This window comes from Dendrobates tinctorius, unplaced genomic scaffold (genome assembly GCF_039654945.1).
Source record: "Dendrobates tinctorius isolate UK_male_01 unplaced genomic scaffold, ASM3965494v1 ptg000117l, whole genome shotgun sequence".
Classification (NCBI taxonomy): domain Eukaryota; kingdom Metazoa; phylum Chordata; class Amphibia; order Anura; family Dendrobatidae; genus Dendrobates; species Dendrobates tinctorius.
The window spans coordinates 11,202,295-11,670,658 of record NW_027361785.1 but is presented as its reverse complement, the minus strand read 5'-3'; the positions used below and the strand labels follow the sequence as shown (position 1 = coordinate 11,670,658).

At 45.0% G+C, this 468,364-nt stretch overlaps 4 protein-coding genes and 2 long non-coding RNA genes across 13 annotated transcripts; 2 read left to right on the top strand and 4 right to left on the bottom strand.

Moving 5' to 3' along the window:
• Positions 1–56,067: 56,067 nt before the first annotated feature.
• Positions 56,068–84,175, bottom strand: MRPL30 (mitochondrial ribosomal protein L30). Of its 4 annotated transcripts, none has more exons than XM_073590540.1 (6): positions 84,004–84,175; positions 82,159–82,231; positions 81,247–81,330; positions 67,284–67,430; positions 65,036–65,109; positions 56,068–56,256 (listed from the first exon to the last, which is right to left on the bottom strand). In XM_073590540.1, the coding sequence occupies exons 2-6, from the start codon at positions 82,207–82,209 to the stop codon at positions 56,127–56,129; spliced, it is 486 nt and encodes a 161-aa protein (XP_073446641.1). In that variant the 5' UTR covers positions 82,210–82,231; positions 84,004–84,175; the 3' UTR covers positions 56,068–56,126. The 4 variants fall into 4 exon arrangements, with proteins under 4 accessions (XP_073446641.1, XP_073446640.1, XP_073446642.1 ...); XM_073590539.1 differs by lacking the exon at positions 84,004–84,175 and adding an exon at positions 83,858–83,997; XM_073590541.1 differs by lacking the exon at positions 84,004–84,175 and adding an exon at positions 83,795–83,991.
• Positions 84,093–106,795, top strand: LOC141101441 (uncharacterized). Of its 2 annotated transcripts, XR_012234976.1 has the most exons (6): positions 84,093–84,229; positions 101,807–102,034; positions 102,122–102,258; positions 102,783–102,924; positions 103,301–103,609; positions 104,435–106,795. It is a non-coding gene; the product is annotated as an uncharacterized lncRNA (long non-coding RNA). The 2 variants fall into 2 exon arrangements; XR_012234975.1 differs by lacking the exon at positions 84,093–84,229 and having other exon boundaries at positions 100,891–102,034.
• LOC141101442 (uncharacterized) lies at positions 93,658–254,975 on the bottom strand. The gene is made up of 3 exons (XR_012234977.1): positions 254,881–254,975; positions 132,838–133,005; positions 93,658–93,842 (listed from the first exon to the last, which is right to left on the bottom strand). It is a non-coding gene; the product is annotated as an uncharacterized lncRNA (long non-coding RNA).
• On the top strand, positions 212,258–244,366 carry MITD1 (microtubule interacting and trafficking domain containing 1). 3 transcript variants are annotated; one of them, XM_073590534.1, is made up of 7 exons: positions 212,258–212,466; positions 217,225–217,326; positions 230,550–230,686; positions 234,650–234,736; positions 236,670–236,785; positions 238,385–238,445; positions 243,497–244,366. In XM_073590534.1, exons 1-7 carry the CDS (start codon positions 212,328–212,330, stop codon positions 243,590–243,592), a joined length of 738 nt encoding a protein of 245 aa, XP_073446635.1. In that variant the 5' UTR covers positions 212,258–212,327; the 3' UTR covers positions 243,593–244,366. The 3 variants fall into 3 exon arrangements, with proteins under 3 accessions (XP_073446635.1, XP_073446637.1, XP_073446638.1); XM_073590537.1 differs by lacking the exon at positions 212,258–212,466 and adding an exon at positions 212,507–212,907; XM_073590536.1 differs by lacking the exon at positions 234,650–234,736.
• Positions 254,976–266,233: 11,258 nt separating the features above from the next.
• On the bottom strand, positions 266,234–383,642 carry LOC141101438 (lysozyme g-like). 2 transcript variants are annotated; one of them, XM_073590533.1, is made up of 6 exons: positions 383,561–383,642; positions 302,720–302,745; positions 299,885–299,965; positions 283,446–283,645; positions 278,744–278,906; positions 266,234–266,461 (listed from the first exon to the last, which is right to left on the bottom strand). In XM_073590533.1, exons 2-6 carry the CDS (start codon positions 302,724–302,726, stop codon positions 266,328–266,330), a joined length of 585 nt encoding a protein of 194 aa, XP_073446634.1. In that variant the 5' UTR covers positions 302,727–302,745; positions 383,561–383,642; the 3' UTR covers positions 266,234–266,327. The 2 variants fall into 2 exon arrangements, with proteins under 2 accessions (XP_073446634.1, XP_073446633.1); XM_073590532.1 differs by lacking the exon at positions 383,561–383,642 and adding an exon at positions 319,352–319,521.
• Positions 383,643–413,426: 29,784 nt separating this feature from the next.
• Positions 413,427–460,311, bottom strand: TXNDC9 (thioredoxin domain containing 9). Its single transcript, XM_073590531.1, has 5 exons — positions 460,173–460,311; positions 426,054–426,252; positions 417,941–418,059; positions 416,126–416,380; positions 413,427–415,296 (listed from the first exon to the last, which is right to left on the bottom strand). The coding sequence occupies exons 2-5, from the start codon at positions 426,228–426,230 to the stop codon at positions 415,176–415,178; spliced, it is 672 nt and encodes a 223-aa protein (XP_073446632.1). The 5' UTR covers positions 426,231–426,252; positions 460,173–460,311; the 3' UTR covers positions 413,427–415,175.
• Positions 460,312–468,364: the final 8,053 nt, after the last annotated feature.

The following is a 468,364-nucleotide window of genomic DNA, read 5'->3' as shown; positions in this document are numbered from 1 at the left end:
ACCATTGGTTTTACCATGTCGTGCACTCAAAAATGGGAAAAGAATTCCAAATGAGGTGAAATTACGAAAAAAGTACAATCCCACACTTGTTTTTTGTATTGCTTTTTTACTAGGTTCACTATATGCTAAAACTGACCTGACATTATGATTCCCCAGGTCATTATGAGTTCATAGACACCAAACATGTCTAGATTCTTTTTTATCTAAGTGGTGAAAAAAAACCGAAACTTTGTTAAAAAAAAAAATTGCGTCACTTTTCGATACCTGTAGCGTCTCCATTTTTCATGCTCTCGGGTTGGGTGAGAGCTTATTTTTTGCTCGCCGAGCTGACATTTTTAATGATACCATTTTGGTGCAGATACAATCTTTTGATTGCCCATTATTGCATTTTCATGCAATGTCATGGTGACCAAAAAAACATAATTCTGACGTTTTGACTTTTTTCTTGCTACTCCACTTAACGATCAGGTTAATCCTTTTTTTTATTGATAGATCGGGCGATTCTGAACGCGCCAATTCCAAATATATGTGTATGTTTGATTTTTTTTTTTTTTTTTTTTTATGCTTCAATAGTCTCCATGTGAGACTAGAAGCTACCATAACTCGATCGGCTCTGCTACATACAGGCAATGATCAGATCACCTGTATGTAGCAGAATTACTCACTTGCAATGAGAGCCGACCACTAGGAGACCTCTGGTTGTCAAGCCGACCCATCGGTGACCCTCGATCACGTGACGGAGTCACCCGTGGGTGGGATTTCCGGCACGATTGTTGGAAGCGCATGTTAAATGCCTCTGTCAGCATTTGACAGCGGCATTTAAAGGGTTAATACCCGCGGGTGGATCACGATTCCACCCACGGCTCTTCTGGGCACATGTCAGCTGTTCAAAACAGCTGACATGTGCCGGGAAAGATGTGGGTTCACTGCCAGAGCCCACATAAAAGGGAGTGAGTCGAACATCGGAATAAATTTATGCCCATTGTTGGAAAGGGGTTAATTATGTGAAGAGACATAGATGTTCGGACAGCATCAGTGAATATTCTAATCAGAGATCTGAAATAATAGTCTAGGCAAAAATTATGTAATTACTTACTGGTGATGGGATTTTTTTAGACCACGGAGGAAAGGAAACCTACAGGATAAAAAGCTCTCCCTCGCATCAGTTGGATTACACAGCATGAGAGGACCTCCAATGGTCATTACAACAGTTGAAATATCAACACCATAATGCCTTAAACATACTGTGACTTACACAAAAAAACAAAATGTGCTAACCCACATGTGATGGGAGAGAATATAAGGGTGCTGTCATGGGCCCTGGAACATCACATCACCCGTAAGTAATTATGTTTTTTTCTCTCACCTGTGACAGTACCTCAGAGTGAATTACAGAGAATTAGAATTGAGGAAGGGAACACAGTCTGCAGAATCCTTCTTCCAAAGGTGAGATCAGAGGAAGAGGCCAGATCCAAACTATAGTGCTTATAGAAAATTGACGGAGAAGACCATGTTGCTGCCTTTTAAATTTACTACATGGAAACATCCGACTTTTCCGCCAGGAGGTTGAAACTGCTCTTGTGGTGTACCTAAAACTGGGTTTAGACCTAGAAAAAACCCTAGGAAACCAGTAGACCCAGTGATTACCTGCCAGGTTATAATAATACAGGGATCCCAGCGTAGAAGCCTGGACTGTAAGAGTATTCGTAGTAAGGCCTTGTTACTTGTTTCTAGCCCTCTGTAGGAACTTTAGGATGGAAGTATTTGGTACCTCTTCTTGCACCTTTGCCCCTGAGGTGGAAAGAAATTTTTCCAGGTCTTAACGTAAGCCTTAGGGTTTGACAGCCCTCCTACTCTGAAGTAAGGTAGAAATTAAATTAGGAGAACATCCTTTACCCTTCAATAACACCCACTCAAATTCCAAGCTGTCAAATGCAGATTTGCTACGAGGGAGTGCACCAGCCCCTGGGAGAGATGGTCCAGAATCTCCGGAAACACCCCCCCCAAGAGTTGATGACCGACATTATCTTTAACCAGGAGAACCACGTCCTTTTTGGCAAAAATGGGGCAATTAGTATAACCCTCACTCTGTCCTCTCTGTTCTTCATCAAGACAGCTAGTATCAAAATCATTGGGGGAAATGCACTGGCCAGACTGTGATTCCAAGGAATCAAGAAGGTGTCCAGAACTCGAGGACTCCCACTAGGATCTAAGGAACAAAGCTCTTTCACCCTTCTGTTCTGACTGTTTGCAGAAAGGTCTTTGTCTGGGAAGCTCCACATACTAACAATCTGGATGAAGGCTGACTGTTTCAACACCCACTCTCCTTGCCTTAACTGGTTTTGGCTCTGAAAATCTCTATAATTTTTTTTTCCTTTTATGTAGTGCGCTGTCAGTGAAAGGAGATTGTCCTCCGCTACCTAAAAAATGTGGCCTGCTACTTCCAGGGTCTAGATCGGGTTCCCCTCTCATTATTTAGATAAGCCACCACTACTTGATTGTCTGAAAAATTCTCTCACATGGTGGCCCTGAAGGGAGAATAAGAGCTCTCCTACAGCCTGTTCTACTGCTAATAGCTCTTTCATGTTCGATGAAACTACTATCTGATCTCCTGTTCAAACCGCTTGAACTATGAAATCTTTTAGATGAGCCCCCCAACCCCTGGGGCTTGCATCCGTAGTCACCACATAAGTAATCCTGTTTACCCAACGTACTCCCCTGACTAATTTCTCTACATTTAACTATCAACCAAGGGAATGTGTAGTCTCTGAAGGTAGTGTCATCTGCCCTTCTGGATGCCCTTCCAGGGAAATCTCGTTCCTCAAGAAGTCCCATTGTAGTCCCCTTGTGTGAAGCTTCACACACACAGTACTGCTGGGATGCGAGAGGTAAAGGAACCCAGAAGGGACATGGCTTTTCTGAGGGACATGGAGGTGGGTTTTAATGCCTGTGATGTTTGACCGATAATCCTTTTTATTTTGTCTCTTGGAAGATGACACTCCCGTTTTCTGAAGTACAATATGGGTCCAAGAAATTCCTGTATGTGTTTTTGCTGTAATTTTTACTTTTTCAGATTCAAGAGCCATCTTAAGTCTTTTAAGCAAGTAATGACCTCTTACAACTGAACTCTGCAGTGCTGGGCTGAGTTGCCTGCAATCAAAAATTTGTCTAGTTGTCTAGAAAAGGAATAATCAGTACGTTTTTTTACTGCAGGTGTGCCGCTACTTATACAATGAGTTTGATAAATACCCCGGGAGCAACTGATAGGCCAAATGGAAGAACTCTGTACTGAAAGTATCTGAGGAACCTTTGGTGTTCCTTGTGTATGGGTGTAACAAATGGAAGAGGAGGCAGAGATGGTGAAGTTCACATTCGTTTTTATTTTTTAAGTGGAACCTCGGGACCATGGTCCGGGGGGCTCCGAAGGGGGCGTGACTAGTGAGCCCCGGGTACCCGTAGTAAAGCCCCTCAGACAGGGCCAGAATGGAATACCTGGAGGACACAGGTGCTATCTCCAATTAGACCCCGAACACGTGGCAGATGTCCCAGCGGCACCAAAAGGAATAACAGTAGTTACAGCAGAGTCCTGGATCCGGGTAGATGGTAAGGAGTCGGTTCCAGTGACCTTCACACAGTCCTCAGATACGGATAGCTGTTAGCGGAATGGGATGGCTTAGGCCCAGATGGTTGCAGATATAACCAGGAAGCACAGGATACTGATATGCTGTGGAGACAGAGAGCATTAGACAATGCACAGAGACTGCAGACGCAGCGCAGACAGGTTAGCATGAGAACCAGATGTAGCAACGATAGATACTCATTGCTCCAACGCTCTCCCTATGGAGGAGAGGCCAGAAATAGCAGCCAGTGCGCTGTCATTGGTTAATTGCACTTTTTGAATAATGCACGCCACCCCTTTAAGAAGGCAAGAGAGCGGGCGGGCGTGCCCTAATAGCCTTAGCTACAGATCTCCTCACAGGACGCCAGGAGGTGGAGGCAGGAGGGAGGCCAGAATGCTGAGCACCAGCATGAGATCCAGAGGAGGCCGGCTGCTGCCTGTGGGCAGCATGTGAGGCTCGAGGTGAGTGCCCAGAACAGAGAGCAGTGGCAGGCCTGGACGTAGCGCCAGGATGGGGACCAGGTGTAACAATGGGAACATGATAATAAGCATCCTTCAGGTCAAAGACTGCCATAAAAATTTGGGCAAAGTATTTACACAGTCATCTTTATTGACCTTTATTGACTCAATTTTGAAGGGCAGTATTCTCAGAAATTTGTTCAACTTTTTCAGGTTGATAATAGTCCTAAAAGTTCCATCTGGCTTTCTCAACAGAAACAAATGGGAATAAAATCCTTTCCCTTTTTCCTGAAATGGGACCTCCAGGAGGACTGCTTGTCTTACTAAGTCCAGAAATTTGGACTCTACTGGTTGTTACTCTTCCAGTGAGGACCACAGGGAAGTCGGGGTGAAATTTATTCTGGGAACTGCTTGGAATTCCAGTTTCAGGCCTGTCTTTATTAGGATGAGGATCCAGTTGTACAGCGCTGGCATCACTGCATGCTTCCCATCTTCCCCTCCCTTGGCAGTGACACCAACTTACTCAACCACCATAGCACTCATCCCACACTTTCTCCCACTTCTGATGCTTCCTGGGGTCTGTGCATGCCAGGCAGATCTCTAGGCACTGCGCTTAGGTCTTGAAGAGACAGCGAGCACCACTCTAAAGTGTCCACAGCCTGTGGCTGGGAGACACTTATAATTTAAGGCACCTTCACCTGTTGGAAGGTGCCTGAGCAACGTATATACTATGCTTGTTTGCATGCTTGCTAGTTCTCAGGTTTCCGGTCCTAGTTTATCTTCTATTGCCTGCCTGTACCTGCCTGCACCTGCCATGCCCACCTGTATACCAGCTGCACCTGTCTGCACTTGCCATGCCAGTCTGTTCACTAGACATACCTGACTAAACTTGCCATGCCAGTCAATATACCGGCTGTACCTGTCTACATCTGCCTTGCATTCCAGGATTCCTGCCGTGCCTGCCTGCACTAGCCAAGTCTACCCATTCCTTGCCATTCTAACTACCTGCCTCTTTGGGGGTCAGCTGCTGTGAGCTCAAGGTCTGTCTTGAAGTAGCACCTGGCATCTATCTGGAGCCAAGTCTATCCCCACCATCAGCGGCTGTAGTGAAGAGTCAGGTATTTGCCTAGTCACGCCCCTCCAGGCTCTCCTCGGTCCATGGCACAAAGTTTCCACGACTATTCCTGTTACAGTTGCTCAGGCCATGGGTGTTATGATTAGGTCACCGAGGAGGATAGCCAGGAATAAGCTAGGCAACCAGAAAACCAGAAAGGTTAAGCAGATTGCAGACCCCTAAAACTAACAACACAACTAGAATTAGCCGTGGGACGTACCTACGATGCCCTAGACGCCTCGGCACAGCCAAAGAGTTAACTAAGCCTAAAGCAAGAAAGGGAGAAGCTAAACTGCCCCGGAGTAGAACCCCAAAGGAATAGATAGCCCCCAAACATATATTGCCGGTGAGACAAGATGAGGCACAAACACAGGCAGACAACAGAGTAAGCAAATGATGGGGCCCAAACTGTCTACATAGAACAGGACAGCAAAGATACTGTCTGCAAAAAACACTAAGAAAAATCCAACACGTCTGATATGCAAAAATACTGAGGCCACACAACCTCTCCCCCACTAGATCAGAATTCTGGTGTGAACTGGAAGCAAAACAAAAGATACTGATATAACAGGGGACTAGCAATACTGAACAGACTGACATAAGCTGTGGCATATGGAACGGGGTCCAGCACTGGTCCCAGCAGGGAACAATGCTGAACCCACACAGCAAAGCAGAAAGCAGAGAAAGGCAAAAACTGGATCAAATGCAAAAAGATTCCAGCACACAAATAACTTATCTGAACGATGCAGGACCAAGCAAGGGGCAAGCGGACTTCAAAATGCAGAGGAAGAAAACCAAATCACCACCAACAACTGAGGGAAGCTTGCTGACTTAAATCTTCCTAGTCTGTAACACCTGACCTACAATCATCCTCTTCAGGTGTTTACTTCTGTCAACTCGACCAGCTCCATTACCAGCAGCAACCACCAGAGGGAGCCCAAACTCAGAAGTCAGGTCCCAAGTGTTCACAACATATGGGATTCACTACCTCTCAATCCTCTATCTCCAACCTGTATCAGGAGGTCTCCTGCCAGAAAGGCCAGCAGAACAAAATCTTTTCCTTTCTGAGGACAGTGACCACCCCCTTGGACACACTGACTCCTGTGGCCGCATCCATTCCTGTCCCAGCTGTGGCAACCTCACCCGTGACTCACCAGCCTACAGCTATGTTCCTGGTTCTAGACCCAGTCTGTCGGCTCCACCACGTTTTGATAGTGATCCTATTCTATGCCACCAATTCATTAATCAATGCACATTGCACTTTGAGCCCTTGGCACATCAGTTCACTTCAGATTGGGCCAATGTGACATTCATCATGTACCATCTTAATGGCGAAGCTCTGGTGTGACTCAATCCCCTATGGGGAAGAAATAATCCTTTAGTTTCCAATCTTCAGATGTTTCTTGAGCCTGGTCGCATTTCCTCTGCAGCATCCTCCCTCCTTGGATTGCGCCAGGGAAACCTCACAGTGGGCCAGTACGTCATCCAATTTCGTACCCTGTCCTCCAAACTCTCCTGGAACAAAGAGACGCTAGTGACCTTAGAATTAAGGATGAGCTGGCCAATTGTGACATTCCCACCTCTCTGGATTACCAGGTTTCCCTGGCTATTCGGATCAACATCAAGTTTCAGGAGTGCTCCAAGGAGGTGACCCGCGAGAGAAAATATTTGTGCTTGGCTCCTACCTTTTAAAGACCGATCATGCTGCATACCTCAGCTTTGACACCCTCCTCTGAATCCATGCAAATTGACCAGGTGAAGCTGGCCAAGCATTGTCAGGAGGTCCGTTATGCCGAAGGGAGGTGCTTCTATTGCGGCAGTCCCAAATATTTAATCTGTTCCTATCCTTAAAAAACGGGAATCTCCAAAGACTAGGGTCAGTAGGAGAGGCTACCCTGGGTGAGGACTACTTCTCTCCTTATCTGACTCTGTTAGTATCTGTTTCCTGTGGCAACATCAGTTTCTTTGAATCGACCTATCTGCACTCTGGTTCCGCAGGAAATTTCTTTCAACAGGTTGTGAAACCTGTATGCAAGGCAATTATTTTCGTATTCGAGTAAGCAGAACTTCTGGTAGGAATGCTGCACTTGGAGAAGATCCCTCTTTATGTGCTGTCAGGTCTGTCCCATCCTCTCCTCTTGGATCGGATATCCAGAGAAGTACTTCGCTGGGGTCAGATCTGTCACAAGAGATGTCTTGTCCCCAGTCATCCTGCTAGACCTACGGCTACTCCAACAAATTTACCTGGCTTTCTTCTTGCTTATAGAACTTGCATGGATAAGAAGGAGGTGGAGATGCTACCACCACACAGTTGGTACAACTGCCCTATTGTCCTTCTTCCTGGCTCTTCTCCTCCATGAGGCCTTATCTACCCTCTGTCCCAGGCTGAGACCCAAGCCATGTTTGAAAATATAGAAAAGAACCTATGACGATTGTAGGAAGGGGGGGAGGAAAAGGTGGGATTTTGGCTTAATATCATAAATATACTGTAACTGTCTGTACCTTTTCCTTGTTGATAAAATTGTTAAATTAATAAAAATAGTTTAAAAAAAAATAAATAAATAAAAAAGAACCTAGTCAGGGGGCTTATCAGGAAGTCATCTTCCCCAGCTGGAGCAGGATTCTTCTTTGTAAAGAAAAAGGACAGCTCACTTTGTCCTTCAGTTGACTATAGGGCTCTCAACCAAATAACGATCAAGAATAAATATCCTGATCTCTTCCGGGAGGCAGAGACAAGGAATGGTTGCTTTTTAGCAGAGCTCCCCGCTGGCCTTTTCTCATCCGTGGCCATCTCCGCGATTGTGAGTGGAGAAACAGTGTCAATTAGCGGGAGGAATACCTCGACAGGCGGCTCGTCTGTCGGGTCTGTCTCTCCAGGCTCCCCGGGAGGCTCCAGGCGCAGGAGACGCCGTGCAGCGTGATACAGGCCGTGTGTGAGCGGTGAAGATAGAGGGACGCTCTGGCACTTAACACCCTTGCTCCTAGATTAGAAGACAGGAAAGTGGAGATAACAAGCGACCACAAGCCGGGAAATAAACAAACACACACAGTGAGGTCCCGAAGATCTGGACGTTATCGCATCTGGGGCCCGGAGGAGGTGAGTGCAGTGGCAATAGGGGGAGGGTTAACTTAACCCCCATGCTCCTAGATTAGAAGACAGGAAAGCGGAGATAATAAGCGATCACCCGTGGAGAATAAACAAACACACACAGTGAGGTCCCTAAGATCGAAGATCTGGACGTTATCGCATGTGGGGCCCAGAGGCGGTTAGTGCAGTGGCAATAGGGGGATGGTTAATTGCAATAGACGCCATCTCGCTGCCACTTTCAACCTTCAGCAGCATCTCTGCGCTACACTCTGGCTGTGAGCTGCATTATTTTCAGTTGCTGACCATCCCCTCAGAGGTGACCGAGACAATAAAGTACTCAAGGTTTATCTGATAGAGGATTAACCCCTGAAGACTCTTCACAAAGCTCAAATAAATCAGCCTAAAGGCCCCGTCACACTAAGTGTGATACTTACCTCCGACCAGCTCCTCCGCTGGTTATCGCTGATCACACGAGAGCGTCCTGAGCCGTTTCTCATCGAGCACTTCCTGCTGGGTTTCCTGCTGGCGCCGACGAGCGACGTGTGGACGCGGGTGGGAGGACGTCTTCATCGCCGCGTCTGACAGGTAAGTAACGACCGCCGACTGCTGCTGCATCACTGGTGAGAGCTGCCTGTTTGGCAGCTCACTAGCGACCATTTACCGATGCACCAGTGGTTGTATCGTTGTCAGGATCGCTGGTGCATGGCTAAATTGACGGTACCCTAAGAAGTCACAAGGGAAGTACCTCAGAGACCAAACACAACACAGGACCTAGAGGACAGTTGATATTGATTTTATTAACCCCTTGGCAGCGGTTTAACCTGGTGAAGTTTTTACTCAGTGATACATTAACTTGTTTACAGCAAGAGATTAATATCCTACACGCTTCATATAGGAGCTACACGCTACAAAGCAGATTCTAAAGTAACATTTCTTAACTGAGACATTACCGCCTTCTATCTTATCACCATTGTCGCTGGGTATGGATAAATTTGTGGGCAAACAAACTAAAGGAGGCCGTGCCTCTTCTCGAAACGAACAAAGCTCATCTGTTAGGAATGAGTCACCATAGGAGGCAAAAACAGAAATACTAGCTAAGTCTAGAAAACCAGAGAAGTTGGCAGCTATCGGATTGCAGACCCCTGAACCTATCAACAACTACGGTGCCCTAGACCCCTCAATCACAGCCGGAGAACTAAATAGCCTAAAGACAGAAAGGGAAATCTAAACTGCCCCAGAACAGACCCCAAAGCAATAGGCAGCCCCAACATATAATGACAGTGAAGCAAGATGAAAAAACACTCACACAGATAGAAAGATAGGCTGAGCAAATGATGGGGCCCAAGCTAACTAAATAGGACAGGATAGAAAAGCTGCTGTCTGTAATCCGCCAAAACCCTATCAAAACAAGAGCCAACAGACTGATAGGGCAAAAAGCCCTGAAGACGCTAGGCTTCAAAAAGACTATATCAGTACTCAGGTATTTTCTGAAGACAGAGCAAAAAGGAATTCAGCTCACCCCAGCAGGGAATGGCAGAAATCCAGAAAAACAAGGCAAAACAAAACCAAAACACAAATGCAAAAAGCAGAGCAGAAAACTTAGCTTTTGAGGAGCAGGAATCAGACTGGTCTCCTAGAATCCCTCTGAGAAATCACCAGCAAGGCAGAAGGGTGTCGGCTGCCTTATATCAAGTCAGCAATTCCAGTCACCCAGTCATCATCATCCTGCTCAGGTGCTTGGTAATCAGCCTCACTACCTTCCTTCACCAGAAGAGGGAGTTCATCAGACCTCAATGGTGAAGGGGAAAATGAACTCACAACAGTACCTCCCCCTTGAGGAGGGGTCACTGAACCCTCATCCACGCCACCAGGGCGATCAGGGTGTGCCCGATGAAAGGCACGCATCAATCTTTTGGCATGAATATCAGAGGCAGAGACCCAGGAATTATCCTCCTGACCATAACCCTTCCACTTAACCAAATACTGGAGTCTCCGTCTAGCCAGACGGGAATCCAGTATCTTCTCTACCTCATATTCCATGTTACCTTCAACCAATACAGGGTCCGGAGGTGCCACCCCAGGAACAACTGGTTCAACAAACCTCTTCAACAAGGACTTATGAAACACATTATGGATTTTAAATGTGACAGGAAGAGCCAAACGAAAAGAGACCGGATTAATAATCTCCAAAATCTTGTAAGGTCCAATAAATCTAGGCTTAAACTTAGGAGAAGCCACCTTCATAGCGATATTTTTTGATGATAATCAAACCATATCACCAACCTTAAACTGGGGTGTTATGAATGAGTCACCGTAGGAGGCAAAAACAGAAATGCTAGCTAAGTCCAGAAAACCAGAGAAGTTGGCAGCTATCGGATTGCAGACCCCTGAACCTATCAACAACAACTAGCAGTAGCCGTGGGGAGGTTCCCACGATGCCCTAGACCCCTCGATCACAGCCGGAGAACTGCCTAGCCTAAAGACAGAAAGGGAAATCTAAACTGCCCCAGAGCAGACCCCAAAGCAATAGGCAGCCCCCAACATATAATGACAGTGAAGCAAGAAGAAAAAACGCTAACGCAGATAGAAAGATAGACTGAGCAAATGATGGAGCCCAAGCTAACTAGATAGGACAGGATAGGAAAGCCGCTGTCTGCAATCCGCGAAAAACCCCATCAAAATAAGAGCCAACAGACTGACCAGGAAAAAGGCCCTGAAGACGCTAGGCTTCAAAAAGACTATGTCAGTACTCAGGTATTTTCTGAAGACAGAGCAAACCGACAAAAAAGGAATTCAGCTCACCCCAGCAGGGAATGGCAGAATCCAGAAAAGCAAGGCAAACTAAAACCAAAACACAAATGCAAAAAGGCAAGGCAGAAAACTTAGCTTTTGAGGAGCAGGAATCAGACTGGTCTCCTAGAATTCCACAGAGAAATCACCAGCAAGGCAGAAGGGCGTTGGCTCCCTTATATCCAGTCAGAGATCCCCGTCGACCAGTCATCCTCTCTCAGCTCAGGTGCTTGATAATCAGCCTCACTACCTTCCTTCACCAGAAGAGGGAGTTCATCAGACCTCAATGGTGAAGGGGAAAATGAACTCATAACAGTACCTCCCCCTTGAGGAGGGGTCACCGAACCCTCATCCACGCCACCAGGGCGATCAGGGTGAGCCCGATGAAAGGCATGCACCAATCTTTTGGCATGAATATCAGAGGCAGAGACCCAGGAATTATCCTCCTGACCATAACCCTTCCACTTAACCAAATACTGGAGTCTCCGTCTAGCCAGACGGGAATCCAGTATCTTCTCTACCTCATATTCCATGTTACCTTCAACTAATACAGGGTCCGGAGGTGCCACCCAGGAACTACTGGTTCAACAAACCTCTTCAACAAGGACTTAAGAAACTCAATATGGATTTTAAATGTGACAGGAAGAGCCAACCGAAAAGAGACCGGATTAATGATCTCCAAAATCTTGTAAGGCCCAATAAATCTAGGCTTAAACTTAGGAGAAGCTACCTTCATAGCGATATTTTTTAATGATAACCAAACCATATCACCCACCTTAAACTGGGGACCAACGGTCCTATGTCGGTTGGAAAACCGCTGGGCCTTTTCCTGGGAGAGAGATAACTTGTCCACCACTTGGTCCCAGATCTGGTGCATTCTCTCCACCACAGTGTCAACACCTGGGCAGGCAGAAGGCTCCACCTGCCCTGAAGAAAATCGAGGATGAAACCCAAAGTTACAAAAAAAAGGTGACAACAAAGTGGCAGAACTAGCTCTATTATTTAAAGCAAATTCGGCCAAGGGCAAAAATGAAACCCAATCATCCTGATCAGCGGAAATAAAACATCTCAAATACGACTCTAAGGTCTGGTTTGTTCTCTCCGTCTGCCCATTGGTCTGAGGGTGAAAAGCAGAGGAGAAGGACAACTGAATTCCCAGCTTGGAACAGAACGTCCTCCAAAATCTAGACACAAACTGAACTCCTCTGTCAGATACAATGTTCTCAGGAATCCCGTGCAAGCGAACCACCTGTTGCAAAAACAGGGGCACCAACTCAGAAGAAGATGGCAATTTAGGGAGTGGTACAAGATGAACCATCTTAGAGAATGACTGTTATTTGGGTGATTTGTGATAGGTTCTCTGAGAGACAGGCATATCAGAGATGAAATCCATTGAAATATGGGTCCATGGCCTCCTGGGGACCGGCAAAGGCATCAACAACCCACTAGAGCGAGAACAAGGTTTAGACCGGGAGCAAGTCCCACAGGACTGCACAAAATTCCTGACATCACGAGACAAGGCGGGCCACCAAAAAGACCGACTCACCAGATCTCTAGTACCAAAAATACCTGGATGACCAGCCAAAGCAGAGCAATGAACTTCAGACATCACTCTTTTCTTCCACTGGTCAGGAACATACAACTTTCCACTGGGACAATGCTCAGGTTTGTCCTCCTGGAACTCTTCCAGAGCATGTCTAAAATCGGGCGAGATGGCAGAAAGAACTACCCCTTCGCCTAAGATGGTAGCAGGCTTGGTCACTACAGGAGAATCAGCAAAGAAGCTCCTAGAAAGAGCGTCAGCCTTGACATTCTTAGTGCCAGGAAGAAAAGAGACCACAAAATCAAAACGTGTAAAAAACAAGGCCCATCTAGCCTGTCTAGGGTTCAAGCGTTTGGCCGACTCCAGGTAAATCAAATTCTTGTGGTCAGTGAGGACCACGACTTGATGTTTAGCTCCCTCCAACCAATGTCTCCACTCCTCAAATGCCCATTTCATGGCTAACAGTTCCCGATTCCCCACATCATACTTACGTTCAGATGGAGAGAACTTTCGGGAAAAGAAAGCACAGGGATTCATTTTAGATGTTACAGGATCCTTTTGGGACAAAACAGCTCCTGCACCAATCTCAGAAGCGTCCACCTCTAACTGGAACGGGAGTGAGACATCAGGTTGCCGCAAAACCGGGGCAGAAGTGAATCTTCGCTTCAGCTCCTGAACGGAAGAAACAGCCTCCGGAGACCAATTCAACACATCAGCACCCTTCTTAGTCAGATCAGGCAATGGCTTGGCAATACTAGAAAATTTTGCTATAAATTTCCGATAAAAATTAGCAAAACCCAAAAACTTCTGAAGGGCCTTCAAAGAAGTGGGCTGAACCCAATCATAAATGGCCTGTACCTTGTCCGGATCCATTTCAATAGTTGACGGAGACAAAATAAATCCCAAAAATGAAATCTTCTGTACCCCAAAAAGGCATTTCGATCCTTTGACATACAGGGAATTCTCCCTCAAGATCCGGAACACCGTCCGAACATGTTCCACATGAGAATCCCAATCCTTGGAGAAGATCAAAATATCATCCAGATAGATAATCAAAAATTTATCCACAAAGTCCCGGAAAATGTCGTTCATGAAGCACTGGAAGACAGAAGGGGCATTAGTGAGCCCAAAAGGCATCACCAGGTACTCAAAATGTCCCTCCGGAGTATTAAACGCCGTCTTCCATTCATCCCCATGCTTAATGCGGATAAGATTATACGCCCCCCTGAGGTCAAGCTTGGTAAACCAGCAAGCACCTTTAACTCTGGAGAATAGATCTGAAATCAGGGGTAACGGATACTGATATTTAATAGTAATTTTGTTGAGGGCACGATAATCAATACAAGGCCTTAATGAACTATCATTTTTGGCCACGAAAAAAAACCCGGCACCTAATAATGAAGAGGATGGTCTAATATGACCCTTCTCCAACTCCTCCTTAATATAGGATCGCATAGCCTCGTGCTTGGGTACAGATAAATTGAAGAGCCGACCCTTGAGAAATTTACACCCTGGGCTCAGTTCAATTGCACAGTCATAACTCCTATGAGGAGGCAAAGACGCAGACTCATTCTCACTAAATACATCATAAAAGTCCACCAAATAGTCAGGAACATCATGCGACTGAGGAGAGGTGGAAAAAAACGGAGCCTCACTAAGGGCACACCGACAACCCCAACTCACCACAGACACAGATTTCCAGTCCAAAACTGGATTATGAATTTGCAACCAGGGAAACCCCAGAACAATGGTATCATGCAAATTATGCAACACCAAAAATCTGCAATTTTCTTGATGGTTTGGGGCGACCCGCATTACCACCTGGGTCCAAAACTGAGGTTTATTTTTTGCCAAAGGAGTAGCATCAATCCCCCTCAAAGGGATAGGCGTCCGCAGAGGTGTCATAGGAAATCCACAACGTTTAGCAAAATCCAAGTCCATTAGGTTCAGGTCTGCTCCCGAATCCACAAAAGCCTTGGCGGAAAATGTGGACAGGGAGCAGATCAGAGTAATTGCCAGAAGAAACTTAGGTTGAACACCACCCACAGAAAACGTGTGTGCAAAACGTTTCTCTCGTTTAGGACAGACAGAAATAATATGCGAGGCATCTCCACAAAAAAAACACAGCTTATTATGCTTTCTGAACTCCTGACGTTGCTCCCTGGACAAAACTCTATCACATTGCATAGGTTCAGACACTTGTTCAACAGGTGGCAACACCTCTCTTGCAGTCCTGCGTTCACGTAAACGCCGATCAACCTGAATGGCTAATGACATAGAATCGTCCAGACCAGAGGGAACAGGAAATCCCGCCATAGTATCTTTTACGGCTTCTGACAAACCCTTTCAAATGAGAGCTGCCAAGGCATTATCATTCCAGGTAGTAAGGACCGCCAACTTTCGGAATTTTTGACAGTACAATTCTGCAGAATCTCGACCCTGGCTCAATGCCAACAGGGTCTTTTCAGCCTGATCAATAGCATTAGGTTCGTCATACAACAACCCCACGGCTTGAAAAAATGCATTCACATTAGTCAGACTAGGATCATCAGGTTTCAAAGAAAACGCCCAATCCTGGGGATCGCCACGCAGCAAAGAGATGACAATTTTAACCTGCTGCGCGGAGCTCCCTGAAGAGTTAGGCTTCAAGGCAAAAAATAATTTACAATTATTTTTGAAATTCAAAAATTTAGACCGGTCCCCAAAAAACACATCAGGAGTAGGGATCTTTGGTTCAGCAGCATGTGAATGAGCAAGGTAGGCGGAAATTCCCCGCACTTCCGCAGCGAGCTGCTCCACACGATCAGACAATTGCTTTATCTCCATTGAGAGAAAAAAAAAATTCCCCTACGGCCTCAGAGATATAGAGGAAAAAATATACACACTTTTTTTTTTTTAAATTCTTTCCTGCTATTGAGTACCCTAGGATCTGCGGTATGGCTGGTGATTCTGTTATGAATGAGTCACCGTAGGAGGCAAAAACAGAAATGCTAGCTAAGTCCAGAAAACCAGAGAAGTTGGCAGCTATCGGATTGCAGACCCCTGAACCTATCAACAACAACTAGCAGTAGCCGTGGGGGGTTCCTACGATGCCCTAGACCCCTCGATCACAGCTGAGAACTGCCTAGCCTAAAGACAGAAAGGGAAATCTAAACTGCCCCAGAGCAGACCCCAAAGCAATAGGCAGCCCCCAACATATAATGACGGTGAAGCAAGAAGAAAAAACACTAACACAGATAGAAAGATAGACTGAGCAAATGATGGGGCCCATGCTAACTAGATAGGACAGGATAGGAAAGCCGCTGTCTGCAATCCGCGAAAAACCCTATCAAAATAAGAGCCAACAGACTGACCGGGAAAAAGGCCCTGAAGACGCTAGGCTTCAAAAAGACTATGTCAGTACTCAGGTATTTTCTGAAGACAGAGCAAACCGACAAAAAAGGAATTCAGCTCACCCCAGCAGGGAATGGCAGAATCCAGAAAAGCAAGGCAAACTAAAACCAAAACACAAATGCAAAAAGGCAAAGCAGAAAACTTAGCTTTTGAGGAGCAGGAATCAGACTGGTCTCCTAGAATTCCACAGAGAAATCACCAGCGAGGCAGAAGGGCGTCGGCTGCCTTATATCCAGTCAGAGATCCCCGTCGACCAGTCATCCTCTCCCAGCTCAGGTGCTTGGTAATCAGCCTCACTACCTTCCTTCACCAGAAGAGGGAGTTCATCAGACCTCAATGGTGAAGGGGAAAATGAACTCATAACACTGGGGACCAATGTTCCTATGTCGGTTGGAAAACCGCTGGGCCTTTTCCTGGGAGAGAGATAACTTATCCACCACTTGGTCCCAGATCTGGTGCATTCTCTCCACCACAGTGTCAACACCTGGGCAGGCAGAAGGCTCCACCTGCCCTGAAGAAAATCGAGGATGAAACCCAAAGTTACAAAAAAAAGGTGACATCAAAGTGGCAGAACTAGCTCTATTGTTTAAAGCAAATTTGGCCAAGGGCAAAAATGAAACCCAATCATCCTGATCAGCGGAAATAAAACATCTCAAATACGACTCCAAGGTCTGGTTTGTTCTCTCCGTCTGCCTATTGGTCTGAGGGTGAAAAGCAGAGGAGAAGGACAACTGAATTCCCAGCTTGGAACAGAAAGTCCTCCAAAATCTAGACACAAACTGAACTCCTCTGTCAGATACAATGTTCTCAGGAATCCCGTGCAAGCGAACCACCTGTTGCAAAAACAGGGGCACCAACTCAGAGGAAGATGGCAACTTAAGGAGTGGTACAAGATGAACCATCTTAGAGAACCTATCACAAATCACCCAAATAACAGTCATTCTCTGAGAGACAGGCATATCAGAGATGAAATCCATTGAAATATGGGTCCATGGCCTCCTGGGGACCGGCAAAGGCATCAACAACCCACTAGAGCGAGAACAAGGTTTAGACCGGGAGCAAGTCCCACAGGACTGCACAAAATTCCTGACATCACGAGACAAGGCGGGCCACCAAAAAGACCGACTCACCAGATCTCTAGTACCAAAAATACCTGGATGACCAGCCAATGCAGAGCAATGAACTTCAGACATCACTCTCTTCTTCCACTGGTCAGGAACATACAACTTTCCACTGGGACAATGCTCAGGTTTGTCCTCCTGGAACTCTTCCAGAGCACGTCTCAAATCGGGTGAGATGGCAGAAAGAACTACCCCTTCGCCTAAGATGGTAGCAGGCTTGGTCACCACAGGAGATTCAGCAAAGAAGCTCCAAGAGAGAGCGTCAGCCTTGACATTCTTAGTGCCAGGAAGAAAAGAGACCACAAAATCAAAACGTGTAAAAAACAAGGCGCACCTAGCCTGTCTAGGGTTCAAGCGTTTGGCCGACTCCAGGTAAATCAAATTCTTGTGGTCAGTGAGGACCACGACTTGATGTTTAGCTCCCTCCAACCAATGTCTCCACTCCTCAAATGCCCATTTCATGGCTAACAGTTCCCGATTCCCCACATCATACTTACGTTCAGATGGAGAGAACTTTCGGGAAAAGAAAGCACAGGGATTCATTTTAGATGTTACAGGATCCTTTTGGGACAAAACAGCTCCTGCATCAATCTCAGAAGCGTCCACCTCTAACTGGAACGGGAGTGAGACATCAGGTTGCCGCAAAACCGGGGCAGAAGTGTATCTTCGCTTCAGCTCCTGAAAGGAAGAAACAGCCTCCGGAGACCAATTCAACACATGAGCACCCTTCTTAGTCAGATCAGTCAATGGCTTGGCAATACTAGAAAATTTTGCTATAAATTTCCGATAAAAATTAGCAAAACCCAAAAACTTCTGGAGGGCCTTCAAAGAAGTGGGCTGAACCCAATCATAAATGGCCTGTACCTTGGCCGGGTCCATTTCAATAGTTGACGGAGACAAAATAAATCCCAAAAATGAAATCTTCTGTACCCCAAAAAGGCATTTCGATCCTTTGACATACAGGGAATTCTCCCTCAAGATCTGGAACACAGTCCGAACATGTTCCACATGAGAATCCCAATCCTTGGAGAAGATCAAAATATCATCCAGATAAATAATCAAAAATTTATCCACAAAGTCCCGGAAAATGTCGTTCATGAAGCACTGGAAGACAGAAGGGGCATTAGTGAGCCCAAAAGGCATCACCAGGTACTCAAAATGTCCCTCCGGAGTATTAAACGCCGTCTTCCATTCATCCCCATGCTTAATGCGGATAAGATTATACGCCCCCCTGAGGTCAAGCTTGGTAAACCAGCAAGCACCTTTGACTCTGGAGAATAGATCCGAAATCAGGGGTAACGGATACTGATATTTAATAGTAATTTTGTTGAGGGCACGATAATCAATACAAGGCCTTAATGAACCATCCTTTTTGGCCACGAAAAATAAAAGGCACCTAAGGGTGAAGAGGATGGTCTAATATGACCCTTCTCCAACGCCTCCTTAATATAGGATTGCATAGCCTCGTGCTCGGGTACAGATAAATTGAAGAGCCGACCCTTGGGAAATTTACACCCCGGGCTCAGTTCAATTGCACAGTCATAACTCCTATGAGGAGGCAAAGACGCAGACTCATCCTCACTAAATACATCATAAAAGTCCGCCAAATAGTCAGGAACATCATGCGACTGAGGAGAGGTGGAAAAAAACGGAGCCTCACTAAGGGCACACCGACAACCCCAACTCACCACAGACACAGATTTCCAGTCCAAAACTGGATTATGAATTTGCAACCAGGGAAACCCCAGAACAATGGTATCATGCACATTATGCAACACCAAAAATCTGCAATTTTCTTGATGGTCTGGGGCGATCCGCTGTAACAACCCTGCTGGCATCACTGCATGGCCTCCCATCTCCCGCACACCAACTTACTTTCTGCTTCAAGCCATGCTGTGAATTCTGTCTGTTGCCAGCTCTGTGCCTCTGCTCTCCATGTTTCCAGACTGTGTGTATAGGGGGGCGGCGCCTGAACTCTCTGGTTCTTATGCAGTCAGGGTGCACCTGTGTAATCTGTCCCTGACCAATCACCTGGAGCCCTTGACTATTTAGTTTCGCCACTCCCACTGAAACATTGCCTGTGCAATGTCTATACTCAGTATCTTGCTGCTGAGGAAGCCAGGCCCTGTTCTGTGTATCTCCTTCTCTGTAGGAATACTCTTTGTCTCGCTTTGTATCTTGTTCGCCTGCCAGGAGGCAGAATATCCTGGCCCTTAAGTCTTGTTCCCAGTACCTTGTCTGTACTCTGTCCGCCTGCCAGGAGGCAGAATATCCTAGTCCTTGTGTCTTTGTCCCTGTGTATCTGTCTGAACTCAGTCTTACCTCTGTCTGTCAGTCTCCTTGTTTGTGGTTCCTTCTCTGCTGTGTCTTTCCTTGTGTCCTCCCTGTCTGTGCATCTGCACCCTCGCAGCTTTGTCTGTGCGTCTGCACCCTCGCCGCTTTATCTGTGCATCTGCACCCTCGCAGCTTTATCTGTGCATCTGCACCCTCGCAGCTTTATCTGTGCATCTGCACCCTAGCTGCTTTATCTGTGCATCTGCACCCTATCCGCTCTGTCTGCACGGCTCCCTAGCTGCTCTGTCTGCACGGCTCACTAGCCGCTCTGCCTGCTCCGCACTCCTGTGGCTCTGCCTTCTCCGCACTCCTGCGGCTCTGCCTGCTCCGCACTCCTCCGGCTCTGCCTACCTGCACCTCCTGTGTGAACAGGTCCAAACCTGTTCCTTCATATTCCACTCCTTCCTGCCTATATCCATACCTGCACCTCCTGTGTGAACAGGTCCAGATCCTGTTCCAGCAAACGCCACTCTCTCCTGCCTACACCTGCTGTGTGAACAGGTCCCTACCTGCTCCTTCTCATACCACGCCAATCTGTCCTGTGTCTCCAAGCCGTGCCCACCTGTCCTGTGTCTCCAAGCCGTGCCCGCCTGTCCTGTGTCTCCAAGCCGTGCCCGCCTGTCCTGTGTCTCCAAGCCGTGCCCGCCTGTCCTGTGACTCCAAGCCGTGCCCGCCTGTACTGTGTCTCCAAGCCGTGCCCGCCTGCCCTGTGTCTCAGCCGTGCCTGTCGTGTCTACCTGCCTGTCTATAGCCTCTGTCAAAGTGACTTGTCCCCGAGTGGGACCAGCAGCCACAGCCAGACACCACCCTGGAGTGGCACCCGACAGCTATCTGCCGCACAAGCCTGACCTCACCATCAGAGGCTCCAGTGAAGACCGAGGTAGCTGTCGTAGTCACGCCCCTTCCAGGGTAGTCTGGTTTGTGGCACAGTGGGGCCACAACCCCCCGGTTCGCGCCATTCAGCCAAGGCGCGAGCGTGACACCCGCATTACCACCTGGGTCCAAAACTGAGGTTTATTTTTCGCCAAAGGAGTAGCATCAATCCCCCTCAAAGGGATAGGCGTCCGCAGAGGTGTAAAATCCAAGTCCATTAGGTTCAGGGCTGCTCCTGAATCCACAAAAGCCTTGGCGGAAAATGTGGACAGGGAGCAGATCAGAGTAATTGCCAGAAGAAACTTAGGTTGAACACCACCCACAGAAAACGTGTGTGCAAAACGTTTCTCTCATTTAGGACAGACAGAAATAATATGCGAGGCATCTCCACAAAAAAAACACAGCTTATTACGCTTTCTGAACTCCTGACATTGCTCCCTGGACAAAACTCTATCACATTGCATAGGTTCAGACACTTGTTCAACAGGTGGCAACACCTCTCGTGCAGTCCTGCGTTCACGTAAACGCCGATCAACCTGAATGGCTAATGACATAGAATCGTCCAGACCAGAGGGAACAGGAAATCCCACCATAGTATCTTTTACGGCTTCTGACAAACCCTTTCAAATGAGAGCTGCCAAGGCATTATCATTCCAGGTAGTAAGGACCGCCAACTTTCGGAATTTTTGACAGTACAATTCTGCAGAATCTCGACCCTGGCTCAATGCCAACAGGGTCTTTTCAGCCTGATCAATAGCATTAGGTTCATCATACAACAACCCCAAGGCTTGAAAAAATGCGTTCACATTAGTCAGAATAGGATCATCTGGTTTCAAAGAAAACGCCCAATCCTGGGGATTGCCACGCAGCAAAGAGATGACAATTTTAACCCGCTGCAGCGAGCTGCTCCACACGTTCAGACAATTGCTTTATCGCCATTGAGAGAAAAAAAAAATTTCCCCTACGGCCTTAGAGATATAGAGGAAAAAATGTACACACTTTTTTTTTTTTTTTTTTTTTTTTTTTTTTTACAATTCTTTCCTGCTATTGAGTACCCTAGGATCTGCGGTATGGCTGGTGATTCTGTTAGGAATGAGTCACCGTAGGAGGCAAAAACAGAAATACTAGCTAAGTCCAGAAAACCAGAGAAGTTGGCAGCTATCGTATTGCAGACCCCTGAACCTATCAACAACAACTAGCAGTAGCTGTGGGGGCTTCCTACGGTGCCCTAGACCCCTCGATCACAGCCGGAGAACTAAATAGCCTAAAGACAGAAAGGGAAATCTAAACTGCCCCAGAACAGACCCCAAAGCAATAGGCAGCCCCCAACATATAATGACGGTGAAGCAAGATGAAAAAACACTCACACAGATAGAAAGATAGGCTGAGCAAATGATGGGGCCCAAGCTAACTAAATAGGACAGGATAGAAAAGCTGCTGTCTGCAATCCGCCAAAACCCTATCAAAACAAGAGCCAACAGACTGATTGGGCAAAAAGCCCTGAAGACGCTAGGCTTCAAAAAGACTATATCAGTACTCAGGTATTTTCTGAAGACAGAGCAAAAAGGAATTCAGCTCACCCCAGCAGGGAATGGCAGAAATCCAGAAAAACAAGGCAAAACAAAACCAAAACACAAATAGCAGAGCAGAAAACTTAGCTTTTGAGGAGCAGGAATCAGACTGGTCTCCTAGAATCCTTCTGAGAAATCACCAGCAAGGCAGAAGGGCGTCGGCTGCCTTATATACAGTCAGCAATTCCAGTCACCCAGTCATCATCATCCTGCTCAGGTGCTTGGTAATCAACCTCACTACCTTCCTTCACCAGAAGAGGGAGTTCATCAGACCTCAATGGTGAAGGGGAAAATGAACTCACAACACTCATCCTCGCCTAAATCTACCTCTGACACCAGTAGCAAGACTTCTCACTCAATAGTGGATGCCATCATCGAACGCCTTATGCCCAAAATGGACTCTAGATTTACCACTCTTCAAACCTCAATAGACTCTATAATATCACAAGTTACTAGCCAGGGCACTCGCCTGGACGAGGCCGAACAACATATCTCTGATTTGGAGGATATTACCAGGGAAATAGCAGAACGTCTAGAGGGAAAAGAGAAAGTCATCACAGAGCTCCATTCCAAGGTGAATGATTTAGAAAACCGATCTAGATGTAATAACTTGCAACTGATAGGACTACCGGAGTCCATACATCCCTCTGAATTGCTAAAATTTATATCTGAGTGGTTGCCGATAGCCTTGGACATTCATCTAACATCTGGTTCAATGGCGGTTGAGAGAGTACATAGACTAGGCTCGCAGAGGGGAAAAGACAGCGACAGACCCAGGCCGGTGATATTCAAGGTCCTTGACTTTCAAGGCAAAATTCATCTACTCACTGCTTACAGGAAGAAAGCGCACCTATCCTACGAAGGGCACAAAGTTCTGATGTTTCAGGACTACTTGACCATGGTGATGACCAGACGTAGGGCCTTCAACCCGGTGTGTAAGATGCTTGCGAACAAAAACATCAGGTTCGGTCTACAATACCCAGCAATACTGCGCTTTAACCTATCGTGGAAAAGCTGGACTTTTGATGACCCGCTCTGGAGGCTGTCCGGGAAACTTCCCAGCCACCGTGAGCATGATTTAGAGTGGCTTACTCAGTGACAATACCATGAATCATACAAGGTGATGTCAACAGACATTTGTTAGTTATGTTGTTGTTTTTTGCTGTATGTTTACTTCTGCATCTAATGATAGGATGCGGGTTTAAGGGAATGGTTGAAAGTGGCACACAGCTACAAATTTTGTGGGAGGGGGAGGTTTTTTGGGGAGGGGGTCTCTGCATTCAACTTCAGGTAATCAACAATCCAGGGATTCTAATGCCTACTCGCTGGGATGGGCAGGGATTCCATTATCATGTAACGGTTACATCTAATCATATTTACCGCACTGGAGTGGGTTAGTGGTAGATATCAACAAGCAAAAAATGTCCGTGGTGACATCTCTCCTTTGGTGTTCCTGGAATGTTAATGGCCTAAATTCTCCAGTCAAATGGAAAAAAAATTTAAATTATTTGCATCGATAAAATTTTCATATTGCACTTTTGCAGGAGACACATTGGGTAAAGGGCAACCATCCGGTGTTTTCCAGCAAAAAATTTATGTTATGCGCAGAAGCTTCTTTTACTAAAAAACAGGTGTCGCTATTACGATAAACAGGAATGTTGGCCATAAGATAGTGGATGTGTTAGAAGATCCTTCAGGGAGGTTTGTCTGCGTTAAGCTGGTTATAGAGGGGACGACCTACAGTGTAATTAATATTTATGCGCCAAATTCGTTCGGATCCGCTCTTTCGGGCTAATGTGCTAAAACAAGTTGCGGGTTGGGACACCTCCCATATGATTGTGGGTGCCGATTTTAATGAGGTGCATGACCACGAGATGGATAGATCTAATTCTCAATCCCCTCATATACCTACGCAAGGGAGACTAATACAATCTTTTTTGGATCACCTGGGATTGTTGGATATTTGAAAAGTGCAACACCCTGCTGAGAGAGATTACTCTCACTATTCACACGTTCACAATTCCCATGCTAGAATTGATTACTGGTTGATGGGCCCCTCACTCTTGCCAAGAATCGCAGAAACCAAAATTCTGGACGTGCATATCTCAGATCATGCACTGATAACGTTCAGCCTATAACTTATTAACCCAATCTATTTTCATAAGAAATGGAGGTTTCCTTAATACTTATATCATTCACATGATTTAAAAAAATTCATACAATTCTCATGGGATACATACAAATCTGATAACCAAATACACTGTGAAACACCAATTCTTTTCTGGGATACTGCTAAAGCAGTGTTGAGAGGGCAAATAATTGCGCATATATGTCATAAAAAAACAGTTGCAGGAGCGGACCCTGGCAGCGCAAAGGGTTTTAACTTCAGCATATAAAAATTTTAAACGTAATAATTCACCCCTCACGACAAAACAATATATCGAGGCGAAAGAATTGCCGGATGCACTAGCTCATGAATGGGCAACTTATAGTATTGATCTTCAAAAGCAAAAATTTTTTAAATGGGGCAACAAACCTAGCAAATTACTTGCGTCTCTTACCAGATCATACAGAAAGGTCACAAGGATTCACAAAATTCGGATCAAAGAGGGCAGGGTGTTGACAGAGAATGAGGAGATTGTGGAGGAATTTAGATCATTCTTTGGCCCTCTGTACAAAGCGGAGAAGAGAGAAGGGGACGATATTCTAAACTTTATGCAAGCAAAGCTGGCACCTTTACTAACAGAGGAACATAGAGAAATCCTTAACGCTCCTATATCCCCTTCAGAAGTCATCCAAACTATCAGCTCCTTGAAGCTCTCTAAATCTCTTCGCCCTGATGGGTATAGCAACGAATATTACAAAATATTGGGGGGCAGTATAGGGACCCATCTTAGTGAAGTCTTTAATCAGCTGGTCCGCTCAGGGCAGCTCCCGGATCGTTTCAATGAAGCAGACATAATAGTGCTCCCCAAACCAGGCAAAGATCCTTTACTAGTGGAAAGATATAGACCAATATCGCTGTTAAACTCTGACTTTAAAATTTTCACTAAAATACTAGCAAATAGAGTGCAAAAAATAATCCCCAACCTGATATTGCCCCAACAAATTGCGTTTGTCCACGGTAAATCCATAATATACAACATACGGACAGCTCTGGGAGCTATCTCTTATGGAAAATGTCATGGCTGTTTGGAGTCTATTGTGGTCAGCCTGGATGCTGACAAAGCGTTTGACAGGGTTGCATGGGATTATCTCATCGATATCCTGGAGTTTAGAAACTTTGGTTCATGGTTCTGTGAGGCGATTAAATTGCTGTACAAAGGTCCGGTGTCCAGGCTGGCCATAAATGGTATACTCTCTTCCACATTTGAAATCCAGAGAGGAACGTGTCAGGGCTGCCCCCTGTCGCCCTTACTTTTTAACCTCGCTTTAGATCCTTTGCTTAGAACCTTCCAAAATTCCGCAATATATAGGGTTCCACCTCATTTACAATTGCGGCATTTGCCGACGATCTACTTCTGTTCATCTCCATTCCCAGTGTGGCAATACTAGTTATCATGGAGGCTCTAAATCATTTTGGCAAATGCTCAGGCATTCAAATAAACTATAATAAATCAGAAGCCCTGGCTCTGTTTGAGCAAGGGAAATTAAACAACTCCACACTTCCTTTCCAATGAAGCACATCATCTATAAAATTTGGGTGTCCATCTCCAGGCAGATTTCAAGTCCCTATACCACATTAATATTATACCCCTAATTACATCCATATTAAATCTTCTAAACTCCTGAAAACATTTTACATTGTCCTTTTCCGAACGATGTCATTTAATTAAGATGATAATAATATTTCCAAAACTATTGTGTATTTTTCAAACACTACCTACTTTGCTGTCACGAGAGGATGTTAAAACTCTAAACACTGCTTTTAGGAACTTTATTTGGGGAGACAAAAAGCGTACATGTATAGGTCTAATCAAACTTCAAGCCCCAAAGGAGGAGGGTGGCATTAATTTCCCAGACATAGGAAAGTACAATCTAGCAGCAAACCTCAGATACACCATTGATTGGTTAAGAGGTAGCTCACACTTCGCAAATGTACTTCTAGACCAACAATTAAGCCCTCATGTTTCCTTACCAGCAATACTACACACGGCCAATGATGACCTTATTGCAGACATACGAAATCACCCCACCTTATGGCACACTAAACAGACGTGGAGGAAATGCAGGAGACTATGTCATCTGAGAAGCGATGTCTCTCCTTTTGTGCGACTTCTAGGTAACCCGGGCTTCATGGGAGGTAAACCACCCCTATCTTATATTAAGTTGGCTGGACAGGGCTGTATCTTGGCAGCTGACCTATTAGATGATAGATTTTCCACGCTTGCATTTGACATAGCGGCACAACGTTTCCCAACATTTGTAAACAAGCCCTTCCTCTTTCTTCAAGCAAGGAGCTTAACTTGAAGAGTATAGCTACTGGGGGAGGAGATAGAGGGAAGAACATTTTTGATGGATTCCTTAGGACCGCCAGGTCGCAGACAGCCTCAACAAGCAGTATCTACACATTGTTGCATAAGCAATGGTCATGAGAGGGCAAGAAGACAGGCCCAGCATGATGGGTTGATGACATACAGAACATCACAGTCGGGGAAATATTAGATGCCACGCTGATGCAATGAAAGGTAATCCCCTCCAGCAGTTATGCAGTCATGTCTTTATTACGCCTTCATAGAGCTTACATTACTCCGTGCATTAAGTCTAACATGTCTCCAGTTGGCACATTCACATGCTCCAAATTGCGGGAGAGGAAACACAGACATATTTCATCACATGTGGGGATGTCCCGAAGTGCAAAAACTATGGCAGTCTATCCACACTGAACTGCAGAATCTTGGTGGGATATTGTTTCCTTTGACGCCGCAATGGGCAATATTTAATATCTTAGACAGTTCTCAACAAAAATTCCCAAAACACCTTAAGGCCATGTTGATAATATGGGCCTCAGCTCTCAGGAAAAGTACTTTGCAGCACTGGCCAAGTCCTTTGCCACCACCCAAATCTCTCATACACTCCAAAACAATGTATATTTTTCGAATGGACTGGTTAGATACCCTGACAAATAAAGAAAAATTGACTGGGAGGTTTTTAAGTACATGGTCATTGTTCATCCCATCACTGTCTCAAGATGCCAGGGACAAACTAAGGACACATTTTGATAACACTCAGTGGTACCTTCTTCAGAAAATTAGCGGACATAATCCTATTCCTTGAACTTGTTGTTCGTTAACCAAATGCAGAGCCATTTAAGGGGTTTATATGTTCGGGGGGGAGGGTTGAGGGTGGTGGGGGTTGTTTATGAGCATTATGCCTGTCGAATAAGCACTAAATAAGCTGACTTCTTCAAACCTGTATGACTTACTTTCTGGTAATGCTATTTACACCAATATTGTGAGTTTTACACCTGTCAAATAGCTTGTTACTTCAAAACTTGTATGATTATTTTTTTATTGTAATGCTCTTTAAATCAATAAAATATGTTGGAAAAAAAAAGAATAAATATCCTCTGCCCCTTGTATCAGAGTTGTTTGATCATCTCAAATGTTCCAGAGTCATTACTAAACTTGACCTGCGGGGGGCATATAACCTGATCCGAATAAGCCAGGGGAATGACTGGAAGGCTGCATATAACACTCGGGATGGTCATTATGTGTATCGCATAATGTTGTTTAGGCTTAATAATTCCCCTGCAGTCTTCCAAGAATTGGTGAACAATATCTTCCGGGATCTACTTTACTCATCTTTGGTGGTCTACCTGTATGACATATTGGTGTTCTCTTCCAATATGCCCTCACACAGGAGGGATGTCCGCCAATTCTGAAGAGATTAAGGAAGAACCATTTGTATGCCAAGTTTGAGAAGTGCATATTCAAGCAAACCTCTTTTCCTTTTCTTGAGTACATCATCTTTGTGACCGGGTTGAGGATGGATCCTGAGAAGGTATCCACAGTTCTGAAGTGGCCCTTTCCAGATGGCCTGAAAGCAATCCAGCAGTTTCTCGGATTTCCTAATTACTACAGCCAGTTCATTCCATATTTACCCCAGGGTGTATACTCCAGGCACTGAAAACACATTTATCTTCATGAAACAGGCCTTTTCTTCCACTCCAATGCTGCACCAACTTGACCATAATAAGCAGTTCTTTTTGAAGGTGGATGCTTCTTTTATCTGGGGCGGGAGCTGTTCTCACCCAGAAGTATCTTTCTGGTTGTTTGGAAACTTGGGGTTTCTTTTCCAAAGTCTTCTTGGCTCCAGAACGCAACTACTCGATAGGTGATCGAGAACTTTTGGTAATTAAACTGGCTCTGGAGGAGTGGAGCTTTATCCTTGAAAGAGCGATGCATCCCGTAATTATTTACACTGATCACAAGAATTTAGCCTATCTGCATTCCACACAGTGGCTAAATCCGCATCAAGCCAGGTGGTCTCTATTCTTCGCCCACTTTGACTTCATTCTTCATTTCTGGACGGAGGACAACGTTAAGATGGATGCGCTTTCTATGACCTTTCTGTCTTATGACCAGGAGGAGGAGCCTCAAGACATCATTGAGTCCACCAAAATAGTTACTATCGCTCCGGTGGATTTGTCCTGAGTTCAATCAGGAAAGACCTTTGTCGCTGAATCAGACAGGAAGTGGGTCTAAAGTCATGCTGGACATAAGAAGACGGCTCACGGCATTACTGGTGGCTATCCCTGCGCAAAGATATTGTGGATTTCAACTCGGCCTGTCACTCTTGTGCCCAGAACAAGATTCCGAAACAGCTTCTGACTGGTTGGTTACCGTACTTCTCAACCCCTTAACAAATGCCGATACGCCTTTTAATGGCGGAAGTTAAGGAGCCTTTTTCCTCACCCTTACTTTTTAACAGTGCTGAAAAATAAGGGTATAGTGCCCCCCAGCATCAGAAAATCTCTGGGGTAGCCGAGACCCTGGAGAACTTGATTCGCCTCGGTTTTTACCGTACCCAGTCTTGTGATCGCTGTTATTCACTGAACAACGACGATAGCAAAAACAAGTCCGATTTCCCATTGATTTCACTCTTCTCTGATATGATCAGGCATACCAGGCGAGAGAGAAATGGGGTTTCCCAAGCCGCCCCGGTACCTCCTCCATTCCCGGACCCTCCTGCTTCATCTCTTGGCCCTCTGTTTTTTCTTCCTGGAAGAAAAAGGCGGGAGCATGCGCAGTACGTCTGCCGAGATCTGCAGGCCAGAGATTTTTCCTATTGGTTCATTTTGATCACTGTGATAGACCCTATCACAGTGATCAAAATAAAAAAAAGTAAATCAAATCCCCCTTTATCACCCCCCTAGTTAGGTAAAAATAATGAAATAAAAAAATTTATTTCTTCCTTTCTTTGCTGTTAGGGTTGGGGTTAGGATTGGGTCTAGGGTTAGGATTGGGTCTAGGGTTAGGATTGGGCTTAGAGCTAGGGTTGGACTAGGGTTAGGGTTGGGGTTAGGGTTAAGGTTGTTTAGGGGTTAGGGTTGTGTTGGGGTTACGGCTGTGGTGTTAGGTTTATGGTGGTGTTGGGTTTAGGGTGGTGTTGGGGTTAGGGCTGTGTTAGGGTTGGAGTCAGAATTGGAGGTTTTTAACTGTTTAGGCTCATCATGGGGCTTCCAAACATGACATGGCATCCGCCATTGATTCCAGCCAACTTTGCATTCAAAAAGTAAAATGGTGCTACCTTCTTTCTGAGCCCTGCCATGCGCCCAAACAGTGGCTTTCCCCCACACACGGAGTATCAGCATACTCAGGAGAAATTGCACAACAAATTATGAGGTCAATTTTCTACTGATTCCCCTTGTGAAGATAAAAAACTTTGGGTCTAAAGTAAATTTTTTGGCAAAAAAGTAAAATGTTCATTTTTTCCTTCCACATTGCTTTAGTTCTTGTGACGCACCTGAAGGGTTAATAAACTTCTTGAATGTCGTTTTGAGTACCTTGAGGGGTGCAGTCATTAGAAAGGTGTCACTTTTTGGTGTTTTCTGTCATATGGACGCCCCAAACTCACTTCAAATGTGAGCTGGTCCCTAAATAAAATGGTTTTGTCAATTTTGTTGGAAAAATGAGAAATCGCTGGTCAAATTTTAACCCTTACAACGTCCTAACAAAAAAATTATGTTTCTAAAATTGTGCTGATGTAAAGTTGGCATATGGGAAATGTTATTTATTAATTATTTTGTGTGACACGACTCTCTGAATTAAGGGCAGAAATATTAAAAGTTTGAAAATTGCAAAGTTTTCAAAATTTTTGCCAAATTTCCATTTTTTTCAACAGCTCAGAAACCGGACAGTATAGTCCTCAATACAGAATAATGGGCCCCACATATTGCTCCATACAGTATGAGTCCCATATATTGTTCCATACAGTGTTATCAGCACTACATAGCGCTCCATGAGGAATAATGAGCCACATATATTGTTCCGTACCGTATAAGCACCACATAGTGCTCCATACAGAATAATGAGTCCCATATACAGCTCCATACAGTATTATGGGAACCACATAGTGCGTCATACAGTATAATGAGCCCCATGCATTGCTCCGTACAGAATAATGTACCCCATATAATGCTCCATACAGAATAATGAACCCCATATATTGCTCCATACAGCATAATGAGCCCCATATAATGCTTCATACAGTATAATGATAACCATATATTGCTCTATACAGAATAATGGACCCCATATAATGCTCCATACAGAATAATGAGCCCCATATATTGCTCCATACAGTATAATGAGCCCCATATAATGCTCCATACAGTATAATGAGCCCCATATGATGCTCCATACAGTATGAGCCCCATATAATGCTGCATACAGTATATGATGGACCCCATATATTGCTCCATACAGAATGGGCCCCATATAATGCTCCATACAGACTAGGCCTCATATAATTCTCCATACAGTATATGATGGGCACTATATAATATTCCAGTATATGATGGTCCCCATATATTGCTCCATATATAATTGGCCCCATATGATGCTCCATATGTAATTGGCCCCATAAGATGCTTCATATGTAATTGATTCCATAAGATGCTCCATATGTAATTGGCCCCATAACATGCTCCATAATTAATTGGCCCCATATACTGCTCCATATGTAATTGGCCCCATAAGATTCTCCATATGTAATTGACCCCATAAGATGCTCTAAACATTAAAAAATAATAATTAGATACTCACCGCTGGCCGCTGCCTTGCTCCTGACTCCTCAGCATCACCGTCTTCTGGCTCTCTGCACTGTGATTGCTCAGGCAGAGGGTACACAGTAATGACATCATTGCGCCCTCTGACCTGAACATCAGTCACATGCCACGCAGGATGCCGCAGTGGAACTGGGAGAGGTAAGTATCGCAAGTGCTGGGGCCCAGAGCACCCCCACACTTGGGTGCCAGCATCGGTTCCCCCATAGCGTGCCAGTGTCCCTGACAGCAAGTGGGCCCCCGCCTGCTCAGGGCCCCGGGCCCGTCCTCCCCAAGATGATCTTAACTTTGATCATCTGTACAAAATTCAGCCAGTATTTGACCACTTCAGCAGAAAATTTGCTGAGGCATACACACCCCAAAGAGACATCCTTACTGGCTCCATCCATTCCCCCATTGATGCGGTGACATAGTCCTGTACCCTTAGCAGAGAGACATCCCCAAATCATAATGTTTCCACCTCCATGCCTTGATAGTGGGGACGGTGTTATTTGGATCTTAGGCATTTCTCTTCCTTCAAACATGGCGAGTTAATGCCAAAGACCTCAATTTTTGTCTCATCTGACCACAGCACCTTCTCCCAATCACTCACAGAATCATCCAGATGTTCACTAGCAAACTTCAGACGGCCTACACATGTGCCTTCTTAAGCAGGTGGACCTTACGCACACTGCAGGATTTTAAACCTTTACGTCGTAATGTGTTAACAATGATTTTCTTGGTGACTGTGGTCCCAACTGCCTTGAGATCATTAACAAGTTCCCCCGTGTAATTTTAGGCTGCTCTCTCACCTTCCTCATGATCATGGATACCCCACAAGATAAGATTTTGCATGGTGCCCCACATCGATGTCGATTGACAGTCATTTTATATTTCTTCCATTTATCTTACTATTGCACCAACAGTTACAGTATCTCTTTCTCACTCAGTGTTATACTTATGGTTTGGTAGCCCATTCCAGCTTTGTGCAGGTCTGTGATCTTGTCCCTGACATCCTTAGAAATCTCTTTGGTCTTGCCATGTTGTAGAGGTTAGAGTCTGACTGATTAAATGTGTCTGTGGACAGGAGTCTTTATAAAGGTGACTATGTAAGACAGCGGTCTTTATTGCAGGTAACGAGTTGATTAGGAGCGTCTAACTGGGTTGTAGGAGCCAGAAGTCTTAATGGTTGGTAGGGGATAATATTTTTCGGATGAAAAGACGCACTTTTCCCCCCAAAATTTTTGGGGAAAATGGGGGTGCGTCTAATAATGCGGATGTACCTTACCTTTCGCGATGGAGCAGGGTCCCAGGGTCACTGCTGGAGGAGGCAAGAGTGGCGCTTTGCTGCAGGTCGCACAGTGGGATAAGGGGGTGTTCTGATGTGCACCTCTGCGAGTGAAAATGGCTGCAATGTGGGGGGCTCCGCATATCCATTATTGCGATGCGGTGGCCTCCGGGAAAATGGCCGCCAGAGTGGCGCATGCTCAGATTGAGATCTCAGCAAAGAGATCTCGCCCCGAGATCTCTGGAGACGAGATCCCATTGCCGAGATCTTAATCTGAGCATGAGCTGCTCCCAGTGGCCATTTTCCCAGAGCCCCCTGCACATCCATTACTGCGATGCGGTGGCCTCCGGGAAAATGACCGCCGGATGGGGGTGCATGCTCAGATTGAGATGAGATCTCAATCTGAGCGTGCGACGCCCCGGCGGCCATTTACCCGGAGGTCACCTCATCGCAGTAATGGATGTGCGGGGGGGGGGGGGCGCTCTGGGCTTTCACAAAATTATGGCGGAGCCCCCAGCACCACAGAGCACTGCAGCGGAACACCCCCTCATCCCAGCGTGTGGCCTGCAGCAACCCACTCTTGCTTCCTCCAGCAGCGAACCTGGGACCCCGCTTCACCGCAAAGCTGGGACATTGATCGTCTGTACAAAATTCAGGAAGTATTTGACCGCTTCAGCAGAAAATTTGCTGATGCATACAAAGCCCAAAGAGACATCCTTACAGATGAATCTATGGTTCATTTCAAAGGGAGGCTAAAATTCCTGTCCAGTAAGAGGGCCAGGTATGGAATTCAACTGTACAAGCTATGCCAGAGTACCTCAGAGTACACCCATAGATTTAGGGTCTACGAAGGGAAGGACACTCAGATTAACCCTCCCCTGAATGCCCCCCTGTCCTGGGGGTGAGTGGGAAAATTGTGTGAGAATTTATGCACCTGTTGCTGGATAAATTATATCACCTCTACACTGATAACTTTTACACCAGCATCCAACTCTTCAAGACCCTCTCTGTCAGAAATACATTTGCATGCAGCACCTTGCAAAAAAGTCAGAGAGGCTTCCCTAATATGCTAATTAGGCAACTGCTGAATAAGGGCAAAATCAGAGCCCCATGCAGCGACAACATACTGGGGTCAAGTATAAGGAGAAGAGGAATGTCCTTATCTTGACCCCCATTATTATTATTACTATTATTAGTATTTATTTATATAGCACCATTCCATGGTGCTGTACATGAGAGGGGGGGTTATATACAAAGTTATAGATATCGTTAAAAGTAAACAAATTTACAATGACAGTGTCATGTCCGTCATGTCTGTCATGTTTGCCTTGTCTGTTTTGCCTCAAGAACCCCTGGAGCGGTGTGCACGCGCATCTCGTGTCTGCTATCTTGCATGTTCCCTAGAGCAGTGTGCACACTCACCTCATGTCTGTTGAGCTGCAGGATGCCTGCGTTTCTGCTCTGCCTTCTGTGATCATCTCGTCATGTCTAGAACCCCTGATCATGTGTCCTTCCTATGCTCCAGCATAGACTGGTTCTGCAATCATCTCTGCATGTCTGGAACTCTGATCATGTGACCTGCCTAGGTTTCAGCATTGGTTCTGCAATCATCCCTGCATGTCTGGAATCCTGATCATGTGACTGCTCCCTGTGATCCTGGAGGACTGAACTGGAAGTTCTTCCCTGGTCCTGACCCGGAAGTGGAGGTGCTATGCCCTATATCAGACCACCCCTTCCTATGCTCAGGGCCTGAGTATTGTGTTGCTTCCCTGCATGGCTGCTTGGTCTGCTGGGTTGCACCCTCTATTCAGTGCCCTTGCACTTTGCTATGTCGTGCGTCTCTGCACACGCTCCGTGCTCGTATTCCGTCTCTTGTCTCGTGCTTTGTCTCGTGTTGTCCTTCATGCTTTGCTTGTCCTCGCTATGCTTCCTTGTTATGCTATGTTCTGTTCCCTGTCTCTGACGTGTCTCTCTACACGTGCAGGCCTCTGCTCTGTACCCTGTCCCTGACGTGTCTCTCTACACATGCAGGTCACCATTCTGTACCCTGTCCCTGACGCGTCTCTCTACACGTGCAGGCCTCCGCTCTGTACCCTGTCCCTGACGTGTCTCTCTACACGTGCAGGCCTCCGTTCTGTACCCTGTCCCTGGCGTGCCTCTCTACACATGCAGGCCTCCGCTCTGTACTCTGTCTAGTCCCAAGGCTCTCCCTTGGCCCGGCTCTGGGCTTCAGCCTACGCTCCGCTGCTATACTTTGTCCCTGGCGTGTCTCCCCACACACGCAGGCTTCGTCTTGTACTTTGCCCCTGGCATGCCCTCTGCATGCACAGGACTCTGCCTCTTACCCTATGCCTTGACTCTGATGTTTTGTGCGCCCTTGCACTTTTCGTACTAGGCTTTGCCGTGCTGTTTCACACGCGTCTCTGTCCTGTACCTTTGCCTAGCCCTGCCTTGTGGCTTCGTGCCCTCGTGCACGTGCCTGGTCGCCCTGTGCCTGCCTGTTGTGCCTCAGCTGTGCTGCCTCTAGTCGTGCTTGCCTGTGTGCCTCAGCCGTGCCCGCCGTCCAGTGCTATAGTGGTTACCGGCTGTGTGAGCCGCAGCTGTGCCGCCTCTAAGTCGTGCCCGCCTGCTTATGCCACCATCGGTACCACCTGCCGGTGCCCCAGCCGTGGTTTCCGTGCTCCCTTGCACGCACGCTGGTTTTCGCACTGTGCCTTTTCGTGCTACTCTTGCACAAAGTCTTTTGCTTACTTTGCTCTGCTCTGAACCCTGTCTTGCCTGCCGGATTCCGTAACCTGCCGACCGCTGCCAGAGGTCCGGACCTAGATTACTGCGGCCTGATGTCTGGAGCCGATTTCCGCAGTCTGATTCCTGGACCCTGTCGGTCGATGCCAGCACCCCGGATTTCGATGCCACCGTACCCTATCTTGGTCCCTGGTGTGTCCTTTGCACATGCAGGCCTCCGTCCTGTATCTCTCCCTGGCGTGTCTCTTCGCACACGCAGGCCACCGTCCCTGTACCTGTCCCTGGCATGCCCCTTGGCGTGTGCAGGCCTCCGTCCTGTGAACCTGACCCGGGTGTGTTCGTTGACACGCATCCTGTTTCTAACTTTGTCTTGTCTCCTTGCATGGAACCCTGGTTTGCTTACCGGATGTACGGAACCTGCCGATCACCTTCAGAGCTACAGAACCTGATGTCCCGGTTGATCGTTGCCTGCTATCCGGAGTCCGATGTCCTCGTGCCTCTGTCTACCATCTGCACGTACCATGCTTTGGACCTCGGTGTGCTCTTGCACGCACCTTGCTCTATGTACTCTGTGTGTTCACGTTTTGCACCTGTTATACCCTGAAGTGTTCCTCATGCCTTGGCCGTCAGCGTGCCCTTGCACGCATCTTGCTTTATGCACTTTGTGTGTTCACGTTTTGCACCTGTTGTACCCAGAAGTGTTCCTTAATGAAGTTTCCTTGAACTAACATCTTGTCTCACCTTGTGTTGTTTCCCTGAGCCGGCCGTCTGGTCCAGCTGCTGTGGTGGCTCACCCCCTTGGTCTTGCCCCTAACACTCCCTGTATATGGGGTGGATTCTCACTAGGTCAGCTCGCCCTAGGTGGGTGGGTGCCACGGCCCAGAGGGTCCACTCATTCAAAAGGAAAATGACTCAGCGTAAGCTGACACTCGTCACAGACAGACTGGTGCAGAGGGGAGAAGACCCTGTCCTTGCAGACTTGCATCCTACGGGATAGTGGCCAAGATACAGAAGGTCTGGGGTGCAGCAGCTCTGGTGGTGATGAGGCGACAGCTCGGACGGTGGTGAGGCGGCAGAATGGTTATGAAGCAGCTCTGGTGGTGATGAGGCGGCAGCTTGGGTGGTGGTGAGGTGGCAGAATGGTTATTGCAGGCTGTAGACCTACCTGAAAAGATGGGCTTTCAGGTTCCGTTTGACGGATCCGAGGGTGGTGGATAATCGGACATGTTGAGGCATGGAATTCCAGAGGATAGGGTTCATGCAGCAACAGGAACACCCGATTCTTACACTAGGGAAGGTCCAAACCATAAAAGCAATTGTTACCATCCACCTTTCATGTCTCCCCTTTTCCCTTATAGATTGTAAGCTTGCGAGCAGGGCCTACATTCCTCTTGGTATCTGTTTTGATCTATGTGTTTATTGCTATGCTATGCTGTAATGTTTATTGTCTGTACAATTCCCCTCTATAATGTAAAGTGCTGCGGAATATGTTGACACTATACTGTAGAAATAAAATTATTATTATTAATTATTATATTCGGGAGCAATCTTGGAGGCGGTTGTGTGAGGAACAAATAAGTGTGGATGAGAGTAGGAGGTCTTGGGAGGATCAAAGATTATGCGAGGGAAGATATTGGGAGATTAGTTCAGAGATATAGGGAGGGGACAGGTTATGGATGGCTTTGAAGGTCAGTGTTAGTAGTTTGAACTGGATTCGTTGGGGAATTGGGAGTCAGTGGAGGGAATTTCAGAGGGGAGAGACAGGGGAGTAGCGAAGAGAGAGGTGGATTAGTCGGGCAGCAGAGTTGAGGACAGATTGAAGTGGTGTAAGAGAGTTAGCAGGGAGGCCACAGAGGAGAGTGTTGCAGTAGTCAAGGCAGGAGATGATGAGGGCACGTACAAGAGTCTTAGTAGATTGAGGGCTGAGGAAGGGACAGATTTTGGAAATATTTTTGAGTTGGAAGCGACAGGCGGTGGCAAGAGTTTGAACATGTGGTTTGAAGGACAGGACAGAGTCGAGAGTTACTCCTGTTGTGAGTTCATTTTCTGGTCCACCAGTTATGAGTTCTCCTGCCAGGCTCCCTCTGGTGGTAACAGGAGGTAGTGACGCTGATTTAATCAGTAGAGATCTGCCACCTGATAATGAGGATGACGATTGGACCTCAGGAATCTCAGACTGGATTTAAGACAGCCGACTCCCTATTCTGGTGCTGGTGATTCCTTCTGGCTTGTCAGGTATTGGTTTTCAGCTCTGTTCCAGTCATCTAAAGCTAAGTTTTTCTGCTAATGTTCACACTTGATTTTGTTGGTCTATTCAGTTTTTTGTGTGGTCAGCCTCTGTGCTGAATTTCCACTCTTATTTACCTGTATTTGCCAATTTGCTTTTTGTCCCTTATTAGATTGGCCTCTTTTTGCTCTGTCTCAGAATATTTCAGAGTGCTGATATAGTGGGAGAAGTCTAGTGACTTCAGGGTTAATTTTGCTATCAGAAGTGTTGGACATTATTTTTGTAGGGTTTTTTACAGATTGCAGTGTCTTTCCTTTCCTATCCTTTCTAGTTAGTTTGGGCCCCATCGTTTGCTCAGCCTATTTTCCTGCCTGTGTTTGTGCTTTCATCTTGTTTCACCGTCAATACATGTGTGGGGGCTGTCTTTCCTTTGGGGTCTGCTCTGAGGCAGTTAGTGTTCCCCTTTTCTTGCTTCAGGCTTATGTAGTTCTCCGGCTGTGACGAAGCATCTAGGATCATCGTAGGTACGCTCCACGGCTGCTGCTTGTTGTGTGGTTAGGATCAGGGATCTGCAATCTGCATAGTTACCAACCTCTCTGGTTTTCTGTGACTTAGCTTGTTTTGTTTTTTTCTCCTCAGTGACCCATTCAAAACAGAATCACCAGCCATACTGCAGATTCTAGGGTACTCAAAAGCAGGAAAAAGTTGTTTAAAAAAAAATGTCAATTTTTTTTTTTATATTTTTTCCTCTTTTTCTCTGGGGCCGTAGGAGGATTTTTTTTCCTAATGGAGATTAAGAAATTGTCTGATCGTGTGGAGCAACTTGCTGCTGAAGTACAGGGAATTTCCACCTACCTCATTCAGTCACATGCTGCTGAACCTAAGGTCCCTACTCCTGATGTGTTTTCTGGGGATCGGTCTAAATTTCTGAATTTTAAGAATAATTGTAAATTATTTCTTGCCTTGAAACCTAACTCATCGGGGAGCTCTGTGCAGCAGGTTAAAATTGTCATCTCCTTGCTGCGCGGCGATCCCCAGGATTTGGGCTTTTTCTCTGACACCTGAAAATCCTATTCTGACTAATGTGGATGCATTTTTTCAAGCCTTGGGGTTGTTGTATGATGAACCTAATGCTGTTGATCAAGCTGAGAGAACCCTGTTGACATTAAACCAGGGTCAGGATTCTGCAGAGTTATACTGTCAAAAATTCCGAAAGTGGGCGGTCCTTACTACATGGAATGATAGTGCATTGGCAGCTCTCTTTCGGAAGGGTTTATCAGAGACCGTAAAAGATGTTATGGTGGGATTTCCTGTTCCCTCTGGTCTGGATGATTCTATGTCATTAGTCATTCAAGTTGATCGGCGTTTACGTGAACGTAAAACTACACAGGAGGCGCTGCCACCTTTTGAACAAAAGTCTGAACCTATGCAATGTGATGGGGTTTTGTCTAGGGTGCAACATCAGGAGTTTAGAAGGCGTAATAAGCTGTGTTTTTTCTGTGGAGACGTCTCTCATACTATTTCTGTCTGCCCTAAACGAGAGAAACGTTTTGCACACACATTTGCTGTGGGCAGTTTACAACCTAAGTTTCTTTTGGCAATTACACTGATCTGCTCCTTATCCACGTTTTCCACGAAGGCTTTTGTGGATTCAGGAGCAGCGTTGAATCTGACGGATTTGGACTTTGCTAAACATTGTGGTTTTTCCATGACGCCTCTGTGGATGCCTATTCCTTTGAGTTATATTGATGCTACTCCTTTGGCGAAGAATAAACCTCAGTTTTGGACCCAGGTGACAATGCGATTTGCCCCAGACCACCAAGAAAATTGTAAATTTTTGGTGCTGCATAATTTGCAAGATACTATTGTTCTGGGTTTTCCTTGGTTGCAAACTCATAATCCAGTTTTGGATTGGAAATCTGGGTCTGTGGTGAGTTGGGGTTGTCAGTGTGTTCTTAGGGACGCTCCTGTTTTCTCCACCTGTCCTCAGTCTCATGATATTCCTGATTATCTAGCCGATTTTTCTGATGTATTTAGTGAGAGCAAGTCTGCGTCTTTGCCTCCTCATAGGAGTTATGACTGTGCAATTGAGTTGATGCCTGGGTGTAAATTTCCCAAGGGTCGGCTTTTCAACTTATCAGTATCCGAACATGATGCTATGCGATCCTATATTAAGGAGTCATTGGAGAAGGGTCATATTAGACCATCCTCGTCACCTTTAGGTGCTGTTTTTTTTGTGGCCAAGAAAGATGGTTCATTAAGACCGTGTATTGATTATCGTTCCCTTAACAAGATGACGGTTAAATATCAGTACCCGTTACCTCTGATGTCTGATTTATTCTCCAGAGTTAAGAGTGCCTGCTGGTTTATAAGCTTGACCTCAGGGGGCGTATAATCTTATTCGCATCAAGCACGGGGATGAATGGAAGACGGCGTTTAATACTCCGGAGGGACATTTTGAGTTCCTGGTGATGCCTTTTGGGCTCACTAATGCCCCTTCTGTCTCTCAGTCCTTTATGAATGATATTTTCCGTGACTTTGTGGATAAGTTTTTGATCATCTATCTGGATGATATTTTGATCTTTTCTAGTGATTGTAATTATAGAAGGATAGGGAAAATGAAGGGAGGTCAGCTCACCAGTCTCGGTTACGATCCATAATCCTCCTGCGCACGGAGTCACCTTGATCAGGGGTGTTGACTGAAGCAAAATAAAGGATGGAATCTCCAGCGCTGGAGATTCCATCCTTTATTTTTCTAGTGATTGGGATTCTCATGTGGAACACGTCCGGACTGTGTTCCGGATTTTGAGGGAGAATTCCCTGTTTGCTAAGGGATCGAAATGCCTCTTTGGTGTACAGAGGATTTCATTTTTGGGATTTATCTTGTCTCCATCAACTATTGAAATGGACCCAGCCAAGGTACAGGCCATTTATGATTGGGTTCAGCCTACTTCTTTGAAGGCCCTCCAGAAGTTTTGGGTTTTGCTAATTTCTATCGTAAATTTATAGGTAATTTTTCTGGTATTGTCAAACCACTGACTAATCTGACCAAAAAGGGAGCTGATGTGCTGAATTGGTCTCCTGAGGCTATCTCAGCATTTCAGGAGCTTAAGCGGAGATTTACTTCAGCTCCAGTTTTACGGCAACCTGATGTCTCACTTCCATTTCAGGTGGCGGTAGATGCTTCTGAGATTGGTGCAGGAGCTGTTTTGTCCCAAAAAGACCCTGTGACTTCTAAGATGAATCCCTGTGCCTTCTTTTCTCGAAAGTTCTCCCCATCTGAGCGCAACTATGATGTGGGGAATCGGGAATTGTTGGCCATGAAATGGGCATTTGAGGAGTGGAGACATTGGTTGGAGGGAGCTAGACATCAAGTTGTGGTATTCACCGATCACAAGAATTTGATTTATCTGGAGTCGGCCAAACGCTTGAATCCTAGACAGGCTAGATGGGCCTTGTTTTTCACGCGTTTTAATTTTGTGGTCTCTTTTCTTTCGGGCACTAAGAATGTTAAGGCAGTCGCCCTTTCTAGGAGTTTCTTTGCCGATTCCCTTAGTGTGACCGAGCCTACTACCATCCTAGGTGAGGGGGTAGTTCTTTCTGCCATTTCGCCCGATTTGAGACGCTCCCTGGAGGAATTTCAGGAGGATAAACTTGAGCGTTGCCCTATGGGAAAATTGTATGTTCCTGACCAGTGGAGAAAGAGAGTGATGTCTGAAATTCATTGCTCCGCATTGGCTGGTCATCCAGGTATTTTTGGTACCAGAGATTTGGTGAGTCGGTCTTTTTGGTGGCCTGCCTTATCTCGTGACGTCAGGAATTTTGTATAGTCCTGTTGGACTTGTTCTCGGTCTAAACCCTGTTCTCGTTCTAAACCCTGTTCTCGTTCTAGTGGGTTGCTGATGCCCCTGCCGGTGTCCATGAGGCCATGGACCCATATCTCAATGGATTTTATTTCTGATCTTCCTGTCTCTCAGAGGATGACTGTTATCTGGGTGATTTGTGATAGATTTTCGAAGATGGTCCATCTTGTACCACTCCCAAAGTTGCCATCTTCCGCTGAGTTGGTGCCCTTGTTTTTACAACAGGTGGTTCGGTTACATGGGATTCCTGAGAACATTGTGTCCAACAGAGGAGCCCAGTTTGTTTCCAGATTCTGGAAAGCCTTTTGTTCCAATCTGGGAATTCAGTTATCCTTCTCCTCCGCGTTTCATCCCCAGACCAATGGACAGACTGAGAGAACAAACCAGACCTTGGAGTCTCATTTGACATGTTTTATATCTGCTGATCAGGATGATTGGGTCTCATTTTTGCCCTTGGCCGAATTCGCACTGAACAATCAAGCTAGTTCTGCCACTTTGATGTCATCCTTTTTCTGTAATTTTGGGTTTCATCCTCGATTCTCTTCAGGGCAAGTGGAATCTTCGTCCTGCCCAGGTGTGGACACTGTGGTTGAGAGAATGCAGCAGATATGGGACCAAGTGGTGGATAAGTTGTCACTCTCTCAGAAAAAGGCCCAGCGATTTTCCAACCAGCATAGGACCATTGGTCCCCGGTTTAAAGTGGGTGATATGGTTTGGTTGTCGTCTAAGAATATTCCTATGAAGGTTGCATCTCCAAAATTTAAGCCAAGATTTATTGGACCTTATAAGATTTTGGAGATTCTTAATCCTGTTTCTTTTTGATTGGCTCTTCCAGTTACGTTCAAGATCCATAACGTATTTCACAAATCTCTGTTGAAGAGGTTTGTTGAGCCAGTGGTGCCTATGGTGGCACCTCCTGACCCTGTGTTGGTTGAGGGCGGTGTGGAATATGAGGTAGAGAGAATATTGGATTCTCGTTTGGTTGGACGGAGACTCCAGTATTTGGTCAAATGGAGCGTTATGGCCAGGACGATAATTCTTGGGTCTCTGCCTCTGATATTCATGCCAATAGATTGGTTCGTGCTTTTCACCGGGCCCATCCTGATCGGCCTGGTGTCGTGGATAAGGGTTCGGTGACCCCTCCTCAAGGGGGGGTACTGTTGTGAGTTAATTTTCTGGTCCACTAGTTGTGAATTCTCCTGCCAGGCTCCCTCTGGTGGTAACAGGAGGTAGTGAGGCTGATTTAATCAGTAGAGATCTGCCACCTGATAATGAGGATGACGATTGGACCTCAGGAGTCTCAGACTGGATTTAAGACAGCCAACTCCCTATTCTGGTGCTGGTGATTTCTTCTGGCTTGTCAGATCTTGGTTTTCAGCTCTGTTCCAGTCATCTAAAGCTAAGTTTTTCTGCTAATGTTCACACTTGATTTTGTTGGTCTATTCAGTTTTTTGTGTGGTCATCCAGCCCCGGCTGTTGTGAGTTCATTTTCCCCTTCACTGTTGATGTCTGATGAACTCCCTCTGCTGGTGAAGAGAGGTAGTGAAATTGATTGGGTTGGGAAGAACCTGTCATCTGAACAGGTGGAGCCTGATTGGACACCCGGAATCACTGAGTGGATATGAGGCAGTCGACGCCCTACAGGGGTGCTGGTGATCCTTTCTGCTCTGAGCTCTTGCAAACCAGTTCAGTACCTGTCTTCTGAAAGCTAAGTATTTGCTCTCTTATTTTTCCAAGAGATATTGTCTGTTTACTTAGTTTTGTGTTCTGCCTGCCCTTGTTGGTACAGGCTGAGCTCCATTTTTGTCTCTGGTCAAGTTGATCTTTTGCTCAGTCTTCAGAATATACCTGAGTGCTGATATAGTGATTTTGAAGTCTAGTGACTTCAGGGCCTTTTTTCTATCAGACGTGTTGGACATTATTTTGGCAGAATTTTTGCGGATTGCAGCCAGCATCTTTTCAGTCCTTTCCTATTTAGTTAGTTGGGCCCCATCGTTTGCTCAGCCTGTCTTTCTGTCTGTGTTTGTGTTTTCATCTGCTTTTCACCGACAATACATGTTGGGGACTGTCTTTTGCTTTGGGGTCTGCTCTGGGGCAGTTTAGATTTCCCCTTTCTTTCTTTAGGCTTATTTAGTTCTCCGGCTGTGAACGAGGGGTCTAGGGCACCGTAGGAACCCCCCCACGGCTACTGTTAGTTGTGTGAATAGGATCAGGGGTCTGCAATCCGATAGCTACCAACCTCTCTGGTTTTCTGGACTTAGCTTGTATTTTTGTTTTCTCCTCCTTTGGTGACTCATTCATAACACCCGGCTGGGCCTGTGCTGAATTTCCACTCTTATTTACCTGTATTTGCCAATTTGCTTTTTGCCCCTTATTAGATTGGCCTCTTTTTGCTCTGTCTCAGAATATTTCAGAGTGCTGATATAGTGGGAGAAGTCTAGTGACTTCAGGGTTAATTTTGCTATCAGAAGTGTTGGACATTATTTTTGTAGGGTTTTTTGCAGATTGCAGTGTCTTTCCTTTCCTATCCTTTCTAGTTAGTTTGGGCCCCATCGTTTGCTCAGCCTATTTTCCTGCCTGTTTGTGCTTTCATCTTGTTTCACCGTCAATACATGTGTGGGGGCTGTCTGTCCTTTGGGGTCTGCTCTGGGGCAGTTAGTTTTCCCCTTTTCTTGCTTCAGGCTTATGTAGTTCTCCGGCTGTGACGAAGCATCTAGGATCATTGTAGGTACGCTCCACGGCTGCTGCTAGTTGTGTGGTTAGGATCAGGGATCTGCAATCTGCATAGTTACCAACCTCTTTGGTTTTCTGTGACTTAGCTTGCTTTATTTTTTTTCTCCTCGGTGATCCATTCATAACATACTCCGATTTCAGGTGCAGGAGAGAGCGTGATGCCATTTACCATAATAGATAGATTGTGTAGGGAAGATATGTGAGATGGAGGAATGATAATGAGTGCAGTTTTGTCTACATGGAGTTTTAGGAAGCGAGAGGTGAAGAAGGAGGATATGGCTGATAGACACTCCAGGATTCTGGACAGCAGAGAGGTGACATCTGGGCCAGAGAGATAGATCTGAGTGTCATCTGCATACAGGTGGTACTGGAAGCCATGGGTCTTTATGAGTTTTCCTAGGTCAAGAGTATAGATGGAAAAAAGTAGGGGCCCCAGGACAGAGCCTTGGGGGACTCTAACAGAGAGAGGGCGGGATGAGGAGGTAGTGTGGGAGTGGGCAACGCTGAATGTGCAGTCAGAAAGGTATGAGGCAATCCAGGACAGGGCAAGGTCTTTGATGCCAAGGGAAAAAAGAATCTGTAGCAGTAGGCAGTGGTCGACTGTGTTGAAGGAAGAGGACAGGTCGAGAAAGAGGAGGATGGAGAACTGTCTGTTAGCTTTGGCTGTAAGTCATTAGTAATTTTGGTCAGGGCAGTTTCGGTGGAGTGGTGTGACAACAGTTCCCATGTCATTGTCCGAGGTACCACAGCACAAGTCCCAAAGCCAGATTGCATCTTAGATTATAGTCAACACAAAAAAAAATCAGCAAAAGTAATATGTCTGATATATAGAGTTTGATGTGCCGATTCCAAAAATATGCTTAGTTTTGCTATATCACAAAGTTTCTGAGATAGAAGTATTTGTTATTATGTTATTTCTGCATTTTGAATGTATGTTGTTTTTCCTATGTCATTCCCATTTCTTTGCTTGTCTTACTTAATTGTGAATTTTCTTACAGGAAAAACATCGGTAAAGGTTTTATGGAAAGGAGTACTGACAGTGCAGTCAACTAATGACTGCTTCTTGGAAAGTCACATGTTATGGGGAGGAGCTAACTGTTATGAGGCGGTAAGATTTGAGTCAGTCAGAAAAGGATGGTGATGTCAGCAAGGACGGGTATGTGAGACAAGCCTCTACAGGAATCTGAGCCCGGCCACAGGGAAATAAAAGGGAAGGCAGCGGACAGCCACCATTGTGAGAGGATTTTCACTGCATTTCTGGGTGGGCAAGTCACCTCAGAGGGAAGAAAACAGTTCAGCCACTGAGGTGTAACTGAGAGAGGGTCTCCACAGATAGAGAACCTGCAAACAGCCAATATCACACTGAGAAACTGCCTGTCTACAAATGTTCATCTGTCAAAAATTGTGGAAACCACAGTAAAAAATTGCGACCATAGATCCGTATTGATAAAATTACTTCTCTTTATTAAATAATGGACAAGACAAGACAAAAATGGGGAACAAGTGTAAAGGACAATCAAAAGAGTGCAATAGTACAAATGCTAATACAAGCAGAACCTGCCCCAGTACACCTGAACTATCATATGCCGAGATTAATGTATATATTTCCTGTATTTATATTCCATATAACGAGCATTATATCTTGCATAGAAAAGGGAACAGTGCCCATCATCTATCAAACAGAATAAGTCTATACACTATCCCAAAAAAGGTAATTAGAGGGTTTAACAATGAGTTAACCACAATTTTTGGTGTATATATTAGCGATTGATCCTAGTCTGTTCAAACAGAGCTAATATAAAGTAGATATGACAGGCTCAAACCCCAACTTAGGTGCTCTGGGAAAAAACAAGACTAAAGTATAGGAGTAACCCCGGCACACTAATAACATGAAAGTAAAGTCTTCTCAACGACAGTCTTTAATTGTTGTGATTTTATTGATTGTGAAAAAAAGGGTGGTGTTACAATCCAAAAAAGGGTGGTGTTACAATCCAACGTTTCAGCTCTACATCTCGAGCTTTCATCAGGGATATGACTAGATCCTTGGTTTTGAGGTGTGTGTATAAGTGGTATAGGTTTGCCTTTGTAATCCAGCTGCTGGAACGGTACCTATAGTAACCACGATGTGTAGGGTCAGCACGTGACTCCCGTCCTTGTGTCCTAAATCTAGTCAGGTGTGGAGGAGGCCAGAAGTGAAAATGTGATTGCAATTTAGTATATAAAACACACTGATTACCTTCTTGGAAAGTCTTGAAATAATTATAAAAAGGTTGCATGTGTAGAAGAGCAGTATTGGCTTGGCTGTCTTCAGTCAGGGGAAGAGGTCATCCATATATATTGTAAAACGAAGTGGCTGTGGGATGTATCCTCTTCCAGGGCTCCAGGACCGTGGTCATGGCTCGGGTGAACATAGAGAGGCTATACTGTGCCCCTTGAGGCATCATAGTCCAAATATATTGCTGGCCCTCATGTGAAAACAAACAGGTACTGGCTTGCAGCATGTAGAAATAAACTGAATAAACTGAAGAAAGCATTGGCCAGGTCAATCACCGTGAACCATAGAAAAATAAATAGAATTGATAAAAACAAAACATAGTGTGTGGGTTTGGTACCATAGATGTGTTCAGTACTATAACTTCATTGACAGCACATAAGTCATGTATTATCCATAACTTCATAGAAATAATTGCAAATTATGAAATGGAGGGTAAATATTGCAATTTCCTTGGCAGCTGGGCTACTGGCTTCTGCCCCACCTTTACAAACTGGATTTTCAGCCTGCCAATATTGAGTCTGGGATCAGTACCATTAGTTCAACGCCCACATGATCTACAGATGTGTCCTGTAAAAAAAAGAAAAGACCACATACTTCTTCAGCAAGTAGATCAATGTCCCTGATCAATCTTCTGATTGCATCGGGACCCACCAGGAATTTGAGAGGAGTATCCTCAACCTCTGTCTGGGTGAGAGATGTTGTTTCTCTATTGTATTTTTGTGGGGGGGGGCTGCAAGAGTATACGTACTTTCATGGGTTGTGGAATCAGTATGCCAATACCCTATTAAAATCTGGAGCTCGATGTTGGTGGGTGTCAAGCTTCTTCCAACTTGGAACTAATTTGCATTTCAAATCTGAGATCCAGAAACTTTTTGTTACATCGGTGGAAGAAACTATCCACAGGTTCTCCTTTTCCCTGCATGACATCCTGGAGAATGGGGGGTCTGGCAAGCTGCTTACTAGGGTATCTGTCTCCTGGTATTTCCAGGAGTCCTTGCATGTAGTAGATTGTGTACAAAAGTATGAGCTTTGAGGCTTAAAAGATGATGATGATAATTATGTCCCCTCACCATATAACGATAAATACTGTAGATTATCAGTCTGAGCTATTTATTTCCTGTCTCCTCCGGTTCTGTTTACTTATATACCTCCATGTCATATTCATCTTTTTCTTCATTATTCTTTTCATAAACTACATTAATTAATAAAACTATAATGGATGCTGGACAGGATGTAGCATAAGACGTGCCGTCTATATAAATAGTTGGAAAGAAGGTACGGCTCTTTGGGTTGCTCATCTAACAGTCAGAACAAGTCTCACTATATTCTGCATTCTGCGTTTGACAGCTGGCACACGTCCAGTCATCGGGAATGTATATAGAAGTATAAATGAATGTAATGCAGATATTGCAACTGACATCTTCCTGTGTAAATATTTGTTTTGCACAAAATTCAGCAATCTTGTTATATTCCTCTCCTCATGCCCTTTTTTTTTATTTCCTAACTTCCTCTGCCATCTTATAAAATGCTTCAGGGTCCTGTAACACCTCATAACACCTGAGGCTGGGACGCTGCTCTCTACTCATTAACACATTCTTCTATCCCTTCTTATCTAATGCTCCTCCCCTCGTGATCAGAGGGTTTCTTAACGTACATTTTCTTTCTCACTCCACTATGGGTCATATCTGTCTTATAGATATTGACTGACTGCTCCCACCCATTCTATCATCTGAATTCTGAGTATATCTGAAAAACATATGTATGTGTGCGTCTTGAAACAAATTCTCACGGGGTTATAAACAGTTGGATATGTGACTGTAAAAGCTGTATGTACTCCTTATGTCCGAGTAAAGGGGTCTTCAGTGAACATAGTGATGTCTAGCTATCTTGAACACAGTAATATAGGAAATTAACCAACAACTAACACCAGAGTATTTCACAAATTTTGTGTATCCAGAAACTGCGGAGTATAAAAATACCTGATAAATTGTTAAAATTTCTGTTTCCTCAAAACTTTCGCTTTAAAACATTTCAAAGAAAACATCTCACAGAGAAATGTAGTGACATTAGTAAAACAATAACTAAAAAGTAACAATAGACCTCGGATCTCACAGAGATATCTGTACAAATCAAGCAATTACCATTCAAGTAATTCTCTTTCTACCTGAACAAATTTTTTTAACAACGAACCTTATAATTATAGTATGCAGAACAAAACTAGTTTATCCAATTCTCTAATTTCACATTTCTTTGGATTCAGGAAATGCAGCTGAAATAGCAGTCTAACCAGTATGGCAGTATATTCAATATGAGAGCTGCGGACAGGCGTGTCTCAACAATGCATCAATACTTCAAAACATAAAAACTATTATGAATGTATTCCTTATCCCTTTCACTGTTCTTTTGTTACCAAGGCAACTAGGGCTGGGCTTTTGGTGCTAGGACTTGTAGTAAATAGTGGTAATCACCTCTAGATAGGTGGTTGATATTTCAGCAGAGGGGGAAGAATAGTAATCACCTCTTTCCTTAAAAATATATATATACCGTGTCATTCACGTCACCGGGCCCAGTTTATACCGTGGGCGTATGGCCGGACGTGAGCACCTATATGTATATATCTGATATATATACCTATATATAACTTCTTCGACCGTCTAAGGTCGGAACCAGGGTGATAACCCGGGTGAACACCCCCTTTGTACTCTGCTCTGTTTTGTTTCTAGTAGCCCTAGTGCAGTATGAAATAGTTTTTTATCAGATACTAGATGGATTCTAGATACACCCTCCGAATTGGTTAGACCGGATAATACACACAGACAATTAAGGAATTATATACCTGACCGGGTCCGTAGGCTCAGGACTTTCAAACGTGGTCAGTTTAAGGGTTCAGAGAAGACAGCCAACTATCTCCTCCCAGCCGGACGTGAATACAGAAGGGTAGGTAAGATGATATATTTTCTCACCAGGTCTCGAGCTGCAGCCTCGTCCTGCTGGAAAGACATCCGTCCTGGGGGAGATTTTGTTGCGGCTGTGATCATCTGGTATCGTCCTGAGCCCCACTGTTTGAGCGCCAACTGTTGATTCTGCCGCTCTAGGGTGTGGCCCGTCTTAATTGTCTGTGGCCAAATTGGATCTTTGGTAGAGATTGTACGTGCACGGAGAAAAGAATACACAAGACAAGGTGTATCGTGTCAGTATGATTCTTCTCTGTCTTTAATCCAAAAATGAACAGCTTTTATACAGAGTTTGTGTTATTACATCATGGGTACATTTCTAAGTTATTATTTACCGTTCCCATGCCGCTACATATCACTATGTACGTTTCTGAGTTACTGTTTACTGATCTCATATGCTACATAATCACCGTGTACATAAGTATTGTTCTTTAGCCCGATCCACCCAGTATTGCGGTATTATATGAAGCCTAGGTGGGTCATGCACAGAAATAATTCAGCAGAAAGCCAGAAGTATCTTAAAGCAACATGATCCTAATATTCTACAAAGCCACTATATAGTGGTACAGTTTTGATTCTTGTATATATTCATGTGCCGTATATTCTCCCCTTAACAGTCCCTCCTTTGGAGATATGCAAAATCAAAATCCTAATCTCGTCGAACCTATCGATCTGTCCTCCCGGCCTACCTATCTCAACAATGCTGGAACCTAGCTAACTAATCTTCACCGTATATACGAGACGACCCATCTCTAGTAGATGGACCCCCTCCTAACGGACTTTGCACAGGAGGAAGTCATATCCTGGACTTTCCCTCGTTGGTTTGCTTCAAGCAGGCATATTCCGGAGGTGGTGCTTGCATGTTTTCATTGGGACATCATTGCTTCAAGTGGATCTGTGAAAACTTCAAAGGAAAACAAAAATCTCCAGAATATGTTGAAGAACTGCTAAAAGCATTCACAAAAAATTCACAAGGGTTCCAGTACTATTCACAGAAATTCTCCAGCATTTCAACATCATGATCTCTTTTGATTGTCCTTTACACTTGTTCCCCATTTTTGTCTTGTCTTGTCCATTATTTAATAAAGAGAAGTAATTTTATCAATACGGATCTATGGTCGCAATTTTTTACTGTGGTTTCCACAATTTTTGGTGTATATATTAGCGATTGATCCTAGTCTGTTCAAACAGAGCGACACCTATAAGGAGTATATATAATATATTTAGGATGCGGCTCTGTACCGTTGCTGTCATAAAATGTTCATCTGTAAAGAATAGGCTGACCCGTTTACCTCACAACTGTATATAGTTATCTCCGAAATTACCTCCAGTAACATCAGTTCTAAATACAAGCTGCCTCTGTCATCTCTGGGGAAATATCTACATATAGTCGGTTAGCTCATCACATTTTTTTTAGTTTGTCACCACCATTGAACTGAATTTACTCTTGTTTGATCTGATTTAAAAGATAAAAATGCCCTGACAGTGTATCAATCATCCAAACAGATTCTGCTGTGTGTGGTTCTTGACACCAAAAGACCAAGTACGTTCAATCACTCATGATATTAAAAATATGTACCAGATGTACTTTAAGTGTCCACTTGGTGATCAAGACAAAAGCTGGACCCCTCATGTGATATGCTCAAGTTGTTCAAATGGTCTTCATAACTGGTTGAAGCTACTTTCGAAGACATGGAGACCTCAAGTCAAGATGAGTATGTACCTGATGGAGCAGCCAAAACGCTTTACTTAGCATGAATTAAATGATCTCAGAGATCTTTCACTGTCAAAAGATAAACCTGAATTTCTTGCATCTAGGTTGAAACAGAAGAATTTTCTTCATGATGATGTCAAAGTGTGTTATTACCGAAACAGAAGTAAAACTTTAACACAATTTTTAACAGTTGATGGACCAATGGTGTACTATAACAATGTGAATGGCCTCTTTGAAGAACTGAATCAAAAGTATTTTGTTGCAGATTGGTGATTGATTATTGACTCATTCCAGAGAAGTTTGAAAGCAGTGTTGCTTCACAATGGAAATATGAAACCATTAATCTCTATTGCTCACTCATGTCATCTAAATGAAAGTTATGAAAATCTGTCAGTTGTTTTGGATGCTGTACAATATAAGCATCATCAATGGAATATCTGTGGAGATTTGAAAGTGATTGGTCTGCTAATGGGAATGCAAGGAGGTTTCACTAAATATTGTTGCTTCTTGTGTTTATGAGACAGTAGAAATACAGTAGAGCATTATGTCCATCGTGATTGGAAACAGAGAAACCTCTATGTTCAAGGTAGAGACAATGTTAAGCATAATCCTTTAGTTGCTCCAACAAAAATCTTTCTTCCTCCACTACAAATAAAGTTGAGATTGATTAAAAACTTTGTGAAAGCCATGGCAAAGAAAAATTCACAAGGGTTCCAGTACTATTCACAGAAATTCTCCAGCATTTCAACAGCAAAGCTAAAGGGGTATTTGTTGGTCCTCAGATCAGAGAGCTTATGAAAGATGATGTGTTTGAAGGAATTCTAAATGATAAGTAATTGAGATCTTGGAAAAGCTTCAAGTGGATCTGTGAAAACTTCAAAGGAAAACAAAAATCTCCAGAATATGTTGAAGAACTGCTAAATGCATTCCAATGTCTTGGATGTTTAAGGTCTCTGAAAATGCATTTTTTGCATTCAGATTTAGATTTCGTCCCTCAAAATCTTGGGGATGTAAGCGATGAACAAGGCGAGCGGTTTTTACCAGGACTTTAAAGTAATGGAGCACTGCTACCAGCGTTTTTGGAATGACTCGATGATGGCAGATTACTGTTGGATGTTATATAGGGACAACCCTGAAAAATCGCATCAACGACAGTCTAATGTCAAGCATTTTTAATTTCTGCTCATATTTTGGTTTCTATTTTGCATGTGAAATTATTTTGTTTCAATAAAAATGGTTTTGTAAGGTGAAGCATTTTTTCTGATATGTAGATTACTGTTTTCTTAATGTCGCCAGTATATTTCCTATACCTTATAATAATCATGCTGCTCCATGGAAACTATACGTACTGCAGAAAAACTATATATATTTTTGAAATCAGGACAAAAAGATGATTCAGAACAGTACAAAGTCACGTGCGATGATTAAAAAAATATTTTTTTGTAGACCTGTGAAAAAGTACATGGGGCGCGTAGATCTCTCAGATCAGGTCCTCAAACCATACAGTGCCATGCGAAAAGCTAAAGCAAGGTAGAAACAATTGGCCATGCACATTGTACAGATAGCACTGTAAAATGCTTGTGTGCTGTTTCAATCTGCAGGCAATATATGGACCTTCCTTCATTTTCAGGAGGTAGTCATGAAGCTCCTAATGTTTGGCAATCTCGAAGGTGAATGTCTCAGTACTTCTCAAACTGATAGTGCCCGTATTGTTCTAGGTCAACATTTTCCAGCAGAGGTTCCCCAAACTGCGAAGAAGGGAAGATCACAAAAACGGTGCATAGTATGCTCCAGGAGGGGAAGCCGAAAGAACACAATTAACCATTGTGAAACCTGCCCTGAGAAACCTGGCCTTTGCATTAAGGATTACTTCAAAGTGTACCACAAATCACAAATTAATAATTTGTTTGTTTTTTTTACACCGGTTGACACAACACACTTTTATAATCTGATGTACTCCACAAAACTTACACATAACACTTGATAAATTCATACACCAGTAAAACCAAAACTAATATAATCATTACTATAAAACTATGCCTCTAAATTCCTGGAGGGGTAGTTTCCAAAATAGGGTCAATTGTGGGGGATTTCCACTATTTAGGCACATCAGGGGCTCTCCAAACGTGACAGGACGCTCGCATATCATTAGGTCAAAGTCTTCGCTCCATACCATCACTCCTTCCCTGACAATCTCCCAAACCGTAGTTTTCCACCACATATGTGGTATCGGCACATTCAGAAGAAATTGCACAACAATTTAAGGGATCCCTTGTCTCCCGTGACCCTTGTGAAACTAAAAAAAAAATGGGGCTAAAAAACATTTTTGTGGAAAAAATTTGTTTTTTATTTTCACGGCACATTATAAATTTCTGTGAAGCACCTGGGGTTTCAAGGTGCTCACCACACATCTAGATAATTTACTTGAGGGGTCTATTCTAGTTTCCAAAATGGGGTCACTTGTGCGGGGTTTCCACTGTTTAGGCACATCACAGGCTCTCAATTCCAGCTGATTTTTGTGCTCCTTCCTTTCCGAGCCCTGCCTTGCACACAAATAGTGGTTTTCCCCCACATATGGGGTATTGGCGAACGCAGGAGAAATTGCACAACAATTCTAGGTGTCCATATTCTGTGGTAAACCTTGTGAAAATTAAAAAATTAGGGCTAAAAGATCATTTTTGTGGAAAAAATTAGGTTTTTTTTACTTTCACAGCTCAATGTTATAAATTTCTGTGAAGCACCTTGGGGTTCAAGGTGCTCACCACACATCTAGATAAGTTCCTTGAGGGGTCTAGTTTCAAAAATAGGGTCACTTGTGGGGGGTTTCCACTGTTTAGATACGTAAGGGGTTCTCCAAAAGCGACATGGCGTCCGCTCTCAATTCAAGCCAACTTGGTGTTCAAATAGTCAAGTCCTTTCCTTTCAAGCCCTGCCGTGTGCCCAAACAGTAGCTTTTCCCCCACATATGAGGTATTGGCGTACTCAGGAAAAATTGCAAAACAATTTTAGGTGTCCAATTTATCCTGTTACCCTGGTGAAAATAAAAACATTGAAGCAAAAAAAAATTTGTGTGGAAAAAATTAGATTATTTTCATGGCTCAAAGTTATACATTTCTGTTAAGCTCCTGGGGGTTCAAGGTGCTTACCACACATCTAGACAAGTTCTTTGAGAGATCCAGTTTCCAAAACGGGTTTACTTGGTGGTTTCTACTGTTTAAACACATCAGGGACTCTCCAAACGTGACACAGCATCCGCTCTCGTTTACAGCCAATTTTACGTTCAAAAAGTCAAACGGTGATCCTTCTCTTCTGAGCCCCGTGTCTGCCCAAACAGAGGTTTTCCCCCATATATGGGGTATCTGCATTCTCAGTTGAAATTGCACAAAAAATTTTGGGGTCCATTTTCTCCAGTTATCCTTGTGAAAATAAAAACTTTGGGGCTAAAAGATAATTTTTGTGAAAAAATTGGATATTTTATTTTCACGGCTCTATGTTATAAACTTATGTGAAGTACCTGGAGGTTCAAGGTGCTCATTACACATCTAGATAAGTTCCTTGAGGGGGTCTAATTTCCAAAATTGAGTCACTTGTGGGGGGTTTCCACTGTTTAGGCACATTAGGGACTCTCCAAAAGCGATATGGCTTCCGCTAATTAGTGCAGCCAATTTTGCGTTCAAAAAGTCCGAGCTCTGCCTTGTACCCAAATAGTGGTTTCCTCCAACATATGGGGTATCGGTGAACTCAGAAAATTTTGGGGTCCATTTTCTCCTGTTATCCTTGTGAAAATAAAAAAAAGTTGGGTCTAAAGTAAAACTTTTGTGAAAAAAATGTAAATGTTAATTTTTCCTTCCACGCTCTACTAATTCCTGTAAAGCACCTGAAGGGTTAATAAACTTCTTGAATGTGGTTTTAAGCACCTCCAGGGGTGCAATTTTTAGAATAGTGTCAATTTTGGGTATTTTCAGTCCTATAGACACTCAAAGTCACATCAAATGTGATGGGTCTTTAAAAAAACATGGTAATGTAACTTTTATTGTAAAAATTAGAAATCGCTCGTTAAATTTTAATCCTTTCAATTTCCTAACAAAAAAATGATTCAAAATTTGTTCTGATGTAAAGTATACATGTGGTAAATGTTATTTATTAACTATTTTGTGTAACAACTGTTGTTTGAAAGTTATGAAATTGTCAATATTTTGCAAAGTTTTTGATATTTTCACAAATAAATGCAAGTTGTATCAAACAAATTTTACTAGTATCATGAAGTCAATAAACATATACTCAAAGGTATAGGGTGTGTGGGTAGAACACTGACCGGAGGTTTAAGAATCCCACACATTAAAAGAATTCACTCCATACAGATTAGAAATAAACTGGAGGAGTTCATGAATGCATATAAAAAGGTTCTATTAATTGTACAAAACAACTGTAGTCATAGGGATATATTATCAAAAAGGTATCAAAGATAGACAGATTGGTTACCACAGCTACAGTCACCAACATACTCGGAGGACATTCTGGTTCAATACAGGTGATCGAGAAGTGACTGCATCTTCAGTCACCACCGTCACAGTCACTGCTTCTAACACCACGGCCACTTTCCCTGAAAAGAACTGTCATTAGGGGTAGTGAGAGAATCTGTGTGAATGACACCAGCACCACCCCCTGATGATGATTCGTTTGAGGTCAGTGATAGAAGCAGGGCAAGTGACAGCAGCACTGTCCTACAACTTGTATCACCACCACACACATACTTTTTGATAGGTATGGCTACTCAACATTTCATTCATGGAGTTCCTGGGAAGGGTCTTTGTCAGGGGGTCCTCAGCTCCCCACTACTGCAACGCCACGCATGCAGAGGAAAAGGCAGGGTTAGATAGCACAATGTGGCAGTCACGTCAATTCCCAGTCATCGTTGTAGTATGTTCCAGCTGATACCCACCATAGGGAGGCACGGGCATGACACCTAAGCCTGCACTATCACTTTGTATATTGCCAGTGCCATGTGGGAACTCGCCAGAGCCTTGAATGAATGCCGCTGTGCAGGACTTAAAAGGTCTGTTGCAAATAATAATTGTAAATCTCAAAATACAAACACTATACAAAAAAGCTTTATTTTACAAAGGACAATAGCAGCACACCTTATAATAATTACTATTCAGTTGATTTTATGTCAATCGGCTGCAGCTTCTTCCGTATCACCAGCTCGCCTAAGCTGTTCAGGTAGCTGTCAGACAAGTCATCCTCTGTTGGAAGTCCATAGGGTAGTTTTAATGGCTGGACTCTAAAGAAAAGTTTTTAAAGAACACATTAATTTTGCATACAGTTTTTTATTTCTATGCATTACACTAAAGATTATTTCCCTACTAGTGATGCGTGAATGTGCTTGGATAAGGTGTTATCTGAGCATGCTCATGAGCTAACCGAATGTCTGCGGTGTGCTCGAAAAATATGTTCGACTCCCCACGGCTGCATGTCTCGCAACTGTTAGACAGCCGCAACACATGCCGGGAAAGCCTAATAAAAATATTAAATGTATTTTATCGATTCCAATATATTTTTTATTTTAGAGTCAATAAAATACATATTTTATGCACTATGAATGTAACCAACTTAAAGGGAATCAGTCAGCATGGTTTACGCATAGATGTAGTGTGATTTGATCCGCAATAAAAATTATTCTTTTTTATTTTTGTAGCAATCCAATGAGCCAGTCATGAGAAATTAAATGTAGAAGTCATATGCAAATCAGGATGGAAGAGCACTGGTCGGATCTCTGCTTATTCAGATGCAGGATGCAGAGGCAGCTTTGCCCATGCAACATCAAAGGAGCACACGGGCTCTGAAGGCTGCCAGATCAAGCCATCAGGCCAACTTCAACTCAGTTCTCAAAAAGCTTGTGTGAGCTTGGCCAAAAAAAAAAAAAAAAAAAAACAGCCACCACTGATACGCTGCAGAGATGGTCAGTAACCTATGCAACAACCAGTAAACTGTAGAATTAAGAAAATCTCTTCGTTCTTGAGAACAGAAGTAAAAATAGTAGAGCGAGACAATCCCTGTCTACATGTTAGAAAATATGCATATCTTATAAGGAGAAGGGGATGTCTTTGGCTCAAGACCCCAATCCACAAGTTATGCAAAAGAAGCTTCCATTCTAACGGCAGATCCCAATTATATGGATTAGGATTCATCTGAAGGGCTGCAATGTAATACTACATTTTGCTTGCAGGAGACTTTGCCAAGGGTACAAGAAGCAGGACCTGGAGCAATCAGGCGATGATGAACTTGGGAGTCGGGGGGCTTACAATTTGAAAGAAGATATGCTTGATGATAACCTCTTTAATGTTTTCCACGCTATCAGTTGTTTACATCAACATAACGGGTCTTTCAGCTATTTCAGCTGTTCCAAGGAAGGAAGAAATGGATTTGAATAGTTTATGTTATATTCATTTGTGTTTTATTTATTAGAGTGATGCCAGAAGAAAAGATATGGAAGACGTCTGCTTTACAGGGATCCATTCTTGGTAGATGTTGAGTTAACAAACATTACCTATATTGATTTAAGTAAGCGGTAAAGAGTTTGATAGAAATATAAGAAAAAAAAAAGAGGGATTTTTGGGTTCTTACCATAAAATCTCTTTCTTGGAGCCTTCATTGGGGGACACAGATTACATGGGTGTATGCTGCTGCTAGGAGGCTGACACTATGCAAAAAAAGAAAATTAGCTCCTCCCCGGCAGTATACACCCACCGACAGGCACCAAGTACCTCAGTTGGTGAGAAAGCAGTAGGAGAAGCAACAAAAAAACTCTCAAAATATGTACCAACCCAACAAGGGACTCGAAGACCCAACACGGCACAACTTAAACAGGGAGGGTGCCGTGTCCCCCAATGAAGGCTCCAAGAAAGAGATTTTACGGTAAGAACCCAAAAATCCCTCTTTATCGCTTCATTGGGGGACACAGATTACCATGGGATGTTCCAAAGCAGTCCCGAGGGTGGGAACAGCAATAAAGGAACGAGAAGGAAGGGCTTATGTCGGCCGGTGTGCTACCGCCGCCTGCAGAACCTTCCTACCGAAACCTGCATCAGACGAGGCCTGGGTATGAACCTTGTAGAACCTCGCAATCGTGTGCAAAGACGACCAGGTCGCGGCCCTGCAAAGTTGCAATGCCGAAACCTGGTGTCGAACAGCCCAAGAAGCCCCTACAGCCCGGGTGGAGTGGGCTCTCACTCCCGAAGGGGGCCGTTTCTCCTGAAGGCGGTAAGCTTCTAGAATGGTAGAACGAATCCAGCGAGCGATTGTGGATTTGGATGCCGGAAGCCCTTTCCGGCGACCTTCAGAGATGACAAGCAGGGAATTGGATTGACGAAGAGAAGCGGTCCTGGCAAGATAGACACGCAAGGCTCTCTGTTATGAATAAGTCACCGGAGGAGGAAAAAACAAAAATACAAGCTGAGTCCAGAAAACCAGAGAGGTTGGTAGCTAGCAGATTGCAGACCCCTGATCCTATTCACAACAACTAACAGTAGCCGTGGGGTGTTCCTACGGTGGTCATAGACACCTCGTTCACAGCCGGAGAACTAAATAATCCTAAAGAAAGAAAGAAAGGCGATATCTAAACTGCCCCTTAGCAGACCCCAAAGCAATAGACAGCCCCCAACATGTATTGACGGTGAAAACAGATGAAAACACAAACACAGACAGAAAGACAGGCTGAGAAAACGATGGGGCCCTCACTAACTAGATAGGACAGGAAAGAAAAGCAACTGTCTGCAATCACGCAAAAACCCTGCCAAAAATAATGTCCAACAAGTCTGATAGAAAAGGCCCTGAAGTCACTAGACTTCAAAATCACTATATCAGCACTCAGGTATATTCTGAAAACAGAGCAAAGAGATCAACTGATCAGAGACAAAAAATGGAGTTCAGCCAGTCCCAACCAGGGCTGGCTGAACACACAAAGTAAACCAGACAAAATCTCATGGAACAATAGCAGAGTAAAAACTTATCTTTAGTAGACAGGACTAAACTGGAGGCCAGAGCTCAGAGCAGAGAGGATCACCAGCAACCCAGCAGGGCGTCGGCGGCCTTATATCCACTCAGAGACTCCGGACGTCCAATCACACTCCACCTGTTCAGATGACAGGTTTTTCCCATCCAAATCGATTTCACTACCTCCTTTCACCAGTAGAGGGAGTTCATCGGACATCAAAGGTGAAGGAGAAAATGAGCTCATAACAGCTCTCACTACATCCAGTTTGTGGAGCGACTTTTCCAGAGGGTGAACAGGCGCAGGGCAAAAAGAGGGAAGGACGATCTCCTCATTAATGTGGAAAGAGGAAACCACTTTGGGAAGAAAGGAGGGAACGGGCCTGAGAACGACCTTATCCTAATGGAGGATTAGGTCCGGGGAACGACAGGATAAAGCCGCCAGCTCAGAAACTCTCCTAATGGATGTAATGGCGATCAGGAAAGTTACCTTCAATGACAGAAGGGAAAGAGGAATGTCCTGGTTAGGCTCGAACGGCGCATTTTGGAGAGCGCTGAGAACGAGATTGAGGTCCCACGGATCTATCGGAGAATGATGAGGAGGAGCCACGTGGGCAACTCCCTGGAGAAAGGTCTTAACTTGCGGTAAGGGGGCCAGATCCCTCTGGAAAAGAATCGACAGAGCCGAGACCTGGCCTTTGAGGGTACTGAGGGACAGGCCCGCATCTAGGCCGGACTGGAGGAAGCCAAGTATGGATGGAATGGAGAACGACAAAGGAAAAACATTGTTATCGTCACAACAACTGAAAAAAAGCCTTCCAGTACCTATGGTAAATGAGGGAGGAGGCTGGTTTTCTAGCTCTGATCATGGTCTGAATGACCTGGTTGTAAAAACAGGATTCTCTCAGAATCGCGGCTTAAACGGCCATGCCGTTAAACTCAGAGACTGAGAATTCTGGTGGTAAAGGGGGCCTTGTGAGAGAAGATCTGGACGGTCTGGAAGCCTCCAGGGGACGTCCACGAGCATGTTCACCAGCTCCGCATACCAAGGTCGTCTTGGCCAGTCTGGAGCCACAAGAATTACTGGGATGCCTTCTGATTTTATTTTCTTGACCACCCTTGGGATCAAGGCAAGGGGAGGAAACAGGTAAGGAAGTTGGAACTGGGACCACGGCTAGAGGGTCCCTGGACCTGGATATGAAGCGAGGAACTTTGTGGTTCATCCGAGATGCCATGAGATCGACGTCCAGGGTGCCCCAACGCTGGCATATCTGACTGAAGATTGATGGGTGAAGGGACCATTCGCCAGACGCTAGGCCTGGCGACTTAGGAAGTCGGCTGCCCAATTTTCCACCCCTGGAATGTGAACGGCGGAGATCGCTGGAACGTAACGCTCTGCCCAACGCAGTATCTTTGCCACTTCTGCCATTACTTGCCTGCTGTGAGTACCGCGCTGGTGGTTTATGTACGCCACAGCCGTGGCGTCTGATTGAATGCGGACTGGTTTGCCTACGAGGAGAGGCTGCCAGCTGAGGAGGGCAAGGAAGATCGCTCTGATTTCCAGAAGGTTGATGGGGAGAAGAGTCTCTTGGGCGCTCCAGCGCCCTTGGGCCGTTTTCCGGAGGAAAACCGCCCCCCATCCTAGGAGACTGGCATCGGTGGTGATGACTTGCCACTGAAGCGGGAGAAAGGACCTCCCCTGCAGGACTGATGCAGGCATTGTCCACCAAGTCAGGGATTGCCTTACTCTGAGAGGAAGGAGTATGGGGCAATCCAGAGATACAGAGGTCTTGTCCCAGGCTGAAAGGAGGGACAGCTGGAGAGGACGAGTGTGAAATTGTGCGAAAGGCACAGCTTCCATAGAAGCTATCATCTTCCCCAGGACCCTCATGCAGGACCGGAGGGGAATGGGCCTTGACCGTTTTAGGAATCGGATTCCCTTGCAAAGGGCTGAAAATTTGTCCCTCGGAAGAAACACCCAGGCTAAATTCGTGTCGAATTCCATGCCCAAGAAAGTCAGACGCTGAGTAGGGTGCAGGACGGACTTCTCTTTGTTGACTATCCAACTGAGTCGGGCGAGAGTATCCAGAGTTATCTGAAGGCTTTGAAGACATTCTTGGCGGGACGAGCCCTGGATCAACAGATCGTCCAGATAAGGGATAATGAGAATCCCCCTGGAGCGAAGAATGGCCATGACTGTTGCCATCACCTTCGTAAAGACACGGGGAGCAGGGGATAGGCCGAAGGGCAGGGCCGTGAATTGATAGTGATTTCCCTGAATCGCAAAACGAAGATATCTCTGATGATGCAAACAAACAGGGATGTGAAGATAGGCATCCTGTATGTCCACAGAGCAGAGGAACTCTCCGGGTTCCATCGAGGCTATCACGGAGCGCAGAGACTCCATCTTGAAGTGGAGGATCCTCACGTGGCGACTGAGCAACTTGAGGTCCAAGATTAGGCGAAGGGAAACGTCTTTTTTCGGAACTACGAAGAGATTCGAGTAAAACCCTGAAAACCGTTCGTTTGAAGGAACAGTAATGATAACTCCGACGGAAAGAAGGGAGGAGACGGCCTGAAGGAACCCTGGAGTCTGGGACTGCTGTCTTGGGGGTCGAGACAGGAAGAAGCGTCTGTTTGGGGGGGAAGAAAATTCGATTTTGTATCCGGATATGATGATTTCCCTGACCCAAGCGTCGTTGACAACAGACAGCCACGCGTCCATGAAAGAAGAAAGTCTGCCTCCCACCCTGGAAGAATTTCCAGGTGGGGGTGACCCATCACTTGGAGGAAAATCTACCGGAACAGGGAGCCCGACGACCTGTAGGGTTGGCCTATTGATTTCCAGTGGGAAGCGGGTCTATACAATGGTTTTCTCCGTTCCCTGGAGGTAGAGGGCCGATCCTGCTGGGATGATCCTTCCGCGGAAGAGAAGGGGCGAAAGGACCTAAACGGCCGAGAAGCTTTTCTGTTGAAAAACCATCTAGGCAGAGACTGGGGAAGGGAGGTACTTTTACCTCCAGTGGCATCAGAAATTATCTGATCCAGCTTGGCGCCAAAGAGCCTAGGACCGTGAAATGCCAGGTTGGTGAGCGACTTCTTAGAGGTGGTGTCCGCACTCCATGACTTCAACCAAAGGATACGGCGTATGGCTACTATGTTGCTGTTAGCTCTTGCCGCGCATCCAGCCGCATCCAAGGAGGCGGCTAAAAGGTATTTACCCGTATGATTAATTTGGTCTGCTAGATCGGCCAGTTCGTCGAGAGGAGCCGCCGCTAAGATGCCTTTGCGAAGACTTTTTGCCCAAGCTGAAATTACTTTCGCCACCAAGGCAGAGGCGAAAATAGGGCAGAGGCGCCGGATGCCTCAAAAATTGATTTAGCCATCGATTCTGCCTGCCTGTCTGTTGGATCTTTAAGAGATGCCCCGTCCAGAAGGGATAAAACCGTCTTAGAGGACAGACAGGAAACTGGTGGGTCCACTTCGGGAGCTTTAGTCCATTTTGTGAGAAGATCCGCATCAAATGGATACAGGACGTCTAAGTGCCTGCGGCTTGAGAAACGTTTCTCAGGATGCTCCCAGTGTTTGGTTAAAGTAGTCTCGAACTCTTTGTGATTAGGAAAGGTTCGGGAGGGGGGTTTCGCTCGTTTACAGGGGACAGAGCAGTCCTGAAGGGGTGCCTTATCTTCCATTAAGCGTTTGGAAAGTAGCCGATATGAGACTATGTACCATGTCCTGTGCTTTAGACATGTTGTCCGCCTCTGAGTCCGATGCCGATTGGGAATCGTCTGACGTAAGGTCGTCTTCTGAAGAGGGAGACGAAGAAAGTAGCCTGGGTGGAGCGGACGGGCCTTGCGAGCTGGAAGAAGAGCCAGAAAGAACCCGCTTTCTAGAAATCCTACCCGATCTGTCCCTCTGGAGGTCGCGGTCAGGTGCAGGCGATTCACCGTGAGAGGCTGTCGGAGCACAGGTGGCTGTAGATAGCTGAGGTAATCGTTCTAAGACCTTGACAAGAGACTAAGAAACTTTAGTCAGGTCAGAGACCGACAGACATTGCAACGGCCCACTCTGGGGGAGGGGGGAGTGCTCTCATCCCGGGACCCAGGGTGTTCCAGTGGAGCAGACATAGAGGAAGGACTGCAGGACGGGCAGAAGGGAGACGACTGACCTGACGCCCACTTCTTTTTACAGCGCGCGCAGGCATAGTGGGTAGCGGTGAGTCTAGGATAAGGAGCCCTTGCAGGGTTGGGCATATGTGAAGTCTGCAGTATTATTGCGGCAAGTATCTGCAAGGAGTGAGGGAGTACTGCCGAGGGAGCTAAATTAGGGGCTCAGAAATATAAGAGCCTACCGTGTCCAGCTCCGTTAATCTGATGCGCAGCCGACAACAGATGTGTCCCCCAAGCTTAGATCCGTGGTGTGCCGCACACGAGGTCCCAGAGAGCCGCAGGACCTTAGCGATGGAAGGTGCTGAGCGGGTGTGCTGTGCGATTGGCTGTAGACTGCGGGGGGCGCGGATAAGGAGGAGAACTGAGGAGCTATGAAAAGAAAGTAGCTCTGTGATGGGCTAAGAAAAGGCACCAACAAAGCGCGCGCAATGCAGGGGGCGTGAACAGGCGAAGAAAGCCTAAGTGAAAGTAAGAAGCGCTGTGCCGGTTTCCACCCCCGGAGTCTCTGATCCAGAAGAAATGCACCCGGTGCCCGTGACGCCGCAGAAATGGGGGAGGTATGAGGATGGGGACCCGCTGTCTGCGGCTTCAATGCCGAACACCTGGCTGTGTGTGAGGTGCGCGCCTGCAAAAAACGGGCGGGAAATTCAAAGGGAGAGTGGCATTGTCGGCTATCAGCGGCGCCGACCCCGATGACTTCCATGTGGGGCGAGCACGGGACTGGTGGTAGCGTTTAGGCTGCTTAGCTGACGTCCACATGCTTCCCTGAAGAGGATGACCGCAGGGGCCCGCGATGAGGGGAGGCCGCTGGGAATGAGGATCCTCTGTGCCTGCACCATGTCCGAATAGTGCAGAAGACGGCGTCAACCTTTTGCCATAAGGGGAAAGTCACCACCAGTGACCGCCGTCTTCCTCTCAGCCCTGTCCCGGGAGAGGGGTGAGGAGGGGAATCGGGTAGGACCAGCCACCTGTCGTCAGCCCGTAGCACCCGAAGGTGATAGGGAAAAGGTCCTGCCTGCGGTCCTGAGAGTTGCAATGTGGGTAACACCACATTGCTCGCTCAGCCGCGTGATATGGGAAAGCAGGGTGAACATTTACCCCCCGTTTCCCGAAGCTGAATCTGAAAAATAAATGGGAAAAAGTTAATACACACAACCAAAAACCTAAAAAGGAAAAAAAGGAAATCGTTAAATGCGGATCTGGGGAGATCCCGGTCCGCCTCCTACAGACAATAAGCACAAACTGAGGTACTTGGTGCCTGTCGGTGGGTGTATGCCGGGGAGGAGCTAATTTTCTTTTTTTGCATAGTGTCAGCCTCCTAGCAGCAGCATACACCCATGGTAATCTGTGTCCCCCAATGAAGTGATAAAGAAAATGGGCTAACTGGAGTAAATGACAGTGATGAGGTCATCTGTGTGACCACTGCAGCCAATCACTGGCATCATAAGTTTTGTAACATACATGCCAGCATCCCAACTGAGGTCAGTGATTGGCTACAGAGTTCAGGTAACTTGAGCAGCGCATCATTGCCTGTTTTTCTGATGACCTACTGTTCAGTCACCAGACGTCTAATCACAGGCCACAGCGGTCCAGCAGCTGATGGAACAAAGGCATCCCCACATCCTGTGCTAACAAAGAGCACAGAGCTCCCAGAGATCCAGGGGGCTGTTATATTATAATACGGAGAGGTTGAGGATCCAAGATTAGTGTACTCTAAAGGACCAAAATATGATCAGATTGGCTTATCAAAAAATAAAATTAAAAGTCAGTCTCATCATGATATAATTTGCAACTGTTGAACATAATGGGCTCTGAAGAAAAGGAAGCCTGCCATATCTTTTACAAAAGGGGTACAAACAAGACACTAGAATCTCATAAGCCAGAGACCTATAATGTACAAACCTTATTAAGTGCTTGATGACTTTCAGCTGGTTGTTGACTGTTGGGATGTTCTTAAGCACAACTGGATTCTGAGCCTAAAAAACATTGGACAAAAAAAACCTACCATAGTCAATGACAATTGCTAATACAAATTCATTAATAATCTGTTAGCCAGCAAAGCCTAATATTACTCCGTGCTCCTCTGTCATCGATAGTCAGTCAGTCATCTTCTGGGGTGGACTTCTCATTTCAGACCTCTTTATCTGACATGGTCATTTCCTAGGTAATCTCATACCCCACCAATTGAAACTTTAGGCCCTGATTCATAAAAACGTTTGCACCAAACTCACCAATGACTGTTTGAAATGTAGCAAAATTGTTTGTGCAACTTGTAGTTATGCAAAAATTTAGAAGCTTTTGGGGGGGGGTTTACCCTACATGCGTCAAATTTTTGAGAAGTCTAGAGGGGAAGTGACATGAGCTTCTCTATTAATTTACAGACACCGCCTCAAACAAACAATCTGTTACCTTCTCTCCTCTTTCTTGCCCCTTACATCATATTCAATGATACCTGTCCCTTTTATCTCCCATACTTCCTACCTGTCCCATTTATCTCCCATACGTCCTAACCAAACACAGACCCTCACCATAGAAGCCTTCAAAACCAACCTGAAAACCCGCTTCCAAAAAGCTTACAACCTACAGTAACCTTGCTACCACCACACTGTCATGTGGACAGTTTCTGCCCCCTACCCTCTATACAGTCTCCCATTACAGCTGTGAAAAAATAATGGGAAGGTCCACTTTGTCAGACTAACGACAGGATCTTTGAGTAATGATCAACCCATGGATGATCAGAGTGAAGCAGTCAGGAACTTAGAAATACTATTGAACAATATTCTTTGGCTTCCATAACATTGAATATCTTATTCTATGCAATGATTTTCCAATAAGATGCTATACTGAGCACAAAGAAAGGACCATGGACCTTTGATCACAAACCCCAATTATAGCATGACTCCATGACATCAAAAATTACTTTTGGTGTATTTATTAACTTTTCTCTATGGACAAGTCAAAAAATCCTCACCACAATATGCTACATTTTAAAACATTATAAAATGGGTAAGCAAAACTCATTAAAGCAGGTCAGAAGTATATAACGGTTGTGTACACATATGTATACTACTGTTATGTGTCAGTTTATTCACAGCTACAAGTAGTGCTCCAAACAATTCCAATTGTCACAGCTCTATGTGACTGCAGACTCCTGAATCCTTAGGCCAGGATCACATAGCATTAACACAGCCAGCTCAACGCATAGCGTTGACGGGCTGCGTTAACGCTATAGCATAACGCGATATGCGTTATGCTGTACCGCAAGCGCTAATGATTCATCAGCGCTAGTGGTGACGGAGCCTCAGACACTACAGCCCGCGTCCAACACTGGCAGTGAATGACGGCACATCGCGAATGCGTGCCGCTTTACGGCATACGTCGCGATGCGCCACATAATGGGGGTCTATGGCAGCGTTAACGGATTGCGTTATACCGCGGTGTAATGCAGTCCATTAAACGGACTGCCTAAATGCAGTGTGACCCCAGCCTTAAAGCGCGCGCACTGCAAGCTGTCAGAAATGTTCAATATTGCCAAAGTGAGCGGGTGGTAGTGTGACAAGTAGGTGATTTGCATACATGCGGTCCCGAACTGACTAGACGTGCTCGACCTCGCTCAGTACAAGTGAATTGAGAAAGGCTAAGCATGTCTAGTTGGAATGTGGCCAGAAGTATGCAAATGTCATGCTTGTGGTCACGTGACCTCCTGCGCTTTCTGGCAATAACGAAAAATCCTGACAGTACGGTGTACGATGTAAGGACTCAGAAGTCTGCAGTCATAAAGTGATTTTTAGCAGAACAGACAACTTAGAGGTCATACAAGGTAAATCTTACATCGCTTTCCCGCACCACATTCCACTAGATAACACTGAGGCCCCATTCATCATTGCCTTTACGCCTATTTTTAGTCTAGCTTTGAGCCTTTTTTTTTGTTTGTTTGCACCCAATTCATTATTCTATTTGAGACTTTTTTAAGTCTATTTTATATGTGCTCCCCTGTGCTTTTCTGTTTCACAATTTGCAGACAGTCTCGCAATTCTAATTGTTTTAGCCGGATTCATTAACTGTGAACCTAAAACGAAAAAACACAAAACAAAAAACAAACAAACAGTGAGTCAGGGCCTTTGTCGTTCCCATAACATAAACTGTATACCTTTTTAAGTCCCAGTTTTTCTACCACTTCCTTCTCCCAGTACGGTCTTCTAATAAAAGATCGTACTCTCGTAACAAGATGTAATTTATGTGGTTGCTGTGGATCTCCTCCATACTTTTCATGATCTTCTGGCTTTGGTTGAAACGTCTGCACAGAAAATAAGTAAATACAACAAAATCACTGAAAAGCTACCAATACAAAAGATGGCATACATTCTGCCATTTATACATTATGTCAAATGTTTAACTAGAGGTACTGATTAAATCAGATTTAAGCAGATTATGCGTCATAATCCTAGAACAGCTATTTTACAACAAAAACAGGATAAGATTTTGGAAAATAAAGGCCCCAATACATGTGAACTGATCCTTTTGCTCTGTGGGCAGATAAATCTCTGCCAGATGTTTCTGGCAGCAGCTTACTCTGCTTTCTTAACAGAGTTCACAGGAATGCTGGACTGAGCCAAGTGCCTTTAGAAAACGTTTTTTTTGGAAGCTGAACAATTCTTTTATTACCACAATGTCAGCACAGGATTTGATATTGTTTTTGCATTCTGAGACCTGTGTTAGAATGTTCTCACTACGTTACAGAAGTTCAGAAAAAGGGAAGTAGTGGTGTAGATGTATAGGCGCTTGTCACCCGGTAAAAAAAAGACATTAGTTACTTTCCGGTAACGTGATTTCTCACAACCCATGACAGCACCACGGAGAGGGAATCCGCCCTTCAGGGACAGGAAACCTACCGATAAAAGGGCAGTACCTCTCCCCCGCATGAGTTGGTTTACAGAGCATAGGAGGACCTCCAGGTTATTGACAACAATTAAATATCTTTATCATACTACTAATTAGAAACACACCTTGTTATACATAAATCACACCACAAACCGTGACATGCTGTCATGGGCTATGGGAAATCCCGTTACCAGTAAGTAACTGTCTTTCTCCTTCCCCCAAGACAGCACCACGGAGAGAATTACAGAGAACTGTAACTTAGGGAGGGCCAACAGCATCTAGATCCCTACTCGCAAAGGTTAGGTCAAAAGAAGTTGCTAGTTCCAGCCGATAGTGCTTGAAAAAGGTAGGTGATGACCATGTGGCAAGCCTTACAGATCTGTTCTATTGATACCTCCGACCTTTCTGTCCAGGAGGTTGCCACTGCTCTTATAGAATGAGCTCTCAGATTCTCCGGGGCAACATTCCCACTAGACGATATCACATCTCTTATCCATCTCGCCAGGGTACTTTGAGTCCTGAGGCCTTTTCTAGGCCCCTAAAAACATACAAACAGAGATCCTTCCTTCCTACACCCCTGGGTGGACTCTAGGTACTGAACCAAACACCTTTTTACATCTAAGGTGTGGAATTTTTCTTTCTCCCTAATCTTGGGATTAGAACAAAAGGAAGGAAGGACTACCACTTGGGACCTGTAGAACCGAGTTGCTACTTTGGGCAAGTAAGCGGGGTCAGGTTTTAAAATAATCCTATACTCTAAGATCCTAGTAAAGGGAGGGCCTGCAGATAATACCTGCATGTCGCTTACTCTCCGGGCTGATGTTAGAGCCACTAGAAGGACCATTTTAAAAGGGACAGGACCTTGAGAAGGACCGAATCCAGTGGTTCAAATGGAGGACCTGTTAGGGCTGATAGGACTAAATTTAGATCCCATGGCACTAATTTCTGGTTGAAAATAGGCCTACATCTTGCCAAGGCTCTACTAAATCGTGCTACCCAGGGGTTGCCTACAATGTCCTGATTATATAAGGCCCCCAGAGCTGCTACCTGAACTTTTAAGGTGCTGGTCACTAGACTTTGTTTCAACCCTTCTGCAGAAATTCAAGGATTGCCGAAATAGGTACTCCATCCTAGATTCTCACTCCTGAGGAGGATAACAATTTTCTCCAGGCTTTACCGTAAGCTCTAGTGGTGACAGTTTTCCTACTCTTGAGCAGGGTGGAGAACAAATATGGTGAAAACCCTCTATCCCTCAACAGCACCCCTTCAAATTCCATGCTGTCAAATGCAGGTTCGCTGCCTGAGGGTGAAATACCGATCCCTGAGAAAGAAGGTCCGGTATTTCAGCTAGAGCCCAAGGATCAGTGATAGAGATCATCTTCAGCCAGGACAAACAAGTTCTTTGTGGCCAAAAGGGGGCTATCTATATTATTCTTGCCCTGTCCTCCCTGATCTTCCTTAGAACCGCTGGGATGAGAATGACCGGGGGGAAAAGCATATGCCAGACTCTGATTCCATGGGATCATAAAAAGCATCTAGAGCCTGAGGGTTCCCTCTGGGATCTAGGGAGCAAAAAGATTCTACCTTCATGTTATCAATATTGGTGAAGAGATCTATGACTGGGAGACCCGACATTTCTACAATCTGATTGAAAACAGACTCCTTCAATGCCAACTCATCTTGTCTTAACCGAGTGCGGTGCAAAAAGTCTGCCTTGTGATTTTCTATCCCCGAATGTGTAGTGCCGAAAGGGATAGGAGATTGTTTGCCGCCAACCTGAAAAACAGGATTTTTGGTTGCTTACCATAAAATCTGTTTCTTGGAGCCTTCACTGGGGGACACAGGAACCATGGGGTATATGCTGCAGCCACTATGAGGCGGACACTATGCACAAAAAAAAAGTTAGCTCCTCCTCCGCAGCATACACCCCGACTGGCACTAGGTTAGGCTGGTTTCAGATTTGCGTTCAGGAGGGCTGCGGATGGCTGCCTACTTCCTCCTTTCTTCCTCCCTGAAGCTCCGCCTTCTTCTGCATACGTCTTGCATTTCCCTGCGTACCTATCTTTAACATTTTGATTAGTCCAAAGAAGAAAGCTGGACGGAACCGCTACCCAGCTCACACCTCTGGCTGAAAAGCTTCACAGAAGCCGCAGCCGGCTATAACTCCCAAGATTACCCACAGGTGCTCATTCACATGAAAACCGCAAAGTTCATCATATAGCCAAAAAGAGTTGAATGGCACTCACCGGGTAAAAGTTTTCAAGACTTTATTAGGGAATCCTTGACAGGAGAACGGGAGCAAAAATCAGGAGTAACGACAATCGTTTCGAGCACACACTGCATTTCCACAGGTCACATGGCGCGACACGTTGTTAAATTGAGCGAACGAAAATTCTGGTGGCAGTTCGGTCCTTGGGACTAAAGATCTGGTCTGTCTGGGAGCCTGCAGGGAGAGTCCGCGAGAAGATTGATGATCTCTGCGAACCAGGCCCTTCTGGGCCAATTCGGAGCAACCAGAATGACCAGCACCCCTTCTGCCTTATCTTCAATGGCTTGGGAAGAAGGGGGAGGGAAGGAAGCAAATAGTGAAGAACAGTGACCAGGGGATCGCCAGAGCGTCCGTGCCCACTGCGAGAGGATCGCGGGACCTGGAAATGAACCATAGAACCTTCCTGTTCAGCCGGGACGCCATGAGATCCACATCCGGAGTTCCCCATCGAACACAAATCTGATGGAAGACTTCCTGATGCAGGGACCACTCTCTCGCCATGAGACCCTCGTGGCTGAGAAAGTCGGTGGCCGGATTGTCCACGCCGGGGATATGCACTGCAGATACTGCCGGAACTGATGCCTTTGCCCAGAGAAGAATCTTGGATACTTCGGCCGTTGCCAAGGGGCTCCAAGTCCCCCCCCCCCCGATGATTGACATATGGCACCACAGTGTCATGGTCCATCTGAATTTGGACTGGTAGACCCCTGAGAAGCCTTTCCCAGTGACGGAGGAACAGAAGAATGGCCCTTATCTCGAGGATGATGTTTGGCAGAGAGGATTTCTCTGCCGACTACTGTTCCTAGACAGTCAGATGACGAAAGACTGCACTCCATCCGAGAAGGCTGGCGTCTGTCGTCAGCACCTGCCAGTGAACAGAAAGAAAGGACTGACCCTGGGAGATGAGCGGGGATGACAGCCACCAATTCAGAGACCGTTTGAACAGACTTCTTCCACTGAGATAGGATGGCCTGCTGAAGTGGTTTTGAATGGAATTGTGCAAAAGGAATTGCTTCTGACGCTGCCACCATCCTTTATAGGACGGCCATGGCTGAACGAAAAGTTGGAAGCCAAGGGCCCTGCAGAGGGTAAACCCCCTGCTGGAGAATTGCTCTCTTCTCTTCGGGAAGAAAAACCCTTGTCTGGCAAGTGTTGAACAGCATGCCGAGAAAAATGAGGCGCCGAGTCGGAACAAGGCAAGACTTTGCCGTGTAGACTAGCCATCCGAAACGGGACAGGGTGTGGAGGACGATGGCCAGACTTTCCTGAGCCTGAGAAAAAGGCGGAGCCTTGATGAGGATGTCGTTGAGGTACGGGGATGAGCAATAGGCTTCTGATCCGCAGAATGGCCATTAACGCTGCCATGATTTTCGTGAGAACCCTGGGAGCAGTGGCGAGCTCAAACGGCAGGGTGACAAATTGAATATGGTCTTGATGCACCACAAAATGCAGGAATCTCTGATGCCCTGGGAAGATAAGGACATGGAGATAGGTGTCCTGAATGTCTATGGAGCAAAGGAACTCCTGCGCCTCCATGGAAGCAATTACTGAACGAAGGGACTCCATCCTGAAATGGCGCAGTCGGACCCTCTTGTTCGGTAACTTTAAATCCAGGACGGGTCAAACCCTTTTTGGTACCACAAATAGGTTTGGATAAAAACCTGTGAAACAATCCTGGTCTGGGACGGAAACAATGACCCCTGAACAAAGAGAGGCAATAGACACAAAGAAACCCGGAACCAGAGAAACATCCCTTAGAGGACGAGTTTCGGAAAATAGATCCTGAGGCCACAAAACGTAGTTTATTTTGTATACAGAGGCTACCACCTCCTTGACCCATGAGTCCTCCACCGAGAAAAGCCAGACGTCTCTGAAAAACCTGGAGACAGCCCTCCCAGCCTGGGAGCTTCCCTGGGATCTTGAGAGGAGTCATGCAGAGGAAGATCTGCCAGGTAGGCCTGGCAGATCTACCCTGTGCGTTACGGGGACGCCAGGATGGAGTCGGTTTAAAGGAAGCCCTTTTCCTATCCTGGCAAGCCTGTGGCCTCTGTTGGCAGCAAAAATCCTCTGTCGAAGAGAAATGTCGAAAGGGCTGAAAGGACCGTAACTGATGCTTCGGAGTAGGCTGGAGAGGTTTGGCCTGAGGGAGAAGAGAGCTCGTCCCTTCAGTGACCTCGTTAATAATTTGGTCCAACTTTGAACTAAACAGTCAGGAACCCTGGAAAGGCAAGTTGGTAAGGGACTTTTTTGAAGATAAGTCCGCCTGCCAGGCTTTAAGCCAAATAGTCCGTCGGATGGCCACAATATTGCTGGACGCCTGAGCCGCTCATGAGGCAGATACAATATACTTTCCTACATGAGAAATCTGGTCTGCCAGGTCTGCCAATTCCTCTGGCCGAGCTCCAGCAAGAATGCCCAGACGGAGTTGTTTAGCTCATGCAACTATGGACTTTGAGACCCAGGTAGTGACGAAGGCCGGGCACAACGCAGAAGCGGCCGCTTCAAAGGCTGACTTTGCAAAAGATTCTATGATCCTATCATTGGAGTCCTTAAGGGATGCCCCGTTTGTAAACGGGAGGACCGTGTTGGTGGATAACATGGAAACTGGAGGGTCCACAGTTGGAGAAGCGGCCCAGTTCGCGGTGAGCTTAGGGGTGAAGGGATATAGGATAGCGAGGCTCTTCCCTCTTTGGAAGAGTCTGGACGGGTTCTCCCTTTTCCTTGCAAGTACCTCCTCAAATTTTCTACGTGGGGCAAAAGCCTTGGGAGCTGGTTTCAACCATCTAAATGAAACCACCTGTTCTGCAGCTTCCGGAGAGGTATCTTTAATTTTAAAGGTCTGGTTGACCGCCACAATGAGACTGTGAACCATGTCTCTCATATTAGAGGCCTGGTCAGAATCCAGGTCTGAGTCGTCCTTTGGTAGTAAGTTCGAAACCGACTCACCTGACTTGGAACAGGAGGATCGGGAAGAGGCCGGGGGGAGAGATAAAGCAGGAAGAGGACCTAGAACGAATCTCGTGCCTGGATCTCTTACGGCTCACATTGGTAGGCACTGCCGGTGAGCTCTGTGAATTGCTAACGACTGCGGAGACGAGAAGAGACAACCTTTCCAGAGCGGACACCAGGGTCTGCGAAAACTTGGTGAGGTCCACCACCACAGATTGTGACAGAGAGTTAGTCTATACAAGGATAGGGTCACCACTCTCTCTTGGGGCGGTAGGGGACTCCTGGGTAGCAGGCGCGGGGGGGCTGCCACAGTCCTGACAGAGGGGAGAGGACTGGCCTGAAGGGAGTTTGCCATTAAAAGAAGAGCAGACAAAGTGCCTGACAAGACCAGAGAAAAAAGAAGAAGAGGCAGGAGGGCGAGAGTGCTTTCCTTTAGGGTTAGGTATGACAAAGAGCAGACCCACTAACTGATGCCAGGTTAGGCGACAGAAAGATTATGCAGAGGAGAGTGTCAGTCTGCAGAGCAGAGATACTCACAGGAAGATGCTGATCCTGAAGGGAAATGCTCACTGGCTGCAGTCCAGGAGGCAAGCAGGTCTGTAGGGCATTGTGCAGGTCCAGTAGAAATGAGCCACCTTCTGGGTCCTGAAGTCGGAAAATGGCGACCGCAGGGAGGAGGAGGGCCGGTAGTGTCAAACCACGTGCAGCTCCCGTGCTGCAGAGGAGGAGGAGGGGGCGAAAGGCTAAAAAAGCCCGCTCGCTAAGGCTGGAAGGAGGGTCAGAGCTTACCGCCGATGTTGAGAGGCAGGAGAAATGAAGTGATAGAGAAATCTGAGATGTTGTATTCATCAGGGACCATGACCTGGTTCCCCCCAATGGTTACATAAGCCACCACCACCTGGTTGTCTGAAAATATTCGTACATTATGACCTCGCAGGATATCCAGGAATTCTATAAGGGCATAATTCACCGCCAGTAACTCTTTTTGGTTCGAGGACCCCTTGAGCTCCTGCCCCCTCCAGATCCATTGAGTAACTTTGTCGCCCAGGTGAGCACCCCCCAACCTAGCAACCTAGGGATGCTTGCATCCATGTTCACTACTCTGTACACTTTTGTCACCCAAGGGACCCCTTTGATAAGATTGCTCATATTTTCCCACCAACTCAGGGAACGAATAGTAGCTGAAGACAGAGTCATGCACCCCTCCAATTGATCGTTTAGTGAGATTTGCTTTTTTAAATCTCCCACTGGAGGTCTCTGGTGTGTATCTGGGCCCACTGGACTGCTGGCAAACAAGCGGTCAGGGACCCCAGCAGGGACATAGCCTTTCTCAAAGTCATAGATGGGTTTTGTGAGGCTCTTGATACTTTATCTATAATCTTCCCAATTTTCTCTACTGGGAGGCGGCATTCTTGCTTCCATGAGTCCAATATCAGTCCTAGGAACTCTTGTACAGTCTCTGGCTTGAGCCTTGATTTTTTTAAGCTGAAAAGTCAACCCAGATCTACTAAGTTAGTCATTACTCTCAGGGTTGTGGAGTCAGAGTCGTGGAGTCGGTGCTCATTTTGGTGGAGTCGGTATAAAATGGACTGACTCCGAAAATATATAATAAATTGGGTACAGTAGTTCAATGCAGAATGTGCTGAATATTTTTTCATAGGAATTTGGGAAAGTTATGAAACGTCCTATAAATGGCTGTTCTATTCTTGAGCTAAGGCTACATTCACACACGGCGTTTTGGCTGCGTTTTTTGAGGATACGTTTTTCAGCTGCAAAAGCAGAGCTCAGCTTTTTAAAAAACCGCATCATCTGAAATGTTTTTGAGCTCATAGATGTTTTCAATAGCAAAAGCAGATTAGAAAAACGCCACACAAACCGACATGCTCATTCAGCCTCACAAAACAATGTATCTGAATGTCATATCTTGAAACCCACTGACTTGGGTCACTGCATTTTACTGCACAAAACGGATCCACAAAAACGCTGTGTGTGAATCATGGCCGTAGCCAGCGAGGGGCAGCTCCCCCCCTAGAAGCAGAGGCACGCACCTATCAAAACTCACTTGTATGCTGCAGTGCTCCCGTCCTGTAATGACTACAGACTGCAGGGGCAATCTCCCCTCCTCTGTCCTGTCTTCTGCCGTCTTCACCAGAGAGAGGAGGGGTGCCTGCCCTGCACAGGATCCGACTCCTGGGCCCCAAGCTGGAGAAAGTTGTGCACACGCTGCAGCTGGCAATAAGAGATAGTCTTCAAGAGGGGCATGCTGGAAATCTGATTGGAAAAGTGAGGAAATTGGTTATTGCCGCCAGAACCCCTAAAATTGATTCCATCTTGAAGAGACGTGCTGGGAAAGGGGCAATTGTCGATCAAGCCACTCGGTCGGGCAGCACTTATTTAATGACTGAGCGATTGCTTGAATTAAAACCGTTTCTTATAGATATGGCGAACCCTCAGGTAACCCTAAATGAAGGTCAATGTACACAGGTGTATGAATTGAAGGAATTGCTTAATCACCCATTTACCATGACTAAAAAATTACAAGCTGAGGATTTAACTCCTGGCATTTTCAAAAGGGAGTGGAAGAACTTGCTATTTTGCCTGTCCCAAAGAGGAGGTTTAATCGCAGATGGCATTTCTGCTTCAATGAAACGAAGAGAGACACAGCTAATGGAAAATAAAATTTTTCTGGCAGCTGTTTACGTGGACCAAAGTCATCGTATACTGCTTGATGATCAACAGCTTACTAAAGCAAAAGCAGCTCTGACTGAGGAAGCAGTTAGGATGAGTGGCCTACAGGAGGACTGCCAGGCGCAAGAGGACTTGGGTCCTGACAATACTACTGCTACCATATCTTCATCCTCATCAGATGAGGAGTTTGACTTTGACAAATATTTGGATGACAAGGAGCAGGTAAAGCGTTATCGCAAGGAAAATCTTTTGACCATATTTCAGCAAAATGTTTCACTTGCTCTCAAAGAAAGAAAAATTCAACCGTTCATCAAAACTAACTGTGCATGAGACAATTCCTTTATACCCAGAAATTGTTAGAGATGTTGCCCATGTGGTTACGGCTTTGCCTCCAGCCCAAGCTAGTGCAGAGAGGTTGTTCTCTGGCCTTAAAATTATTAGGTCAGATTTGAGGTCATCTATGATGGAGGATCTGATGGAGGCAAATCTATTTCTTAGAACAAATTCATAGACTGCACAAATGTTATTTAGTATGTTTTTGTTGAAAACTTTTTTGCCACTTACATAGTTTATTACATATACATACACAATACTTTATATATATATATATATATACACATACACACACACACACACACACACACATATACACCCACACTATATTGTTCATGTTATACTACAATAAATTTTTCACTTAAATATAAGCAATATATGTGGGAGTCGGAGTCGTGGAGTCGGTGCAAAGGAAATTGAGGAGTCGGAGTCGCAGGTTTGGATTACCGACTCCACAGCCCTGATTACTCTGACCATTTGTTCCCTGCAATTTCGATCCGAGTCGCTTATTACCAGAAAGTCGTCCAAATAGGGGATGGTTAAAATGTCCTGTTCCCTCAGGTGCGCCATAGCCTCCGCCACTATCTTGGTGAATACCCGAGGGGCGATTCATAACTCCTTTTATGGAGACTACCACCCTGAGGAACCGCTGAGAGTCCTTGTGTATAGGGATATGGTAATACGCATCGTGAGATCCAGAACCATCACAAAGCAATTGGGAACCAGAATTTTGATGGCCGACTTTATAGACTTCATTTTGAATTTCTGTGTTTTTACATACCTGTTCAATTTCTTAAGTTTATAATTGTCATGTATGACCTGTCTGGTTTGTTTACCAGAAATAGTTGGAAGTAGGATTTCAAAGCCTCGCACTCCAGGGCCTCTTGTTCCTCCGAAGAGGACCGAAGGGGAGTCATGACAAAATTCTGGGGAGAAAGCGAGTGAAAGTCTATCCGCAGGTCCGCCCTGACAAGATTTAATATCCAGGGACAATTTGAAATCTTCTCCCAGGCCGGAAGGAAACGGGACAGTTTGCCCCCCCACACACCTGGGAAGGACCATCAATTCGAGGGTTTCCTATCTCGAGAGGAACTTCTGAATAGGAAACCTTTGTCCTCCTTCCTCCTTTCATCCCATCTGCTCTGCTCTTTTGGGGCCTCCTCCGGAAGAATTTTCTACTCCGAAAGGATCATTTGAGTGTGGGAGCAGCCAGATGAGGGAAACCTTTTTTCTTATCCCCGCCTTCTGGAGGATGTCATCCAATGTTTCCCCGAACAAGAAGTGTCCTTCACAGGCAACTAGGCATAATTTCAATTTGATCTGCAGATCTTCCGGCCACCACGTGAGCCAAAGTGTCCTACTGACAGCAATCGAGAGGGCTGCAGACTTAGATGCTAATCTAACGGAGTCGGCAGAGGAATCTGCTAAAAAGGATGCTGCCCCTCATATTAAAAGGGATGGACTCTTGCACTTCATTCCTGGGCACCCCCCCTCCCAAAGTTGTTTCTCTAGCTGATCTACCCAGATCATAAGGGATCTAGACGTGCAGGTAGCTGCTATGATGAGCCTAAGATTACTCCCGATATTTCCCATGCCCCTTTAAGGAATAAGGAAGGAATATACCTTCTTGTCTAATGGATCTTTTAAGGTCCCCATGTCCTAAAAGGGGATGGCAAATTTTTTAGAGGCCTTTGCTACCCCAACATCTAATTTCGGGGCCTTATCCCAGGATGCCGATGCTGAATCCTCAAAGGGGTATTTTCCTTTTAAAGGATGGAACGGAAGAATTTTTTCTGTCGGGTTTCTCCCATTCCTTTTTGATCAGGGCCTGTATATTTTCATTCAAGGGAAATAATCTCCGCCTTTTTTTGTGGGCCTATCCCCCAAACATAATATCCTGCACTGTTTTTTGGGCTGATGGGCTATCACCCCCATAGTGGATCTTACAGCCTTAGCCAGGCTTTCTACCTCCTCTAGAGGAAAATAGTGCCCCCCTCCCCTTTATTGTCCGAGGATGAGGAAGAGTTTGATATATCCGAGTCTTTTCCCTCAAAGCTAGAAGACTCAGACTGGGGGTGCTTGGTGGCTTTCAGTTCTCTAACCTTATCCCCCTGCGTGAGGGATCTAAAGGTACTTTCGACCGCCGATTTAATCACCGATCTTAGCTCAGAGACGAAGTTTGGGGTCTCTTCACACAACACGTGCTCTGTGCAGGAATGGCATAGTCTGTTATCCCACGTGACTGGTAACTCTCGGTTACACATGGGGCAACTCCTGTGTTTGAATTTTCACACTTTTCCTTCCCTGAATAACGAGAGAGAAGAAAAGGGAACCCCATTTACAAGGTGAACTTTCACAAAGATCACTTACCAATCAGACGCTGCCGCGGGTACTCATTCTGGAGGAGGAACAGGGTCCATTAAGGGGTTTTTTGAGGATGGAGGCTTGTCCATTGCGCCGGATCTTCTTCTTGTGTTGCTGAGTGGAATGGCTGCTAGATGGCAGCTCCGCTTGCTTGCAGAATCATGCCTCTTAGGTTGCTGCTTCTGTCTCTGGTGCTGCTGTGGTGGCTGCTGTTGCTGCTTCTGCTGTTCGCTGCATCATGCCGGGGGCGCGCTAGATGCTTGAAGCGTCTCCATACGTTTTCTCGCTTTCAAATAAGCCGCCCAGCTGGTTTACCCCAGAAGTACCTCTTCCCTGCGTGACTTCCTCAGCCGTGTCATCAGGGGGCGCTTTCGCACGTGCGCCGTCCGGGAAACCAGGAAGCCCTGGACCTGCAATCTGGTGTTGCGGATGTGCTCCCACCTCTCACCCAGCAAGACCCATCAGTCCCTGCTGCCTAAACAGGACTGGCCCATCTTCATTCGGAATCTTCATCCAGGTGCCGCCAAACTGAAGGTTCCCCGTCAGGACAGGAAACCAACTGATGCGAGGGAGAGGTACCGCCCTTTTATCAGTAGGTTTTCTGTCCCTGAAGGGCGGGGATCCCCTCTCTGTGGTACTGTCATGGGCTATGAGAAATCACGTTACCGAAAAGTAACCATGTCTTTTTTTTTTACCAGGTGACAAGCGCCTATACATCTACACCACTACTTCCACATGCAAAAACATGCTGACAGGTTCCTTTTTTCTGAACTTCTGTATCGTAGTGAGAACGATCTAACACACTTCTCAGAATGCAAAAACAACATCAAATCCTGTGCTGACATTGTGGTCATTGGGGGAGGGAGGAGAAACAGTCACTTTTTTGTAGAGATCCAATGTGCCAGTCATGACAAATCTAGTGTAGAAGCCATACACTAATCAGGCCAAAAGAGCCCTGGGGGCAAGTCAGTGTACCAAAAAGCATCAGTGTGAACCTGATTCGGTCCTAGCACTTCTTGTCTGATTTGTATATGACTTCTACAATAGATTTCTTATGACTGCCACATTGGATCATTACAAAGAGATCATTTTTATTGGGTCACAAGTGCCTAAACAGCCACAGTTCTGGGTTGTATCCTGGTCACAACGGAGCGCAAGGAAGGGAGAGGGTGAATTAAAATCTTCTTTTTATTAGTGCATGATCCACAACGCGTTTCAACAGAAATCTCTGTCTTCCTCAGGTGGCAGTACACAGAACACGAGGGGGCAGGTATTTAAGGGGTGGTGACCAATGGGGGGAGACACAGGTGATTAGGTCAAGACAATTAAAACATGTATCAAGAAAAACAAGGTATGTCATCTATGTCATCTACTTAATTGAATGTGACTGTGGGCTGCAATACGTGGGCAGGACTATTCAGTCTATGCATAATAGACTGAATAAACACCGTCAAAATATTAAAAATGGGTATCTGCTTCACAGTTTATCTAAACACTTTCTGCTGGCACACAATAAGAATCCAGGTTCGCTAAAGCTCACAGTTATAGAGCATATCAGAGATGACGTACCCAATTGCTATGAGAGCTTAATAAGGAGGGAACGTTTTAGGATCTTCAAACTAGGTACGCTAGCACCAGAAGGGTTAAACCTAACGATTGAGAAACCCATTTGATAGTCAGTGTATTTTATTTTAGTATGTTTTTACCTTTACTTTTAATGATTGCAGTAATATTGTTTATTGTATCTGATATAATTTTTTAACTTTTTTTCTTGATACATGTTTTAATTGTCTTGACCAACTAATCACCTGTGTCTCCCCCCATTCGTCACCACCCCTTTAAATACCTGCCCCCTCGTGATCTGTGTACTGCCACCTGAGGAAGACAGATATTTCTGTTGAAACGCGTTGTGGATCATGCACTAATAAAAAGATTTTAATTCACCCTCTCCCTTCCTTGCACTCCGTTGTGACCAGGATACAAGCCAGAACTGTCACGGCTTCCTCTCATGAGGTACCTGGCTGGAGCTGCATTTTTAAATAACGCACGGCTGGCGCTCCTATTTCTGACCGTCTCCACGCTATCCGAATTATACAGCCACAGTAACACTTTCATATGTAAAAAAAAAGTGCCAACAGGTTCCTTGTAAAAGGATTGTCTGCTTTACAAAAAAAATGCTTTCCCTTAGGTTCAACTACTTGTAAAAAAAACAAACAAACTGAGCTTTAGTCAGCCTCTCAGAAATCCAGCGCTGTGTTACTGCTGCTGTCCTGGTCTTTTGATTGGCTGCAGTGGTGTCAACAATACAGCCAATCAGTGAACTTGGCAGCTCAAGCCACCTATATCGGTAGAACTGCTGAACTCAATAATTCTCTGCAGAGCTATTAACATTACATCACCCTGCAACCAAACAGACTGGGACAGCGGCGGTGACAGTGCTAGACCCAGGGTGCATAAAACTCCGTTTTTTATTTGACTGGGAAAAATTTTTTTGAAAGGGGATAACCCCTTTAAAGATTATGTACAGTGTTCTAGACTTAGTTTTATACGTATGGTATATTTATACATAAAAATGCATCTAAAATCATAATAAATTTAGATCTTAAACTAAAACAGAGCAAAACCTTACTTCTTCAGGAATGCGAGACCTTGTAAACTTATGGCGGATCCAGTCAGTCCACACCAGTGATTTAGAAGGGTGCTCTGTCAAAAGCTGAATAAAGCAATGTTAGTTTAAAGAGGTGGTATCACCAACATGATATTACATCATTTAACAATATAATTTTACACCCCACTAAACTAAGAGGTGACAAATACCTACAAAAAGCTATCATTTCCATCTGCTGGGACCATCACCAATACATAGCATAGTGTTTCCCTAGATAGAATAGTAAGTACCAGGAAATCAAACTGTCATGGGAGTTTCAGTCTTCCAATTAGAAATCGTCCAGACCTGAATAAGTAAGATGCTTCTTTATTGGACATGCCGGCATGGAGAGAGAATGACGACCACACAAGATGTGAGGAGTCCTCTGTCTAACTCAATACATATTCTTAAGAGTTTAAATAGCAAAGCCAAAAGGGTGTTGGAACATTGCGTTTGCAAAAAAGAGTACATACAATATGCTGAGCTTGTTAGAAATCCTTATCTACAGTTACCAGAGAAGTCATGTAAGACAAGGAAACCTGCTAACGTTCACAAAAAGTAACACCCAAAAGTAACACCCATGTATTACATCAGCTGAAAAGAGTTTCAAAGTCTTAAGCAAAAATAAATGGCATATATGCAGTCATGTGCATAGATACATATATATATACACATATATATATATATATATATATATATATATACACACACACACATATACACACACACCCATACATACATACACGCATGGGTATATATATATACACATATATATATACACACATACACCCATGCACACAAAAGAAAGGACTTTATTACAATTATTATAACACAAACCCATAAAACAAAGAGAATGGTTTGGTACTCAATGGGGACTTCAAAATAGAACAATACCTTCAGTCCCAATGTTCTTGTTTGCAGAACATGACAACATCCCAGGTTCATTTTTATCTACCAATCTTCTGTCCTACATAAAAAAAAGTAAAACGTAGTTTAGTCGAGTATAAGATGGCTGTGACACAATGAAACAAGTGACTTCATTAAACCCCCATAACTCAGGTTGTCAGGAGGGCTCCTGTTGCATCGTCTGCTCCTGAGTGAGGATGGGACTGCTACAATGAGATTAACAGCCCTGCGCTGGGAAACACAAAGCGCTAGTAGTGGCATTGTGACATTTCAGCTCTCATATTCCCATGCTCTTTAGTGAAATATAGATTGCTCTGAAGTTGCTTCTTCTGGTACACACCGTTCTTAAACCTCCTGAATATTGACAGATCGGAGCAGGTTGTGCCGCTGTCCCGAACTGTCCACTCCCCAATCTTCACAGGAGTGAATGGGCACTAAAGCTTTTCAGATCATGTGGTCCAGCAGTCCGGACAGTTTTAGATCAATGGTTACAAGTTCTATTGACAAAAGCTTATAAGCATTGTGTATGCTAGACTGCAGCAGCGGACGGTAACTTAGACAATTATCATTAAACAATAGATTTTAAAAAAACCTCAGTTTTTGTTTTTTTCCATTATTAAATTTCTGAAGTTTACCAGGTTACTGAGGTTGGAAATAACAAAATGACATCTTATGCTACCAAAGTATGGGAGATAAACACAAGTGCATTATGTTTTTAAATAATACTATTTCTGTGTGCATTAGAACTACAAAAATTGTTCAGGAAGTACAGGCCAATGTCTTGATCTCTGAAATACTTGTAATAAAAATATATCTATCCATCATGATACACCTTCACTGCTGCAGCAGCGCCTCTTCCTGATGCTCCCGGTCTTCGTTCACCGGCTGCAGCGGTGATAACACAACTACCGCACGTGTGAAAGCTGCAGCTGATCACTGGGCTGAAGAATGACACGTCATCTACATTGGTATGACTGCGGAGCCAGGAGACTGACTGCAGTGGTCACATGTGCTGAATTAGTGATGTGACCACTGCAGTCTGTCAGCAAAGACTGGGGGGGCCGAGAGGCATTGCTGCAGCTGTGAGGCAAAATAAAAGGTTTATTATATTTAACCTCCATAAAATATAGAAACGTAATAGTGAAAATCACCTACAATGTAACTTTTTTGAGCAGCACTCACTACACACATATATAAATGGTAGAAAAACGTTAACGGTCCCAGAACTGAACACATTTTGGTGCCACAGCTGATAGAATAGCCAAGGTACAGCAGTGACTTTGGGAGCAGGCTTGGCCAGGATTTCCCATTCGGTATGACATGGCGTCTCGCACTCCTGCTCGATTTTGTACAGCGCTATGTTATGTATAGCGCTCCATGCGCGCTGCGAGCTCATCATATAACACATACAGATGTGCACCAGAGCGCCTGTGTGTTACATGGACTATCAAAGGGGAGCACGAGACCTTGGGGTCCGGGCTACTCTGTCCCTGTCCTCACCTGTGCACTACAGTGGGTAGTGTATGTCTACTGCCCCTGGACTACACGCCGTGACACGCACACCGGGTCTGTGGTAGAACGGCACCCACAATGCACCACGGCTGAAGGTTATTACACAGCTTACAGAAGTGAAAGACTGCGCGCAGTTATGACGTCATCACAAGAGGCCCATGGGAGACCTCCGTACCTTCCCTGTATTGTATGTGACCTTCTAGCCCTGCAGTGGGCACCGGGCAGTCATCACCAGAGCCCGCGGCTCTAAAACACCGCACGGCCAGACTGTCGTGTGCAGCACGGGAAGTAAAGCGCGCCGGCAATAGGCGGCTGACGTACGTGTTTCCGGTCGGTGGAACGCGGAAGTGTAGCTAGTGAAACTCGGGCTGCGATAGATCGTGAACGGTGGGCAGTGTCCTCCGTATCATGTCAGCCCTGGCCGGTGTGGAGAACTCCGCCGGCGCCGTGCTCAGGAGGGCGGTGGAGCTGGACGGAAGAGGGCGCTACACGGAGAGTCTGGTCTGCTATCAGGAAGGCATAGAGCTGCTCCTGCAGGTTCTCAAGGGTCAGTAGGTGGGACCACGTGATGACGAGCACAGGGCAGAGCAGGGGGCTGGCTGCCGGCACCGAGGAGTGTGACATTCTGCCTCCTCCGCTGCATAGGCCGCACTCGGAGTAGCAGGGTCTCTCCACAGGGCACCGTCCCCCCCAGCACACAGGGGGCAGCATGTGTTCTCAATCTATCCCCCCAATATTATCCAAGTCTGTAAAGTGCAAAAAAATGTAAAACAAATCTATTTCCCTCCCAGCTGGGACACAGGACAGGTCTACAGCCGGACCGACTGCTCCAAACCCACTGTGTCTTGGTGCTTTCTCAAGGAAAGTGTCACCCATGGCCATAGTTATTTCTGGGGTAAACTAATGACACGTCGCTAAGGCTAGTATACTTTGTTTTGTATTTTATATAATCGGGAATTGAATTTGGATTTCTTTCTAATGTGTTTTGGTGAGTTTCAGTTACAGCTTAGGCCTGTTTCACACTTCAGTTTTTTTGTGTCAGTTAAAATCCGCCAAAATGGCGGAAAGCGGATCTGTTCCTAACTGATGTGAACAGATGCCACCAGACCGTTTTTTTGACGGATCCACCGAATGAAGAATTTTAAAGGAACCGCTGCCCAGGAAAAAGAGACGAGTTTTTTTCTGTCCGCCAGAAATGATTTCAGGGTTAAATTTCTGCCTGACTTCATTCCTCCGGGCATGCTCTCTATAAGAATGCGGATCCTGCAGCACAAAAAACGTTACATGGTCCGTCCAGGCATCTCGGCGGACGCAAAAAAATTGACGGATCCACAAAAAAACGGATCCAATGGATGGCCATCCGTCAAGATCCGCCAGTAATGCGAATCAATGGGGAAACAAAACGGATCCGCAAAAAAATGGCGGATCCGTTTTTGTGCAAAAACGGCAGATTTTGACTGATGGTCAAAAACGGAAGTGTGAAACAGGCCTTAGGAGAAGGTGACCCACGTATGTGATCCGCATGGATAAGGGGGAATGCTCATATACTAGTGTTCCCTGGAAATAAGACCGCTGTCTGCTGTGTTCTTTATTCTTGAACATTAAAGGTTAAAAAGAAACCACCTCTCACTCTTATATACAGTACAGACCAAAAGTTTGGACACACCTCATTCATAGAGTTTTCTTTCTTTTCATGACTATGAAAATTGTAGATTCACTCTGAAGGCATCAAAACTGTGAATTAACACGTGGAATTATCTAATTAACAAAAAAGTGTGAAACAACTGAAAATATGTCTTATGTTCTAGGTTCTTCAAAGTAGCGACTGGATAAGGATTAAAATATAACTTTTATTTCTCAACATAAAAATCTCAAAACAAGGTGCTCAAAACAAACTACACACAAATGAAGCTGGTGTGCTATATCGCACTCATAACCAACCGAGATATCCGTTCGATAAAAGTTTCTATACACGAACTCTCTGCTTCTTTATAGACACCTGTTGATTGGTTGGCACAATACTATTAACACCCCAACACCAATTATTGCATCTTGCCAGCCAAATTTATTATTGCTGCAACAGAAAGATGCCTACCAGATTCTGCATCCAGATATATTACTTAATGGTGCTAGACTGTATATTGCAGAATGCCCACAAAAAATATTGGATTTTATTGCAACTATCCACACAGGCCTATAGGTCCCGATACTGCAAACTAAATAGTATATAATCAGGTATTACAGTAACACCATAATCATTGCACATTGCCACACAAATCAAAACATAGTGACATACTGGTATTGCATACAACGCCTACGTATTTTCTAAATGCAATATTCACCAGCAATACATGGGTCTACCCGTTCATCTAGCATAACCTTGAATAATATGCACATAGTGTACTGCCTACAAAAAGCACAAACAGCTTCAACCCTAAAACGACAGCAGTCATTTACTGCGAGTTCCTAGGGATTTTGATTAATGCACAATAACATGCGAGTCATAGTTTTATAGTCCTAAACAAGGCATATCATTGTCATGCATTCCCTTCTTTAAACCACATCCTTCTGATGAAAGGTTCTTTAGCATGACATAGGACAGGACTCTCTGGCATAAAAAAAGAACGGTCTCGCCAAATTGCAGGTTCTGGTCAAGTGTGCCTTCATCCCCATAGTAGTGAATACAGTACCCCTTCTCCCGACGCGTTTGGTGTACACATTATGACGATTTGGACATGAAACGGCCACCTATAACGCTTGGCTACTGTGGCCCCATTTGACTCCCCTGATGAGTAAACGAAACGCGTCGGGTGAAGGGGTAGTGTATTCACCACTATTTGGATGAAGGCACATCTAATCTGAGCTGCTGGTGACTCGGATGAACTTATCCTCCGCAGCAGAGGTGACTCTTGGTCTTCCTTTCCTGGGGTGGTCCTCATGTGAGCCAGTTTCTTTGTAGCGCTTGATGGTATTTGCCTCTGCGTTTGGGGACGCTTTCAAAGTTTTCCCAATTTTTCGGACTGACTGACCTTCACAGCCACATGCGGAAAGTAAGCAGAGCAATGCATTCCTATGGGTGCGGGATCGCCGCCGCTATTCCGCAAAATTAATGAGCATCCTGCGTTTTTTACCGCGAAGCGATTCCGCTGCGGTAAAAACCACAGCATTGTGGAATCCCATAGGAATGCATGGGATGCTTAGTTTTCGCGGCAAAATTGCGACACGTGAAAAAACTGCAACGTGTGAACTCAGCCTTATTCTTCCCTGCAGCCTCAGCCTTTCAGTGATAGATTCGTGGCCTCAGTATATAGTGATCAGCGGCTGAAACAGTGCCCCGGCACTGGCTGATATTCGGCCCAGCAGTGCATCAATGCAGAGATGCTATCACTCAGTGCGGGTACGGGGTTACAGCCACCGATCGCTATGTGCTGAGCGGTTACTGAGGCCACACCCCATGACTGAAACCCGGGGCTGCCAGGAATTCATTTCCTCCCACCAGTAGCCTGGCTTTCAGTGCGGTGGCATCGCAGCTTCAGAACGCTAGTGACCTTATATCAGCAGGTTAGAGCGTTTTTTTGTTTTTTTTTTACATGACAGGTTTTGTAAAAATTATCTGACATGATTCTTCAAGTGAATGCAATTATGGCAATAACGATTTAATTTTTTTAATAATTCGGTTTGTGACCCATAGCATTTTTCCACCAATGTAGTTGTGTGGAGACCTGTGTTTTTCAGACCAAGCTGTACTTTTTACTAGTACCATTTGGTGATGCATAAGACTTTTTGATTTCAGTATATTTTCTACCATTTTGTGAGTGAGAGGAGGTGACTTGACATTAACAATAATGCCATTCTAAAATATCTCTAGGGGTTTAGTTTATTAGGGTAACTCATTTTAGAATTTTAAACATTGGACTGAACACAACATTACCAAATAACTTGATAGATATTTATAATCTGCTTTTCAAGTCTCCACAATTTTCAACCTATTCATCTGTGGTCAGTAAATGAGACCATTCTTGTTTACATTGAGGGGCTGCAAACCTTTCCATACCTCGGATAGGTGCCCACGATCTGGAAGAGCAGCATTTTGGACGTAGCTCATCTGCGCTGCGTGTAAAACGCTGCATTGTACATTAGAAGCACAGTGGAGTGGATTTATAGAAATCCCATGCCGCTGTATTTCTATTTTTTTGACCACTTAAATAAAAAAGAACCTAGACATTTTGGTGTTTATGAACTCGCAATGACCTGGAGAATCAGAATCATACTGGCAGGTGAATTTTAGCATTGGCGTTGTCATTCCACATCATTTTACTATATGGTTATTTGCAGCCATTTTTTGACTAATAGAATTTACAGTGGGTATGGAAGGTATTCAGACCCCTTTAAATTTTTCATTCTTTGTTTCATTGCAGACATTTGGTAAATTCAAAAAAGTTCATTTTTTTCTCATTAATATACACTCTGCACCCCATCTTAACTGAAAAAAAAAAAACAAATGTAGAAATTTTTGTAAATTTATTAAAAATGAAATATCGAAATGTCACATGGTCATAAGTATTCAAACCCTTTGCTCAGACACTCATATTTAACCCCTTCCCGATGAAAGTCGGTGCCAATCCGACCTGTGATGCCTATGTGGCGTCATGGGGAGATCATGTTCCTGCCGGTCGGGTGACCGGGGTCATTGAAAGGTCACCTGATCCGCAGGTACAGGAGGTCTTGTACTTCACCCCAGGGGGTGCTGGCTTGCCCCCCCCGTGACTAGGATTGCTCTGATTGGCTGTTGAAATGCATGGTACATTTTGATCACTGTGATAAACCCTATCACAGTGATATAAAAAAAAGGAAATAAACCTCCCCTTTATCACCCCCATAGGTAGGCAAAAATGATGAAATAAAGAAAATATATTAATTTTTATTTTTCCGTTAGGGTTACAGTTAGGGTTGGAATTAGGGCTGGGGTGTCACGCGGGGCTTAGGTCAACTAAGGCAGAAATACCCGGGGCCCCTGTGGTGTCCCTTTCACTAGGGGAAACCCTGTCTGACCCTCAACTCAGGGTTTTTGCTGATGGTGCAATTGCCTGAGCCTCCACCCTTTCCTTATCTCCTGCTCAGCCCTAAGCTTAACCCTCCACCCAGTGAGGAGACAAACCACCAAAGCCCCAAACAATAAAGACAGACAGGGAGAACTTAAACTGCACCGCGCCGCATACACACAGGACTATACAGTAATGTGAACAGGGCACAACAAAACACAAATATGGGAAGGCGAGAAGGTAACAATGGATCATACGACACCAGATATGAATCTCTCTCTCTCTCTCTCTCTCTCTCTCTCCAACACCTCCACTCCAGACCGGAACCACTTGGTATGACACACAAGCTATAATCGGCGACGCCCATAGGCCAGCACGACTATTTAAAGACCGTGGGCGTGACCAAACATCCAACCTGATCTCCAGCTAGATTAACCCCCGATAGCCTGAGAAACTCAAGCCGGCGCCACTGAGGCTATAGTGGACGGAGGTGGAACTACCTCTGCCTGCCGGACGCTGTGGTGTGAATAGCGTCCGACATGACATGGGGTTGGAATTAGGGTTAAGATAAGGGTTAGGGGTGTGTTGAGGTTGGGATTAGGGTTAGGCTTGTGTTTATGGTTAGGGGTATGTTGGGGTGTTAGGGTTGAGTTAGAATTGAGAGGTTTCCACTATTTCGGCACATCAGGGGGTCTCCAGCCAATTTTGCGTTCAAAAAGTCAAACAGTGCTCCCTCCCTTCTGAGCCCCGACGTGTGCCCAAACAGTGGTTTACCCCAACATATGGGCTATCAGCGTACTCAGGAAAAATTGCACAACAACTTTGGGGGTCTAATTTCTCCTGCTACCCTTGGGGAAATAAAAAATTGGGGGCTAAAAAATTATTTTTGTGGAAAAAAAAGTTTTTTTATTTTCACGGCTCTGCATTATAAACTTCTGTGAACCACTTGGGGATTCAAAGTGCTCACCACACATCTAGATGAGTTCCTTGGGGGGGTCTAGTTTCCAAAATGGAGTTACTTATGGGGGGTTTCTACTGTTTAGGCACATCAGGGGCTCTGCAAACGTAACATGACGCCCGCAAACCATTCCATCAAGTCGGCATTTCAAAACGTCACTACTTCCCTTCTGAGCCCCGACGTGTGCCCAAACAGTGGTTTCCCCCCACATATGGGGTACCAGCGTACTCAGGACAAACTGGACAACTTTTGAGGTCCAATTTCTCCTGTTACCCTTGTGAAAATAAAAAATTGCAGGCTAAAAAATCATGTTTTGAGGAAAAAAATGATTTTTTTATTTTCACAGCTCTGCGTTATAAACTTCTGTGAAGCACTTGGGGGTTCAGAGTGCTCACCACACATCTGGATAAGTTCCTTGGGGGGGGGGGTCTAGTTTCCAAAATGGGGTCACTTGTGGGGGAGCTCCAATGTTTAGGCACACAGGGGCTCCCCATACGCGGCATGGTGTCCGTTAACGATTGGAGCTAATTTTCCATTCAAAAAGTCAAGTTAAATGGCGCTCCTTCCCTTCCGAGCCCTGCCGTGATCCCAAACAGTGGTTTATGACTAGATATGAGGTATTGGTGTACTCAGGAGAAATTGCCCAAAATATTTTAGGATCCGTTTTATCCTGTTGCCCATGTGAAAATAAAAAATTGAGGCTAAAAGAAAATTTTTGTGAAAAAAAAAAAAAGTACTTTTTCATTTTTATGGATCAATTTGTGAAGCACCTGGAGGTTCAAAGTGCTCACTCTGTGTCTAGATAAGTTCCTTAGGGGGTCTAGTTTCCAAAATGGGGTCATTTGTGGGGGCGCTTCAAAGTTTAGGCACACAGGGGCTCTCCAAACACAACATGTCACATTTTCACAATCAATAAAATCACAACAATTAAAGACTGTCGTTGAGAAGACTTTACTTTCATGTTATTAGTGTGCCGGGGTTACTCCTATACTTCAAACACAACATGGTGACCGCTAACGATTGGAGCTAATTTTCCATTCAAAAAGTCAAATGACGCTCCTTCCCTTCTGAGCCCTGCTGTGCGCCTAAACAGTGGTTCCCTCCCACATATGGGGTTTCAGCGTACTCGGGACAAATTGGACAACAACTTTTGGAGTCCACTTTCTCCTTTTACTCTTGGGAAAATAAAAAAATAGTTGCTAAAAGATCATTTTTGTGGCTAAAAAGTTAAATGTTCATTTTTTCCTTCCGTGCTGCTGTGAAACACCTGAAAGGTTAATAAACTTCTTGTATGTGGTTTTGATCAGCATGAAGGGTGCTGTTTTTAGAATGAGAAATTGCTGGTCAACTTTTAACCCTTATAACTTACTAACAAAAAATAATTTGTTTCCAAGATTGTTCTGATGTAAAGTAGATAGATATGTGGAAAATGTTATTTATTAAATATTTTGTCACATAACTCTCTGGTTTAACAGAATAAAAATTCAAAATTTGAAAATTGCGAAATTTTCAACATTTTTGCCAAATTTCCAGATTTTTCACAAATAAGCGTAAAAATTATTTGACCTAAATTTACCACTAACATGAAGCCCAATATGTCACGAAAAAACATTCTCAGATTCGCTAGGATCCGTTGAAGCATTCCTGAGTTATTACCTCATAAAGGGACACTGATCAGAATTGCAAAAAATGGCCAGGTCATTAAGGTCAAAATAGGCTGGGTCATGAAGGGGTTAAGTCACATGCTGTCCATTTTTTTGTGATCCTCCTTGAGGTGGGTCTACTCATTCATTGGAGTCCAGCTGTGTTTAATTAAACTGATAGGACTTGATTTGTAAAGGCACACACTTGTCTATATAAGACCTCACAGCTCACAATGCATGTCATACCAAATGAGAATCATAGGTCAAAGGAACTGGCCAAGGAGCTCAGAGACAGAATTGTGGCAAGGCACACATTTGGCCAAGGTTACAAAAGAATTTCTGTAGTACTCAGGGTTCCTAAGAGCACAGTAGCCTCCATAATCTTTAAATGGAAGAAGTTTGGGACCATGAGAAGTCTTCCTAGACCTGGCCGTCCAGCCAAACTGAGCAATCGTGAGAGAAGAGTCTTGGTGAGAAAGGTAAAGAAGAACCCCAAGATCACTGTGGCTGAGCTCCACAGATGCAGGAGGGAGATGGGAGAAAGTTCCACAAAGTCATCTATCACTGCAGCCCTCCACCAGTCGGGCCTTTATGGCAGAGTGGCCCGACGGAAGCCTCTCCTCATTGCAAGACATATGAAAGCCCGCATAGAGTTTGCTATAAAACACGTGAAGGACTCCAAGACTATGAACCAAGATTCTCTGGTCTGATGAGATGAAGATAGAACTCTTTGGTTATAATTCTAAGCGGTATGTGTGGAGAAAACCAGGCACTGCTCATCACCTGCGCAATACAATCCCAACAGTGAAACGTGGTGGTAGCATCATGCTATGGGGTTTTTTTTCAGCTGCAGGGACAGGACAATTGTTTGCAATTGAAGGAATCATGAATGCGGCCAAGTACAGAGATATTCTGGATGAAAACCTCTTCCAGAGTGCTCTGGACCTCACACTTAGCCGAAGGTTCACCTTTCAAGAAGACAATGGCTCTAAGCATACAGCTAAAATAACAAAGGAGTAGCTTCAGAACAACTCTGTGACCATTCTTGACTGGCCCAGCCAAAGCCCTGACCTTAACCTAATTGAGCATCTCTGGAGCGACCTGAAAACGACTGTCCACCAACGTTCACCATCCAATCTGATGGAACTGGAGAGGATCTGCAAAGAAGAATGGCAGAGGATCCCCAAATCCAGGTGTGAAAAACTTGTTGCATCATTCCCAAGAAGACTCATGGCTGTACTAGCTCAATGGTGTGCTTCTACTCAACATTGAGCAAAGGGTCTGAATACTTAGGACCATGTGATATTTCAGTTTTTCTTTTTTAATAAATTTGCAAAAATTTCTACATTTCTGTTTTTTTTCAGTCAAGATGGGGTGCAGAGTGTTCATTAATGAGAAAAAAATACTTTCTGTACCCACTGTACTTTAATTAAAGATGACCTGCTGGCAGGATATTCATTCCCTAACCAGATACGATACGATACCATATACTTTATTGATCCCAAGGGAAATTATGGGTGAGAAATGTATGAGTTTAAAATCCTGTTAATGCTTATTATAGTCATACCTAGTAGAATTTCATTGGGACATTAGTGAAACATTTTTGAAGCTTTATTCTTAAATAGGACGTCACAGGAGGCTGGGGCTGCAGTCACTTTCCCGCAGCTTCTATCACCCCACCTGGAACAGGACATCATCATGGAGTGGCGCTGTGGTTACCACAGCTACTGTCACCAATTTACTCTGAGGACATTCTGGTTCAGTACAGGTGATTGAGAAGTGACTACATCTTCAGTCACTACAGTCACTGCTTCTAACACCACGGTCTCTTTCCCTGAAATGAACTGTCATCAGGGATAGTGATAAAATCTGTGTGAAATGTGTGAATGACACCAGCACCACCCCCTGATGATGATTCGTTTGAGGTCAGTGATAGAAGCAGGGCAAGTGACAGCAGTACTGTCCCACAGGTTGTATCACCACCACACACATACTTTTTGATAGGTATGGCTACTCAACTTTTCATTCATGGAGTTCCTACGTGGTCACTGTCGGGGTTCTCAGCTCCCCACTACTGCAACGCAACGCATGCAGAGAAAGCTCCGGGGTTAAATGAAACAATTTGGCAGTCACGTCAATTCCCAGTCATCGTTGTAGTATGTTCCAGCTGATACCCACCATAGGGAGGCACGGGCATGACACCTAAGCCTGCACTATCACTTTGTATATTGCCAGTGCCATGTGGGAACTCGCCAGATTCTTGAATGAATGCCGCTGTGCAGGAACTTAAAAGGTCTGTTGCAAATAATAAATGTAATTCTCAAAATACAAACACTATACAAAAAAGCTTTATTTTACAAAGGACAATAGCAGCACACCTTATAATACTTTTCAGTTGATCTTATGTCAATCGACTGCAGCTTCTTCCGTATCACCAGCTCGCCTAAGCTGTTCAGGTAGCTGTCAGACAAGTCATCCTCTGTTGGAAGTCCATAGGGTAGTTTCAATGGCTGGACTCTAAAGAAAAGTTTTTAAAGAACACTTTAATTTTGCATACAGTTTTTATTTCTATGCATTACACTAAAGATTGTTTATTTCCCGACTAGTGATGAGTGAACATACTTGGATAAGGTATTAACTGAGCATGCTGTGGTGGTAACCGAGTGTCTTCGGCGTGCTCAAAAAATATGTTCAACTCCCCATGGCTGCATATCTCGCAACTGTTAGGTAATCCCTGCATGGGATGTGGCTGTCTAACAAAAATATTACATATATTTTATTGATTTCAATATATTTTTATATTAGAGTCAATAAAATACATATATTCTGCACTATGAATGTAACCAGGGAAATCCGCATCCTCATAGTAGTGTGGCTTGATCCCCAATTAAAATTATACTTTTTATTTTTGTAGCAATCCAATGAGACAGTCCTGAGAAATTAAATGTAGAACTCATATGCAGATCAGGATGGAAGAGCACTAGGGGCGTGTCAGTGCACTTTGCAACAACCAGTAAACTGTTGAATTAAAAAAATCCCATCGTTCTTGAAAACAGAAATAATTTTCAATAAGACGTAAATAGTGGAGCGAGACAACCCCTGTCTACATGTTCGCAAATACGGATATCTTATGAGAAGGGGATGTCTTTGGCTCAGGACCCCAATCCATAAGTTACAGTGGAGAGAAGATGTGCAAAAGAAGCTTCCATTCTAATGGCAGAACCCAATTATATGGATTAGTATTCATCTGAAGGGCTGCAATGTTATACTACATTTTGCCTGCAGGAGACTTTGCCAAGGGTACGAGAAGCAGGACTTGGAGCAACCAGGCTATGATGAACTTGGGGGGCTCACAATTTGAAAGAAGATATGCTTGATGATAACCTCTTTAATGTTTTCCACGCTATCAGTTGTTTACATCAACATAACGGGTCTTTCAGCTATTTCAGCTGTTCCAAGGAAGGAAGAAGTGGATTTGAATAGTTTATGTTATATTCAATTGTGTTTTGTTTATTAGAGTGATGCCAGCAGAAAAGATATGGAATACGTCTGCTTTACTGCGTTCCATTCTTGGGGGTTGAGTAAGCAAACATGCCCCATATTGATTTAAATAAGCGTTAAAGAGGTTGATGGAAATTTAAGAAAAAAAAAAATGGGCTAACTGGAGTAAATGACAGTGATGATGTCATCCATATGACCATTGCAGCCAATAACTGGCATCATAAGTTTTGTAAATGGACTCCTTGATTAATGAAGTCAGCAGCATAAATTCATTAAGAGGTGCAAGCTTCTTAAAGAATTGGTGCATGTCATTCTAGAGCAGCTACAGGTGCCTCTCACAAAATTTATAATATCAAACAAAATATTGGCCTGCGCTATAGAACACCCCAGTGAAAACTGGTTGATTACCAACAAGCCTGGATGGTGGGAGCCCCACTGGGGTGTATGATACCAGCAGTCCCCAGCAGATATAGTGATTAAGGGAGCACAGTAGGGACAAAAAGCAAATACTGCGAGGTCCTACTGGTAAGTAGAGAACATATCAACTAGTGAGATTAGAACAATCAGAGAGCCCACAGACTCTTATAATATAGGACATGGGATCAGACCAAACAATATGATAATAATAGCAGTAAGGAATCAGTTTGACTCCTTACTGCTATTATTATTATCATATTGTTTGGTCTGATCCCATGTCCTATATTATGAGAGTCTGTGGGATCTCTTATTGTTCTAATCTCACTAGTTGATATGTTCTCTACTTACCAGTAGGACCTCGCAGTATTTGCATTTTGTCCCTACTGTGCTCCCTTAATCACTATATCTGCTGGGGACTACTGGTATCATACACCCGAGTGGGGCTCCCACCATCCAGGCTTGTTGGTAATCAACCAGTTTTCATTGGGGTGTTCTATAGCGCAGGCCAATATTTTGTTTGTTATTTATTCTATTTTTGGGCTGACGCCGATCCCTATTTTGGCACTAGCTGCTGAGGACATAACCCCATCTAGCTTTGAGTAAGCGCTCGTGTGTTTTATTGTTAAATTTATAATATCATCAAAAAGTTAATTTATTTCCGTTCTTCAATACAAAAAGTGAAACTCATATATTATATAGAGTCATTACAAACAGAGTGATCTATTTCAAGTGTTTATTTCTGTTGATGTTGATGATTATGGCTTACAGCCAATGAAAACCCAAAAGTCATTATCTCAGTAAATTAGAATACTTTATAACACCAGCTTGAAAAAATGATTTTAAAATCCGAAAAGTTGGCCTACTGAAATGTATGTTCAGTAAATGCACTCAATACTTGGTCTGGGCTCCTTTCGCATCAATTACTGCATCAATGTGGCTTGGCATGGAGGCGATCAGCCTGTGGCACTGCTGAGGTGTTATGGAAGCCCAGGTTACTTTAATAGCAGCCTTCAGCTTGTCTGCATTGTTGAGTCTGGTGTCTCCTCTTCCTCTTGACAATACCCCATAGATTCTCTATGGGGTTAAGGTCAGGTGAGTTTGACAGCCAATCAAGCACAGTGATACTGTTGTTGGTAAACCAGGTATTGGTACTTTTGTCAGAGTGGACAGGTGCCAAGTCCTGCTGGAGATTGACATTTCCATCTCCAAAAATCTTGTCGACAGAGGGAAGCATGAAGTGCTCTAAAATTTCCTGGTAGACGGCTGCACTGACTTTGGTCTTGATAAAACACAGTGGACCTACACCAGCAGATGACATGACTCCCCAAACCATCACTGATTGTGGAATCTTCACACTAGACCTCAAGCAGCTTGGATTGTGTGCCTCCTCTCCACTCTTCCTCCAGACTCTGTGACCTTGATTTCCAAATGAAATGCAAAATTTACTTTCATCTGAAAATAACACCTTGGACCACTTAGCAACAGTCCAGTTCTTTTTCTCCTTGGCCAAGGTAAGACGGTTCTGGCGTTGTCTATTTGTCATGAGTAGCTTGAAACAAGGAATGCGACACTTGTAGCCCATGTCCTGGATACATCTATTTAGCTCTTGAAGCAATGACTCCAGCAGTAGTCCACTCCTTGTGAATCTCCCCCAAATTTTTGAATGGCCTTTTCAAGGCTGTGGCTATCCAGGTTGCTTATGCACCGTTTTCTAGAGAGGCTCACAGTTTCTCTTGTAACTCTGCTAAAAATTCAACTTTATTTAAAAAATCACAAACACTTAATTGCCAAAGTTAACATTGCATCATACCAAACAGAAATGAACACTACTGGGAGGTGCCTTTCCCTGCACTGGCTAATCGCTCCCTACCTATCAGCGGAGGTTGGAGCCCTAGGACCTGCACAATTGCCCCCCCCCCCACTCAACGACGGCTCACCCTGCTACACCTATATAGGGCCCTATAGTTGCAGGGATGTGATAAAGAAATGAAATATGGAGGTGAGAAAGAAAAGAGGTATAAATTCTAATTCTTCTTGGCTTGAGTTATAGATGGTCAATGCTCTTCTTTCTTCTTCAGATGGCCTAAGTTTAGCTAGATAGCTTTTTTCTTCAAAGAGATATATAATAGACTCTGATCGCTTATTGATCTAATTTTCTCCTACAGAACTAATGTATAAAAATTCCCCTTTGTTACACGGAGCTTAATAGATAGTAGAGAGCATATGCATAATATACAAAATTACCAAGGAGTCAATTTTCAATATATCAATACCTAGAATTATTCCAGCCAGACTAAAAAAAAACAAGAAACAAAAAACCATGTCACAAGCCAGCAAGTCCATATGTAATTATGGACCTGAAACAAAAAAACAGTGCATAGATTTCATAAAACACCGCAAGCCACTCAGTATATATACAAATCGCTGCATCCAGTTATTTTTGGCAATTAAGTGCTTGTGATTTTTGAAATAAAGTTGAATTTTTAGCAGAGTTACAAGAGAAACTGAGCCTCTCATGAATTAGCCTCTTGTTATTTATTTTTTGAGACTGTGCACTGTTTTCTACCACACTTTTTACTTCCACTCAATTTTCCATTAATATGCTTGGATACAGCATTCTGTGAACAGCCAGCTTCTTTAGCAACTCCTGTTCCCAGCGATGCCTTGCGACAATGACCTTTGATGATGTAGCGGTCTCTGGAAGGTGAGAAATACGATTTTTTAAATATTTTTAACATTAGATCATTTTACTACTGATGCTGCATAGGCAGCCTCAATAGTAAAAAGTTGGTCACACTTGTCAAACACTATGTTTGATGAGTGTGACCAACCTGTCAATCAGTTTTCAAAGTGATGCTACAGATCGCTTGGAAAACGCTAGTATTCTGCAAGCTCATTACGCTTGCAAAACGCTTTTTCGCTGGAAATACGCGGAAATTAAAAATGTGGATTTCTCGCGTATTTCCGGCAGCATGGAATTCCGGTATTTCTGCGGAAATTTCCATGGGAATTCAGGACGTGTGCACATAGCCTATGAGTCAGCTTATTCACAGCTACAAGTAGTGCTCATGACAATTCCAGTTGTCACAGCTCAATGTGACTGCAGACTCCTAAATCCTTACAGTGCGCACACCACAAGCTGTCAGGATTGTTCAATATAACCAGAGTGAGCGGGTCTTAATGTGACAACAAGTAGGCGATTTGCATACATGCAGTCCCAAGTTGACTAGATGTGCTTGACCTCGCTCAATACAAGTGAACTAAGAAAGGCTAAGCATGTCTAGTTGGAATGTGGCCAGAACTATGCAAATGTCATGCTTGTGGTCATGTGACCTCCTGCGCTCTCTGGCAATAAGGAACAATCCTGACAGTACGGTGCGTACGTGCATACGCTGTAAGGACTCAGAAGTCTGCAGTCATAAAGTGAGTTTTAGCAGAATGGACAACATAAATTAGAGGTCATACAAGGTAAATCTTACATCACTTTCCTGCACCACATTCCACTAGATAACATTGAGGCCTCATCATGGCCTTTACGCCTATTTTTAGTCTAGCTTTCAGCTTTTTTTTTGTTTGCACCCTATTCATTATTCTATTTGAGCCTTTTTTAAGTCTATTTTATATGTGCTCCCCTGTGCTTTTCTGTTTTACAGTTTGTAGACAGTCTCACAATTCCAATTTTTTTAGCCGATTCATTAATTGTGAAACTTAAAAAAAAAAAAAATCAGTGAGTCAGGGCCTTTGTCATTCCCATAACATGAACTATATACCTTTTTTAAGTCCCAGTTTTTCAACCACTTCCTTCTCTCGGTACGGTCTTCTAATAAGAGATCGGACTCTCGTAACAAGATGTAATTTATGTCGTTGCTGTGGATCTCCTCCATACTTTTCATGATCTTCTGGCTTTGGTTACTAATACAAGATATGGCATAGAATCTGCCATTTATACATTATGCCAAAAAAAGTATTAATAGTGGTACTGCTTAGATCAGATTTAAGCAGATTAGGAGTCATGTCAGGACAGCTATTTTTTTGTAGTCTGGAAAGAACTTATGACTATATTTAAACAAGAAAATGTTACGTGGGCAAAACTAACACTTGTTTTCATTCTGAAAAGATTACCCCAAAAGTTTGGTTATAAAAGTTCACTTTTCTGTGAATGACCACAGAAAGAAGCAAACACAAATAACAAATATGTACAAAAATTTGTGAAAACAAAAACAAAACAGGATAAGATTCTGAATAAGTAAAGGACCCAATACATGTGAACTGATCCTTTTGCCAGATGTTCCTGGCAGCAGCTTACTCCGCCCTCCCCACAGAGTTCACAGGAATGCTGGACTGAGCCAAGTGCCTTTAGAAAACATTTTTTTGGAAGTTGAACAATTATTTTATTACCACAATGTCAGCACAGGATTTGATGTTGTTTTTGCATTCTGAGAAGTGTGTTAGAACGGAACGTCCTCAATACATTACAGAAGTTCAAATAAGGGGAACCTTGTCAGTGTGTTTTTGCATGTGGAATTAGTGGTATAGATGAATAGATGCTTGTCACCCAGTAAAAAAAATAGTCCCTTTTTTGTAGAGATCCAATGTGCCAGTCATGACAAATCTGGTGCATGGCTTCTACACTAATCAGGCCAAAAGAGCCCTGGGGGCAGGTCAATGTACCAAAAAGCATTAGTGCGTTCCCGATTTGGTCCTAGCACTTCTAGTCTGATTTGTATATGACTTCTACAATAGATTTCTTATGACTGCCACATTGGATCATTACAAAGAGGAGATCATTTTTATTGGGGGGACAAGTGCCTACACAGCCATACTAACACTTTCATATGTTAAAAAAATATATTATCAACAGGTTCCTTGTAAAAGGATCACTGGGCTGAAGAATGACAAGTCATCTATATTGGTATGACTGCTGAGCAAGGAGATTAACTGCAGTGGTCACGTGCTGAATTAGTGATGTGAGCACTGCAGCCTGTGAACAAAGATCGGAGGGCAGTGACCGAGAGGCATTGCTGCAGCTATGAAAAGGGAAAAGTATATGCACACAAATAGGGATCACCACAAAGATATGAAAAAAGTATCAATTTTATTAATGGACACAACAAACAGACACTTTGTGGTTAAAAACAATTAAAAAGTCTGAACAACCAGACATTGATAACAAAACAAAGACAATGGGTCATTTTAATAAATAGTTAAATGCTATGGGTCCCAAGACCAACCATACAGTATAATGCCAGGTATCTGCTAGTTACCATAACCTAGGGTCTATCAAATCAATTGTTATGACAATCATGACCTCAAATCAAAAAAATACCATATTATCAATAACTACTATGGTTACATAGAAATTCTACATATACCATGGACAGAAAATTGAATGCTTATCATGTTGCCAACACAAATAAACATACATTAATAAGTCCCTTTCCCTAGCGTGATATCACCTGGTTTCTGAGGATGAACAAGCTACCGGGTAGGTTACATGGGACCCCCAAACCCACGCGTATCGACACAGTGATGTGTCTTTCTCAAGGTCAGTGTGATGTTCTGTTGAAGTCCTTTATATACCTATCCAATTAGTAATCACTCTTACCAGCTGAGTTTCAGAGTGGTATCAATGTCTGGTTGTTCAGACTTTTTAATTGTTTTTAACCACAAAGTGTCTGTTTGTTGTGTCCATTAATAAAATTGATACTTTTTTCATATCTTTGTGGTGATCCCTATTTGTGTGCATATACTTTTCCCTTTTTTAATGTGCTCTAATCCATTTATATGCACCAGGTGATCCCACCTAAACTGATATTGTGGTTGGTGCCCGTTTACTCTATATCTTGTCAGACATTGGTTTTTGTGGCTTTCTGCAGTGGTTAGTCTTTCTTAAACGGAGGCACATTTTGGATTATTATTGATTATGGATTTAAATACCAGAGAGTTAGCTTGGGGGAAGCAAGTGACGGATATATTTGATTCAGTGGATACTGTTTCTGGGATTGGTGCAAATAATGATGACGGTTTTTTGGGTTTAACTTCGGACATTACCAATTTGCATAAAAATCTTACTAAGACATTTTGGAATGCCAAAACGCTAGAGGAGTACAAGAAATTAAATTTATTACCTCGAGGATTGAGGGTGCAGATCTTCCCTGCTTGGGAAGTAGCCCCAGACTTCAGGACAACATGGGAGCAGGGCCTTCAAAAATGCTCTTTTTTAATAATGGACATGTTAATAGAGCATGACAGGGTTCTCCTTTCTCAGTTAAAGGATGAAATTAGGACTAAAGAAAATACTCTTGCTACCTATGATAAAAGAGAGAAGGTTGATCCATTTAAGGAGCGATTAAAAGTGAACATAGATAAATTTGAAAAAGACATCATACGAGGTAAAAAGTCCAAATTCCATAGGGATAAAATGGACTATGAGGATCAGAAGGCGTATAGATGGACACATCATGGAAATAAACGCAATAGAAGTGGCTATAAACAACAGACCAAGAGAAGGGAGGAACTGGTAGACAAGTCCAACTACTCCTCTAGTGATTTTTTATCCTCAGACACGAGCGACCGCGAAAGCGGCACAGACGGGGCAGAAGGAAACACACCAAGACGCAAGAAGAATATGGGACGATACAGAGAGTGGTCACCGAGCTTCAAGCGAGTGACTCGACACAACAACCGACGGTGATGGGAGAGCATAATCAGCAGGGGCCAGAACAAGACATGGCACTGGGAGAGTTGAGGATCATTAATCTTACTTCATATGTGTTGTCAACCATGGAGAGGTCAGTACTGTTAAAGGGTCTTTCATTTTCACCTATGAACATGCTGGATAAGTTTGAACTGACTAAAGATCTTTTCCTCTTTTGTAGGCACCTGACTTTTAAAATGCTATATCAAAATCCGTCAAAAATTAATGATGTATCTGATAATGATAGACAAGTACTTCGGGACCTCCTTGATCTCTTGGAAGAAAATGAACATAATGATGGGAGGCGAAAATTTACAGGTAGGTTGCCTTCTCAGGCAACTCCCTCATTTGCACTCTTCCCAGCCATACAAATCTTCTTTGAGAAGACTAGTAGAGACATTCAAAAATTAAAACTAAATAAACATGGTCATAATAACTTTTCAAAGGGAGAGAGGAGGGCGCTATCTGCTTTAAGGAATAATGATACATTTGAGATCAAGCAGGCTGACAAAGGGGGAAATTTGGTCCTATGGCCTAAGGATATGTATATGGATGAGGCCAGGCGACAATTGACTAATATTCAACATTATCAAGCCCTTCCCTCTGATCCCACAGAGATTTTCAAATCTCATCTAGATAGACTACTCTGTAGGGCATATCAATATGGGATAATAGATAAAAAAGAGAAGGACTTTCTAACAATAAAACATCCAGTAGTACCAACATTTTACATGGTGCCCAAAGTTCACAAATCCCTGCAAAAACCACCTGGGAGACCGATTGTGTCGGGTATAGGAGGATTATACGAAAGGTCATGTGTATATGTTGACTTTTTCTTGCAGCCTATAGTACAGGGACTGGACTCTTACAATCGTGACTCGGCACATCTTATCCAGTGCCTGGAACCCTTGGAACTTCCGGACCACATCCTTCTGGCAACTTTAGATGTCGAGGCATTATACACGAGCATAAAGCATGACATAGGTATTTCGGCTGTAGAGTATTTTTTGGATTTGTTCTCAACAGGGCACAGGGGACATGATACCTTTGTTTTGGATCTTTTGAGGGAAGTACTTGAAAAAAACTATTTCATTTTTGATAGAGTTTTTTATAGGCAAGTCTCGGGTACCGCTATGGGTGCCAGATGTGCACCATCGTATGCGAATCTGTACATGGGATGGTGGGAAAATACTCAAGTGCGGACAAAATCAGCCTTCCAGTGCCATGTGCATGGATGGTACCGCTTTATTGATGATATCCTCATCCTATGGACAGGCTCGAGGGTAGAATTTGATTATTTTGTTGAGGAACTTAATAACAACAGCTGGAATATACGTTTAACCTCCTGTGTTTCCAACAGCTCGGTGAATTTCCTTGACTTGAAAGTATGATTCAAGATAATAAGATAAACACGACACTTCATCGGAAGAGTACAGCGACGAATAACTTTCTTCATTACAAGAGTTTTCACCCAGCCCACCTGCGTAATGGGATCCCGAAGGGACAGTTCTTACGATTAAGGAGGAACTGCAGTCGGCTGGAGGATTTCCAAAAAGAATCTCGTGCTCTAACGGAGCGTTTCCTGGAACGTGGTTATCCACGAAATACGGTGTCTAGAGCGTATCAATATTCAAGGAACTGCACGAGAGAAGACACCCTGAGACCTAGGGTGAGAACTAATCCAAGCACAATAAATTTAATAACCAAATTTAATAATCAATGGGGTGATATTTATAGAATTTTGAACAACAATTGGGATATTCTTTGTAGTGAGAATAAACTAAAGAATTTTATCTCTGAGAGGCCTAGGATGATAGCAAGGAGAGCAACAAACCTTAAGGACTACCTTACGAATAGCCATTTCAGACGTTCCAAAACCAAAATCAGATGTGGTAATTCCAACAAGGGATCATTCCCTTGTGGTAATTGTACAGTATGCCCACTGATGATTGCGACTAGGGGGCTTTCAATACCAGGTATACCTATACAGGTCCAGTCTAGGGCATATTTCAATTGTCGTTCGCGCAATTTGGTCTATCAACTGGTTTGTGGTTGTAATAAGGTGTATGTGGGTCAAACCACACAAGCGTTGCGCAGGAGAGTTCAACAACATCTCTCTAATATAGCCACGGCTAGAGTTGATAAAACTAAAGAAAAACAGATCACGTCTGTGGCAGCTCATTTTTTGGAATGTCATGGTGGTAGTCCAAAGTCCCTTCGAGTCATGGGGCTGGAAGGAGTTCAGACAAGCATCAGGGGAGGTAAAATTACAAATGAGCTATTGAGGCGTGAAGCCAGATGGATCTTTGAACTCAAAAGCTTGGCTCCAGGGGGTTTAAATGAAGAGCTGCTGTATACAGGGTTCTACAAAGAGAGTTAACTTACTATCTTCTTATCTCCTTTGATGACCAGTCTACAGTTGGTCTAGATACACTGATTCCTCCCGTGAACCCCCAGCCCCATGACGTTTTCTTTTGTTTTGTTTTGTCCGTAGGGCTCTAGGACTGGGATCCAAATCTGGGAGAATATCTTCTGAAAGATACGTGATGATGTTGATTGGGATAGAACAACCACCAATTCGTTACATCTTGGATAATATTTGGACATTTAAGACTAATTATCTTGTGATGATTATGTTTCTTATTGATGGTACACAAGTTGTGGTCTAGTCCTTGTATTATATTGGAACTTCATATGGATGTACCTTTGATACTAAAATAACTCATGTTCATGTCTGACTCAAATGCTCTGTGTCTTAATATGTTGGTCATCAACATCTGCAGGAGAATTTCGTGCAGATGATTAGCTTCTTCAGGATTAGCTAAGTAACCCTGTTAAGTCTATATATGGCGTGATATCAGAGCCTGGTTTCTGAGTGACTTAAAATATAGGAGGGGTGCTTGATTTCATCAAGATAAATTATGAACATATAAACACGTAGACTGTTATGCTGTGCCGGTGTCAAGACCACTTTTTGACACATTAAATTGTGGCTGTATTTACACTATGCATCATCTTATGGTAGCGCTTTTTGCGCATTAAGCCGTGGTGCTAGCAAGGGTTACTAAATCTGGATATCGTTATATTGAGTGAACAGATATATTTTCACTGTCATGCTGTGTCAGTGTATAGACCATTTCTTGACACATTATATTGTGGCTGTATTCACACTATGCGTCATCTTATGGTAGCGCCTTTAGCGCATTAAGCCGTGGTGCCAGCAAGGGTTATTAAATCTGGATATTGAGTGAATAGATATATTTTTATTGTCATGATGTGCCAGTGTATAGACCACTTCTTGACACATTATATTGCGGCTGCATTCACACTATGCGTCATATTATGGTAGCGCTTTTAGCGCATTAAGCGGTGGTGCTAGTAAGTGCTATTAAATCTGGGTGTCGTAATATTGAGTGAACAGATATATTTTTACTGCCATACTGTGCCAGTGTTTAGACCATTCTTTGACACATTACACTCTGGCTGTATTTACACTATGTGTCATCTTATGGTAGCACTTTTAGCACACTAAACCGTGGTGTTAGATCTGGGGCTCGTTATTTTGAGTGAACAGATATATTTTTACTGTCATGCTGCGTCAGTGTCAAGATCACTTTTTTGACACATTGCATTGTGGCCGGATTCACACTATGCGTCATCTTATGGTAGCGCTTTTAGCGCATTAAGCCATGGTGCTAGCAAGGGCTACTAAATTTGGGTGTCATGAACAGATATATTTTTACTGTCATTCTGTGCCAATATTTAGACCACTTTTTAACACATTAAATTGTGGCTGTATTCACACTATGCATCATCTTATGGTAGCGCTTTAGCTTTGGTGCCCGTGCTTGAATGTATTGATGTGATACATGATTTTTGCTATATCCCCAAGATGCTTCCAGCAAGGATTCAATCTGGGTGCCGTGATATTGAGTGAACAGATAAAAGCTCATTATATTGAGTGCACAGATAAAGTTTATTATTACTGTTATGTTGTGCCAGTGTTCAGATTATTTTTTGACACATCAAATTGTGACCTTATTCACACTATGCGTCATCTTATGGTAGCGCTTTTAGCGCATTATATTGAGTGCACAGATAAAGTTTATTATTGCTGTTATGTTGTGCCAGTGTCCAGATTGTTTTTTGACACATCAAACTGTGGCCGTGTTCACACTATGCGTCACCTTATGTTTTGGTGCTTGTGCTTGAATGTATTGATGTGATATATGATCTTAATATAAGCTCCTGCACACGGATGGGAGCAGGACGCTGTTTCATTAAACTCAGATCCGATCTACCTTTCTCCCCCACTCTGAAACTCAGCTGGTAAGAGTGATTACTAATTGGATAGGTATATAAAGGACTTCAACAGAACATCACACTGACCTTGAGAAAGACACATCACTGTGTCGATACGCGTGGGTTTGGGGGTCCCATGTAACCTACCCGGTAGCTTGTTCATCCTCAGAAACCAGGTGATATCACGCTAGGGAAAGGGACTTATTAATGTATGTTTATTTGTGTTGGCAACATAAGCATTCAATTTTCTGTCCATGGTATATGTAGAATTTCTATGTAACCATAGTAGTTATTGATAATATGGTATTTTTTTGATTTGAGGTCATGATTGTCATAACAATTGATTTGATAGACCCTAGGTTATGGTAACTAGCAGATACCTGGCATTATACTGTATGGTTGGTCTTGGGACCCATAGCATTTAACTATTTATTAAAATGACCCATTGTCTTTGTTTTGTTATCAATGTCTGGTTGTTCAGACTTTTTAATTGTTTTTAACCACAAAGTGTCTGTTTGTTGTGTCCATTAATAAAATTGATACTTTTTTCATATCTTTGTGGTGATCCCTATTTGTGTGCATATACTTTTCCCTTTTCATGTGCTCTAATCCATTTATATGCACCAGGTGATCCCACCTAAACTGATATTGTGGTTGGTGCCCGTTTACTCTATATCTTGTCAGGCACTGCTGCAGCTATGAGGCAAAACAAAATATATTATATGTAACTTCCTCATCGCCATAGAATATAGAAACTCAACTCCTTGCAACCACTTGGTATGCTTCTCAACTAACCCCTGCAATACCCACAATGTTATGACCTTGTTTACTCTGCCTGAATCATATGCATCTGTCTCACTCTTAGGCTGTGTGCACACGTAGCGATTTTTAAGCGTTTTTGCCGCGATTTTCGGCGCGAAAACGCTTAAAAATCGTGTACAGAACACCTCCCATGCATTCCTATGATATTCTGCACATGCTGTGCTAATGCTGCGCTTTTTTCCGCGGCGGAATCGCATCGCGGAAAAAATCGCAGCATGCTCATTCTTTTGTGCGGAATCGCAAAGAATTGCCGCGACTCCGCACCCATAGGAATGCATGAGAATCGCTTACTTCCCACATGTGGCTATGCCCACCATGCGGGAAGTTAAGCGTCTCATGTGCGGTTGGTACCCACGGTGTGGAGGAGAGGAGACTGTCCTCCAGGCCCTGGGTACCATACCCCTGTAAAAAAAAATAAAAAATCGGGGTATATTTACCTTCCGGTGTCCCGCGCTGCATTCCCGGCCTAGCGTTCCCAGTAATGCCTTGCGGCAAGGCCCTGTAATGACGTAGTCTCGCGTGACTCTAGCGGTCTCGCGAGATCGCTATAGCAACGCGAGACTACGTCATCACAGGTCTCACAAGGCATTACTGGGAACGCTGAGGCCCGGGAATGCAGCCCGGGACGCCGGAAGGTAAATATACCCCACGATTTTTTTTTTTTTTTTTTTTTTTTAGCATTTTAACATCCTATCTTTTACTATTGATGCCGCATAGGTGGCCTCAATAGTAAAAACCTGGTCACACTTGTCAAACACTATGTTTGAGGAGTGTGACCAACCTGTCAATCACTTTCCAAGCGATGCTTCAAATCGCTTGGAAAGTGCTTGAATAACGCACGCGAAAATCGCGGCAAAATCGCGATCATAATCGCGGTGAAATCGCGCGGAAAAAAACGCGCGATTTCTGGGAAGGAGTCCGGTTTTTAGTGAGCGTTTTAAAACGCTACGTGTGCACATAGCCTAAATTATCTGACCAAGATGAGCACAGACCACTCCCCTCTGCTTCATACCTGAATGCACTTTCTAGCACATATATTGCATAGCATAAGTCTGCCAAGACGTCAGTCTGCCCAGTGCATAATATAAGTGTATCATAGAAGTGTGTGGAGCTATGGAAGAATTAATCCAGAATTGAACCAGAAGGTAACTAAATAGTCACTGTAAACAATGTTTTTGTTTTCACTCTCATCCCTATAATCCTTCACTTTCTACTAACCCCCTAATCCCTACACCAGTTATCTCTCCCTTCATCCTCCCCATCTACCTCCACAGAACTGTTCCTCAACATACAATCCTTTGTCTCCAAACGCAGACAGCCCTCTCATGCCCTCTCCTGCTCCCACCTGCTATCACTTCCTCTGCTCCTCACTGCCGGTGATATTTCTCCAAATCCTGGTCCTCACCATATCTGCAGTCATTTCTACCTCCCATCCACAATCTATCACAAATTTCCATAACCTCTCTAACCTTATATCCAGTCTCCACTTCCCCAGTCGCACTAACAGGAGCTCTATGGAACGCTCGCTCTGTTTGCAACAAACTTTCCTACATCCATGATCTTTTCATTGCTAACAAACTTTTCTTCCTTGCTATCACCGAAACCAGGCTCTCCCCCTCTGACACAGCCACTCCAGCAGCAAGCATAGTGGAGGAGTTGGTTTTCTCCTGTCAGATAACTGCTCCTTTAGCCACACATCCCACTGCCACCTCTGTTATCCGTTCTTCCTTTGAGGTGCACTCTGTGCGCATCTTCTCCCCCACCAACCTCCAACTAGCTGTCATTTACCGCCTCTCAGGGCCAGCCACCACCTTCTTCGACCACTTCACCAGCTGGCTGCTTCATTTCCTCTCCACTGACATCTCCACTATCATCATGTGTGACTTCAAGATACCCATTGACACATCCCACTCAGCTGTCACTAATCTTCTATCTCTCACTTCCTCCATCGGGCTCACTCAATGGTCTTCTGCAGTCACAAAGATGGCCACACACTGGTCCTCATCTTCACCCGCCTCTGCTCCCTATCTAACCTCTCTAAAAGGATCGGGGGTCCTTTTAAGGTCTAAAAATGTCGGAAAATGATGGAAACACTGCTCAAATGACACGGAAACATCATGGCAAATGCCGCTGGAAACACTGACTCCTAGGTCACAGCTGTAAACAGTGTTGTCAGAGTTTCACGCCATTTTTACAGGCGCACCAAAAAAAATACAAAAACGAAAGTAAAATGGATGTTGCTAGGAAATATGTTAAGGAACATCCTTTCCAGGTTAATGACTTGTGTATAAGGCAAAATAATTGACCCAAAACAAAAATGTTCACACGCATCGTTTTTGGTGCGTTTTCAACTTTAGCATTGGTTTCAACCAATACAAATGCATTCACTGGGAAATGTCATTGTAACATTTAACAACCCTAGCTGGCCATGTGGTATGTGACACATAAGCAGACACATCTTGTTTCATTTATGAAGGAGGGACTCTTAAAGTCACAGAGCCTATTTTTAGAGGGCCATCAGGTTGCATTAATATTCTTAAAGGGCCATTATTAAACAGTCGGTCTCCTATACTGTTATTGCCTATGCAGTTAGTGGATGGGCTGCCAAGAATTGCGACGCACCCCAATACCCCTTTCACGAGAGGTACAGGAGGGCTTCTTGAAAAAATGTGGCATTGAATGCAAGGCCTTCCCCAAAGTTACATGCACCCCAGTAAGCTTTTGAAGCCACGTACTGGATGGCCACAGTAAAATCCACTTCACGTTCATTTTGTACTCCCATACTCTTTTCTTATGCATTGACTGCAAGGCCTGCCCTGCTATCAAGTCATATGCACCCCAATAAGCCTTTGAACCCAGGCACTGGATGGGCACAGGAAAATCCACTTAACATTATTCATTTTGTACTCCCATTCTGTTTTCTTATGCATTGACTGCTAGGCCTGCACTGCTACCAAGTCATATGCACCCCAATAAGCCTTTGAACCCAGGTACTGGATGAGCACAGGAAAATCCACTTCTCATTATTCATTTTATACTCCCATACTCTTTTCTTATGCATTGACTACATGGCCTGCCCTGCTACCTAGTCATATGCACCCCAATAAGCCTTTGAAGCCAAGTACTGGATGGGCACAGGAAAATCCACTTCACATTATTCATTTTGTACTCCCATACTATTTTCTTATGCATTGACTGCAAGGCCTGCCCTGCACCAATGTTACATGCACCCCAATAAGCCTTTGAAACCACGTACTGGATGGTCACATGAAACAAAAGTTTCCATTATTTTATTTTTTATTACCATAAAGTTTATCCATGAAGTGAATGCAAGGCCTGGCCCTAATTTGCACGCACCACAATCCCCCTTGGAAGAAATGTGGAGGAGGGTTTCATAAAAAAAAATCACATTACAAAGGAGCGCTTCATCTATACTAAGTGTATGGGCTGACAAACATTTCCCCCTGGGGGTACGTATCAACATAGTGTGTAATTCTTTTTTTAGGGGCATCATGAACACCTTGCAAAACTGGAACGTAAGATAGATCCGATGAACGTAACTGGAGGGAAAATTAAGCAGATTTATACAGAGTAGAAACAAAATCCCACACAACCTCCATGAATAGGGACAATAAACGACCAACTGTAAGACTACAATCATGGGCAAAAGGAAAATCCAGTCATCAGGTCAAATAGCAAAATAAGATCAATTTTATTAATATATATTAAAAAATTGTACAGACAAACAGGCATACAGTAGGGCTGGAAGATGAAACATAGCTATTACAACCACATGCAGGAGGCCCAGGGTGGGTCTGTCAAAGGCAAGTATGCATAAACATATTAATAAAAGTATAACACATCACTCCTCAAAACATGCACAATGGCAGACATTTACAGGGCACCCGAACAGTTATACATGCCAAAGAAAAGCCTAACCATATTCACACAATGGGCTCATAGCGCACCATAGTAATGAAACTGTATACAAGTACCTGATAGGGAGTGAAGCAACCTTGCCGGACAGTGCCACCTGCCCCGACGCACGTTTCGGCGTACCTTTATCAAGGGGCATACGGTCCGAATTGTATATATGGTCTTTAAATATTATATACCCCAGAAATCCCCATTGCAGCAGCGCTTCATCTATACACTAAGTGTATGGGCTGACAAACATTTCCCCCTGGGGGTTCATATCAACATAGTGTGTAATTCTTTTTTTAGGGGCATCATAAACACCTTGCAAAACTGGAACGTAGTTTCCCACACAGTTGCTGCTGGGAAGGTGCAGGATTTTACTAAAAATATGGCGGACGATTCGTTGGATGAAGTTATCAAGAAAAGGCATGGTGATAACAGGAATGGGAACGTACATGATTAATAACAGCAGTGGCTATGGGAGGTATGAGACCCAGGATATAGCCTACAATGATTAGTCATTTAGCCACCACCAATTACCAGAATATGTTTCATGCCCGTCAGAAGATCGGTGTAACAGATGCTCGTGTGAGACTCGGCCTAAAAAATGCCAGTCAAAAATATGTTCCAAAGACGCACATGTCTGTATAAAGGGCAAAGTGCAACATGTTCGTGAGATGCTGAAGTAGAGAAAGCAGATCAGAGTTGGAGGAAAACCAAACAAACTGGTGCTCGTGAAAAACTAAGTTTAAAGTTGAGTGCACTGTCCATAACTATAAACACACCCGTGGCACAAGCTTCATCATGTTCACCAATACATATTACCAATAATATCCAAATGTCACAGTCGAAAATTATTTGTTCTAGTGTAATGAACACTGTTAAAGGAATGCCAGTAAACGTAGATAACCACGACCCTGGGAAACACCAGGTTTCCTCTTTACAAGGTAAGGACGATGATGGTATTGATGACGACTTGCAAATTTACCACATCCACACCAAGAAGATGAAGATCACAGCTGCAAAAAAGACCGTGAATGTCTGGAAAATAATTTTCTCTTGGACAAACTTTCCCTCTTACTAAAGTGGTACCGAATGATGCATACACAGCTCTCATGTCTACTCAGTGAAAGATGGTTCAAAGATGATGTATTCTGTTTTGTACATGTCCACTTTTTGAAAGCGAGCAGAAAAGAAGCATGAAATAGTGGGAAAACGTGTGATTTTGGTCAGTAAGGAGGTGATGTCAAGTACAGATAGGTAGATCTGCGTGTCATCGGCGTAGTGATGATATTGCAAACCGTGCCATTACATCAGCTGTCCCAGGCCGAAGGTGTAGATGGAGAAGAGTAGGGTTCCTAGAACTGAGCCTTGGGTAACACCGAAAGACGCATCGAGGTGAGGAGGTGGTGTGGGAGAGGGAGACACTGAATGTCCTCTAACAGTCTGGTTGTTTTTTAAAGACTGCCGATAACCTCAAAAAGGCCATTTGCACCACCGGCCATGCCCGCATCATCAGGGGTAGCAAAACTACCAGCCTAACCACCACCAGCATGATCACCCACATGACAGCAAAGCACCTGACTTTGTTGATTGAACACCAGGCTCCATGAACAGTGTCTGCGGGTGATACCACTGCTTCTTCAGATGTTATGTATGCAAGCCAATCCCCTGTTCATGGTGCATACAAAGATGCCTCCTTCCCTGCATCTGCAGTTGCACACAAACTCAACTAGCACCCTTAACAAGCACATCTACGTCCTTGTCCCAGCGCAGCGTTCCGTTATCCATACCCCAGTCCTTGGAACGCAATCGGAAATACGCAGCCAACGCCACAGTACTAAATTCACACATTTGTCTGCTTGCACTCAAAATGTTGCATTTTAGGTTCGTGGGAGACTGAAGCTTTCCGCAACCTGACGCCGGTTACCGTCATAAGGTACTCGGTCCCCAGCCGCCACAATCTCTCCCGGTCTGCCGTCACAACATTACACAAGCAAGCACGTGTCCCACAACATTACCCGGGCCCTCAACAATGCTGTTACATGGAAAGTGCACCTAACCACGGGCACGTGGACAAGTGCTTGTGGGCAGGGACGGTACATCTCGCTGATGGCACATTGGGTTAGTGTATAGGAAGCCATGACCCAGTCGGACATTGGGAGACCATGTCACAGATGTATGGATGAGACAGGTTGTGGAAGGCTGTGTATGACATAGGGTTTTGAACTGTAGCCTCTGGGCAATAGGAAGGCAGTGAAGGTCCTGGCAGAGAAGAGAGGCTAGGGAATAATGGATGGACAGTTGGATTACTCGTGCAACAGAGTTTAGGATAGACTGGAGTGGTGCAAGAGTGCTAGACCGGAGGCCAGAGAGTATAAGATTGTGTGATAAAACACTCCGGGATCGCCTTTGCTGAGGTCAAAGGTCACGTGCGTTCAGCATGAAACTCAGGCGCACAGCAGGGATCCGAGTATAACTGACACTGGGTCAGGTTTATTAAAGGTGAAAGCAATGCATAAAGGAAATAAAACAAATCCTTGCCTGTCCGGCACTAACTAAACAAGGTACAACCTAACTACCAACTGGCGGGCTTCTCCCATCCAGCCAAACCACAGTTGCAGTGGGCACTGCTTTCACTCACGTGTGTCTCACACAGACAGGCTCTCTGTGTTCCCAGGCTGAGACACACAACCACCTGGCATCCTTTTATATCCGCCTCCCATTATTCATTAGTCACCAGTTGAGATACTGACCAGACTAGGCCACATAGGAAAGGTATCTGGGCGAGATATAGCTGCCCTCATCCACTATTCCCACATGATTCTCACATATCCCCCCCTCTGCTCAGACCACTCTGGTCGAGCAATGACACCCGCCAAACTGCACTCGGGACAGGGCATCTGCATTCCCCATCTGTACCCCTGGGCGGTGCTCCACCGTAAAAGTGTAGGCCTGCAGGGCAAGGAACCACCGGGTCACCCAGCTATTCCGTTCCTTGTGCAAGTGCATCCACTTGAGAGGGGCATGGTCAGTGATCAGCGTGAACTTTCTGCCCACCAGGTAATATTTGAGGGCCTCTAGAGCCCACTTAATGGCTAGGCACTCTTTTTCTACTACCGCATACTTTTGCTCATATTTATTCAGCTTCCTGCTGAGATAGAGGACTGGGTGTTCCACTCCGTCCCTCACTTGTGACAGTACGGCCCCGATACCGGTATCAGAGGCATCCGTTTGTACCACAAACTCGCTGCGGAAGTCCGGAGTCACCAGTACGGGTTGAGAGCAAAGTGCCCGTTTTAGGCTATGGAAGGCTTCTTCAGCCGCTAAATTCCATTTAATCATGACGGAGTCTTTCCCTTTAAGATCTGTCAAGGGGGATGGCTGCAAAATTGGGTATGAACCGGCGATAATAGCCGGCGATTCCCAGGAAGGCTTGCACCTGCTTCTTGACAGGTTGCGGCCAATCCTGAACCGCTTGAATCTTATCAACCTGGGGTTTAACAACACCCCTCCCAATTACATACCCCAAATACCAGGTTTCTTCTAGCCCGATGTGATATTTCTTGGGGTTTGCGGTAAGACCTGCCTCCCACAGGTCGTCAATCACAGCTTGTACTTTCTGGAGATGAGTCTCCCTGTCCAAGCTGTAAATGACAATGTCATCCAAATAGGCTGAAGCATACTGCCTATGTGGCCTCAGGACTCGATCCATCAGTCTCTGGAAGGTCGCCGGTGCTCCGTGCAGTCCAAACGACATATACACATACTGAAATAGACCTTCCGGCGTAGCAAATGCCGTCTTTTCTCTGGCAGCCTCCGCCAGAGGGATCTGCCAATACCCCTTTGTTAGGTCTAGGGTCATAATATACCGGGCTTTTCCTAACCGATCTATTAACTCGTCGACCCGGGGCATAGGGTAGGCATCAAATTTTGAGACCGCATTCAGTTTCCTGAAGTCATTGCAGAACCGGATTGTGCCGTCCGGTTTAGGAATCAACACAATTGGGCTGGACCAAGCACTGTGCGATTCCTCAATGACACCTAACTCTAACATTGCCTTCACTTCTTGGGAAACGGCTTCAAGGCGTGCTTCCGGAATTCTGTAGGGTTTCACGTGAACTGTGACACCAGGTTCCGTTACGATGTCATGTTTCATTAGCGTCTGCCCGGGTTTTTCTGAGAAAAACTTTTGGTTGTGAAGTAGAAACTGCCTGACCTCAGTCTTTTGCCAGAGAGTCCCTGCGAGCAGATGGGACGGGCCAGCTCCACTGACAAGGCAGACCGATCTTTCCAGGGTTTTATCAGATTTACAGTACATGATAAACCTGTTCCGGTTTCCGTTTACCTGCCTGGTATACTTTGTAGTTTACTTCACCAACTCTTTCCTTAATCTCAAAGGGGCCCTGCCACTTTGCTAGGAACTTACTGTCCACCGTGGGGACCAGGATCAACACCCTATCTCCGGGTGCAAACGTGCGGATCTTGGCACCCCTATCGTAGATTCTTTTTTGGGCTCCCTGAGCCGGCATCATGTGTTCTTTGACGCTAGGCATAACAGCCGCAATACGGTCCTGCATTTGGGATACGTGATCTATCACCATTTTAAACGGAGTGACCTGACCCTCCCAGGATTCTTTGGCGACGTCTAACAGTCCGCGAGGACGTCGGGCGTACAATAACTTGAAAGGCGAGAACACCGTGGAAGACTGGGGCACTTCCCTGATGGCAAAAAGCAAATATGGAAGTAAATAGTCCCAGTTCTTCCCATCCTTGTCTATCGCCTTTCTCAGCATCTGCTTCAGAGTTTTATTGAACCGTTCGACCAGCCCGTCTGTTTGAGGGTGATACACGGATGTGCGTAATGGTTCGATTTGTAACAACCGGCAGAGCTCCTTCATTACCCTGGACATAAAGGGAGTCCCCTGGTCGGTGAGTATCTGTTTTGGTATACCGACCCGACTAAACACATGCACCAGTTCCTTGGCAATCGTCTTGGAGGCCGTGTTACGCAAAGGGATGGCCTCCGGGTAACGAGTGGCATAATCCAAGATGACCAGGATAAGTTGGTGACCACGTGCAGACCATGGAAGGGGCCCAACTAAATCCATCCCAATCCTCTCAAACGGGACCTCAATAATAGGTAGGGGTACCATGTGGCTACAGAACCGGGGCTTAGGCGCAGAGGCTTGGCAGTCAGGACAAGACTCACAATATACACGAATATCGTGATGCATGCCTGGCCAAACAAAACAGTGTAATATCCTTTCGGTGGTTTTCTGGACACCCAGGTGACCTCCCATCACATGTCCGTGGGCCACGTCCAGCACCTGCCGCCGGTAGGGTTTTGGCACGACTAATAGTTGCACCGTGTCTTCCCCCTTTTTCTCTATCTGATATAGTAAATAATTCTCCAGGACCATGTAAGGAGATGCCAGCCTACAGCCAGGTTCTACGGGTATCCCATTTATCACTTTTACATTTGTCCTAGCCTGAGAAAGGGTAGGATCCTTTATTTGCTCGCTTTGGAAGTCATCTTTCTGAACTTCCAAATCCGGCAGGTGGACGGCTGTCGGCCTCCTCCTCTTCCCTGGTCTCCTCCATATCACCCGCCATGACTGAAAACGGGAACTGCAGGTCATTTCCAGCAGACTCTTCCCCCGAGTCTTCCGGGGAGACCTCTTCCAGGGGTTCGGGACCCACACGCGCCCTGGGAGAAGAATCATGTACACTATTACCCGAGGGCATCAACTGATTCTCCCACAGTTGCCAGAAGTGGGGAAAATCCCGGCCCAAGATAACATCATGCAATAACGCAGGGACGAGTCCCACTTTATGTTGCACAGACCCATAGGAAGTAGTAATGCATATGACTGTGGTGAGGTACGAACAGGTGTATCCATGCACACACGTTACAGAAAATTTGTCTGATGGTCCAGTCGGGGCTGACACCAGACTGGCCTTCACCAGAGTCACCACACTTCCCGAGTCTAACAATGCAACCACATTTTTGCCATCAACAGTTAAATCACACAAGTGTTTTTCCACATCCTTTTGACCGGCATTCACACTCACTACCCGTGCAACCATAGATATGCGGTTTTTAGAGTCTGTGACGTTGCACTGCATGGGTTCAGTAGTGACCGGACAGTTCGCAGCAATGTGGCCCATCTCTTGGCAGCGGAAACACCTAACGGGCCCCTTGCTTAGACCATAGTTCGTTACTCTCGGCCTCGCATTGTGGGCAGTCCTGGTTTCCTCCCCCACTGTCTTAGGGAATTTTCCTTCTCCCCTACTCCCTGGAACAGTCTTACCGGTTCCACGTGGAGATGATGAAGAACGAGGAGGGGCAGCATCGTCTCGGAGTCCTTCGGCCACGGAGTAACGTTCAACCAGATCAACCAGTTGATCTGCCGTCGTAGGATTTCCATGGCTTACCCACTTCCTCAGGGCTGGCGGTAGAGCTCTCAGGTACTTGTCCATGACGACTCTCTGGATTATCTCTGGTGCTGTCAGCACCTCGGATTGTAGCCACTTCATCACGTGGATCAGGTCGAACATCTGTGACCGCGGTGGTTTATCTGGCTGATAAGTCCATTGATGCACTCTCTGTGCACGGACAGTGGTCGTCACTCCCAGCCGGGCCAAGATCTCGGTTTTCAGTTTGTCAAAGTCCTGCGCGGCTTCAGGTTCTAAGTCATAATAAGCCTTTTGGGCCTCACCGGAAAGAAACGGGGCAATCAGGCCGGCCCATCGTGCCTTCGGCCATTTTTCTCGCACCGCCGTCCGTTCAAACGTGGTTAGGTATGCCTCGACGTCATCTTCGGTCGTCATCTTCTGCCAGTACCGACTCACGTGAATCACTCTCGACTCGGCTTCCAGGATAACCTCAGGTAAGCTTGCCAGGCGCTGCGCCACCTGCTGGAGAAGCGAACGATCGGCAGCTGTCATGTCCACCAACTCCTTCAGCTGGGCCATCATCACCCGATTAGCTTCTTGCTGGACGGCGGTGGACTGTACCAGCGCTTTCACCACGTCCTCCATGCTCATGCTTCCAACGTGATGCCCGCGTTCTCCACCACAATGTGATAAAACACTCCGGGATCGCCTTTGCTGGGGTCAAAGGTCACGTGCGTTCAGCATGAAACTCAGGCGCACAGCCGGGATCCGGGTATAACTGACACTGGGTCAGGTTTATTAAAGGTGAAAGCAATGCATAAAGGAAATAAAACAAAAAACAAATCCTTGCCTGTCCGGCACTAACTAAACAAGGTACAACCTAACTACCAACTGGCGGGCTTCTCCCGTCAAGCCAAACCACAGTTGCAGTGGGCACTGCTTTCACTCACGTTTGTCTCTCACACAGACAGGCTCTCTGTGTTCCCAGGCTGAGACACTCACATAACCACCTGGCATCGCTTTATATCCGCCTCCCATTATTCATTAGTCACCAGGTGAGATACTGACCAGACTAGGCAACATAGGAAAGGTATCTGGGCGAGATATACCTGCCCTCATCCACTATTCCCACATGATTCTCACAGTTGCAATAGCCAAGGCGGGAGATCCTGAGGGCGTGCACAAACATTTTTGCAGTTTCTTGGTATATATAGGGATCCAGAAAATGTTTTTGAGTTATGGGCAGGAGGAGTCTAGGGAGTGGATATGTAGTGTGAAAGAGACGGTAGAGTTGAGGATCACCCCGAGGCCCCGAACATGTGGGACTACTTGTCCCGGGTTTGCCGTCCCGGCATTACACAGGCACTTGTCCCACAACATTACCCGTGCCCTCCACAATGCTGTTACTGGGAAAGTCCACCTAACCACAGACACGTGGACAAGTGCTTGTGGTCAGTGACGGTAATCTCACTGACTGCACACTGGGTTAATATAGTGGAAGCCGGGACCAGTCTGATCTTGGAATGGTGCATGTCCTCCCAACCCCGAGTATTGCGGGCCCTACATCAATCTGGGTTGCCCCCACGGTCTACAGCTCCTGCATCTCCTACTCCTCCTTCGCCTCATCTTCAGCCTCCATCTCCGAAAGTAGCACATCAGTCACAAGCTGGAAGCACTGCAGCACTGCCTCAACCAAGCGGCAAGAGGCTGTGCTGAAGCTAATATGCTTAGGTGACAAACTGCACAATGCTGAAGAGTTGTGGGCAGCTCAGAAAGAGCATGCAGATCTGTGGCTGACACCACTGAACCTACAGCCAGGCATGGTAGTGTGTGACAATGAAGGAACCTGGTGACTGCTCTGTGGCGAGGCTAGCTCACACACGAGCCATGCCTGGCCTATGTGCTTAACCTCATTGTTCAACGTTTTCTGAAAAGCTGCCAGATCTGCTAGGAAAAGTGTGACGCTCTGCGTACCCATTTTAGAAAGTCCGCTAGAGCTTCATCTGCCCTTGCTGTGCTTCAGCAGCATTTGCAGCTTCGGACTCACTGGTGTGTGATGTCCCCACTCGTTGGAACTCTACACTGCAGATGTTGGAAAGGATTTGTGAGCAGAAGAGGGCTGTTGGTGACTACCAGCATCAACAAGGCCGTCGGTATTCAGTTCTGACTTCACACATAGGATCTCAGGAGTGGACATGAATGTCAGACATATGTACCATCCTCCAAAACTTTGAGGATTCCACCAAGATGGTGAGCGGCAATGACGCCATAATTAATGTCTCCATCCTGCTTCTCTGTGTTCTAATATTAATATTTATAGTTATTTATATAGCGCCAACATATTTACAGTTTAACAGTTTCAAACACAACAGTCCCAAGTAACAACAATAACAAAAATACAATAATTAAACCAAAATAAAATGACCCTGCTTGTGACAGCTCACAATCTACTCTAAGTAACAACGATAACCATAATACAATAATTAAACAGAAATACAACTACCCTGCTCATGACAGCTTACAGTATACACTAAGTAACAACGATAACAATAAGTAAACCCAAAAAAGATCCTGCTCGTGACAACTTACAATCTACAATGAAGTGGGGGAGATAAAAACTACAGTGGTGTATGTACAGTAATGTATTTACAATGATGTATTTACAATGATATTACTGAGGTTAGTCAAAAGTCATGGAGGCCTGAGGACGAGGAGGAGCGCATGGTCAGTCATCCTCTTGGTGAGGACACAGAAGTATTGACTGTTAGCAGTCTTGCATGCATGGCTGAGTTTATGTTACGCTGCCTTTCCCGTCACCCTTGCATTCTCAAAATTTTGGGTGACAGGCAATACTGATTGGTGACACTTCTAGACCAACGCTACAAGGAGAACTTTATATCTCTTATTCCAGAGGCAGACAGATGTACTAAAATGTTGGAGGACCAGGGGGCCCTTCTTGCGGAATTACTAAAAAAAATTCCCATCTGAAAACGCTGGCAGCAGAGGTCACAGTTCATTGGCCAAGCAAGGAGTGTGGGTGAGAGAGGCACAACTCCAGTCCAGCAGAGGCAGTGGAACACTGGCAAAGTTCGGCGAGTTTTCTCAGACCCTCCCATCGCCCTGGCTCTGAGGCTTGGGGGACTCTCACAAGGAGTGCAAACTTTGGGAAAATGCTGAGGGAGTACCTTGCTGACCATACCAACATCCTCTGTCATTCCTCTGTGCCTTCTAATTATTGGTTATCCACACTGAACATGTGGCATGAACTGGCTCGATCTACTGCTCACATGCTCTGTACTCACGGTCATGGATCGCACGGTGCCTCGCTCTCTGGCAGTCACTGGGCACACGGCGTCTCACTCTCTGGCAGTACTGCTTTTAGTGGCGGGAGCCAACAGGAATAGTCCTTTGCGGCGCCAGTGCTCTAAGGATGGGGCACGTTGCTCAGCTTCCCACGCTGCTTGTCCACGCCAAAAATCTGCTGTCGTGCCCACATTCTCTTAAGCTGGCCCCCTGCCTTTATGTCACCTGGTCTGTCTGCTGCAGATCGTCGCAGCGTTGGCACTTCAGGTGCGTAGTGCACTGCTACCCTTGCTGCTCACACGCTGACAGCTGGGGACTCCAGCTTTGCATTTTTTTTCCCTTCAGCTTACGGCCAGGTTCCCTGTCTAAATATGCCCCCTCTTCCTGGGTAATGGGGCCTGTCCGTTCCCCTATTCCTTCCCCCGGGAAACAGGGGATACAGCCTTGACGGTTCCAGACCTGGCGCAGCACAGGTACCCGCAGCCCGGTCATCATGAGTCCGTACATATCTGGCCAATCAGTTCTTTAATGCAAACATCATAGAAGGCATGTTCTTCTACTTTTCAAGAGAAAATTATGCATTAAATCCAGAGCAGTTTCACTTTGAAGGACTTTGTGGATCATATCAATCCACAAGATGACACTAGTCTCATACTTCAAAATTTTGGTGGTAGATCATTTCCCCACAGATAGGTTGTGTATGTTCTGACTTATGTAACATCATTTGGGTGATAATTATTCATACTTATTTGATTCACAATATATTCATTTTTTTCCTTCAAGGCTTCGGAATATACTGTTGTAAAAGTGAAAGCAAGTTGGTGAAGTGTGTTTTAACTCAAATGTGAAAGTAATTGTCATCTTTACTACACTGCTCAAAAAAATAATGGGAACACTAAAATACCACATCCTAGATATCTCTGAATGAAATATTCCAGTTGCAAATTTTTATTCATTGCATAGTGGAATGTGTTCAGAACAATAAAACATAACAATTATCAATGTAAATCGAAATGAATATCCCATGGATGTCTGGATTTGGAATGATACTCAAAATCAACGTGGAAAATCAAATTACAGGCTTTTCCAACTTCAGTGGAAATGCCTCATGACAAGGAAAAGATGCTCAGTATTGTGTGTGGCCTCCACGCTACTACAAAAAATTGGAGTCGGATCCTACACAGGACTAATGCAAGGAACTAAACAAGTTGGTATCTTGTCTGCCTGACGAATCCATAAGAGCCAATGACCTGATACCAGAGAGTCCAAGAAAAGGGACATTCTACATGCTTCCCAAAATCCACAAATCTGGAAAGGAAGACCAATTATTTCATGTGTGGGCACCCTTACTGAGCAGGTATCTGGATGGGTAGAAGGTATTCTTAAACCACTGGTGAAGGATACACCCAGCTACATTCAGGACACAACTGACCTATTGAAAAAACTAGCAGCAATAGGCACTCTACCAGAAGGAATCATCCTGGCTACCATGGATGTGGAATCTTTGTAGTCTAATATCCCACACCAGGATGGATTAAATGCCTGCAAATTCTTCATGGAAAACACAGGGACTGATGATAGTTATGTGGTGAAACTTATAAAATTCATCCTCACCCACAATTACTTTGAATTTGACAACAAAATACTGTATATCTACAGCAGACTGGCACAGCTTTTGGAAGTAAAATGGACGGAGTCTGAGCCACAGCTAAAGACGTTCCACGAACAGTTTCATCCCAACATCAACTTAACACTCAACTACTCCAGCACTGAGATTAACTTTTTGGACACCATCATTAAGCTAAAGAACAATGAAATAGAGACATCCCTGTATCAGAAGCCTATCGACCGTCCAACATACCTTAAATGGGACAGTTTCCATCCAAAACACATAAAGAACTCTATTATCTACAGACAAGCCATCAGATACAATCGTATATGTTCCAACCCCATTCATAGCGATGAACACTTTGGTCGCCTCAAAAAGACCTTTTTGAGTCAGGGCTACCATCCAACAACAATTCAAAACCAAATTACAAGAGCCACCAGAATGTCAAGGAATCACCTGCTACATTACAAAGCTAAAGAAGAAAATAACTGGGTGCCTCTAGTAGTCACCTACAATCCAAATCTGGAAGTGCTAAGGGGAGCTTCACAGAAATTACAACCTTTACTACAAAAAGATGCCCGATTACAATCCATTTTTCCAAACCCCTCACTTCTATGTTTTAGGTATCCCCCAATTCTAAGAAGAAGCATTGTCAGAAGCTCCCTGTCCTTTCCCAACAGCAACCATTCCTTGCAACCAGAAAAAATGTAAAACCTGTCCATTTATAATGACCACGGACAAGATAAAGATCCCCAATTCACATCAGGACTACAAGATCCCAGGTACTTTCAGCTGCATTACATCTAATGTGGTGGACTTAATTATTTGTACCAAATGTCCAACTGGGGGTTTGTATGTGGGGGAGACAGGGCAAAAGCTTAGAACAAGGATGAATTCTCATCGCCACACAATAAGAGGAAAAATAATGGATCTACCTGTGGCAAAGCATTTTTGTATGCCTGATCACAGCACCATACACATGAAATTACTGGTAATGAAAGGTAACTTCACATCTCAGAGAGACAGAAGAATCTGGGAGTACAAACTCATGACGACCTTTGACACCCTTAATGCAGGAATGAATGTGTCGCATGGATTTATGTCTTTTTACATCAATTAAGGATTTTGCTCCTAAGACTTTGTGGGGGCATCACAACACATTACCAGACCCCAATCAGAGGACAATAAAACCTTCACTCCTTATCTATGAACTGTTCCAATATTTATGGCCATATCTGTCTATTACTCCCTCATAATGATAGTTCTGCTTCATGCCACTTGTCTTATCTATTGCATTTTTTCTGTTCTGTGTTGTGCATAAATATGTGATTCTTCAGATTTTGTATCAGTTAGCCATTAAAAGGTATCAACCCCTGAGGACTCTCAATTCTGAATATTTTTCAATTTCCCCACAGTTATAGCAAGTGGGTTGTTCTTCCATGCAGGACATTCTCATCTCCCAGCGAGGTTCAGGACCAGCTCTGCCCCCAAGAGGAATTCGATAGGGCCGTAGATTTCTTCCTTGAGTCAGACCATTCCTCTCGCATATCTTGAATCTCTCTCTGTAGCTCTCTCACCCAACTTGGTTCGATGTTCAGTGGCATAGATACCTTCCCGCTCCGGACCTTCCCCGTTGGGACTGTCATCCCCTGCTCTTGCTCTTGGGCGCGCTTTGCCTCCAACTTCTAAAAAAGTCATACACGGACTTACCTGCAAGCGCTCGCGCAAGGCCTGTTTCAACAATGCATCTCTAAGGCCTGTCACTAACTGGTCTCGCAGCACTATCTCAGTAGGGCCCACACCTACACCGTCTCACTTAGCAATGGCAGCGTGGATCTCCTGCAGCGCGTTCAGTAGTGGGTCACTGTCTCCCCCCTCCCTTTGAACATGGCCAAACAACCACATACACAGCTCTCCGAAGTCTGTGGGGTTTCCGTGCATTTCCTCCAGAATCGGCAAAACCTTGTCAAAAGTGTCTTGTTCATGGGGGGGCGGAGCATCACTGAACTCCTTGCCTCCCCATCCAGGGCCATCAAGGCTACCTCTGCCTCCATAGCGGGGGTCATGGGGTGCATCTTCAACATACCCCTGACCCGCTCTGTCCAGTCTCATAGCAGGGTGTTACTCCCTGTATGTTTGGGGAGGTTGTTCAACATCGCCCCTAAGGATATGCTGGTCTTAGGTGCACCCCCAACTGCTTGGTCTATCGCTTCTGCGCCGATGGACTGCATCCAGCCGACTACACCAAGTGTGAGCAGGTTGGGGGATGCAGTGACTTACAGGAGACAGAGTAAGGGTTAACGTATTTTATGATAAGGGGTTAAACAGGGATAATGCAGGTAATAATCAATAAAGGGTATGCAGTTTAGGAAGAATGCAGGGAGGGGCAATGATGGTAGCAGTTCTTAAGATATCACTTATCCGATCCGACGACTTCCAGACTATAGAGTCCACGTAATGAGTTGGCACCCACATCGGTCAGTGTGGGGTTAATCCGGTAGTCCTGAAGATATCGACAAGCTGGGTCCTTCTGGCAATGGTGAATCTCTGGTGTCTCCTGCAGGATTCTCAGCCCAGCGGATGCTGCGGAAGGTAAGGCACAGGCCACAGCAATGTCGGAGCCCAACATAGCCCAACAAACATGCACCGTGAGGTCAAGATTCCGTTCACAGTCACACACCCGCTACTTCTTATTCGGCACATGTGCGGTACTCACGAGCCCAGAGCATTTGGCACCCTGCTTTGTGGGGGCCAATGGGCACACAGTATTTCTCAGTTCACAGTCTCTGCGGGTGGCAGGGGGGAAGCTGGAGCGCGGGCCTGCGCTGCTACGGTGCTCGAGGGACGGAGCACTCACCTCCCCTGCTGCGTGCTGTCAGTTCTCAACAAGTCTGCCTGTTTCCAGATCTGGACGCGCTTCTGCTCTTTTTTTTACCTCAGACATGCCCCCTGCTACCAATTGCAAAGGTTGATCCGGTTCTTTAAGCTTTTCCCCGGACAACAAAGGAGATAGCCCCGACAGTTCCAGACCTGGTGCAAGAAAGGTACCCCCAGTCCGGGCCTTCTGCTTACACTTAACCCAAGTAACAAGTATAATGGACGTCAATGGAAAACATTTTTCGGCGCCCTCCCCCCGGAGCTCTGGAGGGGGTCTGAACATTGTTGGAAGTGGCACTAAAATAGCATGGGAACAGCATGGGAATAACCCCTGGAAGCATCTCTGAATCCCGGGTCAGTGCTGAGAACAATGTTGTCATAGTGTTACACCATATTTATGACAATAAAACATACAAAATGGATTTAACTGGAAAGAATGTTAAGAAACATTCTTTCCAGGATAAAGACTTGTTTATAAGGCAAAATAGATAAGAGAAAAAAAAATGATCCTCCATGCTTTGGGCTATGTTCACACATAGTTTTTTTTCTGCACGTTTTCATTGCTTTCATTGGTGAAAAAAAACATTCCACAGGAAATGTCATTTTATAATTTTAATACCTTAGCTGTTCATGTGGTGTGTGTGAGACAAGATCAGACACATTCTGTTTAATTTATGAAGGAGAGACTCTGAAAGTCACATTTTTTATAGGGCCATTAGGCCACCATCACTATTTGTAGAGGACCAGCAGGTGGCCCTCACTATTGTCAGAGATGGCCCTCTAATTTTAAAGGGCTAGCAGCCAGCCCTCACTAAGCATTTTGGAGGGCCAGCAGTAGGCTATGCTTTGCATAGGCGTATATTGCTACTGCAACATAATTTATCCATTTTAGGTGGGCAAATTTTCTTTTTCGTTTTAATACTGTAAAATTTGAAACTCGGGAGGGCCAGCAAGCGCCCCTTACAATTTTTTCTATATGTCCGAAAAAGTTCAATAGTTGTTAGACACTTCAAAATGAATACATAAAAATGATCTATTGTGGTTGTTTATGACTAGACAAGAAAGTGATTCCAACATTCCAACTCAGGAATGTAAAGTTAAAAATAAATTTTTATTAATGAAAAATAAGACAAAGCCATATGTCAGGCCTTAAGTATATATCTCAGCTGCTGTATACCCACTATGCAGAATATATACACTCACTGGCCACTTTATTAGGTACACCTGTCCAACTGTGTGTTAAGACTTAATTTCTAATCAGCCAATCACATGGCGGCAACTCAGTGCATTTAGGCATGTAGACATGGTCAAGACAATCTCCTGCAGTTCAAACCGAGCATCAGTATGGGGAAGAAAGGTGATTTGAGTGCCTTTGAACGTGGCATGATTGTTGGTGCCAGAAGGGCTGGTCTGAGTATTTCAGAAACTGCTGATCTACTGGGATTTTCACGCACAACCATCTCTAGGGTTTACAGAGAATGGTCCGAAAAAGAAAAAAAATCCAGTGAGCGGCAGTTCTGTGGCCGGAAATGCCTTGTTGATGCCAGAGGTCAGAGGAGAATGGGCATACTGGTTCAAGCTGATAGAAAGGCAACAGTGACTCAAATTGCCACCCGTTACAACCAAGGTAGGCAGAAGAGCATCTCTGAACGCACAGTGCGTCGAACTTTGAGGCAGATGGGCTACAGCAGCAGAAGACCACACTGGGTACCACTCCTCTCAGCTAAGAACAGGCATCTGATGGCTACTTTCAGCAGGATAATGCGCCATGTCATAAAGCTTGATTCATCTCAGATTGGTTTCTTGAACATGACAATGAGTTCACTGTACTCAAATGGCCTCCTCAGTCACCAGATCTCAATCCAATAGAGCATCTTTGGGATGTGGTGGAACGGGAGATTCGCATCAGGGATGTGCAGCCAACAAATCTGCGCCAACTGTGTGATGCCATCATGTCAATATGGTCCAAAATCTCTGAGGAATGCTTCCAGCACCTTGTTGAATCTCTGCCACGAAGAATTGAGGCAGTTCTGAAGGCAAAAGGGGGTCCAACCCGTTACTAGCATGGTGTACCTAATAAAGTGGCCAGTGAGTGTATATATATATATATATATATATATACACACACAGTGGGTATGAAAAGTATTCAGACCCCTTTAAATTTTTCACTCTTTGTTTCATTGCAGCCATTTGGTAAATTCAATAAAGTTCATTTTTTTTCTCATTAATGTATACTCTGTAGAAATGTTTGCAAATTTATTAAATAAGAAGAACTGAAATATCACATGGTCATAAGTATTCAGACCCTTTGCTCAGTATTGAGTAGAAGCACCCTTTTGAGCTAGTACAGCCATGAATATTCTTGGGAATGATGCAACAATTTTTTACACCTGGATTTGATTATCCTCTGCCATTCTTCCTTGTAGATCCTCTCCAGTTCCGTCAGATTGGATGGTGAACGTTGGTGTACAGCCATTTTCAGGTCTCTTCAGAGATGCTAAATTAGGTTTAGGTCAGGGTTCTGGCTGAGTCAGTCAAGAATGGTCACAGAGTTGTTCTGAAGCCACTTGTTTGTTGTTTTAGCTGTGTGCTTAGGGTCATTATCTTGTTGGAAGGCGAATCTTCAGCCAAGTCTGAGGTCCAGAGCACCCTGGAAGAGGTTTTCATCCAGGATATCTCTGTACTTGGCCGCATTCATGTTTCCTTCAATTGCAACCAGTCATTCTGTCCCTGAAGCTGAAAAACACCCCCATAGCATGATGCTGCCACCTCCATGTTTCACTTTTGGGATTATATTGGACAGGTGATGAGCAGTGCCTTGTTTTCTCCATATATACCGCTTAGAACTTTTTGGTGATAATTCTATCTTCGTCTCATCAAACCAGAGAATCTTATTTCTCGTAGTCTGGGAGTCCTTCATGTGTTTTTTAGCAAACTATGTGGGCTTTCATATGCCTTGCACTGAGGAGAGGCTTCTGTCAGGCCACTCTGCCATAAAGGTCTGACTGGTGGAGGGCTGCAGTGATAGTTGACTTTGTAGAACTTTCTCCCATCTCCCTACTGCATTTGTGGAGCTCAGCCACAGTGATCTTGGGGTTCTTCTTTACCTCTCTCGCCAAGGCTCTTCTTCCACAATTGCTCAGTTTGGCTGAATGGGCAGGTCTAAGAATACTTCTGGGGGTCCCAAACTTATTCCAATTAAGGAATATGGAGGCCATTGTGCTCTTAGGTACTTTGAATACAGCAGAAATGTTTTTGTAACCTTGGCCAGATCTGTGCCTTGCCAAAATTCTGTCTCTGAGCTCCTTGGCCAGTTCCTTTGACGTCATGATTCTCATTTGGCCTGACATGCACTTTGAGCTGTGAGGTCTTATAGACAGGTGTGTGCAGCATCGGACTGGAGCACCTTGGGCCACCAGAGAAAATCATTCTTGGGGCCCACTATGTAGCTACATAGAAATAAATACAAGACCACCAATTGTGCGGTAAAACACGCTAATATCAGGGTATAATATAAAGTAGTACATGTCTTAATTATGTAGCAGGGGTTGGGGTAGAATCATAGAGGGGTAGCCCCCTCATAGAATATAATGTAGCCTCCCTCATAGAATATAATGTAGCCCCCCCCATAAAATATAATGCAGCCCCCTATCATAGAATATAATTCAGCACCCAACAAAATATAATGCAACCCCCTCATAAGGTATAACGCAGTCCCCACCATAGAATATAATGTAGCACCCTCATAAGGTATAATGCAGCCCCCCTCATATAGTATAATGCACCCCCCCATAGAGCATACTGTAGCCCCCTCATAGGGCATAATGCTGCCCCCTCATATAGTATGATGTAGCCCCCCAGAAAATAATGTAGTCCCCTGAGAGAATAATGCAGCCCCACCATAGAATACAATGCAGCCCCCCCATAGAGTATACTGTAGCACCCTCATTATTATTATTATACATTTATATAGCACCATTTATTCCATGGCGCTTTACATGGGAAAAGGGGAAATATAGACAAGTACAATAAACATGTGCAAGACAAGCGACACACAAGTACAGAAGGAGAGAGGACCCTGCCCGCGAGGGCTCACAGTCTACTAGGAGAGGGGTAGAGCTGGTTGTGCGGTGGTTCAGTAGACCGAAGATCATTGCAGGCTGTAGGCTTGTCGGAACAGGTGGGTCTTCAGGTTCTTCTTGAAGGTTTCCGTTGTTGGTGAGAGTCTGATGTGTTGTGGCAGACAGTTCCAGAGTATGAGGGAAGCACGGGAGAAGTTATGTATGCGGTTGTGGGAAGAAGAGATGAGGGGGGAGTAGAGAAGGAGATCTTGAGAGGATCTAAGGTTGCGTGTGGGTAGGTACCAGGAGACCATGTCACAGATGTATGGAGGAGACAGGTTGTGGATGGCTTTGTATGTCATGGTTAGGGTTTTGAACTGGAGCCTCTGGACAATATGAAGCCAGTGAAGGGCCTCGCATGGGGGGAGGCTCGGGAATAGTGAGGAGACAGGTGGATTAGTCGGGCAGCAGAGTGTAGGATGGACTGGAGTGGTGCCAGTGTGCTGGAGGGGAGGCCAGAGAGTAGGAGGTTGCAGTAGTCGAGGCATGAGATCCTGAGGGCGTGCACAAACATTTTTGCAGTTTCTTGGAATGTACGGATCCTGGCATGCCGATGGAGGCAGAGCTGACCGGAGGAGGTGCGGCAGTGGGCGGAGCTTCACGGAGGAACTATGCAGCCCTCTGCAGCTCGGCCATCTGCAATGTGAACCTGGCCTTAGAAGCCGGCAGTAGCAGCAAGTGATGTGAAAGAGCTGCCGCGCAGCTTCACTGTTCACATCATTTGCATAGCTTACTCGCTGCTGCCGGTGAGAGAATAGAGTGTGCACCACTCGGTGCACACTTCGCAGGGCAGGGACTAAAGAAGGAGGCTAGGGCTGGGGTCGGGCCCACTGGGGGATTCTCTGGTGTCCTGGGGCCTCAGTCCAACCCTGGGTGTGTGCCTTTACAAATCAAGTCCTATCAGTTTAATTAAACACAGCTGGACTCCAGTGAAGGAGTAGAACCATCTCAAGGAGGATCACAAGGAAATAGACAGCATGTGACTTAAATATGTGTGTCTGAGTAAAGGGTCTGAATACTTATAACAGTGTGATATTTCAGTTTTTCTTTTTTAAATTTGCAAAAATTTCTACATTTCTGTTTTTTCAGTCAAGATGGGGTGCAGAGTGTACATTAAAGAGAAAAAAAATGAACTTTGTTGAATTTACCAAATGGATGCAATAAAACAAAGAGTGAAAAATTTAAAGGGGTCTGAATACTTTCCGTACCCACTGTATATACATAGAGAGAGGAGACCTTATCGCTTGGCTCCCAGTTTCCAGAGTCCAATAGTTTCTCAGAGGTCCACTTCGTCCCCCTGAGGCTATGCAAGTAGACCAAGTGGGCTTGGCTAAACCGCCAGGAGGTGCGCCACTCGGAGGAGAGGTGTTTCTTTTGCAGCAGCTCCAAGCATTTGATCCGCTCTTGTCCTAAGGGCCGGGAAGCTACAGAGCCTAGGGTCAGTAGGAGAGGTTTCCCTGGGTGAGGATCGTTCCTCTCCTTCTTTGCTGACAGCCGTGTCTTTGTCCTTTGGCGCTGTCAGATTTTTTGAATCTGGCTACCTGGATTCCGGGTCCACGGGGAACTTTATTCAGCAAGTCGTGGTGGACCGTTACCGGATTTCTGTACAGTGCCTCTATAACCCTGTGCTGGTGACCTCCGTGGATGGCAGAGCCCTGTCCGAGCCCATTCGTTTCCAGTCTAAGCCAGTGGAACTTCAGGTCTGACACACTCTGAGTATCTGTTTTCACGTTTTGCCTGGTTTGTCTCATCCCTTGCTCTTAGGTTTACCCTGGTTTCAAGCACATGAGCTTGTGTTGAACTGAAAAACCAGTGAGGTCTTGCGCTGGGGAACCTCCTGTTTCAACAGATGTCTCACTCCCATCCATCCTGTATGCCCTCCTGTGGCGCCATCCACCCTGCTGGGTTTACCACGCTCCTGCTGGTCATTCTCTGACATCTTCGATAAGAAAGAAGCAGAGGTGCTGCCTCCTCACAGGTCGTATGACTGTTCCATTGACCTGCTCCCGAGGACATCTCCTCGGGGCCAAATCTATCCTTTGTCCCAGGCCGAGACCCAAGCCATGTCAGAGTACATCAAGGAGAACCTAGCTAGAGGATTCATTCAGAAGTCATCTTCTCCAGCGGGCAAAGGGTTCTTTTTTGACAAGAAGGATGGATCTCTATGGCCCTGTATCGACTATAGGGGTTGTGAAGAAACCAGAGTATATCTTAATTGCCCAGACAGCTATGTTTTACCAGGCCTGGAGGAATTGACTTTTTGTCTGTATATTTGGCTTGTGGATTTAAGTGTGGATTCCGGTGGGTCAAGAAGACTGACTTACACAATGATATGCCATGTAACATAGTGTGTGCTTATCTGATGTTTGTTTATATTCTGGAATCAGTTTGTTGACTTGAATGTAGATAGGGAAGGCTGTGAGGGTGTACTGAAGGACACTGGGTAATTCTAAAACTAGCTTACCTGCCTCGGGTATAAAAGACCCTGAGACAGAAAGACGGTGTCTCATATCATCACATGGAGCTACTAGCCGGACATTCTGCTAAACACATAACGGACAAGAAACTGTTCAGGATCCCAGCTGAGGGTATGTCAGACCCGGCTGAAAGAAGAGAGGACTGCTCTCGGTTATCTCCCTATGCTTGTCGTGACCTCCTCTCTGTGTGTTATCGCAGGTGGAATAGTGACCCTGGGAGCTCTAACATAACATCCACTAGCATCCCTATGAGCCAGCGGAGGGGAGACACCTTGTAATGTGCACCATCTTGGGGAAATTGTTGGAATTGTTCTGTTTGCTACTGGGTCTTGTGGTTCAATAAAGCTTGGCCACACTGTTTTCCCTAACCCTCTGTTGTCTGTGTAGTGTTCTGCACACAAGGAGATAGAGCGGGCGTTCAGTGGTTTGAGCCCTGGTCCATGCAGTCTTGCTAAAAAAGACAGCCGGGTCAGCGGACGAGAGGACCCACTAACTCCGTTTCTCCACAGGGGTCTAAACCATATCACAGTAAAAAACAAATTCCCGTTGCCACTTATTTCGGAGTCGTTTGACCCACTCAGGTGAACCAAGATCTTTACCAAGCTGGATGTCAAAGGGGCCTACAACCTGATCTGCATACGACAGGGAGACGAGTGGAAGACTGCCTTCAACACCCGAAATGGGCACTATGAATACTGAGTTATGCCGTTCAGGCTGGCAATCAAGTTGGCTCTGCAAGAATGACGTCACCTTCTCGAGGGAGCAGTTCATCAGGTCATTATATTCACCGACCATAAAAATTTAGCCCAGTCTGCACAAAGGTTGAATCCAAGCAAAGCCAGGTGGTCCTTGCTCTTTGCATGTTTCGACTTTGTTCTACATTTTCGCCCTGCCAGCAAGAACGTCAAGGCTGATGCACTCTCTAGGGCCTTTCTGCCTCCCGACTTGGGGGAAGAGCCTCAACACATCATTGAGCCATCCAGAATGGTGATGCCAACCATGAGGAAAAACATCTTGTAGTATGTTTCGGCTTGCCCCTGTGCCCAAAACAAGACTGCAAAGCACCTACCTTCTGGACATCTGCCACTTCCCATACCTTCAGTCCCCTGGCAGCACATTGCTATGGACTTCATTACGGACCTCCCTGTCTCCTCTGGCTGCTCCATTATCTGGGTTGTGGTAGATCGTTTTTCTAAGATGGCTCACTTTATTCCTCTGTCAGGTCTTCTTTCTGCTCCTGCAAAACACAAGCCGCGGAGACACCATCACATGTTTCTCAACGCAAGCAATGACTAACCAGGTCTTTCCCCGGGAAGGAACAACCACGGGAAGGGCAGTCTCCAATGAAGGAAACCACCTATGTCAAAACATGGTATCCATCCACAGACAGCTGTTTTGGGGTATTGCCCCTCATCAGTGTGGAGTAGGAAACTGGCTAGAAGGAGCAATGCTTGTAAAGACTGTGAAAAATGAGGATGAATAAACTCATGGAGATCAACATCCAACACTGCGGAGACACCATCACATGTTCCTCAACGTAGTGATTCTAGAGCAATGCCCCCATCCCTTATGGGAAATATGCAAAAACATGCAAAACACAAGCCGCGGAGACACCATCACATGTTTCTCAACGCAAGCAATGACTAGCCAGGTCTTTCCCCGGGAAGGAACAACCACGGGAAGGACAGTCTCCAATGAAGGAAACCACCTATGCCAAAACATGGTATCCATCCACAGGCAGCCTCAATAGTAAAAGATAGAATGTTAAAAATAATAAAAAATAAAAACAAAAAAATCGTGATATTCTCACCTTCCGGCGTCCTGCGCAGCGTCCCCAGGCCTCAGCGATGCTCCCGTTCCCAGCGATGCCTTGCAATTAAGACCTTTGATAATGTAGCGGTCTCGCGAGACTGCTATGTCATCACAGGTCCTTGCCGCAAGGCATTACTGGGAACGGGAGTTGGCGGGAGCATCAGTAAGGCTGTGCCGGACGCCGGAAGCTGAGTAGAACCCGATTTTTTATTTGTTATTCTTTGTTTTTTACAGGGATATGGTACCCAGGGACTGGAGGACAGTTTCCTCTCCTCCAGACCGTGGGTACCATCCGCACATGATCCGCTCACTTTGCGCAAGGTGGGCATAGCCACATGCGGTAAGTAAGCGGATCAATGCAATAATATGGGTGCAGAATCGCAGTGATTCCGCAAAAATAATTAATGAACCTGCTGCGTTTGTTTTCGATGTGTGCGATTCTGTCGCGGAAAAAAACGCAGCATTAGCACAGCATGTGCGGAATGCATGGGGTGCGTTCTGTATGTGTTTTCGCAGTGTTTTCGTGGCAAAAAACGCATCAAAAACGCATACAATCCGCAACATGGGTACACAGCATAAGCCTCTGCATCTGGTAAAGATATTTCTGCGTTTACACCACTGTTTCATTTATTTATATTTTTCTACTGGTCTGATATATTTATTTACACGAACAACTCTTATCATGTATAGTTTAACCAATGGAAATATATATATATATATATATATATATATATATATATATATTGTGGGGATGTGACTCGCTTAGGTGCAGCGGGAGACAAATATGAGACAGGTTCTTCAACAGTGCTTGCGGTTTATTCACATCATAAACGCACAAGGCAGCGTAACACCAAAAAGTAGCCTTTAGCTCAGGCAAAATAACACAAAATGTCCGTGGTTGTAGACTCAGAGCAGGAGTCTCAGCACACATGGGAGGCTTAGTCCTCCCCACACACAGCTCCCTGGTTCAGGAGCAGGCCACATTATAAGGCTGTAGCCACACCAACGAACTCAGCAGCTGACTGGTCACCTGACTGTGACCTCACCACAGGTCCTTCAAACAACAACAATAATAATATCTGGTATGCTTTACTTATGCCTTACATTATAGAGACAAGCCATTTATGAGGCACATATCTCCCATCGATTACATGACCCTTAGCCCTGCCACATACCTCCCTCCTCTGCCTAAAGCCGTGGGGCTTGGCACTTTCACCTACCAGGCAAAGGATTCTGGAGAGGGCATCGGCATTCCCATGTAGCTTCCCGGCCCTATGCTCTACATGGAAGCTGAAGTCTTGTAGGGCTAAGAACCAGCGGGTGACCCTAGCATTCTTGCCCTTTGTTTCCCTCATCCACCTGAGTGGGGCATGGTCGGATATTAACCTAAACTTCCGTCCCACCAGGTAGTACCGTAATGTGTCCACTGCCCATTTTATGGCCAAACACTCCTTCTCTACAACTGAGTAATTTCTCTCACAAGAAGTCAACTTCCTACTCAAGTAGAGAACAGGATGCTCCTCCCCACGTATCTCTTGGGAGAGGACTGCTCCTACCCCGACATCTGAGGCATCTGTCTGGAGGACAAATTCACGTTTAAAGTCTGGGGCCACCAAAACGGGTTGCTTGCAAAGAGCTCCCTTCATTTCTTGGAAGGCTGACTCTGCTTCTTCGGACCAGCTGACCATCACTGACTTTGTCCCCTTAAGCAGATCAGTTAGAGGGGCAGCCATTGTGGCGAAGTTTGGGGTGAACCTCTTGTAATATCCCACAATCCCCAGGAAGGCTTTAACTTGCTTCTTTGACAGAGGTCTCGGCCATGTTTGAATTGCCTCCACTTTATTGATTTGGGGTTTGATCTCGCCACGCCCCAATACATATCCAAGGTACTTGGCTTCTTCTCTCCCCAAGGCACACTTCTTCGGGTTTATTGTAAACCCAGCCTCTCTTAGAGCGTCAAACACTGCTTGGACCTTCTCCAGGTGAGTCTCCCAGTCTGGGGTAAAGATGACGATATCATCCAGATATGCGGCAGCATATAGCTTATGAGGTGCAAGGATTCTATCCATCGCCCTCTGGAAGGTTTCCGGAGCTCCCTGTAGGCCAAACGGCATCCGGACATACTGGAAGCACCCGTCTGGTGTGGAGAATGCCGTCTTCTCCTTGGCTTCCTGTGCCATGGGAATCTGCCAATATCCCTTTGTCAGATCCAAAGTGGTTATGTACCTGGCCGGTCCAAGTCTCTCGATGAGCTCATCAACGCGTGGCATGGGATAAGCGTCGAACTTGGAGACCTCATTCAGCTTTCGGTAATCGTTGCAGAACCTCCATTCACCATCAGGTTTTGGGACCAGGACAATCGGGCTCGACCAGCCGCTCTTGGATTCCTCAATGACCCCGAGCTTCAACATACGCTGCACCTCCTTGGAGATTACATTTCGCCGGGCCTCAGGAATACGATAGGGTTTCACGTTCACCCGCACATGTGGCTCGGTCAGAATTTCGTGCTCCACCACCTTCGTGCACCCCAACAACTCTGAGAACAGGTCGCTGTTTTTCTGGAGTAACTCCCAGCACTGCTGTTTCTGGGCCTTCGATAGAGTCTCCGCTATGGTAACGGCTCCAACCTCCCCTTCTAGGTTGCCCAGCAAGCACGGAGTTACCGCTGGCTCTCTATCTTGCCATGGCTTGATAAGGTTAACATGGTAAACCTGGTATGGCTTCCGTCTTCCGGGTTGGTGGATCTTGTAGTTTACGTCTCCCAGCTTCTCCACCACCTCATATGGCCCTTGCCACTTGGCCAAGAACTTACTTTCCACCGTCGGGATTAGCACGAGAACTCGGTCTCCCGGATTGAACTGCCTCACTCTGGCTGACCGGTTGTAGACCCTGGCCTGAGCCTCTTGTGCCTGGCGGAGATGTTCTTTAACAATGGGCATCACCTTCGCAACCCTCTGCTGCATCAGTGCCACATGCTCAATGACGCTTCTGTGGGGCGTGACTTCGGCTTCCCAGGTTTCCTTGGCTATATCTAGGAGACCTCGCGGATGCCGGCCGTAGAGAAGCTCGAAGGGGGAGAACCCCGTGGAGGCCTGGGGAACTTCACGGATAGAAAATAGTAAATACGGTAAGAGACAATCCCAGTCTCTACCATCTTCCTCTATGACTTTTCTCAGCATGCTCTTCAGGGTCTTGTTAAACCTCTCAACAAGGCCATCTGACTGCGGATGGTACACTGAAGTCCTCAACTGGGAAATTTGCAAGACTCTGCACAATTCTCTCATCACCTTGCTCATAAAAGGTGTCCCCTGGTCGGTCAGGATCTCCTTCGGCAAACCCGTCCGGGAAAACACATGGACCAGCTCACGGGCTATACTCTTCGTGGAGGAGTTTCTCAGGGGAATGGCCTCAGGATAGCGTGTGGCATAGTCCAGGATGACTAATATATACTGATGGCCCCGAGCTGATTTAACTAAGGGACCGACCAAGTCCATGGCAATTCTCTCAAATGGCACCTCAATAATGGGCAGTGGCACAAGAGGGTTCCGAAAATGAGATGTGGGGGCAGTTAACTGACATGTCGGGCAGGATCTGCAATAGTTTACTATTTCCCGGTGACACCCAGGCCAATAGAACCTCTGTACAATCCGTTCCTGGGTTTTTTCCACCCCCAGGTGTCCCCCCAAGATGTGTGAATGGGCCATGTCCAACACTTTTCGTCTATAGGGGCCTGGTACGATTAACTGCTCTGCCACCTCCTCCCTTATTTTCGTGACCCGGTACAACAATTCCCCACTCAACATAAAATGGGGAAACCTTGTGTCTGCTCCCGGCTCTTGTGCAACCCCATTAATGACGGTGACATTGTTAAAGGCTTCCCTTAGTGTGGGGTCCCTATGTTGGGCAGTCCCAAAATTCTCCCCGGCCACCCCTAACTCCGGGATGTCAGGTACAGGGGACCCTTCCTCTTCATCCCCAACAAGGACACATAAAGGAAACTCGTCTGCGTCTGGTGGTGGCGATACCTCAGTGGGGTGGATTGGTTCCTTGCTCTGGCTAGCACACTCAGAACCCACCCCCCACAGATCCCAAAACAGACTGAAATCCCGGCCAATAATTATAGGATGCAACAGGTCTCGAACAACGCCAACTTCATGCGACTCGGTGCCATGCGCCGTTTCAATATTCACCCTAGCCATAGGGTAGTCCTTTGCATCGCCATGTATGCACCGAACACCAATCTTTTTACCCAGGAGTATGTTTAGAGGAAAACTGGCCCTCACAAGGGTCACCAAGCTCCCGGAGTCCAGAAGCACCATTACTTCTCGACCGTTCACCTTCACGGGACACGCTTGTGGCCCCTTGTTAGGTAGCGAGTTCACACTGCAGGCTGGATATGCGTAGTATGAACTACGGCGTCCCATGCTGCAGTCCATCTGCTCGGTGGTCTGGGGACAACGGGCAGCTATATGTCCTGGCCCATGACACTTCCAGCAAATAACACCCGAGGGGACCTTGGGCACCGCCTCCCCCGCCCCTTTTGACCTTGGACGCACCACCCCTTTTTGTGACTCCGCCCCCTGCTGGGACCCCCAATACGGAATGGGCTGCTTCCCCAAGGAACCTTCCATCCCCTGGTATCTCTCGACCAGCCCAACCAGTTCATCTGCATTTTGGGGATCACCCTGGGCAACCCAAGTCTGTAGAGGTCTCGGCAGAGAATTCACAAACCGATCCATCACAACTCGCTCTACCATCTGTGCCGGGGAAGCCAGCTCTGGCTGCAGCCTTTTCTGGACCAGGTGCAACAGGTCAAACATTTGGGAGCGTGGGGGTTTGTCCCGGTGATAGACCCAACGATGAACTCTCTGTGCCCTGGTAGTCATTGTTACCCCCAAGCGGACGAGAATTTCCGCTTTTAATTTGGGATACTCTCTGGCATCTTGTACCGTCAGGTCAAAGTACGCCTTCTGGGGCTCTCCCGTTAGGTATGGGGCCAGTACCTCCGCCCACCACTCTGGCTGCAGTTTTTCCCTCTCAGCCACCCTTTCAAACACCGTCAGGAAGGCCTCAACATCATCCTCAGGGGTCATTTTTTGTAACGCGCGTCTTACCGCCTTCTCGACGTCGGTGGCATCAGCCCGACCTGGGGTTGGGGCGCTCATCCTGCCCTCCTGGATGGCGGTTGCCAGAAGCTGCATCTGCTGCCGTTGTTCCTGCTGGCTCTGCTGGAACTGCTGCCGCTGCTCTTGCTGGCTTTGCTGGATCTGCTGTAACAACAGCTTGTTGGTTTCCTGCTGCAGAGCCTGGGACTGGACCAGGTGTTTTAGCAGGTCCTCCATGATTCCAGGCAGTGCTTGTTGCCCCGCTGCAAACTTCACCCAGGACATGCAGCAACTGTCTCAAGTCTCTACTGGGACCGCTGCCCGCACGTGTACCACCAATTGTGGGGATGTGACTCGCTTAGGTGCAGCGGGAGACAAATATGAGACAGGTTCTTCAACAGTGCTTGAGGTTTATAAACGTCATAAACGCACAAGGCAGCGTAACACCAAAAAGTAGCCTTTAGCTCAGGCAAAATAACACAAAATGTCCGTGGTTGTAGACTCAGAGCAGGAGTCTCAGCACACATGGGAGGCTTAGTCCTCCCCACACACAGCTCCCTGGTTCAGGAGCAGGCCACATTATAAGGCTGTAGCCACACCCACGAACTCAGCAGCTGACTGGTCACCTGACTGTGACCTCACCACAGGTCCTTCAAACAACAACAATAATAATATCTGGTACGCTTTACTTATGCCTTACATTATAGAGACAAGCCATTTATGAGGCACATATCTCCCATCGATTACACAACCCTTAGCCCTGCCACAATATATACATTCTGCATAGTGGGTATACAGCAGCTGAGATATATACTGATGACCTGACTTATGGCTTTGTTATAACGTGGTGCTTTCCCTCTGTCTTTTTTGGAAGTTTCTTAGCCCTGCTCTTTTTAGTAATATTTATTATTGTTTTATTCTTCATTAATACAAATTTAATTTTTAACCTTACAATCCTGAGTTGGAATCACTTTTTTGTCTAGAGGTAAACAACCACCATAGAATATTTTGAAGTATTAAGGGCCTGTCACACTAAGCGATATCGCTAGCAATATCGCTATAACATCACTGGTTTTTGTGACGTTATAGCAATATTGCCTGCGATATCGCTACATGTGATACTTACCTCCGACCGGCTCCCCACGCTGATTATCGCTGATCGTGCGAGAACGTCCTGGACCGTTTCTCGTCGTCAGCTTCCTGCTAGGCTTCCTGAGGCGCCGACGAGCGACGCGTGGACGCGGGCGGGAGGACGTCAGGATCGCCGCGTCTGACAGGTAAGTAGCGACCCCCGATCACTGCTATGTCGCTGGTGAGATCTGCCTGTGTGGCAGCTCACTAGCGACCACTTAGTGATGCACCAGCGATCCTGACCGCGTCATATCGCTGGTCGGGATCGCTGGTGCATCGCTAAGTGTGACAGTACCTTTAGTCTTGAAGTGCCCCTCACAATTTACTGAGGGCCAGCAGGTGGCCACCACTTTTTTTTAGAGAGCCACCAGGCGTCTTGTGGACAGATGAGACCAAGATAAAGTTTTTTGGTAAAGCACATCATTCTACAGTTTACTATAAATAGAATTAGGTCTACAAATAAGAGAACACAGTAGTTACAGTCAAATATGGTCGAGTTGCAAAGATATTTTGTGGTTGTTTTGCTGTCTCTGGACGTGGGTGCCTTGACTGTGTGCAAGGCATAATGAAATGTGAAGATTCCCAAAGGATTTTGAGTCGCAATGTAGTGCCTGGGGTCTGAAAGCTGGTATTGCATCCTAGGTCATGCGTCTTCCATTAGGACAATGATCCAAAATATACTTAAAGAAGCACCCAGAAATAGATGGAAACAAAGCACTCCAGAGTTCAGAAGTGGTAATTCCAGCTCCAGTAGCGTAAAGTACTCCACCACTACCTCTTACACACATATGCTAGAGAGAAGCTGTGAATGGGCACATTAAATGAGTTAATGTTGCCTGCTTTGATGAATTTCTGAGTACAGAACACCGTAAAAAATACAAATCGGTCAATGAGTCTTATTGTAGAATATAGAAAGGATTTGAACCTGCCCTGAAAAGATTTTTGTTTTGCATGGCAGCAACAAACTCTTGAAGAATGCTGGCAGCTATGATGAATTTCTGAGCACAGATCGCTGTAAAAAAAAAATGAATTGGTCAATGAGTCCATGGGAGAAAGCAACAGCAAGGCTTATAATTTATAAGGAAATAATCCCTGAGTACATGCCTGTCATACGCTATCTCTACTGCCACACCTCACCGTACACAAAGTACAGATAAGAGTGGAATTATTTTAACAAAATAGAATCTATTTGAATTAGCCCTGAAAAAAGTGATTAGTTTATTGTAGCAGCATCAATGAATGTTATTTCGTGAACCCTGCTATGGAATATAGTGGAGTGTTTCGTGTTATGATGAGTCACCGAAGGAGGAAAAAACAAAATACCAGCTAAGTCCAGAAAAACCAGAGAGGTTGGCAGCTATCAGATTGCAGACCCCTGAACCTATCCACAACAACTAGCAGTAGCCGTGGGGGGTTCCTACGGTGCCCTAGACCCCTCGATCACAGCTGGAGAGCTACATAGCCTAAAGACAGAAAGGGGAAAAACTAAACTGCCCCAGAGCAGACCCCAAAGCAATAGGCAGCCCCCAACATATAATGACGGCGAAGCAAGATGAAAACACTAACACAGATAGAAAGATAGGTTGAGCAAATGATGGGGCCCAAGCTAACTACATAGGACAGGATAGGAAAGCTGCTGTCTGCCATCCGCAAAAACCCTATCAAAATGAGCCAACCGACTGATAGGAAAAACAGGCCCTGAAGTCGCTAGGCTTCAAAAGACTATATCAGCACTCAGGTATATTCTGAAGACAGAGCAAAAGATCAACAGATCAGAGACAAAAATGGAATTCAGCTCACCCCCGGCCGGGGATGGCAGAACTCCCAAAAAACAAGGCAAAACAAAAACAAAACTGAAGAGTACAAAGCAGAGCAGAAAAACTTAGCTTTGAGAGGCAGGAATCAGACTGGTCTCCAAGAATCCAGCAGGAAACTCACCAGCCAGGAAGAAGGGCGTCGGCAGCCTTATATCCAGTCCTCAATTCCAGCCACCCAGTTATCATCTAGCTGCCCAGGTGTTTGGTAATCAGTCTCACTACCTTCCTTCACCAGAGGAGGGAGTTCATCAGACCTCAATGGTGAAGGGAAAAATGAACTCACAACAGTTTCGCATCTACTCAGCCTGATATGGAGGAGACCAGGATCTTCTGTACTTACTGTGCAAAGTCTCCTGTTCCGCCTGTGAAGTCCTGTTTGCAGTGTGAGAACTCCCGATGTGATGACCAACTGACAGCCTAGAACAAGACGCTGGACAATATGCAATAGAACCTACTTACTCTTTTGGTTTCCAAAAATGTTCCCTCAGCTAGAAGATGGAGTCTCAGAAATGCATTTTTTTCCTCCGTTACTAAGGAGTAAGTCTCCTACACTGGTAAAGCATATACACAAAGTTCAAGGGATGCCAAAAATTAGAAGGAGGCACTCCAATACCTCTTTGAAGAGATGTAGTGGAGGGCCTCGGAAATTTTTTTTTCAGATTTTAAGAAAGTGGGTATCCTAGACTGGTAATTCCCATGCAATAAGTGCAAGGGCTGAAAAACATTTACTCCTGGGGTTTACACATATATATATATATATACAAAAGAATGTTTGAGGTAGGCCTCTAAAAATTATTAGCGAGGGTAGCATGATCACCCTGTTTGTACAAGTACGAAAATCCAGCTTTCGAGAAGATGAATCAAAAATGAGACTTTATTTAATTTCCATTAAAATATCTTGACTGCTGTCTGTGCCCAAACTGGTAATACTGGAGGCAGATCGTCTGAGGAGGACCTGTGAGCGCTTCGAACAGCTCAGTGTTCTTAGACACATTATCTGGCGTCCACACCACTATTTGTTGAATATAGTAACTCTAACCAATAAATGTTTTTCTTTACTTATAATATTAAATATTCTACCATTTGCATTCTTAGATATTTTATTGAAAGATGATGTCTACACATCATGCATCCATGCATCTATTTATAAAAATCCTGTTACAGTTAATTCCATGCTTCACGTGTTATAGTTCCCATGCCAAGCAAGTAATACACAATCTGCCCACTGGGGAATACAAAGGCTAGACGTATATGTAGCAATCCATACGGCAAGGCTTATTAAAGGGTCGATATTGACTAGGGATTGCTGCTTCCAATAGGTGGCACTAAAGTTCTAGTCCTCTTCCTCTCTGAAGAGACAATTTGCATATTTAATTTCCCAGAGGAGCATGAATGGCATATAAGTTTCCTCACTCTGACATGTCAGACTTGGCTTGTCCCTCTCAACAAGGAGAAGCGTTACTCATTAGATCCAAGTCTTAAGCCTCTCACCTAGCCAAATCAGATCTCATACTTTTCACTGAGGAGGGCCAACATTCCAAAACATTGTGTTTGCAAATTGAGATTCTGGTTTTAGCTTTTATCCTAAGTCATATGGCAAGGCTTGTTAAAGCAACCCTTTTAGCATTGCTACTTTCAATAGATGACACTAGAGTCCTCTTCCTTCCTGTAGAGTCAATCTAACTATTTACATACCCAGAGTAGCATGCATGGCTTATAAGTCTCTTCACTCTTGTCACTCTCCACAAGGAGAAACTTAATTGTGGAAAACTGTGAAATAAAAGAGCGCAAAATAGGGTTTTAACCGTAAAACAGGCAAAGAAAACAGAAATGGATCTGCTCACCTGGTAGTGTTGCACCTAAGCAACATATAAAAATTGCATGTATCAGCTGCTGCAAGACATGAGTCGATAGGACTTAGAAAGCAAACATATCCGGGTGAAGTGTCATTTGATGCACTGCTGATGAATCTGACCAACGAATAATTTCCTTGAAAACTTTATTTTTAAGGTTTAAAAATCGACACGTTTCAAGGTCAACGCAGGACCTCCTCCTCACGAAAAGAAACCTAGCACATCCTAAAACCTGGTAAATGATCCTATTTATATGAGGTATTACTTTGAAAGAAAAAAACAGAACATCAAGAATTGTAATATTTTCAATTAATTCAATTAAAAAATTCCAGAAAAATATATATAAACAATATTTTATTGAATATATTCATAAATATTAATTACAAAATACATTAAAAAAAAAATTTATTATAAAAATCTAAACGATGTGAAGGACACAAGGCATAAGGTCCAACACAGTTACTATAGTTACAGATCGGGGAAACTATAATCATATAAACAACCTTATAGTATCTTCAAATGTACCACTAGTATAAGACATATAAAGGAATCTCTATGCCACCTTAGATATATATATATAGAATGCACATAACATTCTAATAATCAACCCACAAAAATCTGATAAAAAATCTGGATACTAAAAAAGTCTCACCCGAATGTATCTGTGTAACTGGTCACACCACGCAGCCCTAACGCGCGTTTCGCTTGGGCTTCCACTCTCTCTTTCCCCATGTGCTGACTTCTTCCGTCTGTGCTCTCTTCTTTGACCTGTCTAACGCATGTGCTATCCCCCTTGTCTGCTGTCTCTCTCCTTCCTGTGCTGTGTTCTCCCCTCATGTGCTGTCCCGTTTGAGCTGTCTCCCCCCTGCGCTTTCTCTCTCCCCCATCTGCTGTCTTCTCCTCTCATGTCATCTCTTGTTTGACCTGTGTACCCCATCACTAAACAGTCAGTGCACAGCATGTCAGGAGGAATTTCTATTTAAAGGGGTTTTCCCACGAACAAAAGTTCATTTTAAATATTGTCTGTGTCTGACCGTGTACAGAACATACCACAGCTCCTGGGCAGGAGAGGAAGCAAAAGACAATACTGACATTACAGCAGGAGATCACAGAGGATACATTTTGCGAGGTAAAATATTGTTTAAACAGTCAGTAAAATATTTTACCTCACAAAATGAATCCTCTGTGATCCTCTGCTGTAATGTCAGTATTGTCTTTTGCTTCCTCCCCTGCTCAGGAGACGTGGTATGCTCCATAGACGGTCAGACAAAGACAATTTTTAAAATGAACTTTTATTCATGGGAAAACCCCTTTAATGTGACCGGCTTCCTCTGCCTGTAGACACGTCACGCACCTGCCACCGAGATCAGCCGAATGATTCACTGCACCTGCACGGAATTTGCGCAGGCGCAGTGCGATGGTGTTCCGCTGGTGGTACCGTGCAAAAGGCTGCGTGAGTGAGTGTGAGTGAGTGTGTGTGAGAGTGTGAGTGAGTGAGTGGAGTGTGTGAGTGGAGTGTGTGTGTGGTGTGTACGGCGTATAGAGTATGTGTGTGTGTGGTGAGACGGTGTTTCGCTGGTGGTACTGCGCAATAGGTTGGTACCAGCAGCAGTCTCCCTATTGAGACACCCATCATTTGGGTGTCCCAATTTGGTGGTCGGTGAACTTCCTCCACTTGAAATTCTGGGATACGGTGGCATCTGGACAGAACAGGAAATGAAAACATTACAAGGCAATTATATAAATAGATGAGGGGTGATTGCATCATACTCTATGAGGGGGCTACATTATACTATATGAAGGGGCTACATTGTATTCTATGGGGGCTGCATTATATTCTATGGGGGGGCTAGATTATATTGTATGGGGGCGTCATTATACTTTATGAGGGGGCTACATTATATTCTATGGGGGCTGAATTATATTATATGAGGAGGGCTACATTATACTATATAAGGTGGCTGCATTATATTCTATGGGGGGTTACATTATATTCTGTGGAGTGGCTGCATTATACTCTGTGGGGTGGCTGCATTATGTTCTATGGGGTGGCTGCATTATACTATATGTGGGCTGCATTATACTGTATCGAAGACTATGGGATATACATTATTCTATATGAAGAACTATGAGGTGCATTATACTATGGGAAGTGAATTGTACTACATGGATGACTATGACCGTGCATTATACTATATGGAGCACTATGAGGAGTGTATTATACTATATGGAGGACTGAGCAGTGTATTTTAATATATGGAGGGCTATGAGGAGTGTATTATACTATATGGAGGACTGAGTAGTATATTATACTATATGTAGGACTGAGTGTATTTTAATATATGGTGGGCTCTGAGGAGTGTATTATACTATATGGAGGACTATGAGGAGTGTATTATACTATATGGAGGACTGAGGAGTGTATTTTAACATATGGAGGACTATGAGGAGTGTATTATACTATATGGAAGACTATGGGAAGTGTCTAATGCTAAATGGAGGACTGAGGAGTATTTTAATATATGGAGGACTATAGGGAGTGTATTATACTATATGGAGAACTGTGGGGAGTGTATTATACTATATGGAGAACTATGGGGTATATTATATTATATGGAGGACAATGGGGTGTGCATTTTACAATATGGAGGACTGTGGTGCACATAATATATGGAAGACTAAGGGGTGTATTATACTAAACAAGCAAAATGCTGAATATTCATCAAGTGAATGGATTGTTTATGCCGGAACAAAAATCATTGTTCTCAGCAGCACATTGTCAGAGTAAACTGTAGATGTGCTGCTGATAACATGATACTGTATGGTGATTTGTTAGTGATCCATTAATGATCATTCTGTCCCCATCATTCTTTCTCAAACGGTGGAAAGAGGCCGGGAAACAAGTGTTGAGCGTTTTCAATATTGTCGATCACACTCATTTAGCCTCCTGAACTCAACGCATGTAAATACAACCGAAATGCTTCTGTGTGATGTGCAATATGTTAGCATTTGGGGCCCCATTTTAAACTTTGCCTAGGGCCACACACATGCTACCTCTTCTCCATATTGAGCCCCTCTTGCTAGCCCTTCTCCATACTGAGTCTCCCCTCCATTCTCCATACCGACACGCCCCTTTCTCTATTACAAGCCCCCAACCTCCAAACTATCACTTTTTCATTCTGAGATGCCCACGATTCTCCATATCAATCTCTCCCAATTCTCCTTACAAAGACCCTTCTATTCTGCATACTGAGCCCCCTCCCCCTGGCTGCCTTTCTTATTGTTGACTCTGAGTGCTTACCCGCCCCAAGCTCTGACTTTTTTCGTGTTCTGTAGTGCTTTACAGCAATATCTGCAGTGTGATTAGGTGACATCTTGTTGCTGCAATGACAGTAGTGTGAGCACGCCACTGCATATTGGAATAGGAGATTCCCTGACCCCAGAAGTGCCAATGCGTACTCAGAAGTTCATTTGCATTCAAGTCTTAGAAAAAAAAATGCAAATATAAATGAATGCGGCACTCCCCCTACCGCCTTCAGAAATAAGCTGGTTACATGAAAGATTCTACAGGAGAGAGGGAGATTTTAAAAAATAGGTACATTTTAGTTTTTAATTTTGATCCAGATGCCGCCCTCTGTAACCCAACGCCCTAGGCACCAGACCTCTGATGACAAATGGCAAATAGAAGCCTGCCCTTTATTATCATTCTGTTCAGTGTAAACTGGATGCACATTTCCAAATTATTTCTCACATAGCACACAAGTGGCACAGAAGAGTACTAAAAGTGAACAATGAGTGCAAGTGGGGGCTAAGGAGTCACTGAATTATATACCAGTTTGCCATTTTTGCTTATGCCATTTATTTCTATCCAGTGTCTGAGTACCACTATTGTTTCTCCTATACTCTCCCAGTAGTAATCCACCAAAGAGATTTCATCACCTAATGCTCACAATGACTAAATTAGGTTTTGTACTTGTGCAGCCGCTCTGCCGCAGAAGGAACAGTCTGCTGTAGTGCTCTGTCTTATGTCCTGAGTCCTGACTGCGGATACAGACCGGTGTGATACATTGAAATGATACGTAACACTATTCACAATACAAGGTGGAGTGTTCTTGGGCTTAGAAGCGCCAACTGCTCGAGTGGTGCAGATCTGGGTACTGTCTTGTAAAATTCCCAATTCATCAGAAAAATCTCACCTGTACATGGTGTATTTATCTTCACTAGGGTAAGTTCACACCATTTGATTGAGGTGGGTTCCTTGCCATATTTTTCCAAAATCGCTGCAACTAATGCACCATGATTGCAATGTGTGTCACACCCTAACCCTCTTTTCTAATGAGTTATATTATTTAATGAGGAAGAGACCCCCGTGATGAGATTAGCAAGGAAGATGGGAGTGAAGGAAACATCAGACCGTAAGCAAAGAGATAATGAGATATACACATATTATGGATTGTAAAGGTAGTGTCACACTTAGTGTCACACTTAGCGATGTACCAGCGATCCCGACCAGCGATATGACACGGTCAGAATCGCTGGTACATCGCTAAGTGATCGCTAGTGAGCTACCACACAGGTAGATCTCACCAGCAACATAGCAGGGGTCGGGGGTCGCTACTTACCTGTCAGATGAGGCGATCCTGACGTCCTCCCGCCCACGTCCACGCGTCGAGAAACGGTCCAGGACATTCTCGCGCGATCAGCGATAACCAGCGGGGGAGCGGTCGGAGGTAAGTATCAGACATAGCGATATCACTTAGTGTGACAGGCCCTTTAAACATTCAACCCAAACACATTTCCTAAAACATAGGATAGGCCCATAAACCAACAGCGCTTCCACTGGTCAGTCGTCGTGTTAAATACGGTATCCTGCACCCACTGCCACGTCTCTTCTGCGGTACCTTCCTGTCAGGACCACCCCCCTGACGTTCTCTCTCCTCAGTCCCCCTGGTCGGATTCTCCTCAGAGCGCACAGACTGTCACAGTCTTCCTGTCACCTGAGCTCCCCCTGGGGACTGGAACTTTCTGGAACCCTCCCTCAGTATTTATAGCTCACCCGGTTCCTTGAAACTGTCACTGTAACCACGCCCCCCATGACCAACGGTTTCTAAAGCCCTAAGCTGTTGTCAAGTCCTTTGCTCACACTCTTCCCTGCCATCTAATGGTCAACCCAAGGTACTGCACGTCCACTACACTTTCCTAGCTGTTTCCCCACTGTAATAACTGACACCTACCTACACTGTGCAAACCTTTCCTTCTTCACTCTGACTAGTCCGTCCGTCCATCAGGTCACCTTCCCTACACTCCCCCTTCCTTTGTCCATTGTCGTCCTCGACAATAGTCATCCCTGCCTTCGTCGTTCTGAAGATACAACTACATTCTGTTGTCGGACCAGCTGTTGAGCCATACCCTCTATCTGCGGTGGCTGAACCATACTGGGAGCACTATGCTCTGAGCAGCCGACTGCTACTCACCAGCGTGCACGCCACATGACAACGTCTTTCAAATTGGGCTAGGTACACCCATATTCTCTCTATGGCGTGTACCTTCCCCTACTCTCCCCTACTGTCACCTTTCACTATTCGGTACGCCATGATCGAGGCCTCACACCTACCAGATCATTACCAGCGCCCGCCTTCCTCCTTCAGGGGTGTCCGTGGTGTTGGGGACCTGACCTAGGACGGCTGTCTCTCTCACGTCTTCCCTTTCTGTATCTTTCTCTCAATAACGGGTCATGGTTGGCGTCCCGGTCTCACAGACCTCCTCAACTCTTAGATCCCTACCGGATCTCACACTTTCCTTTGGTCCCACAGACCTTCCCTTACCCGGACCTGTTGCATTTACTTTTGCATATTATACATTAAACAACTTTATAATAGCACAAGTACCCATTTTTATATTTTTTTTTTTCGTTTTCTTTTGCTCATTTTAAAACCAACATATAACAACATAACATTGCATGTCTTCTTTCTCCCCCCTTCCTTGGACCTGAACGCTCCTCCACTTCTCCATATCCCCGTTCTGTCAAGTTTCAAATCAACAAATAACATCATGTAAGAGGAACATATTAAAAACAAACTCAGCACATCAAACATTTTTTTTTTTTAAACTAGAACTGTTCTTCAGAACCTGCACTACAGTGCACCAAACTCTCAACAGTCTACTTCACTACGCAGTGGCTAGTAGTGAGGGACCCCACAGCCGTGGAGCCCCCGGGGATACTGAGGGTGTCCATTCAAGTCCTCTTCTTTTCCATGCCGGCCTCTCCTTGAGTGTGGCGCAGGTTCCACACTTCCTGCTCCCGGGCCTTCTTCTTCCTGATCACCTACGCTACCCACATGGAGGGAACAGCACGGGCCCTGGAGTCCGGTGGGCGGGACTCCGCTGTAAAAGACCGCAAGACAGAAACGGCCGAAGATTTCTGTGGCCCAGCAGCCGCTGGGGTCAGGTGCCTAATGGGGACAACCGGGTCCTCGGGGGCTTGAATCACAGGGCCCGCTAAGTCGGTCGCAGCCGACTCCAGCAGCGGCATAACCGCGGCCTCAGGACAGGCCGCATCCACTACTTCCAACGGAGCCGGAGTAACGGCCGATTTCAACGATGCAGCTGCTATTAGCAGGGAAAGCGCAGCAGCGTCTTCTTTGGGTGAGCTCTGCACTGGTGACTTCGGGCGGGGTAGTTCGGGGACACGAGCGGGGACCTCGCACAGCTCCGCATATACCACGGGGCTCGTGGTAACTAGGCCTTCCGGTGCGCAGGGGGCCGCGTGCTGCAGAAGAATGGTGGGGGCCGCTTGCGGAGGCACTGGTAGGGCCGGGGGTACTCTCACCTTCCCCGGCGCTGCGGTCTCCGTCCCATCATCACACGGTTTCCCCCGCAGCCTCCGTTCCTTGCTCCACTGTCCTGCGGGCCTTCCCTCCGGACTCAGGGCCTCCGCTGAGAAGTCCTCTGCTGGTATTGGTGGCGGCCGTTCTCGCTGACTCCGCTCAGGCTCCGCTCCCCGGCTCAGCATCCCGCTGCCTGCCCGTGGTTCTACAGATGACTTCTGGTGCAGCTCCATCTCCTGCCGCCATTGCCACTCTAGTCGGCCGATGCCCCGACACCCGCAGCGTCTCATACCGTCCGTTGGGCAGCACTCGAATGGCATCAGACAGCCGCAGCCAAGTTTTTCTTCTGTGCCACTACCTCTGTGAGGTGGGGTGTCGGCAGGCCTCTCCACCCACCTGTCAGGGTCCAATATATGGAAGCGTCGATCTCCAGGCACATACTGCTTCCTTTTGGGGTACGTTGGAGGGGGTCCCAGTCCATTCTGATCAACTGCAAACACCCGGACCTCTCCTCTGCGCTGAAGCAGCACCGCCATACTGCACAGTCCCTGGTATCGCCCCGGATCCTCTGCTGGCCACACAGATCCGCCACAGCGCTCCCCTTTTGTATTCCACAGGTAGGTAATTTGTAATCCACAGGTAATTGTAATCCAAACAGAGTAGTCCACGTCCTTTTCCATTCTTTGAGGCAGGCCTGCCGCAGAAGATGATGTATTAGCGGCGTCGATCCTGCCGACTACGCCAAATGTAGAGTCGGTGGTGGGCCGAGCTGGGGGGGTGGTCCCTCTTTCACTACCGCGCAGAGATGACACAGAGACAAGATGGAGGCAGTTACTGGGTACAACAGGTCCAAGTTTATTTCTTTACTTGCCGTTCACCTAACGGCCTCCGCAACACACTGCACTTCTCTTCACTTGTCGGCTCTTCGATTTCAGAGCCGTTTTCACACTGTCACCAGGGACGTATTTGTACGTACCGTCCCTCCTTCAGTGTTTGACGTTCCTGACAGGTCCGTCACTGTGGCCGCCCTAGGCCCATAAACCAACAGCGCTTCCACTGGTCAGTCGTCGTGTTAAATACGGTATCCTGCACCCACTGCCACGTCTCTTCTGCGGTACCTTCCTGTCAGGACCACCCCCGTGACGTTCTCTCTCCTCAGTCCCCCTGGTCAGATTCTCCTCAGAGCGCACAGACTGTCGCAGTCTTCCTGTCACCTGAGCTCCCCCTGGGGACTGGAACTTTCTGGAACCCTCCCTCAGTATTTATAGCTCACCCGGTTCCTTGAAACTGTCACTGTAACCACGCCCCCCATGACCAACGGTTTCTAAAGCCCTAAGCTGTTGTCAAGTCCTTTGCTCACACTCTTCCCTGCCATCTAATGGTCAACCCAAGGTACTGCACATCCACTACACTTTCCTAGCTGTTTCCCCACTGTAATAACTGACACCTACCTACACTGTGCAAACCTTTCCTTCTTCACTCTGACTAGTCCGTCCGTCCATCCGTCAGGTCACCTTCCCTACAACCACACAAAAAGACACAACAAACATAAAAATAAATGAAATTAAAAAACAGTGGAAAAAGAACCAATTCAACAACCCAAGCCATTTATAAAAATGCACTGAATCCATGGTTTTCGTTAAGACCCTGGGGGGCCAAAGTCCCCAATCGGTAAATCCAACGGCTCTCGACTTGGGCAAGAACATTGCCCAAGTCGCCCCCTCTAGGTCCCAAACTAACCAAATCAATACCCTTAATTTTGAGGAGGCATGGGTCACAGCCATGATGTTTCTTATGATGCCTCAGAATCGTTTTTAGACTAGAGACATCATCTATACTCTTGGCTTTTTCAATGTCCAAATGGTGTTCGTGAACCCGTACTCTTAATTCTCTGGTGGTAAGGCCAATATACACCTTGCCACAAAGGCAGGTCACATGGTAAATGACTCCCTTTGAGGTGCACGTAATGAACTTCCTGATCTCATATTTCTTGGAACCATCAAAATTGCTAGAGGTTTTTGCCTTGATGCAATTAGCACAAGCCTTAAGGGGGCTTCACACATAGCGATATCGCTAGCAATATCGCTAAAGCGTCACCGATTTTGTGACGCAGCAGCGATATTGCTAGCCTCCTGCTGGCGCCGACGAGCGACGTGTGGACGCGGGCGGAGGACTTCATCATCGCCACGTCTGACAGGTAAGTAACGACCGCTGCTGCGTCGCTGCATCGCTGGTGAGATCTGCCTGTTTGGCAGCTCACTAGCGACCATGTAGCGATGCACCAGAGATCCTGACCGGGTCGTATCGTTGTCGGGATCGCTGGTGCATCGCTAAATGTAACAGTGCCCTTACATCTACCACAAGGGAAGAAGCCAACCAAATCCTTATCTAGTCTCTTCACACCATTACCAGGTTCGTAATGGCTGTGTACTAATATATCCCTGAGATTCCTAGATCTCTTGGGCACAATAGTCGGGGCAGAGGGCAATATCTGCTTCAAGACTGGATCAGCCTGAAGAATTGGCCAATGTTTGTTCACAGCCCTCGTGAACTCATACCATTTGTCGTGATACCCTGTAATGTAACGGGCCTGACCATCCTTTGTTTCATTGTTTTTTACTTTGTTGTGATACAGAAGTGTGTTTCTAGGTGTTCCTCTGGCACGAGAGTAATCCTTTCGGATCGTCCTCTGGCTATAGCCACGTTCAGAATATTGTGTTGCCAATTCTTCAGCTTGTACCTCAAAATCATTTGTCTCAGAACAAATACGCCTGACACGCAGAAATTGACCTATGGGAATCCCCCTAATTGTAGACTGTGGATGTGCAGAATGGGCATGCAACACGGAGTTGGTTGCAGTGTTTTTGCGAAACACCTTAGTGGTAATTCCGCCATCGGACAGGGCACGTATCTGCAGATCCAGGAAATCAACTGCTCTCCCAAACTTGAAAGTAATCCTGATATTCAGGGAGTTGTTGTTCAGGGCACTCATCAATTTCTCCAAGTCCTCAGTGCTCCCCTTCCACAACCCGCCGAGGAAGCAACAGCGAAATGCGCGTCGGGGCTTCTGTGCACTGGAGTGGTCTGAATATGGGTAAGGTCATGGGGTGTTCTTTGATTGCTGGGTTTTTTGGCTCTTTACTATAGCTATTATCGCTATTATTGTCCAGGTGACTGGTTACTTATGTTCTGGTTGCCATACCCTGTACATGCTAGATACCTCATACAATATGGGCATTTAACCCTTTACTTCACCCCCACATTTCCCAAAAATCATTTCATGAGACTTTAATTCTGTATGACAAAATGGTTACTAATACTGGCACTATGAACTTTACTATGTAATGATTTAAGGGATATGTTTTGTCTCATGTGTGAAACCCTCCGGTGCTTATAGGTTATACGCTGCCCGCCTGTTCTTGTGTATACTTTTTAATTATTGATTTTGTATATGTATTCAAATGTATGTCAATTTGTAATAAAGACAATTTATATGCATCTAGAAAGTTGTCTTGGAATATAGTCATTTGGACTTGCTTTGACTATTTTGTAAATAGGATATAAAAAAACTCTCTGTTTCTTTCATGTTTCATATCATATATTGAGAGTATCCTTGAAATAGGAATATGTTTTTTGGCAATTCGATTTATCCCATATGTATTCATCATGAGTTTTATAGTAGACTAGCTGAAGAGCCCGGCGTTGCCTGGGCACAGTAACCAACTGTGGTTAGTTATAACAAATTATAATGATTATATTGCACATAAAAACCGTGCATCTAATCCTATCCTGTGTGATACTGACTGCTGAGCCGTGTATCTGATCCTATTCTGTGTGATACAGTCTGCTGAGCCTTTTATCTAATACTATTCTGTGTGATACTGTGTGCTGAGCTGCGTATCTAATCCTATCCTGTGTGATACTGACTGCTGAGCTGTGTATCTAATCCTATCCTGTGTGTTACAGTCTGCTGAACCGTGTATCTAATCTTATCCTGTGTGATACTGTCTGCTGAGTTATGTATCTAATCCTATCCTGTGTGATACTGACTGCTGAACTGTGTATCTAATCCTATCCTGTGTAATACTGACTGCTGAGCCGTGTATCTAATCCTATCCTGTGTGATACTGGGCTCCCCCTGCAGTCTGTGTCAGAGGGTGGTCTGTGTTGCACGGTAATAAATTGTGTTATTTCCCGCTTTAAGCCCCCGTTACTCACTGCGATATCGCTAGCAATATCGCTGTAAAGTCACCGATTTTGTGACGTAGCAGCGATATTGCTAGCGATATCGCTACATGTGATACTTACCTCCGACCGGCTCCCCCCGCTGATTATCGCTGGTTGCGCGAGAACGTCCTGGATCATTTCTCATCGGGCGCTTCCTGCTGGGCTTTCTGTGGCGCCGACGAGCGACGCGTGGACGCGGGCGGGAGGACGTCAGGATCGCCGCATCTGACAGGTAAGTAGCGATCCCTGACCCCAGCGATGTCGCTGGTGAGATCTGCCTGTGTGGCAGCTCACTAGCGACCACTTAGCGATGCACCAGCGATCCATATTGTTGTCGGGATCGCTGGTGCATCGCTAAGTGTAACGGTACCCTTACAGAAGGACTATAACACCATACAAATGATAAGAATAATAGGCCTCAGTTACCACAACTGTCTACAAAGAAAACTGTTGCTGATAGCAACCAATCACAGCTCATTTTTCATCCTTTAAACAGCTCTGGGACAGCGTGGCGAGTTTTGAGTGGCGACTTTTGTCTTTCGACTTTTATGTGGTGAGGTTGGTGTATGTGTGGTTAAATGTGTGCTGAGGGTGGTATATGTGGTGAAGCACGTGGTAGTGTGTGGTGCATTTTGTGTGTGTTCATATCCCCGTGTGTGGTGAGTATCCCATGTCAGGGCCCCACCTTAGCAACTGTACAGTATATACTCTTTGGCGCCATCGCTCTCATTCTTTAAGTCCCCCTTGTTCACATCTGGCAGCTGTCAATTTGCCTCCAACACTTTTCCTTTCACTTTTTCCCCATTATGTAGCTAGGGGCACAATTGTTTGGTGAACTGGAACGCGCGGGGTTAAAATTTCGCCTCACAACACAGCCTATGACGCTCTCGGGGTCCAGATGTGTGACTGTGCTAAATTTTGTGGCTGTAGCTACGACGGTGCAGATGCCAATACATGCATACACTTTTTCCCTATTATGTAGATAGGGGCAAAATTGGTGAATTGGAACGTGCGGGGTTAATATTTTGCCTCACAACATAGCCTATGGCGCTCTCGGGGTCCAGATGTGTGACTGTGCAAAATTTTGTGGCTGTAGCTACGACGGTGCGGATGCCAATCCCGGACATACACACATACATACATACACACACACCCACATTGAGCTTTATATATTAGATTTCACATGGCAGACATGGAGGCCTCCAGAAGGTTCCCAGCTGCCATCATAAACGATCAGCACCCTACAATTGTGTATCATGGAGGAGGGGGGTGTCAGTGGCTGTCAGAAGTGAACCTCCACTAAAGCTCATTCACTTATAAAAGGATCGACGACAACAATGGTCATTTATTAGAGAGTTAATGCATATAATGTGTTACTGTGTTACTGTGTTACTGTGTGTGTAACAAGGTGGAGCCATATACATTATCTCCCCTCTGTATCAGTCTGTCATTAGTTTGTTTTCTGTAAGTGATATCTGTAATCTGTATGTAACCCCTTCTCATGTACAGCACCATGGAACCAATGGTGCTATATAAATAAATAATAATTCTTCCTCTGTAACGGAGTCAATGAATCTCTGTTGTGGAGAAATTAGATGATGAGCATAAGGTCACAAAAGGAGCAATACATGGAACATGATCCCAGAGATCAGTGACTTCTATGTGCCGTTTGCCCCTTTGCCCCTTCTGGATGACCTTTTCCAGTTTATTTCTCATATAGCAGCCAAATGGAACAGAAAGGCATTCATAGAGAATGATAAATGGTAAGTGGGCACTGATTTTTGTGTCAATTTGCCTTTTATTGCCCCTTATTCAGTGCCTGTATGCCCCCATTTAATCACCTGAAGCGCACGATGGCTGTAGTGCTCTGTCATACACCAGCTCTCCTAGTGCCTGGGGAGTGAGGTCATCAATGGGCTAGATAGAATGTGTCCTCATTTACTCCCTAATATACAGTGTTCCTAGGCTTAAAAGCGCCACCTGCTGGAGCTGTGCAGTACTGTGCGCTGCGGCTGTCCTGTAAAATTCTGAATTTGTCAGAAATATCTTACACCGATTCATGAACGATGTATTTATCCATACTACGGTGGGTTCACATAATGTAATCACAGCACCTGTTTTTGTCTAGTGTCTCCAAAACGCAACAGTTTTCCTTTGGTTTTGGATAAACATAGCAGTAAAAGCACCATTGTTGCTTTGTATGAACAAACTGTAGCACGCCCTATCACAATAATGTAAATGCTATGAGATTGATTTATTTATTACTGCTTGTAATCAATGTTATGTGTCCAGTAGTGAGGAAGAAGAGCGAAACGTGGACTGGAATGACAGAGAGCTCCAGATAAGAGAGGAAGACCTCAGGATGATACCGTCAGACTGTAAGTAGAGAGATAGGAGATATACAAAGATCACAGGTTGTATTGTAGATATTTATATGTATCTGATGAATGACTTGTTATCACTGGGTAGAGACTGAAGTAGACATAAAGCAATGCTGTACATATTGATTTAGGGGATTATAGGGGGACTAGATTAAGGCCCGATGCTATCGCATCGGGAGGATAGTGATGTAGCGTTGACCATGTGTTATCGCGGGATTTCGCCGATCCAAGATGGTGTCGCCGCAAGAACATGTCGCCGGCGTGGACAACGTCTGGATCCAGGATGGCGCCGGCGGAAGAAGATGTCGGGGATCGTGCCAATGCCGACGGCGATCGTGGAGCAGCAGCGATGACGGCGTGAGTATGAGAGACGGAGTGAGAGAAAGGGTCGTATGTGGAGTGAAAGAAGGGGGGGGCGTGAGTGGAGATGGTGAAAGGTGAGAGGAGTGTGTGTTGAGGAGGTGTGTGTATTGAGGAGGAGTGTGTGTTGAGGGTTAACATGGCAAGAGGTGTGTGGTGACGGCTAGCATGGTGAGGAAGGTGTGTGTTAGGAAGGTATATGGTGTCGAGGAGTGTGCGGGGGCAGAAGAGGCACAGTGCTACCGCCAAAGGCAGCTTCTGTCTGGATGTGACGTCACCAAGTTACAACCGGACAGAAGCTGCGTTACAACCGGACGGAAGCTGCTTAGCGCATTTATTATTAGAGATACAGTATACGCGGATATAAAGGTTCTTACATATATGGTATAGGAGTGAAGTTTCTGGAGTCCGTTGGTGGTTATCTGTTTTTTTATCTATTATCTCTCTGTAACTGTGCCCCTGACTCTACAGATTATATTTTCTGATATTTTCTAAGCATCTCTGTTTTTAATGAAAACATCATTTTATTATAGATATGAAACACAGACAGCGTGGGCCGACACAGAGCCGATCCCGTACATAATAAGAGCAATCATGGCTGCATTTACTCTAATGAGACCTTGTACTTTTGAATGAGTATCTCACATTGTGACATAAGCGCAGGACACAGGAAAAGATCGCTGTATATATACTCCTAGACTGATCAGAATGATATTGTCAACTGTCTGAGTCTCAATTTGTTTGTTTGGATTTTTTTAAGACCTAAAAGTAAATGGTGGATGCTAAAAAATTTTCTGGAGAATGAGCAGGAGGATTGTCAAAAACATGTAGGTATTATAACACTTTCTACAAATGGACGTGCCCTCATGTCCTATTTACTGTCTTCTAGATGGAAAATTATAAAATGATAGTTACACAGGCAGAAGATCAGTCACCTTGCAAGTGCATGTAAATGTAATATTTATACAATGATCTGTTAATAAGTATTGACATCTACCTATATCATACATATAGGTACCCTAACCTTAATGCCTACACTGTGTGCAGAATTATTAGGCAAATGAGTATTTTGATCACATCATCCTTTTTATACATGTTGTCCTACTGCAAGCTGTATAGGCTTGAAAGCCAACTGCCAATTATGTAAATCAGGTGACTTGCATCTCTGTAATGAGGAGGGGTGTGGTCTAATATGACATCAACACCCTATATAAGGTGTGCTTAATTATTAGGCAACTTCCTTTCCTTTGGCAAAATGGGTCCGAAGAAAGATTAGACGGACTCTGAAAAGTCCAAAATTGTAAGATGTCTTGCAGAGGGATGCAGCAGTCTTGAAATTGCCAAACTTTTGAAGCGTGATCACCGAACAATCAAGAGTTTCATGGCAAATAACCAATAGGGTCGCAAGAAGCGTGTTGATAAAAAAGGCACAAAATAACTGCCTATGAATTGAGGAAAATCAAGTGTGAAGCTGCCAAGATGCCATTTGCCACCAGTTTTGCCATATTTCAGAGCTGCAACGTTACTACTAGAGTATCAAAAAACTCAAGGTGTGCCATACTCAGGGACATGGACAAGCTAAGGAAGGCTGAAAAACGACCACCTTTCAACAAGAAACTGTCACGATCCATGCTGGATTGTGACAGATAAAAGCATATGTAACCTTTTTTTTTTCCTTTAAGCTGTTTGCTTAAAGTTAGTTTTGCCCCCGGTGGCCATTAGGGTCATTACACAGTGGTGTCTTTAGTTCTAGTTTGCCCCCGGTGGTGGCTAGCGTTATTGCACAGGAATCACAAGCAGGTGTGATTACTCTGGCTCTTGTCTATAAAGGAATGTCAGCTGGTCTCACTCACTGTTGGTGATATTGGTCATTTCCAACCATCCTTGGTGAAGAAAGGAGCTTGAGAGGAGTTCCTTGCAGCTTACTCAGAGTCCTGGTGTGGAAGGAGCTACAGAGTGGAGTTCCTTGCAGCTCTGACAAAGCCTTGGAGAAGTAGTAGCTATTCAGGAGGAAAGCTGTACTCAGGTGCTGGACTCTGTTGCTGGGAGCGATAGCAACAGAGCAAAGCTAAGTGGTGTTTTCCCTGTTTGTGTATTTTTCCTTGTGTGTGTATTTGTGCAGTGGTGGGATTAGTCTCTGCACCATCCAGCTCACTAGTAAGGGATAGGTGCAGGGTGAGCTAGGGTTTAAAGGTATCCTGCTCGGCGACAGGTGAGGAGCCTGTATAGGGAACGTGAGGAGTGCAGGGACACTGGCTCAAGGGAATGCAGAAGGTCTCCACGTCCCTGTTCCCTAGAGCAGGGCCCACCATTGTAACTGCTTTCCCCGGTGTTCCCCTTTACTCTGTAAATTCGCCCTGCTGGAGGCGGTGTATCCAGCTACACGTGTAATTATTGAAATTCGCCCTGCTGGAGGCGGTGTATCCTGCTGCACGTGACATTGTTTAAATTCACCCTGCTGGAGGCAGTGTATCCAGGGTCACGAGTGTCTTAGAAATTTGCTCTGCTGGAGGCGGGGTATCCAGTCACACGTGACACCACATTACCACCAACCCATACATTTTTTTCTGCTGAGCCATGGACCCAATGCAGACCTTTGCCCAAATGCTGCAGATATTTACTGATGAGATTAGGGGGCTGCGCGGTGAGTTGGTGCAGCAACTGCAGCTGTTGGTGGGCTTTGGGGGTTTGGTTCAGGAACAGGCTCAGCCAGAACCCAAGATATCCCTCCCTGACAGGTTTTCTGGAGGGAGAGATCAATTCTTGGCTTTTCAGCAAGCCTGTATATACTTCAGGCTGCACCCTCGTTCATCAGGGAGTGAAGAGCAACGGGTGGGAATCATTATGTCCCTTCTTACGATGGATCCCCAATCCTGGGCCTTCTCCCTGCCAGACGATTCACCATCATTAGAGTCCGTGGACGAGTTTTTTGTGGCTTTGGCGCTAGTGTATGGGGATCCTGATGGAATCCCGACTCCGTAGGTGTAAACAGGGAGCCCGGGTTGCTGAAGAGTACTGCTTAGAGTTTAGGAGGTGGGCCACTGACACTCAGTGGAATGACCCTGCACTTAGGAGTCAATTTGTGCAGGGTCTGTCTCCAAAGTTGCAGGATACCCTGGTGCAGTACCCCACCCCCAGGTCGCTGGAGTCCACCATGTCCCTTGCCATCCGGATGGATAGACGATTTAGGGAGAGACATACATAAAATGTGCCCCCTGTTGTCCTCGCTAAGGAGGAGGACCCACCAGTGCGGACGGAAGAACCCAGGCAGCCCGGTGTTGTTGGTACAAAAAATGGATTGTCCGCGGCTCGCCGTGGTGGGGGGTATGCTTTTCCTGTGAGAAGCTGGGCCATTTCATAGGAGCCTGCCCAGTGCGTGCCAAGTCTCCAGAGGAACCTATGCAAGTAGGAGGAGCTAGTTTGAGTACAGGGCTGCCTACGGTTCAGGGAGTGGTGTCGGCATGTTTCTACTGTGGGCAGACTGGTCATGTCCTTAAGGCTTGCCCTACGCGCGCCAAATTATCTATGCCATCTCAGAAGCCACATTTCCCTGGTCGCTTGTAGGGAGGTGACCAGGGAGTGTATATTTCCTTCATTTTGCCCTCCCAAGGTACTATGTCAACAGAGGTGTTGGCTGGCGGGGTACCGGAGGTTATACTGGTGCTTGTGGACAGCGGAGCAGGAGTCAGTCTCGTGGATGCTCGCTTTGTCCAGACTCATGGCCTGAGGTGTAGGATGCTAGCCCAACCTATAAGCGTCCAGGCCATTCACTCTGTTCCACTGAGCCAGGGGAGCTTGACTCAAGTCGTAGAAAATATCCCTCTGCGGATAGGACAACATGAGTTCTTGGCATGCTACGTCTTGGATGGATTGCCGGTGCCTATCGTTTTAGGCCTCCCTTGGCTGAAAAAACACAACCCGGTAATAGATTGGTGGGCTAGGGAAGTAGTCAGCTGGGGGCAGTCGTGTGAGAGCTGCTGCCTAGGGGCTACTGTCTCTGCCGTTTCTCTGCAACTGGCCCCTTCCTCTCCCGTGGGAGCAGCAGATGTGCTGCAGGAGAGTAGGGGCAAGTCTCAACCCTCGCCATTAGCCAACCCTGGGAGGCCCAGAGCTCGTGGTGGAAGGGGTTGGAGGGTGGTGAGCCCCTTGGTGAATTGTGTGGGTGTGAGTGTGGTGACACAGGGGGGCGCCTCTGTTGTCAGTTCCAGTAAGAGTTCACCGTATTGTGACAAACTAATGTGTGGCAATAAACGTTCAGGTCCGGACCTGTGTGTGAACGAGCATGTATGGGTGGCCACCAAAAAATATCCAGTGGAAGTGTGTTGCGGAGTCTTGCCAGCTCGAGTTACCCCCAAACATGCACATACACAACTCGTTTCCCAGGTCAGCGCTTTGGAGATGTGTGGTGCCTCCAGAACATACTTTGCCAATACCAGCGGTGCTCGTTTGTCATGAACCTGAAGTTCAGGTAGTGGCTGGGGTGAACTCTGGATCTGGGCGTCCCCTCTATAGGAGGTTCCCTGATGAGGAGCGGTCTTGAGGGTCCAGAGGCCCCTCATTGAGGGAGGGTACTGTCACGATCCATGCTGGATTGTGACAAATAAAAGCACATGTAACCTTTTTTTTCCTTTAAGCTGTTTGCTTAAAGTTAGTTTTGCCCACAGTGGCCATTAGGGTCTTTACACAGTGGTGTCTAGTTCTAGTTTGCCCCCGATGATGGCTAGCGTTATTGCACGGGAATCACTAGCAGGTGTGATTACTCTGACTCTTGTCTATAAGGGAGTGTCAGCTGGTCTCACTCACTGTTGGTGATATTGGTCATTTCCAACCATCCTTGGTGAAGAAAGGAGCTTGAGAGGAGTTCCTTGCAGCTTACTCAGAGTCCTGGTGTGGAAGGAGCTACAGAGTGGAGTTCCTTGCAGCTCTGACAAAGCCTTGGAGAAGTAGTAGCTTTTCAGGAGGAAACCTGAACTCAGGTGCTGGACTCTGTTGCTGGGAGCGATGGCAACAGAGCAAAGCTAAGTGGTGTTTTCCCTGTTTGTGTATTTTTCCTTGTGTGTGTATTACTGCAGCGGTGAGATTAGTCTCTGCACCATCCAGCTCACTAGTAAGGGATAGGTGCAGGGTGAGCTAGGGTTTAAAGGTATCCTGCTCGGCGACAGGTGAGGAGCCTGTATAGGGAACATGAGGAGTGCAGGGACACTGGCTCAAGGGAGTGCAGGAGGTCTCCACATCCCCGTTCCCTAGAGCAGGGCCCAATGTTGTAACTGTTTTCTCCGGTGTTCCCAGGGTCACGAGTGTCTTAGAAATTCGCCCTGCTGGAGGCGGAGTATCCAGTCACACGTGACATCACAGAAACATAAATGTCAAGACTAGGCCAAGAAATATCTTAAGACTGATTTTTCTAAGGTTTTATGGACTGATGAAATGAGAGCGACTCTTGATTGGTCAGATGGATAGGCCCAAGGCTGGATCAGTAAAGGCCAGAGAGCTCCACTCCGACTCAGACGCCAGCAAGGTGGAGGTGGGGTACTGGTATGGGCTAGTATCATCAAAGATGAACTTGTGGGACCTTTTCGGGTTGAGGATGAAGTGAAGTTCAACTCCCAGACCTACTGGCAGTTTTTGGAAGACACCTTCTTCAAGCAGTGGTACAGGAAGAAGTCGGTATCGTTCAAGAAAAACATGATTTTCATGCAGGACAGTGCTCCATCACATGCATCCAAATACTCCACAGCGTGGCTGGCCAGTAAAGGTCTAGTAGAAGAAAAAATAATGACATGGCCCCCTTGTTCACCTGATCTGAACCCCATAGAGAACCTGTGGTCCCTCATAAAATGTGAGATCTACAGGGAGGGAAAACATTACACCTCTCGGAACAGTGTCTGGGAGGCTGTGGTGGCTGCGGCACGCAATGTTGATCGTAAACAACATTTTGTTTTGTTTTTGAATGTCAGAAATGTTTATTTCTAAATTTTGTGTTGCTCTATTGGTTTACCTGGTGAAAATAAACAAGTTAGATGGGTATATAATTGGTTTTTATTAAGTTGCCTAATAATACTGCACAGTAAGGCATCTTTCACACATCAGGTTTTCGCCGTCAGGCGCGATCCGGCGCTTTTGACAAAAACCGGATCCGGCGAAATGCAATGCCGGATCCGGTTTCCCCCCCATTGACTTGCATTAGAGCCGGATCGAGCCGGATGGCCATGCGTTTCATCCGGTTTTCGCCGGATCCGGCAATGTGTCGCGATCCGGCGTCTGGAAAAAACGGCTACTGTAACGTTTTTTGTCTCCGGCGAAAAAGCCGGACACGCCGGATCCGGCGTGTCCAGCTTTTTCACACAATGAAAGCCTATGAGCGCCGCAATGCGCCTGATCCGGCGACAGCCGGATCCGGTGGCCGGATCCGTTTTTTTTGGTCTGAGCATGCTCAGTAGCTCTGCCCACAAGACATATATAAAAGCAAGACAGTGGGACCCTCAGCAACACCCAACATGCCACCCAAGCCAAGAACCAGGAGCAGGAGAAGGCAGGAGACATCTGCAGCAGCACCATCAGCACCACCACCACCACGCCAAATGGAGCAGCAAATGGAACATGCTGAGGAGGGGAGTCCAGCAGCAGATGAGAGACGGTAATTATCAAATCCCCCATTCCTCCAAACTAGGGCCATGGAATATCAAGATATTCATTGGCCCTTTTTTTCTCTTTATTCAACAGCCGCCCAAGAGATGCAGCAGCAGCAGCAGCAATGGCAGCAGCAGGAACACCACCCACAGCCATGGAGTCTGGCCAGCAGGAAGACAGCACATCTTCTTCTGGGAGCCCTCCCTCGCATCGTCAGCGTTTGACGGTAAGTTTTTATTTCCAAAATCCATCATCTCTGTAATATATGTCTATTCATTGCCTTTTATTTCAAAACAGGAATCACAAGATGAAGAGGAGCTCCCAGAAGAAGAAGGAAGGGGTGGACAGACACCTGGAGTGGGCTCACAATTGGTAAGATTTTGGCATCAAACACAGAAACACAACATCACACAACACATAGAAAACAATGTTCTGCAGACCACACACAGCAAACAAATGCCTACATCCAAAGACATAACATTTTTTGTTTTCTTCTCTAGTCTTCCCAATCTGGTGCTCGGCCAAGAGGTCCTCGCAGTGCCTCCCAGGGTCGTCGGCGACAGCAACGCGGCGGTCACCAGCGTGTAAGTATAAATATTTTTGCTTTGTTTTTTTGCACTTTTTATTTCATTTCTTTTGTGGAGGCTAATTATGTTATTTTTGTCTTTTTCTGTAACAGCCTTCACAGCGTGCTCCCGACTCTGACGGTGAGGATGGAGGAATCGATGTGGACCACCTCATCGATCTCGTCAGAGAAAGGGAGCCGCTCTGGAATATGGCTGACCGCCGCCACGCTGACCTGATTGTTACCCGGCGACTCTGGGAGGAAATCTGTTCGCTCCTTGTGGACCGCTGGGAGGACCTCGATGCTCGGGCCCAGATTAAAGAGCGTAAGTATATACAGTACCGGTTGCTTGATGTAAACCAGTGTTTCCCGAACAACAGTCCTTGTGGTCCCCACGGATCTTGTGTTCAGGATTTCTATTTACTATGGAAATCCTGAAAACATGACCCCTGGGGACCATGAGGACTGGAGTTTGGGAAACACTGATGTTGTATACTAACCACTCCTTTCTCGTTTCAGGGAACAGAATTGTGAAGCGGTGGCGGTCTGTGAGGGATCGTTTCAAGAAGGAGTTCAATAAAGAGATGCGGGCCCCGAGTGGATCTGGAGGACGCAGGAGCAAGTACAAGTACGCACAAGCCCTGTCGTTCCTCCGGGAAACAATGGTCACTAGAAGGTAAATATTACACACCACATGTAAAAAAAATGTTAGATGTAACTTTTTTTTTTCAGCCAGGGCCATACCATGTCACTATTTTAATTGTTTTTTTTTCTCTTTATTCCACAGCACGGTGAGCAGCACTCGGGAGCCTGCACGATTGGACCCTTCTGAGGCGATCCCTGAGGAGACCGGCACCGAGGGACACTTCGACCGCCCCGGTACATCTGCACCTTCCCAGCCTTCCCACACATTCGACCCATCTGTCCCATCCACCAGCACAGGAGCATCGTGGCCGCCTACATTACATGAAGCTGCTGGTGAGGAGATCGATTTCCCTTTACCCCACCCTTCTGCCCCTGCCACCTCTAGTACACCTGCGGGTACTGGGCGGCAGCGGCAGAGGGGTCAGGAAAAGACTTATGCGCCAGAGTTCTTGCATCTGAATGCATCTTTCCAGAACTGTCTAAAAGTCTTGTCAGAGCAAATCTCCGCAGGCTTTCAGCAGATCAACTCCAGCATTCTGGAGGTGAAGACACTTCTGCAAACCATGCATTCAGAAGCAAGATCTTCGCCAAACCACACCTTTTTCAGGTCTGTTGTGGAGCGCATGGAAACGCTATCTCCTACCCAGCAGATGCATGTAATGCATTCATGCCACGGTGCTCTCCAGCAAGTTACCTCCCAACCTCCTCCTCCCACCACAGTAGTTCCTCCACCTGCACCCCCTCCAGCCACTTTCCATCCTCCCCCTCCTATTACATCTGCACCCCCTCCAGCCACTTTCAATCCTCCCCCTCCTATTACATACCATCCACCTCCCCAGTACCAGCAACCTCCCCAGTACCAGCAACCTCCCCAGTACCAGCAACCTCCCCAGTACCAGCAACCTCCCCACTTCCAGCAACCTGCCCCGTACCAAACTCCTTCCCCGTACCAAACTCCTTCCCCATACAACTTGCCATCAACATCATCTGCTCCTACAGTCCCTGCCCAACCCTCCACTCCACCGCCCACCACCTCTTCTGCCTGCCACATGTCCACCCATTCTGTAGCTTTTTCCACACCATCACCTCTAACTGTTCCTTCCCCACCACGATCCCAATCCTCTCTCCACACTCCCAGTGTCGAAGTGTCCCACAGCCCCTCCAGCAGTATTTCCACCCCACACTAAAAAGATTTATGATGTGTTTTGTAATACAAATGCCCAGTTGGTTTCAAACCTTTATTAAAAAAGTTTTTTTAACTTTAAAAACAGTTTACAAAAAAAAATATTTTAAATAAAAGTTAAATTATTGTTTACACTGGTTGTCTGTCATTTCTTTCTGCGGCGAAATATGTTTAAAAAAAAAGGTTAAATACAGGGTATTTAAAAGGTAAAAAGGTATTCAAAACTAGGTATATAACTGTGGGTAAATTTTAGCTTTTTGCCACAGTTGTGTTCCTGGTTGTGTTTGAAGCAAAGTATTTCACCTAAAAAGTTGTGTTTATTGTTGGTGATTTCCTAACAATGTACACAACTTTTGTTAAAAGGTGAAATACTTTGCATAAAACACAACCAGGTACACACCTGTGGCCTAAAGCTAAAAATAGAGACCATGACAAGATAGCCAACTTTGGTTGGCAAAGGTATATACTGTTGGTACAGAAGGTACACAAGTTTGGTTGGGCACAAATCTTTCACACTCTGTCATCCTGCCAGTGTACTCTGCCTTGAGGTGACATAAAGTATAGTGCAAAATTGTCCCTCATTACTGAAACCGTCACAGAACTTCTAGTGGTAATGTCATGGTAATCTTGCAAGGTGGTTTCTTCAGAGGTGTCCTCAATGGAAATGGGTTCCTTGCAGATAACAAAATTGTGGAGTACCACGCAAGCTTTGATCACCTCGTCCACAGTTTCTGTCTTGAGGTTGATCGCAGTCAATAGGACCCGCCATTTGGCTGTCAGAATACCAAAGGTACATTCAACCATTCTTCTTGCTCTTGTGAGGCGGTAATTAAAAATGCGTTTTGTTCTTGTCAATCCTCTGCTAGAGTACGGTTTCAAAAGGTGTTCTGACAGCTGGAAGGCTTCATCCCCTACACAGACAAATGGCATAGGTGGACCAGATGTTTGCGGCAGCGGTCTAGGGGGGTGGGAACTGGAAGGTGTTTCCATACAGTTTACGCCCCATGGCAGACAGTTTGAAAACTTGAGAGTCATTGGAGCGGCCATAGGCCCCAATATCAACAGCAATAAATTTGTATTCCGCGTCAGCGATGGCCATGAGGACAATTGAAAAATATTTCTTGTAATTGAAATATTCCGATCCCGATCCGGCTGGCTTTACAATGCGGATATGTTTCCCGTCCACAGCGCCCAAGCAGTTGGGAAACTGACATATCTGTTGAAACTTTTCTGAAATTTCAATCCACCTCTCTGTTGTGGGCTCTGGTAAAAACTCTTCAGCTAAGGAGTCCCACAGTGCACGGCATGTGTACTTCACTATTCCAGATATGGTGGAAATCCCGAGTCTGTACTGGAAATGCAGTGACGAAAGGGATTCTCCAGTTGCAAGAAATCTGTGGGGAATTAAAAAACAATCAATTAGTTTTAAATCACAGCATTACATACCAAAACTCAGCTATAACACTTGGAGATACAAACTACCACCAACAAGATTGCAGTGAAAATGTGCTCTGATGCGAGCACATCCAATAAATGTGGCTTACCTTAAAGTCACCATCAGACGCTCTGCGGGTGAAACAGAGAAGCGGCAATAGGTGTCCGCTTTTCTTATGAGGTGTGCAATGCGCTCCACCAAGTAATCAAAATTCTCCATTTTCATCCGAACATATCCAAAAAATTTATCCGGGTTTCGTCGAAGGTCCATGCAGAGTGTAGAATAGACCCCACGCGTCATTCTCTTGGCTGTGATGGGGAGGATCCACAAACGTCATCTACGATGCCTGATGCGCTGCTGTCTCGCTCTCTCCTTCTCCAGAACAATCACCCTCAAACGATTCGCCTCCGCTGTAAAATCCGCCAAATTCTTCAAAATATTTCCAATCACAACATCCATCTTCGCCAGTAACTTGCTCTTCTCTCCAACCTGCACTTTCTCCTCTACAACCTGTCAAAGAAGGGCTGTAGGAACACGCTATATATAGTTTTCCAGTAGCCAATCCCGTTCGGAAGGCCACAAGGGGTGTTTTTAAAAACCGGATCTGGCGTAATCCGTCGAAAAACGGATAGAAAAACGGATGAACTGGATGAGACGGATCCGGTTTTGTCTGTCAAGAACAAGACGGATCCGGCAGAAAACCGGATCCGTCACATCCGGTTTTACAAAACATTTGCCGGATCCGGCGTTTCGGCACGACGCCGGATCGCGCCTGACGCCGAAAACCTGATGTGTGAAAGTAGCCTAATAGTTACCTGAAAAAAACAGATATCCTCCAAAGATAGCCAAATCTTAAAAAAACCCACTCCAACTTCCAAAAATATTAAGCTTTGATATCTATGAGTCTTTTGGGTTGATGGAGAACATAGTTGTTATTCAATAATAAAAAGAATCCTCTCAAATACAACTTGCCTAATAATAATGCAAACGGTGTAATTTAGGAATGTCTTCTATATCCCTTAAAGTAAGAATTCTAGAAAATGTTTGTATTTCTGCAAGTGCTACTCATCTGTTATCACTCCAAAAAACAAATGAATAAGTTGAAGAATAGGTGCTCCAAATCTACATGTTATTAGGCTGTTTGCACACGCTGTGGATTGTCCTGCGGATTTATCCGCACAGATTTGTAAAAAAACGCAGGTCAAAAGACCTGCAGTTTATCTGCAGTTTTTCTGTGGTTTAGCCTGTGGGTTTCCCCTGCAATTTGACACCTGCCATGGAGCAGGTGCCAAACCGCAGCGGAATCCGCACAAAGAATTGACATGCTGAGGTTTTGAAACCGCAGCAAATCCGCGCTGAAAAATCAGCACCGTGGGCACTGCGGTTTTCATTTTGCATTGATTTTAATGGTACTGTACAAAGCAGCAGAAACTGCTGCGGATCTGCAGGACCAAAACCGCTGCAGATACGCAGCAGAATCCGCAGCGTGTGCACATAGCCTTAGGCTTTATCAACATATAGTGTGACTGTGAGCTCAATGGACACAGTGTTCGAGTTTGTAAGGAAGCCTAGTTGTAAATATATTTGTACATTTCCAAGAGGAATAACGAGTAACAAAACAGATGCTCCAGAATTGTTATGTTATGGAAAACAGAAACATTAACGAAAACAGATGTGTCATGAGTGGTGGCAGCTCATTTTAGTGACTTTTCTTCCATTTATAATAAATTATAATATATTGTTGAATATCATGTTGAATGTCATGAGCAGCCATATTAAATATGGAAATATTTTGTTTTTTAGTCAAATGGCTTTGGACTGACTGACAATGTGCCATTGGACTTTGCAAACTGGCATCAGGGAATAGAATTTAAAGACTCACTGTCAACTTGTACAACAAAGTCTGCCACCAAGGGAACATGGGACGAGTCAGACTGCTACCGGCACTATGCATACATATGTAAAATGTTAAAGAGTAAGTCATTAATTTTTTGATATGATTGTTCATTCAAAAAGGAACAAACCATCCTCACAATAGACTGACATTTCTTGCCCCTTTTCAGCTTGTGTTTCATACACTGACGGAGGGTCAGCAGTTACCTCACTATCATTACAGCCAGGATTTCAATAACAGATAACAATGAGGTGATGTAAGAGTAAATGCAGGTGACATAGCTGAGAAATGAGTCAGTATTAACATTTATGTCTACGCTACTATTAGGCTACACAAAGTATAAAAAGTTATGGTTTTGAAGCAGTAAATTAAAGAAACATATACACAGTCTGTTGAGGGAAAAGCTGTGCAACCTAACAGAAAGATATGTGCCTTAGATAACTAGCAAGTGGGGCTGAGTAACAGTCATTTTTAAGCTACACTAGCCCAGGACTTTACTGTAGAACAGGCCACAGAGGAGCATGTATATTGCTTCAGCCTGTGCTCCTAGGGCTGCGTGCCAACTATAAGGGTGATTGCACAAGTTGCGGATTGTGCTGCGGATTTTTCAGCGCGGATTTGGCTAAATCCGCAGGTCAAATGACCTGCGTTTTACCTGCGGATTAGCCTGCGGTTTTCCCCTGCGTTTTGACACCTGGTGATGGAGCAGGTGTCAAACCGCTGCGGAATCCGCACAAAGAATTGACATGCTGTGGATTTAAAACCACAGCTAATCCGCGCTGAAAAATCCGCAGCATGTGCACAGCGTTTTTCAATTTCCATAGACTATAAAGGTACATACCCTAAGGAATAGCAACGTTTTGGACGTTGTGCGTATACTCACCCACGGCGCAGGTTTACTAGCCGCAGCACATTAATTTCGGCAGCCGGGACGCCAGTCTCCCCTGCGGATTTTGATCCATTGAAGGTGATTACATTGTGATGTACTCATTCACAATGTACACAACAAGTGCAGCAATTAGAAAGCAGCGTTTTGGATGCAGCGCAAATACACTGCGTCCAAAGCGCTGATGTTCCTGATCATGGGAACGTAGCCTTGGAGTAAGTAGTTCCAGATTAAGTAATATTAGTCCACCCGCACGAACATACAACCATAGAGGTGGTGAGGAGCATAGAGATTTTTTCCTGTAAGTGAAGAGTACACATGATGTCAGTGTAATGATTCGGAGCCATAAAGGCAAGAATTTGCCACAGCAGAGGGAAGCATAGCGGATTGTTACTCACAGTGAGGACTTTTCCACCAGAGAAGTCTGAGTACAAACTGCAAGATTTATTTATTTCTATAGATTGTGATATGGAAAATTGAACACAAAACAAACATTATCAACATTATTTTTAACAAGTACAATTTACATAAAAACCTGATTTAAGCAATCAATAATTATTGATGACAAATTCCCTGTAAAGGAAATTCATAAGGACTCTTCTTTCACGAATAGTTTTCAGAAGTCTCATAATCATCAGAGGCAGGATCACAGATGATACCTCTACGCACAGCTAATAAAGCAGGATTCACCAGTCAGTAGCTGAGGTCACATCTCCCCCTTCCTCAACCTGCTTCCACAACTACTTTTACAAATCCTCATTTAAACAAAATAATTACCGTAATTTTTGTGATGACACATTCCATATAAAAAGACTCTTAAGGCTAACAAAACAATATTGGATTATCAGATGGAAAAAATCAAAGTGATGAAAATTTTAGATGTGTACAAATGTCCCTTTTAGGTTATTGCACATTTACCCCAAAAAGCAACGCAAAAAAAAGATGGAAATTCTGTTAACCTGGATGAAAATTCACATAAAAGAATCCTCCAAAGACAAGAAAAAATGTGTAACCTGTTGTGTTTTGTGTTTACAGCTCCAGCACCTACTGAAAAGCTGTCAGAGATTACAGTTACAGTAGAGATCATATCTATTAAATTCAACGGAAATTACTGTGATCCTCACTCCCAGCCTGTCCCAGTAGGATCTATGAATGGAAAATTTGGATCCTGCAAAGAGCTTTTTCTCAGTTTTATTTTTCCTTTCTGTGCCTAGCTTCATCTGAAGTTTGAACTTAAATGTTAGTATCTGAGTCATCAAATATCTGTACATTTAAAAATTTGCAAAGTCTTTATCATGTATATTTAATTGCAAGAATAGCAGCAGTGATACTAAGTGATAATACACATTTTCAGATAAGAAGGTAATTTTTACACTCACCTTTTCTGAAGTCTTAGGCCCCAATTTATTTGTGGGTTTTTATCACCTAGTTTTCATTTTTCTCTTGTGTGCCGAGGTTTTTTTTGTAACTCTTCAAAAAAGCAAATGAATATTGCACAAAGTGAAAAATAGTTTTTATTTCTGTTTTGAGCCCCGTAATGACCTTTGACTTGTATATACCTCAAAGGTTGTGTCCCCGTACTCCATGCTGACTCAAGCGCATGTGCCACTAAAAGCAGTGGGTGAAATCGCGATCCACCTGCATCTGTTATCAAATTAAATGCAGCTGTCCATCTCTAACCGCGACAATTAACTTGCTTGCACCAGAGGCGCATCATAAGCCCCGCCTGTCGGCGCCTGTGTCACATGACCACGTCTAGCCGATGGGTTGGCATTGCAACCTGCGGTTTGCAAGAAACCTCTGTGGTAGACATATCGCTATGAGTGCCACTAAGTGTCCGTCACTCATAGTGTAGTGACCCGGTCCAGACATCTTGAACCTGACTCCTCAGGGAACCTTCCAGAACCCTGTCTTGTCTCCACAGAGACTGGAGGTAGCTCCTCCCATTGAACCTTGGTGACAGGGTCACTGACCAATAGGATAACTCTCAATTTTTGTGTCAGACTTCACATTGTGATATTAATATATAAATCATGAATATATGAGATTAGTGAGTAATAGATTCATTTAAACCATATAACAGTAAAAGGATGACTTAGCGGTGAGTTGAGGTGTACAAAAGCTACTCACGGGTCGGGGTTACTTAAAGGGACATACACAGTCTGGACCGGGTCACTACAATAGCAGGTGATCATTTTAGATACATACATTAGGGCTGAAGCCCTGCTATGTGTAGCACTGGCAATCGAATGATCGCAGCTTCTACTGTGCCATGGAGACTATTGAAGCAAGTGAAAAGTAAAAAAAGTTTGTTAAAAATATTTAAAAAAATAAAAAAATATAAAAGTTTAAATCACCCCCCCATTCACCCCGTTCAAAATAAAACAATAAAAAAGCAAAAATACATCTATTAAAATATAAAAATAATGCATTTGATCAGTAAACGGCGTATTGACAAAAATAATCAAAATGCCAGAATTGCATTATTTTGATCACCGCAACATTGCAATAAAATGCAATAACGGGTGGTCAAAAGATCGTATCTGCACCAAAATGGAATCAATAAAAACATCAGTTTAACCCCTTCACACCCGAGCCTGTTTTTGCCTTCGTGACCGGGCCAATTTTTTCAATTCTGACCAGTGTCACTTTATGAGGTCATAACTCTAGAACGCTTCAACGGATCCTACTGATTCTGACATTGTTTTCTCATGACATATTGTACTTCATGATGGTGGTAAAAATTTTTAGATATGAGCTGCGCTTATTTGTTAAAAAAATCAAAATTTGGCAAAAATTTAGAAAATTTTGCAATTTTCAAACTTTTAATTTTTATGCCCTTAAATCAGAGAGTGATATCGCACAAAATAGTTAATAAATAACATTTCCCACATGTCTACTTTACATCTGCACAATTTTGGAAACATAATTTTTTTTTTTAGGAATTTATAAGGGTTAAAAGTTGACCAGCGATTTCTCATTTTTACAACAAAATTTGCAACACCATTTTTTTTAGGGACCACCTCACATTTGAAGTGAGTTTGGGGGGTCAATATGACAGAAAATACCCAAAAGTGACACCATTCTAAAAACTGCACCTCTCAATGTACTCAAAACCACATTCAAGAAGTTTATTAACCCTTCAGGTGCTTCACATGAATGAATGGAATATGGAAGGAAAAAATAAACATTTAACTTTTTTTCACAAACATTTTACTTCAAAACCATTTTTTTTTATTTTCACAAGTGTAAAAAGAGAAAATGAACCACAAAATTTTTTGTGCAATTTCTCCCAAATACGCAGATACCCCGTATGTGGAGCTAAACCACTGTTTGAGCACACGGCAGAGCTCAGAACGGAAGGAGTGCCGTTTGACTTTTTCAATGCAGAACTGGCTGGAATTGAGATCGGATGCCATGTCGCATTTGGAGAGCCCCTGATGTACCTAAACAGTGGAAATCCCCCACAAGTGACCCCATTTTGGAAACTAGACCCCCCAAGGAACTTATCTAGATGTGTGGTGAGCACTTTGAACCCCCAAGTGTTTCAGTAAAGTTTATAATGTAGAGGCGTGAAAATAAAAAAATCATTTTTTTTCCACAAAAATGATCTTTTAGCCCCCAATTTTTATTTTCACAAGGGTAACAGGAGAAATTGGACCCCAAAAGTTGTTGTCCAATTTGTCCTGAGTGCGCTGATACCCCATATGTGGGAGAAAACTACTGTTTGGGCACACGGTGGGGCTCGGAAGGGAAGCAGTGACGTTCTGGAATGCAGACTGATGGAATGGTCTGCGGGTGTCATGTGCGTTTGCAGAGCCCCTGATGTACCTAAACAGTGGAAATCCCCCACAAGTGACCCCATTTTGGAAACTACACCCCCCAAGGAACTTATCTAGATGTGTGGTGAGCACTTTGAACCCCCAAGTGTTTCAGTAAAGTTTATAATGTAGAGGCATGAAAATAAAAAAATCATTTTTTTTCCACAAAAATGATCTTTTAGCCCCCAATTTTTATTTTCACAAGGGTAACAGGAGAAATTGGACCCCAAAAGTTGTTGTCCAATTTGTCCTGAATACGCTGATACCCCATATGTGGGAGAAAACTACTGTTTGGGCACACGGTGGGGCTCGGAAGGGAAGTAGTGACGTTCTGAAATGCAGACTTTGATGGAATGGTCTGCGGGCGTCATATTGCATTTACAGAGCCCCTGATGTACCTAAACAGTGGAAACCCCCAATTCTAATTCCAACCCTAACCCCAACACACCCCTCACCCTAATCTCAGCCCTAACCATAACCCTAACCACAAACCTAACACCAACACACCCATAACCTTAATCCCAGCCCTAACCCTAGCCCTAACCCTAGCCCTAACCCTAACCCTAGCCCTAACCCTAACCCTATCCCTAACCCTAGCTCTAACCTGTGTACCTGCTTTTTTCTTTTTTTTTCTTTACTTTTTTTTATTTTTGTGACAAGATCGCTGCGCTGCGATCTGACTCATAGTAACGCCACTTCTCCTCTGATCTCACACTGACAGATGATCAGAGGTGAAGCAGCGTTACTGTGTGACAAGATCGCTGCCTGACACAACTGTGCCAGGCAGCGATCAGCTGTGCCAGGCAGCGATCTAGTCACACAGTAACGCTGCTTCACCTCTGATCATCTGTCAGTGTTAGATCAGAGGAGAAGCCGCGTTACAATGAGTGAGATCGCCGGGAAACAAGCAGCTTTCCCAGCGATCGCTCCCATTGCTTGCTGTGACGCTGACGTCATCAGGACCTGAACCAATCAGGTCTCGATGACGTCGGGGGTCCCAGCATGCATTGCGCACCGGGATCCCCGCGTTGTAAGGTATGTGGGGTCCCGGGGGGCACAAAACCGCCGACAGTAGATAAACGTCGGCGCTGCACAAAGCCCAGCAAGCGCCAACGTTTATCTACTGTGGGCGGTCGGGAAGCGGTTAATGCACAAAAAATAAGCCCTGACCTAGCCTCAGATCCAGAAAAATGGAGACGCTATGGGTCATGGAAAATGGCGCTTTTTTCTGCAAACTTTGAAGTTTTCTTTCATGACTTAAAACAGAAACTAGACATGTTTGGTATCTGTGAACTCCTAATGACCTGGAGACTGAAAATGGCAGGTCAGTTTTAGCATTTAGTGAACATGGTAAAAAAGAAAATTGTGGAATTGTACTTTTTTTATGCAGTTTCCCAGTACACGATATGGTAAAATCAATGGTGTAGTTCAAAAGTACAACTTGTCCCACTAAAAAACAAGCCCCCACATGGCCCTATTGACAAAAAAATTAAAAAGTTATGGCTCTAGGAAGGAGGGGAGCAAAAAACACTAGCGCAAAAATGGAAAATCCCACGGTCATTAGGGGGTTTATGTTTTTTTTGCAATGTTTTGTGCAAAAAAGCTTGCACATTTTTCAAAATGTCACAAAGATTGGACAACAATTTTCTGCTGTATATAAAATCAATCCAGGTGGAGGCTGGAATACATTTGTGCAAACATTTTAGCTACTTTTCAAAAAGCTGAAAATTAAAAAAAATCACATGAAAACATCTGGAAAGTCTAAACCATGCCCACAAAGGCTTAAAGCAAAATAGATGTACACAAAAAATGGACTTTAAGAAAGGCACAAATGAAAAGATGATTATGGTGCGAATGAAAAACAGGCAAAAAATGCTGACAGTCAATGATGAATTGGCCCCTTCATCTCTAAATGAGTCAGTCTGTTCTACACTGACATTTATTTTCAGTCTGTCTCTCCCATCTCTAATCTATATTTTCCTTTACAGAAGGGAAGTCCCCACGTGGCACGGTCATTGGTGTGGTTGTTCCTATTGTTCTTGCTGCCATCGGCACCACAGTATTCTTTCTACATAGGAGGAAAGGGATCAAGTGACAACCAGAAAATGGTTTCACCAATAAAATATACTTTGACAGCAGCCGTTAAGCTGCAACACAAGATGCCGTCTTAGTGGAAAATAGTGAGCAAAATGAACATGGAAATCCTTGATTGCTATAAAAGCCATCAGTAACTGTGATATAATGTCTAGACTCTACAGACAATCATCATTAAGGGTCATCTACAAGGATAACCACAGCTTTTGGTCTATAAGACACAATAAGCTTTTGGTCTATAAGACACAATTTTATGCTGGAAAATATATTGTTAAAAAGTCTGAGCATTGGGCTCTGTGTTTACAGTCTTGTCGTAGCTGCTTTTTGTTCTGACCAATAGTCAGGTATGCCAGATCACCAGTGAGGCCGGATTAGGAGTTTTTCGCCCTTAATTCACAAGCGCTTGGAGACAAAAAGACTCAACACACACGAGCCGTGGTCAAATCACTTTATCTGACGTAATGAAATACAAGCCAATCTTTTATACCATTTACAACAATATGTAATTCTATGGAGCTCATGTGGCCCCCACCATCACCTTCAGGGTTATACCATGTTTACAATGTACCCAGAACACGTTGTGACTGACTATTGAGAACATATATAATAAGAAGCATTTTTCCCTTGAAGAGGAGACAGCCAAAACTGCAGCGTCATAAAAATAAATGAAAGGCAAAAGGCAAATCAAGAATTAAAGGCAGCTTAGGCCTTTAAAGGCAAATCATTAACCCTTCTATATCAATTTCCCCCTTTTGTACATGGTATAACCTTTGCCACAGGGTCAGCTGATGTCCACAAAGGAGCTACTGTCTCATGGGTCTAGTATCCATAAGGGGGCTTCCTACCTGCTTCGCCCATCCACCCTCAGTGTGGACACTCACTTTCCCCATCAGCAATGGCTACCTGGGGTCTATGATACACTACAGAAGGTTCAGCCTTAGGCTGGAGTCACACTAACCAGCGCAAAATACGGTCAGTATTTTACATGCGTAATACGGATGACAGACCCCTAAATAGTGCTCCGTATGTCATCCGTAATCAAGGTGTGGTCGCGTATTTTGCGCATGTAAGCATCCGTATGCAATCCGTATGGCATCCGTATGCTGAGATTTTCTCGCAGGCTTGCAAAATGGACATATAATGGAGCCCTATGACAGGGTTTATAACAGAAACCAAAGAATAGATATAGACACATAGATTGCATGTATATATATATATATATGTATTCTATGTGTATATATCTATTCTTTCTTTCTTAAACCTGTCAGTGTGATTTTACTGTATCGTGCACTGAATTGCCGGCTTTGCTAAAAGACACCGGGTGCGTATTTCTCGCAAGTCACATGTGTGGTCCGTGTGTATTCCGTGTTTTTTGCGCACCTATAGACTTGCATTGGCGTATTACGGGTGTAGTACGCTGACAATCGCAGCATGCTGCGATTGGCACGGACCGTAGAATATGGATTGGAAATATACGGCAGGTGCGAGGGACCTCAAATCTCAAGATGGAAGAGGCCAGGAGCCATTTGGTGAGCTGCATTTCTTGCTACATGTTCACAGACTTACCAGTGGAAAAGCCAAACTTCACATGCCACAAATGCAAGCTTGTGTCCCTGTTGGAGGAAAAGTTGCAAAATCTCGAAGAGAGGTTAGCTACGTTGAAGATCATTAAGGAAGGTGAAGAGTTCTTGGACAGAGCAGAATTATCTCTTCATGTTACAGAAAGAGAAGAAATTCGAAGTGCACCTGAAGAAACAGAGGAATGGAGACATGTGACCCAGAGAAGCAGGAGGATCAGGAGGCTGTCAGCACCCATACTGCTCAGGAACCAGTACCAGGCTCTCACGCAGGAAAACAATGAAGAAATACATCAGGATAAGACTTTGCCAACAAGCAGCAACCTTGTACGCCCTCAGAGTCCTCCTGGATGGAGAAAGAAAAATGTTGTGAAGAAGAAACGGAGAGTGGTGGTCATGGGGGATTCCCTGTTGAGAGGAACTGAGGCCGCTATCTGCAGACCGGATATAACTTCAAGAGAAATGTGTTGTCTTCCAGGTGCAAAAATTAAAGATGTGTCTGACAGGATATCAGGACTCTTCAGACCTACAGATGACTACCCATTCCTGCTACTACATGTGGGGACAAATGACACTGCAAGAAACGACCTGGAAACCATCTGCAGAGACTTTGAAGACTTAGGCAAGAAAGTGAAAGCACTGGGAGCGCAGGTGGTCTTCTCTTCCATCCTCCCAGTGGATGGCCATGGAACAAGGAGGTGGAATAAGATTCTGCAGGTGAACAACTGGCTACGTCGATGGTGCCGTCAGCAACGATTTGGATTTCTGGATCACGGAGTGAACTACTTATACGATGGACTACTTGCTAGAGATGGGGTGCACCTTACGAAGACTGGTAAGCATGTATTTGGAAGTCGCCTTGCTACACTTGTAAGGAGAGCTTTAAACTAGAACAACATGGGAAGGGAAGCAAAAGACCAGAAAAAGCCATACACCTGACAAATGCTATTGAGAACTCTGCTATTAGAAGTGGAAAGGAAGAACAAAGACGAAAGAATCTAATTAATAAAAATATTGGAGAAAGAGAAACCAATCACAAACTAAAATGTTTCTATACTAATGCACAAAGCATGGGCAACAAACAAGGAGAATTGGAACTACTAACACAGGAAAAGAAATATGATGTCATTGGAATCACTGAAACTTGGTGGGACAATACACATGACTGGAATACAAGACTAGAAGGATACAACTTATTTGCAAGAAACAGACTTGATAAACGAGGAGGGGGTGTCGCATTGTATGTTAGAAACGCGTATATCTGCACAGAGATTGAAGCTTCAGAGACTGGGAGTTCTGTGGAAACTGTTTGGGTAAGAATACAAGGACAGAACAATGGAAAGGACACCATTGTAGGCATTTACTACAGGCCGCCTGTGCAAGCTGAAGCTATGGATGAACTCTTTATGCATCAAATGGCCAAGTTCTCCAAAAAATATGACATAGTTGTCATGGGAGATTTCAACTATCCAGACATTTGTTGGGAATCTCTCTCAGGCAAAACTAACAGGTCAAGGAAATTCTTATCCTCTCTTGCTGACAACTTTATCTTCCAAAAGGTAAGGGAGAAAACAAGGGGAACTGCTACCTTGGATCTAATCCTTATAAACAGGGAGGAAATGGTTGAGGAGGTAAAAGTGGCTGGGACCCTAGGAGGTAGCGACCATGCTATTTTAGAATTTTGGATAACTAGAGGCGGAAGACCTGTGAAGACTCAGACGTCAAGGTTAGATTTCAGAAAGGCAGATTTTAAGGGATTCAGAAAGAGAATTGGAGGGATCCAATGGCTGGATATCCTTAAAGACAAAAATGTCCGGGAAGGATGGGAAATCTTGAAAAATGAAATTCTCAAAGCACAGTTGTTAACAATTCCGAAAAGAGGGAAGAATAGGAAGCAGTTAAGGAAACCAGGATGGATGAACACAGAACTTAAGCACATGCTAAAAAGGAAGAAAAAAATGTTTATAAAATGGAAAGAGGGAGGCATATCTAAAGAAGAATATAATGCTGTCTGCAGAACCTGCAGGGCACAAATCAGATTAGCTAAAGCTGAAAATGAATTGAGGCTTGCAAGAGATGTCAAAAGCAATAATAAAGGATTTTGGGGATATGTCAAAAGTAAAAGAAAAGTCAAAGATGCTATAGGATTTTTACAGGATGAAAATGATGAAATGGTAAGACAGGATGTTGAGAAGGCTGAACTTTTAAATTCCTATTTTGCATCTGTTTTCTCTCAGAAACGAAATGTAACATCAACTGTTATTCACTGTCCTATTAAGGGAATAGAAGAATCCAGGATATCTATAAACAGAAAGATAGTGAGGAAACACTTAGCTAGCCTAAATGAATTCAAGTCTCCAGGTCCAGATGAATTACACCCCAGAGTACTGAAGGAGATAGCAGAAGAAATTTTTGAACCCCTCTCTATAATCTTTGAAAATTCTTGGAGAACAGGAGAAGTGCCAGAAGACTGGAGAAGAGCAAATGTTGTTCCTATCTTCAAAAAGGGGAAAAAGGTGGACCCAGGCAACTATAGGCCGGTGAGTCTGACTTCTATACCAGGAAAGATCTTTGAACAAATTATTAAACAACATGTATGTCAATACCTGGATAAGAATGAAGTGATTAAACAGAGTCAGCATGGGTTTGTAACTAATAAGTCATGTCAGACTAACTTAATTTCCTTCTATGACGGTATCACTGATTGGGTGGATCAAGGAAATGCTGTAGATATAGTATATCTTGACTTCAGCAAAGCATTTGACAAAGTCTCTCATACAATCCTTATTGAAAAAATGATTAAGTATGGAATGGACAAGGCAACTGTTAGGTGGATTCATAACTGGCTTAGTGATCGGACCCAAAGAGTGGTCGTAAATGGCTGCACATCCAGTTGGAAGAATGTCTCAAGTGGGGTACCACAGGGCTCTGTCCTGGGCCCTGTATTGTTCAACATCTTTATCAACGATTTAGATGAAGGAATTGAGGGTAAACTGATTAAATTTGCTGATGACACAAAGCTAGGAGGGATAGCTAATACTAGAGAAGAGAGAGAGAGGATTCAAAAAGATTTAAATAAACTGGAGAAGTGGGCAGCAACTAACAGAATGGTTTTTAACAGGGAGAAATGCAAAGTACTACATCTGGGCAATAAAAATGGAAAAAGCATATATAGAATGGGAGGAATAGGGCTAAGTGACAGCACATGTGAAAAAGACTTGGATATACTAATAGATCACAGACTGAATATGAGTCAACAGTGTGATGCAGCAGCAAAAAAGGCAAATGCAATTCTAGGATGTATTAACAGAAGCATACAGTCTAGATCACGTGAAGTCATTATTTCCCTCTACTCCTCTTTGGTCAGACCTCATCTGGAATATTGTGTCCAGTTTTGGGCACCACATTTTAAAAAAGACATCAACAAACTGGAGCAAGTTCAGAAAAGAGCGACCAGAATGGTGACCGGTCTGCAAACCCTGTCTTATGAGGAAAGGTTGCAGGATTTGGGAATGTTTAGTTTGCAAAAGAGAAGACTGAGAGGAGACTTAATAGCTGTCTACAAATATCTAAAGGGCTGTCACATTGTAGAAGGATCAACTTTATTCTCATTTGCACAAGGAAAGACTAGAAGCAATGGGATGAAACTGAATGGGAGGAGACACAGATTAGATATTAGAAAAAACTTTTTGACAGTTAGAGTGATCAATGAGTGGAACAGGCTGCCACGAGAAGTGGTGAGTTCTCCTTCAATGGAAGTCTTCAAACAGAGGCTGGACAGACATCTGACTGGGATGATTTAGCGAATCCTGCTTTGAGCAGGGGGTTGGACCAGATGGCCCAGGAGGTCCCTTCCAACTCTACGATTCTATGATTCTATGATTCTATGACCCCATAGAGAATCATTGGTCCGTGTCTCATGCGTGCTTTTAGCGCCTCTCACTCGACCGTATTCCTCGCCAGTGTGACCCCGGCCTTAGATTTTTCTTCCCATACATACATTATTCAGTAGCTTAAGTAATACATATATTAGTGCTTTTACGGCTACATAAAACAATAAGCTAAACAACAAAATTTGCATACAAGTCTGTACAATGCCAAAAATCCATCCTGCAAGGCCATTAAACCAATTTGCTGGATTTGCACTGTGTGGTTTTAACCATTGGTCTCTAAGTTCACCTATTTTGTCTATACTGGTCCTGATCTGGAGATTGCCAGCAGGGTCGATATAATTACAACAGGTGGGACCAATTATTTGACACATTCCTCTTTCTTTTGCTGTCAGGTAATCTAGTACTATAGTATGTTGGTTAGTAACTATGATTAATTGTCTCTGTATTGTATTAGTTTCATTAAGAACTTCAAGAATCTGGAAAATCTGATTGTCCAGGTGGTCGGTAGCTTCCACTAATTTATCCCACATTTGTGTTATTTAGGGGTATATTAGCATACTACTGAATATTTTATTTGTTATCCCCATTTCTACTAGATGAGGCCTACCCTTTGGCCAGGGCTTATTGTCTGCAGCCCTTCTATACAAAGTATAGTATAGTGTAACCTTAGCCTGAATTCTAGCTCTAACCCTAAACCAATATTTAACTCTATTCAGGCTCAAACAAATTATAAAATTGTAAATTCAGTTCTTCGTAATGAATGAACACAGTATTAAATCATGTGGACGGCAATCAATTCAATTCTGCCTTTATCCATGTGCAGCTTATCTCCTGCCATCCCTTCTGCAGCTTATGCAGAGGGCAGCAGACAAATATGAATTTGTCATTAGCTACTGCGCTCTGCAGAAAAAACTTTGAAAGTGTCCTCAAGTACAATGACAAAAACCATCAAGCGCTACAAAAAAACTGGCTCACAGGAAAGGAAGACCAAGAGTCACCTCTGCTGCGGAGGATGAGTTCATCCGAGTCACCAGCCTCAGAAATCGTAGGTTAACAGCAGCTCAAATTAGAGACCAGGTCAATGCCACACAGAGTTCTAGCAGCAGACACATCTCTACAACAACTGTTAAGAGGAGACTTTGTGCAGCAGGCCTTCATGGTAAAATAGCTGCTAGGAAATCACTGCTAAGGACAGGCAACAAGCAGAAGAGGCTTGTTTGGGCTAAAGAACACAAGGAATGGACATTAGACCAGTGGAAATCGGTGCTTTGGTCTGATGAGTCCAAATTTGAGATCTTTGGTTCCAAACACCGTGTCTTTGTGCGACACACAAAAGGTGAACGGATGGACTCTACATGCCTGGTTCCGACCGTGAAGCATGGAGGAGGAGGTGTGATGGTGTTGGGGTGCTTTGCTGGTGACACTTGGGGATTTATTCAAAATTGAAGGCATACTGAACCAGCATGGCTACCACAGCATCTTGCAGCTGCATGCTATTCTATCCGGTTTGCGTTTAGTTGGACCATCATTTATTTTTCAACAGGACAATGACCCCAAACACACCTCCAGGCTGTGTATGGGCTATTTGACCAAGAAGGAGAGTGATGGGGTGCTACGCCAGATGACCTGGCCTCCACAGTCACCAGACCTGAACCCAATCAAGATGGTTTGGGGTGAGCTGGACTGCAGAGTGAAGGCAAAAGGGCCAACAAGTGCTAAGCATCTCTGGGAACTCCTTCAAGACTGTTGGAAGATCATTTCCGGTGACTACCTCTTGAAGCTCATCAAGAGAATGCCAATAGTGCGCAAAGCAGTAATCAAAGCAAAAGGTGGCTACTTTGAAGAACCTAGAATATAAGACATATTTTCAGTTGTTTCACACTTTTTTGTTAATTATATAATTCCACATGTGTTAATTCATAGTTTTGATGCCTTCAGAGTGAATCTACAATTTTCACAGTCATGAAAATAAAGAAAACTCTTTGAATGAGAAGGTGTATCCAAACTTTTGGTTTATACTTTATATTTCGGACCTTCCTCTCCCTTTTCCGTCCCGTCGTATTTATATGCTGTGTCATCAGTCGGACTTACCGGTGTCCAATCGTGACAACAGCAATACAGAGTGCTACTTTATTTGTTGATTATATATTGTAAGGTAGCGCTGTCTTTCAGGTAGGGGATACTTGCTTGGCAGCCAATAAATCACATCCGGCACAGGTTTTCCATAAAACAATCACAGTCCAAGCGGTTTATTTAGGCATCATAAACCATGACCAGCAACATAAATTTCATATTAACAGCATACTGTCCATGACAGAGCTTCTCTCTGTTATCCCTGTGGTCACACAGGTTGTGCCATGTCCAGCACACAGGCTCTCTTAGCCTCACAGATAGCTCTCCCCATCAGGGTTACTCACAGCTGCTTCAGCTCGCTGCAGACGTCCATTCCCTCCAGGGAACTATCAGGCACGTGCAGTCATTAAACACAGCGTTCACTTGCTGTCAGGAAGACAGCCCCATCTCTCTCAGACGGGACCTTCCAAAACAGGCCAACCGGGTCCCTGCATTCACTCCATATGACCTACCCAGGCCACCTTATATGTTCCGTAGTCACGCCCACCGGGTCACATGGCTATGACCTCATCACAGGTACTTCAACCATTGCAAAGGAATGGGGAGACAAAAAAGCACAATAGGGTCTTATCCACGTTACAAAGGACAAAATGTAACAAAAAACTTGCTCACCTGGTTAGGATGAGATAGGAGCATATAGTCAGGCGGCTGCTGCAGATCCACAAGGACGAGAAGTAATCATGTATTCAGTGGGAATTTGCAGTTAAAACTCCGCGCTGCCGCAGGGATATAATCCAGGAGAGAGTTGTCTTGAATTCACAGTGGCTTTATTCAACGCGTTTCAGGGGTCTCATGCCCCCTTCATCAGGAATACCACTTATCAGCGACCGGCCCCCCTGCCGGGTATCGCTGATCGTCCTCGAATGGCCTGGACATTTTTTTGATCACTGGTCTCCTGCTGGCCAGCACGCATCGCTGCGTGTGGCAGGCGGGAGACCAGCGATCAGCGAGCTGGAGCTGGTAACCAAGGTACACATCGGGTTTCTAAGCGTCACACGGCGCTTAGAAACCCGATGTGTACGTTAGATACCAGCGCGCTGATGCAGGGAGCTGGTAACCATGGTAAACAGCGGGTTTCTAAGCGCCGTGCGACGTTTGAAACCCGATGTGTACCTTGGCTACCAGCTCCCTGCACCAGTGCGCTGGTATCTTAATGTACACGTCGGTAACTAAGCAGCGTGTGTCTCTTGTTACCCGCGTGTCGCTGTCCTGATCGCTGGTGAAGCTGCCTGCTTGGCAGCTCACCAGCGATCATGTAGCGACACACCAGCGATCCTGACAAGGTCATATCGTTGTCGGGATCGCTGGTGAGTCGCTATGTGTGACGGGGCCCTTAAGAATGATGCAACAAGTTTTTCACACCTCGATTTGGGGACCCTTTGCCATTCTTCCTTGCAGATCCTCTCCAGTTCTCTCCGGCTGGATGGTGAACGTTGGTGGCCATCTATTTCTAGGTCTCTCCAGAGATGCTCAATTGGGTTTAAGTCAGGGCTCTGGCTGAGCCAGTCAAGAATGGTCACAGAGTTATTCTGAAGCCACTCCTTTGTTATTTTAGCTGTGTCCTTAGGGTCATTGTCTTGTTGGAAGGTGAACCTTCAGCCAAGTCTGAGTTCCAGAGCACTCTGGAAGAGGTTTTCTTTCAGAATATCTCTGTACTTGGCCACATTCATGTTTCCTTCAATTGCAACCAGTCATCCTGTTCCTGCAGCTGAAAAACACAACACCACAATGTTTCACAGTTGGGATTGTATTGGACAGGTGATGAGCAGTGACTGTTTTTTTCCACACATACTGCTTACAATTATCACCAAAAAGTTCTATCTTTATCTCATCAAACCAGAGAATCTTAGTTCTCAAAGTTTGGGAGTCCTTCATGTGTTTTTTAGTAAACCCTATGCAGGCTTTCAAATGTCTGGCACTGAGGAGAGGCTTCTGTCGGCCTCTCTGCCATAAATGCCCTACTGGTGGAGGGCTGCAGTGATAGTTGACTTTGTGGAACTTTTTCCCATCTCCCTACTGCATCTGTAGAGCTCAGCCACAGTGATCTTGGGGTTCTTCTTCACCTTTCTCACCAAGGCTCTTCTCCCACGATTGCTTAGATTGGCTGGGCGGCCAGGTCTAGGAAGCCTTCTGGTGGTCCCAAACTTCTTCCATTTAAGGATTATGGAGGCCACTGTGCTCTTAGGAAATTCTTTTGTAACCTTGGCCACATCTGTGCCTTCCCACAATTCTGTCTCTGAGCTCCCTGGCCAGTTCTTTGACCTCATGATTCTCATTTGGTCTGACATGCACTGTGAGCTGTGAGATCTTATATAGACAGGTGTGTGTCTTTATAAATCATGTCCTATCAGTTTAATTAATCACAGCTGGACTCCAATGAAGAAGTAGAACCATCTCGAAGAGGATCACAAGGAAATGGACAGCATGTGACTTAAATATGAGTGTCTGAGCAAAGGGTCTGAATACTTATGACAATGTGATATTTATGTTTTTCTGGGGGGGGTTTTCCCGTCAAAATGGGGTGCAGAGTGTACATTAATGAGAAAAAATTAACTTTTTTGAATTTACCAACTGGCTGCAAAGAAACAAAGAGTGAAAAATTTAAAGGGGTCTGAATACTTTCCGTACCCACTGTATATAGTCACATGTATATGGTGCTCCTACATTATTCAGATAATTTAATTGCACATTTGTCTGTTTGATGATTAAAATAAAAGTTATAGTATCATTGCTGTGCAATGCTAATAACAAAAATATTTGGAGTTTAAAACATTTATATAACTTCTTCAATGGTGATGTGGTTAGCTCCAAAAATGCATACATGAGGAGGTGGGAGTCTGAATTGAATGTGGCCATAGAAGACAGGCAATGGGATAGCGCCATCAAATACACCTACCAGTCTAATATTTCAATGACTCTTCACGAATCATATTTCAAGATTCTAACCAGGTGGTATTTCACCCCTATTAGATTATCGCATATAAACCAGGAGCATTCTCCCCTTTGTTGGAGGAACTGTGGTCAACAAGGAAACCTTTTTCACCTGTTCTGGGGCTGCCCGAAGATTAAAGATCTTTGGAACAGAGTGTCACTGCATATCAATTCCTTTTTCCAAAATTTCAAAATCACTCCCCAAAGAGCTTTGCTGTCTCTAGACTTGGAACTTGTTGACCCGTCAGTTAAATTTGTTATCATACATATCTTTCTAGTAGTAAAGAATACAATTGCTTACTGGTGGAAAAAATCTGACCCACCATTATTTTGTGAAATTTTGGACAGACTTCATCAGCATAGTTCCATAGAAAAGAGATTTGCAACCGTTAATGATGGATTAATCAGATATTCCAACAAATGGAAGGTTTGAAACACTAAATTCTGTAACACTTAATTATACTTGGTGCGGTTTGAATTAGCTAACTTGGCTTCATATATACTGTATGTGCATTGTATGGGTTTTGATACATTACTTATGTATATTCATGTACTTGTATGGCATTGTTAAAAAGACTTGAGTTCTCTACTTTTTATTCCCTTAATCCTCTTTCCCACCCTTTTCCCTTTCTTTCCCTTCTTTCCCTCCCCTTTTTCCAACCCTTGTTATTTACTAAAATCCAATAAAAATGTTTGAAAACAAAATAAAAGTTATGTTTTATTAGGGTCCTTAATAAAGGATTTTTATTTGCTTATGCCAATTTGTGTGAAAAATCTAAGAAATCATTCAATAATTATGCTTAATTTATTGGATACAGGTGGAGGTTTGTAATCTGTAGTAATAATTGGTAACGAGTCAGAACAATATCTGGTTACTAAATATTGCATGATACCGATAAATAATATCTTACACATCGGTTTAGATTTTATTATTAGTGATGAGTGAGTGTAGCGCCCCTGAGGCTCAGTCGCCACAGAGGTACTGCACCTTCTCCTAAGGTGTGGTGTCCCACCATCCAGGTAAGTTGGAGGCTCCTGACCACGCTCCAACACTCGCACCCCACACAATAGAGTAGTTCAGCAAAACCACATTGCGGCTCCTTGCTTAGAGAAAAGCAGAGCACCTTTGGTGGTTCCCTGCTTGGAACACTAAACGTGCTGGGAGGTGGGTGGAGTTGAGAATACACATAAAAGAGCGGGAAGGTTTTAGGTTTAGAGGTCAGTCAGACGGGGAGTCTGAGAGAGGAAGCCACTCGGAGAGGAGTGGGAACCCTGGAAGAGGGATGGAGGAAGGAGTGCTGCAGCTGCCTCAGTGATCTGAGCCAGCTGGCACGGGAAAGGAAAGAAGGAGAAAGACATTGAACCGAAGCCTGAGCTTCCATAGGAGGGAAAGACAAGTACGGAACGTAGGAGTGAAAGGGAACACAGAGCACGTGGGCTAGAGGAAGAACCCTGCCTAGAAGTTCTAAGCGCAAGGCCGGTGCCCAGTCCCCGAGGTTGTATGGACACTAATAGTTCTGCAGCAGACACCGGTGGAGTAGTGGGCTGTAAATGCACTACTCCCATCTAAGACTTGAGGGCACAACAGCAATACGGATAGAGAGCCGGGACTTAGGAGTAGAGAGTCCCCGAAGCAGGCTACAGCTGTCTGCCGTACAAGTAGAGTTCTTGGGAACATCTGTCAGGAGGAACTTCAGTGTAACTCAGTACTAGGAGATATTCACACTTAAAGGCGCTATAGAGGAGACGTTCAGAAAAGGCACATAAGTTGGCGGAGTGTTGGAAGGGAGCTTTCCATCTTGCCTGGAGGTTGACTGAGTCCCTGACCCGGAGGACACGGCGCAGAAGCGGGCACTACAGACTGTGAGTAAAGCTTGGAACTACATGCCCTGGTGTCCTCCATTCCTTCCTGCGTCCGTCCGCCTGGCACTGCTACATCCCTTGCGCCAAACACTACACCATCTAAGTGTCTCTTCATCTTCACCTATCCTGCCCTGGGACAACAGCCCTGCCTGTGGAGGGCTATAACATCATTGCTGCACCACACCATCTGTCCCGGAGGATCTGTCTGCAACGTCGGCTTAACACCTCCCTTGCCGAACACCACAGGTGGTGTCACGAACTATTCAATAAACTACATTCCACCATTTCCGTTCCCCGCCATTTGCTTGGCGCTCAGGGCCACGGACCAGGTCACCGCTGCTGTGACACATCCCGCTGACATCGGCCCGGTATCGAGTACCCCACGGCCCTGGGAGGGTGACCCATGAGCATGCTCGGGTGTCCTCCGAATATTTTGGTGTGCTCGGAGATTTAGTTTTCGTCGTCTCAGCTGCATGATTTGCGGCTGCTAGACAGGTTGAATACATGTGAGGAATGCCTGTTTGTTAGGGAATTCCCGCATGTATTCTGGTTGTCTCGCAGCCGTAAATCATGCAGCTACTTCGACTAAAACTAAATCTCCGAGCACGCCAAAATACTCGGAGGACACCCTAGCATTCTCGCTCATCACTATTTATTATATGAATTGGCCTTTATTTTAAGAACAAAAGCAACTTTTATTCCCATCTCTCTATCATATGTTGCAAATTGCTTTCTGAAAAGGTATTTTTTTATGTTCTAAAATAAACCATAATACATAAAAGATTGTGACTGAGGGTCTGCTATATTTTACGTATTAAAAAAGTTGTAGAACAATTCATGAGCTTCATTTTATTTATGTGTGAAAACCGAGGAGCAGAAGAAATATGGACTATACAAGTACTGTTGAGTTCCAAGCAGGGGTGCACAAACATTTTAAGTCTGAGGGTCACATTGTCAACTTTTTCTCTCTTTTTTTAAAGGGGTTGTCCACTACTAGGACAACCCCTTCATCAACTAAATGTTCAGCTCCGATAAAATAATAAAGTATATACTCACCTCATGTTCTGGATCTGCTCCGGTGGTGTTGGCACTCGCAGGCCTGGGGCTGTGATGCGGTGGAATAACACATGATGCCTGGCAACCAATCAGCACTGGCGTCACTGTCTCCACCTTCGGACAAACTGAACATAAAGAAGTCAGGGATCAGCTGCAGTCCTGGCTTCCTGTCACGCTCGCGCCTTGGCTGAATGGTGCGAGCCGGGGGTTGTGGCCCCACTGTGCCACAGACCAGACTACCCTGGAAGGGGCGTGACTGCGACAGCTACCTTGGTCTTCACTGGAGCCTCTGATGGTGAGGTCAGGCTTGTGCGGCAGATAGCTGTCGGGTGCCACTCCAGGGTGGTGTCTGGCTGTGGCTGCTGATCCCACTTGGAGACAAGTCACTTGGACAGATGTGACTGACAGGCAGACTGAGACACAGGGCAAGAAGGTACGACAGATACAGGGCAAGCAGGCGTGGCTTGGAGACACTGGGCAAACAGGCACAGCTTGAGACACAGGACAGGCGGGCACGGCTTGAGACACAGGACAGGCAGGCACGGCTTGAGACACAGGACAGGCGGGCACGGCTTGAGACACAGGACAGGCGGGCACGGCTTGAGACACAGGACAGGCGGGCACGGCTTGAAACACAGGACAGGCGGGCACGGCTTAAGAAGGATCAGGTAGGGACCTGTTCACAAAGCAGGTGAAGGTATGGATGCAGGCAGGCGTGGAATATGAAGGAACAGGTCTGGACCTGTTCACACAGGAGGTGCAGGTATGGATGCAGGGAGGCAGGAGTGGAATAACCTGTTCACACACGAGGTGCAGGTATGGATGCAGGCAGGCAAGAGTGAAATAAGAAGGAACAGGTTTGGACCTGTTCACACAGGAGGTGCAGGTGAAGGCAGGAGTGGAGAGAGAAGCTGCAGGAAGAGGTTCTGCAGCGGCAGCAGGAGCCGTGCAGACAGAGCGGCTAGAGTACAGATGCACAGATAAAGCTGCGAGAGTGCAGATGCACAGATAAAGCTGCGAGAGTGCAGATGCACAGACAGGGAGGACACAAGGAAAGACACAGCAAGGAAGGGAGCCACGGACAAGGAGAAAGGGAGACTGATAGACAAAGGTAAGACTGAGTTCAGACAGAGAGACAGGGACAAAGACACAAGGACCAGGATATTCAGCCTCCTGGCAGGCGGGCAGAGAACAGACAAGGCACTGGGAACAAGACTCAAGGACCAGGATATTCTGCCTCCTGGCAGGCGGACAGAGAAATGCTAGGCAAGGTACCGAGACACAGGAATACAGACTAAGAGCCTTCAGAGAAGGCAAGACATAGGACAGGGCCTGGCTAGCTCAGCAGCAAGGAGCTAACTGAGTTTAGACATTGCACAGGCAATGTTTCAGTGGGAGTGGAAAAACTAAATAGTCAAGGGCTCCAGGTGATTGGTCAGGGACAGATTACACAGGTGCACCCTGACTGCATAAGAACCAGAGAGTTCAGGCGCCGCCCCCCTATACACACAGTCTGGAAACATGGAGAGCAGAGGCACAGAGCTGGCAACAGACAGAATTCACAGCATGGCTTGAAGCAGAAAGTAAGTTGGTGTGCGGGGGATGGGAGGCCATGCAGTGATGCCAGCAGGGTTGTTACAGTACCCCCCTTTACGGTCCCTCTTCCTCAAGCCTGCCCGAATGACCAGAAGAAGGAGTACGGGACCACACACAGTCCAGGTTGACACGACATTTTTCAGGTAGGGTGGAATACGTGTGCCATCTGGAATCACCGAGTACCAAGTTTCTTGGTGCCCAACAGTTTCCAACACAGAGGGTACAAGGACTTCTTCCTCCTGATTGGCAGAAGGCAGGGACCTGGAAGCTTCAGACTTGACCCCTACATCAGCCGGCCAGCTAGAAACAGAAGACACCTTCACCGAGTCCAACTTCAGCCCGACATGCCAGAAAAATTGGACCTCCTCCTCCCGGTTGGTGAGAAACGGAGATACGTAGGTCACTGTTCCAACCTCTTCACCCACCTGCCAAATGGAAGCTGGAGGCATACATACAGGGAGCCACTTCAGCCTGTTGCCCTGAAAAAACTGGACCACATCTTCCTGGTTAGATGAGTGAAGCTCTGTCTTGGGACCTTCACCCCTAGGCCACAGGGGAGCTGAAGGCATACACTCTGGATCCATCTTCAGCCCTTTATCCTGGGGAAGACAATCAAGAGGCAAGGGTGCTCTTGGGAGCCGAACACTGGTATAGTCGCTGGGGATGTGTGAGGAGACTGAGACCGCCTCCCCCTCTTCAGAGGCATCCTCACACCTTGACTCGGCGACTAGCAAACCAGGAGAAGACGACCTTGCTGACTGAATGCGACGCACGGCAACCAGACACCTCTTGTCACTTGGTTGTTTCAAGTGTGGTGCCTTGCTGGGTCTCCAAACATAAATGGGCATCAGGATCTCTGGTTCAGAATGATCCATGGGCACACCAGACAGCCAATGGAAGACGAACTTCTTTGTATACAAAGCTCCGACCTGGAGCTGTAGTTGTCCTTGCAGGACTAGACTGTTCTCCAATAGAGCACGGCCACCTCGAGACAACGCCCACGCCGGCTTCGGGAGCTGTATGACAGAGACCACACACTGACTCTGTAAGACTGGCGACTTAAATACACCAAAGCTCCCTGAAGGCAGAGAAACAGTCAAAGAGTTTAATGGAGAGGGAGTACTCTCGCCAGGGACAGCCTCTCCTACTGGCCCAGGGTTTTGGAGTACAGGCTTCACAGGGCAGAGGCCAGATTCCGGTTGCAACTTGGCCCGCTTCTTCTTTCTAGATCTCTTGGATCTTGCACGGGAGACCGCATCAGCAGACTGTGGAACAGGTGAAGGCTGGACAGTCATAGGTGGTAGAGACATTTCACCCACAGATTCCTCTTGTCTGGTTTGTCTCTGGAAGCTTGGAGGGGAAGACTTTTCAGGAGCAACTGGTCGAGGCACATCAAAGACTTTACGGAAGGCCACCAGGAAGGCCCCTAGGCTCAAGACGACAGGGTCCTCTGCTTCCCAAAGGGGACAGATCCACATCAAGGCATCACCAGCTAGGTAGGACATGATGTATCCCACCTTGACCCGGTCAGAGGGGAAACAAGCTGCATTCTGCAGGATGTAGTGCATGCATTTCTTCAGGAACCCTTGGCACTCTTTAGGGTCCCCATAGAACCTAGGCGGGTCTGCTGGGTCATGCTCTTCATAGGCCAGGAGCTGATTGTAGAGAGCATTGGAGATTATGATTGGTTCAGAGGTCTCCGCAATCGGAACCACGCAGGACGGAACAAATTTCTCTGGTTGCTCATACTGGCAGGGAGAAAGTTCATCATGCTCCGCAAGCAGAAGGACATGGGACTCAGCGGGGACCATGGCCTGTGCAAACTATCACGCTCGCGCCTTGGCTGAATGGCACGAGCCGGGGGTTGTGGCCCCACTGTGCCACAGACCAGACTACCCTGGAAGGGGCGTGACTGCGACAGCTACCTTGGTCTTCACTGGAGCCTCTGATGGTGAGGTCAGGCTTGTACGGCAGATAGCTGTCGGGTGCCACTCCAGGGTGGTGTCTGGCTGTGGCTGCTGATCCCACTTGGAGACAAGTCACTTGGACAGATGTGACTGACAGGCAGACTGAGACACAGGGCAAGAAGGTACGACAGATACAGGGCAAGCAGGCGTGGCTTGGAGACACTGGGCAAACAGGCACGGCTTGAGACACAGGACAGGCGGGCACGGCTTGAGACACAGGACAGGCGGGCACAGCTTGAGACACAGGACAGGCGGGCACGGCTTGAGAAGGAACAGGTAGGGACCTGTTCACACAGCAGGTGCAGATATGGATGCAGGCAGGAGTGGAATATGAAGGAACGGGTTTGGACCTGTTCACACACGAGGTGCAGGTATGGATGCAGGCAGGTAAGAGTGGAATATGAAGGAACAGGTTTGGACCTGTTCACACACGAGGTGCAGGTATGGATGCAGGCAGGCAAGAGTGAAATAAGAAGGAACAGGTTTGGACCTGTTCACACAGGAGGTGCAGGTGAAGGCAGGAGTGGAGAGAGAAGCTGCAGGAAGAGGTTCTGCAGCGGCAGCAGGAGCCGTGCAGACAGAGCGGCTAGAGTGCAGATGCACAGATAAAGCTGCGAGAGTGCAGATGCACAGATAAAGCTGCGAGAGTGCAGATGCACAGATAAAGCTACGAGAGTGCAGATGCACAGATAAAGCTACGAGAGTGCAGATACACAGACAGGGAGGACACAAGGAAAGACACAGCAAGGAAGGGAGCCACGGACAAGGAGAAAGGGAGACTGATAGACAAAGGTAAGACTGAGTTCAGACAGAGAGACAGGGACAAAGACACAAGGACCAGGATATTCAGCCTCCTGGCAGGCGGGCAAAGAACAGACAAGGCACTGGGAACAAGACTCAAGGACCATGATATTCTGCCTCCTGGCAGGCGGACAGAGAAATGCTAGGCAAGGTACCGAGACACAGGAATACAGACTAAGAGCCTTCAGAGAAGGCAAGACATAGGACAGGGCCTGGCTAGCTCAGCAGCAAGGAGCTAACTGAGTTTAGACATTGCACAGGCAATGTTTCAGTGGGAGTGGCGAAACTAAATAGTCAAGGGCTCCAGGTGATTGGTCAGGGACAGATTACACAGGTGCACCCTGACTGCATAAGAACCAGAGAGTTCAGGCGCCGCCCCCCTATACACACAGTCTGGAAACATAGAGAGCAGAGGCACAGAGCTGGCAACAGACAGAATTCACAGCATAGCTTGAAGCAGAAAGTAAGTTGGTGTGCGGGGGATGGGAGGCCATGCAGTGATGCCAGCAGGGTTGTTACACTTCCTCTTCATGTTCAGTACGTATGAAGGTGGAGATAGTGACGCCAGCGATATTTGGGTACCAATGTCACGTGTCAAACACCACATCACAGCCAGGGGAGAGCGAGTGCCTTTAGGGGAGAAGACCTGTGGGTGCTGACAGGGTACTGGGTCTGGAACTGCTGGAGCCAAGCCTACTGTTGCAGGGAGGAAGGAGATTGAGGATGGAGGAGACCCTTGACCTGCGTAGAGGGAATGTGGTGAACCAGGAAAGTATAAGGGGGTTTGCGCAGAAAGAGAAAGGGGGTTCCCGCCAGAGACAAGTGACAATGAGTAACGATAGGCCACGTGGAAGCGATATGGGTCGGGTGCAGTGGGGACCTGGAGACGTCGTCGGGCGTGCGGAGGAGTGGGAGACTGCCGTGAAATACTCTTGACTGCAGAGCAGCGTAACGGACTAGGGGCTCAGCGAGTCAGACTGGTGACCGCCCGTTGCCACCAGAAGAAAGAGGACCGACTGGTTAAGCAGGGAAGCTGGAAGAACTCAGCACCATCCTCAGCCTGCAGCCAGCATTCAACCCAGAGGAAGTGACAGGCGCCCAAGTCACGCTAAGAGAAATTGACTTACAAATAAACTGCCACCTTAAGTTGCTATTTCCTTTTGTATTCCCTAGCATTAATCTGATTTATTCCCAGTTGCTCCCTGCGAGGAGGTTTATCCCTGTAACGATTAAATCAAACAACTGCTTTCCCCTGTCTACCCTTGCTCTGTGCCTCTGTGTTGCTGTATCCAATTATCTGTGTTACATTTGGCATAGTCAGCAGGGTGCAGTCTTTGGACACAGCCATTGCAGATCAATCTACCATGAGTGCCCTGAGGTCCATGCTCAGCAATCTCCCAAAATTGACGGGGAGTAATATGATAATATGAGTCTGTGACACAGTATATCAATGCGTTGCAGGAGGTGAATGTGCATCTCATTAAGCGGAATGATGTGGGGACCATGTGAATGGTGCCCGCTGATATGATATGAGGGATTAGTTTGTGTCGGGTCTCAGGGACGCGCCGCTCAAATAGGCTTTGTGAGAACGCCTGTGTACTAGCCCGCGTATAACATTCTTAGAGATAGGAGCTGCGGCACGAGTGAGAGAGCAGGAACGGGGTGGCGGCCCAGGGGTGGTTCGGAGCAATGAAGTACCCATCCCACCCGCAGCTAAGCCAGAGTGGGTCCGGGAGATCCGGAGAGAAATGCGGGAAATGAGGGATGAGAGCTCCAGCTTTAAAAGAGTCCCCGCTTCGGCCCAAGCTATGTCGAGTCCTACTTGTCTGTTGAACCCTGCCAGGGAGCGAGACAACCCAGTGCATAATGGAACCCAACTTGCTACAGGTGTGGAAACACCGGATCCTACGCCCGAGGCTGTGTGAGACGAGGTCGGTCCCTACAATGGCAGCCGTTAAACTAGTGGACTCCGTGGCTGGGGGACGCAGCCCGGAACTGAAAGACCAAGGAAGAGAGATGAAAGTCCGGAAGGCACAGTTTCAATGAGCCCTACCATCTGGGCTGAAGTAAATGGGCGAGCTGTTCACTGCTTGATTGATACAGGGTCGCAAGTGACCACCATGCCAGAAGATTATTTTAGACAACATTTCCCAGAAGATTCGAGGTGAGAGTTGGGGCCTGTAATTAGATTGCCGGCAGCTAAACAGTTGCCCATCCCGGTTGCAGGGGTGGTCTGGATGGAGATCAGAGTGTGCAGGAAGGATGTAGGCCAAAAAAGGGTTGTGTTGGTCGTTGCGGATGTCAGCGGGCCTATAATGACCCTCGGAATGAATGTACTGAAAGAAATTGGTCAACTCCTGATCAGTGAGCCTCAAGAGACCTTTTTGGACCAATAGAGCCCGCGAATAGCAATTGATTCGAGCTGCCCAGGCTCAGGAGACGTCGAGTGAAGGGAAAGTCTTAGGCAAGGTGATGGTTCCTGCAGCTGCTAAACTTAACCTAACGCTCGGTCAGATAGTGCTCACGTTACTGGTACAAGCTTGTACACCTCTTGAGGGGGTAGATGTACAGATAGAGCCGACATCGGTGGACCAAGTACCCCCTGGACTTCTCTTAGCCTGGACTCTAGCCATAGTCCATGGTGGTAACATTGTAGTGCGGAGCATCAACTTGGGAGAAGACAGTCTCACCCTTTTACCAAACAGTGAAGTGGCCCAGATCCTGGGAATGCCAAAAAATTGGTGCGACCTGAGGCAGTACAACTGGCTCAGGTTGCACCAGGAGATCCTTGGACTCTAGCAGTCACAATAGCACCAGAACACTCATCTGGAAGCAAGAAGGAGGATCGTCGGATCCTAGAGCAGATACGGTCTGAATTGAAAGGACTCTCAACTCAGCAGGTGCTACAAGTGGAAGCTGTGTTAGAGCGTTATCAGGAGGTCTTCGCCCGCCATGAAGATGACTTCGGTCGCACTCAGGTCATCGCCCATGAGATCCCTACGGGGTGTGCTGCACCAGTTCAGGAAAGATACCGACAGATACCTTCCTAGATGTAGAAAGAAGTGAAGAAGATGCTAGCTCACATGTTGCAGAGTGGAGTGATATGGGAAAGTCTGAGTCCATGGTCGGCTCCCAATGTCCGAGTTCAAATAAAAGACGGGACCTTGCGTTGCTGCGTTGAATATAGACGGCTGAATGCTTGCACAGTGTGGGTGTCATGCCCGCCATGTCCGTTATGCCTGTCATGTCGTTATGCCTGTCATGCCCGCCATGTCTGTTATGCTGCATGACTCCTGGAGCGATGTGCACGTGCACTGAATTCTCATACCCGTTACGTCTCGTGCTGCAAGATGCCTGGAGCAGTGTGCATGCTCCTTACCTCATGGCTGCACACCGTTGCTAGGTAACCATCCGTCTCTGCTCTGACTCTGCAATCCTCTATGTATTCCTGGACCCCCTGATCATGTGACCTTTCCTATGTTCTAGCACTGTCTGATTCTGCAATTCTCTATGTATTCCTGGAGCCCTGATCATGTGACCTTCTCTATGGTTCTGCCCAGTTGGATCTAGCAACGCTCTCTATGATCCTGGAGGATCTGAACCGGAAGTCCTTCCCTGATCCTGACCCGGAACTGCAGGTGCTATATCAGACCGCCCCTTCCTATGGTCGGGGACTGATTACCGTGTTGCTTTCCTCCATGGCTGCTTGGTCTGCTCGGTTGCTCCCCGTATTCTGTGCCCCTGCACTCTGCCCTGTCGTGCATCTCTAGCCCTTGTTCATTTTGTTAAGAGTCAGTCTGTCAACATTTTCAGTTGAATGCACCTATCAGTTATAATACCCCCCAGTGGAACTAAAATCCTGCTGACAAAACGCCAGCGTCAGGGCAGGCCAGGACCTCCAAGGCATAGAGAGGCAGTTCATGCCATGTGTCTAGCTTGGATATCCAATAGTTGTTAGGCACAGAAGTATTATGGAGGATGCTGGTATGGTCAGCAAGGTACTCAGCATCTTCCAAAACTTTTCCCTCCTTGTCAGAGTATCCCTTGCATCCAGGCCTGGGCAATAGGAGCATCAGAAAACTGTAGTAGACCTTTGAGAGTGTTCCCTTGCCTGTGATGCATTTGGTGTGTGTATCCCTAGTCACAACTCCTTGGTTGTCCAAACCCTGGAACCTAAGGGCTTGAATAGGGATTATGATGTGTCGGCTTTCCTATAACATGTTTATCATGTTATATTATTATGTCAATTACCCTGCTGTGTATTAACTCTGTTTCCCTCTTTCTCTCATAGAATCGTTGACTATGTCTTCAGCTTCATCACTGGGCACTATATCTATCACTCATGGTACAGTGTACTATTTCCGCTTTGTAAGACGCACTTTTTTCCCCCAAACTTGGGGGGAAAATGGGGGTGTGTCTTACAAAGAGGATATACCTTATCGGGTGAAGGCCGCAGGGGTGTCCGGGTGTCTCCGGGTGTCCGTCGGCGCTGTGGGTGTCTCCGGGTGCCCAGCCGTGTCTCCACATGCCCAGCGGTGTCTCCGGTTCCCATTCCGGGGCTCTGCCGACATTTTGCGACAGGCCAGAGCCCCGGGGCTCCCTCTCGGTTCCCTCTGTATTGGCTGGCTCCGGCAATATGGCGGCCACCGCCGGGGACGGCGCATGCGCTGATGGTGATCTCGGGACTGAGATCTCGAGGGATGAGATTTCAGTGAGATGAGCACCCCTGGTAGCAGCACAAGCCCCCTGATAGCAGCACAGACCCCTGGTAGCAGCACAAGCCCCCCTGGTAGCAGCACGAGCCCCCCTGGTAGCAGCACGAGCCCCCTGGTAGCAGCACAGACCCCTGGTAGCAGCACAAGCCCCTGGTAGCAGCCCCCCTGGTAGCAGCATGAGCCCGCTGGTAGCATCACGAGCCCCCCTGGCAGCGCGCTGCACATCGGAGCACCCTCTCATCCCTTCCTGCGGCCTGCAGTATCACCCCACTCCTGCCTCCTCCAGCAGCGACCCTGGGACCCTGCTTCACCGCAGCCACCACCCCCGGTAAGCAATAAGACACCTGGATTATAAGAGGCACCACCATTTTATTAAAAAAAGTTTTTTCCTATTTTTCTCCTCAAAATTTGTGGTGCGTCTTATAAAGCGAAAAATACGGTACATAAAAAAAAAATATTTTTTTTCATTCACCACTTATTGGCATATGTGTTCATGCATATGCAAATATATACACATATACGTGTGTTTGTATACATGTATGTGCATTTGCTCATTCTCATACATCATTACAGGTATAGTTATTTTGGACACGTATCTGATAATATGACCATCTCCATTTGCCCCATGCATGCCCTGCTAGACAGTTCACTCTACTGCATTGCAGCTATTCTGAGGACATCCTATTTTCATGAAATTCCCTTTCATACTCTGGCCTCAATATTTCCTGGATGATTGTCAGTATATATGTTTTTCCCTATGTTTGTGGCCAGTTCTTCAGACACAGGCTTCCCATACCATTATGGGGTTAATTGCTATCCCTGCATGCATAAACATTAAGGCTGTGTGCACACGCTGCGGAAAAGGTGCGGATTCATCCGCGCGGATTTTGTACAATCCGCAGGTGAAACCGCAGGTCAAAAGACCTGCGGTTTTACCTGCGGATTGCTCTGCGGTTTTGCCCTGCGGTTTTTCATCTCCTCAATGGAGGAGATGGCAAACCGCAGGAGAATCCGCAGAAAGAATTGACATGTCAATTCTTTCTGCGGATTGAAAACCGCAGATAATCCGCGCGGAAAATTCCGCACCGTCTGCACTGCGGTTTTTGATTCCCATAGGGAATCATTGTACTGTACACCGCAGCAAAAACTGCTGCGGGTCCGCAGCGGCCAAAACCGCTGCGGAACCGCAGCAAAATCCGCAGCGTGTGCACACAGCCTAACACAAGACTGTGTTCAGTTGTGGTTTCACTTCCTATACTGCTCCATTAGCTCAGGGGCATGCGTAGTGGGCTCCCCGAGGTCAGGTGACTGCTATGACGTGTTTATGACGCAGCCTCAGCCGGGCATTTAACCCAGAAGCACGGCTCACACAGAGTCCTCCTTAGGCCTCTTTCACACATCAGTATTTTTGATCAGTATTTCATCAGTATTTGTATGCGAAAACCAGGAATGTCTCCAAATTAAGAACAGGAGTCAGTCTTTCAATTATATTTTTTTCTCGGTAAGTTCCATTCCTGGCTTTGGCATACAAACACTGATGCAAAATACTGACCAAATACTGACGTGTGAATGAGCCTTTACACAGCGGCACCCTGGATTCCTCCTGCGGGCACTAAGGTAATCTAGGAGCAGAGGCTGCTAGCCTGACTCCCCTCCCCCCTTCCTATACCACACTAAAGGCCCCGTCTCACTAAGCGACTTACCAGCGATCCCGACACCGATATCAAGGTGTCAGGATCGCTAGTAAGTCGCTATGTGATCGCTGGTGAGCTGTCACACAGACAGCTTCACCAGCGATCAGCACAGCGATGCCGAGCGCCCGGCATCGCTGGCCATCCTGTAAAAAATAGAATCAAAATAAAAAATATAGTTATTCTCACCATCCGATGTCCCGCGCAGTCTTCCGGCCTCTCTCCACGCTCCGGTCCCAGTGATCCTTTGCATGAATGACCGCGAGATGTCACGGTCTCGCGGGATAACAAAGTCTCGCGGTCATTCGTGCAAAGGATCACTGGGACCGGGAGCGTGGAGAGAGGCAGGATGGCTGAACGGGACGTCGGAAGGTGAGAATAACTATATTTTTTATTTTTTTTATTATTTTTTACACCTGATCGCTGGTCTCCCGCTGTCACACACAGCGATGCGTGCTGGCCAGCGGGAGACCAGCGACCAAAGAAATGTCCAGAGATTTCTTGCAGCGATCAGCGATACCGGCAGGGGGGCCGCTCGCTGATCGCTGTCACACACAGCGATCTCGCTGGTGACATCGCTGTTACATCACAAAAGTTGTGACTCAGCAGCGATCTCGCTACCGATATTGCTTAGTGAGACGGGGCCTTAAGGCTAAGTGCACACGTAGCAGAAAATTTCTGCTCAAAAACCTGACTCCCTTCCCAGAAACCGCTCCTTTTTTGTCTTCGCGTTTTCCATGCGTTTTTGTCGCGGTTTTTGCGCTTTTTTTGCACGGTTTTGATGCTTTTTTCCGGCGCGTTTTCAAAACGCATTGAGCTAGCCAGAAACGCGGAAAAATCCGCAAAATTAATGAGCATGCTGCGTTTTTTACCGCGATGCGTTTTTTTTTCGCGGAAAAAAACGCATCAATATGCACAATAAGTGCAAAATGCATACAAATTAATGGGAAGCTTATTTTTAGCGGTTTTATAGTCAAAACCGCTAAAAAAACGCTGTGTGTGAACACAGCCTTAGGCTACTTTCACACATCAGTTTTTTGCCGTCAGGCATGATCCGGCTTTTTTTAGAAAAAACGGATCCGGCATAAATTTTGGAGAACTGTAGAAACGGATCCGTTTTTTTGCTGGATCCGTCTCTGTTCCTGGCGGCTGGCCAATTGGATCTGAGCATGCGCAGACTTAAAAAAAACCGGATCCGGTTGCTGGATCCGTCTTTTTCTGGATCCGGCGCATTCCGGCGCCCATAGACTTTCATTGTAGCAAAAAGCTGGAAGCGCCGGATTCGGCGCTTCCGGCTTTTTCGCCGGAGACAAAAAACGTTACAGTAGACGTTTTTTCAAGACGCCGGAATGAGACAAGTTGCCGGATCCGGCAAAAAACGGATGAAACGCAATGCCATCCGGCACGATCCGGCGCTAATGCAAGTCAATGGGGAAAAACCGGATCCGGCATTGCATTTTGCCGGATCCGTTTTTTCCAAAAAAAGCCGGATCGCGCCTGAAGGCAAAAAACTGATGTGTGAAAGAGGCCTAAGGGTATGTGCACATGCTGCGGTTCCGCAGCGGATTTGGCCGCTGCGGATCCGCAGCAGTTTTTGCTGCGGTGTACAGTACCATTATTCCCTATGGATATAAAAAAACCGCAGTGCAGACGGTGCGGATTTTTCCGCGCGGTTTTGAAACCGCAGAAAGAATTGACATGTAATAATAATAATAATAATAATAATCTTTATTTTTATATAGCGCTAACATATTCCGCAGCGCTTTACAGTTTGCACACATTATCATCACTGTCCCCGATGGGGCTCACAATCTAAATTCCCTATCAGTATGTCTTTGGAATGTGGGAGGAAACCGGAGTACATGTCAATTCTTTCTGCGGATTCCGCAGCGGTTTCCTATCTCCACCGTTGTGGAGATGGTGAAACCGCAGGGCCAAACCGCAGGATAATCCGCAGATAAACCGCAGGTCTTTTGACCTGCGGATTTACCTGCAGATTTTACAAAATCCGCGCGGCCAAATCCGCACCCCATTCCGCAGCGTGTGCACGTAGCCTAGCATTCCTCCTCTAACAGAGGCTGGACAGACATCTGACTGGGATGATTTAGCGAATCCTGCTTTGAGCAGGGGGTTGGACCAGATGGCCCAGGAGGTCCCTTCCAACTCTACGATTCTATGATTCTTTCACAGCGCTGTATCTGTTTGCAGAGCCTGCTCTCCTAGCGCTGTTAACCCATTCCTGTAGCCCTGCTTTATCCAGGTATATACTGATGATGCTGTTATGCCTCTTTGGCTGCTGATCAGATGTTCTATGCAATACCCAGCCCCATGGAACACTCTTTTGAATTTTCTCTCATTATTTTCTCATTTAGTCACATTAATCTAACTCCTACCAGATAGACTCGTGCTCCAGCCTCTATATAATACCAGGTATCCATCTCAATAATTCATTACTCCACACACTTATGCCAATGATTCAACCTCTGGTTTTCGGTGTACCATTCATCTGCAGAATTTTCTCTTATTTTCAGCAGCATAGACTTTGCTACCACCTAGGGATATCTATTACCCTATCTGTATCTTTTGCAGGTATATCTCTTTCAGATATTCATTTATATCACTATAGGCATCTCTCTCGCACTGATGAACACTCCGGGAGCATATAGATATCCTTTTATATGTATAATTATATTTATTTCAATTTTCACTGTAGTCTTGGGCTTTGATCCAAGTTTTTTTTCCCGGTATTCAGACCTGCCTTCCTTAACAATGTTTTCACCTTCAAATATGATACAGATCAATTCTGAGAGCTTCTTCTACACTGATGGAATGAATTTCTGCGGTCACCATCCTTCACTATAGATTATTCTTCTGACCTTTGACCTTTTTTTTTCAATGCAATTGTAATAGAAACATATGTCCATTGCAGTTTCTGACAAATTTTTTTGTTTTGTTCCCTTGTTTTCTCTGTCTGTAAATTATAGTTTTCTACCAAAAGAAACCAAAAAAACCTTTCTGATGAAGGTCCGTTTTTGGACCAAAAACGTTCATACGATATGAGTCTATTTTTGTCTGGATGCTAAATAAAGAATATACTGCTCTTCATTTTTGAGTGCCAAGTATTTTTTGTACATATTTATGGGTTGGAAACCTTACTTGAGCACCAAACAACCTTCCTTTTTCTCTGGAGTGCCGTGTTCTTTTGCCTTCTCAAATATTTGGGCATCGCTGGTCTGGCTTCAAGAATGGTGTTCTGCACCCCCCTACAAAATGGAACAGGTAGCTAGATCAACATGATGTGGGTGTTTGTTGTGCTCCCGCGGAAGGCACAGTTTCACCTTGCCCACGGCCTTGGCCTCTGTGCTCACCATCAGCATCACATCCACTTACTAGTCCCATGCCATGTGCCTTGCCTGAAAAATGCCATATAAAATTTCACTGCTGAAAAAAATTGCAGTATTACTATTGCAGGAAAATTTGCACACCTCAGATGGACTGGTTACACTGCAGGAGCAATATAGCGATGCTATTGAGATCCAACCAAGTCTGGCTGTATGCCTTTGATGCACATCTGCCGCAGTAAAAATATTGTATATTTCCCTGTTCAGAACAATTTGCAGGATTAAGAGCGAAAACAATATTATTAGCCCTGAGAAGGGTGTGACGTTCAGGAGCGGACAACGTCCAAGAGTGGACCCTCTGGGTCGCGGATCTGGAGCCCCTGGGCCGAGCATGCCAGGTGATAACTGACCCCTATACAGGGATCGTTAGGGGCAGGACCGCAGAGGTCAGAACCGTGACAGCCGGTACCAAGAGGGACGGCTCACAGGAGGTATGGATGAGTGAAAGGTACAGGACTGAGGATAGAATGCAGAACGGGGTAGGAAGTGCAGGTCAAGGTATAGAACGGAGACACGGAGTACAGGACTGGGTGCTGGAGTACTGGACAGAGATACGGAGTACAGGACTGGGCACTGGAGTACCGAGTGAAGACACTGAGTACAGGACAGAGCACTGGAGTACAGGACGGGGATACGGAGCACAGAACTGGGCACTGGGGTTCAGGACGGAGAAACAGAGTACGGGACAGGACACCGAGTACAGGACGGGGCACTGGAGTACAGGACGGGGATATGAACCACAGAACTGGGCACTGGGGTTCAGGACGGAGAAACAGAGTACGGGACAGGACACCGAGTACAGGACGGGGCACTGGAGTACAGGACGGGGATATGAACCACAGAACTGGGCACTGAGGTACAGGACGGAGATACAGAGTACCAGACGGGAACAAGGCAGGAATAGGAGGAAGGTTACAGGAAGGCTCCTGCAACCCGGCCAGAGCACCGCAGGCAAGGCACACGATAATCAGGCGTCTCCACCATCTTGGAGACGCCTGATATAGCCTGTGCACAGCCCTCATTGGTGGCCTCACAGCTCTGGGCGGGCGCTGCAGGGTTAAGGAACCCTCAGGGCGCGCGCCCGCGCCCTAGAGCGAGTGCACATGGCCCGTCGGAGCCAGGAGGACGGGAGAGAGGAGGAGGCGGAACCAGCGCGAGGGGAGGACGGGTAGTGCTGGCAGCGGCGGGCCCCGCCACTGCTGGAGCGGCAGCGACAACCGCCGCAGCCATGACAGTACCCCCCTTTACGTCTCCCTCTCCTGAGGTTGGACAAAAACTTCTTTAAAAGAAGAGGAGCATTAACATTCTCTTTGGGTTCCCAAGACCTCTCCTCAGGACCAAAACCCTTAAAATCGACAAGGAAGAAGGTTCGCCCCCGAACTCTTTTCATGGCCAAAATATCTTTTACTTCAAAGATATCATCGGCCTCTACAGGTTGAGGAACAGGAGGTGGAAGCGGGCGATACCGATTAAGAACAACAGGTTTAAGGAGCGAGACATGGAAGGCGTTAGGAACCCGGAGTGAAGCCGGCAACCTCAATTTGTAAGACACGTTGTTAATGCATCCAAGAACCTCGAATGGACTAATGTACCGGGGACCCAGTTTGTAAGAAGGCATCCTCAGGCGGATATGCTTAGTTGACAACCAGACTTTGTCACCAGGTTGATATGGCGGAAGGTCCCTGCGTCTCTTGTCTGCATGTTTTTTAATCCGGATGCTGGATTTTTCCAGTGCTTCTCTGGTCTCCCTCCAGACTTGAGAAAACTCAGAAAAAAGGGCATCCGCAGCGGGAACACCAGAAGGCGAGGAGAGCGGTAGCGGAACACCAGGGTTCTGGCCAGAAACTACGAAGAACGGTGTTTTGGTGGTAGACTCGTTGGGGTGGTTGTTATGGGCGAACTCTGCCCATGGCAGAAGGGACACCCAGTTGTCCTGATGGGCGTTGGAAAAATGGCGCAGGTAAGTTGCTAGTACCTGATTGATCCGCTCCACTTGCCCGTTGGACTGAGGATGATAGGAAGAGAGAAGTCCAGAGATATCCCCATGAGCTTGCTGAGTGCCCTCCAGAACCGGGAGGTAAATTGGACCCCTCGATCGGAGACAATACGTCGAGGGAGTCCATGCAGCCTGAAGATCTGGTGGATAAAGACCTTGGCTAACTCGGATGCCGTGGGTAAACCAGCCAACGGGATAAAATGGGCCATCTTGGAGAAGCGGTCGACCACCACCAAGATAGTGGTACATCCAGAAGAGCGAGGTAAATCGGTAATGAAGTCCATACCAATCTGTTGCCAGGGGGCGTCAGGAGGAGGCAGAGGATGAAGCAGGCCGGATGGCAGACCTCTTGGTACTTTGTTCTGGGCACAAGTCGTGAAGGAGGCTACGAAATCTGTCACATCCTGATGAAGAGAAGGCCACCAGTAGTAGCGAGAGAGAAGGCAGAGAGTTTTCTTGACCCCAACGTGGCCCGCAATCTTGGAGGAGTGCCCCCAGTCTAGGATTTCCGACCTCTTACGCAATGGAACGAAGGTCTTGCCTGGTGGAGCGTGGAAGAGCGTCACGGGTGCCACGGTGATCACTTTGGCAGGCTCAATGATATATGAAGGAGCCTCCTCAGACTCTGGTGATTGTAAGGACCTGGATAGGGCGTCCGCCTTGGTATTCCTATCCCCAGACCGAAAACGGAGTTCAAAGTCAAAGCGGGAAAAATACAGCGACCACCTGGCTTGCCTGGAGTTGAGTCTTTGTGCGGACTGAAGGTACGCCAAATTCTTGTGGTCTGTGAAGATTGTCAATGGATGGACTGCCCCTTCCAGAAGATATCGCCATTCTTCCAATGCCATCTTAATGGCCAGTAATTCCCGATCTCCAATAGAATAGTTGCATTCTGCGGGGGAAAAGGATTTAGAAAAGAAACCGCAAGGCACCAAGTGACCAGAAGACGACCGCTGAGAGAGGACCGCCCCGGCTCCAACGGAGGATGCATCCATTTCCAAGGTGAAGGGCCTATTAGCTGTCGGCCGATGTAAAATCGGGGCGGAGGCAAAGGATCGCTTCAAGGCAAGGAAGGCCTCTTCGGCCTCTGGTGGCCAGGCATTTGCTTTGGACCCTTTTCGGGTCAGGGCAGAGATGGGCTTGGTCACAGAAGAAAAGTGGGGAATGAACTGCCTGTAATAATTTGCAAAACCCAAGAACCGTTGGATAGCTTTTACTCCGACCGGACGTGGCCATTTGAGTACTGCCGATAGTTTCTCAGGGTCCATCTTCACCCCGGAGTCCGAAATAATGTACCCTAAGAAGGGTAATGAGGTTTGCTCGAACCGGCACTTCTCCAATTTAGCATAGAGTTGGTTCTCCCGTAGGCGTTGCAGAACCAGTCGAACACTCCTCCGGTGGGTGGATAAATCAGGTGAGAAAATGAGGATGTCGTCAAGATACACGACGACACAGGAGTATAGTAGGTCCCGGAAGATTTCGTTAACGAACTCCTGGAAAACCACCGCGGCATTGCAGAGACCGAAAGGCATAACCAAATACTCGTAATGGCCGTCCCGAGTATTGAACGCCGTCTTCCACTCGTCCCCGGCACGGATTCGGATCAAGTTATAGGCTCCTCGCAGATCCAACTTGGTGAAGACCCGGGCTCCTCTCAGACGGTCAAAGAGCTCAGGGATCAGTGGAAGAGGCTACCTATTTTTGACCGTAATGCTGTTAAGACCTCGGTAATCAATGCATGGTCGAAGGGATCCGTCTTTCTTCCGGACAAAAAAGAACCCTGCTCCGGCAGGGGATGATGACTTCTGAATGAACCCTCGAGCCAAGTTCTCCCGAATGTAGTCTGAGATAATGGATAAGTTCTCCCCCTGGGGGGATTAGCTCCTGAAATCAGCTCAATTGGGCAATCAAAGGATCGGTGCGGCGGTAGGGTCTCTGCCTCCTTCTTACTGAAGACATCGGCGTAAGAGTGGTAAGCCGAGGGAAGCCCCGGGAGATCGAGAGGAGCATGCCGAGGTCCAGGACGAGGTACCGATAGTAAACAATTCTCCTGACAGGAGTGTCCCCAGCGTAGAATCTCCCCGGAACGCCAGTCCAGAACAGGCTCATGAGAACGTAACCATGATAGGCCGAGAAGCACGGCATGGGACAGATTAGGCAGGACATAAAAAGCGATCTTTTCCCGGTGAAGAGCTCCAACTTGTAGTTCCACTTCGACAGTGGCCATGGTGACGGGTTCTGGTAGCGGTTTGCCATCCACGGAGGCGATAGTGCGAGGATTTTCCAGAGTCACCACCGGAATACTGAACTGGTCCACTTCCCTAAGCCGGATGAAAATACCTGCCGCACCCGAGTCCACATACGCCTCCACAGATCTACGCTCCCGACCTGCAACAATTAGAACAGAAATGGTAAGGGGCAGAGAGGAATCGGTATCACCTAGGGAGGCCTCTCCTACCTGGCCTAGGTGGAAGCGTTTCCTGGCTTCACTGGGCAAGTACGCACAAAATGATTGGCCCCGCCGCAGTAAAGGTACAACCCTTGCGTCCTTCTCTCCCGGCATTGCTGCTCGGTCAACTTTACACGGTCCACCTGCATGGGCTCCGGGACGGAGCTACTAGGAGAGGCCGGAGAGCGGGGAATAGGCGCTTGGTATAGCCTAAAGGGTCTCCTCTCCCTAACTGACTCCCGAGAGCGTTCTTGAAACCGTAAGTCAATACGGGTGGCTAGGGATATGAGATCCTCCAGGGTGGTAGGAGTATCTCGCCCGGCAAGCTCATCTTTTATTTTGCCTGAGAGTCCCCTCCAAAAGGCCCCAACCAAAGCCTCATTGTTCCACCCCAGCTCCGAGGACAGCGTGTGGAAGCGAATGGCATACTGTCCTACGGTGATAGGACCCTGACGGAGATTGAAAAGAGCCTCGGTGGTGGAAGCCACGCGTCCAGGCTCATCAAATACCTTGCGGAAGGTGTCGAGAAAGTTCTGTATGTTAGACACCACGGGGTCATCTCTCTCCCATAAGGGATTGACCCAAGCCAAGGCCTCCCCTTCAAGATGGGACACAATAAATGCCACTTTGGCTCGATCAGAGGGGTATTGCTGAGGCAGGAGCTCAAAGTGCAACCGACACTGATTCAAGAACCCCCGACACAACTTGGGGTCTCCGCTGAATCTGGGAGGTTTTCCCAAGTGGGGTGGTGGGTGAGATACTGGATCCCGTGGTTGAGCTGAAGCGGCTGCAGCAGACTGCAGGGACAGAAGGCGATCATCCACGGATGCCATATAGCTCAGAATATGGGACTGGGCGTCACGCTGCTGCGCGATCTCCTGCTGGAGCCCAACTAGCAACGGGGCGTTCCCTGGGTCAGCAGTTTGTAAGGCGGAGAGACGAGTATCCATGGATTTCATGAAGGACATTATTCTAGTCTGGTTCTCACGTAAAAAGAGCAACTCTTTTTGTGTGGCCGCCGAGGCACTAGCGGGGTCCATGGCCTGATTATACTGTGACGTTCAGGAGCGGACAACGTCCAAGAGTGGACCCTCTGGGTCGCGGATCTGGAGCCCCTGGGCCGAGCACGCCAGGTGATAACCGACCCCTATACAGGGATCGTTAGGGGCAGGACCGCAGAGGTCAGAACCGCGACAGCCGGTACCAAGAGGGACGGCTCACAGGAGGTACGGATGAGTGAAAGGTACAGGACTGAGGATAGAATGCAGAACGGGGTAGGAAGTGCAGGTCAAGGTATAGAACGGAGACACGGAGTACAGGACTGGGTGCTGGAGTACTGGACAGAGATACGGAGTACAGGACTGGGCACTGGAGTACCGAGTGAAGACACTGAGTACAGGACAGAGCACTGGAGTACAGGACGGAGATACGGAGCACAGAACTGGGCACTGGGGTTCAGGACGGAGAAACAGAGTACGGGACAGGACACCGAGTACAGGACGGGGCACTGGAGTACAGGACGGGGATATGAACCACAGAACTGGGCACTGGGGTTCAGGACGGAGAAACAGAGTACGGGACAGGACACCGAGTACAGGACGGGGCACTGGAGTACAGGACGGGGATATGAACCACAGAACTGGGCACTGAGGTACAGGACGGAGATACAGAGTACCAGACGGGAACAAGGCAGGAATAGGAGGAAGGTTACAGGAAGGCTCCTGCAACCCGGCCAGAGCACCGCAGGCAAGACACACGATAATCAGGCGTCTCCACCATCTTGGAGACGCCTGATATAGCTTGTGCACAGCCCTCATTGGTGGCCTCACAGCTCTGGGCGGGCGCTGCAGGGTTAAGGAACCCTCAGGGCGCGCGCCCGCGCCCTAGAGCGAGTGCTCATGGCCCGTCGGCGCCAGGAGGACGGGAGAGAGGAGGAGGCGGAAAAAGCGCGAGGGGAGGACGGGTGAGTGCTGGCAGCAGCATAAAGGACACCCCTATCCTGTCCTACACGATGCTTCGACACAATCTCTCCCTAAGGCCGGTTTCACACGTCCAGATATTTCCGGTACCGGAAAAACCGGTACCGGAGATATCAGTGTCCGTGTGTGTACTATGTGCGGCACACGTGTGCCGCATCAGTACCACACAGACAGCCTCTGGGGAAGAACGCTACTGTAAGCGCTGTTCCCTGGCGGCAGGTGCTGAAGCCAGCTGTCATTCTACCCCGCCCTGCCAGCGGCCGTCTGAGGGAAGCGGGCACCGGGGAGTCCGCGGGTGAGTGTGGGTGCCTGGGGCTGAAGGACAGGGCTGGTGTCTGGCACCAGGTGAGAGGGGAGCACACAGCGGAGGATACCAGGAGGGCTACAGCTGCAGGAGCTCTGAGCCGGGCTCTTCCATCGCTTCTGTGAGTCATGGAGTCCCGCAGCCATGGGGCAGAGCCGGGCGCGGACTTGCTGAGGTCTGTGCCGGGAATTCCCGACGGCAGAGTAGGGGAGAATGGCAGCTGTCTTCATCACCTGCTGCCGGGGAAGAGCGCTTACATTAGCGCTTCTCCACGGTGGCCATCCGTGCACACGAAGGACAGTGTACACTGCTCTCCGTGAGCATGTGAGCGGCACGTTTTGTGGCCCGTGTGAAAACGGACATGTCTGCGTGTTTTGCACACGGACACACAGTCTGTGAAAACACGCTGACATGTGCATAGACCCATGTCTACATGTGTCAGTGTCTCCGGTACGTGAGAAAACTGTCACATGTACAGGAGACAATGACGTGTGAAACCGGCCTAACTGTACCGGTACTAACAGTAGTATTACTATTGATTATAATTAGCCCTAAGAAGGACTTCGGTAGAAATGTTTATGTGTTTGAATCCCTGCCTAATATGCAGCTACAATTCTTTACCTCCTTCACCAGCACCTCTCCCTACTTTGCCTGTTTCTGGGCTAGTGTGACGAGCATAGCGTCACGGGTCATTTATAGACCTGATGCTGTTATGCGGCCAGCCAATCACTGTAATGCCACAACCAAGATGGCGACGGCATTACAGTTTCTGGCCGTCTGAAAAGCGCCAAAAATGTGGGACGGGGACTCGAGCTCCCACTCGAACATTAAAAAAATACTTGCCGAGTAATCAGCATCCCGAGCACGGTGATGTAATAAGTAGTGACTAATAAGGCCGGTTTCACACTAGCGCATTTTCAACGCGCGCACGGCCGGGGGTAGCTCCGCCCCCGATCCGGCTCTCTGCCCGGCGTGCCCGCCCCTTCCTTGTAGCGCCGCCTCCTAGCGGACAGCGGCGCCTGCGATCGGCGCACCCTATCTTTAGCATAGGGTGCGCCGATCGTGCGCAGGCCGTGCGCTAGTTGCGCTTTGACCTGCGCTGCGCACTTTTGACGGTGCGCCGTGCGCGCCAAAATCCGAAGTTACAAGATACACTTTATGGGCTGCAGTCGGGACCTGATAGGAGCCCAGTCTGATTTCTTGACTAATATAAAATATAACTAATGTATATAAATATAATAACTTTATTAGTGAAGCTTACACATTGTCAGGTCCTTACTAATACTAATACACATCTACCAGGGTTCCCACACATTCTTCTGACTGAAATATATACCTGGAAGGAGCCCATACAGTCTGCATTCACTACTGGGCTGTATGGGCTGCTGACAGGACCTGGAGGAAGGCGCCCATACATTCCAGCTACAACCCCCGGCAGTAGGCGGCTGACGTACGTGTTTCCGGTCGGTGGAACGCGGAAGTGTAGCTAGTGAAACTCGGGCTGCGATAGATCGTGAACGGTGGGCAGTGTCCTCCGTATCATGTCAGCCCTGGCCGGTGTGGAGAACTCCGCCGGCGCCGTGCTCAGGAGGGCGGTGGAGCTGGACGGAAGAGGGCGCTACACGGAGAGTCTGGTCTGCTATCAGGAAGGCATAGAGCTGCTCCTGCAGGTTCTCAAGGGTCAGTAGGTGGGACCACGTGATGACGAGCACAGGGCAGAGCAGGGGGCTGGCTGCCGGCACCGAGGAGTGTGACATTCTGCCTCCTCCGCTGCATAGGCCGCACTCGGAGTAGCAGGGTCTCTCCACAGGGCACCGTCCCCCCCAGCACACAGGGGGCAGCATGTGTTCTCAATCTATCCCCCCAATATTATCCAAGTCTGTAAAGTGCAAAAAAATGTAAAACAAATCTATTTCCCTCCCAGCTGGGACACAGGACAGGTCTACAGCCGGACCGACTGCTCCAAACCCACTGTGTCTTGGTGCTTTCTCAAGGAAAGTGTCACCCATGGCCATAGTTATTTCTGGGGTAAACTAATGACACGTCGCTGAGGATAGTATACTTTGTTTTGTTTTTTATATAATGAGGAATTGAATTTGGATTTCTTTCTAATGTGTTTTGGTAAGTTTCAGTTACAGACTAGGAGAAGGCGACCCACGTATGTGATCCGCATGGATAAGGGGGAATGCTCATATACTGGTGTCCCCCGGAAATAAGACCGCTGTCTGCTGTGTTCTTTATTCTTGAACATTAAAGGTTAAAAAGAAACCACCTCTCACTCATATATATACATATAGATAGATTCAGTTCTACATCCGTGCCACGCCATATGTTATAAAGGCCGTATGCTCTTCTATATTTAAAAGTGAGCCGTAAATATTAACAAACCAAGCAAAATGATCCGCAGCACTGCAACAGGTGCTGGACTAATTGTGCATATCCAATCCACTGTATGGCTGCCCAAATCAGACTCCTGGGTGCTCACTTATAGTAAAAACATTACTGCAGTCCATGTAGAAAGACAGTGGCACTCACCGTCCTTAAAATTCACTTTATTTCAGCAATTTTAAAACATCCAGGTCAGGAGAGTAAATGGTGGAGCAGAAAACTGGACGATCGTTTCGCGCTCACGTGCTTCAACAGGTCCTCGAGGACCTTTTTAAAGGGAATCTGTCACCTATTTTTTTGACTGTAAGCTGCGGTCACCGCCATCAGGGGCTTATCTACAGCCTTCTGTAATGCTGTAGATAATCCCCGATGTAACCTGAAAGAGAAGAAAAGCGAGTTATATTATACTCACCCAGGGGTGGTCCAGGTCCGATGGGTGTCGCGGTCCGGTCCGGCGCCTCCCATTTTCTAACGATGATGTCCTCAACTTTGCTTCCCATCGCAGCTCTGGTGCACTGCTCTGCCCTGTTGAGGGCAGAGTACTGCAGTGCGCAGGCGCCGGGAAAGGTCAGAGAGGTCCGGCGCCTGCGCACTGCAGTACTCTGGTCTGCCCTCAACAGGGCAGAGCAGTGCACCAGAGCTGCGATGGGAAGCAAAGATGAGGACATCATCGTTAGAAGATGGGAGGCATCGGACCGCGACACCCATCAGACCCGGACCGCCCCTGGGTGAGTATAATATAACTCGTTTTTCTTCTCTTTCAGGTTACATCGGGGGCTTATCTACAGCACTACCGAATGCTGTAGATAAGCCCCTGATGGTGGTGGCCGCAGCTTATATACCAAAAAATAGGTGACAGATTCCCTTTAAGCATGAAGCGATCATCGTCCAGTTTTCTGCTTCCCCATTTACTCTCCTGACCTGGATGTTTTAAAATTGCCGAAGTAAAGTGAATTTTAAGGACGGTGAGTGCTACTCTCCTACTTGCTACATGGGCAACAGTTTGTGGTCCTAAAAGCCAGGAAAAGTTTGCAATGTGTGCTTATACAAGTGCTTCTCACAAAATAAGAATATCATCAAAAAGTTAATTTACTTCAGTTCTTCAACACAAAAAGTGAAACTCATATAAAGAGTCATTACAAACAGAGTGGTCTATTTCAAGTGTTTATTTCTCTTAATGATTATGGCTTACAGCCAATGAAAACCCAAAAGTCATTACCTCACTAAATCAAATACTACCTGCAAAGGCTTCCTAAGCATTTAAAAAGGTCCCTTAGTCTGTTTCAGTAGGCTCCTCAATCATGGGGAAGACTGCTGACTTGACAGATGTCCAGAAGGCAGTCATTGACACACTTCACAAGGGAGGGTAAGCCACAAAAGGTCATTGCTAAAGAAGCTGGCTGTTCAGAGTCCTTTATCCAAGCATATTAATGGAAAATTGAGTGGAAGGAAAAAGTGTGGTAGAAAAAGGTGCACAAGCAACAGGGATAACCGCAGCCTTGAAAGGGTTAAGAAAAGTCCATTCCAAAATTTGGGGGAGATTTACAAGGAGTGGACAGCTTCTGGACGCATTGCTTCAAGAGCCCCCACACACAGATGTATCCAGGACATGGGCTACATGTGTCGCATTCCTTGTGTCAAGCCACTCCTGACCAATAGACAATGCAGAAGCGACTCACCTGGGCCAAGGAGAAAAAGAAATGGACTGTTGCTAAGTGGTTCAAGGTGTTGTTTTCAGATGAAAGTAAATTTTGCATTTCATTTGTAAATCAAGGTCCCAGAGTCTGGAGGAAGAGTGGAGAGGCACACAATCCAAGCTGCTTGAGGTCTGGTGTGAAGTTTCCACAATCAGTGATGGTTTGGGGAGCCATATCATCTGCTGGTGTAGGTCCACTGTGTTTTATCAAGTCCAAAGTCAGCGCAGCCGTCTACCAGGAAATTTTAGATCACTTCATGCTTCCCTCTGCCGACAAGCTTTTTGGAGATGGAAATTTCATTCTCCAGCAGGACTTGGCACCTGTCCACACTGCCAAAAGCACCAATACCTGGTTTAAAACAACAGTATCACTGTGCTTGATTGGCCAGCAAACTCGCTTCACCTTAACCCCATAGAGAATCTATTGGGTACTGTCAAGAGGAAGATGAGACACCAGACCCAACATTGCAAATGATATGAAGGCTGCTATCAAAGCAACCGGGGCTTCCATAACACCTCAGCAGTGTCACAGGCTGATCGCCTCCATGCCATGATGCAGTAATTGATCGCCTCCATGCATTGATGCAGTAATTGATGCCAAAGGAGCCCCGACTATACAATACATTTCAGTAGGCCAACATTTCAGATTTTAAAATTATTTTTGAAGCTGGTGTTATAAAGTATTCTAATTTACTGAGATAATGACTTTTGGGTTTTCATTGGCTGTAAGCCATAATCATCAACATTAACAGGAATAAACACTTGAAATAGATCACTGTTTGAAATGACTCTATATGAGTTTCACTTTTTGTATTGAAGAACTGAAATAAATTCACTTTTTGATGATATTCTAATTTTGTGAGAAGCACTTGTATAGAAGCTGTGACAGATGCTTTAAGGGAATCTGTCACTAGGTTTTTGCTGTGTAATCTGAAAATCTTGGCTGCTGGGAGGAAATGAGCTTTAGGCTGGAGTCACACTAACCTGCGCAAAATACGCTCCATATTTTACATGCGTAATACGGATGACAGACCCCTAAATAGTGCTCCGTATGTCATCCGTAATCAAGATGTGGTCGCGTATTTTGCGCATGTCAGCATCCGTATGTAATCCGTATGGCATCCGTATGGTGAGATTTTCTCGCAGGCTTGCAAAATGGACATATAATGGAGCCCTATGACAGGGTTTCTAAAAGACACCTGGTGCGTATTTCTCGCAAGTCACATGTGTGGTCCGTGTGTAATCCGTATTTTTTGCGCACCCATAGACTTGCATTGGCGTACTACGGGCGTAGTACGCTGACAATCGCAGCATGCTGCGAGTGGCACGGAGCGTAGGATACGGAGGAGAAATATACGGCTGGTGCGAGTGACCCCATAGAAAATCATTGGTCCGTGTGTAATGCGTGCTTTTTGCGCCTCTCACTCTCCCGTATTCCTCGCCAGTGTGACTCCGGCCTTATTCTTCCCTGCAGCCTCAGCCTTTCAGTCATAGATTCGTGGCCTCAGTATATAGTGATCAGCGGCTGAAACAGTGCCCCGGCACTGGCTGATATTCGGCCCAGCAGTGCATCAATGCAGAGATGCTATCACTCAGTGCGGGTACGGGGTTACAGCCACCGATCGCTATGTGCTGAGCGGTTACTGAGGCCACACCCCATGACTGAAACCCGGGGCTGCCAGGAATTCATTTCCTCCCAGTAGCCGGGCTTTCAGTGCGGTGGCATTGCAGCTTCAGAACGCTAGTGACCTTATATCAGCAGGTTAGAGCGTTTTTTCACATGGCAGTTCAAACTTGCCGATTTTGATGGGGTAGAACATCTAATATCTCTGAATAGCTCTCAGCTTTTTATTAACATCATGTTGAATTTCAATGCCCAATCCATTTGTTCTCTCTGCAGACAAGCTACTATCAGAGGTTTCTATCAGTGGCTTATTCCCCTCTTCCAATTGAAAATGCATGCACCCACTGCAAAACCAAGTGTCCATGCGTAGGCACGAGGCTTAAGCATTTGGCTGAAAGCTGTTGGTAAATGGGCACCTTTAAATGTGGTGCCTGTATGGTTTAGTCCACAAAGGAAGACACTTCTACCCCGATGCACTGGTAGGAATGCATATATGACATCTCAGAGGCCCAAACCTCTCTAATACCATAATCTTGCCATATCCTCCTGGAGTCTGTGCTGTGTCCCTCAACGGATTCCATAGAGCGGACAGAGCAGCACTTGGTATCTGCTGGTTTTATGCATTCATGAAAGTGGCAGGAAATGACAACTTGAATTTTTCACATTTACTTTGGTTAGTCGCCTTTTTTTATTTGAAATATGCCAAAAACGCCAATATGTCCCATTACAGGTACGAAGGATGAAGCGAAGAAAACCCATTACCGTCAGAAGCTGAGAAGCTACATGGACAGAGCTGAGCAAATTAAACATCATGTTGTCAAAGAAAAGGAAGGTAAAGGCTCAATTTCCAAAGTATTTAGCTTTTTATGTATTTGATTTATCTGTTAAATGGACTGTTACTTTACTAATGACCTCATTAATCTGAGGACCACTGCAGCAATCCGCAAAGTTCGGCAAACAACTTTCCCTGTAGTGCGATTGAATTGATTGAATTTGCCATAGAACAGTGGTCGCTGTCATCGTCTTTCAGTTCCGGCTGATGGAAGGGGTCCCTAGTGGGGAAACCTCTTGTCACGGGGTTACCACGACAGAGACGAGCCAAAAGACCGCAGCGTCTTGTGGCTCCTACTCCGCCGCTGAGAAGTAACACTTCTCCAGTGTATTAAACCTGTTTGTTTCTTCCAGCAGAACAGGGGTTAATCGGCCATGTTGGAAATTCCTGCATTCAGCTGTGCTCGGTTAGCCATTCATTTTCCCTATAAAATCTAGACTCGATTATCAAGTCCTTGTCTAGTTAGCAATTGCTGCAAAGATATAGGAGTGGGAGAAGTTGGTATGAGGAGAGCTGGAGGAGTTATAAGCGACTGTTGTTTGGTTTGTACCCTTGGTAATCCCTTATCCTTCCCTGTTTTGCTTTCTTCCCACTCCCTGCACACCCTGGTGAATACCTGTTATATGTGAGTGTATATTTTGGTGTGTGTGAAGTTTTCAGTTTACCCTTGCCTTTGTTACCCTGTCTGTCTGGTTGGAGTACTGTGGTTCATAGTTGCGCCCCCTTTTCTCTGCATGGGGAAAGGGGACAGACGTAGGGCGAATCTCGGAGATAAGGCAAAGGCCTCGGCGTCTTCGCCATCTGAAGTATCCCGGGGAACAGAGCAAGCTAGGGCACCCCCTAGTGTTAAGGCCAGGAAAGATGCCCCTGGTCCCGGGTCACTCACCAGTCGAATCCGTGACACCTCCTTTTTATGACCTCCTTTTTGTATTTTAGGTAATATGAACAGTTGTCCTGAAGGGGCAAGCTCTTTTAAAGGGAATCTGTCACCGCATTTTTCGAGTATCAGCTGCCGGCACCGCCATCAGGGGCTTATCTACAGCATTCTGTAATGCTGTAGATAAGCCCCAGATGTAACCTGAAAGAGAAGAAAAAGGAGTTAGAATATACTCACCCAGGGGCGGTCCGGGTCCGCTTTTGGTCCACCCCCAGCATCTCCCATCTTCTAATGGTGACGTCCTCTTCTTTGCTTCCCGTCGTGGCCCAGGCGCAGGTGCACTGCTCTGCCCTGTTGAGGGCAGAGCAGAGTACTGCATTGCGCAGGAGTCAGGCGAAGTCCGGCGCCTGTGCACTGCAGTATTTTGTTCTGCCCTCAACACTGCAGAGCAGAACGCCTGTGCAGGAGCCACGACGCAGCAAAGAAAAGGACGTCACCGTTAGAAGATGGGAGGCGCCGCACCACAACACCCATCGGACCAAGACTAGACCGCCCCCCGGTGAGTATAATATAACTTTTTTCTTATCTTTCAGGTTACATCGGGGAATTATCTACAACATTACAGAATGTTGTAGATAAGCCCCTGATGGCTGTGCCGGCAGCTGATACTCGAAAAATGGGGTGACAGATTCCCTTTAAAGGGATATTCCAGTTTTGTGGATATTGTGGATTATTATTTTCTGGTATACTTCGCATTTCACTTACACTGTTTTCAAAGTACTGGTCTGCTGCCTGTGAATTAATGGAAACTGTCAGCAGGATATCACACTCCCACACTGTCTATATGCGCATTGAGCTACAGCAAAGGCAAATCCAACCATTCCTTTCAATAGCCAGTCAGTTGATTTGCTATCGAGAAATTGCTGTTTGAATCCGTAAATCAATCTGAAGTGCTTTGGTTGTGACATAGCACTTCCCAAGCTTCTGTTCTCCCCAGCTCTATTCTCCACCTATCAGTCTTCTCCTGCTTGACTGATCGCTTCTTTGCGGTGCGACTTGAAGAAAAGTAGCTGTCAGTCCAGCAGGTGAAGGTGACACAGGGTGGGGAATAGAGCTGGAGTGACAGAGGCGTGGGAATTGCCTAGTCATGCCCAAAGCCCTTCAGGCTCATTTGTATATTGATTCAAATGGCAATTTCTTGGTAATTGAGGATTGGACTGGCTAGTGAAAAGTAGGGCTGGACTTGTCTTTGCAAAAGCTACATGTAGTGGTGTATCTTGAAATCCAAGGTATGGGTGCTATTGCAACCCCTGCACCTACTGTATTATAGTTGCGCCTCTGGCTGCATGCACATATAAATAGTTTTGGGGGGGTGAATCTTGCTGATTCTCATTTACATTCAGAGGCTTCAAAACCCTCAGAGTACGTACAGACACAGTGTGCAGCTCTTCATCCATACCGAAAATGGTGAAATCTGCTGCAAAAAAATACAGTAATTCATAAACCTAAAAGTCACAGTGTGGACTTGAGAATCAGCATGGCCTAATTACCCCTCTACCCCCCCCCCCCCACATTGTGAATGGGTTTCTGTTGTGTTTAAAACAATTATATGTATTCCTGTGTACCAAAACTGCACCAATTTTTCCTAGCCAGTCCTGCTTTCAGCCTGATTGTAGCATACTACTGTATTAATGCTGTTGTAGATTTATTTAGCCAGGATTGTCTGAACCTGATAGTTGTATCCACCCCTCAGTTGAGCAGGACTAAGGCCTCTTTCACACATCAGTTGTTTGACGTCAGTCAAAATCCGCCATTTTTATAAAAAAAAGCGGATCCGCCAAAAAAATGGCTGATCCGTTTTTTTCCCATTGACTAGCATTAGCGGCGGATTATGACTAATGGTCGTCCATTGCATCTGTTTTTTGTCGGATCCATTAGAATTTTAGCGCTATTTTAAACTGCGCATGCCCAGAAGATTTTTCCTTTCATGCATTTTCTCCCTCTCTGTCTCTCCCTCTCTCTCTCTCTCTCTCTCTCTCTCTCTCTCTCTCTCTCCTTTTTCCACAGTTCTGTTTCTTTAAATTTCAAGCACTGGCGGCTCCGTCCACAAAACGGATCTGGTGCATCTGTTTGTAACATAGCGGAAACTGATCTGTTTTTTCACACTTTGGCGGATTTTGACTGACGTCAAACAACTGAAGTGTGAAAGAGGCCTAAGCCTATGTGCCCACAATCCGGAAGTAGCAGCGTTTTGGACACATCCAAAACAGTGCTTTCTAATCACTCAGGTGATCCATGCGGATTTACCGCAGCTAAAGAATGGCTATGGGTGAAACTACGCAGTGGAGACTAGAGTCACCACTGCAGATAGTGAACATGCCGCTGCTCATAAACCCGCACCGCGGGTAAGTTTACACAGCGGTAAATAGAAACACAGCGGCATGGGATTTCTATAAATCCACTCCACTGTGCTTCTAATGTACAATGCAGCGTTTTACACGCAGCGCAGATGAGCTACGTCCAAAATGCTGCTCTTCCAGATCTTGGGCACCTATCCGAGGTATGGAAAGGTTTGCAGCCCCTCAATTGGAATGGTCTCATTTACTGACCACAGATATGAATAGGCTGAAAATTGTGAAGGCTTGAAAAGCAGATTATAAATATCTATCAAGTTATTTGGTAATGTTTAATGATGAGCGAGTATGCTCTTTGCTCGGGTTCTCCAGAGCATGCTCGGGTGTCCTCTGAGTATTTTGGCGTGCTTGGAGATTTAGGGTACTGTTACACTTAGCGATGCACCAGCGATCCCGACAACGATATGGATCGCTGGTTCATCGCTAAATGGTCGCTAGTGAGCTGCCACACAGGCAGATCTCACCAGCGACATCGCAGGGGTCGGGGGTCGCTACTTACCTGTCAGACGCGGCGATCCTGACGTCCTCCCGCCCGCGTCCACGCGTCGCCACAGGAAGCCCAGCAGGAAGCGCCCGACGAGAAATGGTCCAGGACTTTCTCGCGCGATCAGCGTTGGACAGCGGGGGGAGCCGGTCGGAGGTAAGTATCAGACATAGCGATATCGCTATGTGTAACGGGGGCTTTAGTTTCTGTTGATGCAGCTGCATGATTTGCGGCTGCTAGACAGCCTGAATACATGTGAGGAATGGCTGTTTGTTAGGGAATTCCCACATGTATTCAGGCTGTCCAGCAGGCACAAATCATGCAGTTGTGTCGACAGAAACTAAATCTCCGAGTACGCCAGAATACTCATGGGTCACCCGAGCAAAAATATTCTTAAATACATCTCAACAGTAACATTTTTGGGACTACACTTGTTTGGAAGAATGATTAGAGATGCTTCACTCACCACCTTAAATTAAAGGAATTGTCTGGTCAAAACTGATAAGTCTGCATTCACTCTTTTCGACTGCAGATTTAGTACGCATGGTGTGCTGCGAGGTTTTGATGGTTTCCGGCTGGGGAATGGAGGATATATATGGGTTGTTTCCTTTTTTTAGTGCTGGAGGGATTCATAGTCTGCAGTCACAGAGAGTGACTGCAGACTTCTCACTTTTGACCAGACAACCCCTGTAAGGGGTGTCACGGGGTCCTTCTCCGATACCACACAATCAACAAAGTGAGGAAAGTGTGAACAATCCCAAGACCTTTATTATAGGCAAAACTAAAAGTCCATAAACAATCCACCACACTGAGGATACAATAGTCCAGAACACGAATGCAGTTCTGTAACAGGATGAATGTTCAAGGGAGATGAGGTGTCCAATAATCCATCAGACAGAGGATAAAATGAGTCCATATGCTTCCCCTTCTCTCTGACGTGCTGTCCTCACACGATCATCACCACACAGGGTCTGACTTGAACAGCTCCCGTCCTCCTCAGCCCCCTCCTTATGTCCAGCGGTAGTCAGACAGGTTGGGGAGGTTTTCAGGCCTCCCAGACTTGACAAAGGTGCCTTGGGGATTAAGGCACTACAGGGGTTCATCAATAGGCATAGATACAGTCAGGCTGCAGACAGTAAGTGAGCTAATTCAATTATCAGACATTTGGAAGGTAACTGAGGCTCTAGACAATATGGGAATACATGGAATGAAACAGGGCAACAAGAGAACACTAGGGAAATCCGTAAAATATAAATATACACAAAATGATACCCACATAACATATCACACCATCACAACCGGGATAAACCAAATTTCTCCTACTCCTCATTAGGGGACACAGAGACAGTGGGTGTTATGCTGCTGGCCACTAGGAGGACACTAAGTAAACCAGAAAAAAAAGTTAGCTCCTCCACTGCAGTATACACCCTCTCGCTGGCTGAGATTTCTCCAGTTCTTGCTTAGTCTCTATAGGAGGCACTTGGGTCTGGTTTCAGACCCCACTGTTTTTATTTTATTTTTTAAATAACGGAGTGGAGGGGGCGACGGTTCCTTTCTACGGCCACTCTCCCCTGAACCATCAACAGGTAAGCACGCGGAGTATATCTCCCTGTACGCTTTCCTGCGACGAATGGGGCTGATTCCTCTGACGATGGTTCCCTTACGGTCGGTACTCCAAGGATACAAGGGCAAGCGCAACAGGACGAAGCACAGGAGTGCATGGAGAGGACTTGAGCAGCGCTTTTAGGATGCCCTGAATCATCCCCAGAGCTATCCATCCCCCTGCCACAGGGTGGATCGATTGAGCAATACCCCTTTAAGACCTCCTCCATCTCTGCTACATCGCCCAGAGGATGAAACACCTGCATGGAAAACCCCAGACAGCGCGACCTGCCTGAGCACAGGAGTGGAGGTATGGGGTCGGGTCCTTGTCCCCGGGAGAGGCGCTGACTTAGCGTCAGCGGTGGTACACTGGCGCCCCCCCCGCCCGGTGCTTACTGTGGGGAGGCCAGAAATTTAGATCCCGGCTTTTCCGGCCTACTAGGCCGCAATTTGAATGGCGCCGTCCTCGCTAGTGCCGCCCCTGGCGCCTACCGAGGGTAGGCCAAAAATTTAGAAATTTAGTCCCCTGCTTTTTTGGCCTACTAGGCCGCAATTTGAATAGCGCCGCCTGCGCTAACGTCGCCGCCCACTCCTCTTGGCGCCTCTCATTCCTTACAAGACGCGCAATTCTAATCTCGGGGGCCATCTCTTTTACCTCAGCTGCCGTTAACCCCTTCAGGAGTGCTATGCCTGCTCTGCACAGCCGGATACCGGGGGACACCACAGGGTCACCGCTTTCCTCCCGGGGGACACAGCACAGGACCGTGGGTAAGCTGCATCTGCCCTCAGATTAAAGCTTAACCCCTTCCCGGCACATTCCCTGCAGCTGCAGACAGACTCTGCCGTTAACCCTTTCAGGAGCACTATGTCTCAATCTAAAGACGCTAAACGGGCTGCTAAAAAGCACATTGCGTTTTTTACCGTGTGTACCACTTGCAAGTCTGCCTTACCCAGTGCGCAGACTAATCCGTTATGCACGGACTGCGACCCAGCCTGCGCCCCGGACTGTGCTCCAACGCCTCACACCGCCGCTGCTGACGGGCCTCCTGCGTTTAGTACCCCTGAGTGGGCTGCGTCCCTGTCAAGGTCGGTGGAATCTCTGACCCAGGCTATATTCTCCCTCCGGGAGGAAACTAAGTCAGAAAGCATCCATACCTCCCGAGGAGGGCTCTGGCGTCGGCTGGGAACCGTCCATCAGCAGGGGCCATACTCGTTCAAAGGATGGTCAGGTCTCTAGAAAGCGGACCCATGACGCGTCCCCTAGTCACGTTTGCGCCTCAGCATCGGCAACTCCTGTGTCTCGCTCTCCCTCTCCTGAGGTTCACAGCGAGCACGACTCTGAATTCGAATCTGACACGTCAGCCCCTCAGAATCCCCCAACTGATCAAGAGTCGCTTGATTCTCTTATAGAATCAGTCAACAGGATTCTGAAGTTGGATGAGGAAAATATTCCCTCTCCAGAACACGCTATATCATTTAAGAAAACCAAGCGTGTGTGCAGGTTATTTACCAGCCATCCGGTGTTTAAGGAAATTGTCCAGAAACATAGGGATAGGCCACATAAGCGGTTCACAGGGCCAAAGTCTACTCAGGCTAAATACCCTTTTGCTCCAGACCTAATGAAGGATTGGTTAGTCCCCTTTGGTGGACCCTCCTGTATAGCGTCTTGCTTCTAAAACGCTCCTATCTGTTTCTGAGTGTTCTTCAGTCAGAAACCCCTCCGATCATCAAATTGACTACCTTGCCCGTTCAGTTTTTTGAAGCTTCAGTAGCAGTGCTTTTTCCATCTTTCCCGGCAATTTGGGTCACTATGGCAGTGGACGCTTGGGCAGAAGTCCTGATTACTTCCTCCAGAGCACCAATCTTCCTCCTGAGGCAACCACTGTCGCCAGGCAGATAATTTACGCAGCGGACTTTGTAGTAGACGCTTTTTTTTATGCCACCAATTGCGCGGCTCAAACTGCCGCTAATGCAGTCTCCATTAGAAGAGCCCTATGGCTCCGCGTCTGGCGGGCGGATGCCACATCTAAAATCGTTGACTTCTCTCCCCTTTCAAACGGGTCATCTTTTTGGAGAGAAACTGGACCAGCTCATTTCTGATACTACCAGGGGAAAAAGTAAATTCCTTCCTCAGTAAAGGCTGTTCGGCCGTTTCGCAACCAACAGCTGACGCGTTTTCGATCTTTTCGCAACAATTCCGGTTGGTCCTTCTCTTCCGGATCAGGTCAGTCCCCGTGCGGAGACAGAGGCTCCCAGGTCTCATACAGACCTTACCGCTCTTGCAAACCCAGGCCTAGGGCTTCTGGATCTTGGGGAGCCAGATCTCATAGATCTACCCACCCTCCAACTAGGTTTTTCCTTTCCTCTCCCCCCAAGGAAAAGACAAGAGCCTTCCTTTGGGCTGTTCAGACTCTGCTACGGGATGGATTCATCATTCCGGTCCCTCATCACGAGAGGGAGGGAGATTTTATTCAAACCTTTTTTTGTGATTCCAAAAAAGGAGGGGACGATGCGACCCATTCTGGATCTCAAACTGTTAAATCAGTTTGTCAAGGTACGGCGATTCTGATCAGTTGTTGCTTCCATGAAAAAAGAATTGCTAGCATCCATCGACATCAAGGACGCTTACCTTCACATTCCGATCTGCCCGGCCCAACAGCATTTCCTGCATTTTGCAATTCACGAGGAACACTTCCAGTTCGTTGCCTTGCCCTTCGGACTTGCCAACGCCCCCAGGGTCTTTACCAAGGTCATGGCGGCTGTCATGGCTATTCTCCACTCTCGAGGAGTGGTGGTGTTACTGTATCTGGACGACCTGGTCATCAAGGGTCTGTCCCTTCCAGCCTGCGAGGAAACCGTGGATATAACAGTAAATACACTTTCTCGCCTGGGGTGGAAGATAAACTTCGAAAAGTCTTTCCCAAAACCGGCTCAGCAGATTTCCTTTTTAGGAATGATCTTGGACACTTCCCGCGGGTTGGTCATTCTCCCTCCAGAAAAGACCCAAGCCTTACAACAGGCAGCGCGGACTCTTTCCCGACCCGTTTCTCACTCCATTCGTTTCAGCATGAGAGTTCTCGGAAAGATGGTGGCAGCGATGGAAGCAGTTCCATTTGCACAGTTCCACCTCCGTCCCTTACAACATGCGTTGCTGTAGCTTGGGACAAGAACCTGTTCTCCCTGGACTGTCGGATCCTTCTGTCCCTGCGGGTCAGGCAAGCCCTCTGGTGGTGGACACTGAGGTCCTCCCTGAATCAAGGGAGGTCTTTTCTCCCAGTAAGATGGTTGGTAGTAACCACCGACCCAAGTCTTCTCGGGTGGGGTGCGGTCTTTTTGTCACCACACGACACAGGGTCATTGTTCAACCTGAGAGTCGCGTCTCCCCATCAACATTTTAGAGATATGAGCGATCAGATTAGCTCTACGGAGTTTACACCATCTCTTCGCAGGTCACCCCATCAGGATCCAATCTGACAACGCCACGGCTGTAACGTATATCAACCGCCAGGGAGGTATCCGGAGCAGGATGGCCGTGCACGAAGTGAGTCACATCCTCCATTGGGCCGAGACCAACCATTCGCCCATCTCAGCAATCCACATCCTGGGCGTAGAAAATTGGGCAGCAGATTTTCTCAGTCTCCAAGGCATTGCCTCGGGAAAGTGGTCTCTTCATCCGGAAGTCTTTCAGCAGATTTGTCATCGTTGGGGGACTCCGGATGTGGATATCATGGCCTCAAGACTAAACAACAAGGTTCCTCGCCCGATCGCGCGATCCATGCGCCATCGGAGCGGACACCCTAGTTCTGCCATGGCACCGGTTCCGGCTCCCGTACATCTTTCCCCCCCCCCTCTTCCCTTGCTTCCGAGGGTCATCAAGAAGATCAGAGCGGAGGGTGTACCAGTGATCGTAGTCGCGCCAGATTGCCCGTGTAGAGCATGGTATGCAGAACTAATACAACTAGTCGCCGACGTCCCCTGGCGACTTCCAGATCGCATGGAGCTACTCTCGCAGGGCCCAATTTACCACTAGAACTCCGGGGCCCTGTCTTTGACGGCGTGGCCGTTGAATCCTGGATTTTAGCACAGGCTGGGTTCTCTCACGTCGTGATTTCCACCATGATTAGTGCTAGGAAGCCTGTGTCCATGCGCATCTATCACCGCACCTGGAAAACCTTTTCGTGGTGCTAGGATCATGGTCGATCACCTCTGGTGTTTTCCATTCCACTATTGGAATTCCTTAGCTCGCTGAAGGGCCAAATTTCGGGCTTGTCAGTGCTTTTTCAACGCAAAATTGCCACCAAATTTCAGGTCAAGACGTTCATTCAGGGAGATTCCCATCTGGCGCCTCCTTATAGAAGGCCATTGGAATCATGGGACCTTAACCTGGTTCTCGGGGCCTTACAGGAGGCTCCTTTTGAAGCGCTGCAGGACATGTCACTGACCGTGGTCTTTCTAGTAGCAATTACGTCAATCAGACGAGTTTCAGAATTGGCAGCCCTGTCCTGCCGTTCTCCGTTCCTGAATTTTCATCAGGACAAGGTAGTTCTCAGGATGTCCCCGTCCTTCCTGCCCAAGGTCGTCTCCTCTTTCTATCTCAACGAGAAAATTGTTTTGCCTTCCTTTTGTCCGGCGCCAGTCCATCACATTGAGAAGGCCCTCCACACCCTGGATGTGGTTAGGGCGCTGAGACTAAACATCTCGCAAACGGCTCCCTTCCACAAGTCACATGCCCTGTTCATGCTTCCAGAGGGGCATAGGAAGGGTCTAGCCGCATCAAAGCAACGATAGCCAGGTGGATTCGCTTAGCGATTCAGGAATCCTACCATGTCAGGAACGTGCCTGTCCCAGCGGGGATTAAGGCACACTCTACCCGGTCAGTGGGCGCCTCTTGGGCCATTCGGCACCAGGCCTCGGCAGAACAGGTCTGCAAGGCTGCGACTTGGTCCAGCCTGCATACCTTTACAAACATTGACTAATTCATTCTCAGGCCGCTGCGGATGCAGCTCTCGGCAGACGCAGCCTGCAATCGGCAGTACCTCAGTATTGACTCAGTGGTACATGGGGTATTAGCAGATGTATGCTCCCCACCCAGGGACTGCTTTGGGACGTCCCACTGTCTCTGTGTCCCCCAATGAGGCGTAGGAGAAATAGGATTTTTGTGTACTCACCGTAAAATCCTTTTCTCCGAGCCAATCATTGGGGGACACAGCACCCACCCTGTTTAACCTATTGGCTCACTGTAGCATTCTTAGGTTTTGACATAGTTATGGTTATTGTTGACTGTTTATGCTCCTACTGCTTTTTTCACCGAACTGGAGACATCTCAGCCAGTGAGAGGGTCTATACTGCAGGGGAGGAGCTAACTTTTTTCTGGTTCACTTAGTGTCCTCCTAGTGGCCAGCAGCATAACACCCACTGTCTCTGTGTCCCCCAATGATTGGCTCAGAGAAAAAGATTTTACGGTGAGTACACAAAAATCCCTATTTACGCGGATCAGTATGTGTCATGATCCAGGTTGGATCTGACAGATTAAATGCACGAAGTAACTTTTTTTTTCCTTTGGCTGTGTGCCGAAGATGGTTTTGCCCCCCGGTGGCCATTGGGGTCATTGCACTGTGGTGATTTTAGTTGTAGTTTTCCCCCCGGTAGCCATTAGGGTCATTGCACTCTGGTTACCTTAGTTTGTGCACGTGATTATGTAACAGGTGTGATTGCTCTATCAGGTGTGTTAATCACGGTTGGTGATAGTTCCTCATTTGCAAGCAAGCCTGGGTAAAGAATGGAGCTGAAGGAGAGTCACGGGCAGCCAAGTCAGAGTGCCGAAGTAGTAGCTATGGTGTCTGCAAGGAGGGCTGGCATGGATTGGTGGAGTGTCAGCTATGGTGTCTGCAAGGAGGGCTGGCATTGCTTGGTGGAGTGGCAGCAATGGTGTAGAGCTGCACTCAGGATGCTGGACTCTGTTGCGGAAAGCTGGACTCAAAATGTTGGACTCTTTGGCAGAAAAGCTGGACTCTGTTTCTGGACAGCTGCACGCAGGTGGGGACTCTGTTTGCTCCAAGGCTGCACTATGGTGCTGAGAAGAGTCCTGGAGTGGCAGTTATGGTGTCAGCGAGGAGTTCGCGGAAAGCATGGTGGAGTGGCAGCTATGGTGTCAGTGAAGAATTCTTGCAAAGCTTGGTGGAGTGGCAGCTATGGTGTAGAGCTGCACTCAGGTGCTGAACCCCGTTGCTGGACAGCTGCACTCAGGTGCTGGACTCCGTTGCTGGACAGTGCACCCAGATGTTGGACACGGTGGAGGAAAAGATGCACGCAGGTGGTGGGCTCTGTTGCTGGGAGCATAAGAAACAGAGCAAAGCTAAGTGGTGTTCCCCTGTTATGTCACTTTTCCTTGTGTGTTTAGTGCAGTGGTGGGATTAGTTTCTGCACTGACCAATTCCCTAGTGAGGGTTTAGGTGCAGGGCGAGTCAGGGTTTTTAGGTTCCTGATCGGCGCCTGGTGCGGAACCGGCCTAGGGAACGTTAGGAGTGTAGAGACACTTCCCCGGTCCCTATCGCAGGGCCTCCATTGTTATTATTACCCAGGTTTTCCCTATTCCCTTGTCTTATTGTATTAGTTACCGGCCTGCGGGCCACGTCACATAGGACAATTACACGTGCTGCGTCCTGTTGTATCAGTTACCGGCCTGCTGGCCGTGTCACTCAGGACGGGGCACGTGACAGTATGTCCACTTTAGTAAAGAAATCTTGAAAAGAAACCACTGTTCAGGGCAGCCATATAAGGTCTGGATCAAAGTGGTATGCAGCACATTGTCTCCTCTTATCCTGGATATTTAAGCAGACTCCCTGCTGATAATTAACAGGGACTTTGCAGACAAACTTAAAGTGGTGCAAAATCTTATTATAATACGGTAATTAAACGCGCATAGAATCAACTTAGGCTAAAACCACAAAACAGATTGTGAAAAGCCACCTGGTAGCTCGCTGATTGCCAGATTAACTTTTACATTTGGTTTATCCCTTTAGTATAACTTGGTGAGTGAAGTATCCCTAATGAATATTCCAAAGTAGTATAGCACAGGTTCCTTTTTTAAACAGCTGCTTTTATGACATTTGTACCGATGGGACCAAAGGTTTCTTCCTATTTATATGAAATATTAAATACATCTTGTTAGATTACAGCAGTATTTTACGTAATACACTATGTGATCACTGCACCCTTTTGACCATAGCTATTGTAGAGTTTCAGCTCTCTGATAGCTGTTGGATACGCATTGGCACAGTGTTTTTATATCCAAACAGCATGACATTTTAGGTCCATCATAACCTTTACAGCGCCAAAACTGAAGCCGCTATTCTCCAGTAAAAATTAATAACATGAATATTCTTTTCCTTTTGTGCAGTGAAGCAAGGTAAATATATAGCAGCTCATTAATCTTGGTATTTCAAGCTGTATCAGATCAAGCAGTTTAAATGTGTTCACCAAACAAACACACCTCCGTTCAGCTCCAGCCCAAATTCTACTCTGCTAAGCTAACCCAGATGATGTTATAAGGCCTGTAAGCCCAGGGCTGGATTATGGGAATGACTTTTCCCACCAAGACTCTTTTTTAGTTGCTTCTAAATCCTGGACCTAAAATCCAGACCAATTAAAACTATCTCAGTAACCTAGTGGTACTAGTACAAGTCTCTACATTTCCGAGGCCAACCACCTCTGTCACACATATCTCATCCTGGATCTTACCTCCTGCTTTCTTATTCTTTAGAATAGGGTAAGTTGAAATTGATTTTTCGTATTAAATGGTTCGAATTTGGGATTACTGCTTGGTAATTTTGAATTTTTTTTTTAGAGGGAAAATATCACAAGCAAATTAAGATTCTCGAAAATGCAACTGGTTATAGCTACGAAAATCTTTTCAAACCCTATGTGGATGAGACCCTGACAGAAGTTTGGGTGGAGGATCCTTACATCCGACACATGCATCAAGTAAATCAAGATATACTGTTATGTTGACTTTATGCTTGTAAACTATTTTAAAAAAAATTCGCAACAGATATTTGGACAATAATTTTGCAATTTTTCATTGAATATTTTTTTCTCCAGCTCTGTCAAATTCATGAAAAGTCTGATTAGAGATTAGCAAGGAGGCACATGATCTACTGAGGTCCAATAAATTCATTATAATTTATACCACCAAGATGTAAATTATCACAGAAATGTCTCTGGTGCAGAGCAGCTGAAAGACACAGTACATTTTTTTACCAGGCACCAGTGTTGATGAATTGACCTCAAAATTGTATGTAATAATCACAGTTGTGCTACTGATATTTCAGTAGAAGCAGTTCTAGGATTATTCCCTTGTATTACAACTTTGTAGTAGTAATAATAATAAATAATCTTTATTTATATAGCGCCAACATATTCCGCAGTTTAACAGTTTCAAAACACAAGTCATAAATAACAACATTAACAATACAATAATTAAAGCAAAATAAGACGACCCTGCTCGTGAAATCTTACAATCTACAATGAGGTGGGGGAGATACAAAGTACAGGTGTGTATTTACAATGGTGTATTTACAATAATGGTCCAGCCATCTTGAGGGATTGTTCTACTATCACTTATCATACCCTTGAAGGGGTTGTGCCGTGAATAAATGTCTATTTTAACCCCTTCCCGACCAATGACGCCTACGTAGGCGTTATGAAAACCTGTGCCAATATGTCCAGTGACGCCTACGTCGGCATCATGGTATAAATCACCCTCCTGCGGGTCGGGTGACCGGGGTTACTTTCAACAGCCAATCAGAGTGATAGTAATATTTCATCTATGAAATATTACAATCCAGCCATGGCTGATGCTGAAATCTTATCGGCCATGGCTGGAGACAGTTATCTGAACCCACCCCACCGACTGATGGGGGCGATCTGCCCCCGTCACCGACTGACGGCGGCGATCTGCCGCCGTCAGCATCTGCTCCCCCCACCTTCCGATCAACCCCCCGGTACCCTCCAAGTCCCGCTGTCGCTCCCGGTGTCCCTCCACCATGGACCATGGGCACCGCCATCTTCCAAAATGGCGGGCGCATGCACAGTGCGCCCGCCGAATCTGCCATTCCATTCATTCATTTTGATCACTGTGATAGATCCTGTCACAGTGACCAAATAAAAAAAATAGTAAATCATCCCCCTTCCTTATCACCCCCATAGGTAGGGACAAATAATAATATAAATAAAATATTTTTGTTTTTATTTTTCTATTAGGGTTAGGGTTAGAATTAGGGTTAGAATTAGGGTTGGAATTAAGGTTAAGATTAGGGTTAGGGGTGTGTTGGGGTTAGGGTTATGGTTAGGGTTGGGATTAGGGTTAGGGGTGTGTTGGGGTTAGGGCTGTGATTAGGGGTGTGTTGGGGTTAGGATTGGAGTTAGAATTGAGGGGTTTCCACTGTTTAGGCACATCAGGGGGTCTCCAAACGCGACACGTGTTTGATCTCATTTCCAGCCTATTCTGCGTTGAAAAAGTCAAACGGTGCTCCCTCCCTTCCAAGCCTCGGCGTGTGCCCAAACAGTGGTTTACCCCAACATATATCAGCGTACTCAGAAAAAATTGCACAACAACTTTGGGCATCTAATTTCTCCTGTTACCCTTGGGAAAATAAAAAATTGGGGTCTAAAAAATTATTTTTGTGGAAAAAAAATGATTTTTTATTTTCACGGCTCTGCGTTATAAACTTCTGTGAAGCACTTGGGGGTTCAAAGTGCTCACCACACATCTAGTTAAGTTCCTTGGGGGGTTTAGTTTCCAAAATGGGGTCACTTGTGGGAGGTTTTCACTGTTTAGGCATATCAGGGGCTCTCCAAATGCGACATGGTGTCTGATAACGATTGGAGCTAATTTTCCCTTCAAAAAGTCAAATGCGCTCCTTCCCTTCTGAGCCCTGCCGTGCGCACAATCAGTGGTTTATGGCTACATATGAGGTATTGGTGTACTTATGAGAAACTGCCCAACAAATTTTAGGATCCATTTTATCCTGTTGCCTATGTGAAAATGAAAAAACTGAGGCTAAAAGAAAATTTTTGTGAAAAAAATACTTTTTTTTATGGATCAATTTGTGAGCCACCTGGGGGTTCAAAGTTCTCACTATGCACCTAGATAAGTTCCTTGGAGGGTCTAGTTTCCAAAATATGTTTAGGCACACAGGAGCTCTCCAAACGCGACATGGCAACTGCTAAATATTCCAGCATATTTTCCATTCAAAAAGTCAAATGGCGCTCCTTCCCTTCTGAGCCCTGCTGTGCACCCAAACAGTGGTTTATGACCACATATGAGGTATCGGTGTAATCAGGAGAAATTTCCCAACAAATTTTAGGATCCATTTTATCCTGTTGCCCATGAGAAAAGGATAAAATTGATGCTAAAAAATTTTTTGTTGGAAAAATTAAAATGTTAATTTTTTCCTTCCACGTTGCTTTAGTTCCTGTGAAGCACCTGAAGGGTTAATAATCTTCTTGAATGTAGCTTTAAGTAGCTTGAATGGTGTCACTTTTGAATATTTTCTGCCATATAGACCCCTCAAAGTGACTTCAAATGTGAGGTGGTCCCTAAAAAAAAAAAAATGGTTTTGTAAATTTTGTTGTAAAAATGAGAAATCGCTGGTCAACTTTTAACCCTTATAACATCCTAACAAAAAAAAATTTTGTTTCCAAAATTGTGCTGATGTAAAGTAGACATGTGGGAAATGTTATTTATTAACTATTTTGTGTCACATAAATCTCTGGTTTAACAGAATAAAAATTTGAAAATTGCAAAATTTTCTAAATTTTCGCCAAATTTCCGATTTTTTTTCACAAATAAACGCAAAAATTATCGACCTAAATTTACTACTAACATGAAGCCCAATATGTCGCGAAAAAGCAGTCTCAGAATCCCTAGGATCCGTTGAAGTGTTCCTCAGTTATTACCTCATAAAGGGACACTGGTCAGAATTGCAAAAAATGGCTTGGTCATTAAGGTCAAAATAGGCTTGGTCATGAAGGGGTTAATCAACAGATGTTGGAATAAAAATAAACTTCACAATTGGATGTGTATTTATAAACTGTTCCTGTGCTGAGATAATCTTATAAATGTGTCCCTGCTGTGTACTGTGTAATGGCTGTGTCTGACCGTACAGGAACACGGTCTGATCATACCACAGCTCCTGGGCAGGGGAGGAAGCAAGAGACTATACAGACATTACATGCCATATGGACGATCAGTATGGCATCTGATTTGTACGGATACATTACAGTTTTGTAGTATAGGAAACTGTAAACGGCCCTCTAAATGATTAATAGCTACCGATTTAAAAAACGGATTGAATACGGACAGCACATGGATGACAAGTGATTACAAGTTCTCCGGGATGAGAACGATACAGATATAGATAGAGATATATATATATATGTGAGCAAGCTTTTAGGCTATGTGCACACCATGCGGATTCTCCTACGGATCCGCAGCGGATTTGGCCCTGCGGATCTGCAGCAGAACTGCATGTGATGTACAGTACCATTAAAGGCAATGTAAATCAAAATCCGCTGTGCACATGCTGCGTTTTTTTCCGCGCAGATTTGCTGCGGATTGAAAACTGCAGCATGTCACTTCTTTTGTTCGGATTTGCTGCAGTTTTCCACCTGCTCCATTATAGAAATCCACAGGTGGAAAACTGCAGGAGAAAACCGCACAAAAACTGCAGTAAATCCGCAGGTAAAACGCAGGTCATTTTATCTGTGGATTTAGCAAAAACTGCAGGGAAAATTCCTCAGCAGTTTCAGCACCGTGTGCACATAGCCTTAAAATGATATCTCTTACACTTAGTTTATATTCTTATTTGTGGTTGAATATTGCATCTCTGAGGGTGGAGTGGAATTGTGATTTTTTGTTTTTTTTGTTTTTAATTTACCTCGCAGTTGTATAACTTTTTACGATTTTGTGAAATGCTCATCAAAGGTCCTTCCAAAGTCAAGAAAATCAATTTGCTGACTTCAAGAGATGAGGTGAGTTTTTTTTTTTTTTTAATTGTCACATGGGGATGCAAGTTAACGTTTTACAATGCAGATTAGTAAAAACATACCGTAATTCCTATATATGTTTTCATACCTTTTTTTTCTTATAGTAAGGCTATGTGCCCACGTAACGTTTTATTCTGAACACTAAAAACCGGATTCCTTCCCAGAAATCGCGTGTTTTTTTCCGCGCGATTTCACCGTGATTTTACCACGATTATGATCGCGATTTTCGCTTGCGATATTCAAGCACTTTCCAAGCTATTTGAAGCATCGCTTGGAAAGTGATTGACAGGTTGGTCACACTCGTCAAACATAGTGTTTGACAAGTGTGAGCAGCTTTTTACTATTGAGGCTGCCTATGCGGCATCAATAGTAAAAGATAAAATGTTAAAATGCTAAAAAAAAAATAAAAAAAATCGGGGTATATTTACCTTCCGGCGTCCCGCGCTGCCATCCCGGGCCTCAGCGTTCCCAGTAATGCCTTGCGAGACCTGTGATGACGTTGGTCTCGCGTTACGTCATCACAGGACCTTGCCGCTTAGGCCGGGAATGCAGCGCGGGACGTCAGAAGGTAAATATACCCCGATTTTTTTTATTTTTTATTCTTTTTTTTTTACAGGGGTATGGTACCCAGGGCCTGGAGGACAGTCTCCTCTCCTCCACACCGTGGGTACCAACCGCACATGAGACGCTTAACTTCCCGCATGGTGGGCATAGCCACATGCGGGAAGTAAGCGATTCTCATGCATTCCTATGGGTGCGGAATCGCGGCAGTTCTTTGCGATTCCTCACAAAAGAATGAGCATGCTGCGATTTTTTCCGCGATGCGATTCCGCCGCGGAAAAAAGCGCAGCATTAGCACAGCATGTGCGGAATGCCATAGGAATGCATGGGGGGCGTTCTGTACACGATTTTTAAACGTTTTTGCGCCGAAAATCGTGGCAAAAACGCTTAAAAATCGCTACGTGGGCACACAGCCTAAGGAACACTATTCGTGATACAACACAACACAACCAAAAAGAAGTATTTATGTTATTATTTAATCCTACTTTTTTCAAACTGATTTTAGGGGACTTCATCATGCAATTGCCTCTTGGTTGGTAAAATACAATGCTGAACTTAAGGGCCTTAATAGGAATGCAAGAACGGCAGACCTGGGGGTCTTTATTAGGTCCCCTTGCTGGCATGGAGAGGCTTTAGAATCCCATGTTCACATCTCCTGGATACTGATGGAGTGAAAGAGGAAGACCCTGAATAACCTCATCAGCTCTAGGGTTAATTGACTGTAATTGGAGTTATCCTCAATACCGGCCATTACATCAGTGTTAAGGGGGTTTTACACATAGCGATATCGCTAGCAATATCACTATAACGTCACCGATTTTGTGACGTTATAGCGATATTGCTAGCGACATCGCTATGTGTGATACTTACCTCCGACCCGTTCCCCCCACTGTCTGTCGCTGATCACGCGAGATCGCCCGGCTCCATTTCTCGTTGGGCGCTTCCTGCTGGCGCCGACGAGTGACTCGTGGACCCGGGCGGGAGGATGTCAGGATCGCCGCATCTGAAAGGTAAGTAACGAACGCTGTATCGCTGCTGCATCGCTGTGAGATCTTCCTGTGTAGCAGCTCACTAGCGACCATTTAGCGATGCACCAGCGATCCTGACCGGGCCGTATCGTGGTCGGAATCGCTGGTGCATCGCTAAATGTAAAGGGGCCTTTACTCTGCACTATCCAAAGGCCAGACATATACAACAGATTGTGCAAAGTACTTGGTAGGGGTTAATATGATAGTTTATTAATTTTCTTTGACTATTCACTGATTTCTGCTACATTCTTCCTGCTTATTTTGCATATATAAGCCTTATAAACTAGTTAATATTGACTCACTAATTTTTTTTTTATTAATTGTTCTAGGAGACTGTTAAAGATCAACAAATGAGCAGCTTACAGGAGATTAAGAATTCACTACAGGACTTTGGTGTAACGTTAGAGGTCGCTTTTTCTTCATCGATTCATGACCGGGAAATCAGGTAGGAAATGATATGTCATAATATACCCTCATCTACATTTTAGCAGCAAGGCAAAGGCATCCGTATAGGTGTGCAGTTTTATGTCTATCTCACGTGGACACTTCCAGCAACAAATGTATAGATTGTAAAGAGCCTTACTTTGTCCTGGTGGAGGAAAGTTATTTCACCCTTGTTTAACCCCTTACTGACTGACGGTATAGTACATCTGATGTCAGTATCCTGTGCTTTGATATGGGCTCCAGCGGTGAACCTGCATCAAAGCCGGGATATGTCAGCTGTTTTGAACATCTGACATGTGCCCGCAATAGGCGCGGGTGGAATTGCGATCCACCCACGCCTATTAACTAGTTAAATGCCGCTGTCAAACTCTTAACAGCGGTATTTCAATCGTGCTTCTGGCCAGCAGGCCAGAAATACGCTCATCGCTGATCCCAGTCATCTGTTCATCGGCATGACAACCAGAGTTCTCCTTGAGACCTCTATGGTTGGTGATGACGGATTGCTATGAGTGCCATCCTGTGGTCGGCGCTCATAGCAAGTCTGTAATTCTACTACATAGAGGCGATCTGAGCATCGCTTCTATGTCGCAGAGGCGATCGGGTAGTGGCAGCTTCTAGTCTCCCATGGAGGCTATTGAAGCATGCCAAAAGTTAAAGAAAACTGTTTTTAAAAATATTACCCCCCTTCGCCCCATTCAAAATAAAACAATTAAAAAAAATCAAACATACACATATTTGGTATCGCCGTGTTCAGAATTGCCTGATCTGTCAATAAAAAAAGGATTAACCTGATCGCTAAACAGCGTAGCGGGAAAAAAAATCGAAACACCAGAATTACGTGTTTTTGGTCGCCGCGACAAGGCATTAAAATGCAATAATGGGCGATCAAAAGAACGTATCTGCACAAAATTGGTATTATTAAAAACATCAGCTTGGCGTGCAAAAAATAAGGCCTCACCCGACCCCAGATCACGAAAAATGGAGATGCAACCGGTGTCGGAAAATTGCGCAATTTTTTTTAGAATTTTTTTTCACCACTTGGATAAAAAAAAGAACCTAGACATGTTTGGTGTCTAAGAACTCATAATGACCTGGAGATTCATAATGGCAGGTGAGGTTTAGCATTTAGTGAACCTAGAAAAAAAGCCAAACAAAATACAAGTGTGGGATTGCACTTTTTTTCCAATTTCACCACACTTGGAATTTTTTTCCCGTTTTCGAGTACACGACATGCTAAAACCAATGGTGTTGTTCAAAAGTACAATCCGTCCTGCAAAAAACAAGTCCTCACATGGCCATATTGACGGAAAAATAAAAAAGTTATGGCTCTGGAAAGAAGGGGAGCAAAAGACGAAATCGAAAAAAGCTCCGGTCATGAAGGGGTTAAAGAGCTAGTCCTGCTGAGCTCCCTTCCGCATTAAGTGCTGAGTGGGGCAAGTGATGCCACTTCCGCTAATACCTCCCGGTAGGTTGGCATATCAGGATTCAATGGCATAATAACATCTGCCCCGCTCACCTCAATAGTAAGTGGAGTAGGAACAAACCCTTCAATGTACATTTCTGCATGTACTGAAGCTTATTTTTTTCTCAATGTATGCAGGTTTAACAATGGCTGGATGATTAAGATTGGAAGAGGCCTTGATTATTTTAAGAAACCTCAGGTAAGTAACTTTTCATTTTTAGACCAAGTGTATGCTGTGCAGGTTTCAGAAAAATATAAAATGTAACGAGAAAAGAAATCTATGTAGAATTTTTTTTCCAGAATTTCTTCTTTGGACCCCTGCTTTCTGTAAGATCGTCACCCATATATACACAACTGCATGAGATAGGTTGTTGCTTGTGTAAACCAGAGCTTTTGACATATTGCTAAAAGGAACAATTTCTTGAGATGGCGGTACAGAGGTCCGTTTGATCCTGATCTGACCAGCATTCCTGTGTTTTTTATTTAATGACACTGGTCATTGAAAGGACACACACAACAAAATACTAATACTGGGAATGATATTTCAGTTGGAAAATCTTCAACTCTTGAAATTATTGAGCATATGACTGCTGATTATGATCGAAAGGGATTTTCTCAATTTTTAAAATGTTTAACTCATTTGTTATGGCTGTGTTATAATAATGAAGGGAATCTGTCAGCAGGATTTCTCCACCATACTATTTGTATTCATACGTAGCTCTTTCAAAGGCCAGAACAGCAGTACCTTTACGTGACTAGTCTGTACTTCTGTTAATGAGAAATCAGTGTTTGAAATTATATAAAGATGAAGAACTATTTGTAGATCTGAAACCTCTGTCACCCCGACTCTATTTCCCCACCCACCGCTGCCTCTTCCTGCTTGACGGACAGAGCCTCTATTATGTGTAACTTCAGGCAAAGGCTCCGTCTGTCAAGTCGGAGGTGGTGGTGCAGGATGCAGAATAGAGTTGGAGTGACAGAGGCATCAGATCTACAAATATCTCTTCACCCTCATTTGCATATCAGTTCAAACACTGATTTCTCAGTGATGGAGGAATAGACTGGTCATGTAAGAGAATGGCTGCCTTTGAAAGAACTACATGCCCACAGAAATAGTTTGGCAGATGAAATCCTGTGGAATCATTTTAAAATAATCTGTTACTTACGTGCCACAGGTCAAGTTCTGTGTCTCCTCCACTGCACTGAATGGATGTGTACATCTACAGCACTAGGGGCAGTGCTGGAGACCACAGCTTGATCTGGGGCTGGTAAGAAATAGATGATCTTATTACTTTTCAACACTGCCATGATGAACTAGTTAGTTAAAAAGTTGGAAGGAAAAAAACATTTAAATTTATTGTATTATCCAGTATCTATTAAAGAACCAATGCTTTTAGTGACATACACTTAATAAGATCAATCTGGTTCTCATGTGTACTACTGTTACATGTATGGCCACCTTGTGTTCCTTTTTAAAGGGGTTTTCCCATGAAAAAAATAAGTTCATTTTAATCAATAGATCTTGGAGTAATAATAATTTCCATACTTGGAAGTGTTTAAAAAAAAATGTCCGTGTGCTGAGATAATCCTATAAATGTGCCCCTGCTGTGTACTGTGTAATGGCCGTGTGTGACCGTACAATAACATGGTATGATCATACCACAGCTCCTGGGCAGGGGTGGGGGACGCAAAAGAAAGTAAACAGATAATACAGCATGGGAACATAGCTGATTTTTTTTTTTTTTTTTTTTTAGGTAAAACATTTCACTGCTTGTTTTTAAACAATATTTTACATCAAGGAAAGAATCAGCTGTGATCCCCTGCTGTAATGTCTGTATAGTTAGTCCCCCCTGCCCAGGAGCTGTGGTATGATCAGACCAGGTCCCTGTACGGTCAGACACAGCCATTACACAGTACACAGCAGGGGCACAATTATAACATTATCTCAGCACAGGAACATTTTATTTAAACACATCCAAATGTGCAGTATACTTTTATTCAAAGATCTATTGATTAAAATGTACTTTTGTTTGTGGGAAAACCTCTTTAATTTTCAGTGTTTTATCCTTGTTGTGGGTTTTGCTAAATATATTTGTTTGGGTCGATCTTCAATACCCTTACTTTCCTAGACTCTCATAATGCAGAGACATTAGATGCCCTGAACACTTGTCTTGACCCATTCTGTATGAATAAATTCTTCAATTAATAGACAACATAATTTACCAGACAGAATATTATATTACGCAGAGGATCGGGCAGTGGCCTTAAATTTTGAGAATGACAGTATCATCATGGGATTATAAGAGGATTGATGTCGACCCTTTCATAGGCTGTAACTAGCCTGCAGTTTTACTGTAACCTATATTGTAACCTTCATAGTATAGCGTTGTAACTGGCAAACCCTCCCGGCTCACATTTACAGCTGATCCTTCTGCGTTTTTATGTGCTAAACAGGTTTTTGTTGGGTTTTGAAACTCTTATAATCCTGGCTGTATGTCTAAAAAACTCTCACAGGACAGTAAGCATACTAGTACATTTCAGGGCCTCACAGGAGCCTGCTGCTGAGTATAATATATTGCTTATTCCATTTCATATGAAATCTTAAAGGAACGCTAAACACAGAAAATGCCAAAAAAAAAAAAACTCAGCAACTCCTCCCCTAATCTCTCATTTTTTTTTTCCTTATTCCTGCCGGGTATCGCTGATCGTGCTCTAATGTCCTGGGCCATTTTTTGATAGTTGGTCTCACGCTGGCCAGCGCGCATCGCTGGCATGTGACAGCGGGAGACCAACGATCAGCCAGCTCCCAGCGCTGTAAGCAGACGCTGGGAGCTGGTATCCAAGGTAAATATTGGGTAGCTAAGAGCGCGTGTAACTAATATCGCTTAGTTACCCGCTGTGTACCTTGGATACCTGCGTGCTCGCGCTGGGAGCTGGTGTCCAAGGTACACAGCAGGTAACTAAGTGACGCGCGCGCTTAGTTACCCGATATTTACCTTGGATACCAGCGTCCTCGCTGGTCCTGATCGCTGGTGAGTCTGCCTGTTTGAGAGCTCACCAGCGATCATGTAGCGAGGCACCAGCGATCCTGACAAGGTCGTATCGTTGTCGGGATCGCTGGTGCATTGTTTAGTGTGACGGCACCCTTAGTTTACCGCAAGCCAAATATTGAACTTATAAGCAGAAAAGTAAAGGAGTTACAGTAAAAAAAGTAGATAGAGATATAGTGGGGGTACAGGAAGTATTCAGACCCCTTTAAATTTTTCACTTTTTCATTGCAGCCATTTGGTAAATTTAAAAAGTTCTTTTTTTTTTCTCATTAATGTACACTCTGCATCTTGACTGAAAAAAAACGAGAAATGTAGAAATTTTTGCAAATTTCTTAAAAAAGAAAAACTAAAATACCACATGGTCATAAGTATACAAACCCTTTGCTCAGACACTCATATTTAAGTTTCATGCTGTCCATTTCCTTGCGATCCTCCGTGAGATGGTTCTGCTCCTTCACTGGAGTCTAGCTGTGTTTAATTAAACTGATAGGACTTGATTTGTAAAGGCACACACCTGTCTGTATAAGACTTTACAGCTCACACTGCATGTCAGACTAAATGAGAATCATGAGGTCAAAAAACTGGCCAAGGAGCTCAGAGACAGAATTTTGGCAAAGGCACAGATCTGACCAAGGTTACAAAATAATTTCTGCAGTACTCAAGGTTCCTAAGAGCACAGTGGCCTCCATAATCCTTAAATGGAAGAAGTTTGGGACCACAAGAAGTCTTCCTAGACCAGGCCGTCAAGCCGAACTTTGCAATCATGTGAGAAGAGTCTTGGTGAGAGAGGTAAAGAAGAACCCCAAGATCACTGTGGCTGAGCTCCACAGATGCAGTAGGGAGATGGGAGAAAGTTCAACAAAGTCAACTATCACTGCAGCCCTTCACCAGTAGGGCCTTTATGACAGAGTGGCCCAACGGTAGTCTCTCCTCAGTGCAAGGCATATGAAATCCCACATAGAGTTTGCTAAAAACACATGAAGGACTTCAAGACTATGAGAAATAAGATTCTTTGGTCTGATGATACGAAGATAGAACTTTTTGGTGATAATTCTACGCGGTATGTGTAGAGAAAACCAGGCACTGCTCATCACCTGCCCAATACAATCCCAACAGTGAAACATGGTGGTGGCAGCATCATCCTGTGGGGGTGTTTTTCAGCTGCAGGGACAGGACGACTGGTTGAAATTGAAGGAATCATGAATGCGGCCAAGTACAGAGATATCCTGGATGAAAACCTCTTCCAGAGTGCTCTGGACCTCAGACTTGGCCGAAGGTTCACCTTCCAACAAGACAATGACCCTGAGCACACAGCTAAAATAACAAAGAAGTGGCTTCAAAAAAACTCTGTGACCATTATTGACTGGCCCAGCCAGAGCCATGACCTAAACCCAATTGAGCATCTCTGCAGAGACCTGAAAATGGCTGTCCAACAACATTCACCATCCAACCTGACGGAACTGGAGAGGATCTGCAAGGAAGAATGGCAGAGGATCCCCAAATCCAGGTGTGAAAAACTTGTTGCATCATTCCCAAGAAGACTCATGGCTGTACTAGCTCAAAAGGGTGTTTCTACTTAATACTGAGCAAAGGGTCTGAATACTTATGACCAAGTGATATTTCAGGGGTTTTTTTTTAAAGAAATTTACAAAAATTTGTACATCTGTTTTTATTCAGTCAAGATGGGGTGCAGAGTGTACATTAATGGGGAAAAAAGGACTTTTTTGAATTTACCAAATGGCTGCAATGAAACAAAGAGTGAAAAATTTGAAGAAGTCTGAATACTTTCCGTACCCACTGTAGATAGCTAGATAGACAGATATGTGAGAGATAGACATATAGAAAGAGATATCTATATATCTTTTAAGCACCTGACCACTGCAGCCAATTACAGGCTGCAGTGGTGCTGTAACTTCGAACAGAGGCAGACACTATTTTCGTAAAAGCCTCAGACCTCCGGAGTCGCCTGCAATGGAAGGCCATTTACACAAGCCATTATGTTGTCTAGTAAAACGAGAGCTTGTCAGTTCGAAATTGCGAAAATTGCAACCCTTTTGATAACAGGGAATCTATGTTTTTACATTCCTGTTGAGTCTTGCGGTATTAAGTGTTGCTTTGAATTTGCTAATCTAATATTTAACCCTTTTTATCTTAAATATCTATTTGTTTTATTCTTTACTTTTTTTATTCTATTTTCTAGAGCCGGTTCTCCATAGGCTACTGTGACTATGACTTGCGGCCCTGCTATGAGACGTCAGTTGATATTTTCCATAATAACCACACTCGGAAAACATGACTAAAGTCTGTACAATGCAGTGATCTGAAAGGGCATCAGGGTGAAGCTGAAATATGTTCCTGCCACAGTGCAGGTAGATGTACCTTACTTATGTGAGTGGGATAACGAAGCTCTTCTGTATTGTGCACTGTTTCTCCCAGTGTCCGGCTGTTTATCTGGAATATCCCATGTGGGAAACAAGTTGGTTACATAATATAATTTATTTGTGCTTGATGTGTTTGCAGATGACAATGTACCACAGTATAAAGCATGCAAGCACAATAGCTATACTGACAAGTGTTCTTATCCCGCCACATGTATTTTACTGTTTTATTCATTCATCTGATATATTGGCATATTTGGAAGTACAGGCGACATAATTTGCTTTTCTAGTTATAAACAAAAAGGGCCATAATAATCTGAGCTTTTCTAAGTGCCGTTTTTTATTGTATTGGAGTTCAGTTTCTTTTTTTGATCTCCGGCTTATTATAATGTTTCTCCATTTCATCTCAGCATTTTTACTGAATGTTCTAGATGAATTTGCTTTTCTAATCATTCTGATACATTACCTGTACTCATGTATTTTGTCACTTCACCAAGTACCATAATGATTTTGTTATTACATGCCAAGCACTGAGTGAGTTTTGTGTTTTTGGTGATATTATTTGCATGACAAAGCTTTACTAAAATGATTATTATATGGGCTCCCTTTCTTTCTGTTCTCACATTGAGAAATGTACTTCAGCGTTGTATTTTATATGTATTTATTTTTAATAAAAAAATATATCTAATGAATTTGGTGTATATTTTACTTTCTAAAGAATGATTTTATTAACACGTTTTCAGGTTTACAGAAAACATGACACATTACTGAAAATATATGCGCAAAGGAAACCAAATAATGGTTGATTTGCTTTTAAAAAGGCATTCCACATATAAAATTTTCCTGGTATATGTCAAAATAGCAATATTAACTTCCTGCCGCAGCCAATTTTAATTTTTCTGAATATATGTATGCAGAGATGTTTGAAGGATTTTTTTTTGCAGGACGAGTTGTACTTTTAATTGACACCATACATTTTACCACACAATGTACTGGAAAATGTAAATACAATTCCAAGAGCGATTAAATTGTAGAGAATAAAATGCAATTTTGACATTGTTTATGGGATTTTGTTTTTACAGCATACATTGGGGTGCGGTAATAGAAACAGGGTTAGTGACACCATTGCTGCCTCACAGCTTCTATATCTGCCCCTGGTGAAATCTCATTTCAGTGAACGAACTAGTGGGGAGGGAAGCAGTGAGTGCGGTGGAAGCTATGAAAATTGCGTGAGACAGGGACAGAAAGTGTGGCGGCGGCCACTGAAGATGCAGACAGTGGGGACAAAAGAAGTGTGGTGTGGCAGACACTGAAGTTACGGTCACTTCTCCATCACAGCTACTGACATAGGACATCATTAAGGGATGACGGTCACCGAAGCTATGGTAAGTGACCGCAGCGTTGCCCTATGACGACATCCTGTTTCGGGCGGTGATAGAAGCTGTGGGGAAGTGACTGTGGGGCCATCCTTCTGTGATGTTCCTTTTGAGAATCCCATCAAACGAAACGTCACAGGAAGTTAAGTAACTATAAAAAATAGGGAGAATGGTAGGGAATTTAGTTTTTTTCATGACTGTATTTATACATAACCAGAATTACAAATGTAACTTCAGATGGAAACTCTAGCGCATTATAGATAACTGACTGCTGATTGTAACTTGAGCTGTTTCACCATCACAGATCCATTAAAGTCAATGAGAGTGAGTGTTCGGTCCTAGCAGTAGAACACCCATTCATCATAAAATGATGGCTTTTTTTTAGCGATAGGTTATTAAAGTTTGTCTTAAAGTGGTTGTCCCATGTATAAAGTAAATTTTAATCATTTAACCTTGGAATAAAAATAAGTTCCATAATATGTGTAACAAAAAAAAAAATGTTGCTGCGCTGAGAATCTTATGACTGTTCCCCTGCTGTGTATTGTGTAATGGCTGTATCTGACCGTGCAGGGACATGATCTGGTCATACCTCATCTCCTGGGCACAGGGGGAAGCAGGAGAAGAGTATGCAGATATTACAGCATGGGATCACACCTGATTCTTTTTGTGAGGTAAAACATTTCCCTGCCTGTTTTTAAACAGGTTTTGCCTCACAGAAACCAGCAGCTGTGATCCCCTGCTGTAATGTCTGTATACTCTCTTTTACTTCCTCCCCTGCCCAGGGTCCTGACATGTGGTATTCCTGGGTTAGTAGTAGGGGTGTCTAATAGACACCTCTCCATTACTAACACCAGAGCTTGATGTCAGCTGTGATTTTTGAAAAATCACAGCTGACATAAACCCCAAGTACCATTATCGCGATTGTAACTTCACCAGGTCAATCTGGGATAGCCAGGCAAAATGCCAGAATTGGCGCATCTAATGTGATGCACCACTTCTGGGTGTCTGTGGGCTGCTATTTTTTAGGCTGGGAGGAGATGAAGAACCATGGACCTTCCCAGCCTGATAATATAAGCCTGCAGCTGCTTTACATTTGCTTGTTAAAAAAAAATAGATGGACCTCACAGTTTTTTTCTTAATTATTTATTTAAACAAAGCTAAACACCCCCTCTGGTGCCACATGAAAGGCAATAAAGGGTGCAAGTTTATTATATGTAGGGTGCTTGTGAAATTATATACCTACATGACAACTATCTCTAAATATAGAAAAATGAAGCATCACAAAATGCAAAAAAAACCCACTGCAAGCCTCCTGGACTAACAATCCCATAATCTGTTAGATACATAAAGATAAGAAGAGGCATGTGGCCTATCTATTCTATTCTGAGGATTCTGGCTGTGAATTTACTGTACTTGGCTGATGAAATTTCAGGTTTCCTTTTGAGATGTGTGCTTAAATATTGGACTGAACACACATGGGCTGTGTGCTGTCCAATTTTTTTTCTCGCACCCTTTGATTTTCACTGGCGAGTGTCATCCAATTCTCGCATCCACTCGCAGCATCCTGAGATTTTTTTTTTTCTCAGTTTGTTTAGATCTAAGGTAAAAATCACAGATGAGCACAGACCCATTGAATAACATTTTTCAGCGTGCCATGCGATGTTTTCTCGAATTGCACTCTTCTGATTTATATGCTCGTGTGAGTGAGACCTTAGGCTGAGAATGGACATGGGATCTGAGGCAGTGGAAGTGCTCTGTCCCACCTAGAGCACTTCAATCCTCATTTCTTAACATTATTAAAAGTCAATTTCTCAGGACTACAGCAGCACTTTTGTTTATTCATGGAATGGAATCACAGTTGTGTTCTTATTACCTACACATGTAATCAGTTCAGAATGGGGGGTAGAATAAGCGGAAAGATTCAAATTAAACTAAGTTTATGGTCTAAATGGCTAAGATTATGGTCTTTGAATCACACAATCATTATATTGTCATGTATTGTTCAAGTTTAGTTTGTCACATGACTCATTTTATTGTTATATACCAAAAAATACACTTCTCAAAAAAATAAAGGGAACACTTAAACAACAGAATATAACTCCAAGTAAATCAAACTTCTGCGAAATTAAACTGTCCACTTAGGAAGCAACACTGATTGACAATCAATTCACATGCTGTTGTGCAAATGGAATAGACAATAGATGGAAATTATTGGCAATTATCAAGACACAATCAATAAAGGAGTGGTTCTGCAGGAGGGGATCACAGACCACATCTCAGAGCCAATGCTTTCTGGCTGATGTTTTGGTCACTTTTGAATGTTGGTTGTGCTTTCACATTCGTGGTAGCATGAGACGGACTCTACAACCCACACAAGTGGCTCAGGTAGTGCAGCTCATCCAGGATGGCACTTCAATGCGAGCTGTGGCAAGAAGGTTTGCTGTGTCTGTCAGCGTCGTGTCCAGATGCTGGAGGCGCTACCAGGAGACAGGCCAGTACGCCAGGAGATGTGGAGGGGGCTGTAAGAGGGCAACAACCCAGCAGCAGGACCGCTACCTCTGCCTCTGTGCAAGGAGGAACAGGAGGAGCACTGCCAGAGCCCTGCAAAATGACCTCCAGCAGGCCACAAATGTGCATGTGTCTGCACAAACGTTTAGAAACTGACTCCATGAGGATGGTCTGAGGGCCCAACGTCCACAGATGGATGTGTCCGCATGCGTCGTTTTGACAGTGCGGTGACCGCAACAAATTGCAACACGCTGCGTTTGACGCAGGTCGCCGCATTGTCAAAACGACGCATGCGGACACATCCGCACGGCGTGCGTACCCAGTCTTAAAGATAGGTACATAGGCCGCATGCAGAAGTCGGCGGAGCCAACCGGAGGCGATGAGGCAGTGGGCGGAGCTTCACGGAGGAAGTCTGCAGCTCGGCCGAACGCAAATGTGAAGCCGGCCTTAGACTCAGCAAGCAGCTAAGACTAACAGGCAATCTGCCAGAGTAAAATTGACAGGTCTCATCCAATGCTATACATGTGTATAGAAAAATAAAAATTTAAGTCCCATGCGGGGACGAAGTAAAAAAAAAAAAGTTAAATGTTTTAAAGCTAGTTTAAAAAAAATCACTAAATGAATAAAAAATAAATAAATACTAAGCTAATAAAGACGTATGTTTACAGTTGTGTGAAAGTGTCTGCCCCTCCTGGTTTCCTATCCTTTGCATGTTTGTCACATTTAAAGGGAACCTGTCGGCAGGATTGTGCATAGTAACCTACACATATTGAGCTGATGAAATGCATCTTGTGGTTGTTTCTTAATCTTTATTTTCAGTTGTGTATTAATGAGATTCTCGTGGTCGTGCCACGGCTGGCACCTGCCTGCAGAAACGTTTTTTTTTTATTCAGTATGTGCTGGTGTTCGTTATGCAAAGTAGGGGCAGATCAGTGAGGGATCAGTGACCTGTCAGCAGTCTGCATTATCAATATATAATCAGGGCTTCATATACACCAACCCCGCCTTAGGGCACGAGAATCTCATTAGCACAAAACTGAAAATAAAGATTAAGAAACAACCATAAGACGGATTTCCTCAACCCAGGTATCATTTTAATCAGTATACTGGCGCCGACCTTACAGTGTGTCTAGGTTGATATGCACAATCCTGCTGACAGGTTCCCGTTAAATGTTTCAGCTCACCAAGCAAATTTAAATATTAGACAAAGATAACACAGGTAAACACAAAATGCATTTTTTTTAAATGAAGGTCTTTATTATTAAGGGAAATAGAAATCCACATCTACAGGGCCCTGGTTGAAAAAGTGATTGCCCCTTAAACCTAATAACTGGTTGGGCCTCCCTTAGCAGCAACAACTGCAATCAAGCATTTGCGATAAACTGGCAATAAATCTTTAACAACATTTTGGCCCACTCACCTTTGCAGAATTGTTGGTAATGTGGTATTGCTATAATCATACTAACCTGAAAAATAAAGCTGGCGTATCAATTTTACCACACTCGGAACGTCAATTACAAAAAAATCAATTCCTGAATTGCTGTTTTTGTTCATTCTGCCTCCCATAAATCTGAATAGAAAGCGGTCAAAAAATGTCATGTGCCCAAAAATGGTACCAATAAAAAAGTCAACTTGTCCCGCAAGAAAACAAGCCATCACATGACTCTGTTGGCAGAAATATGGAAAAATTATAGCTATCTAAATATGGTGATGCAAAAACTTGATTTTTGCAAAAAAAAAGTGTCTTTTAGTGTGTGACAGCAGCCAAACATAGAAACCTGATATAAGTCTGATATTGCTGCTATCACACCGACCCAAAGAATAAAGTCGCCTAATCACCAATACCGAAAGAGGAACCACGTAAAAATAAAAACCAATTCATCACCTGCTGTTGATTTGTTCATTCTGCCTCCCAAATATTGCAGTAAGGCTGGGCCCACATATATCCTGTGCTCTGTGCTGCGCGCTTAAACCGGGGTTTCTGCCTAATTCTCTGAAACACGTGATTCATACGGAACCCCGGCTGAAGATTCCCTATAATTAGGCAGATGCAGGCACTGTGGACACTGTCTGACCTGTGGTATCCATCTTTTTAGGCATGCATAAAAACCACGGTCAGGCGACAGTTTTGTGCACCTCTGAAAAGGACACCGCTGAACAGAGGCCAGATGGAGTCCAGAGTAACTCTGCTGCCTCATTATAGTGAATGGATCCATTGGGGGATTCATCTGAATCACGTCACTCAGAGATTTAGATGGAAACTCCAAGTGCTCAGCGTAGAGCACCAAATAAATGTGATCCAAAATGTTATGTAAAATGTTCACAATCAAAGCTTCAACTCATTTCACAAAAAAAGCCCTCGCTCAAGTCTGTCATCTGTTAACGGAAATATAGGGGGCTTCCATGTTACTGATAGTTCAAAGGCTCTGTAAAAGCGCTATAGTTCCTCACCCCCAAAAGAATTCCAACAAATTCTGCCCTCCCAAATCCAAATGCCCCCTCCCTTCTGAGCCCCACAGTGTGCCTAAACCACAGGTTTGGCATTTGAGTGGAGATGAGAGCCCGCCTAATTTATAGGTACATGTCTTCAGAAGCATGAGCTGGGCATAATGTACTGGTCACTACAGCGTACTGGTCACTACAACGGCTGTTTACAATTTTCACTCAGCAACATCCATTGCTGCTTGTTTCTGGAAAACACTTATGGAGTCAAAATTGTCACTACACCTGTAGATAAATTCCGAGACGGGTGCAATTTCCAAAATGGGGTCACTTGAGGGAGGATTCTGCTGTTCTAGTACTTAGGGGCTCTGTATATGGAGTGCACAAACTATTCTACAATAATTTATTCTCCAAGTAGCGTCAAATAGCGAGTCTTGCTGTGTGGCTAATCAGCACTGTACATCCACATATGGGATTTTGCCACATTCAGCAGAAATTGTGTGACACATTTTGCCACCATTTTTACCCACTTCTTGTGAGAAAATCTAAAATCTGGGACTAAAACAATTTTTTTGTGGTAGAAATATAATTATTTTTTTCTTCACTGCACAATAGTATAAAATTCTGTTACACACCTGTAGTGTCAATATGGTTACAGCACCCCTAGATTAATTAATTGAGAGGAGTAGTTTGTAAAGTGGGGTTGTTTATGGGGGTTTCTGCTGTTCTGGAATTCCAGGGGCTCTGCAAATGTGACACGGCACCCTCAAACCAGAGCAGCAAAATCTGCACTGTAATATGTTGCTTCTTTCTTTCTGAGCTTTGCACTGTGCCTCAAAAGTAGTTTTTGACCACTTATTTGATGTACTCAGGAGAAATTGCATAACAAATTTGCTTTTCAATTTCTCCTATTACCCCTTTTAAAATTTGCAAACTTGGGGTCAAAGCAACATTTTAGTGGAAAAAAATAGTAATATTTCATTTACTCAGCCCAATGTTATACATGTTTGTGAATCGCCTGAGGATTAAAAATACTCACTACTCCCCTAGATGAATTCCTTGAGAGGTGTAGTTTACAAAATGGGATCACTTGTGGGTGTTTCTGCTGTTTTAGCAGGTCAGGGGCTCTTCTAATGTGACATATCCAAAACCAGCCAAAATAGTGTTCATTCCCTTCCGAGCCCTGCCATGCACCCAAGCAATTGTTGTCCAAAAAATATTGAGTATTGGCAAACTCTGAAAAAATTGCGCAACAAATTTTGGCATCCACTGTTAACCTTGTGAAAATAAAATTAAAATATTTGGGCTAAAACAACACTTTTGTAGGAAAAATGTGATTTTTTTTTTATTTTCACGGCTCAACATTATAAAGTTCTGTGAAGATCCTGAGGGTTCAAGATGCTCACCATACATCTAGATAAAATTCCTTGAGGGGTTTCCACTGTTTAGGCATTTCAGGGGATCTCCAAACCCAAGATGGCATCGGTTATCGATTCCAGAAAATTTTGTATTCCAAAAGTCAAATGACCCTCCTTCCCTTCCAAGTACTGTCGTGCACCCAAACAGTAGTTTTCCTCCACATATGCTGTATCGCCGTACTCAAGAGAAATTGTACAACAAATTTTGGGGTCTATTCTTTCTTGCAACCCTTATGAAAATAAAAAAATTGGGGCTAAAATAAAATTTTTGTGGGAAAAATTTTAATTTTTCTATTCACGGCTCAACATTATAAAATTCTATGAAGCTCCTTAGGGTTCAAGGTGCTTACCACACATCTAGATAAATTCCTTGAGGGTTTTAGTTTTCAAAATTCGGTCATTTGTAGGGGCTCTCCAAACGTGACATGGCATCCACTATCAAGTCATCTGAAGGGTTAATAAACTTCTTGAATGTGGTTTTGCTCAACTTGAGGGGGTGCAATTTTTAGAATGGTTTAACTTTTTGGTATTTTCTGTCATTTAGGCCCCTCAAAGTTACTTCAAATGTGATCCGTAAAAAAAATGGCTTTGTTAATTTTATGGAAAAATGAGAAATTGCTGATCAACTTTTAACCCTTCTAACTTCGTAACGAAAAAAAATATGTTTCAAAAATTGTGCTGATGTAAAGTAGACATGTGGTAAATGTTATTTATGAACTATTTTGTGTGACATAACTCTGATTTAAGGGCATAAAAATTAAAAGTTTGAAAATTGCAAATTTTTTGCCACATTTCCGATATTTTCAGAAATAAAAACAAGTCATACAAGTCATATCGAATAAATTTTACCACTATCATGAAGTAGAATATATCACGAGAAAACAGTCTCAGAATCACTGGGATACATTGAAGTGTTCCAGAGTTATTATCTCATAAAGTGACACTAGTCAGAATTGAAAAAAACTGGCCTCACCTCGCCAAGCGAAAACAAGTTATGGTGCAAAAAGGTTAAAAAAAATTGTCTCTTTTTACTTCTGGGCTAGGATTCATGTGCACATTTTGTCTTTTTTAGGCAGATTTTTCCTGGCACCCAACTGAAAAAGCACTAAAAGAATGAACATAATGCATACCTATGTAAAAAATGACACGTTTTGCTTATGTTCCGTCTTTTAACCGCTTCAGGCTTTGAAAGCCGGGAAGTGTTTAAAGCACCACTCCAGCGTTTGTTTTTTTTCAGCGTCTTTCAGCACTGCTCCGGTCCAGCAGCTCTATCTTGTGAGTGCAGCTTCTGACTGGCTGTAAGTCAAAAGCTACGTCACAAGCTCTCATGCCAGTCTGTGGAAGCCAGAATGAGGCTCTCATATACTTGAATTGAAAAGTGACCTCCTGCGCTATTCATGACACACTGGAGCTGCCAACAGATTACTTTTCACCAAAGACCGATGGGAGCGACATTGGAAAATGATGAAGGTGACGTCAGGTGAGTATGAGAAAGGGGGCAGGGAACTTACATTTTAAAGCACCACATCAACAGTGCAATAAAAAACTGCTGTAGTGGTGCTTTAAAAGAAGTAGCATGTTTATTATGTCTTTGGCTTTCACTTGGAAGCTGCTCAATATTAAACCCCTTCCAGACATATGACGTACCGGTATGTCATATCTTGTCAGTAATTCCCACAAATGGAAATACTAGTATGGTTTAAGGGGAAACATGTAAAAGTTTTGGAATGGCCTAGCCTAAGACCAAACCTTAATCCAATTGAGAATCTGTGATCAGACATGAAGAATGCTGTTCACCAGAGGTAATCATCTAACTTGAAGGAGCTGGAGCTGTTTTGAATTGAGCAATGGGCAAAAATCCCAGAGGCAAAATGTGGAACGTCATAGAGACTTATCCAAAGCGACTTGTAGCTGCCACAAAGGGAGCCTCTATAAAGTACTGACTTTAGCTGCGGTGACTAGTTTTCAGTCATTTTTTTTTTTATAAATAAAAATAAAGCCAAACATTCACAGTTGTAGGCATGTTCTTTACATGAACTGATGCAAACCGTCGGAAAAAAATTGAAAATCAAAGTAGTGAAGAAGCAAAACACGTAAAATGCAAAAGAGGTGAATACTTTCGCAAGCCACTGTACATTTCTGATATATATGATGCAGACATAACCACCAATGAAAGATTCCCTATAATAAGGCAGATGGAGTCACTTTGTACTCTGTCTGACTTATGATCCAGCAGGGTCCGTCTTTTTAACCCCTTTCCAAACTTAAATGTTTCTAGCACAGGCGATCAGATGATCACAGCTTCTAGTTTCCCATGGATACTATTGAAACAAGTGAAAAGTAAAAAAAAAAAAAAAAAAAAAAAAAAAAATTTTTTAAAAACCTTATGAAAAAACAGATAAAGTTTAAATCACCCCCAATTCGCCCCATTCAAAATAAAACAAAAAAATATACACATATTTGGTATCTCCAAGTTCATAAATGCTCAATTAATCCGATCTGTAAACAGTGTAACAAGAAAAAATAAAAAACACCAGAATTACGTTGTTTTTTTTTAATCGACACAACATTGTATTAAAATGCAATAACGGCGATCAAAAGATGGTATCTAACCCAAAATGGTATCTATAAAAAAATCAACTGAGCACGAAAAAAATAAGCCCTCACCCAGCCCCTCATGAAAAATGGAGACGCTACGAGTCTTGGAAAATGGTGACTTTTTTTTTTTTTTTTTTACAAACTGGATTTTTTTTCACCACTTAAATATTAAAGAACTTATACATGTTTGGTATCTACGAACTTGTAATGACCTGGAGAATCATAATGGCAGGTCAGTTTTAGCATTTAGTGAACATGGTAAAAAACCTCTTGTGGAATTGCAGTTTTTTAGCAGTTTCACCGAACTTTGAATTTTTTCCCCATTTTCCAGTACACTAAATTGGAAAAACAATTGTGTCGTTCAAAAGTACAACTTGTCCCACAAAATAAGAAGCTCACACATGGACATATTGACAGAAAAATAAAAAAGCTATGGCTCTGGGAAGAAGTGGAGCAAAAAACAGAAAAATCCAAGGTGGCGAAGGGTTAAGTGTGCATAAAAGCAAAGACTGCCACAGTTTTGTGGATTTCTGACAAGAAGGACAACCCTGAACAGAGGCAAGATGGAGTCTAAAGTATCTGCCTCAATAGAGTGCATGGATCCCAAGGGTATCATCTGAATCGCGTCATTTGGAGATTTATACATGTAAATCTCGATGCAAGTGCACAGCGTAGAGCACAGGATAACATGATCCAAATGTAAAATGTTTACAATAAAGGCTTCAACTCAATTCACAAAAAAGTCCCAACTCAGGTCCAACATTTGTTAACGGAAATATAGGTGTTTCCATGTTACTTGTAGCACAAAGGCTCTGGAAAAGTGAAATTGGTCTCCCGCAAAAAGAAATCCATTGGAGCACTTACCATACCACACTTCTGCCACCTATGCGACGCCGAGGAGTGACATCAGCGGTATGTTGACATGACCTGATCACGCTGCTGACATCGCCCTGACTAAGAAGTGCAGGCGGTCAGGGCTTCAATCATATTTGCACCTGAAAGACATGAGTACAATTGATCACAGGGAGCTGGCACTCTGCACATTTTCTGAGCTGTCTGTCTGCTTGACAGCTGGCTCAGAGAACGAGCAACTCCCACTACAGGGAGCGGCTAAATGCTACTTACTGGGGAGACATCTCGGACTGTCGCATCAGATGGCCTGACAGCGACTCTGTGCCGGCTGCATTTGGGAAGAATGTCCCACCTGCATCCCACTAAACATGCCCCTTGTTCTGCTCTTCTGGCACCTGATGGGATTTCTCAATGTAACCTGGCTCCTGCAACCCACAACCGCAAAATCTGCACAATAATATGGCACTCCTTTCCTTCTGAGCTGTTTACTGTCCCTGAAAAGTAGTTCCCGATTACATGTAGAGTATTGGTGCACTCATGAGAAATTGTACAACAAACTGTGCAGTCCATTTTTTTTCCCAATTAGCTCTTATGAAAATTAAAAACTTCGGGCTAAAACAACATTTTAGTGGTACAAATTAAATTTTTTCTTCTTCACCACCCAATGGCATAAACTTCTGTGACAAACCTGTGGTGTCAACATTCATGCTCACTATACTGTTAGATGATACAAAGCCATCCACAACCTGTCTCCTCCATACATCTGTAACATGGTCTCTAGGTACCTACACACACGCAACCTTCGATCGTCCCAAGATCTCCTTCTCTACTCCCCCCTTATCTCTTCTTCCCAACCGCATACAAGAGTTCTCACGTGCTTCCCCCATACTCTGGAACTCCCTACCGCAATACATCAGACTCTCACCATCAACGGAAACCTTCAAGAAGCACCTGAAGACCCACCTGTTCCGACAAGCCGACAGCCTGCAATGATCCTCGGTCTACTGAACCACCGCACGACCTGCTCTACCCTCTCCCACTGTATCCTCACCCATCCCTGTAGACTGTGAGCCCTCTCGGGCAGGGTCCCCTCTCCTTATGTACTTGTGTGTCCCTTGTCCTTTGTCTTGCACTTGTATATTACTCTTGTATATATTACACTTGTCTATATTTCCCCTTTTCACATGTAAAGTGCCATGGAATAAATGGCGCTATATAAATGCATAATAATAATAATAATAATAATAATGATATCATTGAGACATATAGTTTGGAAAGTGGGGTCACTTATTGGGGGTCTGCTTTTAAGACCTGCCATGGCACTCTCAAACCATTCCATCAAAAATCTTAACTCCATTATGGCGCTCCTTCCATTCTGAGCTTTGCATTGTGCCTCAAAAGTAGTTTTCGACTACATATGAGGAACTGGTGAACTCAGGAGAAATTAGGTAGCATTTTGTACCATTTGTTTTTTTTCCTATTATCTCTTTTGAAAATTAAAAACTTGTAATGGGACAAAAATGTAATTTTTCATTTACAGAGCCCAATGTTATTCAATTCTCTGAATTGCCAGAGGGTTAAAAATGCTTACTACACCCCTAGATGAATTATTCAAGAGCTGAAGTTTCCATAATGAGGTCACTTGTAGGGATTTCTGCTATGTTTTTTAATCAAAAACATTTTTTATTGTGACAATCACAATTTCCCAGCAATACATATTACATTCTTGTATCATGGTATAACCTTAAAATTTTATTGTAAACCAATTAACAAAACTTTCCCTCCCCCACCCCCAATTAAACTCTTCCCCGAAAACACCCCCTTCCCCTTGTCTGGTATGTCTTCTTTTCCTATGTGTTTGTTTCTGCAATATTCACTAATACATTCATTCTTCAGATTATATAATTCCTATGCCCTTCTGTATCCTACTCTAACATAAATGTATTAAATATCACATCTCCAGCGAGAGCCTCTGAAACAACCCGGGTACATTTTCCCCTTTGTTCCCCAAATTTCTTAACAGCACCTCTCTTAATATATATCTTTTTCTCCATTAGAATGGTGTTATTCAAGTCTATAATTATCTGTTCAATCCCAGGCGGACTGCACGAGAGTCATTGCCTGGCAATACACTTTCTTGTATGATACAAAATTTTGCCTATTCCCAATTGAATGGATGCATTAATACCACAGTCCCCCAGATATCCCAGGATACACGGTTTTGGTTTCATGTCCAAATGTACATTAAACACCTCTCCGCCCAATTTATCCACATCCTCCCATAGCCCTTCAAGCTTGGGGCATGACCAAAACATATGTAATAGGTCAGCTTCTTCTCTACTACATCTCGGGCATTCATCTTCACTTCTCAACTTCATTTTTTTCATCATCTTTGGTGACCTATAAGCCCTATGAACTGGGATCTTCTCTGTGCTGTGTTTATTGACAATTTTCCTGTAGCTTCCGATATGTCCTCACACGCTTCAGGCGATATCTGTCCACCTCCCCTTCCCACCGGGACTTAGTGAGTGCCATAGGGTCTCCCAAAATTGTACTCAATAGAGATTGACATTTTAAAGAAATCAACCCTTTTGCCCTTTTTGCTTTGACAACATGATCCAGTAACCCGTTAGAGGATATTCTAATCGGTGTTATATTATCTTTGTGTCAGGGTTCTGTTAGCACCAGCGTGCAGCCTCCGCTGAGCAGGGACTCACCCGCACTGTAGGGGGGCCCGTGGTCAGGTACGGCCGGAAAGTACAGACAAACAGGACCTGGGGACGCTGAAGTTTAGCAAGCAGTGAAAGACCTACGGTCATGTGACTGCAAGGGGCGGGGCTTAGCGTCCTGCTTCCAGAGATCGGCAGGACACTATACAGAAATACTCAGAGTCAGGCAAAACGGAGGTCATGCAAAGAGATAGCAGTAAAGTACCAGCGATGAGACAGAATGGATAGTCGGGGCCAAGCAGGGGTCAAAACCAAACAGACATAGAAGGTACCAAGTATTCAGAATCCAACAAGCAATATCCAGAGAACAGACCGAGTCGCACACAAAGTATCAAGCAACCAGAACACAGCACAAACACACTCAGGGGTCAACACAACTCTGCCAAGGGCGAAAGTATAACTGACGGGGATGGGAGCTTCCTCAGGCTATAAGAAGCTTTCCCAGAACCAATGAGAGGCCACCATAATAAGTCCCAGGTGTGCAGGTAAGAGTCTGCACTGAGATCAAAACATTAACCCCAGAAGTGCAGGTCCACCAGCACTGGTATCATGACACCTTGGCATGTCAGGGGCTCTTCTAATATGACATGGCGTCCAGCTAAAATGGGGCTCCAAAATTCAAACACTGCTCCTTCACTTTTGAGCCCTGCAGTGTTGTCCAAAAAGTAGTTTGCGACCACATATGGAGTATCATCGTACTCTAGAAAATTTGAACAGCAAATTGTGTTGCCCAATTACTCCTGCTTCCCTTGTGAAAGTGAAAATTTTGGGGCTAAAGAAATATTTTTGTGAAAAAAATTGTAATTTTTCATTTTCACAGGCCAATGTTATACAATTCCATGAATCACGTGTGGTTTCCCTGGGTGTAGTTTCTAAAATGGGATCACTTGAGTTTTTTTCTGTTTTGCATGTAAGGGGCTCTTCAAATTCATCATGGCGATCTATAATAGCCAAAATGATGCCCTGAAATTCAAATGGTGCTCCTTCCCTTCAGAGCACTGCCAGGCACCCAAACGGTAGTTTTCCATCACATATGTGGTATCTTTGCACTGTGGAGAAAATAAACCACACAATTTCTCCTGTAAGGCCGGGGTCACACTTGCAACTGCAATGCGAGAAACTCGCACAAGTTTCTCGCCTCAATACCCAGCACTGCCATCGGCACTTGTGACCAGAGTGTGCGGCTGCATGTATTTCTATGCAGCTGAGTGCTTCAGTCTCGGATGCTGGCGGCAGTGCCGGGTATTGATGCGAGAGACACAATCTCAGAATCACTGGGAAATGTTGAATCATTCCAAAGTTATTACCATATAAAGTGACACTGGTCACATTTAAAAAACTTGGCATGGTCAGGAATGTCAAAACAGGCCCCGTCGGTAAGTGTTAAAGTTTAGACTAAAAGGGGGGGCGTGGCCTGCATGCAGACCAGAGAGGCCACATAACTTACAGGCTCCTGCTTCTCTGGACTTAAACCGGCTAATATCAGCACTCTATATTACCTCTCCTCCTCCCTGTGCACAGCAACGGCTCCTGGAAGGTCCTGGGCACATGATGACCCGAGGGAGAGCACAGAAACGCAGTTTCCTGCTGAAACTCCCAGACTTCTTCCCCCGAGGACAAACTGCACATGCTGCAGGTACAATGGCTGCGGCTTCCCCCTCAGCTTCCTCCCACTCATCGGGTGGCTCTGGGGGGAGGGGGGCTTCTGAGACTCACAACAACCTGTCTCCCATTACTAAAGGAGACATGAGAGACTTTCTGGCCTCCATTCGTGCTTCCCTAAAGGAAGATATGCAGTCCATGCTGCAAGAGATTAGAGGGGAAGTCTCGTCCCTGGGGGAGAGAACTGCTCATGTCGAGAGCAAGATGGCTGAATATGCCAAGACTATAAATGCAATAGTGGATGAGAACGAAGCTTTGAGACAGGATATGGCTGTGGTCCAGGATAAGATGTATGATCTGGAAGATAGATCACGAAGGAATAATGTGCGTGTCAGGGGCTTACCGGAGGACATTCCAGATAAGGATCTGGCTGACTTTTTGCTTAAATTCATGCAAACTGTACTCCCAACCTTGCTCCCCAGGGATTTCCCGATTGACAGGATACATAGACTCCCCAAACCCCGGCATGTGGACCCAGCCTTGCCCAGAGACACTTTGGCGCGTGTCCACTTCTATACTACCAAAGACGCCTTCATGCAGGGGATGAGGAAACCCCCTGAGCTCCCTGCTGAATACCAAGGCTTACAGGTGTTCCCAGATTTATCAGCGTCCACGCTGGCAAGGAGGCGAGAATTCGCTCATGTTTGTAAAGCCTTACGTGATGTTCATATCCGATACAAATGGGGATTCAATCCTGTCAGGTTGATAATATCTTATGAAGGTCGTGGTGTGGTCTGCCAATCTCCCAAATAGGCTGAGAACAAACTAACCGATTGGAAGATTTCCTTTGCTCCCCGCCAGAACCCGATGGGAAAGAAAATTGTTCAGGACTGGATTCAAACTTGAAGAGGAGGATGAGATGCTGTGAGGGTGCTACGGATTTTATCACCGTTTTTTTTTTCCTTTTTGCTCCAGCACCCCGTCCAAGATAACTCTCGGTTATTTTCCATCTTTTTGGGAGTGAACCTTGGAACTGCCCTGAGCTGGCATTTACCTGCGGTCTAAGACTGACCACTCAGGCATTTCACTGCCTGACTAGCCTGGCCTTTGGCCTAGTGGCTGCATGACTTTGTGTTTAGAATTTTTTTTACTTTTCTCCGTGTTTTGTTTCCCTTGTCTCCTGTTTTTTAGGTGCACCTCCGAGATGGGTCTTTTTAATGTGGTTACTGTGGTTCTCTATGTTGCCAACACACGAGCCCAGATGCGGATGATGTGGGTTCATGAAGATGTATGTGTGATAGCAAGTTTTATAATGTATAATTATGAGTGTTACCATTATGTCTTTAAATGTTAGGGGGTTGAATTCCCCCTGTAAGAGGTCCATCCTATGGAAAGAGGGGAAAAAATCAGGTGCAGAGATTATCTGTCTGCGGGAGACGCATCTGATAGAAGCTGATAATTTTAGGCTGCGTCACCCACAGTTCTCTAATATTTACTTTGCTAATAATAACACTAAAAAGGCTGGGGTGTGCATCATCTTTAAAAATACATTAGCCATCAATTGTATTCGGAAGGTAGCGGATCCTGCGGGCGGATTTCTGTCCCTCATATGCACATTGAATGGCGAGTTGCACACTATCACAGTCATCTACGCCCCAAATCATTTGCAACAGACATTTATCCGCAAAGTACTACATAGAGTGGATGGTCTGGCGCAGGGTGAAAAGATATACTGTGGAGACTTTAATCTTCCCATGGACAGGGATCTAGACTGCTCACGAGGTGGCATTCGGCCTAGGGGGGAGATGAAAGGCATAGCCAAAAAATATCATCTACACGATTTCTGGAGGTACTCCCACGCGAGTGAAAAAGATTATACCTTTTATTCCTTCCGACACCGTACATATACTCAGATAGACCATATTCTGGTGGATACTTCGGTTCTTCCTAGGTGCGTCTCCTCCAGCATAGGACTAATTACCTGGTCTGACCATGCTCCCATTGTGTTACAGTTAGCGTTAAAACATCATGCGAACCCTGCTTTTCGGTGGCGTCTGAACCCGTCTCTTTTACTAAATGAGAAGGTGACGTGTGGTATCTCTACTGAGTTGCCTCACTACTTCCATGTTAATGATAATGGGGAAGTTTTAGATGAAACGCTATGGGCTGCGCATAAAGTGGTTATACGGGGATATCTCATACAACAAGCCTCCATACTGAAGCGTAATAGAGGGATACGGGATGACCTCTTAGCTAGACTTGACCAGTTGGAATCACTGAATAAAACCTCACCCTCACAGGCAGTGTCGGATGAGATATACGGGGTTCGCTTTTCAGCTTAAAACTCACTTTTACGCCACTGGAGATAGGGCGGGAGCAATACTGGCACGTAGGGTACGTAAACGAGAGGCTAAATCCAGAATAGATGGTTTACAAGATCAGAATGGGTGTCTGGTTAGGAATCCGATTGACATCGCGGAGACATTTGTAAAGTACTACTCCCATTTATATAACTTACATTCTGACCCGCAGACCCGTCAACCTACTCAGGTAGCAATCAATTCATATCTGCAATCAGTTAATTTACCGCGTGTATCCCAAGAACAATTATTATTGTTAAACGCCCCATTTACAGAAGAGGAGATCAAAAAAACTATTAAAAGCAGTAAGCTACACACCGCGCCTGGTCCGGATGGACTTTCAAATGAATATTATCGCACTTTTCAGGAACTTCTGGCCCCATATCTATTGAGGTTTTTTTCAAGTTGGCGGGATTCAGGCAAAGTTGCTGCCCCTAATTTGGAAGCTACTATTAGCACTCTCCCTAAGCCAGGTAAGACCCCTGATAGTCCTGGGAATTTTAGACCCATTGCTTTATTAAATTGTGATTTAAAGATATATACCAAATTGCTAGCCTCCCGCCTTCATTTGATAATCCCCTCTCTTGTCTCTCCTGACCAGGTCGGTTTTGTGGCTGGCCGGGAAACCAAGGATGGCACCCGCCGAAAGTTGAATCTCATTAGGGTGGCGGAACTGTCGGGCCTTCCCAGTGCATTCCTGTCCTTGGACGCTGAGAAGGCCTTTGATAGGGTGCACTGGGGATATTTGGGAAGTGTTCTTAGGAAGTTTGGTTTGGAGGGCCCCATCCTTTCGGCGATTTTAGCAATATATTCCACCCCATCAGCCAGAGTCCTAGCCTCTGGGTTTGTATCTACCCCCTTTTTGATCACTAACGGGACGCGACAGGGATGCCCACTATCCCCCATTATATTTGCATTATGCATGGAGCCACTGGCGGAGAAAATCCGTCTTAACTCTGATATCTCAGGTCTGATGGTGGGCCCGGCTGCTCACAAGATCGGTCTTTACGTGGACGACGTTATCATAGCCTGTGTGGACCTGGAGCGGTCGTTTTCGGCCGTCATGGTTGAACTAGAGGAGTTTGCGTCAGTATCCTATTACAAATTGAATGCATCCAAATCACTGGTATTCCCTGTCGCGGTCCCTTTGGTCACCAAAGCTGAATTAGAGAATAAGTTTCCCTTTCGTTGGACTGATCAGGCCTTACCTTGGTATAAAGCTTACACACTCTCAACATATCATAGAGGCGAACTATACTGCTTTATTCAGACAGATAAAGACCAAGCTGGACACCTTACATCTGTTTATGACCTCCTGGGTGGCCAGAATTAATATTTTCAAGATGAAAATTCTCCCCAAGATATTATATTATTTCAGATGTCTCCCTTTGAGGGTCCCAAGCAAAATTATAACAAACCTTCAGCGCTTAACAAACAAATACATATGGGCCCACAAAACTCCTCGAGTGGCCAAGTCCCTTTTGTATTACCCTTATGATCTGGGGGGAATGGGATTGCCAAATTTGATGGTGTATTATAAGGCCTCCGTGGTAGCGGGGCTGCGGGATTGGTGGCAGCTAGATAAGGATCATAGATGGTTGCAAATCGAAAATTTCTATGCGACTAGAGGCTCCACCCGATTTATGTTAGAGGTTGAAGCCTTTGGGCCGCGGCTTTGCAATCTCCCTCTACCAACCATGTCTACTGCACTGCATTTTTGGAGACAGACGGTCCCGACTCTTATTAAAATCCCGTTAACTGAAGTGTCATTGAAGGCACTAGAATTACATATCCCGTATATAGATTTACAGCAATGGGTACTGGCTGGGGTAAAAGCTCTTCATCAGCTGTGTGACGGCACAGCGATTAAGCCGTTTGACTGCCTAGTTGCAAAACACCCAGATATTCGACATAGATTATCAGTTTTTTCAACTAAGACATCTTATACACACTACACAACCATCGTACATCTTTAATTCTAACCTAGACCGAACAGTAAATGGCCTCTTCCTGATGCCCGGACCTAGTACTCACAATGTATCTATCTTGTATAGAGCCCTGAATGATCCTGACCCAGAGGTTAAACTGCAATTCATGAGACAATGGGAGGATGACTTGCAGGTCACCCTAGCGCCTGATGGGTGGCGGGAGGCGGTGTTAGAGGTTCGGAGAGTTTCCTCATGTTTAAACCATCTGGAACAATTGAAAAAAGTCCACTTACGCTGGTACTATTACCCAGTTAAAGTTGCTCACTTTGGCCCTCAGTGCTCCCCATTGTGTTGGAGAGGCTGCGGTATGTTGGGGACACTTAGCCACATGTGGTGGTCGTGCCCAAAATTACTAAATTTTTGGGCTAGCCTACAGGATGTGATAGCTGAGGTAACTGGGATCCAGATGGCCTTACAACCCAGTATGGTTTTATTGCATATTGGTTTGGATGAGATCCCATATGTGTTGAGAGGAGTGTTCTCACATTTGTTTATAGCCGCTAGACTGGCAGTGGCATCCAAATGGAGAGTGGCCAGCGCTCCGACCATACAATTTGTGATTGACAGGATGAACCTTCATTGCCAATACGAAAGGGCTCTGGTATTATCTGCGTCATCTAAAAAGAAAATGTCCCAGATTTGGGAACCATGGCTTGGTAGCCGTCTCTCCTTCAATCCACCGTGATGATGCTTGTGCTACTTCGATTCAAGGTCTGATATTCCCTGCCCACGAGGAACCCTGCTATGTGTCTAGCTTATATGCCACTTTGATATTCAGGAACCTGCACTTTAGCAGGTCAGTTTCTGTTAAGACCTTTGATCTAAGTAATTTACAGTCGTATACTTAGGTGTACCTACCCCCTTTTCCCCCCTTATTCCTTGCCTCCTACGTTTGTATATCTGTTTTCTTGATGTATTATTAATCTACTCTGCACTGTTTGCGGAAGTAATGTGTTTTCCTGTTTAACTATGTAAAATTTCAATAAATATGATTTTGGTAGAAAAAAAAAAAAAGTTTAGACTAAAAAAAAGACTGCAAAGATGTCAAAGCACCAATCAAGACTGTTAGGGTACTGTATGTGCACACATTGCAGATTTGTTGTAATTTACAGTACAATGTAAAACAATGGAGAAAAAAAATGCTGTGCACATGCTGCGGAAAATTCCACACGAAATCCGCAGCGGTTTATTTTCAGCATGTCAATTCTATTTGCGGATCCGCATGCGTTCTTACACCCATTCCATTATAGAAATCCACAGGGGTAAAATCGCAAGCCTATCCGCAAAGAATCCGCAGTAAATCCGCAAAAAAAGTGCAGATTTTGACCTGCGGATTCTGCCAAGGGATGCGGATTCCGTGCAGAAAATGCTGCAGGCAAAGCTGCAACATGTGCACATACCGTTAAGGGAAAATGCCACCAACATTTTCCTGAAGCATCCTCACCTTGGAAAACTTGGTAGGTTCCCCAGCATCTAAAAGATGTTGTGTGCACATACCCTTAGTCTTATATGGAATGAGCATTTTTAAGGATTTTCTTTTCTGAATAAACTTTACTAGGGTCAGAGTTCTTCAAGATGATAACAGTCCAACCATTCTCCTTGTACATCAATTCCTCTCATCCTGTACTCTCCCTGGTCTGTCCCGTTTGCTTCCCGTTCTGCATTCTGGTATCCAAGCCCGAAGCTTCCCGAATTCTCCGACTAGCTATCTCCAAGTGCTCCCCATTCATATTCCTCATCCTGAGCGAAGATCCAACTGCCACTTGCAACTATAATATGGACTGTAGGTCCCCGAACGCTGCTGGAGGTGACTCGTGATACTAACAGAGGATTCGTCCCAGATGCCATTCTTACTAGGCCTAACATGAAGCACGCTTCTCTCCAGACCTCTCTCCAATTCTCTCAGGAACTTCCTACACACTTTCTAGAACTGTCTTCCCAGACTCACTTCCTAAACTCCACCCATAAACCAACCCATTGGTCAAACTAATTAACTATTTCTATTCCAGCTAAACCAGCTAACTACTTCTACTATTAGTACTCTAGAGTGCCCCCCTAATGTCCCTTTTCAAACAACTTTATTAAGTTTTTCATAAAGTTAACAGTAGTATTTTACATCATGTCTACAGCCGTAGGGTATGCAAATATAGCAGTATTGTAATGCCTTGACTTTATACAGTAGGAATATCAAATAAATAAATATTATATACCATAACAGTAGTAGTATAGTAGAAGTACAACTAGATAGTCCTACATTTAATATAATACCTATACCTTAACAGTAGTTATATATTAGAGGTACAACTTAATATTCCTACATTAAACTAGAGTAGTGTTTATATATCTTTATTTCTGTTTAGAGAGGGAAATGTTCGCTTATATAAAATAATATAACCAATTAACTGAATCACAAAATAGGAGAGATCAGGAGCAAATGATTTCAGGTAAATTTTGACCTGAGGCGAAGCATATCCAGGATTTCCATCTTTTACTAAATGTTGTGAAATAGTTATTTGCCAAAGCATGACTTTTTTCGTATGAACAGTGCAGGGACATTTTAAGGATTTTCTGAACAAATGTTTATGGTTATTTTCCCTTGTTTATTCCTACTGTTGTGTATAAACCTTCCTTGGTGTCTTAAATAGGTGAGAGAGAATAAGAAAATTAGACAGACATAGCCATGGACTGATTTGTGAAGGTTTATTTGTAATGGAATGACAATACTGCATAGAGACAGGCTGTTCACCACACACTATAGTTACTTTATTAGTATTATGAAGTTAAAATCCTTGACTTTTAAAAAACTTTGCTCTAGCAACAACATCATTAGAGTAGTCCTTGCCCGTTGTGCGGCTATCGGGATCATGCAAATTAGTGACATTGCCTGGTCCAGCATTGTAAGCTGCAAGAGCACCTGTGTGAAATAATGCATGAAATTAATAGGAATGTACGAAATATATATCTGCTGTCAAGACACACGTATACCTGTATGCTGTTTTTTACTGATTACAATTTAAGTATATACCGAATAGGTGTGTGTGTAATATATATATATATATATATATATATATACACACACACACATACTGTACATTAATATTCATGTTCTTTATGCATGCACAACCCAGAAGACATCCGACGTGGCTATTTCTGAGGATTTGGATTGAAACAACACACAGAAATAAAATGACTTGGTGCCTGGAATAACCCTTCTTTTTTTTTTTTTTTTTTAAACCAGAAATGCACCCAAAAAAGGAGATGTACAGCAGGTGAAATAAGTATTGAACACGTCACCAATTTTCTAAGTACTGTAAATATATTTCTAAAGGTGCTATGAAATTTTCACCAGATGTCGGTGACAACTAGAGATGAGTGAACTTGTTCGAAACACGTTCGCCAATCTCAGATTCGGCACGAACGTAGCTCGTTTGGATTCCTGACCATTTTTCCTAAAAATCGTCAAAATTTGGCCAAAGTTCGGTAAATGACCGAGTTCACTAAGGACTCTTTCAGACATCAGTGTTTCCTTTGGCAGCCTGGGCCACAAAACGTCCCACTCACATGCACACTGATGACACATGGATGACATCCCTGTGTCATTCGTGTGACAGGTACCAGTGCCTGGGAATCAGAGGTACTGTTTGCGCTGATCTCTGGCGCCGGGTGCTGAAGTGAAGACAGCTGTTAACAGTGAGAGCAAGAGGCGGCTGATGGGAGCATTCATCAGCTGCCAGCTGCGCTATGAATAAATAAATAAATAATAAAATGACATGGTGTTCCCATGTATTTTTGCTAACCATCCAGGTAAAACTGACAGCTACGGGCTACAACCCTTAGCTGTCAGCTTCAGTAAGGTTGCGTTCACACGTTGCGCTTTTTTCTCATTTTCGCGGCGGTGTTTAACGTGCGATTTTGCCGTGAAAACACAAAAAAACAGCATCCCATGCAATCCTATGGGATTCTGCAATGCTGTGCTAATGCTGCGGATTTTCCCGCGGGGGAATTGCATCGCGGAAAAATACGCAGCGTGCTCATTAATTTTGCAGAATCGCGGCGATTCCGCCTACATAGGAATGCATTGTTCTGCTTACTTTCCGCATGTGGCTGTGCCCACCATGCGAAAAATAAGCAGAACATTTGCGGATGGTACCCAGGGGGTGGAGGAGAGGAGACTGTCCTCCAGGCTATGGGTACCATATCCCTGTAAAAAATAGAATAAAAATAAAAAAATCGGGTTATATTGACCATCCGGAGCCCAGCACAGCCTTACGAATGCTCGCGCAAACTCCCGTTCCCAGTAATGCCTTGCGGCAAGGACCTGTGATGATGTAGAGGTCTTGCGAGACCGCTACAGTATCGCGAGACCGCTACATCATCAAAGGTCTTGCAAGGCATTACTGAGAACGGGAGCATCGCGATGATCGGGAACGCTGCGCGGGACGTCGGAAGGTGAGAAAACAGGATTTTTGGGTTGCTTACCGTAAAATCTGTTTCTCGGAGCCTTCATTGGGGGACACAGAGACCATGGGTGTATGCTGTGCTGCCACTAGGAAGCTGACACTATGCACAAAAAAAGGTTAGCTCCTCCTCCGCAGTATACACCCCACCGACCGGCAGGGAATTCCTCAGTTAGTGAGAAAGCAGTAGGAGAAGAAACAGAATAGATTGAAAACAGAACAAACAACTCAACTGTAACCAATCAACCAAAGTAAGAACAGGAGTTGTAGAACATGGGAGGGTGCTGTGTCCCCCAATGAAGGCTCCGAGAAACAGATTTTACGGTAAGCAACCCAAAAATCCTGTTTTCTCGTTCGCCTTATTGGGGGACACAGAGACCATGGGACGTCCCAAAGCAGTCCCTGGGGTGGGAAACAAACTTCCATCAGGCCAGTGGACTCACCACTGCTGCCTGCAGAATCCTTCTACCTAGGCTGGCGTCCGCCGAAGCGTAGGTGTGGACCCTGTAGAATTTCACAAACGTGTGAACCGAAGACCAGGTTGCAGCTTTGCAAAGCTGCAGCGCGGAGGCTCTGTGGCGTACCGCCCAGGAAGCACCCACTGCCCGGGTAGAGTGCGCTCTGATCCCTGGAGGGGCCACTCGATGCTTAACCCGGTAGGCCTCCAAAATTGCCGATCTGATCCAGCGAGCAATAGTAGCTTTGGAAGCCGGGTGACCTTTCCGCGCCCCATCTGGAATGACGAAAAGAGAGTCTGTTTTTCGCAAGGAAGACGTCCTAGACAGATAGACTCATTGCCCTGACCAGATCCAGCTTGTTCAGGGACCGCTCCCGAGGGTGAGTTGGACTCGGACAGAAGGACGGCAGAACAATATCCTCATTGAGGTGAAAGGAGGACACCACCTTCGGAAGAAAAGAGGGCGGAGGCCGCAGAACTACCTTGTCCTGGTGAAGTACCAGGAAAGGAGAGCGGCAAGAAAGAGCCGACAATTCCGACACGCGCCGGATGGAGGTGATGGCCACCAGAAAGGCTACCTTCCAGGAGAGAAGGGAAAGGGAGACTTCTCTGAGAGGTTCAAAGGGAGAACCTTGCAGAACCTCAAGAACCAGATTAAGATCCCATGGATCTACGGGCGCTCGATACGGAGGGGCCGTGTGAGCCACGCCCTGAAGAAAGGTTTTGACCTGAGGGCGGGAGGCCAAAGTCTTCTGAAATAAAATGGAGAGTGCCGAAACTTGACCCTTCAAGGAACTGAGCGCAAGCCCCGCATCCAGCCCTGCCTGAAGAAACGCCAGAACGGAAGGGAGCGAAAAGCACATAGGCGCGATGTTATTGGCCTCACACCAAGTGAAATAGGCCTTCCAAGTACGGTAGTAAATTTTGGAAGATGATGGCTTCCTGGCTCGGATCATGGAATGAATTACTCGACCGGAGAATCCTGCCCTTTTCAAAACCTCGGTCTCAACAGCCACGCCGTTAAATTGAACGGCCGAGAATTGGGGTGGCAAATCGGACCTTGAGACAGCAGATCTGCCCTGTCTGGAAGCTTCCAGGGGGCGTCCGCGAGAAGGTTGACAATGTCCGCGAACCAAGACCTTCTGGGCCAATTTGGGGCGATGAGAATGACTGGAATTCCTTCTGCTTTGATCTTCAACAGCATGGGAAGAAGAGGCAGGGGAGGAAACAGGTAGGGGAGCTCGAACTGTGACCAAGGAATGGCCAGAGCGTCGGCGCCCACTGCGAGAGGATCTCGAGCTCTGGATACAAACTGTGGGACCTTCCTGTTGAGGCGAGAAGCTAGCAGATCTACGTCCGGGGTTCCCCAACGACTGCAGACCTGAAGAAATACCTCCGGGTGTAGGGACCACTCTCCTGCCGCGAGACCCTCGCGGCTGAGAAAGTCGGCGGCCCAGTTGTCTACGCCGGGAATGTGTACCGCGGAGATTGTCGGAATCGAAATCTCTGCCCACTGAAGGATCTTGGACACTTCTGCCAGGGCTGAGGCACTCCATGTCCCTCCTTGGCGGTTGACATATGCTACCGCTTTGGCGTTGTCTGTCTGAATCCGGACAGGCAGGCCCCCGAGGAGTCTGTCCCAGTGGACGAGAGCCAGATGGATCGCTCGTATCTCTAGAACGTTGATCGGCAGAGCAGATTCTTGAGTCGACCAACGACCCTGAACAGTGTGATTGCGGAACACTGCACCCCAGCCGAGGAGGCTGGCATCCGTTGTTACAATCTGCCAATGAACAGGAAGAAAAGACCGCCCCAAGAGGATGAGAGGTGACGTCAACCACCAGTTGAGTGACCGCTTGATCCGGCATGAAAGACGAACAGAGCGATCCAAGGACATAGCCGACCTGTTCCACCTCGACAGAATGGCATGTTGGATAGGTCTGGCGTGAAATTGGGCAAAGGGAACTGCCTCTATCGCCGCCACCATTTTTCCCAGGACCCTCATAGCTGTTCGGAGGGACGGAAATCGTGGGGTCTGCAGCGATCGCACAGCCTGCTGCAGGGAGAGAATCTTCTCTTGTGGGAGAAAGACCCTTGACTGACGAGTGTCGAACAGTAGGCCCAGAAACACAAGACGTTGAGTAGGGACCAGACAGGACTTTTTCCTGTTGATGATCCACCCGAAATCGGAAAGAGTGTCCAGGACGATCGTCAAACTTAGGCGCGCCTGCTGGAAAGAGGGAGCTTTGATCAGAATATCGGCGAGGTACAGAAAAAGAACGAGACCTCTGATCCTCAACAAGGCCATCAACGCAGCCACGATCTTCGTGAAGACTCTGGGAGCGGTGGCGAGACCGAAGGGCAGCGCGACGAACTGGTAATGTTCCTGGCGAACTGCAAAACGCAGGAACTTCTGACGAACTCTCTTGTTGAGCAGCTTGAGATCCAAGATGGATCGGACCGCCCCGTCTTTTTTCGGCACGACAAACAGGTTTGAATAAAACCCTGTAAACCGCTCCGATTCGGGAACGGGCACAATCACCCCGGGACTGAGGAGAGAGTCGATGGCCGTAAAGAACCCCGGGATCAAAGCTGGATCTTTTGGAGGACGGGATTCGAAGAAACGATCCCGTGGAAGAGAGATGAACTCTATCTTGTATCCTGATGATACAACCTCCCTGACCCAAGCGTCCTCTACCGAGGCCAGCCAGACGTCCTTGAAGAACAGGAGTCGACCTCCCAATTGGGAGGGACCCTCGGGAGTCCGAGGATAGTCATGTTGATGTGGGCCGACCCGATCCGGATCTGGATGGTCTGCCCCGTGAATAGTGGGAGCGTCAGGAGGGAGTGGGTCTGAAGGAAACTTTCTTCCTATCTTGGCGTGCCTGCGGTCTTTGCTGGTTGGAGGAGGTCTCCGCCGTATTGAAACGGCGGTAAGCCCGAAAGGGTCGAAACTGACGCCTCAGTGGGGGTCTGCGAGGTTTGGCCTGAGGCAGGAGAGAACTCGTGCCTCCGGTGGCGTCCTTAATAATTTGGTCCAATTGGGATCCAAAGAGGCGCCCTCCCTGAATAGGCAGATTAGTAAGAGACTTTTTAGAAGACAGGTCCGCCTGCCAGGCCTTGAGCCAAATTGTACGTCGGATTGCCACAACGTTACTTGATGCCTGGACTGCGCAGGATGCGGCATCCAAAGAAGCAGAAAGCAGATAATCCCCCGCATGGGAAATCTGATTGGCAAGATCGGCCAATCGATCTGGTTGTGCTTTCTCTAGGATGCCCTGACGAAGATCCTCTGCCCAAGTGGCTATGGCTTTTGCTGCCTAAAATGAAGCAAAAATTGGGCATACCGCCGTCGAAGCCGCTTCGAAGGCAGACTTCGCTAGGGATTCTATGATCCCATCATTAGAATCCCTAAGAGACGCCACGCCTGAAAGCGGGAGAACCGTGTTATTAGAAAGCCTGGACACGGCCGGATCGACCGAGGGAGAAGCAGACCAGTTGTCCGTGAGCTCTTTAGCAAACGGGTACAGAACGCCGAGACGCTTCCCTCGTTGAAAGCGTCTGGTCAGATCCCCTCTTTCTCTGGTAAAAATCTTTCCAAACTCGGAATGTAAAGGGAATACCCTGGAGGGTGTTTCCTCCCGTCTGAATGAAACCTCCTGATTTGAGGATTTCGCAGGGGGGTCAGCAATGTCGAAGGTCTGGTGGATCGCTACAATGAGGTTCTGCACAGTAACCCTCATGTTCGCATCCTGATCCGAATCCAGCTCTAAGATCCCCTCAGATGATCCGTCCGAGAGCACTTCACCTGACTCGGGAGAGGAGGCCCGGGAGGGATGCTGCCGAGAAGGACTATGTGGTGACATGGGGCGAGGAGAGGAATCCGGCTGGGGATCCTGCCTGGGTCTTTTGCGACTATCGCTGGCCGACTCAGATGGAATCTCTCGGGACCTGCTGGACCCTGTAGAGGTGTCCAGGGGCAGCTTATCCAGGACGGCTACTAGGGTCTGAGACACCCTGGTGAGGTCTGCCACTGACTGTGATAGAGACGAGGCCCAGCCAGGCATGGGGGGGGTTCACTCTCGCCTGGGGCCCTAGATGGCTCCTGGTCGGCGTCAGGCTGAATAGGGTTGCTACAATCCAGGCAGAGGGAAGTGGACTGACCTGAGGGAAGTTTGCGATTGCAAGAAGAGCACGCAAAGTACTTAACTAAGGTGCAAGAGGAGGCAGGAGGACGAGAGCGGTCAGACTTAGAATTAGACATACTGACGGACAGTCACTGAGGCAGTGCCGGAAGGTTGGGGGACAGGAGGCAGAGGAGGGTGTCAGTCTGCAGTCGCAGAGCTACTCACGGTCCGGTGTCCTGTCGCAGCTTCCAGCAAATGAAGTGCACGGCTTGTCTGGGCTTGCAGGGGGCACGGCAGATAAGACAGCGTCCGGCTAACAGGCTGTGAAAATGGCGGCAGCCTGAGAACAGAGCAGGAAGCGCGCACTTCCCTGCAGAGACCGAGGAAGAAGATGGGCGGGGCTAACCGCCGATGTTAAAAATGGCGCCGTCCTATCCAGACTGGGGTGGGTGGAGACAGCGCCGCCTCGGGGAGACTTGGCGTGAGGGGAGAAGGCGGTGGGCAGGCTTAAAGCGGGCGGGAGGAAAGCCCGCCCGAGAAAGAAGGCGGGGGGCGTGGCCGCGACGCAGGACAAGGCCCAAGATGAAGCCGGGGCCTGGATTAGATGAGGCGGCCGTCTGTCAGCACGGGGCGGCGCGGAGGCCCCGCAGCACTGCCGCGGTGACCGCTCCTGAGGCTCGCTGGGGCCGGAAGGGAGAAACCCCCCCCCAGAAATGCACTGGGGGCAAGTTGCGGCAGAACAGGCCGAGAAGCCGGGGCCTGAATTAAATGCGGCGGCCGCCGGGAAGCGCGGGCGGCGCGGAGGCGTCGCAGTACCGCCACAGTGACCTCTGGGGCTGCCGAGGAGAATGGGACCCGGGCCTCATACTTACCCTCCGTCACTATAATAAAGGTACCTTCATCCAGTGTGTGTTGTCACGAAGAGTATACGCGCCTCATCCAACCGACAGGCTCTGGTAGGCGAGTGGGTGGGAGGCGGGGGACGAGGACCATCTGGATCGCCTGACACACATCCGTGTACGGTCTCCTGGTCCTGCTGTAGAGACCTATGAGGATACGGGGTGGCAGTACACGCCGTACTCATAGTCTCTTTGTGGGAGTACAGTTGTGACTGTTCACACTGTATCCCTCCGGGAACCTGAAAAGGAACGACGCACAACGAGGTAGATATGGGTCTAATGAAAGACCCGTGTCCACCTCCTACTGACACTAAGCTAAACTGAGGAATTCCCTGCCGGTCGGTGGGGTGTATACTGCGGAGGAGGAGCTAACCTTTTTTTGTGCATAGTGTCAGCCTCCTAGTGGCAGCACAGCATACACCCATGGTCTCTGTGTCCCCCAATAAGGCGAACGAGAAACACGATTTTTTATTTTTTTATTATTTTTAACATTAGATCTTTTTACTACTGATGCTGCATAGGCAGCCTCAATAGTAAAAAGTTGGTCACACTGGTCAAACACTGTTTGACCAGTGTGACCAACCTGTCAATCAGTTCTCCAAGCAATGCTACAAATCGCTTGGAAAACGCTAGCATTCTGCAAGCTAATTGCGCTTGCAAATTGCTAGTTTATCCGCAGGAAAATCGAGAGAATTTAAAATGCAGTTTTCCCACGGAATGGAATTCTGGAATTCCCGCGGTAACTTCCGCGGGAGTTCCGCAACGTGTGCACATAGCCTAAGGCTGGTTTTCAAGAATAGAGGGGTCCCCACTAGAGTTGAGCGACTTTGGTCGGATTGGGTTTCATGAAACAAAATTTGTTTCAGATGAAACTCGTCCGACTAGGGTGAAAAAAGTCGGAGTTTCGTCCGAAACCCGACCCCAATGCAAGTCAATGGGGAATAAAAGTCGGCATTGAGTGGATGACATTCATCCGCTCAATGCGGACTTTTATTCCTCATTGACTTGCATTGGGGGTCGGGTTTTGGACGAAACTCCGACATTTTTCGCCCTAGTCGGACGAGTTTCATCTGAAACAAATTTTGTTTCATGAAACCCAATCCGACCAAAGTCGCTCAACTCTAGTCCCCACACCATAATTTTTAATTATTTAAATAAATAATTTTAAAAAAAAAACACGTGGAGTCCCCCTAATTTTTGACAACTAGCCAAGCTATTGCAAACAGCTGGTGGCCGTGGATATTGGCCCACTAGCCTAAAAATAGCCCAAAGCTGCCCCATGAAAAGGCGCATTTATTACCGTAAATGCGCAAATTCTGGCGCTTTGCTTGGCTCTTCCCACTTGACCTGTGGTGGTGGCAAGTAAGACTTATATTTGTAGGTTGATGTCACCTTTATATTATTCGGTGATATCAAGCCCACGGGTTAGTAATGGAGAGGCCTCTGTTGTGAGTTCATTCTCCCCTTCACCTTTAATGTCTGATGAACTCCCTCTGCTGGTGAAGACAGGTAGTGAAATTGATTGGGATGGGAAGAACTTGTCATCTGAACCGGCGGAGTGTGACTGGACATCTGGAATTTCTGAGTGGATATAAGGCAGCCGACGCCCTGCAGCGCTGCTGGTGATCCTTTCTGCTCTGAGCTCTTGCATCCAGTTTAGTTCCTGTCTACTAAAAGCTAAGTTTTTGCCCTGCTTTTATTCCATGAGATTTTGTCTGGTTTCCTTAGTGTTTGTATTCAGCCAGTCCTGGTTGGGACTGGCTGAATTCCATTTTTGTCTCTGATCAGTTGATCTCTTTGCTCTGTTTTCAGAATATACCTGAGTGCTGATATAGTGATTTTGAAGTGTAGCGACTTCAGGGCCTTTTTCCCTATCAGACGGTTGGGACATTTTTGGTAGGGTTCTTTGCGGATTGCAGCCAGCATCTTTTCTGTCCTGTCCTATCTAGTTAGTTGGGCCCCATCGTTTGCTCAGCCTGTCTTTCTGTCTGTGTTTGTGTTTTCATCTGTTTTTCACCGACAATACATGTTGGGGGCTGTCTATTGCTTTGGGGTCTGCTCTGGGGCAGTTTAGATTTCCCCTTTCCTTCTTTAGGCTTATGTAGTTCTCCGGCTGTGACGAGGGGTCTAGGGCACCGTAGGAACCCCCAACGGCTACTGTTAGTTGTGGTGTATAGGATTAGGGGTCTGCAATCAGATAGCTACCAACCTCTCCGGTTTTCTGGACTTAGCTTGTATTTTTGTTTTCTCCTCCTCCAGTGACTCATTCATAACAGGCCTCTATAAGATGCCCCATTACTAACCTCATAGTCATATTGTGTAAAAACACACACACCCACAAGAAAGTCCTTTAATTGAAATAATAACACAGACTCCTTTAATCAATGTTAATTAAATCATACTCACATCATCGCCCATTCCAGTGAAGCGATTGTCCCCTGTAAGAGAATTAAAATAAACAACCATATTCCTCACCTGTTTGCTGAGAAGATATTAATCCATTTGTCCCGCAATGGGTCTAGCCCAGCTACATCTAGATGGCAGGCTGCATTGTTGCATGATGAGACTTTACAGCCTGCCGTTGACCAGAGACATTGAGCAACATGTGCTGCCGCTGCTTAGTGTCTGGCGGTGAACTCCTAGGACCTGACTGACGTCACTATGAGCGACAAAGTTTGCACGCTCGCAGTTCTGTCAGAAAAGTCCTGGGATTTCACAGCCAATGAACTCAGTTCAACTCACTGACATCAGCATGAGCGCCGTGGGAAAAGCTGTAACGGCACTCGCGCTGATATCAGTGAGATGAACTGAATTCATTGGATGTAAACTCTCAGGAACTTTCTGATGGCACCATGAGCGTGAGAACATTCTCACGCTTAAGTTGACGTCAGTCAGGTCATAGGCGTGTCTCTGCTGGATAGCAGGCTGTATAGTCGCATCATGCAACAATGCAGCCTGTCATTTAGATGTAGCAGAGATAGACCTGTTGCGGGACAAATGGATTATTATCTTTTTTGTGGACAGGTGAGGAATATTGTTGTTTATTATTTTAATTCTGTTACAGGAGACCCAGGGCGAATGGGAAGAGCCGGGCAAAGCACCATCTAATAGATGTGCCTTTTCTGGGGTATCTGCGGGCTATTTTTAGGCTGGGGGGGTCCATTCCCAGCCTAAGAGTACCAGCCCCCAGCTGTCTGCTTTAGCTTGGCTGGTTGTCAAAAATGGAGGGATGCTGTGGTGAAGGAGAACCCATCACGGCTAGCGTGTGGTACGCGCGATCTGCATCGCTGTGGATTGTGTTCTGACGCAGATGGCACATACCACGTGCTAGCCTTGATGGGTTCTCCTTCACGACAGCATCCAGTTCTGACGAAGGTCCCTACCAGGACCGAAAACGTTTAACATAACCATGGATGCACAATAAAAAGAACTCTCTTTTCACATAAAATCACTATCTGAGTGCCAAGTTTGTTTCAAAACTATATGATATGGGCTGGATAACCTACTTGGGCACCTTATCTCTCCATTACAAGAGTGGCGTGTTTTGTTGTCTATACATACAGGTGATGATCAGATCACCTCTATGTAACAGAATTGATGAGTTGCTATGCTTGTTCATAGCAATCCATCACTGACAACCATAGAGGTCTCCATGAAACCTCTGGTTGATATCCCAACCCACCGGTGACCCTCGATTATGTGACGGAGGTCAACGGTGGTCGGATTTCTGGCCCGATGGGTGCATTTCTGGCCCGATGTGCGCATTAAATGCCGCTGTCAGAGTTTGACAGCTGCATGTAATGGGTTAATAGCCGTGGGTGGATCGCGATTCCACCCGCGGCTATTCCGATCACATATCAGCTCTTCAAAACAGCTGATGTGTGCCAGGAAAGATATGGGCTCATCAAAGGGAGGGAAGCGACCTGCACAGTACTAGTACAGCGGAGGTCGCAAAGGGGTTAAAAATCCAGACAGGTATTTTCCATACCCCTAGAGGTATGTATGTAGGTTATACTTAGAAAATAAACACTTAAGGCCCGACTCGTCAAAACTGGTGTTGCCAGTTTTGATGAAGAAATATGAATCAGGAGCATCTGATAAGTGGTGTGCGCCTCAGTGCCCCATGCCACAAATTTTACTCTAGTCAGGTGTAAGGAGATTGGCAGTCCCCTCAGTTATGCCCCCTCCACCTTCCGTGTGGTCTCCGTGCACTTCATGTACATATGTTAGGTACCAGTATGTTTTATGTGCCATTATGCTGTATTTGTATTGTAATGTGAAGTTTGTCATTTAATGTAATGTTTGATATGTGTTTATGCAAAGTTTGCATTGTTCCTGATGTAATCTATGTCGCTAATGTTCCATATGCATTACTCTTGTTAGCTTAGGGAAAGCAACAGTTAAGAATAGGGGCTGGCCCAGCAGCAGAGGGGGCTGGACCTGCAGCCACAAAGAGAGAGGAAGCTGCTGCTTCCTCAGAACTGCCCGGATACGTTGGACAGGGCAGATCTAGTTCACAGATGGGGCACTGCCCGACCCCCCCCCCCGGATGGGAGAGGTCTGTTGCCCTGGACTTCAAGGACTTCAGGGACTCCAAGAACTCCAGGAACTCAGTAGGGGTCCCGAAGACTACAAGGCTAAGGACTGCAGCATGGGCCCCAGGACTCTGAAAGGGCCCCCGCTTCTGAAGGGGTTATCCCCGAAATGTGGATTTCCACTAATCCTTGGCTGCTGCAACTGCTGTGGGTGCGGTTGGAAAGCGTGACAGGGAGAGAGTAGCAAAACCAGTGTTGTACTCGTGCCTTACTTCCTCATCACTATTCAATAAAAAGTTATTTTCCCTGTTGGACAACGCCCGCCTTCGGGACCCTTATTTGTCTGGACCGCTGACACCAGAGGAGAAGGTAATCTGTGGGGAAAAAACTGTGTTGGTCCCATCTGTCTATGCTAAAGAGACCGGGGGTGCTCGCTGATAGTGCGCTCAGTGGACTCTGCCTATGTACTGTATCTTAAAATAACCCGGCAACCGCTACCCCAGCTGTGGTGTCCCACCCCAACTGTGCCCCTGTCCCACGCATTTTATAAGAGCTGGGAGAAACTGGTGTGAAAAAGCCAGAAGTCACTAAATTTTGATGCAACTGCTCCTAAATTTTGCAACTTTTCAGAGCTTGTACACCATAATTCTGATGTGCAAGCTTTAAAGAATCGGGTCCTTAGATTAAGCAAGTCTAGGAAATTTCTGTAATCAGTGGTTACCTTTCATTTTTTCTTCTTTTGTAAACCCTGGAAATTTTTTATCTATTGCTGTAAACATGGAGGCCAGAATCTCTGTACCCTGTAAAATGTGTACTTTATTATTCCAATCCCTAGGGTTTTCAGACTTCCAATCTCCATGAGGTGTATGATAACGTATATCAATCTGTAAGGAATAATACAAAGTTTAGACATAATTAGAAGACAACTAATTAAAAGATACTAAAGAGCATCAAGTATGAACCATGAGTTATCTACTACATCTAATATATAAAGCTCAAAGTGTGTACTGTATGTATGTATGTGTGTGTGTGTGTGTGTGTGTATGTCCGGGATAGGCATCCGCACCGTCGCAGCTACAGCCACAAAATTTGGCACAGTCACACGTCTGGACCCCGAGAGCGTCCTAAGCTATGTTGTGAGGCGAAATTTTAACCGCGCGCGTTCCAATTTACCAAACAATTTTGCCCCTATCTACATAATGGGGAAAAAGTGTGTCTGTGTCAAGCCCCGCCCCTCATTATGATGTCATAATGCCCCTATCTACATAATGGGGAAACAGCATGTGCGTATCAAGCCCCGCCCATCATTATGATGTCATAATGGTTGCCATGGCGGCGCTGATGTCATCATAGGTTGCAAGCCCCGCCGCTCATTATAATGTCATAATGGTTGACTATGGGATGGAGGATGTGTGATGGGTATATGGGCACTGGACTATGGGATGGAGGATATGTATGACGGGTATATGGGCGCGGTGAGCAGTTTGAACTCCCAAGTGTTTCACTAAAGTTTATAATGTAGAGCCGTGAAAATAAATAATCATTTTTTTCCACAAAAATGATATTTTAGCACCCAATTCTTTATTTTCTCAAGGGTAACTGGAGAAATTGGACCCCAAAAGTTGTTGTCCAATTTGTCCTGAGTACGCTGATACCCCATATGTGGGGGGGGAACCACTGTTTGGGCGCACGGCAGAGCGCGGAAGGGATGGAGCGCTGATTTGGAATGCAGACTTTGATGGAATGGTCTGCAGGCGTCATGTTGTGTTTGCAGAGCCCCTGATGTGTCTAAACAGTGGAAACCCCCCACAAGTGACCACATTTTGGAAAATAGACCCCCGAAGGAGCTTATCTAGATGTGTGGTGAGCACTTTGAACCCCCAAGTGCTTCACAGGAGTTTACAACATAGAGCCGTGAAAATAAAAAATCATATTTTTTCCACAAAAATGATCTTTTTGCCCCAAAATTTTTATTTTCCCAGTGGTAACAGGTGAAATTAGACCCACCCCCCAAGTACGCCGATACCTCATATGTGGGGGTAAACCACCGTTTGAGGGCACGGCAGAGTTCGGAAGGGAAGCAGCACCGTTTTACTTTTTCAACACAGAATTGGCTGGAATTGAGATCGGGCGCCATGTCGTGTTTGGAGAGCTCCTGATGTGCCTAAACAGTGGAAACCCCCCAATTCTAACTCCAACCCTAACCCCAACACACCCCTAACCCTAATCCCAACCCTAACCCTAACCACAACCCTAACCCCAACACACCCCTAACCTTAATCCTAACCATAACCCTAACTACAAATCTAACCATAACACACCCCTAACCTTAATCCCAACCCTATCGCTAATCCCAACCCTAACCCTAATCCCAACTCGTAATCCCAACTCTAACCCTAACTTTAGCCCTAACCCTAACTTTAGCCCAACTGTAAACCTATTGGGAAAATATAAATACATTTTTCTTATTTTATTATTTTTCCCTAACTAAGGTGGTGATAAAGGGGGGGTTGATTTACTATTTTTTGATCACGTTGATAGTTTCTATCACAGTGACCAAAATGAACCGATAGTAAAAATCTATTGTTGCCGGGTGCCGTTTTCTTCCTGCCATTTTCTTCCTGGAAGAAGACGCTGGAATCATAGAATCATAGAATCATAGAATCGTAGAGTTGGAAGGGACCTCCTGGGCCATCTGGTCCAACCCCCTGCTCAGAGCAGGATTCGCTAAATCATCCCAGTCAGATGTCTGTCCAGCCTCTGTTTGAAGACTTCCATTGAAGGAGAACTCACCACTTCTCGTGGCAGCCTGTTCCACTCATTGATCACTCTAACTGTCAAAAAGTTTTTTCTAATATCTAATCTGTGTCTCTTCTGGAGGCCATGGGGGTAAGCAGGAGGGCCCAGGGACACCGGGAGGTACCGGGGGGATCGGGGACCCTATTTCTCTCTCCCCTGATGTGCGATATCACATCATAGAGAGAAATTAAATGGGAAATTGCAGTTAATCATGGCGATCGCAACACCGGGGTCGGTTAAAACCGACCCGAATCATGTTCTCTGGGGTCTCGGCTACCCCCGGCAGCCAAGACCCCGGAGATATTCTGCCTCTGGAGGGTGCTATACACTTTTTCCTCAGCGCTGTTAATTAACGGTGCTGTGGTTTAAGTACCCTTAACTGCTGCTGTTAAAAGGTGTATCGGCGGTCGTTAAGGGCTTATATGAGACTAGCTGAAGAGCCCGGCGCTGCCCGGGCATAGTAACTAACTGTGGTTAGTTATAACAAATTATAATTATCCTCCATCCCATAGTCCCGTGCCCATATACCCATCATACATATCCTCCATCCCATAGGCCCGTGCCCATTTACCCATCACACATCCTCCATCCCATAGGCCCGTGCCCATATACCCATCATACATATCCTCCATCCCATGGTCGAGTGCCCATATACCCATCACACATCCTCCATCCCATAGTCCCATGCCCATATACCTATCACACATCCTCCATCCCATAGTCCCATGCCCATATACCCATCATACATATTCGCCATCCCATAGTCCAGTGCCCATATACCCATCACACATCCTTCATCTCATAGTCCCATGCCCTTATACCCATCATACATATCCTCCATTCCATAGTCCTGTGCCCATATACCCATCATACATATCCGCCATCCCATAGTCCCGTGCCCATATACCCGTCATACATATCCTCCATCCCATCGTCCAGTGCCCATATACCCATCACACATCCTCCATCCCATAGTCCCGTGCCCACTGCCCATATACCCGTCATACATATCCTCCATCCCATAGTCCAGTGCCCATATACCCATCACACATCCTCCATCCCATAGTCCCGTGCCCATATACCTGTCATACATATCCTCCATCCCATAGTCCAGTGCCCATATACCCATCACACATCCTCCATCCCATAGTCAACCATTATGACATCATAATGAGCGGCGGGGCTTGCAACCTATGATGACATCAGCGTCGCCATGGCAACCATTATGGCATCTTAATGAGGGGCGGGGCTTGATACGCACACACTGCTTCCCCATTATGTAGATAGGGGCATTATGACATCATAATAAGGCGCGGGGCTTGACGCGCACACACTTTTTCCCCATTATGTAGATAGGGAAAAAATTGTTTGGTAAATTGGAACGCGCGGGGTTAAAATTTCGCCTCACAACATAGCTTAGGACGCTCTCGGGGTCCAGACGTGTGACTGTGCCAAATTTTGTGGCTGTAGCTGCGACGGTGCAGATGCCTATCCCGGACATACACACACACACACATACACACATACATACATACACACACTTTGAGCTTTATATATTAGATTTAGTTTTTTTACACTAAGAATGTAAATGTAAAGCACTAATGTGACAAAAATAGAAAAAAAATCCAGATTTATTAGTTACACTTTTTTACAACTTCTGTTCTGCAGTACTTAGGCTGAGTGCAGACGTACTTTTTGGCCCTGCGGATTTTTCCGCGCAGAATGGAAGAAATCCGCAGGTCAAATGACCTGCATTTTTCCTGCGAATTTCTTCCATTTTTGATGCGGTTTTCATGCGGTTTTTGTGCGGTTTTCCATTGCGGTTTTCCCCCTGCGGATTTGGTGACAGGGGAGATGGAAATCCGCACAAAAGAAGTAACATGCTGCGGATTTTGTACCTCGGAAAAATCCGCAGCGTCTGCACAGCGTTTTTTTTTTTACATTGATTTTAAGGCTACTGTACATCACAATGCAGAAATGCAACGTTTCTGCGCGGTAAAATCCTCTGCGGAACCGCTGCAAATCTGCATCGTGTGCACACAGCCTTAGAATCATAGAATGTTAGAGCTGAAAGGGACCTACAGGGTCATTGTATCCAACCCCCTGCTCAATGCAGGATTCACTAAACCATCTCTGACAGATGTCTGTCCAGCCTCTGTTTGAAGACTTCCATTAAAGGAGAACTCGCCACGGCTCTTGTCAGCCAGTTCCACTCATGGTTCACATTCACTGTCAAAAAGTTTTTTTTTTCTAATATCTAATCTGTATCTTCTCCCTTTCTGTTTCATTCCATTGCTTCTCCTGTTTCCATGTGCAAATGAGAATAAGAATGATCTCTCTAAACTGACATCCCTTCACATATTTGTAGACAGCTATTAAGTCTCCTCTAAATTTGCAACCATAGATATGAATCTAAATACTTTGGCCATGAATTGCTGTCAAATCCTTGGCAGCCAGTACCCAATGAACATGAACCACCAGCTTATCCTGCCCTCTCCCCATCCCAACCCCCACTGGTTCTCTCTTGAATGAGATCAATAATTATGACCTTATCAGAATTAGTAGGTTGCTGCTTACTTTGGATTATCTTTATTTATGTTTCCTTTGCCAATCTGAATAATTACCTGCATTAGGCCAAATGCATTACCATGGTCACCATATTTCCTTGAATCTAGAATGTTCCCAGCACGTGATTCACGAGATATAATTCCAGCAATAATAGCACCATCTATTCCAGTTTCCGCAGACACTAACTGTATTGTCTCCTTGTATTTCTTCATTCTGCCCAGATCTGTTCTCGCTAGCTTCTCTGAAGCACCAACACCTTGAAAATTATCAGAAGAGAAAGTTCAGTTCTGTATGTTTATATACATTATTATAAAGCTTCCAAATGTTGCCTCTAACGCAGGCATGTCATACTCAAATACACAGAGGGACAGAATTAAAAGCTTGGACAAAGACACTGGCCAATCTTGATATTTAAAAAAAAATGTCTACAATTGAGGAAGCATTTCCTTCTCATCAAATACAGCAATTAAATTTATCATATGGAAACATTCTTAAAGTTGTTGCCCCACGAACAAAGTATATTTTAGTTAATAGATCTTAGAATAAAATATTGGAATATTATAATGTTATGTAAGAGTAGTAAAAAACCCAATGGCCTAATATAAATATGTAATATCAAATTTAAAAATGTTATGTCAAAGGGACGAAAAACCTTGAATATAGAAAATAAATTATGACGACAACAAAAGTGCCTCCAAACACAGTATGATACCCACACAGTGAATTTCTCCATAGTACTTTCCACACTCACGGTATGATGACCCTACTGTATCCAGCTCAATACCCCCGACAAAGAATGGTGACCCCATCACTGTATGATTCTTCAACTGTAATCTCCACACAGCCCTATATACAGTGTAATGGCCACAAAAAGTGCTCTATACAGTATAGTGGGACCAACATACCCATACAGTATAGCGGGGCCCTGCATTGCCTTCCATACAGTACAAAGGCCCCATATAGTGCTCCATCTAATATATACTTACCTTGTAATATCTTCACATCCTGTTCCGTTCAGATGTGTCGGGATCCCAGAATTCCAAGTGGCAGAAGTTCTTCGACTGCCATATTGGGACACCCAAGTGATGGGTGTCTCAATATAGAAACTGCAGGTGGTACCAGCCTCTTGCGCGGTACCACCAGCGGAACTCCGTTGCACCACCCACACACACTGTATACGCTGTACGTACCACACAAACAAACACACACTGTATATGCCGTATGCACCACACACACACTGTATACGCCGTACGCATCACACACACTGTTAGTGGTGGAGAGAGAGCGCAAACAAGGAGGAGAGCACATGGGGTACACAGGTCAAAGAAGAGAAGACATGAGAGGAGAAGACAGCAGATGGGGAGAGAGAGAGAGAGAGAAAGCGCAAAGGGGTGAGAGAGACAGAGCACAGGGGGAGACAGCTCAAACAGGACAGCACATGAGGGGAGAGCACAGGAAGGAGAGACAGCAGACAAGGGGGATAGCACACGGAGTAGACAGGTCAAAGAGAGTTGAGAGCCAAATATACTCAGCTTGTGGGCCAGATTTCGCCCGAAGGCCAGAGATTGACATATGGGCTGTAAGGGAAAGAGAAAACAAATAGCTAGAGGTGGAAAGCAACTGGCTCCATAGTTACCATTCACAAAGACTATGTCCACACAGGACGAATAGGTTGTGGATCTGCAACAAAATCCCTAATAAAAATCTACAGCATATGCATGTACGTTTTGAAGCAGACTTTCACACTGACTTAATCTCAGATCAATACTGAATTTTGTTATGTTTCTGTAGCAGAGCAGAACATGTTGTCCATTTGGAAATCTGCAGCAAGGGCTAAAACAAGTTTTTAATTAATCCAGTGTGTAAATGAGGTTTTTAAAACCTATTTACTTGCATGGTAATATAGTTTGCAAAAATATCTGCAGCAAATTTGCAGCTAATTGTGTGAACATTTCCAAAAACCTCTATGTGCAAGAACCAATATCAGCCCGATTCATCAAGACCAGCATTTTTCACAGGAAAGAGTGGAGTGCAATGTGACCAATTCATTAAGAGGTGCATGCTTCTTAATTAGTCAGACGATGGACACAAATAGAAAGTGTCTCTGTGTGAACCGCACACATCCTATTCCAGTCATGAATTTGCCAGAGCTGGGGGAAAATGGAGTGAAAATGACGAAAGTCGCAGCATCTTTTTGCGCAGCCTCACGTTGTGCAAAAATTTCAAAGATTTTTATGACAGTTTTCTGGAATAAAACCCTTCATGAATTAGGCCCTATGTATTGAAAAAATATCACCTGCAGAAAGTGGAAGGGTGACGTGCTAATTCCAGCTTTGGAAAAGGGACTGTTATCCAATTCAGCTAGTGGGTCTTATAGTATTTAAAATTTGGGCTTAGTTTGAGTAACATAGTATGTGTGACAAGCGTGTTGACATCAGGGTTCACTGGTCCGCTTATTCTCACACCCTTAAACCATAGATTTGCAGAACGTGATTATAAAAAGCATGTCGTAACCGAGGTATGATGACAGCACTGAAAGTAAAGCAAAACTGTGGCGGGACCGCGTCTTTGTGCACGCCTAAAAAGATGGACACATCCGGATCATAGGCCAGATGGCGTCCACAGCACCTCCATCTGCCTCATTATAGGAATCTTCCCCCAGGGTTACATCTGAATTACGTATTTCAGAGATCTATATGGTGTAAGCGCAGAATGAACAAATCAACAGCAGGTGAAGAATTGGTTTTATTTATTTTTGTATGCTGTTCCTTGTGCGGCATAAGTCTTTAGACGACTTTATTCTTCTGGTTGGTGCGCTTACAGCGATACCAGATTTATATAGTTTTTCTATGTTTGGCTGGTGTCACACACTAAAAGATGCTTTTTGTTACAAAAATTAGATTTTGTATCACCATTTTTTGAGAGCTGTAATTTTTCTATATTTAGTTCAATAGAGCCATGTGAGGACTTTTTGAACAAAAACTAGGATTTCAGGAATTTTTCTTTTATGCCATTTATCGTGTGGTAAAATTGATAAGACAGCTTTATTCTTTGGGTCAGTACAATTACAGTGATACCAAATTTATATTTTTTTAATGTTTTTGCGCTTTTACACTATAAAAACTATTTTATAGAAAAAAATATTATTTTTGCATCGCTTTACTGTGAGAGGTATAACTTTTTATTTTTGCACTGATGGAGATGTATGATGGTTAGTTTTTGTGGGACAACATGATATTTTCCGCGATACCATTTTTATTTACATTCGTCCTTTTGATTGCATTTTATTCCACTTTTTGTTCAGCTGTACTTTTTTTTTTACAGTATTCACTGAAGGGGTTAACTAGTGGGACAGTTTTATGGGGCAAGTTGTTATTGACGCTGTGATACCAAACAAGTGTACTTTTTTTCTTGTTTTTTTACATTATCGGTACAAAATATTTTTATTTTTTTAAATTATTTTCTGATTTTTTAAAATTATTTTTACAATTTTTTTTTTTTGCTTTTTTACTTTGTCCCACTATGGGACTTTCACTTTTACAGCTCTTATCGCTGTTATAAACTATTGCAATGCATAAGTTAGTTAGATCTGGCACTGCGCATCACCTAACTAACTTACTAAACCTGATGATCCCGATGTCGTCATGATAAAATCAGGTCACCATGGCAAAGATCGAACACCAGCAATGACGTTGCGAGGGCGCTGATCGGAGGGCAGAAGTGGCTCCCTCCCTATGCCTATTTTCTAAATGCTGCGATCGATATCAATCACAGCATTTAGGGGGTGAAACTGCCTGGAGCGGTGTGGCACTGCTCCTGGCAGTGAATGCCAGATGTCAGCTGTGTTATCAACTGATCACCTGGCAGCGATCGTTGCCTGGACATAACCAGTACATCCAAGGTCGGGTAGCACTTCCCATCCATGACGTACTGGGTGCGTCCAAGGTCGGGAAAAGGTTAATAGCCTATAAACATAGGCAGACCGCGCTTAACGATAATCATTCGATGATGTAATAGATCCTTCAGGGATCATAGGATGCCATTGTTCTTGTTAGCACAGATTCTCTTTTAACAGGGTAATATGCTTCTGAAAATGATGATCTTTTGTGCAGCACAACAGATCATTTCACCAAAGAAACAAGTTTTTTGATCATTCATCGGGTGACTGTCAGCCTGTTCACACTGCAATATTATTGTGAACTGAATGTTTCACAATAATCTCAGTGTAAGTGCAGCTTAAGTTTGGGGCACGAATTTAGTTTGGGGGTTGAAATTATTTGAGTCAGGTCATTAGCCATTCAAGTTGATCGGCATTTACGTGAACGTAAAACTACACGAGATGCGTTGCTGCCTTTTGAACAAACGTCTGAACACATGCAATGTGATAGGGTTTTGTCTAGGGCGCAACGTCTGGAGTTTAGAAGGCGTAATAAGCTGTGTTTATTCTGTGGAGACGCCTCTCATACTATTTCTGTCTGCCCTAAACGAGAGAAACATTTTGCGCACACAGTTGCTGTGGGCAGTGGACAACATAAGTTCCTTTTGGCAATTACTCTGATCTGCTCCTTATCTATATTTTCCGCTAAGGCTTTTGTGGATTCAGGAGCAGCTTTGAATCTGATGGATTTGGATTTGGACTTTGCTAAATGTTGCAGTTTTCCTATGATACCCCTGCAGACTCCTATCCCTTTGAGGGGTATTGATGCTACTCCTTTGGCGGAGAATAAACCCCAGTTTTGGACCCAGGTGATAATGCTGGTCGCCCCGGACCACCAAGAAAATTGTAAACTTTTGGTGCTGCACAATTTGCATGATACTATTGTTCTGGGTTTTCCCTGGTTGCAAACTCATAATCCTGTTTTGGATTGGAAATCTGTGTCTGTGGTGAGTTGGGGTTGTCAGTGTGTTCTTAATGACACTCCTGTTTTCTCCACCTCTCCCCAGTCTCATGATATTCCTGATTATTTGGCTGATTTTTCTGATGTATTTAGTGAGAGTAAGTCTGCGTCTTTGCCTCCTCATAGGAGTTATGACTGTGCAATTGAGTTAATGCCTGGGTGTAAATTTCCCAAGGGTCGGCTTTTCAACTTATCGGTACCCGAACATGATGCTGTGCGATCTTATATCAAGAAGTCGTTGGAGAAGGGTCATATTAGACCATCCTCTTCATCCTTAGGTGCTGGGTTTTCTTTGTGACCAAGAAAGTTGGTTCATTAAGGCCTTGTATTGACTATTGTTCCCTTAACAAAATCACTGTTAAATATCAGTACCCGTTACCCCTGATTTCTGATTTATTTTTCAGAGTTAAAAGTGCCTGCTGGTTTAGCAAGCTTGACCTCAGGGGGGCGTATAATCTTATTCGCATCAAGCACGGGGATGAATGGAAGATGGAGTTTAATACTCCAGATGGACATTTTGAGTACCTGGTGATGCCTTTTGGGCTCACTAATGCCCCTTCTATCTTCCATTCATTTATGAACAATATTTTCCGGGACTTTGTGGATAAGTTTTTGATCATTTATCTGGATGATATTTTGATCTTTTCCAGTGATTGGGATTCTCATGTTGAACATGTCCGGACTGTGTTCCAGATTTTGAGGGAAAATTCCCTGTATGTTAAGGGATCGAAATGCCTCTTTGGTGTACAGAGGATTTCATTTTTGGGATTTATTTTGTCTCCGTCGGCTATTGAAATGGACCCGGCCAAGGTACAGGCCATTTATGATTGGGTTCAGCCCACTTCTTTGAAGGCTCTCCAGAAGTTTTTGGGTTTTGCTAATTTCTATTGTAAATTTATAGGTCATTTTTCTGGTATTGTCAAACCACTGACTGATCTGAACAAAAAGGGCGCTAATGTGGTGAATTGGTCTCCAGAGGTAGTCTCGGCATTTAAGGAGCTTAAGCGGAGATTCACTTCTGCTCCGGTTCTACGGCAACCTGATCTCTCACTTCCATTTCAGGTGGAGGTAGATGCTTCGGAGATTGGTGCAGGAGCTGTTTTGTCCCAAAAAGATCCGGTGACTTCTAAAATGAATCCCTGTGCCTTCTTTTCTCGAAAATTCTCCCCATCTGAACGAAACTATGACGTGGGGAATGGGGAATTGTTGGCCATGAAATGGGCATTTGAAGAGTGGAGACATTGGTTGGAGGGAGCTAGACATCAAGTTGTGGTCCTCACCGACCACAAGAATTTGATTTATCTTGAATCAGCCAAACACTTGAATCCTAGACAGGCTAGGTGGGCCTTGTTTTTCACGCGTTTTAATTTTGTGGTCTCTTTTCTTCTTTCTAAGAATGTTAAGGCGGACGCCCTTTCTAGGAGTTTCTTTGCGGATTCTCTTATTGTGACCGAGCCTACTGCCATTCTAGGTGAGGGGGTAGTTCTTTCCGCCATCTCGCCCGATTTGAGACGTGCCCTGGAGGAATTTCAGGAGGACAAACCTGAGCGTTGCCCTATGGGAAAATTGTATGTTCCTGACCAGTGGAGGAAGAGAGTAATGTCTGAAATTCATTGCTCCACGTTGGCTGGTCATCCAGGTATTTTTGGTACCAGAGATTTGGTAAGTCGGTCTTTTTGGTGGCCTGCCTTATCTCGTGACGTCAGGAATTTTGTGCAGTCCTGTGGGATTTCTTCTTGGTCTAAACCCTGTTCTCGTTCTAGTGGGTTGCTGATGCCCTTGCCGGTGCCCAAGAGGCCATGGACCCATATCTCAATGGATTTTATTTCTGATCTTCCTGTCTCTCAGAGAATGACTGTTATCTGGGTGATTTGTGATAGATTTTCTAAGATGATCCATCTTGTACCACTCCCGAAGTTGCCATCTTCTTCAGAGTTGGTGCCCTTGTTTTTACAACAGGTGGTTCGGTTGCATGGGATTTCTGAGAACATTGTGTCGGACAGAGGAGTCCAGTTTGTTTCCAGATTTTGGAGAACTTTTTGTTCCAATCTGGGAATTCAGTTATCTTTCTCCTCTGCGTTTCATCCTCAGACCAATGGGCAGACTGAGAGAACAAATCAGACTTTGGAGTCCTATTTGAGATGTTTTATATCTGCTGATCAGGATGACTGGGTCTCATTTTTGCCCTTGGCCGAATTCGCGCTAAACAATAGAGCTAGTTCTGCCACTTTGATGTCGCCCTTTTTCTGTAACTTTGGGTTTCGTCCTCGATTCTCTTCAGGGCAAGTGGAGTCTTCGACCTGCCCAAGTGTGGACACTGTGGTAGAGAGAATGCAGCAGATTTGGGACCAAGTGGTGGATAAGTTGTCCCTCTCTCAGGAAAAAACCCAACGGTTTTCCAACCGGCATAGGACCATTGGTCCCCGGTTTAAAGTGGGTGATATGGTTTGGTTGTCGTCAAAGAATATTCCTATGAAGGTTGCATCTCCAAAGTTCAAGTCAAGATTCATTGGACCTTATAAGATTTTGGAGATTCTTAATCCTATTTCTTTTCGATTGGCGCTTCCAGTTACGTTTAAGATCCATAACGTGTTTCATAAATCTCTGTTGAAGAGGTTTGTGGAGCCAGTAGTTCCTATGGCGGCACCTCCTGACCCTGTATTGGTTTAAGGCAATGTGGAATATGAGGTAGAGAAAATATTGGATTCTCGTTTGGCTAGACAGAGACTACGGTACTTGGTCAAATGGAAGGGTTATGGCCCGGAGGATAATTCTTGGGTCTCTGCTTCTGACATTCATGCCGATAGATTGGTTCGTGCTTTTCACCGGGCCAATCCTGATCGGCCTGGCAGCGTGGATGAGGGTTCGGTGACCCCTCCTCAAGGGGGGGTACTGTTGTGAATTCACTTTCTGGCCTACCTCTGGTTACTAGTGAAGGTAGTGGAGCTGGTTGTATTGACAGAGGGGTCACGAGTTCTCTTTCCGGGCTCCCTCTGGTGGTTTCAGGAGGTAATGGAGCTGATCTAATTAACAGAGGTCTGCCACCTGATAATGAGGAGGACGATTGGACATCTGGAGTTTCTGATTGGATTTAAGACAGCCGACTCCCTCTGTCCCTGCTGGTGATTTTTCCTGCCTCCTGAGGTCTTAGTTTCCAGCTCAGTCCCTGCATGCTCAAGCTAAGGGTTCTTTTGCTATTGTTCACATTTGATTTGGTTTGTGCTGAATTTGCATCCTTATGTTACTGTTTGTGCCAGTTTTTTTTGTCCCGTATTAGATTGGCCTCTCTTTGCTCTGCTTTCAGAATATACCAGAGTGCTGATATAGTGGGTGAAGTCTAGTGACTTCAGTGTTTTTTTCTATCAGACGTGTTGGGCATTTTTTGCATGGTTTTTTGCGTGATTGCAGACAGTGTCTTTCCTTTCCTGTCCTGTCTAGTTAGTTTGGGCCCCATAGTTTGCTCAGCCTATTTTCCTACCTGCGTTTGTGCTTTCATCTTGTCTCACCGACAATATATGCTTGGGGGCTATCTATTCCTTTGGGGTCTGCTCTGGGGCAGTTTAGATTTCCCCTTTCTTGCTTTAGGCTTATTTAGTTCTCCGGCTGTGTCGAGGCATCTAGAATCATCGTAGGTACAATACACGGCTACTGCTAGTTGTGTGGATAGGATCAGGGGTATGCAATCCGCTTAGTTACCAACCTCTCTGGTTTTCTGTGGCTTAGCTTGGTCATGCTTTTCTCCTCGGTGACCCAATCATAACATGCACGTGTACGAGGTGTATGGAGCAGAGCCGCATGTGTACGAGGTGTATGGAGCAGAGTCACATGTGTGAGGTGTACGGAGCCGTGTGTATGAAGCAGAGCCACGTGTGTGCGCCGTGTACGGAGCGGAACTGAGTCTGTACAAGGTTTACAGAGTGGAGCCATTTGTGTACAAGGTTTACAGAGCGTGGCCACGTGTGTACAAGGTGTACGGAGCAGAGCCGCATATGTACAAGGTTTACGGAGTGGAGCCATGTGTGTACTGAGTGGAGCCGTGTGTGTGCGAGGTGTACGAGGCATAAAAAGCGAAACCGTGTGTGTATGATGTGTGCGGAGCCATACGTGTACAAGGTGTATGGTGGGGAGCATTCATACCTCCCAGCGGGACAGTCCCGATTTTGAGAGAGATTCTGCCCCACTGCCCCGGCTGGGAGTTTACTTTTCCCGCAGACACAGGAGTACACGGCGGAGCCCTGAGGAGCACTTTAAAATTCGCACGTGACGTTCCACCAGAAGTGACGTGCTAGAAACTGACCGAAAATGAGGTAATTTCGGGAGGAGATTGTGACAGAACCATGGAGGCACTTTAGGGAATGCTTCAGGTCCATCACCGTGTCCTCCTCCAACAGCACGGACAGCAGGATCGCCTTGGACTCAGAGATGTCGGCCATGTGAGCAGATCATGATATGCCCTGCATCGGGAGGCTCAGGTGGGCATTACAGTGGGAGTGCTATAGTATCTTTTGTAGAATCTTTCTTTCTCTCTCTGTTTCTTTATATCTCTAATCTTTCTTTTTTTCTTTCTCTCTCTCTGTTCTTTCTTTCTCTCTCTCTGTTTCTTTCCTTCTTTCTTTCTCTGTTCTTTCTTTCCCCTCTTTCTTTCTCTTTCTTCTTTCTTTCTTTCACCTCTTTCTTTCTCTCTCTGTTTTCTTTTTTCTCTCTGTTCTTTCTTTCTTTTCCTCAGTATCAGTCAGTGTGCCCACAGTACCAGTAGAATAAGAGGGGTAGGAAACTAGGTGGCACTGGTCACATTGAGCCTCTCATACTTTTTATTGGTGTATAATCATATGCCCTAAGCACCCTCATAAAGTGGGCCAGCCCCAGACAACAGGGTACAAACAAATCACTATTATTATCAGTCCAAGTGGACAATTACATACGTAAAGTTAATTATGTCCCTGTGCCAAGCAGTGCCGAGGATCAGAATACACTGAGGAGACCAGAGCAGTGGGGTTTGGGGAGAAGAATTATATGGGGCCCATTATACTGTATGAAGTAATTTATGGTGCCCATTATGCTGTATGAAGTAATATATGGTGCCCATTATACTGTATGAAGTAATATGTGGGGCCCATTATACTGTATGAAGTAATATATGGTGCCCATTATACTGTATGAAGTAATATGTGGGGCCCATTATACTGTATGAAGTAATATATGGTGCCCATTATACTGTATGAAGTAATATATGGGGTCCAATATGCTGTATGAAATAATATTTGGGGCCCATTATACTGTATGAAGTAATATATGGGGCCCATTATACTGTATGAAGTAATATATGGTGCCCATTATACTATATGAAGTAATTTATGGTGCCCATTATACTGTATGAAGTAATATATGGTTCCCATTATGCTGTATGAAGTAATATATGGTGCCCATTATACTGTATGAAGTAATATGTGGGGCCCATTATACTGTATGAAGTAATATATGGTGCCCATTATACTGTATGAAATAATATATGGGGCCCATTATACTGTATGAAGTAATATATGGTGCCTATTATACTGTATGAAGTAATTTATGGTGCCCATTATACTGTATGAAGTAATGTATGGTGCCCATTATGCTGTATGAAGTAATATATGGTGCCCATTATACTGTATGAAGTAATATGTGAGTATACTGTATGAAGTAATATATGGTGCCCATTATACTGTATGAAGTAATATATGGGGCCCATCATACTGTATGAAGTAATATATGGGGCCCATTATAATGTATGAAGTAATATATGGGGTCCAATATGCTGTATGAAATAATATTTGGGGCCCATTATACTGTATGAAGTAATATATGGGGCCCATTATACTGTATGAAGTAATATATGGTGCCCATTATACTGTATGAAGTAATATATGGGGCCCATTATACTGTATGATGTAATATATGGGGCCCATTATGCTGTATGAAATAATATTTGGGGCCCATTATACTGTATGAAGTAATATATGGGGCCCATTATACTGTATGCGGTAATATATGGGGCCCATAATACTGTATGGAGCATTATGTGGGGATAGGGGATGACTTTCTGTTTGTTGTGGATCAGACCGCTGGGACCCCCATGATCCTTGGAAACATAGCTTTGAAGAGCACCATGTAATTGGAGCTGTGGTTAATCATACGCAGTGTGGTGCCATTCACATGTGGCTCTTCAAATAACTCCTTTATGAGAGTGATGAGGGGACGACAAAGTATAGCAAAAATTCACTGATCAGGGCTGATGAGTGTTAGGCTGGGGTCACACTAACCGACGCAAAATACGGTCCGTAGTTTACAGGCGTAATACGGATGAATGACCCCTAAATAGTGCTCCGTATGTCATCCGTAAGCAAGGTGCGGTTGCGTATTTTGCGCATGTAAGCATCCGTATGGAATCCGTATGGCATCCGTATGGAATCCGTATGCTAAGATTTTCTCGCAGCCTTGCAAAATGGACATTTAACGGTTTTGAGGCCTGCTAACTATTTAAATCATTAGCCTGCACTCTATTTATTGGCGCAGGAACAGGTGGTAGCCTCCATTCTGTCCATTTGTCATCTTGCCTTCACTAGGTGTGTTGGTGTTGTATGTGCAACATGGCAAACAGTCTGACTTTCAACACAACTGAGCAGGTTCTCTTCAACTGGCTTTTGTCACGCCGCTTTCGCCAACCATACCCAGTGATAGTGGATCCACGGAGGAGGAGACGCATGTGGGTACATCCACTTTTGAGGCAACGACTCACAAGAGTTAATTTTCACCACCTCTATTCTTCTCTGAGGGAGCATCCTGTCAAATTCTACCAATACTGTCGCATGAGCCTTGCAACATTTGATCGACTCTTGGAGACAGTGCGCCCTGGGATAACCTTTCAGGACACAAGGATACGCAAAGCTATATCTGCAGAGGAGCGACTTCTACTCACAATACGGTATGTACTACACAACCATATTCTCTATGTTCATAATGTGTTGGCCAAAGTTTGAATTTTTGCCTTCTTGTAGTAAGTTTTAGGCCCTCATCTTAGTCCACATATGTTTCAACTTACAGACCCGAATGTTATGTGGAATATGTACTGAATATCACTTACTCATTGTGCAAAGCAAGATGTGTGTGTTATTTGCTCTGAAATCTTACCAAGTTTGGTATGTATGGACCTGTTTGTTTTGTAAATGTGTGCATTTGACAATCATCCTTTTCTGTTGTTCTTCAGCTTCCTGGCCACTGGCCTGTCATATGCTGCCCTCCACCATGAGTTTCTGATTGGAAGATCAACCATATCTGGCATAGTCAGGTCAACATGTAGTGAAATATGGACAAGACTATATCAAGTCGTCATGCCCAAGCCCAGGATGGAAGACTGGTTGAGGATATCAAGGGACTTTCAGGAAGAATGCCAGTTTCCAAATTGTATTGGGGCCCTTGATGGCAAACATATCCGGGTGCGTAAGCCGCCGAACTCTGGCTCCCAATTCTTCAACTAGAAACAATACTTTTCTGTTGTATTGTTGGCTGTGGCCGACCCTCAATACAAGTTTATAATTGTTGACATTGGGGCCTATGGAAGGACGGGAGACTCTAGAGTCTTAAATACTTCCATTATGGCTCGGCAGCTGCGCACCAACCAGTTGGATCTACCACCACCACGCCAGCTACCAGATGAGGCCTTTCAGTTAACACGCAATGTCATGAGGCCATATCCCCGGCGCAACCTTCACCACAGGCGCAGGATATTTAACTTGCGCCTATCACGTGCTCGGCGACTGGTGGAGTGTTCCTTTTGCATTCTTTGTGCCAAATGGCGGGTACTCCAGTCTGCCATTCAGCTGAGTGAACAAAATGTTAATGAAGTAGTGAAAGCCTGTGTGGTTCTTCATAACTTCACCAGGATACATGATTGTTCCTCCTCTGTTGGTGTTGTGCGTAGGCCGGACAATGTGCGTAGGGTGAGACCACCTATCAACCATCAACGTAGACCGATCTCTGGCCTCAAAGTGCGTGATATTTTCACTAATGACTTTATGGCACCTCAGGGGGAACCTTCTTGGCAAGAGCATGCTGTATCTATGTTGGCAATGTTGGTTTGATGTGTGTCAAAATATATATATTTCTACCCCTTCTGAATCCATGACTGTTGACTTGATTTGGTAAGCGTATTTTGATAGGGGTTTGGACAATTAAGACAGAGACGTAAAGTGTAGTTGCCAAATTTTTACTTTTGCCTTTTTTTTGTTTTTTTTGTTTTGTAAGGCAAACATATTCTTGCCCTATGAAAAACTTGGGCAATGGCCCAAATTGGTCTTTTGGCATATTTCAACATTGTTGTTAAAACAAAATTACAAACATATCCAACAACATACATATTGCAATAACAATATTGCAACATTACACATTTGTAATCCAAAGTAAAAAAGAGGAGTTATCCATCATCAAAATGAGCTACAAAAGATAATACTAACATTTATTATGAAGGTTTTCTAATCATATTAATAAGCCACCATGACAGGCAAGGCTACCTTACGCGTTTCTGACACATATTACATGTCTGTAATAAACACAATATTTCACCGCACTATACTGGGAAAGTCAAAGGATCAAATTAGAAGACTGACTTGATAATACATAGAGAGCGCGTGATGTTCTTGAGGCTGTTTGCCTTGATTTTGGAATATAGTTAGCTGGCCTAAATTTTACTAAGTGAATATGGACAGCACGCCTTTTCTAGGCATTATCAAGTGAGTAGTCTATTTTGATCCTTTGACTTTGCCAGAATAGCGCCGTGAAATGTTGTCTTTTTTACAGACATGTAATATGTCTCAGAAACGCATAAGGTAGCCTTGCCTGTCATGGTGTCTTAATCATATGATTTGAAAACCGTCATAAGAAATGTTAGTATTATCTGTTTTAGCTCATTTTGATGATGGAGAAAACCTCTTTTTTACTTTGGATTGGGATTTTGAGCACCAGTTCAAACACACTGGACATCTCCTCCCATCAGACCGCTTAAGAACACTCATGTACAGTATGGGTTTAGCCACTTATAAATTGTGGAATGTTGGGGAAGGAGAAGGCGGAGGAGCAGCCTGTGGTTGCTGCTGACTACTTTGAGCAACATCGCCCTGTGTGGGTGCATACTGTTGCCCATGGTGTTGGTACTGACCTTCCTCCTGTGCTTGTTGGGGGTAGTGGCCATAGTAATACTGCTGAGGGGCATCTTGTTGGGGTGGGTAGGCCCGTGTCTCATACCCACCAATATAGCCATGTCGTCCCCAACCAGGTTGGGACCAGCCTCCAACACTGGGTGGGAAAAAGTGGCCATATTGGTGGGGTTAGCTAGAGCCAGAAATCGGTTGCTGCTGTTGGTAAGGTTGGGTAGGGGGAGGAAGGGGGTGAGGTGTAGGCCCACGTATTTGAGGATGTTCAGACCCTGCTTGAGCAAGCATCTGTGTGGTTGGTGTCATGCGCATTAGATCTCTGGGGGAAAGCTGCCAACTCTCCAGATATTCGAAAAGCTCATATGGGGTATTTGGGGGTGCTTGCATCAAGCAGGATCTGAAAACATCCCCGAATACGGAGCCTGACCTCACGGGAAAGGGCACGGAGATAAAGGGCCAGGCTATGTGAGTAGGCCTCCTCCCCATCATCTGTAGTGACTCAAGATAAATAATTTAGAACCCCTGTGTCCACATTGGTCCTGCTATCTTGCACAGCGACCTGGCGCCTTCTTCGGCCTCGCCGGGATGTAACAGCAGCCTGTGGGTAGCCCCGGATCTGGGCAGTCGGGCTGCTGCTCAAGTTGCCCTGCTCCTCCAGGATGGGTGATGGGGCAGCAGCAGACGGTCCTGGTGGTGTGGTTTGTTGGGCAGCCAATGGGTTCTCCTGTGATGACTCATCTTCACCCATGCTTCTTGTAGGGGGAGAAGATGGGCCAGCCACCTCATCCCCTACAGGATCAATTATGGGCTCTGTCTCTAAGCCCGTTCCTCGATCCGTAAGGTTGGATTGAGTTCTGTTATGAAATAGAACAGAGGCAAAAATACATCAATATTTTTGGCCCTGTAAAGTATCGGTGTAATGTGGTGTGAGGTATGTACTTATGGTCTCAGATCCAAAATTGGGGCGAGGAAGGAGAGGCGGTCATAATACACATATTTGCGTTTCACATAGCCCGCATCCCCACTCCTGGACCGCTGCTGACGATCCCGGCGGTATTGGTCCCGGATGCTTCACCAGCGTTTCATCACATCTTCCACTGCCATGTGAGAGGAAATATTCTCAATTTCACATATTTGATCGGTCACATTTGTTACCAGTAGTCTAGGCATGTGGCCTTCTGGGGTGTGCTTTCTAGCCAGGCTGGCATATCTAATTGGCCCATCCAGGCCACATACACAGGCTCAGAATAGTTTATGCATCAAGTAACTACACTTAATAACTTGGTTGGCTAAGAGGAAGAGGAGCTTGTGGCCTGGGCAAAATTATGGCAGTGTGAAACTATGTGTCACATCAAAATCTACCCGCCTCATGAGGCAAAAAGGAGAAGGACAGGAAGTGGAGGGGGGCAGAATCTGTAATCATTTTTGTTTGTGAGGTAATTTAAAGCATTTTTGGGCCTTGTACTTACTCAGTTTCTGCTGCTTCTCACGTGGCCGATCACCAAAGTCATGAAACATCTGGCGACATGCGCCTCCTTTTGCACACCCATAGACTTGCATTGGCGTATTACGGGCGTAGTACGCTAACAATCGCAGCATGCTGCGATTGGCACGGACCGTAGAATACGCCCGAGAAATATACGGCTGTTGGGAGCAAACCCATAGAGAATCATTTGTCCGTGTGTAATGCGTGCTTTTAACGCCTCTCACTCGTCCGTATTCCTCGCTAGTGTGACCCCGGCCTTATAGTTTGTGGGCTGGTGGGATTTATGTGGCAGGGCTGCTTTTTTGTCCCAGTCCAGCCCTGTGACAGGCCTACCATTGCCATTAATGACCCTTGTTCTGGATACTTCTGTGTTGTTCTTGTGTGTGTGTGTTATGGCGCTGACATCCTTGTGTCTGGACACCTTTTTTTTCTATTTATCTAAATCAAAATATCCACTATTGTACTCAGTTTTACAGGATAGATATGAAAATACTTTGTGTGCGGGGGGCATCATTTTGCTGTTCGCCTCAGGCAGCAGAGAGGATAGGTTCACCCCTGCTAACTCCAATATGTGGGTTCCCTTTTATGCAGAAGATCATCGGTGTTGCACTACTATGCGCGTTTTGGCCCTTTACCAAGTAATGGTACTTATGCTGTTTATTACAGTTATGTATTGTTAACAGGGAGGTGAGCCGATTCCAGCCATAAATACTATCTTAACGACATTTATGCCAAATATGTACATTTTGCTTTCCCGTCAAATATGCATCATCCCACCCTTAATAACATCTACCAGGACCAGAAAGAGAACATGATTTTCATATATTTGTTAGTCAATATTTTGTGAGATAATAGAGAACACTTACCCCATTTTAATAGATTATTCTCTTAAAATTACTTAGTGTAGCACATGAATCACTTACCAGCAATGTTTTCTCCATCCTGTCTGCCAGTTGTAACCGAGGCACCAGTAGTAGAAATGTTGTCAAGATTACCATATTTAGCTGTGAAGAAATCAACATTAAAATTCGTCAAGTCACTTACCAATTGTAATAGCTACATCCTTCTGCTTGTGATTTAAGGGGGTCTGATACATAAAATGCACTGATTACAAAAATGTCCACAAACAAATAAAGTTGGATAGAGAACTTTACTAATAATTAATACCACAAAGAACAACCAAGTATAATCCAAAAATATATAAATGTTTATTCAAAATATTTTTTTCCTTAAAAATGTTTTTTAATACATCACATCAAATAACAGAGGCCACTGAAAAAAATGCATATATCATAAAAGTGTATAATTTCAATATGTATGCAAAAAAAACCTTGCCAAATGTGTCTAATTAATAACGGGTGCATAAATATAAATAAGACAAATTTCAATGCATGTGCAAAAAAGTGTATTGCCTAAATAAATATGCAAGAAACTGAGTAAATGTGCCCAGGAAATAATGTGCCCTACACCGTGAACCAGGCATTATGGGCCATAATTAATCTCATGTATAAAAACATTTGTGAACTAAAACTTACATCAGACCAGTGGCTGCCAAATTCATCCCAACGCACGTTTCATGTCTCACTTCATCAGGAGGTGCCTCTGTTATTTGATGTGATGTATTAAAAAACATTTTTAAGGAAAAAAATATTTTGAATAAACATTTATATATTTTTTGGATTATACTTGGTTGTTCTTTGTAGTATAAAATGCACTGAGTATCAAACCACTTTTATAATTAGCTTTATTATAAAATTTCCTACCATTCTCCATATACAGCTTCTTACTTTACTTCCTGTTACGTCTGGCTTGAGAAAAGTCTCAAATGGGACGGATGGCCCTGTAGTCACTTCTCCACAGCTTCTATCATCCCACCTAGAACACGACATCATCAGGGTGCGGTGCTACGGTTACTTACATTAGCTTCCTTCTCCGCCGTCGCCTGATGACGTCCTGAATCAATTGCGGGGATGGAGGTGGAGAGAGGTGATTGCTGCTTCTAACCACCACCAGACTTGTCACCAAGGTTGCCAACTGTCTAGAAATTCTAGGACAGTCCATAAAAATAGTCAACGATAAGGAAGAGCACGGCACTTTTGGCCAGTAGGGGATCAAGTAGGATCCTGTCCCATAACACAGTAGATATTAGACTTCACACTCAGATATCATGAAGAAGTTAGATTTTATGAAATAACAGCAATCCAGAAATTTGAAGACATTTTGGTCTATACAGTAGACCTTTATCAGTATCCCTTTTGACTTCAAACTGGGGTAAATATTCTCCTGGGCATAAACTGATGAAGGTCTTCTGTATAGACTGAAACATCTTCAAATTTCTGGATTGCTGTTATCTAATAAAATCTAGCCAAGTCTTATATCTACTGTAGTCCGTAAAAATAGTGCATTTTTTGTCCTGTCCGTAAAAAAAAATTAAGGTTTTGGTGATTTTTTGGGGGGAATCCAAGAAAGTTATTCTGATTAAAATGATGATGACAGTCAAAATACAGTGAAAGCAGCTGATGGGCTGTAGACATGAATCACTAATCATAATGATTTATGATATTTTTTCAATGTGTCTATAAAAAATATTGCCTGCCAATGATTTTTTTTTTTTAGAAACTGTCCAAAAAAATAAAAAGTCGAGTTGGCAACCCAGCTTGTCACCACCGACCCGCCGCTAGACAGCTTCTGTCCCCACCACCTCTTTCACTGAAACGAGATATCATCAAGGGGTGCTAAAAGAAGCAGGGTGAGTGAAAGCAGCACCGCCCTACAGCTTCTGTCACCACCCTGAAAAGAATCATGGGGGTGGCACTGCTGGCACTCACCTGCCTTCTGTCCCTCCTTCAGGTGAATACCTGATGAAGGCGGATTCACCACCGAAAAGCTTTGTGGGGACATAATGACCAAGTAAAGAAGTTTCTTTTCCATCCAAAACAAGTGTCTGTCTTGCTCTGAGCGCCCTAATCAGCCGTACTTCTCTTTCCTTGTATTTTACACCCTTCTGGGTGAGCGGCTTTGGTGCAGCACAGACCCAGCAGGCTTCCAACCATCCTGATAGACGGAGGACCTGTGGTGACATCAGCATCACATGACGCCCTTTGTGACCGGCTAACCTTGGAACCTGAAAGCCAGGATGACGAATGGTGCACGATAAGCACCGCAGGCCCTGCAAACGTGGTTATGCCGGCAGCATAACCAAGGCAGGTTAGTGTACTTTGTTCCTAACCGACTCTATTTGACCACCGGGTATCACACCAGGAGCGCCCCCTCCTCTCTCCTATTTTGATCCTCATTATGATGACCCTTTTGAAACTGCCCTAAAATGAAACATCACAAGAAGTAAAAAAGGAAACAAACAAAGCTGTATAGGGATTACAGTAAGGAATTTTCAAGTAAAGAAAACTACAAAAGTGGTTAGGGATTAAAAATAGATATTTATACAGGCCAAGTTACGAATTGGACAATCCCTGTAATGCTGTACTGTCCTATTTCCTGTGCTGATAACCAAGCTCATGAACAAGGCTCCATGGAAGTGACTCCTGGCTGCTTCACATATCTGCACATATTGTAAGTTGCGGACAATCACGGGGGTAGTCATTGTCATTCCACTGACATGGAGGATCTGTTGATAACATCCTGTATAAAACACTTGAAACTAGCACTATTATTGGCATTGTAATTAACACTATAGCTGCAACTCTTATAGGAGCTCTCCCTTCACATCACAAAGGACATATGTTGCTATTGATACTTACACGCCATTGTTGTTTTAACTGTGGACCTAAAAGAAGAACAAACATTATTTTTGTATGACATGACCATAATAAACAGGCAAATTTTCTACTAAATCATTTACAGTGTTGACTATTCGGCCAAAAGTAAATCTATAACTTGGCCAATATCTTTAGTCATATTTTATAGCACTTTAACCCTTTCTTGAATGGGTAATCAGTTGTTTTGCATGTTTGTGATTTTCTCACCCCTTTTCAAGAGCAACAACTTTCTATTTTTCCACCGATAGTCCTATGACAGCTTGTTTTATTGTGAGGAAAGTTGTACGTAGTTTTGAATGACAACTTTCATTTTACCATACAATGCATTGGAAAATGTGGAAAAAAAATCCAAGTCTGGTGGATTGACAAAGAAAAAAATGCAACTCAGCCTTTGCTTTTTGGGTTTCCTTTCTTCAGCATTCATTTTGCTGAAAAATTGATCCGTTTATGTTTCAAGTCAGAACAATTACAGAAGAAACAAAAATAATCCTAAAATCTTGCAGTTTACATACAAGCCACTGTCTCTTAATAGGCTGACACTTTCTTTTTGTTATGATAGTGTAGGTCTTTTTTATTATTATAAAACACTTCACATGACATTACAAAATAAAACACAACAGAACAAAACATAAGAACAAAACTCCAATTAGAAAACAAGATGACAAAATCAGACACAAAACACAAAAAAATAAACCAGAAATGGAAACAATATTTAGGAAAGTTCTTGACCTACAAAACATTAAAAAAAAAAAAAAAAAATGTTCATTTTTTGTCCATTTTGTTTGTAATTAGGATTGTTGTAATGTGAATGTGGTGGTGTAAGCAGGAGGCTGTGAGGTAAGGCGGTGGGGCCAGTGGGTATTTGTTGTTTTTTGGTGTCATGTATAATATTTGGGTTAGTGTAATGTTTTATATTTTATATAGTGTATATAATATTGTATATAGGAAGGTGTGAATGTAGTTTGGGGTTGTGTATAATAGTATGAATGAAGCTGGTCCGGGGGTTTTACATGATTTTATATTTATTATTTCAGGGGGGTACTCGCGTAATTAAGGTAATTTCTTTTTTTCCCTTTTTAGTTTTAATTTCTTGTTTCTTTAATTTTATTTTCATTTTTATTTTTTTTTGTTATGATAGTGTAGCAACTCACATGGTGAAATAGGTATCACACTCAAAAAAACGGCAAAGACCCTGCCGCTACCTGTACAGGCTAGAGATCCTGACCTTGCAGTCTTTAGTGGTTCCTACATGAGCTGAGATAGCACTAACCACAGACTAGACGATGACAACTTGAACCTATGCTGCCTGAAATGCCGTCAAAGTGCAAACCAGAAAGATTTTCAAAAAGTGGATGAAAGCCTACACAACAAGAAAAGGTGAGGTACCGGTAGCAGTAGAGGGGCAATTATTGAGAGTGAACTCAGCCAGAGGAAGAAAATCCACCCAGGCCTTGTTTGAGCAAAAAAAAGTTGGCTCCAGCAAAATGGCAGCGGCGTTATGTGCAGTAGCATCTATCGACAAGCGATGCTACTGCGCATGCGCTGCTTGTGCCATTTTGCTGGAGCTACTTCTTTTTTTCAAAGAACACATTATTAAATGCGCAAGAGCAGGATTTAAAACAGCAGGCAAGTCACTGAAGGTTCAGTGACATGTTATTTAGCCAATGATGATGACAATGTGTCCAGAGCACGAAAAAAAGAGTCGCCCACAGTTCCGCCCCAGAGCACGAGCATCTCATTAACTGAAAACTTCTAACACAGATTAAACAAGAACTACAAGATGGAATTCCTCAACCTAGGTATTGTTTTATTCTGTGTAACATCGCCAACCTGACAATGCCTGTAGTTTAGTTAGCAAAATCCTGATGACAGATTCGCTTTAAGATAAGTTGGTTGTACCTAATCAAGGGCAGTACCTTAAAGGGATCAATCTGAAAACCTTTAGCAGAAACCAAATGACCCAAAAACTGAATCTTCTGCACCTCAAATTGACACTTCTATAGCTTGGTAAACAAATGATTGTCACAGAGAATCTGAAGCACCTGTCGAACATACTCCTGATGGTCCTCACGAAAACTTGAGTAAATCAAGATATCATCCAAATCTATCACTACAAAACTAGCCACAAAAGAAGAAAAAATATAATTTATAAGCTCTGAAACACTGCTGGAGCATTGGTTAAACCGAATGGCATCATCACATCACAAGTGACCCTCAGGTGTACTGAAGGCAGCCTTCCACTCATCACCTTGTCAAACACATATAAGGTTATATGCCCTTTTCGGATCCAGTTTAGAAAACTACCGTATATACTCGTGTATAAGCCGAGATTTTCAGCCCATTTTTTGGGGCTGAAAGTCCCCCTCTTGGCTTATGCGCGAGTCATATACCGGGGGGGTGGGCGGGGGAGGGGGAGCGGGGGGTCAGAGACCATACTCACCTCTCCTGGCACTTCTCTGCAGCCCCTGCGTCTCCCTCTGCCGTCTGCTTCCTGCATTCAGCGGTCACGTGGTACCGCTCATTAAACTCATAAATATGCGCATATTTAATGAGCTGTACCACGTGACCAGCTGAATGCAGGAAGCAGACTACAGAGGGAGAAGCAGGGGCTGCTGCTGCAGAGAAGACCTTGCGGCTAGGAGGGGTGAGTATGACGGGGACAGAGTGATATTCACCTGTCCCCGTTCCAAGCCGTGCACCGCTGTGTCTCTGGGTCCTCCTGCTGTGACAGCAGAGGGTGCAATGACGTAGTCAGTGCGCGCCCTCTGCTGTCAATGCAGAGATCCGGGAGACCCAGCAGTGCACGGCTTGGAATGGGGACAGGTGAATATCGCCACTGCCAGGGGCTCAGGACACTGGCACCTGGCCCCCAGCGATGGAGAGGTGAGTATGTCATTTTTTTTTATTGCAGCAGCAGCAGCAAATAAGGGGTATTTATGGAGCATCTTATGGGGCAGCATATGGGGGGTATTTATGGGGCAGCATTAACCCTTGTGGAGCAGCATATGGGGGGTATTTATGGGGCAGCATTAACCCTTGTGGAGCAGCATATGGGGGGTATTTATGGGGCAGAATTAACCCTTGTGCAGCAGCATATGGGGGGTATTTATGGAGCATCTTCTTGGGCCAGCATTAACCCTTGTGCAGCAGCGTATGGGGGGGTTTTATCTATGGAGCATCTTCTTGGACCACCATTTAACCCTAGGCTTATACGCGAGTCAATAAGTTTTACCAGTTTTTTGTGGCAAAATTAGGGGGGTCGGCTTATACACTGGTCGGCTTATACACGAGTATATACGGTACATGCCCACCCACCCCCACTAGTTGATTAAACAGATCAGGAATAAGAGATAATGGGCATGGATTACATAGATTAATTGTATTAATCTCTCTAAAAACTAAACAAGGACGTAAACCTCCATCTTTTTTATTAACAAAGAAAAAACCCACTGCAACTGGTGAGATGGAAAGCCTTATATGACTCTTTTGAATGTAGTCTTTCAAGGCATCTCTTTCAGGAAGAGAAAGGTTAAACAGACAAGATTCAGGCAATTTGGCCCCTGGGATAAATTTGATAGCACAAACATATGACCTATGCAGGGGAAGAATATTCAGTCTCAGAAAAAACATCAACATCCTGAATAAAATCTGGAAGAATAGATCTCATAGATGCCAGGGCTTAAGATAAACAACTTGAAAAAAATACCCCTGAGACTTAACCTCACGAGTCTCCTAATTGATAGTAGGATTGTTTTCATCAACCAGGGCATACCCAACACAAATTTAGCTGGTAGGGAAGGAAACACCATGAATGAAAAAGATTCTGTGTGTAACACTCCCACTCTCATGCACACATTCTCAACCTTAGAAGTAACATGACTAAGTGATGGGAAAATTGCATATACTTGAATAGGATGATCAAGAGTTCTATCTGTATACCCACAATCAATAGTAAAATCACTGTCAATGAGATCTATGGTGGAATCTGAGTCAACAAATGCAGAGGCAACTATAACTCCAGTTTCGATAACCAAAGACGCTTGTAAAAAAAAACAAGCAATAGTACGCATGAAAGATAACTTCAAACATTTAGGCCCAGTGTCCTTAAATCTTAACCGCTTAATGACCACCGACGGTAGATAAATGTCGGCGCCAGCAGGGCTTTGTACAGCACCGACGTTTGTCTATGGTCGGCGGTTTTGTGCTGATCGGGACCCCCACATACCTTACAGTGAGGGGATCCTGGGGCACAATGCTTCCTATGACTCCCGACCTCATCGATACCTGATTGGTTCAGGTCCTGATGATGTCAGCTTCACACCAGCCAATGAGACAGATCACCAGGAAAGTTTGCTGTAGCAATGAACTTTCCCGGCGATCTGCCTCATAGTAACGCTGTTTCTCCTCTGATCTCCTGTTAGTGAGTGATTAGAGGAGAAACAGTTTGACAAGTGCTGCTGGCAACAGCTGTGCCAGTTAGCGATCTTGTTATAAAGTAAAAAAAAAAAAAAAAAAACAGAAAAGGCAGGTTAGGGTTAGTGCTATAGTTCGGGTTAGTGTTAGGCTAAAGTTAGGGTTAAGGTTACTATTAGGCTAAAGTTAGGGTTACTGTTAGGATTAGGGTTACTGTTAGGCAAAAGTTAGGGCTACTGTTAGGGCTACTGTTAGGCTAAAGTTAGGGATACTGTTACTGTTAGGGCTACTGTTAGGCTAAAGTTAGGGTTACTGTTACTGTTAGGGCTACTGTTAGGCTAAAGATAGGGTTACTGTTAGTCTAAAGTTAGGGTAATTGTTAGGCTAAAGTTAGGGTTAGGCTAAAGTAAGAGTTATTGTTAGGCTAAAGTTAGGGTTACTTTTAGGGTTAGGGTTACTGTTAGGGACAGAGCTACTGTTAGGCTAAAGTTATGGTTACTTTTAGGCCCTGTGCACACGGTGCAGATTCTGTGCAGTTCTGCAGCAGATTTGGCCCTGCAGAACTGCACATGATGTACAGTACCATTTAAGGCTATGTAAAACAGAAAACGCTGTGCACATGCTGCAGATTTTTCCGTGCAGATTTGGTGCGGAATAAAAGAAGCAGCATGTCGCTTCTTTTGTGCGGCTTTGCTGCAGTTTTCCACCTGCTCCATTATAGAAATCTGCAGGTGAAAACTGCAGGGGAAATCCGCACAAAAACTGCACTAAAACTGCAGGTAAAACGCAGGTCATTTTACCTGCAGATTTAGCAAAATCTACGCGGAAAATTCCACAGCAGAATCCGCACCGTGTGCACATAGTCTTAGGGTTAGGGTTACTGTTAGGGTTAGGGTTATTGTTAGGCTAAAGTTAGGGTTATTGTTAGGCTAAAGTTAGGGTTAGGGATAGGGTTAATAGGGTTAGGCTAAAGTTAGGGTTAGGGATAGGGCTAATAGGGTTAGGCTAAAGATAGAGCTAGGGTTAGGCTAAAGTAAGAGTTATGGTTAGGGTAAGGGTTAGGTTACAGTTAGGGTTAGGCTAAAGTTAGGGTTAAGGATAGGGTTAATAGGGTTAGGCTAAAGTTAGGGTTAGGGTTAGGCTAAAGTAAGGGTTATTGTTAGGGTAAGGGTTAGGCTACAGTTAGGGGTAGGCTACAGTTAGGGTTAGGCTACAGTAAGGGTTAGACTAAAGTTAGGGTTATTATTAGGCTAAAGTTAGGGTTATTGTTAGGTTAAAGTTAGGGTTATTGTTAGGGTTATTGCTACGCTAAGGTTAGGGATAGGCTAAAGTTAAGGTTAGGCTAAAGTTAGGGCTAGTGTTAGGCTAAAGTCAAGGGTCACTAATCTAACCCAAGAAGCGGTGCGAAACCGGCTAAATAAGATTAGAATAGATAAATCCGGGTCCGGATGGCATACACCCACGAGTATTAAGAGAACTAAGTAATGAAACAGACAAGCCATTTTTTCTTATATTTAGGGACTGTATAGCAACTTGGTCTGTTCCACAGGACTGGCGCATAGCAAATGTGGTACCAATATTCAAAAAGGGCTCTAAAAGTGAACCTGGAAATTATAGGCCACTAAGTCTAACCTCTATTGTTGGTAAAATATTTGAAGGGTCTCTGAGGGATGTTATTCTGGATTATCTCAATGAGAATAACTGTCTAACTCCATATCAGCATGGGTGTATGAGGAATCGCTCCTGTCAAACCAATCTAATCTGAAGAGGTAAGCTATAGACTGGACAAGGTGAGTCATTGGATGTGGTATGTCTTGATTTTTCCAAAGCGTTTGATACCGTGCCACAGAAGAGGTTGGCATACAAAATGAGAATGCTGGGACAGGGGGAAAATGTGTGTAAATGGGAAAGTAACTGGCTTAGTGATAGAAAGCAGAGGGTGGTTATAAATTATATATTCTCTAACTGGGTCGCTGTGACCAGTGGGGTACTGCAGGGGTCGGTATTGGGACCTATTTTCTTCAACATATTTATTAATGATATGGTAGAAGGTTTACATAGTAAAATATCGATATTGGCAGATGATACAAAACTATGTAAAGCAGTCAATACAAGAGAAGATAGTATTCTGCTGCAGATGGATCTGGATAAGTTGGAAACTTGGGTCGAAAGGTGGCAGATGCGGTTTAACCCCTTTACCCCCAAGGGTGGTTTGCATGTTAGTGACCACGCAAATTTTTACAATTCTGACCACTGACCCTTTATGAGGTAATAACTCTGGAACGCTTCCATGGATCCCAGTAATTCTGACATTGTTTTCTCGTGACTTATTGTACTTAATGAGAGTGGTATCATTTCTTTGATATTACTTGCGTTTATTTGTGGGAAAAAAAAGAAATTTGGTGAAATTTTTTTAAATTTTGCAATTTTTCGTGACCTTAAATCACAGAGATATGTCACACAAAATACTTAGTAAGTAACATTTTCCACATGTCTGCTTTATATCCTCACAATTTTGGAAACATTTCTTTTTTTGTTAGGAAGTTATAAGGGTTAAAAGTTAAACAGCGTTTTCTCATTTTTACAACACCAATTTTTTTAGGGACCACATCACATTTGAAGTCACTTTAAGGGGTCTATATGATAGAATGGTGTCACTTTTGGGTATTTTCTAAAAACTGCACCCCTGAAGGTGCTCAAAACTACATTCAAGAAGTTTATTAACCCTTCAAGTGCTTCACAGGAATTCTTGGAATGTTTGAAAAAAAATGAACAATCAACTTTTTTTCACAAAAAATTTACTTCAGATACAATTTTCTTTATTTTACCAAGGGTAACAGGAGAAATTGGACCCCAAATGTTCTTGTGCAATTTCTCCTGAGTACACTGCTACTCTATATATGCAGGTAAACCACTGTTTGGGCGCATGGCAGAGCTCAGAAGGGAAGGTGCACCGTTTTACTTTTTCAACGTAAAATTGGATGGAATTGAGATTGGACGCCATGTCAAGTTTGGAGAGCCCCTGATGTCCTCAACAGTGGAAACCCCTGAAAGTGACACCATTTTGGAAAATAGACCCCCTAAGAAACTTATCTAGAGGTGTAGTGAGCACTTTGAACCCCCAAGTGCTTCACAGAAGTTTATAGTGTAGAGCCGTAAAAATAAAAAATCATATTTTTTCAACAAAAATTTTGCCCCAATTTTTTATTTTCCTAAGTTTAACTGTCATGCCCGTCATGTCTGCTAAGCTGCATGACCCCTAGAGCAGTGTGCACACGCACCTCATGTCTGTTATGCTGCATGACCCCTAGAGCAGTGTGCACGCGCACCTCATGACTGTTATGCTACATGATCCCTCGAGCAGTGTGCACGCGCACCTCATGACTGTTATGCTGCATGCTTCCTGGAGCAGTGTGCACGCGTGCCTCATGACTGTTATGCTGCATGATCCCTGGAGCAATGTGCACGTGCACCTCATGACTGTTATGCTGCATGACCCCTGGAGCCGTGTGCACGTGCACCTTACCTCATGGCTATCCGCCATTGCTTGTGTGCACATGTGCTACCTCTCATGGCTGTGCACCATCGCTAGTGTGCACGCGTACCTCATGGCTGCATGCCATTGCTGTGTGCATGCCCGTCTCTGCACTGCCTGCTGTGGTCCTCTCTGTGATCCTCTCTATGGTCCTGGAGGACCGAATCCAGCAATCCTCTCTATGGTCCTGGAGGACCAAATCCAGCAATCCTCTCTATGGTCCTGGAGGACCTGACCATGTGATCCTCTCTATGGTCCAGCAGAACCTGATCCAGCACTCCTCTCTATGATCCTGGAAGACTGAACCGGAAGTCCTCCCCTGGTCCTGACCCGGAAGTTCAGGTGGTAATGCCCTATATCAGACCACCCCTTCCTATGGTCAGGGCCTGAGTATCATGTTGCTTCCCTGCTAGACTGTTTGGTCCTGCTGGGTTGCTCTATGTATTCTGTGCCCCTGCACTCTGCCCTGTTGTGCTTCTCTGCACACGCTCTGTGCTTGTACTCTGTCCATTGTCCTGTGCCATTTCTTGTGTTGTCTTTTGTGCTATGTTTTGTCTTTGCTATTCTTAGCCTTGTAGTACTTCCTATGTTCTCTGTCTTTGCCTGTTATGCCATGTCTTGTCTTTTCTATTCTTAACCTTGTAGTACTTCCTACAGTTGTGGCCAAAAGTATTGACACCCCTGCAATTCTGTCAGATAATACTCAGTTTCTTCCTGAAAATGATTGCAAACACAAATTCTTTGGTATTATTATCTTCATTTAATTTATCTTAAATGAAAAAACACAAAAGAGAATGAAGCAAAAAGCAAAACATTGATCATTTCACACAAAACTCCAAAAATGGGCCAGACAAAAGTATTGGCACCCTCAGCCTAATAGTTGGTTGCACAACCTTTAGCCAAAATAACTGCGACCAACCGCTTCCGGTAACCATCAATGAGTTTCTTACAATGCTCTGCTGGAATTTTAGACCATTCTTCTTTGGCAAACTGCTCCAGGTCCCTGATATTAGAAGGGTGCCTTCTCCAAACTGCCATTTTTAGATCTCTCCACAGATGTTCTATGGGATTCAGGTCTGGACTCATCGCTGGCCACCTTAGAAGTCTCCAGTGCTTTCTCTCAAACCATTTTCTAGTGCTTTTTGAAGTGTGTTTTGGGTCATTGTCCTGCTGGAAGACCCATGACCTCTGAGGGAGACCCAGCTTTCTCACACTAGGCCCTACATTATGCTGCAAAATTTGTTGGTAGTCTTCAGACTTCATAATGCCATGCACATGGTCAAGCAGTCCAGTGCCAGAGGCAGCAAAGCAACCCCAAAACATCAGGGAACCTCCGCCATGTTTGACTGTAGGGACCGTGTTCTTTTCTTTGAATGCCTCTTTTTTTCTCCTGTAAACTCTATGTTGATGCCTTTGCCCAAAAAGCTCTACTTTTGTCTCATCTGACCAGAGAACATTCTTCCAAAACGTTTTAGGCTTTTTCAGGTAAGTTTTGGCAAACTCCAGCCTGGCTTTTTTATGTCTCGGGGTAAGAAGTGGGGTCTTCCTGGGTCTCCTACCATACAGTCCCTTTTCATTCAGATGCTGATGGATAGTACGGGTTGACACTGTTGTACCCTCGGACTGCAGGGCAGCTTCAACTTGTTTGGATGTTAGTCGAGGTTCTTTATCCAACATCCGCACAATCTTGCGTTGAAATCTCTTGTCAATTTTTCTTTTCCGTCCACATCTAGGGAGGTTAGCCACAGTGCCATGGGCTTTAAACTTCTTGATGACACTGCGCACGGTAGACACAGGAACATTCAGGTCTTTGGAGATGGACTTGTAGCCTTGAGATTGCTCATGCTTCCTCACAATTTGGTTTCTCAATTCCTCAGACAGTTCTTTGGTCTTCTTTCTTTTCTCCATGCTCAATGTGGCACACACAAGGACACAGGACAGAGGTTGAGTCAACTTTAATCCATGTCAACTGGCTGCAAGTGTGATTTAGTTATTGCCAACACCTGTTAGGTGCCACAGGTAAGTTACAGGTGCTGTTAATTACACAAATTAGAGAAGCATCACATGATTTTTCGAACAGTGCCAATGCTTTTGTCCACCCTCTTTTTTATGTTTGGTGTGGAATTATATCCAATTTGGCTTTAGGACAATTCTTTTTGTGTTTTTTTCATTTAAGACAAATTAAATGAAGATAATACCAAAGAATTTGTGTTTGCAATCATTTTCAGGAAGAAACTGAGAATTATCTGACAGAATTGCAGGGGTGTCAATACTTTTGGCCACAACTGTATGTTCTCTGTCTTTGCCTGGCTTTCCTATCCTCTGTCCTATTGTGCTTTCTAGCATAACCTCTGTTCTTCTATACTCTGTCCTATGGTGCTCTCTTGCACATTCCCTGTCTAGTCTCAAGGTTCTGCCTTGACCCGGCTCTGGGCTTCAGCCTACGTTCCGCTGCTAGCTCTATACTCTCTCTGACCGAGCTCTGGGCTCTAGCATACGCTCCGCTACTTCTCTTTCTTGTACCCAGCTCTGTGCTTCTGCCTACGTTCCGCTCCTTGTTCTGTACTTTGCCTAGCCTTGCCTTGTTTCTCTGCGTGCCTTTTGCATGTGCCTGGCCTTCCCTTGCCCGCATGTTTGTGCCTCAGCCGTGCCCGCCTTAGCCGTGCCCGCCTGCTTGTGCCTCAGCCGTGCTCATCGGCCAGTGACTTAGCTGTGTCCGCCTGTTGTGCTTCAGCCGTGCTTGCCTCAGTCTTGCTCGCCTGTCTAAGCCTCAGCCCGACCAGCTAGCCAGTGCCCCAGTCGTGTTCTGTGCATCCTTGCACTCATGCTGTCCCTGCACTGTGCATTGCGTGCCCTCTTAGTACACACAGGCCCTAGCCTGTACCCTGGCGTGCCCTCTAGCGTGCACAGGCCCTAGCCTGTACACTGGCGTGCCCCCTAGCATGCACAGGCCCTAGCCTGTACCCTGGCATGCCCCCTAGCACGCATAGGCCCTAGCCTGTACCCTGGCATGCCCTGTAGCACGCACAGATGCTAGCGTGTACCCTGGCGTGCCCTCTAGCATGCACAGACCCTAGCCTGTACCCTGGCATGCCTCCTAGCACGCGCAGGACATGTACCCGGGATCCTGTCGATCGTTCCCAGATATCTGATGCCATCTAGCCCTTGCCGGAACCCTGGCGTGCCACCTGGCACATATCATGCCTTGGACCTCGGCGTGCCCCTGCACGCACCTTGCTGTGTTTCACTTTATCCTGTAACTATGTCTAGATCCTGATCAAACCCTGTGACCACGTTTATTAAAGAAACCATGTGACGACGCTTTATGTCTTGTTTCCTGCACATCCCCTGTTGTCAGACACTCACACTCGTGTCTTCCTTGAGCTGGCCATCTGGTTCCAGCAGTCGTGGTGGTTCACCCCCTTGGTCTTCCCCCTGACACTCTCTGTATAGGGAGTAGTTCCTCACAAGGTCAGCTCACCCTCGGTGGGTGGGTGCCACGACCCAGAGGGTCCACTCTAGAAAATGACTCAGCGAAAGCTGACGCCATCACAGTAACAAGAGAAATTGGAACTCAAAAGTTGTTGTGCAATTTGTCCTGAGTATGCCGATACCCCATATGGCGGAAAACCACTGTTTGGGCGCATGGCAGAGCCCGGAAGGGAAGGATCGCCAGATTTTACTGTTATGATTTGCAGGTGCCATGACCCACTGGGAGAGCCCATGAGGAGCCAAAAAAGCAGAACCTCTCCATGCATACGCATAACACACGTGGATGTCATCAATGTGACACACATGGGTGTAGGGAAGGTGACCTGATGGACGGACGGACTTGTCAGTATAGAGAAAGAAAGGTTTGCACAGTTTAGGTAGGTGTCAGTTACTACAGTGGGGAAACAGCTAGGAAAGTGTAGTGGACGTGCAGTAACTTGGGTTGACCATTAGAGGGCAGGGAGGAGTGTGAGCAAAGGACTTGACATCAGCTTAGGGCTTAGGAAACCGTTGGTCATGGGGGGCGGAGTTACAGGGAATCTGGAAAGATATAAATTTGAAGGAGGGTTCCAGAAAGTTCCAGTCCCCAGGGGGAGCTCAGGTGACAGGAGGACTACGACAGTTTGTGCACTCTGAGGAGAACCGAACCAGGGGGACTGAGGAGAGAGAACGTCAAGGGGGTGGTCCTGACAGGAAGAACCGCAGAAGAGACGAGACACCGGGTGTGGGACACCGTATTTGACACGACGCCTGACCAGTAAAATTGCTGTTGGTTTACGGGCCTAAGGCGGCCACAGTGACGGACCTGTCTGGAGTGTCAAACAGTGGAGAAGGGATGGTACGTGCAAGTACGTCCCTAGTGTGAAAGTATGGTGTGTGTAACGGGCCCTAGAAATGGAGGGCCGTGAGGTGAAGAGAAGTGCGGTGTACTACAGAGGCCGTCAGGTGGACGGCGAGTGGAATAAACTTGGACCTGTAGCACCCAGAACCTGCCTCCATCTTGTCTGTTTTGTTTCTGCACGGTATATCGAGGGACCTACCCCCAGTCCGGCCCACGACCCTACATGGGCGCCGGTGAAGAAGCGCTACAGTAAGCGCTGTTCCCCGGCACCGGGTGCTGAACACGGCTCTCATCATTCTCCCCTGCTTGTGCCAATCACCGGCAGAGAAGGGGAGAATGATGAGAGCCGTGTTCAGCACCCGGCGCCGGGGAAGATTTCGGGCTCTCACAGACCTGTAACTTCTTCTTTAGGAGGCTCCTCTGTCCTCCACTCATTACCTGTAGTAATGGCACCTGTTTGAATACTTTTTCCCCACTGTATGTATACTTTTCTTGTTTAGATTTTTTTTTCATTCAATATTTGTTTAATGATAGAATAAATATTGATATTATTTTTTATATATATTTTTACAATTATTTAATTTTTTTCTTACTTCTGTTACACTTTGTCCCACTATGGGACAATCATTATTTGCAGGCTGATCGCTTCTATAGCATGTAGATGAAGCAGCATCTGCATGCTATAAAAGCTGTCAGCGCTGCACTCAGTGCACTGACACTGAGAGACGTCCTGATCATGCACTGCGCATGACCAGGAAGTTTCTTAGCTCTGGTAACTCGGATGTTGTCAAGACGACATCGGGTTACCATGGCAGCGATTGGGAAAACGCGTCACGCCGCGGGGTCTCCATTCCAAAGGCAGAGAGGTTGTCAGCCCTCTGCCTGCTCCCGGAATGCTGCAGTCGTGTTCGATCGCAGTATTCTGGGGGTTAAAGTGCCAGGAGCGGTCTGTGACCACTCCTGACACTTAGTGCCGGGTGTCAGCTGTGAGAATCAGCTGACACCCGGCACACACCACCCGTGTGCGCGGCCGATCGCTGAGACGCACTATTCCGTCCATGGTCAAATTGGCTCAGGGCACATGGACGGGATAGCACGTCTGATGTCAGAAAGGGGTTAATAATGATAAATGTAAGGTTGTATGCATGGGAAGAATGAATCAATATCACCATTACACACAGAACGGGGAACCACTGGGTAAATCTGACATGGAGAAGGACTCGGGGATCCTAGTTAATGATAAACTTACCCGAGCAGCCAGTGCCAGGCAGCGGCTGCCAAGGCAAACAGAAACATGGGGTGCATTAAAAGAGGTCTGGATACACAGGATGAGAGCATTATACTGCCTCTGTACAAATCCCTGGTTAGGATATAATGGAACTAGAGCAAGTACAAAGGAGGGAAACAAAATTAATAAAGGGGATGAGGGAACTACAATACCCAGAGAGATTAGCAAAATTAGGATTATCTAGTCTAGAAAAAAGACAACTGAGGGGTAATCTAATAACCATGTATAAGTATATAAGGGGACAATACAAATATCTATCCGAGGATCTGTTTATACCAAGGAAGGTGAAGGTCACAAGGGGGCATTCTCTGCGTCTGGAGGAGAGGTTTTTCCATCATCATTAGAAGAGGATTCTTTACTGTTAGGGCAGTGAGAATCTGGAATTCTTTGCCTGAGGAGGTGGTGATAGCGAACACAGTTGAGGGGTTCAAGTTTGACCTGGATGTCTTCCTGGAGAATAACAATATTGTATCTTACAGTGATTAGGTTCTTTAGAAGGACGTAGATCTGGGGATTTATTCTGATTGAATATAGGCTGAACTGGATGGACAAATGTCTTTTTTCGGCCTTGCTAACTACAGTGGCATGCAAAAGTTTAGGCACCCCTGGTCAAAATTACTGTTGTTGTGAACAGTTAAGCAAGTTGAAGATAAAATGATCTCTAAAAGGCCTAAAGTTAAAGATGACACATTTGTTTTGTATTTTAGGCTAAACGTAATACACATTGTAATTTTTTCACATTTTAAAAATTAGAAAAAGAAAAATGGTCCGATGCTAAAGTTTGGGCACCTTTGGAGATTTTTGTGCTCAGATAACTTTGACCAAGATTTCAGACCTTAATTAGCCTGTAAGGGTTATGGCTTGTTCACCCTCAATGTTAGGAAAGGCCAGCTGATGCAGATTCCACAGGTTTAGAAACACATAGCCTCCTCCAACCTTGTGCGAAAAAACAGCCACCATGGGTTCTTTTAAGCAGCTGCCTAGCACTCTGAAAATGAAAATGGTGGAGGCCCACAAAGCAGGAGAAGGCTATAAGATAGCAAAGCATTTTCAAGTTGTCCTTTCCTCAGTTCAATATGTAATTCAGAAATAGCAGTTTACAGGAACAGTGGAGGTCAAGATAAGGTCTGGAAGGTCAAGCAAAATTTCAGAGAGAGCTGCTTGTAGGATTGCTAGAAAGGCATATCAGAACCCCCACTTGACTGCAAAAGACCTTCATAAAGATTTAGCAGATTCTGGAGTTGTGGTAATTGTTTTACTGTTTAGAGACACCTTATCAAATATGGCCTTCATGGAAGAGTCATCAGAAGAAAACCTCTCCTGCACCCTCACCATAAAATTCAGCATCAGAGGTATGCAAAAGAACATCTAAACAAGCCCAATGCATTTTAGAAACAAGTCCTGTGAATCGTTGAAGTTAAAATAAAACTCTTTGGTCGCAATGATCAAAGGTATGTGCAGAGAAAAAATTGCATAGAATTTCAGGAAAAGAACATGTCTCCAACCATTAAGCATGGGGATGGATCAATCATGTTTTCGGGTTGTGTTGCAGACAATGGCACAGGGAAGATTTCACAGGTAGAGGGAAGAATGGAGTCAATTAAATTTCAACAAATTCTTGATGCAAGCATAACACCATGTGTAAAAAAGCTGAATTTGAAAACAGGATGGCTTCTACAAATGGATAATGATCACACACATCAAAATCCACAATAGACTACCTCAAAAGGCGATAGCTAAAGGTTTTTCAATGGCCCTCACAGTCCCCCAATTCGATCATCATTGAAAATCTGTGGCTAGTCCTCAAAATAGCAGTGCATGCAAGACGACCCAGGAATCTCACAGAAATGGAAGAATTTTCCAAGGAAGAATGGATGAAAATCCATCAAACAAGAATTGAATGACTCTTGGCTGGCTACTAAAAGCGTTTCCAAGCTGTGATATTTTTAAAAGGGCGTGCTACTAGGTACTAACTATGCAGGGTGCCCAAACTTTTGCATTGGCCTATTTTCCTTATTGTAATTTTTAAAATGTAAAAAATGACAATATATAATTTTTTTGGCCTAAAATACAGAGAAAATGTGTCATCTTTCACTTTAGCCCTTTTAGAGATCATTCTATCCTCAACTTGCTTAACTGATCACAATAACAGTAATTTTGACCAGGGGTGCCCAAACTTTTACATGCCACTGTATGAGGTGTTACAGGACCCTGAAGCATTTTATAAGATGGCAGAGGAAGTTAGGAAAAAAAGGCATGAGGAAAGGAATATAACAAGATTGCTGAATTTTATGCAAAACAAATATGTACACAAGAAGATGTGTCAGTTGCAACATCATTTATACTTCTATATACATTCCCGATGACTGGACGTGTGCCAGTTGTCAAACACAGAATGCAGAATATCATGAGACTTGTACTGACTGTCAGATGACCAATCCAAGTAGTCTTACCCTCTGTCCAACTATTTATATAGACGGCACGCCTTATGCTACATCCTGTCCAGCATCTATTATAGTTTTATTAATTAGTGTAGTTTATGAAAAAATAATGAAGAAAAAGATGAATATGACATGGAGGTATATAATTAAACAGAACAGGAGAAGACAGGAAATAAATAGCTCAGACTGATAATCTACAGTATGTATCGTTATATGGTGGGGGGACATAATTATCATCATCATCATCTTTTAAGCCTCAAAACTCATACTTTTGTACACAATCTACTCCACGCAAGGACTCCTGGAAATACCAGGAGACAGATACCCTAGTAAGCAGCTTGCCAGACCCCCATTCTCCAGGATGTCATGCAGGGAAAAGGAGAACCTGTGGATAATTTCTTCCACCAATGTAACAAAAAGTTTCTGGATCTCAGATTTGAAATGCAAATTAGTCCCCAGTTGGAAGAAGCTTTGACACCCACCAATACCGAGCTTCAGATTTTAATAGGGTACTGGCATACTGAGTCCCCAACCCATGAAAGTACGTATACTCTTACAGCCCCCCCCCCCCACAAAAATATAATAGAGAAACAACATCTCTCACCCAGACAGAGGTTGAGGATACTCCGCTCAAATTCCTGGTGGGTCCCGATGCAATCAGAAGTGTAATTAGGGATATTGATCTATTTGCTGCAGAAGTAGATGGACTTCCCTCTATAAGATAATCCTGTAGATCAGGTTGATGTTGAAACTGATGGCATTGATCACTCACTCACTGTGGGCATGATGCACGGAAGATAATTGCAGGCTGAAAATCCAGTTTGTAAAGGTGTGGCCGAAGCCAGTAGCTTTGCTGCCAAGGAAATTGCAATACTCATTTTTCATTTCACAATCTGCAATTATTTCTATGAAGTTATGGATGATACATGACTTATGTGCTGTCAATAAAGTTATAATACTGGACACATCTATGGTGCTAAACCCACACAATTCTATTTATTTTTCTATGGTTCACGGTGATTGACCTGGCCAATGCCTTCTTCAGTTTAGTTCTACATGCTGCAAGCCACTACCTGTTTGTTTTTACATATTGTGCCAGCAATATATTTGGTCTATGATATCTCAAGGGGCACAGTATAGCTTCTCTATGTTCACCCGAGCCATGACCATGGTCCTGGAACCCTAGAAGAGGACACATCCCACTGCCATTCTTTTACAATATATATGGATGACCTCCTCCCCTTACTGAAGACAGCCAAGTCAATATGACTTTTCTACACATGCAACCTTTTTATAACTATTTTAAGGTTAACCAAAGAAGGCATCAATGGGTTTTATATGCTAAATTGCAATCACATCTCCACAGCTCTAGGACTGCCAGGCTATACTGAACTGTTTTGTCTGTTTGTCATGAAGAAGCCTGACCATACAACTGGAGTTTTGACAGCTTCACGGAGGAAGACAACGCCCTCCTGGGTACTACTCTCCAAGATTTAACCCAGTGGCTCGTGGAGTCCCAACCTGCATGAGAACCGTTTTGCAACCCACCTGTGCTGGGCAAAGCTTCTGACATCCTTATGGGTCACCAATTGAAGATCCTGGCCCAAAGCACCTGTCTGCAATGCCCTACTCTGCTCCCAGACAACGTCACCATCTCCAGATGTGCTGTCCAGCTACTCTCCTATCTCTGCCAAGGGGGGAGGAAGATGAAGGATGAAAACCACATCTCTGACACATTAGTGGAAGAGGTAGTCGACTCTGAAATGGCTCAACGCGATTGTCTCGCTGTCATGAGGCAAGAGAACACCTGGAAGATCCTGACCTGATGCTCTTTCTGGATTGACCAAGGTATGCAGACCAAGAAGGCACACTGGTATAGCAGTAGCCACAGAAGATAAATGCTGCCAGCAAAACCACTGCCTACACCCAAAGGCAGGACTGCGGGCCTTGGCAGAAGCATACGAGAGGTCCACTCAAAATGAAGCTATCAAGATCAATCTGGAGGGAAAGAGACTTCAATAATGCTAACGGAACGCCGGTCAGACACCACAAAGCCATACAAGAACTAATGGAGTCCTTGTTGAAGCCAGGAAGAGTTGCGGTGGTAAAAGTAAAAACTCACACAGTGGAGACACTTCAAGGGAAGCAGTGGGCAACAGACTAGCTGAAGAAACAGCAAAGAAGCAGCAGTGATACCGCCTGACACAGAAATATTTCATCTGTACTCTAATATGGATCCAGAAACAGAGGAAAAGGGATAACCCTGGAAAAAGATGTTTTGACATTCCAGAAACAAGTATCCAAGGAAGAAAAGAAGAAATGGACCTAAGATGAAGTTACACAGGATGAAATACGCCTAAGGATAAACAAGGAAAATTTAAGGCCTCGAACAAAACTCTACATACTTGATGCTACACAGGAAACAAGGGAGTCAGAGCATAAGAGTTTAGTCTTTCCCTTGGGTCACACACACGCACAAATACACACACATAATAGCAGTTCCAACAAAACTCAGCCCTATAAGATCCTACTTGTAAATATTCACAGTTTAGGATTATATTTTATTCTTTATAATTGCCTATATGCAGACTAAGTTTAAAAACATGTGACTAAAATATATTTTTGAGTCTTTTCATCCATCCCAGATCCTGAGGACCTAGGAGTGCACCAGATCCTGCCCGATGACTGAGTCCTCATCACCAAGAGTTTCAATAGATGTACCCTTGAACCTAGAGATGACAGCCCGTTCCAAGTCCTGTCAACTATCACAGCAGTCCATGGGTCCACGCTTCCCACTGCAAGGAGATGCCGGATCCAGAGTCCAGTGGCGGCTGCCACTCTTCATCCGTCTGGCACTTATCCTTTCCTAGCTCAAGGGGTAGTCAGTCACCAAGGGGTAGTCACTCATGAGAAGGGCATACTGACATTCTGGTATAATGTCTCCACCCCAGGGTAACATATTAATTTGACTACTGTCTCACAATAAAAATGTCCAGGCCCGATGGCACAGTTTGACATCTGGTTAAGTACACAATTCATTTGTGTCACTACTGCTGAAATAGGGGAAGGTTCAAACTGGGAGGATTAGTCACTTGTTGGGTGGCACACTGGTGAAAGGGACTGGATACATCAACCAGCCCAGGCCCTACAATTCAGGGACAAATGGGTAATAAGCCTATTAAGCTGCATGACCCTGTCCAAAGCCCCTTTTAAAGGCCAGAGAGCCCTTCCAGGCCTACCCTTCCCTGCCACCCACTGCCCCAAGAAGGGATGTATAGTTCTGTACCTCATCATTGAGAACCCCTCAGAGAATAACCAAGGGTTATATGTACTAGGCTCAAGTACTAAACTTGGGAGGGAAAATGGTGACACAAAAGGTACATTTAAGAAGCATAGATACCAGTGGGGACACACAGGGAGCACCTGACAAATTAAAAGTCGAGAACAAGACAGCAGTTGTGTTTAAACCCACCATCTCCGTAAATAAGAATGCAAAGTGGATAAACTACCTATACTATAATCAACAACGGTTTATAAAATACACTGGGGATGCCATAAAGGCAATTATTGACCCATTAAGTTTGCAATAGTTATTTTATGTCCTTTGATCATATTTTCCTTAATTCTATGCTGCATAGCTCCATGCCTTAAGAAAATGATGACGATGACCATGAAAACCTCAGTAATGACTATGCATGCCTACTTTGAAGATCCCCTATATGAAAGATACTCCTATGAACCCATGAGAACCCACCTGTTCCGACAAGCCTACAGCCTGCAATGATCCTCGGTCTACTGAACCACCGCACAACCTGCTCTACCCCCTCCTACTGTATCCTCACCCATTGCTGTAGACTGTGAGCCCTCGCGGTCAGGGTCCCCTCTCCTTATAGAATCATAGAATCATAGAATCGTAGAGTTGGAAGGGACCTCCTGGGCCATCTGGTCCAACCCCCTGCTCAAAGCAGGATTCGCTAAATCATCCCAGTCAGATGTCTGTCCAGCCTGTTTGAAGACATCCATTGAAGGAGAACTCACCACTTCTCGTGGCAGCTTATTCCACTCATTGATCACTCTAACTGTCAAAAAGTTTTTTCTAATATCTAATCTGTGTCTCCTCCCATTCAGTTTCATCCCATTGCTTCTAGTCTTTCCTTGTGCATTGTGCAAATGAGAATAAAGATGATCCTTCTACAATGTGACAGCCCTTGAGATATTTGTAGACAGCTATTAAGTCTCCTCTCAGTCTACTCTTTTGCAAACTAAACAATCCCAAATCCTGCAACCTTTCCTCATAAGACAGGGTTTGCAGACCGGTCACCATTCTGGTTGCTCTTTTCTGAACTTGCTCCAGTTTGTTGATGTCTTTTTTAAAATGTGGTGCCCAAAACTGGACACAATATTCCAGATTTGGACACAATATTCCAATATTATGTACTAGTGCGTCCCTTGTCTTACACTTGTTTATTATTCTTGTATATATTACACTTGTCTATAATTCCCCTTTTGACATGTAAAGCGCCATGGAATAAATGGCGCTATATAAATGCATAATAATAATAATAATAACAATAATAATAATGATAAGGCCTCTTTCACACATCAGGTTTTCGCCGTCAGGCGCGATCCGGCGCTTTTGACAGAAACCGGATCCGGCGAAATGCAATGCCGGATCCGGTTTCCCCCCCATTGACTTGCATTTGCGCCGGATCGCGCCGGATGGCCATGCGTTTCATCCGGTTTTCGCCGGATCCGGCAATGTGTCGCGATCCGGCGTCTGGAAAAAACGGCTACTGTAACGTTTTTTGTCTCCGGCGAAAAAGCCGGACACGCCGGATCCGGCGCGTCCGGCTTTTTCACACAATGAAAGCCTATGAGCGCCGCAATGCGCCTGATCCGGCGAAAGCCGGATCCGGTTTTTTTGGTATGAGCATGCTCAGTAGCTCTGCCCACAAGACATATATAAAAGCAAGACAGTGGGACCCACAGCCACACCCAACATGCCACCCAAGAAAGCAACCAAGCGCAGCAGGAGAAGGCAGGAGACCACTGCAGCACCATCAGCACCACCACCACCCCAAATGGAGCAGCAAATGGAACATGCTGAGGAGGGGAGGCTAGCAGCAGATGAGAGACGGTAATTATCAAATCCCCCATTCCTCCAAACTAGGGCTATTGAATATCAAGATATTCATTGGCCCTTTGTTTCTCATTATTCAACAGCCGCCCAATAGATGCAGCAGCAGCAGCAGCAGCAGCAATGGCAGCAGCTGGAACACCACCCACAGGCATGGAGTGTGGCCACCAGGAAGACAGCACATCATCTTCTGGGAGCCCTCCCTCGCATCTTCAGCGTTTGACGGTAAGTTTTTATTTCCAAAATCCTTCATCTCTGTAATATATGTCTATTCATTGCCTTTTATTTCAAAACAGGATTCACAAGATGAAGAGGAGCTCCCAGAAGAAGAAGGAAGGGGTGGACAGACACTTGGAGTGGGCTCACAATTGGTAAGTTTTTTGCATCAAACGCAGAAACACAACATCACACTACACACAACACGTAGAAAACAATGTTCTGCAGACCACACACAGCAAACAAAGGCCTACATCCAAAGACATAACATTTTTTGTTTTCTTCTCTAGTCTTCCCAATCTGGTGCTCGGCCAAGAGGTCCTCGCAGTGCCTCCCAGGGTCGTCGGCGACAGCAACGCGGCGGTCACCAGCGTGTAAGTATAAATATTTTTGCTTTGTTTTTTTGCACTTTTTATTTCATTTCTTTTGTGGAGGCTAATTATGTTATTTTTGTCTTTTTCTTTAACATCCTTCACAGCGTGCTCCCGACTCTGACGGTGAGGATGGAGGACTCGATGTGGACCACCTCATCGATCTCGTCAGAGAAAGGGAGCCGCTCTGGAATATGGCTGACCGCCGCCACGCTGACCTTATCGTTACCCGACGACTCTGGGAGGAAATCTGTTCGCTCCTTGTGGGCCGCTGGGAGGACCTCGATGTTCGGGCCCAGATTAAAGAGCGTAAGTATATACAGTACCGGTTGCTTGATGTAAACCAGTGTTTCCCGAACTCCAGTCCTCGTGGTCCCCACGGATCATGTGTTCAGGATTTCTATTTACTATGGAAATCCTGAAAACATGACCCCTGGGGACCATGAGGACTGGAGTTTGTGAAACACTGATGTTGTATACTAACCACTCCTTTCTCGTTTCAGGGAACAGAATTGTGAATCGGTGGCAGTCTGTGAGGGATCGTTTCAAGAAGGAGTTCAATAAAGAGATGCGGGCCCCGAGTGGATCTGGAGGACGCAGGAGCAAGTACAAGTACGCACAAGCCCTGTCGTTCCTCCGGGAAACAATGGTCACTAGAAGGTAAATATTACACACCACATGTGAAAAAAAATGTTAGATGTAACTTTTTTTTTTCAGCCAGGGCCATACCATGTCAGTATTTTAATTGTTTTTTTTCTCTTTATTCCACAGCACTCGGGAGTAGTGTTGAGCATTCCGATACCGCAAGTATCGGGTATCGGCCGATACTTGCTGTATCGGAATTCCGATACCGACTTCCGATATTTTTTCAATATCGGAATTCGGCATCGGAATCGGAAGTTCAGTTGATTGACGGCCTGACGTCATCATGATGCGCGGTGTGTGCGCATCATGATGCGCCGTCATTTCGGGCCTTCCGGGGGTCTCTGCCGGCCTGCCGGGGGGCTGTGCCGGCCTGCCGGGGGGCTGTGTGGACTGCCCGGGGTCTCTGCCGGCCTGCCGGGGGGCTGTGCCGGCCTGCCGGTGGTCTGTGCACCCTGTGGGGGTCTGTACCGGCCTGCCGGGGGGCTGTGCCGGCCTGCCGGGGGGCTGTGCCGGCCTGCCGGGGGGCTGTGCTGATGTCCGGGGGTCTGTGCAAGCATCGTCCGATGGGACTACAAGTCCCATCGGGCGATGCCTGCTACCATGACAGTGATTGACACATTAGCCAATGATGGGACAGTAGTAGTCCCATCATCCGGCTAATGTGTTAAATGTTAAAAAAAAAAAAAAAAAATACTACATACATACTACATGCATGCTACATACATACTACATGCTACATACATACTACATATATACTACATACATACTACATACATGCTACATACATACTACATACATACTACATATATACTACATGCTACATACATACTACATGCATGCTACATACATACTACATACATACTACATACATGCTACATACATACTGCATGCTACATACATACTACATACATACTACATGCATGCTACATACATACTACATACATACTACATACATGCTACATACATACTGCATGCTACATACATACTACATACATACTACATGCATGCTACATGCATGCTACATGCATGCTACATACATACTACATGCTACATACATACCACATACATACTACATACATGCTACATATATACTACATGCATGCTACATACATACTACATATATACTACATGCATGCTACATACATACTACATACATACCACATATATACTACATACATACAATACATACATAGACATACAGTACATATAACATAGAGTAACATACTTACCAATACTTGTCACATTGTTCCCCGAAGCCATTGTCTTTCCGGAATAAATATTAAACTCATATATTAAATCCCTAAAACGATACTTTATTGTTTAAAAACCACAAATGTGGTACACACCAGAAAAAATGTGACAGAAAATGAAAAAAAATAAAAAAATATGTGTTCAAAAATTAGCCCACACTAGGGTAACCCCTATGAGTCCCTATTTGTTTACTGAGCTGTACCCTGCCTGGCTGCGGAGGTTGGCACCCTAAGGGGGGAACGTTGTGGCGCCCCCGCTCACGATGGCTATCCCTGGGGGCCCTAACAAACCCTACAGCCACTAGTGGTCCCTTCTACCCGATATAAGGGAACCCCTAGTTCTAGACAGAGATCAAGCCTGCTCTATAGAGGACCCTGTGTCCCAAGAAAAGAGGTTAAAAACAGATCATACCTAAATCTTATACACAAGATAAGGAGAGGCATCTTTAACTCAATTGAAAGCCATAGCTCAAAAATTGATTGAGAAATGGCTAAAAAATGCCATCAATAGTCTCCCACTAATAGAAATATATGGGGAACGCAGAGCTGCAACAGCGGTACTTATCTGCGTTTTTCGCCACCTGCCATCAAATCATGAATGCCTCAACGCGTTTCGCCTTCCAGGGCTCATCAGGAGGCCCGATGCTACGATAATTCGTGTCCCATAAAGGTGCAAATAGCTCTCCTTATCTTGTGTATAAGATTTAGGTATGATCTGAACTGAGTTATCCCACTGGGCTGCCTTGAAGTTGTCTGTATCTTTTTGTGGGACTTTAACATGCCACCCCATGCCATGTGTGTTCTAAATTGTTTTTAACCTCTTTTCTTGGGACACAGGGTCCTCTATAGAGCAGGCTTGATCTCTGTCTAGAACTAGGGGTTCCCTTATATCGGGAAATTCCCACACAGCAATGGCATAAAGTGAGACTAGGGACTTTTTTTTTTTTTAAGTGGCGGAGGAATACAGTGCGGAAGGATACCTACCTTCCGTCATTGGATTCCTGCAGCCCGTAGAGAACGGCAGCATCATCTGATGCTGCAGTTCTCTACCCAAGATCGTCGTGGGACACACTCGTGGACTGCTTCGGATCGTGGGTGAGTATTTTTGTGGTTTGTTATGTTAATATTTATTCCGGAAAGACAATGGCTTCGGGGAACAATGTGACAAGTATTGGTAAGTATGTTACTCTATGTTATATGTACTGTATGTCTATGTATGTATTGTATGAATGTATTGTATGCATGTAGTATATATGTAGTATGTATGTAGCATGTAGTATGTATGTAGCATGCATGTAGTATATATGTAGTATGTATGTAGCATGTAGTATGTATGTAGCATGCATGTAGTATGTATGTAGCATGCATGTAGTATGTATATGGTATGTATGTAGCATGTAGTATGTATGTAGCATGCATGTAGTATATATGTGTTATGTATGTGGTATGTATGTAGCATGCATGTAGCATGCATGTAGTATGTATGTAGTATGTATGTAGTATATATGTAGCATGTAGTATGTATGTAGTATGTATGTAGTATGTATGTAGCATGTAGTATGCATGTAGTATGTATGTAGCATGTAGTATGTATGTAGTATGTATGTAGTATATATGTAGTATGTATGTAGCATGTAGTATGTATGTAGCATGCATGTAGTATGTATGTAGCATGTAGTATGCATGTAGTATGTATGTAGCATGTAGTATGTATGTAGTATGTATGTAGCATGCATGTAGCATGCAGTATGTATGTAGCATGCATGTAGTATATATGTGTTATGTATGTGGTATGTATGTAGCATGCATGTAGCATGCATGTAGTATGTATGTAGTATGTATGTAGTATATATGTAGCATGTAGTATGTATGTAGTATGTATGTAGTATGTATGTAGCATGTAGTATGCATGTAGTATGTATGTAGCATGTAGTATGTATGTAGTATGTATGTAGTATATATGTAGTATGTATGTAGCATGCAGTATGTATGTAGCATGCATGTAGTATATATGTAGTATGTATGTAGCATGTAGTATGTAGCATGCATGTAGTATATATGTAGTATGTAGCATGTAGTATGTATGTAGCATGCATGTAGTATATATGTGTTCTGTATGTAGCATGTAGCATGCATGTAGTATGTATGTAGTATGTATGTAGTATATATGTAGCATGTAGTATGTATGTAGTATGTATGTAGTATGTATGTAGCATGTAGTATGCATGTAGTATGTATGTAGCATGTAGTATGTATGTAGTATGTATGTAGTATATATGTAGTATGTATGTAGCATGTAGTATGTATGTAGCATGCATGTAGTATGTATGTAGCATGTAGTATGCATGTAGTATGTATGTAGCATGTAGTATGTATGTAGTATGTATGTAGCATGCATGTAGCATGCAGTATGTATGTAGCATGCATGTAGTATATATGTGTTATGTATGTGGTATGTATGTAGCATGCATGTAGCATGCATGTAGTATGTATGTAGTATGTATGTAGTATATATGTAGCATGTAGTATGTATGTAGTATGTATGTAGCATGTAGTATGCATGTAGTATGTATGTAGCATGTAGTATGTATGTAGTATGTATGTAGTATATATGTAGTATGTATGTAGCATGCAGTATGTATGTAGCATGCATGTAGTATATATGTAGTATGTATGTAGCATGTAGTATGTAGCATGCATGTAGTATATATGTAGTATGTAGCATGTAGTATGTATGTAGCATGCATGTAGTATATATGTGTTCTGTATGTAGCATGTAGCATGCATGTAGCATGCATGTAGTATGTATGTAGTATATATGTAGTATGTATGTAGTATGTATGTAGCATGCAGTATGTATGTAGCATGCATGTAGTATATATGTAGTATGTATGTAGTATGAATGTAGCATGTATGTAGTATGTAGTATGAATGTAGCATGTATGTAGTATGCATGTTGTATGTATGTAGCATGTAATTTTTTTTTTTTTTTTTTTTTTTACATTTAACACATTAGCCGGATGATGGGACTACTACTGTCCCATCATTGGCTAATGTGTCAATCACTGTCATGGTAGCAGGCATCGCCCGATGGGACTTGTAGTCCCATCGGACGATGCCTGCACAGACCCCCGGAGCCTGCACAGACCACCGGCAGGCCGGCACAGCCCCCCGGAGCCTGCACAGCCCCCCGGCAGGCCGGCACAGCCCCCCGGCAGGCCGGCACAGCCCCCCGGAGCCTGCACAGACCACCGGCAGGCCGGCACAGACCACCGGAGCCTGCACAGCCCCCCGGCAGGCCGGCACAGCCCCCCGGAGCCTGCACAGACCACCGGCAGGCCGGCACAGACCACCGGAGCCTGCACAGACCCCCTGGCAGGCCGGCACAGCCCCCTGAAAGGCCCGTACAGACCCAAGAGAGGCTGTACAAGGGTAGGAAAGGGTTTTTCTTATTCCGATACCGGAAGTCCCATAGACTTGAATGGGACTTCCGGTATCGGAATCGGCGATACCGATACTTTTTTTAAAGATCGGCCGATACCATCCGATACGATACTTTGAAGTATCGGACGGTATCGCTCAACTCTACTCGGGAGCCTGCACGATTGGACCCTTCTGAGGCGATCCCTGAGGAGACCGGCACCGAGGGACACTTCGACCGCCCCGGTACATCTGCACCTTCCCAGCCTTCCCACACATTCGACCCATCTGTCCCATCCACCAGCACAGGAGCATCGTGGCCGCCTACATTACATGAAGCTGCTGGTGAGGAGATCGCTTTCCCTTTACCCCACCCTTCTGCCCCTGCCACCTCTAGTACACCTGCGGGTACTGGGCGGCGGCAGCAGAGGGGTCAGGAAAAGAGTTATGCGCCAGAGTTCTTGCATCTGAATGCATCTTTCCAGAACTGTCTAAAAGTCTTGTCAGAGCAAATCTCCGCAGGCTTTCAGCAGATCAACTCCAGCATTCTGGAGGTGAAGACACTTCTGCAAACCATGCATTCAGAAGCAAGATCTTCGCCAAACCACACCTTTTTCAGGTCTGTTGTGGAGCGCATGGCAACACTATCTCCTACCCAGCAGATGCATGCAATGCATTCGTGCCACGGTGCTCTACAGCAGGTTACCTCCCAACCTCCACCTCCCACCACTGTAGTTCCTCCACCTGCACCCCCTCCAGCCACTTTCCATCCTCCCCCTCCTATTACATCTGCACCCCCTCCAGCCACTTTCCATCCTCCCCCTCCTATTACATCTGCACCCCCTCCAGCCACTTTCCATCCTCCCCCTCCTATTACATACCAGCAACCTCACCAGTACCAGCAACCTTCCCAGTACCAGCAACCTCCCCAGTACCAGACATCTCCCCACTTCCAGCAACCTGCCCCGTACCAAACTCCTTCCCCGTACCAAACTCCTTCCCCATACAACTTTCCATCAACATCATCTGCTCCTACAGTCCCTGCCCAACCCTCCACTCCACCGCCCACCACCTCTTCTGCCTCCCACATGTCCACCCATTCTGTAGCTTTTTCCACACCATCACCTCTAACTGTTCCTTCCCCACCACGATCCCAGTCCTCTCTCCACACTCCCATTGTCGAAGTGTCCCGCAGCCCCTCCAGCAGTATTTCCACCCCACACTACACCGAGTTATAATGTTTTTTTTGTAATAAAAATGCCCATTTGGTTGGTTTCAAACCTTTATTAAAAAAGTTTTTTTAACTTTAAAAACAGTTTACACAAAAAAAAAATATTTTAAATAAAAGTTAAATTATTGTTTACACTGGTTGTCTGTCATTTCTTTCTGCGGCGAAATATGTTTAAAAAAAAGGTTAAATACAGGGTATTTAAAAGGTAAAAAGGTATTCAAAACCAGGTATATAACTGTGGGTAAATTTTAGCTTTTTGCCACAGTTGTGTTCCTGGTTGTGTTTGAAGCAAAGTATTTCACCTGAAAAGTTGTGTTTATTGTTGGTGATTTCCTAACAATGTACACAACTTTTGTTAAAAGGTGAAATACTTTGCATAAAACACAACCAGGTACACACCTGTGGCCTAAAGCTAAAAATAGTAAGACCATGACAAGATAGCCAACTTTGGTTGGCAAAGGTATATACTGTTGGTCCAGAAGGTACACAAGTTTGGTTAGGGCACAAATCTTTCACACTCTGTCATCCTGCCAGTGTACTCTGCCTTGAGGTGACATAAAGTATAGTGCAAAATTGTCCCTCATTACTGAAACCGTCACAGAACTTCTAGTGGTAATATTTCCAATGACAACATCCATCTTCGCCAGTAACTTGCTCTTCTCTCCAACCTGCACTTTCTCCTCTACAACCTGTCAAAGAAGGGCTGTAGGAACATGCTATATATAGTTTTCCAGTAGCCAATCCCGTTCGGAAGGCCACAAGGGTCAATTTTAAAAACCAGATCCGGCGTAATCCGTCGAAAAACAGATAGAAAAACGGATGAACCGGATGAGACGGATCCGGTTTTGTCTGTCAAGAACAAGACGGATCCGGCAGAAAACCGGATCCGGCACATCAGGTTTTACAAAACATTTGCCGGATCCGGCATTCCGGCACGACGCCGGATCGCGCCTGACGCCGAAAACCTGATGTGTGAAAGTAGCCTAAGAATGCCATATCCACCACCTCCGGAATATGCCTGCCTGAAGCAAACCAACGAGGGACAGTCCAGGATCTGACTTCCTCCTGTGCAAAGTCCGTTAGGAGGGGGTCCATCTACTAGAGATGGGTCGTCTCGTATATACGGTGAAGATTAGTTAGTTAGGTTCCAGCATTGTTGAGATAGGTAGGCCGGGAGGACAGATCGATAGGTTCGACGAGATTAGGATTTTGATTTTGCATATTTCCAAAGGAGGGACTGTTAAGGGGAGAATATATGGCATATGAATATATACAAGAATCAAAAATTATACCACTATATGGACGCTTTGCTGAATATTAGAATCATGTAGCCTTAAGATATTTCTGGTTCACTAAGACTTATTTCTGTATTTCTGTATCCACCTAGTCTCAATCGAAACTGGGTTAGGCTAGGCCACAAACAATAATCAGTTGCATAATGATTATATAGTAGATATAGGACATATGAGATCATATGAGATCAATAATAATTTGCTATTTGGGGTAATCAGTAATTTGGAAAGAACCCATGATGTAATGCAATGAGACAGCTCGATTTTTGCTATAAAATGTTGTACACTTCTGGAAATAAATCAGAAATCATTTGAGAGACAATTGCTTGCATTTGTCCTGATTTCTCCGGCCGTAAGACCCCACATTCAATTTGGAAGCAGAACAATTAAGATGAAGACATACGGATTCTGTGTGCCATATCAATATCATTTATAACACTATGACTAGAACGGACGTCCCATCTGTCATCACTGCCACAAGGCAGGCCACATTGCAAGGTTCTGTTATTTAAACGAGCAACCCCTGGGGCAGAGGGCCAACCCCCAGGAGTAGGACCACAAGGTCCAAAGAACTGGCGAGCCAAGTATGTTGGGGGGTGACTGGTCCTCCCAGTGGTGATTGACGGCATCCCCATGAACGCATTCCTGGACACTGGCTCTCAGGTGACAACTATGCCATATATCCTTTACAAGCGGTATTGGGCTGAATCTGAACTTACTCGTGGCCCAAGTGATGAACTGACAGTAGTTGCCAGCAATGGTCAGTCCTTGCTGCAAGTAGGATGTAAAGAGATTACTCTTAAAGTGGGGCGAGTAGAGTTACAATCTCAAGGTCTGATAGTTGTGGACATTGATCGACGAGACTGTAATCCCATGATGATCTTAGGTACTAATGTGATTGAAAATTGTCTTTCCGAGGTTATTGTTTTGTTGCAACAGGTAGCCGAGACTGCTGGTTCCAGTGAACAACGAGTCCTGCTGAAGGAGATCAAGGCCCTGATGCAAAGACAGCAGGTAGAACTGTCTGGCGGAGAAATTGGCAGCGTCAGAGCGAGTGATTCTTTCCCCATTGCAATACCCCCCAGATGTGAAATGTTAATTTCGTGTCGGGCAGCCATAGGCCTCAGAGGAAAAGATTACCAAGCATTGGTAGAGCCAGTGTACTCTGATAGCAGGCCCACTGTCCTGACAGCCAGAGGGGTAGTTGATGTTCGCAAAGGGAGAGTACCTGTACGCCTCTTGAATTGTGGGGAGGAGGAGGCCATAATACCTCGGTATGCCACAGCTGCTAAGCTGCTTACTGTCAGCAACAACGCCATACAGGCAGCAGAGCCCTTGGTCTCATCCGACCAGGTGGAGGACAATGGCTCTGTAAAGCAGCTGGAGGAGTGGTGTCAGCAGCTGCATGTGGGAACTGACTCTACCCCTTCATACCAAAAGAGTGGGGTTCACAGAGTGACTCAGGAGTATGAGCGGGTATTCAATAAACACCCCCTAGACTTTGAGAAGGCAAAAGGGGTTCAACACCATATCCCCACTGGAGATCATCCACCCATTAAAGAAAGGTACCTGTCATGATCCCAGTGCAGGTTTTTGAGCTACACACCTGGGGTTAATGTCTGGAGCTCGGTGCAGGTTTTGACCTGCGCACCTGGGGTTAATGATTGTGGCCTCTTTCTGGTTCTGGGAGAGCTTCTTAAACCCCTGGGAAGCTTCAATCCCTGCCAGTTATACTTTTGCCTTTGGCCTAGTGTGCTGACCCCTGTGTGCCTATTTGTTGCTATAGCTTGTTTGTATGGTTCTGGCTCGGTTCTGTTTCCCGTTGTGAGTTTGCCTGTTGATTTTGTACTGCGTTATTATCCTTGTGTATGACTCATTGCCTGTGACCTGACTACTCTCTGCTCGCCCCTCTTGTACCTTTGCAGCTATCACTGTGTGTAACTCATTGGCTACGTCTTGACTATTCTCTCTGTCTGTGCCCACTGGTAACTTTGTCTTGCAGTTACCCTGCTAGGAGTTATCTTGCAGCTCCTAGCTCTGTGGCGTTTAGGCCACGCCCCTAGCAGTCACGTGCTTCAGGTACTGCGGCTCTGAAGTACGCATCTACTCGGCTGCTGCCCGCTCCACAGGTATCTTTGAGCACTGTTCGCTTTACTCAGGACACGCGCACTGGCTCAGTGAGCAAGTTCAGTGCGGTGTTCCTGACATTATAACTGGCCTGCAGGACTGGTACTGGGGATGCCTTGGCTTCAACGCCATAATCCTACCATTGAGTGGGTTCAGGGGAAATCACTCAATGGGGATGCAATAATAAATGTGGTAACCTGGGACATCTTGTTAACGCTGTTAAATCCGTGTCTGTGTCGTCTGTCGGTCTGAAAGGTATTCCAGAGTACCTGAAGGATTTCGAAGACGTTTTTTCCGAAAGTGAGGCTGAGGCGCTGCCACCACATAGACCCTACGATTGTGCCATTGATTTAGTACCTGGAGCCAAGTTACCTAAGGCTCGATTGTTCAATTTGTCTGGGCCTGAGCACCAAGCCATGAAGGAGTACATAGCTGAGAGTCTCCGCAAAGGGCATATCAGGCCTTCTGTGTCACCTGTGGCAGCAGGGTTCTTCTTTGTGAAGAAAAAAGATGGTGGTTTGCGGCCGTGCCTCGACTTTCAGGAAATGAACAAGATAACGGTTAGGAACTCTTACCTGCTTCCCCTCATCCCAGACTTATGTAACCAGTTAGCTGGGGCCCAATGGTTCTCCAAGTTAGATCTGGGGGGGCCTACAATCTGATAAGGGTTCAGAAAGGGGACGAGTGGAAAACTGCATTCCTCACATCAGAAGGATTCTTTGAGAACCTGGTAATGCCGTTTGGGTTAACTAATGCACCTGCTATTTTCCAAAATTTCATCAATGTTGTGTTTTCTGATCTGATAGGCCGTTTTGTTATTATTTATTTGGATGACATTTTGGTGTATTCCCCGGACAGTCAATCTCACTTGCAACATCTAAAGACAGTTCTCCAGAGACTCAGGGAGAACCAATTGTTCGCTAAATTGGAAAAATGTTCGTTTTTTGTACAGGAGCTGTCTTTTTTGGGGTTGTGTCCTGTGAGGGGTTTCGTATAGATCCTAAGAAGGTGCTGGCAATCGCTTACTGGGTTCAGCCTCGAGATCTCAAGGGGCTCCAGCGCTTCTTAGGATTTGCGAACTATTACCGGAGATTCATTAAAGGTTTCTCACAAGAGGTTAAACCACTCACGGATCTTACCCAGAAGGGCGCTGATGTAAAAAATTGGTCTGTACTCGCTAAGGAATCCTTCTCAGCGATTAAGAAATGTTTTATGTCTGCCCCGGTGTTGGTACAACCTGACCCGTCCAAACCATTCATTGTGGAGGTGGATGCTTCTGAAGTGGGGGTGGGGGCTGTGCTGTCCCAGGGTCCGGCCACCCTTACCAATCTCAAACCCTGTGCCTTCTTCTCCAAGAAGTTCTCTTCAGCTGAGAAAAACTATGATGTAGGCAATAGGGAACTTCTTGCGGTCAAGCTGGCGTTTGAGGAATGGAGGCACTTTTTGGAAGGGGCTGCTTACCCTATCACGGTTGTCACAGATCACAAAAATTTGGCATACCTTGAATCTACTAAGAGGCTTACTCCTAGACAAGCCCGTTGGTCACTTTTTTTTTCACGATTTCAGTTCTCCCTTACTTTTCGACCGGGGTCCAAAAATGTTAAAGCGGATGCCCTGTCCAGAAGTTTGGATCCAGTGTCTCCCCCTGAGCTGCCGTCCTCCATTCTTCCCCCAGGGGTGGTAGTGGCGGGGGTCTCAACTGAGTTGGAACAAGAAATTCTAAGGGCTCAGGCCCTAGCTCCAGCAACCAGGCCAGGGGATAAACTGTTTGTTCCAGATTCATTGCGGCCTAGACTTCTGCAGGAGTTTCATGAGTCTAGGCTGAGTGCTCATCCAGGTATCACGGCCACTAGAGAGGCAGTAGCCAGGGGTTTTTGGTGGCCTTCATTAAGGTCCGATGTCAAGGAATTTGTTTCTGCTTGTGGCATGTGTGCCCGTTCCAAAAGCTCGCATAACCGACCTGCTGGGGAACTCATACCTTTACCGGTTCCTGATAGGCCATGGACTCATCTTTCCATGGATTTTATTACCGGCCTTCCACCTTCCAGGGGCAATACCATGATCTGGGTGGTAGTGGATAGGTTTTCTAAACAGGCCCATTTAATTCCCTTGGCAGCATTACCCTCAGCAGAAACATTGTCAAGGTTGTTTGTGCAGCATGTGGTCCGATTGCATGGGGTACCCCTATATGTTGTGTCTGACAGAGGTGTGCAGTTTGTGGCTAAATTTTGGAGGGCATTCTGTATGAAATTGGGCATCTCACTCTCCTTCTCGTCGGCATATCACCCGGAGAGTAATGGTCAGACAGAACGCACCAATCAATCCCTGGAACAAATTCTCAGGTGTCTGACCTCCGCCAGACAGGAGGATTGGTGTGATGCGTTACCGTTGGCTGAATTCGCTTTTAACAACTGGGTGAGTCAGTCCACCAACATGTCCCCATTCCTGATTAACTATGGGTTTAATCCACATTTTGGGGAGTTTTCTCGGGTGGATTCCGGTTGTCCAGGGGCAGAGGGGTCCGTTCAATGATTAAAAAACCTCTGGGCTGAAGTCCGGCGTAATATCTCTCAGGCCCAGGGGAGATACAAATATTTTGCTGACAAAAAGAGAGCCTCGGGAGACATGTTTCAGGTGGGAGAGAAGGTTTGGCTCTCCACACGTAACATCAACTTAAAGGTACCATCAGCTAAGTTGGGACCAAAGTTCATTGGTCGGTACGAGATTATGGAGATAGTCAACCCAGTGGCATATAGGTTGCGTCTCCACGCCTCCTTAAAAATATCCAATGTGTTCCATAAATCTCTGTTGAAACCCGCAGGATCTGTCAAAGAGAACTCTGAATCTGTTGTTCCTCCAGTGCTGGTGGAGGGTCAATTGGAGTATGAGGTCGGACATATTGTGGACTCTCGGCGGGTGCGCCGCTCTTTGCAGTACCTGGTCCACTGGAAAGGATATGGACCAGAGGAGCGCTCATGGGTCCCTGCTCACTCGGTACATGCAGATCGCCTGGTTCGGGCTTTCCATGTCAAGTACCCGGAGAAGCCTGGGGGTCTAGAGGCCCCCCGTTGAGAGGGGGGTACTGTCATGATCCCAGTGCAGGTTTTTGAGCTGCACACCTGGGGTTAATGTTTGGAGCTCGGTGCAGGTTTTGACCTGCACACCTGGGGTTAATGATTGTGGCCTCTTTCTGGTTCTGGGAGAGCTTCTTAAACCCCTGGGAAGATTCAATCCCTGCCAGTTATACTTTTGCCTTTGGCCTAGTGTGCTGACCCCAGTGTGCCTGTTTGTTGCTATAGCTTGTTTATATGGTTCTGACCCGGTTCTGTTTCCCGTTGTGAGTTTGCCTGTTGATTTTGTACTGCGTTATTATCTCTGTGTATGACTCATTGCCTGTGACCTGACTACTCTCTGCTCGCCCCTCTTGTACCTTTGCAGCTATCACTGTGTGTGACTCATTGGCTACGTCTTGACTATTCTCCCTGTCTATGCCCCCTGGTAACTTTGTCTTGCAGTTACCCTGCTAGGAGTTATCTTGCAGCTCCTAGCTCTGTGGAGTTTAGGCCACGCCCCTAGCAGTCACGTGCTTCAGGTACTGCGGCTCTGAAGTACGCATCTACTCGGCTGCTGCCCGCTCCACAGGTATCTTTGAGCACTGTTCGCTTTACTCAGGACACGCGCACTGGCTCAGTGAGCAAGTTCAGTGCGGTGTTCCTGACAGTACCGGCCTATACCCCCAACACAATATCAATGTGCCAAAAGTATGTTGCGGGAAATGAAGGAGGCTGGGGTGATGAGAATGTGTGTTGATTACAGAAAAATTAACAGCATTACACATAAGGATGCCTACCCATTACCCAGAATTGAGGAGTCATTAGCCGCACTTAAAACTGCTAACTATTTTTCCACCTTAGATCTCACTAGTGGGTATTGACAGGTTCCCGTGGCAGGGGCAGACAAGGAGAAAACAGCGTTTACCACACCAATGGGTCTCTGCGAGTTCAACTACATGCTGTTTGGGCTCAGCACCGCCCCTGGGACATTTCAACAGCTAATGGAGTGCTGTCTTGGACAAAAGAACTTCGAGACAGTCCTGTTATATCTTGATGATGTCATTGTTTTCTCCAAGACTTATGAAGACCATCTGAAGCACCTGGCTGAGGTGTTTGAAGCCTTGTCCAACTTTGGCCTGAAAGTGAAGCCATCCAAATGCCACCTCCTGAAGCCCAAGGTACAGTACCTCGGTCATGTAGTGAGTGCAGAAGGTGTGGCACCGGATCCTGACAAAGTCACTGTCATCCGGGACTGGCAGAAGCCCAGCAACCTCCATGAGGTACGTCAATTCCTCGGGTTGGTAGGCTACTACCGAAGGTTCATCAAAGGCTTCACTGAAATAGCCACACCTATGCAAAATCTTCTGGTGGGCCAGCCCAAGAAAGCTAGGAAGAAGAGTCCTACATTTGAATGGAATGAGGAACTGGAGAAGTCTTTCACTCGACTGAAGATGGCTCTCACAGGAGATGAAGTTCTGGCCTACCCAGATTATGACCAACCATTTGTTTTGTATACTGATGCCAGCAACGTGGGACTGGGAGCAGTACTGTCACAGGTACAGAATGGCAAAGAAAGAGTGATCTCCTACACCAGCAGGAAGCTTCGTCCCACTGAAAGGAACCCTGACAACTACAGTTCCTTCAAACTGGAATTCCTCGCCATAGTCTGGGCTGTGACTGAACGATTCAAGCATTACCTAGCTTCAGCCAAGTTTACCATCTTCACGGACAACAACCCGTTGACTCACTTGGAAACTGCAAAACTAGGTGCACTGGAGCAGCGATGGATGGCCCGGCTGTCCAACTATGAATTTACCATCAAGTACCGAGCGGGGCACAAGAATGCCAATGCTTATGCGCTGTCCAGAATGCCTAATCTGCCATATGCAGGAGAAGACCCTGAGGCACTCGAAGAAATAGAGTTACCTGCCTTCCACCGGCCAATTGCGGCCCAACGTGCCCATGGAGTGAGAAGCAGACGGTCTATCGTGAAAGAGGCCACCCTAAATCCATTGCCTCATCATGACTGGGCAGAAACGCAGGATAGCGACCCCGCAGTCTGCCTGGTAAAGGAGCTACTGGCACAAGCTTACGCCCAGATCCAGATGCTCCTGAAGAAACCCAGCAGTTGTGGAAGGAAAGAGGCAGGCTGTTTCTCTATGAGGGAAAGCTGTGCCGGAGGAGTATCAATGCCCGCACTCATGAGTTGGTCTGGCAGGTGGTAGTCCGGAAGAGGGAGGCATCAATGGTCTTGGAAGCATACCACAATGGAGCTGGACACTTCGGATAGAAGAAGTTGGAGCCCTTGCTCCGGGAGAGATTCTACTGGGCTGGAATGAGGAAGGCCATTGAAAATTGGTGCCGGGAGTGTGGACAATGCAATCTGCGCAGAAAGGACCGTAACAGCCAGTGAGCTCCTTTGCAGCCAATAATAACCAAACAACCACTTGAGTTGGTAGCCCTGGACCATGTGAAGCTGGTTCCAAGCCGTTCAGGCTACATTTATGCTCTTACCATCGTTGACCACTACTCGAGATTCCTGGTAGTCGTGCCTGTCAAGGATCAAACAGCCAGGACAGCAGCCAGAGCATTCCAACAGCACTTTTGTCGACCACACGGATATCCCAAGCGAGTGCTTACAGATCAAGGTCCAGCCTTTGAGGCAGAAGTGTTCCAGGAATTCTGTAACTTGTACGGTTGCAAGAAGATCAGGACAACACCGTACCATCCACAGACCAATGGCATGTGTGAAAAGATGAATCAGGTGGTGATCAATCTACTGAAGACTTTGCCTTTCGAAGAGAGGAATCTGTGGCCAGAGAAGTTGCCAGATCTGGTAGACCTCTACAATCACATTCCTGTGAATTCCACCAACTGCACTCCAGCCTACTTAATGAGAGCGAGACCTGGCAAGTTGCCTATTGATTTGGATATGGGAGTCCTGACACCTGAAGTGACATCACCAGATGCTGGCTGGGATACAGAGCGGCAGCAGCAATACCGAAGAGTACAAGAGTGTGTAGAAAAGAGTCTAGCGCAGGCAAGACAAAAACAAGAAAAGAACTACAATCAACATGCACTTGCAGTTCCCTTGTCACCAGGAGAACAAGTCCTAAAGAGGAAAAGAAGGATGCTTAAATTGGATGACCAATGGGAAGCTGAACCCTACTCCGTCTTACCATCAAACTTCGACAACACCACAGTGTGCCTTATCAGTAAGGATGGAGGAGAAACATCATCAGCAATATCGAGGGATCATCTGAAACTGTGCCCTGACCAACTAAAGGACAGAATGGAAGAACAAAACAACCTTCAGCCCATAGAGGAAGAAGAAGAAAAGGTCAACACAGTACTCTGAGAATTTCCTGCAAACTGGACAAGAATGGATCAAGCCATCATAGTTCCTGTCCTAATCTTTCCCCAGCCTACTGCAACTGAAGAAGCACAGACTCAAGACAACTCTGAAAATCAGGAAGTTCAGGCAGCGGATGCTACACCAGCAGTGGAGTCAGAGAATCTTCGCCCTGCCAGTGGTGAATCTGTCATGCCCACTGTTGTGAGTTCATTTTCCCCTTCACTACTGAGGCCCGGTGAACTCTCTCTTCTGGTAAAGAAAGGTAGTGAGCCTGATTATCAGACACCTGAGCCTAATGATGATGACTGGCTGAGTGGAGTTACTGACTGGATATCAGGCTGCCGACGCCCTTTTGCCCTGCGGGTGATTTCTCTGTGGGATCCTTGGAGACCAGTCTGAATTCCTGCTCTTCTAAAGCTAAGTTTTCTGCTCGGCCTTTTGCATTTGTGCCTTGACTTTGTTTTGCTTTGTTTTTCTGGAGTTCTGCCATTCCCTGCTGAGGTGAGCTGAATTCCTTTAGCTCTGTCTTCTGAAAATACCTGAGTGCTGATTTAGTTTTTGAAGCCTTGCTGCTTCAGGGCCTTTTTCCATATCAGCTTGTTGGCTTATGTCTTTGATAGGGTTTTGGCAGATTGCAGACAGCAACCTTCCTTTCCTGTTCTGTTTAGTTAGCTTGGGCCCCATCGTTTGCTCAGCCTATCTTTCTATCTATGTGAGTGTTTTTCCATCTTGCTTCACCGTCATTATATGTTGGGGGCTGCCTTTTACTTTGGGGTCTGCTCTGGGGCAGTTTAGATTTCCTTTTCTGTCTTTAGGCTATTTAGCTCTCCGGCTGTGATCGAGGGGTCTAGGGCACCGTAGGAACCCCCCACGGCTACTGCTAGTTGTGTTGATAGGTTCAGGGGTCTGCAATCTGATAGTTGCCAACTTCTCTGGTTTTCTGGACATAGCTTCTATTTTTGTGTCTGCCTCCTATGGTGACTCAATCATAACAGAATCACCCGCCATACCGCAGATCCTAGGGTACTCAATAGCAGGAAAGAATTGTAAAAAAAAAAAAAAAAAAAAAAAAAGTGTGTATATTTTTTCCTCTATATCTCTGAGGCCGTAGCGGGAATTTTTTTTTCTCTCAATGGAGATAAAGCAATTGTCTGATCGTGTGGAGCAGCTCGCTGCGGAAGTGCGGGGAATTTCCGCCTACCTTGCTCATTCACATGCTGCTGAACCAAAGATTCCTACACCTGATGTATTTTTTGGGGATCGGTCTAAATTTTTGAATTTCAAAAATAATTGTAAATTATTTTTTGCCTTGAAGCCTAACTCGTCAGGGAGCTCCACGCAGCAGGTTAAAATTGTCATCTCTTTGCTGCGTGGCGATCCCCAGGATTGGGCGTTTTCTTTGAAACCAGATGATCCTAGTCTGACTAATGTGAACGCATTTTTTCAAGCCTTGGGGTTGTTGTATAACGAACCTAATGCCATTGATCAGGCTGAAAAGACCCTGCTGGCATTGAACCAGGGTCGAGATTCTGCAGAATTGTACTGTCAAAAATTCCGAAAATGGGCAGTACTTACTACCTGGAATGATAATGCCTTGGCTGATCTCTTTCGGAAGGGGTTGTCAGAAGCCGTAAAAGATACTATGGTGGGATTTCCTGTTCCCTCTGGTCTTGACGATTCTATGTCATTAGCCATTCAGGTTGATCGGCGTTTGCGTGAACGCAAAACTGCACGAGAGGTGTTGCCACCTGTTGAACAAATGTCTGAACCTATGCAATGTGATAGAGTTTTGTCCAGAGAGCAGCGTCAGGAGTTCAGAAGGCGTAATAAGTTGTGTTTTTTCTGTGGAGATGCCTCGCATATTATTTCTGTCTGTCCTAAACAAGAGAAACGCTTTCCACACATGTTTTCTGTTGGTGGTGTTCAACCTAAGTTTCTTCTGACTATTACTCTGATCTGCTCCCTGTCCACATTTTCCGCCAAGGCTTTTGTGGATACGGGAGCAGCCCTAAACCTAATGGACTTGGATTTTGCTAAACGTTGTGGATTTCCGATGACACCTCTGCAGAGACGCCTATCCCTTTGAGGGGGATTGATGCTACTCCTTAGGCTAAAAATAAACCTCAGTTTTGGACCCAGGTGGTAATGCGGGTCGCCCCAGACCATCAAGAAAATTGCAGATTTTTGGTGTTGCATAATCTGCATGATACTATTGTTCTGGGGTTTCCCTGGTTACAAATTCATAATCCAGTTTTGGATTGGAAATCTGTGTCTGTGGTGAGTTGGGGTTGTCGGTGTGCCTTTAGTGAGGCTCCGGTGTTTTCCACCTCTCCTCAGTCGCAGGATGTTCCTGATTATTTGGCGGACTTTTATGATGTATTTAGTGAGAATGAGTCTGCGTCTCTGACTCCTCATAGGAGTTATGACTGTGCAATTGAACTGAGCCCGGGGTGTAAATTTCCCAAGGGTCGGCTCTTCAATTTATCTATACCCGAGCACGAGGCTATGCGATCCTATGTTAAGGAGGCGTTGGAGAAGGGTCATATTAGACCATCCTCGTCGCCCTTAGGTGCCGGGTTTTTTTTTGTAGCCAAAAAGGATGGATCATTAAGACCTTGTATTGATTATCGTGCCCTCAACAAGATTACTGTTAAATATCAGTATCCGTTACCCCTGATTTCTGATCTATTCTCCAGAGTTAAAGGTGCTTGCTGGTTTACCAAGCTTGACCTCAGGGGGGCGTATAATCTTATTCGCATTAAGCATGGGGATGAATGGGAGACGGCGTTTAATACTCCGGAGGGACATTTTGAGTACCTGGTGATGCCTTTTGGGCTCACTAATGCCCCTTCTGTCTTCCAGTGCTTCATGAACGATATTTTCCGAGATTTTGTCGATAAATTTTTGATTATCTATCTGGATGATATTTTGATCTTCTCCAAGGATTGGGATTCTCATGTGGAACATATTCGGCTGTGTTCCGGATCTTGAGGGAGAATTCTCTGTTTGTCAAAGGATCTAAATGCCTTTTTGGAGTACAGAGGATTTCTTTTTTGGGATTTATTTTGTGCCCGTCAACTATTGAAATGGACCCGGCCAAGGTATAGGCCATTTACGATTGGGTTCAGCCCACTTCTTTGAAGGCCCTCCAGAAGTTTTTGGGTTTTTCCTAATTTTTATCGGAAATTTATAGCAAAATTTTCTAGTATTGCCAAGCCATAGACTGATTTGACTAAGAAGGGTGCTGATGTGTTAAATTGGTCTCCGGAGGCTGTTTCTTCCTTTCAGGAGCTGAAGCGAAGATTCACCTCCCCGGTTTTGCGGCAACCTGATGTCTCACTTCCGTTCCAGGTGGAGGTGGATGCTTCTGAGATTGGTGCAGGAGCTGTTTTGTCCCAAAAGGATCCTGTAACATCTAAAATGAATCCCTGTGCTTTCTTTTCCCGAAAGTTCTCTCCATCTGAACGTAACTATGATGTGGGGAATCGGGAACTGTTGGCCATGAAATGGGCATTTGAGGAGTGGAGACATTGGTTGGAGGGAGCTAAGCATCAAGTCGTGGTCCTCACTGACCACAAGAATTTGATTTACCTAGAGTCAGCTAAGTGCTTGAACCCTAAACAGGCTAGGTGGGCCTTGTATTTTACACGTTTTGATTTTGTGGTTTCTTTTCTTCCTGGAACTAAGAATGTCAAGGCAGACGCCCTCTCTAGGAGCTTCTTTGCTGATTCTCCTGTGGTGACCAAGCCTGCTACCATCTTAGGCGAAGGGGTAGTTCTTTCTGCCATCTCGCCCGATTTGAGACGTGCTCTGGAAGAGTTCCAGGAGGACAAACCTGAGCGTTGTCCCAGTGGAAAGTTGTATGTTCCTGACCAGTGGAAGAAGAGAGTGATGTCTGAAGTTCATTGCTCTGCTTTGGCTGGTCATCCAGGTATTTTTGGTACTAGAGATCTGGTGAGTCGGTCTTTTTGGTGGCCCTCCTTGTCTCGTGATGTTAGCAATTTTGTGCAGTCCTGTGGGACGTGCTCCCGGTCTAAATCGTGTTCTCGCTCTAGCGGGTTGTTGATGCCTTTGCCTGTCCCCAAGAGGCCATGGACCCATATTTCAATGGATTTCATCTCTGATATGCCTGTCTCTCAAAGGATGACTGTTATTTGGGTGATTTGTGATAGGTTCTCTAAGATGGTTCATCTTGTACCACTCCCTAAGTTGCTGTCTTCCTCTGAGTTGGTGCCCTGAGTTTTGCAACAGGTGGTTCGCTTGCACGGGATTCCTGAGAACATTGTATCTGACAGAGGAGTTCAGTTGGTGTCTAGATTTTGGAGAACTTTCTGTTCCAAGCTGGGAATTCAGTTGTCCTTCTCCTCTGCTTTTCACCCTCAGACCAATGGGAAGACAGAGAGAACAAACCAGACCTTGGAGTCATATTTGAGATGTTTTATTTCTGCTGATCATGGTGATTGGGTTTCATTTTTGCCCTTGGCCGAATTTGCTTTAAATAATAGAGCTAGTTCTGCCACTTTGATGTCACCTTTTTTTTGTAACTTTGGGTTTCATCCTCAATTTTCTTCAGGGCAGGTGGAGCCCTCTGCCTGCCCAGGTGTTGACACTGAGGTGGAGAGAATGCACCAGATCTGGGACCAAGTGGTGGATAAGTTCTCTCTCTCCCAGGAAAAGGCCCAGCGGTTTTCCAACCGACATAGAACCATTGGTCCCCAGTTTAAGGTTGGTGATATGGTGTGGTTATCATCAAAAAATATTGCTATGAAGGTGGCTTCTCCTAAGTTTAAGCCTAGATTTATAGGACCTTACAAGATTTTGGAGATTATTAATCCGGTCTCTTTTCGTTTGGCTCTTCCTGTCACATTTAAAATCCATAATGTGTTCCATAAATCTTTGTTGAAGAGGTTTGTTGAACCTGTTGTTCCGGGGGTGGCACCTCCAGACCCTGTATTGGTTGTAGGTAACATGGAATATGAGGTAGAGAAAGTACTGGATTCCCATCTGGCTAGACGGAGACTCCAGTATTTGGTTAAGTGGAAGGGTTATGGTCAGGAGGATAATTCCTGGGTCTCTGCCTCTGATATTCATGCCAAAAGATTGGTGCGTGCCTTTCATCGGGCTCACCCTGATCGCCCTGGTGGCGTGGTTGAGGGTTCGGTGACCCCTCCTCAAGGGGGAGGTACTGTTGTGAGTTCATTTTCCCCTTCACTACTGAGGCCCGATGAACTCCCTCTTCTGGTAAAGAAAGGTAGTGAGCCTGATTATCAGACACCTGAGCATAATGATGATGACTGGCTGAGTGGAGTTACTGACTGGATATAAGGCTGCCGGCGCCCTTCTGCCCTGCGGGTGATTTCTCTGTGGGATCCTTGGAGACCAGTCTGAATTCCTGCTCTTCTAAAGCTAAGTTTTCTGCTCGGCCTTTTGCATTTGTGCCTTGACTTTGTTTTGCTTTGTTTTTCTGGAGTTCTGCCATTCCCTGCTGGGGTGAGCTGAATTCCTTTAGCTCTGTCTTCTGAAAATACCTGAGTGCTGATTTAGTTTTTGAAGCCTAGCTGCTTCAGGGCCTTTTTCCATATCAGCTTGTTGGCTTATGTCTTTGATAGGGTTTTGGCAGATTGCAGACAGCAACCTTCCTTTCCTGTTCTGTTTAGTTAGCTTGGGCCCCATCGTTTGCTCAGCCTATCTTTCTATCTGTGTGTGTTTTTTCATCTTGCTTCACCGTCATTATATGTTGGGGGCTGCCTTTTACTTTGGGGTCTGCTCTGGGGCAGTTTAGATTTCCTTTTCTATCTTTAGGCTAGTTAGCTCTCCGGCTGTGATCGAGGGGTCTAGGGCACCGTAGGAACCCCCCACGACTACTGCTAGTTGTGTTGATAGGTTCAGGGGTCTGCAATCTGATAGTTGCCAACTTCTCTGGTTTTCTGGACGTAGCTTCTATTTTTGTGTCTGCCTCCTACGGTGACTCAATCATAACAGCCCACAGTGAGTCTAAGAGTTCGCAGATGGCTACTGCCCAGTTTACCCATACCAGTGCTACGTAGGTCTGTCCGTAGTACCCAAGGTATTCCACCCCTAAGGTTCCGCATATAGATAAGTTTTGTAAATGTTAACCTGTAAATATGCAACGTTTCAAGTTTTGTGCCTACAGAGACTCTGTAAGACTTTTTGGATATTTTATTTTGTTTCGATGGACAATTGGACCACAGGACTATGTGTGGTCAAAACTCTACTTGTAAATAGTTTACCAACTTGCTCAGGAATGGACCATGGACATTGACGCATGGACTAATCGTCATAGGACTCTTTTTGAGCTTTGTTTTTTGTTTTTTTCCCTCACTTTTTGAAATCCTGTAACATTTATAAGTGTTAATGTGTTAATATGTTTACCTGTTTTTCTTCAGTCCGGGAGTACTGAATTGCACTAGGGGGGAATGTGGCGCCCCCAGGAGTATGGTCGCCACATTGGCATTACCTTCCTCCTAGGGAGTGTGATGTCATGCTTGGAAGCAATAAAGGGTCTCTCTAGCAGTTAATCACAACACACAACACAGTTCTCATTCCAGGCCAGCAGAGGGAGCTCTGAACCAAAACTGGGGGAAGAGCTACTCTCTGGGGGCCAGGAAGGGGAAAATTAGGAGTTTGTGTGAGGAGGGCAACGTGTGTGGACGTGAGGAGAGGAGCTGGAAATTGCGCAGCGTTGAGAGCTCACTTCTAGCTAGAGTGCATTGATCTGGAGCCCAGTCTCCAAGGTTGTATGGATACTGATGTTCCTGCAGCAGAAACCGGAGGAATAGGAAGCTGTAAATGCTCTGTTCCCATATAAGACTCGGAGGCACAACAGCAACGGGTGAGCCAGAAGAAGAAGAAGGCTACAGCTGTCTGCCATACGAGGGAGTTCTTAATGAGAACAAGCAAGTGGAACTTCAGTGTAACACAGTACTGCAAGTACCTAAAAATAAGCGCTAGGAAGGAGACTACACAACCCATCTGCATAGAGAGATTCCTAAGTTGCTTCCAGGCTAGCCAGCTCCTGTGCCATCTGTAATCTGGACCCTGGACTGCATTTGCCAAGCAAAGTAAAGGTAAAGAAACTGCACCCTGTTGTGTCCTTGCCTTCTTCCTGCAACTTCTTCAGCACTGCTACATCTCTGTGCCTAACACTGCACCCTCCTCCTCAACACCTATTCTCACTGCCCTGGGACTACAGCTCTGCCTGTGGGGAGCTATTACGTCTTGCTGCTATATATCATCTGTCCCAGAGGATCTGCTTGCAGCGTCGGCTTAACATCTTCATTGCCGAACACCACAGGTGGCATCACAAATCATTCACTCAAACTTTATTCCATCACTTAACCCCTTTTACATGGGCGCCCAGGGCCACGGACCGGGTCACCGCTGCTGTGACATTCCCCTTTGAGAGACCGGCCCGGTACAGAGTACCCCACAGCCCTGGAAGGGCGCCCCAATGCGTTGCGCACTGTGGCAAATTTTGATCATGCATATTTACCATTTCTTTCTCCCCCCAGCAGGAAGAGATGTCAGAGGGGCGGTGGCAGTGAGGGAAATGAACAAGATCCCAGAGACTGCAGGATGTAGACCCAAATCCGGGACTGTTCGCTGTATCAGGACAGTTGGGACTTGAGATGAGTGGATCGATTCACTGGTTTCTGGTCCAGCGTGCAAGCCAGTGCTATGTGGCAGCTTGATGGGAGGCCGCAAATCTCTAACGTTCCAGCATCCCCGGCTCATCTTTTGATCACCCAGGGCTGGTAATCTCATTTGTTCGTCCTGCTCATCTCCAGCTGGGTCCTGTGGATTTAATTTTTCATTCCTTTATTCACAGTCGAAGCCACCAGAACTTTCTCATGTTAATGTAGCTTCACTGTATGCCATCTGGTTTTTTTGGTGTCTGTAAGACCGTGTTCACACTTTGCAGAAATACTATGTTGTTTTCTGCAGACGTCAGCACCAAACTACACAATAACAATATCTACCCCTTATTTGATGCGTTGGTGGTGCAGATGTGAAGCCATATTTTTAATGTGTTTTTTATGGTACAGAAAAGATTTGATTCTGCACCTAAAAAAAAAAAATGGAACTGGAGTTTTTTTTAGGCTCCTCATACAAGACAAGAGAGGAAAGAGGCACCAAAACCACACAGTTCAGCAGCATCTTTAGACAACAGGAGGTGCAGAATGTTTCTGCAAAAAAAGCAGCAGAAAATATGCAGCACTTAAGCTACAAGTGAAAAAGCATAAAAGGAACACATCAAATGTGTAATAGTCAAACAAGGTTGTTACTGTAGTTTATGACGCGGACACCTCCAGAAAAAAAAGAAGCAGAAAGAACGCAGCATTTATGCTATGTCTCAGCATTACAGTTTTATTACATTTTTTTATTGGTTTAATAGAGTAAAACATCAATCACGCCATTTTTTATGTCATTTACCATTACCCATAAATAATCTGATCACTGTGTTGTGCGGGTTGTTAAGATTACAGGAACACCAAATATTTTGGTGTTATTTAATGATTTGTAATGTTTGTTATATTTTTTTTTAAATGCCTTAAAAAAAAAAAATCACTTTTTTTTCAGTTAAGTGTTTTTCATTATTATTTTTCGTAATTTTATAGAGTGAAAAATCTCTTATTCTCCCTCTAGAATACAGAAACATACATTGTACAAAGCAGTGTTTTTCTATCAGTACAATCTGTGGAGTCAGAGCGTGCACTACACATCACGTACACACAATTCACTTTATTACATTATCTTAAAGCTCAGTAGCTTAAGGCTGAGTTCACACGTGGCTTTTTTTCGCGTTTCCGCAGCGGTTTTAACCGCGAAAAATAAGCATCCCATGCATTCCTATGGGATTCCGCAATGCTGTGCTAATGCTGCGGTTTTTTCCGCGGCGGAATCGCTTCGCGGTAAAAAACGTAGCATGCTCATTAATTTGCGGAATCGCGGTGATCCCGCACCCCTAGGAATGCATTGTTCCGCTTACTTCCCGCATGTGGCTGTGCACACCATGCGGAAAGTAAGCAGAACAATTGCGGATGGTACCCACGGTCCGGAGGAGAGGAGACTGTCTTCCGGGCTTTGGGTACCATATCCCTGTAAAAAATAGAATTTAAAATAAAAAATATTGTTATTCTTACCTTCCGGCGTCCCGCGCAGCATTCCCGCCTCTCTCCACGCTTCCGTTCCCAGTAATCCTTTGCGAAAGTGCCCGCGATGACGTCCGTTATCGCGGGATCGCGAAGTCTCGCGGTCATTCGCACGACGTCATCGCGAATTACCGCGACGTCATCGCGAATTACCGCGAGACATCGCGATCCCGCGAGAACGGACGTCATCGCGGGCATTTTCGCAAAGGATTACTGGGAACGGATGCGCGGGACGTCGGAAGGTAAGAATAACACTATTTTTTTTTTTTTTTTTTTACATTCTATCTTTTACTACTGATGCTGCATAGGCGGCCTCTGTAGTAAAAAGTTGGTCACACTCGTCAAACACGGTGTTTGACGAGTGTGACCAACCTGTCAATCAGTTCTCCAAGCGATGCTCCAGATCGCTTGGAAAACGCTAGCATTTTGCAAGCTAAATACGCTTGCAAAATGCTAGTTTTTCCGCGGGAAAATCGCGGGAATTTAAAATGCGATTTTCCCGCAGAATGCAATTCCGGAATTCTCGCGGTAATTTCCGCGAGAGTTCCGGTACGTGTGCACATAGCCTAAGCGTCAGCCAGTAAAGTTAAGGTTGTGGGTTCGAGACCTGATGTGACTCACCGGAAAAAAAAAAATGTTTTAATTGCTTATTACTTTTACTACTGTATATACGCGAGTATAAGCCGAGATTTTCAGCCCATTTTTTTGGGCTGAAAGACCCCCTCTTGGCTTATACTCGAGTCGTATACGCCAGGGGGTCGGCGGGGGAGCGGGGGTGTCAGATCATACTTACCCCCTCCTGGCGTGGTCTCTGCAGCCCCTGCTTCTCCCAAGGTCTCCGGCACCTGTATTCAGCGGTCATGTGGTACCGCTTATTAAAGTCATGAATATGCGCAGTACCACATGACCGCTGAAGGAAGGAAGAAGCAGGGGCTGCAGAGACCGCGTAAGGAGTGGGTAAGTATATGCGATACTCACCTGTCCCCGTTCCACCGCCACGCGCCGCTATGTCCTCCACGTCCTATGGCTGTGACGTTCAGATCAGAGGGTGCGATGACGTGGTTAGTGCGCACCCTCTGCCAGAATAGTCACTGACAGAGGACCCGAAAGACAGAGCGGCGCGCTGCGGTGGAACGGGGACAGGTGAATATCTCAGGTGCTGAGGCCTGAGCCAGTGGCGACACCGGCACCTGGCCCCCATAGCGCGCCGGTGTCCCAGCCTGCTCAGGACACCGGCACCTGGCCCCCAGTGACGAAAGGTGAGTATGTCATTTTTTTTTTTATTCGCAGCAGCATATGGGGCATAATCTATGGAGCATTTTATGGGGCATAATCTATGGAGCAGCATATGGGGCCATAACCTTTATGGAGCAGCATATGGGGCATAATCTATGGAGCATCTTATGGGGCAGCATATGGGGCATAATCTATGGAGAATCTTATGTGACCATAACCTTAACGGAGCAGCATATGGGGCATATTCTATGGAGCATCTTATGGGGCCATTATTAACCTTTGTGCAGCATTATATGGGGTGTATTTTGTATGGAGCATCTTAAGGGGCCATCACGAACTGTATTGAGCATTATATGGGGCTCCTGATTCAATATGGATATTCAAAAACATTTAACCTACTGATGTCTCAATTAATTTTACTTTTATTGGTATCTATTTTTATATTTGAAATTTACCAGTAGCTGCTGCATTTTCCACCCTAGGCTTATACTCGAGTCAATACGTTTTCCCAGTTTTTTTGTGGCAAAATTAGGGTGGTCGGCTTATACTCAAGAATATACACGGTACCTTTATAGGAACAAAAAAAATATATTTTTCTTCACCTCAGTATACAGGAACCAAAGAAATACCTTGTTGCGCACAATGTATCTCTATGGACATGTGAGTTCAAGTCCCAGAGAGACTAAACACAGAAATGAACAGCAGTGAAGATTTAATTTATGCACTGAACAGAGAGATGTGGCTCCACCACAGAGGAAGAGGAGCTACGGAGCGATGATGAAGACGTCAAAGAGAGATTAGAATAGAATCTGTGAAAAAATTCTGACATGACGGGACGCGAGACTGAGCACTCAATGCAAGACAGTCCTGCTTAATCCTGGGTGGTTGGGAGTTATGCCTGTACATCTACACTTGGTGGCAATTTATGATGCTTCTGTAAGTATCTGCTAAGGATGGATGCAGATTTTAACTCTATATACTGGAAGTGGAGTGGCTGTCAATCAGCACCTCAGGTCTTTGCCTGTGAGCCTATTAACACTATTATAAAAGTATTGAATGTGTGAACGTGGCCTAGGCCTCTTTCACACATCAGTTTTTTGCCATCAGTCTCAATCCATCGTTTTTAGAAAAAAAGGGATCCAGCGGCTGATGACGCTGGATCCGTTTTTTTCTCATAGACTTGTATTAGCTGCGGATGGCCTCACGTTTCGTCTGTCGTTTACTGGATCTGTTGGAAAATTTGTGCCCGTTGGGCAGAGAAAACGGGCAGAGTAACGTTTTTGGTCTCTGTCGAAAAGTCTGATAGTGACGGATCCAGTGCCTTCCGTCGTAGGCTAAAATGGAAGCCTATGGGCGCAGGATCTGTCGCTGTCCGTCAAATGACAGAATCCAGCAACGGATTCAGTTTTTTTTAAACTGAGCATGCTCCAGTTATTATTACAAGGTAGGGTAGTCGGATCCAGCGAAAAAACGGATCGGTCGCATCAGTTTTTCACAATCTGCGATGGATCCGTTTTTTTTCCAAAACTGCTGGATTGCAGTTACAGTCACGTGCCGACGAGCTGCACTTCCTAATTCTTTCAATGCTCAGTGAAAAACTGAGAGAAGGAGGAACAAAAGCTAGTTGTCACGTGACCGTAAGTATGAAAATCGCATATGAGTGAAGTGGACATGTGATGACTGCTGGAACCTGCAGAGCTGAATCCTGACAGTGAGGATATTACATGCTGTTTGGATTGGCATGGTGCAGGGAATTATTTTATAATTAAAGGGCTTGTCCAGGTTTGAAATGAAAGTCTGGCGTTACTGTAGGTAACTGCAGGCTTCTGAATTCTCACAGTGCACGCTGCTGCCGGAATTCTCTGGTGAGAGTGTGAGGCCATGAAACTGCAAGTTTGAGATTTGCATACATGAAGACACTTGCAGCTTAATATTATTATTAATTTTTGTAAGTAGTAATAATAATAATCTTTACTTATATAGCGCCAATATATTCCACAGCGCTTTACAGTTTAACAGTTTCAAACACAACAGTAATAAATAACAACGTTAATACAATAATTAAAGCAAAATAAGACGACCCTGCTTGTGAGAGCTTACAATCTACAATGAGGTGGGGGAGATACAAAGTACAGGTGTGAATTTACAATGATGTATTTACAGTGAAGGTCCAGCCATCTTGAGGGAGTGGGGGATAGATGGAGATAGTGAATGGGCCACACACACACACACACACACACACATACACATAAAATGACTGATTAGGGAACACGATAGACCACTCTGAACAAATGTATTTTGAGGGAGCACCTAAAACTGTGCAAGTTGTGGATGGTCCTAATTTCTTGGTGTAGAGCATTCCAGAGGATTGGCGCAGTGCCGAAGAAGTCTTGGAGTCGGAAGTGGGAGGTACGGATTAGTGCAGAGGTTAGTTGAAAGTCGTTTGCAGAGCGCAGCGATCGGCTAGGCTGATAGACAGAAATGAGGGAGGAGATGTAAGGGGGTGCCGCACTGTGGAGAGCTTTGTGGGTGAAAACACGTACTTTGAATTGGATCCTGTAGTGAATGGGCAGCCATTGTGATGACTGGTTAAGAGCGGACACGTCCGAGTACCAATTAGCCAGATGGATGACCCTGGCTACTGCATTAAGGATGGACTGGAGAAAAGGGCGGATTCTAGAGATTTTCTTTAGGTGTAAGCGGCAAGAGTTTGTATATGGGAGGTGAAGGAGAGATTGGTGTCAAATGTAACACCCAGACAGCGTGCCTGCTGCCTGGATGTTATTATGGTGCCACCCACGGAGAGGGCAATGTCAGATTTAGGGAGGGTATTAGAGGGTGGGAGCAGAAGAAGTTCAGCTTTAGAAAGGTTGAGTTTCAGATAGGGAGTGGACATGATGTTGGAGACTGCGGACAGACAGTCACTGGCGCTCTGTAGTACAGCGGGGGTAAAGTCAGGGGATGACGTGTATAGTTATGTGTCATCAGCATAAAGATGGTACTGAAAGACAAATCTGCTAATGGTTTGTCCGAATTGGGGCAGTGTAGAGAGAGAACAGAAGGGGCCAAGGACTGAGCCCTGAGGTACCCCAACAGTGAGAGGAAGAGGGGATGAAGTGGAGCCAGCAAACAAAACACTGAAGGAGCGGTCAGAAAGATAGGAAGAGAACCAGGAGAGTGCAGTGTCCTTAATGCCTAGTGATTGGAGCCTAGCGAGTAGGCGACAGTGGTCAACAGTGTCAAAAGCTGCAGAAAGGGCGAGAAGAATGAGAAGAGAGTGGTCACCGTTACATTGGTCACTTTGAGGAGTGCAGTTTCTGTCGAATGTAGGGGGCGGAATGAGTGGAGAGGTAACGGGTAAGGCGGGAGTAGACAAGGCGCTCCAAGAGTTTAGAGATGAGTAGTAAATAGTAGTAAAACAACTACCGTATATACTTGTGTATAAGCTGAGATTTTCAGCCCATTGTTTTGGGCTGAAAGTCCCCCTCTCGGCTTATACGCGAGTCATATACCAGGGGGTCGGCGGGGAAGGGGGCGCGGGGGTGTCAGGTCATACTTACCCCCTCCTGGCGCGGTCTCTGCAGCCCCCCTGCTTCTCCCGGTCTCAGGCTCCTTCCTTCAGCGGTCACATGGTACCGCTCATTAAAGTCATGAATAGAATCATAGAATCGTAGAGTTGGAAGGGACCTCCTGGGCCATCTGGTCCAACCCCCTGCTCAAAGCAGGATTCGCTAAATCATCTCGGTCAGATGTCTGTCCAGCCTCTGTTTGAAGACTTCCATTGAAGGAGAACTCACCACTTCTCGTGGCAGCCTGTTCCACTCATTGATCACTCTAACTGTCAAAAAGTTTTTTCTAATATCTAATCTGTCTCCTCCCATTCAGTTTCATCCCATTGCTTCTAGTCTTTCCTTTTGCAAATGAGAATAAAGTTGATCCTTCTACAATGTGACAGCCCTTGAGATATTTGTAGACAGCTATTAAGTCTCCTCTCAGTCTTCTCTTTTGCAAACTAAACATTCCCAAATCCTGCAACCTTTCCTCATAAGAATATGCGCTGTAAGGTAGAGCTGTCATTCAAGGTTTGGGACACTCGCTTGGCAGCCAAATAATCAGATCCGGCATCGGTTTTCCATAAAACAATAACAGTTCATGCGGTTTATTCAGGCATCATAAACCATGACCAGCAACATAAAGTTTATATAAACAGCATAGCGTCCATGACAGAGCTCCACTCTGTTAAGCCTGTACTCACACGTTATGCAATGTCCATTGCGCAGGCTTTCTAGTCTCACAGTTCTCACCCCGTCAAGGTTACCTCATAGTTGCTTCAGACTCCAGATGTTCATTCCCTCCCCTGGGAACTCTCAGATACTGGCAGTCATTACACACAGCCACTTCACGTGCTATCAGGCAGGAAGCCCCATCTCCCAGCGGGACCTTTCACAACGGACCAACCGGGTCCAAGCATTCACCCATGTGACCTACCCTGGCCACCTTATATGGTCCGTAGCCACGCCCACCGGGTCACATGGCTATGACCTCATCACAGGTCCTTCACTACCAGCGTTTGTTTTCAGACACACCCCTGGGTGGATCTGTAGGTAGCTGGTCCTGCCCGTCTCTCCAGCTACCTGAAGACTTCCCTAAGACATTGACATGGAACCTCAGCAGCACCACTGCTCATCAACACATACACAAGTCTTCATCTCAGGCCACCCACCTTGAGATACATTACGATCATTCAGCATCCTACTCCTATCAGGACACTGGAAATGCTTATACGTCTGTCCTGGGACACCCACACAGTGCTCCCTAGAAGACACAGTGGTGACTACACCACATACCTCCCCTCTGTTCAAACTTGTGGGGTTGAACACACATTACCCCGGGATCTCAAGACCAGGCACTCATTACACCTTGCCCCACAGGTCGGGAGAACCGTCTCCGTCTGTCATCCGGCCTCATCTCTAAGTTAGGCCTCCCCCGCCCCAGCAGTCAGAATATCGGCCCTGATCTTTGGCCCTCCAGTCACAGACTGTCTGCGTCATCAGACACTGTTTAGTCACCACACTCCTTTCTCTCACTGACCGGCTCTCCTGGTTGGTGCGGTCATAAGTCTTAATCGAGCCTACTGTCTGGCCTGAGTCTGACCCATTCAGCGTCTCACAGGAACTAAGGTCTCTCAGCTTCGTCCTGCCAGTCAAACTGCCACTTGCTGACATTCTTCGGCCATCTGCCATGTCACTACTTCCCCTCGGATCCTTACAACTTGGGTTGAAGGCGGCCATCACTTGGTGTTCCGTACCTCTTTATTGATCCGCCGACGGTCCAGCCTCAACTGCTCAATCTCTTGCAGGTACCCCACTCGATACTCCAATAGTATCCGAAAGTTTCTCAGGTTTCCACGGAGCCAACCACCATGATGGGGATCCTACCCTCTTCACTGGATACTGGTTCTTCATCATCAGGAGGGATCCTCACCCTCACCACACCAGAGATATTTACAAGGTCTTGCATTACCTTCCCGAATCTTCCAATGATTCTCCCAATCAGACCTTTGGGTACCGGAACTACATCTTTCCGCAAACCCAGCCGATCCATAGCCTCCCTTGCTAACTCTAGGCGTCGAGCAGCTTTCGTATTGCTCCGCCTGACCAGCTGTTTGACGTGGAGACATTGCAAATGCATCCCTTTCAGGACAGCTACACAGTTTGCTGTATCCTCCCTGGCTGATATTATCACCAATTGCCCAGGCTCAGGTGCCCAGTGCACCTTACACGCCTTGACCACCTCTTTAAAAGCCTCATGCACACCTTCCTCAGCACAGGCTTCTTGCATGTCTTCGGGTACCTCGATTACAGATTTGAAGGTTGTGGTCTTGCTCTCTTCCTGGACAGAAGGCTCTGGCTTTACCACGGACACTTCCCTCACTACAGTTGACCCGACCGGGTGACTGTCTTCTTCAGTTCTTAGCTCACAACCTTCATGAGTTTTTATCTCTTCACGACCCCTTGCTAAGATGCATACTGGCAGTTCCGTCTTATCATCACTTGTGTTCGGCGGCTGTACGTCTTCGTCCAAGCTCTTCTCCCACAGAAGACCTTTTACTACTCCTCTGAGTTCCAAGACTTCTTTCTCGAGCCTCTCCACCCTGTGCTCGTCCATTTGTCTCAGGACTCTTTCCCGTTCGAGATGTTCTTCCACTGTTTCTTTTATTAACTGTATCTCATGATCTTGTTCTCTTTTGGCCAGCACGTGTCACACCACAACTTCTTTAATTATATTGTCAAAGGGTACCACTGGGTCTGTCCCGTCAGCCGAGTGAACCCTCCCGTTACATCTAACCGTGTTTCTACCCCAGTTGTCTCGTCAGTCAGGTCACCATCCGTCATGTCACGAGATGTCAGGTCCGTAAGTTGGGCAGATGTTCCTCTTGCTCAGGTCAGTTCTACCTCTGACCCCACAGTCGAAACGTCTCCATCGTCCGACCATACGTCATCAAACAAAACAAAATCCCGGCCCCTCTCCAAGGCATACACTAAGTCACGTGGTATCCCGCCCCCTTGGCACTCACCACCTTTGGTCCCCTCAAACATTACTCTGGCTACTGCATAGTCCACAGTGACCCCGTGTTTACAGTGAATCCTGACGTTTTTCTCAGTCAGCGAGAAAACGAGAGGAGTTCCTGTCAGAGTCACCTGACTCTGAGTCCAACCGTCCAGACTCCTTCTCGGTGCAACATTACGGTACACACCTGCCGCCCGTCATTATCCGGAAAGACTGTCCCCGATTCTTCAAAAGTCATACACACACACTGCGGTTCCCCAGACATACCCACTGAGGCAACCAGTGCTGCCATTTCCTGAACCACCACGATTTGGGTCACCGCCCCCCCCTGGACTCCACCCTTTTTTGGGTTACCACCCCAATTTGGGTCACCGCCCCCCTCTGGGACTCCACCGCTTTTTGGGTTACGACCCCGGTTCGGGTCACCGCCCCTTTCGAGATGATTTCCCCATATCCTCTCTACAGGTCTCCTTAGACCAAAGTTCACACAACACAGGTTATATCTCTTTTACGATACCACACAAGTCCTTGCTGGCACCACCACAGCTCCTGCTGTCACCGATCACCGACACCTCCGGCTGTTGCTCACACACAGCTGCTGGTGTCACCTTCGTAACCCCGCCGAGTTACAGGAAGCTGCTTGTCCCCTTCGTAACCCCGCAGAGTTACAGCAAGCCGCTTGTCACCTTCTTGACCCCTACTGAGCCACCGCAGGCTGACTTGAAAGGGAAAAGAAAAACACACATGCAACACAAAAATCACGTGTCCTGTCTGTGTGCTCTTCAGGACGTCCATCTCCTCTCCTGAGACCGTCCAACACACAGGGCGCACCGGGTGCTATTCAGGGAGCCGACCCTCCTCCCAGGGTCTCCAAACACACCGGCCTCACCAGGTCCAGGGGCTCAGCGGGTGCTATTCTGGACATCCTTCTCTGCCTGAGACTGTCCAACACTTACGCCTCACCAGGTCCAAGGTCATACCACGTGCTCCAGGGATCCCATTCTTCTCCCAGAACCTCCCAACACTGACCCTCCAGGACCTTGCTCACTGAACCCTCCAGGTACACAGTCTTTCTCACTGACCCAGGTCAGTACAACACGAACACCTGTCCGTTACCTGTGTCGGCCACACAGGTCCTCGGGTACCTCTTATCCACAGAGGCACCCTATAGCAATCCACAGTCTCTTTCTCTGACCCCGGTCAGCACATCACATGGTTTTCACAACCGTCACCTGTTGGCCGCGCAGGTTCTCGGACCCCTCTACCGCAGAGGTGTCCTATAAGTCTCTTCCACTGACCCTGGTCAGCATATCACACGGCTTTCAAGACCGTCAGCCCTCCTGGCTCAGCGTTGCCAGCACTGCAACATGTGCAGTTGGAACCGTTGCCCTTAGCAACCGAATTTTGCAGTCCTCGTCCGTTGCCCCTAGTAAGAAGGCTACAACAGTGCCCATACATACAGTAGATGAAGAGAAAAGCCGGGGGATATCCGCGCTAGACCACAAGGATGCAAGCAAACCTTTATTCACACTCAAGCCAACGCATTTCATGGCCACCTGGCCACTTCATCAGGTCAACAATGTGAACATTGGTAAGGTAGCGCTGTCATTCAAGGTTGGGGACACCCGCTTGGCAGCCAAATAATCAGATCGGGCACGGGTTTTCCATAAAACAATAACAGTTCATGCGGTTTATTCAGACATCATAAACCATGACCAGCAACATAAAGTGTTGTGAGTTCATTTTCCCCTTCTCTACTGAGGCCCGAGGAACTCCCTCTTCTGGTAAAGAAAGGTAGTGAGCCTGATTGTCAAACACCTGGGCCTAATGATGATGACTGGCTGAGTGGAGTTACTGACTGGATATAAGGCTGCCGACACCCTTCTGCCCTGCGGGTGATTTCTCTGTGGGATCCTTGGAGACCAGTCTGAATTCCTGCTCTTCTAAAGCTAAGTTTTCTGCTCGGCCTTTTGCATTTTTGCTTTGACTTTGTTTTGCTTTGTTTTTCTGGATTTCTGCCTTTCCCTGCTGGGTAAGCTGAATTCCTTTAGCTCTGTCTTCTGAAAATACCTGAGTGCTGATTTAGTTTTTGAAGCCTAGCTGCTTCAGGGTCTTTTTCCATATCAGCTTGTTGGCTTATGTCTTTGATAGGGTTTTGGCAGATTGCAGACAGCAACCTTCCTTTCCTGTTCTGTTTAGTTAGCTTGGGCCCCATCGTTTGCTCAGTCTATCTTTCTATCTGTGTGAGTGTTTTTCCATCTTGCTTCACCGTCATTATATGTTGGGGGCTGCCTTTTACTTTGGGGTCTGCTCTGGGGCAGTTTAGATTTCCTTTTCTGTCTTTAGGCTATTTAGCTCTCCGGCTGTGATCGAGGGGTCTAGGGCACCGTAGGAACCCCCCACGGCTACTGCTAGTTGTGTTGATAGGTTCAGGGGTCTGCAATCTGATAGTTGCCAACTTCTCTGGTTTTCTGGACGTAGCTTCTATTTTTGTGTCTGCCTCCTACGGTGACTCAATCATAACAGAATCACCCGCCATACAGCAGATCCTAGGGTACTCAATAGCAGGAAAGAATTGAAAAAAAAAAAAAACAGTGTGTATATAATTTTTTTTTCTCTCAATGGAGATAAAGCAATTGTCTGATCGTGTGGAGCAGCTCGCTGCGGAAGTGCGGGGAATTTCCACCTACTTTACTCATTCACATGCTGCTGAACCAAAGATTCCTACACCTGATGTATTTTTTGGGGATCGGTCTAAATTTTTGAATTTCAAAAATAATTGTAAATTATTTTTTGCCTTGAAGCCTAACTCGTCAGGGAGCTCCACGCAGCAGGTTAAAATTGTCATCTCTTTGCTGCGTGGCGATCCCCAGGATTGGGCGTTTTCTTTGAAACCAGATGATCCTATTCTGACTAATGTGAACGCATTTTTTCAAGCCTTGGGGTTGTTGTATGACGAACCTAATGCCATTGATCAGGCTGAAAAGACCCTGCTGGCATTGAACCAGGGTCGAGATTCTGCAGAATTGTACTGTCAAAAATTCCGAAAATGGGCAGTACTTACTACCTGGAATGATAATGCCTTGGCTGCTCTCTTTCAGAAGGGGTTGTCAGAAGCCGTAAAAGATACTATGGTGGGATTTCCTGTTCCCTCTGGTTTTGACGATTCTATGTCATTAGACATTCAGGTTGATCGGTGTTTGCGCGAACGCAAAGCTGCACGAGAGGTGTTGCCACCTGTTGAACAAATGTCTGAACCTATGCAATGTGATAGAGTTTTGTCCAGAGAGCAGCGTCAGGAGTTCAGAAGGCGTAATAAGTTGTGTTTTTTCTGTGGAGATGCCTCGCATATTATTTCTGTCTGTCCTAAACGAGAGAAACGCTTTGCACACACGTTTTCTGTTGGTGGTGTTCAACCTAAGTTTCTTCTGGCTATTACTCTGATCTGCTCCCTGTCCACATTTTCCGCCAAGGCTTTTGTGGATTCGGGAGCAGCCCTAAACCTAATGGACTTGGATTTTGCTAAACGTTGTGGATTTTCGATGACACCTCTGCAGATGCCTATCCCTTTGAGGGGGATTGATGCTACTCCTTTGGCTAAAAATAAACCTCAGTTTTGGACCCAGGTGGTAATGCGGGTCACCCCAGACCATCAAGAAAATTGCAGATTTTTGGTGTTGCATAATCTGCATGATACTATTGTTCTGGGGTTTCCCTGGATACAAATTCATAATCCAGTTTTGGATTGGAAATCTGTGTCTGTGGTGAGTTGGGGTTGTCGGTGTGCCTTTAGTGAGGCTCCGGTGTTTTCCACCTCTCCTCAGTCGCAGGATGTTCCTGATTATTTGGCGGACTTTTATGATGTATTTAGTGAGAATGAGTCTGCGTCTCTGACTCCTCATAGGAGTTATGACTGTGCAATTGAACTGAGCCCGGGGTGTAAATTTCCCAAGGGTCGGCTCTTCAATTTATCTGTACCCGAGCACGAGGCTATGCGATCCTATATTAAGGAGGCGTTGGAGAAGGGTCATATTAGACCATCTTCGTCACCCTTAGGTGCCGGTTTTTTTTTTTGTAGCCAAAAAGGATGGATTATTAAGCCCTTGTAGAAAAATATTCAGGATTGAGAGTCCTCAGTAGTTGATACCTTTTAATGGCTAACTGAAAAGATGGTAATACATTGCAAGCTTTCGAGACTACTCAGGTCTCTTCATCAGGCTAGACTAATACAAAATCTGAAGTCACATATTTATGCACAATACAGCCTAGAAAAAATGCAATAGATAAGACAAGTGACGTGAAGCAGAACTATCAAAGGTATTAAAAGGTATCAACTACTGAGGACTCTCAATCCTGAATATTTTTCTATCTACTGGCTAACACGGTACAAAGATATACATCTTTCCTGTAAGCCCTTGTATTGATTATTGTGCCCTCAACAAAATTACTGTTAAATATCAGTATCCGTTACCCCTGATTTCTGATCTATTCTCCAGAGTTAAAGGTGCTTGCTGGTTTACCAAGCTTGACCTCAGGGGGGCGTATAATCTTATTCGCATTAAGCATGGGGATGAATGGAAGACGGCGTTTAATACTCCGGAGGGACATTTTGAGTACCTGGTGATGCCTTTTGGGCTCACTAATGCCCCTTCTGTCTTCCAGTGCTTCATGAACGATATTTTCCGAGATTTTGTCGATAAATTTTTGATTATCTATCTGGATGATATTTTGATCTTCTCCAAGGATTGGGATTCCCATGTGGAACATATTCGGACTGTGTTCCGGATCTTGAGGGAGAATTCCCTGTATGTCAAAGGATCTGAATTTCTTTTTTGGGATTTATTTTGTCCCCGTCAACGATTGAAATGGACCCGGCCAAGGTATAGGCCATTTACGATTGGGTTCAGCCCACTTCTTTGAAGGCCCTCCAGAAGTTTTTGGGTTGTGCTAATTTTTATCGGAAATTTATAGCAAAATTTTCTAGTATTGCCAAGCCATTGACTGATTTGACTAAGAAGGGTGCTGATGTGTTAAATTGGTCTCCGGAGGCTGTTTCTTCCTTTCAGGAGCTGAAGTGAAGATTCACCTCCGCCCCGGTTTTGCGGCAACCTGATGTCTCACTTCCGTTCCAGGTAGAGGCGGATGCTTCTGAGATTGGTGCAGGAGCTGTTTTGTCCCAAAAGGATCCTGTAACATCTAAAATGAATCCCTGTGCTTTCTTTTCCCGAAAGTTCTCTCCATCTGAACGTAACTATGATGTGGGGAACCGGGAACTGTTGGCCATGAAATGGGCATTTGAGGAGTGGAGACATTGGTTGGAGGGAGCCAAGCATCAAGTCGTGGTCCTTACTGACCACAAGAATTTGATTTACTTAGAGTCGGCTAAGTGCTTGAACCCTAGACAGGCTAGGTGGGCCTTGTTTTATACACGTTTTGATTTTGTGGTTTCTTTTCTTCCTGGAACTAAGAATGTCAAGGCAGACGCCCTCTCTAGGAGCTTCTTTGCTGATTCTCCTGTGGTGACCAAGCCTGCTACCATCTTAAGCGAAGGGGTAGTTCTTTCTGCCATCTCGCCCGATTTGAGACGTGCTCTGGAAGAGTTCCAGGAGGACAAACCTGAGCGTTGTCCCAGTGGAAAGTTGTATGTTCCTGACCAGTGGAAGAAGAGAGTGATGTCTGAAGTTCATTGCTCTGCTTTGGCTGGTCATCCAGGTATTTTTGGTACTAGAGATCTGGTGAGTCGGTCTTTTTGGTGGCCCTCCTTGTCTCGTGATGTCAGGAATTTTGTGCAGTCCTGTGGGACGTGCTCCCGGTCTAAATCGTGTTCTCGCTCTAGTGGTGTCAGGAATCGAACCTGGAACCTCTTGTCTGCTGGCCAGCAGCTCAGCCATCTGAGCTATGTGGCTGCTTGGAAGATGCCATGCGAAACCAGATACCAGTGATTCTTGTTCTTGATCAGCTCCACCCTGTGCTCTCCTAATTGGCCATTGATTGCTAATTGCCCACCCTATATAACCTCAGCCAGTACACTTCCTCATTGCGTGATTATTGTGCTTCCAGCCTGTAGTCAAGCTCCTTCTCCTGCTGCTGCTGCAGCTGCTCCATCTGCTAAGTATCGCTGATCCCGTGTACCGACTTCTGGCTTTTCCTCTGACTTCGTTATCCGCCTGCTCCATCTGCTAAGTATCGCTGATCCCATGTACCGACTTTTGGCTTTTCCTCTGACTTCGTTATCCGCCTGCTCCATTTACTAAGTATCGCTGATCCCGTGTACCTACTTCTGGCTTTTCCTCTGACTTCGTTATCTGCCTGCTCCATTGCTAATGTATTGCTTATCCAGTGTACTGACTTTCGGCTTCACCTGACTACGCTTCCTGCCTTGCTCCCTCTAGTGGTTGCAATAACACTGGCTCCAACCTGAACCAGATCGTGACAGAATAATCACGCGCCAAAATGGAGTCCGTTGTAGCCACCCTGACAAAACAAGTTTCTGAACTTCAAAGTTTTTGTACCACTTACCAAGAAAAATATTCTAAACTACAAACTGTAGTATCAGGCCAACAAAAGGAAATAATTGAACTACAAAGGCAACTTCTTGACATGCGCAATTCAAGCCCAGAATCAAACGCACGAATGCCGCTGCCTGCAAAATTCAGTGGGGATCGTCAGCAGTACCGAGGATTCCTCAACCAATGCCGGATATACTTCCAAATGCAACCTGCTCCATTTACCAGCGATAGGAAGAAAGTATTTTTTCTGATTAATCTCCTGACTGATGAAGCTCTTGCATGGGCCTCACCATATGTGGAAAAGAACTATGACATCCTTAATAACTTAGATTCCTTCATCACAGCTATGAATCAAGTTTTTGATGATCCAAACCGTTGTGCCACAGCAGAAACCAAATTGCATAATTTACGCCAAGGACGACGCTCGGTCGCTGAATATACATCAGAGTTCCGTCGCTGGGTGGCCGACACCACATGGAACTCAGCGGCCCAGAGAAGTCAGTTTCGACGAGGATTATCAGAGTCAGTAAAGGATGAGCTTGCCAGGGGCAAAACCCCTGATCAGTTGGAAGACTTTATTCACCTATGTGTTCGAATAGACCAGAGGCTCACCGAGCGGAGAAAGGAGAGACTTCGAGTACTGGAAAATAACCCTGCCTTTTCTTTCTCTTCGTCTAATCATGAACAAAAGACGCAAAGTGTGTCTGAACCGATGCAAATCGATGTTATTCGAAAACCGCTCTCAGCACAAGAAAAGCAGAGGCGACGGGCTGAAAATTTATGTCTCTATTGTGGGGGCTCAGGTCATTTCGCCATCAATTGTCCTAATAAAAGGACTATAGCCTTCATGAGCGACATGACTGCAAGCGATACAGACCTCTCCCAACAGCCATATCCTAGTATGCAGAAGATTTCATCAGTAACGCAGGAGAAAAACAAGATGTGTGCATCATCATCTCATTTTGTCATTCCCATTCAGGTCATAATGGGCAACCAAACAGTACGATGTTCGGCCTTGTTAGATTCTGGAGCAGGAGGGAATTTTATGGACTTAAAATTCACATTGAATAATAATATTTCAAGCAGAACTAAATCCATACCAATCGAAATGGAAACGGTGGACGGATCACCCTTATCTTCTGGACCTGTTACTCATGAGACGATTGAACTTGAGATTTGTATGGAACCTGATCATCACGAAACTGTCAGTTTCCATCTGATTTCCTCTCATAAAATTTCCCGTTATCCTAGGAGTTCCCTGGTTCTCAACTCATAACCCCTCTATCAACTGGGCTTCAAGGACCATTACCTTCCCTTCAGAATACTGTAAGAACAATTGCCATAGTGATCCACCTGTTCCTAAACAAATCCAAGTATCTGAGATTTCTCATACGAAGGAAGATAAACTACCACCACAATACCAACAATTTTCTGATGTCTGCAGCAAGAAAAAAGCTGATCAATTGCCTCCTCATCGTCCGTATGACTGCCCCATCGAGCTGCTTCCTGGAACAACTATTCCATTCGGGCGAATTTACAATCTCTCTGAACCAGAACTGAAGGTACTGAGAGAGTATCTGGATGAAAACTTAGAGAAAGGCTTCATCCGACCTTCTACATCTCCAGCTGGGGCACCCTTATTCTTTGTTGAAAAGAAAGACTCAACTCTGCGGCCATGTATCGATTACAGGGAAATTAATAAAATTACAGTAAAAAATCGCTACCCACTTCCGTTAATTCCAGAGTTATTAGAAAGACTCCGCTCTGCTAAAATTTTTACTAAACTGGACCTGAGAGGGGCCTACAACCTCATACGGATTCGCCCTGGAGATGAGTGGAAGACCGCCTTCAGAACAAGATACGGACATTTTGAGTACCTAGTGATGCCTTTTGGCCTTAGCAACGACCTAGCCACCTTTCAGCACTTCATTAATGATGTGTTTCGAGATTTTTTGGATCAATTTGTTGTTGTTTATCTCGATGACATTCTCATATTTTCAGATACCTTGGAGGAGCATCGCAGGCAAGTCCAGTTAGTCTTGGAACGTCTACAGGAGAATCATCTCTACATAAAACTTGAGAAATGTGAATTCGAACAACCCACGATCCAATTTTTAGGATATGTCATCTCCCCAGAAGGTCTGAGCATGGATCCTGGTAAGATCAATGCAGTGGTGGATTGGCCACCCCCAAAGAATTTGAAAGACGTTCAGCGCTTCATTGGCTTCGCCAACTTCTACAGAAGATTCATTAAAAACTTTTCAAAAATTATTCTGCCAATCACCTTGCTAACCAAGAAAACCCAAGTTTTTTTTTGGTCTACAGAGGCACTGGAGGCTTTTGACAAATTAAAAAATCTTTTTACTTCCGCACCACTACTAGTCCATCCAAATCCGGAACTGCCATTTGTTGTTGAAGTGGATGCCTCGGATTCTGCAGTGGGAGCCATTCTGTCTCAGCGAGTTGGAGATAAGATGCAGCTTCATCCATGCGCATTTCTTTCTCATACCATGTCACCGGCGGAAAAAAACTGCGACATTGGGAATAAAGAACTTTTAGCCATAAAAGTCGCCTTCTCCGAGTGGAGACATCTCCTAGAAGGTGCCAATCATCCGGTGACCGTCCTCACTGACCACAAAAATCTAGAGTTTTTACGCACAGCAAGAAGACTGTCTGCAAGACAGGCACGGTGGGCCTTGTTTTTCTCAAGATTTAATTTTGTAATTTCCTATCGGCCTGGTTCGAGAAATGGCAAAGCTGACGCCCTGTCCAGGATTTGTTCTGAACCTCAGGAGAGTTCTAATACTGACAGTACTATTCTGGGCCCCAAAAATTTTTTGGGAATATTGGACTCTAAAGTTTTTTTTGCTCAGATTAAAAATGGCTACCACAACGACCCTTTTCTTAACCATCCTCCTAAAGATGTCAATCTTTTTTTCAAGAAGGGATTTTGGATGCTGAACCACAGGGTTTATATCCCAGAATCGGTGAGACTCGAAGTCCTCAAATTAGTCCATGATTCTAAACTTGCAGGACACCCCGGAGTCATGAAAACCCAAGAACTACTACTTCGTTCCTTTTGGTGGCCTAATTGTAGAAGGGATGTAAAAAAATATGTGTCCTCCTGTGTAACATGTGCACGTAACAAGACACCACGTTCCTCTCCTTTAGGACTTCTACAACCTCTTCCAGTTCCATCCAGACCTTGGGGATCAATCTTAATGGATTTCATCGTGGATCTACCTCCATCTAAAAAGATGACTGTGATTCTCGTTGTGGTAGACCGACTCACAAAGATGGCCCATTTCATCCCAACTAAAAGAATTCCTACTGCGGAACAAACTGCTGAGTTAATGATCAAAGAGGTTTTTAAGCTGCATGGGACTCCTGATAATGTAGTCTCCGACAGAGGGGTGCAGTTCACATCGAAATTCTGGAAAAGCTTCTGTACAGCCCTGGGAGTCACTGTGAATCTTTCTACGTCTTTCCATCCGCAATCAAATGGCCAGACGGAGAGGACGAACCAGACTCTCGAGCAATACCTCCGCTGCTTCATTTCATACCTTCAAGATGATTGGGTGGACTATTTACCAACAGCGGAATTTGCCTATAACAACGCTAAACACAGCTCTACAGCCCAAAGTCCTTTTTATGCTAACTATGGCTTGCATCCAGTATGTATTCCTAATCTTCCTTTTGAAACTTCTACCCCTGCTGTTGCTGACCGACTCAACAGATTAAAGGAATCCCAGGAGAAATTAATTGAGATATTGCAAAAGGCCCAAGAAGACTATAAAAAAGCAGCAAATAAACACCGTAGAGAACCTCCTAATCTGCACGTGGGTGACAAGGTTTGGTTGTCCACTAAAAACCTAAAAACACACGTGCCATCTTCTAAATTGGGAAAAAAATTCATAGGACCCTTCCAAATTGCTGCACAAATTAACAAAGTTGCTTTCCGGTTGGAACTTCCCAGCAGTCTTAAGATTCACCCAGTGTTTCATGTATCTCTGCTCAAACCATTCTGTGAAAATCCATTTCCAGGAAGAACTCAGCCTCCTCCTCCACCTGAAAGGGTCCATGGCGAGGAAGAATTTATTGTGGAGAAGATTCTGGACTCTAGGAGAATCCGAGGTAACCTACAGTATCTTGTGCAATGGAAGGGTTACGGACCAGAAGAAAACTCATGGGAACCGGAGGAAAATGTTCATGCTTCTAGGCTAACAAGAATCTTCCATCAGAGGTATCCAGATAAACCAGCCCCTGAGATGTCCAGAGGCCATCCTGGAAGGAGGGGAGTACTGTCAGGAATCGAACCTGGAACCTCTTGTCTGCTGGCCAGCAGCTCAGCCATCTGAGCTATGTGGCTGCTTGGAAGATCCCATGCGAAACCAGATACCAGTGATTCTTGTTCTTGATCAGCTCCACCCTGTGCTCTCCTAATTGGCCATTGATTGCTAATTGCCCACCCTATATAACCTCAGCCAGTACACTTCCTCATTGCGTGATTATTGTGCTTCCAGCCTGTAGTCAAGCTCCTTCTCCTGCTGCTGCTGCAGCTGCTCCATCTGCTAAGTATCGCTGATCCCGTGTACCGACTTTTGGCTTTTCCTCTGACTTCGTTATCCGCCTGCTCCATCTACTAAGTATCGCTGATCCCGTGTACCGACTTCTGGCTTTTCCTCTGACTTCGTTATCTGCCTGCTCCATTGCTAAAGTATTGCTTATCCAGTGAACTGACTTTCGGCTTCACCTGACTACGCTTCCTGCCTTGCTCCCTCTAGTGGTTGCAATAACACTGGCTCCAACCTGAACCAGATCGTGACAAGTGGGTTGTTGATGCCTTTGCCTGTCCCCAAGAGGCCATGGACCCATATTTCAATGGATTTCATCTCTGATATGCCTGTCTCTCAAAGGATGACTGTTATTTGGGTGATTTGTGATAGGTTCTCTAAGATGGTTCATCTTGTACCACTCCCTAAGTTGCCGTCTTCCTCTGAGTTGGTGCCCCTGTTTTTGCAACAGGTGGTTCGCTTGCACGGGATTCCTGAGAACATTGTATCTGACAGAGGAGTTCAGTTTGTGTCTAGATTTTGGAGAACTTTCTGTTCCAAGCTGGGAATTCAGTTGTCCTTCTCCTCTGCTTTTCACCCTCAGACCAATGGGCAGACAGAGAGAACAAACCAGACCTTGGAGTCATATTTGAGATGTTTTATTTCTGCTGATCAGGATGATTGGGTTTCATTTTTGCCCTTGGCTGAATTTGCTTTAAATAATAGAGCTAGTTCTGCCACTTTGATGTCACCTTTTTTTTGTAACTTTGGGTTTCATCCTTGATTTTCTTCAGGGCAGGTGGAGCCCTCTGCCTGCCCAGGTGTTGACACTGTGGTGGAGAGAATGCACCAGATCTGGGACCAAGTGGTGGATAAGTTATCTCTCTCCCAGGAAAAGGCCCAGCGGTTTTCCAACCGACATAGGACCATTGGTCCCCAGTTTAAGGTTGGTGATATGGTGTGGTTATCATCAAAAAATATTGCTATGAAGGTGGCTTCTCCTAAGTTTAAGCCTAGCTTTATTGGACCTTACAAGATTTTGGAGATTATTAATCCGGTCTCTTTTCGTTTGGCTCTTCCTGTCACATTTAAAATCCATAATGTGCTCCATAAATCTTTGTTGAAGAGGTTTGTTGAACCCGTTGTTCCGGGGGTGGCACCTCCAGACCCTGTATTGGTTGAAGGTAACATGGAATATGAGGTATAGAAAGTACTGGATTCACGTCTGGCTAGACGGAGACTCCAGTATTTGGTTAAGTGGAAGGGTTATGGTCAGGAGGATAATTCCTGGGTCTCTGCCTCTGATATTCATGCCAAAAGATTGGTGCGTGCCTTTCATCAGGCTCACCCTGATCGCCCTGGTGGCGTGGTTGAGGGTTCGGTGACCCCTCCTCAAGGGGGAGGTACTGTTGTGAGTTCATTTTCCCCTTCACTACTGAGGCCCGAGGAACTCCCTCTTCTGGTAAAGAAAGGTAGTGAGCCTGATTGTCAAACACCTGGGCCTAATGATGAAGACTGGCTGAGTGGAGTTACTGACTGGATATAAGGCTGCCGACGCCCTTCTGCCCTGCGGGTGATTTCTCTGTGGGATCCTTGGAGACCAGTCTGAATTCCTGCTCTTCTAAAGCTAAGTTTTCTGCTCGGCCTTTTGCATTTTTGCTTTGACTTTGTTTTGCTTTGTCTTTCTGGATTTCTGCCTTTCCCTGCTGGGTGAGCTGAATTCCTTTAGCTCTGTCTTCTGAAAATACCTGAGTGCTGATTTAGTTTTTGAAGCCTAGCTGCTTCAGGGTCTTTTTCCATATCAGCTTGTTGGCTTATGTCTTTGATAGGGTTTTGGCAGATTGCAGACAGCAACCTTCCTTTCCTGTTCTGTTTAGTTAGCTCGGGCCTCATCGTTTGCTCAGCCTATCTTTCTATCTGTGTGAGTGTTTTTCCATCTTGATTCACCGTCATTATATGTTGGGGGCTGCCTTTTACTTTGGGGTCTGCTCTGGGGCAGTTTAGATTTCCTTTTCTGTCTTTAGGCTATTTAGCTCTCCGGCTGTGATCGAGGGGTCTAGGGCACCGTAGGAACCCCCCACGGCTACTGCTAGTTGTGTTGATAGGTTCAGAGGTCTGCAATCTGATAGTTGCCAACTTCTCTGGTTTTCTGGACGTAGCTTCTATTTTTGTGTCTGCCTCCTACGGTGACTCAATCATAACAATAAAGTTCATATAACCAGTATAGCGCCCATGACAGTGCTCCACTCTGTTAAGCCTGTACTCACACAGGTTATGCAATGTCCATTGCGCAGGCTTTCTAGCCTCACAGTTCTCACCCCATCAAGGTTACTTCATAGTTGCTTCAGACTCCAGATGTTCATTCCCTCCCCTGGGAACTCTCAGATACTGGCAGTCATTACACACAGCCACTTCACGTGCTGTCAGGCAGGAAGCCCTATCTCCCAGCGGGACCTTCCACAATGAACCAATCGGGTCCAAGCATTCACCCTTGTGACCTACCCTGGCCACCTTATATGGTCCGTAGCCACGCCCACCAGGTCACATGGCTATGACCTCATCACAGGTCCTTCACACTCACATAGTCTTTTACTACCAAGGTTTTCAGACACACCCCTGGGTGGATTTGTAGGTAGCTGGTCCTGCCCGTCTCTACAGCTACCTGAAGACTTCCCTAAGACTGACACGGAACCTCAGCAGTATCACTGCTGATCAACACATACACAAGTCTTCATCTCAAGGCCACCCACCTTGAAATATATTGCGATCATTCAGCATCTTACTCCTATCAGGACACTGGGAATGCTTATACGCCTGTCCTGGGACACCCACACAGCGCCCCCTAGAGGACACAGTGGTCACTACACCACAGCGCATATTTATTACTTTAATGAGCGGTACCACATGATCGCTGAAGAAAGGAGCCTGAGACCGGGAGAAGCAGGGGGACTGCAGAGACCATGCCAGGTGAGGGTAAGTATAAGCTATATTCACCTGTCCCGGGTCCATCGCTGCACGCTGCTCTGTTCTCTCTCTGCATCCTCTGTCTGTGATGTTCAGGTCAGAGGACGTGGTGACGTAGTTAGTGCGCGCCGCGCCCTCTGGCTGAACGTCACTGACTGACAGAGGGACTAGGAAGAGACAGAGTGACGCGCAGCCCTAGAAGCGGGGATCGATAAATATCGCCAGTGCCAGGGTCCTGAGCCAGCGGTGACATCAGAACCTGTCACTGCCTGCTCAGGACACCAGCACGAGGCCCTAGCGACGAGAGGTGAGTATGTTTTTTTTTTATTTGCAGCAGCAGCAATATATGGGGGCATAATCTATGGAGCAGCACATGGGGGCATAATTATTGAGCAGCATATGGGGGCATAGTTTATGGAGCATAATCTATGGAATATCTTATGGGGCCATAACCTTTATGGGGCAGCATATGGGGCATTATTAACCTTTGTGCAGCATTATATGTGGCGTATTTTGTACGGAGCATCTTATGGGGCCATCATGAACTGTATGGAGCATTATATGGGGCTCCTGATTCAATATGGATATTCAAAAACATTTAACCTACTGATGTCTCAATTCATTTTACTTTTATTGGTATGTATTTTTATATTTGAAATTTACCAGTAGCTGCTGCATTTTCCACCCTAGGCTTATACGCGAGTCAATAAGTTTTCCCAGTTTTTTGTGGCAAAATTGGGGGGGGGGGGGGTCGGCTTATACACAAGTATATACGGTATATTAATTTGATATTACCATAACTGTTGTGATGGAATTTTATTTTTTTCCATTTTTCTAAACATTTTCCGGTAATTAAATAGCACTTGTTATAGATGTACAGTAATGGTTAAATGGGACCAAAATTCATAAACCTATCTCTTAAGAAGGGATGTGTCGCCATCATATTGAGGTGTGAAGCATTGCTTAATTATGAATGTAGGAAAACAAGAGCTCGCACTTCATTCCATTCCTTATTCAACTATGACCTCCTGCTGTGAACAGGTAATTGAAGTGGGTTATCTGCTGAAGAACAGACAAGATGTCTGAGCTCAGTTTATGCCAGAGGCTGGGAGGTGTGACTTTTCTTGCCTGGGGAATTAAGTTTCCCATCTTCAAAGCCACATTTGGCCAAGAATAAGATACAGAAAAAAACACACAGTATGACAAACGTGCATGAATACTCTGTTGTAAAATATATGTAACAGTAAGCAGCAAGTGCTAGTAAGAGATAACAAAAACAGGATATTTAGTTGATACGTTTTTTGCAAAAAATGTATACCAAGCCACTCCACCACGTCACGGTAACCCTTCTCAGAGCAGTCCTATCTAATGTATTTAAAACTTGATCATGTGAACAATACCTACATGACCAGGATTCAGAAAGGCACTGCACGGTATGGGCACACTAGGCAAAATGGCTTTTTAAGTGCATGTCCCACAGGAGAGAGGCAGGGATCTCCCAAAGCTTGCATAGGCAAGAAATAAATGGATTTAAGAACACATGGAACATGCACAAAAATGAACCGGTCAGTAAGAAACTTCACACCACCTGAAGACTGAAACACAGAAAAAACCCTGTTTTTGTTATAATCTCTTACTAGCACTTGCTGCTTACTGTTACATATATTTTACAACAGAGTATTCATGCACGTTTGACAGACTGTGTCTATTTAGTTGATACGTTTTTTGCAAAAAATGTATATCAAGCCACTCCACCACATCACAGTAACCCTTCTCAGAGCAGTCCTATCTAATGTATTTAAAACCTGATCATGTGAACAATACCTACATGACCAGGATTCAGAAAGGCGCTGCACGGTATGGGCACGCTAGGCAAAATGGCTTTTTATGTGCATGTCCCACAAGAGAGAGGCGGGGATCTCCCAAAGCTTGCATAGGCAAGAAATAAATGGATTAAGAACACATGGAACATGCACAAAAATGAACAGGTCAATAAGAAACTGTTCACACCACCTGAAGACTGAGACACAGAAAAAACACACAGTATGACAAACGTGCATGAATACTCTGTTGTAAAATATATGTAATAGTAAGCAGCAAATGCTAGTAAGAAGGGTTATCGTGACGTGGTGGAGTGGCTTGGTATGCATTTTTTGCAAAAAACTTATCAACTAAATACCCTGTTTTTGTTATCATCTCTTACTAGCACTTGCTGCTTCAGGTGGTGTGAACAGTTTCTTACTGACCTGCTCATTTTTGTGCATGTTCCATGTGTTCTTAATCCATTTGGCCAAGAATATCAGACATTAGGGCACCAAAGTCCAGTTATTAATATTGTTTTTTTGTGAACAGTGTAGGTTCTCCAGTTATGGGAGACATATTTTTGGCGTTATGACGAAGTGGTGAGCGTAACGCATTTACTTACATCACTGGGTGGCCTGCGCATCAGCTCCTAATAGTGGACAGATGGATAATGATATAAATAGCATGTTTCCCATCTATGGAAAGCTAAAATCATGATGGGAAACATGTCATGAATACCTTCCTTCTAGCATCTCCAGGTGGGGAGATATCCTGAAAATCGGGGATCCCATAAATTTTTGGGACAAAAGCTGCATCCCATTACCAGCCCCAATCTAAGGTCACCCAGGGGAGCTATCTGGGCTTGACTTTTATCTTATAAATACAGATTACGAACTATATTCATTGTCAGGTCTCGAAGACAGTTTGTTGTAGTTCTGTACCATTTTCCTCAAAGGAGAGCTTCCCTCCACTAAGATCTGCGCCATTTCCATGACACAGGTTTAGTACTTTTCTTTTGTTGTTGCATTTAATTTAATGTAATTATATATTGTATTATTTTGTCCGCTGTTGTAACATCTTTTGTATATTTTTATAAGCACTACCTATTTTTCGGATTAAATATATAAAATTTTAATAGCTTTGTTCCTCTTGCTCTGTAAACTGCATCCCTGAAACGATACACTACCTGTAAGAGATGTCCAATCGGCCTCTATAACTTATTGATGGTAGCAGCTAGTTAATGCAGAGATTGGCAGTGACCCTACCAGAGTGTGTGTATATATATATATATATATATATATATATATATATACATACATACATACATACATACATGCACACACTAGCTGAAGAGCCCGGTGTTGCCTGGGCATAGTAACCAACTGTGGTTAGTTATAACAAATTATAATGATTATATGACACATAAAAACATTTCACATCATATATTCAACACTACAGATTTGCAACACAAATTAACTAAATGATTACCCAAGTATTGATAGTATTTTATTTTCAACTCATTCAAGATTTTTGGTTTTTCCTTTCGGTGCAAAGTTGAACAGATTTTTGGCAGTTCCAACTCTTGAACAGACCACGTAAAGTTGATCATGAGAAAAGCATGGAGATTGCAAATCGATCCCTACTACTTTCAAGGACTGTCCCTGAGCATTGTAAATGTCCTCTCCTTTGGCACATCCTGTTTCTGATCTGTGTATCTAACCCTATCCTGTGTGATAATGTCTGCTGAGCTGTGTACCTAATCCTCTCCTGTGTGATACTTTCTGCTGAGCTGTGTATCTAATCCTATTGTGTGTTACTGACTGCTCAGCCGTGTATCTAATCCTATCCTGTGTGATGCCGTCTGCTGAGCCGTGTATCTAACCCTATCCTGTGTGATACCGACTGCTGAGCCGTGTACCTAATCCTATCCTGTGTGATACTGTGTGCTGAGCTGTGTATCTAATCCTATCCTGTGTGATACTGTCTGCTGAGCCGTGTATCTATTCCTATACTGTGTGATACTGACTGGTGAGCTGTGTATCTAATCCTATCCTATGTGATACTGGGCTACCCCTGCAGTCTGTGTCAGAGGGTGGTCTGTGTTAGCACGGTAATAAATTGTGTTATTTCCAGCTTTACAGAAGGATGATAACACCATAGAAATGTTAAGAATAATAGGCAAAATTGTTTGGTGAATTGAAACGCGCAGGATTAAAATTTCGCCTCACAACAAAGCCTGAGACGCTCTCAGGGTCCAGAGGAGTGACTGCAAAATATTGTGGCTGTAGCTACGATGTTGCAGATGCCAATCCCGGACATACACACATACATACAAACATACACACACATTCAGCTTCATATATTAGATTCCATGCATTGTAATTGGATACCATACGTTCACTGTGAGTTCCACAATAACTGGCCTAGTACAGAAGGCAGCCATGGCCTCATTCATCCATTGTCAGTCAATTGCGTAATTGTTCTAATGATTGGAGGAAACATAGTGCTGGTTCATGACAGCATTACTAAAAAAAAAAAAAAAAAAAAAAAAAATAAATAAATTTAACCCCTTAACCCCCAAGGGTGGCTTGCACGTTTATGACCGGGCCAAATTTTACAATTCTGACCACTGTCCCTTTATGAGGTAATAACTCTGAAACGCTTCCATGGATCCTGGTGATTCTGACATTATTTTCTCATGATATAATGTACTTCTTGCTAGTGGTAAAATTTCATTCATATAACTTGCGTTTATTTGTGAAAAAAATGGAAATTTGGCGAAAATTTTTAAAATTTTGCAATTTTCCAACTTTGAATTTTTATGCCCTTAAATCACAGAGATACGGCACACAAAAAACTTAATAAGTAACATTTCCCACATGTTTACTTTACATCAGCACAATTTTGGAACCAAATTTTTTTTTTGTTAGGAAGTTATAAGGGTTAAAAGTTGACCAGCTATTTCTCATTTTTACGGACCACATCACATTTGAAGCCACTTTGAGGGGTCTATATGATAGAAAATACCCAAAAGTGACACCATTCTAAAACTGCACCCCTTAAGGTGCTCAAAACCACATTCAAGAAGTTTATTAACCCTTCAGGTGCTTCACAGGAATTTTTTGAATATTTAAAAAAAATGAACATTTAACTTTTTTCACAAAAAAAATACTTTAGGTTCAATTTTTTTTATTTTACCAAGGGTAACAGGAGAAATTGGACTGCAAAATTTATTGTGCAGTTTGTCCTGAGTACGCTGATACCTGATATGTGGGGGGGAACCACTGTTTCGGCTCAGAAGGGAAGGAACGCCGTTTGACTTTTTCAATGCAAAATTGGCTGGAATTCAGTTCGGACACATGTCACGCTTGGAGAGCCCCTGATGTACCTAAACAGTGGAAACCCACCACAAGTGACCCCATTTTGAAAACTAGACCCCCCAAGGAACTTATCTAGATATGTGGTGAGAACTTTGAACCCACATATGGGTTTGAAGGGCTTCACAGAAGTTTATAACGTACAGCGGTACAATTAAAAAATCATTTTTTCCACAAAAATGATCTTTTCACCCCCAAATTTTACTTTCCCAAGGGTAACAGGACCCTAAAAGTTATTGTGCAGTTTGTCCTGAGTACGCTGATACCCCATATGTGGGTGTAAATGACTATTTGGGCGCATGGCAGAGCTCAGAAGGGAAGCAGCGCCATTTGACTTTTTTGGCTGGAATTGAGATTGGACACCATGTCGCGATTGGAAAACCCCTGATGTACCAAAACAGTGGAAACCCCCCACAAATGACACCATTTTGGAAACTAGACCCCCCCCAAGGAACTTATCTAGATGTGTGGTGAGCACTTTGACCCCTCCAGTGCTTCACAGAAGTTTATAACGCCCGGGCGTGAAAATAAAAAATCGTATTTTTTCCACAAACATGATCTTTTAGTCACCAATTTTTTTATTTTCCCAAGGGTACCAGGAGAAATTGGACCCCAAAAGTTGTTGTCCAATTTGTCCTGAGTACGCGGATACCCCATATGTGGAAAAAACTACTGTATGGGCACACGTCAGGGCTCGGAAGAGAAGTAGTAAAGTTTTGGAATGCAGACTTTGATGGAATGGTCTGCGGGTGTCATGTTGCTTTTGGAGAGCCCCTGATGTACCTAAACTATTGAAACTCCCAACAAGTGACCCCATTTTGGAAACTAGACCCCCCACGGAACTTATCTAGATGTGTGGTGAGCACTTTTAACCCCCAAATGCTTCACAGAAGTTTATAACGCCCGGGCGTGAAAATAAAAAAATCATTTTTTTCCACAAAAATGATATTTTTGCCCCCAATTTTTTATTTTCCTAAGGGTAACAGGAGAAATTGGACCCCAAAAGTTGTTTTGCAATTTGTCCTGAGTATGCCGATACCCTATATGTGGGGGTAAAACACGGTTTGGGCGCATGGCATAGCTTGGAAGGGAAGGAGCACCATTTGACTTTTTCAATGCAGAATTGGCTGGAATTGAGATCAGACGCCATGTTGCATTTGGAGAGCACCTGATGTGCCCAAACAGTGGAAACTCCCCAATGAAAACTCCAACCCTAACCCCAACACACCCCTAACCCTAATCTCAGCCCTAGCCCTAACTCTAACCCTAATGGTAAAATGGAAATAAATACATTTTCTTTTAATTTTCTTATTTTTCCCTAACTAAAGGGGTGATAACGGGGGGTTTGATTTACTATTTATGGCGGTTTTTATGTTTGGCAGCTGTCACACGCTAAAAGACGCTTGTTATTGTAAAAATAGTTTTTGCATCACCACATATTGAGAGCTATAATTTTTACATATTTTGACCCACCGAGTCATGTGAGGTCTTATTTTTTGCGGGACGAGTTGACGTTTTTATTGGTATCATTTTCGGGCACGTGACATCTTTTGATCTCTTTTTTTTTCTGATTTTTGGGACGCAGAATGAACAAAAACCAGCGTTTCATGAATTTCTTTTGGGGGGTGCGTTTATACCGTTCCGCCTGAGGTAAAATTGATAAAGCGCTTTCATTCTTTGGGTCAGTACGGTTACAGTGATACCTCATTTCAGTCTTTTTTTATGTTTTGGCGCTTTTATGCAATGAAAACAATTTTATATAAAAATAATTATTTTTGCATCGCTTTATTCTGCGAGCTATAACTTTTTTATTTTTTTGCTGATGATGCTGTGTGACAGCTCATTTTTTGTGGGACAAGATGACGTTTTCAGCGGTACCATGGATATTTATATGCATCTTTTTGATCGCACGTTATTGCGCTTTTTGTTCGGCGGTATGATAATAAAGCATTATTTTTTGCTTCGTTTTTTATTTTTATTTTTTAAGGGGTTCGCTAAAGGGGTTAACTAATGGGACAGTTTTATAGGGCAGGTCGTTATGGATGCGGCGATACCAAATATGTGTACTTTTATTGTTTTTTTTATTTTTATTTCCAAAAAATTAATTAGGGATTTTTTTTTTATTTTTTTTTTATTTATTTAGCGATTTTTTTAAAATTATTTTTACACTTTTTTTTTTTTTTTTTTTTTTTTTAACTTTATTACAATGTCCCAGGGGGGACATCACAGTCATGTGACAGCTCGCTGAGCTGTCACATCACAGATCACTGTGACAGATCAGTGATCTGTCACAGGCACTGCACAAAGCTTCCTCCTTGCCTGTGCTTTGCAGGCATGAGGAAGCCAGCTCCCTGCAGGCCCCCGTCGCCATCTTGGATTCGGGGACCTGCAGGGATGGAGCCCCCCGCCGCAGCGCTGCACATTGCGCTGCTGTGGGGGGCTCAGGGAAGCACGGAGGGAGCCCCCTCCCTGCCGATGCTTCCCTTTAACCCCCGGTACACCGCAATCGTGTTTGATCGCGGTGTGCAAGGGGTTAACGTGTCGGGGGCTGTCCGTGACCGCCCCTGGCACATTGTGCCGGGTGTCAGCTGTGATAATCAGCTGACACCCGGCCGCGATCAGCGGCGCTCACCACGTGGGCGTCGCTGATCACTGTGACGTACTATCCCGTCCCTGGGAATTAAGTCCTAGGGCACATGGACGGGATAGTAGGTCACATGACAGAAAGGGGTTAAATGATAAAAAATAAGGGTCCATTTACACAGACTGACAGGCTGCACTAAATAAATGCTGTTCACTAACATTTACCAATCGGTGATTGTTTAATAGCCTGTTTACACAGACAGGACGTGATTACCAATGTACATTAAAGAAAACGTGTCAGCAGGATTTAGCACTATAAACTAAAGGCATGGCCATAATGACGCTGTGAATGTGATTATCTGAAACCTGATGTGAAGAGATACGATCAGTGGATGAATACTCACCTTATGAAGTTTTCATAAAATTACATATTCGGTGATTCAGGGCGGGACATGGAGGCATGGTGTTCTCCTGGTTCTCAAATAATACTGTATGGAGGACTATATGGGGCCCATAGTACTGTATGGAGAACTATATGGAGTCCATAATACTGTAGGAAGGACTAGATGGGGCCCTTAATAGTGCATGGAGGGCTATGTTGGGCCCATTATACAATTTGGAGAGCTATGTGGGGGGCATTATACTATTTGGAGGGCTATGTGGGGACCATTATAGTATATTGAGGGATATGTAGGGTCGTTAAACTGCTTGCAGATATATGTGGGCAGAGGTTTTATCTAGGTTTTCTGGCACCTGGAGCAAGATTTTCGTTTGCCCCCCCCAAGTACATAAGCGATTTGCACACTTACAATCACATGCCAACAAGCTGCTCTCCCTATTTTTCACAATGTTCAGTGAAAAACTGAGAGAAGCAGGAAGAAAAGCTCGTTGTCACATGACCCTAAACATGAAAATCGCATACGAGTGAAATAGCTAGAACTTGCAAGCAGAGCTGAATCCTGACAGTGAGTGTAATACACGCTGTTAGGATTGGCTACAGGGCTTTATTTTATAATTAAAGTCACTATGTGACGGCACGCTTCTAAATTCTTACAGTGCACGTACTGCACACTTTTAGCTTTCAGGATACTCACTTGCCGATGGCAAGAGTGGACGGTCATGTCAGCGCACGGTGGCTCAGTGGCTAGCACTACAGCCTTGCAGCGCTGGAGTCCAGGGTTCAATTCCCACCAAGGACTACATCTGCATGGAGTTTGTATGTTCTCCCAGTGTTTGCGTGGGTTTCCTCTGGGCACTCCGATTTCCTCCCACATTCCAAAGACATACTGATAGGGAATCTAGATTGTGAGCCCCATCGGGGACAGTGATGATGTAAAGCGCTGCGGAATATGTTAGCGCTATATAAAATTAAAGATTATTATTATTATGTCAGCACACGTATGCGATTTGTATACTTCTGGCCACATTCCAGTATAAAGAAGAAAAAGGGATAGGCCACAAAAGGGGATCACCTCGAGACATGGACTAGCATAAAATCAATTCATTTTTATTGAACACAGATAGACAAGCACAAAACATATAAAAACACATTAAAATAGTCACAAGTGACTTATATGCAGACAATACAAGGCTTATAATAAAGCCAACTGTCTGAAGCAATTACTCCACAATATAATAACTTAGATAGAAACCCTAAGATCATATAAACAGCATACCATTAAATACTGAGTGTATAAGGTACATTCAGCGCCCATACAAAAAACAGTTTGATTTCTGAATACATATAAGCACACAGAAAATTGATTAAGGGCCCTATATGACAATACCCATAGTAATGGTTAGAAATCACTGCACAGCAGAGCACACATGGAGTGCAATCAGAATGTAAACATATTACCAAGGATGGCTACCACCCCCATATATAGTGCACAAAGTTTTAGAAATAGGCTTAAATGGCCAGTCTGCAAAGTATAATTAAGCAGAGTCCACAGTATTAAGAACTAGGCACTATGAATAAACAATGTGGTAGAGCAGACACAGAGCACATGAGAGTAGAAAAAAAAATGGGCCTAAGATAGCCACCCAGGAAAAAAGGCATAAATTAGTAATATCTACAAAGGGAACCCATGTGGAGTAAAACCAGGCAGAGATAGGACTCGACGCGTGTCGCCACCCAAAGTGGCTTCGTCACTTAGGGCCCCGTCACACATAGCAACGCACCAGCGATCCCGACAACGATATGACCTTGTCAGGATCGCTGGTGTGTCGCTACATGATCGCTGGTGAGCTGTCAAACAGGCAGCTTCACCAGCGATCAGCACCAGCGACATGCCGGTAACAAGCGGCGCACGTCGCTTAGTTACCCACTGTGTACCTTAGTTATCAGCGCGCTGGTGCAGGGAGATGGTAACCAAGGTACACATCAGATTTATAAGCGGCGTGCGTCACTTAGAAACCCGATGTGTACCTTGGTTACCAGCTCCCTGCACCAGCGCGCTGGTAACTAAGGTACACACCGGGTTTCTAAGCGCTGTGCGCCACTTAGAAACCCAATGTGTACCTTAGTTACCAGCGCCAGCTCGCTGATTGCTGGGCTCCCGCCTGCCACACGCAGCGATGCGTGCTGGCCAGCGGGAGACCAGCGATCAAAAAAATGTCCTGGCCATTCCAGGACGATCAGCGATACCCGGCAGGGGGGCTGGTCGCTGCTAAGTGTCACACAGCGATCTCGCTGGTGAGATCGCTGTTGCGTCACAAAACTTGTGATTCAGCAGCGATCTCGCTAGCGAGATCGCTGTGTGTGATGGGGGCGTTAGGGTGGCGACACGCGTCGAGTCCTATCTCTGCCTGGTTTTACTCCACATGGGTTCCCTTTGTAGATATTACTAATTTATGCCTTTTTTCCTGGGTGGCTATCTTAGGCCCATTTTTTTTTCTACTCTCATGTGCTCTGTGTCTGCTCTACCACATTGTTTATTCATAGTGCCTAGTTCTTGATACTGTGGACTCTGCTTAATTATACTTTGCAGACTGGCCATTTAAGCCTATTTCTAAAACTTTGTGCACTATATATGGGGGTGGTAGCCATCCTTGGTAATATGTTTACATTCTGATTGCACTCCATGTGTGCTGTGCTGTGCAGTGATTTCTAACCATTACTATGGGTATTGTCATATAGGGCCCTTAATCAATTTTCTGTGTGCTTATATTTATTCAGAAATCAAACTGCTTTTTGTATGGGCACTGAATGTACCTTATACACTCAGTATTTAATGGTATGCTGTTTGTATGATCTTAGGGTTTCTATCTAAGTTACTATATTGTGGAGTAATTGCTTCAGACAGTTGGCTTTATTATAAGCCTTGTATTGTCTGCATATACTGTATGTCACATGTGTGACAATTTTAATGTGTTTTTATGTGTTTTGTGCTTGTCTGTGTTCAATAAAAATGAATTGATTTTAAGCTAGTCCATGCCTCGAGGTGATCCCCTTTTGTGGTCTATCCCTTTTTCTTCTTTATACTACTACGTTGTTTGTATAGGCTGTGGTTTGATCCCTTCAGATCAAATCTGTGGTGCCCCTTCTTTTGATTTTTTCTTCTGGACACATTCCAACTAGACATGTCCGGTCTCGCTCATTTGGGCACTTGCATTGGTAACATACATGAGATTAAACCTCTCAGTCATGCTACTACTAAACCCTACCCAATAGAATGGGCAAACTATTTTCCAGGGCTTTGTCAGCATTGCAGCAGAGTCAGATCTGCTGACAAATCCCCTTTAGAGGTGAAATTCACCCCAAAGTGATCTGGCTTACCGGTGACATGAGAAGAGCGGTTGTGTTATGTCTGTCACACATTTATTTTTCCTGCTTCTTACTGCACTCATCACTTACCTTGGTATTTCTTTCAGATCTATTATCTATAGCTAGCAATATTTACAATATATTTTGAAAATTACATTGTGCCTTTTGTCTGGTTTGCTTACCTTTGCAGAAAGTTTCCGAAATCAGCAGCTAGTTGAGGTCTCTAATGATGTATGCGGAGTCTGCGTTCACACTTCAGCTTTTATAAGGCATCGGGGAACTGAAACTGGAAGTAAAGAGTAACAGAACACACAAAAAATGCCGCCTCCTTTCAGACAGCACACAAAATCAGCTGGCTTCAAAGAAATCAAACTGAAAGAAATTGCTCCATTTTCAGATTTTTTTTTTTAAATTGGAAAAAATATAAAAAAATTAAATAAACACACAGTAAATGGGGAAGAATGATGTTGCATGGCTACAGGTTCCTCACACGACATGCAAAAACATTACTACAAGATATGATAGGTTCAATGAGGCGATAGACATCTCACATCTTCTGGAGAATCCTTAGACCTGTAGTGCTATTCACATGGCCCTGTTTTTCACGGCATTGGATAGAAAGTACAAATATAATTCTACAGGTCCATGAAAAACATGGGATAGCACTTGCTTGTTATCTGTGCTGTACGGGTTTAACATGGCAAAGGATAGGAGACGCTTTGTAACTTATCCATCCATAGATGAAAAACAATGGTAAAGACCATAGAAATTAGAACATAAAAAATGCTCATATCCCATTCCCTAGAACTGTATGGTAGATTAAAAAAAAACAAAAAACACAACAAAACACAGAATTATCAGGGGAGCAGCAGGAATAACAGAAGGGCAAGAACTGCCCACTTTTGACCTAATAACAGTTTACATTCACTCACTGCATTGATAAAATGTATATATGACTTATAAAATACTATTATAAAGCTTCTCTGGAGCAGAGAACTATGCAAAAAATATTATAAAAGCAACTTAATCATTGAAGAAATCCTAGCAGATATATGGCAGAGTCCGTTAAATAAATATGCTTAAAGTAATTTCTACCATTTAATTCCTTAGCGACCGAGCCAATTTTTACAATTCTGACCACCGTCACTTTATGAGACTATAGATCTGGAACTCTTCAACGGATCCCGCTAATTCTGAGAATGTTTTTTTCGTGACATATTGTACTTCATGTTAGTGGTAAAATTTCTTTGATATGTCTTGCGTTTATTTATGAAAACAAAATAGGCCCATTTTGTCTTGTAAACTGTGGTGCCTGTTCACATGGGATGCATCTTGATAGCGCTGGGCAGCCCGCCTGATCTAATAGAAGGGCCTCACTAATAGGCTGGTAAACTGGATGCTGTGCATTGCCACTGTGTGAACAGCGCTACATACAAGTCCCCATTGTGCAATCATATACTAAGCAGCCACCCCCTCCATGGATTGGTAGGTAGTGAGTGGCTGTCTCATCAGTATCTTTGCACCTGTGTTACTGCCATCTTAACCACATGGGCCTGCTGCACCCTGAAGTGCATTTGGCTGGAGGCCTAGGCAGGTGAAAACATTGCTGCCTTTTTTTCTGCTGTATTTTGAATTTTTGGAGGATTTTAGTCCTCTTTTAGTTGCTGTCTATCACCAGCACAATCTTGCAAACATTATTTTTTTTTTTTTGATAGGACATTATAAGGGTTAAAAGTCGACCAGCGATTTCTCATTTTTCCAACAATTGACAAAACCAGTTTTTTAGGGACCACATCACATTTGAAGCGAGTTTGGGGGATCAATATGACAGAAAATACCCAAAAGTGACCATTCTAAAAACTACACCCCTCAAGGTGTTCAAAATCACACTCAAGAAGTTTATTAACCCTTCAGGTGCTTCACGAGAACTAAAGCAATATGGAAAAAAAAAATGAACATTTTACTTTTTTCACAAAAAAATTACTTTAGACCCATACTTTTTATTTTCACAAGGGTAACAGGAGAAAATGGACCACAAAATTTGTTGTGCAATTTCTCCTGAGTACACCGATAACCCTGTATGTTGGAGAAAGCCACTGTTTGAGTGCATGGCATGGCGCAGGGCTCAGAAGGGAGGGAGCACCGTTTGACTTTTTGAATGCAAAATTGGCTGGAATCAATGGCGGGCGCCATGTCGCATTTGGAGACCACCTGATGTTCCTAAACAGTGGAACCCCCTAATTCTAACTCCAACCCTAACACAGCCCTAACCCCAACCATAATCTCAACCATAACCACAACCCTAACCCCAACACCACAACCCTAACCCCAACACAATCCTAGCCCCAACCCTAACACTAGCCATACCCCCAACCCTAACCCTAGCAATAACCCTAGCCTCAACCCTAACCCAACCCTAGCTCTAACCCCAGCCCTAACCCTAATGGAAAAAAAATACATTTTTTACTTTAACCTAAGGGGGGTTTGATTTACTTTTTTTATTTTGATCACTGTGATAGGGTCTATCACAGTGATCAAAATGAACCAATCGGAAAGAGCTATTGTTGCCGGGTGCCGGTCGGCAGATCTCGACGGGCGCACGGCGCATGCGTTAGCCATTTTCTTCCAGGTAGATTCAGGGTAGGAAAAATGTGGTCAGACAATCCACGCTGTGAATCACTAAAACTCGGATTATTAATACAGTGGTCTTTATTCTACGCGTTTCAGTGTCTCACACAACGCCTTCCTCAGGAAAAAAACACATACAAGTGTCATAAAAAAGATCTTAAATAGAAAAAACTGTATAATTGTCATTCAGGTGTTCAGTGCCAGACGAGTTAAACAGATCACCTGATCAGAAAGGTGTCAAAGTTCTTTGCATGGACACATGATAGACATATAACAGATGAAACATATGGTAAAATTCTTGTTAAACAATTGTTATAATACTTATATTGTAAAATAATTAATATAATTTGATTTCTTTATTTGCAGTAGTCAGAAGAAGGGATTAAAAGAATAAAGAAAGAAAATGAAAAAATAAGGCACGCAAACCTCTAAAATCGGAGAAAATTGCACTCAGCAGAAAGAACATCCTATTGAGAAAGCCACAATCAAATCGCACAGATGATGTTATATCTAATATATATATATATATATAAAGGAAAAAGAAAAATTTCTTTAAGATAATTTTTGTCATGAAATTTTCAAAATAAAAAGTCTCCTTTTATAAAAATATATAGTTTCTGACTTCAATTCAATATATTATTGCACATATCCTCATAAAAAAAATATATATATAAAATTATATAAAAAATGTATGTAAAAAAAAGAAAACTGTATATATAATCTTTTTTCTATCGCAAAAACAGTTTTATTATTTCTTTAAATACTCTTTTCATTATTCAAATGATTAAGTAGCCAGTTTCGCGGTATACTAGAATATTGCAGTTCATAATATTGCACACAAATATAGTTAAAGCATATTAGAATAGATATATCAATAAATTGTTAGAGGGTAGCAGTACATGGTCAAGTGGAGCAAAGACCACAAGTAAATCAAAAGAAAAGAAGAATCCAAGGATACGTGAGATCGATTCACGGCTAACAAACATAACAAAAAAAATAGGAAAAAAAACAATTCCTGAAAGTGAAAATATTACTTTGGGAAGTAAAAAGAATTTTTATGTCTATATAAAAAAAATTGAAAAATTGTTCACTTTAACCCTTTCACCCCCAAGGGTGGTTTGCACGTTCATGACCGGGCCAATTTTTACAATTCTGACCACTGTACCTTTATGAGGTCATAACTCTGGAACGCTTCCATGGATCCCGGTGATTCTGACATTGTTTTCTCGTGACATATTGTACTTTATGTTAGTGGTAAAATTTCATTCAAATAACTTGCTTTTATTTGTGAAAAAAACAGAAATTTGGCGAAAATTTTGAAAATTTCGCAATTTTCCAACTTTGAATTTTTATGCCCTTAAATCACAGAGATACGGCACACAAAAAACTTGATAACTAACATTTCCCACATGTTTACTTTACAACAGCACAATTTTGGAACCAAAATTTTTTTTGTTAGGAAGTTATAAGGGTTAAAAGTTGACCAGCGATTTCTCATTTTTACAACACCATTTTATTTTTAGGACCACATCACATTTGAAGCCACTTTGAGGGGTCTATATGATAGAAAATACCCAAAAGTGACACCATTCTAAAAACTGCACCCCTTAAGGTGCTCAAAACCACATTCAAGAAGTCTATTAACCCTTTAGGTGCGTCACAGCAATGTTTTTGAATATTTAAAAAAAAAATGAACATCTAACTTTTTTTCACAAAAAAAATACTTCAGGTTCAATTTTTTTTATTTTACCAAGGGTAACAGGAGAAATTGGACAGCAAAAGTTATTGTGCAATTTGTCCTGAGTACGCTGATACCTGATTTGTGGGGGGGAACGACTGTTTCGGCGCATGGCAGAGCTCAGAATGGAAGGAGCACCGTTTGACTTTTTCAATGCAAAATTGGCTGGAATTCAGATCGGACGCCATGTCACGTTTGGAGAGTCCCTGATGTACCTAAACAGTGGAAACCCCTTACAAGTGACCCCATTTTGGAAACTAGACCCCCCAAGGAACTTATCTAGATATGTGGTGAGAACTTTGAACCCACAAGGGCTTTACAGAAGTTTATAACGTACAGCGGCACAATTAAAAAATCATATTTTTTCCACAAAAATGATCTTTTCACCCCAATTTTTATTTTCCCAAGGGTAACAGGACCCTAAAATTTATTGTGCAATTTGTCCTGAGTACGCTGATACCCCACATGTGGGGGTAAACCACTATTTGGGCGCATGGCAGAGCTTGGAAGGGAAGCAGCGCCATTTGACGTTTTTGGCTGGAATTGAGATCGGACACCATGTCGCGATTGGAAAACCCCTGATGTACCAAAACAGTGGAAACCCCCCACAAATGACACCATTTTGGAAACTAGACCCCCTAAGGAACTTCTCTAGATGTGTGGTGAGAACTTTGAACCCCCAAGGGCTTCACAGAAGTTTATAACATAAAGCCGTACAATTAAAAAATCATATTTTTTCCACAAAAATGATCTTTTCACCCTCAATTCTTATTTTTCCAAGGGTAACAGCACCCTAAAAGTTATTGTGTAATTTGCCCTGAGTACGCTGATACCCCACATGTGGGGGTAAACCACTATTGGGCGCATGGCAGAGCTCGGAAGGGAAGCAGCGCCATTTGACGTTTTTGGCTGGAATTGAGATCGGACACCATGTCGCGATTGGAAAACCCCTGATGTACCTAAACAGTGGAAACCCCCCACAAATGACACCATTTTGTAAACTAGACCCCCCCAAGGAACTTATCTAGATGCGTGGTGAGCACTTTGAACCCCCCAGTGCTTCACAGAAGTTTATAATGCCCGGGCGTGAAAATAAAAAATTCGTATTTTTTCCACAAACATGATCTTTTAGTCACCATTTTTTTATTTTCCCAAGGGTAACAGGAGAAATTGGACCCCAAAAGTTGTTGTCCAATTTGTCCTGAGTATGCTGATACCCCATATGTGGGAGAAAACTACTGTATGGGCACACGTCGGGGCTCGGAAGGGAAGTAGTGACGTTTTGGAATGCAGACATTGATGGAATGGTCTGCGGGTGTCATGTTGCCTTTGGAGAGCCCCTAATGTACCTAAACAGTGGAAACGCCCCACAAATGACCCCATTTTGAAAACTAGACCCCCTAAGGAACTTATCTAGATGTGAGGTGAGCACTTTGAACCCCCAAGGGCTTCACAGAAGTTTATAATGCCAGGGCATGAAAATAAAAAAATTGTATTTTTTCCACAAACATGATCAATTAGTCCCCAATTTTTTTATTTTCCCAAGGGTAACAGGAGAAATTGAACCCCAAAAGTTGTTGTCCAATTTGTCCTGAGTACGCTGACACCCCATATTTGGGAGAAAACTACTGTATGGACACACGTCGGGGCTCGGAATGGAAGCAGTGACGTATTGGAATGCAGACTTTGATGGAATGGTCTGCGGGTGTCATGTACGTTTGGAGAGCCCCTGATGTACCTAAACTATTGAAACTCCCCACAAGTGACCCCATTTTGGACACTAGACCCCCCACGGAACTTATCTAGATGTGTGGTGAGCACTTTGAACCCCCAAGTGCTTCACAGAAGTTTATAATGCTCGGACGTGAAAATAAAAAAATCATTTTTTTCCACAAAAATATTTTTGCCCCCAATTTTTTATTTTCCTAAGGGTAACAGGAGAAATTGGACCCCAAAAATTGTTTTGCAATTTGTCCTGAGTAGGCTGATACCCTACATGTGGGGGTAAAACACTGTTTGGGCGCATGGCAGAGCTTGGAAGGAAAGGAGCACCATTTGACTTTTTCAACTCAGAATTGGCTGGAATTGAGATCAGACGCAATGTTGCATTTGGAGAGCCCCTGATGTGCCCAAACAGTGGAAACCCCCAATTCTAACTCCAACCCGAACCCCAACACACCCCTAACCCTAATCTCAGCCCTAACCCTAACCCTAGCGGAAAAATGGAAATAAATACATTTTTTTTATTTTATTATTTTTCCCTAACTAAGGGGGTGATAACGGGGGGTTTGATTTACTATTTATGGCGGTTTTTATGTTTGGCAGCTGTCGCACGCTAAAAGACGCTTTTTACTGTAAAAATAGATTTTGCACCACCACATATTGAGAGCTATAATTTTTCCATATTTTGACCCAATAAGTCATGTGAGTCTTATTTTTTGCGGGACGAGTTGACGTTTTTATTGGTACCATTTTCGGGCACGTGACATTTTTTGATCGCTTTTTATTCCGATTTTTGGGACGCAGAATGAACAAAAACCAGCGTTTCATGAATTTCTTTTGGGGGAGTGCGTTTACACCGTTCCGCGTGTGGTTAAATTGATAAAGCGGTTTTATTCTTCGGGTCAGTACGGTTACAGCGATACCTCATTTAGGTCTTTTTTTATGTTTTGTCGGTTTTATGCAATGAAAACTATTTTATATAAAAAATAATTATTTTTGCTTCGCTTTATTCTGCGAGCTATAACTTTTTTATTTTTTCGCTGATGATGCTGTGTGGTGGCTCGTTTTTTGCGGGACAAGATGACGTTTTCAGCGGTACCATGGATATTTATATGCGTCTTTTTGATCGCGCGTTATTACACTTTTTGTTTGGCGGTATGATAATAAATCATTATTTTTTGCTTCGTTTTTTATTTTTTTTTTAAGGGGGTTCACTAAAGGGGTTAACTAATGGGACAGTTTTATAGGGCGGGTTGTTACGGACGCGTTGATACCTAATATGTGTACTTTTATTGTTTTGGTTTTTTTTTATTTCCAAAAAATGGATTTATTTGGGGGAATTTTTTTTTTTTTTTCTAATTTAATTGGCGATTTTTTTTTTCATTATTTTAACACTTTTTTTTTTTTTTTTAACTTTATTAAATAGTCCCAGGTGGGACATCACTGTCCTGTGACAGATCGCTGATCTGTCACATCACAGATCACTCTGACAGATCAGCAATCTGTCACAGGCATTGAAGAAGACTTCCTCTTGCCTGCGCTTTGCAGGCACTGAGGAAGCCAGCTTCCTGCAGGCCCCCGAAGGCCCCCGTCGCCATCTTGGATTCGGGGGCCTGCAGGAAAGGAGCCCCCCGCAGCAGCGCTGCACATTGCGCTGCCGTGGGGGGCTCAGGGAAGCACGGAGGGAGCCCCTCCCTGCCGATGCTTCCCTTTAACCCCCGGTACACCGCAATCGTGTTTGATCTCGGTGTGCAAGGGGTTAACGTGTCGGGTGTCAGCTGTGATAATCAGCTGACACCCGGCCGCGATCAGCGGCGCTCACCACGTGGGCGCCGCTGATCGCGGTAGACGTACTATCCCGTCCATGGGCATAGGGGCCCGGGTCCCATGGACGGGATAGTACGTCTGATGTCATAAAGGGGTTAAAGAAACACCTCCGTGACTTCATGTAAACCATGCGGTTTCAATGTATTCAACCAATAGATCCAGTATATTTCTTTACGGTTGAGCTTCTGAATTCTATTAGTGGCATTACTTGGTATATGTTCAATGGGACATATATTAAGTTAATTGAAATTCTTATTATGCGCTAACAGAAAGTGCTTAGATAGACCGTGAAGTACAAACCTTTTTGGTGTTATAACGGTGTGAATTTAGTCTGAGGTGAAGGGGTTGTGTGGTTCTCCCTATGTACTGCTTCTCACATTTACCTGTTATTAGATAAATAACAAAATCTGTCATGCAGCTCATATATTGTTTAATAGGGAAGATTTCATTTGTTTTAGAAGAGACAAAGTTAACCGCACGATGTATAATTGCATGACAGCATAGGTTCCGCATTTAAAAACACCATTAATGCTAATATTCCTATCAATTACTTTATCAGAGGATTTTAAATGACTAGGGGCTAGAATATTTTTCGCCGTAGGGGCTCTCCGGAATGTTATACCCAGATTCCTGGGTAGATGTTGTCCAATTATCAGATCATTCAGTAAAAATCGGCCAGTTTTTTTTCCAAAGACTTTTCTAATTTCCTTAAAAAAAGGAAAAGTTTTAAAACTAGCACAAGATCTTTTACAGTTTTCTAATCATCCCGAATATAAAAAAATTAATACGAATGTTGTCACATCTCTCATGCAATTAGAACATGAAACTATCATATAAAAATCTAAAAAACTTCAGCGTGATAGAGAAGAATATAGAAAAATGAAGGAAGAGCCTAAAATAAATATTGATAGCATTATTTCTAAAAATATTGCACAGATCACTGAAAGAACTGAGAATGGTATGATTAATAATATGGATGTAAGTGATCGGAACTGTTGCTGTTCCGATTTTACAACCCACTCCTTGTGTTGCCACCCTGCAGCCGACACCATGTGTGATCGCAAATAAACAGCATAGTGATGAACACACAACACCCCAAATAACAAAGCCCTTGTCACACACTGATGTATCAACCACATCTATTATTGAGGCTAGAAAACACTTGTAAAGTATAAAAAATCAAATTAAAAAATTAAATGATGAGAGAGAAAGGATCTCTTCTCAAGACAAAATAATTGGCACAGGTGATGATAAAATAACACGAACCATTAGTGATAATCCTGCTTTACCATGACTGATGGAGTTTTCAGACTCTACTCCCTCAGCCCTGTTGGATCTTTCTATCAATGATACTTTTAGGGATATGTCCAATACAAAAACATCTGACACTTTATTGACAACAGCAGTAAAAATGATAAAGTTACTGTTCCTTTTTTACACCGGATCCTGTCCTCCAGGAAAACTCAAACGATAAAAAAGTTTTTTCCCACCCAAACCAATAAAAAGAAAAAATGTTTTAGAGGTTCACGAGGGAGAGGGAGAAAAAAAAGAAAGGAAAAATGGTACTAACACAAAAACTAATATAAATAATTGTACCAATATATTTAACTTGTCATCTCATATTTTAACAAAAAATAAAAAAATCGCTCCATTCAAAGGGGCTCTCCTTTTGTTCCTCTAATAATTCCAAAGATTTTGATATTTTTCTAGAGCTTCAGATTTTCATTAGGAAGATGACACTGAAGAGACATTTTCTCATTGAAAAACGTAAATTTCCTGATCCTCCCCAATGGTGAAACTACTGTTCATTGTAATGCCAACAGCAGTAATAATTTTACATCTAATGACGATTCATTTCATTTGGATGTACCAGTACGCTCAAATTTTTATCCTCTTGAAAGAAGAGGGCACCATATTAGTGTATTCAATTATATCGTTTTCAAACAATTAAAAGATGTCACTATTAGGCTATGTGCACACGCTGCGGTTTTGGCCGCTGCGGATCTGCAGCAGTTCTGCAGACAGTGTACAGTAGCATGTAAATCTATGTGACTTACAATCTGCTGTGCACATGCTGCGGATATTTAACTGCGGAAAAGCTGTGGTTTTGAATCCACAGAAAGAAATGACATGTGACTTCTTTTCTGCGGATTCTGCTGCGGTTTACCATCTCCTCCATTGTGGAGATGAAAAACCGCAGGGGAAAACCGCAGGTCATTTTACCTGCGGTTCCGCAGATACAAATCCGCAGACCAATCCGCAGCGTGTGCACATAGCCTTACTTCCAAAAATACTGGGAGATCTAGAATGAATCTTAATTATGGTGAAAAAATGGCTTTGAAATCCTTGTCTGCTAATAAAGAAATAGTAATTAGGTAAGCAGACAAGGGTGGGGGCATTGTGTTACAGTATCGAGTAGATTACTGTAATGATGAGGCTTTTAATATTTCATCTGACACAAATTATTATAAGAAAACGTCTTTTAATGTGCTCACTGATATCGAACATAAATATAACGAGCTTATTACGGAGAGTATTAACCTAGGAATTTTTGATAAAAATGAAAAGAAATTTCTTCTTGTAAAAAAATTCTTCAGTTCCATTCTTTTAACATTTACCAAAACTGCAAAAAAATCTGACTAATCCATCGGGGAGACACATTATTTCGGGGGTTAACTCTGACCAGCAACCAATGTGCTTATATTGATAGGATTATGTGCACACATGTGAGCAATCTTGATAGTTATTTGAGGGATTCCACACATCTAATTCAACTTTTAAAAAATGCATAATGGGACAATAAATTTATTTTCTGTACAATGGATGTATCAGCTTTATACTCAAATATCCCGCATGATATAGGATTAATATGTTTTGAGAGCTACCTTTTTAATGATACCAGATTATCATCCATTCAAAAATCGTTTTTAATGAAAGGATTGGAATTTGTTTTAAAAAATAATTTTTTACATTTGAAGGGGTACTCTACCATCAAATCATGGGCACAGCGATGGGTAGTAAGGTTGCGCCCACTTATGCAAATTTATTCATGGGGATTTTTAAAATAATTTTTATCAATATCAATAAATGGTCTACGCATATTATTTTTTATAAAAGATACATTGACAACCTTTTCTTTATCTGGAACACTAATAATGATATTGACACCTTCATTGCAGAAATAAATAGCAATAATTGGGGTCTGTCCTTTTCTCCCATGTACAATTCTACTACTATCAATTTTTTTGATATCACAATTTTTTTTAAAGAAAATGTTATTTTAACTAAAACATTTTTTAAAGAGGTTGACAAAAGTAGTTACATTCATTATAAAAGTGGACATTATTCCAAGTGGCTGAATAATATACCTGGGAATCAGTTCCAAAGAATGTGAAAAAATTGATTGTAGTCTTGATGAAGATTTTAAGGAGCAAGCTAATATTTTGAAGGACAGGTTTTTGAATCAAAAATATCCAAATGAGCTTATAAAAAGGGCTTTTAATAACTCATTGGCCCGAAAACAGGATTCATTAATTAATAATACAAAATTTAAAGAACCTTCTAGTAATCAATTTTCAATGAATTTCATGACACAGTATAGTTACCAACATAAGGAAATTAGAAAAGTCTTTGAAAAAAACTGTCCGATTTTACTGAATGATCCGATAATTGGACAACATCTACCCAGGAATCAGGGTATATGATAGGAATATTAGCATTAATGGTGTTTTTAAATGCCGTGCCAAGAACTGTCTATGCTGCCATGCAATTAAACATCGTGCGGTTAACTTTGTCTCTTCTAAAACAAATGAAATCTTTACCTATTAAACAATATATGAACTGCATGACAGATTTTGTTATTTACCGTATTTTTTGGACCATAAGACACACTTTTTCCCCCAAATATTTTGGGGGAAAGTGGGGGGTGCGTCTTATGGTCGCAATATACTTACTTGCGACCATGGCTGGTGGCTGGGGCGGGTCCCGTGGGGCTCTGTGGTGCGGTGGTGGCAGCGGGCTGTGCTCCAGTGCAGGGTTAGCGGCTCTGTGCTCCGTAGGGCCCTGAGGCCCCCGCACATCCGTTGATAGCTGCAGTCTTGTTGCGGTGGCCTCCGGGAACATGGACGCCGGGAAGATGGACGCATGGGGGGAGCCGGGGACGGCGCATGCTCAGGTTCAGATCTCGTCCCGAGATCTCGTTGCCAAGATTTGAATCTTGTCTCCCGAGATCTGAACCTAAGCATGCGCCGTCCCCGGATCGGCGGCCATCTTCCCGGCGTCCATGTTCCCGGAGGCAACCGCAACATGGCGGCAGCCAGCAAAGGATGTGCGGGGGCCTCCGGGCTTCGAGGAAATGCCGGCAGAGCCGCTGCTCCTGCATTGGAGCCGCCGCCCCTGCACCGGAGCGCAGCCCGCCGCCACCACCACACCACAGAGCCCACCTGCCCCAGCCCAGCACAGCTGCCCCAGCACAGCCCACCTGCCCCAGCCCAGTCCAGCTGCCCCCAGCACAGCCCAGCCCACGTAGCCCAGCTGCCCCAGCACAACCCAGCTGCCCCAGCACATACAGTGGGGCAAAAAAGTATTTAGTCAGTCAGCAATAGTGCAAGTTCCACCACTTAAAAAGATGAGAGGCGTCTGTAATTTACATCATAGGAGTTTGGAGTCAGACTGTTTGAGGGTGTGCACAGGTGTCTTTTTATACTGATAACAAGTTTAAACAGGTGCGATTACTACAGGTAATGAGTGGAGGAAAGAGGAGACTCTTAAAGAAGAAGTTACAGGTCTGTGAGAGCCAGAAATCTTGATTGCTTGTTTCTGACCAAATACTTATTTTCCACCATAATATGCAAATAAAATGAAAAAAAAACAGACAATGTGATTTTCTGAATTTTTTTTCTCAGTTTGTCTCCCATAGTTGAGGTCTACCTATGATGTAAATTACAGACGCCTCTCATCTTTTTAAGTGGTGGAACTTGCACTATTGCTGACTGAGTAAATACTTTTTTGCCCCACTGTAGCTGCTGCCACTGAATGACCCCTGTGACCACTCCTCCACATGTGTCGGATCCCTTCCCAGGTAAGCTGAATTCAGACTGTAAGACAGACCCCCATTTGACACATTATTTTTTTCCCTATTTTCCTGCTGAAAATTTGGGGTGCGTCTTATGGTCCGGTGCGCCTTATAGTCCGAAAAATACGGTATCTAATAGCATGTAAATGTGAGAAGCAGTACATAGGGAGAACCACACAACCCCTTCACCTCAGACCTTTTTTACTTCACGGTCTATCTAAGCACTTTCTGTAGTGCATAATAAGATTTTCAATGAACTTAATATATGTCCCATTGAACATATACCAAGTAATGCCACTAATAGAATTCAGAAGCTCAACCAGAAAGGAAATATACTGGATCTATCGGTTAAATACATTGAAACCGCGTGGTTTAAATGAAGTCACGCAGGTGTTTCTTTAAAGTGAACAATTTTTCTATTTTTTACATACACATAAAAATTCTATTTACTTCCCAAATAATATTTTCACTTTCTCACTTAAAGGAATTGTTTTTTCCTGTGTTTTTGTTATGTTAAAATAAATTTGTTGAAGAGAATAGGTCTCAACACCAACCCCTGCGGTACCCCACTGGTCACAGCAACCCAGTTAGAGAATATACCATTTATAACCACCCTCTGCTTTCTATCACTAAGCCAGTTACTTACCCATTTACACACATTTTCCCCCAGACCCAGCATTCTCCTTTTGTGTACCAACTTCTTGTGTGTCACGGTATCAAACGCTTTGGAAAAATCAAGACATACCACGTCCAATGACTCACCTTGGTCTAGTCTATAGCTTACCTCTTCATAAAAGCTGATTAGATTGGTTTGACAGGAGCGATTCCTCATAAACCCATGCTGATATGGAGTTAAACAGTTATTGTCATTGAGATAATCCTGAATAACATCCCTCAGAAACCCTTCAAATATTTTACCAACAATAGAGGTTAGACTTACTGGCCTATAATTTCCAGGTTCACTTTTAGAGCCATTTTTAAATATTGGTACCACATTTGCTATGCGCCAGTCCTGTGGAACAGATCCCGTTGCTATACAGTCCCTAAATGTAAGAAATAACGGCTTGTCTATTACATTACTTAGTTCTCTTAGTACTCGTGCATGTATGCCATCCGGACCCAGAGATTTATCTATTTTAATCTTATTTAGCCGGTTTTGCACCTCTTCTTGGGTTAGATTGGTGACCATTAATATAGGGTTTTCTTTGTCTCTCAGCATTTCACCTAGCATTTCATTTTCCTCCGTGAATACCATGGAGAAGAAGGTGTTTAATATATTAGCTTTTTCCTCGTCATCTACAACCATACTTTCCTCACAATTTTTTAAGTGGCCTACACTTTCACTTATGATTCTTTTACTATTGATTTAGTTGAAGAACAGTTTGGGATTAGTTTTACTCTCCTTAGCAATGTGCTTCTCTGTTTCCTGTTTGGCAGCTTTAATTAGTTTTTTTAGATAAAGTATTTTTCTTCAACGGTGCCATCCTGCTTTAGTAGGTTAACTTTGAATTTTGATGCCCTTAAATCATACAGATATTTCACTCAAAATACTTAATAAGTAACATTTCCCACGTTTACGTTACATCAGCACAATTTTGGAAGTTATAAGGGTTAAAAGTTGACCAGCGATTTCTCATTTTTACACCATTTTTTTAGGTTCTCCATCACATTTGAAGTCACTTTGAGGGCTCTATATGATAGAAAATACCCAAAAGTGTCAATTTGTCCTGAGTACGCTGATACCCCATATGGGGTTGCTGTTTGGGCGCATGGCAGAGCCCTGAAGGGAAGGAGCACTGTTTGACTTTTTCAACACAAAATTGGCTGGAATTGAGATTGGATGCCAAGTCTGGTTTGAAGAGCCCCTGATGTGCCTAAATAGTGGAAACCCCCCACAAGTGACCCCATTTTGGAAACTAGACCCCCTAAGGAACTTATCTAAATGTGTAGTGAGAACTTTGAACCCCCAAGTGTTTCACTAAAGTTTATAATGCCCAACAAAACTTTTTTCCACAAATATGATTTTTTAGCCCCCAATTTTTTATTTTCCCAAGCGTAACAGGAGAAATTGGACCCCAAAAGTTGTTGTCTAATTTGTCCTGAGTATGCTGGTACTCCATATGTTATGTGGGAGAAAACTACTGTTTGGGCACATGTGGGGGATCGGAAGGGAAGTAGTGATGTTTTGGAATGCAGACTTTGATAGAATGGTCTGCGGGCATCATGTTCCATTTGCAGAGCCCCTGATGTGCCTAAACAGTAGAAACCCCTCACAAGTGACCCCATTTTGGAAACTAGAGCCCCTAAGGAACTTATCTAAATGTGTGGTGAGAACTTTGAACCCTCAAGTGTTTCACTAAAGTTTATAATGCCCGTGGAAAAAAAAAATAAAACAAAACTTTTTTTCCACAAATATGATTTTTTTAGCCCCCAATTATTTATTTTCCCAAGGGTAACAGGAGAAATTGGACCCCAAAAGGTGTTATCCAATTTATCCTGAGTACGCTGGTAACCCATATGTGGGAGAAAACTACTGTTTGGGCACACGTCGGGGCTCGGAATGGAACTAGTGACGTCTTGGAATGCAGACTTTGATGGAATGGTTTTCGGACGTCATGATGACGCGTTTGGAGAGCCCCTGATGTGCCTAAACAGTGGACATTCCCCACAAGTGACCCAATTTTGGAAACTAGACTCCTCAAGGAATTTACCTAGATGTGCCTTAACAGTGGCAATGCCGAACAAGTGCCCCTTTTTGGAACTAATCTACTGTTTCCTGGTATGTGAATTTTATAAGTGACCCTGGATTTCACCGCAGATCAGCCTGGCCAGGAGCAGAGCCCAGTGACCGTATGTAACTGCGGTGATTTCAGTGAGATATCCGTTAGCGCCGTAAGCTCATTCACCAGTGTTTCTCAGCGTGGATGGTCGCATCTTGGCACCGTCCAGGTTGAAAACTAATGTTTTTATGTTTGGCTGCTGTCATACGCTAAAAGATTTTTTTTGCAAAAAATAGTTTTCACATAACCACATTTTGAGAGCTATATTTTTTCCATATTTTGGCCCACAAAGTCATGTGAGGTCTTGTTTTTTGTGGGCCGAGCTGACGTGTTTATTGGTACCATTTTCGGGCACATGATATTTTTTGATCGCTTTCTATTCTGATGTTTGGGAGACAGAATGAGCAAAAAGCTGCAATTCATGAATTTCTTTTTTGGGGGGGGATTTAATATCGTTCTGTGTGTGGTAAAATTGATAAGGCAGTTTTATCATTCGGGTCAGTACCAATGACAGCGATACCTCATTAATATATTTTTTTTATGTTTTGGCGCTTTTATACAATAAAAACTATTGTATAGAAAAAATAATTGTTTTTGCATCACTTTTTTCTGAGGGCTATAACTTTTTTATTTTTCTACTGATGGACCCAGGCCCCGTGGTACAGTGGGTTTGTGAAAACATGTGCGACACAGGCATACGTGACAGCCGATATCCCATATGTGGTGGAAAACTACTGGTTGGGCATACGGCATGTCTCAAAAGGGAAGTAGCGCAAAATTTCTCTGGAATCGATACCAGATGGCATATTGCATCTGGAGAGACCCAAAGTGCCTAAACAGTGGAAACCCCCCACAAGTGACCCCATTCTGAAAACTCTACCTCTTGAGGAATTTCTCTAGGGGTGTAGTGAGAAGTTTCAATCCACAGGTATTTCACAGAATTGTATCACATTGGGCTGTAAAAATGAAACATGGATTTTTGTGATAACTCACCATAAAATCCTTTTCTCCGAGACGCCCATTGGGGGACACAGGTACTGTGGGTGTATGCTACCGCCATCTGGAGGCTGACACCAAGTGAACACAAAGAGGTTAGCTCCTCCTCTGCCGCATACACCCTCTCCCCGATTGCGGGCGGAAACCAGTTTAGTGCAACAGCAGTAGAACACAAAAAAATCAGCCTTAATGCAGATAACAATATGTCTGGAAAGGAACCACCCTAACATCCACAAAAATGCATATTAATTAAATAAACAGAAGCCAACTTGGCTAACAGGGTGGGTACTGTGTCCCCCAATGAGCGTCTCTGAGAAAAGTATTTTACGGTGAGTTATCAAAAAATCCATGTTTCTCCTTCGTCTCATTGGGGGACACAGGTACTGTGGGACATCCCAAAGCAGTCCCTGGGTGGGAAGTTGACTCACTGATCCAAGCTATATGCACCTCATGTCTAAAGGTGCGCCACCGCTGCTTGGAGAATCCTTCTACCCAGGCTCGCATCTGACGAAGCCCAAGTATGGACATTGTAATGTTTAGTAAAGGTGTGCAGGCTGGACCAGGTTGCGGCCTTCCACACCTGTTCCGTCGAAGCCTGGTGCCAAAGCGCCCAAGAGGCGCCCACTGCCCGAGTAGAGTGTTCTCTGATCCCTGCTGGGACCGGCGCACCCCTGATGCGGTAGGCTTCCTGAATAGTTAGACGGATCCACCTGGCTATGGTCGATTTCGAGGCTGCAAGTCTCTTCCTGTGCCCCTCGGGGAGCACGAACAGTGAGTCCGTCTGGCGAAAGGGTGCCGTCCGCGACACGTACCTCCTGAGTGCTCTCACCGGGTCCAATGTGTGAAGAGCTTTTTCCACACGGTGTACTAGTGCTGGACAAAACGAGGGCAAGACAATATCCTCATTAATGTGGAATGAGGAAAGGACCTTCGGCAGAAAGGGGGGAGCTGGTCTAAGCACCACCTTATCCCTGTAGAAGGTGAGAAACGGTGCTCGGCAGGATAGGCCGCCAACTCCGAGACCCGCCTAATGGAAGTTATGGCTACAAGGAATACCACCTTCCAGGAAAGGTACGACAAGGAAATATCTTGAAGACGTTCGAATGGAGCTTCCTGCAGCACACTCTGGACCAAGTTAACCCCTTCCTGACATCCGACGTACTATCCCGTCCACGGTACCCGGGCCCGTATGACCGTGGACGGGATAGTACGTCTACCGCGATCAGCGGCGCCCACGTGCTGAGCGCCGCTGATCACGGCCGGGTGTCAGCTGATTATCACAGCTGACACCCGGCACAATGTGTCAGGGGCGGTCACGGACCGCCCCCGACACGTTAACCCCTTGCACACCGCGATCAAACATGATCGCGGTGTACCGGGGGTTAAAGGGAAGCATGGGCAGGGAGGGGGCTCCCTCCGTGCTTCCCTGAGCCCCCCACGGCAGCGCAATGTGCAGCGCTGCTGCGGGGGGCTCCTTTCCTCCAGGCCCCCGAATCCAAGATGGCGACGAGGGCCTTCGGGGGCCTGAGGAAGCTGGCTTCCTCAGTGCCTGCAAAGCGCAGGCATGAGGAAGCCTTTTGCAGTGCCTGTGTCAGATCGCTGATCTGTCACAGTGATCTGTGATGTGACAGATCAGCGATCTGTCACAGGACAGTGATGTCCCACCTGGGACTATTTAATAAAGTAAAAAAAAAAAAAAAAAAAAAAGTGTTAAAATAATTAAAAAAAAAAATCGCCAAATAAATTAGAAAAAAAAAAAAATATATTCCCCCAATAAATCCATTTTTTGGAAATAATAATAAAAAAAAAACAATAAAAGTACACATATTAGGTATCGCCGCGTCCGTAATGACCCGCCCTATAAAACTGTCCCATTAGTTAACCCCTTTAGCGAACCCCTTAAAAAATAAAAATAAAAAACGAAGCAAAAAATAATGATTTATTATCATACCGCCAAACAAAAAGTGTAATAACGCGCGATCAAAAAGACGCATATAAATATCCATGGTACCGCTGAAAACGTCATCTTGTCCCGCAAAAAACGAGCCGCCACACAGCATCATCAGCGAAAAAATAAAAAAGTTATAGCTCGCAGAATAAAGCGATGCAAAAATAATTATTTTTTATATAAAATAGTTTTCATTGCATAAAACCGACAAAAACATAAAAAAACGACCTAAATGAGGTATCGCTGTAACCGTACTGACCCGAAGAATAAAACCGCTTTATCAATTTTACCGCACGCGGAACGGTGTAAACGCACCCCCCCAAAAGAAATTCATGAAACGCTGATTTTTGTTCATTCTGCGTCCCAAAAATAGGAATAAAAAGCGATAAAAAATGTCACGTGCCCGAAAATGGTACCAATAAAAACGTCAACTCGTCCCGCAAAAAATAAGACCTCACATGACTCAGTGGGTCAAAATACGGAAAAATTATAGCTCTCAAAATGTGGTGATGCAAAAACTATTTTACAATAAAAAGCGTCTTTTAGCGTGCGACAGCATAAAACATAAAAACCGCCATAAATAGTAAATCAAACCCCCCGATATCACCCCCTTAGGTAGGGAAAAATAATAAAATTAAAAAAAAAAGTATTTATCTCCATTTTCCCGTTAGGGTAAGGCTGTGTGCACACGCTGCGGATTAGGTGCGGATTTTGTAAAATCCGCAGGTGAAACCGCAGGTCAAAAGACCTGCGGTTTTACCTGCGGATTGCTCTGCGGTTTTGTCCTGTGGTTTTTCATCTCCTCAATAGAGGAGATGGCAAACCGCAGGAGAATCCGCAGAAAGAATTGACATGTCAATTCTTTCTGCGGATTGAAAACCGCGGAAAATTCCGCACCGTCTGCACTGCGGTTTTTGATTCCCATAGGGAATCATGGTACTGTACACCGCAGCAGAAACTGCTGCGGGTCCACAGCAGCCAAAACCGCTGCGGAAACGCAGCAAAATCCGCAGCGTGTGCACACAGCCTTGGGGTTAGGGCTAGGGTTAGGGCTCAGATTAGGGTTAGGGGTGTGTTGGGGTTAGGGTTGGAGTTATAATTGGGGGTTTCCACTGTTTGGGCACATCAGGGGCTCTCCAAATGCAACATGGCGTCTGATCTCAATTCCAGCCAATTCTGAGTTGAAAAAGTCAAATGGTGCTCCTTCCCTTCCAAGCTCTGCCATGCGCCCAAACAGTGTTTTACCCCCACATGTAGGGTATCAGCCTACTCAGGACAAATTGCAAAACAATTTTTGGGGTCCAATTTCTCCTGTTACCCTTAGGAAAATAAAAAATTGGGGGCAAAAATATCATTTTTGTGGAAAAAAATGATTTTTTTATTTTCACGTCCAAGTGTTATAAACTTCTGTGAAGCACTTGGGGGTTCAAAGTGCTCACCACACATCTAGATAAGTTCCGTGGGGGGTCTAGTGTCCAAAATGTGGTCACTTGTGGGGAGTTTCAATAGTTTAGGTACATCAGGGGCTCTCCAAACGCACATGACACCCGCAGACCATTCCATCAAAGTCTGCATTCCAAAACGTCACTGCTTCCCTTCCGAGCCCTGACGTGTGTCCATACAGTAGTTTTCTCCAACATATGGGGTGTCAGCGTACTCAGGCCAAATTGGACAACAACTTTTGGGGGTCCAATTTCTCCTGTTACCCTTGGGAAAATGAAAAAATTGGGGACTAATTGATCATGTTTCTGGAAAAAATACGATTTTTTTTATTTTCATGCCTGGGCGTTATAAACTTCTGTGAAGCACTGGGGGGTTCAAAGTGCTCACCACACATCTAGATAAGTTCCTTGGGGGGTCTAGTTTACAAAATGGTGTCATTTGTGGGGGGTTTCCACTGTTTAGGTACATTAGGGGCTCTCCAAAGGCAACATGACACCCGCAGACCATTCCATCAGTCTGCATTCCAAAACGTCACTACTTCCCTTCCGAGCCCCGACGTGTGCCCATACAGTAGTTTTCTCCCACATATGGGGTATCAGCATACTCAGGACAAATTGGACAACTTTTGGGGTCCAATTTCTCCTGGTACCCTTGGGAAAATAAAAAAAATGGTGACTAAAAGATCATGTTTGTGGAAAAAATACGAATTTTTTATTTTCACGCCCGGGCGTTATAAACTTCTGTGAAGCACTGGGGGGTTCAAAGTGCTCACTACACATCTAGATAAGTTCCTTGGGGGGTCTAGTTTACAAAATGGTGTCATTTGTGGGGGGTTTCCACTGTTTAGGTACATTAGGGGCTCTCCAAAGGCGACATGGTGTCCGATCTCAATTCCAGCCAAAAACGTCAAATGGCGCTGCTTCCCTTCCGAGCTCTGCCATGCACCCAAATAGTGGTTTACCCCCACATGTGGGGTATCAGCGTACTCAGAACAAATTGCACAATAACTTTTACGGTCCTGTTACCCTTGGAAAAATAAGAATTGAGGGTGAAAAGATCATTTTTGTGGAAAAAATATGATTTTTTAATTGTATGGCTTTATGTTATAAACTTCTGTGAAGCCCATGGGGGTTCAAAGTTCTCACCACACATCTAGATAAGTTCCTTAGGGGGTCTAGTTTCCAAAATGGTGTCATTTGTGGGGGGTTTCCACTGTTTTGGTACATCAGGGGTTTTCCAAATGCGACATGGTGTCCGATCTCAATTCCAGCCAAAAACGTCAAATGGCGCTGCTTCCCTTCCGAGCTCTGCCATGCGCCCAAATAGTGGTTTACCCCCACATGTGGGGTATCAGCGTACTCAGGACAAATTGCACAATAACTTTTAGGTTCCTGTTACCCTTGGGAAAATAAAAATTGGGGTGAAAAGATCATTTTTGTGGAAAAAATATGATTTTTTAATTGTACCGCTGTACGTTATAAACTTCTGTAAAGCCCTTGTGGGTTCAAAGTTCTCACCACATATCTAGATAAGTTCCTTGGGGGGTCTAGATTCCAAAATGGGGTCACTTGTAAGGGGTTTCCACTGTTTAGGTACATCAGGGACTCTCCAAACGTGACATGGCGTCCAATCTGAATTCCAGCCAATTTTGCATTGAAAAAGTCAAACGGCGCTCCTTCCATTCTGAGCTCTGCCATGCACCGAAACAGTGGTTCCCCCCCACATATCAGGTATCAGCGTACTCAGGACAAATTGCACAATAACTTTTGCAGTCCAATTTCTCCTGTTACCCTTGGTAAAATAAAAAAAATTGAACCTGAAGTATTTTTTTTATGAAAAAAAGTTAGATGTTCATTTTTTTTTAAATATTCAAAAAAATTCCTGTGACGCACCTAAAGGGTTAATAAACTTCTTGAATGTGGTTTTGAGCACTTTAAGGGGTGCAGTTTTTAGAATGGTGTCACTTTTGGGTATTTTCTATTATATAGACCCCTCAAAGTGGCTTCAAATGTGATGTGGTCCTAAAAATAAAATGGTGTTGTAAAAATGAGAAATCGCTGGTCAACTTTTAACCCTTATAACTTCCTAACAAAAAAAAATGTTGGTTCCAAAATTGTGCTGATGTAAAGTAAACATGTGGGAAATGTTAGATATCAAGTTTTTTGTGTGCCGTATCTCTGTGATTTAAGGGCATAAAAATTCAAAGTTGGAAAATTGCGAAATTTTCAAAATTTTCGCCAAATTTCCGTTTTTCTCACAAATAAACGCAAGTTATTTGAATGAAATTTTACCACTAACATGAAGTACAATATGTCACTAGAAAACAATGTCAGAATCACCGGGATCCATGGAAGCGTTCCAGAGTTATGACCTCATAAAGGTACAGTGGTCAGAATTGTAAAAATTGGCCCGGTCATGAACGTGCAAACCACCCTTGGGGGTGAAGGGGTTAAGGTCCCAGGCGTCCAGGGGTGCCCTATAGGGAGGTACCAAGTGGGAGACTCCCTGGATGAAAGTCCTCACCTGCATATTGGTAGCAATTTTTTGCTGGAAAAGGATGGGTAAAGCCGATATCTGTCTCCTAAGGGTGCTCGGGGCCAACCCTGAGTCTAGGCCCGACTGGAGAAAAGCTAAGATGTCGGGGATAGAGAATGTCAGTGGCGAAAACCCGCGATCTCGACACCAAGCAAAGAAAACCTTCCAGGTGTGATGGTAAATTCTCGCCGATGTAGGCTTCCAGGCGCTAACCATTGTAGCGACCACCTCGCGCCCAAACCCCACCTGGGTCAGAATCCAAGATTCAACGGCCATGCCGTCAAACACAGGGCCCCTGAGTTCGGGTGGAAGATCGGGCCCTGGGACAGTAGATCTGGGCGCTCTGGCAGTCGCCATGGGACGTCGAAGAGCAGCTGCACTAGATCTGCGCACCATGCTCGACGGGGCCAGTCTGGGGCCAGCAGAATCGCTGGAACCCCTTCTGTTTTGATCTTCTTGATGACCCTCGGAAGTAGTGGCAGCGGGGGGAACAAGTATGGAAATTGTTTCCATGGCACAAACAAAGCATCCACAGCGATCGCCCGCGGGTCCTGGGACCGAGCGACAAATACGGACACCTTGGCGTTCACCCTGGAGGCCATCAGATCCACATCCGGTGTTCCCCACCATTGGCAAATCTGCTGGAAGACTTCAGGGTGCAGAGACCATTCCCCGGACGAGACACCCTGCCGGCTGAGGAAGTCCGCCGCCCAATTTTCCATGCCCGGGATGTGGACCGCCGATATTACCGAATGGTTTCTCTCGGCCTAGTGAAGCACGTGTCCCACCTCGCGCATGGTTGCCCCCTTGATGATTTACGTAAGCCACCGCTGTGGCGCTGTCCGATTGAATCCGGACGGGGCATCCTGCTAGAAGGTGCTGAAAATGTTGCAGCGCCAGCCGGACCGCTCATATTTCCAACAAATCGATGGGGAGGCGTGCCTCCTGTTGTGACCATTGCCCCTGGGTCGTGTGGTGTCGAAAAACTGCTCCCCAGCCGAGGAGGCTGGCGTCGGTTGTGACCACCAGCCACTGATCTGGGGGAAAGGGAGGAACTGATCGTCCACCACTCTAGTGACTGACCTGAGCGGACAACCGGCACCGATGATCGAGCATGAACGGGTTCTTGTCCCAAAATGACAACAGGGCGTGCTGCAGGGGGCGAAGATGAAATTGGGCAAATGGAATCGCTTCCATTGTTGCCACCATCTTCCCTAGTACCCTCATCCCAAACCGAATGGTGTGAGGGACTGGTTGTAGAAGCTTCCAGACTCCTTGCCGGAGCGCTAGGGCTTTGTCTTGAGGGAGAATTACCAACCCTTGGGAGGTGTCAACGATCATCCCTAAAAAAGAAATCCTATTGGGCTGGGACAAGGGATGACTTCTTCCTGTTGACCAACCACCCTAAGTAGGAGAGGGTATCCAGCGTGATGCTGACATTCTCCTCACATGCCCGAAATGAGGGGCCCTTCACCAAGAGGTCATCTAAGTATGGCAAGACGACTATGCCCCGAGAGTGTAAGATGGCTATGACGACTGTCATAACCTTTGTGAACACTCTGGGGGCGGTGGCTAGCCCGAAGGGCAGTGCTGCAAACTGGAAGTGTTGGCCATTGATGGCGAAAAGTAGAAACCTCTGATGCGGAGGAAGAAAAATGGGGACGTGCAGGTAGGCATCCTGGATGTCGATAGAGGCCAAGTATTCTCCTTGCCCCATGGCCAATATGACTGAACGGAGAGATTCCATTCGGAAATGTTTGATATTGATGAACTTGTTCAGGAGCTTCAGGTCCAACACCGGCCTGACTGTCCCGTCCTTTTTGGGGACCGCGAACAGATTGGAGCCTTATCGTGCTCCGGCACGGGAATAATGATTCCGTTGTGCTGGAGTGACTCGATGGCTCCTAGCAATGCCCTTGCCCGGGTCTCCACTTTGGAAAGCTGGGAAAGAATCGTTTTAGGGGATACCTGACAAACTATTTTGTACCCCGAGGACACCAGTTCCGTCACCCATGAGTCATGTGCTACCGTGACCCAGACGTGGCGAAACCAGAGTAGGCGGCCGCCTACTCTGCTGATGTCGCTTAAAAAGTGCTCCAAGTCATTTAGCTGAGGATCTCTGTGACTTGGTTCCCCTCGACCTGGGCTGGCGAGCACGCATCCTCCCCAACGGGTTGGCTCTATATGAGACCTGTCGATCCCTATCCTGGTTGGAGCGACGGAACTGGCCGCTGCCGTCCACCCGAGGTTGCGAAAGGCCCGAAACCGTGCCTGAGCCTGGCGAAACGGCGGTTTGACGCTTTATTGCGGGAGGAAACTGCTTTTTCCCCCTGTAGCATCGGAGATGAGCTGGTCTAACCTTTCCCTGAATAGGCGGCTACCTTGATAAGGCAGGAAAGTCAAGGACTTCTTGGAAGTTGAATCGGCCCGCCATGTCCTTAACAATAGGGCCCTCCTAATGGAAATTGCGTTTGCTGCCGCAAGTGGCGTGCAACTGGCCGCATCCAAGGAAACATTAAGTAATCCCCAGCCATAGCGATCTGACTCGTGATCTCTGATACCTCCGTAGGCAGGTCCCTAGCATGCAAGGTTTTGTTCAATGATTCTGACCATAACATCATGGCCTTGGCTACCCACGTCGCCGCGAACGAGGGAAAGAGTGCTGATCCTGATGCCTCAAATACAAAGTGAGCCAAGCTCTCTATGAGCTGATCAGTGGGATCCTTGATAGAACCACTAGGTACAGATAAGTGTTTTAGAGGCCAAGCGTGACACTGGTGGATCCACCGCTGGGGATTCTGCCCATTTCTTACAGAGCTCCGAGGCAAACGGATATCTTGCCTCGAGCGTCTTCTGGCCCGAAAAACGCCTATCTGCCATTCCCTGTGACGCTGCACTAGGTCCTCGAACTCTGGGTGAGTGCAAAATACTCTATGCGGACGCTTAGCCCGCTTAAAGGATATCTTATGGCCTGAGGCCAGGGTGACGTCATCCTCAATCCCCAAAGTCTGATTGACAGCTTCGATGAAGCTGTCAACTGCTTCTCGACACCCTGGGGTATCTAGGCCCAGGGATTCGTCTGAGTCATAATCTGAACTCTGCCCGCCCTCGACTGCTGGTGAAGGAGAGCAAGACGCCGAACTCACAGATGCCGAGGCACCGGATGGGCCGGAAGACGCCGTGTGGGTTCGTTTCCTTTGCGCCTGCCTGGAGTGAGAGCGGCCCCTGCAGGCCGGAGGCTCTTGTGAGGTGGATGACCCCTCCCAGATAGGCGAGCCACTATCCCTGCCCCTATCTGGGGCGCGAAGGGACTTGATCGCCTTTGTAAGCGATGCCATAGACTGCGATAGGTCCCATTCCGGGGGATTTGGACCACTGGGCTCGGTCGCAGGGGAGGGCTCCTGGGCGTGATCGGAGTCGCAGGCTTCGCATAATTTGTTGCTCTGCGCCCGCAGAAACGTGGCCCGACAGGAGATGCATGCAGCGTATAGAAACATGTGCGTATTCACCTTCCCGGCCACATGGTGTCTGCCAGGCCTCAATACTGCCCTGCTGGGGGGTGGAGGGGGAGGGCACTCCTCGATTATACGTAGTGTGGCCTCTAGAGTCGGGGTCGCACTTACCCCGGTCCTGGGTCCCCCACGTGTCCTTGCTGTGTGCAGCTCCTCTCTGCGATGCGCGCTCTTCAGCTGTGGGTGGGCCAACACCTCCTTTCCCGGTTGCGGCCTACTCTGGAGTGAAGCCGGGGGCTCAATTTATTCGGCGTCCGCCCAGGCCACGGAGGGCGGGCTGCCGGAACTGACGTCGCGAAGGGAGGGCGGGACTTCCCCCGCGGCCTAACACCGTCCTGAAGCCGCGGGCTGGATTTTTAGCGTCCACCCGCGAAGGGGTGGCGGTGGGCGGGCAGGCTGCCGCATACCAAGGACGCAGCCGGCATCAGGACCTGGCGTCAGGCACGCTGCCGGGGGGGGGCCTGCGTTGGAACCCAGTCCTGCTGACATCCTGACCTTCTCGTATGAAGCTAAGGGCTCCAGCCCTCTGGATGCTGCCGCAGGGCCCTCCCAGGCCATCCCATCCAAGATGACTCAAATAGGGGGCCAGCACCTCCATCCACTGCTCTGGCGGTAGCTTCTCACACTCCACTACCCTCTTGAACACAGTCAAAAATGCCTCCACATCATCACCCAGGGTCATTTTTTGCATTGCTCCTATTACTGTCTTTCGCACGTATGTGTCGTCAACTGGACTTGGGGGAGGGGCTGTCAGCCTCCCAGGAAACACCTCTGCCCGTAATTCAATCTGCTGCTGGTGTTGCTGCTGCTGCTGCATTTGTTGTATAAGCAACTTACTCGTCTCCTATTGCACCATCTGTTGCTGCTGTAATTGCTACCGATGTTGTTGCTGCTGTGCTTGTAGCTGATGTTTGAGCAGGTCCTCGATCTTGCCCAACATCTACGCTGGCTTGTGGCTCTGTGATGTCAAGCTCATGTGATCACTCACATGATGGAGGAGTAACCTGGTCTGGGCTTAAATGTCACACTATTTAACACCTAGAGTGAGCTCTGTAAAAAAAAGTGGCAAACTATGTTTTTTCTTCAGACTGATGAAAAAGTGGAAAAAAATGCCGTCAAAAAGAATAATGTAAATAAAAATTGTATTGTTGAAAACTTCATTTTATTCCATAAAAAAACAAGCCGCCATACAGCTCCATCAGTGGAAAAATAAAAAAGTTACAGCTCTGAGAATAAAGGGACGCAAAAACAATATTTTTTCAATAAGAGTTTTTATTGTGTAAAAGCGCCAAAACATAAAAAATTTATAAAAATGTGGTATTGCTGTAATCGTACTGACACGAAGAATAAGGCTAAGTGCACACGTACCAGAATTCTCGCGGAAATTACCGCAAGAATTCCGTAATTCCATTCCGCGGGAAAATCGCATTTTAAATTCCCGCAATTTTCCCGCGGAAAAACTAGCATTTTGCAAGCGTATTTAGCTTGCAGAATGCTAGCGTTTTCCAAGCGATCGGTAGCATCGCTTGGAGAACTGATTGACAGGTTGGTCACACTCGTCAATCACAGTGTTTGACGAGTGTGACCAACTTTTTACTACTGAGGCCGCCTATGCAGCATCAGTAGTAAAAGATAGAATGTTAAAAAAAAATAAAAAATATTGTTTATTCTTACCTTCCGATGTCCCGCGCATCCGTTCCCAGTAATCCTTTGCGAAAATGCCCGCGATGACGTCCGTTCTCGCGGGATCGCGATGTCTCGCGGTCAATCGCGATGACGTCGCGCGAATGACCGCGAGATTTCGCGATCCCGCGAGAACGGACGCATCTCGGGCATTTTCGCAAAGGATTACTGGGAACGGAAGCGTGGAGAGAAGCGGGAGGGCTGCGCGGGACGCCGGAAGGTAAGAATAACAATATTTTTTATTCTATTTTTTACAGGGATATGGTACCCAGAGCCCGGAGGACAGTCTCCTCTCCTCCGGACCGTGGGTACCATCCGCAATTGTTCTGCTTACTTTCCGCATGGTGGGCACAGCCACATGCGGGAAGTAAGCGGAACAATGCATTCCTATGGGTGCGGGATCGCCGCGATTCCGCAAATTAATGAGCATGCTGCGTTTTTTACCGCGAAGCGATTCCGCCACGGTAAAAACCGCAGCATTAGCACAGCATTGCGGAATCCCATAGGAATGCATGGGATGCTTATTTTTCGCGGCAAAATCGCGCTGTTAAAAATGCCGCGGAAACGCGAAAAAAACGCCACGTGTGAACTCAGCCTCAAAGTGTGTTAACATTTTTTGCCGCACGGTGAACTGCATTAAAAAAATAAATAAATAATAATCTTGGAGATGCTGGTTTTTGTTGATTCTGCCTTACAAAAATTGGAATAGAAAGCGAATCGATCCAAAAATGCCATGTGCCCGAAAATGGTACAAATAAAAGCATCAAAAAACAAGAGGTGCAGTTTGTAAAATGGGGTCATTTATAAGGGGACAGTACTTAAGGGTCTCTGCTAAAGTGACATGCAACTCGCAAATCTTTCCAGCAAAATCTTTACTCCAATATGGCGCACCCTCCCTTCTGTTACACCCGTGGAGCGTTATTGAGCATGTGGCCCAAATGCAGGACCGGATCGCAAGGGTGATGCCAATTGTGAAGGAGAGCTTCCTTCAAGCACAAGAAGCCCAGATGAGGGTCTACAACCGAGCCACGAGGCTGAGAAAGTTTAGCCCAGGAGGTCATGTGTTGGTATTGATTCCCAGTGTGGAGAGTAAATTCCTGGCCAAGTGGCAAGGACCCTATGATGTGGTCGAGAAGTTGAGTGACGTCAACTACAAGTTCCACAAACCAGGAAGAAGAAAGCCGTACCAAGTGTATCACATCATCCTGCTCAAACCGTGGCGATACCAGGAACCGGGGGAGGCTGCGTGCCTTGGAGCCAGTACTGAAGCCAGGGTCGAAGATGTCACAGTGGCAGAGACACTGTCACCGACTCAGAAACAACAGTGCTGTGAGCTGCTTCAGCGGAACTTGTTTACTGAGCTACCAGGTTGTATGCAGGTTGAGGAGCACAAAATCCTGACTGAACCACATGTCAGAGTGAATCAAAAGCCGTATCGAATTCCCGAAGCCCGCCGTGAGAATTACTCTACTGCTCCAGGACTGAGTGCTCATCAGATGAACAAGCAGTGCAGTATTCATTAAGTCTGCTGATACAGTATGCACCGAGCCATGCTGACAAGTTTTGATACAGATAAATGGCCATTAGTGCAAGGGATATTGAAATATGCATCATGGGGAATGAATCATGCATCATTGGGAAAGTGACATCAGAAGAGCCAAGGAACATGGCTACTTGTTGGGGGTGAATATCACTTTACCATAATAACAGGCTTCTAACATGAAAAGGAATTTTTCTGAGTTTTAGTATATGCTTTGTTGATCAATTTTATATCTAATCACATTTAATTACATTTGCTTTTAAAAGAAATTAAACAATAGGTACATTTTAATAGCAATACATTGGTCACAAGTTTGTTAAAAGAAATGTGTCCTCATCAGATCTAGAATGGCACTACACTATTGCTGTGTACACCAATATATAGTGTCCTCTAACAGGCCATGCTGTGACATTGTCTCAATTAGTTGTCGTCTTTTTAAAGATTTTGTATCATAATACTGGTATGTTACAGGAAAAGTCCTATTACGTGATCTGCTGATTGAAGTTGGTTCAGCTTCTCTAAACCCAGGCGAGCAGCTATTAACATACTGACCATTCTGGTGATAAGCTGGACATTGTCAGAATTAGAAACTGATATCAAATGTGAATAAACACAAGGAAAATTTGATTCTTTAGTTTCTTCTTTATTTTTAGTCTGTTTAGAAAAAGAGCTAAAGTATTTAGATATGAAAATGGTTTGCATTGCCATATTGATCCTTATAATAAGGCCCAAGGCTCATACAGAAGGTAACATGTAAGAGTAACTAAATTTATTTGAAGCCTATAAAAGTTCAGTCCCAAGTGGAAACCCATTACCTTTATGTGAACACGTTTTAGAGGGATGCCCACAAGTAGGAAAAGGTTTATTTAAAGTACCTGCCATAAATCGTCTGTGGCTTTTCAGAAGGGAATCAGGGTATCACTTTAGTGGACGAGCAGACCAACTCAGCTGTGCACTGCACCCTTTCGGTTCTACATGATTGATTCTTGGTACAGAAACATTTCATCTCGGAAAATGCTACTGACCTGTAGATATGAGGTTAATCTGCAGATTAATAGTGTTACAATGCCAACCTACTGAAAGTGGGGATAACTGGAGAAAATGAACTTATTTCCTCCCTGGAGCCGCCAGCTTTAAAGATTAATTACACTATTGATTTAACCCCCTTTCATATGTCCTAACTCTTCCTAATTATCAGTTTTCTAACATACTTCTATTACCTGCATTGCTGCTGGAAACTCATCTCTGTGTAGCTCTTACAGTCCTTTGTTTCTATGCAGCCAAAGCTACTTCCGATTTGGGTACCAGAGCCGGACAACCTGAGTAGCGCACGCCATTGGTGGGGGTGAGCTACCTCTCAGTCAGTGACAGCGGTGCAGTCTGTAAGCCGATGCTCTGGAGTACTGGCCTTTCAGCTGACAAGCGCTATGATGTGTTGCTGATCATTACAAAACGTATCACAGCGCTTGTCAGCTGAAGGGACAGCAGTTCAAAGCTTCAGCAGGATCCAGGCAGAGGAGAGTGAAGCCTGATCCGAGCTTGGCCATGCATGGTGCACACTAATTCTGACAAAGCTTTAAAGTGGCGTCCCTTTAGCTGAAAAGCCCGATATGCTTTCTAATGATCAGCAACACACCGCACCGTTTGTCAGCTGACAGGACGGCACTCCAAAGCATCTTCAGGAACCAGGCAGAGGAGGAGAGTGAAGTCTGATCTGAGCATGTGTGTTCAGACTGCTGTCACTCACTGAGAGGTAGCCCCATCACCACCAATGACATGCGCTACTCAGTTTGTCCAATTCCGGTCCCCAGAACGGAAATGGCAGTGTCTGCATTACAACAGATTACTATAAGACCTGTTCCGAGATGACATTACCGAAACAGGGCAGGTAATAGATGTTAGAAAACTGATTGTTATGAAGAGTTAGGACATAGGAAAGGTAGTTAAGTTAGTAGTAGAAAACCTATAACAAGTAGGGGACGATTAAAGACATTACTCAAACCATGCTCATAGCAGTGGCAGCAAGCATGGCCTGACAATTTAGCTGTTCAGAGCGAGCTGTCAGTCAAAAAGCAAAAACATTTTTCTGTAGATTAGTCAAATCATGTAAGCCATAAATGGACCCTTCATGTATATTGCATGTTTGTTGTATATAAATAGCTGAGATTAAAAAACTTTTGTTAAGAAAAGTTCTGCATTTTAGAGCAGGATGTCAACTGCCAACCTCAATCAATCAATCTAGCTTGTATGAATACTTTTTAAAAGGCCAAGATATTTGCACTTCTGTATGGATGGATTGCATATCCCCAGGGAATGATGATCGATGACATATAAAGAAGGCTCAGTCACAGAGGAACATAAAGATGTATGCCTAATCGTCATCATCAGAGTCTGAATCGTATTTCTTTCCTCGTATACTTTTCTTCTCCAGCTTTGTGAAGTGAGAACCATATTTCTTCTGACTTTGAAAAGGAGGCTCCATAAGATTTCCACTAGAATGAAAAAAAAAAAAGCAACTCCATAAACAGCCTCAGGATAATAAAAGAAAATCATACACAGAGGTAATATTCTGGCCTTAAATCATGCATACATCTTACAGTCAAGAGATTAGAAGGGTTATCCTTTTGCATTCACTATGAGAATCCTGGTGATGTATGCAATCTTAAAAAAAAATAATAAAGCACCTAAATAATATTTTTCTTTCCCTTATAAAGCATTTTAAACCCAAAGTAAAGAAGTAAAGAACCAGTGATGAGCGACCGTGCTTGGATAAGGTTTTATACGTGCATGTTCCGGTGCTAACCGAGTGTCTTCGGCGTGAATTGGTTGCGGATGTCGAATCGCTGAGAGACATGCAGCCGTGGGGAATCGAACTTATTTTCCTAGCCCGTCGAAGACACTTAACACCTGAGCATGCTCAGATAACACCTTAATCTGAGCATGTTTGCTCATCACTAGTAAAAAAAAAAAAAATTGTAGCGGGTCTTTCCCAAACAATGGGCAATCAAGTCTCTGTGACAACTGTACCAAGCCAGAATAGTATTGTGCGCCGATCTCACCCTAATTAATTAGATCCTCGCTCAATAGTAACTGTACTGCCCAACATCTGAGTGAAGCACCATGCCAGATGTGCAGGCACACTGTAAAAAATTAGGTATGTCTGGTCTTGCATCTTATACCGACCGATACCATGTAGCTTTTAGGTTGTGCTACAAGTCCAACTGACCTGTGTCAACCTTATAGAAACAATACACTAAATGATAGCCAAACACTAAATGGAGGCAGAAAAAGAGCCTGCACCTAGAATGAAACATTTCCTACTTGTAAGTAATTATGTCGGCACATCCAAGTCTCCATTCCAAGGTCTCTGTAGTGAACTCATCTGTATTCCCCAAATCAGTAAAGCCAACAATATAATCTCTTGTTTTTCCATCCTTCACTAGTGCCAGAGTTGGGATGACTTTAATGCGCAGTCGTTCACATAAGAAAGGAGCCTTCTCCACATTCAGTTTCAGAAATTTTGTTTCGAAATGCTTCTTGGCAAGAACTGCCAGGTGCTTGTCCAGAATCTTACATCTATTGAAAAAGAAGAAAAGTGAGCAAAAATTTAGTAATCATTCACCATGATTTTTCTAATCAGTATAAAAAAATTTGATACTTCCTTCCATATGCTGATTTCACTTTTTTTTTTTTTTTTTTTTTAAAGCTCAGATTCCTGTGAGTGAATAGAAATACACATACACTCCATCGGCTTATATGATAAAAGCAACATTCGGCTCACGCATATAGCTCTGTGTGATTAAAACTTTTAATGGGAGTGCTTTTCTAATGAATGCTGGGTATTCAGTTTAGGAAGCACTAAAAGAAATTTCTGCTCCCTTCCTAGTAATGGCGTGATTGCCAGGAGGGAGCAGAGCCTGCTGTTTTATAGCAGACCCAGAGCAGTTCAGCAGTGTGGGCAGGAGACTGAATTTTCCGTGCTACTGAGGCCAATATGCCAACCCCTTTAGATAAAGGAAAATATATATATATACACTGCATTTTTCGGACTATAAGACACAGTTTTCTCCTCCAAATATGTTGGAAAATGGGGGGTGCATCTTATAGTCAGGATGTACCGGCTCTGACTATGGTGGGGGGGGAGCGGTTTCGACTTAGCAGCGGGTCATAGAGGCAGGATCCGGCTGTTGCAGCTAACTCCTGTGCCCGTTGCTAAAGAGAAATGATCTCAGCGCTGAGATCTCATCTCCTGAGATCTTGGTGCCAAAATCTCCATCTGCGCATGCACCGTCCCCTGGCAGCCATTTTCCCGGAGTCCACCGCACAGGAAACTACGGAACTGCGGGGGCTCTGGTCTTTCACTAAATATCGGCAGAGCCCCCCACAGCACTGCTGGACACAGAGCAGCGAGCGACAGCACCGGACACAGAGCAGCGAGCGACAGCACCGGACACAGAGCAGCGAGCGACAGCACCGGACACAGAGCAGCGAGCGACAGCACCGGACACAGAGCAGCGAGCGACAGCACCGGACACAGAGCAGCGAGCGACAGCACCGGACACAGAGCAGCGAGCGACAGCACCGGACACAGAGCAGCGAGCGACAGCACCGGACACAGAGCAGCGAGCGACAGCACCGGACACAGAGCAGCGAGCGACAGCACCGGACACAGAGCAGCGAGCGACAGCACCGGACACAGAGCAGCGAGCGACAGCACCGGACACAGAGCAGCGAGCGACAGCACCGGACACAGAGCAGCGGCGCGCCACACATCAGAACACCCCCTCATCCCAGCCTGCGACCTGTAGCAACATTCCACTCTTGCCTCCTCCAGCAGCAACCCTGGGGCCCCACTTCACCGCAGCCACCACCCCCAGTAACAATAAGACACATGGATTATAAGAAGCACCACCATTTTATTAAAAAAGTTATTTTCCTATTTTTTTTTTCCTCAAAATTTGGGGTGCGTCTTATAATCCGGTGCGTCATACAATCCGAAAAATGCGGTCTGATAAAGAGTATCTAAATAATTGTTTCAGAAGGGCCACACAAATTTTAAATGTATTTCAGGAGTCCTTTGTCATCATTACAGTATATAAAAGTAATAAAACTAAAATAAGTACATTTTTGCAATACCTGAAAGTAGAATCTTTGTAAAAATGGCAGATCACATTTTTACTTTCCTTCACTTCCGTGAAGAACTCTCTCTCACTAGGTATTTCTCTGTATTCTCCATGCCCTTTGGATATCCATTCCTGAGTAATTAAAAAAAAGAAAGAATAGTCAGGACACTAATCATTCTATTTGACACCACTTCCAAGCAATGATGCAATTTTCCTTAACCCCTTAACAACCAGTATTTTTGTATTTTCATTTTTTTGCTCCCTTTCTTCCCAGAGTCATAACTTTTTTATTTTTTGGTCAAAATAGCCATGTGAGGGCTTGTTTTTTGAAGGACAAGTTGTACTTTTGAACGACACCATTGGTTTTAACATATCATGTACTGGTAAACAGGAAAAAAAATTCCAAATGCAGGGAAAATTGCAAAAAAAAAAAGTGGAATTCCACATGTGTTTTAAGGTTTTGTTATTTTTTTCCTTTATTATTTTCAGTAAATGCTAAATCTGCCCTGCCATTATGCTTCTCCAGGTCACTATGAGTTCATAGACACCAAATATGTCTAGGTCCTTTCTTATTTAAGGGGTGAAAAAAAATTCCAAAGTTTGCTTAAAAAAAATAAAATAAAAAAAATTGTGCCATTATCCGATACCCGTAATGTCTCCATTTTTCGCGATCACAGGTTGGGTGAGGGCTTATTTTTTTGCGTGCTGTGTTGACGTTTTTAATGATACCATTTTGGTGCAGATACCATCTTTTGTTCGCCCGTTATTGCATTTTAATGCAATGTTACGACGACCAAACAAAGTAGTTCTGGCCTTTTTACATTTTTTTCTTGTTAGGACGTTTAACGATCAGATTAATTATTTTTTATATTGATATATCTGGCGATTCTGAATGCGGCAATACCAAATATGTGTATCTTTAATTTTTTTTTTTTAGTTGTTTTATTTTGAATGGGGTTAAAGAGGGGTGGATTTGAACTTTTATATATTTTAATACTTTTTAAAACTTTTTTTTACTTTTTGCACACTTCAATAGTCTCCATGGGAGACTAGAAGCTGAAATACTTTGATCGGCTCGGCTATAAACAGGCCTCTATGTAGAAGAAATGCTCACTTGCTTAGACCTCTGGTTATCATGCCAACACATCGGTGACCCGCAATCACGTGACGGGGTCATCGATGGGTGGGATTTCTGGCGAACTTGCTGGAAGCGCGAGTTAAAAGCCGCTGTCAGAGATTGACAACGGCATTTAAAGTGTTAACAGCCGCAGGTGGATCGCGATTCCACCCACGGTTGTTACGGGCACATGTCAGCTGTAAATATCAGCAGTCATGTGTCTGGAAAGGTGCAGGCTCAGCGCAGGAGCACGCACCTAACAGGGGGGAGTCCCGACATCGGCGTACTATTACGCCCGATGTCAGAAAGGGGTTAAACACAAAGTAACGGGCTATAACATCAGGATGAGGCAGAAGGCCGTATTTTTAGTCTGAGTGCTGTCTGTGAAAATAAATGGACATCACCCGGACCAATGTTATTCCATGGGGCAGTGCAGATGACCAATTTTTTTGCCACAGAGTCTGCGTGTAAAAACCCCAAACAAACAAAAAGTCAGCATGCACAGTTGCATTCGTAAGTCGGATGAGACTTGCAAATTCAAATCTATGGGGGCTTAAAAAAAATCAGATGCTATATGGACACAATACAGCATCAAATTTTAACGGACACATTGCAATTCTGTAACATAGGAAACTGTAAATGGTCTTGTAAATGATTAATGGCTGCTGCTGTAAAAAAAGGATTGCATGTGGATGACGGCCACGTTCACACGGCCTGTATGTTACCTCAGTATTGGTAAGCCAAAACCAGGAGTGAAAAAATGCTAAAGTGTTGATGTGTTTCTGTTATGAAACTGTGTGAATGTGGCCCACAAGTTAGAACAAAAATCATCCCACTTTTCTGGATGAAACTGAATGATTGTTTAAAAGGCTCATGTGAACAAAAAAAATAGAGCACTCCAGGTTAGTCACTTGGAACCACTGACGGAACAATAGTCTCAATGACATAAATGGCGTTAAACTGTACTTTTATTTGGACAGTGTCAGTCTTTTCAGATGGGCACAAAAACGTAGTCTGAATCCCACTGTCAGAAAAAAAAAACAAAAACACAGTCCATATGAACTCAGTCAATGTCATTGCAGTTCATAGCGCTGTCTGAATCCCTGAAAAAAACCGTGGACGCACTGTAAGCAATGTGAACAGAGCCTGACCAACTGTATTTATATGGCAGTTGCCTTACAGGGAACGTGTCAACCCCAAAAACATTTTTCAACAATTGCACCACGGCCGTCATGCCCAGCCGCCCATGTGCAGGAGTGCGAGGTGTTTCGTGACTCCCGGCAGGCATGGAAACGCCATGGAAACCTTCCTGGTGGTGCCGTGCTACATATGCCTAATGTATCTGGGTTTTGTATTATTCACTTTTATTATTGGTATAAACTGAAAAATCAATTTAAGCAGTTAATATTTTACACTTTTAAACACTAGGGGGAGCAGCTGCTGAAGTTTGCCATGAAAATCTAGTATACTGCATTTGGATCACAACTGTACTAACTGTGAGCTAAATTTGCTGTGTGATGTCTCCTCTTCTCCCTTTCTGGTAATTTGCAAAAAAGATAAAGGAGGATGAAGTTTAGGGTCCAGTGTGGCATCATCTGGTTGGTGACTGCAAAGTGATACTGAGATGTGGATAGTAACACGGAGGATGGCGGGCAGCACAGATTCTGTTAGGTGGTGCTGTTTGCAGTAACCCGCTCTGTGGGTTAGCTACGTGGTTCTGCGGGCTGTATCACACATGAATGGATTAGATACGTGGCACTACAGGCTGTATCACACATGATGGGCGTTAGATACTGTATAGTACAAGTTATTTTTAATGGTTTCAACACTCCAATTAATTATTTTACTAATTATTGATGTGGTTTAATATATATATATATATATATATATATATATATATATATATATATCTATCTATATCTCCTTCTGCTACACCTTCCTGTAGGTCAGATCATTGAAACTTGTTCAAACAGTCCAAAGAGGGCAAATAACTTTTTTATCTTAACCCTTATCTTCTAAAACAAAGGAATGTAAATGACCATAAATATGTGACTTCAGATTTTGTATTAGTCTAGCCTGAAGAAGAGACCTGACTATTCTCGAAAGCTTGCAATGTGTTACCATCTTTTCAGTTAGCCATTAAAAGGTATCAACCACTGAGGACTCTCAATTCTGAATATTTTTGTAAATGACCAGGTCATTTACATTCATCTTCTAACAAAAAGACCTTTGACAATCTTTGACAGATGAGAGTTAAGGGGGTTTTACACATAGCGATATCGCTAGCAATATCACTAAAACGTTACTGGTTTTGTGACGTTATAGCGATATCGCTATGTGTGATACTTACCTCCGACCGGCTCCCCCGCTGTCCATCGCTGATCGCGCAAGATTGGGCGGCTCCATTTCTCGTCGTCTGCTTCCTGCTGTGTGAGACGAGCGACGCGTGGAGGCGGGCGGGAGGACGCCAGGATCGCTGTGTGTGAAAGGTGAGTATCGTCTGCTGCATCGCTGTGAGATCTTTCTGTATGAAAGCTCACTAGCGATCATTTAGCGATGCACCAGCGATCCTGACAGGGTCGGATCGCCGGTCGGATCGCTGGTGCATCTCTAAATGTAAAAGGGCCTTTAGTTTTATAGAGCTTTCCCAGAGATGTTTACCCTAATTGGAGGCAGTTTCAGCCTCCAGTACACATACCTTGTTGACATCAAAGAAGTTTATACACATAAAAGAGCACACAGACATACAGGGAGGAGGACACACAGAGAGCAGAGGGGAGATGTGGCAGAGAGACGATACAGAGATGAGAGAGGGATGGACACAGATTGAATTCTACCTGAATAATGTCATGTATGCAAATATGCATTTATTGTTTAAATTGTTTATTATTTAATCTTATCATTTATTAAGTAAATCAATTTAAGTAAATTCAATTCTTGTGTGAGCATTTTCTTATTCATTACAATCCTTGAATCCGTTACAATACAGATACGTGGCTTTGTGGTCTGTATCACATATTATGGGATTAGAGATGTGGCTTTGCAAGCTGCATCACTTATGTTGGAATTAACTACACATCTGTGCTATTAAAAATGCATCACTGTGAAGCCTCCTTCAGATGTCTGTAATGCAGGAATGTCTAAATCAAGCTTACACTAACATAACAGAGATCACAGTGCAAGAGCACAGCAGCATGATTATTACACTGCTGTGCTGTGAACACTGCAGGCTAACAGTGGCGGAGACTGGATCAGCAGCCTGACATTGTACTAATAATCCCAGGCTGGCTCTCAAGTTATTCTCACTGCTGGAAGAAGTCTACGCTGTGCCCAGTATGCAAACCGTTCACAGCAGTGCTCCAGCGGTGAGAAAAGCTCAGTAGCCTGAGTAGTACAATGTAAGACTGCCGACCTATGATCTCGCTGCCCTGATGCTCTGCTCATCACATCTCACCATCTCCTGTCATCGCTAACCACAGAGTGGTGACAGCGGCAAATTATAGCTCACAGATCCCCAGATCTACGGCCTTCTAAAGCAGGGGTCCCCAACCGCCGGTCCGCGGCCCAGCACCGGGCCGCTGCAGTGCCCTTGCCGGTCCGCGGACACAAGGGGAGCCAGGGGCGGTCAGTGGCGTAGCGGCGGCAGGGAGCGATCCAAGCAGCTCCGCTGCCTGCAAGAGGGAATAGCAGGGGCGGAGCTGCAAGGACCCGTCCAGCTTCCTGCCCGCCGCCCGCGCTTCCTGTCTCTGACTGACACAGAGACGAGCGCGGCCGCTGCTGTGTCAGAGCGAGGAAGCGCGGGCGGCGGGCAGGTGAGAGGAGAGAGGTGGTGTCTGTGTGTGTGTACGTATAATATGTATGTATGTGTGTGTTGGTCTGTGTTTGTGTAGCCTGGCCCTGGAGGAGATGGGGACATGAGGAGAAGGCCATGAGGGAAGTGATGGAGAGACAGCAGTGATGGGGTGAAGGCAATGATGGGGAGAGGGGAGTGATGGGGTGAAGGCAATGATGGGGAGAGGGGAGTGATGGGGTGAAGGCAATGATGGGGAGAGGGGAGTGATGGGCTGAAGGCAATGATGGGGAGAGGGGAGTGATGGGCTGAAGGCAATGATGGGGAGAAGGGAGTGATGGGGTGAAGGGAGTGATGGGGTGAAGGAAATGATGGGGTGAAGGAAATGATGGGGAGAAGGGAGTGATGGGGTGAAGGCAGTGATGGGGAGAGGGGAGTGATGGGGTGAAGGCAATGATGGGGAGAGGGGAGTGATGGGGTGAAGGCAATGATGGGGAGAGGGGAGTGATGGGGTGAAGGCAATGATGGGGAGAAGGGGGTGATGGAGCGCTCATTCAAAACCTATGGTGAGTTGAGTCACATTATAAATGTTATTTAATTATAAGTATGCACTGCTACACTACAACCGTGTCCATAGCCCCGCCCCCTTATGACCAAAGCCCCACCCCCTGCCACACCTCCATCCCCGCCCTGCCGGGCCATGGAAGGATGGTCTTGCTTGAAACCGGTCCCTGGTGCAAAAAAGGTTGGGGACCACTGTTCTAAAGAACCTAATCACTGAAAGATACAATATTGTTACGCTCCAGGAAGACATCCAGGCCTCTCTTGAACCCCTAGACTGAGTTCGTCATCACCACCTCCTCAGGTAAGGGATTCCAGATTCTCACTGCCCTAACAGTAAAGAATCCTCTTCTATGTTGGTGAAAAAACCTTCTCTCCTCCAGACGCAGAGAATGCCCCCTTGTGACCGTCACCTTCCTTGGTATAAACAGATCCTCGGAGAGATATTTGTATTGTCCCTTTATATACTTATACATGGTTATTAGATCGCCCCTCAGTCTTCTTTTTTCTAGACTAAATAATCCTAATTTTGCTAATCTCTCTGGGTATTGTAGTTCTCCCATCCCCTTTATTAATTTTGTTGCCCTCCTTTGTACTCGCTCTAGTTCCTTTATATCCTTCCTGATGCCCAAAACTGTACACAGTACTCCATGTGCGGTCTAACCAGGGATTTGTACAGTGGCAGTATAATGCTCTCATCATGTGTATCCAGACCTCTTTTAATGCACCCCATGATCCTGTTTGTCTTGACAGCCGCTGCCTGGCACTGGCTGCTCCAGGTAAGTTTATCATTAATAGGATCCCCCAAGTCCTTCTCCATGTCAGACTTACCCATGGGTTTCGCGTTCAGTGTGTAATGGTGATACTGATTCCTTCTTCCCATGTAAATAACCTTACATTTATCATTGTTAAACCGCATCTGCCACCTTTTGGCCCAAGTTTCCAACTTATCCAGATCCATCTGTAGCAGAATACTATCTTCTCTTGTATTGACTGCTTTACATAGTTTTTTATCATCTGCAAATATCGATATTTACTGTATAAACCTTCTACCTGATTGTTAATATGTTGAAGAGAATAGGTCAAAATACCGACCCCTGCGGTACCCCACTGGTCACAGCGACCCAGTTAGAGAATAGACCATTTATAACCACCCTCTGCTTTCTATCACTCACCAGTTAGTTACCCATTTACACACTTTTTCTAGAGATCGTTAGGAAACATGTTTTTCTTTTGTTGCTCTTTTTTTCCCACTGTAACATTGAATGGGGCAGCCATAGGAGCTCCAGTTATAGGGCAAAACAGCATCTTAAAGTGATATACTGTAAGATACTGGCTGAGCTGATCAAGGTCAGCTTTTACCCAGTAGCCTTGATGTGCATGGTAGAGACCAAGCGATCATGTGATCACCAGGTCACAGGGAAGCATCTGCACTGCTCAATGAGTGCTATGTAATCAACTGCTTACGTCTTCTTCCCAGAAGACACCAGATCATTTATCTGGATAAGGAACTGTTTTAGGAAATATTTCCAAATATGCTTTTGTGTGCATGGAGGAATAAAACCAATCTATCCTCTTCAGGTGCTCTCTCTAATTTTCATTTGTCTTTGAGCTGGTGAGATTAGCTGCTATGATGACTCTCATACACAGTACACAGAACCAGAGAGATTCCTGCTCTCGTTTGAGAAACGGTAAGGTTTTTATTATTAGTTAGGACGGTCTCAATTAGGGTCACCGTGAAGTGGTGGGATAGCCATTTGAATTTTTTTATGAAAAAAAAAAACATGTTACCTAAGTACCCTATATTATTTTCATGCACTACTGCTGTTTATTTATTTACTGCAGGGTATTCAATCATTATGTTTCTGTATCCGGTTTATTTTCTGTTCAGTGGCCAGTGTGAACATGCTTAATGCACACAGTTTGTATCAAAGTACATCTCTTTAGGTTTTCTTCTTAACCTGTGTAAGATGTGTTCCAGTGCAGTAGAAGCATGGAAGACATTATATAGCAGCACAGAATATAGTATACAGCAGTACTCAGCTGTGTGGCTGAGAATGCAGCACAGGCATTGGGTAAACTTTTGATATACACTGCAGCACCATCTGCAAGATTATCAACATGTTGCGTGCTCTTCACCCCTCCCTTCCCTTTCCACAGACATCACAGTAAGCTGGGAGCTAGGCCTGCTTTGACCAAGACAGATTTAAGCTGTTTTTTTAGAGTGAATAATTTTAAAGCCAATGAAAATAAGATATTGCCATGATAGATGCCTTACAAAGCTTCTTATTTCCACCAATATTATTGATTTATACAAAGTCTGCTTTGTACAGTTGTGACCAATAAGCCCCTAGATGCTGAACTACAAAGCAACTGCGGCAAACAGATGGTAATGATGGGGGTGGGGTGTAGTCTCATTCAGACAGGCATTTACTGGTGTTTCAGAAATGTAGTATTACATGGCGCCCATTCAACTGACAGGCCAACCTTGTAATGCAAGGACAGCTTAAGTCCTACAAATCTTATCGCTCTTTTTGCGCAAAGACAACGGTCCAAAGTAGGAACTCCCCTCCATGATCTTCATATACACCAATATGGACCATGGACAGACGTTGCCCTTATGAGACAAATATCTGCATTGTGACAAGCGTAAGTTACCTGCTTTTGCTGCTGTGCCTTCTTTAATGCCTCCAGACGCTTTTGTTTTAGACGTTCCATTTCATCTTCATCCATCTGATCCAGCTTCTCCAGTTCTGCATCTAACTGTTCTTCCATCAGTTTGGCAGTTTGCAGTAACTGGTTCTCCATCACTTTGGTAAACATGTCGGCTGCCATCTTTTCAGCAAGTTGCTTTAGCCTGAAAAAAATATCTTCTATAAACCAAAAGCAAACAAATCACATATGCTCCAGTTCTACTGTACTAAAGTGGTTCCCACTAATTTTATATTGATAACCTATCCTTAAGATATAGCCCCCCTATACACAACAGATAGCTGATAGCCAAATGCTTGCTCTCCTCACGACTCCCCCGAACACAAACACTCCTCTCAACCAAACTCTCCTGTGTTCTCTATGAGAAAGCTGCAGGCAGACTCCTCTGGTGCCAAATACCTTAAGAGCAAAATGATTGGCAGTCATATGTATGGAGCCTGTAGGGATTAATTCTCTCTCTGGTTGGCATTAGGTAGCTTTCACACAGTCAATGCAGTTTTGGTCCACACACACACACGCAGTTTTTAATGCTTTGCCCAGGTTGCACAGCACTAAAACAAACGCAAACATAAATCCCTAGCCTTGTTTAGGCACTAACTAAACAGAAAAGACCAAAGATCCTGGCTCCTCAAACTGCTGAGTAACAGCTATTGTCTATAGCAACCACTGATACTTGCGGTTCTCTGCACATGGCCTGTACATTTAATCATGATCACATATGTCAGATTTCATGTAAATCAAGAGCCGCGGAGACACCATCACATGTTTCTCAACGCAAGCAATGAGTTCATTCATCCTCATTTTTCATATGTCAGATTTCAGTCCTTTCTCCCCAAGAAGACTTCATACACACAAGAGGCACGATACCACCAGGCTAGGTATCTCCTTCAGACTGAGCTTCAGCAGCTCCCAGCGCCAAACAGAAATGTGTAACTCCAGGCACAGCTCACACTGAACAGGCTGCAGCTTCCACATGGTTCGCTGTAGCTCTCAAAAACAGACTGCTTTTTGATGTCTCCATTCATAGAGAGACACTGGTATTTCTCGCTCAGCTACAGTTCACATTTTGGCTGGTCTCTCACCAGTAGCACACTCAACTGTACTCAGCATTCAGCAGACTGACAGACCCTGAAGCTACTTAACCCTGTCCCCTACCGGACTTTTCTAAAAGCCTTATGAGAGTCTAAATAGCTACTGCGTCAATGTGAAAATTGGAAGATTACTCATTTTGCTTTTTTTTTTTTTTTTTCTTTTTTTCAGTAATATGGGAAAAAAAATGACATTTCTTAATACATGCAAGACAAAAACCAGATTTAAAAAACATGTCACTTTCAGCTACACGTTCTCTTTAAGGTGCTCTGACATGCGCTGATAGTTCAAATTATGAACAAAGGATTGGTGGGTTGAAAATTTGTATTGAGTAATGAAGGGTTTGCAACAACCAAGCATATTGTAATAGTGTTGATGATATCTGTAAAGCGCTGTGAAGGTTAATAATACTATATAAGCAAGAAAAATAACCATACTGGCACAGCATGGGTCTGTTGTACAATGGGGACCAGGGCTGTGGAGTCTATGTCCATTTTGGTAGAGTTGTAAAAAAATGGACCGACTCCGAAAATACATATTAATTGGGTGCAGTATTTAAATGCAGGATGTGCTGTATATTTTCGTAAGAATTTGGGAAAGTTATGAAATGTCCTATAAATGTCTGTTCTATTCCTAATCTAAAGGATCTCGACTTTTAGCTGAGATGAATCTGTGCTGCACTGTACACGCTCAGTAGTAAAGCCCCTCCTCTACAGATCAGAGCAAAAAGGCACTGATAAGGAATGCCTGCAGGCCTGCACTCATCTAGGCACAAGAGCTGCTAGTGTGAAGAGAAATACAAGATTACAGCTGGAGTCACACATAGCGACTCACCAGCGATCCCGACAACAATATCAACGTGTCAGGATCGCTGGTGAGTCGCTATGTGATCGTTGGTGAGCTGTCACACAGACAGCTTCACCAGCGATTAGCACAGCGACGCCGAGCGCGCAGCGTCGCTGTGTTCGTTAGTTACCAGTGCGCTGATGCAGGGAGCTGGTAACTAACGTATACATCAGGTATCCAAGGGACGCAGCGGGAGACAAGTGACCAAAGAAAATTCCAGAGGTTTCCCACAGCGATACCGGCAGGGGGGGTGTCGGTCGCTGATCGCTGTCACACACAGCGATCTCGCTGGTGAGATCGTGTTATGCGGGGCTTAGGTCAAAGGAGGCTGACAAACCCGGGCCCCTGCGGAGTCCCTCAAACTAGGGAAAACCCTGTCTGACCCTCAACCCAGGGTTTTTGCTAAAGGTGCAAATGCCTGAGCCTCCAGCCTCTCCTTATCTCCTGCTCAGCCCTAAGCTGAACCCTCCACCCTCCACTCAGTGAGTTGTAAAACCACCAAAGCCCACCCAGTAATGACAGACAGGGAGAACTCAAACCACACCGCGCCGCAACCACACAGGACAATACTATAATGTGAACAGGGCAAAACAAAGCACAAATATAGGAAGGCGAAAAGGTAACAACGGATCATACGACACCAGATATGAATTTCTCTCTCCAACACCTCCTCTCCAGACCGGAACCACTTGGCACAAAACACAAGCTATAATCGGCGACGCCCACAGGCCAGCACGACTATTTAAAGACCGTGGGCGTGACCAAACATCCCACCTGATTTCCAGCTAGATTAACCCCAGATAACCTGAGTAAAATCAAGCCGGCGCCACTGAGGCTATAGTGGACGGAGATGGAACTACCGCTGCCTGCCGGATGCTGTGGTGTGAACAGCGTCCGACATGACAGTACCCAGTCTTCTACGAGGGACCCCAGGGCCCTCAAGACTCATAGAACCCGGCTTGTCCGGATGGCGGCGGTGAAAGGAACTGACCAGCCGATCCGCATGTATGTCCGAGGCTGGTACCCAAGACCTCTCCTCCGGACCATACCCCCGCCAGTGCACCAAATACTGAAGAGTACGGCGCAGTACTCGAGAGTCCACCACCTTGGAGACTTCAAACTCTAAATCTCCATCCACCATGACTGGAGGAGGCATCGGCGTCGTGCCCACAGAGCCTACCACCTTTTTCAATAAAGACCTGTGAAACACGTTGTGTATCTTGTATACCGCAGGAAGCTCCAACCGATAAGCGACCGGGTTAATGATGGCAGCAATCTTAAAAGGGCCAATAAATCTTGGACCCAATTTCAATGATGGAATTTTGAGTTTTATGTTTTTAGTAGCTAACCACACCCAATCACCCACACACAGGTCCGGACCTGGCACGCGTCTAGAGTCAGCCACGCGTTTGTATCTTGCACTCATGCTCAGCAATCGCTGTTTCACACTCCTCCAGACCGATGATAGTTGAACTCCTAACCGGTCCTCCTCTGGGACGCCCCCAGAGCCCCCCTGACGCAAGGTACAAAATTGAGGATGGTGCCCATAAACACAAAAGAACGGAGACTCTCCCGATGATTCTTGGCGGTGATTATTTAATGCGAACTCGGCCAAGGGAAGGAACGTCGACCACACCTCTTGGTTGTCAGACACAAAACATCGCAAATACTGCTCCAGATTTTGGTTCATGCGCTCAGTTTGACCATTTGACTGCGGATGAAACGCCGACGAATGAGACAACTTGATCCCCAATCGTGAGCAAAAAGCTTTCCAAAACTTCGCCACAAACTGGGTACCCCTATCAGACACTATGTCCGACGGAACTCCGTGCAGTCTGACCACCTCCTGCACAAAGACCTGAGCCAACGTCTTCGCGTTGGGCAAGGAAGGCAACGATACAAAATGCGCCATCTTCGAAAATCAATCAACCACCACCAGGATGACCGTGTTCCCCACCGAGGCAGGCAAGTCTGTGATAAAGTCCATGGAGATTTCTGTCCATGGCCTACTAGGTATCCCCAGCGGCTGTAGAGTGCCAGCAGGACGGGTTCTGGGCGACTTGGCCCTGGCGCACGTGATGCAAGCTGTCACGTACGAAACCACGTCCTGCCGGATTTTGGGCCACCAGAAGCGGCGCGATACCAGTTCCAAGGTGCCCCTAACCCCTGGATGACCGGCCAGGACCGAGTCGTGGTGTTCCCCCAACACTTTAAGACGAAGATGAAGGGGTACGAACGACTCATTAGCGGGAAGTGCTGGTGGTACCTCCTCCTGGGCCTCGGCAATCTCCGCCTCTACCTCAGTCTTGAGAGCCGAAACCACTACACCTTCCTGGAGGATGGGTACCGGATCTTCCCGAGGTTCTCCCCCCGGAAAACACCTGGACAAGGCATCCGCCTTGGTGTTTTTCGCCCCAGGACGGTAAGTCACCAGAAAGTTAAAACGTGTAAAAAACAATGCCCAGCGAGCCTGCCTGGGAGACAGACGCTTGGCCGACTCCAGATAGAGCAGGTTTTTATGGTCGGTGATGACTGTGACCTGGTGGGCCGCCCCCTCCAAGAAGTGTCGCCATTCCTCAAAAGCCAATTTGATGGCCAACAACTCCCTGTTGCCGATGTCGTAATTCCGTTCGGCCGGCGACAGCTTCTTGGAGAAGTAGGCGCATGGACGCAAATTGCTCAAGGACGAGCCCTGTGACAGTACTGCCCCCACTCCCACCTCAGACGCATCGACCTCCACCGTAAAAGGTTTAGATACGTCCGGTTGCACCAGAATGGGGGCTGAAGCAAAACGGTTCTTCAGAAGCTCAAATGCACGCACCGCATCCTCAGACCAGATAGCGAGATTGGTACCTTTTTTCGTCATGTCCGTGAGCGGTTTGGCTATAGTAGAGAAATTCTTAATAAACTTCCTATAATAGTTAGCAAACCCAAGGAACCGCTGGAGCGCTTTTAGATTACCAGGCCGTTCCCATCGCAGCACCGCTTGCACCTTCGCGGCATTCATTTTAAACCCTGCGGCGGACACAATATATCCCAAAAAAGGCAACTCTTGAACAAAAAACATGCATTTTTCAAGCTTAGCATAGAGCTTATTCTCACGGAGCAGCTGTAACACCTGCCTGACATGCTCTAAATGAGTGTCCTGGTCGCTCGAATAAATGAGGATATCATCCAGGTACACAATCACAAATTTCCCCAGCACATGAGCAAATACATCATTTATGAAATGTTGGAACACAGCCGGCGCGGTTGTCAACCCAAATGGCATAACTAGGCTTTCAAAATGACCCTCAGGGGTATTAAATGCCGTCTTCCACTCATCCCCGTGGCGGACCCTTATGAGGTTATATGCCCCCCTGAGGTCAAGTTTGGAAAACCACTTCGCACCCGCCACCTGGTTGAACAAATCAGGGATCAGAGGCATCGGGTAGGGATCACGGACCGTAATCTGGTTTAACTCCCGGAAATCCAGACACGGGCGTAACCCCCCATCTTTTTTCTTAATGAAGAAAAACCCCGCTGCTACAGGTGAGGATGAAGGCCGGATGTGCCCTTTACTTAAACTCTCCGCAATGTAATCCTTAAGAGCTTGTCTCTCCGGACCAGAAATACTAAACATCCTCGCCTTTGGCAATTTAGCCCCGGGTTTTAACCTAATCTGACAGTCATAGGCTCGATGTGGAGGTAGTTCTGAGCAACCCCTCTCAGCGAATACGTCCGCAAAATCCAGCAATGCCTCCGGAAGGCTGGACTTCACGGCGGACACACATGTGGCCAAGCAATTTTCCTGGCAGAAACAGCTCCACTGGACTATGTCCTGGGTTCTCCAGTCAATCACCGGGTTGTGCTTACACAACCATGGGAAACCCAGGACTATTTGTGCTGGGAGATTATTGAGTACCTTACATGTAACCCACTCAGAATGTAGGACCCCAATGTGGAGTTTAACCTCAGCTACAAACTCCGTAATCTCCCCCTGTGGGAGGGGAGCGGCATTAATGGTAACAACGCGAATAGGATGAGGGAGTTTTTCGATCTTGAAACCTGCCATGCGTGCAAACTCCTCATCCATGAGATTGGTGGCTGAACCGCTATCCACAAACACTGATATTGGTAGCTCTCTGCCCGCAATAATAACCCTGGCAGGGAGCATACATTGAGATACCATCATGGAGGATATGCATACGCTCAGTTGGGCCTCCTCCATACCCTCTGAGCTTACCAGTTTTCCGCCGGTGCGACTTTCTTTGGTAGCACAGGACAAGCATTTACATAATGATCTCTGTTACCACAGTAAAAACATGCTCCATGCTTCCTGAACCCAGGAACGCGACACTGCACATGCGATACCCCCGCGATTTGCATAGGTTCCGTGGGCTCACCTGCAGCAACCACACTGGCACCCCTGCTTTCCCCCAGAGGCAGCGTCTCCTGCGCCCCTTGACGCAAACGGCGATCAATACGAATAACCAAACTCATGGCAGATTCTAACGATGCAGGAGTCTCATACATCAGGAGGGCCTGTTTAACTCTGAGACCCCATGAATAAACTGACTCCGCAGCGCTGGGTCGTTCCACTGTGTGTCTACTGCCCAACGGCGAAATTCTGAACAATAGTCTTCCGCCATACGTTCCCCCTGACGGAGGGCGCGGGTTTTAGATTCCGCCAAAGCCAATCTGTCGGGGTCATCATAAATGAGCCCGAGTGCTGAAAAAACATTCTCAACCGAATGAAACGTAGCAGAGTCGGCTGGTAAGGAAAACGCCCATGCTTGGGGGTCCCCACTCAGTAAAGATAACACCAGACCCACCCGCTGAGCCTCATTACCTGAGGAGACCGGGCGCATGCGAAAGTATAACTTGCAGGCCTCCCGAAAGATGACAAATTTGCTGCGTTCCCCAGAAAATCGTTCAGGCAGCGGAATCTTAGGCTCTGCACCTGCAGAAGCCGCTTGCACATTAGCTACAACCAGGCCCTGCTGCTGAACTGCCCCCTTCAACTCAGTGACCTGTACGGACAGCGCCGCCAACTGGCGGTTAATGGAAGTCATGGAATCCATGGAAAAAATGTTGGGCCGATTATAATGTTATGCGGGGCTTAGGTCAAAGGAGGCTGACAAACCCGGGCCCCCGCGGAGTCCCTCAAACTAGGGAAAACCCTGTCTGACCCTCAACCCAGGGTTTTTGCTAAAGGTGCAAATGCCTGAGCCTCCAGCCTCTCCTTATCTCCTGCTCAGCCCTAAGCTGAACCCTCCACCCTCCACCCAGTGAGTTGTAAAACCACCAAAGCCCACCCAGTAATGACAGACAGGGAGAACTCAAACCACACCGCGCCGCAACCACACAGGACAATACTATAATGTGAACAGGGCAAAACAAAGCACAAATATAGGAAGGCGAAAAGGTAACAACGGATCATACGACACCAGATATGAATTTCTCTCTCCAACACCTCCTCTCCAGACCGGAACCACTTGGCACAAAACACAAGCTATAATCGGCGACGCCCACAGGCCAGCATGACTATTTAAAGACCGTGGGCGTGACCAAACATCCCACCTGATTTCCAGCTAGATTAACCCCAGATAACCTGAGTAAAATCAAGCCGGCGCCACTGAGGCTATAGTGGACGGAGATGGAACTACTGGTGCCTGCCGGACGCTGTGGTGTGAACAGCGTCCGACATGACAGATCGCTGTTGTGTCACAAAACTTGTGACTCAGCAGCAATCTCGCTATGTGTGACAGGGCCTTAAGGCTGTGTGCTCACATTGCGGTTTTTTTTTTAAACTATTTTTATTAATTTAACAATTTTAACAACAAGGAAAAGGTACAGTTACAGTATATTTATGACATTAAGCCAAAATCCCACCTTTTCCTCCCCCCCATCCTCCTTCCTACAATTGTCATCATTTGAAAGGATTCCTTAAATTGGTGCGTGTCCACTGATGCTTTGTAGCAGGTACCATCTGGTGCTCTCAAATTGCTTCTTAAGTCTGTTCCTAGATTCTGTATCCAAGGATGGAACCAAAAACGACCATCTGGTGAAGAACTTCTCTGTTAATTTTTCTTTGTTGGTCAAGGTTTCCAACCAGTCCATTTTAACCCCTTACCTACAATGGACGTAATATTTCGTCCATGTGACCCTGGACCTAATTACCATGGACGGAATATTACGTCACAGCGATCAGCGGCGCCCACGTGGTGAGCGCCGCTGATCGCGGCCGGGTGTCAGCTGACCGCCCCCGACACGTTAACCCCTTGCACACCGCGATCAAACACAATCGCGGTGTACCTGGGGTTAAAGGGAAGCATCGGCAGGGAGGGGGCTCCCTCCGTGCTTCCTTGAGCCCCCCACGGCAGCGCAATGTGCAGCGCTGCTGCGGGGGGCTCCTTTCCTGCAAGTCCCCGGATCCAATATGGCAGCGGGGACCTCCAGGAAGCTGGCTTCCTCAGTGCCTGCAAAGCGCAGGCATGAGGAAGCCTTCTGGACTGCCTGTGACAGATCGCTGATCTGTCACAGTGATCTGTGATGTGACAGATCAGTGATCTGTCACAGGACAGTGGACCCCCTGGGACATTGTAATAAAGAGAAAAAAAAAAAAAAAAAAAAGTGTAAAAATAATTTAAAAAAATAAATCGCTAAATAAATTAAAAAAAAAAAAAATATTCCCCAATAAATTCATTTTTTGGAAATAAAAAAAAAAACAATAAAAGTACACATATTTGGTATCGCCGCGTCCGTAACGACCCGCCTTATAAAACTGTCCCAATAGTTAACCCCTTAAAAAATAAAAATAAAAAACGAAGCAAAAAATAATGATTTACCGCCGAACAAAAAGTGCAATAACGCGCGATCAAAAAGACGCATATAAATATCCATGGTACCGCTGAAAACGTCATCTTGTCCCACAAAAAACGAGCTGCCACACAGCATCATCAGCGAAAAAATAAAAAAAAGTTATAGCTCGCAGAATAAAGTGATGCAAAAATAATTGTTTTTTATATAAAATTGTTTTCATAGCATAAAAGCGCCAAAACATAAAAAAAAACGACCTAAATGAGGTATCGCTGTAACCGTACTGACCCGAAGAATAAAACCGCCTTATAAATTTTACCGCACCCGGAACGGCGTAAACGCACCACCCAAAAGAAATTCATGAAACGCTGGTTTTTGTAAATTCTGCATCCCAAAAAACAAAATAAAAAGCGATCAAAAAATGTCATGTGCCCGAAAATGGTACCAATAAAAACGTCAACTCGTCCCGCAAAAAATAAGACCTCAAATGACTCGGTGGGTCAAAATATGGAAAAATTATAGCTCTCAATATGTGGTGATGCAAAAACTATTTTTACAATAAAAAGCGTCTTTTAGCGTGTGACAGCTCCCAAACATAAAAACCGCCATAAATAGTAAATCAAACCCCCCCCGTTATCACCCCCTTAGTTAGGGAAAAATAATAAAATTAAAAGAAAATGTATTTATTTCCATTTTCCCATTAGGGCTAGGGTTAGGATTAGGGCTAGGATTAGGGTTAGGGGTGTGTTGGGGTTAGGGTTGGAGTTAGAATTAGGGGTTTCCACTGTTTGGGCACATCAGGGGCTCTCCAAATGCAACATGGCGTCTGATCTCAATTCCGGCCAATTCTGCGTTGAAAAAGTCAAATGGTGCTCCTTCCAAACTCTGCCATGCGCCCAAACAGTGTTTTACCCCCACATATGGGGTATCAGCCTACTCAGGACAAATTGCAAGACAACTTTTGGGGTCCAATTTCTCCTGTTACCCTTAGGAAAATAAAAAATTGGGGGCAAAAATATCATTTTTGTGGAAAAAAATGATTTTTTTTTATTTTCACGCCCGGGCGTTATAAACTTCTGTGAAGCACTTGGGGGTTCAAAGTGCTCACCACACATCTAGATAAGTTCCATGGGGGGTCTAGTTTCCAAAATGGGGTCACTTGTGGGGAGTTTCAATAGTTTAGGTACATCAGGGGCTCTCCAAAACGCACACGACACCCGCAGACCATTCCATCAAAGTCTGCATTCCAAAAAGTCACTACTTCCCTTCCGAGCCCCGACGTGTGCCCATACAGTAGTTTTCTCCCACATATGGGGTATCAGCGTACTCAGGACAAATTGGACAACAACTTTTGGGGTCCAGTTTCTCCTGATACCCTTGGGAAAATAAAAAAATTGGGGACTAATTGATCATGTTTGTGGAAAAAATATGATTTTTTTATTTTCATGCCCGGGCATTATAAACTTCTGTGAAGCCCTTCAAAGTTCTCACCACACATCTAGATAAGTTCCTTGGGGGGGTCTAGTGTCCAAAATGGTGTCATTTGTGGGGGGTTTCCACTGTTTTGGTACATCACGGGTTTTCCTATCGAGACATGGTGTCCGATCTCAATTCCAGCCAAAAACGTCAAATGGCGCTCCTTCCCTTCCGAGCTCTGCCTTGCGCCCAAATAGTGGTTTACCCCAACATGTGGGGTATCAGCGTACTCAGGACAAATTGCACAATAACTTTTAGGGTCCTGTTACCCTTGGGAAAATGAAAATTGGGGGTGAAAAGATCATTTTTGTGGAAAAAATATGATTTTTTAATTGTACCGCTGTACGTTATAAACTTCTGTGAAGCCCTTGTGGGTTCAAAGTTCTCACCACATATCTAGATAAGTTCCTTGGGGGGTCTAGTTTCCAAAATGAGGTCACTTGTGGGGGATTTCCACTGTTTAGGCACATCAGGGGCTCTCCAAACGCAACATGGCGTCCGATCTGAATTCCAGCCACTTTTGCATTGAAAAAGTCAAACGGCGCTCCTTCCCTTCTGAGCTCTGCCATGCGCTGAAACAGTGATTCCCCCCCACATATCGGGTATCAGCGTACTCAAGACAATTTGCACAATAACTTTTGCAGTCCAATTTCTCCTGTTACCCTTGGTAAAATAAAAAAAACTGAACCTGAAGTATTTTTTTTTGTGAAAAAAAGTTAAATGTTAATTTTTTTTAAATATTCAAAAAATTCCTGTGACGCACCTAAAGGGTTAATAAACTTCTTGTATGTGGTTTTGAGCACCTTAAGGGGTGCAGTTTTTCGAATCGTGTCACTTTTGGGTATTTTCTATCATATACACCCCGCAAAGTGGCTTCAAATGTGATGTGGTCCGTAAAAATAAAATGGTGTTGCAAAAATGAGAAATCGCTGGTCAATTTTTAACCCTTATAACTTCCTAACAAAAAAAAATTTTGGTACCAAAATTGTGCTGATGTAAAGTAAACATGTGGGAAATGTTAGTTATCAAGTTTTTTGTGTGCCATATCTCTGTGATTTAAGGGCATAAAAATTCAAATTTGGAATATTGCGAAGTTTTAAAAATTTTCGCCAAATTTCCGTTTTTTTTCACAAATAAACGCAAGTTATTTGAATGAAATTTTACCACTAACATGAAGTACAATATGTCACGAGAAAACAGTGTCAGAATCACCGGGATCCATGGAAGCGTTTCAGAGTTATTACCTCATAAAGGGACAGTGGTCAGAATTGTAAAAATTGGCCCGGGAGTTAACGTGCAAACCACCCTTGGTAGTGAAGGGGTTAAACAGAAAATGAATTTTTGTCATTAATGATTTTGATGGAACAATTGAGTGTAACCATTGATGTAATATACTTTTCCTTACTGCTGAAGCCCAAATCACTAACATGGCTTTGGTGTGCTTTGGCAATACTCTTTGGGTCTCCTCTAGGATATTAAAAATAGCCTATTGTAGGGTAAGAGGGAACTCAAAACCACTCAATTGTTGCAACTCAGAGTGGATATCACGCCATAACTTTTGAATTTTTGGACAACCCAACATATGATGGAAAATATCAGTATTATGTAGACCACATTTTACACATTGATATGAATTTGTGGGAGACATTCTAGATTGGACGTACGGGGTAATATAAGCCATATATAGCAATAATATGGCCATATCTGTATAACTATTATATGGAATAACTTTCCTTTGTGTCTCAGTAGCTTCTAATATATCTCCCACCTCCAGACCTTCCATGTCCCGTACCCATCTCGCCGGACCCGAGGTTTTGGCCTCCCAAGACCATTCCTTCCGCAGAGTGGAATATATGGTACTAGTTGACACCAAGTGAGCCCTGCCCTTTCTGAGGATATCCAATTTATCGCCCAAACCCTCACTCCGCTTGCCAACTTTAAACCTAAGAACCAGACTTCGTGCTTGCAGGAATAAAAACGTCCGTCCTTCAAATATGGGATAACGGGATACTGCCTCGTCAAAAGTGATCATAGAGAAACTATGGTCTAATAGATTCACCCCAAGAACGCATTTTTGTTGCGCCATAGCTTTATACATTTTTGGCGGTTTACCTTTCAAAAACAATGGGTTACGCAGAAAAGGCTGGAAAGGTGACAGTATACCATTCAAATTACACAATTCCCTCCCTCTTCTCCAAGACTGAATAGTTTGCCACAATATTGGATGATCTCCAATTTCATCAGGGAGTTCCTCGTTAGTCAGATGTAACAAGGCCATTAATGAAATATGTGGGTAAATCTGCCCCTCTAGGTGAGTATTGGCGAAGTGGGATGTCCCCCGCATCCAATCTATTACATATCGTAAATTGGCCGCTATGTTATATCGGACAATATCGGGGAAGTTAATGCCCCCCTCAGATCTTGAGAGTTGTAATTTACATAACCCAATACGTGAACGACCCCCTACTCCCTATATAAACTGTCGAAATGCCCTATTCAAAAGGTTAATGTCCGATTTTGATAACAGAAGTGGTAATGTTTGAAATAAAAATAATAATTTAGGAAAAATTATCATTTTAATTAAGTGACATTTCCCAGTAAAAGACAAAATGAAATGTTTCCAGGAGTTTAGGAGGCTAGTAACCTTATTAATAATGGGTCGATAATTAAGGCAATACAATTTATGTGGATCCGCTGGGAGTCTAATGCCTAGATATCCAATAGACTCACTCGTCCATTGAAAGGGGAACCAGCTCTCATCTATTTTGCCCGCCCTGAATATTGCTAATGCTTCTGACTTATTATAATTCATTTTAGAGCCAGTAAGATGTCCAAATTCTTCAACTGTTGATATTATGGTTGGGATAGCTTGTGTTGGCGTGGCAATAAATAGTAAAATATCATCTGCAAAAGCCAATCATTTTGTTTCCGTGCTCCCTGTAGGAATCCCATGGAAATCCAGCATAGTTTGAAGAGTTCTCAACAAGGGATCTAATGCTAAGTTAAACAATAATGGGGACAGTGGGCATCCCTGCCTCGCACCCCTCTGAATGGCAAAGGGCTCCGATAAAGAGTTGTTTATAAAAAGCCTAGATGTGGGGTCCCTATATAATAATTTAATAGCATTGCAGAACCATGACCCAAAACCTCTGACCTCTAACAGCTTATATAAATAATTCCAGGAAACTCTATCAAAGGCCTTATCTGCGTCAAGACCCACCACTATGCTTCTCCTGCCTTTATTGACTCTACAACTAGATATAGTGCCTATCGCTGTTCTTATATTATAGGTTATCGATTTTCCATGTACAAACCCCGTCTGATGTGGTGAAATTAGCTCAGGAATAATTTGCTGAACCTTGGTTGCCAATATTTTTGTCAAGAGTTTAAAATCTGCATTGAGCCCCGAACCGACTGAGGAAGTTGGCGGCCATGTTGTCTGTGCCAGGAATGTAAACTGCCGATATTGCAGGAATCTCGGCTTCCGCCCAGATGAAGATTCTGGATACATCGGCCGATGCCCGGGGACTTCTGGTTCCCCCCTGGTGATTGATGTATGCCACTGCTGTGGAATTGTCCGTCTGAATCTGGACTGGCTGATCCTTGAGGCATCCTTCCCAATGTAGGAGTACTAGAAAGACCGTCCTCAGTTCTAGAATGTTGATCGACAGTGAGGATTCTTGCCCCGACCATCGCCCCTGGACCGTCAGGTGATGGAATACCGCACCCCAGCCCAGGAGGCTGCCATCTGTAGTTATCACCTGCCAGTGGACAGGGGGAAAGGACCGTCCCAGATGAACAAGGGGGGGGGGGGGGGGGTCAGCCACCACTTGACGGACTACCTGGCCTGACTGGAAGGAAGTAAGGAGCGATCCAGCGAGGAGATGGACCTGTTCCACTGAAGGAGGATGTCTCTGAAGTATCCTGGAACGGAACAGGGGAAAGGGTATCGCCTCTGAGGCTGCCACCATCCTCCCCATGACCCTCATGGCAGTGCGAAAAGATAGGAGTCGGGATTCTAGCAGAGCGGATTCCCTGCCGGAGAGTAATCCACTTCCTTTCGGGAAGAAAGACCCTCGAGCGACGGGTGTCGATCAGCATCCCTAAGAACTCTAGGCGTTGTGTTGGAGTAAAGCAGGATTCTTCCCTGTTGATGAGCCAACCAAACCAGGACAGCCTGTTTAGAACCACAGATAGGTTTTCCTGAGCCTGATCGAAGGAGGGTGCTTTGATGAGAATATCATCGAGATATGGGGCTAATACTATGCCTCTGACCCTTAATATAGCTACCATTGCTGAAATAATGTTCTTAAAAATTCTGGGGGCTGTTGCCAGCCCAAATGGCAGGGCCACAAACTGGAAATGCTGCTACTGGACAGCGAGGCGCAAAAATCTTTGATGTCCCTGAAAAAATGGAGACGTGCAGGTAGGCATCCCGAATGTCTATGGAGCATAGGAATTCCTGATCCTCCATAGAGGCAATCACCGACCGGATTGACTCCATCCTGAAGCGGCGTAGGTGGGCCCATTTGTTTAACCTCTTGAGGTCTAGTATGTGACGAACGGAGCCATCCTTTTTTGGTATCACAAACAGGTTTGCGTAAAAGCCTGTAAAACGCTCCTGCTCGGGAACAGGAATGATTACTCCTGCACTGAGGAGAGTCGATTGCCGCAAAAAAACCTGAGGCCATGACAGCGTCTCTTGGTGGTTGGGATAGAAAAAAACAGTCTTGTGGAAGAGCGTTGAAGTCTATCTTGCATCCTGTGGATACCACCTCCCCTACCCAGGTATCCTCTACTGAACTCCACCAGACATCTTTGAAGAAGAGAAGGTGGCCTCCTAGTCTGAAAAAGAAGCTGGAATCCCTGCAGCGTCCGGCTGAAGAGGATCAGCCTGGCCCCGACATGGTAGCTCTGCTGTGGGAACTGTGAGGGTGCCATGAAGGGGAGGCCTGAAAGGACACCTTCTTCCTGTCTTTAGGCGCCTGCGACCTCTGTGGGCCCTGAGCATAAGTGTTTGTCGCTGGGGCACGACGAAAGGATTGGGCCTTTCGTTTGAAAGCATATTGACAAGACCTAGCCTGAGGGAATAGGGAGCTTGTGCCCTCTTTAGTGATTTGATCTAACATTGGACCAAAGAGTCGGGAACCCTAAAAAGGCAGATTGGTCAGGGATTTCTTTGAGGACAAATCAGCCTGCCAGGCCTTTAGCCAGACCGTCCGCCGGATGGCTACCATGTTGCTGTATGCTTGGGCTGCGCAAGACGCTGTGTCCAAGCCTGCTGATAACCTATTTTTCCCGGCCTGAGAGATTTGGTCAGCGAACTCCGCTAGTTCTGCTGGTGGGGCCCCAGCCAGTATGCCCTATCTAAGCTGTTTGACCCATTCTGTAACAGACTTAGCTACCCAAGCTGAGGCGCAGGTCAGACACAATATAGCAGCTGCTGCCTCAAAGGCAGATCTTTCCAGCGATTCTACCATCCTATTAGTAGCTACTAATACTAGCAGTTTCAGTTTTTTTTCTGGGGTAAGATTCAGCACAAACTTGCTCCATACTCTCGTCTTCATAGACTGTGAAGCACCATGATGTAAAACATTTTCTGAGCTGTACCCTGATAAACACTTGAGGTTGAAAGTTCAGAATAAAGCTAATAACATATTACAAACTTTGTCATCATCTGTACTATTGAGTTATGCAAATTTTGTTTTATTTCTATCCAAAATTATACATGATTCCCTATTCTTGCAGAGATGACAATATATCTTGGACAAAATTATTTTGACAACAAATTTATCCGATTACAAAATGCCTAAAAAGCTTCCTAGGAAGTCAGCTGTATTTTGTATTTGAGCATTTCACATTAGCTCATAATAAAAAATATTTTGTATGTCAGTGTATGACAGAAGAAAACAAATGCTGTGAGCTCAAAATCAGTGCATACACAGGTAGTGATAAAATTGCTTTTACGAGAGACATTTACAACGCTTATACCCAGAAGTTTTCAAAGCTTTGACTGAGAAAGATTAAAGCAACACCATGAACCCAGAGGCCAGCACTTCCGCCATTACAAGATATTTTGTAAGTGACAAAGTTACTGTAACGATGACAGCAGGTATGCTTAAAAGACAGCTCATAGAGCTTGTTGTGAAAGACGGTGTACCATTATTATTTGCACAACCAGGTTTTACAGCTCTTAAAAGGGAACCTGTCACCTGTATAAGATGCGGCCACTGCCTTTCAGGGCTTATCTACAGACTGGTCCGACCTGCAAGAAGATGGGAGGTGCCGGACCCGGAACTGCCGCACCCATCGGACCGGACCACACCCCCAGGTGACTATAATAAAACATATTTTTCTTATTTTGCAGGTCGAACTGGGGGCTTATCTACAGCATTATAGAATGGGGTAGAGATGTCCTGAAAGGCAGTGGCCACATCTTATAGCGGCCAAAACAGGTGACAGGTTCCATTTATTGGAGAAATGGCCCGCAAACTTGGTGTTGTTCCGGAAAGAGAAAGTATTAGGGTACGTTCCCACAGTCAGTAGACAGTACAGGATGGACGCTGCGTACACCCCCAGGGTCCAGCCCGCAGTGTCCAGATGTTACAGCATAGTGGATGGGATTTCAACCTGCAGAGACGGACATGAAACGCTTCTTTCCAGACTGCAGCATGCCAATTTATCTTGAAGAGCTACTAGTCTCCACGACATAAAGCTCACCCATACAATGTATTGGACACAGTAATTCCGCACGGTTCAGTGAACACATGCCAAACCACCTGAGTTCAAATGACGGCAGCGCTTTGGACGCAGCGGACACATGCTGCGTCCAAAGCACTACCAATTACTGACTGTGTGCACATACCCTTAGAAACTTATTGATTGAAGACGCCCTTAACCGAAAGAAGGATCTTAAAAAGAGTCTCAAGAGATGCTTTATATTTCTTAAAATGGATGACTGCACACGTCACAGGGTGAATTATTTTGCTATCAATCTTCAATTTGTTTGTGACTAACAGAAAATGGTTACTAAGATACTGGCAGTCAAATATACTAAAGCTCATCACGCCTGCAAGTTTCTCCAGGCCTTAGTGGAAAAAGTTCTGCAATATTATGAACTCAAAAAAGAAAAGGTTCTTGCTATTGTAACTGACAATGCTTCAAACATGATAAGTACAATTAAACTGATGAAGGAGAATAAGGAAGGTAAACAGCAGCTAGAAGAAAACTTCAGATACAATATGTTTGAAATGGAAGGTCACAGTCCTTTAACTGAGGAACAAAGAGATATTACTACAGAACAGCAAAATGATACTGATATGGTAAATATTTATACCTTGCTTTGATTATTATTTTGGACAATTAAATCTACCTATATATCTTTGCTAATTCTGTATTTTAGCTTTATAAGTGTTATTCATAAAAGCAATAACACAGGGTGTTCTGATATAGAGGTGTCTGTGTTAAACAATCCTTTGTCCCTGAAAGTATAGTAAGATGGGTAAAACTGGTTTGAAAATAACTTGCCAACTAAAATATCTTCTGTCTTAGGTAATGTAATGTAAGAAGCCATTAACACTTTCTTATTTCTTTAGTTGTAATGAAGACTTGTAACTGGACATCTGAGATCCAGACAAGAATTGTACATGGACAGACAATTGCTGTGTATATTTTCTTGCCTCCGATGCATCGTATTTATTTTATTTCATTTTAAATCAATAATAGCAGATCTAGAGATATAATCTATCTCAACTGAAATTGAGGACTCGGGTCCTGCCAGTGCTACATACTACCATATCTTCATCCTCATCAGATGAGGAGTTTACTTTAGAAAAGTATTTGGACAATATAGAGCAGGCAAAGTGTTACTGCAGGGAAAAAGATTCCACTCCCATAGAAAACAGATCACTCGAATGTATGTGAGTGAGGTATAACCAACCATGTGGTATCCCTGCCAACTGAACAAATGGACCAGGTAAAAAAAACACCACTAGGTGTCAGTGTATACATGTGTAACACAGGACCGAGGCAAGAATCATGTGCAAAGAAAATTGTAAATATACAGTATAAAAACAAAATAGGATATAACTTACAAAAGTATTATGCTCCCGGTCTCTGACACCTAGTGGTGGTTTTTGGCACTAGCACTTTATTTTTTCTTATACACTTAGGATTTTATATTTATACTATATTGTTTGTATACTTGATATGAATTTGTTCAAATTTTATTATTGTTTTACATGCGCACTAACTATGCATACAGATTTTTTCTGGGTTTTTTTTAACGCATGTTTAATATCTGTGTCTTCACATCAACATTTAGGCTATGTGCACACGTAGCGGAACTCTCCGTGAGAATTCCGGAATTCCATTCCGCGGGAAAATCGCATTTTAACCCCTTCCTGACATCCGACGTACTATCCCGTCCATGGGACCCGGGTCCCTATACCCATGGACGGGATAGTACGTCTACCGCGATCAGCGGCGCCCACGTGGTGAGCGCCGCTGATCGCGGCCGGGTGTCAGCTGATTATCACAGCTGACACCCGGCACAATGTGTCAGGGGTGGTCACGGACCGCCCCCGACACGTTAACCACTTGCACACCGCGATCAAACATGATCGCGGTGTACCGGGGGTTAAAGGGAAGCATCGGCAGGGAGGGGGCTCCCTCCGTGCTTCCCTGAGCCCCCCACTTCATCGCAATGTGCAGCGCTGCTGCGGGGGGCTCCTTTCCTGCAGGCCCCCGAATCCAAGATGGCTACGGGGGCCTTCGGAGGCCTGCAGGAAGCTGGCTTCCTCAGTGCCTGCAAAGCGCAGGCATGAGGAAGCCTTCTGCACTGCCTGTGACAGATCGCTGATCTGTGATGTGACAGATCAGCGATCTGTCACAGGACAATGATGTCCCACCTGGGACTATTTAATAAAGTTGAAAAAAAAATAAAAAAAAGTGTTAAAATAATTTTAAAAAAAAAAATCGCCAAATAAATTAGAAAAAAAAAAAAATATTCCCCCAAATAAATCCATTTTTTGGAAATAAAAAAAAAAAAAACAACAACAATAAAAGTACACATATTAGGTATCGCCGCGTCCGTAATGACCCGCCCTATAAAACTGTCCCATTAGTTAAGGCCTCTTTCACACATCAGGTTTTCGCCGTCAGGCGCGATCCGGCGCTTTTGACAGAAACCGGATCCGGCGAAATGCAATGCCGGATCCGGTTTCCCCCCCATTGACTTGCATTTGCGCCGGATGGCGCCGGATGGCCATGCGTTTCATCCGGTTTTCGCCGGATCCGGCAATGTGTCGCAATGTGTCGCGATCTGGCGTCTGGAAAAAACGTCTACTGTAACGTTTTTTGTCTCCGGCGAAAAAGCCGTACCCGCCGGATCCGGCGCGTCCGGCTTTTTCACACAATGAAAGCCTATGAGCGCCGCAATGCGCCGGATCCGGTTTTTTGGTCTGAGCATGCTCAGTAGCTCTGCCCACAGGAGATATATAAAAGCAAGACAATGGGACCCTCAGCCACACCCAACATGCCACCCAAGCCAAGAACCAGGAGCAGGAGAAGGCAGCAGACATCTGCAGCAGCAGCACCATCAGCACCACCCCAAATGGAGCAGCATGCTGAACAACGGGAGGGGAGTCCAGAAGCAGATGAGAGACGGTAATTATCAAATCCCCCATTCCTCCAAACTAGGGCCATGGAATATCAAGATATTCATTGGCCCTTTGTTTCTCTTTATTCAACAGCCGCCAAAGAGATGCAGCAGCAGCAGCAGAAATGGCATCACTGGCAGCAGCAATACCCACAGCCATGGAGTCTGGCCATCAACAGGACAGCACATCTTCTTCTGGGAGCCCTCCCTCGCATCGTCAGCGTTTGACGGTAAGTTTTTATTTCCAAAATCCATCATCTCTGTAATATATGTCTATTCATTGCCTTTTATTTCAAAACAGGAATCACAAGATGAAGAGGAGCTCCCAGAAGAAGAAGGAAGGGGTGGACAGACACCTGGAGTGGGCTCACAATTGGTAAGTTTTTTGCATCAAACGCAGAAACACAACATCACACTACACACAACACATAGAAAACAATGTTCTGCAGACCACACACAGCAAACAAATGCCTACATCCAAAGACATAACATTTTTTGTTTTCTTCTCTAGTCTTCCCAATCTGGTGCTCGGCCAAGAGGTCCTCGCAGTGCCTCCCAGGGTCGTCGGCGACAGCAACGCGGCGGTCACCAGCGTGTAAGTATAAATATTTTTGCTTTGTTTTTTTGCACTTTTTATTTCATTTCTTTTGTGGAGGCTAATTATGTTATTTTTGTCTTTTTCTTTAACAGCCTTCACAGCGTGCTCCCGACTCTGACGGTGAGGATGGAGGGATTGATGTGGGCTGCCTCATCGATCTCGTCAGAGAAAGGGAACTGCTCTGGAATATGGCTGACCGCCGCCACGCTGACCTGATCGTTACCCGACGACTCTGGGAGGAAATCTGTTCTCTCCTTGTGGGCCGCTGGGAGGACCTCGAAGCTCGGGCCCAGATTAAAGAGCGTAAGTATATACAGTACCGGTTGCTTGATGTAAACCAGTGTTTCCCGAACTCCAGTCCTCGTGGTCCCCACGGATCATGTGTTCAGGATTTCTATTTACTATGGAAATCCTGAAAACATGACCCCTGGGGACCATGAGGACTGGAGTTTGTGAAACACTGATGTTGTATACTAACCACTCCTTTCTCGTTTCAGGGAACAGAATTGTGAATCGGTGGCGGTCTGTGAGGGATCGTTTCAAGAAGGAGTTCAATAAAGAGATGCGGGCCCCGAGTGGATCTGGAGGACGCAGGAGCAAGTACAAGTACGCACAAGCCCTGTCGTTCCTCCGGGAAACAATGCTCACCAGAAGGTAAATATTACACACCACATGTGAAAAAAATGTTAGATGTAACTTTTTTTTTTTTCAGCCAGGGCCATACCATGTCAGTATTTTAATTGTTTTTTTTTCTCTTTATTACACAGCACGGTGAGCAGCACTCGGGAGCCTGCACGATTGGACCCTTCTGAGGCGATCCCTGAGGAGACCGGCACCGAGGGACACTTCGACCGCCCCGGTACATCTGCACCTTCCCAGCCTTCCCACACATTCGACCCATCTGTCCCATCCACCAGCACAGGAGCATCGTGGCCGCCTACATTACATGAAGCTGCTGGTGAGGAGATCGCTTTCCCTTTACCCCACCCTTCTGCCCCTGCCACCTCTAGTACACCTGCGGGTACTGGGCGGCAGCGGCAGAGGGGTCAGGAAAAGAGTTATGCGCAAGAGTTCTTGCATCTGAATGCATCTTTCCAGAACTGTCTCAAAGTCTTGTCAGAGCAAATCTCCGCAGGCTTTCAGCAGATCAACTCCAGCATTCTGGAGGTGAAGACACTTCTGCAAACCATGCATTCAGAAGCAAGATCTTCGCCAAACCACACCTTTTTCAGGTCTGTTGTGGAGCGCATGGCAACACTATCTCCTACCCAGCAGATGCATGTAATGCATTCATGCCACGCTGCTCTCCAGCAAGTTACCTCCCAACCTCCTCCTCCTCCCACCACAGTAGTTCCTCCACCTGCACCCCCTCCAGCCACTTTCCATCCTCCCCCTCCTATTACATCTACACCCCCTCCAGCCACTTTCCATCCTCCCCCTCCTATTACATCTACACCCCCTCCAGCCACTTTCCATCCTCCCCCTCCTATTACATCTGCACCCCCTCCAGCCACTTTCCATCCTCCCCCTCCTATTACATACCAGCAACCTCACCAGTACCAGCAACCTCCCCAGTACCAGACATCTCCCCACTTCCAGCAACCTGCCCCGTACCAAACTCCTTCCCCGTACCAAACTCCTTCCCCATACAACTTTCCATCAACATTATCTGCTCCTACAGTCCCTGCCCAACCCTCCACTCCACCGCCCACCACCTCTTCTGCCTCCCACATGTCCACCCATTCTGTAGCTTTTTCCACACCTTCACCTCTAACTGTTCCTTCCCCACCACGATCCCAGTCCTCTCTCCACACACCCAGTGTCGAAGTGTCCCGCAGCCCCTCCAGCAGTATTTCCACCCCACAGTACACAGATTTGTAATGTTTTTTTTTGTAATAAAAATGCCCATTGGGTTTAAAACCTTTATTAAAAAAGTTTTTTGCACTTTAAAAAAAAAAAAAAAAAATTAAATAAAAGTTAAATTATCGTTTCACAATGGTTGTCTGTCATTTCTTTCTGCGGCGAACTACGTTTTAAAAAAAGGTTAAATACAGGGTATTTCAAAGGTAAAAAGGTATTCAAAACCAGGTATATAACTGTGGGTAAATTTTAGCTTTTTGCCACAGTTGTGTTCCTGGTTGTGTTTGAAGCAAAGTATTTCACCTAAAAAGTTGTGTTTATTGTTGGTGATTTCCTACCAATGTACACAACTTTTGTTAAAAGGTGAAATACTTTGCATAAAACACAACCAGGTACACACCTGTGGCCTAAAGGTAAAAATAGTAAGACCATGACAAGATAGCCAACTTTGGTTGGCAAAGGTATATACTGTTGGTCCAGAATGTACACAAGTTTAGGGCACAAATCTTTCACACTCTGTCATCCCAGTGTACTCTGCCTTGAGGTGACAAAGTATAGTGGAAAATTGTCCCTGAAACCGTCACAGAACTTCTAGTGGTAATATTTCCAATGACAACATCCATCTTCGCCAGTAACTTGCTCTTCTCTCCAACCTGCACTTTCTTCTCTACAACCTGTCAAAGAAGGGCTGTAGGAACATGCTATATCTAGTTTTCCAGTAGCCAATCCCGTTCGGAAGGCCACAAGGGTCAATTTTAAAAACCGGATCCGGCGTAATCCGTCGAAAAACGGATAGAAAAACGGATGAGACGGATCCGGTTTTGTCTGTCAAGAACAAGACGGATCCGGCAGAAAACCGGATCCGGCACTTCAGGTTTTACAAAACATTTGCCGGATCCGGCATTCCGGCACGACGCCGGATCGCGCCTGACGCCGAAAACCTGATGTGTGAAAGTAGCCTTATCCCTTTAGCGAACCCCTTAAAAAATAAAAATAAAAAACGAAGCAAAAAATGATTTATTATCATACCGCCAAACAAAAAGTGTAATAACGCGCGATCAAAAAGACGCATATAAATATCCATGGTACCGCTGAAAACGTCATCTTGTCCCGCAAAAAACGAGCCGCCACACAGCATCATCAGCGAAAAAATAAAAAAGTTATAGCTCGCAGAATAAAGCGACGCAAAAATAATTTTTTATATAAAATAGTTTTCATTGCATAAAACCGACAAAACATAAAAAAACGACCTAAATGAGGTATCGCTGTAACCGTACTGACCCGAAGAATAAAACCGCTTTATCAATTTTACCGCACGCGGAACGGTGTAAACGCACCCCCCCAAAAGAAATTCATGAAACGCTGGTTTTTGTTTATTCTGCGTCCCAAAAATCGGAATAAAAAGCGATCAAAAAATGTCACGTGCCCGAAAATGGTACCAATAAAAACGTCAACTCGTCCCGCAAAAAATTAGACCTCACATGACTCGGTGGCTCAAAATACGGAAAAATTATGGCTCTACATATGTGGTGATGCAAAAACTATTTTTACAATAAAAAGCGTCTTTTAGCGTGCGACAGCTGCCAAATATAAAAACCGCCATAAATAGTAAATCAAACCCCCCGTTATCACCCCCTTAGTTAGGGAAAAATAATAAAATAAAAAATGTATTTATTTCCATTTTTCCATTAGGGTTAGGGCTGAGATTAGGGTTAGGGGTGTGTTGGGGTTCGGGTTGGAGTTAGAATTGGGGGTTTCCACTGTTTGGGCACATCAGGGGCTCTCCAAATGCAACATGGCGTCTGATCTCAATTCCAGCCAATTCTGAGTTGAAAAAGTCAAATGGTGCTCCTTTCCTTCCAAGCTCTGCCATGCGCCCAAACAGTGTTTTACCCCCACATGTAGGGTATCATCCTACTCAGGACAAATTGCAAAACAATTTTTGGGGTCCAATTTCTCCTGTTACCCTTAGGAAAATAAAAAATTGGGGCAAAAATTATCATTTTTGTGGAAAAAAATGATTTTTTTATTTTCACGTCCGAGCGTTATAAACTTCTGTGAAGCACTTGGGGGTTCAAAGTGCTCACCACACATCTAGATAAGTTCCGTGGGGGGTCTAGTGTCCAAAATGGGGTCACTTGTGGGGAGTTTCAATAGTTTAGGTACATCAGGGGCTCTCCAAACGCACATGACACCCGCAGACCATTCCATCAAAGTCTGCATTCCAAAACGTCACTGCTTTCCTTCCGAGCCCCGACGTGTGCCCATACAGTAGTTTTCTCCCACATATGGGGTGTCAGCGTACTCAGAACAAATTGGACAACAACTTTGGGGGTTCAATTTCTCCTGTTACCCTTGGGAAAATAAAAATTGGGGTGAAAAGCAGGGATGTGGAGTCGGTAAGCCAAACCTGCGACTCCAACTCCTCAATTTCCCTTACACCGACTCCAACTCCGACTCCACGACTCCGACTCCCACATATATTGCTTATATTTAAGTGAAAAATTTATTGTAGTACAATGTGAACATCAGACATTTAATCATTTCTATGATACAATAATCAAGATATTTAGATAGAACATAATATCTATTTATCTATTTGGAATCTATTGACAGATTTGCAGTGCAGTGTTTCTTTATTCAACCATTAAAGGTCACACAATAAAGGACGGGCAGATAACATGAGGCATGAAGGGAAAAAAGACGGACGACAGCCTGGACCTGTTGAAGCGTCTGTGTACGCGAAACGGCTGTCGTCCGTCTTTTTCCCTGCATGCCTCATGTTATCTGCCCGTCCTTTATTGTGTGACCTTTAATGGTTGAATAAAGAAACACTGCACTGCAAATCTGGGTGCGTGCCGCATCTTTTTCCTTCTTTTACAAATATATATATCTATTATACAGTATATATACATATATATATATATATATATACACACACACACACACTATGACTTATCTCGGCTAAGATAAAGCCTAGATCCTCGGGCTACAGTCACACTATGGGCGTAGCCAGGATCAAACCTGGGGGGGGGGGGGGGGAGCAGAACTTCATACTGTTCTGCAGAATTTCATACTGTACACCTCAGCTGCTGCAGAACCTCATACTGCACACCCCTACACTTGAAATAAAAAGCCTGCACCTTAACATGTGAATGTAGTCTATTTATTCCAACTATCAATTGATGTTGATGTGTTACTAAAGACGAGCAATGCCTGTCCTGGGCGTCATTTTGGGCAGCTATGAGGTGTACCTGACTGGTGCTAAAAAAAAAAAAAAGGAGTGTTAGTCTGTGTGCTACCCGGCTTTCATTCTTTTTGGTACAGATATGATATGGATAGACAGATATGGATAAATGGATATATATAGTAGATAGAGCAGATTTCTAATCTGCTTTTGCTATTGAAAATATTATCTATGAGCTCAAAAACCTTTCAGGTGATGCGGTTTTTTAAAAAGCTGATCTGCTTTTGCAACTGAAAAACGTATCCTCAAAAAACGCAGGAAAAACGCTGTGTGTGAATGTAGCCTTAGGTCAGGAATATAACAGCCATTTATAGGACATTTCATAACTTTCCCAAATTCCTATGAAAAAATATTCAGCACATTCTGCATTGAACTACTGCACCAATTTATTATATATTTTAGGAGTCGGAGTCGGTCCATTTTATACTGACTCCGACTCCACCAAAATGAGAACCGACTCCGACTCCACCTCCGACTCCACAGCCCTGGTGAAAAGATCATTTTTGTGGAAAAAATATGATTTTTTAATTGTACCGCTGTATGTTATAAACTTCTGTAAAGCCCTTGTGGGTTCAAAGTTCTCACCACATATCTAGATAAGTTCCTTGGGGGGTCTAGTTTCCAAAATGGGGTCACTTGTGGGGGGTTTCCACTGTTTAGGTACATCAGGGACTCTCCAAACGTGACATGGCGTCCAATCTGAATTCCAGCCAATTTTGCATTGAAAAAGTCAAACGGCGCTCCTTCCATTCTGAGCTCTGCCATGCGCCGAAACAGTCGTTCCCCCCCACATATCAGGTATCAGCGTACTCAGGACAAATTGCACAATAACTTTTGCAGTCCAATTTCTCCTGTTACCCTTGGTAAAATAAAAAAAAATGAACCTGAAGTATTTTTTTTGTGAAAAAAAGTTAGATGTTCATTTTTTTTTTTTTAAATATTCAAAAAAATTCCTGTGACGCACCTAAAGGGTTAATAAACTTCTTGAATGTGGTTTTGAGCCCCTTAAGGGGTGCAGTTTTTAGAATGGTGTCACTTTTGGGTATTTTCTATCATATAGACCCCCTCAAAGTGGCTTCAAATGTGATGTGGTCCTAAAAATAAAATGGTGTTGTAAAAATGAGAAATCGCTCGTCAACTTTTAACCCTTATAACTTCCTAACACAAAAAAATTTTGGTTCCAAAATTGTGCTGATGTAAAGTAAACATGTGGGAAATGTTAGTTATCAAGTTTTTTGTGTGCCGTATCTCTGTGATTTAAGGGCATAAAAATTCAAAGTTGGAAAATTGCGAAATTTTCAAAATTTTTGCCAAATTTCCGTTTTTCTCACAAATAAACGCAAGTTATTTGAATGAAATTTTACCACTAACATGAAGTACAATATGTCACGAGAAAACAATGTCAGAATCACCGGGATCCATGGAAGCGTTCCAGAGTTATGACCTCATAAAGGTACAGTGGTCAGAATTGTAAAAATTGGCCCGGTCATGAACGTGCAAACCACCCTTGGGGGTGAAGGGGTTAAAAACTAACGATTTGCAAGCGTAATTAGCTTGCAGAATGCTAGCGTTTTCCAAGCGATCTGGAGCATCGCTTGGAGAACTGATTGACAAGTTGGGCACACTCGTCAAACAGTGTTTGACGAGTGTGACCAACTTTTTACTACTGAGGCTGCTTTTGCAGAAGTAAATCGTTCATCAAAACTGACTGCATGAGGCAATCCCTTTACACAATGAAATTGTTAGAGATGTTGCCCATGTGGATACGGATTTGCCATCAACCCAAGTTAGTACAGAGAGGTTGTTCTCTGGCCTTAAAATTATTAGGTCAGATTTGAGGTCATCTATGAAGGAGGATCTGATGGAGGCGACACTATTTCTCATAACAAATTCATAGACTGCACAAATGTTATTCAGTACGCTTTTGTTGAAAACTTTCTTCCCCCATCGCTGCATAGTGTTTAGCAGATTTACAATGTATTCAAGTTTTTGTGTTCTAAAGTTGTATTACAATAAACATATTTTATGTCCTATCTAATTAACCGAATTATTGTATCATAATGGTGATGAAAAGCCTGATGTTACCATTTTACTACTTAAAATATAAGACTAAAACATGAGCCATGTATGAGGAAGTATAAAGGCTACTTTTACACTTGCCGGGTTTTTTGCGGGCCGTATTGCCGTGATTGTTGCGGTCTCCCGCTAAAACTTGCCGCAAAAAACCTTCTTGGATCGCAGTTTTTCCCTGTTGTAACAAATTGCAGGGAAAAAAACGGCAACCCACAAATACGGTGTACAGCAAAAACAAGCTACCGTTGTTTTTGCGGCACCATTGTTTTAAATGGAGGATGTGTACGTGAGCCGTGAAAAACATCGAGCAAGCTCGATATTTTTTCACGGCTGTGTATACGGCCTTCACAGCCATATGGTACTGCGATGTATTTTTGGGGGCCGTTTTTGCGGCCCCATAGAAATCTTTTGGGGCCGCAAAAACGGGCACATTATATTACATGGAAGACTAAGGGGTGAGCATTATACAATATGGAGGACTGTGGGGTCCATAATACTATGTGGAGGACTATGGGGTGCATTATGCTATGTGGAGAACTATGGGGCGCATTATACTAAAAAGCAAAATGTTGCTTATTCATTGAGTAATTGGCTTGTGCATGTCAGAACAAAAATTGTTCTCAGCAGCACATCGCCCGGTGAAAACTGCAGATATGCTGCTGATAACATAATATACTGTATGGGGACAGACTAAGGCTACTTTCACACATCAGTTTTTTGCCGTCAGGCAGGATCCGGCTATTTTTAGAAAAAACGGATCCGGCATAAATTTTGGAGAACTGTAGAAACGGATCCGTTTTTTTGCTGGATCCGTCTAGCAGGTTATATCTGTTCCTGGGGGCTGGCCAATTGGATCTGAGCATGCGCAGACTTAAAAAAACCGGATCCGGTGGCTGGATCCGTCTTTTTCTGGATCCGGCGCATTACGGCGCCCATAGACTTTCATTGTAGCAAAAAGCTGGAAGCGCCGGATCCGGCGCTTCCGGCTTTTTCGCCGGAGACAAAAAACGTTACAGTAGCCGTTTTTTCCAGACGCCGGAATGAGACAAGTTGCCGGATCCGGCAAAAAACGGATGAAACGCAATGCCATCCGGCACGATCCGGCGCTAATGCAAGTCAATGGGGAAAAACTGGATCCGGCATTGCATTTTGCCGGATCCGGTTTTACAAAAAAAAGCCGGATCGCGCCTGAAGGCAAAAAACTGATGTGTGAAAGAGGCCTAATCTATTAGGCTAAGTTCACACTTGTGTTTGGGTCTCTGTGTAGGACTGCGTACTTCTTCCCTTCAGATCCACATAGATGTGCATGCGTTCTGCAGTGCATACCTATCTTTAACACTGGGTACGCAGGGACATGCTTCATATGCGGATGCGTCGTTTTGGCGCGCCCGCCAACCGCACAGAAATGCAACATGTTGCATTTTTGTGCGTTTGGCGGGCAGGTCAAAACGATGTATCCGCATACAAAGCATGTCCCTGCGTACCCAGTGTTAAAGATAGGTATGCAGGACGCATGCGGAAGTAGGCGGAGCTTAACAAAAGAAGTACGCAGCTCAGCCAAACGCATTTTAAACTTTTGCCCAGGGCCTCACTTTGCCTAAAACCGGCCCTGGGGACATCATACTGTACTGCGAGGGTGTGATGTACTGCTAGTACACCATACTGCACTGTGAGGGTGTGATGCACTGTGAAGACACCATACTGCACTGCGAGGGTGTGATGTACTGCTAGTACACCATACTGCACTGCGAGGGTGTGATGTACTGCTAGTACACCATACTGCACTGCGAGGGTGTGATGTACTGCTAGTACACCATACTGCACTGTGAGGGTGTGATGCACTGTGAAGACACCATACTGTACTGCGAGGGTGTGATGTACTGCTAGTACACCATACTGCACTGTGAGGGTGTGATGCACTGTGAAGATACCATACTGTACTGCGAGGGTGTGATGCACTGTGAAGATACCATACTGTACTGCGAGGGTGTGATGCACTGTGAAGATACCATACTGTACTGCGAGGGTGTGATGCACTGTGAAGACACCATACTGTACTGCGAGGGTGTGATGTACTGCTAGTACACCATACTGTACTGCGAGGGTGTGATGCACTGTGAAGACACCATACTGTACTGCGAGGGTGTGATGCACTGTGAAGACACCATACTGTACTGCGAGGGTGTGATGCACTGTGAAGACACCATACTGTACTGCGAGGGTGTGATGTACTGCTAGTACACCATACTGTACTGCGAGGGTGTGATGTACTGCTAGTACACCATACTGTACTGCGAGGGTGTGATGTACTGCTAGTACACCATACTGTACTGCGAGGGTGTGATGCACTGTGAAGACACCATACTGTACGGCGAGGGTGTGATCTACTGCTAGTACACCATACTGTACTGCGAGGGTGTGATGCACTGTGAAGACACCACACTGTACGGCGAGGGTGTGATGCACTGTGAAGACACCACACTGTACTGCGAGGGTGTGATGTACTGCTAGTACACCATACTGTACTGCGAGGGTGTGATGTACTGCTAGTACACCATACTGTACTGCGAGGGTGTGATGCACTGTGAAGACACCATACTGTACTGCGAGGGTGTGATGTACTGCTAGTACACCATACTGTACTGCGAGAGTGTGATGTACTGCTAGTACACCATACTGCACTGTGAAGGTGTGATGCACTGTGAAGACATCATACTGTACTGCGAGGGTGTGATGCACTGTGAAGACACCATACTGTACGGCGAGGGTGTGATGCACTGTGAAGATACCATACTGTACTGCGAGGGTGTGATGCACTGTGAAGACACCATACTGTATTGCGAGGGTGTGATGCACTGTGAAGATACCATACTGTACTGCGAGGGTGTGATGCACTGTGAAGACACCATACTGTACTGCGAGGGTGTGATGCACTGTGAAGACACCATACTGTACTGCGAGGGTGTGATGCACTGTAAAGACACCATACTGTACTGCGAGGGTGTGATGCACTGTGAAGACACCATACTGTACTGCGAGGGTGTGATGTACTGTGAGGATACAATACTGCACTGAGAACACCACACTGCACTGTGAGGGTGTGATGTACTGTGAAGACACCATACTGTACTGCGAGGGTGTGATGCACTGTGAAGACACCATACTGTACTGCGAGGGTGTGATGCACTGTGAAGACACCATACTGTACGGCGAGGGTGTGATGCACTGTGAAGATACCATACTGTACTGCGAGGGTGTGATGCACTGTGAAGACACCATGCTGTACTGCGAGGGTGTGATGCACTGTGAAGACACCATACTGTACTGCGAGGGTGTGATGCACTGTGAAGACACCATACTGTACTGCGAGGGTGTGATGTACTGTGAGGATACAATACTGCACTGAGAACACCACACTGCACTGTGAGGGTGTGATGTACTGTGAAGACACCATACTGTACTGCGAGGGTGTGATGCACTGTGAAGACACCATACTGTACTGCGAGGGTGTGATGCACTGTGAAGACACCATACTGTACGGCGAGGGTGTGATGCACTGTGAAGATACCATACTGTACTGCGAGGGTGTGATGCACTGTGAAGACACCATACTGTACTGCGAGGGTGTGATGCACTGTGAAGACACCATACTGTACTGCGAGGGTGTGATGCACTGTGAAGACACCATACTGTACTGCGAGGGTGTGATGCACTGTGAAGACACCATACTGTACTGCGAGGGTGTGATGCACTGTGAAGACACCATACTGTACTGCGAGGGTGTGATGTACTGCGAGGATACAATACTGCACTGAGAACACCACACTGCACTGTGAGGGTGTGATGTACTGTGAAGACACCATACTGTACTGCGAGGGTGTGATGCACTGTGAAGACACCATACTGTACTGCGAGGGTGTGATGCACTGTGAAGACACCATACTGTACTGCGAGGGTGTGATGTACTGCGAGGATACAATACTGCACTGAGAACACCACACTGCACTGTGAGGGTGTGATGTACTGTGAAGACACCATACTGTACTGCGAGGGTGTGATGCACTGTGAAGACACCATACTGTACTGCGAGGGTGTGATGTACTGTGAGGACACAATACTGCACTGTGAGGGTGTGATGTACTGTGAGGACACAATACTGCACTGTGAGAACACCACACTGCACTGTGAGGGTCTGAAGTACTATGGAAGGGGGGGGGTCATACTTTGTGAGGGGGAATGTACTGTATGTTTAGAGGGGATTTTGATTTGCACATTATTAATGTGTGGCAGGGGTCTCCTGTGTGCGGATCACTGTGGGACAATGGAAGCAGAACCTTACATGTAGACGAGGCTGAAGTTGGTTTCTTATTCGGTAATTTTTTCTTTTTTGATTTTTATAGGTTTAACAACAAAAAATGAGCATCACAATAATAACATACAATGCAGCGAGGTGCCCTGATGTGAATACACTTAAAAACAGCTAAAAAAATTATAAAACTGGCACAAAAATGGGCAAAGTGGGCACTGAAGGGTGTTAATAAAAGGGTTAAATGACTTTAGGGCGCTGACATCACACTGAAAACATATAGAACATGGAGCCCCAAATCGAAACCAGGTCTCTCCAGCCTGGCCCAAATGGGTTCTGGGCATCAGAACTGGCATCAAAATGGGCAGTCGATTTTGGCCATTTCAATAAGTAACTGGTATTTTTAAGAGGTTAAATGACTTTGTACCACTGATCTCATAATAAGAATACACAGATAGTGATGCCCCAAAACAATCCCAGGTCCCTCCAGCCTGGCCCAAAAGGGTTCTGGGCATCAGAGTTGGCATCTAAGTGGGCAAACAGACGATTTTCACAGATTTGATAAGTAATTGATGTTTTTAAGGGGTTAAATGACTTTGGGTCACTGATCTCACACTAAGGCTGTGTCCACGTTGCAGAAATGCTGCCTATGCAGCATCCATAGTAAAAGATAGGATGTTAAAAATAATTTAAAAAAAAAAAAAAAAAAAATAGGGATATACTTACCCTCTGGCGGCCCCCGAAGCCCTCGCGGTCTTCATTGGTGCTGGCGGGAACTTCTGTTCCCAGGGATGCATTGCGCGAATGACCTCTGATGACGTAGCATCACGCGAGACCGCAACGTCATCAGAGGTCATTGTCGCAAGGCATCCCTGGGAACAGAAGTTCCCGCCAGCACCAATGAAGACCGCGAGGGCTCCAGGGGCCTTCAGAGGGTAAGTATATACCTATTTTTTATTTTAATTCTATTTTTTACAGGAATATGGTACCCAGGGCCTGGAGGAGAGACTCCTCTCCTCCAGACCCTGGGTACCATCCGCACGTGAAGCACTCACTTTACACATGGTGGGCATAGCCACATGCATAAAGTGAGCGTTTCAATGCAATCCTATGGCGGCGGAATCGTCACGATTCCGCAGAAATAATGGACATGCTGCGGATTTTACCACTATATGATACTGCAGCATTGGCACAGCAGCTGCGGAATCCCATAGGATTGCATGGGGGTGCGTTTTTAAAGCTTTAAGCATTTCTGTGGCGGAAACGCTAAGAAAAAGCAACGTGGGCACACAGCCTTAGAAGACACAGACATTCTTCACTGTTAGTGTGAGATCAGTGGCCCAAAGTCGTTTAACCCCTTAAAAGCATCAGTTACTTATTCAAATGGCCAAAATTGACTGCCCACTTTGATGCCCAGAACCCATTTGGGCCAGGCTGGAGAGACATGGTTTGATGTGGGGCTCCCAGTTCTATATGTCTGCAGTGTGAGATCAGTGGCCAGAAGTCATTTAACCCTTCACTACCGCCCTTTGGTGTCCACTTTGAGGCCCATTTTTGGGCCAGTTTTATACTTGTAGCTGTACATCAGTGTTTTCACATCAGGGCTCCTCGCTGCATTGTACGTTATTATTGTGATGCTCATTTTTTGTTGATAAACCTACAAATAAACAGAAAAGAAAAATTGCAGAATAAGAAACTGACAGAAGAAACCAACTTCAGCCTTACATGGAGGATATCATAGGCCCCCATTCACAGAGTCCGCAATGGGTCTGGCTGACAGTATACTGTGTATGGGGGAGAGGAGGACCCAGCATGTCTGATTCTGTACTGCTGGAGATCACAGGGGGTCGGGGAGGCAGGGTCCCCTCACTTCCGATGTCACCGTGGGGGGCATTCCATGGCAGTGCCCATTAACACTGACAAATTATCCCGGTCACATGCGGAAGTGACACAATAATCATGGCTGCTGCTCAGAAACGACAATGAGAAGGGAGCGGTCACTAAGGTAACGGCCTCCGCTGCGTGCAGAGGCCGCGTCCGGTCCCACCACAGAGAGGTCTCTGCCCCTCCGCGCCCCGCTCCCGGCACCCCCTATGTAGGACGCACATTACCTGCTGTCCCTACACCGTCGCGTTCACACCGGCCACAGCAGCACTAGAACGGAGAGGGAGGGGGATGACGTCACCGGAAGGGGCGGAGCCTGCTTCAGTGGTCAAAATGGCTCCCTACTGAGGATGCTGGACTGTAGGGGCTGCTGACAGGACCTGGAAGGAGCCCATACAGTCTAGGCTCGACCATGAAGTGAAGCCACACAGTGTTATTTATTACAGCCTGTCAGACAGGTGACAATGGGCCGGAGACGAGGCAGCCATAGTACATAGAGGATTTCTACCTGTCTGCTATTCATTTCTGTTGTCGCTACCCGAAATGGCAGTGTTTAGCCCCTTAACCCCTTCACCCGTGGGCGATTTTCCATTTTTTCCTCTTTTTTTGCCCCCCTTCTTCTAAGGCCATAATTTTTTTTTTTTCTGGCCTCATTGCCGCGTGAGGGCTTATTTTTCGCGGAACGAGGGGCAGTTTTGAACGACACCAGACATTCGACCACATAGTGTACGAGAGAACAGGAAAAAAAATCAGTCAAATTGCAAAAAAAAGGTTTTTTTGGAGGGGTGGGGTATTTTATTCACCATGTACACTGTACGGTAAAACTGACCTGCCATTATGATTCCCCTGGTCGGTATGAGTTCGTAGATACCAAACGTATAGTTTTTTATTTCAGTGGTGAAAGAAAATGAGAAGTTTGTCCTCAAAATGTTTTTTTTGTTTTGTTGCCATTTTCTAATTTTTCGTGATCCAGGGATGGCTGGTGGTTTATTTTTTGCATCCGGATCTGACGTGTTTTGATCGCCTGTTACTGCATTTTATTGCAGTGTTGCGCCCCCCCCAAAAAAAGTAATATTTGCATTTTAATTTTTTTCCTCATTGCACCATATACCGATCAGATTATCTTCTGTTATATTTTGAACAGGTGTTTCTGAACGCAGCGATGCCAAACGTGTATTTTTTTTTAACCCCTTCATGACCCAGCCTATTTTGACCTTAATGACCTGGCCATTTTTTGCAATTCTGACCAGTGTCCCTTTTATGAGGTAATAACTCTGGAACGCTTCAACGCATCCTAGCGATTCCGAGATTGTTTTTTCGTGACATATTGGGCTTCATGTTAGTGGTAAATTGAGGTTGATAATTTTTGCATTTATTTGTGAAAAAAATGGAAATTTGGTGAAAATTTTGAAAATTTCACAATTTTCAAATTTTGAATTTTTATTCTGTTAAACCAGAGAGTTATATGACACAAAATAGTTAACAAATAACATTTCCCACATGTCTACTTTACATCAGCACAATTTTGGAAACAAAATTTTTTATTGTTAGGAAGTTATAAGGGTTAAAATTTGACCAGCGATTTCTCATTTTTACAACGAAATTTACAAAACCATTTTTTTAGGGACCACCTCACATTTGAAGTCACTTTGAGGGGTCTATATGGCAGAAAATACCCAAAAGTGACACCATTCTAAAAACTGCACCCCTCAAGCTACTCAAAACTCCATTCAAGGAGATTATTAACCCTTCAGGTGCTTCACAGGGACTAAAGCAACATGGAAGGAAAAAATGGACATTTTAATTTTTCCAACAAAAAAATCTCTTTTAGCATCAGTTTTTTCATTTTCACATGGGTAACAGGATAAAATGGATCCTAAAATTTGTTGGGGAATTTCTTCTGAGTACCCCGATACCTCATATGTGGTCATAAACCACTGTTTGGGTGCACGGCAGGGCTCAGAAGGGAAGGAGCGCCATTTGACTTTTTGAATGGAAAATATGCTGGAATATTTATCGGTTACCATTTCGCATTTGGAAAGTCCCTGTGTGCCTAAACATTGGAGCTCCCCCACAATTGACCCCATTTTGGAAACTAGACCCTCTAAGGAACTTATCTAGATGCATAATGAGCACTTTGAACCCCCGAGTGCTTCACAAATTGATCCATAGAAAAAAAAAAAGTACTTTTTTTTCACAAAAATTTTCTTCTAGACTCAGTTTTTTCATTTTCACATGGGCAACAGGGTAAAATGGATCCTAAAATTTGTTGGGAAATTTCTCCTGAGTACACCGATACCTCATATGTGGTTATAAACCACTGTTTGGGCGCACGCCAGGGCTCAGAGGGGAAGGAGCGCCATTTGAATTTTTGAATGAAAAATTAGCTCCAATCGTTAGCGGACACCATGTTGCGTATGGAGAGCCCCTGTGTGCCTAAACATTGGAGCTCCCCCACAAGTGACCCCATTTTGGAAACAAGACCCCCGGAGGAACTTATCTAGATGTGTAGTGAGCACTTTGAACCCCCAAGTGCTTCACAGAAGATTATAACGCAGAGCAGAGAAAATAAAAAAATATTTTTTTTCCTCAAAAATGATTTTTTAGCCCGCTATTTTTTATTTTCACAAGACTAACAGGAGAAATTGGACCCCAAAAGTTATTGTCCAGTTTGTCCTGAGTACGCTGGTACCCCATATGTGCAGGTAAACCACTGTTTGGGCGCACGGTAGGGCTCAGAAGGGAAGGAGCGCCATTTGACTTTTTGAATGAAAAATTAGCTCCATCGTTAGCGGACACCATGTCGTGTTTGGAGAGCCCCTGCGTGCCTAAACTTTGGAGCTCCCCCACAAATTCCCCCATTTTGGAAACTAGACCCCCCCAAGGAACTTATCTAGATGGATAGTGAGCACTTTGAACCCTCAGGTGCTTCACAGAAGTTTATAACGCAGAGCCGTGAAAATAGAAATATTTTTTTTCCTCAAAAAATGATTTTTTAGCCCACAATTTTTTATTTTCACAAGGGTAACAGGAGAGATTGGACCCCAAAAGTTGTTGTACAGTTTGTCCTGAGTACGCTGGCACCCCATATGTGGGGGGGAACCACTGTTTGGGCACACGTCAGGGCTCGGAAGGGAAGTAGTGAGGTATTGACATGCCGACTTGATGGAATGGTCTGCAGGCGTCATGTTACGTTTGCAGAGCCCCTGATGTGCCTAAACAGTAGAAACCCCCCCAAGTGACCCCATTTTGGAAACTAGACCCTCCAAGGAACTTATGTAGATGTGTGGTGAGTAGTGTTGAGCATTCCGACACCGCAAGTATCGGGTATCGGCCGATACTTGCTGTATCGGAATTCCGATACCGACTTCCGATATTTTTTCAATATCGGAATTCGGCATCGGAATCGGAAGTTCAAAGTTGATTGACAGACTGACGTCATCATGATGCGCGGTGTGTGCGCATCATGATGCGCCGTCATTTCGGGCCTTCCGGGGGTCTCTGCCGGCCTGCCGGGGGGCTGTGCCGGCCTGCCGGGGGGCTGTGTGGACTGCCCGGGGTCTGTACCGGCCTGCCGGGGGGCTGTGCCGGCCTGCCGGTGGTCTGTGCACCCTGTGGGGGTCTGTACCGGCCTGCCGGGGGGCTGTGCCGGCCTGCCGGGGGGCTGTGCTGATGTCCGGGGGTCTGTGCAAGCATCGTCCGATGGGACTACAAGTCCCATCGGGCGATGCCTGCTACCATGACAGTGATTGACACATTAGCCAATGATGGGACAGTAGTAGTCCCATCATCCGGCTAATGTGTTAAATGTTAAAAAAAAAAAAAAAAAAATACTACATACATGCTACATACATACTACATGCTACATACATACTACATATATACTACATACATACTACATACATGCTACATACATACTGCATGCTACATACATACATACTACATACATACTACATGCATGCTACATACATACTACATGCATGCTACATACATACTACATGCATGCTACATACATACTACATGCTACATACATACCACATACATACTACATACATACTACATATATACTACATGCATGCTACATACATACTACATGCTACATACATACCACATACATACTACATACATGCTACATACTACATGCATGCTACATACATACTACATGCATGCTACATACATACTACATGCATGCTACATACATACTACATGCCACATACATACTACATACATACTACATACATACTACATGCTACATACATACTACATATATACTACATGCATGCTACATACATACTACATGCTACATACATACCACATACATACTACATACATGCTACATATATACTACATGCATGCTACATACATACTACATACATACTACATGCATGCTACATACATACATGCTACATGCATGCTACATACATACTACATACATACTACATGCTACATACATACCACATATATACTACATACATACAATACATTCATACAATACATACATAGACATACAGTACATATAACATAGAGTAACATACTTACCAATACTTGTCACATTGTTCCCCGAAGCCATTGTCTTTTCCGGAATAAATATTAACATAACAAACCACAAAAATAATCACCCACGATCCGAAGCAGTCCGCGAGTGTGTCCCACGATGATCTTGGGTAGAGAACGGCAGCATCAGATGATGCTGCCGTTCTCTACGGGCTGCAGGAATCCAATGACGGAAGGTAGGTATCCTTCCGCACTGTATTCCTCCGCCACTTAAAAAAAAAAAAGTCCCTAGTCTCACTTTATGCCATTGCTGCGTGGGAAATTCCCACACAGCAATGGCATAAAGTGAGACTAGGGACTTTTTTTTTTAAGTGGCGGAGGAATACAGTGCGGAAGGATACCTACCTTCCGTCATTGGATTCCTGCAGCCCGTAGAGAACGGCAGCAACAGCTGATGCTGCAGTTCTCTACCCAAGATCGTCGTGGGACACACTCGTGGACTGCTTCGGATCGTGGGTGAGTATTTTTGTGGTTTGTTATGTTAATATTTATTCCGGAAAAGACAATGGCTTCGGGGAACAATGTGACAAGTATTGGTAAGTATGTTACTCTATGTTATATGTACTGTATGTCTATGTATGTATTGTATGAATGTATTGTATGTATGTAGTATATATGTGGTATGTATGTAGCATGTAGTATGTATGTAGTATGTATGTAGCATGCATGTAGCATGCAGTATGTATGTAGCATGCATGTAGTATATATGTAGTATGTATGTGGTATGTATGTAGCATGTAGTATGTATGTAGCATGCATGTAGTATGTATGTAGCATGCATGTAGTATGTATGTAGCATGTAGTATGTAGCATGCATGTAGTATATATGTAGTATGTATGTAGCATGTAGTATGTATGTAGCATGCATGTAGTATGTATGTAGCATGCATGTAGTATATATGTAGTATGTATGTAGTATGTAGCATGCATGTAGTATATATGTAGTATGTATGTAGCATGTAGTATGTATGTAGCATGCATGTAGTATATATGTAGTATGTATGTAGCATGTAGTATGTATGTAGCATGCATGTAGTATGTATGTAGCATGCATGTAGTATGTATATGGTATGTATGTAGCATGTAGTATGTATGTAGCATGCATGTAGTATATATGTGTTATGTATGTGGTATGTATGTAGCATGCATGTAGCATGTATGTAGTATATATGTAGTATGTATGTAGCATGTAGTATGTATGTAGCATGCATGTAGTATATATGTAGTATGTATGTAGCATGTAGTATGTATGTAGCATGCATGTAGTATATATGTAGTATGTAGCATGTAGTATGTATGTAGCATGCATGTAGTATATATGTAGTATGTAGCATGTAGTATGTATGTAGCATGCATGTAGTATATATGTGTTATGTATGTAGCATGTAGCATGCATGTAGCATGCATGTAGTATGTATGTAGTATATATGTGGTATGTATGTAGCATGCAGTATGTATGTAGCATGCATGTAGTATATATGTAGTATGTATGTTGCATGTAGTATTTATGTAGTATGAATGTAGCATGTATGTAGTATGTAGTATGAATGTAGCATGTATGTAGTATGCATGTTGTATGTATGTAGCATGTAATTTTTTATTTTTTTTTTACATTTAACACATTAGCCGGATGATGGGACTACTACTGTCCCATCATTGGCTAATGTGTCAATCACTGTCATGGTAGCAGGCATCGCCCGATGGGACTTGTAGTCCCATCGGACGATGCCTGCACAGACCCCCGGAGCCTGCACAGCCCCCCGGCAGGCCGGCACAGCCCCCCGGCAGGCCGGCACAGCCCCCCGGCAGGCCGGCACAGCCCCCCGGAGCCTGCACAGACCACCGGAGCCTGCACAGACCCCCTGGCAGGCCGGCACAGCCCCCCGAAAGGCCCGTACAGACCCCAGAGAGGCTGTACGAGGGTAGGAAAGGGTTTTTCTTATTCCGATACCGGAAGTCCCATAGACTTGAATGGGACTTCCGGTATCGGAATCGGCGATACCGATACTTTTTTTAAAGATCGGCCGATACCATCCGATACGATACTTTGAAGTATCGGACGGTATCGCTCAACTCTAGTGGTGAGCACTTCGAACCCCCGAGTGCTTCACAGAAGTTTATAACGCAGAGCCATGAAAATAAAAAATCTTTTTTTTTCCACAAAAATAATTATTTTAGCCCCCAATTTTTTATTTTCTCAAGGGTAACGGGAAATTAGACCCCAAAAGGTGTTGTGCAATTTTTCCTGAGTATGCTGGTACCCCATATGTGGGGGTAAACCACTGTTTGGGCACATTTCGGGGCTCGGAATGGAGGGAGCGCTGTTTGACTTTTAAAACGCAAAATTGGCTGGAATAAGTGGTGGCGTCATGTCGCGTTCGGAGACCCTGTGATGTGCCTAAACAGTGGAAACCCCTCAATTCTAACTCCAACCCTAAACCCAACACACCCCTAACCCTAATCCCAACCCTAATAATCCTAACCACAACCCTAACCCCAACACACCCCTAACCCTAATCCCAACTCTAAACCTAGCTACAAGCCTAACCCTAATCCCAACCCACCCCTAATCTTAACCCTAATTCCAACCCTAATCACAACCCTAGCCCTAATCCCAACCCTAATTCCAGCCTTAACCCTAACCCTAATTCCAACCCTATCCCTAATTCCAACCCTATCCCTAATTCCAACCCTAACCCTAATTCCAGCCCTAACCCTAATGCCAACTCTAACCCTAATGAAAAAATAAAAATATTTTCTTTATTTTATTATATGTCCCTACCTATGGGGGTGATAACGGGGGGTTTTATTTACTTTTTTTTATTTTGATCACTGTGAGAGTTTCTCACAGTGATCAAAATAAATGAATGAATCTGCAGCCGGCACACTGCGCATGCGCCCGCCATTTTCCAAGATGGCGGCGCCCATGACGCAGGACACCGGGACGGCCAGGAGGTAGGGACAGGAGGTACCGGGGACGGTGGGGGGGGATCGGATGGCTGGGGGGAGCGGAGGGAAGGGGGAGGGGACCTGATGATGACTGCGGCTGCCGATCGCTGCCGTCAGTCGTTGGCGGCAGCCGATCGGCGCCATCAGTCGGTGGGTGGTGGATCTGATTGCCGTCTCTAGCCATGGCCGATGCTATTGCAGCATCGGCCATGGATGTATTGTAATATTTCAACAAATTTAATTGGTGAAATATTGCAATCGTACTGCGCATGCGCCCGCCATTTTCAAAGATGGCGGCGCCCATGCAGGAGGGACGGCGGGACACCGGGAGCCGGAGCGGGACATGACAAGTACCGGAGAGGGTGAGGGGGGGGATCGGACATCGGGGGAGAGCGGAAGGAAGGGGAGGGGGGCAGATCGTGACAGCAGCAGCCCATCGCTGCTGTCAATCCGTGGCGGGGTTAAATTAGTGTCTCCAGCCATGTCCAATGCTACTGCAGCATCGGCCATGTCTGGATTGTAATATTTCATCAAATTTCATTGATGAAATATTACTATCGCTCTGATTGGCTGTTTCACTTTCAACAGCCAATCAGAGCGATCGAAGCCACGTAGGGGCTAAGCCACCCCCCCTGTGGTGAAGCATAAAGGGTCCTTTGTGTCCGGGTCGGGTGACCTTTCATTAACCCCGGTCACCCGACCCGCAGGGGGGCTATTTATAGCATGACGCCTACGGGGGCGTCATGGGTCGTTTGGGCACGGCTTTTCATGACGCCTACGTAGGCGTCATGGGTTGCGAAGGGGTTAAAGTGTGTAATTTTAAATGGGCAAAAGGAGGGAGATTTGAACTTTTAGGGTTTTTGAAATCTTTTTTATCACTTTGTATTTACTTATTACTTGCTTCAATACCCCTGTC

Coding starts and splice junctions, on each gene's coding strand:
- MITD1 (XM_073590534.1), top strand. CDS start 212,328: ATGTCAGCCCTGGCCGGTGTGGAGAACTCCGCCGGCGCCGTGCTCAGG. Junction 217,327..230,549: donor TGTTGTCAAAGAAAAGGAAG/GTAAAGGCTCAA, acceptor TTTTTTTTTTAG/AGGGAAAATATCACAAGCAA. Junction 230,687..234,649: donor ACATCCGACACATGCATCAA/GTAAATCAAGAT, acceptor TTTACCTCGCAG/TTGTATAACTTTTTACGATT.
- LOC141101438 (XM_073590533.1), bottom strand. Junction 283,646..299,884: donor GGATGGAGAAAACATTGCTG/GTAAGTGATTCA, acceptor ATAATTTTCAAG/GTGTTGGTGCTTCAGAGAAG. Junction 278,907..283,445: donor ATGCATTTGGCCTAATGCAG/GTAATTATTCAG, acceptor TATTCCTTACAG/ATTGATATACGTTATCATAC.
- MRPL30 (XM_073590540.1), bottom strand. CDS start 82,209: ATGAACCTGGGATGTTGTCATGTTCTGCAAACAAGAACATTGGGACTG. Junction 81,331..82,158: donor CAAGAACATTGGGACTGAAG/GTATTGTTCTAT, acceptor TGCTTTATTCAG/CTTTTGACAGAGCACCCTTC. Junction 56,257..65,035: donor GTCATCAAGCACTTAATAAG/GTTTGTACATTA, acceptor ACTTTTCTTTAG/AGTCCAGCCATTAAAACTAC.
- TXNDC9 (XM_073590531.1), bottom strand. CDS start 426,230: ATGGCAGCCGACATGTTTACCAAAGTGATGGAGAACCAGTTACTGCAA. Junction 418,060..426,053: donor AGGCACAGCAGCAAAAGCAG/GTAACTTACGCT, acceptor TTAATTACTCAG/GAATGGATATCCAAAGGGCA. Junction 416,381..417,940: donor TACAAAGATTCTACTTTCAG/GTATTGCAAAAA, acceptor CTTTTTCAATAG/ATGTAAGATTCTGGACAAGC.